The sequence below is a fragment of the Amphichorda felina genome (genome assembly GCF_050947745.1).
Source record: "Amphichorda felina strain 45539 chromosome Unknown scaffold_7, whole genome shotgun sequence".
Taxonomy (NCBI): domain Eukaryota; kingdom Fungi; phylum Ascomycota; class Sordariomycetes; order Hypocreales; family Bionectriaceae; genus Amphichorda; species Amphichorda felina.
This window is the reverse complement of record NW_028145043.1, coordinates 1,328,802-1,801,581: the sequence shown is the minus strand read 5'-3', so window position 1 is coordinate 1,801,581 and position 472,780 is coordinate 1,328,802. Positions and strand designations below refer to the sequence as shown.

The 472,780-nt window shown below is 55.0% G+C and overlaps 157 protein-coding genes across 157 annotated transcripts; 85 read left to right on the top strand and 72 right to left on the bottom strand.

The window, feature by feature from the left end:
* Positions 1–579: 579 nt before the first annotated feature.
* GBP2 (g-strand binding protein) lies at positions 580–1,933 on the bottom strand (the record flags this gene model as incomplete). Its single annotated transcript, XM_083196748.1, has 6 exons — positions 580–864; positions 927–1,357; positions 1,423–1,474; positions 1,545–1,709; positions 1,762–1,818; positions 1,928–1,933. 6 exons carry the CDS (start codon positions 1,931–1,933, stop codon positions 580–582), a joined length of 996 nt encoding a protein of 331 aa, XP_083047956.1.
* A 6,157-nt stretch (positions 1,934–8,090) lies between these two features.
* On the top strand, positions 8,091–8,956 carry COQ9 (ubiquinone biosynthesis protein COQ9; the record flags this gene model as incomplete). Its single annotated transcript, XM_083196747.1, has 2 exons — positions 8,091–8,531; positions 8,624–8,956. 2 exons carry the CDS (start codon positions 8,091–8,093, stop codon positions 8,954–8,956), a joined length of 774 nt encoding a protein of 257 aa, XP_083047955.1.
* A 348-nt stretch (positions 8,957–9,304) lies between these two features.
* smc6 (DNA repair protein SMC6) lies at positions 9,305–12,879 on the bottom strand (the record flags this gene model as incomplete). Its single annotated transcript, XM_083196746.1, has 3 exons — positions 9,305–9,409; positions 9,475–12,729; positions 12,787–12,879. 3 exons carry the CDS (start codon positions 12,877–12,879, stop codon positions 9,305–9,307), a joined length of 3,453 nt encoding a protein of 1,150 aa, XP_083047954.1.
* A 588-nt stretch (positions 12,880–13,467) lies between these two features.
* ACO1O0_007372 (SGT1 protein-domain-containing protein) lies at positions 13,468–15,417 on the top strand (the record flags this gene model as incomplete). The annotated part of the gene is made up of 2 exons (XM_083196745.1): positions 13,468–13,699; positions 13,760–15,417. The coding sequence occupies 2 exons, from the start codon at positions 13,468–13,470 to the stop codon at positions 15,415–15,417; spliced, it is 1,890 nt and encodes a 629-aa protein (XP_083047953.1).
* Positions 15,418–17,709: 2,292 nt separating this feature from the next.
* ACO1O0_007371 (putative tRNA acetyltransferase) lies at positions 17,710–18,956 on the bottom strand (the record flags this gene model as incomplete). The annotated part of the gene is made up of 5 exons (XM_083196744.1): positions 17,710–17,847; positions 17,922–18,021; positions 18,078–18,607; positions 18,670–18,834; positions 18,888–18,956. 5 exons carry the CDS (start codon positions 18,954–18,956, stop codon positions 17,710–17,712), a joined length of 1,002 nt encoding a protein of 333 aa, XP_083047952.1.
* A 483-nt stretch (positions 18,957–19,439) lies between these two features.
* ACO1O0_007370 (thiamine diphosphate-binding protein) lies at positions 19,440–21,332 on the bottom strand (the record flags this gene model as incomplete). The annotated part of the gene is made up of 4 exons (XM_083196743.1): positions 19,440–19,740; positions 19,801–20,327; positions 20,380–21,083; positions 21,146–21,332. 4 exons carry the CDS (start codon positions 21,330–21,332, stop codon positions 19,440–19,442), a joined length of 1,719 nt encoding a protein of 572 aa, XP_083047951.1.
* An 803-nt stretch (positions 21,333–22,135) lies between these two features.
* On the bottom strand, positions 22,136–22,994 carry ERV1 (flavin-linked sulfhydryl oxidase; the record flags this gene model as incomplete). Its single annotated transcript, XM_083196742.1, has 2 exons — positions 22,136–22,566; positions 22,709–22,994. 2 exons carry the CDS (start codon positions 22,992–22,994, stop codon positions 22,136–22,138), a joined length of 717 nt encoding a protein of 238 aa, XP_083047950.1.
* Positions 22,995–23,114: 120 nt separating this feature from the next.
* On the top strand, positions 23,115–24,155 carry ACO1O0_007368 (uroporphyrinogen-III synthase HEM4; the record flags this gene model as incomplete). Its single annotated transcript, XM_083196741.1, has 2 exons — positions 23,115–23,430; positions 23,491–24,155. 2 exons carry the CDS (start codon positions 23,115–23,117, stop codon positions 24,153–24,155), a joined length of 981 nt encoding a protein of 326 aa, XP_083047949.1.
* A 274-nt stretch (positions 24,156–24,429) lies between these two features.
* OXR1 (oxidative stress response protein Oxr1) lies at positions 24,430–25,329 on the bottom strand (the record flags this gene model as incomplete). The annotated part of the gene is made up of 2 exons (XM_083196740.1): positions 24,430–24,867; positions 24,925–25,329. The coding sequence occupies 2 exons, from the start codon at positions 25,327–25,329 to the stop codon at positions 24,430–24,432; spliced, it is 843 nt and encodes a 280-aa protein (XP_083047948.1).
* Positions 25,330–26,479: 1,150 nt separating this feature from the next.
* tmk1 (mitogen activated protein kinase) lies at positions 26,480–27,740 on the bottom strand (the record flags this gene model as incomplete). The annotated part of the gene is made up of 4 exons (XM_083196739.1): positions 26,480–26,856; positions 26,926–27,307; positions 27,371–27,566; positions 27,625–27,740. 4 exons carry the CDS (start codon positions 27,738–27,740, stop codon positions 26,480–26,482), a joined length of 1,071 nt encoding a protein of 356 aa, XP_083047947.1.
* A 2,056-nt stretch (positions 27,741–29,796) lies between these two features.
* Positions 29,797–32,678, bottom strand: SEC24 (COPII subunit SEC24; the record flags this gene model as incomplete). Its single annotated transcript, XM_083196738.1, has 3 exons — positions 29,797–29,808; positions 29,870–32,083; positions 32,139–32,678. 3 exons carry the CDS (start codon positions 32,676–32,678, stop codon positions 29,797–29,799), a joined length of 2,766 nt encoding a protein of 921 aa, XP_083047946.1.
* A 1,527-nt stretch (positions 32,679–34,205) lies between these two features.
* On the top strand, positions 34,206–34,591 carry ACO1O0_007364 (uncharacterized protein; the record flags this gene model as incomplete). Its single annotated transcript, XM_083196737.1, has 2 exons — positions 34,206–34,252; positions 34,312–34,591. 2 exons carry the CDS (start codon positions 34,206–34,208, stop codon positions 34,589–34,591), a joined length of 327 nt encoding a protein of 108 aa, XP_083047945.1.
* A 593-nt stretch (positions 34,592–35,184) lies between these two features.
* ACO1O0_007363 (Zn(II)2Cys6 transcription factor domain-containing protein) lies at positions 35,185–37,151 on the bottom strand (the record flags this gene model as incomplete). Its single annotated transcript, XM_083196736.1, has 4 exons — positions 35,185–35,448; positions 35,509–36,276; positions 36,357–37,091; positions 37,128–37,151. The coding sequence occupies 4 exons, from the start codon at positions 37,149–37,151 to the stop codon at positions 35,185–35,187; spliced, it is 1,791 nt and encodes a 596-aa protein (XP_083047944.1).
* Positions 37,152–39,315: 2,164 nt separating this feature from the next.
* On the bottom strand, positions 39,316–43,677 carry MSN5 (karyopherin MSN5; the record flags this gene model as incomplete). Its single annotated transcript, XM_083196735.1, has 10 exons — positions 39,316–40,106; positions 40,162–40,766; positions 40,824–40,966; positions 41,016–41,274; positions 41,328–41,431; positions 41,483–41,707; positions 41,885–42,000; positions 42,054–42,483; positions 42,571–42,759; positions 42,817–43,677. The coding sequence occupies 10 exons, from the start codon at positions 43,675–43,677 to the stop codon at positions 39,316–39,318; spliced, it is 3,723 nt and encodes a 1,240-aa protein (XP_083047943.1).
* Positions 43,678–46,399: 2,722 nt separating this feature from the next.
* Positions 46,400–47,483, top strand: ACO1O0_007361 (DUF1917 domain-containing protein; the record flags this gene model as incomplete). Its single annotated transcript, XM_083196734.1, has 3 exons — positions 46,400–46,436; positions 46,496–47,344; positions 47,398–47,483. The coding sequence occupies 3 exons, from the start codon at positions 46,400–46,402 to the stop codon at positions 47,481–47,483; spliced, it is 972 nt and encodes a 323-aa protein (XP_083047942.1).
* Positions 47,484–47,782: 299 nt separating this feature from the next.
* On the bottom strand, positions 47,783–48,388 carry naa30 (acyl-CoA N-acyltransferase; the record flags this gene model as incomplete). The annotated part of the gene is made up of 2 exons (XM_083196733.1): positions 47,783–48,163; positions 48,209–48,388. The coding sequence occupies 2 exons, from the start codon at positions 48,386–48,388 to the stop codon at positions 47,783–47,785; spliced, it is 561 nt and encodes a 186-aa protein (XP_083047941.1).
* Positions 48,389–49,438: 1,050 nt separating this feature from the next.
* Positions 49,439–51,325, top strand: LRO1 (phospholipid:diacylglycerol acyltransferase; the record flags this gene model as incomplete). Its single annotated transcript, XM_083196732.1, has 1 exon — positions 49,439–51,325. One exon carries the CDS (start codon positions 49,439–49,441, stop codon positions 51,323–51,325), a length of 1,887 nt encoding a protein of 628 aa, XP_083047940.1.
* A 663-nt stretch (positions 51,326–51,988) lies between these two features.
* Positions 51,989–53,624, top strand: LDB17 (DUF2013 domain-containing protein; the record flags this gene model as incomplete). The annotated part of the gene is made up of 3 exons (XM_083196731.1): positions 51,989–52,046; positions 52,113–52,642; positions 52,701–53,624. 3 exons carry the CDS (start codon positions 51,989–51,991, stop codon positions 53,622–53,624), a joined length of 1,512 nt encoding a protein of 503 aa, XP_083047939.1.
* A 2,112-nt stretch (positions 53,625–55,736) lies between these two features.
* Positions 55,737–58,373, top strand: SLM2 (SLM1 family PH domain-containing protein; the record flags this gene model as incomplete). The annotated part of the gene is made up of 4 exons (XM_083196730.1): positions 55,737–56,262; positions 56,325–56,812; positions 56,867–57,204; positions 57,254–58,373. 4 exons carry the CDS (start codon positions 55,737–55,739, stop codon positions 58,371–58,373), a joined length of 2,472 nt encoding a protein of 823 aa, XP_083047938.1.
* Positions 58,374–59,127: 754 nt separating this feature from the next.
* GAR1_2 (Gar1/Naf1 RNA binding region-domain-containing protein) lies at positions 59,128–59,886 on the top strand (the record flags this gene model as incomplete). Its single annotated transcript, XM_083196729.1, has 3 exons — positions 59,128–59,185; positions 59,255–59,305; positions 59,369–59,886. 3 exons carry the CDS (start codon positions 59,128–59,130, stop codon positions 59,884–59,886), a joined length of 627 nt encoding a protein of 208 aa, XP_083047937.1.
* Positions 59,887–60,433: 547 nt separating this feature from the next.
* On the bottom strand, positions 60,434–61,215 carry CHO1 (CDP-diacylglycerol-serine O-phosphatidyltransferase; the record flags this gene model as incomplete). Its single annotated transcript, XM_083196728.1, has 3 exons — positions 60,434–60,802; positions 60,860–61,053; positions 61,122–61,215. The coding sequence occupies 3 exons, from the start codon at positions 61,213–61,215 to the stop codon at positions 60,434–60,436; spliced, it is 657 nt and encodes a 218-aa protein (XP_083047936.1).
* A 1,492-nt stretch (positions 61,216–62,707) lies between these two features.
* ACO1O0_007354 (putative peptidase family-domain-containing protein) lies at positions 62,708–64,069 on the bottom strand (the record flags this gene model as incomplete). Its single annotated transcript, XM_083196727.1, has 1 exon — positions 62,708–64,069. One exon carries the CDS (start codon positions 64,067–64,069, stop codon positions 62,708–62,710), a length of 1,362 nt encoding a protein of 453 aa, XP_083047935.1.
* A 5,347-nt stretch (positions 64,070–69,416) lies between these two features.
* ACO1O0_007353 (Whi5 domain-containing protein) lies at positions 69,417–70,533 on the top strand (the record flags this gene model as incomplete). Its single annotated transcript, XM_083196726.1, has 2 exons — positions 69,417–69,488; positions 69,565–70,533. 2 exons carry the CDS (start codon positions 69,417–69,419, stop codon positions 70,531–70,533), a joined length of 1,041 nt encoding a protein of 346 aa, XP_083047934.1.
* Positions 70,534–71,674: 1,141 nt separating this feature from the next.
* On the bottom strand, positions 71,675–73,534 carry ACO1O0_007352 (uncharacterized protein; the record flags this gene model as incomplete). The annotated part of the gene is made up of 2 exons (XM_083196725.1): positions 71,675–73,257; positions 73,444–73,534. 2 exons carry the CDS (start codon positions 73,532–73,534, stop codon positions 71,675–71,677), a joined length of 1,674 nt encoding a protein of 557 aa, XP_083047933.1.
* Positions 73,535–75,565: 2,031 nt separating this feature from the next.
* Positions 75,566–77,416, top strand: ACO1O0_007351 (uncharacterized protein; the record flags this gene model as incomplete). Its single annotated transcript, XM_083196724.1, has 2 exons — positions 75,566–75,587; positions 75,867–77,416. The coding sequence occupies 2 exons, from the start codon at positions 75,566–75,568 to the stop codon at positions 77,414–77,416; spliced, it is 1,572 nt and encodes a 523-aa protein (XP_083047932.1).
* Positions 77,417–81,503: 4,087 nt separating this feature from the next.
* MCA1_2 (caspase domain-containing protein) lies at positions 81,504–83,119 on the top strand (the record flags this gene model as incomplete). Its single annotated transcript, XM_083196723.1, has 4 exons — positions 81,504–81,876; positions 81,935–82,373; positions 82,852–83,021; positions 83,094–83,119. The coding sequence occupies 4 exons, from the start codon at positions 81,504–81,506 to the stop codon at positions 83,117–83,119; spliced, it is 1,008 nt and encodes a 335-aa protein (XP_083047931.1).
* A 752-nt stretch (positions 83,120–83,871) lies between these two features.
* On the bottom strand, positions 83,872–87,127 carry ACO1O0_007349 (uncharacterized protein; the record flags this gene model as incomplete). Its single annotated transcript, XM_083196722.1, has 2 exons — positions 83,872–84,160; positions 84,222–87,127. 2 exons carry the CDS (start codon positions 87,125–87,127, stop codon positions 83,872–83,874), a joined length of 3,195 nt encoding a protein of 1,064 aa, XP_083047930.1.
* Positions 87,128–88,085: 958 nt separating this feature from the next.
* ACO1O0_007348 (Transglutaminase-like superfamily-domain-containing protein) lies at positions 88,086–89,909 on the top strand (the record flags this gene model as incomplete). Its single annotated transcript, XM_083196721.1, has 5 exons — positions 88,086–88,123; positions 88,192–88,320; positions 88,374–88,533; positions 88,591–89,681; positions 89,735–89,909. The coding sequence occupies 5 exons, from the start codon at positions 88,086–88,088 to the stop codon at positions 89,907–89,909; spliced, it is 1,593 nt and encodes a 530-aa protein (XP_083047929.1).
* Positions 89,910–90,376: 467 nt separating this feature from the next.
* Positions 90,377–91,899, bottom strand: ACO1O0_007347 (ubiquitin carboxyl-terminal hydrolase; the record flags this gene model as incomplete). Its single annotated transcript, XM_083196720.1, has 5 exons — positions 90,377–90,912; positions 90,972–91,371; positions 91,425–91,524; positions 91,584–91,678; positions 91,744–91,899. The coding sequence occupies 5 exons, from the start codon at positions 91,897–91,899 to the stop codon at positions 90,377–90,379; spliced, it is 1,287 nt and encodes a 428-aa protein (XP_083047928.1).
* A 1,195-nt stretch (positions 91,900–93,094) lies between these two features.
* Positions 93,095–96,957, top strand: ACO1O0_007346 (uncharacterized protein; the record flags this gene model as incomplete). Its single annotated transcript, XM_083196719.1, has 3 exons — positions 93,095–93,547; positions 93,598–95,812; positions 95,870–96,957. The coding sequence occupies 3 exons, from the start codon at positions 93,095–93,097 to the stop codon at positions 96,955–96,957; spliced, it is 3,756 nt and encodes a 1,251-aa protein (XP_083047927.1).
* A 309-nt stretch (positions 96,958–97,266) lies between these two features.
* UTP22 (rRNA-processing protein UTP22) lies at positions 97,267–100,644 on the bottom strand (the record flags this gene model as incomplete). The annotated part of the gene is made up of 2 exons (XM_083196718.1): positions 97,267–100,347; positions 100,399–100,644. 2 exons carry the CDS (start codon positions 100,642–100,644, stop codon positions 97,267–97,269), a joined length of 3,327 nt encoding a protein of 1,108 aa, XP_083047926.1.
* Positions 100,645–102,487: 1,843 nt separating this feature from the next.
* On the top strand, positions 102,488–104,187 carry ACO1O0_007344 (3-oxoacid CoA-transferase; the record flags this gene model as incomplete). The annotated part of the gene is made up of 3 exons (XM_083196717.1): positions 102,488–102,547; positions 102,615–103,985; positions 104,056–104,187. 3 exons carry the CDS (start codon positions 102,488–102,490, stop codon positions 104,185–104,187), a joined length of 1,563 nt encoding a protein of 520 aa, XP_083047925.1.
* Positions 104,188–104,758: 571 nt separating this feature from the next.
* On the top strand, positions 104,759–106,277 carry ACO1O0_007343 (uncharacterized protein; the record flags this gene model as incomplete). Its single annotated transcript, XM_083196716.1, has 2 exons — positions 104,759–105,018; positions 105,104–106,277. The coding sequence occupies 2 exons, from the start codon at positions 104,759–104,761 to the stop codon at positions 106,275–106,277; spliced, it is 1,434 nt and encodes a 477-aa protein (XP_083047924.1).
* Positions 106,278–107,864: 1,587 nt separating this feature from the next.
* On the top strand, positions 107,865–108,784 carry ACO1O0_007342 (casein kinase substrate phosphoprotein PP28-domain-containing protein; the record flags this gene model as incomplete). Its single annotated transcript, XM_083196715.1, has 3 exons — positions 107,865–107,946; positions 108,012–108,601; positions 108,671–108,784. 3 exons carry the CDS (start codon positions 107,865–107,867, stop codon positions 108,782–108,784), a joined length of 786 nt encoding a protein of 261 aa, XP_083047923.1.
* Positions 108,785–109,470: 686 nt separating this feature from the next.
* ACO1O0_007341 (surfeit locus protein 6-domain-containing protein) lies at positions 109,471–111,366 on the top strand (the record flags this gene model as incomplete). Its single annotated transcript, XM_083196714.1, has 3 exons — positions 109,471–109,494; positions 109,584–109,667; positions 109,795–111,366. 3 exons carry the CDS (start codon positions 109,471–109,473, stop codon positions 111,364–111,366), a joined length of 1,680 nt encoding a protein of 559 aa, XP_083047922.1.
* An 888-nt stretch (positions 111,367–112,254) lies between these two features.
* VPS74 (Golgi phosphoprotein 3-domain-containing protein) lies at positions 112,255–113,493 on the bottom strand (the record flags this gene model as incomplete). Its single annotated transcript, XM_083196713.1, has 4 exons — positions 112,255–112,344; positions 112,401–112,852; positions 112,911–113,157; positions 113,227–113,493. The coding sequence occupies 4 exons, from the start codon at positions 113,491–113,493 to the stop codon at positions 112,255–112,257; spliced, it is 1,056 nt and encodes a 351-aa protein (XP_083047921.1).
* A 2,152-nt stretch (positions 113,494–115,645) lies between these two features.
* Positions 115,646–118,209, bottom strand: ACO1O0_007339 (uncharacterized protein; the record flags this gene model as incomplete). Its single annotated transcript, XM_083196712.1, has 2 exons — positions 115,646–116,766; positions 117,201–118,209. 2 exons carry the CDS (start codon positions 118,207–118,209, stop codon positions 115,646–115,648), a joined length of 2,130 nt encoding a protein of 709 aa, XP_083047920.1.
* A 562-nt stretch (positions 118,210–118,771) lies between these two features.
* On the top strand, positions 118,772–121,964 carry IFM1 (translation initiation factor 2; the record flags this gene model as incomplete). The annotated part of the gene is made up of 3 exons (XM_083196711.1): positions 118,772–118,795; positions 118,849–121,756; positions 121,813–121,964. 3 exons carry the CDS (start codon positions 118,772–118,774, stop codon positions 121,962–121,964), a joined length of 3,084 nt encoding a protein of 1,027 aa, XP_083047919.1.
* Positions 121,965–122,057: 93 nt separating this feature from the next.
* Positions 122,058–123,254, bottom strand: TSR3 (ribosome biogenesis protein TSR3; the record flags this gene model as incomplete). Its single annotated transcript, XM_083196710.1, has 1 exon — positions 122,058–123,254. The coding sequence occupies one exon, from the start codon at positions 123,252–123,254 to the stop codon at positions 122,058–122,060; it is 1,197 nt and encodes a 398-aa protein (XP_083047918.1).
* A 690-nt stretch (positions 123,255–123,944) lies between these two features.
* GGA2 (VHS domain-containing protein) lies at positions 123,945–126,098 on the top strand (the record flags this gene model as incomplete). The annotated part of the gene is made up of 4 exons (XM_083196709.1): positions 123,945–124,487; positions 124,546–125,254; positions 125,312–125,811; positions 125,892–126,098. 4 exons carry the CDS (start codon positions 123,945–123,947, stop codon positions 126,096–126,098), a joined length of 1,959 nt encoding a protein of 652 aa, XP_083047917.1.
* A 645-nt stretch (positions 126,099–126,743) lies between these two features.
* HPC2 (uncharacterized protein) lies at positions 126,744–128,748 on the bottom strand (the record flags this gene model as incomplete). The annotated part of the gene is made up of 2 exons (XM_083196708.1): positions 126,744–127,026; positions 127,088–128,748. 2 exons carry the CDS (start codon positions 128,746–128,748, stop codon positions 126,744–126,746), a joined length of 1,944 nt encoding a protein of 647 aa, XP_083047916.1.
* Positions 128,749–131,912: 3,164 nt separating this feature from the next.
* On the top strand, positions 131,913–133,151 carry ACO1O0_007334 (RPAP1-like protein; the record flags this gene model as incomplete). The annotated part of the gene is made up of 1 exon (XM_083196707.1): positions 131,913–133,151. One exon carries the CDS (start codon positions 131,913–131,915, stop codon positions 133,149–133,151), a length of 1,239 nt encoding a protein of 412 aa, XP_083047915.1.
* A 1,397-nt stretch (positions 133,152–134,548) lies between these two features.
* ACO1O0_007333 (translation initiation factor 2A) lies at positions 134,549–136,637 on the top strand (the record flags this gene model as incomplete). Its single annotated transcript, XM_083196706.1, has 2 exons — positions 134,549–135,136; positions 135,204–136,637. The coding sequence occupies 2 exons, from the start codon at positions 134,549–134,551 to the stop codon at positions 136,635–136,637; spliced, it is 2,022 nt and encodes a 673-aa protein (XP_083047914.1).
* Positions 136,638–143,583: 6,946 nt separating this feature from the next.
* On the top strand, positions 143,584–146,108 carry ACO1O0_007332 (CP2 transcription factor-domain-containing protein; the record flags this gene model as incomplete). Its single annotated transcript, XM_083196705.1, has 3 exons — positions 143,584–143,597; positions 143,660–143,827; positions 143,891–146,108. 3 exons carry the CDS (start codon positions 143,584–143,586, stop codon positions 146,106–146,108), a joined length of 2,400 nt encoding a protein of 799 aa, XP_083047913.1.
* A 2,283-nt stretch (positions 146,109–148,391) lies between these two features.
* ACO1O0_007331 (uncharacterized protein) lies at positions 148,392–149,427 on the bottom strand (the record flags this gene model as incomplete). The annotated part of the gene is made up of 2 exons (XM_083196704.1): positions 148,392–149,086; positions 149,160–149,427. 2 exons carry the CDS (start codon positions 149,425–149,427, stop codon positions 148,392–148,394), a joined length of 963 nt encoding a protein of 320 aa, XP_083047912.1.
* Positions 149,428–151,533: 2,106 nt separating this feature from the next.
* On the top strand, positions 151,534–153,468 carry ACO1O0_007330 (major facilitator superfamily domain-containing protein; the record flags this gene model as incomplete). The annotated part of the gene is made up of 2 exons (XM_083196703.1): positions 151,534–152,231; positions 152,337–153,468. The coding sequence occupies 2 exons, from the start codon at positions 151,534–151,536 to the stop codon at positions 153,466–153,468; spliced, it is 1,830 nt and encodes a 609-aa protein (XP_083047911.1).
* A 342-nt stretch (positions 153,469–153,810) lies between these two features.
* ACO1O0_007329 (DUF167 domain-containing protein) lies at positions 153,811–154,161 on the bottom strand (the record flags this gene model as incomplete). Its single annotated transcript, XM_083196702.1, has 1 exon — positions 153,811–154,161. One exon carries the CDS (start codon positions 154,159–154,161, stop codon positions 153,811–153,813), a length of 351 nt encoding a protein of 116 aa, XP_083047910.1.
* A 436-nt stretch (positions 154,162–154,597) lies between these two features.
* On the top strand, positions 154,598–156,427 carry ACO1O0_007328 (HAD domain phosphoesterase family swiss army knife RNA repair protein; the record flags this gene model as incomplete). Its single annotated transcript, XM_083196701.1, has 2 exons — positions 154,598–154,802; positions 154,860–156,427. 2 exons carry the CDS (start codon positions 154,598–154,600, stop codon positions 156,425–156,427), a joined length of 1,773 nt encoding a protein of 590 aa, XP_083047909.1.
* Positions 156,428–156,755: 328 nt separating this feature from the next.
* On the bottom strand, positions 156,756–159,069 carry GCD6 (translation initiation factor eIF2B catalytic subunit epsilon; the record flags this gene model as incomplete). The annotated part of the gene is made up of 3 exons (XM_083196700.1): positions 156,756–158,795; positions 158,857–158,913; positions 158,974–159,069. The coding sequence occupies 3 exons, from the start codon at positions 159,067–159,069 to the stop codon at positions 156,756–156,758; spliced, it is 2,193 nt and encodes a 730-aa protein (XP_083047908.1).
* Positions 159,070–162,888: 3,819 nt separating this feature from the next.
* Positions 162,889–164,982, top strand: SKN7 (HSF-type DNA-binding-domain-containing protein; the record flags this gene model as incomplete). The annotated part of the gene is made up of 7 exons (XM_083196699.1): positions 162,889–162,945; positions 163,008–163,024; positions 163,076–163,148; positions 163,208–163,348; positions 163,410–164,246; positions 164,300–164,501; positions 164,558–164,982. The coding sequence occupies 7 exons, from the start codon at positions 162,889–162,891 to the stop codon at positions 164,980–164,982; spliced, it is 1,752 nt and encodes a 583-aa protein (XP_083047907.1).
* Positions 164,983–166,072: 1,090 nt separating this feature from the next.
* ACO1O0_007325 (pyridoxal phosphate-dependent transferase) lies at positions 166,073–167,391 on the bottom strand (the record flags this gene model as incomplete). Its single annotated transcript, XM_083196698.1, has 3 exons — positions 166,073–166,785; positions 166,865–167,195; positions 167,272–167,391. The coding sequence occupies 3 exons, from the start codon at positions 167,389–167,391 to the stop codon at positions 166,073–166,075; spliced, it is 1,164 nt and encodes a 387-aa protein (XP_083047906.1).
* A 775-nt stretch (positions 167,392–168,166) lies between these two features.
* On the top strand, positions 168,167–169,854 carry PRI1 (DNA primase subunit PRI1; the record flags this gene model as incomplete). Its single annotated transcript, XM_083196697.1, has 4 exons — positions 168,167–168,420; positions 168,476–168,670; positions 168,737–169,183; positions 169,239–169,854. The coding sequence occupies 4 exons, from the start codon at positions 168,167–168,169 to the stop codon at positions 169,852–169,854; spliced, it is 1,512 nt and encodes a 503-aa protein (XP_083047905.1).
* Positions 169,855–169,978: 124 nt separating this feature from the next.
* Positions 169,979–171,232, bottom strand: TRM10 (tRNA (guanine(9)-N(1))-methyltransferase; the record flags this gene model as incomplete). Its single annotated transcript, XM_083196696.1, has 2 exons — positions 169,979–171,088; positions 171,158–171,232. The coding sequence occupies 2 exons, from the start codon at positions 171,230–171,232 to the stop codon at positions 169,979–169,981; spliced, it is 1,185 nt and encodes a 394-aa protein (XP_083047904.1).
* Positions 171,233–172,148: 916 nt separating this feature from the next.
* On the top strand, positions 172,149–172,703 carry ACO1O0_007322 (GNAT family N-acetyltransferase; the record flags this gene model as incomplete). The annotated part of the gene is made up of 1 exon (XM_083196695.1): positions 172,149–172,703. One exon carries the CDS (start codon positions 172,149–172,151, stop codon positions 172,701–172,703), a length of 555 nt encoding a protein of 184 aa, XP_083047903.1.
* Positions 172,704–173,906: 1,203 nt separating this feature from the next.
* On the top strand, positions 173,907–174,746 carry ACO1O0_007321 (uncharacterized protein; the record flags this gene model as incomplete). The annotated part of the gene is made up of 1 exon (XM_083196694.1): positions 173,907–174,746. One exon carries the CDS (start codon positions 173,907–173,909, stop codon positions 174,744–174,746), a length of 840 nt encoding a protein of 279 aa, XP_083047902.1.
* A 1,789-nt stretch (positions 174,747–176,535) lies between these two features.
* On the bottom strand, positions 176,536–177,138 carry ACO1O0_007320 (uncharacterized protein; the record flags this gene model as incomplete). The annotated part of the gene is made up of 1 exon (XM_083196693.1): positions 176,536–177,138. The coding sequence occupies one exon, from the start codon at positions 177,136–177,138 to the stop codon at positions 176,536–176,538; it is 603 nt and encodes a 200-aa protein (XP_083047901.1).
* A 2,920-nt stretch (positions 177,139–180,058) lies between these two features.
* Positions 180,059–183,428, bottom strand: ACO1O0_007319 (non-ribosomal peptide synthetase; the record flags this gene model as incomplete). Its single annotated transcript, XM_083196692.1, has 2 exons — positions 180,059–183,171; positions 183,404–183,428. The coding sequence occupies 2 exons, from the start codon at positions 183,426–183,428 to the stop codon at positions 180,059–180,061; spliced, it is 3,138 nt and encodes a 1,045-aa protein (XP_083047900.1).
* Positions 183,429–184,559: 1,131 nt separating this feature from the next.
* On the top strand, positions 184,560–185,879 carry ACO1O0_007318 (uncharacterized protein; the record flags this gene model as incomplete). The annotated part of the gene is made up of 3 exons (XM_083196691.1): positions 184,560–184,806; positions 184,877–185,336; positions 185,399–185,879. 3 exons carry the CDS (start codon positions 184,560–184,562, stop codon positions 185,877–185,879), a joined length of 1,188 nt encoding a protein of 395 aa, XP_083047899.1.
* A 551-nt stretch (positions 185,880–186,430) lies between these two features.
* Positions 186,431–187,495, bottom strand: ACO1O0_007317 (4-hydroxybenzoate hexaprenyltransferase; the record flags this gene model as incomplete). Its single annotated transcript, XM_083196690.1, has 1 exon — positions 186,431–187,495. One exon carries the CDS (start codon positions 187,493–187,495, stop codon positions 186,431–186,433), a length of 1,065 nt encoding a protein of 354 aa, XP_083047898.1.
* A 1,080-nt stretch (positions 187,496–188,575) lies between these two features.
* On the top strand, positions 188,576–190,062 carry ACO1O0_007316 (uncharacterized protein; the record flags this gene model as incomplete). The annotated part of the gene is made up of 2 exons (XM_083196689.1): positions 188,576–188,662; positions 188,701–190,062. 2 exons carry the CDS (start codon positions 188,576–188,578, stop codon positions 190,060–190,062), a joined length of 1,449 nt encoding a protein of 482 aa, XP_083047897.1.
* A 439-nt stretch (positions 190,063–190,501) lies between these two features.
* Positions 190,502–191,176, bottom strand: ACO1O0_007315 (uncharacterized protein; the record flags this gene model as incomplete). The annotated part of the gene is made up of 1 exon (XM_083196688.1): positions 190,502–191,176. The coding sequence occupies one exon, from the start codon at positions 191,174–191,176 to the stop codon at positions 190,502–190,504; it is 675 nt and encodes a 224-aa protein (XP_083047896.1).
* Positions 191,177–196,875: 5,699 nt separating this feature from the next.
* On the top strand, positions 196,876–197,608 carry ACO1O0_007314 (uncharacterized protein; the record flags this gene model as incomplete). Its single annotated transcript, XM_083196687.1, has 2 exons — positions 196,876–197,326; positions 197,385–197,608. The coding sequence occupies 2 exons, from the start codon at positions 196,876–196,878 to the stop codon at positions 197,606–197,608; spliced, it is 675 nt and encodes a 224-aa protein (XP_083047895.1).
* Positions 197,609–198,285: 677 nt separating this feature from the next.
* On the top strand, positions 198,286–199,126 carry ACO1O0_007313 (uncharacterized protein; the record flags this gene model as incomplete). The annotated part of the gene is made up of 4 exons (XM_083196686.1): positions 198,286–198,499; positions 198,597–198,716; positions 198,776–198,964; positions 199,023–199,126. 4 exons carry the CDS (start codon positions 198,286–198,288, stop codon positions 199,124–199,126), a joined length of 627 nt encoding a protein of 208 aa, XP_083047894.1.
* Positions 199,127–199,677: 551 nt separating this feature from the next.
* On the bottom strand, positions 199,678–202,570 carry msh2 (mismatch repair ATPase MSH2; the record flags this gene model as incomplete). Its single annotated transcript, XM_083196685.1, has 3 exons — positions 199,678–202,299; positions 202,359–202,490; positions 202,547–202,570. The coding sequence occupies 3 exons, from the start codon at positions 202,568–202,570 to the stop codon at positions 199,678–199,680; spliced, it is 2,778 nt and encodes a 925-aa protein (XP_083047893.1).
* Positions 202,571–204,379: 1,809 nt separating this feature from the next.
* ZRT1 (uncharacterized protein) lies at positions 204,380–206,011 on the top strand (the record flags this gene model as incomplete). The annotated part of the gene is made up of 6 exons (XM_083196684.1): positions 204,380–204,477; positions 204,534–204,722; positions 204,782–204,909; positions 204,964–205,076; positions 205,136–205,388; positions 205,440–206,011. 6 exons carry the CDS (start codon positions 204,380–204,382, stop codon positions 206,009–206,011), a joined length of 1,353 nt encoding a protein of 450 aa, XP_083047892.1.
* A 592-nt stretch (positions 206,012–206,603) lies between these two features.
* On the bottom strand, positions 206,604–208,999 carry ACO1O0_007310 (peptidase S8/S53 domain-containing protein; the record flags this gene model as incomplete). The annotated part of the gene is made up of 7 exons (XM_083196683.1): positions 206,604–206,858; positions 206,912–206,999; positions 207,060–207,141; positions 207,197–207,303; positions 207,359–208,161; positions 208,573–208,866; positions 208,943–208,999. The coding sequence occupies 7 exons, from the start codon at positions 208,997–208,999 to the stop codon at positions 206,604–206,606; spliced, it is 1,686 nt and encodes a 561-aa protein (XP_083047891.1).
* Positions 209,000–212,246: 3,247 nt separating this feature from the next.
* ACO1O0_007309 (uncharacterized protein) lies at positions 212,247–212,771 on the top strand (the record flags this gene model as incomplete). The annotated part of the gene is made up of 1 exon (XM_083196682.1): positions 212,247–212,771. One exon carries the CDS (start codon positions 212,247–212,249, stop codon positions 212,769–212,771), a length of 525 nt encoding a protein of 174 aa, XP_083047890.1.
* An 856-nt stretch (positions 212,772–213,627) lies between these two features.
* ACO1O0_007308 (P-loop containing nucleoside triphosphate hydrolase protein) lies at positions 213,628–215,845 on the bottom strand (the record flags this gene model as incomplete). The annotated part of the gene is made up of 2 exons (XM_083196681.1): positions 213,628–215,579; positions 215,635–215,845. The coding sequence occupies 2 exons, from the start codon at positions 215,843–215,845 to the stop codon at positions 213,628–213,630; spliced, it is 2,163 nt and encodes a 720-aa protein (XP_083047889.1).
* A 430-nt stretch (positions 215,846–216,275) lies between these two features.
* On the top strand, positions 216,276–217,536 carry AIM24 (mitochondrial biogenesis AIM24-domain-containing protein; the record flags this gene model as incomplete). The annotated part of the gene is made up of 3 exons (XM_083196680.1): positions 216,276–216,453; positions 216,513–216,631; positions 216,688–217,536. 3 exons carry the CDS (start codon positions 216,276–216,278, stop codon positions 217,534–217,536), a joined length of 1,146 nt encoding a protein of 381 aa, XP_083047888.1.
* Positions 217,537–218,623: 1,087 nt separating this feature from the next.
* On the top strand, positions 218,624–220,318 carry ACO1O0_007306 (major facilitator superfamily domain-containing protein; the record flags this gene model as incomplete). Its single annotated transcript, XM_083196679.1, has 5 exons — positions 218,624–218,936; positions 219,004–219,149; positions 219,203–219,650; positions 219,710–219,836; positions 219,889–220,318. The coding sequence occupies 5 exons, from the start codon at positions 218,624–218,626 to the stop codon at positions 220,316–220,318; spliced, it is 1,464 nt and encodes a 487-aa protein (XP_083047887.1).
* A 598-nt stretch (positions 220,319–220,916) lies between these two features.
* On the top strand, positions 220,917–221,537 carry ACO1O0_007305 (acyl-CoA N-acyltransferase; the record flags this gene model as incomplete). Its single annotated transcript, XM_083196678.1, has 1 exon — positions 220,917–221,537. One exon carries the CDS (start codon positions 220,917–220,919, stop codon positions 221,535–221,537), a length of 621 nt encoding a protein of 206 aa, XP_083047886.1.
* Positions 221,538–221,687: 150 nt separating this feature from the next.
* ACO1O0_007304 (XFP N-terminal domain-containing protein) lies at positions 221,688–224,253 on the bottom strand (the record flags this gene model as incomplete). Its single annotated transcript, XM_083196677.1, has 3 exons — positions 221,688–222,397; positions 222,452–222,656; positions 222,712–224,253. 3 exons carry the CDS (start codon positions 224,251–224,253, stop codon positions 221,688–221,690), a joined length of 2,457 nt encoding a protein of 818 aa, XP_083047885.1.
* Positions 224,254–225,640: 1,387 nt separating this feature from the next.
* On the top strand, positions 225,641–227,509 carry CCT7 (chaperonin-containing T-complex subunit CCT7; the record flags this gene model as incomplete). The annotated part of the gene is made up of 4 exons (XM_083196676.1): positions 225,641–225,686; positions 225,761–225,927; positions 225,991–226,312; positions 226,371–227,509. The coding sequence occupies 4 exons, from the start codon at positions 225,641–225,643 to the stop codon at positions 227,507–227,509; spliced, it is 1,674 nt and encodes a 557-aa protein (XP_083047884.1).
* Positions 227,510–228,729: 1,220 nt separating this feature from the next.
* ACO1O0_007302 (glycosyltransferase domain-containing protein) lies at positions 228,730–230,543 on the top strand (the record flags this gene model as incomplete). The annotated part of the gene is made up of 4 exons (XM_083196675.1): positions 228,730–228,813; positions 228,887–229,115; positions 229,201–229,516; positions 229,589–230,543. 4 exons carry the CDS (start codon positions 228,730–228,732, stop codon positions 230,541–230,543), a joined length of 1,584 nt encoding a protein of 527 aa, XP_083047883.1.
* Positions 230,544–230,920: 377 nt separating this feature from the next.
* Positions 230,921–232,786, bottom strand: SPT10 (uncharacterized protein; the record flags this gene model as incomplete). Its single annotated transcript, XM_083196674.1, has 1 exon — positions 230,921–232,786. One exon carries the CDS (start codon positions 232,784–232,786, stop codon positions 230,921–230,923), a length of 1,866 nt encoding a protein of 621 aa, XP_083047882.1.
* A 687-nt stretch (positions 232,787–233,473) lies between these two features.
* Positions 233,474–235,106, bottom strand: ACO1O0_007300 (mitochondrial 37S ribosomal protein uS2m; the record flags this gene model as incomplete). The annotated part of the gene is made up of 3 exons (XM_083196673.1): positions 233,474–233,981; positions 234,053–235,025; positions 235,076–235,106. The coding sequence occupies 3 exons, from the start codon at positions 235,104–235,106 to the stop codon at positions 233,474–233,476; spliced, it is 1,512 nt and encodes a 503-aa protein (XP_083047881.1).
* A 351-nt stretch (positions 235,107–235,457) lies between these two features.
* On the bottom strand, positions 235,458–237,635 carry ACO1O0_007299 (uncharacterized protein; the record flags this gene model as incomplete). The annotated part of the gene is made up of 3 exons (XM_083196672.1): positions 235,458–236,431; positions 236,488–237,361; positions 237,447–237,635. The coding sequence occupies 3 exons, from the start codon at positions 237,633–237,635 to the stop codon at positions 235,458–235,460; spliced, it is 2,037 nt and encodes a 678-aa protein (XP_083047880.1).
* Positions 237,636–239,338: 1,703 nt separating this feature from the next.
* On the top strand, positions 239,339–241,257 carry ACE2 (C2H2-type zinc finger protein; the record flags this gene model as incomplete). The annotated part of the gene is made up of 2 exons (XM_083196671.1): positions 239,339–239,510; positions 239,576–241,257. The coding sequence occupies 2 exons, from the start codon at positions 239,339–239,341 to the stop codon at positions 241,255–241,257; spliced, it is 1,854 nt and encodes a 617-aa protein (XP_083047879.1).
* A 952-nt stretch (positions 241,258–242,209) lies between these two features.
* On the top strand, positions 242,210–245,897 carry ACO1O0_007297 (uncharacterized protein; the record flags this gene model as incomplete). Its single annotated transcript, XM_083196670.1, has 3 exons — positions 242,210–242,381; positions 242,543–243,766; positions 243,913–245,897. 3 exons carry the CDS (start codon positions 242,210–242,212, stop codon positions 245,895–245,897), a joined length of 3,381 nt encoding a protein of 1,126 aa, XP_083047878.1.
* A 460-nt stretch (positions 245,898–246,357) lies between these two features.
* CCT6 (chaperonin-containing T-complex subunit CCT6 domain-containing protein) lies at positions 246,358–248,281 on the top strand (the record flags this gene model as incomplete). The annotated part of the gene is made up of 6 exons (XM_083196669.1): positions 246,358–246,399; positions 246,453–246,547; positions 246,602–246,623; positions 246,687–246,923; positions 246,981–247,980; positions 248,037–248,281. 6 exons carry the CDS (start codon positions 246,358–246,360, stop codon positions 248,279–248,281), a joined length of 1,641 nt encoding a protein of 546 aa, XP_083047877.1.
* A 265-nt stretch (positions 248,282–248,546) lies between these two features.
* On the top strand, positions 248,547–249,829 carry ACO1O0_007295 (small subunit rRNA maturation protein TSR4; the record flags this gene model as incomplete). Its single annotated transcript, XM_083196668.1, has 2 exons — positions 248,547–248,669; positions 248,729–249,829. 2 exons carry the CDS (start codon positions 248,547–248,549, stop codon positions 249,827–249,829), a joined length of 1,224 nt encoding a protein of 407 aa, XP_083047876.1.
* Positions 249,830–250,024: 195 nt separating this feature from the next.
* On the bottom strand, positions 250,025–250,943 carry ACO1O0_007294 (armadillo-type protein; the record flags this gene model as incomplete). Its single annotated transcript, XM_083196667.1, has 2 exons — positions 250,025–250,565; positions 250,780–250,943. 2 exons carry the CDS (start codon positions 250,941–250,943, stop codon positions 250,025–250,027), a joined length of 705 nt encoding a protein of 234 aa, XP_083047875.1.
* A 357-nt stretch (positions 250,944–251,300) lies between these two features.
* On the top strand, positions 251,301–254,020 carry ACO1O0_007293 (ATP-dependent DNA ligase; the record flags this gene model as incomplete). Its single annotated transcript, XM_083196666.1, has 3 exons — positions 251,301–251,832; positions 252,051–252,352; positions 252,404–254,020. 3 exons carry the CDS (start codon positions 251,301–251,303, stop codon positions 254,018–254,020), a joined length of 2,451 nt encoding a protein of 816 aa, XP_083047874.1.
* Positions 254,021–254,944: 924 nt separating this feature from the next.
* APL2 (adaptin N terminal region-domain-containing protein) lies at positions 254,945–257,430 on the top strand (the record flags this gene model as incomplete). The annotated part of the gene is made up of 5 exons (XM_083196665.1): positions 254,945–255,174; positions 255,227–255,864; positions 255,918–256,486; positions 256,539–256,715; positions 256,774–257,430. The coding sequence occupies 5 exons, from the start codon at positions 254,945–254,947 to the stop codon at positions 257,428–257,430; spliced, it is 2,271 nt and encodes a 756-aa protein (XP_083047873.1).
* A 299-nt stretch (positions 257,431–257,729) lies between these two features.
* On the bottom strand, positions 257,730–258,154 carry ACO1O0_007291 (bola protein; the record flags this gene model as incomplete). The annotated part of the gene is made up of 2 exons (XM_083196664.1): positions 257,730–257,959; positions 258,070–258,154. The coding sequence occupies 2 exons, from the start codon at positions 258,152–258,154 to the stop codon at positions 257,730–257,732; spliced, it is 315 nt and encodes a 104-aa protein (XP_083047872.1).
* A 459-nt stretch (positions 258,155–258,613) lies between these two features.
* Positions 258,614–259,637, top strand: ACO1O0_007290 (GTP cyclohydrolase 1 type 2/Nif3; the record flags this gene model as incomplete). The annotated part of the gene is made up of 3 exons (XM_083196663.1): positions 258,614–258,699; positions 258,758–258,927; positions 258,976–259,637. 3 exons carry the CDS (start codon positions 258,614–258,616, stop codon positions 259,635–259,637), a joined length of 918 nt encoding a protein of 305 aa, XP_083047871.1.
* Positions 259,638–259,729: 92 nt separating this feature from the next.
* On the bottom strand, positions 259,730–260,688 carry ACO1O0_007289 (Vps51/Vps67-domain-containing protein; the record flags this gene model as incomplete). The annotated part of the gene is made up of 2 exons (XM_083196662.1): positions 259,730–260,134; positions 260,230–260,688. The coding sequence occupies 2 exons, from the start codon at positions 260,686–260,688 to the stop codon at positions 259,730–259,732; spliced, it is 864 nt and encodes a 287-aa protein (XP_083047870.1).
* A 245-nt stretch (positions 260,689–260,933) lies between these two features.
* Positions 260,934–261,728, top strand: ACO1O0_007288 (OB fold domain-containing protein; the record flags this gene model as incomplete). The annotated part of the gene is made up of 1 exon (XM_083196661.1): positions 260,934–261,728. The coding sequence occupies one exon, from the start codon at positions 260,934–260,936 to the stop codon at positions 261,726–261,728; it is 795 nt and encodes a 264-aa protein (XP_083047869.1).
* Positions 261,729–261,827: 99 nt separating this feature from the next.
* SKI3 (SKI complex subunit tetratricopeptide repeat protein SKI3) lies at positions 261,828–266,162 on the bottom strand (the record flags this gene model as incomplete). Its single annotated transcript, XM_083196660.1, has 2 exons — positions 261,828–265,980; positions 266,047–266,162. The coding sequence occupies 2 exons, from the start codon at positions 266,160–266,162 to the stop codon at positions 261,828–261,830; spliced, it is 4,269 nt and encodes a 1,422-aa protein (XP_083047868.1).
* A 1,883-nt stretch (positions 266,163–268,045) lies between these two features.
* Positions 268,046–268,446, top strand: ACO1O0_007286 (uncharacterized protein; the record flags this gene model as incomplete). The annotated part of the gene is made up of 2 exons (XM_083196659.1): positions 268,046–268,051; positions 268,126–268,446. The coding sequence occupies 2 exons, from the start codon at positions 268,046–268,048 to the stop codon at positions 268,444–268,446; spliced, it is 327 nt and encodes a 108-aa protein (XP_083047867.1).
* Positions 268,447–270,867: 2,421 nt separating this feature from the next.
* ACO1O0_007285 (uncharacterized protein) lies at positions 270,868–271,482 on the bottom strand (the record flags this gene model as incomplete). Its single annotated transcript, XM_083196658.1, has 1 exon — positions 270,868–271,482. The coding sequence occupies one exon, from the start codon at positions 271,480–271,482 to the stop codon at positions 270,868–270,870; it is 615 nt and encodes a 204-aa protein (XP_083047866.1).
* A 592-nt stretch (positions 271,483–272,074) lies between these two features.
* Positions 272,075–274,354, top strand: ACO1O0_007284 (hydrolase; the record flags this gene model as incomplete). Its single annotated transcript, XM_083196657.1, has 1 exon — positions 272,075–274,354. The coding sequence occupies one exon, from the start codon at positions 272,075–272,077 to the stop codon at positions 274,352–274,354; it is 2,280 nt and encodes a 759-aa protein (XP_083047865.1).
* Positions 274,355–274,958: 604 nt separating this feature from the next.
* ACO1O0_007283 (uncharacterized protein) lies at positions 274,959–276,557 on the bottom strand (the record flags this gene model as incomplete). Its single annotated transcript, XM_083196656.1, has 2 exons — positions 274,959–275,358; positions 275,482–276,557. The coding sequence occupies 2 exons, from the start codon at positions 276,555–276,557 to the stop codon at positions 274,959–274,961; spliced, it is 1,476 nt and encodes a 491-aa protein (XP_083047864.1).
* A 2,446-nt stretch (positions 276,558–279,003) lies between these two features.
* BCK1 (uncharacterized protein) lies at positions 279,004–283,773 on the top strand (the record flags this gene model as incomplete). Its single annotated transcript, XM_083196655.1, has 3 exons — positions 279,004–280,038; positions 280,096–283,571; positions 283,647–283,773. The coding sequence occupies 3 exons, from the start codon at positions 279,004–279,006 to the stop codon at positions 283,771–283,773; spliced, it is 4,638 nt and encodes a 1,545-aa protein (XP_083047863.1).
* Positions 283,774–284,852: 1,079 nt separating this feature from the next.
* ACO1O0_007281 (glycosyl hydrolase family 47-domain-containing protein) lies at positions 284,853–287,954 on the top strand (the record flags this gene model as incomplete). The annotated part of the gene is made up of 2 exons (XM_083196654.1): positions 284,853–287,605; positions 287,660–287,954. 2 exons carry the CDS (start codon positions 284,853–284,855, stop codon positions 287,952–287,954), a joined length of 3,048 nt encoding a protein of 1,015 aa, XP_083047862.1.
* A 981-nt stretch (positions 287,955–288,935) lies between these two features.
* On the bottom strand, positions 288,936–289,903 carry ACO1O0_007280 (uncharacterized protein; the record flags this gene model as incomplete). Its single annotated transcript, XM_083196653.1, has 4 exons — positions 288,936–289,308; positions 289,366–289,693; positions 289,749–289,817; positions 289,876–289,903. 4 exons carry the CDS (start codon positions 289,901–289,903, stop codon positions 288,936–288,938), a joined length of 798 nt encoding a protein of 265 aa, XP_083047861.1.
* A 2,210-nt stretch (positions 289,904–292,113) lies between these two features.
* Positions 292,114–293,761, top strand: ACO1O0_007279 (class I SAM-dependent methyltransferase; the record flags this gene model as incomplete). Its single annotated transcript, XM_083196652.1, has 9 exons — positions 292,114–292,248; positions 292,327–292,472; positions 292,535–292,576; positions 292,643–292,709; positions 292,773–292,800; positions 292,861–292,873; positions 292,939–293,028; positions 293,094–293,436; positions 293,504–293,761. The coding sequence occupies 9 exons, from the start codon at positions 292,114–292,116 to the stop codon at positions 293,759–293,761; spliced, it is 1,122 nt and encodes a 373-aa protein (XP_083047860.1).
* A 346-nt stretch (positions 293,762–294,107) lies between these two features.
* Positions 294,108–295,190, bottom strand: ACO1O0_007278 (uncharacterized protein; the record flags this gene model as incomplete). Its single annotated transcript, XM_083196651.1, has 1 exon — positions 294,108–295,190. The coding sequence occupies one exon, from the start codon at positions 295,188–295,190 to the stop codon at positions 294,108–294,110; it is 1,083 nt and encodes a 360-aa protein (XP_083047859.1).
* A 763-nt stretch (positions 295,191–295,953) lies between these two features.
* ACO1O0_007277 (TIP-1 family-domain-containing protein) lies at positions 295,954–298,438 on the top strand (the record flags this gene model as incomplete). The annotated part of the gene is made up of 3 exons (XM_083196650.1): positions 295,954–297,546; positions 297,594–297,879; positions 297,942–298,438. The coding sequence occupies 3 exons, from the start codon at positions 295,954–295,956 to the stop codon at positions 298,436–298,438; spliced, it is 2,376 nt and encodes a 791-aa protein (XP_083047858.1).
* Positions 298,439–298,673: 235 nt separating this feature from the next.
* Positions 298,674–299,751, bottom strand: YMC1 (organic acid transporter; the record flags this gene model as incomplete). Its single annotated transcript, XM_083196649.1, has 2 exons — positions 298,674–299,491; positions 299,640–299,751. 2 exons carry the CDS (start codon positions 299,749–299,751, stop codon positions 298,674–298,676), a joined length of 930 nt encoding a protein of 309 aa, XP_083047857.1.
* Positions 299,752–300,597: 846 nt separating this feature from the next.
* Positions 300,598–303,127, bottom strand: COG3 (Sec34-like family-domain-containing protein; the record flags this gene model as incomplete). Its single annotated transcript, XM_083196648.1, has 5 exons — positions 300,598–301,182; positions 301,227–302,183; positions 302,221–302,560; positions 302,610–302,929; positions 303,014–303,127. 5 exons carry the CDS (start codon positions 303,125–303,127, stop codon positions 300,598–300,600), a joined length of 2,316 nt encoding a protein of 771 aa, XP_083047856.1.
* Positions 303,128–303,617: 490 nt separating this feature from the next.
* Positions 303,618–305,417, top strand: ACO1O0_007274 (regulator of chromosome condensation 1/beta-lactamase-inhibitor protein II; the record flags this gene model as incomplete). Its single annotated transcript, XM_083196647.1, has 1 exon — positions 303,618–305,417. One exon carries the CDS (start codon positions 303,618–303,620, stop codon positions 305,415–305,417), a length of 1,800 nt encoding a protein of 599 aa, XP_083047855.1.
* A 1,032-nt stretch (positions 305,418–306,449) lies between these two features.
* On the top strand, positions 306,450–307,598 carry ACO1O0_007273 (tyrosine protein phosphatase PTP1; the record flags this gene model as incomplete). Its single annotated transcript, XM_083196646.1, has 1 exon — positions 306,450–307,598. The coding sequence occupies one exon, from the start codon at positions 306,450–306,452 to the stop codon at positions 307,596–307,598; it is 1,149 nt and encodes a 382-aa protein (XP_083047854.1).
* An 814-nt stretch (positions 307,599–308,412) lies between these two features.
* Positions 308,413–309,414, bottom strand: ACO1O0_007272 (uncharacterized protein; the record flags this gene model as incomplete). Its single annotated transcript, XM_083196645.1, has 1 exon — positions 308,413–309,414. The coding sequence occupies one exon, from the start codon at positions 309,412–309,414 to the stop codon at positions 308,413–308,415; it is 1,002 nt and encodes a 333-aa protein (XP_083047853.1).
* A 76-nt stretch (positions 309,415–309,490) lies between these two features.
* ACO1O0_007271 (uncharacterized protein) lies at positions 309,491–310,390 on the top strand (the record flags this gene model as incomplete). The annotated part of the gene is made up of 1 exon (XM_083196644.1): positions 309,491–310,390. The coding sequence occupies one exon, from the start codon at positions 309,491–309,493 to the stop codon at positions 310,388–310,390; it is 900 nt and encodes a 299-aa protein (XP_083047852.1).
* Positions 310,391–312,207: 1,817 nt separating this feature from the next.
* ACO1O0_007270 (uncharacterized protein) lies at positions 312,208–315,705 on the bottom strand (the record flags this gene model as incomplete). Its single annotated transcript, XM_083196643.1, has 2 exons — positions 312,208–315,375; positions 315,670–315,705. The coding sequence occupies 2 exons, from the start codon at positions 315,703–315,705 to the stop codon at positions 312,208–312,210; spliced, it is 3,204 nt and encodes a 1,067-aa protein (XP_083047851.1).
* Positions 315,706–315,918: 213 nt separating this feature from the next.
* On the bottom strand, positions 315,919–316,564 carry PRF1 (peptide chain release factor 1; the record flags this gene model as incomplete). The annotated part of the gene is made up of 4 exons (XM_083196642.1): positions 315,919–316,041; positions 316,095–316,220; positions 316,283–316,381; positions 316,439–316,564. 4 exons carry the CDS (start codon positions 316,562–316,564, stop codon positions 315,919–315,921), a joined length of 474 nt encoding a protein of 157 aa, XP_083047850.1.
* A 75-nt stretch (positions 316,565–316,639) lies between these two features.
* On the bottom strand, positions 316,640–316,862 carry ACO1O0_007268 (uncharacterized protein; the record flags this gene model as incomplete). Its single annotated transcript, XM_083196641.1, has 2 exons — positions 316,640–316,772; positions 316,831–316,862. The coding sequence occupies 2 exons, from the start codon at positions 316,860–316,862 to the stop codon at positions 316,640–316,642; spliced, it is 165 nt and encodes a 54-aa protein (XP_083047849.1).
* Positions 316,863–318,370: 1,508 nt separating this feature from the next.
* On the top strand, positions 318,371–319,282 carry ACO1O0_007267 (uncharacterized protein; the record flags this gene model as incomplete). The annotated part of the gene is made up of 1 exon (XM_083196640.1): positions 318,371–319,282. The coding sequence occupies one exon, from the start codon at positions 318,371–318,373 to the stop codon at positions 319,280–319,282; it is 912 nt and encodes a 303-aa protein (XP_083047848.1).
* Positions 319,283–319,799: 517 nt separating this feature from the next.
* On the bottom strand, positions 319,800–320,457 carry ACO1O0_007266 (dolichol-linked oligosaccharide pyrophosphatase LLP1; the record flags this gene model as incomplete). The annotated part of the gene is made up of 2 exons (XM_083196639.1): positions 319,800–320,374; positions 320,433–320,457. The coding sequence occupies 2 exons, from the start codon at positions 320,455–320,457 to the stop codon at positions 319,800–319,802; spliced, it is 600 nt and encodes a 199-aa protein (XP_083047847.1).
* Positions 320,458–321,657: 1,200 nt separating this feature from the next.
* On the top strand, positions 321,658–325,210 carry SPT7 (SAGA histone acetyltransferase complex subunit SPT7; the record flags this gene model as incomplete). The annotated part of the gene is made up of 3 exons (XM_083196638.1): positions 321,658–322,726; positions 322,789–323,963; positions 324,014–325,210. 3 exons carry the CDS (start codon positions 321,658–321,660, stop codon positions 325,208–325,210), a joined length of 3,441 nt encoding a protein of 1,146 aa, XP_083047846.1.
* A 1,677-nt stretch (positions 325,211–326,887) lies between these two features.
* On the top strand, positions 326,888–328,563 carry SHM2 (glycine hydroxymethyltransferase SHM2; the record flags this gene model as incomplete). The annotated part of the gene is made up of 4 exons (XM_083196637.1): positions 326,888–326,938; positions 327,030–327,080; positions 327,142–327,506; positions 327,573–328,563. 4 exons carry the CDS (start codon positions 326,888–326,890, stop codon positions 328,561–328,563), a joined length of 1,458 nt encoding a protein of 485 aa, XP_083047845.1.
* Positions 328,564–329,242: 679 nt separating this feature from the next.
* ACO1O0_007263 (ferric reductase family protein) lies at positions 329,243–331,068 on the top strand (the record flags this gene model as incomplete). The annotated part of the gene is made up of 2 exons (XM_083196636.1): positions 329,243–329,618; positions 329,699–331,068. The coding sequence occupies 2 exons, from the start codon at positions 329,243–329,245 to the stop codon at positions 331,066–331,068; spliced, it is 1,746 nt and encodes a 581-aa protein (XP_083047844.1).
* Positions 331,069–331,429: 361 nt separating this feature from the next.
* On the bottom strand, positions 331,430–334,056 carry NAB3 (uncharacterized protein; the record flags this gene model as incomplete). The annotated part of the gene is made up of 4 exons (XM_083196635.1): positions 331,430–332,167; positions 332,209–332,531; positions 332,646–332,825; positions 332,877–334,056. 4 exons carry the CDS (start codon positions 334,054–334,056, stop codon positions 331,430–331,432), a joined length of 2,421 nt encoding a protein of 806 aa, XP_083047843.1.
* Positions 334,057–334,653: 597 nt separating this feature from the next.
* Positions 334,654–335,219, top strand: ACO1O0_007261 (uncharacterized protein; the record flags this gene model as incomplete). The annotated part of the gene is made up of 2 exons (XM_083196634.1): positions 334,654–334,904; positions 334,955–335,219. The coding sequence occupies 2 exons, from the start codon at positions 334,654–334,656 to the stop codon at positions 335,217–335,219; spliced, it is 516 nt and encodes a 171-aa protein (XP_083047842.1).
* A 1,098-nt stretch (positions 335,220–336,317) lies between these two features.
* On the top strand, positions 336,318–337,621 carry cmk1 (kinase-like domain-containing protein; the record flags this gene model as incomplete). The annotated part of the gene is made up of 2 exons (XM_083196633.1): positions 336,318–336,506; positions 336,581–337,621. 2 exons carry the CDS (start codon positions 336,318–336,320, stop codon positions 337,619–337,621), a joined length of 1,230 nt encoding a protein of 409 aa, XP_083047841.1.
* Positions 337,622–338,624: 1,003 nt separating this feature from the next.
* On the bottom strand, positions 338,625–340,070 carry AUR1 (phosphatase PAP2 family protein; the record flags this gene model as incomplete). The annotated part of the gene is made up of 2 exons (XM_083196632.1): positions 338,625–339,582; positions 339,640–340,070. The coding sequence occupies 2 exons, from the start codon at positions 340,068–340,070 to the stop codon at positions 338,625–338,627; spliced, it is 1,389 nt and encodes a 462-aa protein (XP_083047840.1).
* A 4,995-nt stretch (positions 340,071–345,065) lies between these two features.
* ACO1O0_007258 (DNA-directed RNA polymerase I subunit RPA34.5-domain-containing protein) lies at positions 345,066–347,171 on the bottom strand (the record flags this gene model as incomplete). Its single annotated transcript, XM_083196631.1, has 2 exons — positions 345,066–346,003; positions 346,055–347,171. The coding sequence occupies 2 exons, from the start codon at positions 347,169–347,171 to the stop codon at positions 345,066–345,068; spliced, it is 2,055 nt and encodes a 684-aa protein (XP_083047839.1).
* A 1,361-nt stretch (positions 347,172–348,532) lies between these two features.
* On the top strand, positions 348,533–350,072 carry GRC3 (polynucleotide 5'-hydroxyl-kinase; the record flags this gene model as incomplete). The annotated part of the gene is made up of 2 exons (XM_083196630.1): positions 348,533–348,571; positions 348,621–350,072. The coding sequence occupies 2 exons, from the start codon at positions 348,533–348,535 to the stop codon at positions 350,070–350,072; spliced, it is 1,491 nt and encodes a 496-aa protein (XP_083047838.1).
* A 271-nt stretch (positions 350,073–350,343) lies between these two features.
* On the top strand, positions 350,344–353,434 carry SRO7 (lethal giant larvae like, C-terminal-domain-containing protein; the record flags this gene model as incomplete). The annotated part of the gene is made up of 3 exons (XM_083196629.1): positions 350,344–350,462; positions 350,537–352,644; positions 352,701–353,434. 3 exons carry the CDS (start codon positions 350,344–350,346, stop codon positions 353,432–353,434), a joined length of 2,961 nt encoding a protein of 986 aa, XP_083047837.1.
* Positions 353,435–353,988: 554 nt separating this feature from the next.
* On the top strand, positions 353,989–354,510 carry ACO1O0_007255 (uncharacterized protein; the record flags this gene model as incomplete). Its single annotated transcript, XM_083196628.1, has 1 exon — positions 353,989–354,510. One exon carries the CDS (start codon positions 353,989–353,991, stop codon positions 354,508–354,510), a length of 522 nt encoding a protein of 173 aa, XP_083047836.1.
* A 573-nt stretch (positions 354,511–355,083) lies between these two features.
* Positions 355,084–357,013, bottom strand: ACO1O0_007254 (sugar porter family MFS transporter; the record flags this gene model as incomplete). Its single annotated transcript, XM_083196627.1, has 7 exons — positions 355,084–355,145; positions 355,260–355,491; positions 355,598–355,905; positions 355,971–356,006; positions 356,059–356,183; positions 356,255–356,753; positions 356,818–357,013. The coding sequence occupies 7 exons, from the start codon at positions 357,011–357,013 to the stop codon at positions 355,084–355,086; spliced, it is 1,458 nt and encodes a 485-aa protein (XP_083047835.1).
* Positions 357,014–358,128: 1,115 nt separating this feature from the next.
* On the top strand, positions 358,129–359,688 carry ACO1O0_007253 (sulfatase family protein; the record flags this gene model as incomplete). Its single annotated transcript, XM_083196626.1, has 1 exon — positions 358,129–359,688. One exon carries the CDS (start codon positions 358,129–358,131, stop codon positions 359,686–359,688), a length of 1,560 nt encoding a protein of 519 aa, XP_083047834.1.
* Positions 359,689–360,416: 728 nt separating this feature from the next.
* ago1 (Piwi domain-containing protein) lies at positions 360,417–363,370 on the bottom strand (the record flags this gene model as incomplete). The annotated part of the gene is made up of 2 exons (XM_083196625.1): positions 360,417–363,062; positions 363,122–363,370. The coding sequence occupies 2 exons, from the start codon at positions 363,368–363,370 to the stop codon at positions 360,417–360,419; spliced, it is 2,895 nt and encodes a 964-aa protein (XP_083047833.1).
* A 1,803-nt stretch (positions 363,371–365,173) lies between these two features.
* Positions 365,174–368,287, bottom strand: RNA14 (cleavage polyadenylation factor subunit RNA14; the record flags this gene model as incomplete). Its single annotated transcript, XM_083196624.1, has 4 exons — positions 365,174–366,081; positions 366,135–367,149; positions 367,201–367,632; positions 367,682–368,287. 4 exons carry the CDS (start codon positions 368,285–368,287, stop codon positions 365,174–365,176), a joined length of 2,961 nt encoding a protein of 986 aa, XP_083047832.1.
* A 910-nt stretch (positions 368,288–369,197) lies between these two features.
* ASF1 (nucleosome assembly factor ASF1) lies at positions 369,198–370,224 on the top strand (the record flags this gene model as incomplete). Its single annotated transcript, XM_083196623.1, has 4 exons — positions 369,198–369,306; positions 369,366–369,405; positions 369,463–369,771; positions 369,837–370,224. 4 exons carry the CDS (start codon positions 369,198–369,200, stop codon positions 370,222–370,224), a joined length of 846 nt encoding a protein of 281 aa, XP_083047831.1.
* A 1,123-nt stretch (positions 370,225–371,347) lies between these two features.
* On the top strand, positions 371,348–373,807 carry ACO1O0_007249 (cora-like Mg2+ transporter protein-domain-containing protein; the record flags this gene model as incomplete). The annotated part of the gene is made up of 4 exons (XM_083196622.1): positions 371,348–372,156; positions 372,207–372,843; positions 372,910–373,371; positions 373,445–373,807. The coding sequence occupies 4 exons, from the start codon at positions 371,348–371,350 to the stop codon at positions 373,805–373,807; spliced, it is 2,271 nt and encodes a 756-aa protein (XP_083047830.1).
* Positions 373,808–374,860: 1,053 nt separating this feature from the next.
* gap1 (uncharacterized protein) lies at positions 374,861–377,342 on the bottom strand (the record flags this gene model as incomplete). The annotated part of the gene is made up of 5 exons (XM_083196621.1): positions 374,861–375,021; positions 375,075–376,668; positions 376,726–376,974; positions 377,033–377,166; positions 377,222–377,342. The coding sequence occupies 5 exons, from the start codon at positions 377,340–377,342 to the stop codon at positions 374,861–374,863; spliced, it is 2,259 nt and encodes a 752-aa protein (XP_083047829.1).
* A 4,869-nt stretch (positions 377,343–382,211) lies between these two features.
* Positions 382,212–384,031, bottom strand: ACO1O0_007247 (cytochrome P450; the record flags this gene model as incomplete). Its single annotated transcript, XM_083196620.1, has 3 exons — positions 382,212–382,897; positions 382,975–383,814; positions 383,896–384,031. 3 exons carry the CDS (start codon positions 384,029–384,031, stop codon positions 382,212–382,214), a joined length of 1,662 nt encoding a protein of 553 aa, XP_083047828.1.
* Positions 384,032–385,303: 1,272 nt separating this feature from the next.
* Positions 385,304–386,819, top strand: ACO1O0_007246 (uncharacterized protein; the record flags this gene model as incomplete). Its single annotated transcript, XM_083196619.1, has 2 exons — positions 385,304–385,379; positions 385,453–386,819. The coding sequence occupies 2 exons, from the start codon at positions 385,304–385,306 to the stop codon at positions 386,817–386,819; spliced, it is 1,443 nt and encodes a 480-aa protein (XP_083047827.1).
* A 1,287-nt stretch (positions 386,820–388,106) lies between these two features.
* Positions 388,107–389,987, top strand: ACO1O0_007245 (uncharacterized protein; the record flags this gene model as incomplete). The annotated part of the gene is made up of 1 exon (XM_083196618.1): positions 388,107–389,987. The coding sequence occupies one exon, from the start codon at positions 388,107–388,109 to the stop codon at positions 389,985–389,987; it is 1,881 nt and encodes a 626-aa protein (XP_083047826.1).
* Positions 389,988–393,980: 3,993 nt separating this feature from the next.
* On the top strand, positions 393,981–397,514 carry ACO1O0_007244 (RING-5; the record flags this gene model as incomplete). The annotated part of the gene is made up of 5 exons (XM_083196617.1): positions 393,981–394,294; positions 394,352–394,397; positions 394,458–394,623; positions 395,710–395,946; positions 396,004–397,514. 5 exons carry the CDS (start codon positions 393,981–393,983, stop codon positions 397,512–397,514), a joined length of 2,274 nt encoding a protein of 757 aa, XP_083047825.1.
* A 1,274-nt stretch (positions 397,515–398,788) lies between these two features.
* EXO1 (exonuclease 1) lies at positions 398,789–401,272 on the top strand (the record flags this gene model as incomplete). Its single annotated transcript, XM_083196616.1, has 2 exons — positions 398,789–399,006; positions 399,061–401,272. The coding sequence occupies 2 exons, from the start codon at positions 398,789–398,791 to the stop codon at positions 401,270–401,272; spliced, it is 2,430 nt and encodes an 809-aa protein (XP_083047824.1).
* Positions 401,273–402,057: 785 nt separating this feature from the next.
* TMA16 (translation machinery-associated protein 16) lies at positions 402,058–402,760 on the top strand (the record flags this gene model as incomplete). Its single annotated transcript, XM_083196615.1, has 4 exons — positions 402,058–402,229; positions 402,289–402,376; positions 402,429–402,562; positions 402,612–402,760. The coding sequence occupies 4 exons, from the start codon at positions 402,058–402,060 to the stop codon at positions 402,758–402,760; spliced, it is 543 nt and encodes a 180-aa protein (XP_083047823.1).
* Positions 402,761–403,997: 1,237 nt separating this feature from the next.
* Positions 403,998–404,942, top strand: MAM33 (mitochondrial glycoprotein; the record flags this gene model as incomplete). Its single annotated transcript, XM_083196614.1, has 2 exons — positions 403,998–404,338; positions 404,408–404,942. The coding sequence occupies 2 exons, from the start codon at positions 403,998–404,000 to the stop codon at positions 404,940–404,942; spliced, it is 876 nt and encodes a 291-aa protein (XP_083047822.1).
* A 651-nt stretch (positions 404,943–405,593) lies between these two features.
* On the bottom strand, positions 405,594–407,422 carry ACO1O0_007240 (uncharacterized protein; the record flags this gene model as incomplete). Its single annotated transcript, XM_083196613.1, has 4 exons — positions 405,594–405,950; positions 406,025–406,699; positions 406,781–407,027; positions 407,175–407,422. The coding sequence occupies 4 exons, from the start codon at positions 407,420–407,422 to the stop codon at positions 405,594–405,596; spliced, it is 1,527 nt and encodes a 508-aa protein (XP_083047821.1).
* A 1,120-nt stretch (positions 407,423–408,542) lies between these two features.
* On the bottom strand, positions 408,543–409,562 carry ACO1O0_007239 (uncharacterized protein; the record flags this gene model as incomplete). The annotated part of the gene is made up of 4 exons (XM_083196612.1): positions 408,543–408,844; positions 408,978–409,036; positions 409,093–409,201; positions 409,268–409,562. The coding sequence occupies 4 exons, from the start codon at positions 409,560–409,562 to the stop codon at positions 408,543–408,545; spliced, it is 765 nt and encodes a 254-aa protein (XP_083047820.1).
* A 2,002-nt stretch (positions 409,563–411,564) lies between these two features.
* On the bottom strand, positions 411,565–413,003 carry ACO1O0_007238 (uncharacterized protein; the record flags this gene model as incomplete). The annotated part of the gene is made up of 3 exons (XM_083196611.1): positions 411,565–412,127; positions 412,200–412,916; positions 413,000–413,003. 3 exons carry the CDS (start codon positions 413,001–413,003, stop codon positions 411,565–411,567), a joined length of 1,284 nt encoding a protein of 427 aa, XP_083047819.1.
* Positions 413,004–414,270: 1,267 nt separating this feature from the next.
* On the top strand, positions 414,271–416,471 carry ACO1O0_007237 (Hsp70 family protein; the record flags this gene model as incomplete). Its single annotated transcript, XM_083196610.1, has 6 exons — positions 414,271–414,425; positions 414,485–415,094; positions 415,153–415,219; positions 415,292–415,772; positions 415,837–416,068; positions 416,130–416,471. 6 exons carry the CDS (start codon positions 414,271–414,273, stop codon positions 416,469–416,471), a joined length of 1,887 nt encoding a protein of 628 aa, XP_083047818.1.
* Positions 416,472–417,307: 836 nt separating this feature from the next.
* On the top strand, positions 417,308–418,433 carry ACO1O0_007236 (uncharacterized protein; the record flags this gene model as incomplete). Its single annotated transcript, XM_083196609.1, has 3 exons — positions 417,308–417,477; positions 417,549–418,077; positions 418,161–418,433. 3 exons carry the CDS (start codon positions 417,308–417,310, stop codon positions 418,431–418,433), a joined length of 972 nt encoding a protein of 323 aa, XP_083047817.1.
* A 70-nt stretch (positions 418,434–418,503) lies between these two features.
* On the bottom strand, positions 418,504–421,758 carry ACO1O0_007235 (putative NRPS-like protein biosynthetic cluster; the record flags this gene model as incomplete). The annotated part of the gene is made up of 1 exon (XM_083196608.1): positions 418,504–421,758. One exon carries the CDS (start codon positions 421,756–421,758, stop codon positions 418,504–418,506), a length of 3,255 nt encoding a protein of 1,084 aa, XP_083047816.1.
* Positions 421,759–425,238: 3,480 nt separating this feature from the next.
* Positions 425,239–430,500, top strand: ACO1O0_007234 (type I polyketide synthase; the record flags this gene model as incomplete). The annotated part of the gene is made up of 2 exons (XM_083196607.1): positions 425,239–427,849; positions 427,979–430,500. 2 exons carry the CDS (start codon positions 425,239–425,241, stop codon positions 430,498–430,500), a joined length of 5,133 nt encoding a protein of 1,710 aa, XP_083047815.1.
* A 4,962-nt stretch (positions 430,501–435,462) lies between these two features.
* On the top strand, positions 435,463–436,494 carry ACO1O0_007233 (uncharacterized protein; the record flags this gene model as incomplete). The annotated part of the gene is made up of 2 exons (XM_083196606.1): positions 435,463–435,921; positions 436,087–436,494. The coding sequence occupies 2 exons, from the start codon at positions 435,463–435,465 to the stop codon at positions 436,492–436,494; spliced, it is 867 nt and encodes a 288-aa protein (XP_083047814.1).
* A 2,451-nt stretch (positions 436,495–438,945) lies between these two features.
* ACO1O0_007232 (uncharacterized protein) lies at positions 438,946–439,650 on the bottom strand (the record flags this gene model as incomplete). Its single annotated transcript, XM_083196605.1, has 1 exon — positions 438,946–439,650. The coding sequence occupies one exon, from the start codon at positions 439,648–439,650 to the stop codon at positions 438,946–438,948; it is 705 nt and encodes a 234-aa protein (XP_083047813.1).
* Positions 439,651–439,899: 249 nt separating this feature from the next.
* Positions 439,900–440,555, bottom strand: ACO1O0_007231 (uncharacterized protein; the record flags this gene model as incomplete). The annotated part of the gene is made up of 2 exons (XM_083196604.1): positions 439,900–440,346; positions 440,421–440,555. 2 exons carry the CDS (start codon positions 440,553–440,555, stop codon positions 439,900–439,902), a joined length of 582 nt encoding a protein of 193 aa, XP_083047812.1.
* Positions 440,556–441,343: 788 nt separating this feature from the next.
* Positions 441,344–443,788, bottom strand: NOP9 (RNA-binding RNA processing protein NOP9; the record flags this gene model as incomplete). The annotated part of the gene is made up of 1 exon (XM_083196603.1): positions 441,344–443,788. The coding sequence occupies one exon, from the start codon at positions 443,786–443,788 to the stop codon at positions 441,344–441,346; it is 2,445 nt and encodes an 814-aa protein (XP_083047811.1).
* Positions 443,789–444,319: 531 nt separating this feature from the next.
* Positions 444,320–446,130, bottom strand: GAD2 (pyridoxal phosphate-dependent transferase; the record flags this gene model as incomplete). Its single annotated transcript, XM_083196602.1, has 4 exons — positions 444,320–445,444; positions 445,500–445,544; positions 445,598–445,885; positions 445,945–446,130. 4 exons carry the CDS (start codon positions 446,128–446,130, stop codon positions 444,320–444,322), a joined length of 1,644 nt encoding a protein of 547 aa, XP_083047810.1.
* A 2,090-nt stretch (positions 446,131–448,220) lies between these two features.
* Positions 448,221–449,690, bottom strand: ACO1O0_007228 (uncharacterized protein; the record flags this gene model as incomplete). Its single annotated transcript, XM_083196601.1, has 2 exons — positions 448,221–449,517; positions 449,572–449,690. The coding sequence occupies 2 exons, from the start codon at positions 449,688–449,690 to the stop codon at positions 448,221–448,223; spliced, it is 1,416 nt and encodes a 471-aa protein (XP_083047809.1).
* Positions 449,691–452,053: 2,363 nt separating this feature from the next.
* On the top strand, positions 452,054–452,914 carry ACO1O0_007227 (P-loop containing nucleoside triphosphate hydrolase protein; the record flags this gene model as incomplete). The annotated part of the gene is made up of 1 exon (XM_083196600.1): positions 452,054–452,914. One exon carries the CDS (start codon positions 452,054–452,056, stop codon positions 452,912–452,914), a length of 861 nt encoding a protein of 286 aa, XP_083047808.1.
* A 789-nt stretch (positions 452,915–453,703) lies between these two features.
* On the bottom strand, positions 453,704–454,513 carry ACO1O0_007226 (AMMECR1 domain-containing protein; the record flags this gene model as incomplete). Its single annotated transcript, XM_083196599.1, has 1 exon — positions 453,704–454,513. The coding sequence occupies one exon, from the start codon at positions 454,511–454,513 to the stop codon at positions 453,704–453,706; it is 810 nt and encodes a 269-aa protein (XP_083047807.1).
* An 869-nt stretch (positions 454,514–455,382) lies between these two features.
* On the top strand, positions 455,383–455,686 carry ACO1O0_007225 (uncharacterized protein; the record flags this gene model as incomplete). Its single annotated transcript, XM_083196598.1, has 2 exons — positions 455,383–455,467; positions 455,523–455,686. 2 exons carry the CDS (start codon positions 455,383–455,385, stop codon positions 455,684–455,686), a joined length of 249 nt encoding a protein of 82 aa, XP_083047806.1.
* Positions 455,687–457,271: 1,585 nt separating this feature from the next.
* On the top strand, positions 457,272–458,405 carry ACO1O0_007224 (uncharacterized protein; the record flags this gene model as incomplete). The annotated part of the gene is made up of 3 exons (XM_083196597.1): positions 457,272–457,363; positions 457,446–457,670; positions 457,757–458,405. The coding sequence occupies 3 exons, from the start codon at positions 457,272–457,274 to the stop codon at positions 458,403–458,405; spliced, it is 966 nt and encodes a 321-aa protein (XP_083047805.1).
* Positions 458,406–459,025: 620 nt separating this feature from the next.
* Positions 459,026–459,877, top strand: ACO1O0_007223 (uncharacterized protein; the record flags this gene model as incomplete). Its single annotated transcript, XM_083196596.1, has 1 exon — positions 459,026–459,877. One exon carries the CDS (start codon positions 459,026–459,028, stop codon positions 459,875–459,877), a length of 852 nt encoding a protein of 283 aa, XP_083047804.1.
* Positions 459,878–460,009: 132 nt separating this feature from the next.
* ACO1O0_007222 (uncharacterized protein) lies at positions 460,010–460,867 on the bottom strand (the record flags this gene model as incomplete). Its single annotated transcript, XM_083196595.1, has 1 exon — positions 460,010–460,867. One exon carries the CDS (start codon positions 460,865–460,867, stop codon positions 460,010–460,012), a length of 858 nt encoding a protein of 285 aa, XP_083047803.1.
* Positions 460,868–461,654: 787 nt separating this feature from the next.
* Positions 461,655–462,248, top strand: ACO1O0_007221 (uncharacterized protein; the record flags this gene model as incomplete). Its single annotated transcript, XM_083196594.1, has 1 exon — positions 461,655–462,248. The coding sequence occupies one exon, from the start codon at positions 461,655–461,657 to the stop codon at positions 462,246–462,248; it is 594 nt and encodes a 197-aa protein (XP_083047802.1).
* A 1,621-nt stretch (positions 462,249–463,869) lies between these two features.
* On the top strand, positions 463,870–464,775 carry ACO1O0_007220 (SMAD/FHA domain-containing protein; the record flags this gene model as incomplete). The annotated part of the gene is made up of 1 exon (XM_083196593.1): positions 463,870–464,775. The coding sequence occupies one exon, from the start codon at positions 463,870–463,872 to the stop codon at positions 464,773–464,775; it is 906 nt and encodes a 301-aa protein (XP_083047801.1).
* Positions 464,776–466,984: 2,209 nt separating this feature from the next.
* ACO1O0_007219 (aldo/keto reductase) lies at positions 466,985–467,926 on the bottom strand (the record flags this gene model as incomplete). Its single annotated transcript, XM_083196592.1, has 1 exon — positions 466,985–467,926. The coding sequence occupies one exon, from the start codon at positions 467,924–467,926 to the stop codon at positions 466,985–466,987; it is 942 nt and encodes a 313-aa protein (XP_083047800.1).
* Between the last annotated feature and the right edge of the window lie 4,854 nt (positions 467,927–472,780).

Here is a 472,780-nt window from a genome sequence, read left to right as displayed (position 1 = left end):
ATATCATACCGTCTTCAAGCCAGTGTTTGGTCGGCAGTTGTTGCAAACCGAATGCTAAGCCAATGCCGAAGAAACTCATCAGGCTTGTATCTCTGCGTCAACGGTGCGGCACTACAAGTAAACACGCATGCTCAAAGTTTTCCCTCGTATCACGCAGGTCATCGCCCTCTACGCATCTAGCCAAGCACATAATAGATCCGCCAACCGCCGTCACTCCGGGCGAATACCATCACCAGAAAATGCCCCGGCTAGTACTATGCAGTTGGAACATTGGTAACCTCTCATAACGTATGAAGCCTAACCCTCTGCAGTGCCTTCCAAGGCAACCAACCTCCTATTTCCGTCGTTCTCCCCGATGCTGATACTGGCACATCCCCCTCCAGTGCCATGGACGACAAAGTAGCACCTCGTTGCAGCTGAAGCCTGTGGAGAGAGACACTCCTTCGCGTTTCCAGGTCCTTTGTCGTGTGCATTCGTGGACAGTAAAAGGAGACCAATTTCAACGTCGTACAAAAGAAAACGAGACAAGTCAATAAAAAAAGAAGTGTTCCCGATGGAGTTGTGGACCCCAGGCTGGGCTTACATCATCTGATCTTGCGTCAGCCCACCATGAGATTCCGTTTCCATAGAGTCCCCGCCTCCCTGGTTCAGGTACTTGACGAAGCTCAGGTTGAGGGGACGACCACCATACTGGTAGCCTTGGAACTTGGAGATAGCTGTCTCGGCAGTCTCGGCAGTGTCGAATCGAACAACACCCGAGCCTCGCGACCGGCCGCTCGGCTCATACTGAATCTCAGCCTGCTCAACCTTGCCAATGGTGGTAAAAAGCTCCACAAGATCGTCGTTGCTAGTAGACCACGGCAGCTGTTCAGGGAAAAGGTTAAGTTAGAAGATATGAAATCAGGTCGCGATATCCGGTTACTCACGTTTCGAACATAGATTGTCTCGCTCCTCTCTGTCCCCGAAGTGGCATAGTCCGTGAAAGGGTTAGGAGGGACGGATGGTGCGTCAAATCCAGGGCCTCCGCCCATAGGGGGGGCGCCGGCGAAGGCCCCTCCACGGCCACCAAAGCCGAAGCCACCGCGTCCGCCGAATCCACCACGGCCTAAACCACCGCCGAACCCACCACGCATGCCACCTCCATATCCACCACGGGGGGGGAAGCCCATGCCACCACCTGCCTGGGCATATCGATCCTCGCGGACTTCGAGCATTCGTCCTTGCCATTCGTATCCGTTGAATTGCTGGATCGCGTTACGAGCGTCATCGGGGCTCTCAAAGACGACAATGCCTGAGCCCTTGGGACGTCCGTCAGGGCCGATATGAACGTCTGCGCGAATGACACCCCCAACGCGAGCTGATATACTACGTGAGAAACCGAGCAAACCGTAAGGGAGCTAAATTAAATCGAGATAAACTTACTGGCTTGTCGGAAAAGATCTTTGAGATCTTGCCAACCAATATTGAAAGGGAGCTAGAGGCAACCGTCAACACCAAGACGCGCAGAAACGAAAAACAAAATAGGGTATGGGTCGGGCACAAACGTTGGCAACATAGATCTGACGGCCGCCGCCGCCACCGCCGCCAGCCCCGGGGGGTCCAGCAAATCCAGGGTTGAATCCGCCGGGCATACCGCCGACAGGGCCTCCAGCAAATCCACCGCGTGCGCCGCCGGTGGCTCCGATGAACCGAGGTTCCGACTCGCGGTCCTGAATCTAGTTTTAACACAAGGTCGTCCCTACCGGATATAGTCCCACATACCTCCCGCACGTAAACTAGGCGGCCCATCAGATTCTGGTTGCTCAGCTGGCTAACGGCCTGCTGAGCTTGCTCTCTCGTCGCATATTCCACAATTCTAAGACAAATTCTTGTTAGTCATTGATTCCAGCCAACGTGTGAGTCGGGTTCAGGGCCAGAATAGACTTACCCGCATCCCTACAATCACCCAAGGACAACGTCCATACCCGTCAACCCATCCATCCGTCAAAACCGAAAGGGAGAAAAGAGGGCCACAAAAGAAAGCCAACCAAAAACTACGCGATGAAGCCCACCTTCGACATTCCGTTTGGAAGCAATAGCACATCGGCAAAGAGAACCTCTCCCGCTAGAAAGCCCTTCGTCAGCCCGGGAAAACTCCTCCATACCACCCAAATGCCTCACCCTGTCTCATGAAATCCTTGAGGTGGTGCCACTTGACATCGTATGAAAGGTTGCCGACGTAGACCCGACGGTCTTGTTGAGAGGTTTCGCGTATGTTATTCATCATTTGTTCGCGGGCCCGCGCTCTTTCCTCGTAAGATCGATTGGACGCCTGTCCGCCGTAACCTGAATTAGATCCCCCTCCGGATGCGCCTGTGCCAGTCATGGGCGAGCGATCGCGACCTCGACGGTGATCCTCTCTGCTATTGGATCTGCTCCGAGGAGAGTAAGAGCGACGACGAGATCGTCCGGGGCTTCTGGAGCGTCGGCGAGGCGATCGAGACCTCTCGCGCTATAAGACGTCAGCGACACTGGCTCCCAGGAGTATGCGAAGCAATTCTTATTCCATGCCCTGCCAAGCGCTGAAGGACTTGGAATTTGTGGTACGCGCGAAGGAGACGTGAATCATAGCCAATAAAAGCCCCGCCAAACACAAGCCACAGCAATCCTCTGTTCCCTCGTTTCGCCAGTGGAGAACGGGTCAGAAACTGGGCATGGTCGAATTGAACAGTAGCGACAGTATTGGCACCCTCGTTCGGAGCAACAAGACTGTCAAAAGCGGGAGAGTAAAGACTCACTGGTCGGTAGCTATCGGATGTATCTGCTATAGTTGGAGGTTAGAATCACTCGCACGACCGCAAGGCGAATTTAGAAGAAACCGTGTCTGGGTAACGTTGAGGAGCCAAGAAAATGAGATGAGTGAGAAAACAGCCAGCAAAATTAAGCAGATGGTGATTGAGGCACCAAAAGGCTGAGTGGGAGGGACGTTGGTCAGATGTACAGGGACGACCTCGTAAGATGGAGGTACCTTGTGTGCAAGTGGGGAGGGCGGTAGTGGTGGGGTGTGAGGCAGAGCAAGGGTGGATCTGAGCGGGAGACATGCAGGTGAAGGGGGGGTGCTCCGGACAACCTGAGGCAGTTGGTGGTTGGGTGAAGGCAACGCAAGAACAACCTGCAAGTTGTCCGCTGAACAAGAAGAGCATAGGGCCGGCTGTGGGATGGGGCGCGGGTTACATCAGGTGACAGTATCACCACTCACCACTGGTGAGTGAGAGCAGCCCCTGTTGTTAGTGTCGCAGGGAGACCTGGTCTGTACCTACTGGGTATGCCAGGCGCTCTCAACGAAGGAAGGTGGCTCGAGTAGGGTCGGAGGTCAACGGTAGAAGCGAGGGAAAGGTGAGATGTGAAGGTAAAAGCGCCGCCAATGATGCCGGGATGATGACTGAGATGTTTGATATCGGGAGCAGGTACGGATAATATGTGAAGACGGAAGTGACTGGAGAAGGCAGAGAGTCCCGACAAGGAGGCAAGAGTTGATGCGGGCAGACAAGAAAAGGCAACTCAAGGCAAGGCAGGGCAGATGCAGGCTGTGGTTGGGGTTGGTGCGTAGGAGATGCAGTGAAGGGACCAACATGAACAAAACCGAGGGGTGGGTTCGTACCGATGGCCAGGGCTCTGTCTTTACAGGAGCAACGCGATGGGGAGCATTCGACAACAGCCAGAGGCTAGGTTGGAGGGCGGGATGGATGAAGATGCGTGGGTGAGGTGAGAGTGTAGGTAGGAGAAGATTGCGAGAGAATATGATGGGTGTAGTAATAGCAGCCCGCCCAACAGACGACGTGAAAGAAGTACTCGGAAGATGGGGAACACGGGTGGGCAGGTCCGGCAGGACTGGGCAGGGCAGGGAAAACAGATGAGACGTGGATGAGAGAACGTACTTACCCATTGTGAGATAATTTTTTTCTCAGCGTCAGCCTCCGAGCACAAGAAACTTTGTGTTGCTGTGTCGCAGGTCGTCGCGCGTGTGCGTCGGGGGCAACGAGTGAGCGCGCGGGAAGAGTGTCGCAAACCTGGAAGGCTGGAAGGACAGCTTCAGCCGACTCGAGTCGAGTCAGACCAACTATTAGATCCGATCAGATCGAACCCAACCGCAACGAGGCAGCGAGAGGAGCGGCGGCACCAGCGGATGGGACTGCGGCACGACCAGGACGTGGCTACCTGGTAGGTTTGGTGGTGGTGTTGGCTGGGGGTGTTGGTAATGAGGAAACCTTGGAAGGGGCCAGGGCGCGATGTCAGGGTGCCGATTCTGGCTTCCAGGCTGTGCTGGGCAAGGCCTGGGGCTGGAGAACTCCGAAGCCTCAGTGGAGGAGGCACTAGGGGAGGTACCTTTCCGGTGAGGCTAAGTTGACGTATTCGCACAACGCCGCTGGATGGTAAAAGCAGCTAGGTGCTGTACGTAAAGCCACACAGCCTGGGGCACTTGTACCTCTGGCTCAGGCCTAGATTGGACAGAGTACGGAGTACACCGAGGTGCCTGGCTGTGGGATGAGGGTTGGTTAGCCTCTCAGGGGAACGGACCTCGCAGACAGGTAAAGTACTGGGTACGTTGACGCAAGCCCACAGCGGCACCACGCGCCTGAGGCGTCAAAACGAAAGGGGGGAAGAGGGAGTGAGTTGGGGAGCCAGGCGCCAGAGGTTGGGAAACGCAAAATCGAACAGAGGGCGACGTTACCTGGAAGGAGGAGGGGGGCTATGAAGGCTAGCCAGAGCAGTCAGAACACGAAAGCTAGCAGTAAGCAACGACGGCGAAGAGCAGGCACTTGCGATCCGTAGCAGAAGTCAGGTTGTTGTTCACTCTCACCCAGTCGCGTCTGCAAGGCCTCAGAGGTGAAGAGGAGGGAAAAAGACGCGCAACGGGTACTGGTGAAGGGGTGGGAAGACGCAGTGACCAACCACCTTCGTAGGATCCGAGGTGAAGGCCCCACTCTAAGCGTGGTGACCGGAACAGCGTCCAGCGACACGGAACCTGGAGGCTGGAACTTCGAAGGCACTCTCGACCATCATCCTTGCAAGGGCATGGAACGGTACTCGTACCACGCGGCTTTTCAGGGCCGAGACTCTTGACATCGCTCCGAATTCACGAGCAAGATTCTGGTTTTTGGTCGATTTTTTGTCATTCTTGGCCCCTCCGCGGGGATCACTCACTACTAAGTACAGTTCAACCTCATGAGGATCGCAACCGACAAAAATTGTCCATTCCCAGCTACTGCCGTTCTCTTTGATTTGGCTTTTAATACTAATTGATCCATTCATGAGCGTGGCTAAGTCATAGGCGGGTTGGCCGTGGCTGATGCAACGAGGAGACAGGCCTGGCCACACCGAGCACCACCATTCACCCAAAGACAAATCTCTGGAGTCATTCCTTCCCTGAAAATGTGACAAATTCATGGCAACCATCTAAGCAGCTACTATGTAAGTAACTGCGCCGTAAATAGGAATGGATTCTTGCGGTGCCACTGCCGACGCTCCGGCCCTGATGAGGGGTTGCTTGTGGACGCAGCAACACGGGAGCATCACGGACACGCCCCAAGATACGAAGCGAGACAGAAGCAGCGTTGAGAAAGACTCGAGACACTTTGGAAGCTCATTGAAAAAAGCGTTCCAAAAAGGTTATCGTGAAGGCTGGAGGGTATTGATATTAGGTTCCTACCTAGCCACCGGGTCTGTCCTCGACTTTGAGCGCCAGACCGGTTGTTGATTGCATACTATGAACGAGGTACCATGTCCCGTGACCACTATTCCCAAGACAGGGACACAGGGTATTTGCTCGCTGGGACTTCTCATTCACTATCCGTACATATGAGTAGTAATAGTAGGTACTATGTAATAAGCTTGCACAGTCGGCTGAGTCATATACCAACGGCTGGGTCTAGTACTATGCCAATTCTACATAGAACCAGTTGGCTTCAGTAATTATCAGTCGCGAGCGACGTTTGTTTCGCAGAAAAAATAATACAAAGCCAGTGTCATATACACATTTACGAGTACCCACAGTGTTTTCCCAGATTGTGTTTCTCGGAGCTAACGAACCGCAAGAGTTTGCTCAAGATAGATTGCTTCTGGTGAGTCACGACAGCTCTGGGCTACCATTGTTGCTCCTACATAGCACACACAACTTGACTTTCGGGAAACCATGACTCAGGCAAGAGGAGTGAACTGACACATATGCTATTATGCACATGGTATTATGTACAAAACTGTCGTTCTGAGCGGGCGCGTGGGAGTGTGAGAAAGCAGGAGGCCGAGTTGCATATGCATTCATCGTATGTCGTCCGAGTCCCACATCCCACATCGGAGTGGTGAGGAGTCAGGATTGAGCAGCGGGGCCGAGGAGCACCCAAGACCCACGCTAACGCACCGGGGAACGAAGCCTCTCGGCTACCCGCAGTTGATGGAGGGCCCAGAGGGCGACCTGCAGGCTACCCACAAAGACACGAGGCATCGAGTCCGAAGCAATGGCTAGCAAATCGATTGACAGGACAGCCGAAGAGCCGTGGGGAGGCTACCGTCCGCTTTCATAATCGTAATACGAACACCAGGTCACAATCCTTGCAGCCTGCGTAGTATCCGTAAAGTACGGAGTACAAAGACACGAACAGCATGCATGGAAGTATCAAGAGTGAAAGAACACACGGGCCAATTACCAGCGGCGAGGCTGTACGAGTATCAGGGGAAATTTTTCAATCCACGCTCATGGGCAGCGTGGGCAAACACTCTCGAGATGAAGCACCAGGCAAACTAAGCACCTTGTCGCCGAGCATTAGGACCACATTGTATTATGTACTTCGCATATCTGGTGTAACACCAGGTTGCCCTGTCCGGCGGGTATCCAATCAAATCCGTAGCCGGGGTGTCCAAAGTGGTCACGTCTGTCTCGCAGACTCGGACCGGTGAGTAAGGGATGATGGATGGCCACTCATTGGGCTTATCACCTTGCACACCAGACGCATCATGCACCTCAGCAGATGGGGATTACGACCACTGTTCAAGCTGCTTCGCCCCGCCATTGACAAGGCTAATAGTAACTAGAAACCGGACGACACCTCCTCCTATGTACATATACTTTACCGAATAGAGAGCCCAATGTCTCCGAGGAGTTCCTCGCAAGGCTTTCAGTTTTGATTCACGCCCAATTAGTGAACGAGGCCTCTTGCAGTTTTTTTTTTTTTTGGGGGGGGGGGGGGGGGGAGGACAAGTCTCAATGTACATAGTAGCCTCCTCCTCGGTGTTGCGGCGCAGTCTAGCACATTCATACTAGTAGTAGGTAGTAGGGTACTCAGATGTCGCCAATATTACTTTGGAAACGGGTGGACAGAGGTCGATGAGGGGATCTATCATCCAGTGCTAAACACAAACAGTATTTCATGCATCTGGCATCCAAGTTTTAGGCATCGTGATTCGTTCTCCGAGTTCCTGCGATATGCCGTAAGACATTCGATTTTTCAGCCGATTGGACGTTCTAGGAACTGTTCTCCGTACTATGTAACTCCCAGGTTCATTGTGGATACGCACCTACGCCGAGCAGTGTTTGAAAGGTACGGAGTACCTGGAGCCTCATCTGATGCGAGAAGAGACAACAACACTGTAGTCCAGAGACACGGTCCACGGCAATCTGGATCTACCAAGAGATATTGGAGAAGAACGAGCACCCCAAGGGCAGATTGACACTCGGGTGACTTAGCGGCCTCGGCAACGTCTCATATCAAGAACCGTTACCACGAAGCAGAGGGGTTGAAAGAAGGACGGAGGTCATGGCTGCAGTGCCTGGCAGCCAGGGAGGATCCACCCCCACGACCGTAGAAGTGGGGGCGAGCCACCAAAGAATCGACTCAATCGAGGCTGGTGCACCGCGAAGTCGAAAAGTCGGCGCATCGTGACGTGGATTCAAACGTTCAAGCTCCAATCGACATCGCCCGGAACAAGCTCCACGAACGCATCTTACCAGCACCAACCACCCGCATCCCCTGCCGCCTTGCTAGGTGCCTGTGCATTGGCAGCCCTCGCCCCTCAGCCCCTCGAAGCTCCCCCATCGGCACCTGCAGAGGTCCATCATGACCGCGCCCACATCAGCACGAACCGCTGCGCGAGCGACACGATGCTTGCGACGCACCCAACCGCTGGGCTACAAGCCCGCCTGTTCCCGGCCGTTCCACTCCTATGATCACCCGCCGCCTCCGGGTCCCTTCGGGGCCACCGAGTCCGCCATCCTAGCCGCCGCGTATCGACACGTCCCCAAACATGGCTTCTCCCACCGCGCCCTCAGTCTCGGTGCCCGCGACGCAGGCTACCTCGACATCAGCCCGAGTGCTCTTCCGGACGGCACTTTCAGCTTGATTCGCTACCACCTCGTTACACAGCGCATGGCCCTGGCCGAAAAGAGCAAGAAGCTGTTTGAGCGCGAGGACTCCCTGCCGGGTGTGGGAGCAAAGGTCGCCGCCCTGACCTGGGAACGGTTGCTGGCTAACAAGGATGTCATTCACCGATGGCAAGAGGTGCGTGGGAACATTGAAACCAATCCTACTCTCTTTGCCGTCCCCCGTCATCTCGCGTACGTTTGGCTGACATGGTGCTTTTGATGATACAGGCCCTTGCTATCATGGCCCAACCCAGCTACGTTCCCGCGTCTCTGAAGGAGCTTGCTAAGCTCTCCGATGAGATCTGGTTCCTTGCCGGTGACAAAGCCGTTGACCCCTCATGGTATACCAAGCGGGCGACCCTATCCATGGTCTATACCTCAGCCGAGCTCTTCATGACCAACGACCACTCCCCGAATTTCGCCGAGACGAGCCAGTTCCTGGACCGCCGGCTGGACGAGGTTAAGTCTGTTGGGACCGCTTTTGGATCCATTGGCCAGTGGGTTGGCTTCACTGCCAATGCGGGCATCAATGTCCTCAGAAGCAAAGGAGTCCGTATATAAGGACATCTAACAATGGTCGAATCTCGGCTCGACTATGTACATTATGTAGGATATGTCTCTTAGCGCGGTGTATAAAACACAGCCTGTCTCTAATCTATTCCATGCGATCCCTTCATCAAGTGTCGTCCATACCCAGCAACACAAACCAGCCAGCCGTAAACTCCAAGCATGTCAATTCCAGCCCTGTTTAAGAGGTCACACATCTATCTCCACATGCAAAGCAATCAAATGCTCCAACCAAGCAAAGAGTCGCTTGTTTCTTCAAACAAGGGTTCGTTGACGAGGATCCGTGAGACTGCAAGAGGCGTCAGAAAAATATTCTCCATAAATCAGCGCATTAGAGTAATCTTACCGGATAATCTTGACGTCTCGATCCAACCTCGCGCGGCCCTCAATGGCATTGGGCGTAATGAGGATGTACTGTCGCGAGACCGAGAGACGAGCCGCATCCACCTTTAGCCTCAGGTTAGACGATGTATTAAAGGGGAAAGAGAGTGAGGGGGGTGTTATAGACTTACCAGCATGTTCGTGCTAATAGCTCGGTTGACATTGTCCATGAAGACGTCGAACTCGTCTAGGCATCGGATGGGCGATCCAATGGCCTCCCACATAGACAGTAGCATGCAAATCGACGAAAATGACTTCTCGCCACCAGAGAGCGTCTTGGTGCTGCGTCCTGCGGAGCTCTTCCGCGTCTCGTCGGGTTCGACCTGGATTTGAACCTTGCGGTTCCTGTGGTCTAGATCAATCTTGCCCCGGAATCCACGCTCGCTGAGGAGATAGGTGAACTGGATGCGGATACGCGCACTGATCTGGCGCTGGAACTGGCGCCAAAGATGAAGACGATCTTCGATGGCATGCTTGAGGGAGGCGATGGTCTCGTCGACGTCTTGCGTCTGGCGTACCACCTCTTCATGTCTAGCCCTCGCCTCGTTGGCGCGGTCATAGATTTGCTGATCGGTTGCGCCCAGGCGCTTCTCGCGCTGAGCCAGCTGCTCCTTGAGCTTCCGGTACTTTTTCTCGATCCCTTCAAACGTTTCGCCTTCCGGGATGTGGACACGCTCTGGCGCCATCTGATATGCCTGAGTTACAAAGTCTTCAACACGAGCCACTTGCTGTTCCCGTTTAGTTTCAGCCCGTCGCCGTTCATTCTTCTCAATATCAAGCCTCTCGAATGCCTCGTTCTTCTTGGAAACCGCGATTTTGCGCAGATCTTCGTGGGTCCTCATCCTCAGTTCCGCCTTGTTGACCCGGTTGTCGAAGTCCTCTCGTTCGCCATTCATGGCCTCCAGGTTCCGCTTTGCGTCTTGCGCCTTGGCCTGCAGCTCCCGCTTAGCCAGGCCCATGGTACCATATTGGCTTCCGAGCTGTTCAGCCTCGTCATTCTTGGTAGCAAGGTTGTTGCGCAGAGTTATCAGGCGATCGTCGACACCCTCAAATGCATCCAATTCTTCTTGAATGCGCTCGACATCGGCCTGGGCTCGGCGAAGATCGTTTTCGAGGGTCTTGACTCGACTCTGGTTTTCCTCGATCTCCTTTTCACCATGGTCGAGAGCCTGTTTTGCCTGCTTCTCCTCTCTTGTGGCTTCTCGCAGCTCCATGCCGAGGTGCTTGAGATGCTCTTCTTGGAGGGCAACCTGTCGCCCCGAATCAGACCGCATCCGCGGTCGCCCATCCGACGGCCGAATCGGACTGGTGCTCGTAGTCCCTCCACGATTGGTGATTCGCAGGCCATGGCCGCGCTTCCCCTGGCCATCGTGAAAGCATATGCAGGCCGAGACATTGCGAGGCGGCCGCCCGTTGTCAACCATGATCCTCTCAGCATCAACGCGGTCCTTGACTAGTATGATCTTCTCTATTTGGTAATTAATAACCATTTGGGATCGGACCAGCTCGTCGTCGAAATCCAGAACACGGAGAATGGTGTCGAACTCGTCATCGGGCTCCTGCGCCCTTGTGTCGATTTGCTGGCCGTATGCAATATAGATTGGCGGTGGTCTTTTGAGTCCTACCCGGCGAACCATACTGGCAAGCTTGGACTGATCTTGCTTGCTGCGGACAACAAACGCATTCAACCCCTCACCAAATGTCCTCTCGAGAATTCCTGACCACTCGGGTTTCTGTAGCCTGATGTGAGCACCAAGAGGGCCAATAGGCTTGTGTGTGAATGACAAATCCCTCTCCACCATATCGACGAGTTGGCGCATTTCGCGATCGTAGCCGTCAAACGCGGAGCCGGTGCTCTGTTGAAGCTCCTCAAATTGCTTCCGTCCGGCGACCACCTCCTTCTTCTTCTGGTTCATGGAATAAAGGAGTGACTTATGACGTTTGGACGCCTCTAAAGCGTTGGATTGGAGCGTTGGCAGCTGCCGAGTTGCCTCGGAGAGCTGCTCGTTAATCCCCCTCTCACGTACAGACGCGTCGGCCAATTCAGTGTCCTTTTGCGCACGCTCAGGCCCTGTAGACTCGCCAAGGCGTTGCTCTTCCTGTGCAATCTTCTCTTCGAGGCCCTTGATCTCGGTCTTTGCATTCTTCAGGCGAGCATGCGCATCTCGCTCCTCCCGGTGCAAGTCGGCCAGCTCCTTCTTAGCCGCATTGTAGATTCCTTGCGCCGCGGCTATCTTCTCGTCGAAGCCGTCGCGCTCCCCGTCGAGATCCTCTCTAGCCTTCCTCACCTGCTCCAATCTCTCTTCGACCCCGGTAAGAGCTTGAGTCATCTCCTCGCACCGATGCTCGCAAGCGGCGATCTGATCGTCTCGTTCCTCCAGTTCCTTCTTTCGCCGCTCCAGTTCTGTTTCCTGCTGTACGACTTGGGACCAAGCCAGCTGGTGGCGATACAAGCGAGCCTTCTCGCGCAGACTCTGGTTCTTCTCGGCGGTCTGGGCGAGCCTTTGCGCATCCTCCATCTCCTGCTTTACCTGGGCAATGCTCTCGTTGAGCTCGTCGCGGAGGATGAGGGTCTTATCCAGGGTATCTTGGGACATCTTGTAATCATTGTCAAGCTGTTCCAGCTGGACACCGGAGACGAAATACTTGTACTTTTGGGCCGGGGTTGCCGAGTTGAGGAACTGGCGGGCATTGTCCTGAGACAGCACCGTCAGGGGGTTTCCAATCTGCAAAGCGTACCACTCTGATATCTCGTCGACCTCCTGCTTCTTGGTGGAGATGATGCGCTCGGTGGCGGACCTGATCTTGAAGCCGCTAGCACCGGTCTTGGAAAAGTTGCGCTCCACGATAATGATGTTGCCGTAAACGTCTGGTTGGTAGGCATCCGTGCCTCCGTTCTTAATCCTAACAACCAAGGATCCGTGGTCTTGCCCTTCCTTGACAAAGGACTTGAGGCTGCCACCGCGATTGGTGTCGCTAGCCTTGCCACCCAAGCACAGAGTCAGAGCGGTGAGGACAGCACTCTTGCCGCTACCATTCTCACCAACAATGAAGTTGATGAGGGGCCCCAGTTCGACATGGAGTCTCGTATGACACATGAAGTTGTAGCATGTGATGCTCTCGATAATGCCACTCTCTGCGACGGCGTTGTCGCGACGCTGGTTGGACCGTTTGGCGAGGGCTTGGGTGGCCTGCATGTCGTCGAAATCGGTATGCTCAAGATGCTCCCATCCATTATCGCGCATGAACTCGTACTGTGTCTGGGGCGGCGACTGCGGCGCATTGGAGACGTCGTCATCTTCGCTCTCGGATTCGGGTGAGTCGTCGTTGGAGGGACTGGGCTCTTTGGTGCGCGGTGGATCGAGGGAAATGCGGGCTCGTTTCCTCTAGTACCAGCTGCGTTAGGAGAAGTTTTGGGTATACTAAGAGCTGTGCAGACTTACTGATTCCTGGGGTCTCAGGGAGGAACTGGCCTCGCGCACGTCCACAACCTCCTCCTCGATGCCGTCATGACGCGTGCGTTTACGAGGTCCCATGGCAGGCGCAGTATAAAAAAGAGGCCAGGAAGATATTCCCGGCTAGATCCAGAATATTCTAGCTGGGAGGGCAGAGTCGTTGCATGTGGCTCGGATGGTTCGTGGTGTTGAGCGCGGCATTGGACTCGTCGCAGTCGACGTCCAGGGTTGGTGCAGTACTCCGTAATACTCGTAATATGCACGGCGCACTGAGAGTTCACAGTGGACAGGCACTATAGGAACAAACGCGACAACCGTGTCTCTGGAGTCGTCTGGACGCGACTGGGCGCCTCCACTCAAAAATAAAGGTGGGGCAGCGGGGCAATCACCACTCACCACTACGACGTACACCAGTTCACCGCGGGTCCACCCGTCCACGACCGTCCATTGCGCATCTTGACGCAGGGTAACCATCCAACTTGCATCTACGGAGCACCTGACCATGATTTCTCTTACATTCCTGTCTATGTAAAAACTCTCAGCGTTTGGTTTCCTGCTGAAAGCTACCTCTAACATGCTGTAGGAAAGCACGCTCTTTGAACAATCTGTTAGGAAACTTCAATTGCTTTTTGGCCTAGCTTCGCTGTAGGAAGCAAGAAGCAACCAACCATGTCCACTTCCCAGGAGGACGCAGATATCGAGCTGTCTGGGTTCGAGAGAGAGCTCCCCGACAACTCGGTCGAGTATCTTTTATTTGTCATTGAAGAGCATTCGGATGCTCGCACAGTCTTGCCCCAGCTCGAGACTCTCCGCAAGGCAGCCCTCGAGCTCTGCCGAAATCTCGCCAAAGAGTACATCTGGCAACGAGATGAGTTCAATCTAGAGCTAAAGAATGAAGAAGGTACGTGTTTCAAAAAAAGGGAAAGGACACTGGCTGGGGCTCTGCTGATCATATGTCAAGGTCTAGTGTATTTGCACGGTGTGACCGAGTATGGCGACGCCGTCGAGGACGAGTGGCTCATAGTTCATCTCCTCCGACAGCTCACGATAGCTTACCCCAACGCCTGGGCTCGGGTCTTTGACACCGACGGCGAGTTTCTCCTCGTGGAGGCTGCTAACGTCCTTCCCAAGTGGCTCAGCCCTGAGATTGACCACAACCGTGTCTGGATCCACGGCGGGAAGCTCTTCATAGTCCCATGCAAGGACGGGGCGGATTCTGCAGCCCGCCATCTCTCGCTTCCGGATGCCGTTGAATATATCAAAGAGAACCGAGAAGCCCTTGTCCATTCAAGCTTCATAGAGGCCGAGGCATTCTACAGGCTTGAGAAATATCCCACCCAAGTGGCAGACTCAATCCACCACTCACTTATTACCATACCCAGGAGGCTTGCCTATGTGTTGCGCACCGTACCCAAGTCAGTGGCACCCGCAGTAGAGGCATTCTATCTCCGAGACGCACTGGCATTAAAACCGATATTGTCATCGTCATCCGCCTTGGCTTTCCCTCCAAAAGACCTTGTCACAGTCAGTGTCCGGTTTAGCAAGGTTCTCTTTGCCCAGTTAAGATCACAACGCTTCGAAACACCTCCAAGGTGGAAGAGCTTGCTCTCCAAGGGTTCTCCGGACGTGTCTGATACGACTCGGGGCGATGTGGCCACGCAACGGCTGGAAGCCGGAATGAAGCTGACATGCGGGTTCGAGATGCTGGCGGCAAAGGCAGAACGGAGCAAGAGCAGGACCGTTCGGGAATTGGCGATAATCATAGAAGACCTCAACGAGGACGGAGACGAGGTCCTTCCTTCAGATGCAGACATCCAGTCATGGCCTGATGTAGACCGCAACGACAGCGAATCCTGGTTAGACATCAATTATGAGGATTTCGAGCGCGAACTGGATGGAAAGCGTAGCACGGGATCTAAGAAGGAAGGAAAGGAAGGGTTCGGCGACGCTAACGCCCAGGAGAATCTCCGAAAGATTGTTTCGAGGTTCGAAGCCTTTCTCAACGATGAACAAGCTGGCCCTGAGGGTGTTGAATTCGACGAGATGGATTTTGACGATGACGATGACGATGACTCCGGAATGGAAGAGGACAGCGACGCGGAGGATAAGGAGGTGAGCTTCGACGAGGAAGAGTTTGCTAGGATGATGCGTGAGATGATGTGCTTGCCATCTACGACAGCCCCTGACCACAAGCCCGTTGACATCAAGGGCAAGGGCAAACCGGGGGCTCAGAAAGACACCCTGACCAGGCCAGAAGAGGAGGACGAGGATGAGGAGATACAAAAGCTCGCCTCCCAAATGGAGAATGAGCTGAACCAGCACGGTGCCTTGGCGTTGGATCCGCCAAGCAAGAAGAAGCCCATGCTCAAGGCTGAATCGAAAAGTGGGAGCCAGGCCAAGTCCGGGAAAGGAGACGCAGAGGACGTAGACGAGGATAGCGAGGAGCAGGTGGATGTCGACTACAACCTAGCCAAGAACATCCTGGAGAGCTTTAAGAGCCAGGGAGGCATGTCTGGCCCAACTGGCAACCTTCTGGGCATGTTGGGTCTCAATCTACCCCGGGACGAGGACGATGGTGAAGATGACGACCTGAGGGGCTCGTCTGGACAGGATAAATGATTTTTATACAAAAAGGAACAGCCATATGCTCGCCCCCAGAATACATTATTGCAGGGTGAACTAGTATACTCTGTTATCTAGCCCCTCTCTGGAAGAGACATGTCCCTTTGACCAAGCTTTGGACCTCGTTTCTATTGTCATCCAGACTGGACAAGTTGGCCAGGGAGCTTTGTAACCTCTTGCGCCAGTAGAGCTCCATATCAACCTCGGGGTCTCGAGGCCGTCGGTACTGCCTGGCAATGCCACATAGAGAGTGGTAAGACTGATATAGAGCGAGGCGGGCCGAAGCGTGGACTTCATCTTGGATGATGGGTACATTCTTGAACGGATCCAAGTCGCCGATGGATGCTCCGAGGCCGTCTAAAAAGTCTTGCGATGGCTCGTTAGCAAAGATGACGGCTACCAGGGGGTCCCCGAATAGACAGCTGCTCCAGTCCCGCAGGCCTGTGATTCTGATGCCGTCATGATCTCTGGGATTCTTGCACTCGGTAGGAACAGACACAACAAGATTGGTGCTCTCCCCTGCCTCGAGTACGACCAAGCTTGGCCTCTCCACTCGGTCTAGCAGGTGGCCCAGCCGCTCAAAATGGGCCCTAACTTGCCCGTATTCTATCTGCACACATGAATCCTCCAAATCCCGGAGGGCCGACTCCAGTAGCAAGTGGAAGGCCTGGGACCAGGTGGAGAAACCCCTGTCTGAGGGGGACGTTGGTTCTTGCGCCTGCGTCTGCCAGTTACACCTGAGGACGTCCTCGGCATACCCAAACATCCCAGTAGGGGAAACATGGCATGAAATACGTCGAAAGAGGCGGCCAGCCTGGTAGCCGACGAATTTTTCCTCGCCGTGGGTGAATGGTGTTTGGACCTCAGCGACTGTCGTTCCGTGGCATGGATCGCTCAGCAAGAACTCGGGAAACCCATCCTGGATGACCCTGGGGATGAACCCTTCCAGGTAATTGGGATGAGAGGTACTGAAGGATGCGCCCTTAGTCTCATCATGAGCTGGTCTCACGGAACTCAGCCATGCCAACAGGGCAACCTCAGCGCTGACATTCCCTCGTTCGCAACGAAGCAGCCGCACACTGGGCGGCGGCGGAAGAGCAAGATGAAGGGAGCTGCTGTCGGTGAGCTGCACCGTGTAGAGCTGGTGTACCCCAACAGAAGGAATGGGGTATATCCTCTCGACGGATAGATGCGGCGCTGCTCGACGGAGCAAGCCTCGGATGGCCTCGTCGAATGTAAGGGGGAGTCTCATGGGGCCCCTGGCAATATTAATAGAGAGTCCGGGAGGGAGTGGGCTTTGATAGTCCGGAAGGCTGCAGTTTCACTCGGCGGGCAAGTCGAGAATGGGGCCGTGTTGTGTGACCTCGACATAGGCATTGGGAAGAAGCTAGGCCGTGAATGTATTTGGAAGAGACAGATCTATATACCCAGGTCTGCCCCCCCTATAACCATTAACATATATAAGACTGCTCGGATGGCACAGAATGCCATCTAGATGGCGACGCCCAACCGAGCATGACTGGAGTAGGAACTAGAGTAGGACGGACATATGTCCTAGAGACGATATTTGGCCGGGGAATGTGAGATAGGGAGAAAATCCTATTCGCAGGAACTCGGCCGACACAACCGAGACAAGCGAGGCCACTGTGGTGTCTTGGGGTTGGGGTTGGGGTGCATGGGATCTATGTAGGGTATTCGGACACAGCCCTCCTCATTGGCCTCGGGAAGCGAAGCTGCATATGAGCCGTCACCAGGGAATCGACAGTGCGTCTGTGGCCCTCCCCGGCTTGGTGGCGGAGGGCAGGGTCGCTCCAAGGAGTCCAAGGGCCAGACGTCTGTCATGCCAGCGCCGATATAAGCGAGTCGGGAAATACTTTATTGGTTGCAATAGGCGAGTACTAAGAACCGGTGTATTGAGTCCCGCACTCTGACACACTGCCACAACTTACTCCGTTATAATGGACTAGGTTAATGGAACTCCTGTCATCATAGGCCGGCCCTTTCTGGTCGTTCAGTCGGCTTGGACAAGACGTGTCATGCTCTCCTCGCTGGATCCCGCACCATCTTGGTTGCACATATGGCAGCAGCACCTTGGCCGCTTGGTCATTCGATTCGGCTGGCCAACACTCTCCTCTGGCCTGACTTAAACTGACTGACTAGAGCCAAGCAGCTTCTGCATTTCCAAAAAAGCTTAGATGGCACACCCGGCTTGTGGCGGCGTCTCCTCTCATAAAAGCCGAGCCGAGCCTTTCTTTGACACCTCTGCGCCCTTCACCCTCCACGCAGTACCTACGCCGGGGTTGCATCTCCTTCGGCCTTTGATTCTCCGCTGTCCTTTTCCGACGCTAATCGGTAGAGTTCAGTCATGTTATACCGCTTGAGACTTTCCCACTCGGCGCCATCGACAACTGAGACGCCACAGAACATCTGGAAGGAACGACGAGTTAGAGACGGGACCGGAATGGGGAAAATTTGTTGAGTGAATTAGACCAGCAACACACCTGGTAAATCTCGATGAGTATAACCTTGTCCGGGCTGGTTAATTTGACCTTGTGCTCGGGTCGGACGAGGCCTGCCACCTTCTTGATGACGGTATCCGACCTGAGCGATGAATGGTTTCGGATGTTTTGCCTAATAGCGTACTATATATAACCAACGAAGGATCAGCCTGGCTACTCGATGCCTGTTGGGACATGCTGTAGATTTCACTTGCCGTATAGTAAGGACCGCTCTCCTCGTCTTTCTTGGGCTCCTCACCAGCGCCCCCCTCGCCAGATTCGTCGGCGCCCTCTTCCTTGACGAGGTGAAAGTATGGCGCCATGACCGACCTTGCAACCTTGACGATCCCATTTTCCGAAGACTTGTCCATATTTGAGACGGGGGTCAGCCTGTTGACGTATCTGGTCTTGCGCTTCATGATGTCGGTGCAGTCCCTGGCGTCCTGGCAGATCTTGCGCACAAACTCAACCGGCTCCACGGGCTTCATCGTCTTGATGAAGAGGAGGCACTCCACATCGGCAGGCACAATGGAGAAGGTCTTTCTCGCCTTGGGTTTGCCCGGCCTCATGTTACTGAGCTCCTGCTCGATGGAGGCTGCAATGTCTGTCGGCTCCTCTCCCTCTTCGTCGCCCTCTTGGTCCGGGCTGGGGTCCGACTCCCTTGGGAGCCCATACATAGACTCGCCGTACTTGGAGTAGCTGGTTAGTCGTCCTATCTGATCGGGCGTGACGGGGCTTCGGGAGGTCCTACCTCCTCGCATAGCTCAGTAATCTCTCGGATGGCCTTGGTCTTCATACCCCGGGCGAAGGTGACCCAGATGCCTTGATCACCAACTTCCAAGGCTTTCCCCATCTCCACCCTGCCAGACATCTTGGCATGCTGATGCGGCGTCTTCCACCGTCCTCCGCTGCCCCCCTCAAACCCCGTTAGTCTGCAAGTTCACCTTAAGATAGATAGAGAGCCCATACTTTGCTCTTCTTTGGCGCCGATCCACTGTCAGGACCACCGGGCCCCTGCTTGCGCTTGTTGTCGGCCATTTCAACACTACCGCGGAAGCCTCGTTTATTCCAAGGGGGAATGTCCCACAGTCGTAGTCAGTCAGAGTCAGAATTCTGGATGCCTGTTAAACGTCCAAGTTCGAGCCGTGGAAAAGTCAATGATGCGTCCCTTGATTGAGAGTAAATTGATGAAATGGATTTCCAAGACCAAAGTAGGGCACGGCGACTACGTATTCAATGGCAAGCAAGGTTGCATGGCGTCGCCTATTATTTTCTTCAAGCATAATTAGTGGGGCCTGCTTTTTGGCGGAGGCCCCTCACACAAATTCACAATTCACCCCTTCACGTCACACATTGGTTTCTATCCTCGTTGACATCTGGGTACTTTCGATGGCTGTAAAGATTATCATTTAATTCTTCAATTTGGTTCATTTTGGTTCATTCTCCTATGTAAACGCCTGGCTTAATTGCCCTTCCACCCTCGCCATTTTGGGCCCTGCCGGGACAAACTGAGGACGTGCCTCACTCTCGGCGCGCGTTGAACCTGGCACCAGCTTCTGCTGTCATTACCAAGGAACGCGGTGCGTCTTTCTTGCCCATATGGAGCTCTACCAACTGGAAAGTTTTCGCAGCGTTGAACTCCTCGTCGGTTAGAAGCTTGTTAACCTCGTCCTTGGTTCTGACGCTGTACGTCTTGGCCGTCTTCGCGCCGCCAATCACGTCCACGAGGCCTCTGTGGTCCCACGCGGCGATGTCGTTGTATTCTGCGTCCATGCCGTGGATGAAACGTTCGATAGTGAATCCCTCGTTGCAGATCACAAAGCTAATAATACCCATGGTTAGAAACGTGTGAACGTAAAACAAAGTCTCCGTGCATACTCACATGATTGGGTTCAAGCCGTGGCGGATCATGGTGCTGAGCTCCTGAGCCGTCAGCTGGATTGAGCCGTCTCCGACGAACAGAATGGTCCTGCGGTTCTTTCCAGTGTCCTTTGTTGCGAGTGCGGCACCTTGGCAAGCGCCAACCGACCACCCAATACTGCCCCAGAGGACTTGACTGAGTGCCGTCACACCACTTGGGAATTTAGTGTCCCAGATGCCAAAGTTGGCTGTGCCTGTTTCAGTGACCACGATGTCCTTCTCTTTCAGGAACCCCCCAACACGGGCCCAGAACCACGCTTGAGTGATGGCTGGCGTCTTGTCCAGGTTATCGGCGACCTCGTTGGCGACATTCGGGCTGGGCTGGGCTGTGAGCTCCTCCGGGTTGACTTTGCTGATGATCTTTCGAAGGACTCCCCTCATTCGTGCACCCGGGTACCAAGAGTATCTGACGATGCAGTGGTCGCTGTGGAAGTCGATGGTGTTGAGCTGCGAAGTGCGGTACGAGAAACCCGCAGTATTGTAATCACTCTGATGTTGGTCAGTCAGATACCTCATCCGTCTTGCGTGTTTTCAGGCGTACCTTGACAGCACCGATCGATAGGATGAGATCGGAAGCCTCCACTAATTCCTTCACTTTGGGGCGTGAACCTTCACCAGCATACACTCCGCCATAGTTAGGATGCGTCTCGTCAATAGCACCTTTGCCCATGGGTGTGGCAAAGAATGGGAGCTTGGTTTTCTCAATGAGACCGCGCACCTCCTCCACGACTCGATGCCGAACTGCACAGGCATCGACAAGGATGATGGGGCGTTTGGCAGCCCGAAGATACCTCAAAACCACGTCGACTACATAATCTTCCTCTGCCGGATCGTTCGCCGGCTCAGACAAGTCGATGGGAGTATCCAGCCTTGCACCCTCAACCTTGGTCTGAACCATATCTGTAGGAAGCATGATGTAAACAGGGCGAGATTTGACCACACACTCCCGTAGGGCGTGGTCAATCTGGTTGGCAATCTCAACTGGCCTGTTGAGCCTGGCGACATTGCAAGATATCTCAGCGCTCATGTTGGAAAAGACGTTGAAATCCCCATTTCCAAGGGTATGGTGGAGCAGCATGCCATCGCGCTGGGAGATGGTCGATGGACATCCCACAATGTGGACAACTGGAATCATCTCAGAGAAGGCTCCGGCAATGCCATTGATGGCGGAGAGCTCGCCAACACCAAAGGCGGTGATGACCGCTGAGATGCCCTTGACGCGAGCATAGCCGTCAGCAGCGTAAGCTGTTGCAAATGGTTAGTTTGATGGGCAAATGGCAAGGGGTTTGGTTCGAGGCGCTTCTCACCTGCGTTGAGCTCATTGACACTTCCTACCCACTTCAAGTTGGACTGTGGGAGGTAATCGAGTGCGACAAGGTTGTAGTCGCCCGGAACGCCATGGACGGAACGGATACCAAGTTCATAGAGACGCCGGAAGAGATACTCTGCCACATCAACAGGCTTTTCAAGGCCCCTAATTCTGAGGTCTGACATGGTGGATGGAGATAAGCTGGAAGGGGAGTATAGGTGCTGCGTGGAGCTTGGCGGAACTGGGTTTGAGGGAGGCTGGGGGATTCAAGTAGTCCAGGACACCATGGAAGAATCTTTCGAGTCTTTTCAGAGCTGGCAAGAGCGATCCGATCTCGCCGAGATGGCCAGATTAACTGCGTAGAAGGCAGGTACGTCATGGGTGCTGCTGTCGTACTCGTACGACTGTACGAGGCTGGTGGAAGATGTGGGCCTTTCGCCAGAGTGATGTAATTGACTAGTTGCTTGTTGTACTAATGATAGAATTTGCTTCGTGTATGCGTAGGGACTGCAGTGGTCTAATGAACTTTGCGTGTAACCTTCTCGTATTCTGGATTTGACCGACGTCGGGAACTAATCCATGGACTCGGGCTAGAACTATCTGCAGTCGATCTGCATGCCAGCTCGACCCTCCACGGCAGTTCGGCACCGGACGTCCATCTTTCTGCCTCTGCATCTATGCGTGGCTTTGCTAGAGGGCAAACCAATAGCGAAATAAACCGAACAGAGAAGTCAGTCTGAATTGCGGTGTAAGTATCGTGTCAAGCGGCGAATCTTGTGTTGATAAATGATAGTAATTATTACCCTCATGCGTGACATGAAGGAAGGCAGAGTCTATGTGCCGCGGGTCCCGTTACAAACCTATCGTCCTAAACAATACACTCAAATCGTGACATGGAGACCAATCTATGCCCAAGCTGTCGAACTCCCTATTCTTGTACAGATGATAATACATGCGCCGTCAAACGCCACTCAAACGGCCTCTTGTTTCAGTCGCAGCTCCCATCTGGCGGCCCCGTCCGCCACCTCTCCTCCCAGCGCGAGCAGTCGAATACTGGCTTGCCGAGTTTCACATTGACGTTATTATGCGCGCGGCATAGCCATTGCCCAAAGTCCTCGCGGCTGGCCACCCGCGGAGCGTCCTTCGCGATGTACCCCTGGAAGTCCTCGGCGCAGACCCAGCACGGGTACAAACGAGAGAAGAGCCGTACGAAGCTTACGAGGTCGGACTGCTGTGTCCGCGACGGCGCCTCCGGATATTGCGCCGCAATGCTGTGGAGTAGGGTCCATGAGCTGCGACCTAGCTGCTCGACGTCCGGCGGGCACTCGAGGGCTGGTTTCTTGTTCGCGGTGGCGTTGATCGTGCTCAGCGTGCTGGTCGCGGTCGGTTTGTCTGTCTTGAACTGGTGCGTGGCCTGCGCTGCGAAGGCGGAGAAGGCGGATTTGGAATTACAACTTCGACAACTATGAGAAGTTAGAAAACATGAAACTCCCAAGTGACAATGTAACCCACGGCTTCCCGTCCTTGTCTAGTATTATCCCGTTGGGTAGCTTCGTCATACCGTTTGCCAGGCGAATACCCTCCGCCGGCGCGATATCACTATCGCGGTCCTTAGCGTCCAGCGCCATGTCGCCTTGATTCCCGCTGTATTGACTGGGAAGGATGGTCGGGGTAAAGAGAGGCTGATGCGCTCGTGAAGCGTGCAGCGTACGGAGGCCCGAGAGGAATTCGTAATCGCGTCGGCTCGCCGACTCCGAGACACTGGACGCTCGGAACTTATCGATAAACCCCGCTACCCGAGCTCCGCCTAGGTACGTACTCCGTAGCTTGACGCCGTCATTGACCATGGCGAAATGTGCGACATCCGCCGGAACTTCGCTTCTAATTATTAGAGTAGGACACCTTGAAGCTCCAATTGAATCTACGAACGAGGCGCACACAAGGGGAACTACCAAGCTAGTGCTACAATGTCTCAACGGCCGGCCGCTGGCAACGGTGAGATCCCGGTCCTCCTCCTCAAAACCGAGTCATCTCCTACGGACGCCTATCGGGATCTCTTCTCTACAGCCGCCCCGGCCGCCAACAATGACATCCGCTTCTCGCCGCGCTTTGTCCCCGTGCTCCAGCACCGTTTTGAGGAGTCTGGCATGAGCAGGCTGCGGACACTCCTCCACACACGGCGCATCTCCCGTGAGCCGAGCGCTTCACACGGAGGTCTCATCTTTACCTCCCAGCGGGCTGTGGAGGCCTTCGCCAGGATCGTCCAGGACGGCATAGGGCAAGGTTCGGAATTGATCCCCCGGGAGGAAGAAGAGAGGAGATATTGATGTAACATATACATAGCAGATGACGCTTCCTGGCCATATTTGCACGACATCCCCGTCTACAGCGTCGGCCCGGCTACCACCCGAGCTCTCAAGGCCATCCCGCAATCCCCCGAGCCGTTGCAGATCTTTGGCGAGCATACGGGGAACGGCGATGCTCTCTCGCGCTATATACTCGACCACTACGCTGAGTGGTATCCCGACCGTGACCATAAACCGCCGCTCTTATTCCCGGTTGGCGAGCAGCGGAGGGACATCATCCCAAAGACCCTGATGGACGAGAGCTTGCCGTCCAGCCGTAGGATATCGGTGGATGAAGAGGTTATCTACGGCACGGGAGTCATGGAGTCGTTCCCTAGTGATTTTACCAAGCTACTGAGCGAGACGGGCGACGCTCCGGAGAGATGGGTGGTTGTCTTCTCGCCAACTGGGTGTGATGGCATGCTCCGCGGCCTGGGGCTGCTAGATCCCGAGACTGGCAAAGCTAAGAAGCCCGCCGGGAGGAACAAAGAGGATCGGACGTTCGTTATCACCATCGGTCCTACGACGCAAAGCTATCTGCGTACGACGTTTGACTTTGAACCTGATGTCTGTGCCGAGCATCCCTCGCCAGAAGGCGTGTTACAGGGGATCCTAGATTTCCAATCAAAAAGATCAGACTATCTTTCACGCATGACCCCGTGAGTATGTGGAATGAGGTAAGTGAGTTGAGTTTCAATTCCGGGTATCATTATAGTGATGCTCATCTATGGATGCTTCATGTGTTTTTGTGTTTCTTGCGTGTTTGTCGGATCGTTTTGACATTTGCCTTTTTTCATACCTTCGTCATATAAGTGATTCTGCCTGATCATCATTGGACCCGGACGATGCTAGGACGTAGTCCCAGCCGTAAATTCACGCTCCTGAACGCCGCTGGTCGAAAGGACCAAAAGTTGCATAATGCACTGCTTCCCAATGTTCATCCGCCTATAACCCACAACTCCACGCCCAACACCCCAAACTTCTCGCCCTCGTCGCTTAGCGGCTCGTTGCCAAACGTCTCGCACTGAGAGCTGTGGCCTAGGTCGAGCGAGTCGTCGAGCCACAGCCCGTAGTGTCCGCCGCCGGAGCCGACACTAAGGAAGCCCGTCTCGCAGTTGATGTAAAAGTCATTCAGGCCGCTGTAGGGGAAGGCCTTGAAGCGGATCCTCTCGCTCGGTGTCGGGCTGGCGCGCTGAGACCCCTGCGGGCTGGACCGTGGTGGCGCGAGCGTTGTATGGCGAGTGAGGTTGGACGTGTCGGCGGATGGGGGAGGGGGAAGCGAGGGTAACGTCGAGGCTCGCCATAGGAAACACTCGCCGTTCCCAAAGTAGGTGGGCGCCGGGTGAGGGTATTCGGACAGATAAGCACCAAACGTCTAGGCCAAGTCAGCCATCCGCCCCAGTGTTCACAGGTGCACGGCGATGGTACTTACCGCTCCCTCTTGGTCTCTAACCACGAGGATGAATCCTACTCTCTTCCCTTGGTACTGCAGGCAATTCTGGTACAGCGTCGCCAAGCTCGCACCGTCCTGCTCCAGACTGTACACCAGGCGCCAGTCCTCCACGATGCGCAGCCTCTCCGGCACCATCGCCCGAATCTCCTCCGCCACCGCGGGGCTCAGGAGCTTCGCTGTGTCGGGGGTGTTATCCTTGTACCCCTGGAGCACGATGGGATCCAGTGGTGGCGGCCGGAACGGGCTGGCAGTGCGGTTTGCGGGATTGAAGACGCCGTTAACGCCATCTTTGCCCTGCTTGTTGGGTTGGTGCTCCATCGCCGAGTCTAGTTGGCTCCCGAACTGCGTGTCCTCGCTTGAGAAGCGCCGGATCAACCCCCACATGTTGGATAGATAGGACGGTTGGTTATTGGAGCGGTGAGAGCTTTTCTGGTCGACAAAGGTTGGAGTTTGGGCACCGGATGAGGGCGCTGTCTCAGGTGAATCACTCCTAGTAGATTGGTTCATAACGTCGTAATATGTACGGGTGTGTCGAGTGGGTTCCCAGGCCCAGGGTCGCAGATGGCAATGGGTACCTGGAGGTGCCAAAACAGGACGAATCGAATTCAGGAGAGCTGGAAGAGCTAGGGAGAAGGTGGAAGAGAACGTGAGGAGAGTAAACCTGGAGATAACTAGCCGCTAAGAAGTTAAAATATCGGCAGAGGACGGTTTAATAGGTACGGATAATAATAGCTACAATCCAAGTTGACGAGGTGGGCGAGTTGCGAGGGCTGACGTCGTTCCGGATTCGTCCAGCACTCCAGCTCTAGCATTCCGTGGTCTCGGCCAGGCGCCAAGTCACTCTTTGCATGGCGATAAGCCTTGCCAGGTACCACCCACCTTAACTTTGGCACTGATTATGTAACAACCAGAGGTGCCGTTGGTCCGCTGTTGGGTGGTACTTCCTGCCATGGGCCTGGACTTTCGGCCTTTCGGGCCCCCGCTTCCTAGCACAGTGCGCCCACCGGCAGCCCGCGGGGCGCGGCGACTGCACTGCACCGACTGTACTCGTACGAGAGTGCTCGTATTGCACCACCGACTGCAGCAGGCCTGGACTGGACTTGCCCACGGCGACTTCGTGAAGTGGCCTTGATCTCAACATCGGCGTCTCGGCTTCCACGATGGAAATTCTTGGCCGGCCATCGGACGCATTTTTATCACGTGTCCTTTATTTGTACGTAAACTCGAATTTAACGTGGTCATTCGACCCCTAGGTACCCTGTCTGTCCCGATATTCCGAGCCTCTTTCTTCAAACCCAACTGGGGAATCATGCGCTAATACCCCTCCTGCCCATCCGACATGGCGCTGACTTATTCGACTGCACGAACCCACGGTCTATAATCACATCTTGGTGCTTGAATCACTGGCCTTATCAATCTGATCCCCATGGTGCCAAACCGGCCAGCCGGCTTGACCAACTGGCCCGTCCCGTTGCTCGGTCCCTTTCATGCTGCCTTCTCCCATTTGCTTCTATGCGACTACCTGCCGATTGGATCATCGCATGACCTCCTGGTAAATGAGCTGCTTCAGCTGTTCCTTGCTCAGGCTGTCCTTGTGCTTGTCGAAGTCGAAAAATTCCTCGGGAATCGGCGGGGCCGTGGGCTCGTCATCGGGGTCGTGGTAGGGTTCGAGGTAAGGATGCTTGAGGGCCTCATCGACCGTGATACGCTTCACCGGGTTGAAAGCCAGCAGCTTCTCCAGCAGATCGAGGGCCAGGTCTGATGTCTTGGGGAACAGGGTCCGGAAGGGGACCTTCTTCTTGAAGGGGAGGGATCGGATGTATTCACGAGCTCGGCGGGACTTGATGCCATAATAGTCCTCCATGGTAGGTGTTCCGAGAACATCCAAGATAAGCGTTAGCTGGTGGTGATCTGTAGATATGTTAGCGCACACACCTTCCTCTCAATCACGGTACAACGCCGAGCTGGCCAAAAACTTACAGTCCTTTCCTGGGAACAGGGGCTTGCCGCTAAGCATCTCAGCCAAAATGCACCCCACGGACCATACGTCAATGGCCTTTGTGTACTCCTTGAATGTCAACATGATCTCGGGCGCCCGGTACCATCTTGTGGCAACGTATTCCGTCATGAAACCCGAGTTGTCCTCCTGGGATGCGGCTGAGCGCGCAAGACCAAAGTCGCACACCTTGAGGTCACAGTTGGCATTTAGAAGGAGATTGGAGGGCTTGAGATCTCGGTGGAGGACATTGGCCGAGTGCATAGCCTTCAGGGCACGCAGGGTTTGGTAGATGAAGTACTGGCAGTGGTCGTCGGAAAGGTCCTGGGTGCGGATAACTCTGTGCATGTCCGTCTCCATGAGCTCCTGCAAACCGGCGTCAGTTATGCTTACCCCTCAATGCATACCTTTTATGTTAGGTCCACGAACCTGAATAAGGTAGACTTCATTGAAGCTGTCATAGCCCCGCGGCCGCTGGATGTCGAGAATGGAAATGATGTTTTCGTGGTTGAAGTAGCGGAGCAGCTTCATCTCTCGCAAGGTTCGGAGACAGAACATGGAGTGGTCAAAAGGGGTGATCTTCTTGATGGCGACTTTTTGGCCAGAGGGTTTGTGTATCGCAGAGCTGCGAGAGAGTGTTAGTCGCATATCCTCAGAAACCATGCTATTCGTGGTACACATACCAGACAACTCCGTAGGCGCCCTCGCCGACGACATCCTGGATATCATACTGTTCGCTGACGTTGAAAGAGATCTTGCGAGACGAGGCCGCGTTGTTAGGGGGGTTGGAGCGAGACATGATGGGCGGCGACCGGTGGGGGAGATTTGATGTAGCTGACAATAGTCGAGCTCAACGAAAATGGTCGGCGAACTCGGGCAAGTCGCCGGTTATATATCGTAATGCCCAAAGTGTTCGTGGGCTATGTGTCGTTCTAATGGTGTTATGCCTTCTATCCGCCGATGTGGTCGTGAATCTGCGTGAGCTCAATATCAACTTGGTCACCGATGCCTATTAATGCCTTTCCGTTAGCATGGCAAACTTCACAACAATTCAAGGAAGAACAAAGATGGCAATTCAGTCGACCAAATTGATCAATCACATATGAGCAGGACTGAGATGATTTTCTGCCCGGCCGGCGGTCAAAGGCGCCAGAACTGCCAACCCTGAAGACACACCGTACCAAGCGCGAGACTGTGAGCTAAGCAGATCGCGGTCTCTCATTCGGCACAGCAACTGAGTCGAGCGGAAAAGCACAAGCAGTCACCCATGAGGCTGGTGGCCGTCTATCAACAGATCTCCTTGTTTGACACAGCGCGAACGCGTGGACGACCCCCAAGCTCCCAGGACTGAGGGGCAGCTCAAGCTCAGGTACGCGCCCCGCGTTTCTGATGGGCTCTGTGAAGCGGGGGAAAAAGACGTAAACACATACCTGGTGGGGAGGAAAATGCGACAAAGGTCCAGGGTGGTCGCAGGATGGCGGCGGCGTGGGCAATGGGAGAGCTCGGTGTTTATTGAATTGGATGATGGGAGGAGGGTTTCGTATTGCCTCACGATCAGCTCTGAAGTGCCCCGCTTCGTCTGGTGCCGTCCGGGGCCGCCTTTTAGCGGGTGGAAAGGAGGGGCAACAGGGGAGAACAACCTGGAAGAAAATCGACAGGGCCAAGAGAGATCAGGAGTGTTGATGAGACAGATGAGAGCAAAGTGACGGATGATGTAGGAAACAAGAGGCCTCGAGAACCGGGGGGAGGACGATCCGAGACGCAGCTTGGTTAGGTTGGACGTGAGGGGAGGAAGAGAGCACACAGGGTCATTGGCAAAGGCTCTCTCTGTCGGCAGGTGAGGTGAGTGGTGGTGTGTGAGCACCGGCGGCAACTTGGCAACCATCCAGAAAGACGCAGCGTTAGCAGCATTGGAAACACGCAACGTGACTGGCCCACAGCCCCTTTGGCTCGGCGGCTTCAGCGGCCACTTGCTGCCACCTGGTTTTAGCGTCCCTGGCAACCAGGTCCTTGAGTTCTGCGAGTCCCGTCCTGACTCCTGAACTCCGCGCTGCCTCAGATCTTCAAGCACAACAGGCTTTAGGCCGAGAACTGCTTCATCAGCGTCTCAGCCTGCCTCGCAAGGGTCATGGCCCACCCTGCTCAGGACGTGTATCATTGCCCGCGCAATTCAGGTTCCCAGCCTGCCAGTCCTTGGTCATAGTATCTGGGTTCAGCGCTCTCTCAGACTCAACTCGATCCATCTTCATCTCCATTTGGCGTCCTGACAACCCGGAACCCGAACCAGCAGACTGATTCCAATTTCAGGACAAAGAATGGAGCCCCGTTCTCCAGCATCTGACGCCCGGCGCCTAATAGCCGTGCCCCTCATTGGTCGCCGTGCCTGTTAACATCACTTGACCCCCGTCATGGCGCGTGTTTCATGCCATCTACCGACATACCTGCCTGACACTGGCACCATTTATAGCTAAGGTACGAAGTAGAAGGGTTTCCTCCGTAGGCTACTTGTACATGACAAGAATATGTGATTAGAGTTCCACCTGGATAGGAACGCCTGTTTCACAATTCAAAGTTGTCAGTGTTATGTATACCTAATAATAGGTAGATAGTATTATGGGTACTGGTGAAGCTGGCACGCCTGAAGAGCTGTCTAACGGACGGGGTGGAAGGAATTTTGGACGGACTACGAATAGCACTGCCGTCATAGCGGTTTAACCCAGCCCCTTTCGACTCCTCGATAAGAATAATCAGCGGGCCTACCTGACGCGTGATCTGACTAGGGCCAACGGGAGCGTCTAGGATAGTCATCTGACTGGTATATTAACTAATAGTAGCTACTTCTTTTTTCTTTATCTTCACTGCACAACCTATTCGCATTCAGTTAGCGATCATATATCGTCAGGTTTGGATTGTCATGATACCACTTACCTTCTCTCTCAGCATGCCCAACCATTGAGCCGCACTCACGCCCTGGTCCGCCCGATCCTCCACAAGGAGTGTCTGAGCCCAGAGCTTCAGGCTTGGCTCGCCGTCCTCCCGCACGATATACAGGTGAGGCACTGTAATGCTGCCGACGCCAAGCGAGTTGTGGTCCCGGCTCTTCTGAATGACTGCACGCACCCGCTCGTTGAAGTCACCGTCAAGCTCAGGCACACGCCCCTTGCCGACCTGGAGCTGACTCTTGTCTTCAACACCAAAAACATCTGCAAGTAGCTGAGGGACAACATCGCGTCCGATCCACAGGAATTGAGTCTGACCGTCATCAATCAAATACAAGCCGTAAGGAACAAAACGCTCCGACGAAAGATTCAAAACAGGCGGGAGCACAATGTGGCCCGTCTCCGGGTCTGGGGTACCAGCATTGTCCGGCATGTCGTGGAGCGAGTACAGCCGGGGATAAATGTAGCGCATAAGAAGCGGCGCAGGAAGTGTCGATAGCAGGCACAGGGCCGCCGACCGAATGTCCGACGGGATCTGAGCCGACTTGCGGAGACCGACGTTCTTCATGAGACCCAAGAATAGGATGGGCAAGGCACGCAGGTTGGCAGGGAACTGCAGACCACCACCCATGCTCCCCCCCGCAAGCTCCTTCTTAAATACCTGCAGGAGTTCGGTAACCTTGCTCTGCAAGTCATCCCGAGCAGCATCTAGGCCGCTTCCAAGAGCACGTTCCACGGCCTTGTGACTAAAGTACGTAGTAAGAGCCACTTGGTCGGCAGATGCATACACATCGGAAAGGTTGGTAGTAGTGGGCAAAGCCAACGTCATGACGCGAATACGGCGCTCGCCGTTGCAGGTCGTGTGGAGAACAGCAGCCTGCAAGCACATGAGGTTCTTGTTAAGATTCTCGTCAATGGCAACCTCGACGACGTAGCACTGGTCGCGCGGGAAGGCTGGGAAAGCACAAAGATCCGAGCTGCGGTTGAAGAAATTGCCGTAGAAGGTGTTCATCCTCAATCCCGTAGTTCCGCGGACTCTCAGCACTGCCTCAAGACCAATCTCCGAAGATAGGAACTCGCTGAATTCGGTGGCAAACTTGAGCGCATCCTCAGGGCGAGACGCGTGCCAGCCAGGGTAGAACCAGGTCTGCCCACCAGTGTATCTGGGCAGATTGCTCAACGAGGCGACATCCTGATACTGTGACGAGAAGAGAAACATGTCAACCGAGACCTGGTTCTTAGAACACTCCACAGCAAAACTCTTGTAGAAGCTATTCGCAGTCTGCAGCAGGGTCCCCTCCTTAGAAGTTCCGAGCAGCTTCTTATCCTCCCTCATCTCGAGCTTGCCGACGCCGAGGTTGGGCAGAGACGCCGTCAAGACAACAATCTTGCCTCCAAGTGCTGAGATCAGCTTGTGGCCAGCCCTCAAGGCGGAGCCCATGCAAGAAAAGTTGCTCTGGTTGTTCTGGAACATCTCGGGCAGCTTCTGTAGGAACGTCTCGATGCCCTGACGGCTCTCGCTCAGGGGCACGAGGAGATCGTGGGGAACTGGCAGGAACGGCTCATCGAGATCGCTGACGACCAGCTGGCTGACCTCGGAATTATCATCGCCATCCTTGGGAATGGAGAAGTAATGCAGGCCCGAGTCGACGGCGAGGAATCCAAGTCGGGTCCTCCTATCCGCGTTAGGTATCCTGTTAAGACTATCGAGGATAGTGCGAGCACTCGTGGCCAGCAGGCCGCTGGAAACGGCGGCGTAGCTCACGTCAAAGAGGAAGAGATACACCAGCGGCTGGGGTGGCCTGACCATGTACTCCTGGGGGGCGACAAACTCGACGACAGAGTGGTTAAGCTCAGCACGCTGCCAGCGGTCGACGGACTGCTGGGCGGCGGCATCCCAATCGAAAGCTTGAGGGACATCGTTGCTGAGATTGCACATATTGCACCTCCACCGGTGTCCATGGTCGAGGAAAGTCACGAAGGGGTTGATGTAGGTTCGGCATCGACGGCAGCGGGAGATGACTTGGTCCTGGACAATGGGAATGTTGTCCTCGTCGTCATGGAGCGAGCCGTACGGCTGAATAACTAGGGCGAAAGGCAGCTTTGACTTCTTGAGCAGGCCATGCGTTGTGGGAACCGCGTTGAGTGTCGACCGGAAGTATCGAGGCGGGCAGTTGGCGTCCGGGGAGGGGGTGACACTCGACTGGGGATGCTTAGTTAGCGGGCAGAATGCCGCCGAGGATAGAGATGGAACTCACGTTAGGGGGCAGAGTAATGGGCGGAGGTGGTAGGTCCAGCTCAGAGGCGTTGAAGGGCTGGTTGAGTAGATCGGTGGGATAGAGCTGGTTCATCGCAGCACGGGGTGCCTGTGCCTGGGGCTGCGCTTGCGGCTGGGGCTGTCCTCCCAGATTCATGCCGCCCATACCCTGGGTGATGCCGCCGACGCCAGGAGTGCCCGCTTGGGGTACCGGATATCCTTGGTCGGGAGCAGCATAACCGCCATAGGCGGGCTGTTGCGGTTGTTGGGGCGTGGCCGGGTAGGCTTGCGCTGGGTACTGGTAACCCTGAGCGGCGGGTTGCTGAGGTTCCTGCTGGGGATAACCTCCATATCCAGGGCCAGCTTGAGGCTGTTGTGGCATTCCCGGCTGTGGTCCTCCACCCTGCATCTGGCCGCCTACGGCAGCATTGGCGCCAGAGCCCACATCGAAAGCGCCTGCGGCATAGCCTCTCTTCTTCTTCTTGCCATGCGCCGCGACTTCTGGCTGGTGGCCATAGTCTTCGTTTGGAGGGGCCGACATGACGCGATATGTAGAGCCGAGTCGGTGTGCCCAAGTCGCGAAGTCGAGGATGGCGGGAGGACGAGGCGGGGCGAGGCGAGGTGTTCGTAAGATAGGTAGGGAGGTGAGGTGAGGTGCTCGGCAAGAGCACGGCGAAGCTCAGTCTGTCTCTCTGGCCTTTTCGTCACCGCCCTGCGACCAAAGGAGGGGCGCGAGGGAGTACCTGGTGTTGGGCCAGCAATGTGCGAGAGGGGATGTACCTCCTTATCAGCGGGACACTTGGCATTTCATCTCGCTGGCATTTTGCGCTGGTGTTATTGGGGTCTACGGCCAGTGGGGCATGTCGCTATCTTACTAGTTAAAATACCTTATATTAATTACAGGAGACGGTCAATTGACCCGAGCTGCAAGTATTAGTAGTAGCTTCTAGGATGCCCAACACGCAAGACCAAACTGAGATTCCCTGGACTGGTCTCCATTGCGGGTTCTTGAAGGCAGCTTTACGAACGGTGGTGGCCGGAGCGGCGTTACCATGATCCCTGGGTAGGGCAGTACTTTGCCGTAGGTACCTCCTGGTAATGTTAATCACAACCACCAAACGTCAACCACCAACGGCCCTGTCAAGCACCGTTTTTGAGACGATAACCGAGCCCAAAAAGGCTCTTCGTTGTTATTGGACCGCGCATAGGTCCTCGTAACTTGTCTGCTGGCCTCCCAAGCCGTATCACAGTGATGACGCTCGCCTACGGATGCTAGGTAGGTATCCGCACCCCAACCTTTTATTTGTAGGCAGTAATACGGTAATAGTTGGGTGACCGTTCACATGCTCTCTGGGTCAAGTGGACAAACTTCACGGCGGGAACAACGGGCAGAATGGCAGATGACATGCTCAGCCCCGTCGCGGCATAGATATGCGCATATCGCCACAATAACACCCCAGATGTCCAGCTGTCTCGGTCTCACACGCTCAACTCCCGCCAGTAAGGCAGATCGTTCGGTGACTTTCTGTTAGACCGAGATCCAAACCGCGCTTCCGCGCTTGTGCTCTGGCCCCAGCATCGCGCACTAATAATACTCATACGCACGTCGCAGGCCTCCAACGTTCTAGCAAAAAACCAACTGTTCCCCGCCACCCCACTGTCTCGCCTCGCCTGCGAGCTCTGAGACGAGGCAAAACCACCTGCCACGAACCGTTGATGTTGGTCTCCTAGCTGCCGCTGCTCGGGCTCCCCGTCCATCCATGCCGCTTTAGCGCCCCTGCAGGTGCATGGTGCCTGCACCCTCCTCCATCTGACCAAGATTCAAAGACCCGGATTCGCGTCCCCGGTTTGCTACGGAGTAATAGCTTCCAAGCCATTTCCGTTGCCTCCGTCAGGGCTGACCAAAGCTCCCTCTTATTGTTTCAGTATACACTCTCGCTTTTTCTGTCATCCAATATATTTTGTTGCCTTTTTTTACAACATCTACGCCAATCCGGGTGATCTGCGAATAACCCGCACGGCACTTCCAGCTTCAGTGCCCCTCCATCTCAAACCAACAGTCGTCGTAATGGCGTGGGGACGGTCCTATCAATCCTATAATGCCTCGACCCTCAGGTTAGGAAACCCCTAAAGCTCCGTTATTTCCCCGTCTAACATGCCTACTACCAATAAAGCAAGGTCATCCCTCTCGTTATCCTCGTCTTCATCCTTGCCGTCGTCGGCTATATCGGCTACCATGTCTACCTAAGCGCGCAGCAGATTGGCGAGTCGGCGTCGCAGCGCATGAACCGCAAGAACGTCGTTTGGACCCGCGACGGCGTCAAGGTCGGCGTCAAGAGCTTCAAGAACGAGAAATACGTCGACAAAACGCAGAGCTGGGTCGTCAAGGCGTGGAACTTGGCCAAATCAGGATCTCCCGAGGAGACGGAGGCCTCCAAGAAAAAGAACAAGTAAACGAGAATGGTACGGGTCATATGACTCTTCCGACTATCTAGAAGGAAGGGGTAAAAGAATTATAGGAATGATTCAAAACTATTCCCTTCGCTTCGTTGATTTCTGAATTCCTCCAAGTATAGCTCTGAGAAACATAGCGGCACAGTCTTCGAGGGCGGAGGCCGGAAACCATATTCGGGCAGGGCACCCTTACGACAATGGCAAATCATGACGGCGGAAAACGCTATGGATTGATGCATTTGTGTCTCATGCTACGCATTTACTTATGTGTCACGATTTTCATCACCTACTAGCGCCCAAAAAGGGCGGTGATACATGCCCAATATCAGTGAAGCCTTGGTATTTTGAGATTTCCCTCCAGTTTGATGGGCCAGAAACGCAGACTCCACTGCTAAATTCAATTCCCAAACACTTATGGAGTACATGTATTCAATATCATAGCATGTGTTAACCCAAGCCTTCCGTGTTTCTGGCCAGAGTTGAATGTCTTCGAAAAAAAATATCATACAGCATACATATCCGCAGCATCCCAAACAGACTCCTCCATAAATCAAACTCCAGTACCTAGATCCGCCGTCATGTTGCATTTGTTATCATAATACATTCTGTTCCATCAGATCCCATCGCGACTGGGGCGGCCAGGAGGCACCAATTACTTGGCCCATGGCTGGATTCAGGGCCACAGGTCTTTGCTGCACTAGCTGTTCGCTCTGAGTCACTTGACGCTGCTGCTTTATATATTCAGCCGCCTGAGAATTTTTCATTGACAGGAGTTTTTCAAAGTTGGAGCCCGTGGGAAGCGGCTTAGCCATGAGTCCGTCTCGGCGGATGAGCATGGAGGGGATACGGAGATTTAGCTGTCCGGGATATTAGCCGCAGTCAACATGGATTAAGGGAGAGGGGTGAATCAGATGTACCTGCGTCAGCATGTGTGCGTACTTGACACCTAGTTGGTCCCCGATATACTCTAGTCGGCCCTTGATCCAAGCACGCTGGTTGTCCGTTGTATAGTCTTGTGAAAACATACAGCTCAGGGGCCAGGTAAGGAGGTAGCCCGGGAGGCCCTTTGGGGCATCCTCATCCCCGCAGCCAAATGCTGAGAGGTTGGCTCGCTCTAGTAGGTCACTGCGTTTCGCAAACCATCCCAGCTGGTATGGAACGGATGCTATGATGTCGGTGATGTTCTCGACACAAGTCCTCGCGGCTGTCGCGTACTCAGGGGTCGTTCGATAGTCTAGTGGTGCGCAGACCCAGGCGGCACAACGGACAATCATGGAAGCCAGGATAACTCGACTAGTGCGCACCATGTTCCAGACACTGACAACCCAAAGGTCCTGGTACGCATCCACGCGGCCAGGGTACACCTCGGCTTTGGAATAGTCTCCGTTGGGGACATTGTCCTCCCAGGCAACCGTCTGGAAGTCGAAATGCTCGGGTAAGTCTTTCGCCCAGTTGGCGCAATCATGATCGGTACTCTGGCACTGCCGGATCACATCCAGCATAAGCTCAACGTTGTCAGGAGTCCGGGCGAGGGTGGCAAGAAGTCTATTAACTTCGGCACGAAGCTCCCCCACGCGAATGCTGATGCGTTGACAGGACGCACCGTGCTCGTCTTTGAACGCATCGTTGATCCACCACTCGGCGCCCATGACAGGCGCTTCGCCGCTGCTCAGCGTGTGAATGATCTGACACACAAAGGTCAGCTCTAAAATCAACAAGAAGGGAGGCTCATAGAGCTATCCGCGAAGGTTGACGGGCGACTTACCATTTGGGTACGGACAGCAATGAATAGCAGGAGGCCAATCTTGGTCCTCAGCTGCTTCCGGCCCCTGGCTTTGACAAGCTGGACGGCACCCTCGGTGTGGGATCCCCAAGCTAACATACCCAGTTGCTTAGCTGAAATGTTCTCAAAGAGTCCAAGGAGTAGAATGGCGGCCAGAGTGGTGTCGTTCTTGGCGAGCTCAGGATCCCTCAGTGCCTTGTAGGTAGACGACAGCGCTTTGGTGTACTTGGACAGAGCCGCCTGCTCAAAGTCGCTACCGGGGCCAACGCGGTTCCCTAGGGAGGCAAGGGCACAGGCATCGAAGGCATGCTTGAAATGGTCTCCTCCCTGGTCGGCCTTGAGCAAAGGGATGAGATGCTCCATGAAGCCACGAGTCGAGCCTTGGCGAGGAATGAGGACGAAGTTGGAGACAAAATGACATGAAGCTTGCTGTTCGATAGGGATCTGGAGAGCGGAGGTGACATAATTGTTGGTCGTTGGCGAACATGGTGATGGGGACTTGCTGCTCGACATGGCTTGTTCTATCTCTCGGTTGAGCTTCTGGGCCATGGCCTTCTTGTTGGCCTTGCGAGCCCTTCTTTCGGTTGCCTGAGTCTCGTTCCGAAAGACCAGGTCGAACTCGTCCTTGTACCCTGGACACTGTCTCCGCGACTTGGCACATTGGTTGCAGGTAGGCTTCGTCTCATCGCACTTTGAGGGGAAGCGCATGTCAAATTCCTGAAAGCCATCGGCTGGGTGTTAGGGGCCGCTTACCTTGATCCTCCGCGTCCTGCACATCTGGCAGCCGCGGGAGGGTTTGCCGCAGTAGACCATAGCTCTACAGACCCGGGCAGGCCAATGGCTTTTAGCAGTGAAAGCAAGAGTGTTAAGAAAGTCCAGGGCAGTAAGCAGTCGCCAGTACACAGTTGTGGGTCTATAATCCGAGTCTGTAAAACAAGGAAGAAGAGAGGAGAAACTTGTGTGTGCGATGACAACCTCGTATCGGGTCGAGTCGGGTCAGTTGGCAGGAAGATTTGTGGTGGCACGGGGATGTCTGGTCAAGATGACGATGAGATGTTTGCCCAACGTTGGACAGACAACCCGTAGTAGTAGATGTAATTGGAGATGCCCAAGATTAACGACAGCTCCAAGTCCGGGGTAATTATAAAGAAGCAGAGTGAAGCATATATGCTGACACGAGGAGTCAACCGAGAGGGTGTAGGGTTCAAGGGGTAAGCATGTAGTATTCGTGAGCGAGCGGGATTGGCCGCATAACACTAAAGGAAAATAGACCGTTGACTCTTTGTTTTCAGGGTGGTATCACGGTACTCGTGGTCTGTATGTGTGTTTGAGGTGGTGTGGATGAGAGGGAAGAGTCGGAGAGTCGGAGAGTCGAAGAGTCGAGGAGGGTCCAGAGGAGGGTGGAGGAGGGGTCTGGTGAGTGGTGCTGGATTGAGGACCTGCATCTGCATGGGTCCATGTATGGCAGGCAGCCTCAGTTGGAAAGAACATCCCGTACAGGCTGCATCCGTACCTTCCATTGGCACTAACTGCCTGAGTCCCCCTGTCCCCTGGTCCTGTACCTGCACTGCTTACTGGTGGTTTTCGATATTACACGGTAATAAACTCCAGGTTCTAGCAAGCGAACTGTCCAAATAACTAGTAGGCCATGGCTAGTTCAACTGAAACTATTTCACTTTGCATTAACTACACTTTGCACTTACTATGCAGGTACGGATACATCCTACTACATTAATGGCAGTGGAAAGAACCGAATAGCACGTGGCCCGACTACCTATGCAGGTACTCCGTATAGTGAACGTTGTGATATGACTGCCAATAACCAGGTACAGATGTGTACAGGTTCCACCTAGAACCACCTCTATCATTTGTCACCGATCGGCAGCTGCCGCCAGTCCCTTTCAAAGTGCGAGGCTAGTTGGCAGCCTGCACCCGTGAGACAAACGGCGTCGAACGGCGGTAGTCCACATCCACACACAGCTCCATCACGCTGCTGTGAGCCATCACCGTCTGTCAGCCAAGCTGCGTCTCTGCGGGGCCCAAAACTTAGCGCAGTTCGCTTCAACTGGTTGAGTGCTGACAGATTTGTTCCGGCTGTGGGAAAGGTATCAACTTGGACAGGGATCATCTGTTTCGAGTCTAAATTCAAAGATGCCCCCCGAAGGCGAGGTTGGCCAGGCGTGATGCACAATCTGCAGAGCTAAGCATTTCCGGATCTCGCCAAGATCATGAACCGAGGCTCCCAGATATAGGGGGGTAGCCCTCTAGTATTCTGGCTGTCCAGCGCCTCGCTACACCCTGGTCGACCACCATCAAGCCGAGGTTTATCGTCGCCGTCGTACATACGTACCACCGCCGCCAACTCTCACAGACCTCCCGCCACGTCTCGCCGTCCGCAAGTCGCTCCCGTCTTGGAAACGGCCATCATAACCCCGGCATGGGCGATCTTGGGGCGCCATGTGGTCCATTCTGCTTGCTATTTGCTCTCTCGAGTCCCTAATAACTGACATCTCGGACCTGGGGTAAGATGAACAAACCCACCTCCCCAGCTCCGCTGAGCCTAGAGACTTGAGGCTGGTCCCGAGTCCCACCCACACCACGTCCATTGCGGGGAATCTCCATGCTGGGGTCAAGACTGTCGGTTTCTAATACTACTAGTAGTACTACTATGATATATCTAACGAAGCGTAAGTACGTACTATCAAACAAACCTCCGTATGTCCCTGTTGCCGCCATGTTCCTGGTGAGCCGCGCTAGGTATCATTATGCCACGCAGAAGACCAACGCTCAGTTAAAGCAATAAGAAGCCACCCGAATCCCAGTCAAACAACTCCACTCTAACCAGTTTTGGCCAACATGATCGTTATTCGTCATCACCAGACCTCTTTCTCTTGCTGCCGCCTCTGCTTGGAAACCCGGAATGTACCACCCAGGTACTACCTCAGCCATCGAACAAGTTCGACACTCCATCCAAAGCATCCGGGGTCGCCCCACGACCCCCGTTCATTTCACCGCCACCCCCAGGGCCCTGGCCCATACCTGCGGGAGAGTCCATGAAGGCTTGTGCCATCTTTGTCCGGTGCGGCTTCTTGTTTCGGCTGGAGGTTTCGAGTCCTGCGCTCTTAGAAAGCTTACCCATCTCAGACACGCTCACTCCCTTGAGGTCCTTGAGCATCTCGAGCACAATTCCTCTCTGCTGCCGCGTGTGGGACCCGGGCTTGGTCGCGTAAGCTCCCAGCCGATCCAGATCTGCAGGGTTCACGTTCGGCAGCGAAAGGAGCACGTTTCGTGGAGTCATTGTGATGGGGCTGTAGTAGACAATGATGGCGGCGATTAACGAAGCCAGCTCCTTTTGCAGGTCCACAAAGTAGGGCTCATGGAAAGACGTAATGCAAGCTTGCAAGACCTCTGTCGATATGTACTCGCGAATGACCGAGGCAATCTCCTGAGGAACTGGTGAAGTATCCATTGGGGCGCTGCCATTCTGACCACCCTGTGTGGGCTGTGTCTTTTTCGATCCCGGAGGCTCAAGGCTAAACTCCGGGACCAATGAGATGAACAGTCGGAGGATCATGCTGCAGCAGCGCGTATCCCTGACTCTGATCCCGTGGCAGCAGAAGACCAGGAGAGGCTCCACTATGTCTTGATGCATTAGGCAGAACTTTCGAAGAGATGGGAACGCTTTCTGCCCATCCTCGCCACCGGAGGCCGTTGGTCTTAATGTCCGAGGGTCTGTGAATATATTAGCAAAGCAATTCCGAAACGCACAGGAGAAGCACACTCCTACTTGATTTGCCAGGGTCAAGGAAGTCGGCAATCATCAGGACAGCCGTGTACGTCACCTGCCGCAGGATACTCTCCGACTTCATCTCTTCCTTCAACTCGGCGTCGCCATCGACCGAGATTACCTGCTGCTGCTCCATCCGGCTCCATTCGCCACTGATCTTGGTGTCCATTTGCCTGAAACACCCCGCCAGGAGCCGTGGCAAGAACATCTCCCGGCAATCCACAGGGCAGTCGTCAACAAGATACCGAACGAGATTGAGCAGGTTGCTCTGCTGATGGGTCGAGAGCCACGTTGAATCGGCGAAAAAGGCACCGCCTAAGTGCTCAGAGAGCTCCAAGTTCCCATAGAACTGTGAGTCAAGCCTGCTCATACAGTATATGATGGAGTAGGCTGTCTCTCGCACAAAACGAACGGATCCACGCACAGAAGAAGCGAAACCCTCAATGGTCCCTTTCTTGTCGACAACCCTGGCATAGAAGTCATCTTTGCTCCCTTCAGATATTCCTGATTGCCAGAAGCGGTCACTCAATACTCTGTCGACCATGGGTCGAGTTTCCGGTGGTAGACCCGCCCAATTGTTGGGGTTGTGAGAAGCATGAGCGTAGCTATACTAGGTCAGTACATTATTGTCTAGAGGCATCTGTTTTTACAGGAGCACATACCTTAGGAATCTCAGGAGGTCGGCAAGAATATTGGTGAACCCATCTTGCCATAGGGCATTCGAGACCTGGAACGCCGGGGACGAGCGGCTCAGCCTCTCCACAGAAAAGGCTAGGAAGGATTTGGTGGACCTGAGGGGCAATGCCTATGAAGAGTTAGCTGGCATAGCTGAATCTCAATTCCACAAGACTGACCTTGAGGCGCTCCTCGAGCTCACTCTGAATTGCTAGACCCTCGGCGTCAAGTTGGCAGGAGCCCCAGTCTTGAATTTCATGCGCTCGGTGCTTTGCCAAATATGCCTGAGCTTTGTCCAGTGCCAAAAGTTCGCAGAACCCGGCATAAGACTTGAGTGACGCTTGTATACTTTCGTCCTGCCACTGTGCTTTGACGGGGTCAATGAACTCGCGTAGCTTTGATATTTTGGCTTCCACGTTGATCTTTTCGGCCCGGTGACTGCCACTAGTTAGTAGACTTGACAAGGTATCCGGCATGTGGTCCCAACTCACATGATGATGAAAAGGAAGCTTTTGTAAGCGATAGCTCGTTTTTCGTCCAATGTGCCGGATGAGAGCATTTCGTTGACACGAGATGCAATTTGCTCATAGACGTCCTGTACTAGTTAGGGTATACGGTCAACCTACTAAGAGCCGGTGAGACTTACTAGAAGGTGGTCGGGCATCTCGGACGCAAGGCGCTGCAACTCGACCATACTCTCGCTCTGCAAATCTTTAATAGCATCATTGAAGGCCCTGTACTCTGGGTCTAGAGCTGGCCATGTAATGAGGATATGTTCTAGAACTTTGAGCATGAACCCTGTGTGCTTGCTCAGAGCTGTAGTCGAGAAATAGACTAGGAGCTGGAGAGTTCTCTTTCTGATGACAGGATCCTATTTGAATTGCTATTAGTTTCCCGCGACGCACGGTGTGGAACTGCACAATGGTGAACGCACTTCAAACTTCATCTCAAGTAGCTTGTTGCACCAAGTCTCCAAATCAGCCTCCAGTGAGACACATGACTAAGATCTCGTCAGCCATGTCTTCTTTGAAAGGGAAATTGTACCTACGCTGTCGTCTGCGTTCACGGTTTTCCATTTCAAATATCCCCTGAGCATTGCCTCCACTACAGTGAAGCGGCAATCCACCTGTAGCACGGGCATAGAATGCTTCGAGTAGTTTTGCTCTGCTAAGAGTCAGCTCATACCCAGGGATAACATGAGGGGCTGTAAATCTCACTGCTGAGTGGCTGTTGTCCGTCGTATAAATGCTGCAATACATATTCCGTGTTGCTGAGGATGTGTGACACGGCATCGAAAAGTTTGAGCTGCACAATAGCTTCGATGACCTGGGAGGTGTAGCGGCGATAATTGCCCAAGAATGCATGGCGTTCTGGGAGAGTATCGGTGTCCTCCAAGAGGAAAAGGAATGAAGGATCGTTGGAGTCCTCGGGTAGGTGTTCGTACCGGACCAGTCTGGAGATGCAAACCTCCAGCAGAGGTCCTATCATTGCAGAGAACCTCTCCCCAGGATGGATATCCTTATTGTTGAGAAGTTTTGTCCAAGTAACGACGGCAGGAATGGCCACCATCAGGCTCTGATGCTGCACCACCTGGACCATGAGATGAAGAAACGAGTCGACAGCCGCATCTGCGGGGACTTTGTTGAACTTCCGAGAAAGGTAATCCCCCAGGCAAGAAAGCATCTATCCAGGTTAGCGGCATGACTTGAGGCCCGAGATCATGAGAAGGCAAACCTCTGAGAGCTTCTTCAGAACCAAATATTTGTCGTCGTCAATGTCCTCGGGGTCAACATTTGACCACTCAAATAGGTCTTTGCATAATTGAACTGGGTACTGTCGATACATCGGGACAACGAGATCCGTGAATTCTTCGTCGTTGAAATTTACACGGCCGTATAAGGCATGCAGCGCCTCTAGAGCTCCCTTGAACACAGTGTTAGCGTATGCTTGCCGTAGATTTGTCTACAAAGCTGCACCCACCTTCTGAACTTCAGCACTTGGACATGCTAGGCCCGAGCACAAAACGCTGACTGCGTCAGCAGCGACGATTGCCTTTGGAATGGCCCATGGCAGCTGTGTTTGTATGTTCGCAAGACTCTTAACAGCACACGATTTGATCTCCTCGTTCTCCTTAACCCCTGAAGAGAGACACAGACTGAGGAATTGGGTGATACGAGCAAGCCAACCCTCGTGACCTTGGCGGACATCGGGCCCGGCCTGTCGGTTGGGGAACACCTCGAGGAGAACAGCGGTCGGGGTGAATATTTCGACGCAGGCCTTGCTAAGGATCCCTTCCCGAAGGTTCACTATGGAATCCTCGCCGGTGAAGACCTCGTCGGACAAGGTCTCGAGCACCGAGAGAACGAATTCCTTGTGAACAGGCGAGTCAGGCACGTTCCACAGCTCGACCAACCTCGAATCCATATCCATCCATTGTTCCCCCCAAGACCGCTTGGCAACTTCAATCCACAATTGGGCTGTTTTGTTTCTGATGAATGGTGGGTCGTCTCGTGTTATGGCTTGGCTTAGACCGATGACCCAAGCTAGGAGGGCTTCGACCTGAGATTCGCCATAGCTAGACCACTGGTAACGTATCGCATGTTCGAGGAGGAAAAGTCCGTAGTGCCGGACGATGTGAGGCTGTGATCGGTCGCTAGCCAGGCTGTGACCGTGAATGGGCGCTTGCGGGGTGTCCTTGATTTGTTCGAGAAACTGCTGGGCCTCTCGGCGCGCATCGTTGGTTGAGAATGGGCTGTGGACAATCTCCAGAGCCTGGCGGATATGGGAGAAGACCTCCGCGTCCTCGGTGCCGCTGCCCGCGTCGCCGGCCCCGGACGTCATGTTGGCGGTTGGAGGAGGCGAGCGGTGAGGGAGTCGCAGGCGGCCCAAAGATGCGAGAAGGCGTGGAAGGCTAAGCTACGCGTAGCAAATGGCGGCTGAGCAGTTGCAGAGTATTTATGCGGCGATGTGGTGTTGGGTTTCGAGCTGAGTCGGCGGGGTCCCCAGACTCGAGGATGCGTCGATGCGAGGCTGAGAGCTTTGACAGGGTCTTCGACGGCGAGGGTGATGAGTCGGATAGCGAGTCGGGAAGTTGGAGCAAGCGAGTATATGGGGATTCACGCTCGATTCAGGCCTTGTAGGCACGGAGGATGACAATGAAGATAAGCAGTCAACAAATAAAAGCGTTCCTTGGGCCAAGTCTAGAATGATGGGGGAGCAAAAATAGAGTCACACCTGGTTCAATCCGACAGTCTGGCCGCGGGGACCTTGTCGGGGATTCAGTGGAGTGGAGGGGCGGGTGGCATTCAGCCATAGGTGATTTTGGAGACGGTTGACCGCGAGCCTCAGGTCCCTCTGGCCCCTCTGGCCCCTTGGTGCCCCCCGCCAGTTGCCCCCGAGGCCTGCAAGGCTGAACTCATCAGCGCCAGGACGTTCTGTACCACCTACAGTGTATTAAAGCCTGGCCCCATCGGTGCCTGAATTATTATTAAGTACTATCTGTATCTTACCTTAGTACCTAACTAAATATTTCCTCACGTTCTCATGTCCACTTCCCCAGCATTACCTACTCGTAGGCCTCCCGTCCGTAGGTTGTCTTGCCTTCCATGACCAACATCAGAGTTTGCAGCATTTTCATGTTGTAGCATAATTCTTTTTTTTTCTGTTTTGAGCATTGTTTCATTTTACTTATCTCACTCTATCCCATTCGGTCTATATTTCCAGAGACAAAGAAGCTTGTCATAGAAGCTGGTGGAGATACATTCCAGCCTCTCGTCTCCTTGCTTTCGGGGCACAATGGCAGATGCGTAATTCATGCTCTTGTGCTCCTCGAATCGAGCCAGCACCTCACAACTCCAGGTTCCTTCCGCGCCCCTCCTCAATTGTATGAGTCTGGCCCCGGCATACATGCAAGAAGCCAAGATGCGGATATCTAGTGAGTTGGCAGAGCATGTCGTGTCCACCAGGTCTAGCCTCCAGACACCTCCGTCCAGATTCTTGTCCGTAAGAAGCTGCACTCGCCTCATGCCGTATGATTCTTGCGGGTCATGTATGGCGAATAACCGCACATGGTCATCATAGCTTCCGGTGACGACCAATCGACCCCCCGCCGGTTCATGGAGAGAAAGTGGCAGGATAGCTGTAACTCCTGCATCGTGGTGCCCTTTGACGCTAATGGGACTGAAGAATGCCTCGGCAGATAGCAGCTCGTCGTCATTGCCTGTCACAACATAGGAGTTGTACCGCAGAATCGAGTCATCTCCTCCGCAGTAGACAGTTGTCGAACCCGATGGCGCATCTGACGCCGGCTCTGGTGCAAACGCGAGGCACCATGCCTCGAGAGAATTCTCGATATCCACATCCACAGACGCTACAATTTTCCACCCCTGATTAAGCCGTAGCAGCCTCATGAGCCCCGTGGAGGTAGTAACGCCAATGATTTGGCTGTCACTTGGATGCCAGTTACACTGGAGATAGAGAACACCTTCATCCAAGTCGTCACATCTGCTTGTAGCGACGTGTTGCAACGGCGCTCCCGGGTTCGTCACGGGATCTAGTTTGAACATGGCTAAGGTCCCTGTGCTCGAAACTACGGCACATATGTCCTGTTTTCCAGAAGATGGGTGAAAGCGAAGATCGAGTAGGGCAGAGGGTTGAGATAGTGTTTGCACATGGGACCTATCTATGTCAGCAGCGGCCCATGAGATCTGCCTAGATAGATCTTACAGCATTGAGCCATGACATTTGTAGACGAGGAGGCTGCCATTGCGGCTTTGAGCTTTTTTCGGCTCGTTCCCTGCCTTCCCCGCCACTGTATCATCTCTCTTTCCCTCTGGATGGCTATTGGGATCTTCTTCCTTCTGAAGATTATATGTGCCGATGACAAGATATTCGGGATGAGCTGGGCAGAACTGCGCACAGCTTGGCGGTAAGTCCAGGGTCAGTGACACCTTGGAACTGATAGCAAGGCCTGCCATGTTCCAACCTGAACGGACCGGTATGTCCCGTATCCAAATTAAAGCCCGGAGATTTTGGTCGAAGCTGTTTGAAACAGGTTCAGTTCCAGTGAAAGGCCGCGTTTGGGAGTTCCTGTTGCAAAGTCAAAAGCTTCATGTTCAAGTTGGATGGGGGCAAATGGCTTGAATAGTGGGGCCCACCTTACAATAGCAGACTACATCGCAGGCGAGAATGTTCCATTGAAGTAAAGAAATGTAAATTTGAAATAACCAAGCTTTGGATATTTTATAATATCTGTTGGTGCTTGATCTCTTCTGCCTGTATATTTCAGAACGTTTTGTGTGAGGTGATGATCGTCATGTCGTTTGGTCTGCGTACTTCTTTCTAGCCAGCCATTGTCCCATTTGTTCAGCTCATCAAACCTCTTTCACCACCATGAGGCATTGCTTTTCCCCCAATCTCGCAAACACACGAGACTTAGACTGGGATACAAAATTCATGGAATTTCCCTGAAGCCAGACTTGGTCGATCTTCACTCACTCAGTCTTCAAATTACTTATATCCCTAAACACCTAAGCTGCCCAACCCCCCCAACATTTGGCCCACGATGGATCCAATGGAACTGGATGACTCCGACTTCTACGGTAACCCAAGCCCATACGATTTTAGAATACAGAGGAATTTCAGTCTAACGAGAATCTAGGTGATGCCGAAACTGTGACTGGGCTGCAGAACCGCGTCGATAGCTTCGACGTTGATGCTTGGCGCCGGCGACAGCGAGCAAATCCGGGTCGACCAGTCCCTCGCACTGCTCTCGCAGGTGACACCTCACAGCTGCATAACCCATATGCAGGTATCCCATATGCATGGCAGCTCACCGAGACGGTCGAGGATTTCTTGGACCGCCTGCCTCCCGAGACCACGACGTCCGACCAAGTCCCCTGGATCTTCATCTGCAATCCGTACATCCACCGTGTCGGAAAACGTCAAAGTGACAAGTGGCAGGTGAAGGGAAGGGATAACGACGATGAGGGCCCCGATGAGGAGGGGGCCAATGTCCAAATAGTTGTGCAGGGTGGTGAGGAGAGACTACAACTTGTCAGGGATCTTTTGGAGAAGGCTTCCCAGACGGACATGGTCAAGTCGGTCAAGGAGAGAGAGGCCAACAAGGAAAGAAGGCAGGCCGCCGCAGACATTCTGACTCTGGCACATGCCTACAGGGTCAGGGCGGGCAAGGTACCTAGCTATGAACATATTCTTGACTACGCAATCCGAGAAAAGCTAACGGTCAACTCCCAGTGGATGCTTTTCTGCCAGCCTCAAGAGGTCAACGAAGTCTGGGCTATTGTGGCAAAAGCGACCGCAGCCAACGAACTCGGCATCGCAGCAAAGGTGGCACCCAAGTCGGCAGATGGAGACGCGCGAAGGGATCGCCTCATCTGTGTGTACACTGCCGATTTTAGGGACAGGTCGGACGTCGGGCGTGTGCTGCAGAAACTGCGTGAGCTGAGGCTGGTCGAAAGCAGGGGTCGCCCTATTTATTACAAACCAGGTGAGTGTTCCGCAACCATACGTAGTCGTGTCCTGCGAAGCTGATGGTGGCAGACGCCTACACGTATATCGGAATCGCATCTGGCAATCCGTGGGGGGTACGAGCGTCGATATATAGCTCCCAGGATATGTTTGAGTGAAGGTTTGCGGTCCCAGTAGCGGCATAGGTTAAGGTGCCACTGGAAAGGCGGGTGTGATTTTACAGCCATAGTTGGATAAGTTCATGTTTGTTTCGTCATTCCTTTCGCGGATACCAAGGTTCCCTTTGTCGGTCCACCACTGTCCAATCCAAGTCCAAGGCAACGCCCCCATAACCAACAGAAAATCGATCTCAAACGTCAATGTCCCAGGCGCCGGTTTCTGCTATGCATATATGCTCCGTACATCTGATCATACCCGTTACTAATTCTAACAACCCCCCAGCTTTGGCCATTCCAAGTTAGATAACCTGTCCATGGTACGGTTCTGGGCTTGTATCCGGATCGATAGACTGGAGCAGAAGGACAAGCCTGTAGGCACTGTTGCCATTCAGGTAGTACCGGTGCAGCTTTTTTGATCTCAAAAACCCCAGCCGCTCGTAGAGTCGCATGGCCGGGACGTTGGTCTCTTCCGTCTCAAGAACAATTTCGTCCGCTTTCCGGCTGGCCATGGCTTCGATGGCCCTTTTGACTAAGGCTGTTGCGACACCGTGACCTCTATATGGTGAGGCTACGGCTAGCATGGCGATATATCCGCGCCGTGTGGGGGTAGAGTGGGCGGCATGAACGTCCAGTTTGCAGACGATGACCCCGATGAGAGAGTGGTCCACGGGGCTCAGGGCCTATTCTGGTTAGACTTGAGAGGAGATGAAACCTGGGGGACGCACCATGAAACAGAGGTGTGCCCATTGGCAGAGAAAGTAACGGTAGACGTAGATGCTATAAGGTTCGCTCAAGTCTTTGGAGATGAGAGCCCTTATTGCGGGGAGATACTGAGCCTCCAAGGCATGCTCATATTGGACATATTTTAGCTCCCCCGGTAGCTCGGCCTGTTCTTTCACCTCCATGACGATTTTATAGGTTCGATTTAAAGTAGGATTCCCAGAAGAATGAGAAGAGTTACTGTACCGCTCGCGCTCGGCGGCACAGGCGCACAACGAGGGGTTGATATTCGATGTTCCCCGCCCGTGTCGTCCAGTGTCGGGGGGTGACTCACGCTACTAGGAGGGCCTGAGGATGAGATGCAGCGTCAAGGCACACCACTTGCCAACGAGGTTGGCAAGCCTGTCAGCATGAGGCGCAGGGTGCCCCGTGGCGGTTGGAGACGGGACTTGAAGACCGGGAGCGGAGGGAGCAGTTGCAAAGATGAGGATAGGTGGCGTGGTTGGGACGGAATGGGCCCACGCGAAACAGTTCATGCGCTAGCATCCATCGACGCCTGAAGGCCCGCAGAGGGCAGGTGCATGCAAGGCGACGGGCGGCTTCCTGTGGCCTACATCTGGTTGCCCTATATGGCGTGGGATCGACTTTGGAGTTTCTGCAGGAGAATATATGGGAGAATATTACACCAACTACTAGTCAGGACTACGACTAGCAAACTGCATATTATTCCCCCGCGCATATCCCATGGCCTGCACGTTTGGCTTCAACAAGCCCATTGTGGCTGCATTGCGCCAGCAGCGGGGCAGCAGCAGGCCGGCTCCAGCGAGCTCCAGTGCTGTTGACGTCAATCCCTGGGCGCAATCCCAGCTCCTCAGGCCAGGCAGTGGTAAGGCACATGGATCAATGCTCAGCCTTCTGGCAGGGTGCACCACCACATTTGATCTAGAACTCCGTCTCTAACTACCTCGGCGTGCTCCAAACTCCCCGCCCACGCTCCCGCTCTTTGCGAACGACCGAGCCTTGCTCTTCGAGTCCTCACGCCAAATGCTCTCACAAAGGCGCTTAGCATTCCATAAATTCCATTCTGCCGCCTCGTTCTCTTCACCATCTTGAGTAGTCTTTTCTTGGACTGCGCTCGAGCTCCTCCGGTCGTCCCGACGAACCCCCTCCCCACCGCTCGATCTGTATCTTCGGCTCCATTCGTTCGAAATTGTCAGACTCGGCCGCCTCCCGCAATGGCGACGACGTTGAGGCGGCGTCGTCTGCCCCCAGATAACCGCCATGTCGAGGTCCCTCATAGGGAGGACAGCCAACCCACGCCCCATGTCCATGTTTTTGCTCCGACGCCTAGGAAAACCAAGCGTAGAAATACCTTCATCTTCCTCCTGGGCGGTTTGTGTGGGATTATTGGTGCCGGCTTCTTTGCTTCGAGCAACGACCTGATAGAGCTCCCCGAATTTGGAGACTTGAGCGTGGATAGCCTTCTGGACGTTGTCCCAGCAGGGCTGGTCAAGGATGTGCGGGACCTGTTGCAAGGGGAGCGCGACGTTGCAGAGGCTTATGACTCCTTCTCGGTTGGTCTCAAGGCACGAGAGGAAGGTCTGGATGCTTATCATCCGCTGATAATGGTCCCGGGTGTTATCTCGACGGGCCTTGAATCCTGGGGGACAGCCAATATCTCGCGCGCATACTTTCGGAAGCGATTGTGGGGAAGCTGGACCATGATGAAGGCTCTGGTGCTTGATAAAGAAGTCTGGAAGCAGCACATCATGCTGGACAAGGAGACTGGGTTGGATCCGCCGCTTGTGAAGCTCCGAGCTGCACAAGGGTTTGACGCGACCGACTTCTTCATTACCGGCTACTGGATCTGGAATAAGATCTTTGAAAACTTGGCCACCATCGGTTACGACCCGACAAACTCCTTTACAGCATCCTACGATTGGCGGCTGTCGTATCCTAACCTCGAGGTCCGTGACCGGTACTTCTCTCGCCTAAAATCGTACATTGAGGCTGCGGTAGCCTCCGAGGAACGCAAGGTTGTTTTGGCGTCGCACAGCATGGGCAGCCAAGTTATTTTCTACTTCTTCCATTGGGTTCAGTCTGATCTCGGCGGCAAGGGGGGACAGGACTGGGTTGAGACGCATGTCGATGCTTGGATCAACATCAGCGGCTGCATGCTCGGTGCCGTCAAAGATGTCACGGCTGTCCTGTCTGGCGAGATGCGTGATACTGCCCAGCTCAATGCTGTTGCTATATATGGCTTAGAAAAATTTCTAAGCAAACAGGAGAGAGCGGAGCTCTTTAGGGCGATGCCGGGTATCTCGTCCATGCTTCCAATGGGAGGGAACGCAGTATGGGGAGATTTGACTTGGGCTCCAGACGATCGTCCGGGGCAGAGCCTGTCCTATGGATCGCTGCTCAACTTCAGGACTGGCTCTAACTGGACAACACCCGAAAGAAACTTTACAGTCGAAGACTCATTGGAGTACCTGTTTAATACGACGGAGGCCTGGTATCAGAATGAGGTAAAGAGGAGCTACTCTCACGGCGTTGCTCATACCAGAGCCGAGGTGGAGGAAAACGAGAATGACCCGTCGAAGTGGGTTAATCCTCTCGAGACAAGGCTTCCCCTGGCTCCAAGCCTAAAGATCTACTGCTTCTACGGCGTGGGGAAGCCAACTGAGCGCGCCTACTATTATCGACCTCCCGACATGCCGTCCACGACTTCCTTGAATATCACTATTGACGTTGGACTCACTGAAGGTGACGTTGACCATGGTGTCATCATGGGAGAAGGGGATGGTACTGTGAATCTACTGAGCTCCGGCTACATGTGTAACAAGGGGTGGCACATGGACCGCTACAACCCAGGCGGCGCCAAGATCACGGTCGTGGAAATGCCCCATGAACCTGAGAGATTCAATCCCCGAGGAGGCCCAAAAACAGCTGACCATGTCGACATTCTCGGCAGGCAAAACCTGAATGAGTTGATTCTCAAGGTGGCAGCCGGGAAGGGGGACACGATCACTGACTACATTGTCAGCAATATCCACGAGTACGCGGCGAAAGTCAAGATTTACGACGAAGAGAGTGTATCCGAGGCAGCAAACAACTTGCCGTAGTCCGACCTTCTTGACATGGTGGTTAACTCTGCTTTTTATCTGGCAGTCATGATGGGTTTGGAATTCATCAGTTGGTGACACTTAGGCGGCGCCTGGGATAAAAGGGCGGAGATGTTGTTTTATGAAGCTATACCCACGAACATGTGTCTTTAGCATAGAGGTAGACCATGACTCGACGTTAAGTATATGGGCTGACGTATATTATTCTTATATAATGATTAACAAGAAATATTGACTTGGTCCGAAGGGGTGCAGAATAAAATGGAGTTGGCGAGTTGGCACAGTACCTGGGACGGGGCATCTCCCCCGATCTGATGAGGTCACGGCGTTTTCGCAGGCCATCTGGACGCCCCCACTGCCACGTTACCCCACTAAGGCTGAGCCGTGAACATCCATCTCTGCCTTCATCCTCCGCATTCTTCCAGCCACAACATTCTTTCTTGGGGTCGTTGCTTCATTTCTATTTCTTGATACTAGCGAATTGGAACATTTTGTTGTCAGGCCATCTTCACCAGCCAGTCGCTGTGTGCGTACGCTGCTACACTACACAACCTCACCTGTTTACCACGAACCTCATGTGCCTTGCTTCTCCCCCATCGGTCTGGTAGCTTCCACTGTGTGGCCTGATGCGTTCGCCGCCGCGCCACGTGTACCGTAAGAAGCATGGCAGACGCCGAAGGGGCCTCGCTCTCTCCAGAAGATGAGGAGCGCTGCTGGAATGGTACGTCCCAGGGGGACATGTTCCGTATTCACCAGAGCCGTCTCGGTAGCTGACTAGTCTCCCCAGAGCTGGACCAATGCGTAACCGCGACCTGCGATAGTCACGAAGAAATCGACGATGCCCTGCGTACCTGGCTCGAGATTACGACGAGCCTCCTCGAGGGGACTGATTCCCAGGCCGACGTCATAACATCGGCCCAGATGCTCCTAGAGTCCCGGTTGTTTCGAGACAATGACGAATACGTGCGAACACAGATCATACACAGCCTCCTCCAGGAGGACGATACGGGTCCGCTGTCGGCCATAGCGTGCCTCCTGCTGCTCGATGGACACCACGAGGACACGCTGTTCCCGCGCATGGTGGACGAGGCGTGCTTTCCGCGACTGCTGGAGCTGATCAAGGCTCAGAAGGACGAGGATCCGCGACTCCATCGGTTTCTGCTGCAGTTAATGTATGAGATGTCACGCATGGAGCGGCTTCGGCGGGACGACATCCAGCTGGTAGATGATGGATTTATTCACTATCTATTTGGACTAATCGAGAATGTCTCGGATGATGTCCACGACCCTTATCACTACCCAACAATCAGGGTCCTAGTAAGTAACACCCCCGTTACATTTAACCAATCCATTAATACTTACTTTCATTCCTAAGCTGGTCTTGAACGAGCAATATATGCTGGCATCTACCGACTCGGTTGCCGACCCTGACAGTCCAGCTTCTGGATTGACGAATCGAATTGTCAAGTGCTTGAGCCTCCATGGGCCCTCGTTCCGGACTTTTGGAGAGAACATTATCCTTCTCTTGAACCGGGAGACGGAAACATCGTTGCAGTTGCTGATTTTGAAACTTCTGTACCTTCTCTTCACAACTAAGGCCACCTACGAGTATTTTTACACGAATGACCTGAGAGTGTTGCTAGATGTCATCATCCGAAATTTGATGGATCTGCCCGATGAAAAGATCTCTCTGAGGCACACATATCTGAGAGTCCTTTACCCGCTCTTGGCCCACACACAGCTGAGTCAACCGCCACACTACAAACGCGACGAGGTTCTTCGAGTTCTCAGCATCCTTAGAGGCTCTCACAATGCGCACTTTGCTCCGGCAGACGAGACAACGCTACGACTCGTGGACCGAGTATCTAAGGTGAAATGGCTCGATGATTCAGAGCAGGGCAAAGGCGAGGCAGAGGTTGCGCGGAAGATTCTCGGAATCAGCCTGTCACCTTCGCAGACGGCGAGTAGCATCAGCGTGGGCGACGTGGCAGGCGTGATGGAGAAGCCAGGGGTCCAAACACCGAGCCGAAACAACGGCGAAGGGAACAAGGAGAAGGGTCAAGTCGGCGTGGCGTCACAGGAGGAGGTCACCGTGACTGTAAAGACAAAGAAGCCTCTACCGGCAGTGCCCCGACACCGCCATGGAGTACCCTTTGCGCAGGCGCAAGCAAGCAGTGGGCAAACTAATGGAGGAGGAAAAAAGGTACCACCTAAGGCACCCCCTCCGCGACGATGGGGCAAGATGAAGGCGGTTCAACAGCCGCCAGTGGACACAATTCAGGAGGCAGCACCTGAATAGAGCGGGAGAAAGCCCCTCTTACAGATGAGTTAAGCAGGGGTATAGCCGAGATTGGTGATGAGGGCTAAGGCTCCTGTGGTCCCATCAAAAGGTTACGAAGCCACAATCAGTGGAAGTTATTACGGAACTACTACGGCGTTTTGGAACATGGAAAGTTGGGACAGTATCGCGATGCCGCGATGCCGGCGCTGTTAGTTAGGAATTTACACATACCAGCAGGAGTTATTAATGGCAGTCGTCTTGAAGATCATCTCGAAGCATAGCTGGTCAGGTGCAAGTCCATCCGTCCTTGGTGACGATGTCCTTGGTGACGGTGGTCGTGATGGAGAGCAAATCTGGCGCGACATTGGGCCTGGCGGAGGCCGACTCACTCTCACGAGACTTGGTAACTAGTATCCTATTGTGAAGTCATGTGGAGGTCCTAACTCAACATCGGCCCGCTCGGGAGGCCGGATCCGGAGGTGGAGGCGACGAGGGTCGAGTCTGTCGCGAAGATGTGGAGGTGGATGTTGAGGGCCGAACTAATCGTTGTAGCGCCGTAGACTTGTGTTAGCCTGTACGACAGACTGAACTAAGAATATCATGCCTAGAGAGACTGCAAGGATGGAAGGTTGGGGGGATGGGCAACTAGGCAACTAGGCATGGGGGAAACTCGAAATGTAGCATGGTTGTCGAGATGCCGGTCAACGTGACCAACGGACGACGTCGTCGTCGGCTGCGCCAAATATAAAGACCGAGACAAACAGGACGGAAGATCGCCTGGTCTGCTGGAGCAATTGGAGGGGCCTCGGGGAGGATGCGGGGCCGCCGCGGGGCCGCGTGGCTGGAGCCTGAGATCTCCAGCTGATAACGTCATCATTGAGAGCTGTTGGTGGTGCGAGTGGTACACTGGAGTCTGGTGGTGCTGTATTGCTGGGTTGCCCAGTGGGCTCGTGGTCTTTTTTTTTTTGCCCTTGTCTTTAGCTGGCTCGGCTGAGGTGGGATTGAGTTTGCGGAGACATCCCATAGAGCCTTCAGTTCCCCGACAGTCGCCGTGGGTCGTGGGCCAGCAGAGCAGCCGTTGCTACTTATGTATTATTTGCATGATTAATGCGTCTAGAATGTCGATGGTCGCCACGGAGACAGACGCAAATCTCAAGCCTCCAAGGCCACCTCAGCACCTGCGTTAGCCCTGCAGCAGGGCAGGGTTATTGAGCGCCCAGGCAGGCAAAGCCCAAAAAGGAACACCTGGAATCCCTGCCGCGATCCATGTCGCCATCCTGCCGCATCTTGGCTGCCAGTATCTACGTCAGAGGAGTTGGCACCTCTATGTACCATTACTAGGTACCTACGAGTCCCAAGTGGAATGGGTGGCCTCCAACCACGAAAAGTACGGAGTAGAGGCGGGAGTCTCGGGCGTACACGAGTAGGGCCAACAACTGGGGTACGTGGGATTGCGCCGGTATGTAGAAACACGTATTAGGACGACGATGATGGATCATGATGCCAATATGTCTGGGCATCTGGGCATCCACGAATAATACTCGTAGCTCTGCCCAAGTCCCCAAGCTCAGTGCGTGGAGTGCGGGTGTGCAAGTGTCAAGTCTAGCCCGCCCAGCGTCATCTTAAGACCTCCACTTGCCTCTTCTACTAATTACATAGTACTCATACTGTTCCTGCATCTCGCCGACATTTTTTTTGTTTTGCCTCCTTTCTGCCACTTCGTACATTTGACAAGCTAGTGATTGGCAGTTCCCTTCCGACAGAGACGTCCCCGGCCAGCACCGCACACACAGCGCACAAGAGACTTGACCTTTTGGGCAGCGTTCCATCGCCGCCAGTGTACTTCGTGCAGAGGGGCGCATTAGCTCCAGCCCAAGTCTCAGTCTTGTCGCCTGCATTGCGTCAACAACAGCAATTGGCGTCGACCTTGGTCACCCCAGATCTCCGACTAAATCATCCCTCCCCCCCTTCGTCACCTCCCCAAAGCCCGGGCTCTCCCCTCGCTCCCCCGCCAGCGCCGCCTGCGATCCGACGCTGCTTTTGCGAGGAGATCCTGTGGTCTCGGCCCTTGAGCAAAGCAGTCACCGGGCGACGATCATTGCTCCCTGCCAACCCCCAGCATCTGCCGTCATGGACTACCCGGCCTCCGACCGTTCCTCCAACTCTCACCTACAACAACATCATTATAATCACCACCCACAGCAGCACGACTACAACTTCAACTACAACAATCCTTACCAGCCACATATCGACGCCAGCATCCAGGACCAACCAGACGGTACTGCCCAGCGCAGTCGCTTTACCGAGGAGTGGGACGCAAGCCAGCGCGGCAGCTCCATTCTCGACGGCCGCAACGGCGTCGCCCGTGGAAACGCCATGCCGCGCACCGCGTCCCTCCGCAGCTTCAATGCTGGCGACGATCAGCAGCTTTCCACCGCCCAGCTCCCCACCCGCGGAAACACCCTCAAGAAGAGGAACTCGATGCGCCGCAGCGGGAGCTTGCGCCGCACCGGCAGCCGGCGCAGCATGAGGGCTGGCAGCGTCAGGAGTCTGGCTCTCCAGTCTGGCTCCGACGCCGACGACGTCCACAGTGCCTTCTTCTGCCCTGTACCGACGACTGGGAACCCTACAGAGGTACTTATCGACAGATTCCAGTGTAGGTTTTACCCAGCGTCTAGCTCGGCCTCCAGCGCCCTATGTTGACCCATTGCGCTCTAGCTTGGAGAAAGATCCTCAAGGACCTCATTGCATACTTCCGCGAGATCCAGAACCACTACGAACACCGCAACAAGACCCTGGTGAAGCTCCACAATGCTTCCAACAACATCGCGACACCCCCAGGGTTCCTCCGCTCCGCTGGTATCGACGATGCGCTCCAGTTCCTCCGAGTCTATAATAGGAATGCCATTATCGAAGCTAGCAAGGCTAAGGAAATTGAGGAGGATGTCATTCTTGCCCTGACTGGGCTCCGTAGCGACTTGCAACAGAAAATTAAGGAGATCAAGAACCTTTCCGGTGACTTTAAGAATACGGTCGACAAGGAGATGGACCACACTCGGAAGGCAGTTCGTGCGCTACAGGATATCCTCGGCAAGAATGAGGTCGATGATGCCAGCACGACGGGAAAGCAGGATCCTTTTCTGCTGCGCCTGGCGGTCGATCGCCAGGTAGAGCGACAGCTAGATGAAGAGAACTACCTCCACCAGGTGAGACAACACGGGCTTTTCATCTCCGCGTAGTCAGTCGCTAACACGTTTTAGGCATATCTCAACCTCGAGAACTCTGGCCGCGAGCTCGAGTCAATCGTTGTGGGCGAGATCCAAAAGGCTTACAATGCTTATGCCGGCATCCTGAAACGTGAGGCAGACAATGCATATACCGTCATTGAGGAACTTCGGGATGGACCAATCTCGATGCCAAAGGACCAAGAGTGGCTACACTTTGTGGCCCATGAAGACCAATTCATCGATCCGACAGTACCACTGCGGTCTGCGCACCAGATCCACTACCCCGGGCAGGATCATGTCGCTGCCCAAGAGATCCGGGCCGGATTATTGGAGCGCAAGAGCAAATATCTAAAAAGTTACACGGCAGGATGGTATGCTGAATTCCCCTGGCCATCCGGCAATATACTGACACGAAGCTAGGTATGTACTTTCGACTACTCACCTTCACGAATTCAAGTCAGCGGATAAGGGCCAAGCACCCGTCATGTCTCTTTATCTACCGGAGCAGAAACTAGGCTCGCACTCTACCGGAGAGGGCTCATCGAACAAATTCGTTCTCAAGGGGCGACAGACGGGTGCTATGCATAGGGGCCATACCTGGGTCTTCCGTGCTGAGAGCCACGATACCATGATGGCCTGGTACGATGATATCAAAGCGCTTACTGAGAAGACCCCCGAGGAGCGGAACATGTTTGTCCGCCATCACTCCCGGAGTCTCAGCCAGTCCTCCCGCCGGTCTGCCAGCAGCGACGGTCTTGTTGACGAAGACGACGAGGAGCCCTTCTCCGCAGGTTCGCAGATCGACGTCAATCCGAGTCCGAGGCATGACGCCGCGTCACGACGATCACAACCAGGTGGGAGGTTTCCATCTGATATCCAAGTCAATGCACAGCGTGGCTTACAGGCCCCTCATTCGCCATCTAGCTTAAGCTCCGGTACCAAGGACCATAGAATCTCGGGTGCCCCGGCCATAGCTGCCGCTGGAGCCCTCCCGGGCTCGGCCATGGAGACCCTCGCACCTGAGCAGAATCACAACCGGGGCTATGGGAGTCTGGAGCACACACAGGTAGAAGAATCGTCAGATGCTGCGGTTGCCAACCATGAGGCGCAACATGACGGCGTAAATCCATACACTGGCGAGCCGGATGTACCTAGCCGACAGCCCCACCAGCAAACTTACGTTGTCCCTGTGGTCACTTCGCACGGCGACCAGGACCAGCAACCAGACAAGGCTGAGGACCAAGAGGAGAAGAGTGGCGTCGACCGAGAAGATACAGTTGTGGGTGGTTTTTCGCAGTCTAGCTACGGCGACGAGGCTCAGACGAACGGTAACTCCATGTTGCCAGCCACTGGGCTCGGCGACAAGTCGGAGATGCAGCCCGCCATTGATACTCCCGAGTATGTCGCCACCACGGGAGGGGACTCCTCTAGCAACAATCACCTCCGACGGCCGGCAGCGAACACGACGGGGGACGACAGTGTTAACACCATGTCGAGCTTGCACATGCCTGGCGGCTATCCTCACACCACCATTTCGTGAGGGGCATCCCTTTATCTTCTGTCTTGTGGATCTTATTCATCGTGAGTATATACCGGACTCTCATTTGTACTTCTTATTGTTGTCTGTGGTATTTTGAAAGACTTGGAAGGGTTGGCCAAAAGTACGGGATGGGGGACACCGGGTGCCAAACAAGGTGCGGATGGGCGTTTTTTTATCGACAATTTCTTTGGATTAACTAGGTGGATATATCTCGCATGCTTATCTGGATCGGCGTCTCGATCAGTATATTTTCTTGGTTACAATGAGGGCATCGTTGTCTATTTCTGGTCGGAAACTGCCGTTGGGATCGAGTGCACGGTCGCAATACTAGGTCATCGATGAACAATATAGGAACACATTAAAACCAACCTGGTAAATACTAGAAGGTGAAAATATTATGGCTTATTGATGAAATTTCCATCCAGATGCCTCAAGGGCATTACCTACGGAGCACCCGTACGTCGAAATGCTGAAGTGACTCGCGGCTCACCGGGATTCCTTGGCGACGGCCCAACCCAGTTCCCCAATTGCCGCTGTAACATTAATCCGCTCTCCCTCCACATTTTACACAATTGCCCAATCGGAGGGGCATATGCTCCAACATGCCTGAGCCGCCGAAAATTTCCACCGACCACAAAAAAAAAGTTATCGACAGGTCGCAACCGGCAACACACGCAAAGACGAACGATCTCAGCGGCCCAACAACGAACCGAACGACGGCCCAATTGACCGCAACAAGCAGCAGGCCGTAGACATGTCTTTCCGAGGAGGAGGCTTCCGCGGGGGCCGCGGCGGAGCCCCGCGTGGTGGCGGTACGTTAAATCCTGGAGAACAAGACGAAGCCTTGATGGGATCTCGGTATCGCTGACATTGAACTTCAGGCCGCGGAGGATTCCAGCAGAGGGATTTTGGCCCACCCGCGACTGTCCTAGGTATGGCTTAATCCCCTCTCCTTGACCTCAAAAAGGAATCAAAAACTAACAAAGGGCGGATAGAAATGGGCAAGTTCATGCACGCCTGCGAGGGCGAGATGGTCTGCGAGTCCATCAACCCCAAGGTGCCGCACTTTAACGCGCAAATCTTCCTCGAGAACAAGACGGCCGTCGGCAAGGTCGACGAGGTGCTCGGCCCCATCAACCAGGTCTACTTCACCATCAAGCCCTCCGAGGGCATCCAGGCTACCAGCTTCAAGGAGGGCGACAAGTTCTACATTGGCAGCGAGAAGCTCCTGCCCCTTGACCGGTTCCTGCCCAAGCCCAAGCCCCCGCCAGGTGCTCCCAAGCCCAAGCGCGCCGGCGGCCGCGGTGGCCCGAGGGGTGCGGCCGGTGGCCGTGGAGGCTTCGGCGGAAGGGGTCGCGGTGGTCCCAGGGGCGGCGGCCGTGGTGGGCCTCGCGGCGGCGGTGGCGGCTTCTCCAGGGGCGGCGGCGGTGGTGGTTTCTCGAGGGGCGGCAGCGGAGGCTTCTCCCGCGGTGGTGGCCGTGGGCGCGGTGGTTTCAGCCGGGGAGGTCGGTGAGAGTAGAGGGCGAAGACCGGTCTTGGTCGATCTTGTCGAGGGGAGAGGGCTTAATTGGCGTTCAACGGGAGGACTCTGCTTTTTCTTACCAATTACTACTGTCGCAATTGCTCGCCGGAATGTTTCGGATCTAAGAGGGACTTGGATTTCGAAATTTGTACAGTCGCAATGGTTATACAAAAATATGGTCATCAAATGCCTTCTGCTGCAAACTTGCGGAATGCAATCAGCTTATCACGGGGACCACAAACCGGTTCTTCAGAATGATTTGAGATACAAGACGCTTTATGGTCTGTTCACGTACGTTTTAACTTGCTTTGCTATCTCGCTACCCATATGGAAAGCCTTGCCCTGTGTATATACCTATGCTGAGGCAACCCACCCAAGCCCTTTGTGCGTATGCTAACGTACACCATGTTTCCTTCCCATACAATGATACCGCCTGCGGACTGAGCAACCTCAATGAAGCCCGCGGTATCGATCCGCACCACGTCAACTAAATTCTATTTATTTCCGCGTGGAACCAGAGGATGAGGGGCAATGCTGGCTAAGGCTTCGGTATGCGGATCGTCCGGCTCGTCATGAGGCACCCGTGAATCACAAAAATGAGCACAACGGGGTGGATCTCGAGCAGGGTGCCCTGGGCCCACACACCCAGTGGAACATCCTCGAGAATCCAGCCGCGGTGCAGCCAGTACGCCATGATAGCGTCAACGCCTAGCGACGTGGGGATGGGGGTGCCCTCAAAGTACTTGCTCTTGCCGGTGGCGTCCTTGGGGAGCGTCGACACGGTCACATTGAAGCGGGCCAGGCGAGTGAGGCCACAGAGGACGAAGAAGGTGAGGCCGAGCGTGTCGACAACCGAGCGCAGGCCGAGGCTAAAAGCCACCATGGCAGGGGCGACACCAAACGAGATCTGCCGTCCATATCAGCCATCGTATCGCGCCGTGGGCACGGGACAATTATAACCTACCAGATCTGCGAGGGAGTCGAGCTCCTGTCCCATGAGGCTGCTCTTCTTCCTCCACCGTGCAATCTTGCCGTCAAAGGCATCAAAGAAAAAGCCAAAGGGCAAAAATACCAGAGCAAGCCATAACTGATTGAGCGAGTCGGGGTCACCTAGGGCGTACCGCAGGGAAGAGAATATCGACATGGTTCCGCAGAAGCCTAAAAGCATCGGCATGTCAGTCTCTGTATATTCCATGGTTTCCATACAGTGTCATGATTCTTCGTACCGTTCAGGAGCGTGACGAGGTCGGCAAGGTGCATGGCACGCACGAGCGAGAAGTGCCCGACATCGGCAGACAAGAGGATCTTTTGCTTGTCCATGGCTGCATAGCAGAACGGTTAGCAAGCAGGCTCCCCTAGACTATATCTTTGGCGACCGAGGGCGCCTACCCGGCTGGATGGAGCTGCTACTGTCCTGGGCAGCATTCCCGTTGGAACTCGACACTCGTTTTGACATAGCTTGCCACGGACGTAGTGAGGTTGGGGGGAGGGGGGTTGGGTTTCGATTCAAGCTCGGCTGGCGGAAGTGATCATGCAAGAACAAATCCAGGCGAAGGGACTCTGGAGTCGACGGGAGAGATGCCTTGGAAGTCTGATCTGGCTGTGATTCAATGCAGATCGGTCAGTCGGTGGTGGGGAGGCCGCTAAATGCCGTCATCGCAAAAAGACTGCAGATGCAGCAGCACAAGATCTTGGTTTTAGCGCCCACATGAAGCACGTGATAGCCACCGCCCATGAGGACCGCCCGCCTGACTTCTCCTTGTGTCGACTAGAAGATACAGCCCAAGAGAATTTGATGGACGAATCAATGTCACTTCGATGCATATATACCCAGTGTGTGAATGACAAATGGCTTTGTCCGTCATCGACACCTCATCATGGCCCCAGGGCCCAAGGTGGGAAAACATAGGTACGGGTACATTATCAACAAAAATGATACAGCTTACACCCGCCCCAGCGACCAAAGAACCCAGGAAACGCCGACACTCTTATTCTCCTTGATTTACACCATGTCAATTAAATTAGTTACTCGTAGTATTATCCCTACTTGGCCAATTGTTATAGGCGGTGCACTGACATCCATATGCACCCTATGCCCCAGGTAGCTGAAGTTCCAAATGACAAACCCATCATGCCCATGATGTGTATCCCTTCCTGTCCTTGCATATGCTTTGCCTATCGTCCCAATATCTACCAAGTCTACCATTTTTAGCCGCGGCAGGGGCAAGTCGTGAGTAAGTTACCGCTGGTGGAAGTCCAACGTTCGCTTACTGCAGATGTAGGCCGATGATCCCGCTTCGTAAAATGAATTATAGAAGACGGACTGTTGGGCCAGTCCACGCGACTCGAGTTCTCCCCCCCCCCCGCCCCTTTTGGGATTTTTAATAAAAAAGTGATCCCTTCATGTAGCATCCCCCCTCTTCCTCCTCCAATGTGCTACCAAAGTTTATATGCCTCCAGGGGTTTCATATTAAATCAAGAATGAATCGACGGCGTTCAAATCGCTAGTGTCAATTATCGCGTCACCAGGATGGAGAAGCTGTTGAGGCATGAGCCATAAGATCCCGAAACGCCACAGATGTTGTGTCCTCGTGGGGGAATCATGTGATGCCTGCTTTATCATTAGCATCGGCGTCGGCTTGAGATTATGTCCGACTTACGGCTCTCCGCCATGAGGGTCCCCGAACAATTCGGACTTTCGTCCCAAGTTAGTCAATATTTGAATTCCATGAATCGAAAGACCAGCTCTGACGTAGAATCCAGCAATAGACTCTCCTTTACGGACGTCTAGAAGCACATCAGCCTAAATACTTCATCGGTCACCAGGGGCCAACTCACCAAACTCAAAGATATCGCCCCTCGTTTGACCTGCCTTCTTTCCGAAAAGCTGTGACGGTCCCTCGTCGTATATGAACTCGAGTCCATCGACCGCCGAACTGTGGTACACAATCACGCGGGACATGGCCGTATGTTTCTCCACAGCACTGGCGAAGACAATCTCATGCGGCTCACTGCCCTCCACTTGCGACTCCCCAACATTCCTACTCCGGAATGCGTATCTTCTATCGTCCAGCTTCACGAAAGAATCCCTGGAGACGAACTTTTTGAAATCATGAATCTCTAGGGACCCACCTCCATGAGACATGATTGACAGCCTGATTTTCCCTTTCCTCTTGTGTGGCGGGATTTTGTTTCGGAGTTCCAAATCGGCCAGGTTCATCTGCCTCTGACCAGTGGTCGATGCGTCTGAATGGTATTCGAGCCATGTATGGCAAACCTCATCACCATCGGCGAATATCTCTATAAAAGATATGCCTGACGAGGCCACGATCGAGGCATTGCTCGCCTCTATGGGATAGGCTTGAACGCTACCATCTGTGTGGAGCGGCGGATCGGCGGGGAGTCTAAAGGCGGGATGAGCTCTGAATCGCAGTGCGTCTAGACGATGCCACCCGCATTCATCGCTTCGCATGCAGAGGCCGCCCTTAGACTTTGTCCTTGTCGAATATGCTTCACGCGCCAGAAATGTCCGGTTGAAGACAACGTAGTCCCTATACATCACACCACTCTCCTGGTTTGTGCATCCAAATGCACGACCAATCGCGTGCAGATGTCCGCCCAGGCCAATGTTCGCAGCTTCCCAAGAACTTCCAGCCTCGTTGCAGTCGTTGGCAACGTAATTGGTATCAGTTGGAGTACAATCAGAGAAAGCCGAAACGACCTCTTCTAGACTGGCCGGGTAGCTTTGGAGGCAGTGAGACCCAAAAATGGAGAGATGCAAGTCCCCGGATTTGCTCCCGATCGCAGCGTGCCCGGTAATCGTCTCGTGCGCCTTATCCCAATGCGTGTCCAGGATCAGTACGGTTACGTACTGCTTCTGCCCAGGCACGGGGCTGAAGTACTTCTTGACGGCATCAGCAGCAATCCCGAACAGTGCGTTCTTTTCAGAAGAAGCATCGTGATGCTGAGGCTTGCTCAGATCTCGAATCTCGGCGACCGTCTTTTCGGAGCGAATGATGTGGATCCTGGCCTCGGAGCGCATCCTACCATGCTCCTGGTCCCGATTATTTGATGTCCCAGATGTCCATTCCTCATCGAATCGAAAGGTACGCCGGCCCAAATTATGCCGCCTCATCTGCTCGGCCGTGAAAGCTTGCCAGAGATAAGCTGCCATACGAAACTTTCTAACAGCCGTTGCAAGTCCATGACCCTCGCGTTCAGCTCGTGCTGGTGAGGCGTCGTATACTCCTGGTGAATCCTTGCCCAGAAGAATAGCAAGGTGTAGCGGTGGATTACCCAAGGGCGGAATCATATGAATAGTGATATACGAGGCGTGTATCGGGTTGGATGTGGAACAGTTGGCGATCTTTGGGCTGCTAAAATCAAGACGAATCTTATTGGGACCTGGTTGCAGATAGACCAGAGCTTTGAAATGAGAGCTGCACACTGGCCAGACAATAGGCGGAAAGTCATCATAGAATTTCGTCACCGTAAGAGACCCGTCAATGCTGTGCTGGGATGGTTCGCCAATGGTCCCGTCGAGAAGAAGGACCTTTTGAAAGACCTGAATTGCATGTTAGCATCTGTCTCAAGTTTAACTCACTCTATAGAAGGGGTCGAGTTTGTAGCCAAGTGGTAGTCTGGAGCTACCTAGCCATCCACAAACGCGACGGGGACAGGACCGTGAACGTACAAAGGTTCCGCTCTGCGCATTGTGTACCATCGGGGCATACTGAGATAATGGGAGATTCTGGCGCCCGTATACAGAGGGAGCACCTAGCCCTGACATCCCCGAGACACTATGTCGGTTGGTGTTGGAGGTCGGTGCTGGGGGAGGTCGTTGTTGGACATGGCCCTCCTGCTGTTGCTGTTGCTGAGCACACTCTTTGTCCTTCGGCTGTACATTGAGAGCGGGATCGGATTTTTGAGAGATTGAAGCTGGAGTCGTAAGGCCGCTCAAACGACCGGTGCCTTGACTATTGGTGCCGCCTTCACTAGAGTCGTCGGTCGTAGACTGCTGATCCGTTCGAATGCTAGCTCTGGATCGACGGCGCAGGTTCTTGAAGAATGTCGGGGCCATGGTCCGCAGTCTGAGCGGAGGAAACAAAGGATAGGGTGGAGGTTAAAAAAGAGTCACGAAATTTGTAAGTAAAGACCATTGGAACCTGCTGTAATGCCTCGTGATCGAACAGTGTTGGTGCGGGCGACGGTCGCGGTGCCTGGCAGATGGTGGGGTGAGGTGAGGTGACGCAGCGAGGCAAACAAAGCGAATTGGAACCTCGTGGCCAAACGAAGGACAAGCCGGGGACGGCTGGATGGTGGCCAGGGTCGGCAGTGCGCAGCGACCGGTTGTGAAGGTGGTGGGTGAGCTTCGAAGAGGGGATTTGAAGCGTGGAAGTTGAGGTGATGTGAGCCGAGACAGAGGTGATGGGAGGGACCGTGCCAGCTGCAAACGACGCCCTCAGGCAGCGAGGCTGTGCGGCCTGGAAACCCTGGACAATCCCGGCCGACTTTTAAGCTTTCAACTTGCCAGCTTCTGCCGCTCAGTGTCGTGTCTCCGCAGGGTCTTAGCTCGTGGAAATTAGCTCCCAGGATCGGGATTCGGATGGGTTCGTGGACGAATACTAACTTAGTACGTACTCGCAGTAGTAGATGGGTGGATGCGGCGGACAACAATGATAATTTGATAACGGGCGAGGCAAAGGTGATGGAAAACGGCCCCGAGTTCAAGTGGATGGGATCGCGGATAACAGTCAGAAGAGAGGAGGAGCAAGTGCCTGCCCCGTGCCTCTTCCTGCAGAGACCACAAGATGCCTAGGGTTGTGCGTGGCCTTCCAAGTTGTTGGTCAGACTGGTGGATTGCGAGGAGGCTGGTAGCCGGTTGGGAGAACGATGACGTCGGGGGTACTTGTGTTGCTAAGAATGGTGGGAATGGTGGGACAAGAATACCTCTAGCAGAAGGATGACACCGGAGCTAGGGTGAGCACACGCAATATCAATTACACAATGATCGATTATTATGAGAGGGAAAGAAAGCCAGGACGGACGAAGAAGGGCAAGACAGGCACTGAGGCACATCAATGATCAGGCGGCCACGCAATCGGGCCAGAGAGAGATCAGCATGGCGCCCGTTCGCCCGTTCCCAAGAGGATACGAGACGCCAATCCAGGATCGCTGGGCTGCGGCGAATGCAACATGAATACGATGTTTTGCCTGCTGGGCAATTTTAGCACATCTCAAATCCGGATGCGGCATTGTGGCTTCTCCAACAAAGCTTCAAGGCCCACATGCACTCCGGCTTGGCGCCGATTCGATCCGATTTTTTCCCACCCAAGTGCGGTTCTAGCGATTACCATTGTTTCGCTGCTGCTCTTGCTGCTGGTGCTGCTGGTGCTGCTGGCGAACTGCATCTCGATTGAAGTGGGATCCGCTCATCGCACTTGTCGTAAACAAGGCCAGGAACACAACAACAGTCTCTGGATAGCTTGAGACTGGCGGCCTCGCCGGTCGCGCCACTCGCCCAGAATAGCAAGTAAGCTTCTTCTCGGTCCAGACTCGGTGCGGGTCTTTTTTTTCTTCCCCTTCCCCCCATTCATGTTGCAGATGGGGCATGGAGGCTTGGCGCATCAGACTAGCCATAACCAACTAGATGCGTGCGGAAGGCAAGTGACAATTGCACCACGGTACCACCCTTCTTGTACCACTCCCCGGATTCGCATGGTCGGCACTCCGTACTACTACTTACTACTACTACTAGCACTCGTAGTAGTACTAGTAATTAGTATGATGCCATTGTCGATCTACTATCGCTATTGGCTTCAACAAAAGATCGCAAGATCCTGTTGCAGGTGACATTCGGCCCCCTGCCGGTGGCTGCTACGAGTGTTCGTCATATTAACTTCAATCAAAGAACATTGGGTGACTCGGCCGATGAAATTTAATATTAGTCGTACTTGGTCGTCGGGCTGGGACATAGTACATGCTGCTACCTGTCTCCTCTGAGGGATACGAACTGAAGATAATACCTATTAGTACGAGTACTATCCGTAAGTTGGGTATTAACGAGCACAGAATCTGAAGCCAGGTTACACAAACATCCGCCAGTGAGTAAACGCCCAGCGATAAGGTTCGGCCACCACCCGCTCCGAGACGGTGAAAGCAGCGGCACAGTGACAACTCCTGAGTCTTGACATTTCAGCTTAAAATTAGGACTATGAAGCTGGTCTTAGACAGGCGGACCCAAGACCGATTAGGGGGAAGCAATTGGATTGACTACGTGGACATCTTTCAAAAATTGCAATGGGTCCCCTTATATCATTCGTGTCGATGATACCAAGTCCCTTGATTTCAAGTTTTGCCGCAGATAGCGGACGCAGGACGCTGGATTTCGAATCCGGCACAACGGATGATGGGTTGACAATAACAACAGGCACTGGCTCTCAACAACGTGTGAGCTCAGTCGGAACCAATGCACTAGCAATCACAACTGAGGATCAGGCAAGCACCAAAATTGATAGAGGTACGAATGGAAACCTCCATATTACTTCGTCAAGTCGTCTCGTAGTCAGCAGCAAGGCCTGCTCCCATGGCCGAACAGCATAAATATCCGTAGTCGAGCCCCTTTCTTGCATCGCTTTGCTCAGTTGCTGGTGGAACTGTCTTGGTTATAACCTGGTTGTCTCAGGCCTTTCTCCTAATGCTTAGACCAGGGTCCGGCCCGCTAGCCCACGCTTACGGTCGTATATTCGCTGTGCATTTGCCACAGCGAGATAGGCCTAGCGACCTTAGTCGAAAGTCCTAGCTGGCGGATCGCATCGGCGTGGCATCGAATCGCATCTAGATCTATCAAAGAGGCCTATACAATGACCTTACCATGGCGATGCCGGTGGGCGACGATATCCCAAGCTGTCGTGGCCTCAATCCCTATAGCAAGCTCCGATGTCCCCCGTCCTGTGATAATAGCTAACTGCCCATCTTGAGATTTCTGGTAGCGAAAGAGCATTGCTAAACCCCGTCTACCGTTCCATAACGCCACCGGGGGCGGAAAAGGCCACCCGCAGGACGCGCCGTGGCCTTATTGGGTGATTTGAATGGAGGAGCGAGCGAGCAGCAGCCTTGCTTGCCCCTGATGGTCACCAGTGGTGCCCATCAGACTTGTATGACGATGGTGAGGCCAGCCCAAGTTCAACCAGTCCCAGCAACAATTGGATGTCTTTGGGGTCTTAGTACGTAGTCATTTCAACTCTACTACGGAGGACAATATAATTGTATGGCAATTTGAATAACGGTTTGCTGATTTTTAGGCGCTACCAAATGGCTCGGGACGAGCTGAGTGTACCTTCATGTAGAAGCTTGTAGCCTACATAGTATACGAAGGTACGAGTAGGTCGGATCATAGGTGCGCGTTCGAGGGCCCGTGCAGGCTAGCTAAGGCTGATATGTGGCATGCATCTACCTGTAGGAGCAATAATACTTCCTATGCGGGCATGGACCTGTTTGAGCTGGACTGTACGTACGGTCACACATGAGGCAAACGTTGAAAAAGTGCCCATTTCCTCATTTCAGCAGTGCACCTCATATAAGTATAAATCGCAAATAATTATAACTATATAGCTTTTATATAAAATAACGCTACTATCTTATAGAAATCGCTTTCTCTATCTCTGACTATGAGGCCGGCTATTCTATAATAGCCACCTCTAAATACGAGGCCTACCTTTGATTATAATGGCTGCCTTTGACTGCAATAACTGCTTCCGACTACGAGGACAAAAATTAAAGATATATTTATAAATATCCTAAAGATATTCTACTAAGTATATTATTCTTATATAAAAGTTGTATATTATAATCAAATACCGTTTTATATATGACGCCGCGTGGACTATGAAAGGCTGAAATAGGGAAATGAGCCCTTTTTCAACGTTTGCCTACCTAATGTGCGACCGTACACTGGGCTGAAAGTGACCCGCTGGTAAAGTGCGTGCGTTGCTCGGCCGCCTCGCCCTGGTCATCAATCTTGCGGGAGACGGTGGAATGAGAAGAATTCGTGAGGCGCCAGGGAACCAAGTTGCCCTTCCAACCTGTACTGCGTGGATTACTCGTACTTATACTTCATCACAGCTAAAATCTCTAACAACGGCTCTGCATCATCAATGCGCAGTACTGCACCAGTATAAGTCATTTTGCCCTGCGAATTGACGATTTGAGCCCGTTGGCTGCTCCTACATGCACTTTGCAACCTGGAAGAAGTCTTGGACCGTGACCCCCCTGAGCCGCCCACGCACAGTGCGCTAGGGCTCCAGTCACTCCACCAGCCACCCAATGCCGGCCAATCCACCTCAGTATCTGAGCAACCACGACAAGCCGACTTTGCCTGCCTCCTCCTCCTACTATTACTATTCCAAAACCGACTCCATCTCTCCAAACGGCTCTTGAGACTGCTTCCGCTTACAGATTGTAACGACAGGATACACGAGGCCTCCGGAACCCAACAGAGATACGAAAGCAGCCAGCAAGACATGTCCTCGCCCTGGAAAAAACAGCCCGAGGATGTGGTCGACAGCGTGCTGAAGCGTGCAGAAGTGAGCAAGGTAAGTTCACGCCCACCTAGACCAGTATTGCCCTTTCAACATGTCTGGCCCCGAGTATAGCTAACCCTTCATCAAGATCGCCCGTCACCTGCAGAACCGCCTCGCCCTTGCCCAGTTCAAAGCCAAGCATGGCTGGGAAGAACTCACCCTTGACACGATCGAGCCCAAGTTCGAGGAGGAGATCCGTCGCAAGCGAGCCCTCGAGGGTGACTCCGATTCTTCTTCGAGCGCATCCGACATGCCATACCCCGGTGGCAAGAATACTCTCATGAGCTCGCCCCTCAAGGCGCCTCTCTTTTCCGATGCCATCGGGTCCAGCAACGGCAGCTCAGGCCACCGAAAGCGCACATATCTAGGGTCCTTTGACCATATTGCATCCAGCCCCAGCAAGCGTTTCCGCGCATCCCCGACCGCACACAAATCCTTCTCCAGCCACACCGCCTGGAAAGATAGCCACCAGCTCTCGCAGTCCTCGCCCATCAAGCCCCGCCGCCAGCAGCACTTTACCACGTCCAACGGGCCTGATGTCTCCTTCTTCCAGACCCGGCATATGACAAACGTGCTCACATCGCCCAACTTTGCTGCGCCTTCCGATGACGATGAGGACCTGCTCCCTGCGCATTCGTTCAATATCCGTTCCTCGCCTCCACGCACACCGCCCATGCAGAGCCGGAGCCGGCGGAACAAGGGGAACAAGACCAATGGCCAGGGAGGCAAGACCGGAGAGGAGGGTGCCGATCTTCTCATCTACCTTGCCAACTCGCCTTCCCCCGCAGTCAAGAGTAGCCGCCGAGGCATGGAGCCGCCGTCTACGCCGCCCCAGAAGAACAAAAACCTAGACCTGCCTTCATCTATGATGACAACGCCTGGTGGTGGCAACCTGTTCTTCAATACGCCAGGGCAGGGCTTTGACTTTTCCGACTTTGTCAACATTACCCCTAGCCCGGCACAAAAGACCTTCAAGACACCTGTTCCTCTATCGTCCACGCGAACGCCCCTGAGCGCCGCCCGGAGACGGCTGACTTTTGACGAGCCGCGGCATTGAGAAGCTCTCTGTACCTCTCCAGTCACGATTTCAGAGCATTGTCCTAACTTGTTTTTATTTTCTTGTGTACATGATACCACGACGTTACATTACGCACGAACACCACTCCGTACGCTGGACCCCATTCTTGTCTCGATATACTCGTGTCTGGACTTCGAGTCTGCAGCTTTTTTTTAGGGAGGGAGGGGTATAGGATATGGAGGAGTCGTTTACTGTTAATTTTGCTTCATTGATGGTTTGAGCAGGCGTTGGGCTGTCTTGCTTTCCCTCGCAGTGGTCACACCCCATCGGGACGAGACGGACTCTCGGATACGGCGGGGGCGGCGCAATTGCAAATTGTGTTTTGATACCTGCATCCTCGCACTGTCGTCTCGATGTGGACGTATCCTGCGTGGAGGCTAACGGTAATACGGTTTGGTCTGATGGAGTCTGGTTGGATCATTGCCTTTTTTTTCTCCTCATTTAGGTCTCTTTTTTTTCGGGTACCTGTTAGTTGGCGTTCGCTTTACGCGCCACCGCGTCTTTCTCGCGACTATGTCGCGTTAACGTCAACTAGCTAGCCAATCAGAGGCTCCAAAACCCTCTTCCAGCAGAATTGATGATGTCACGCGTAGTATAACCGCGTCCGTTTCGCGTGTCGTGAATTGAGTTACACCCAAGACGACTCTCAAGGAGTTTGCTTTTTGTATGCGAGGCAACAAGTAACGAAGTACGAGGCAAGAATCCGAGGTTGTTATAATCCTATAGTATGAAACACGTGTAACTACTCGTACTCCGTACAACCTAATACTAAACAGGGACGAGGGTGGTCTTCTTAGGGAGGTCCAAAAACCCACGCGCCCCTATCGGGATTTATTGCTAGTAATGGCATTGTTTTTAGGCAGGAGCATGGTGCCCGGCTCAAGGTTTGTCAATATGGAATTCAAAAGAATACACCCAACGACCCATTTCCCATCAAGGGTATCCATCTTCCTGCGCCAAGCATCAAACAATGAAAAACGCCGTGATATACCCCTTCCATCCTAGCTTGTCAATCCACCCTACCGAGGGAATCTAATCATACAGCCGTATGTATTCTTGGGCTCTTATACAACATGGGCAACGTCAAAGTCAACACTGCCTGGACATGGCCACAGGAAGCTCACAATGCTTCTCCAACCCCTCCCGGGCGTATCTGCTCAGTCCGGTCCGGCCCCGCGGGTCTATAACCAGGGCCCAGCTCGGCCCAGTCGCTCACACTGCTAACGCGCGAGGTGTAGCTGTCGGGACGTACAAGCGTACCAGGGTGAGGGCCAATCTCGAGATCGAACTGGTCCGAGCGGGCGTTTGCGCGGCTGCTCGACGACGGGTAACGGCGGAGGATGCTACCGGTAGTTGACCCCCGCGGACGTTGGACGGGCCGAGGATCATACGTCGCTTGGGGTAGTGTTGTTGCGAGGGGGGCGACCGCCTGGTCCCCATCATCAAAGGGATTCGCCCGCGGTTGTAGATTCTGTTGCACTGCGTGGATGTCCGAGAAGGGATTGTTCCCACGAGCACGAGCGTCGTTCGGCATGAGGCCCAGTGCTCCCGAGAACTGATGGGCAGAACCGTCACTAGCACGACGGTCGGGCGAATTCCTACCACCAGCTCCTCTGGCCACCGGCCGGCTTCCGTTAAAGTCGACATTCTCCTTGGCCGACATCGCATTAGTACCAGACCTGATGGCTGCTCTTCCGTTGACAAGCGCCGCTGGCGGTGGCGAGTTCATGCACTTTGAGTCACCCCCGTTCATTTTCGCGCCTCGTTTCCAACCCGCCGACGAGACCGGCTTCAACATGTTGCCGGTAGTGTTGAGCTTGTATTTCACAGCCTCTGCGAACCTCGCCGAGCGAGGTGTCGGCCCGACGGACGCCGTATCAAACTCCCACGTCTTCTCCGTCTTACCAGACTGGGGCGCATCGAACACCGGGGTCCGGATGCTGTACTTGTGCCTCTGACTTCGTTTCCTCCAAAACCATAGGAGGAATACTATCAGTGCAACTGCGGAGACGGCACCAACAACGGTACCAGCAATCACGCCAACCTTGCGAGAGTCATCCAATCCTGCAGAGTTTGAGCTAGCTAGCCCACTCGGCGAACCTGAGCCACCATCTGAAGGTATTGGCTCCGAAGGTACTGTTGCCATAGCCTCGTTCTCTAGTTTGACAGACGCCAGTGTCCCGGGAGATTCTTCTGTCTGCGTCGGGACCATGTCCTCGTTATCGGATCGGTCGGCGTCCTTCGAGCTGGATCTGTCGTCGTCCTTCGAGCTGGATCTGTCGTCGTCCTTCGAGCTGGATCTGTCGTCGTCCTTCGAGCTGGATCTGTCGTCGTCCTTCGAGCCAGAAGTTTCCCCCAGTGACACCCGCGACCCGGTTTCAAAAATGTCTCCGTTCTTCAGCTTATCTTCTCCCCCAATGTGCGTAGGTTTCTCGGTTACTTGAGTCGGTACATCCTCAACCTTTTGGGTTGCCGACACGACCAGGCCAGCCTCCGTGGTTGTCGCTAGCCCAACCTCCCCTGGTAGACCCGTCTCTTCTGTTGATACTTCCGTTGTTAACACCCGCAGAGCCGCTTCTGACTCCTGGTTATCTGCTGCTGGCTCTTGGCTCTCTCGAGGTGTGCCGACTAGATCTTCCGTGGTGCTAGTAGTAGCGAGAGCTTCGGCGTCATCCGATGGAACGTTGAACAAACCCTGGGAGTCTGGAGCGGCTACAGTGGGCTGGGGTAATGAAGATGAGCTTGAAAAGCTTGACAAGCTGGACGAGCTAAGCGGCTGCTCAAAGTATTTCCCCCCCAAACTTATCACCGGATCTGAAGAGGGCGTCTCCTCCGGAACGCTATACGGTATTGGTGTTGGCGGGTTTGTCGCTCTGGATAGGGATTTACTGCTGACGGTGCTATTGACATTGCGAGGTACAACAGGATACTCTCGATCAGCGATGGATGTCAAGATAGGCCCCTCGGTGAGAGTCGACATCTCGTTTTGGCACAGTCCTCAATGGGGCGGCGCCCTCCGGCGGACGCGAGAGGGAATAGGTATAAGTAAGATTGAACGAGACAACACCAGGTAAGGCAATGAAGTGTCGGCAACAACAACACTTGCAATAGGGCAGCAACGCCCGAGTAAGGAAAACTGCCACAAGTTAATGCTAGGGGGAAATGAAGTACAACCCAAGAATGAAAATTTGCTATGGGCGAGAAGAGAGAAGGTGAGGAGTAATAGGTTGGCGAGAGTGAAAGAGCCTGGACCAGCCGCCCAGGGACACAGCTGCCCATGCACTCGCCCACGCGCCCGCCCGCCGGATGGATCCTGTGCACCATTGTATCGGGCTGGGAACAGAGTACCGGTCTGGTAGGTGTTGAGCCAAGAGGCAACACACCATGATGGTGATGGGGAGAGGGGCAGGGGTATGATACCCCTGTCCTGCGACATATCTGAGGCACGATACATCTCAAAATAGGCGGGCAGCACGCGGAACACCAAGTACCTAATAATACCAAACGTTGCAAAAGGAACTGGCGCTTATTTATTTTTTGGACGTCATGTGAGAGCCAATCCTGCAAAGATTGTAGATGATGAAAATAGGATCAAGGAACGGGGTAAGCGATTTTCAGGGTCGCGGTGAAGGATTCACGACCGTCCCGGGGCGGAAGGCGGCGAGGCTCTGTGCCCAAGTCAAGCATATTTGCAGACGAGGACGTTGCAAACGCCCATGGTATCAGCTGAGGTCAGCTAGAAGGTTCCTTTTGTTGCGTAGCAAGGGGCGTAAGCTGTAACGGTGCTCCATACTTACCGATAACTTATTGGTACGAAGTAATATCCAGGGCAACGAACGACACACAGTATTTGCCAAGCTCTGCGCATCGATGATGGCAGTGCAAAACGGCACACATGGCCCTCTCAGGAACGTGATCCCATGGCTATATCATGCGGTGCTATGGTATGCAGTTGGGAGATGCCGAGTCAACGGCACGATTCCGATGGCAATGCCTCGCAAAGTTATCCATAGCGTATGACATTCGCGGCCTCGGGCATTAGTGCTACGGGGAGCAGCAATATTAAAGATGGCAAGCGGCCCCATTCCGAGCGAGTCCGAAATATTGCGGAGGAGGCAGAGGACGTAGAGGGGCCAGAGGCAGATGAGGCAGAGGCAGAGGCAGAGGCAGAGGCAGAGGCAGAGGCAGAGGCAGAGGCAGAGGCAGAGGCAGAGGCAGAGGCAGAGGAGGAAGAGGAGGAAGAAGGGGGAGAGGAGGAAGAGGGGGAAGAGGAGGCGGAGGATGTTGCGAGTTCCAAAGATGGTCGCCCTTGCCTTCGTCGACGGGGTACGACTTGCTGGGAATTGAGTGTCGCTCTTCTAATCAATGGTAGAAGGCTCGGTGCAGCGACGCAACCTTCTCAACCCAAACTCGCATATAGCACTTCGACTTCGACTGTCCCATCCGCCTTTTGACGTGAATCGTCATTCGTAGCCTTGCAGCAGAGCTCGGACACTCAGACTGCACTGGTCCAGTAGCCTTGCGACTTGTGCATGACATGAGCGAGTTATCCACCCCCTGGGCGCAGTTGTGAATGCACCGCCAACAGCCACAACGCCTGGACGGCTCGTTCCGCTGCAGAACTCCCACCGTTCCCCGCTCATTGTTGGTCCCGTTCTGCCTCCTTTCGAGCCGCCACCCGCCTCCCGTCCCCAGCGTGCAGCGTCTTCTACCTACTATTAGCATCTACCCGCATTCTGATTTTGGGGAAAGAATATTAGTTTCTAGGCATATTCTAGATCCGAGTCCCTTGAGACCGGCCCCCTCCGCTAAAACCGCCATTGCGCTGATCACGCAGCCCAAGAAGCTTGCTCCAGAAGCTTGCTCCAGAAACTCCGGAGGCGTCAGAGGCTCTAGAACCACTCGGTTCAGCGCCGGATCCCCCGCCAGCAAGTGACACAACCGACGCTCTCTATCTTGCTCTCGACGTACATAGTACCAGCTGCTCCTCAGCTGCACTGCCGCCATCGTTATGTTCGGCAATTTCTCTATCGGTGAGTCCTCGAGGCTATGAGCCATCCACACTAGGTCTCGGACTTCATTCCCTCCTGGAGCTCCGAGGCTCCCCACCCTATCGTATTCCTCTTAGGATCTGCATGTGTCACACGAGTCGCTGCTTGCTACCTTACTCTCCAATACTGTGATCAGTCCCCGTTGCACATGCCCTCCTTCCCACCAGTTACAGTACCGCTCACCCGTATTCTCCATTCGCCCATCATCATCATCCTCATCATCGACACAAGAACATGGGCTCATCGCTAAGCTTCTCGCAGGCCCTATCGTGCCCCAGAGGATAGATCCAAAGGATATCCCAGAGCCAACTCCCATTAATCTTCCCAGATACCAGCCGTTCGCACAGGAAGATGCTTCACTTGACCTGTCCGAGGCTCTGCCTACACTGTTGCAACACACTGGGCGGTCCACAACCTCCTTACTTGGGCCCAAAGGCCTCTCTGCCATAGGGCTGAACCTGCATCTGGACGCAAGCCCGGAACAGCTGGTCCCTGATCCATCCTACATACCAGATTTCCAGCGCTGGGAGCAACTTTCTGCAGACCAAGCTCGAGAGGAGAACCAGTTGACCCGAAACCCCCTGCGCAATGGCAACTTCTCACCCGGGTGCCAGACATTTCTTGAGCGCAAGAAGGAGCTCTCCAACACCAATCAAGATGGGTTCCGAACTGTCCGCAGAATCCCGCCACCCAAGGGCAAGCAGCATGCTCGTCTAGGTAACGCCTACGAGTTCTTCCGCTGCCTCGAGATGTTTACCACCTTCTGGGACGATCCAACCCAGCCTCCAGAATTGCCCCCGTCGCCAGAGATGGGCCCTTCCGAAGCCTCTAACGCGGCAGACGGGGTGTCATCCGAGCAGCCCAAAGAGGAGGAGGAATTCAGATTCCAACGCACGGCAGTAGGCCACTCTATGCCAGCCGATTATCGACAGAACCTGTTATCGGCCTTCATCAAGCTCGTAGCATACGATTTTGGATGCAATGTGTCGATGGCTCGAGTAGAGCCTCGCCTGCATATAAGCTCGCCTGAAGGTGCTGCTTCCCCACGCAAGTCATACTTCCCATCCAACACCAGCTTCATATTCCAGACTCCCACGACACGGGAGGCAGCTCGCGCTGGGAACGTGTACGGGCCTGCCGGAGCCGTCAGTGCTCGCCCGACTACCGAGTTCACTACACCCGACATGGAGACAGCTCAGTCTCTGGACCTCGCGAGGGAGATTGTGGCAGCACTCATCACCGCTCAGCATCGCGCGCGTGAAGGCAAGACGGAGACGCGATTCGGCGAGGGCCAATGGTGGACGCAAAACCCCCGGTGGGGTGGCGGTTCCGGAGGTCCCATCGGCCGTGAGATAGAGAAAGACACAGTCCAGGGTGACAAGGATTCCCGACCTAGCGACTCTGACGGAAGGCCCATGGCTAAGAAGCCCCGCAAGAACATGTCCATCTACGACAACTACCGCATGGTCCGCCCGCCATCTACGACGTGGGATAAGAAGGCTCGCTACGAGGCCATTGGGAAACAGAGCGGCGCAGATTATGACGACGTGTTTGTCGTCAGCTCTCTATTCCACCATATCTCCATCCTGAGAGTCCGCGTGCCGGCTAGGCTGCTGGAGGTCCTGGACGGGTCACCCGAGCCGGACCTAACGAAGCGCAGCTGGGGTGGAGTGCAAGCATGGCGGAGTCCTTGGTTTGACATGTTCCGGACGGATGAGAGAATCGAGGCCATGAAGACTCTGTGGCCCGTGATGGCTTACCAAATGAGAAAGGACACTCCCGAGGGAGATGTTGCAATGACAGACGCATGATCTAGGCTTATACATACAAACCACTGGCCAATACATAGGTAGAAATGGATGATCAGAGGGCGGCTGGTTTGGATTCCAGGAGACTTGGGGGATGGCTCATGTACTACCGCGATTTCGAGTGCCGGGGGAGGTGCGTGGGGTGCTGACAAGGCACGTGAGGGTATATACATGCTTGATACACAGGTCGATCTGGTCCAAAATGGATGACAGAGTGCGTCTAGAGACTCGATTCGTTGGTTGGCCGTCCAAAAAGGAAGTCTACTATAGTGTCCCCGGTCCCAGATATAGCCCTATCACGCTGAGTGCCATGCAGGAACGTCGGCCACGGGCAGATATCATTATTGGCTTCTTTTTGGCCGCACATGTCCGATCTTACTCGTACGAGTAGTATATACTCCATAAGCTGTCGTCAATCCAGGACGGCGAATGGGGGTGTGAAGATAACGGTAATCAACAAAGAAAGAAAACGTGGAGGTGGCAGTGCATGGCTCTTGATCCCAGTGTAGCTGAGAGAGCGTGGGAGCTGCTCCGCAGCACAGCTAGGCAGGGTCCCTCCCCCCCCCCCCCCCCCCCAAAGCTGATGCTGACGGACCGTCCTAACGGGATCATATGCAGGCCGTCTAGGTGAAACTCGTGGCAAACATGCTGCTGCCATGTACGAGTGCGTAACGTTTGTGGTGTTTGACGTCGAAGGCAAGGGAGCGACAATGGGCCGTCAGTCTTAGATTGGGGCCCGCGCATCGCTATCGCCGAGACTTGTCGGGGCAGGCATCACAGAGAGCAGTACTGGGCCCAGAGCATCGTCATTGGACATGGAGAGGGCACCGAGGGAGAGAAAAAAAAATCAAAACATTCACTGACGTCAGGTAGGGAGGGAGAGGAGGACCCTGGACCGCTGGGAGGAGGAAAAAAAAAGTTTATTCTTGACGTGCAGCATCGGAGAAACGGTTGACGGGTGGAGCAGGCATCGAGGCGAAGCACAGCACTGGCGTCGGGGACGGCGTTGGCGTCTGTTCCACGGGGACGGAGATGCAGGAACACCTCACCTGTATGTTCTGAACTTCTGAACCACCCCGGGACTCACCGGAACAGTTAGGCTCCATGTGGCTGGAGCCGCTGCAAGGACCAGCGGGTTCAACTGACGAGATGTGGCTATGCCTGTTCGTTCAAAATAATAATACTGCTGCCTCGGCCAAGAGGGAGGGATCATGGCTGATGAGAAATCGGAATGATTGATCGTTGATGGGTCCTTGGACAGATATCGACGGCCTGGCCGAGATTGATTGGCCCAGCCTCCCGCACTCAGCTCTCGGGTCGTCCGTCTGTCTTTCCGTGTTGAGATCGGGAGAAAACGTGCGCCAAATCAGAATCTCCAATAATGTCGCTACCCTAGATTCCGTACTCGTACTTCGTACTCCGTACCCAAGTTGTGTATGCCACCACTGCATTGACACATTCCTTTTGGCTTTATTACCTTAATTTAATCAACATATCCCCTTGAACTCTGTATTCGCCAGTCAAGAATCCCATCCGAGAAATGAATTGAAAATCTCTTCCCCAATACATAACTAGTATCTGTATCTGTACATACTTGTAACTTCCGAGAATATTCGGCTGTGCATGCCTCGGCCCGGGCCAGAAGATATCCAGGCAGCAGAAAATGCCATACCACTGCCACTTTGCATCCCCAAAGCTGAGGCTCGGGGTCACCGATTCCAATATATGGGACAAAGTGGGCAAGCCACAGACGGGACTCGCGGGACTCACGGGAGACTTTCCCACGAGGATGCACCGACCCAGACGGGGAAAATGACCGGGGTTGGTTGGAGGCCGAGCCGCGTACTTACCGAAACTGTCTATCAGTATGTACGTGTGTGTAGATCCGGGTATGGATGCCATGCATATCATGGGGCTTGGACCGTGGTGTATTGGCCTTTGGCAATTGCTTCTTGCGATGGCGAGGACACAGTGACACATGGCCGTGGTCCGTGGTCCGTGGTCCGTGGTGGTGCAAAAATCCGGAGACGAGCTAATGCAGACTCGTATGCTCCAGTTCAGCAGCCCAACTGAGGCGCAATAAGTTATTATCGGATCTATAGTCTGGTTACCGACGTTACTACAACCCACGTCACGTCCGAGGACGACACCGGTGATGTGATGCTGTGTTCGATGCTGCTGCAGGAGGGTTGCAGCCGGAAAAGAGGCCGGTAGTATCCGTGCCTAGCAGGGCAGAACCCCGACGGCCAGATCGTGACCTTTGCGAGGGTAAGCAGATGACGACCCGATTCCACCCATGCATCGTGACTAGCCTCCCCGGGTCCCCGTGACATGGGTGTTTTGACAGTAACAAGTCTTGAAAATTTCATGACAATGTACCACGAGTACCCTGTATGGAGCTGTCGAGGAAAAGAAAAACAGCCTTGCGCACCTGGTGGTGAACGGCGAGGGTCAAAGGCCAGCAAGGAAGTGAAGGTGACCCCGCCATCGACTTCGTACTAGCTTCGTCCATGGACTGGTGAGTGGACTGGTGAGTGGACTGGTGAGTGGTGATCAGCCCCGTCGTAGTTGCCTCCGCTCTTGTCCCTGGTCCTCCGTGGGCCTTGTGGGAGGACTGGGAGGCATGAACGCGTAACCACCTGCCAACCGCCAGCATTTGCCTCGGCCACCTTCGAAGTTGGTTCTTGAGACCTCGAGCATCCATCATCTCCACGTCTGACCCTGAGCATCAGTGCATCACTGACCCTTCGGATTGCGCTGCTGCGACCACCCGGTGGTTGTCAGATCAACAACATCTTGCGTGTCCCACGCATCGGTCCTCACAGCCCTGTTGCTCGCTGTCATTGGATCTCATTTCGAGGTGACCACTTGACGACCAGCCCGAGGGAAAAAACCACAACCCTTGTTCCCACCATCTCGCATCGCAGGTGTGGATCACTGAGTACCACTTCTTGTCGCCCACGCCCACGCCAAACGCCAACACCCACACCCCGCCGCCGTCGCCGCCGCCGCCGCCAAACACATCCTCCTCCACTTGTTGATGTATGTACGAGTACGTTCCCATCCCGTCCGAACCCACAGCCAGTCGGGCATGTACGAGAATGTACAAAAGTATCTCGTCCTGTTATGCAGCCAGACCACAACACCCTTTTCGGACACCAGCTGACGGGCCTGACCGCTTTCCAGGCCATCCATCTGCGCGCGGCTATTGAGTGACATCGACCGCGACCTCCATCCAACCTGGGCGGCTGGGCATCCATAGCCATCGTTTATTCTCTTCTTCACCCTTCCCAGACCTACCTTTTTTCCTCCAACGCCACTTATAGAGAGGCGTCGGCTCGACGAGTCGTCCACCTCCCAACTCCCTGATCTTTTATAAAGGAACCTCGACCTACATCTTCGTCGCCTCCAACACCTAGACGACTCAGCTGTTCGACCCTCACTCTTGGGCCGGACCCAGACAACTTCTAGGTCGTCTCTACCCAACCCTAGTCCCCGGCGTCAAAGCTATCGACCAACACCCTTCGCCCGCCGCGCCCTATCAACCCGAACCGAGTTTCCAGACGAGTCTCTCATTCCCACCACCGACCCTAACATGTCGGGATATCCAGGATACCAAGGCGGAGGCTACGGCGCGCCGCCGCAACCCCAGTACCAACAACAACAGGGGAGCTACTATCCGTGCGACCACGCCCTACCCCTAGTGTCCTACAAGGGAATATCTCGAGATCGAATAAGGCTGACCTTGTCTGCGCAGACCACCACAACCTAGCTACAACACCTACCCGCCGTCTCAAGGCCACCCCCATCCGCCCCAACCTGGCTATGGTTATCAGCAGCCGCCGCCGCAACAACAATATGGGTATCCGGTATGAACCCTCAGGAACTTATTCGACGCCTCCATAGTCCCCTGAAACCTCCAACTGACGCACAAGCCACAATAGCAGCAAGCTCCCCCGCAGCAGCAGTATAGCCAATACCAGCCTCATCCGCAACAGGCTCCCGCGCCGAAGTATAACAACAGACCTCGTGCGTGCCCATGATATCGCGTCGCCTTACGAGCCAATTGCTAACACCGAGTCTTATAGCCATGAGCGGGCCACCCAGCGCCTACGGCTCAGGCCGTCCTGCGCCTCCTCCATCTGGTCCTCAGCAGTTCGGCCAAGGCGCCCCCACAAACTATGCCTTCCGGTACTCGAACTGCACCGGCCGCAGGAAAGCGCTCCTGATTGGCATCAACTACTTTGGTCAGCGCGGTCAGTTGCGCGGGTGTATCAACGACGTGCGCAACATGACGGCGTACTTGGTTGAGCACTTTGGCTATCGGAGAGAAGACATGGTCATACTCACTGATGACCAGCAAAACCAGATGAGCCAGCCTACTAAGCAGAACATCCTCCGTGCTATGCACTGGCTTGTCAAGGGCGCTCAGCCCAACGACTCCCTCTTTTTCCACTACTCAGGTGCGTCATCATATTGGTCTCAACTTCTAGCGAGCAAGCTTGACCTGATGCTTTAAAGGCCACGGAGGGCAAACGAGGGATCTCGACGGCGACGAGCCCGATGGGTACGATGAAGTCATCTATCCAGTGGATTTCCGCCATAACGGTCACATCACCGACGATGAGATGCACAGGATCATGGTCCGCCCCTTACAATCAGGGGTTAGGTTAACCGCCATCTTCGACTCTTGTCACTCTGGCACTGCCCTCGACCTGCCCTACATCTACTCCACCCAGGGTGTGCTCAAGGAGCCTAACCTCGCGAAAGAGGCTGGCCAAGGTCTACTCGGCGTCATATCTTCGTACAGCCAAGGAGATTTGGGTGGTGTTGCCAGCCACGTCTTTGGCTTCATCAAGAAGGCTACTAGTGGCGAGGAGGCTCACACCAGAGCTCTTGCCACTAAAACATCCCCGGCTGATGTGGTTATGCTGTCAGGCAGCAAAGATGACCAGACATCGTGGGTCTACCCTTTTCCTTATCCGCAATATCCGTATCAATACCCGTACCTCATGCTTCCGGGTGATTTTATACCCCTTTATCCATGACGATGACAAGTTTTCTTGTTCAATTATTGTATATAATCTGGCACAGCTGATGTAAGACCTCTTGATCTGGGGGCGGCATTGGTCGTTTTGGGGAATGTCAAAAAGCGGACTTGGGGGAGGGGATGGCAGCCAGTCCCCGGTGGATGGTATTTTTCCAGAGCGTTCGTGGTGTCGATGGGAGGAGGATTTTCCATTTCTTTACACGCTAGCCCTCCATCATTTCACGCCTCGGGTGTTAGGAGCAGCCCTTTACGGTTGCGGCCTGTCACTCGAGGCGACGGGCTACGTTGAGACGCCTCCCCTATCCGCCCCCCTCTTCTTACCCCATCCCATCTACTTATCAGTACCCCCACGGCGCTTGAAACGAGACTGACGCTGATTCCTTCACAGTGCCGACGCTACCATCGCTTCTCAAGCCACGGGTGCCATGTCTTGGGCCTTTGTCACCGCTCTGAAGAAGAACCCGCAGCAGAGCTACGTCCAGCTTCTCAATAGTATCAGAGACGAATTGGCGACAAAATACACTCAGAAGCCCCAGCTTTCTTGCAGCCACCCCCTAGGTAGGCCATTCTGCTGCGCTGAAGCTAGCTTTGCAACGAGCTTTATATTTCTCTGCTGACACCCAGCCATAGATACCAACATTCTATTCGTCATGTAGACTTACACGACCTAATGCTGGGATGAAATATGGAACGCCAGACATCGTATCTTGACTTTGTTCGTTGACGACTTGTCGGTTAGGAGGTTTGGATGGGCATCCACGGTTCTGACAGGGAGAAGAAGTTGGGAAATAAAATGAGGACTTTTGTCTTTATGTACTGTTTTTAATACAACGGGCATATATACGTTTTCTATTCTACCCTTGCTTTGATCTTGACCCTAGCCAAAATGAGCAACTACTGCTGTCTAAGTCGATCTAGAGGCTTTTGGGAAATCCAACTCGGGGTGGGGCCTGGAAGGCATTATACTCCACGCTCTATCGCCTCAGCTCGTCGTGTTGGGGTGAATAAGACCTGAATCTATGCTAGCACTACTAACATGACTCTGCGCTAGCTACGGGCGCCAGCAGAGAGGGTAGAGAGGCCTGGCAGAAGGGCCTGGTAGAGGGGATCGGGGTAGTGAGGCTGTGGTGTTGGTGTGGGTGAGGTCATGTTCATTTGCCGCCTCTCCTGTTGACTACGATACCAAGGTATCACCAGACTGGGGGAGAATGCAAAGAATACATTTTTTTTGTATCCAGGGATATATGTCTCATTGAAAGTATACAACCTAAGTAACGCTCCAAGTCTAGGAGCAACGCCAGTTGCCCATGTCGCTAATGCAGCTTTCCAACAATGCAGCAAATTCTCACAATCATGCCAAAACCTAGACGACCGTTGCCAAACAAAACCCGAGTTGCCGTGATTTCCTTCATACTGCCTTCTCGCCTCGTGCCATCTTGAGTTGCCTCCTAGCCTTTGTCTTGCGCTGCTCCTCGGTCGCCACGACCAGCCGTTGCCGGACCTCCTCCTGCTTTGCCCAATCCCGCGCCGACAGGCGCACTCGCGCAATGAAGCGTGCCATGACGAGGAACGTCTTGAGCGAGGGGCGTGTCGTTCCCGCCTGTTCCCTAGCCACGGCTGACGGGAGCACCAGGGCCTTGCGGTTGCCGAGCACTCTCTTGCGGATATGCTCGAGCTCACGGAGCTGCGCCTTGTTGCTAAAGGGGTATAGTTAGCGAATCTGCCATTGCATACGAGGATGGGTAAAGGGGTGCTCACCAAGCATTCGCCATGTTGAGCTGCAGCTGGAGGAAGCGTTTGGCAAAGGCGGCATCGGAGCGCAGAGAAGCCTCGCGTTCCCAGCAGGCCTGCATCCAGTCCATCTGCATAACCATGCCGCGGAGCTCCTTCTGGTGCCTTTCCTGGGCACCCTCAGCGGCACGGACGACTGTGTCGAGGGCATGGTCGGAGGCAGCAGTCCTTGCCTTGCTCAATGCCCGGTGGTCCTCAACGGGGGCCGCTGTTGACTTGCGAACCCGCTCAATGTCGCGCTGGAGCTTCTCGGCGCTCACACGGTAGGCTGCGCGTTCACTGCGAGCCCGCTCGAGCTTGCGTCGCAGGGACGCCTCCGAGTCCTCCATCGACTCTATCTGTGTCACCATGGCCCGAAGCTCTTTCTTATACCGTTCCTGGGCACTCTCGGCGGCGCGGATGGCTGCGTCCAGAGCCTCGTCGGAGGAAGCAGCCTTTGCCTTGTCCAGTGCCCGGCGGTCCTCCACAGCGGCTGCCCTCGACTCGCGAGCCCGCTGAAGGTCCTGCTGGAGCTTCTCAGCAGTCATGCGATGGGTTTCGCATTCGCTCTGAGCCTCCTCGAGCTTGCTGCGGAGGGATGCCTCCGAGTCGACTAGTGCGTCAAGGTCGTCATCCCTGTCGTTAAGGAGCTGTTCCTTCTCTTTCAGAGTAGACTCCAGCACGACGACGTCTCTCTGCAGCTTCTCCAGATGGCTGCGGTCCTGCTCACCTTCGTTTAGCCATTTTTGGAGCTCCTCGAGCTCGTCTTCCCTTTCGTCAAGCCGTCTTCGGGCCTGCTCCACCTCGTCCTCACGCTCGTGTAGGAGACGATCCTTCTCCCTAAGGTTGTTTTGCAGGCGGTTCACGTCGTCTTGTAGCTCTTTAACGCGGCTACGGTCTTGGCGGCCTGCGTTGACGCCCGTGCGGAGCTCCTCGGCCTCGTCCTCTTTTTTTCTTAGCCGCCTTTGGGACTCCTCCAGCTCATCCTCTCTTTCGCCCAAGAGTCTTTGCTTCTCTCGGAGGTCAGCCTCTAGGTCTGCAATATCATCTTGCAGCTTCTCAAGGTGGCCCTGGTCCTTAAGGCCGGCGCGGAGCTTCCTCTGGGCCTCCTCTAGCTCGTCCCGCCGCTCGTTTAGGAGGCGATCGTCCTCCCGGAGCTGCCTCTGAGCCTCCTCTAGTTCGTCCTCCCGTTCATTTAGGAGACGATCCTTCTCCCGGAGCTTCGCCTTCAGGTCAGTAATATCGTACTGGAGCTGTTCAATATCGTCATGGTCCTTTTTCCTCTCTCCAAGTCGCCTCTGAGCCTGCTCCAGTTCATCCTCCCTTTGGCTCAATAGTCGCTCCTTCTCCCGGAGATCGGCCTTGAGGTCTGCAATGTCGTGTTGCAGCGCCTCGACATGGTCTTGGTCCTTTAGGCCGGCGCTGAGTCGCCTCTGGACTTCCTCAACCTCGTCCTCCTTCTCGATCAGCAGCCGATCCTTCTCGATGATGAGGCGGTCCTTCTCCCTGAGAGTATCCTGCAGGTCGGCAATGTTATCCTGCAGTTCTCCGAGGCGCCTATGACTCTCTTGAGCTTTGGTAAGTCGCTTCTCAAGTTCCTCAACCTCTTCGTCCCTGCCACTTAGGAGTTTCTCCTTTTCCTGGAGGTCAGCCTCCAGGTCTGCAATATCGTCTTGCAGACTCTCAACTTGGCCTTGATCCTCTTGAGTTTTGCTAAGCTGGAGCTTAAGGTCCTCCAACTCATCCTCCCTATCGCCTAGAAGCCGATCTTTATCTCTAACTTCGGCCTCCAGGTCTACAATGTCTCCTTGTAGCTTCTCGAGACGCACATCATCATCTTGGCCTTCGCCAAGTTGCCTCTGGAGCTCCTCCAGCTCCTCTTGACTCTCGTTGAGTCGCCTCTGGAGCTCCTCAACCTCGTCGTCCCGATCTTCCAACGCCTGGCGCAGCTTATCTATGTCGGTGCGTAGGCTGCCGTCGGTGTACTTGGCCTTCTCTTGGAGCTCCATCGTTTGCTGGCGATATCTTTCAACTTGGTCGTCGCGATCTTTCAGCATTTGGCGAAGCTGGTCAATCTCGGCGCGTTGGCTCTCGTCAGCATACTTGCGCTTGGCCTTATCTTGGAGCTCCGTCATTTGCTGGCGGTAGCTCTCAAGGTCGCGTTCGGCGCTGGTGAGGTGTTTCTTGTATCGGTGAAGCTCTCTTTGCATTGTGACCTTGTCGACTTTCAACTCGGTGTTTTCTTTTAGAGCCGCCTCGCTGAAGCCGGGCCCAGCTTTCCTAAGCGCGTCCTCCAGAAAATGAATCTTCAGCTTGAGCCCAAAATTCTCCTTCTCGATCTTGTCGATGACGTTCTCCTGCTCCCGCAATGAGAGCCCGTTGCCGTCCTGGAGGGGGCCTTTGTCGCCTCCACGGCGCGTCGCTAGCGCCAATGGCGTTGACGCGGGACTGCTATTTTCGACCTGGGGCAGCGTGCTGTCCATGTATGACTGGTTGCGCGAGCCGGTATACATAGACGCGTCCATGCGCGGCAGGGGCGTCATGTCGTCCTCGTTGATCTTGTCCAAGGCGGGTGTGTTGGGTACGGCAGTTCCATTCTCCTTTCCGCGCCGCAGTATGCTGTTCCTCGTCGCTGACTTGAGGAGTGGTGTGAATTCGGCGCCTCCCACACTTTGGGGGAGGTTTCGCCGGTCGGCGAATGGTCCCCTCTGGCGCGGCGTGCGGAGGTTGAGTCCATTCCGTAATTGTTGCGCGAGGTTTCCGTTCTTTGTGGGCGACACGAAGGAGGCTTCTTGTGAGATGTCGGCGAAATCAGGCTTCTGGCTTAGATACGTCGCGTCACCGAGGTTCGTTCGTGGGGTGTCGAGGGCACCCCCCAAGCGCGGTTGGACCATGGTGGCAGTGGTGTAGTTGTGATGGCACTATGGTGGTAGTATGGCGGGTTTGGTAGTGTGGTTGTAGTTGTGGTGTAGATGTGGTATGGTTGTGGTATGGTATCACCGTCAGAGTTCGCGAACGGGGACGATGCTAATGTTCGTGGCTTTGGTTGTAAGAGACAAGTTCATTCCATGTCGTGTGGTGCGCGGTCGGTAATAAATAGCATGGGACAGAGTCTGAATCGCCATAAAGTTAGAATTGAGGCTCGAGATACAATTCAAGCCGTGGGCGCGTGTAAGTTGTGCTGATATGTCCCACTCCCCAAAGTGCTGGCAGAGAGGCGTGTTGGGCGTGTTGTGTGTTGTTTACTCCTTGCTATGTTGGGACTAGCGTGCACAGGAGTTATGCGTTGCCCGGGTTTGCACAATATACTTTACACAATTTGGACTGTGGCTGGTGGACACCAAAGCCACTGACGACTCCACTGGTGCATAATTATTTTGTCAGCCCTCCATTCCATGCGCTTCTTGTGCATTAGGTTGCTATTTTAGACAGGCATGTTTTACACAACAGAATTGTGGCTGGTGTGCGGATAACTGCCGCGACCATCGTCCCCCCCACTTGCATAATTATTTCGCCAACGTTTGATGATGGCATCGCGCCTCTTCATGCTCATCGACAAATGGGATACCCCGAGACTCTGATGTCATTGGCGAGCCCATTTCGCCAGCGTTGGTAGCTTGTATCTCTCGATGAACATTCGTTTCGGAACGTGAGGACGGCTTGCCAGCCTGGTCAATATGTCTCTTCATCAACTCCCTGATGAAATCATCCAGCACCTGCTGCACTACATCTCCCCAGATGATACGCTCGCTAGCTTTCAGCTGGTATCGAGGCGGTGTGCGCGGGTCTCCAATGAGCCACTGATCTGGAAATATCACTGCGTAAATACCTTTCGGTACTGGCACCCACACCATGATTTCCACAACAAAGTCCGACTCGCCGCGTTCAAGGTGGATTGGAAGCGCTTGTTTATCCTACGAAGGAGCCAGGTCGCCTATATATCTGAGCTCTTTGATAGGGTTCTGGTGTCCAAAGTTGGACGCCACAGGAAGTTTGCGCAGATTGGAGAGCTCGGATATGACGCCAAAGACTTCCTCTTGGACCAGTGCCATGCCAACGACTCTGTCGAGGATGTGTTGGCAAGGAGGTGAGGATGCTTTGTTCCACAATCATAAACACGTCACTGACTTTGAATCACAGATACTTTGGGCAGGCCATACTTGACACCATACACCGAAGCATCGGCATCGAGCAGTGGCATGCTCTCGTAGATCCTACGCGGCCTGACCCAGCGCTCGAGGAGATATTAGGTGCTTTTGACATGTTTGTGCTTAACGGAGGACCTGGTGACATTGACGATGTGAGTTTGTTGTGGGCTATCTTGACAGACAGAAATGTACTAACTAGGCCATGACAGATATGTTCCATCCTGGATGAAAAGGCGTCCGAGTTCCGCGCCAGCCACCCAGAATTAGACAGTTTAACTCCTCGGCAGAAGGCATTGGCTCTTAATCGATGGATCCGGGTCCAAAATCTCACCGGCCTGAAGAATCCAGACCGAGACTACCGGAATTTGCGAAACTGTTTGATCGGCCAAGCCTTACGCCACCCCGATCATGAGTCAATCCCTATCATCTCGAGCGCTATATTCTGCTGCATGGCACGTCGTGTAGGTCTTGACGCAGACTGCTGCAATTTCCCCGGCCATATCCACGTCGTCGTATCATCCACTCCCAATCAGACGCTAGATGGCGTACCATCGACAGACCCCAGGTCCGCCCCTGACAGGATGTATCTGGATCCTTTCGGAAATGATGACGAGGTCCCTCTGGAGAAACTCGAGTATCTACTGTTAAGGTTTGGGGGGTCACATCAGCCCGATATCGCTCTAGGACCAGCTCAACCCTTATCCATAGTGAACCGAACAGGATCAAACATGAGCGCCACGTATGTCGCAGCGGTTGACCAGCAAGTCCATCCTAGACTGGAACTTACTCATCTTCTGAATGGATCAAACTCCATGAACCTGGCGGCCTGTCTCTACGCCAGCATGTGGGCGGCGCTCGTCCTGACCTCTCCGGACACGTGGGCAGAGCTTGATTTCTTCCTTAGCCGCTTTGCCAGGAGCTGGCCAGAAGACGCCTGGCTGGTCGAGAAGTACCTCGTCCCCCGTGCACCCCACAGGCGCGTAGCTTTTGGTCGCCACGCCGGTCAGAACCAGGACGCCTGGAAGGTCCTTCGCAGCCTCCAACGCAACGACCAGCTGCCGCCTCCAGTCTTCCGGAGGGGCGATATCGGGAATGACAGCGTGCCTTTCAAGATCGGGCAAGTTTTCCGGCACAAGCGATATGGGTATTTGGGTACCATAACCGGCTGGACTGATCAAGGGACAAGGAATCTGGTCCAACAGCGTACTCAGGTGGGCGATGAGCCTAGGAGGGAAGAGGCATCAGACGCAGACGTCGTGAACCGGCTGCGCCTTGATAACAAGACCTACTTTATGTACATGTGAGTGAAATCAAGTCCCCGACTACCTCATATGGCTGGCTAACCTCCCATAGCCGTACGAACTCCCCGGAGCGCTTTGTCATCGCTGGAGAGAGCATACAGATCATCGACGACCCTAGGGTGGTCGAGGCAGATCCATTCCTTTACGCGGGCAAGTATTTCAAGAGGTTTGATTCGACAACATGTACATTTGTGTCGAACAACCGCGAACAGTATCCCGACGACTGATGGGTTTCATACGCGGACGGGACCACATAACAGCGGCATGTTACCACGGTCACTGACCCTGACGGAGAAGCGACTGGAAACCTTCTTCGATACCACCATTCTAGGCTGTAAAATTAAGAGAGAGTATTATCACTCTTCACGTATTAAAACATCGCTATTGGCACATTAAGATCTACGATTTTGACACCCTCTCTTTTTTTCCCCCATTATATCGCCCGCAAAACAACAGCGCGAGAGAGAATGCACAATGCCTGCGACTACTCCAGCTTATTGAGGCAATAGCGATATTTAAGCCCTATAATCATAATATACTGTGGAAATGTGTATCAATTGCAAATTGTAATTTTCTAATATACGAATAGTACTACTCTTACGAGAAACCTCTAGAATTAGTATGATAATTGTATTTAATAATGAGCTCCCAAGCTCGCCGCTAGACTTCTCTCCCATACATCCGTTGTTGGGTATCAAGTACATCTAATCAGGTCCTCCAACACCCCCTTCTCCGCCAGCTTGGCAACCCACTTGTGGAGTGCCGGGCCATAGTCCTTCCTTCGCCCCTTGACGCGCTGTTCGTCCTCGGCCATGGAGACAAGCTCGGCACGGTACTCCCCAATGGTGGCCTTAGTGTCGGTCATGATAGAATTATATAGCTCATGCGCCTCCTGGCTTGAATCTACCTTTAGTACCCTTTCCTGGAAATCCTGTGGTATCGCGGCATTCTCCACGTCTGAGTCCGTGAGCTGAAACTCGGACAAGAAGGATGAAGTCTTGGTCTCGTCGGTCCACGGGCTACAAGGTTCAAAGGCAAGCTTGGATTGTAATGACTCCCGGAGCAATCGCAGGGAGGCCAGGTTTTTGGCAATCTTGTGGGAATGCACCGCCAGAGGGCTCTGACATAGGGCAAGGAGATTGAAGGAGAGCTGGCTATCCTCGTACTGGAGCATCCTTGCCTCAATCTGTGGTCGAGCAACTGTTGTCCAGTCATCAGATTTGATAGGTCCTGGTTAAGTCAGCCCCATGACTCCCTTGTGCGCATTTCACCACGAGTTGGTTGGTTACCGAGTTTGTGGGGTTTCGTCTTGAGCCCGTCGAGCTCCCAGACCTGACCGTCAGCGGGAACGTATGCTACAAAATGAAACGCGTAGTCGTCCTCGGCCACCTTCCTCCTCCTCTGGCCCTTTCCTTTCTTTGCGGCTGTGCGGTTCTTTGATTTCTTCGTCTTAGGTTCGCTGGCCTCGTTCTCGAGACCTAGATCGGCATTGAGCTGGTCCATCCGACGCGTAAAGGAGTTGTGTATGCTTCGTATAAAGGTGTTGGATCCGAGGCGGTGGCCTCGAAGGGCAGTGTTGAGACCTTTGGTCGATTCCTTAAACTTCTTGAGTTGGTTCCCCAGCTCTGCTTCGGGGGCGTTCATCACAATGTTGAGCAATGCGACAGTGGCGCAGGCGTTCTGAGTCGTCTAGCAGAGTTGGTGAGCATATACCGAACCAAGTTTCAGGTCCGTAGCCATACCTGATTTGCGAACCAGACGTCTCCAACGTCGTCCTCATCTTCCGTATCGTCGAATCCTGGTAGATATTGGAACAAAAAGATCAAGCCAAACACGGGTTTTCTTGAAAATGGATCAGCCGGACACTTGTCGTGGGTATGTCAAAGAAATGAAGATCGTACGGTAAGAAATCTACCGAGTCTTGGTCGAGAGTGAAGAGCTCTTGCGCCTTCACGTTCTTGACCCCTAGATCGCGCAGGATAATATTGAAGAAGGCCTAGTTTGGTCAATAGTGATCTACCTCGAACGTCCCTCAGGGGTGTTGCAAGGTGGCGACCTCACTGGCTCCGACTCCAACTCAATCCACCCCTCCCACTCTTCAATTTCCTTCGGATCGAGGGGCCTCAAGGCCTCTTGGAGCAGGTCTGAGGGCATTCCATCAAGGTGCTTGACCAGGTCGCTAGCCTTGCGCTTTGGATTGCGCCTGGGCTCCGTCATGGTCTTGCTGTTGTTGACAGCAAGTGGCTTTTTTGCGCGCCGGACTGGTGATGAAGGGCCAGAAGACAGGCGAGCGGGTTTCTCTGCTCGACGAGATGAACGGCGAAGCGGCTGTGAGGTAGATGTGCTCTCATCTGGCTGGAAGATGTCAGTGTTTGAAGTTGTTGCCGGCACTTGCTGGGCCTCCGATGTAGACATGATGGGAACCATGACGAGAGAAGAAGGCCAATATTAAGTGAGTTTTGCTCATTGCTTCCATAACTTGTATGATAGAAAAGAGTAAGAAGAGAGAGGAAGTAAGGTGAGCTACGCTAAGGCGGAAGTAACTAAGGAAGGGCTAGAGGGGGGAAATAAGAACAAACTGCGGTCAATGCTTGTGATACAATGAGCGCACAGCTTCATAAGGGCACAGCTAACAGTAATGATAAAGTAGGTAGCACTGAAGGCAGTATTACGCGAGCTCAGACAAGTACGCACCTTGAAATGTTTATCAGCAGACAATGAGAGCAATCAGCTAGAGATATCCGCACACGTCGACGCAGTGTGGCAGTGAAAGCTCCAGTCCCGTATTCAACATTGTGCAAATGATTGGATGAATCAAACAGCGCTCCTATTGTATCATGGAGCTTGAAATATCAACCCAGTTTCCGGAAGCAAACGAAGAGCAACCCCCACCTCAGTCTGTCTTGATGGTGAAGATGCGTCGTCTGCCTGGGCGCCTTCTAGTGGACTTGGATAACCCATTGTCGGCGACAGCCAATGAATGGCAAAAATACAGCGGGGTCTGGATTATTGACCAATGGCAAACGCGGATCCCAAGGTCACCCCATGGAAGTTATGCGGTCATCCAATGCACATCTAGTACTATCTTACGAGCCTAGTCAAGCAGCTCTGGTGCCTAGTGCAAGTTATGCACGTCGCGCTGTGGCCGGAAAGCTCAGACCGTGACCGTGACAGTTGATGATGGAATTTCGCAGCGAAGCCCACCAACACCAACACCAAAGCTTCACCTCCTTCCAACCGTGATTTTGCGGAGTGGACAGACCGGCAGCACCACCAACCACCGCCGCCGAGCAATCCTCTTCCTTTCTCCAAGACACTCTGCAAGCACGACGAAGCGATCAATTTTGCTCCGCCAGCTGCGTAGCTGCAGAGTCTGTCACCACAACGGAATGCGATGAACGCGACTCCCCGAATGCGGTCCGGGTACCCAACAACCCCAGGATCGACCCAACGACGAGAGCTTCAGAACCAGGAGACGCCCTCTACCATCAGATCCGTATCCTCCTTCGACGGCTCAACTACCAAGTCGCCAACGCTGCCCCTCGCCCCCGAAAATGTCACCGCCAGCGCTGGCACGAGCGAACCCTTGATCCCCCTGACCATCCTCGATGCGCCTCAGCAACGTCTCTACGCTCTGACCGTGTATGCCGGCCTCCTTGCTTGGAAGCTCTATGACTGGTTGGAGGTGACTGACGAGGGCGATGGCTCATGGGCGCGCTTTGCCAAATGGATCATCATCGACTTTATCTATCTCTTTCTACTCCCTGAGCTAAGGATACCATGGCTAGAAATGTCCCAATCCGTCGTGACATGCGTTTACGTCGCCCACGTCGTTTTTGACTGGTTCCTCATGTTCCTAGTTCCGGTGAGTTCCATTGGTCCTTGCTTGGACAACTGGCGGCTAACATGAACAAGATCCCCATTCTGTCTTGGCTCCTCGCCTTTGTCAAAGTCCTTTACGATCGCGAAATTTCCGTCTCTGAGCACAATGTCAAAGTCTCAAGTATTATCAACAACCACTCGCTCATCATGGGCAAGCAAATCATCAACATCCTGCCCGAGGGGTCGGCCATCCTCAACCCCGATCACGAGGCAAAGTGCCTGCTTCCCAAGTCTAAAACCCACGTCACCTTGCCGATTTTCTTCAACGCCACGGTGCCCGCAGAAATCGAAATCATTCGGATCGACATTAACACCAATAAGGAGGAAGTGATCAAGATCCCGAGTCGCGAGGTCAGCAAACTTGCCAAGTCGGTGCGCAACCAGAATGCCGATCCTACCAGCGACGGCTTCCGTTGGGATTACCCCATTAAGAAGCCAGGCATCTATCGGCTTGGTAAAGTTCTCGACGAGTACAAGCTCGAAGTACAGAGATCGACCCAGGATTCATATGTGGTTCCTTGTCCTCAGGCCAAAATTATGAGCACCGGTTCAGATGACCGATGCATTCAGGACCTCTCAGACCTGTCTCTTGAGGTTGTGGGTACCCCGCCGCTCAAAATCGTCTACAGTCGAACAATAAACGGCAAGAACCATAGTTTCCACTTCCAGAGTTTGCAGCCAGACGGCTTCACAACACCTTTGCTCGGAGCACCAGCCGCCGGGTCTGACTCGGAAGATGGCCAAGATACAACCTGGATCCGCCCTAACAAGGTTACGGTCGGGCTAAATGAGTCGATGACTTCCTCCGGCGAGTGGGAGTACACGGTTGATGAGGTTCATGATGCGTTTGGCAATGTGGTCAATTATAAAGATGACAGTAGCACCAACGCTTTGGTGCACAGATTTTCCGTCAAGGAGCGGCCCAAGGTTCGCATGCAAGGATGCGACCTGAGAAATCCTCTCAAGATTGCCAAGGGCAGCTCCACGCCCCTTCCAGTTGGTTTCAACTTGGGAGGTCCGGTGTCTGACACCTCTCACCAGTTGACGTGGGCATTTTCACCCATCGATTCTCTGACTAACAGCGGAGACCACGGCGAAAATGTGTCCTACGGAACCTACTCGGCCCGAAACTCTCAAGATCACCCTCTGGCTACTGCCCCTGGCCTCTATACGCTCAAGTCTGTTAGCAGCGGGAGCTGCGAGGGACAAGTGGAAGAGCCATCGTCTTGCTTGCTTCTGAACCCTCTTGAACCCCGTCTGACCATCGAAAGCGAAGAAATATCGGATAAGTGCGCCGGAAACTCCATCGGACTCCGCGTTAACTTGGATCTCGTGGGAACGCCTCCTTTCGTCGTTCGGTACGATGTAATCAACGAAATTGGCGAAGTGGAGAAGCGCAGTCAGAAGGTTCGCGGGCTCAAATCACAACTCGAGTTTGTGCCCAAGATCGCCGGTCGCCACCAGTACATCTTCAGATCCGTTAGCGATGCTGTCTACGCCAATCAGCCTCTGACCGGCCAGGATAAAACCCTGGAGCAGATTGTCAAGCCTGCGGCATCCGCTCTCTTTGCCGCACATGACAATGTTGTGAATGCTTGCCTTGATTCCACGGTCGATGCGGACGTGTACATGTTCGGAGAACCTCCCTTCTCCCTGGAGTGGGAGATTGTTCATGATGGGAAGCGGAAGACGCACCGCGTGCCCGACATTCAAGAGCGCAGCTATAAGATCAAAACGAACCCCCTAACTAAGGGAGGAGAATATGTCATTGCTCTGAGCAGCGTCCAAGACATTCGGGGCTGCCGCACGTTCCTTCAAGACCAGCTCAAGATTGCTGTCCGCCGACAGCAACCGCGTGCGGCGTTTGGCTTGCTTGAACAGAAGCGCAGCATCATGGCAGTCGAGGACACCCCTATTCGCCTGCCACTACGCCTCCAGGGCGAGGGTCCCTGGACAGTCAGCTATCGCAACTTGAATGACACCAGCGGGCCCCTCAATAAAGTCATTGACAGCCCCAACGGAAATCTCCTAGTCAGGTCCCGGGGCGTCTGGGAAATCACCAATGTGATGGACAACCAGTGCCCAGGCACTGTTGACCCCTCCGCGGCAAAATTTGAGGTCGACTGGTTCCCCCGGCCCGAACTGTCTCTAGTCGAGTCCGAGAGCATAACCTCTGGTTCCGGAAACACGTTTGTCAAGAAGGACGTCTGTGAGGGAGACATTGACGGGTTTGAAGTAAACCTTCAAGGTAAGCATGCAACCCGCGCAGAAAGCCCAAGGACGGTAGCTTATATATATATTCCAGGCGCCCCTCCGTATCATGTACAGTACGAAGTCAAGCACAAGCCTGCCTCCAGCTCCGGCTCTATCAACCGAAAGAACTTCGATGCCGCCCTGTCTAAGGCCGCCATATCCATGGATACCGCCAGGGCTGGTGACTACACATACAAGTTCCACGGGTTGGCTGATAATCTCTATAACATTGACAGATCTTTCAGTCCTCTCATCGTCCAGCAACACGTCAACGCCAAGCCTTCTGCCTCGTTTGCGAAGCCGGGCCAGTCGATGAAGTTCTGCGCTGAGGAACAAGAGCATGAAGACACAATCCCTATCAAGCTCTCAGGTGTTGCGCCGTTCTATGTTGAGATTGAGGTGAAGCACCCGGCTGGATCAGCACCGGAAACATACAGCATCCCGGCCATCAACACGAACTCGTATGGCATGCAAATCCCGAGGCAGCACCTCCGTCTAGGAAGCCAACAGATCCGCATCCGCCGCGTGCGTGACGCCCGGGGCTGCCAGCAAAAGTACGACGTGAATGGACCTTCGGTCCAGATTCAGCTATACGATGCCCCCTCCATCTACCCATTGGAGTCGCGTGAGGACTTCTGCGTCGGCGAGCGTATCGCTTATACCTTATCTGGCACGCCGCCGTTCGACATTACCTACGACTTCAACGGGCGCTGGAACGCCAAGTCGCAGACGACCAACTTCCGCCGGGTGGCCGAGAAGCCTGGCGACTTCACCATCACGAGCATCTCGGACAAGGCCAGCGAGTGCCGCGCGGCAGTCAACCTGCGCAAGACAATCCACCCGCTGCCCAGCGTCCAGATCAGCCAAGGCAAGCAGTCACGCGTCGACATCCACGAGGGCGGCGAGGTGGACATCCACTTCGATTTCTGGGGCACCCCGCCGTTTGAGTTCACCTACACTCGCAGCTCCAACGAAAGGAAGGGCCAGAAGAGTATCGTGCTCGAGACGCGGCACGACATCTCGTACGAGCACAAGAAGGTGATCAAGGCGAGCCAGGAGGGCACGTACGAGGTGGTGGCCATCAAGGACAAGTACTGCGCCTTTTCGACGCAGCAAGTAGGCAAGAAGGATCCCAGGTGAGGGAGGCTGGGATGAGAATAGAAAAATATGGTGGATTAACCAATAGATTGGACACGATGACGACAGGTTGAGAAGTGGATGCATGGGGGTCTTGTACATAATCATATGCATCTATATCATGGCACGGCGTTTGAGTAAGGTAAAGACAGGCTAAATAGTAGCATGTATGGATTTTTTTGGACTTTTTTCGGAACAGTAAATTGATCTTGTCTTCTTAAATGCTGGTATTATGTCTGTTCACAAAGCGAGATCTATCAAGGCTTTTTGTCCAATGGGGGGGGTATCAAGTGAGCAAACTTATATACCGAATCACTCCTCCTCCACTTCCTCGATCTTCTTGACCATATCGCCGCCGATCCTGGCAATTTCCAACAGCACCGCCTGGCGATTCACCTCGACCACATCGCCCTCCGCCTCGGGCACCCTGGAAAAGTTGTACGGCAGCCCCGCTCTGAACTTTTGCCTCCGCAGCTTCGGGCTCCAGATGGCGCCGATGATGCCGTTGTCGTCATCAACATCATTGCCCTCGCTGCTCCAGCCACGGAAGAAGATGAGCTCGTCCTCGTACACACGCTGCAGCTCACTAAGGAGCACGTCGAAGGGGTGCGCGCGGACAGGCAGGGGCACCTTGCCTGTGCGGTCGTCGAGGTTCTTGAACTGCGACGCCTTGCGGGCGCCGGACTCGCTAGCGGCGGCGCGCATGATAGCCCTAGCGGCCTTGGGGGAGAGATGTAGGAGGACGTCGTAGTCGGCTAGAGAGGTCTCGAAGAGGTCGACTGGGTCGAGGAGGTGGTCTTGCTCTTTGACGAGTTTGCAGGCGGCCTTGGCGAGGCGCGTCATGCGAGAGGCAATAAGCTTGGAGGGCCCGTCGCGGGTGTAGGCCAAACCGGACTGGTCATGGGATGTGGCGACGAAGAGCGTGGCTTGGTTCATGTTGGGGTCCTTCTTTCTCCATCCCTCGAGGTCCTTACGGATGGCGCTGCGGTCATCATTGGTCAAGTCTTCTGCCGAGTCGATGATCAAGGGCTCGTCACGCCAGTCCCATCGTGAGAGGAAATCCAGCGTCCTCAGGAAGCCGGTGGCACCCGAGGAGGGGATCTTCCAGGGATAGGGGCACAGGAAGACCTGAAGGACGAGGAGCTCAATAAGCTCCTCGCTGACGTGTCCCGACAGCTTATGGGAATTGAACCACTGCTTGGCCAAGCGGATGCTCTGGGAGAGTGCGGGAAGGCGGGTGCAGAATGTCGCAATCGTCTGCGTGTGCAGTGGCAGGATCTTGTACTGCCAATTGAACTTTGCCAGAGTTTCCTGAGCATCGTCTCGCATGTAGGGCTCCAGAGTCCTGTTCTTGACCTGTCGGTCCAACAGTGTCTCTTCAAGATCGCAATATATCCTGATGCGGAACGCGGCACCGGTGTCATACACAACATCGAGGAAAGCCAAGTTCTCTGTGCCAATGTCCCTGTTCTCCCGACCCAGGTAGGTGGTGATATTGTCGTGCGCTCCTGTCAGTCGCCTATCGATATCCAGAAGGAACTCAATCTTGGCTTCTTGGATAGCGACAAGATTTTCTGGCCACTTGCTCGAAGCTTCGAAGTACATGTTGACGTCCATCAGACTGATGGACCCAGTATGGGCCCCGGGGAGCGGGGGATGAACAGACGAGTATCGGGAGACGGGCGACACAGGGGCCAGCTGTCGAATCTGCAGCGGTAGCTCCTCTAGACTGCGCATGTCGTGTTCAAAGGTCTGGAAAGACCGTCTAGCCGAGTCAAAAGCCTCCTTATCCGCATTGGAGATTGCGATGATAGAAGAGAACCCAGGGCCGTGAAACTCAACCTCGTCCCGCGTCAGCTTGAGGTGCCGCCCTAGAGCATACTGTGATATCTCTTCGCAAATGTCGAAAGCTTCTCTTCCAGACCACTCAACACACTCGATAATGCTGCCATCCTTGAAACGGCGAAGCTCCGCCTTCTCGCCCCAGAACTGCCGAAACCGGGCAGCCTCTTTCTGCTCTTCTGCTGCTGGCCCGTGCTGCATTTGACGCGACATATGAGGGAAGTTAAATATGACACCCACAAGAACATGTCCAGATTCCGGTGGCTGCGACATTCCCAGAGACCAAGAGTCGATTGACGGCTGCTGTAGGTAAACAAGCTCCGCGCGTTCCCCATAGGCCTTCTTCAGAACCTTGTAGGCCTCAGCGCTGTAGTCTAGCACAGCACTGCGCTTGTCGGGAGACCCTGGACGGTGGGTGACATCGGGGCTGTTGATTTCGAAAATAGCGTCATAGATGTATGAGGAGATGCTGGCCCGGACAATAAAGATTGGCCCAAACTTTTCGGCAGCCTCGTCAGCCAGTAGATCCGAGGTCGACTTGGCTTGCATCCGAAGAAGGTTTGCCGACCAAGGCGTCATCTTGTACAGGAGATTGAGCTTCGTGGCTGGGTCGTACATGACAGGTCCAGATTCTCGGACTACTTCAGTACCAGCTTTCCCGAGGATAAGGGGCTTCTTGTTGAAGTCGATGTCTGAAAGGAACTGGATGGCGGCTTTGAAGAGCTCAGTGCTGCTCAGAGAGCTTGACAATGCTGCTTGGCCATTGCGACCTCCGGTCTGAAGCAACAAAGCAACCATGACGGCGAATTCAAAATGGCCAAATCCTCCCTTTGAGATAGCGCCACCAAACCCGCGCTGCTGCAACCACGTCCTGCCGAGAATGCACGCATCCGAGAATGACGGGCATTCGTTCTTCGCCTTGGTGAGAATCCGAAGATAGGAGATGAAGGTGCTTTCAGCCTTCAGAGTAGAGTTATAAAACGGCGTAGCAGCTGCCGAGGCCTTTGCATCATCGATGTCGGCAGCACGATTGGCGTTGGAGGTCGGGGTCAGCTTTGATGCTGGAAACAGATCCTCCGGTGCGCAGGGGATGATCCTGATAGAGTGGCCAGACTTCCCAGATCCCTTCTTATCGCTTTTCCCATTGGACCCATTCTGCGCAGTATCATCCCCCCCAGGGCGGGGTTGGATGACCAGCACGGGCAACAGACGGTTGTCGTTGAGGAACTCGAAATCAAGGTCCATTGCGTTTCCGAGTTCCTTGCGCACGTGTGACGCAATGTAGGCAATGTAGTATGCTCGCCGGTAGAAGTATCGCAGATTCTGGTAGTCCTTTTCCTGGAACATGGACTTGGGCATTTGCACCACCATGTCAACGCAGAATCGGGTCTGCGTCTTGATCATGGTGCGGGGGACATAACTACCGACGACATTGCACTGCGCGGGCTTCTCAAAGGACAGCTTGTAAGGAGCATCCTTGGCAGGCTTCGGGTCAGGATAGGGAACGACGATGTTGTGCTTCTTCTCGAACTTGGACGTGGCTTCGGAAATCTGTGGTGGTCAGCAGCAGGCCAGGCAAATAGACATGGCAGTCTGCCTTACGGGTATGGGGTCATGCGCAGGGATCGAGTCAATGATTCCTTTCAGGCGGTGCAGCTGACTGTCGGCGTCCTTGAGGGTCTTGCCATAGTCGACGCGGGCACTCTTGAGCAGCTCGTCAGTCTGAAGGGTGAAAATGCTGGCGGTAGACAGGCGGCCGGCGTCGCGAGATTCGAAGTCGATGAGGGCCGATTGGCGCAAGCCGAAGCTCGAGTGGTCGAGTTTGCGCCGCTTGGAGCTCGACTCCATGGTTGCGGTGGATGGAAAATGTTCGTGTTGGCGTTGGGGAGAGCTCTGGTGGTGGTCAACATGGCCCATCCAGACTTTTTTTTTTCTTCACTGGTTCTTGGCTCAGTCGCTGCGGGGCGATAAGCGATAAGCCATGGCACCCACCTCCAGATATCGATCACCCACCTACGACGTCACTCAACCTTGTGCTGGTCAATTCTAATACTAATGGGGGATTTCATAGTTCCTGGTACGGTCATTAATATGGCAAGGGCGCCTGCTGTTGGTGCCAATTAGCTAAAGTTATGGTCTGGCGCGTCTAACAGCACATTGAACGGTTGAAGGTCTGGGTCAACATAAAATTGAACGACATACGTATTTCGAATACCATTGAGTAAAAACGAATCTCTATCTCTTGTCTAGAATTAAGGCAAATACGAGCTCATTAACTCACATTAGACGAGTATTCTCCTCTAGAAGAGCGATGGAAGCTCGATATTGTAAGCCGAGACGATACGCCTACTCCTGGAAAAGACGTAGGGTAGGCGGTTTACGTTCCGGCCCAGTTCCGCCCACATCCGCGTACATCCGCCGAAAGCCGAAGCTTGTAAGTCACCTCGGAGATGCGTTGAACGCACCTAGCGCTGGTATTACGATGGACATTGGAAGGGAAGGCGACAATAACTGCGGAAAAAAAGCTCGGCATAAACTATTATTGTCGGCGCGAGGATGAACACACCGTGAGGTTCTCGTGAGCGACGGTGAGGCGATGGGGAGTGAGTACCCGCACTCCGCACCCACGTGCCGGCTAAGGCTATTTCCACCATTCCTCCGCCCCCCAACGCGCATTTGCATTGGGGCGTACTGATGGAACGAAAGTCACCAGTTGCCCATCGCATCAACTATAATTAAGTTATCTGGGCTGTAAGCCCATGGAATCAATAGAATTCGATTTGACCAGGCACTACGGATACTCTGTTGCCTTTTTCTCTCTGCTCCAATCGGAAGGAGCAGAGCCGCCTTCGGGATCCGGGCACTCGCCACAGCGCGTCGCCGGAAGACGTCTTATCCACTTTCCGACCCGGGACTTGCTGGTCTGAGGTCTCCAACGTAATACATTATTATTAAGGCTTCCGACGAAATTGGGCTCGGCCGATTGCGGACCAAGCCGACAGCTTTCCCTGAATACTATGAGTACAAGAAAAAGAAAAGAGGCCCTGCAGATGAAGAAAGGCCAGCTCGATTATAACTTTGTGATCGTGGAGACATAGATATTCGGTTCCGATGAACGTGAGAGCTAGGAAGGCCCATCGGATCCGACGTTTTGTTTGTCACAGCTCTCGTTCGGGAAGTACCCCAGACCCCACGAAAAGTGATGACGCTGAATGCACCGTTGACAGTCCACCGGGCGCAGTCAAGCGCAGAAATCAGTTTGTTTACCCGCAGGGACAAATCAGAGACGAGATTTGACACCCCGGCTTGCCGAAGCGCCAGCGTGGTGCGGAATGCTAATACTACTAGCTGTTCGGCGTGCACAGGCGGTAGCGACATGGAGCTCCGAAGGGCGGCGGGCCAAGTTCAACTGGCCGAGCTCCGATTCAGGGATTCGGCCAGCCGCGGGTTTGGACTAAAAGGCAGGCGACACCACCCTCCCCTCCGCGCCTTCTGATCTTATCCGTGACTTGGAAGCCGTAACCAGGAACCTCCTGCCGCCGTTGCATACTCTCCCCTCTTTTTACATTCTCGTTACTGCGACGCCTGGTCGTTAATTTTGATACCCTACCCAGGCCTGTGATTATTGTACACAGAGAGAGAAAGAGTTGTATTCGCATTTCTCGTCAACACTCTCCACACCTTCGTCACAATGCCGTCCACGGCCCTCCGCGCGAGGACCCTCCGGGCCTTTGCTCGCCACAGTACAAACGTGAGTCGTTGTCGCCACCAACACGGAAGCCCCCGCCAGGACTATAGCTGAATTGCAATGTGAATAGCCCACCCCCGTGCTCTTTTCAAGGTCATTCTCGGCGACTCTGCGCCGCGCTGAGATTAACAAGGTCTACCCCTCCGCCACCGAGGCTCTCAAGGACATGAAGCCCAACTCGACTCTTCTGTGCGGTGGTTTTGGTCTCTGCGGTGTTCCAGACACCCTCATTAACGAGGTCGTCAACAAGCCCGAAATCACCGGCCTCACCGCCGTTTCCAACAATGCCGGTACCGATTCCAGTGGCCTCGGCAAGCTCCTCAAGACTAGCCAGATCAAGAAGATGATTGCTAGCTACATCGGAGAGAACAAGACCTTCGAGAACATGTACCTGACCGGCCAGGTCGAGCTTGAGCTGACCCCCCAGGGCACCCTGGCCGAGCGCTGCTCCGCTGGCGGCCGAGGCGTGCCTGCTTTCTACACCCCCGCTGCATTCGGCACCGTCGTCCAGACCGGTGACCTGCCACTCAAGAACAAGGCCGACGGCTCGCCCGACCAGTACTCGTACCCCAAGGACGTCAAGGTCTTCAACGGCAAGTCCTACCTTCTCGAGGAGAGCATCGCTGGTGATTACGCCTTTGTCAAGGCCTACAAGGCCGACAAGCTGGGCAACTGCCAGTTCCGCCTCGCCGCCAACAACTTCAACGGTGCCATGGGCCGCAACGCCAAGATGACCATTGTAGAGGCCGAGCACATTGTCGAGCCTGGCGAGATCCCCCCGGAATCCGTCCACCTGCCCGGCATCTACGTCAAGCGTGTCATCCAGAGCACCACAGAGAAGAACATTGAGAAGTACACCTGGGCCAAGGATGAGAACGACCCCGCCGCCAAGGCTGCCCTCGGCACCGGTGACACCGCCGCCAAGCGCGAGCTCATTGTCCGCCGTGCTGCTAAGGAGTTCAAGAACGGCATGTACGCCAACCTGGGTATCGGTATGCCCATGCTGGCCCCAAGTTTCGTCGGGCCCGAGGTCGAGGTTCAGCTGCAGTCGGAGAATGGCATCCTGGGCCTGGGTCCCTACCCTAAGAAGGGCTCCGAGGACGCTGATCTCATCAATGCCGGCAAGGAGACCGTCACGCTCAAGCCCGGCGCTGCTGTTTTTGGCAGCGAGGAGAGCTTCGGCATGATCCGCAGCGGCCGCATCAACCTGACCATTCTGGGCGCCATGCAGGTTAGTGCCACGGGCGACCTCGCCAACTGGATGCTTCCTGGCAAGGTAAAGGGCTTCGGCGGTGCCATGGATCTGGTCAGCAACCCCAGCTCCACCAAGGTCGTTGTCACCATGGAGCACACCGATAAGAAGGGTAACCCCAAGCTTGTCAAGCAGTGCGCTTTCCCCCTCACCGGACGTGCCTGCGTCTCGCGTATCATCACTGAGCTGGTATGTATCCCTTTGTATCTCACTAGCTAAGTCTGTGTGCATTGGGAGAGGAGGCTAACAAATATGTCAGGGTGTGTTCGATGTCGACTTCTCTACCGGTCTGACGCTTATCGAGATTGCCGATGGTGTTACCGTGGAGGAGATTAAGAGCAAGACCGAGGCGCCCTTCAAGGTTGCCAAGGACCTTAAGCCCATGCTCTAAAGAGCCAACGGGGCGAGGAAAGATACCAGGGGACGCATGTTTTTGAAAATGTAAGGTAGTATATCACAGAAACCTCATGCTCCATGTCGAATCTAAATGTATGGGCAGGGGAAGGATGAGCTGGAGGGGGATATTTAGCATCATGTGGCGTTGATTCATGGCGCGTGGCGCGCTGCTTCATTCTTCAAACAGACAAATAGAAATGTCAAAAAAATTCTCACGGGTTTTCGAAAAAGACGGTCAAGAAGTTGTGAGTATCTGAAGTCGCTCGATAACATGTCGCTAGATACGGAACACGATGGTGTCAATATGATTAAAGCTACTCGGACTGTAACAATCTCTATTGGGGCATGGGGTTTTGTTTTAGGTTGCTAATAAGAAGGCAGAAGCTTGTTCTTCCCCCGTGGTTGATGACATGCAGCGGGCTATTAGGTTGGGCACCCAATTCATCAGAAACCGAACAAGAAAGATCCTCGTCCCACTCACCTCTTCCATCCCACTCTTGCTTCCCGCGACTCGGAGACCAGATGTGGCCCAAGTCTTGACGTTGCCTGACGCTGTAAGCACCGCCATGTACGACCAGGCTTCGGGTCAAATCTTTCGAGAATGGACGCTGCCCCGCCACGCTCTTGCAGCCGGCCAGCCCGAGTACGACTGGTCGCGCAAGAGTCCGTATCCGCCCTTCACCCCCAAGGGCGCCCGAGGCCCGCGATCTCTCGTGGACATGGTCACAAGCGTCGTCGCTGATAATATCGGCCATGTGACGGAGCAGCATTTTGAAGCTCTGCCGCCGCCACTGCGTTGGCGTGTTTGGCGCTTCCTTGAGGCGAGGTAAGCAGATATGTCTGTACTAGCTAGCTGCTGCCAGCTCCCAATGCGTCACGTTGCTGATTGGGATGCAAATGAAATAAAACAGGGGCGTGTGTCTTCATGCATGGAAGCTCTTCTCCAAGTCCCTTCTGACGGACGAGGACGAGAAGACGCTGGGTCTGTACCGCTGTAGACAGCACATATGCAAACCGAGCCTCGCTCTGCACTTCTACACCCAGCCACTCACCTCGCCCTCAGTTGACTTCATCGCCCACCTTGTAATTAGCGGTGGTTGCGAGTTCACCACCAACGAGATGCTGTGCCTGGCCGAGATGAGGAACCTGGGTGTCCTCGAGTTCCTCCAGCCGGCCGACGACATGGGGTCCGTGTTCCCGGAGGTCACTGATCGGCTGGTGCGCGGCTGGACTGAGATGAAAGACCCGTTCCCTCTGCTGCGAGTGCTCCGGATATGGGGGGACCAGTCCACGACGCAGCAGTCTTTCCAGTGGGTGTCAAAGTTCCCCGCGCTGGCCTTGTACGATGTCATGGGCTCTAGGGAGGACTGGAAGCGGCCTCACGAGAGCGCTCTCGAGCACGGCTGGGAGCTTGCAGAGCCGGCATCTCGACTGGAGGATTCCCTCTTGCGGTATCTCATGCTGCTGACACCCGAGGGCGCGATGGGTCTGCAGCGGCACAAGGAAATGGCTAGGAGCATCGACTCTGACCTCGTTGGGCTTTGTAGCGACTCGCGCAGCGCCGTCAAGTTCGTGGAGCGCGGCCAGGCCCCCGAGCTTCTCGACTACCTCAGCGACACGGCCAAGGTGCAGACTCCGTCGTGGGACATGGACGCGGCGGCTCGCGACTCGCGCTCCTGCCGGGGTGTGGCATTCGAGGCCTGGGCGTTCTGGCTATATGCATTCATCGGGCAACTTCACCAGGACCGCGATATGGAGGCGCTGGGTGAACGGCCTGGTTCGCAGGCCGTCGCAGGGCCGTTTATTCTCCCCTCGAAGCCGATGGCTTGCCTGTCCCTGGGCCACTCCGCGAGGGGTGGATTATCGTCCAAGCCCTCGTACGTTAGTCGGGGATTGTTTGCTACGAAGCGGTACACATTTACGCGGCCGAGCATTATTGGGGGAAGTAGATTTGTTGATCCTACTCCCCTGCAGAACACCACGCCGTCGCCACTCACCGTCCGAGATACAAAGTCCGGGGAGCATGGGGTTCGTAGACAGAAGCGGGTGCGACTGAATGATGTCTTGAGCTCATTGATGCGCTGAGGCTGTCCGTACGTAGTACGAATCCAGCCTGCCACCTGCTGGCGTCAAGCAGCAGGATGAAAATTCGGAGCTGCGGGCCCGCAGACAGGCGGGCGAGGCAGCGCAGACGCCCAAGCCGCGAGAAATTGGCACAGGATGGTCGATAACGACTGCTGAGAAGCTCACAACACCAAGCACTTGGGCTTCTACGGAGGCAAATACGAGGCGGAAATACATCATCGTGGTCACCTCTAATGCCCCCACACTGCATCTGGGCAGATAATATCAAGGTCTCTATTGCGTTGAGTGATCATTTGTGGTTGTCCACCAAGGCAGGATTGGGCCGTCGGACGCGCGCAGCGCCTGGCCTTGTGTGCGGAAGGATGTTGCGGACGGACATGCAAATCGTACGGATTAGGGCTGGCTGCATGGATGGTCGTGGTCACGATTCTAAAGTTGATCACCGGTGAGGATCTGTACCACTGTTTAAATTTTTTCTCCGGGCCCAACGCAAAGCCTGTCAGGGCGATGCAAAGCAGGACGGAGGGTAAGTCAGCGGGCATCTCTCTCTCCTCCAGTTTCCCCTCCTGACATCCATGGTGGAAATGAAACGTCGGAGTGAATTTGAAGGATTAATGTATTTTCTAGTAGGTTGAAGAGAGAAGAAAGAGAAAATCAGAGGGGCGCGATTGAGATTCTGGTTTTGTTTGGCAGCCCCAGCCCACAGGGACCTAGCGGGGCGGGTAAACAATACGCCGAGCCACTTGGGACCTTCGAGCGAGAACCGGGCATTTCCAGGTTCCATTTCAGGCGCTTCAGCCTCACTAAGAAGTGCCATTCAAATGAAAAGTCGAGAATTTCACACAGATTCTTCTCTGTTTATGATTGCTGTATAAAAAAAAAATATATTAAAGGCTGTTTCAGTTCGACTCTTGTCGGATCATCATTCTGCGTGGCCTGTTCACAGAGCTGTGACTCTTTCTGAGTCTTATCCCATCCGGATGATGGTGCTGTGGCCGTGGGCCGGCGTTAGCTGACGACCAGCCAATCTCGCCGCGTCTCCATCGTACTACTAATGTCGAGCTCAGGCCGCGGTGGGCTCGGTGGATGCTGGATGCCCCTGCAGCAAGTCGTATGCCTTGCGTTGCCAATGGGCAAACGCTGCTTGCCAGAGACCCAGAGTTCAACGCGGGCGCGAGGGCGTTTGAGTCAGAGTCACGCCGCAGCCTGATTAGTGCCCGAGCTTGAGAGCGTGACTCCCGGGATTGGGGTGCGAAAATTCCTTGTGGCTTGCCATGATCTCTGAGTCTCACATTGCCGTAACTTGAGCCGTTCAATAACTGGATCACGGGCGACTGGTGGCCTCTTCCAAGCTTCTAAATCAACCTGCATCTCACAGGATTCCTGGTCGTGTTCAGCTACCCCGCTACCCCGCCTCACTGTCACCAGAACACCAACTTGCCCAAGCTTGAGCTTTCTCGTCTCATCATTCTGTGATATACTATCCTCTCAGCTGACGACTTGAGTGCTTGTTTACTCAACTTCGGCCGCTGTATTTAAATCTCGGTTGATTACTCACATATTCACACATACCCTAAGTATTCCAAGATGGCCGGAGGCACTGGAACTAGCTCTAGGGGATCGAGCTCTCGGGGACGTGGCGGAAAGTTCAAGAAGTACACGCGAGGAGGTGCGGACCTACTATCCTTTCATGGACCACTTGCCTTCGTTATCTCATCTGACTTACCGAACTAGGTGGCCATCACTTCTCCCGTAACCTGCAACCCCTAGACCAGGACGGCAACCCCATCAGCATGTGGAGCGCGGGCAACAAGAACAAGGACGAAGATGACGACGAGGAGGACTCCGAGGAAGAAGAGGATTCTGATGAGGAGGAGGAGGACAGTGACGACGACGGCAAGAAGCCCTCGGCGGCCGAGGCCGAGGCCAGCCGCGAGGACCGCAAAGCCCAGAAGAAGGCGCGCAAGGAGGCCGCCATAGCCAGGCAAAAGGCCAAGAACGTCGAGGTGGGCGACATGCCCTCGAGCGACGAGGACAGCGAGGAGGAAGAGGAGGAGGACGACATGCCGGCCAACCCGAACCACTCCAAGGCGGCGCGGAAGCAGGCCACCGCGCCGACCGACCCCGTGGAGGAGGTCACCGAGGGCGTCAAGAAGATGGGCGCGCCCATGTCGCGCCGCGAGCGCGAGGCGGTCGAGGCTGCGGCTGCCAAGGAGAGGTACATGAAGCTGCACGCGCAGGGCAAGACGGACGAGGCCAAGGCGGATCTCGCTCGCCTCAAGGTCATCCGCGAGCAGAGGGCCACCGAGGCCGCCCGCAGACAGGTAAGCAACGATTGTTCCCTAGGGAGGCCCATGGGGGGACGTATTTGACTGACTTGATACAAATTGCAGGCTGAGAAAGATGAGAGAGATGAGAAGGAGAAGGAGCGGCGAGCCGAGATCGAGGCTCGCGAGGCCAAGAAGAGAGAGGCGGCGGCGGGCCCCAAGAAGTCCAAGAAGAAATGAGGTGGTTCGTAGAGTTGATATCTACTCGCCATTGTGCCTTGGGTTATCCTTACTTGGAATGCTGTTCTTGCGATAGATCTTATAGCATATCGGATGGGACTGTTTGTACAATGGTCTGGTGCCTTCGCTGTGTGATGTATCGTGTCTGGCTGTGTGATGTGATGTGATTCTGCCGATGGGAGCCAACATATCTGTAATATTTGACATCTGTAGTTGGGAACTCCGATTAAGCTGCACCTGGCCTTAAGAAAGGAAACAAGCAAGCAAGCAAGAAAGCCAGCCAAAAAAAGCAAAAAGGCAAACAAAGTTACAAAACGCCGTGTGACGGCATCTGATAATAGTACCTAGGTATCCGTACTCGTAGATGCAACTGGAGTCGCGTGTGCCAGCGCGTTGGCGGCTGGTCCCTGAACTGAACCCCACAGTCGCTGGCGGTGGCCTGGTGGACTTTGTGGGCCCAAAATGGGACGCCGTGCAGCAGAGCGCAGAGAAAAAAAATTGCTGTTGAGTGGCTCGAGGAAAAAAAAACCGTCAAATCGCCGACCGCCTCGTCTCACCACCAACCATCACCGTCGACGACATCGCAAAAGTGTCCCTTCGGTCCCCGCCCCATCGCCCACTCTTCCTGACATATAATTGCGGCCAGAAGAGTCTTAGGAGAAGGAATCACTTCCACGATCGCAAATATGTCGGAAGATCGGATGCTGCAGGTTCGTCACCGCTCTGACCTTTGTACCCCGCTGCCCAAAGGGTTGCTGGGTTCGACGACGACGATAGTTAGTGCTCACAAAATGGATAGGATCGCCTGCAGCTCCAGGCCGGCGGCTTTGATGGGCTCTTGAGCCTGATTCCCGCCAAGATGTACTATGGAGAGGACAACGGGGTACGCTACACCCGCTGACTTCCTCCGCACGCCCCCCAGCCACCGCACCAGATCATCTCTAGCAGCACATCCACCCGCGCATATCCGCAAAGGCGAGAAATCCAATTCTGACTTTGGAATTCAATAGGATCAATGGAAGAAGAAGAAGCAGACCAAGGCCGAGGCCAAGGCGGCCCGCAGAGCCAAGCTCGACCCCGATAGCGAACTCAACCGAAATGCCAAGGAGGTCATGGACGAGCGAGCTAGGAACAAGAGGAAACTGCGTGACATGGAACAGGAGGAGGAAGATGATGACGACGCAGATAACAGCTTCGCGGCCATCGATGGTGTGGAGGCCGAGAAGCCCGGGGAGGGCCTGAAGAAGAAAGCGGCAGAGCCCAACAAGAAGCAAAAACGCGACGAGGCCAATGACGACGAAGACGATTGGGAGGACGAGGACGAGGAGCCCGCAAAGGACTCGGAAGCTGCTGCGGATAACCAAGAGCCCCAGGGCAAACTGTCCAAGAAGCAGGAAAAGAAGGCCGCCAAGATGCAGAAGCGTAAAGAGAAGAAGGCGGAAAAGAAGGCGAAAAAGGGTGACGAGGAGGAGACCCCCGCGAAGAAAGAAGCCCCCCGCCCCGCTGAGGAGGCTCCCACTCCGGCGAAGAAGGAGAAGAAGAGCAAGAAGGAGGCCGCCCCGCCGAAGGACACCGACACCACGGTAGAGGATGACGTCGAAGACGAAGAACTTGCCAACAGCAAAGACCATGATGTCTCCTTCTCCGGCATGCAGCTGGATGAGGAGGAAAGCGGCCCATCAGTCGCCGAGTCAGAACCCCAATCACCCACCTTTGACGCGAACGCGCCGAACGGCACCGCGGCCGATGCTGCAAGCGCCTCGACATCCGTCTCCTCCACAGTACCGCCATCCGAAAAGCCCAAGCACATCAAGATCCCAACCGACACATCGCACCTGAGGGCCCGTCTGGCTGCCAAGATTGAGGCGCTGCGGGCCGCGAGGAAAGCGGACGGACCCGACGGCAAGCCGATCCGCACCCGCCAGGAGCTCATCGAGTCCCGGCGCGCCAAGGAGGCCCAGCGCAAGGCGCACAAGAAGGAGCTGCGCCAGCAGGCCAAGCTTGAGGAGGAGCGGAAGCGCGAGGAGGCCCTGGCGTCCAACTCACCGAGCGTCATGTCCCCGGGAGTGGAGCGGGCCGACTCACCCGGCAGCTTCGCCTTTGGCCGCGTGGCCTTTGGCGATGGCACCCAGCTATCGCACGACCTGAGCTACGTTCTCAACAACGGCAAGAAGAAGGGTCCCTCGGACCCCAAGACGGCCCTGCTTAAGGTGCAGGCGCAGAAGAAGCGCCTGGAGGAGCTCGACGCTGAGAAGCGCAAGGACATTGCCGAGAAGGAGGCGTGGCTCACGGCGCGCCGCCGCGTCGAGGGGGAGAAGATCCGCGACGACGAGGCCATCCTCAAGAAAACTGTGAAGCGCAAGGAGGCGGGCAAGCGCAAGAGCGAGAAGGCCTGGAAGGACCGCCAGAAGGGTGTCGACCACGCCCAAAAGGAGAAGCAGAAGAAGCGCGAGGCCAACATCAAGCAGCGCCGCGAGGAAAAGCTCCTGGGCAAGGCGGGCAAGAAGAAGAAGGGTGGCGCCAAGAAGAAGGGCAGGCCCGGCTTCGAGGGCAGCCTAGGCATGGGAGGACGCAAGAAGTAAAGCCTGTGTATGAAGCTTGGCGTGCGTGGGCGATTTCCTGTTATTGTTGCATCGTCTTATTTACCATGATGGCGCCGGAGTTGGTGGAAGGTTTTGGTTTTGAGTTGCTTGTGACTGTACATGAGGAATTGTGCTCAGAAGCTGGCTGGATAGTCGAGTGTCAATACATCATCAGCCTTTGGCGGTTCACAAACTTGTCTGTATCACTCAGGGCTAACGAGGCTTTGCGTCGGCTGCGTGGTGTCTCTCATTGGGGCATGCTACTGTGCTCATTCACAATATGGTGCTAATAGCCTGATTCATCTAGGCAACACCACGGTTGACCTTGAGACTTCTTTCCTCATTACAATAAAAAAGCAGAAACATACTACACATCGGGTACACGCTTTCCCATGCCATTTGTTTCGACGGGAGAGAGAGAAAACAACCAGCAACAACTCCTTCTAGCAGCCACGTGGAGAGGGATAGAGAGCAATCGAGAAACCCTCGCTGATGTCCCCCAACCCCTCTTCCCAGCTGGCACCGTTTTGTTTGAACCTCTTCCTCCCCAGGAGATGTAAGAAACAGGAAGATGAATAGTCGGAGATGTTGCTAAATCTCCTCTTCACCTGAGACAATGCTGTTTGTCGTCCGGCGTCGTGTGCATGCTTTGTCTAACGGCCCTGATCCGGCGGGCGAACAAAAAGGGTTGGCTTGAATGGATACAAGAAGGTGTGGAGGCTGAGAACGGTAAAGTCAAGTAGGGGTGGGTGCCTGAGACCGGATCAGGGCCAAATATGGGTGCAGTATTTAATAGACCAATCTGTGGGAAGCATACTGCTGCTCCCGTTGGATTTTGGCAAGTCGTGGTGGTGTTGACATGCTGAGAGGCCCCGGGGTCGTCCCATCTTATAGCAGAGAGTCGAGGCGTGTGAAGACGCTGAGGCATGCAGCCACGACCTCGAGTTGCAGCTCCTTGTCCTTGTTCTTGTTGATTTCCTGCGCTAGGTTAGCATCTCGTTTCAGAAGCAATATATCAGATTGCTGAGCTTTACCTCGGTCACAACTTGCGGCAGGTTTGCCCCGATGCCATTGCCGGTCGCCTTCTTGCCGAAGGGCCACTGGCTGTAGTCGGCAAGCAGCTCGTCCGTCTGGGCGAAGGCTCTCTCGCGGGCCTCGTGGCCCAGAGTGGAAAGGGCGTTCTCGAGTACGTTGGCAGCATAAGCGGCGCAGACCATGGCCAGGGTCCGCAGGTAGCGGAATTCGAGGTTTTCGGGGAGGTATTGGCTGCCGTTCAGGACGACGGTTCGCTGGGTGAGAACGTTACGCACGCGCCGGCGGATCTCTTCCTTGGCACCGCCATCGACGACGGGGTGGGTGGCCATGTCGAAGAGGAGGAAGTTGCGCTTCTCGGTGCGCAAGATGCCCTTGTCGACTAGGCCCTTGGCTAGACGCTCGCGGACTTGCTTCAGCTGGTATCCTATCTTCATTAGGTTCCAAGTCTCGCCTAGAAATATGTGTCAGTACTGTGCATACCGTTCCTAAAAAAAATCTGCAATTCTTACCGCTCATCAGGTCGATCCAGGTGGCGACGCTCATCTTCTCGCTTTGCTTCATCATCTTCAGGGCCTCGTCGAGGAGCACCTCGCCAGTCATGGTCTCGTCTATAACCTCGATGTTGCGGTCGGCCAGCGGTAAGCGTCGCCTCGCGGGGTCCTTCTCCATGCTGATGCGGCCGCGGAAGGCAAGCTCGACGACGATGCAGCCTCGAAGGGCATAGGAAATGTTGTCGTTCCAGAACGAGAGATAGCCCTGCGTCAAGCGTGGTCAGCCGCACTGCGCACCGTGTATCACCAGCAAGGCCGACGCATGGGAACATACCTGCTTGTCCTTGAGGCCCAGCAGCAGGATCTCTTCCATCATGGTGAGCTTGGGCTGCTTGCTGCGCTCGGTGCTCTCGCTGATATCTCGGGGATCGAAGGCGATCTTGTGGCCATTCTCGCCATTCTCGTAGCTTGTTTCAGGGGCGGCGTCCCGGACGTTATTGGATGAGCTCGATCTCGAGGGATTGACACTTCCATCGGCGTCTGTTGAGCCCAGGGCGCCGGCGCCGGCCCCGCGGCGTCGGGTCAGTCCTGACGAGGACATGGTCTGTGGTGATGATGATGGGAGATGGGGGGGCGTGTGACGGTCGATGCGCGTCGGCGAAAGGGCGAGGGGGAGGGAGTGCGTCGGGTCGGAGAGGAGGTGCGACAGGAACTGTGGAGCAGAGAGGTGCCCGCTTGCTCAGAAGGTCAATGTACGAGTATGGGTGGGCGGCTGGACGGCTGGACGCGTGGACGAAGTGGATGTTTGTGGCCGTCGAAGGGTCGTCCGGACAAGTGTAATAATGTGTCGGGATCGCCAGAATATTTTGCGCCTCCGACTGTAGACAGATGAGGATCCACAATTTCTGCTACGAAGCAGCCCGTGAGAGATTGAAGCCCAATGGTCCCTGAGCGCCGGGGTCTGTTGAGTTGCTGGAACAGCTGGGATGGATAAGATCCTGGGTCTGGTTGGGTTGATTGGCAATTTTTTGGCCCGTCACCGAAGAAAGGGGGTGGTGCAGTGGTATTACTCGTACTGTGGTCCAGTGGGTGCAGTGGCGGCCCAAGTGGTTAGGTGAACTGGCAAACTGGGCTACCTACCTGCTATTCGTACAGTAATACCCGTACTCGTAGGCGCCTGGCTGTGACTTGCAGCGCTGCGCCGCTGATAGGCAGCCTGATACGGATGGCTGAACGGATAAGACACGCTGCAAAAGAAAGCGCTAGACGCGGATTTGATGCTGCTGATGCGCGACAACAAGGGTGAATTAGGGAAACATTCTAGTCGGCTCTTTGTCCCTAGGGGATTCGTTTGGTACCGATATCATCGAGTATAGTTTGCTTGAGATGCGTGGCTGTGTTGGACTTGTCGCCCAGAAAAGGGTGGCATTGAGCACCACATCAGCATCATTACGGCTTTTGAGGCTCGGCGGAGCGACATGGAATCCTGGCGCTCCTCACTTATTAACGTTTCCAGGTTCGTTGACGGGATCCATGCATCTCCACTCCAGGGCATGTTCAGCGCTCCCGACGCGCATCTTCTAGCACTCTGAAACCCCCCGGGTTAAGAGGTTCCTGTAGCACCAACTCCGCGCTAGGCGAGGCACATGTTTTTAGCAGTAGCCACGTCACTTTCGAACCGCCCATGTGTAAGACAATGGAAGCGCAACGAATATTAAGCATGAACAGCTGCAGTAGAAGGGCAGTGGTTTCTAATAGGTCCACATAAGGGCATAGACTCAGTTGGATGGACTAATATATGACAATACACGTCCTTCATACATTCACGTACCAGAGATTTATTTGTATGTTCTCTATGATACAAATACCACATTGTTTGTACGGAGTACGAGTGGTGTCGGTGATGAGGCAGATTCGCTATACTTGGGGGGTCACTGACTTGACAAATGGCCATTGAGTTGACACAAAAAAGATACATCCTGACCCCGCAATTGCACCATACTAACATAGGTATTCCTTTTTAAATGAATCTCTCGTTTATTATAATCGAGTACCCCGATTCTTTTATAATGTGCTTTAATTGGTGCAGCTACTTCGAGTTTGATTATAGGCCCTTGCTATTATCAGAAGGGTAAATATAGGTAGTTTGATATAATTAATATTAATATATTACCCGTATTATAATTTAACGTTATTACCTATATTATCGCTACGTGATATATACCAGATGGTGGTAATCGGATTGATCAATAATTGCAAAAAGTGAGGTTTGGCGCTATATTAATACGAGGTATGTAGAAAAACAAAGGTACTTCGTTTTTCGCTACGCGGCTACGGTATCATAAGGTAACTTTTTTTTCGTGTCAACTCAATGGCCATTTGTCAAGTCAGTGGCCCTCCCCCAAGTAATTACAGTGGGACTTGGGTGGGGGGAGGAGCAACGTCACTCTCACTTGATCTCACCACTATTCTACTACCTTAATTCCTCGCCCTCTGGGGATTTTCGTCACCTCAATTCATATCTTCAAACATTCGTAGTCAAAAGCAGATTACTTGGATCTACGTGTCTACTAATTCTATCCCATCGAGACACTACTGGTAGGTACATACGCTGGTACCTTCGCTGTTAGACCACCTGGAGCCAGTCCCAAGGCCGCGTTCGACCTCCCGTGTTGCTAAAGAGCCAGTCCTCAAAGTCTTCGCCCTCCTCCTTGGGCGGAAGCCGCTCGCCACGCCTCAAACCCCCGCACTCGTCACACTTTAGCGTGAGCTTTGCGTCCGTGACCCATTTCCGCATGTTGGTCGTCTCTGGGGCTGTCTTCTCCCTCCACTACCACGAAGTTGTCCGCGGACCGGTGCCCAAAGATCATTGCGCGGAGCCCATGCCCATTGCGTGCTGCTATACGAGAAACATGCTCGTATGTCTTGGCCGGATGCCAGTCAACGATGGATTCTTGCTCGTACAGGCCGAGGAGTTCCCGGACTAGCGCTAGGTCATTCGTATGGGAGATGTTATTTGTGACAACAGTTATGAGGCGATGATGGATCCAATTGATGCTCTGAATTCGACTGTCACTGTCGCGTCGCTCTTCGGCCGGGAGTAGGTAGAGCCAGCACGTGCAATGGAAGCCCAAGGGCTCCCGCAGGTGCTCCTGGCGCTCTTCATAGCAACTGAGTTTCTTGAAGTATGTGCTCGTAATTTCCTCACCCGCCTCGATGTCCTGCGTGGCGTGGACAACTAGCCTCCCTAGGCTGTTGATCCAAGAAGAAGCGGTGCTTGGGGAGCAGGCGTGGTTGATGCGGGATGCCGTGGCGAACAGGCCAGCTTCCTCCTTGGTGCCTTTAAGCGGCATAGCGTTGGTCCATATCACACCCATAACGGGACCCGAGGACGGACGGACATTGTGGAGTGAGATAACTTGTTGCTTCTGGTCTATGTTGAGCGTGTGGAACTGTGATATGGTCACTTTGTCTTCGGCGAATCGAGACTGGCGGATGAGGGGATCTTCCGAGAGGATGGGCTGGCCACGGCGGATACGTCTTGTCGCAGCCATACCGAGGCCCTTCTTGGGAACGGGGCAGATCTGATAGAGTCGCCCCTCTGGAGACGAAATGACGTCTTTGTCTTTATCAATGTCTCCATGACGGCAGTGTAGACCGACGGAGTAAACCAAGACGGGATCCCTGGGCGACGTATCTTTTGTGAAAGATACAAGGTCTAGGATTGGGTTCTCACGACTTGTTGCATAGAGCGCATCTAGGATATGCGCTCTGGCAGATATGAGTGTATCGCCCAGATAATCATCCAAGTCGTGGTGGAGTTTCATGATGGCCGTGCTGCTCAGGATCTGGATGAGGGTAGCAACAAATTTCCCTTGGTCGTTAGGAGTAACAGGATGGGTACGTGCAATACTCAGGAACGCCCTCAGTAGGCAAGAGACACTGCTCGAGCACCGTGAGTGAATAGGAAGAGTGCTGGTGGAAGGTGGTTGGAGAAACAACTCATGATGTTGCCTCTCGCTCGAAAACGATGGAGAACATGCAGATGGGGTCAGAAAGTTACCTATCCAGGAGCAGCAACTGGACTTGCAGTGACGAGGTGGAACCTCATTCTATGGAATCTGCTCAATCTCCTTCCGAGCGATCCAAAATATAATAGGAGGCCATGAGCGAAAAGAGGTATCTGTGTGTGTAATTATATGGCTCTAATATCGAATCCGCCTTGGGCTAACAATGCGCCAGCAAAGCCCTATTTCTTTCTCTCTTTTCATCGCATAAATGGTTAAATGGCTGTTGGCGCTGCCGTACCGACAGTGCTGTGCCAAAGCTCGTCAAAGTCAATATCCTCCTTGAGGAAAAGATCGCGGATCTGCTTAGCAGCCGCCTCCTGCTTCTCGGGCCCGAACCCCCCAGGCTGGCTGGCCTCAAACTGCACAATCTCCACCCAGCGGTAGAAGAGGTTCTCCTTGCCCATGGACGACAGCACGTCCCTAAAGGCAAACACCTGGCGCCTCTTCTCGTCCTCGCGCACCGTGCTGCCCAGCTTGAGGTCGTAGCACAGCCAGCCAAAGTCCTCGTGGTGGACAAGGACGATGTTCTTAAACGCATCGATAGCAATGTCCTTCTTGTCAACGAGGGAGTGGGTATGGATCATGGCGTCCCAGTCGAGGTCCCACTGGCCGTTCATGAGCAGGTAGCCCGTCTTCTGCTCCTGGAGCATGGGGGAGGTGGCCTGGTTGACGTAGGCGGTGATGATCTTGTGGGAGGCGTCGTCCTTGAAGATGTCACCCAGGACCGTGTCCCAGTCCCTGCTGCGGCGGACGTAAATCTCCTTGTCGCGGAAGCCCACGTTCCAGCGCCATTTGCAGGGGTTGCCGTGGGAGATGCCGGCGACGAACTCAACGGGCCAGGGCCAGACGAAGACGAAGAGTAGGAAGTCGAGCAGGAAGGTAAATGTGCGCTTGGCTACCTCCCAGGCGATCTCGGACCATGTCGACTGGTCAATGGGGAACGTGGTCTCGTTGGTGTGGCCCAGACCGGAGATGACGACCTTGAAGTACCAGGGCACGATGTAATACATGCGCAGGACAAAGAAGACGACGACGGCCACGTTGAGGGCGACCGGGACGAGAAATATTTTGCGCTTGAAGGCGGCTGGCTTGTTGTCGATATGGGTGATGTAGACGTGCTTAGTGGACAGACCGTCGATGAAGGACTGGAGGATCTCAGGAGGCTGCTTGAAGGGGGCAGGAGGGGCGCCCGTGTTTGTGGATGAGCTGGTGCCCTTGGACTTGGCTGCTCTCTTTGTAGGAGCCATGGCTGGGATCTAGTGCGATGCCTCGCGGCTTTCGTGTTCCAAGGTTGGCGAAGGAATAGTTTCACTTCAGGTTCCAGTATTCCTATGTGAAAGTTGGTGAAAGTTGGTCGTGGAAGGCGCAGCAACAAAATTGGACCACATGTACACTATGCGTACAGGCGAGTGAGGGTCGGTTCATCACTCCTGCAACTTACCATCGATTTCTTTTTGACAGCAAAAAAAGCACACTCTTATATTTTAATTCCAAAGATTTGAATTATTATCCAAATTACAAGTGTGGCCTGCATGAGTTTCTGGTGACCTTGTATGCACGCCCATCTGCTTCGATTATTTTGTCGCCATCCCCATGGGTTACTCGTAATGGGTGCGGACTATCTCGGCCCCGGGCAGCATCTCTCATCGCGTCCTCGAATCCGCGAAAAAAAGGCTAGAAATAGAAAGCTCCACTAGAACGTCGCCGTCTCTTCCCGCCAAGACGATCGCGGAATGACTTTCGCTATTGTCCACCCAGATCTGCCTCGCTAGCCGCAGTATTGCACCCTTGCAGTCCTGATTCGCGGCAATGTTCAGGACGCGTCAATGGAAGGTATGTAAACCCTTGGGATCTTGGGGAACAAGAGGCGCTGACTTTGTTCCAAGGAGCGCAGCACTCGATACGTATGCGATCTCTGCCGGCGCAAGCTCTCCCTCGCTGTCGCGATACCACGATGCCGCTCCTTGCCGACCCCCAGTAAAGCTACCCTCTCCAAGCTCTCTGTGCCGTCACACATCGGCCGCCATCTCCGATGCTTCTCCACGACCCGAGCGCTCAGCAACTCGAATTCTAATGAACCCCCTGGTCCAAAGCCGTTCCCCGGCGGCTTTGGAGGGTTTGCCGGGCAGCCGGGCGGCTCTTTTGGCTCTTTCGCTAAGAAGGCTGCTGCCTCGGACAGCTCAGCTCAAGATGACGGACTGACGCCGCTTGAGCGGGCAGCAAGGCAGAAGATGGCCGCGGCCCAGCCAGCCCCTCCTCCGAAAACCCAGCCAGCAAGAAAGAAGCCTCATGGGGCTGGCTCAGAGCGCCCTGATTGGGGGAGAAGCAACCGAACCCCCGAGCATCAAGAACAAGCCGACAAGTCCCGGACAGTTTTGGCCGACATTTTCAAAAACAAACAGCAGAACCGGCGCGTTCAGCCAAACGAAGGAAAGGGATCAGAAAGGGCACGAGCGAGCCCGCCTGCTTCTAAAGAGGGTAGACAAGGCCAGAAGCGCGCAGATTCTGGCACTTCAGGTGATCCACCAGCTTGGGGCGGATTTAGCAACCGAAAACCAAGGAGCTTCGTGAACGAGTCCACGAGTTCATTTGGCAAGGATCCTTCCAAGGGGGGGTTTGGGTCTTTTAGCAATCGCAGGATCGACACCAAAGCTGAAGCATCCAAATCGGATAGTGTGGGCCGAAAATCCGGCTCCGAGGCTGGGATCTGGGAGGATATAAAACGCAACCGGCGCGTCGGTGGAGCTCCCGCCCGAGAAAAGAAGAAACTCCCGTCTGCCCAGGCGGAAAATGACTTCTGGAACGAGCTCGAAGGCAGGGTGAACGCACCCACCCGGAAGCTCCAGGATATCATTTTGACGAGTGCCATCGACCCCAAGGATACGGAGGTCCAAGAGCAGCCAGAGGGGCCTCGTCGGAAATCGAGATTTGAAATCGAAGCGGAGAGTACCGGGAAGGGTAGTAAGAAGGCGGACAAGCGCAAAAAGGAACGCCGGGGGAGGGCGCGCGAGCAAGAAGCCTGGGACGATGTCGATGCGAAGAGGTGGGAGGATATTCAGCGTCGAAAGGAAGAGAAGAGGCTGCGGAAGCTCCAGCAAGAGGAGCAACAGGAGGAACAGGCCACCCCCATCCTGCTCCCCGAGTTTATCAGCGTCGGCAACTTGGGTCGGTCCCTCAAGCAGCCCTCGGAGGACTTCCTCTACGATCTGGAGCAGATGGGCTTTGAAAACATGACCAGCGACACCATCATGACGGGAGAAACAGCGTCTTTGATTGCCATGGAATATGGCTTTGAACCCACCGTCGACAACGGCTCCCAGCGCGATGTTAGGCCGAGGCCTGTCCCCGACGATGCGTCCTCACTCCCCCCTCGCCCGCCAATCGTCACCATCATGGGGCACGTCGACCATGGGAAGACCACGCTCTTGGACTGGTTGCGGAAATCATCCGTCGCAGCCCAGGAGCACGGTGGCATTACCCAGCACATTGGTGCCTTTGTTGTCAAGATGTCTTCGGGCAAGCTCATCACTTTTCTGGACACCCCCGGTCACGCGGCTTTCCTCACCATGCGGCAACGTGGTGCCAACGTGACCGATATCGTTGTCCTAGTTGTTGCCGCTGACGACAGCGTCAAGCCTCAAACTCTCGAGGCATTGAAGCATGCCAACAATGCCAAGGTGCCCATCATCGTGGCAATCAACAAGGTCGACAAGGAAGAAGCCCGCGTCGACCAGGTCAAGGCAGACCTTTCCAGGCACGGCGTCCAGATCGAAGACTATGGCGGTGACGTTCAGGTTGTGTGCGTCAGCGGCAAGACCGGGCAGGGCATGGAGGACCTTGAGGAGAATATCGTCACTCTGGCGGAAATCCTGGATACCCGGGCCGAGCATGACGGCATGGCCGAGGGCTGGGTCCTGGAGTCGAGTGTGAAGCAGCTGGGCAAGGTGGCCACTGTTCTCATCAAACGTGGAACTCTGAGGACCGGCGATTTCATCGTCGCTGGCAAGAGCTGGGCACGCGTCCGCTCGCTCCGAAATGAGGCTGGTGTTGAGCTGTCTGAGGCGCCCCCAGGAACCCCAGTGGAGGTTCTTGGCTGGCGCGATCTCCCCGAGGCGGGAGAGCAGGTGATCCAGGCCCCGGATGAAGACAAGGCCAAGACAGCCGTTGAGTATCGCCATGAGATGGCCGACCGTCTAGAGAGCTCTGCGTACCTCGTGGAGCAGGAGCAGCGCCAGCGCGAGAAAGCGGCTGCTGATGCTGCTGCTGCCGCTGCCGCCGAGACAGAAGAGGGCGGCGAGGTGGAGGATACCGGCCCGCGCATCATTACCCAGAACTTTGTCGTCAAGGCCGACGTGGCCGGGTCTGTAGAAGCCGTGTGCGCAAGTGTTTCGGAGCAGGGCAACAATGAGGTGCAGTCCAAGATTCTGCGCTCTGGAACCGGCCAGATCTCCGAGTACGATGTCGACCACGCCGCCACGTCCAAAAGCATCATTGTCAACTTCAACAACCCGATTCAGCCGCACATCAAGCTCCGGGCTGCCGACGCGGGCGTTAGGATTATTGACCACAGCGTCATCTACCACCTGGTCGACGAAACCAGGGAGGTCCTGTCGGATCTGCTCCCCAAGATCATTTCCCATCGCGTCCAGGGCGAGGCCGATGTGCTCCAGGTCTTCCCCATCAACATCAAGGGCAGGCTGTATCGGAACATTGCTGGTTGCAGGGTGAGGAATGGCACAATCAAGAAGACGTCACTCGTCAAGGTGTTCCGAAAGGGCGAGGTCGTCTTTGATGGTGAGTATCTGACACAGTTCCGTTGATGAAACTAGTTATGCTAATCGATTCGTCAGGTAAAATTGATACCCTCAAGCACGTGAAGAAGAATGTCATGGAGATGGGCAAGGGGTCCGAGTGTGGTATTGGCTTTGACGGCTTCGAGGATCTGCAGCAAGATGACCAGGTCCAAACCTACGAGGTCGTCGAAGAGAGGCGCCACCTGTAAGAGTATATCAAATGTACGAATGGGCATCGGAAGTGGCCATATAGATAGACACGAAATATAATGTACAATATGTATTTGTATATTTGCAATGTATCACCACCTGTTTGGCGCGGATACTGATCCAGAAGTAAACGTCCCAGTCGTGATGGTAGCGCGCTCCCTTTCCTTTTCCAGCTTGCTCAAGCCAATTTTATCCGTCACGGGCGTCGCATCGATGATATGGTCAAAGTCGGCATCATCGTCATCCTCTGAGTCGCTATCCTCGTTGTCCGAGTCCGGCTGGATGCTGTGATCAGGGCGCAGCTGCTGGGGCCGTGCAATCGTGGCGGGCTTCTTCTTGCCCTCGTCGGTGTTCGGGTTTGTGAAAGTCTTGGAAGCAAGCACTTTGCGGCGGATCTCCTCCATGGCCGCGTCGTCATCACTGTCGTCGGATATAGCATACCTGTCCTTTTCTTCCCCCACTTCTCCTGGCTTAGGGTCCAGTGGCCGTTTACCGAGATATATCCCATCCACGCTCCCTTCATCGTCGTCTTCGTCCTCGTCATCCTCGTCGCTGTTTTCTTCTTCATCATCGTCTGAAGCATCTAGAGGTCTCCGGTTCATGTTGCCGCTGGTCCACATATCGTCTTCTCCCTCTCTGCTCTCGGTATACTCTCTCTCTAGTCTCTCCATCCACTCCTCCTCCGTCTTCTTCACTCCCGCCGCGTCTTTGCTGGCGGCATACTTCTTCAACAGGGTGGAGTTGATTTTCAGGAATGACTCGCCGTATGAGAACGGCGCCAGGATCTCCTCCGCCCACTCGGGGTGCCCGCAGATGTAGAACGCCGCTGCTAGCGCCTCGACGCAGTTGAGCCGCCACGGCTTGCCGTAGTTGACCGTGTTGGCGGCGACGAGGTAGGGCAGCAGCCTCTCACACTTGCCACCGACCTTGTTCCACTGGACCTCCTTTGTGCGCGCCCAGGAGCACTCGACGACGGCGGCGCCGTAGCTGTCGAGCAGCTCGCGGTCGGCGGGCGAGACGACCTGCTTGCCGTTGGGGGTGATGATGACGCCGTTGTGGCGCTGGCCGAGGTGCAAATCGCGCATGAGTCCAAGCTTCATGAGCTTCTTCCCGGAGCAGCGCTTGGGGTCGCAGTGGCCCAGGTCCCAGCAGGCGGCCTTAAAGGCGGGACGGTTCGACGAAGAGGAGGACGCGGGGTCACCGTCGACATGGCGGGGTTGGCGAGGCGGTCCGTAGTGGAGGCCACCTCGCTTGCCTTTGGAGTTGAAGTCCTTCTTGTGGCGGACCATTGTGTGGAGGGTTGGAATCTTTGTCTGATCGGAAACGGTTAAGGCGGAAATCGATACAGATGCTCTGTAGGAGAGGCGGTGGTGAGCGAATGTTGTGTGCTGTTGGGGGACTGCAAGTGCGGGATGAGGATGGAGGGGCACAAAAAGTTCTGGCTGTCTGGATGATTTTGGCATGCAGCAGCTCACAGTGCCAAGGGCGGTAGTGACAACTTGGGGCGTGGGAGGCTGGTGGCTGGTGGTTGTGGCTGGTGATTATGGCACAGTAGGAGGGAGCTTGGCTGGGGGTAATGTCTAGGTACGTAGCTCCGGTCGGCGCCACTGCCAAGCGGAGCTGGGAGGTACCTTGGGTAGGACGGATGCTCTGTGCTGAGGTGGCCAAACAGCCACCCACGTTCTGCCCCGGCGTCGCCGCCGCAATTGAGAGTTGAGACCAGCTGCCTAGGCCCCTCCTCTCCCGACCCCCGACTCACCCAAACCTCCACGACGATATCACCGCCTGCCTGGACTGCGCAGAGGACACATACCCGGTCTCCTCGACACCACCGGCCCTCGCTCCTCAAACCCCTTCCCACATGTCTGCTCCATTGGCATCGTGAGTTAGCTCTGCGCCTCTAGGCATCATCCCCATCCCCCCGCCTCGCCGAGCCACTCCCGACAAGACCGAAGCATACATTTACGCCTCCGCCCCAGATGGAGGCATCATCCGCGCGGGCTGCCACCCGCGATCGCTGGGGCGACTTCGGTCGGGCCCCCTCGCAGCTCCAGCGCTTCATCCAGGCAGCCTGCAGTCCCGAGAACTACGAGCCCAACCTCGCCCTCAACCTCGAGATCTCCGACCTGATCAACACCAAAAAGGGCACCGCACCGCGCGAGGCAGCCACTGCCATCGTCAACTACATCAACCACCGTAATCCTAACGTCGCTCTCCTCGCCCTCAACCTCCTCGACATATGCGTCAAGAACTGCGGCTACCCTTTCCATCTACAGATCAGCACAAAGGAGTTCCTCAATGAGCTCGTCCGCAGGTTCCCCGAGCGTCCGCCCATCCGGGCCACCCGCGTCCAGGCTAAAATCCTCGAGGCTATCGAGGAATGGCGCCTGACCCTGTGCGAGACGAGCCGCTACAGGGAGGACCTTGGCTTCATTAGGGACATGCACCGCCTGCTCAGCTACAAGGGCTATGTCTTCCCAGAGGTCCGCAGAGAAGATGCTGCCGTCCTTAACCCTAGCGATGTATGTGTCATTCTTGTTCAAGTCATTTTTGAGTATAGTAGAGCTAACGTTGATGCAGAATCTTAAATCCGCAGAAGAGATGGAAGAGGAAGAAAAGGAAGCTCAATCAGCCAAGCTCCAAGAACTCATTCGACGTGGAACCCCCCACGACTTGCAAGAGGCCAACCGACTGATGAAGGTTATGGCTGGTTTTGATACCCGATCCAAGACCGACTACCGCGCAAAGGCTGCCGAAGAAGTTGGCAAGATTCAGGCCAAGGCTCGGCTGCTGGAGGAGCGGCTCGAGGCTTTCAGGCCTGGCGATACCATGCAGGATGGCGACGTCTTCAGCGAGCTGGCCTCTGCGCTTCAGAGCGCGCAGCCCAAGATACAGAAGATGTGCGAGGAGGAATCCGACGATCACGAGGCAGTGGCTAAGCTGTTTGAGATCAACGACAGCATACACCGGACGGTGGAGCGATATAAGCTGATGAAGAAGGGCGATATGGAGGGCGCTGCCAAGGTCGCCGCTGGCGGGCCGGCGCCCTCGCAGACAACGACGGTCGGCAATGGCCCAGGCGAGCTGTCGCTGATCGATTTCGATGCTGATGGTCCCGACACCAATGGAGGTAGCGGGCAGTCTGCGCAGGCTAGCCAACCCGCTGCTCCCGCGCCCTCACAACCCAGCGGCTTGGAGAATGACCTACTCGGTCTTGACATTGGGGGAGACTCGAGCAGCAACTTTGGCCAAGGGGGTGGCATTGCTCTTGGCTTCGGGGCCAACCAAAGTGAGTCTAGACCATAATGGTTATCAAAGATGGATGGACCAGCTAACCAGATCACAGACATGCCTGGCCCTGCCCTCCTCTCATCTCTAACGGAACACAGCTCCGCCAAGGCTCCCACTCCAACACCGTCCCAGTCACAGTTCGCCGCCTTCTCTTCTCCCTCAGGGTCCCAATCTATGACTCCCCAGCCTCCAGCTCAGGGGTCACAACAATCTGCTTTTGCACCGCCTCAACCGGCCAACGACCCATTTGCTGCCTTCGGTGCTGCGATCCCCTCCTCGAGCCCAGCCCCCGCTGGCGCCATCGCCACTCCTCCTCCCCCTCGACCAACTGTTTCAAACGAGGACGACGAGTGGAACTTCTCGTCCGCGCTGCCACCTGAAACCCCTGCAAAGCCCAAAGAGCATAGGCTCACCATCAGCAACACCGGAATCCGCATCGACATGGTGGCTGGGCGCTCCACCGCTAATCCCAACCCTATGAACCTCCACTTTGCCTTTTCTAACAATACCGCCGCCCCGGTCGGCGAATTGCACTTCCAGCTGGCCGTTACCAAGGTAGGCTTATCCCCTCTCCCCCCAGTACCAATCTCTCCTTCCACCGTGCGCACACGCATGCTAACTTAACGGACACGCAGGGCTACGAACTCCAGCTTAAGCCTCAGACGGGCCGCGCCCTCTCCCCCAAGCAGAGCCGCGGCGTCACGCAAGAGGTCGCCATATGGCACGCGGGTAACAGGGCCGCCAAGGTGGAGAGCGTCAAGCTGCGGTGGCGGGCGACGTACAGGGTCGGCGCGGAGAACAAGAGCGAGATGGGCGAGATTCCCGAGTTTAGCATTGCATAAGGAGCGAGTCAGAGGTTCCAACAATGGATATGGGGAAGATCTTCCTACTGTTCGTTCTGACTTTACTTTCGACGTAGCTCATATGACGGATGTATGTAGTGAGGGGGGTTAGCAGTCTGATGCTTCTTTGTTGCTTTGAGCAGATGGAGCGATGATAAACAGACAGACATGGGCTTGGGACAGTATCCCGTCCCCCGATATTGGAGATGCATGACGTAGTGTAATCGCCACGTCTTCCTCATCTCAAGTGATTAAACTCTGATGCTGGACGGTCTGTATTCATCGACTTGTCTAGTAAAAACCACACCTACGTTTCCGTCAACGTGTGCGCCAGCCACCCAAGGTATTTACCACCTCTCTGCCAAACGCCGACAAAGACAAATAAAGTATCAAACAAGAAGGGATCAACTCCACAACCGGACACGAATCAAACCTGAGACCTGATTGCGCCAATACTCCCAAACATGCCCCCCGTCAGAGCTGCTCTCTCACGCAACGCCTGTCCATGCCACGCATGCCGACCAGAAATGCAAAGGGGGCCAAACCTCAAAGGCCCAAATTGTACAGACAGTGAGGTCATAATAAGTAAGATCAAGGAGATGAATATCCCGAAAGGCCGGAGAGCGACCGCGTCGGTCGAAGTCCCTAGGTACCGAGCTCCTTGGCCGAAAACGAGGGAGTCGTGGGCTGGAGTACGTAGCCCGAGGTGGGAGTCTTGCTGAGCTGTGCCATCGTCTCACGCTCTGCCTTCTCGCGCTCACGCTGCGCCTTCTCCGACTTGGTGATGCGAGGCTTCCTCGTAATGGAACCACCTCGCGAACCAGGGCCACCGCCACGGCCAGTGCCGGTTCCACCACGCGTGGAAGCACCACGAGTACCACCACGACCACCTCGGCTACCTCGGCCGCGCTTAGGAGGACCTTCATGGCTGTAAAGTAAAATTAGCAACTGGTCCAGGAGAGGTATTGATAAGAGTCATGTAAACATACCCAATGGGCTTCTCCACCTCGGGGACCAGAGGGCCCGAGTATACGAAGAATCCATCCTGGCTGGCCGCAGCTTGAGCTTCCCACATCAACTCCGAGTCATCAACAAAGTCGTCGTCAACGTCGTAATCGTCCTCCTTGAACTTGCGCTTCTTTTTAGGCTTGGCCTGAGCATCAACCCCGCTTGTGGCGCCGTTCTCGGGATTACTAGCCTCGACGTCTGAAAGGTCGACCGACATATCGTCACCTGATTCGCGGCCAGATTCAACCTTTTCCAAGGACGCGGCAGCTGCTGCGATACGAGCCTTACGGTCGCGATTGGCTGCCAGACGAGGATGCAGCGCATCCCAGCCAAAGCGATCCTCGGCTAGACGCATGAAATTGACGTACTTGTTCGTCTCGCCTGCCCGAATAGGAATATTGAGGACAATCGTAGGTGCCTGGGCCTCCTCACCAGGCTTCGCTCTGCCGAAATCGAGAATCGATCTCCCTTCACCCTCCTGACCCATGTCATCCAGAGTGTCTGTCTTGGGCGTGGACACACCAGTGACGGGCTTCTGTTTAGGGGACGACTTCTTCACAGGGCCGTTGGCAATGGTTGTAAACTGGGACTCTCTGATAACGGGCTTGGTAATTGGGGGCGGCACAGGGGGCTGGTCTTTTCGGAGTTCCTGACCAGCGGGACGGGAGGTTGGCGTCGGATTCGAAGTCGGTCTCGGAAGTTGAGAAGGCGATGCAGGCAGAGAGTCGCCAGGGAGTCTAGTATGCGTCGAGGAGGGTTGATATCCGTTGTGAGACTGGCCCGGAGATCTTATGGCAGAGGCTTGCGGTTCAATCATGCTTGCAATGGACGGGGATCTGTTTGCAGTTTGACCGGGAGCACGCGGGGAGCCCGCATTAGAAAAGACCATGGTCTCGCGAACGGGATCGTATTTGCCGTCCCTAATAGGATCGTAGGTCTGGCCGCTAGAGCGTACAGGTATGGAACTACCGTTACTAGTGCTCGGGGGTCGCGAGGGAGGGTCGGCGTTGAGGATATTCTGCATGGAACTTGGCGGGTACAGGTCTCGTTTGTGGGTGCTGGGTGAATAACGATGCTCCAGGGGTTGTTGGTGGTGTTGATGCGACTGCGAGGGTGACATGGAGCTGGGGTTCCTCTGCAATGGGGAGGATTCATTGGGAGCGCCCAGGGCTAGAACCTTCGTAGAGGGGCCGATATTTTCAGCACCTGCGTCGGCAGGGGCAATCTTGCGCTTTCGCTGGATGGGAGGCGCGTTGGGATCGCGAGGCTTTCTAGGCTTGCGAACCTTGGCATCACCCTGGTCGGAACCCTCGCCCTTGGGTTTGATGATGGTTCCAGGCTTGCGACCAGGTTTCTTGCGAGGCAGACCGGCGGCTGTCAGTTGCACCCACTGGCCAGCAATGAGGCCATATCGCTTGGGGGGGCCACCGGTTGTGCTCTCCACGGTGCGCACCTGGTCGTACTGCGGGACCTCGGAATGGTGCTGACGCGTGTCATCATGGACAACAAGTTCATCGGCAGTCATCTTCTTGCCACGTGCCGCAGTTCCCTGACGCGACGGCGAACCTGGTTCGGAGAGCGGGCCTGAGGGAGGCGACGAGAGTTCGCCAGCCGAAGTATCGTATCGCATGGAGGAGTCCATTTGTGCAGGGCGAAGCGGAAGAAATTATTAAACGAGGAGGAAGGGAAAAAACAGAGCGAGTGGTTGAGCGCCAACTATCCTTCTCAAGCGACGTTCCGAATAAAGGTGTAAGGGTGAGTGAGTCCAGCCGTCGAGTTAAATAGCGGTGATGATGAGCAGTGAATCATTGAAGACGATGTCATTTGATTCGCGGGACAATAGGAAAACGCAATATAGAAAAGTACTTTGAAATAAAAAGTCGTTCAAAGGGCAGTTGTGAGTAACGGTTGAAACCGAAACGTTTCGAGAGGTGGTGGTATACAACACCACGGTAACAACAGGTCACCTAGGTATTGAAGGTAGGTGGGCGTGCTGTGACGTGAATGGCCCGATCGGGTGGACCGGGGGGTATTTTTTCCGCCTAGGTGGCAGATTGGATTGCGGAGCCGCGAGCTGCGAATAGCCTCAAAAACCACGTCGGTCGGTCAGGCACGACCAGGCGACAATCGACGCCCGCACACAAACTTCAAGTCAAAAATAGCGGCGGAGATGTGGCAGCGCCCTCGATTCGGTGACAGCAAAATGTGCAGCAGCGGCAGCCGCACAGATCTCGGTAGGTTTGGAGATGCCGCAGACCGAAGAATGATGCGAAATTGATGGGGTTGCGGATTGATGGTGGTCGAATGCGCGCGTTTTGGGTGGTGAGAGATGTGGGAAAGTGGGAAATGAATGAGGTGGAAAGGGGGCAGAGGAGAAAGGGAAAAGAAGAAACCACGAAGAAAACGGGGATGGGGGCTGCACGGGGGATGGGACGGACGGCTACGGCTAAGTACGTTGGGATTTTTCGCGACTGGCGGCTGACCAAATGAAAGCAACTGACGAAACATCACATTTCTTGTTCTCGGCAGAACCTCAGGACCTCAGGACCTCAGGGCCTCGCCAGGACGGGACCCTCAGGTTCACGAGCCAGAGCGGGGCTTCCCAGGTCGGGAGCACCGCGCGACAAGTGACGAGGACCTCGAAAAGGGAAGGGACTAGAAGTCATGAACAAGGCAAGGGGCCAGGCAGTCAGTGCCAGACTGCCAGTCACCCGACGTTCCCAGTTGAGCATAAGGTCCAGGTAGATGAGCCATCAGCTACCAAACCTTGAACATTAAAAAGGGCACCATTTAAACGCGGATGTAAAACACCTGAACTCCCCAGCCAACCAGACCAACCAGATGGCCGGGGTAATACAACTAGTAGTAGCCAAGTACTCAGGTACCCAGGCCCCAGCTGCCTGGCGAGCAGGGGGGGATGAGGGGGCGCAAGCTGGCAACTGTCTCGAGCTAGATCGGCTGCTGGAACAGTCAGCAGGCCCGCCAGGAGCACTTGCGGAGCGACTTGTAATAAATACTCGGACTAGAAATCTCCTCGGGCTGTCCGGTGGCACCACGTCAGCGCCGTTGGGATAGGTACTAGACGTGCCTCGGTCGAGAACGCAGCCATGGGCCAAGAAACTTGTCGCTCTCGGCCACCGGATGGACAGCCAAAGTCAAGCCACAGCAAACAGCCAAGGGATACAACGTGATGCGCGTACCATGTACATGCATGGATGGGGAAGGGCCGTCCTCCCATCCCGCTCCGCAACAGATGCCGGCAGGGGTGTGGCCCCATCTGCCGCTCCTACTGGGCCTAGAAGCGCGGTGCAGCGCCTGTGTCAGATAATAAGCGCGAGCTCGCAGAATACTACCACCTATTTCCAGCGTTCTCTTCCAAATTGCCAATCCGTCTTGGGGCGCATGTCGTTGTCAACCCTGGACATAGGTTTCTATTATCCAAGATCTTCTAGAGGCCTACGGAATACCGCTACCATGGACGTAGTAGCATTAGTAAGATTGCACCGCCACAGCGTAATGCATTTGCCCATTCCTGTCTATGTCTCCACCGAGATGCGCTGCAACACAACGGCGGCAGGCCTTACACGACCGGCTAGTAGTATTGTGCTCGTATCAAGCGTTATTAAATGTGATCTGTGTTATGCATACTGTGAAACTGAAGCACAGCATAATGTCGCGAGGATGCATTCGCTTAGAACTGCTTGTACATGTATCTCGTTCCATCACAGGGTGATGTCAGCGTTAGTACGCCTCATGCCGGGACCACAAAGGTCCTGTACTGCAGGCTTTGACTATTTAGTATTACTAAGTAGCAATATGGGGTAACAGCTCATGGCCTCAAAATATTCGATTATTGGCACACCACACAAAATGCACAACAATGAACCACTAGTCTTGCTTTTGTGAGGGTGTCGAATCCATGTCTCACTCTGCAAACAATGCACGTGCAGATCGGCGCTAATGCACGCCAGAGACCGAACTGTGGCTGATGCGCTCCAGCTGTGGCTATTCGTCAGTGGAGTGGCTGGCAGAAGAAGCGGAAAGCACGCACTTCTCCCCGTTGTTGCTGTTGCCCGATAGTTGCGATATTTCAGCTTATTGGAGTAAGTTTCCAGGCAAAAACGGTTGGGTATTTTATCCAAGCAATAGCCCACAATTCTACCTACAGCATCCGACAAACCTCTTTTTAACGCCCTATAGTCAATAGTGTTAACTTGCATAGGGTATGTGGGCGATTATTGTGGGCATTAACACCGGTTCCCCATTTCTTCTTTTTCTTTCTTTTTCTTCGTCGGTTTGTCGCATGACGGAACCAAAAAGTCCCTTTCTGCGTTCCCCGAAGAGTATCGAAGTAAGAACATATCATGTGACCAGAATAGCCCCGAAAGCAGCTGCGAGGTTTGGGAACCTGTTACGTACTTGGGTTGCGGTCAAGTCTCTCTGTGTCAACAGCGGCGGTCACATGATTGACATATTTAGAAAGGTTCATCGATACGTTTACAATGGCTTGATTTGATATAGTTCGAACGGTTATTCCCTTGATTTATTATTCATAGGTAGTGATTGTGGCTGTTCTAATAGACCAACTTCGTACGAAGTACTTGCCTGCTTTCACCAGGCGGCCCGAGGACTCGAGGGCAGTGGCTTGATCAGGAGCGCCAAGACTGGAGTACCTCGTGCTATGGTGGGGGTTCGAACCGCCCCGCCCAAAACTTCTGGGTAGTATTACCTCTAGTATCGGGCCTCAAAATCAAACCTCCAACTTTACGGCGTCATCTTGATCCTCATCTCACCATCTTGGCAGCCATGGATCCAACACTGTTAATCGGCGATATTGTCGAGAGAGACTCGGACAAGAAACCCCCTACCGACTTCTCCGACGTTCCCGTCGCTTCCACGGGATTCCCACAACACAAACGACGATGGAAGTCATCGGCCTTCAAACAACGCCGTGGTAACGACGCATCCCACGAGACGCGGCAAGATCAGCAGTCATCGGGCAAAGAAGAATCTAGTGCCAGAGGTAGTGGCGACGCATCGCAGGCCAACTTTGAGGATTTCGAGAGGAAGCGGATCGATCAAGAGAACCGTCAGAAGATTGAGGACATGACACCCGAGGAGATCGCACATGCGCAGCGAGAGATTATGAACGGGATGAATCCAGCCTTGTTCCAGAGACTTCTAAAACGATCTACCATTGATGAGCCACCTGATTCATCATTCGAACGACGCAACACAGACTACCCCCGCGAGCCCCCATCCGTTCCAGAGATCAAAGGCGACGATACACCCAAACTCACCAAGGTTCAGTTTGCCGATGAGCCCACTGTAGTGGAAGCCCCGACTAGCAAGGCAAAGAAGATCCCGGATGGTTATGATGAGGACGCCGAACCTTCTCAGATGCCGCCCGATCTATTTCCCATCACAGATCTGCCCAAGTCAACGCATTTCCCTACTCCCCCAAAGCTGCCAGACCTCGATCCATCCGACCCGAATTTCCTTCAAACACTTCAAGAGAAGTATTTCCCGGATCTTCCAGCGGATCCTAGCAAGATGGCCTGGATGGCACCGGTTCCGACCAAGGATAGCGTGGCTGACAAGGAGTCGCCATACTATCCCCATCCTGAGATCGCAGTGTCTGCCTTGAGATTTGACTTTCGCGGGCGCTTCTTGTCTCCCCGTGTCAGTAGATCGATACCGGCGTCCAAGGGTCTGCATAATCATGGGGAAGCACCCGAGGCGGCAGGATACACGGTCGCCGAGTTGGCCCGGCTGGCGAGAAGCGCAGTACCCGCTCAACGGTGTATAGCATTTCAGACGCTCGGCAGGATTCTATATCGCTTGGGAATCGGAGAGTGGGGCAAGACCGAAAATGACCCTATTGCCATGGGAGTTTGGAATGCGATGAAGCAAGGACGGGTTTTAGACACCCTAAATGAGGCTGCCGCCGTTGAGGGTGGGCATAGGGGCAGCCAGGCTTATGCTACTGAGGCGCTCTGGTTATTTGAAAAGGGTGGATGGAAAGAGAGGCTCAAAGGCAGGTGATGAGACGCACGGAGAGACGCCACCTTGAAGCTTTGTGCACTCACTCACATCAGCGGATCAAGCCCAAACAGCCTTTCCAGCCGCTCATCCAAGTCCAAGGTACGAGACAACGACGCCGCAGAACCGGCCAGTGAACGCAGTCACTGCGGTGGTCGGAACACGAAACCCAGAAGCCTTCGCCCGAATAGGTAGATGTGCCTTTAGAGTATGCTTTTCGCTTGTATTTTCGAGCCCTGGACAGAGTTGGAACCTGCTTTTGATAAAAAAGTGTTTTGACACGTAGTTGGGAGTAGTTGCCAGCAAAACATGCGATGATAGAGAAAGAAGCTCTAGAAGCTCTACATGAGACTCAAATACACCCCGTTACAGCATTGGGTCTATGAAGAGACCACAATGGAGGCTTTATGTAACACTACGATATTATTAGATTGTCTTGGCTGGTTTGTTCACCCTCGCCCTGCATAGAAGGGCGTCCACAGATGGGAGCGCTGAGTGACGCCACGTCGAGATTGTCTTTGCCACTAACTTTCCTGGAAACCTGGACTGTAAAAACATTGCTCGAGGTAGACGTTGGTGCCTGACTCTGAAACCCTTCAACAGTGTCGTGGTAATTTGCAACCCAAAGATCTAAAGTTCAGCCCAGTGAGCCCAGCGAGCCCAGCGAGCCCACATTGCCACCCAGGACAGTGGGGCGCCCTCTGGCGCTAAAAGGACCCTGATTGGCCCCTGTCCTCTGACTCGTCCCTGACAGTGGCTGACAGTGGCTAACAGTGGCTGATAGCGCCCCGCGCCCTCCAAAGGGAAACTTCCAGGCTTGTGGCCGGGTGGGAAAAAATCAGATCGGTCGACGGCTGGTGGGCGGCATTCAAGAGAAAAACATTGTTCCCACCTCACATCCTAGATTCCCTTTCTTCTTCCCCTTCGTTCCTTGTCGTCTTCTTGCCAGCGCACCGCACCGCACCGCGACAGGCCACCGCCGCGCCAATTCGCTCTCCCTTCTCTGGGTGCTTGTTTAACTTTACCCATCCTCGGGCCTTTCCCCCAGCTCTTCGCTTCTTTCGACCGTCAATCTTGTCTGCTCTCGTGGCCCGACGTCTCAAGCTCCCCGCCACCTTGGTACCTGATCTGCTTCACGATCAACCTAGGTCCACCTCCCCCGACGACGGTATACCCCATTACGATAGACGTTCTTGTCTGTGTGATATTTCTATTCACGGACCAAGCGCCATCGTTGCCAAAGTAGACACCGGTCTTGTCCTTGTCGGCCAATACAAGTCTCACCGCCAATCGACAGTCCACGGTCGACCTGCTTCCAGCCGGCCCCCGAAGAACACCCCGTTCACAACACCCAAGATACTTGCAAACCCCCGCACGAGATCCTGTGACTTTGACTAGCCATGGCGTCTCCGTTGCAGTTTGCCTACCGAACCCAGAAGACCATCGGCATCTTTGATGCCGCTCCGGTCTATGAGCCTCTCGCTGGGTTCACTAAGCCTGAGGGAAACCTCCGGTGCTGCGATTACTCACCCTGCGGCCGCTTCTTCGGATGGGCCTCTGCCGACGCCGTCACTGTCGTCGATGCCTCCGTCGGCCACGAAGTCCTGCGCCTGCCTATTCTCAATGTCTACGAGATTGGTTTCTCGCCCCGCGGTAACTACCTGATCACATGGGAGCGGCCCAGCAAGGACGAGAACGGCGATGCGACCAAGAACCTCAAGGTCTGGCGAACCGTTGAGGATGGCGTCGCGGCCGAGGACAAGAAGCCCCTGGGCAGCTTCGTCCAGAAGCAGCAGGGCAACTGGAACCTGCAATATACGGCCGATGAGAAGTATTGTGCGCGCCTCGTCACCAATGAGGTCCAATTCCACGAGAGCCACGACCTCTTCAAGGTCTGGAACAAACTTCGTGTCGAGGGGGCGACCAACTACGCACTGGCTCCCGGGTCTCAGAACCACGCGGTTGCCGTCTTTGTCCCAGAGCGCAAGGTATGCATCTGATCCACACGCGTGCTCACATTTCCCGGATTCAGTCGCTGACACTTTTATCTTGCAGGGACAACCCGCTGCGGTCAAGGTCTTTAACGTTCCCATGTTCAACAGCCCTGTGTCGCAAAAGACGTTTTTCAAGGGAGATAAGGTTCAGCTGAAGTGGAACCAGCAGGGTTCGAGCCTGCTGGTGTTGGCACAGACTGATGTCGACCGATCGGGGAAGAGCTACTACGGCGAGACGACGCTCTATCTCCTGAGCACCAGCGGCGCATTCGACGCCCGCGTCGCGCTGGACAAGGAGGGCCCCATCCACGATGTCTCCTGGTCTCCTAACTCGCGCGAGTTTGGCGTAGTCTACGGCTACATGCCCGCTAAGGCGACCATTTTCAATCACCGTGCGATTGCGCAGCATTCCTTCTCCCTAGGGCCCCGAAACACCATCACATTCTCACCTAACAGTCGCTTTGTGCTGGTTGCTGGATTTGGAAACCTTGCGGGTCAGATTGATGTCTACGACATGCAGAAGGACTACCGCAAGGTCTGCACCATCGAGAGCGGCAACCCCAGCGTGTGCGAGTGGAGCCCTGACAGCAGGTACATCATGACGGCTACCACGTCGCCCCGCCTTCGTGTTGACAATGGCGTGAGGCTCTGGCACGTCGGCGGTGGCGTTATGTACAACGAGGACATGGTCGAGCTGTACCACGTTATCTGGCGCCCCATGTCTCCCGAATTGGTCACTGGTGGGGATCTGCTCAACCCTGTACCGACTCCCCACGAGTCCGCTTTGACCTACCTTGGAACTGTCAAGACCCCGAGCAAGCCCGCTGGTGCATACCGCCCTCCTGGTGCGCGTGGTCTCGCCACTCCTCTGCACTTCAAGCGGGAGGATGAGGGTGGCGCCGCCCATGTTGTGAGCAACGGCACGCAGAATGTCGGACCCAATGGGTTCGGCCGGCCCCGCCGTGGGGTCCCAGGCGCCGAGCCTGTAGAGTCTGCCGCCAGGACCGTGCCGGGTGCTGAGCCGCTTGGGGAGGATGGTGCCAAGAAGAACAAGAAGAAGCGTAACAAGAAGGGTGGCCAGGGTGAAGGTCCCCAGCCGGAGCCTAGTGGCGGCGCGAGCCTGGCACCGCCTAAGGAGCGTGCTGGCAACGGCGACAGCCTCAGCCCCGATCGTCGTGGCAACAATGGCCGAAACAACCGCAGCCAAACCAGAAACAACAACAACGGCGGTCGTAGTCGCAGCAACACGCAGCTGGGCCGCGCTCCCCAGCAGCAGTCGGCCGCGCCTTCCAACGGCAACAACGGCAACGACGAGGCGGCTTCACAGGACCCCAACGCCAAGAAGGTTCGCAGTCTGCAGAAGAAAATTCGCGCGATTGAGGATCTCGAGATGCGTTTGGCCGGCGGCGAGAAGTTAGAGGATACGCAGCTGAAGAAGATCAACACCAAGTCGACAGTCATTAAGGAGCTGGAGTCTTTGGGCGCGGAGATCTGAGGTGAAGAGCTTGAAAGATAGCAGCACTCACCCCCTATGGACACGGATTCCCAACTTTTCTTGTCGGAACCATGTACATGCAACACGCACGCTGAAGGTTACTTCCCGGGACAAGGGCAATACAGAGTGCGCGGCGCCATGCTCTCAGGCGCCCTAGCGGTGTACTTTGGAAAATGACGGCTATTGAAGTCAATAGCTCGGCTCTTGTTCGCTGAGCCGCCACGGGAGACCATGCCTGGTTGGCGAGGACGCAGCCTGAGAAGCGCGAGTTGGAGGAGGCAAGATATATCGAAGCATGATAATAAGAATCATTATAACCCCGCGTCAACAATCCACGGTGCCTGTGACTTTCTTTTACATCCGTTTGGGAGTAATTTCCACCTTGGGTGTTTATCTCAGACACAATAGATTATTACGAACTCATCCTCATACTATTAGGACATGCAGTGTCTTCTGGTCGCTTGCTGTAGGAGGTTCTATGATCCCTCATACTCTGATACATTGATAACTCTAGTGCCTACCACTACGGAAGGTTTGTCAGTCCCCCTATGCTGTAACCACTGTTGTTGAGACCCACTCGAATTAATGGCGTGTGCACTCGTAGATGTTGCCAACAGAGACACCACCTGGCTCATCGCAAGCGATCAGGCTATACGCTCCATCAGCCTCTGAGCACCTTGAGCTCCCAAGGGAAGCTCCCGGTCGAAGAGTAGAGGGGGTTTCTGCTCTGGATACTCACTTGCCATTTCGAGCAGGCGAAGGAGGATGTGCGGCTCGCACGCGTTATCGTAGAAAAGTGTCTTGAGGCTGGGGTAGACGATTAGGAGAAGAAGCGCCTCAGTATCCTCGATGGCATGACGGAGGTGGGCTGGAATTGCATTCAAGTGGAGGACTCGTAGTTGGTTTGTCTCAAGGGAGAAGGTTCTTTCCATGATGGCCCTGGCAAGCTGGGCGAGCTCCGACTTGACAATGGCGATGCAGCGGAGGAACTGCAGGTTGCAGCTGAGGGCACAAGGTGGGTGGTCGTCGTCTACCCTTGGGTTGACATTCTAGTAGGTACTCATGGATAGCGGCTGGGGAACTTTGTACAGCAGCTTATAGGTATATTAGACGCCATGGATGGATCTGGACGAAGGCCGTATTAGGCACTTGGAGATCCGGGGTGGATCTTGGGTGGGAGCTCTAGAAGGCAAGCCTCGGGGCGTCTTGAGTCGTCCGACATGATGGAGAGACAACAAGACTATGATAGTGCACATATTTGGGGCGGAGGCTCACATCAGTCACGATGCTGGGCCCAGCGGCGTAGAGTCAGCGCGATGATGCCGGTGTATTCTTGCCGGACTCACGGAGGGCCGACTACTTTTCAGATCGTCAGTCCTCTGGGGGGCGCAGCTTCTCTCGAGCTTCGAACTGAAGGCCTGCAAGGCACACACACGTGACGCCGCCTATATATGGAGAAGCTCCAGCATGTGACGAGTTGGCATACTGGTGTGGCATGCCATGTATACACATACATAGCAGGGAGCACTCGTCCAACCCCAACGTGGACTGGGGAGGCAGTGGAAGAGATGCCGGCGGAGCTATTCGTAGACACGAATAGGATGGCAATATAGACCTGGGATGCCACCTATTGAGTCGGGGCTCTATTAGCATACGAACGAGGTGGCGATACGAATACTACCGGGGTTAGAGTTATTGGTTGAATCATAAGTATAATACGGAGCGCTGGTAATATTGTTTGTACCATGTAGAGGCGCTATGGCAGGGGGCTTGTTAGCACACCTACATGCACGGATACTATAAAAGTCATCTCGTTGTGAGCGTTTATCTTCACGAATTATCCATGGCAAGGGGAATTGGCGAGACACATACTTGGTACTCGTATGTTACAGACATGGCATGATTGTTGTCATTCAGGGCCTGGCTGTTAGGCGCAACTGACAGGAGCCCTAGCAAGTGAAATAATCTCCGAGAGCTGTGAATGAAGGGCGATGTTATGGAGGGTGCATTCCTGCTGCATCGGGCTGGTGAATCCGAGAGTCCTGCAGTCTGCATTCTGCATTCTGCATTCTGCAGTCGACCCTGCACTCAAAAAAGCTCGGCTTGTCCATCGTTGCGGGAGCACAATTGGTGAGTCGGCTGTATCCGGCAACGAGCTCCGCTACGACTTACACTGGCTTGAACTTGGCGCGGTGTTGGGAGGGTGTGAGACTGTGTGTTCTCCCGCGGCTGCTGCTCCAATCTCCGAGCCATTCTGCTGGGCGCTCGATCGTGCAAGTGCAACAGGGCCTACTATCCGTGCACGTACACGCATGTTTCGCATTCGCAAAGTCCCAAGTGGAGGGTAAACGAACCCCGGAATCACAAGGGACAGGAGCGGGCAGCGTAGGGGGCACGAGGATGGTGTCGGCGGGCGGCACAAGTGCCAAGCAGCCCGGTGAAAGAATAAGACGAATGCCCCTTTTAAGGTTCTTCATATCCTTAGATTCCACGCCCCTTTTGATCGCTGGACGATGGTCAAAATGCAGCCAGAACCGCTTGTTGGAAGCCGCGAGATGCCACTGGCATGATATTTTGCCACCAGCAACGTGTGTCTGGCGGTGAAGCTCTTTCCCTGGGGGTCGCATGAGAAACACGCTGGGAAAGTCCACGACGGTTCGTGGCCCATTGCCTGACATCTGACTGTCTGACATGTACTATGTACGGCAGGCAGCAGCTGTGGGCAGATGTGTGCCTGACTGTGTACTCGTACTATGTAGTTGCAGCAGGTGCCTCTGCATGATACGTCACTCACTAATGGAAAATTGCAGGAGCAGCCACTGCCTGCTGCTTTTCGGCTCCAGCTCTTCCCTTTTTACACTCGCCAATGCTCTCCGTATCGGTATCTGCTAGCCTAACCCTGGCTTCAATCTTTGATGGGATGATTTCAACTAAACATGAGGCGCAAATACTCCGGCAGACCCAGGTCAAGTGAAAGTCTCCTTTGCAGATTCCACATGTCAACCCGCCTCGAGCCCTGTCTTGGAAGCTACGGCGCGTTTTGAGGAGGGGGCACTGTCTCTAAACTTCTAAAGTCCTCAATAGCGTGTCAATGGCCTCCTTTCCTCCCAGATGGAGGTCAACAGGGGATCCCATGCCTCCCATACGACAGGTACCAGCGGATCGGAAGCTGCCACCGGAGCGATTACCTACTGGTCGACGGCCCACGCGGCACAGTGAGCGCCCAAGGGTGACGGGCAGGCGCTTGGTGCTAAGTTCCATTAACTGATTTTACGGGCAGGGGCTATTGCCATGCTAGAGCGCTCAGGTGCTGCAGGTGCTCAGGGTGCAGTATGTCACCATGTAGATAATATGCAGGTGCACAAGCTAGATGAGGTCGCGCCTTCATCATCATCACCACCGCCAGGGGAGTCGGGGATGCTGATGGGGGCATTGACGTCACAAATCAATCATGAGAGGCAAATTTTTTTGTTCCAATTGAAAATGTTTGGAATCGGATACGGAGCACCTTGTCTGACAGCCTCCCCAGTGGATCTGTCAAATCTGTGAAAGCTCGAACCTCGAGTGAGATCGCGCGCGCCACGAAAGAGAGACAGGCATGAGCGCGCGAAATTGACTCAGGGACATCCCGGCCCCCACACTCCAAACAGTGAGTCGCGCGTTCCTGGGCAATCCGGAGCTTCTCCTCCTGGCGAGATTGAGATAGAATTGAGCCTCTCGTGGCTCAGTCGTTCGTTGGTAGTATCATACTACGGATACTCGTAGAAGGTATTACTACGAGTACTGGCTTAGTATCACTGGCAACGAAACTGATGCTTCACAGATCTCAGTAATAAATATTTAGCAGACGGGGAAAGTTGGAGCACAACGGGCAACAAGCCGCCGGTTTTGCCCCATATTCAGTCACATCCCCATGTACTATACGAGAACGCACCTATTTTTTTTTTCCACCTGCGGAGGTGATTCGCTGATAAAAATATCAAGCAGCGATGATCCCGCTCACCGGGTGGACGAATGGATTCTGGTCAGATCAGTAGGCCGGCACTCCCACCACCTTTTCGTCTTCCCCTCGCAGATCTTCAAGGTGTGGCGTCGTCAACTGTCGCCACAACTCAACGGTTCCCCATGAAGCCACACGTTCACAACGGCCGTTATTGCCGAGACGTTTGTGTTGGGTAATACGAGTAGCGCGCTCTTTTGGGCGCGCACGACGCCACGATGGAGACGGCTTGCGTGTGCGTAGCTGCACGACATGGATTTGCGACGACGAGTCGACGATAACCCTGCAGACAGATATGCGCATGCGCTGCTCGTCGACTGACGAAGAAATTGAGGTGGTGGTGTGGCTACGAGACACGACTTGAACCGGGGCCTCTTATCCTGGGGTATCGTCCCCCTAGACTTTTCGGCTGCTGCCCTAAAAACGCCGTGCTGCGAGGGCTTGGTTAGTTGCGGCGCTCTGTGAATGACTCTCGGCGATAGTGAGCGACTCGCAGGCGTTGTTCTCTGCCCGAAGAACTATTGACTGTCCCGTCCAATTGCAGCATGCGACGCGTTTCTCATGGTGTGGGTCGTGGGGAAGGCGGCACCACAAGGAAATGCACAGCCACAATGCCTGCATTTTGCACAACGGAACGCTCCGTAATAGTGATTGTGGGTTACGGAGGAATAATGGCCTCTGTCGCTCTGCTGCTGCAACAAGTCAAACAACCGCCCGACGGGTGCGGATAAAAGAAACAACTCACAGAGTGGGACGGACTCCTCATTATATTTCCAGCGTGGGCGCCGGGCTTCCGGCATGACTCTTGTCACAAATCGCAGAGTCGAGCAGTCCACACGGGAGGGACCCAGGGAACCCGAGGGACTGTGGAATTCAGGACCATGGGCGTGTCTTTAGCAAACGGACCCGTGGGCGCGTGCGAGCCCCGATCGAGCCCCAAAAGTCTCGCTGAGTCGCTGGAACTACCACCCTTGCCAACCCACATGGTGTGGCTTAGCACAGAAACTCTCTTTCGCCGTTGCTCCACCTCCGTTCGACGACAATGATAGGACCGAAAGGCGGCAATTAGGGGCGAGGCGAGTCTCGCGAGCACGCCAGGAGGGCCACGGGGCCACGGGCTCACGGCTTTTGCGCTGTGGTGCGAAGACATGATACACTGAGGTGACTGCGCTATTATAGGCGTAGGATGCTATAGGGTCTAGGTAGCTCAGTGACAATTGACCCTTTTGGGGAGGGCGCGCGTTGCGGTCGATTGGAGCTCGAGCCACACACACTGACACAAAACGACACGGACACGACATGCTGGAGGCGTCCAGTCAGGGCCGTCAAGGCCCATTTGGGCCATGTTTCGTCCTAACAATTTCCACCGGAGCACGCACTCCAGGAGTACTCCACGCCACACCTCTGGCCACGCTGAGGGAGGGGGGCGTGTGCCGTGGAGCGCCGAGCCACATCCACACTCTAATAGTCTAGGAGAACGGCCACGAGAGCACAATGGCACCAGCCCTTGGGAGGCCAGAACTGGATCCATCTGCAGCCAGCGAGACCCCTGTTTAGACTCCCGCCTCTTATACGTGTGAGGTGAGGTCGCGCCACCGGTCCAAGCACAAAGTACAGAGTACTATGTACCTCCCTACTTTGATGGTACATACATAGTATCGTAGCAATGCGAGCGCATTGTATGCGGAAAAGGCGACTGCTGGGGACGATCATCTCGGCCTCTCTCCCCTCCTCGCACCATCCCATCACTCGCATGCGGTCTGCAGAAAAACCCTGAGCCGGCGACTCGCGTCGCATCCCTATAGCACACGCGAGTAATAGTACAAAGTACTAGCAGTACTCGTATGTGCTAGCAGCGACCCTACCAAGTACACAATCGTACGTACATAACTCATACGTCCCCAGCTGCGACCCGCTTCAGCCACTCGTCGGTCTCCCTCATGCGTTCTGAGTTGTGCTCACGCTCGGCGACCACTGGCTAGGTACATTACTACTAGTATTTGGCCTGATCTGCCTGGCCTGCCTGACCTGCCTGGCCGTGTTGTGTGGCTTTACTCGTCCACTTAGCCAAAGCTGCCGGTCCTGTCGCCCACGTCTGATCTGAGCTTGTCTTACACGCCTCTCTTTCATCTTCACTTCTCCCATATTTCCCTCGTTCCCCCAGCTAGAAGCTTCCATCGCAGGAAGCCTCGGAGATTTATCAGGGTATCGGATCTCGTTGGACCAAGACCCTAGCCCGGCTGGCCTCAGCACACCGACTGCACGGTCAGACGCCTCACAGGTCGCAGCGGATAAGCAGCTCCCGGTGTTTCCCTTGGCGACACACCAGCAGCGGCTTTATCCTCAGCTGCTCTCCAGAGTCCAGAATTCCAGAATCCAGATCCCCCACCCCGGTCGCCGTTGCACTTGCGTGCGCTGTTGCAGCCGCCTCCACCAGCTGCTGGTGACGACCGACCTAGACTCCCTTTGACCCTTATTTCGCGTCGACTCTTGGCTAGAGGTCGGTCACCTACGTCTTCCTCCTCTCGCGACCACTCTGCTTCGCTGCTTCGCTGCTTCGCTGCCTCGCCGTCTGTCCGTCGCCCTACTAGTCTCTGGTCTCGAGCATCCCCCACGTGGCGCACACAGCCGTTTCAGGTTTCACTCTCCGGCGCCCCGCGATTACACAGTAATTCATTGCGGCCAGCTCCATCCGTGACCACCACAGCGCGTCCTCACTCCCACTCTGAACCTGAGCGTCAGCACCCAGCACTCAGCATCAGGACCCCTTTCTCTATGAAGCTGTCCGACATCCCACCAGCCGCCGACCGAGGCTGATCTCCCGTTAAGACTGCGAAGGGCTCGCTCGTCTCTGGTTTCACCCGGAGCTCCGACCCCCCCAGCTGCCACAAGGCCACCTCTCGTCACACAACAACCAAGGCCAACTGGCCAACTACCTGCCTCACCATGTTCCGACAACGGTAAGTCTAGACTGTCGCCACTCTCCCCGCTGCCTCTGTTTCTCCGAAACTAACGCCCCTAGGAGGAGCTCTCAGAAACCAGCAGATGCTCTGCTGGCCGAGTTCCGCCAACAGTTTCCAGAGATCGTTGCGGCGAGCACAGCAGCAGGAACCCAATCTGCTGCCGTAGCCCCTGCGACAGCTGTCGAGAACCCCATCATCAACGCACCAGCGGTGCCCGTACCGGACAGGTTAGTAGTCCTAGACTCTCCCCCTTTAACCCGTGTCCAGCAACGGCTAAGACGAGGGAGCAGTGCGAACCCCAATATCGCCCCTGGCGACGCGTTTCAGGACCATGACCCGACGCCCCGCGCATCCAACGAGCCTTGGAGGTTCACTCCTTCGCTCATGGATCCCAACTCTTTCAACTTTCCTAACTTTGCAAACGCACCGCCGGGCTACTACACACCTACACCAGGAGGTACAAACACGCTCTTCCATCCACAGGCCGGTGACTTACACACGCCAGTCGGCATGGCAGCTCCAGGTCTAGGAACTCCTCTATCCATGCCCGCCTCGGGCCACCCCATCAATGCAGGCCCCGGTCCTGGTGTCATAGACATGGGCGGCTTCCAACCACTTCCATCCCATCAAATGCACCACTTCAACCCATTCGTCCAGGCTCCGCCACCCCAGCCTGCATTCGCACCGTCGAGCTTTGTACATCAGGACACGGGGTACGAGACCATGGAGCAGGATGCCACGCCGATCCACTCGCACCCCCCGGAAGAGCGCATGACCTCGATAGACTCTGCCTTTCACAGCGCGACCCCCATGGTCGCGTTCCAGCCTGGTCAGCTTCCCGCAACCCAGATTAGCCATCCTCTCCCCCCCTCAGCCGAAAAATTCCGCTTTCACTCTACATTAAACGCCCCGACGGCCATGATCAGAACTGCCGACGAGATCCCCGTGACGTACCTGAACAAGGGACAAGCATATTCGCTTTCGATAGTCGACACGGAAGCGATGATGCCGATTGTCCCAGGCACCAGGTTCCGAACCTTTGTCCGCGTTTCGTTCGAAGACGAGGAACAGCGCCAGAAGCCTGGAGTGTGCTGGAGTCTATGGAAGGAGGGAAGAGGGGCGAACGAGGCTCATCAAAGAGGAGGGAAGCTGCAGGCTGTGGAGTATGTGGAGGCAGGGCAGCCGGCTGAGGGGGATGGAAAGCGGACACGGGTCGAGCTGGAGACTGCGTCCTTCGATGGGTTCTCCGTCATTTGGACGCCTGGGAGCCAAGGAGCCTGCGAGGCCAACATTGCCGTCCGTTTCAACTTCCTATCTACCGACTTTAGCCACTCCAAGGGAGTCAAAGGAATACCAGTACGGCTCTGCGCGAAGACTCACCCCGTCGGCCCCGATCCGTCCCACGCTACTGCCGAGTCGGACCCGGAAATCTGTTACTGCAAGGTCAAGCTGTTCCGAGACCACGGCGCTGAGCGGAAACTTTCGAATGACGTTGCGCACGTCAAGAAGTCCATCGACAAGGTCAAACACCAAATCGCCCAGGCCGAAAGCGGGTTGAAGGACTTTGGGAAGAGGAAAAGGGGCAGCGGCAAGCCAAAGATGGGCGATCCGCAACGGACGGGAAAGATACACAAGCACAAGAGGACGTGGTCCATGTCATCAGCAAGCTCAGCGGACGGTGGCGCGGGAGGAGCTCGAATGACAGCGGAAGATGACCTACACATCAAACTACAGACGCTTCAAGACATGTTCACGAGCACACGACCGGTCAGCGTGCTGTATCTTCGTGGAGAAGAGCGCGACGACCCAGACGCACACCCCGTTAGCCTACCGGGCGATTCGCAAGACACGAAACCCGAGAATACTCGCGAAGGATCCAACTGGCAAGGCCGAAGCAGCCGCAGCTCCGTCGCCGGTTCAATGGTGTCCCCGTCGCCAAGCTCCCTGTCCCTAGCCTCGCAAGCTTCAGCAATCGGCGCTGGTGGGCAGTGGCAGAACTTTGATGCTGTAGCAAGCGGCGAGCCTTCACGCAGGGGCACCGACCAACCAACAAAGATCCAGAAGACAGACGATGACGGGAAGCTGAAGGGGTGGATCGAGGCGCTAGGGGTTGACCAGAATTACCGCCCGCCTCCGGAACGGACGCTGAAGCCAGTGGCCTGCTTCTACGTGCTTCTTCAACGCAAGGATGATGCACTCGGACGAGACTGCTACAACGCTGTGTATCTTTACCAGCGCAGCATGAAAGACTTTAACTACCGCATCGCCAACAAATTCGGATTCGACGCCTTGAAGATTGTCAGAACGATACACGCGTTGCAGAATGGTCTCGAGGTGGAGATGGACGACGATGTGATACAAAACCTGAGGGAAGGGCAGGATATGATCTTGCAGATGGAGGAGGTGGAGCCGCAGGTAAAGGGTGAGTGGGAAATGGCGGTCGATACCGAGGCGGACGAAGAAGGAGAATCGTCGACGAGTGCCCTGGTCCTCCGACTCTCCTTTTGAGCACCAGCTAGTGCTATGTCTCGTCTCTTCCTTTCAACTTGAGTGATACCACGGCGACAAACATCATTTTCGGACTTATAGACCAGGGGGGAAGTGGGGAGGGGGGAGAAGGGGGGGAGGGGGGTTGTTCTTTCTTTCCTTGCACATATGATCTTCTTCACGAGGCAAGGGGGCCATGGGCGTCATTTATGGTAGCACGTACACGACGGCTGGGGTACAGATACACGGGGTGTTGCGGGGGCATCGGAGCCTTGACATGCTTCCTGACTGCATGATACCACAGCTTTGCTTAACTTCATCATACCTTTTCTGCTCGGTGGAGCTTGAAACTTTTACGGAAAGGGGTATAATGGATGGACAGTGAAATTTTAGGCGGCATACGAGTATGGGCGGCATTTTGTGGAATTATTGGAATATACGACAGGACAAGTACTCGTAGGAAGTGGAGGATTCTAGGGGGATGGATGATGATGGGACCATGGTGCTTGGCAAGATCCTGGACGCGGTCCATCAATATAAGCACTGGGCATGTATCATGCTATCGCTCTGAGCTTGGTGTGTCCTTGACGATTGAGCTGACTGGTGAGGCTTTGGGACTTGGACAACGTTACAATTGTGGCTGGAGTGAATGAGCCGCAGGCGGCAGGGCGGTGCCGGAGAGCCTTCCGGAGTGTCTGGCCCGATCTCCGAGGGACAATTGCAAGGGGGTCGCGCCGCTAATTATAAAGTTTTTAAGATTGCGGAGGAGCGTACCGGGAGAGAAGGTGAAACGAACGCATCGAGGAAATCGGATGTGATTGTGAGATGGATCGTGGGCTCGAGGATGGGCATGGTACGTACCTCTTGTGGTGTCTTGTCTCCTCTTTTTTTTTTTCTTATGGTTAACGGTTAAGGGTCTTGGGAATGAATCGCGCGCGATGCACACGAATCTTTCAAGAATAATAATGTGCAATATTGCCACATGGACAGCCGCAAGCGACCGTGGCGGGAACCACTTTGGAGACCCTTTTGGGGAGGGGCGTGCGGCTAGGAGGCCCTCAGCGCCACAGGGTGGCTTGACCTCCTCCCCTCCTGGTGCCCGGCAATTCTCCAATTCTGGTGCGCCACGCCAAAGAGTGAAACCGCGGCGGCGGGAGGGACGGGGAGGGGACATTGTGGGGTTTTTTTTCGTCTATTTTTTCTCTCTCTTTACTTCTTGGCTTCTATTTTGGTCTTGGAGCAGAAGGGAATGGAATGAAGGGCTTTTTTCTCAGTGGGGAACGGAAGCAGAAGAAAAAAAACTATTACTACTACTTACAACGTACTAGTACTAATAACTAATAGTTGTTAATGGTCGTGTTGTTAGCAGAGGACTTTTGGGTGGCGGGCTGGGCAGAGCTACTGGTACTAACAGTGTGGCGAGTGCTGATGTGGCGGGGTGTTAGCACATGGTATCTGCCAAGTACCCCGTACTTCGTACCTTGGACACAGCGATGTGCAACGGTGTGGCTCGTCGGATCCGTTGGCCGAGCTGAAATACCACACTTGCATGCAGCAGTTAGTACGAACACTCGCCACAAGAGTGGTGATAGGGCTTGGGGCAGTGAGGGCAGGGGGCGGAGGTCCCGGGTGGAGCCCCGGGAGCAAAGAGGCACTGCAGGCACCAGAAGCTCAACTCGTCCAACAACGTCCGTCGGCCGATGGACGGCGGGGCGGAACACGGGACGGCACCCGTTGGGGCTGTCTTGGGCTGTCTTTTGTCTGTCACCCGGGCGTGGTGATTGGCACTGGGTCGGGGTGATCGGCACAGCCCAGGCGATGCCGACTGGCCGAGGGGATGCCATTGTCACAAAACACTGGCCATCATTCCGATCCTCGTCGAGGATATCCATATCCATCGATGCAACGCCCCAGCACGCTGCTGTGTCAGAGGTGTGTCATGGCGCAGAGACCCGGCATGAGGTGGCCGCGCAGGTGACTCGCATTATAAGGCCATTGTGCAGCAATTCATCATGCCATCGCATGACCCCTCCTTCTCCTCCTTCTCCTCCTCCTCCTCCTCCTCCTCCTCCTCCATTGTCCGCCCCCTCCTCGTCCACCCCTCCTCCGCTCCGCGTCGCCCGCCGATCTCTTCGCCACCAGTTCAGCCACATCGTGGCTCGTGGGCGATAATAGTACAAGATACTTGTTGTTGTCACTTTGTGTCGTTCACTTTTTGTCGTCACCTTGTGGGGGGTAATACTGGATGAAACGGGAATAATACACGTAAATTGATCATGGAATATTCTGCAGATGCTGCCCCTGCTACGCCCGCTGCTCCAGCGTCGCCTTAAAGTCCCTGACGGCGTCATCAAACGAGGCGTCGCGCTCAAAGCCCAGGGCCAGGGCCTTGGCATTGTCAAAGACGCCCGGCCACGAGTACAGGATGGTCTTTGTGGGGGGGTCCTCGACCTCGGATAGTAGCGCCAGCTTGTCCTCGCCTCCGACGCGCGCCAGCGAGTCCATCATGTCCTGGACCGTGACGCCGATGCCCGGCATGCACAGCACGCGGTCGTGGGCCGGCAGGGCGTCGCGCGGGACGCCCAGCGCGAAGACGAGGTTGCGCACCAGCACGCGCGGCGAGCACACCCAGTGCTTGAAGCCGCGGTCCGCGATGGGGATCACGCAGGGCAGCCCCTGCATCGGCTCGCGGATCATGCCCGACAGGAACGACGACGCCGCCGCCGTGGGCTTGCCCGGACGCACCGACACGGTCGGCAGCCGGAAGATGAGGGCGTCGAGGAACCCGCGCCGGTGGAACTCGTTGAGCAGGTACTCGCACATCATCTTCTCGCACCCGTAGGAGCTCTCGGGCGTGGGGCGCATCGTCTCGTTGACGGGCTCGGCCACGACACCGCCGTAGACGGCCTGGCTGGACGTGTAGATGACCTTGACGCCCGGGCACGTCCTGCGCAGCACGTCGAGCATGTTGCGCGTCGCGTCAAAGTTGACCTTGAAGCCTAGTTTGCATTACACGTCAGCAGAGTTCCGAGTGTCGCACGTTGAGAGCGAGAGCAGCGGGGGATTAATCACCCAGCTCAAAGTCGGCCTCGGACCCCGACGACATGATGCCGTGGAACATGTAGACGGCGTCCAGGCTCTTGTCGACGACCTTGGCCGACTCGCTGAACAGGTCGGCCTTGACCGCCGTGGCATTCTGGGGCCATTTGGTGTTGCTGGGCACGGGCGGCTCGACCACGTCGGTCAGGACGACTGTGTACTTGCCCTCGTCGTCGTTGAGGAGCGTCGCGGCCAGGAGCTGGCCGATGAAGCCGGCGGCGCCAGTGATGAGGACCTTCATGGTGTCTTGCTTTGAAACCTGTTTTCCCACGATGTAGAGTGTCGAGAGATGGTGAGAGCCCGTCCCGTTCCAAGACAAACCCAAGCAATACTATGTAATACCTGGACTGCCACGGCTGTCGAGCCCAACACGGTGTGGTATCCGGGCGTCACGGTTCCAAAACCGACGCATGAGCTCGACGATGCCCCTCTCGCAGCTTGATGGCAGCATGTCCTGACATGTGGTGCCCCCCAGCGCTGCGGGGTTACCGGGGTACAGGCCGGGAAAAGGTGGGGTCTCGGCATGAGGCCGATGGGCTACGGCAGTTTCGCCGATTGCGGAAACTTGACATGGAGCACCAGTAGCTGCAGTACTATGTAAGCAACTCACCTTCGAGCTTCGGCCATCAATCCTCACTTCTCAATCCTCAGCCCGCCGGGCATCGACGCTACAAAGCTATTCGATATCCAATTATTTTTAGAAAAGACCTGTGCTGTCTTCTCCCCCAGCCTCGTCAGACCGCTGGGTGCATGTCTTTCATCCGCACACCGCATTCTGGAGAGAAGCTTCACTCGGGCCAGCGCACTCTCGATCCTGTCGATGGCGAGCAGGTCGGCGACGAGCATCCCATCGCCCTCTGCGAGCGGTCAGCATCATCCCACGCCGGTTCTCACCGTCTCGCTGCGGCCACGGTGCCCTTATGCGCCCATAGCTCCAGATGAGCCGCCATGTTTTCAATTCTTTCCGACCGGTCATCACCGCCGCTACATGCAGACAGACAGGTGATCGATTGAACTTACATACAAAGTGCCAACCCGAGAGTCCGTGCCGAAGCTGCCGATAGCTTGCGTCATGCAACGTACCCTGTCAGGTTGTCAGATTGTCAGACTGTCAGACTGCCACGACAAGGCTCGGAAGCGGATGCAGCATTGGGTCATGCCGCCGGAGCCGGAAGGGTGGATCGACCGAGTGGGGCAAAACTAGCTCCGGGCCGGATCCGATGGTCGGAGCTGACCGGCGTCGCATCGGCGCCCCCTCTCGCGTTTTTCGCATTTGTGGTGTGGTGGTGTCCTGATCCCGTGGCCCATTCTACCAGTTACACGCTGCCACCCCGCACCGACGTCGCTGCCCGCTGCGCGTCGCCGTGCCCATCCGTTACCTCAACGATTCGATCCGCCCCTTGACAGATGGATTCTTGATACTCCCGCTAATGTATGTACTATGTATGTAAAGCGTGCATCCCGCAACTCCGTGCCTGATGGGCGACGGGAAGGCGCGACCGTGCGCTCTGCAATTTAGCGGCGCCGAACTCCCGCCTAGATCCCACAGTCCCCCCCCCCCACCAGTAGCTCCGACTAACAGCCCTCCCATTGGCTGGTTGCTCATTTGGACCCCCAGTAGCTACGGGCTTACAGTGGACCTGTAGAAAGGCTAGGCCAGCCTCGGCTGGGGTGGGTCCAACGCCCGGCGGAACCTTGACGATACTTGTCCCCCATCATATGATTCCACTCAAGTTTCAATCAGTACTCCCAACAGACATCGTAAGGCCTCAATTCCACGCCAAGTAGCATTTCAATAGAGCGGTTGGATGCGGCGGCCAGCCAATGCCCAAGGCGTCTTTACATGCGCATGCATGCACTGTCCGCGAGACGCGGCTCCAGCTGCCCCGCTAAAGTCCGGACCATTCCCGAATCCCCATCCGAAAACGGGCTTGCCCACTTCGCTCGCTTCTCACTTTTTTCTGGGTTGGTTTTCTGGAGACTTGAGGGGACCCCGGACCATGATGCTTGATAATCCTCGTCGTATGTTGGGCGCAAACTCGTCTGTTCGTCTCCCCTCTCCGAGCCCAACTCGGCCTCCCGTCTTGGTTCTGTCTCCCCCCTTCCCCCCCCTTTAAGTTCGATTTCTCCCTTCTCTTTCCCGGCAACATCTCGTGGTCGAATGAGTCCTGCAATGCGCTGCCGTTGCGATACAAGCGCAGGCCGAAATAAGAGTAAACTCAAAGCCGCGCCAGATCTCACCAGCCGGCGCCTATCTGCTCCCGCTTTCGCTCCCGCTCGCGTGTCTTGAGTCGAGTCACCCACACAAAACCCCCAAACATTGTCATCGTCACCAGCGCTGCCCAGCATGGAGCCCGATATCGAGAAGGTAGACACCCACACGGGCACCGAGGTTTCAATCTCGTCCTCATCCACTGGTAGGGACTCGCCCGTCGTTCTGGAGCGCATCCGCACCCAGCGTAGCCAGCGCAGCATCGCGACAACCCGCCACCGCCTCGATGGCACCGACCCCTTTGAGAACCTGGAACGGGCCCTGACCCCGGACCCAAACTTCAACACCGACTTCGACATTGACGACGAACCCGACGACGATGGCCCCCAACGCCTGGCCGGCTACGAATCCGTCACCCGCACCCGCACTGCTGCCAGCGCCGCCACCAGCATCGCCTCGCGCCCGCCAGACTTCGAGGTCATCTTCGAGGAAGGCGACCCGGAAAACCCCCGCAACTGGCCCCTGTGGTACCGCATCTGGATACTCTTCGCCGTCGCCCTGACCGGCCTCATCACCGTGACCTTCAGCACCAGCTACACGTCCTCGACGCCAGGCCTGATGGAGGAGTTTGGCACCTCCAAGACTGTCACCACCCTCGGCATGACGACATACCTCTTGGGCCTGGCTGCTGGGAGCATCGTCTGGGCCCCGGCGAGCGAGCTGTTTGGTCGTCATCCCGTGTATCTATCCTGCCTCGTCGTCTGGGCCATCCTCGTCATCCCCAGCGCCGTGGCGAAGACGTTTGTCACCATTCTCGTCTCGCGTTTCTTCTGGTGAGTTTTTCAACCATATCATACCGCACCTCCCGATACCTCTATCTGTATCTTTTTTTTTTTTTTTTTTTTGCTGGGCCCCCGTCCCCTGCTAACACCCTGGAGCGCCTTCTTCGGAGCCGTCATGATCGCCAACAGCCCCGGCACCGTCGTCGACCTCGCCAACCCCGACTACCTCGCCTTCACTCTCTCCATGTGGAGCATCGCCCCGATGAACGCCCCCAGCGTCGGCGGTATCGTTGGCGGTTTCGTCTTCGAGAACCTCGGCTGGCGCTGGAGTAACTGGATCATCCTCATCGCCGGCGGCGTGGGCATCGCCCTCATGGCCACCTGCCGGGAGACATACGCACCCACCATCCTCAAGCGCAAGGCTGCACGCCTACGCAAGGAGACTGGCGACCCCCGCTGGTGGTGCCAGTACGACGCGAGGGTGTCGCCGTTGCAGCTGCTCAAGACCAACATGGCCCGCCCTTTCACCCTGGCCGTCACGGAACCCATCCTGTGGTCCCTCAACCTCTGGGTCTCCCTCGTCTACGGCGTCCTGTACCTCTGCTTCGTCGCCTACCCCATCGTCTTCTCCCAGCACCGCGGCTGGTCCCCCGGCATCGCGGGCCTCGCCTTTGTCGGCATTGGAACCGGCACCATGATCGGGATCCTTTCTGAGCCACTCGTGCGGCGCATCGTCAACGCCCAGCCCATCGATCCGAAGACGGGCAAGCCGGTGCCCGAGGCAAACGCCCTCATCATGGCCATCGGCTCCATCCTCACACCCATCGGGCAACTCATCTTCTCGTGGACCTGCCTCCCGACCAGCATCCACTGGGCCATCCCCATCGCCTGCGGCATCCCCTTTGCCATCGGCAACACCCTGATTTTCATTTACAGCGCCAACTACCTGGCTGGCGCGTACGGTATCTACTCGGCGAGTGCGCTGTGCAGCAACGCTGTCATCCGGAGTGTCTTTGGCGGCACGCTGCCCCTCGCGGGACCCAAGATGTACGAGGCCCTGACGCCGCAGTGGGCAGGCACGCTGCTGGGCCTCATCGAGGTGGCCATGATCCCGATCCCCTTCGTCTTCTGGAGGTACGGCGCGAAAATCCGCGATAAGAGCAAGGTCATCAGCCAGCTGCGCGAGGACCAGGAGAGGATCGATGCCAAGCGCGCGCGGTACCAGGCCAGGCTGGACCTGAGAGCGGCGGCCGTGGAGCACCAGCAGAAGAAGAGAGCAGAAGAATGATTCAGGGTCCGAGCCCGAACAGTCCCCCGCCAAGGAAAAGCCAGCCTTGTAAGACACGGTGAATAGACGACGATGTGAAGGGGGGAGACAGTTACAAGATGAAAGATGAAAGCCGACGACAAATTGTGAATTAACATCGAAAGGCGCAACGGTTAAAACGAGTGATTTCAGGGTTGGCTGGCCAGCGGGGTTATTTTCTATTTTCCCCCTTTTATTTCTTGGATAGACGGAACATGTGTTTTGTGTGTGTGTGTGTGTATATATATATATATATCTAATTAGGCATGCGTAATGGTAATTTGAATAATAGAAAAGAATGAAACGCAGTAGCAAGTTAAGAGTTCAGGAGCCACTGGCTTTGCGGAGCAGATCAAGGACAGTCTTTGCGTACTCGTCACCGTCACCGGGCACGTCGCCCACGACAACTGTCTTGTCTCTCGACTTGAGGCCGTGTGTCAGGCGAAGCCTCGACTTGGGGACACCGAGCGCATCGCTGAGGAGGCTGACGACGGCCCGGTTGGCGTCGCCGTCTCTCGCCTGGGCCGAAACGCAGAGGTCGATGGCCGTGTCTGTGACGCCGCTGATTCCCTCGCGGTCTCTGCTGGCCCCGGGTTTGACGCGGAGGTGAAGCTGCAGCGAGCCTAGGGGAGACTTCTTGGAAGCGGCGATAAAGCGGACGGCGCTGGAGGCCATCGGGAATTGGGGAGGGGATGCCGTGGAGGGTAGAGAGCTTTTGCGTCGGGTCAGCCGGAGGGAGATGACTGTGTCTGAATGAGAAGCCACCTTGCGGAAAGGTGAAGCTAGGGGACAGTGTGGGATACCCGATCACACGTGTCCATGGTGATTGAAAAGTGAAGACATCTCAGATGATCTCAGATGGTGTAGGAACAGGTAGGAAGTTGAACCTCGACCAGCAGGTGCGATGCACATGCATAAATGTGGGGCAGGTGCCTCTAACCACCAACCACCAGCCAGAGTACCGTGGTATTACCCAGAACAAAATAAATCCCCACCAAGGCCCTCGACCACCACCGTCCACCGCGCCCAACGTCAACTGTCAACGGTCAACGGTCAACGCCGACTCTGCATGATCGTCGCCCGCCGTCGCCCGAGCCTCCCATCAAGCGCCATGGCCTCGGCATTCAGCGTGTTCCATGGCGCTGCGAGCAACACCTCCGGCGCCCCCAATGGCCCAGCTGGCCCCAATGCGCCCAATGGCCCGTCCTCGGCTCACTTCACCGTCACGGCCCTCAGCCGCTGGTCCATCCTAACCAAGCAGCTCCCTCCCATCGATAAGATCCGATCCCTGCACGTCTACGACTTTGACAATACCCGTACGCTCTCTCCATCTGACCAGGCCTCGTCAACATCCTGCTGACCTCCATCCACAGTGTTCAAGACCCCGACGCCCAACCCTTCCCTTTGGCACGGCCAGACAATCGGAATGCTAGCCAGCCAGGACATCTTTGTCAATGGTGGCTGGTGGCACGACAACCGCATCCTCGCCGCCACCGGCGATGGCGCCGACAAGGAGGAGCCCCGCGCCTGGGATGGCTGGTGGAACGACAAGGTCGTCGACCTCGTCCGCCTCAGCATGGAACAGCCCGACGCCCTTACCGTCCTCCTCACCGGCCGCTCCGAGGAAAGCTTTGGACCCCTCATCAAGAGGATTGTCGACAGCAAGGGCCTCGAGTTTGATATGATCAGCCTCAAGCCCCAAGTCAGCCCCACCAACCAGCGCTTCCAGAGCACCATGCACTTCAAGCAGCTCTTCCTCAACGCCCTGATGGAGACATACTCGGCCGCCGACGACTTCAGGATATATGAGGACCGCCCGAAGCATACAAAGGGGTTCCGCGAGTTTCTCGCAGAGTACAATCGCCGCCAGACTGTGGCGCCCACCAGAGGCCCTCTGACCGCCGAGGTCATCCAGGTCGCCGAGCTGTCCACATCATTGGACCCTGTGGTCGAGGTGGCCCAGGTTCAGCACATGATAAACCAACATAACCATATGATAGCCAAGCACCCTTCCAAGTCGAGGCTGAGAATCAAGAAGACTGTCTTCTTCACCAGCTACATGATCAACCCGGAAGATTCCCAGAGACTCATCCGACTCGCAGGGCTACCAACTGCCCCGCAGGGCAAGCGGGATCAGGACCTCATCTACCATGGTAACAACATCCTCATCTGCCCCCGACCCTGCCCCGATAGTATCCTGGACAAGGTTGGCGGCATGGGCAGCAAGATGCTGTGGGAGGTCACGGGGACGGCCTGCTACCAAGATCGCATCTGGGCTGCGCGCCTCCGTCCGATTCCCCCGGAAGCAAAGTACCACACCGACAACCCCGTACCTCTCGTAGTCCTAGCGCTCAAGAAGGGCGCCCGACCCATAGACGCCAGCAAGATCGAGCATTGGGATCCCGTCCCACTCACCGAGGCCTTCACCATCGAGACCACCGTCGGCGAGAAGGTGACGCTGCGAATCGAGAGCGAAGACCCCAGAGAGGACGAGTACGAGAGCCTCTTCGCCAACAAGCAGACTAAACGCAAGCATGCTGGCGACGACGGATGGACATCAGGGCCCCGTCACGGTCCTTACGGCAGCGGTCGCAACGAGAGCCGGGGCTACCACACAGGGAGAGGCGGCCGCGGCCGTGGGAACCAGAATCGTGGCAATAGGGGTGGTGGGCGTGGTGGGCGTGGACGTGGGCGCGGCGGCTTCCACAACTACCGCTCCCTCGACGATGTTGGCCCCAAGAACCAGCAGGGTGCTTACAATAGCCAGATGGACTACGACGATTCGCTCCCGCCGCCGGGCCAGGCAAACGGGCCTAAGAGACAGCATGGCGGCGGCAACAAGGGGGGTCAGTCCCGGGGTGCCCAGAACCAGCAGGGCGGCCAGGGGCGGCCAATGGGCGGCCAGGGACCTAATGGTCAGGACCTACAAAACTACTACTGAGAGAGGATTGCTACATCTTAGTATTTGCGTGTTTCTTTTTTCCGACTGTACTAATTGCCCACAAGAAGTGGGACGCTGACAGAGCCTCCCCATATATGCACATGCATGTGCAGTGCTATATACTGTGGCGCAAATGCTAAACAACGAGATGTCTTTGCTAGAGTGGATACGGGCTATGGAGGAGGCGAACAGGCGCACGGGAACCCAAGGGATTCAAAAGAAACGGTCAAGATACCTCATGTATACTATACTACCACGAGTTTTCACACAAGAGAAACGTAAGACTTTGGGAACTGGCATTCGATTACCGGATGAGTTTTCTATCGAGCTACTCATCGTCACTATCATCGTCGTCGTCGTCGTCGTCATCGTCGTCCTCCTCGGACGCATTCTCCAGCCACTCCACCAAGACCTTGCACCTCTCCTTGAGCACCGCCATGCCCTCACCATCGACAGCCCGCGCATCACCCCACCAGCCCAGGATCCCCTCCTCCTCGAGGATGTCCAGCGCGTACAGCTGCTGCAGCAGCGCCGCCAGCAGGATGCCCGCGCGCGGCGGCTCCACGCCCCTGGCGCTGAGCAGGGCGCGCTGGACCGCCAGCACAAACTCAATCTGCTCGGCCTCGCCGCCACCGACGCCGACCTCGTCGATGAAGCGCGTGGCGCCCTTGCGCGCCGTGAGGGCCTTCTCCGCAGCCTTACTGGGCTCGAGGCCTCCGTGCTCCGGGGTGAGCAGCTCGGCGGCGCGGCGGGCAAAGGCGGTGGCGACGGCCTTGCGCATCATCGAGTCCGAGGCGTCGGTGGCGAGGCGCAGGCCCATGAACTCGAGCTTGGCCGAGTCGAAGTCGCCCGACTCAGCACGCAGCGCGTCGAGGAGGCCGTGGACAGCGTCAGTGTGGAAGGACGTGCGGCCAGTTGAGTCGTCCGAGGCGAAGGAGGAGAGGCGAGACCGGCGGGACATGGCGTCCGCGGCGAAGCCGCCGTCGTCTTCGTCGTCTGATGAGACGTCGGAGGCAAGTGTCGAGATGGAGGATGTGGACAGGTTGAGGTGGGCGAGGGAGTAGATGAGAGATTTCTGGAGACGCGAGGGGTCCTCGTCGTCAGTTTCTTCGTCCTCAGGGTCCACGAAGGGAGCGGCATTGGTGGTGGCGCCGAGGAGGCTGGTGTCATTGGCGACAGGTTCCCCTGCTGCTGTGACTGTGGAAATCACGGCGCCTTCAGAGAGCTTAGTGTTGTCGGCAACTCGGACGCCAAAGGATATCAAGGTTCCGTCGGCGATGGTGCAGTTCTTGCCAACGATGGCAGAATCCGCCAAGATGGACTGAGATATCCTGGCACCATCCTCAACTATGGCATCGTTCCACACAAAGCAATTCTCCAATGTGACGTTGGCGCCAATCTTGCAGTCCCTGCCGATAAAGCTTCCCGAGATCTTGCATCCGGCGCCAATCGTCGAGTTCTTCCCAACGACGGAGCTCGATACTTCGGCATCATTGGCGAGCGAAGACCCGTCTTCAGCCGCCACGCCGCCATCGTAGTAAGAATAGGACTGGGAGGGGATAATGTTCCCCTGCGGAGCAAATGGGGATGTCCACCCTTCGAGCATATCCCGGCTGATGGCATCGTACATTTGCAGATTGCTAGCGCGAGCCGCGTATCCCTCGTCGAGGATCTCGGCATAGATCATCTTTCCATTCAGCTCCCAGTCCTTCAGCACGCCATGGAGGAAATTCCTCCGCGGGAGCTCGTAGTCAAAACTTTCGGACCACAGCGCCAGTACCTCGGGCGTGCAGATGTCGATTTGTGCGTCAATCAAGTCTGCCCTCACATCGAAATCCGTCGACAGCTCGTCGGGGATGGCGGGGTCCAGGGTGACATAGCGGTCGCTCTGCAGGGGGTTGATCTCATCATAATGCAAGCACCGCTTGTTTTTCGAGTCCACAGCAAACACAGGTGTGATGCCGTGGGTCTGGGTTCGGTGCTCGTGGGCGCCAGAGCTGCTCAGGACCATTGTCATGATGTTGGCGGCGCTCTCTTCCCTCCGTTTCCGATGAGTCGCGAGCACACTATCAAGTAGAATGTTTGATACGAGATCGCCGTGAACCAGTATAAAGTCCCCATCAACCAGTGACCGCTTGTCCATGTCTCGAAGGACGTCGCCGACTGATCGCGCATCGGCTACGCGGACGAACTGGAGGACAGAGAAGGGGCATGATTTCGAGGCAGTGGACCACCGTGAGCGGCTGACGTAGTCTTCGACCTGTTCCGTGTGAGATCCGCAGTATATGTATACCTCATTGACGCCGTTCATGGCCAGAAACTCGAACGTGTACTCGATCAGAGGCGTGTTGGCTAGCGGGAGGAGGCACTATTTTGGCAGAGGTCAGCACGAGCGTCCAGCTCGGGGCGGTAGTGGGATGATCAAGTACTCTTGGCTTCTCGACGGTAAAGGGGCGGAATCTATCCTGGAAGGAGTCGGCGAGGACCTAGAGCAGGACGGTTAGCTGGCGATGCGACAACGACCGACGCCCCGCCATGCCACCTACCACCGCCTGGAGGACGTCCTCGCTTTTGCTCTCGCCGCCAGACTTGGGTTTCTTGCCCTTGCCCGAGATGGCGCTGTTCTTCCCCTTGTGCGACATGCTGCGTAATTGTGGGGGGAGAGGCGGTGGGAGGTTCGAGGGAGCTAGAAATTCATTGCCCTGCGACTCCTTCGTTGGGTGAGTCAGTCGTCCGGCCGAGAAACTTCTCACCGTGGTGAGCGATACCTACCTAGGTAGGGAGTGTCGGTAAGCAAAATGGCGGGGCACCGCGGGGCAGTTTCGCTCACCGAGACAGCTACCTACCCTAGACCTAGCTGTCTGACACCGAGGGTTGCTTTAGGAGACTTGATTTGGCCAGATTACTGCAGATTCAAACTTAAAACTCATAAATAAAACTTAGCTTCGTCGTTTCATATACTTGATGCAAAGTTTCAAAGGCTGATGACAATGATTCATCGAGGACTCTGTTGTGTCTATTAATTTTCTATTTTCCTTGCAAACGAGAGTTGAAACAGACCACGTCACTCACTGGGAACCAACAGTTGAACAATTGCCATTCTAGAAACTTATTACTGGTGATTTCTTTAATATTAAGGTTTCGTCGGCTTGTGGCTTGAGGAAGGAAGGACCCTTGTAAGACGGAGCATGAGCACGTGACCACCTCCCTCGTGGTATTCAACACTCAACAGAGCTTGTTTCACTGGAGCATGCGGCAAAGTCGATGGCTGTAAGGCGACGGATGGTAAACCCACGCGACATCTAATGAAAGTTTTAACCACCTTTAACCACCTAGTCATACTGACGTATGACCATCACAAACGTGTTACGTTACGACTTCGCGCGCCGCGAGCCCGGTTGGATAGATGATGCCTCCGAACCGTCGGCGACCTATTCCCCCCTCGTCTTCTTGCATGTGGATAATATCCCAGCATGCTAGCACTTCCGTATTCGAAGTGGAAAATCTCCGAGTTTGTTCATCGTGTGGTTGCTGAGGAAAAGGAGAACTCAACTGGACCCTGGTCGCGTGCTCCTCTCCTGCAAAATGCGAACCCTTAATTATGAGACATGCCGGCGTCTAGACCTCTAGTTCCTGTTTATCCGGCTAGATCCGAGGGTATGGAGATGCAGCTCTCGGGCAGCCCCTCTATTTTTAGACGAGGGCTCTCTGTCCTACGAGTACTCGTCCTCCGTGAGTCCACAATACCGACAGGATTTGAGAACACTTCTTGTTGGCATAAAGGTGTCCATCTAGTTGCCTCGAAGTCGATTGGATTTGTCCCCTTAACAACTCTGGCCGCATGTCACGAAGCCTTGACATCACTGCCACAGGACTATGGCCGGCGGAATTTTCGGCCAAGACTTGCCCCTAGAGATGTGCTTGAGCCTTGAGGCTGAGGCGGCTGGATCTTTGGCCCGACACTAGAGAAATTTGGCTTCGCGGTGACCCAGTAACGAGTACGTATCCTGCCATGTGTTTCGGCACCGAGTCAGCGGAACCGACCCTCACTCCTCCAGTATTATATCCCGTGCTGCTAAGCCGCATGAGCCCAAGACAGAGTCTAGAGATAGTACTATGTTTGTCTCTGCGGAACTGGCCGGGCAGCTGCCAATGGAACAATGGAACTCTGACATCGACGCGGCATGCCCGAAGGCTTCGTGCATCTGGCATTTGGGGGCGTCGTACCCTTGTGGGGCAGCTGAAGGGGAAACACGGTCCTTGCTTGCCGGAGGGGAATGCTACCTAGGTCTCGGTGGTGAAGTACGACGAGAGGAAAAACAACAGAAGATGGCGGTGGTGTACGACTTCGTAATCGGTAACCTGTAGGTATTGTGGCGGTGGCGCCCAGTAGGATGACGGTAAACTCGGTGGGTAAGGGAGGCTCCGGGAGTCCGCTCGCTTCCCAGCGTCTCAATCTTGAAAACCCTGACGGGGAGATCTGGTGAGATTCAGAGATTGACGGCTGCCGCCTGTTATTGGTGGCCATCGGATACGCGGCCGGAGAGATTTCAATGTCAAGTGCCCGAGTGTTCTTGGCCCGTCACGGAGACACGGACCAGAAGCCAGTTGGTCACCTGGTGCATTTTCCAATTCTGTTCGACGTGCCTAGACGAGGGTACATTGCAGTTGCAGTTGCGGGTTGCAGGGTGACACGACATGTCTGTCCGGCTGGGGGGGGGGGGGGGGGGGCGCGGACCTGGAGAGCCCTGCCCCCCTATTACTCGTACCAGTATTACGAACCCATCAATCAGCAAGGGGTGTGGGGGATGGTGGGTGATGGAGATGGTTTGTCGCGCGGTTATGGCTCTTCAGCGGCCTGAAGAACGGATGGGCGTTGTCTGAATGTGGCGTTGGCTGAAATCATTCTGACTGATAGTCTGATGGGAGACAACGAAGCTATTCGCGTGGAGCTGAAGGCGCTATTGGACGGAGCTACAGGGGATGGAGGCACTTGTGGGTGGGCATGAGCTGCAGCGTTGCCTCACCCCCCACTAGACAACCCTGACACCCGCCCAGTGCCGGCTGGCCACGGTCCACCTCGTCGTCTCCCATCTATGTATGCCCCGTACGCTATTAACGAAGTAAGGTAATATTAATGCCTGCTCTGTACCGTGGTGTTCCAGTGCCAGCAACCAACTGGCGCTGATCAGAGCGGCGCTGCATGTATTCCGCTCACTTTGCCGCACTGTATCCTGTCATCGAGATGCGTGGATATTGCCGGTGTACACCGTCGCGGGGTCTTGGCCGACCTCGTACTCGTACCCTAAGAGAGAAGGAAAAAAAAAAATTGCCCCTGGGGTGGGTGGTAAGGCCAAGGCTGGGCAGGCTACGAAAATAGTGCCCGCAGGCGCGCAGGCGGTGGATGAAGAGATTTCTGGCGACAAGGAGCAACGAACCATTTCGGCACGGCAACATGGGCGTGGACGGGTGGACGGGGTGGACGGGGTGGACAGGACAGGGCGTGGCCTGGGCGGAGGTGGGCGACATGCGAGTGTGTTGGAGTCCCAGTCTCCCCGTCTTCCCAGCTAAACGAGAGACTCCTGTCTCCCGGCAGGGCGAGGTGCCGATGCCTAAGAGCGGAGCGGGACTGCGCGCCGCAGGCTGAGCAGCTCACCAGGAGCAGCAGGAGCAGGAGCTGGAGCAGGAGCTGGAGCAGGAGCAGGACCAGGGCCAGAAGGGACCTGGAGTGCCCATGTGGCACTGCCAGCGTCTCTCTCCTACCATCCCGCCTGTCAGCAAACACCAGCCAACAGCTAATGGCAACCTCAGTCCCCCGTACCTACTACCTTACTACCTTGTGTTGCAGGTGGTCAAGCTTTTCCCTTGTCTCCCAAGTGGCATTCCAGTGGTCCCACCTCCCGTCGGCCCTGAACTCCACTGGTTTCTTGATTGAACTGAACTCCACCACCCAGTTCCTTCCGTCCCATCCAACCTTAGTCTCATTAACCTGTCCCTTTTCCTCACGACCAAGCATCTTTACCATACAACACTCGAGTACATACTCTGCCCGCATAATACGCTTATTGTACACCTCACTCGGCTGATACACTGCCCTAACAAGCTGTGAATCGCCCCTTTATTGTCTAGGCTATACCGGTGCACAAGGTTTGGCTTCTGAGACTCGGCTAGCCAATTACGTGCTGCCCTTTCGAATAGCTTCGGCAACTCATCGCGACCCCTCTGTTCCCACGGACCTCGCGATCGCGACGTCGCTCCATCACAGGGGCATCCAAGGACAACCTAAGTGACGACTATCGGGCCTACATATTGCTGCGACATATCCAAGAACCGAACCCGTCCGCACTCACCCCTGATAGAGGTCCTCGGACCGTTCGTGTCGCAACCGGGCTCGGAGCCAATCGATCGAACCTGGGGAGCGAAACGACACGCCAGCGACACGCCAGCAACACGCCTACATCATGTCTGGGACCGAGATGCCTGCCACCCAAGGTGGCGGAAGCAATGCGAGCGAATTCGTGAGTCTAGCTTCTGGAACCCCCTCCCCGTCGCGCTCACCCAAGTTAACCTCCACGTCCAGGTCCGGAAGCTCTACCGGTAATTGCCTTTACCGTTGCACCATTGGATAAGTGACTAATAACTGTGCAGAATGCTGGAGGACCCGTCCCACCAAGATGTTGCTAGATGGGGGAAGGACGGCGACACGTTCGTCGTCGTGGAGGTATGCGATAGTATAGGCAACCCGATGGGTGATTGCGACGGCGCTGACACACTTTTCAGGGCGAAAAGTTCACACGATCGATCCTTCCAAAACATTTCAAGCACAGCAACATGTCTAGCTTTATCCGACAACTTAACAAATACGACTTCCACAAAGTCAAACCATCCAGCGACAGCGATAACTCGTCTCCCTTGGGCAACGTGAGTTGATACACTCGTATCGGTCCATGATGACAAGAGGCACGCTGACAAGCCATCAAAGGTTCTCGAGTTCAAGCATCCGTATTTCCGAGTCGATAGTAAGGATGACCTCGACAACATTCGGCGCAAAGCACCTGCACCACGGAAGCCGCAGGCGGCCGATGACTTCACCACCAACCACCACATCAGCGTCATTTCGGAGCAGCTGGCTGCCACTCAGCAGCAGGTTCAGCAGCTACAGGAGCTGTACAGCGAAGTGTCGCAGACAAACAAGATCCTCGTCAATGAAGTCTTGACCTTGCAGAAGATCCTCACTGCCCAGAAGCAAGCCTCGCATGAGATTGTCAACTACCTGACCCCGTATGATGGTCAGAGCAACATGATGAGCCAGCCCATGCCCGCAAACGGCCAGACTACAGAGCCCGACGAAGCCGGCCCGGAGTTGCGCAGGGCGCGCGAGCTCCTCTCCAGCGTGAGCACTGATGCGATTGCCGATCGTGAGCTCGAACGCCTTCAGAACGTGTATGGATCTCCAGCAGACTCAGGCGCCATGGTTACGCCAACCTCGTTGCCACTGATGAACGACCCCATGCACGACATCAGCCGCTATCCCGTATATCCCGTCGGACAGACTGTCGGAATCGACCCGTTCCATTCGGACCACATCCATAAGATACCCTACGCTGTGCCGAATGACGTGGGCGGGACTGTCATGGGAGAGCAGCAACAGCAGCAGCAGGTGTCCCAGTCGGCGTCCAGCGCGGGTGCTGTATCCGCAGATAAGGGAGATTCGATCTGGGCTCGGAAACCTCGTGTGCTTCTCGTCGAAGATGATCCTACTTGCACTAAGATCGGCATCAAGTTCCTGAAGTCGATGGGGTGCGAAGTTGATCATGCAGTAAGTGGTGCGATTTCGTAGCGAGATCGGTATTGGCAACTGACTCTTGATAGCCGAACGGCGCCGATGCCTATACGCGGGTTAACAATAGCCCTAATCGGGAACATTTTGACATGATTTTCATGGACATCATCATGCCGCGTCTGGATGGTGTTTCTGCGACGATGTACATCCGACAGACCTATCCTGCCATCCCAATCATCGCCATGACGTCCAATATTCGGCCCGAAGAAGTGAATGGGTACTTTGAACACGGTGAGTTGACATGCGGCCCCACATTGATGTGCGGTGGATGCTGACTGCGGGTGCAGGCATGAATGGTGTTCTGGCGAAACCGTTCACGAGAGACGGAATGTGGAAGTCGGTTAGGAGCCACCTTGGTCATCTTATGAAGAACCCACCTCCAGAAGCCGAGATTGGGTCGGGGGCAGGCTATTATATGGGCGGCGGGCCTTATCTGAACACGTCGACGTCGCTTAAGTTTGAGGCGCAGACGCCTCCTCCTGGCGGGGGAGGGTCGACGTGGTCTAACCCGATGGCACAGGGATCCATGGGCGGCGGGGGTATGGACCAGGGATACGGATATCTGAACGGCGGGAATCAGTACAGTATGGCGACTGGTCACAGACCGGCGTATGCGACGACGATGGCGTCCGGCGAGACGAGCTCGGGTGGTCGGGTTTCCGACGTCGATAGCCCTCCGGAGAAGAGGCAGCGGCTAAACCAAGCATACTAATGGGATTGGGGTGACAGGAGGCAGGAGCGTTGAATGACGGGATTTCTGGATAATGTCTCGAACAAATGGTGAGGGCGAGGCGTTATGGAGTCGAGTCGGGTCGGCGTGTTTTCGTCGCAGCTTTCGGATATTTGAGTTTGGGGACATGGTAGTTTGAAACAACATACGAAGGGCTAGTATGAAATCTGTGGAAGGACATTATGGGATAAGTTTGCCAGATGCTAATATATACGATGGGATGGCGTTGTTCATATCGTTCTGCGGGTGGTGGTTAAAATCGGAATGAATAAGAACGTATCGTGCCGGCAACTGACTGAGAAATGCTGGGAACGAGTTCGGCATAAATATAAGTCGTCGTGGTATGGGAACTCCGGATCCGACTGTCTCCGGGAGGAGGGGTGGCCCTGATGGCGTCGTACGTAGGAGGCTTTGATGCCAAGGCGGTCTCGTCGCCATCGACGTCCTGGGCAATGGTGGGGCTATTGGGTGGTCGCTTGGCCAGACGAGTATTACGTGGCCAGCTCAATAAAGAAGAGACAGGATCAAGGCCAACGGTGTGCGGGCGGGCGGTTGGTTGCGGGACATGTGTCACATATATAGGCAAACTTGGATCCCAAACAAACCCGGGGCAAACAAGGAAAGCCCAACATAGCAACACATAAGACACGGGGCTTGCAGGTCGATGGGGTTCTGGAACGGGGACGAATGGGGAGGGGGCTTTACTGGGCTCTGTGCCTAGGCCCCTACTTCGAAAAACAGGGAACGCTGGGCTATGGGATGCGCTTCTAGAATGTCGATTGTTTCGGTTCGAGATGTCCGGGCCTTTGTGTTACCATGATAGCGCCTTGGACGTTGGGAAGTGGGATGGGGGGTGCGGAGGAGGCGTTGGAGAGGGAGTGTGTAAGTGTAAGGTGGGACTTGGTATTTGATGGGATGTTTGGTGAAGGACGACAAAGTTAAAAAAATATTTCATCAGACTGTCTTCGTGTTGATGCTGACTTTTGGGCATTGTGATAGGAAAATTGAGATTTGTCATCTAGTTGGAGGTTGGAAGCATTGGTGCCGAAAGCAGCCAGCCCATGGGGGCGCACTACGAGCACCCTCCCTGCACCTTATCCGTATTATCGTCCGCCAGGCTGGCACCCTTCTCCTTGTCGTCCATCAGCTTCGTCAGGGCCTCCACCAAGCCATCAGCCGCCCCCTCGGTCACCTGGTGATGGAACACGAGCCGCCCGTTAGGAAACACGACCAGGTTGTGCCTGGAGCAGTACTCGACAAACGCTGCACCGGGGATCCCCACGGCCGCCAGGTCCAGCACCACCATGTTGGTCTGGACCGGCAGGGCGAGCTTGTAGCCTCTGGCTTCCAGCCTCTGGCCCACAGCCCTCGCCAGGGCGTGCACGGCGGGCAGGCGGGGGATGGTGTGGTCGAGGGCCGCGAGGGCCGCGGCGGCCATCATGCCAGGCTGCCGCGTGCCGCCGCCAAACATCTTGCGGAACCACTTGGCGCGCTCGATGAAGGGGCGCGGCCCGGCAATGACGCTGCCCATCGGGGCGCCCAGGCCCTTGGCCAGGCAGATGGACAGGCTATCGAAGCAGGCCGCGTAGTCGCGCAGCGAGACGCCCTCGCCCGCGACGCCGTCGAGCACGCGGGCCGCGTCCAGGTGCATGGCGACGGGAGGGGTGCCTGGAGGTACGGGGAAGCTGCGGACAAAGCTGGAGATGGATCGGGCCTCAGAGAGGGGAAGGATGGTGCCGCTGAGGGTGTTCTCTAGGGCGACGACCCGGGTCGGTGGGAAGTGGACTGCCATGAGTTTGTCAGTCGCTCGTTTGCCTCACCAATCCGCACCTAAGCTCGCCTGCTACGGGAGGGAGACACGCACTGTTCCCGTCGGCAATCATATTGGCCTTGACGTCCTCCAGCGTCAGGTGGATGCCGTTCTTGGGGTGCACTGCCGTGACCGAGGCCTGGGACAGGACAGGCAGGGCACCCGACTCCCAGCACTGGATGTGGGCACGGTGGTCGAGCAGGACCGTGTGCGGCGGCTGGGTGAGATGGGTGCGCAGGCAGATCTGGTTCCCCTGCGTGCCTGACATCACCCAGAGAGCCGCCTCCTTGCCCGTGAGCTCAACGACGCGGGCCTCGAGGGCTTTGACCGAGGGGTCGCCCTCGGGGTCGTAGATGTCGTCGTTGAAGGTGGCGTTGAGGATGGCCTGACACGTTTTATTCGTCTAAGCTCCTGGGTAACTAGATGTGGTGCTGGGGACGACCTGCCTGCATCATGCCAACCGTGGGCACTGTCACAACGTCGGACCGGAAGTCTCGTGAGGCCTTGTCCTCGGCCGTCATCATCTTGGCCGCCATCCCGGGGGTGAAGGCGGGCTCGGAGCCGTTGACGACGCTGCCCATCTTGATCGACGGCTGGGGGGTTTATGACGGTACTTCAAGTGATGATTATGATATGTGAATGCTCGCCTTGGGACCACACGATACCACGGTGTCTTGTATGTCGGGTTCAGATCGGGCCTGGCGAATCTCCACTCGACACCTTGATGCCATGTATCGGAGCATGATGCGGGGTCAAGACGGCCTCGCCTTGATAACGCTTTGACAACGCACATACATGTAGTATTATTAGTGGTACAAGATGGTGGAGGTCCGCGGCCAGCTTGTTCCCCGAGGAGTTTCCCGCGGCCAAGTCACAGACTGCCTAGGTAGGTAGTGGTCTTCTTACAGGGGGAATGTTGGTACCCGGGACACAGCTGCTGAAGAACCCTGACCATCTTCCTAAGGGAGATCTAATTCTTCTAGCCGCAGGATCCCATGAGGGTCCTCTATGTTTGCGTAGTGAATATGCCGTCCGGCGGTATGGATTTAATCACAGTAGCTTGGCGATAAACCAGCAAAGATTCTGATGTGGGGAAAATCGAGAGTGGGAAAGGAATAAAAAGTGAAATGGTGATCTTGTTGGTGGACTGTCGCAGCCTTTTTGTCGCCCATCTGTGGAGGAGGGTGGAGGGGCAGCGAATCTCTTTACGCGCCAAACGCGCCTCGACGCGTCTCCTCTCCCACCTTCCACTCCCACTCATGATCCACCACTCTCAAATGTGCTAACTCAACGCCAATTGCGCAGCATCACCATTCTCAATTGTCGTCTCTACAGAGCATGCCGCACTCAATAGCCATGGAGTCCCAATCCTCCACAAGCACCGTTAAGGACGAGCCCATGGAGGATGAGACTGCCATCCCCAACGGCATTTCCCAGGCCGCCAACGCCGATACCGACATGGCCGAGGTAGAAGACGCCAAGAAGGACATCAAGCTGGAGGACCTTTTCGCCGACGTCGACTCCGACGATGAGTTCCCCAGCTCAGCGCCCGCTCCCGCCGCACAGCCTGCTTCTGGCTCCAGCTCGCCGCTGGCACCCGTGTCTAATACGTGAGGTCAACTCCCGATCACCACCGCTAAGATGGTAAACTAACGAAGACAACAGTGAGGTCGCGCAGCTCCCTCCTTCCGATCCCGAGGTCATGCGCCTCTTCTACCAGCGTCTCTTCCCCTGGCGCTACCTCTTCCAGTGGCTCAACCACAGCCCCACGCCGACAAACGACTTTGGCAACCGAGAGTTTGCCTTCACCCTGCAAAACGATGCCTACCTGCGATACCAGTCCTTTGCGACAGCAGACCTGTACGTGATTCCTCCCCAGGCACGCAGGCTCCGTAAGCTCCGTGTTTCCTAACCCACCACACGCAGCCTCCGCAAGGACGTCCTCCGCCTCATGCCCTCCCGTTTCGAAATCGGCCCCGTCTACACGACCAACCCGCGCGACCGCAAGACCCTGCGCAACAACGCCGCCTTCAAGCCCCTCGCCAAGGAGCTGTGCTTCGATATCGATCTGACAGACTACGATGACATCCGTACTTGCTGTGACAAGGCCAACATCTGCAACAAGTGCTGGCAGTTCATGACCATGGCCATCAAGGTTGTCGACCTCGCCCTCCGCGAGGACTTTGGCTTCCGCCACATCATGTGGGTGTACTCGGGTCGACGTGGTGCCCACGCCTGGGTCTGCGACAAAAAGGCGCGGACTATGGATGACCAGAAGAGGAGGGCGATTGCTGGTTATCTGGAGGTGATCAAGGGCGGTGCGCAGAGCGGGAAGAAGGTCAATGTGAGGAGGCCTCTGCACCCTCACCTTGCGTATGTACCCCGGGAGCAGAATTCCATGTTGAGCGTTGGTGCTGACAGATCGCAGTCGAAGCCTGGAGATTCTCAAGACGCACTTCCAACAAGATGTCCTCGAGACACAAGACCCCTGGGACACCGACGAGCGAGCCGAGAAGCTCCTCCAGCTCCTCCCGGACCAGGCCCTCAACGACTCGCTTCGTCGCAAGTGGGATGCCGCGCCTGGCCGCGCCTCGACATCCAAGTGGGCCGACATCGATGCCCTGGCCAAGACGGGAGCCAGCAAGAAGCTCGACTCCAAGGCCCTCCTGGAAGCCAAGCAGGATATCGTTCTCGAGTACACGTACCCGCGCCTCGATATCGAAGTCAGCAAGAAGTTGAATCACTTGCTCAAGAGTCCTTTTGTCGTGCACCCCGGCACCGGGCGTGTGTGCGTGCCCATCGACACCAAGAACCTGGAGGACTTTGACCCCCTGGGCGTCCCGACGGTCCACAGCCTCCTGGCAGAGATTGACTCGTGGGAGGGCGACGGCCAGGATGAGAAGACCAAGTCGATATCGGACTGGGAGAAGACGAGCCTGAAGCCGTATATTGACAATTTCAGGCTATTCGTCCATGGCGTCATGAAGGAGGAGAGGGGCGCGGGCATCAAGCGAGAGCGGGAGGAGGACTCGATGGAGTTTTGATCTACGTATCATGGTATTGAGGATGGATGAATCACTGCGGGAAAGACGCTTCTGGCGCTGTACATAGGGTACTCGGGATATCGGCCGGCGCATAATGCTTTATGGTATATTTTTCTTCCCTTTCTCATGACTGCTGCTCCACCTCAGGCTTTGTCTCCCCCTGCGCGGCATCTGGTGACGCAGAGACGGACTCTCCCCGATCCATCTCGGTCTCCTCTTCATCCCCCGCTTCTGTGCTGTCCTCGGCATCGCTTCCCTCGCCTGGAGTCTGCTCACCAGGCGTCCCACTCCGCAAGACCCCTCCCTTGCGCTTCGGGATGACGGCCGCAAAGGCCTCGCCCCAATCCTCGTACTCGATCCACTTGAGCATGATCTCGACGACGTGGTTCGTCGCCAGGACCTGCCGGCTCTGCATCACCATGAACTGACCGATGGGCAGCCTCGCCGTGCGGATCCCCTTCTCCCGCGCCCGCCGGTAGCACAGCCCCTTCTCGCGGTTCTTGTCCACCAGCCCCCCGATGACGTACGTCTTGTAGGGCTCCAGCCGGTCCAGCGTGTACGGCGAGTCCGACGTCAGGTAGACAATGTCCTTGTACTCCTCGCTGGGTTCGGGCTCCGGGTCCGGCAGCGGGATGGGGTCCCTTTCGTCGCGCACCCACGCGACGGGCTGGTCCAGGCTCCTCTGCAGCGGCTCGACGACGCGCCCTCCGCGGGGCCCCCTCATCTTCTCGGCCGCCCTCTGGGCGCACTCGGCAAAGTCGCCCTCGTGGAAGCCGACGCCCTTCCAGTTGCGGTGCTGGCTGTCCAGCGTGCCCTCGAACCGGTCGAGCAGCTTCCCCCGCCAGCCGGCGACCCACAGGTGGGCGCGGAACTTGGCGGTGCGGTTGTCGGCGTACGACCGCGTGACCTGGCTGGACAGCGAGATGCGCTCCTTGTCCGTCATGTAGGGCTCGAAGTCGCAGTCGAGCACCAGCGACACGGGCACCTGCACGGCGGGCTTCCGGCGGGGGAACACGACGTCGCGGTCGACGCCCTGCGCCAGGAGGGCCTCGCGCCGCTCCCGCGCCCGGCCCTTGCGCTCGTGACGCTTCTCCTTGCGGCGCTTGCGGCGGTCGTCCTTGCCGTCCTCCCACTCCTGCTGCTTCCGGAGCCGCTTCAGCGCGTTCTTGGACATGGGAGCCGGGGGGGGCTTCTTCTCCGGGTCGGTCTCTAAAGTGGTAGCCTCGGCATCGTTCTGCGTTCCATGTTGCTCTGCGTCGTGGTGGTGGTGGTGGTGGTGGTGGTGGTGGTCATCGGGAGCGACTGTTGACGGCGCTGAGGAGCCCGCCGGCGCGTCTGCGCTCTGAGGGGGGAGTTCCCCAGCTTCGACTGAGCTCATTTGAAAGACAATGATGTCGATTTTTTCGAAATGTTCACAGAATATGTGCTTTCGTGAAGGGTGAGAGGTGGATGATGAAACGTAGTCGGAGTGAAGTTGAGAAGGTTAAGCTCCAGCCAGTAAAAAATTCGGAAGCCCGAAAAATTTAGAGGAGCTTCATCTAAGGGTACCAGATTGAAACACCACTTTCATGGACTCTCATCCAAAGAGTACAGAATATATTGCTACACCGCCTTTGTCGACTGTGAGTAGATTTACACTGAGGGATATTTAGCATCTAGTGTTACCTTATGGAGGATATCGAACTTCTTAGCATGTCGAGGCGTCACGCGTCTTTTGGCTTACTGTAGGGTAGCCAGGGTATTGCGAACACAAAGCCGGAGAGCACGATAGTAGGCAGCAGCAATACAGGCGCTGCCTGACTATCATCTGTACGGAGTACATACCTATTAATCCCCCGTTGACAGTTAATACCGATATGGAATCGTGCTGCTTGTGAACAGCAACCAACGGTTGCCCCGTGCACCACCATGGCTTCTTCCCATTATCTTGGTGGTAATTAAGCCGAGTTCCCGAGAGATTGACCCTTTTGGTCTTGACACATGCCTTTCTAGGCCAAAAACTGGTGGTTTCTGATCACCCATCAAGGTCAGGCGCGCATCTTACACGCCTTAAGCGCCAAACGCCCCAGTATATTGATCAATACCGCGCCCTTCTTACGACATAAAGTATCCAACTGGTTGCTTTATACATGTTTTAAGGGCGCAGTAAATAGAGGAGTAGGAATGTATTTAGAGGGTCCATTGGGCTTTAGCTGCCAAACTACATCCTCACTCGCCTACTCGATTTTGGCAAACAGATACTTAAAAAAAGCAATCTACGCTGGTGCACTTACATCTCTTCCAACACGACGACAATGGCTGCCCACAGCCTCAACTTCCGCCTCGCAGCCAAAGAGGACGCCGTTCCACTGGAGCGGCTCATCAACACGGCCTTCCGCGACGACAGGACCACGCAGGTGTTCCTCTCGGCCGACCACGCCCGCATCGATGTCACCAGCGTCTCTGGCGTAGAAGCCAAGATCGCCCAGCCCGACTGTGCAGTCCTGGTAGGCACCGGCCCGGATGGCGCGCTCCTGACGCACTGCAGCGTGCGCAAGGTTGGCGAGACGGGTGCGTGGTTTGGCATGCTGGCCGTCGACGTCGGTGCCCAGCGTTGTGGCCTGGGCAGCCAGGTGCTCGCGTACGCGGAGCAATACGCCCGCAGGGAATGGGGGTCCACGAGGATGGAGATGGACGTCGTGTCCACTCGCGCAGAGCTGATTGCGTGGTACGGCAAGCGTGGATATCAGGCCACGGGGGAGACGACGCCGTTTCCTTACGACCACCATGGCAATTGGAAGGGAGTCTTGAGGGATGACTTGCACTTTATCTTCTTGGGAAAGAATATCGCTCAAGATTCCCTTAGTTGATAGTAGGGAGTGGGATAATATCAGGTATAACTGGAGGCATCATGGAGGACGAGGAGTACGAGCTATTGCCAACATGTGCTTAGTGGCGGACATGTTGGCAGCGGCGGCAAAGAGATGGTTCAGAATACATGTAGCCGTGTCATCGCTCTTGCCATCTCCCCGTGCTCTGTAGTCCCTGGCGTTGATAATCTGACTGCAGCCGATATAATCGTACTTGGGGCGGCATCTCGTAAAAGTGTTGCCATCGGCGCTGGTGACCCTGCCAAAGCCCCAGTCGTCGACATTTATAGTCCCAGGACCGCCGGCGAGCAAGACCTGCCCCTGCGTGATATCTTCAACGATAGTGTCAACGTAGTAGAACTTGGGGTTGCTCAGCAGAAGTGCGGTGGAGTTTTCTAATACTATCGACGTGGATATTCCGACGCCGACATAGTGCATGCCTATATTAGGAGCGCCTTAGTATCATAATCTTGTTGGAAATCTGGTCGCCTTTGAGGGACGAGCAGATCGACGAGGAGATGGATTCCATGCCCCAATGCCCCTCCAAGGCACTCGCTACTATTAGCCCTACATTTCTGGGAAACCTGGACGATGGGCACGGCTGACGATGGGTGGCTTTATTTTTAGTAGGTATTGTCATACTATATCTATACTTCGTACTAGGAGTTATTTACCTACTATCGTGGGCTGGGGTATATTTTTAGATATATGTTAATACCCCAGTCTAACCCATTACGGAAGGGCCTTAGGCTCTTTAGAGATCAATACAGTCACCATATGCCCCCTAACTGTGATACCACCGCTATACCACTGTTATCCTGCCTTGTTATACCCCTTCACTCTCCTCGTAGACCCAGTCCTGACACCTCCCCCTATACGTACTGGCACTAGTATCTCGCTTTTGTATTACCAGAGCAAATAGCCACAGCCACGATCGACTCCTATCCCGCTGGGCCCCGCCCGCGGCAATCTGGGACAACAGCCACGAGCCCACGACTCACAACGCACTCAACGATCAAAGGTTCCCTTGCAAGTTCCTACGACCTCCATCGATTTTCCTCAATCATTACCACAGCCCTCGTTCTAACTTCTTGCTCTGGCACATGGCTTCGTAAATGGTCTCTTTGCCCCCCATTGTCTCCAGACGATATCAACGCTACGATTACGGCAGCAGCAATGGCCGTACCATTATCAGCCCGCGCCATGGCTCTCGACCAAAGACGAAGGGAGGCGTACACCCGGTCCCGTAACCGGTTAATTGAAGGACGAGATCTCGTGGCCATGGCTCTCGCCAACCCCTGCGAAATCCCCAGCACTTCAGGACTGCGAACTGCCTTGCTTGGTCGGGCCTGCTACCGTCAAGACGAGAACGCCATGCTCAAACGCCTCACCAACAACGCCATCGAGTCTAGCGACTATCTAATTTCAGCCGCAGCAAACCCCGAAGATTTCCCCATGCCCGCCCTTTCGGATGCATGGAAGATTATGATCTGCGATATCCGCTATCTCGAGGAGGGTACGAATTTGCAGGAGGCATATGAAGCACAGCTGCGGGAAGAGGAGCTTCAAACACCAGCTGAGCGCGCCAGAGAGATTGTCAGGGCGGAAGAGGAGAAAATCGCCCGGAGGAACGCCAAATGGGCCATCGCCTTCCTCGAGCGCCTGTCGCCTGATGACCTTGCCCGGTTGGAGCTACAGGATGGTGGTGCTAACATGGCCATCTGGAAACAAATATCTCCCGCACCGCCGGCTTTTATTCAACAGATTGCTGAGGCCCAGCTGCCCTGGGGGTTTGTCTACTATAAAACCAGAGGGGCTGAGCGCAAGTATGGGCACAAGTGGAGCGAGGTATGGGACGCGATCAACGATAAGACTGCTTGGATACCCCATCATTCCGAGGGAGAGCGCTCTCTTTTTCATGCATGCCTGAGTGGCATTTATTGTAGGGGGAATAGATCCACATTGGAAAATCTCTGGACGGAAGAATGGGCTACTGGGCCCGTTGCTGAGGATTTGGACGAAGACGCCGCCCTGCGACGGTAAGTCACTTGATTTCTTTGTTCCTTGGGATTACCTACCGCGAATGATGACGTGCTTATCATGTGGCAGACATTTCAAAGCCTATAGAGAATCGATATCATCCCCTGGAATCTTGCGGAATACATTCATTGTAGCCGACGATGAACCTATCCCAGAGGACCTTTGGTTCGAAAGGAGCTCGTCGCACTCAATCTTCTGGCTCTGGGCATACAATGCTGACTGGGAGCCTTCATCAACAAACGACGCGACGTCAGACGGAGAAGAGTACCAAGGTCGTGTCAAGGTACTAACCCACTGCTTAAATGCATGGTTCTACGCAGCCCGTTACGAGGAGGTTAGCCTCAGGGATATGTGGCTCAAGGCGCAAAACCATCCCCAAAAGCTGTGGGTCTGCTACTCGAAACCTGTGGAAGAGTGGCATCATGAATCATACACTTAGGCCTAGTACATGTACTTCAGCTTAGGCGGGGTTTCCCAAGGAATAATGAATAGGACACCACTTTATATCGCACTTTTCAAAATTACATATTCGAATTTAGAGGGGAGAGGCAATCCTTCAATATTATATAGTGTTATCAGATCGTGAAAAGCTTCAGGGATAGCGTTATACCGTGCGATTAAAAAACACTCTTGGCAAGTGCTAGGCCTCGCCGTCAATTTCACCTCATTACAAAAATGGGAATCCTTGCGGCATTCAGGTGCAGCTGGTCGGCCTGACGTCTGAGAACCAAGGCTGTTCGAGAAACACTCCTGGTTCGTTGGAGTTCTCTCGCATCTTCGTGATCTGGCCCAGGAGCTACGCCGACCTAGACTAGAAGAGACCTTTTTTTTTTTTTTTTGGGAACGAGCCAAAAGCCTTTTTATTCTGCTTAAAATAGGCTGGACTATCTTGACTCGATACATGGTGTCTCCTCAGAAGAATATTCGTCTCAGCCCCTTTTTCAGAATCCCATACGCAGGCTCCTGGAGATTTTACAGACACAGGCGAAAGACGTTGGTGACTCTGGTTATGATGTCAATAGAGTATTACTCTTCAAGCATAAAAGTATTACTGATACATAAAGCCCATTCCCAAATGTGTATTTCTACTCGGCTGACGAGGCTATCAGGCCTACTTCCAGAAGGTCATCTTCAATCCCAGCTATATCGTAACCAATCTGGGCACTCTCGAGTCCCCTGGAGAGACAGCACAGGTAACACATGTAGTCAGCCTGTTTTGGAACAACAGTTGGTACTACCGACTTGGTCCTGGGCAGCTTGGGAAGGCTGTATTAAATTGAAACGTATATATGTGAAGAGTAGGTACACTATACTACAGCCACTTGTGAAGTGGTGGTACATGGGAGACAGGTCAGTCCCTTGGAAGTTTATAGCCTTGCCTAATAAAGAGGAGGGGGCGCCGCTCCAACTTCCAAGACATCGAAGCCATTTCTCAAATACTCCAAGCACGGACAGACCAAATTTTAAATTGTAGAGGATAAACCTGGTACTAACAAAATTCTTTTGTCGACGATAAGAGAGCTGGAAAGTAGGAGTACTCGGAGCATGCGAGACGGGGTTCCTAGCCCCGAACGAAGTACAGACTACCCATTCAAGTCGTAGCCGTCTTGGGAATTGCGTATTCTGCCATTGAATTAGAGATTGGTTATAACATTTTGTGGATAGAACGCGATAGGGGCCTATCGGAGAGGGATTGGTATGGCAAGAAGGCATATTGGGCATAAAATTGATCTACTAGTCTAGAATTCATTCCTTGCGTCATAGCTCCCTGTGTGATAGAGAAGAGAACTAGCTAAGCCTCGGCTTCAATGGTCTCGGGCACATCAACATACTCCAGGTCCTCCGCCGCCTCCTCAGCCTTAACAAGTGTTCCGTCAGGAAGCTCCTCATACCACTCGTCGTCATCGCCCAGGATAAAGGCCCTGTCCTGCAAGTAGTCACCCACATCTTCGACCCCATACTCGTCTTCCTCGTCCTCATATTCGACGTCTCCGTCCTCGCCATCTCTCTTGAGGAGCTTGGTGCATTGGACATAGGCGCTCTTCATCTTCTTGCCCTTGGCAGAGAGAGATGATTTCTTCCACTTGCCGTTTGACCTGCCCACTGTGTCGCCCCCGCATTTGTCCGTCGTCTTGAAGAAGATACTGCATTGCTGTCCCACGCCATAGCCCGAGCCGACGGAGAAGATGAATGAACGAGTGTTGTTGGGGATGTTGACGCATTTGACGCCAAAGCCGCTCTTGCTCCAGTCACCTGTCTTGTTGATGCAGTTCTTGGACTTGTACGTGCTGAGTCGCCACTTTTTCTGGAGAAACCCCGTGCTTTGGTAGTTGCAAGTAGCATCGGCGAGGGGAGCCATGGCGGCTGCCACATAAAAGACGGCGCTGATCTTCATGGTTGTTGCTTCGAGTTTGACAACTTGAATGGAATCTTCAGGCGGGGGCTATTAGTTCTGTCAGATATACGTAGGCAAAGAGTAATAGGATTGCCGTTGACCACTTACGAGTCACAAGCCGAAATGAGCTGGAATCAGAGTTGGATTGCTGACGAATATAGATCAAGACATGATGACTCCGACAGAAGCCGTTGAGGTTTATATAGCCATCTCCACTTAGACCATTCTCATACCATGGATGACATTTGCATAGTCCACGGGTCAATTACTCGCCGTCTTAGTCGGGTGCAGATGGTGCCAAGAAGCTGAACACGATACAAAACTGCCTGGCGGCAGAAGCGGTGAAGGCTGATTTCCACTGTTGACAGTGATTTCTTGCGTCGACAAGGCCGATTTGGCAAACGGTGGGGGAGCACAGCCCACTGATATGGAAAGCTGAAGTTGCCGGTGATCCGAGTTCCAATGGGGCTGTTCCTTGCAGCCCTACACAGCCCTACCTGATCATGCGCGTATTGGTGTCCTAGGGTTCAGGGTTGGTCCAGACCAAGTCTGAACCCTATGCATATGCAGTTGTTGTGGGGGAGCCAAGACCCCAAGAGTCGACTAGGTAAGAATCAGTAATACAGCAAATACGTATAAGCAAGACGCTGAAGCCGAGTAATACGAGGAATCCGAGCCTTGCCGAGATAGCTAGCACCTTTCATGCCTATTATGTATGTATAAGATGTTCGCTTCATGACTAGTATTTGCAGAAAGATGAACATTACCTCGATTCATATTCATAGACAACTACTTATTTACGAGGCGAGGTAGTGTTTCTCAGCAGAGCTATACAGTATATCCGCGCTATGTAACATTTATGCTTACCCCGATAGTATGTCAATAACCCAAGAACCCAGCTTAATCGGGTATCTCCTTCCATGCTAAAATATACGTCTTGCTACTGGGGGACAAGCTTATAGATAGATTAATAATGTAACCAATAGGTATTCATCTCGCTGAATAGATACTAGGCAAAGGTATGGACTTGGGTTATTAAATGCTATTAGGGCAAGAACACCTATAGCGTACCCGACTTAAATAGGTAATACCATTAATTCTACCTACTACTGCATGATAAGGGGGCAAAAAAAATCAATAAGGATAAAAAAACATACAACAGCCGGTATTCGCTGGTCGTCACCGACCCAACTACTAATCAGCCCCTCAGCGGCTTGACTCTGGGAGAGCGGACGGGATCCCGTATTTTCCACTGGGTATGGTCGTATGTGGTAGGTTAGACATTTAATAAGAGTTATATCATGCGATTCTCACCCCATAATAATAAAAAGATAAAAAACATACAACAGCCGGTATTCGCTGGTCGTCACCGACCCAACTACTAATCAGCCCCTTAGCGGCTTGACTCTGGGAGAGCGGACGGGATCCCGTATTTTCCACTAGGTATGGTCGTATGTGTTAGTTGATGGGAATGATTCAGATCATAAACCCTGGGCACTGCGATTCTCCGTATGTTTCGACCTATAATTGGTAGTTTTATGTGTCCTGGCGTCATATACACGCAATTTTGTTTCTCGTCCTTGATGTTTAATTTTAAATGCTGCTACGCCTAGGGCGTCGTTACCCCCCTTGTTAACGCCTGTCTATAATCCCTGATCTGCCTTTGTTATGATATTCTATGGCCTTATGAGTTGGCTCGTCCGGATAGATCGAGGTTTCACGGCATCACCTTTCACAGGAGGTTCGATAAGTACTTAAAGAGGTAAAGACACCCCAAAAACGCCTGTTAAACATTACGAAGAAGTGCCATAAAGCGTCAATACAACCTAGGGGATAAAGCTGGATTTATCACAGCCAAATCAAGAGCAAAAGTTTGGCATTGACATATGGAAAAGTAGATTTGAAATTATCGTAGGTGCTATTTAGAGAGATTAGAGAAAATCGTCAGTGCTTACAAAAATGACATAGAGACCGAATTTCTGGCCAGGGCGTGGTTAAGTTCGATTTCAGATTGCAGGGTACTTCGCAACGCCGCCGAGTAGCCCGCTGGTGCAGCACCAGAATGCCGTCAAGTCATTGGGAAAGATCCGGACACTTCGGGTAAAGCCTCCGACACCGACTGGGCTGTTTCGCACTTGGAATACATTTTGGTAACGGTACTGTCGCTGGATATCCGGTTGTGTATATTCGTCGATGGCATTGGATCCAGAGGGATTGATTCACCGGGACTCGGGGCTTGGGCTTCTTCAGCGTCTTGAAGATCTTCTAGATGATCTCTCAAACATGCTTTCGGATATGTGGGTCAGGGTTAAGGGGATTTCTACCGATAATGCCATGAGCCATGACGGGGGATCAAACACACTCATTCAGACAAGATGCCCCGGTCTCATAAAGACTCTTCCAGTAGTAGACGGCTCCTATATGACCCACGATGGGGCTATCACCAAAGGTACAGTGGGCCAACCTGGGAGCAGAATGATTGATTAGCAAAATACGGTTATGATGTGGGTTGGGGAAATCAGTGGTTGAGGTTTGCTCATCGAAAATTCTACGGCTTTCTACTGTATACCGAGAAGGCCCAGCAACTTCTACATGCTGACACGTCATCAGAAGAAGAACGACCTCTCCAGCTCATCCTTGGCCTTCTGGTTACATTTCTACACTAATTTGGCCTACCCACGAACGAGTGGTGTTCCTATAAATTCCGGTAAAAGATCTGACTCGGAGATAACGAGTCAACGACACAGAGCCGAACTCTCACATTATGTCTGATTATTTAGAATTGATTGCTATGATTTCCTTGCCTAGTTAACTCATTAACCCTCCTTTGTACAATACATGTCTTTACTAGATCCCCACCCGGTCAGCCATTAAACAGATTGGCACTGATATTGGGCTACCCAGAGGACTATGGATCAATCTAAAAACCCCACTGTTTCATCCAATTCTCTACCAGTTTCTCTTGAATAGGCCCAATGGATCCCAGTGCTGGCAATACACTGGCAGTCCTCGTGGTATCCAATAAGACTGGCTCTTCCCGCTTGCTCACCAGGCCTTGGAAGAAATCAAGGATCTTGATGGCTGGATTCTGAGCGATATGCTCAACCCCGGATGCACTATCCCGCAGCTCCTGGACCCAGGTCTCCAGGGGCACCACCGCAACTCCCCCGACGCGGTCGAGAGAACGCGTTACCGCGGGCGTCAATTCTTTCCAGGTGGTGCGCGTCGGGTTTGCCAAGTGGTAGATTGCACAGCCAGTGTTGTGTGCGCCACCGGAGGCAAGCGTGAGCTCGACGATACTTTTGCCAACTATGTCAACTGGCACCCAGTCCACCACCTCCATCTGGCCGAGCGACTCCGGGAGCTTCCCCAGGTACTTTGAGCTTGCGATCAGGCTAGGGAGCCACTCCTGCTTGGGCCAGACACCTGTCTCCGTGGTCGGCCCCGCGACCTGGCCCAGCCGCAGGATGATGGCAGGGACGCCCGCCTCCTTGGCCGCGGTGTCGAGGAGACGCTCCGTGACGAACTTGGCCTGCCCGTATCCTATGGCCTGCGGGGTCCCCCAGTCCTCGTGGACCTGCTCTGGGATGTGGCCGGTGCTGGCGAGCCCGGCGACGGCACTGACGCTGGAGACAAAGGACAGCCGCGCGCCGAACCTGGAGAGCGCCGAGAAGTCAACCAGCCTCCTCGAGGCTGCGATCTGGGTCGCGAAGGAGTCGACGGATAGGTTGAAGTCGACCTGCCAGGCGTTGTGGATGACTGTCGTGACTTCGTTTAGAAGCACCATGTATTGCTGCGTCGAGAGGCCGAAATACGGCCTCGAGAAATCCGCGTCAAGACACTGCACCTTATCCGTGAGGGGCTGGAGCCCCTTGCCGGCCTGGGACTTTTGCTGGCGCTCGAGGCTTCCTGGGCCGCGGTTGAGGCAGTAGATGTAGTGGACACGGGGGTCACGGAGAAGGGCATCGAGGACGTACGCGCCAACGGTGCCGGTCGAGCCAGTCAGCAGGACAACGAGGCGATCCGAGGGTATCGGCTGCGCCTGTCTTGCTGAAAGAGGCAGGTTTGCAGTGTAGAGATCGGTAAGCTTCTGCATCTTCTGCTCGTCCGTCTCCGTGCTTCCAGGGGAGGATTTGCCCTCGGCAAGCGCCGATACAGATGCCGCCAAAGACCCCAGGCTAGGGTTTGAGTATACGGTCCTGGTGTCTGCGGGTGCCGGATTTCCGTACTGCGATAGAAGCTCGTTTATCCTGCGCGTTATTACTGTTACCTGGAGAGAGTCCAGCCCTAGCTCAAAGAGATCAGTGTCGTGACTAAGGTGGCTGACATCGATGTCCGTTGACGTGGCAACAATGTTCCTGACAGCATCTCGAATGCTGCCCGAGCTGCTCACTGGCCCCCCGTCTGCGACATGAGAGGAGCCGTCCTTGAGGTTGCCAGCGAGGTCGTTGCTTGCCTCGTAGAGTGCGTCCAGCTCCGGCCCATACAAGTCCACGGTCAACTGGCGCTGAACGGTACCCTTACCAGCTCGGAGCATGGGCTTCCCAGGGGATGTGAAGATGACCATGTTGCGATGGATGCGCCCGTGTGAGGGGCTCATCTTATTGGCGGCCTCCACAGAAGGCCAGATGGCCTCGAGTAGCTCCTGTTCCGCCGCCTTGTCCGTAGGGGGCTGCACGGCCTCCACCAGGAGACTCGATTGGAACCGGCCAAGGCCAGCAATGAGGGCTGCGCTGACAGCATGATGGGCCATGATGGTGCTCTCCATCTCGTTAGGGTTCAGCTTTTCGCCATTAGAGAAGACAATTATATCATCAGACCTCCCCCTATATAGCCATACGTCCTTGGTCGGATGCTTGGAGTACAGATCCCTCATAGGCCACTCAGTCAGGTCCGGGAAGGTGGCAAAGATACCCTGGTACCCGTCGAGCTTTGGGTCTCGTACAATGACCTGCTCATACAGGTCCTCCGAGACGTGGCGGTATTCATGCCCAAGCATCGGGCTCACGCTCATGTACGGCCAGTCCTCTGGGTCGCACAGCTGGATAGGTAGCACTCCGCATTCCGTCGTGCCGATGCAGTTGAGCAGCCGAGTCTTGGAGCTGACGAGGTCGCCTACGGCTGGCGGACAGGGCCCTCCTCCGTAGGTGATCTGCGTCAAGCGTCCTAGGTTCTCAAGGTGCTCGCCACTTTTAACAAGGTCCATCAGTGTCATGGGCGCAAGGCAGCTTTGCTGTACATTGCCGTGGACGTGGACAGCATTGACGATATCAGCCGAAGGCGGGAACGGGCCTAGGACAACGGTGAAGCCAGCATAGATGGAGGCTGGGAGGAGCATGGAGACTCCGGCACAGTGGAAGAGTGGAAAAGTGAGGTACACGCGCGTGCCTGCGCACATTGCCGGGTAGGTCTTCTTCATCCCGAGCGAGGGAAGGGCCGTGAAGGCATCCAGTGGCGAGTGAGTCGCGTGGACCTGGGTGATTGGTTTCGGCAGGCCCGTTGAGCCCGAGGTGTGCAGGGCGACAAAGGGCTCGGATCTGGCCTCAGCGAATGTCTTGGTATACGGATACGGGTCATGCGGTCCGTCCTCGAGCCAGTGCTGGGCACCAGGGATTTCAAGGACCTTCATCTGGCGCGCGGCCAAGATCTGCTGGATGACGGGCAGGGGGAAGTTGGGGGGGAGCAGAAACGTGTGGCATTCTGTCTTTTCAAAGAGCGAGAGGTGTGCCTCGAGGGTGTTGCGAGGGGAGTTTAGCAGGAGCCTGTACCCGGTCTTGATGGAGGCAAGTATGGCGATGGCATAGACGACATCTTGGGGTCCCATGTAGGTTATTGTCGGGAAGCCAAGTCCTCGGCCCAAGTTCCTCTCAATGTGCCAGGCGAAACGGTCCACGGCTCGAGCAAATGCCCGGGCGGAGACATCATAGAACCCGTCGGCCGGGTTTCTGGTCTTTGCAACAGAGTAGAAGATGCGGTCTGGATCAGTGCTTGCAATCTCATCGACGAGAGACGGGAGCAGGCGCCCGCCGATGTCTGGAGGAGTTGGGAGAGTTGCCATTGTCAACGGGCGGTCGTCAAGCTCAGAAGGCAATTTGGCGCCGACTTGTCAAGCAAAGTAGGGACCCAACTTGGAGTGGGAGAGCAGGGGAGCAGGGAAACAGGGAAACAGGGGAACAGGGAAACAGGGGAATCTGAGGTTGTGGAGGAGGAGGAGGAGGAGGAAGACAGTCGATCGGGGGCGACGGCATCCGATGGAAGGACGTACGACAATCGGGCCTCATGAGCACCATGATTGTAATAACTGTATCCCCGGGAAATACCGCAGACTGCATGAACAACAGCCTCGATATGCGTTATCTCGGGGAAGCACTGAACGTTGAACCAACAGCTTCCACTTGTTGGCAGCAGTTGAGGACCTGAGGCCTAGCCCAACGGCATGTGTTGCCCTACTACAGGCTGCGTCGTCCCCGCCGTCTACATCTGCTCAGTGTCTAGGGGTCTGTACACGGGCGGTTCCGTGAAGGATGGCCGTCAAGGTTCCAGATTGATGAGTACTGAATGCATTACATAGTACGATTGCTCGCAGTGCTCGTAGTATTCGTAGTATCGCCGGCTGGCAGGTGGGGGCCCAAGCACGAGGCCGAGCCGCGCCTCCAAGAGGATCGGAGGATGCCATCATCACACACTGTGCCGTGCATCTAGATGTACGGAACTGCGGACGATGGCCACCAGCCAACAAGACGTGCAGCGAGGCTCCACACTGCTGCGCGAGCATGAGCACTACGAGCACTATGAGCACGGCAGGATGCGATCTACGAAGCCACCATGCAGAGGGGGGGTTCGGGGCTTCAGGGATTGCATCCCTCCCGATGCCACCCTACTGATCCTACCGCCACTAGCCTGCAGCAAGCTCCTACTATGTAGAGACCGGGTACATGCGTGCCACCATGCACTATGTATGCATGAGAGGAAGAGGTTGCCATCGAGGACGTGTAGGCAGAAGGTGTGATGTATGTACCATGTAATCTGCGGAATAGACGACGCTTGGCAGTGCTCCTCCAACTTCCATCGGACGAGTCTCAGTGTCTCACTGCCTACCTGCGTAGCTATCTCGCTTGACTCGCCGTCTCACTGTATCGCTGTCTCACGCCCCAAGCTGTACATATATATCCCGTAGTACTCCGTACATGCCAAGATGTATGGACGCCGGGCTAATAATAGGTGGTCGCATTCGACCATTTACATAGTAATACTGCCCCCATCTGCGCCCTCTCTGCGTCTGGTCCTTTCTGCATCCCCTCTGCATCTCATCTACATCTTCTCTCGGAGAGATATCACAAGCCATTGTCGTGATCACATGTGCACTTTGTTCACCTCAATGTTCCCGGCGCAACCTGGGACGCAGGGCAGAACCCCCCAACATGCCCTCCCACCACAGCCTCAGATCCGACGGGTCAGTCGATGAGTCGGCGCTCGAGGGCGGCCTGCACGCCTATGGCGGCGACCGCGTCATCGCATGCTCCGTCGTCTTCATCGTCATGTGCACCGTAGCGCTGGTCCTGCGCTTCTACGCGCGCCGCGTCTCCAAGTGCCCCGTCTCCCTCGAGGACTATGTCTTGATCCCTACCTGGGTCCTGATGATGGCCCACTGTGCCAATGCCCTCTGCGGTAAGCGGACAACCACGGCATCTGGGTCTCGCAACTCCTTCCCGCTGACAACGGCGTTGCGATCTGGCAGGTGTCGCATATGGTGGCGTGGGCCGCCATGAAGCCTACGTGCTCAAGTACGACCCCAAGCGACTCATAGCGTGGGCCAAGGTGCTATTCGTACTCGAGGTCATATACGGCTGGGTCATCCCCATGGGCAAGACATCCGTCCTCCTCCTCTACCTACGGCTATTCGGCATCCGCCGCTGGTTCCGCTACACGACCTGGGCCCTGGTCGTCTACATCTGGATGTGGGGTGTCAGCGAGGTTGTCGTCGCCGTCGCCCAGTGCCAGCCCGTTGCGTTCCAATGGGACAAGTCGATCGACGGCGGCTGGTGCATCGACCAGCTCGCCTACTACCGCTGGGTCAGCGTGCCCAACCTGATCCACGACGTCCTCATGCTGCTGCTCCCGGTGCCCGTGGTCTGGGACCTGAGGATCGGCTGGCGCCAGAAGCTCGCCCTGAGCGGCGTCTTCCTGCTCGGCTCCTTGTATGTCCTTTTATTTTCCTCGTCGCAAAGGCTGCCGGGTCTCTTCTAACAGGCGTCCGCAGTGGCTGCGTTGCCTCCTTCATCCGCATGTATCGCTTCTGGCAGCTCAACGCCCTATCCGACAAGCCGTGGGCGTCGATCGAGCTCGTATCGTGGACAATAGCCGAGCCGGGGGCCATCCTCATCTGCGCCTGCTTGCCCGCGCTCTGGCCACTGGTGCAGCGCTTTGTACCAGGCATCAAGAGCACGTCGCGCCAGAAGTCGGACAGCGGCACAGGCCGCTCGGGGCGATCAGCCCGCCTGAGCCATAGGAAGAAGGATGGTGGTGGCGGAGGTGGTGGCGGAGGTGGTTGGACCGGGCATGGCCGCAGTATGACGTTGACCCACGACGACTTCATCCCCCTCAATGACGTCGACGATCGCATGGCTGGGTACGAGATGGCAGCGGCGGGGGGCCCGGGATACACGGATAGGGAAGACGGGAGATTGAGCGGCCGTGGGATCAACGTGACGACCGAGGTGTCATTGAACAGAAGCGCCTGAGCATCTGCAGCCTGCAGCCTGTAGGGCCTGGGCTAGCGCCACCTCCAGGCTTCCAATGATATAAATAATACTCCAGGCCTGCCGAGTTTGGCATTTGATTTGAGTTTGATGCATGAAACATCCAACGGTGAAAATGACATGATGTGGTGTGGGGGCTAGAGGATGGAACGAACGCTCGACATGCCGAATCTCCTGCCCCATATGGACTTTCTGTGCTTGCCCTTCCTACAACGGGTCATGATCTTCAAGTCCGATCCTAGTTACATACTAGTTGGTAAATAGTACTAGTTAGGTACTACGGATACTCCGTACGCACCTGTAGGTAGCTAACATATAGGGTAGTACTCACTCCTGCGTATATACAACGCACGTCGCGCGATATTACTAGGACATGAACCCAGCATTGCATAAAGACAAAGGAGCCAACCAGGCTTCCGTTCCAACCCCCTGTCCGGCCCCCCCGCCGTTGCTGATGCTACCCTCTTTCTTCGCGCCCATCTTAAACAAGTTCTCCACCGAGTGGAGTCGCACACGGGAGCACGAGCTCTGCGTCACTCGTTCGCTAGTAGTCGCTGAGCATACTCGCCCGTGAGCCCGGCCATGAATCCTGCCCCCACGACCCAGAACTGGTCCCGGAACCAGTTCCCGCAGCTCTCGGGGCTCTTCAGGTCCACGTCCCAGATGTAGTAGCCCATCGCCGCCGCGACGCCACCGACGGTGCCAGCCTGGTACACTGGGCCGAACCCGGCCGACACGCCGCACAACCACAGAAGGCCCACCTGGAAGGCGGACAGGATCGTCGCCAGGGTCTTGGTGCTGTCCCGGAAGCGCAGGGCCATGCCCTTGACGCCGGCTTTCTCGTCGTCGGCCACGTCCTGGTGCGCGTAGATGGTGTCGTACGTGACGGTCCACAGCACGTTGGCGCCGAACAGGGCCAGCGTGGGCGCGGCGCGGCCCGCGGCCAGGGGGTCCATGCCCAGCGCCGCGACGCAGAAGAGGAGCGCCCAGGCGAAGGGGAACCCCAGGACCACCTGCGGGTAGAAGGTGACGCGCTTCATGAGCGCGTAGACGAAGAAGAGCACCACGGCGACGCCCATGTGCGGCCTGCAGGGCCCCGGGAAGGAGTGCTCCAGGACCGCGTAGCCGACCGCCAGCTGCCCGAGCGTGAATACGTGGCCCTGGGTCGTGGACACGGCGCCGCGGGCGATGGGGCGGTGACGGCAGCGCTCGACGCGTCTGTCGAAGCGCTGGTCGAGGTTGTCGTTCCAGGTGCAGGCCGCGCCGCGGAGGAGGACGTTGAAGGGGAGGAGGATGGCGGCCAGGCGAAGGAGCTCCAGTGGCTCCGGTGCCTCGGGCGATATGCAAGCGGCATACATGAGCCCGATCAGGTAGGGGAAGTAGAAGGCGTAGAGCCCGCCAGGCCGGTCAATGCGCATCAGTTGGGCGTAAGGGATCCATGACTTTGGGAGCTTGGACAAGATGCCCGTTTTGGGATCAGAGTATGGCGGGAGGCGCGGGAAGAAGTTGATATCTTTGTCCTCAATAGGGCCTGCCACGCTCATGTTGGTTGCGGTCATGAGCTTGGCTTTGGATTTGGTCGATGTCGTGGACGCCATTGTCATTGCTTACTGCAGCAGCAAACTACCTTCGTCCCTGTCAATGGAAAAATCATGGAAACCATAGAAATCATAGGATGGAGACTGGCCTAGTCAAGACATAGACGTATGCCAGTATTCTTATAATGAGCCATATGCTCGTAATTCTTACACAGTCGGAGCCCGGCCCCCACGCCAGACCGACTACTACCTACGGTGTATGTAGATGATATGCAGTTGGTTGAGTCTTGTATGACGATGCCATCCTATCCATCCAATGGCCTGCCCCAATAGCCTCGCCCCAAGCATCGCATGCGGGGCGGCTGAGTTGGCAGTGGGTTGACTAGGTACATGTAGTTGGTGAAGATCCGGGCAGGAATCGCCATTGAATCTGGCTATGATGCATGGATGTTATACACTGCTACGGAGTAGCTATACTCCTTACAGCAATAATCAGGTATCTGTCCTCCCGCGTTACTGCAAGGGTCCAGGTTCATCAGCCAATTCCGCCGGGAAGGGCCCTGCGGCTGCATGTAATGTACGAAACATGCACGGATCTTTTCGTGTGCAAGTTGGCTGCTCACCCCTGGCTCTCCTCCATGTATGTAGTATTAATAAATGATATGCGGATGGGCCGCCGGGCGAGTGGAACGTCAACAGTCTAATAGTCGGTCTGGCCGGCATGCAGATTGCCGCATGCTATCAGCCGGCAGTTCAGCCATGTCTAACGCCTGCTTCGCCCTCCGTAATACGGAGTACTATAGTACATGTATGTTAAAACATGGCGCCTAGACCCATCTGGTTTTGTCTTGCACCACTGCATCCCTCAGCTGATGCGTACGTTGACCTAATCTATATCCGCTTGGTACTGTCCGCCCTAGCCCAATAGGTTAATCTTCTCTATCCTCAGTGGCCTCACCCAGGCTGTACTCCTCTGCCTTTATCGGTCATACGGTTGAACAAAGGGCTGTTGAGAAGATGCCCCCCCTAAGCTCGCCACCGGCCGTCTTGGTTGGACTGGCTTTGATCACTTCGTATATTCTGCTTCTTGCTATCCTTCCTCCTCACAAACGGCGCTTGTTCTCGAGCAAAACCTACCAAATGCCCCCTGGGCCCAAAGGGGCCCCCATTGTTGGCAACCTGATGGACTGGCTCCGAGCACGTAACGGGGGGACTATGATTCCATGGGTGAGCTTCTGCATACATATATATATATATGTACACAGGTTCCTTTGCTGATGAAGCTACCACAGCTTGTCAAACAGGCTCGCTATGGTGAGATGACAACCCTTAGCATGGGCACCAAGACGTGGGTTCTTCTCAACACCGGGCGCGTGGTCAATGAGATCATAGCCAAGAGAGCGGCACTCACGCATGAGAGGCCGTACTTCCCTGTTGCTGGGGGCCTCGTCAGTCGCAACAGCAGAAACTTCCTGAAAAAGACGGCCGCTTGGAGGAAATGCCGGCGTCTACACCACCAGCTCATGATGGGCGCTAGCTCCAAGAATTACGGCCATCTCGCCGAGGTCGAAAGTCTCGGGCTCCTCCGAGCATACCTCGACGAGCCCGGGTCGTGGTATGATCACCACTACCGCTATTCTGTGGCTGTCATGTACAAGATCATCACCAACGGCCCGCTCCAAAAGTCGAGAGCAGAGCTCCGTGACCTACAGAATGTCACCTCGACCTTCCTGACATCAATCAACAGCTGCTTCGTCGAGTTCTTCCCCCAGTTGACCTGGCTCCCCAGGCCTCTCCAGCGGTGGCGCCCGCATTGGGACGAGATGGGGCAGTATCACTACCGCACTTACAAGGACTGGTGGGCCGGGATGAAGAAGCTGGCAAGTGGTGACGAGCCCTCCTTCATGCGCGATACCATTCTCAAAACGTATCCCGCTACCGAGAATGAGGCCATGTACGATACAATCCTGGCCATCACCGCCGGTGCCGACAACCCGCGCATGACTATGAACGCCTTTGTCATGGCATGCCTCGCCTACCCCGGGGTCGTGCAGAAGGCCCGCGAGGAGATTGACCGCATATGCGGTGCCGACGCCGAGCGTCTACCAAGTCTGGACGACCTGCCCAATCTTCCATACATGTGTGCAGTTGTCAAAGAAGTCCTTAGATGGCGGCCCACGGTGCCTCTGATCCCGCAGCGGGTGCTCGTCGAGGACATGGAGTTTGAGGGCTACAGGTTCCCGGCAGGCACCGAGTTCCTCACCAACTCCATCCCCGTCTGCTCAGACAGCCATGATAGGCCTGCCGAGTTCCTCCCCGAGCGCTGGCTGGGCAATTCCACGGAGCGAGGCAGCGGTGTTGAGCAGGATCTCTGGCAGTTCGCCTTCAGCGGCGGCAGGAGGTCGTGCGTGGGGTACAAGCTGGCGCAGAAGGAATTGTTCATCGTATTCTCGCGCCTGATCTACTGCTTCGACATCACTGCAGCGGGTGACTTTGATGACGAGGTGTTGAACGCCTTCAAGGTCGGCGAACCGTTTCCTGTCAAGGTGGCGGTGAGGAGTTCGGGGCACGAGCGCCTGATTCGGGCTGAAGCGGTGAAGGTTGACACGGCGTGCACCTGGGGGTAGGGATAAATATCCTTCACATTGAATCTAATATAATTGGGATCGTCTAGGTGCTAAATAGGAAAGATCCTAGTACTCTTTATAGTCCCTATTTGCGCTTCTTAACCGTCTCTGAGAAACGGCTTCGCCGAGTAAGTATGCTAGAGCAGTAGCTCTCTGCTTACCACGTAACGCGTGTGGCTGTTACTGGCTACCTCGGGTAAGACAGTAGGTAGGTGTTGAACTGGCCATTGTGTCATGGGGTCTATAAGTGTAGGTTGCTCCAGGCGGGTAGGAATTCCGCCAGGTATCGTGATATGTGCGAGGTCCCACATCAAGAAGGGGTTGTATTGCCAGGTTCCACCTATCACGGAATAGAATCAAAAACATCCAAGGTGCTATGCAGGTACTAATAGCTAGCTGGCCAGATTTGCGCATAAGTGACGGCTGCTAAAGTCATGTCTCAAGACGTGCCGGATGATTGCATGCTGCTGTCGTACATGTTTGCAGCCAAGACTACCACGATGACGGATGCAAGCGATATATCCATTCCCGCCGCGATATCAACCGCCCACTCAAGTTTTTTGCCAGGCACATACACAGATAGTTTATCGGTCCGCTTGGCAGTCATGACGACTTTGTTGTCGAGATAGACGTTGGTGCGCTGCTTCCAGATATCCTGACCCCGGGCGTGTAGGGTTACCTCCTCGCCATTGGCAGCCGCGTTCTTGACGTGCACGTCGAGCTCATCCTTGAGCATGCTGAAGCGCGGCTCGATACGTGCAATTGGAGTCCCATTGCCACCGGGCAGTTCGACGTACCATGTGACGCCTGCTGTACGGTGGGAGACGTCGAAGAGCGGTAGGCCGGAGGCATCGTAGAACGCACGTTTCTCCTCGAGAGATACGTACTTGCCGTCGACGTACATTAACGACTGAGGCGGTCGCTTCTCCGCAGAAGCTCCTTTGGTACCGGGAACATCGTCTTCGCCGGCAGCGGTTTCTGGGTCGAAAACAGTAAACTTTCCGCTGGATAGACCTTTGCCGTGCTGCTGGACGCGAAACGTGGTGCTCCTATCCACGATGTGCTCCTTGCGAATAGCAATGGGTTGTTTCAGCGCTGTGAGTTCTGGAAACATGGTGTCTCATGCGATAGAGATGAGTTCAATTACAGATAAAGCCGGCTATCATGAAAGAGTTGGGAGGAGAACAACAATGCCTGTTCCATTGAGACTTGAAGAAAGTGGGGGGGGGGTGGGGGGGGGGGGGGGGGGGCAAGGATAAGAACTTTGTGACGTAGTTCTCCACCACGGCGTAAGCGTTATATATACTAGAATAATAATACGAATATCGTACTCCATAATTACTCAAGTCGTAGGTACAGGTAATGCATACATAAGTGTACAGCACATGGTGTCTATTGCGCCCGATGACGTGGGCCAGTATTAGTACTTTATATCCCCCTTTAAAGCTTGGCGTAGATACTTGTCAGTGTCAAATATAAATTTGTCCGCTGCTAAAAATCCGAAAATGGATGTGCTTCTGTCGGTTAAGCACTGTTCATTGGTAAAATAAAATAAAAACTTGTCTTAAGTAATAGGTATAAGTATTACAATTTACACGAGGCTGTCGCTCCAAAAGCGTCAGTGCGAGCATGGGTCCGTGCCTAGCGTTGGTCGCTGGGTTACATGTACATATAAGATCTACAGGTACAATACCAGCCCATCAGCGCTATCTATATTTACCTGGTGGGAATCAGGGAGGGGTGGCTGAATCTGAGTCTCCGCAAGTACTTTACCCTACCTAAGCAAGAAGGATTACGACACGGGCAACGTCGATGGGGGCCATAACTAAAAATAAGTAGAAATAGTGGACGGAGTTGCAAGTTTAATTGGGGACTCAAGGTCCCAAACTGCGACATGGGAAAGATTGTCGCGATGTCGCTCATACCGAGAGCAGAGAGTTTGTGAAAAGTATTGTTGGTGGGATACATAAGAGTCATAGGAATTTCTGTGTGCCCAGTATGGATAGAGGTGGCTCGCGAGTTTCACGCAAGCGGGCCGGTGCTGACTACACGTTGGGTAACGGTTTGTTCTTGTGGTATTCAGGGCAAGACTTAGAGCTCCTGACTGTACCTAGGCAAATGATCTCGTGATTCTACCCGTCCCAAGCCTAATAGCCTTATCTGCCATAAGCCCGCCCTCGCTCGCGCATAACTGAACAGTACTTGAGCCAGAGACGATCTAGTCAACCCGTGTGAACATGACTTTATTGATATAACGTATGACACACCGAGTCCTCTAAACGCTTCAACCGGCGGTACTTATCTTTATGACGTGGAAAGCCCTCGTCTTAGCAAGCAATGGCCTAGCACTGTTAGTCATGGTGGTCTTCGAGATTATAGAACCCTGGTTCCAGTGAGGAGATATCATTCTTCTTTAGAACCACTGGAGCTACGTTGGAGTCGGAGATATTGCCACCCTCTAGTTTCCGACCTATGAGCTACCTATGGTAAGCTATTCTTATATGATAGAGGTTATTATACTCTGCTTAATGCTAATATATATATCTATAAAATTATAGGTCTATCGGGTTGTCCAGACATGCTTTCCCTCCCGGCAGTGAAGATGGCATGTCGTATGACTGGACGTACGTCTTTATGGATAAAGCGTTAAGCCTATTGCTTTGCTGATACTTTTGTCACAGATAATATATCTTTACCACAGAAGATAATAGCTATGCGGAAGACCTAAGAAAAACCGATGAATTTGCGCGTAGTCCCATCGCCCTCAAAGAGAAAGCTTCCGAGAAGGAGCATCAAACGGGTCGGCTGCTGGGAAAACAAAGTAGATAAAACTTTCCGCTACGCTTACCACAAAGGTCAACAAGAACCACCAAGTATCCAAGTGCCAGTATCGTAGCAGCAATCTCCTAAGTGACACACTGCCGCCGTATGTCTTATGCCTAAGAGTGCAAAAATGGGCTAGGCTACGACTAATTTATAGGGCATCGATCCAGGTCGAAGGCCAAGATACTTCTCGGCGAGTAGCTTCCCAACGTTTCCATAGGGTATGACCACTAGACGGTGCCAAAATTGTCCCCAAAACCCGACTAATTCTTGCGCTATGCTGATGGAGTGCGATTTTCTGCTTGCATAGGAGATGTGGGTTGTTACTTGCAGCGCCAAGTCTATCTCCCAAAAGCTCCCTTGATATCCACTAGGAATTTATCGTCCTTTGAAAAAGAAAGGAAAGTCAATTAAAAGTCCGGATGCCGGATAAGGTAGCCTGCTCTCATTGGGGCATTACAGAGTATAACGGCCGCTCTTTCACCTCGTAGTCGTACAATCCCACTAATCAACATTCTATTCTAAAAGTCAAGCCAGTTGTCCTGTATCTCAAACAATCCATCCAATACCAGAAAAAAAGGGGTTTTTTTTTTCATTAAAAATTAAACCTTGTCTCTCTCGCCGCCGCTGCCGGCTTTCTCCAGGTGTGCCCGGCAATGGCACCACTAGCCGTCGTCAGCGGAATTGTGCGAGGCATTGCCGCCAGGGTTTTCGGCGGTGGTGCGATCCTTTCTGCCAAATAGTGTCCCAATCCCACTAAAAATCGTGTGAAGTGTGAGGTAGACTTCAATAAACTGGAGGGTTGTCATCTGCCACCTGGAGTGTTTCAGGAGTCTATCGACCAGTGTACGCAGCAGATCAACGTCCAGAGAAACAATGGAGTGTCCATCCAAATCAACAACATCGATGAAGGAAGTAAGTGCCTCCAAGGAAGTGGATATTCAGACACAAACTCATCAGTCATATAGCGGTAAACGTGGACAGTGTCCCGCTGGCATGCATGGATCTCGCAACCACCTATGACTCAGCCGAGGTTAGCGGTCCGGTTCCCATCCCCATGAGCAGCAATAGCCTCCAGTACAAAGGGTTGATCAGCTAGGACCGCCAATACTTTGGGAGTCCAAGCTCAATATCCGATGACGGGAGAATGGATCGAACCCTTTAGGGTTCCAGGAAAGAAAGGTGATCGAGGGGCGCTGCAAATCAACTTATCCATTAACTTCTTCGCAAGCTCTTCAGATACTACTACTTCCTACGATAAGTTTAGTGCTTATATGAAATTTTTTCTCTAAATCTTAAAACATCCGAATAGCCCGTCGATTATGCTTTATATTCCCTTTTTAAAGCCCGCCGTAGGCTTATTAAAAGGTGAAGCTACCATATATAGCAGCTTTTCTTACCCCTATAGTTACTATTAACGCCTATATAACCCATTAAACCGTGTGATTAATAATAATACAGAGCGGCATAGCTTAAATAGACAACTATAGTATAAAGAAGAGTATATTTTATACGAGGCCTGCCTCTAGTGTCTCTGATTACAAGGGCTGTCTCTGATGTCCTCAATGGCTTCGGTTCCGGGGGCTGCCGGTAGCCTTTTGATATCACTTATAATACTAAGCATGAGGGCTCTTTAGAGTTTCTTAGTCGGAGAGTATATGCTTCCTTTGTTCTTACCTCTATTATAATAACATTAGGCTTCCTATTTAGATATTATAAATACATCTTCTTTCCTTTTCAAAAGCTCTTATTCTAATATTCCCCAGCGAATTTCGGATCAGAACGACTCGAATAGACCAATCGCCGGTCAGGTTAGAAAATAGTACTCTTTCCTAAACAGCCAAAGATAGAAGTTATGCCTCGGCATTTTTAAGCTATCTCACCGAGTCTCTCATTTTCCACACCTCTATCCGTATCGCCCTCCTTCTATACCCCCGCCCTGCTTTAACCTTCCTTTTAGACGTATCGTCATCAGCTAAACTGTGTGTGCCCTAATCCGCGAGGGAAAACAAGCCCTCGAAGCACCAGGCAGGGCTCGCAGAAATAGGCCTCACAGCAATAGACCTTTTTCAGCCTTACAGGTTGCTCTACACGGATAGGTCGTGTACGAGCAGCTGATAGCGTTTGGATTTAAATACCATACCAGGGGGATTATAGAACAAGGATGATCAAGTGTATAAAAAAACCTACTCGCCTCAATATACCTTTAAAGAAACAACTTTACCCAAAAATACTCGGGCTTTTATACTAGTAAAAAGTATAAAAAACATATAACAGCCGGTATTCGCTGGTCGTCACCGACCCAACTACTAATCAGCCCCTTAGCGGCTTGACTCTGGGAGAGCGGACGGGATCCCGTATTTTCCACTAGGTATGGTCGTATGTGGTGGATAGTAGACTGGGAAGACCTATATTGTTCTGCTCCTGGAACCTATAAGATAAAAAACATATCATATTAGCCAGTTCTCGCTAGACGACGACGCCAGACGACGATCTTCAAGCTATAGAGCTCATGATCCACTGCCTTTGTTATCTTGACTATTCACATCGACAGGTAATTGATTGAGGGTTCCTGTGAGATTCGTGCTGGGCGTCCCTTACGTTTGCGTGCTGTTATCATTACTTGCCTTGGGTCCCCTTTGCATGCCGAAATGGCGCTTGGGGCCGAAGGAAGACAGCTGGGTCTTGACCCCGTTGATCTTGTTATATTTAATTCTTGCTTTTATCTCCTCGTTCTTCATCTCTTAGTGGGGTCTCGTGTGTATATTATTATTAAACTAGCTTGAAGATACTTCTCTAAGTATTTAGAGTTCTATCTACGGTGACTAAAACGGTGCCTGCTTGTGCACGAACATATTCTTTGAGAAGTTTAGGAGTTATTCGCGGGGGGATAGTGGAAATACGTGTGATAAAATTATAAATAGCCTCTATAGGGTACATGTAGTATTCCTAACTTTAAAGAAATTGACTATATAAATGGCAACAGTGTAAGTTAAACCCAGTAATCCTTGATTGAACCCAGCGTGACTGACACATTGAATGTACTTTCGGCGAGGAGACTATCCCAGTTTTGAAGAATGGATAGCTGGTTTGAAGTATCAGTGCTCTAATAAATACTCTGATAAACCGACTAGCTGCGAAGCCGGCGAGACTACCGAAGACCTTAAAACCAGGACATCCGGCGCTAACCTTTGGTTTGCGAAAGGTTGACCAGTTGGTCTGATTAGCTATGTTGATATCAGCCTACGGATAATTAAATTGCTATTGACATTGATAATCTTGCCTTCAATGTTGTCATCCGACCGATTCTACCGACGGGCTTAGCTATGGACGTATCATTCGATAAATCAATTCAGTTCTGGGCAGAGCGAGAGGCACGGATTGCATCATGACGTCGTCATTCTACAGGAAGAGCATAAACTTATAGTACCTACTGGCACCAATGAATTTCCGGTCCTGGAATTTTCTGCGGCGCAGCTCCACGCCGCTGGCACGCGCCATACGGTGCCAGAGGATTGCGAAACGGCGTCGGGTCATTTCCTCATTAGAAAGGAAGGATTCCGGATACCGGAAATAACTGGCGATCAATCCAATCCACTGCAAGCCCCCGCGTCATGTTGTAGCCCTATGACGGAAACTCTCAGGACCCTTTCTTAAACAGCGCCTTGGCCCCCAAGCCAGAAGAAGGCTGAGTCTCATGTTCGTACTTTGAATATTGGTAGTAATAGAGTGGCAACTACCAGGTATCCTGGAATGTTCTTGCGTTAACCCGTCTGTGCCGCCATTCGGATCTGGCGAGGATGGATGGCATCCCAGGAGCACAATGAGCCCGGGCAGAAGTCTGGAAAGTATATAAACAACCAGTGATGTCCAAACCAAAGTCCAAAGAAACCATCCAAACAAGCTCCCATCAACATCCCACTCATCTCTACTCTAACAAAACAGCAAAGCAGCAACATCAACACATTTCTTTCAAACCCAACACATAATATGAAGCACACTAGCGTTGCCTCCGGTCTGGCCCTGGCCTACCTCTCCGCCCACGCCCACGCCTTCCCCGCCCTCATCACGCGCAAGGACAAATGGGAAAACCCCGACGGCGGCAACACAGACGTGCAGGTCGGCGACAAGAAGATCAACTGGGGCAGCAAGCCGCCGTGGGACGCGCTCAACGAGATCAAGGACCACTGCCTGTCCAATGGCTGCAACGGTGACGACAAGCTCACCGTCAAGACCAAGATCCTCGACGGCGACACGTTGGACGAGGGCGATATCACCATCTCCATCGAGGGCACCTTTGCCAGGGACGACGAGGACGGCAACATTGACCAGCTGACCGATCTCGTCAAGGCTGCTGCCGCGCGCTCCAACTACGACGTCAAGACTGAGTCGTATGCCGAGGGCTATAGCTGCCCTGTGGGAACGTCCTTCGGCTGTGATCGTAAGTGTCGAACCTTGTTACATCGATAGAAAAAGAAAATCGCTAACGCAAACCGCAGCGGGCACTCCCACCGACGTGGACCAGTACTGGATGACCAACCGCGTCAACGTCAATGTTAAGAACGACTTTGGTGATCCCTTTATGAATGTCTACGTCACCATCGACACTGAAGAGGACGATGGCGCCTGCGAGGACTTGACCACGGCTGGCAGCGCCATCGCAGGAGCCTTCAACGGTATGCTGGGTGGCATCTTTACACTTGCGTCGTTGGGCTGCGAATAAACGTGTGACCAAATGTGTATTAGTCATTTGATTGTAACATAGTTATGTTTGAAATTTGACAGGCGAATTTTTCATGTCCCTACACATCTACTGAGTAGTGCTATTCGTTTGGTAGAAAACCGTTATTCGCATACAGAGTAGTAGTTCTGTAATCATTACCACCCTACTCCTGTTTTTAGCCTATACCTCCCGCTGAAAAATAGTGCGGTACGGAGCGTACGCCGACCTTTATACCACAATCAGCTTTCCACCCATATCTAATGCCTCTCTCTCAAACGCCGAATATTAGTATAATTCGAGGTAGAAGAAGCGGTATCACGGAACGCCTGTATCAGGAGGGTCGTTAGTCGAAAAAGAGGGTATTATAGTCGTATATACTATGAGCTGACGTTGGAAGGCATTATTAGACCTGCCATGTTGTCAGGTCGGGTGTTTGTTGGTGCTGTCACTCTCCCCCGCTGCCTCCGGCAGGACCGTCTCCCAAAATCCGCCCCACTCTCACCAGTCATCCAGTTGCCCACGGTGGCCAATCGGCATTGCTCAATTGACGGCAGTCACGTGAGCAGCACCATCCTTGACAGCATCAAGCTTCGTCGCTCGAACCTCATCCCATTGAGCCTCACCAGCACCAACCCTCCCATCTCCTCCCCCAGCCCGCGTGCTACCCCCCAGACGCCATGGAGCGCCAGACGAGCCTCAGCCCCAAGGTTCACCTGGAGGCCCACAACAAGCCTTACGTCCCCCACGATGTCCTCGACGAGACCACCAAGGCCGGTGTGACGGGCTTGCTCATCGGCTCCTTCGCCGGTGGTGTCCGCAATGCCATGGCCAGGCAGAACCTGGGCTTCTCAGGCTTCTTCATCCGCCAGGCTCCCCTTATTGGCCTCGTCAGTACGTACAACCCCTCCGGGCCGCAATCTCAATTGCTGCGCCCAATTGGTTGGCTGTGGGGCTTTTGCTAACCGACTTGTTTTTTTTTCCCTCGCAGCCGCGTCCTCCACCACATACTGCTTTATCAGAGGCATCACCCTGAATCTTCTCGAGAGGGAAGACGCATGGGGAGGAGCCATCGGTGGCTTCGCCGCCGGTAGCGTTCTTGGTCTTGGCTGTATGCAATTCCCCAGGTGACCCGATCTGGAGGACCCCAGACTCACCTAATTGTCGCAGTCAAGCGCTTCCCCGCCATGTTGGCCTGCGGTGCCACCTTCGGCGCTCTCCAGGGCGCCTTTGAGCTCTTTGGCGGCCGTGTCGATTCCTTCAAGCAGGAGGACGACGAGTTCGAGCGCAAGGAAATTGTGCGGCGGACAACCCGTATCCCCGTCGAGCAGACCATTGCAGAGATTGGCGAGGGGCGAGGTAACCCCCACCCCATCTTCCCAACATTAAACCATAACGACGCTGACAAGTCTCTCAGGTATTCGCCCTCCTGGCTACGAGGACAGACGACGGGAGCGGATCAAGGAGAAGTACGGCTTCGACATCCACCCTGTCAAAGCCACGGCCGAAGGCAGCGAATAAAAAATATCGCGCAACAACAACCAACCCCGACGCACACAACGCGTTGGGTCTGTACATAAATTCCACGGTGTGAGTGACGGATACTGCACTAGAGAAATAGGAGTTTTGCTTTGTTCCAGCCGCCTTGCCCTGATGTGCAGCGTAGGCGATTCTTCCGGGCGAGCTCGCCAAGAGGTACGTTTCAAGCTCTTTCTTTTCTAATATCGCACACAACCCCCCTACTTCTTATGATGATAAACTCAGAGGCTGTTTATGATAACGATGATTAAACACTTCATCTATCTACATTCTATCTACTTTTCTGATAAGATCTCTTCTTCTACACCTTTGTCTGCACCGAACAACTCTGGACACATGGCTGACAGATTCTTCGGATAGAGCAAGCTCGACAGCGCCTTGTCAAATTACGTGTTAAATCTCTTTTATATCAATCAAACTGTTCTGATAATACCATGCCCCCAGTCCAGACGCCGTGTCAATGTCCCACAATATATGCCGGCCAGATTGCCTGCGCCACCCCTCCCGTGCCTTATTGTAACATGTCTGTAATTCTAAAGAGCCTTTACAGATTGGAAGAAGGGGTTCGTCAGCAACTTCGAATCCGCGCCCACCAAGTCCTTGAGCTTGGCCACTTGTTCCTCTTTGCTCATTTCCTTGCCCGCTACCGCCTCCTTCCACTGTTTCAGCACTGCCTTGAGCATCGCGCTGCCCTCCTCCACATCGTCCTTGCTGTAGCTCAGCGCCTGGTCCTCGTGCTTGGTGGTGAAGTCTTCGAGCTCGTCGGCCTTGCGCTTAGCCATGCGGACCACCTTATCAGGAAAGCGCACAAGCTCGGCAACATGGATACCGAAGCTCTGGTCGCAAACACCCGGCTCCACCTTGTACAACAGCGTGACCTCACGCTTGGCCGCCTCGCCCTCGCCCTCGCCCGTGCCGCTGATATGCGCTGTCACGTGGAGGTTCCGCACCTGCGGGTACTGGTCGGCCAGGGCGGTGAGCTCGTGGAAGTGCGTCGCGAACATGGCGAAGCAGCGGATCTCCTTGACAATGTGCTCCGAGATGGCCCACGCCAGGCCGAAACCGTCGTAGGTCGAGGTACCGCGGCCGAGCTCGTCAATAATAATGAGGGACTCGGCGGTGGCGGACTTGAGGATGTTGGCAGTCTCAAGCATCTCGGCCATAAAAGTCGAGACACCTTTGAGCTGGGAGTCGCTGGCTCCCACGCGGGCGAGGATGGAGTCGAAGATGGTGACCTCGGCCTCGGAGCAGGGGACGAAGCAGCCGATCTGAGCCATCAGTGCAATTACACCCGTTTGGCGGATGAATGTAGATTTGCCGCCCATGTTGGGTCCCGTGATAACGAGGAAGGATGACTTGTCCCTCGTGAGTTCAATATCGTTTGTGATGAACTGGACGTCGTCTTGGAGCTCCATACATGGATGGCGCGCCTCGCGTAGGATGGTCTGGCCCTCGCCCCGAGGGTGGATTTTAGGACGCACGTACGCCTCGGGAGCATGGACAGCGCAGTGGGCCAGGGAGACGATGACATCAAGGTGTGCTAGAACCCCAGCCAGCCTCTCAAAGACGGGGCAATATGATGCAGCTACTTGCACGACCTCATTGACGAGACTGCTCTGTGTGCGGTTGTAGTTCTGGGACAACTGGTCGTACTCGCGACGGTACGCTTGCATCTTCTTGGTAGTGAAGTAGACACCATTCTTCTGCGTGGAGCACTCTTGGTACCCCGAGTTGTTGCGGATGCACCCCGCCTCCTGGCGGGTGAGACGCATGCACACGCCGTGGACCTTGTGGCTCGTCTCGAGAAAGATCTTCTTGTCAGGCTCCTGACCGAGGTCACGGGCTGAAGCGTGGAACTCGGCCTTGATGTCGCGGTCAAGTTGGTCGAGCTTCTTGCGGATGATGCGGAGGCTGGGATCATATTCAGACTTGATGATATACTCATGCCGGTCGAGCGCGTTGAGATCAACCGTTTGTTCCACCATGTCCTGCAGCTTGCCGAGACTATCGGACAAATCACGAAGCTTGGTGGTATATGCTTCATCGAGAGGATCGCGGTACGCCTCATCCATGACTCCTTCAAAAGTTCCGATGAAGCCTGGTAGGCGAATGACCACCTGGTATGCGCGGACGACGTCCTCCAGCGAGGCCTTACCACGCTGAAAGCGCTTGGAGAGGCGGTAAAGGTCAGGGACCGAGCGTAGATGCTCCTCCTGCATTGTCTGGCGGAGCTCAGTGTCGGCGAAAAAGGCCTCGACCAGCTGCTGTCGCTTCTCAATCTCCTCCTTGCTCATGAGCGGCTGTTTGAGCCACTGGGCTAGCAGGCGACTTCCCACGGGCGTCTTACAGTGATTGAGAACGCCGTAGACGCTCATAGTCTTGGACCCATCGCGGGGGCCAGGCATGAGGTTGAGCGCCTTGAGCGCCGCAGCATCCAGTTTCATAAACTGCGTCAGGTCGTGCTGGTAGAGCTGGTACTGGCCAAAATTAGAGGGGTCTTGCAGGACACCAAGGTACTTGATCAGGGCAGCCGCAGAGCCCATGGCGAGTTTGAGGTCGGTCTGCGGAAGCAGAGAGGCTGAGCGTTCGTCCTTGAGCAGACGCGCCAAATCCTGCTCAATGTCACGAGTGCCAAACTCTCCGCCGGGTCGCTCCGCGACTGCCACGCCGCAGTTGTTGATGATCTGCTTTAGCTTGGACAGCTCCGGGTCCTTGTCCTTCTCGGCTCTATCGATCTGGACGAGACACTCGCGGACACCAAGCTGGATGAGAAGAGACTCAAAATTGGAGTATAGATCGTTGTCGAGAAACTCGCTGACGCCGAGCTCGCGCACACTCGCATCAGCGAAGCACACGCCCACGCTGCGCGCCTCGGAAGCCTTGGCTGTGATTTTGACGGCCAGGATCATAGGTGCAGATTCGATCTGTCCTCCTAGATCGTCCTCAACATCCTGAAAGTTGCCGGGCGACGCCTTCTTGACACACTTCCAGTTCATACGGCCGCTTGAGCTCTCCCAAATCTCTATCCTCTTTCCGAGCTTCATGAGCGCCTCTCGAAGGAATTGGCGGAAAACAGTCATGGTCATCGAGACGGACGGGAGGCCAGTGTGGTCGTTGCGGCCAAGTTGTCGGACAACAGAGGTCGTCTTGTAGACCTGCTATAGGTCAGGATCGGGGTCTTTGGCGTCCAACGGTGTTGTGGTTTAGAACTCACGGTCTTGGCGATAAAGTTTGCATCTCTGCCGTGGGATGTGTACCAGTCGCCACGGTCGAATATGCGAATTGTGTCCTCATCAACCGCGGGCAGAGATTTGTAGAATCGAATGAAGCCACCCTCGTCGTCGAGCTAGGCAGGATTAGCTCGTTGCATGGAGAGCGGCCAGGCAAGAGTGGAGGAAGTACCTTTAGTTCTGGTCGTGACGCCATGGTGGATGCAGGTGATGGCTTTGTTGCACGGCAGTGCTCAGATAGAAAGAGCAGGAAATCCGATCGACAACCTTCATGTACATGCAAAGTCCCAGGCGGTGTCGGTTTCGGGGTTGGTGTCGCGTGGTTGGGGTCCCCACGGTCGGGAGACGCGTTTCCATTAAACCTTGACGCGCCGACCCGCAACGCGGTGGCTGTGATATAGGGTAGCCAAGTTCGCACAGCTTCCGGATCAGTGGTGCAAAATCTATAATTTCTTCGGCGACTATCCGTATCCGCACCTGTACAAATTTAAGACACATCCATTACAATAATTTTCACCAACTTAATACGCGAATTAGTATGTGAAAGGCACCGCAGAACACCAAAGAGTTCAGCCGATGGTTGCGACGTGCACGTAGATACCAGTGCAGCGTTTTCGGAGATCTGACGTCAATCCCCGTTTGTGCAACTGATTCACACCCTCAGCGTTGTTTGATCGGGTAGTACTCCCAGATTCGTTAAGGACGCACGACTGTTGCTTGTTAGACTCGAGACATGCAATCAACCGCGACAGGACCAGGACTTCTTGATCTATCGACCTTGAAGGCTTGTGTGCATGGATTCATGGTAGTAGCAGGGGCAGCGTTGATCCAATGATCGCTGCGTTAAAGACGCCCTGACGCACACCTTAAAGATGAGCATAATCACATTCAGGGCGGGAAGGGCGGCGGTAGCCAAGGGGGGCGGGAGGAAAAGGTCCATTTCTGGGGGATGTGATTGGCAGGATAAACACTGACCGGAGTTTTCGACCAACCCGGGGAGGGCCCCGATGGCTCCCATTTCCCAAGACGGGCATTTGCCTCATCCAATCGCATGCAATCAGCTACGCGCACGTGCGTCTGCGTCCTAGTCTCTCAGATCTCATAGACGGCCAATCGTTAATCGGGCTCCCGAGACACCTTGATGATATCGTCACTATTTTGAGCGCATTGGCTGTGTCTATTATAATATTAGCGGGGAAGCACCAACGGCCCGCCAAGGGCTTGTCACCAAAGCCTTTGACGACTTTTTGGACTTTGTGAAACGTTTTGCGAATGGGGTTGCTTGTGGCGTGGGGGCTTGACCATCAAGGTTCTCGCCGCTACGCTGCAAGTTGATGCCCAGGCTGACCATCAAGGTTCTCATCTCGCTCTCAGCGCCGCAATAGCCCGCAAACCAAATCCACCCCACACAACGTGGCATACGTATCTCGTAGGTGCGGAGCTGAGGGCGAGAAATCTCTTGTTGTTCTCTTTCCAACACAAACAACATCTTCGTCCGACGTCCTCGTTCGCCGACTTGCTGACCTCTGATACCCATACTCCTATTATTGAAAACCCCTGCGTCCACGAGTGCTTGGCCAGCTGTTGCCTCTAATCAATCTTGATACCCCTACTGGAGCCGTCGCGACCTCTTCTCCCCCCCAGCCTCTATATATATCGTCTCCCCAGACTCCTTCGGCTTGCTCGAGTCATCTTCCAGCCGCGCGAGTCATCCTCCCCGCTTCAAACAGTCGGCTACGGTACTTCCCTCAATACACTTGTACTGGCGACTTAAGAGCAAATATGTACACCCGAGCGTGTCTGGCCTTTGCCCTCTGTGCTGGCCTCGCCGCGGCAGATGCGCCTCCTCGTCCGACAGAACCCCCAGTTTACCGTCGGATAAGGGGGCGAGATGCTGAGGTGACTGCCATCACTGGCTGCCACCTCCATGGTTCCAACCTGTGTGTATCATCCTTCCACCAGCTACGGAGAGAAGTAAACAAACTTATAAACGATCAGGTTCTGCATGGGCGGAAGTGACGAGTACCACGTCCAGACGACGCCGACCCAGACTACCGATATACCAGCTCAGTTCACAGGCTGTCACTCCCACGACGGCAAATTGTACGTCACTCGCTACCCTCTCAAGTATGGAGTTAAATTAACCCGCCTTTGTTTAGTTTTTGTGTTGGCCCTGATGGCGAGGATGTAGCCGCTGTCAAAGAATCCACTAGTAATGGTGAGGAGGAGCACGATCATGATGCGGAACATGGAGACGAGCATGGCGGTGAAGACGAGCATGACCACGGTGCTGAGGGAGAAGAAGTATCCGGCGGCAAGGAGAACTGCCACTTCCACGCTGGTGTTGAGTGAGTTGCCCCAGTAGATCGCTCATCCTTCCATTCTTATCTGACCACCTCTTCTCCAGGCACTGCGTGAGCACCGGCGAGGAGGAGCAAGAGGACTCTTCTGCCAAGTGTGATGCGACCCCCAGGGAATACAACGTGAAACTTCGGGTCGGTCTTCTTTTTGTTATTCTCACTACTAGCGCCATCGGTATGTCAAACCTACTGTTCATCCACCTCTGAGACAGTGCTAACAAGGTTCAAGGTGTCTTCGGCCCTATCCTCATCCACCGGTGGATGCCCTCCAAGTTGAACCTCGTGTTTGTGCTTCTTAAGCAGTTCGGTACAGGCATTATCATCTCGACGGCCTTCATTCACGTAGGCAGTCTTTTATCATGCCCCGCAACCTGTGAAATTTTGTACTGACACGAAACCAGCTCTACACCCACGCTTCTCTCATGTTCACCAACGAGTGCATCGGAACACTGGACTACGAAGCTGTCACCTCCTCTATTGTCATGGCTGGCCTCTTCATATCGTTTGTTGTCGAGTACATTGGCCAGCGGGTTGTTAGCGCCAAACTCCAGCGTGAGGTTAGCCTCACGTCCAAGGAGCGAGCCCAGACTGTTCTCTCTAGCGAAGTTGTCAACATCTTGGTCATGGAACTTGGCATTCTCTTCCATTCGTTACGTACGTTGTTCACTCTCTAGCCAGCTGTTCATCTGCTAATATTGGCCACAGTCATAGGGTTGACCCTTGTCGTTTCTGGCGACAGCTTTTTCATCACCCTTTTTGTCGTCATTCTCTTCCACCAGGTCTTCGAGGGCATCGCCCTGGGCACCCGGATTGCCACTATCGGCACCCCTGAGCACGTCGTGACCATTGTCAACCACACCGAGACCAACAACGGAGCCAGCCCCGACGCTGATAAGAATGTGCCTCATGGAGAGGAGGGCTCGTCAACGTCCTCCGAGACCCTGCTCCCCACCAGCCTCTCCATGAAACAGAAACTCATTCTTGCCTCTCTATTCGCCTTCATTACCCCGATCGGCATGGCCATCGGTATCGGCGTCCTGGACCACTTCAACGGCAACGATAAGAACACCATCATTGCCATTGGTACTCTCGATGCGCTCTCTGCCGGTATCCTTATCTGGGTCGGCGTCGTTGAGATGTGGGCTGGTGACTGGATGACGGGCTCCCATGGCCACAAGGCGGAGCTTGCCGACGCGGACTGGATCACCGTCACGTTGGCCGGTTTTGGCCTAGTCGCCGGCTTTGTGATTATGAGTCTTCTGGGCAAGTGGGCCTAGGGAAGGCCTTTTTAATCCAGAGGCGGCTATTTATGACATCCATGTAGAAAAAAGCATACTCTGGTATTTATTATATCATGGACGGGGACTTGGGCAAAGGGAAAAGGGCGGGGGAACAGCCCGCCATCTTGTCAACATGCAGGCGCCTTGTATTTATCTCACGACTTGAACGACGCATATAAACACATGAATTCGCATTTGGCCTTCATAGACATCCTCTTGAAAGATCATTTATTGATTAGAATTAGCTCATGTATTAATCATGGAGTCTACCTAACTACACGGCTCCGCTATCTCGCTTTATGGTGTCACAGTCTCCGGAGCATGGTGAGCTTCACTCTGCGACACAAACCTCTTTATCGTTTTACGACTAGGTCAACTTCAACTTCTGCGTCGAATTAACCATACTATTCGACCAAGGAAGGACCTCAAACGGCATTGCCTTCCCGCCCATGATATCCCAATGATCCGAAATGTTGGGATTACCATACGGCCTGAGAGCCGCAAAGCGCATTCTGCTCCTGCATCAGCCTCTTCTTCCTACGGCTACAGCGAACAAGGGGAAGCGGGGGCTGAATTTGGGCAAGAAGACTCACGAATAATTCCCCGGCGTAATGTACGACCCGTTGACCAGCTTGCCGGACCACCAGTAGGTGCCCTGCCCGCTCGGCACGCGCGTCAGCGGAAAGACAACCGTGTCGTCCTTGTCCATGGAGTCCGGATCGAAGTACCAGTACATGTAAGCGTCGTGGAAGGTTGTGGCCGAGCCGACGAAGCCGCTGCCACCGGGCTCGACGGGCTCGCTGGGGAGGACCCAGTTACGTTCGTCCCAGTAGGGCGTGAAGATCTGGTTGACAATGATTAGGCGCGAATTAGGGGGGTAGGAAAGGGGAGTCTCACATCCCAGCTAAGATGGAAGCATGGGTAGCGTAGGCCGGCAGAGAGCTGGACAAAGTCGATTGGATCTACGTCCAAATTAAAGGACCGACTAGAAAAGATGAGTTATTAATCTGCCTCGGGGGGTTATGTATGTTTGGGGCTGACCTACGCCCACTCGGACTGTTGTTTGTTGATGTAGGGCTCCTTTGCAAACAAGGTATCAAACTCCTTTTCGGCATCATATGCAACGCCTTTGAAAGGGGGGTTAGGATTGCGTGGATGTAAGATGGGATTAAGATGATTTACCTCCGTAAGGGACGGAACGATTCTCTTCATTGTCGCCCTTGAACCACACTCTGCCTCCATACATGGGAAGGAAATCGTCGTCGATATCAGGAAGCTCAAAATGAAACCTACGGGGAAATTGTCAGCCAAGGTGGGAAGAGTTTGAGCCACAGCAAAGAGTACTCGGCAATCTTGGTCTGTCCCGTTCGGACTGTGATGGGCTCTGGTAATGTGACGTTGGGAACGATGCGCATTGGTGTTCTGTCGTACAAGGGTTTGATCCCATAGTAGGAGTCCATGATCTCCATCCCAACCTGTGGCTCTAGCTCAAACGTGTATGTAATGGCGCTGTTCCCCGTGTTGTTTATGGCCGCGGTCCAGTCCGGCTTGAAGGACTCAGTATCGAGCAGAGCAAAGGGCTCCGTCGTCAATTGAGTATCGTAGTGAAGGACCTTCCAAGCATCGACGAGGCCGGCGCCGTCGTGGAATGGAGGAGCAGTCTGGTTATAGAGAGTCGTGTCACCGCCCCAGGCCACGCTCCGCCCACTCGTGGATATGCGCTCTGCTACAGCTCTGGCGATTTCGGGTCTGTGAAGGCTACGACCACCATGGTATCCCAGATACAAGGCTGCAACGCCAGCAATGTATAGCGCTGCCATGGAGGTGCCGCTCATCTCCTCATAGCCCTGCGCCAGTACGGTGCTCACGAGAAGCTCGTTGGTGGGACCCCAATTGCTGAAGTATGCGGTCACGGGCTTCGAGCTGGCAAAGGTCACGTTCGGTGCGCCCGTGATATTGACGGCCGCGACTGAGAGCACCCCATCGCCATTGGAACCGCTGCTGGAGAACATGGGGCCAGTATCTCCGTTGTTGCCAGCCGAGATGGTAACGACAACACCCCTTTCCACCAAGCGGCTGGCCACGAGTGCCCAAGGGTTGTCGATGAAGCCGTTCGGCCGGCCGAAGCTGGCCGTGATGACGTCCGCCTGAAAATTTCAACTTCAAAGCAGCTGTTGTAGGGTCATGTAATCCTACTCCTGCGCCGTAGGCGTCACAGAAGGCCTAGATCAGCACCTCCTCGTCCGTCTCCACGGCATCCTAGGAGCTGGTTAGTGATACGTTGGGGAAAAGAAGGAGGTTCCATCTTGTTACATCTACAAACACCTTGAAGCTCAATGGATTTGAATCAGGTGCCACGCCCGTGAGCCTTTGCATCTGTCAACATCAACACCACAATAGAGCTGGAGCTCACGACTCTTACCAATCATTTTCAGCTCCAATAATCGCGGCCACATGGGTTCCATGGTTGTAAAAGCCCATGAGGTCGTCGTCTGGAACCTTTGGATACCGTTCCTTATCATGGGGGTTCCCTGTGTGGCATCAGCGACTTTACGGACGCCGTAGAAACGGGCAATGGCCGTACAGTCTTTGCCCACAAGATCGTAACCTCCAGAGATCTTGCATTCGGGGCCGAAGCAGCCGCCAAGCTTCATCAATGTTAGTGACGAAGAGAGATGGGAAGAGAGCCAGGCTTTCCGCTTCACGAGTGCACGGGGAGAGTCGACATTGTCCTTGTCTGTCTCAATGGCCCGTCCAGAGAAGATGTCACTGCAGTCAAACTCATTGTATCCTTTTGACTTCGAATGATGCCTTTCCGGCATTTGCTTGGCCACACTGGCAACATTTATGCCCTATGCACTGTGAGCTCTCATCCAATGCCCACAACTGGTCGAAGACTAACAGGCTCCGTCTCAATAATGTACTTACCGGTTCCACCGTTTTCATGGCGGTTTCCTGGGCCTTTGAGCAGACCATCACGGGCATCGAGTCGTCTATGACTCTTACAACTTGTGCCAAGTGCTAGGCTCAGAGCGGCCAAGAGTCGAGATGCCCGCATCTTTAACGGGCTCGTCAGGGCCAATATGACGAACAAGATGAGAAATCCAGGGGTTTGCAACACTTGGTACAGAGGTTCCTAGATACTTATACACCAGCGGAAACAACTAACATAGAGGAGCGCCTTGAGACTTCTTGTGCAACGGGGCGACGGGGTTTCTTTTCCTGCATGTACGGATAGCAGCCCATAACCGACCATGCTCGGCAGGCCACAATAAAGCATCGAGTTGATGCAGTCAGGCGAGACAGAAGCCATCGTAGTAGCTGGTCCCTTGGGTGCAACGGTACGCGAGTTCGCCTCCCTGTAGTTTGATCGGTGATGTTCTCGTTTACCGCTTGGTTGAGATATTGAATCGCCAATCTTCTTACCCAAGCAAGAGAATACTAGTTCTGCTGGAAGCCCTAGAACGAGCCTAGACCTTAACTAAGCTAGAAACTGGCCGAATTTCTTTATGTTTGTTAAGAACTAGATTAGCATGGCGTCTGAGAGCCATTGCACACAAACACCCTTCAAAGGAACGAGTCCAGCATCACACAGAGCACAAGGTCCACTCTGCGTGCATCAGACCGGCGGAAAGCCACACAGATACCATGGGAGGAGGTCCTCATAGTATAGGTAAGTCAATGTGCACGGCTCCGCCGGCGTGGCTTGATGTTTTACAACATAAGGGGTCGAAACGGCTATGGTGGAGATCCCACTACTGCATTGATTGCACGGAGGAGACGGCTCATGTAAGTCTCGGGGAAGGGACTCGAGAAGATCGGCAACGACGTGCATCAACAGTTCGTCAGCGGTAGAAAGGATCTTGGGAAGGGTTGTGTCTGTATAGCCCCGCGGTACTGCATAGCATCCGTCGGCACGACGGACACCAGGGTGGCTATCTTGAATCCCATACTCCTAACATGCTATTTCACACGCTTGAACAACATCGCCTAGCTCACGTGGCGGGTATGTATATATCTGAGAGCGCATTGATGAGGTCGGATGCTTTACCATGTTGTGCTCGTAGTCCCAACTCGTGGGATGATGTAAGATCTGAGATACAGGCTGGTGACAGGGGTTTCTTGAAATTTGAATCCGACGTACGGGTAGGCGTAGTGAATTCTCTTGATACAAGATAGTCCCAGACAATATTAGTAAAAGCTCGTTATTAATATCAAGGATTCAGGAGAGGAAGATCAGCGCTGATAGACTTGGCAAATTGATGGGATTGTTCAAAGGGAAACGAGTAATACAGGGCAGCCTTGTCCGTCCGCATTGTCCTGAGCGTAGTCCTGTCAGTGCACGGCCGTCGAATACGAGATCACTTCGAAGTTGCCATTGAGACATCGGATGACGTTCCTGGTCAGAATCGCAGTCATCCGAGCAAGACCCAGAAAATAGTCACTGAAGGCCCCCATTTGCTCGAAGAGCCCCTCCTCTTTGACGTGCGAGACAGGCTGGGTCGAGACTTGGTTTTCTTGTGGGCGTTCCGTGGAATCCGTGCTTCTGGAGACCGAGACTGGTGAGCGAGACTGGTGCGGCTGGGACACGTGGACGCCATGAAATGATGAAACATGGCGGACATGAGTGGCTGGGGACGGGGTCAACGGGGTCACAGAGCCCACAAACGACGATCCCTGTCCCACAAAGGAACAAACCACTTTGGCTGCATCGGTGCGTTGCGCTAGCTAGGGGAATCAGGAATCCAGGATGGGGATGGGTTGGTGGTGGCTGCACGATCGAGGGGTTCAGGCGTCGAATGTCGATTGACACTGCGAGCTCAGCGAGATTGAATAGCGGGCAACTGACGCTTTGACGATCTGGGGAGATGAGAGACTCAAATTGTTCAGCTGCTGAAGTGGTGCCTCTCATGGGACCTGGCAGGCAAAAGAGCAAAGTGGAAAAGAACTGGTGCTAGCGCTGGTGCTAGAGCCGGGCCAGTTGACCAGCTAGCTGGTGGTGAGCCCTGAGAGCTCCAGGGTCTTCCTCCCTGCGTGTTGTGGCTGCGTGGCGTGGCAAACGAGGGCAGGTACACTGTGGCGCCAAGGGATCGCTCCTGAGTGCTGCAAAGCACACCGGACGAATCGTTGATGGCGCCCATCCTCCTCCAGCAGCTCCCAGTCCTGGGCTTCTGCACTTCGTAATACTTCCCTATTCGCACGGACAGCCTGAGCATCCGCTGAATCCATCCAGACGACTCAAAATTCTTTCGCTCAGGGAAATGACGCTCATTCGACACTAATAAACAATTCATATGATGTGTCTCCAGGCAATTTGGCGACCCTCGCCTCGTGAGCTGCTAACTTGCTACAGCGGGGGTTCCATTGGCACCGTCCATCGCTGCGACATGGGACTGCTGGGGCTCTCCACATCGCCCAACCGGCAATGACGGTCCGGGGCGAGGACCGAGAAGCGGAATGGAAGCGTCCCAGACCTTCGACAGAGTCTGCAACACTCTCTAGCGCCCTTCTCGTCCTTCTCGTACAGCGCCTGCAGCGCCTGCAGCACCTCTCTGCAGGTGGCCCTGCCAAGTTCCACTGCCCAGAGGATCCATGGATGCCATGCCCACCACCATGGCACCAAACTGGGCACCAAACCGGCCAGCCAACCACTGGCCAGCGGCCTTGACCACCCCCTCCCCACTGACCCTCCCCCCGTAACCCCGTTTTCCTCACCAACAACGCCGCGCTTATCACCCACGCTCACTCTCTCAACCTCCTCAATCCGTATCTCTTCTTGCATCTCGCCCCCTTCACCCCCTGTCCGGCCTCGGGCTTTTACCTTCGTTCACTATTATTTCTTGGCCTCCCCCAATTGCTTCGCTCCTTTTCCATATTTGCCAAACTGGACCATTTACGACGACCACGATAAGACAATCCTTGGCGACTTGGCCTTGCTGGAATCTTGCACAACGTCCAAAATCACTCTCTTTCCCACCACAACCATACACAGATATACCGCATATAATACTACGCCAGCTACACAGCACATCCAACAGCATCTGAACGATTCGGCATATACCCGAATATCTGCTACTACGGAAATTGAAAATCGACGGGAATTGAAGAAGCGAACAACACGAGCGTCGACTTATCCCCTCAACGCAACGGCAACGACCACCACGGACACCCGCATAGATAGCGACTCCCTCCCATCGCCAATTTTTGCAACCCCAATTTGAACAGATTCAAAATGGGCAAGAGCTTTTTCGACAAAATCCAGGCTAAGCTGGAGCTCCTCCGCCTGGAGAAGCGCTACACACGCTCGCGCCATCGCCGCTCCGCATTCGTCTCCAACGCTGTCTACGTCGACGGGGAGTACGTCTACCAGACCCCCAACAGCACTGGCTCCAGCAGCACCACTGCAACAACCACCGCCTCCGGCGGCATCGACGCCCTGCACGGAGAGAGGGCCCGCCCAGAAGCCCCCGTCACCCAGGCGACCCTCCACGAGGTCCAAGAAGAGGACGAGCGCGCGGCCGACCGCCGCATGGATGAGGAGTACCAGTACGAGCAGCAGAAGAAGCAGCAGCGCAAGCGCTTCAACCGCTTCAGCACCTCGGTCACGCCGACGCCGCGCGAGGCGGAATTCGAGGCGGAACAGACCCAGCGCAAGAAGCTGAACCGGTACAGCTCGATGCCTGGGTTTGGTGGTGGCTACGACTCCAATAAGTCCATGCCGCGGATCCAGGAGCGGCGGTTGAGCATGATCCGGTAACCGGAGCTGCGCACTGTTTCTTGGTTATTCTGTTTCATATGGGATTTTTGGTTTACGCAATTGCTACGCGCCTCCTGCATGACACCACCACATCTTACTCTTGGGGGGCCACCATCTGTACTTTCACTCTCACATCGCTAGGGGATATTCACCGCCTCTACTTCATGTCGTTCACTCCTTCAGATACCTACATACCTTCCTCACCATTTATGCGTTAACGAGAGCCTGGGCCGCGTCTTGGAATAGACGTTTGCGTGCTTCATTTTTTACAAATCAATTTCAACAAGCTCAATACATACCCCCGTCCCCCGTCTTCGTGAAATGACACCATTTGACGACTCACCACTGCAATGATGACTTGGCTCTCAGACCCGTTTTCAGTTGGTCTCGCCCGTAAGACGATCTTTTCCAATTGCGGCGTCACAGCTCGACAACAGATAGGCCACGGCCCCCCATCCGGCATCCTTCTCTCTTCGGCGTTTGCGATCTCCGAGACAAGTAGATCTTGGCAGAACGACTGGCCAGGAGTCGTTCGGCTCGAACCGCATCAGACGAGCTTGCCAGAACGGCCACCACTCCATCCTCAGAGCCTCAAACGCGACGACACACAAGTTCATAGGGACAAGAAAAAAACACATTTTTATTATGGCTTATTCAATCAAAACGTGAACAGTCAAGTGCTTCGAGGAGCCATTCAATCTAAGTAGGACCACCAGGTATTCAAACTAACAAACACGCCTATTATGCATATCCATGGATGAATAACCACTCTTTCAATGCCTTTTCCATGCCGTCCCCTTTCCATTCTTCCTGTAAACAATGACCCCAAAACGCCATGCAATGCAATTTCGCTCGCTCAAGCAGCTGGCACCATCAGCCCCTCGTACGCCCTCTCGACCGCACGGCCGCCCAGTCCCGGCACCGCCCGCAGCTCGCCCAGGGTCTGGATCTGCCCACCGTCCTCGGCGCTCACCAGCTCGAGGTAGTCGACCAGGTCCCTGGCCTTCTTCGCGCCGAAGCCCACTAGGCCCCGGATCTGCTCCAGGTCACGCGAGTTGACAATGTCCAGGAGTTGCCGTGCCTGCGAGTCTTCAATCTCATCCAGAAACAGCGGCTGGGGAGCCGGCTTCGCCTTGGTGCGGCGTGACTTGGACTTGATGGCCACGGGGCTGAAGGACTCTTCTTCCTCGACATCGGGCTCGGCATCCCCATAGTCGGGGTCGTCATCCACCACAACACGATTCCGGCGCTTTCGTGCGGACCTGACGGGTGAACGATACTCAGCTACGCCTAGCCGTGCCCGAAGCCTCTCAATCTTGCCCACCAGCTTCGCCTGACCAGGAAAGTACGGGAGGGCCATCTCGTACGCCTTGAGAGCAGCGGCATCCTCGCCCCTCTCCTTGTGCTGCCGGGCTGCCAGCAGGAATCGTAGCCCGTCCGACTTGGAGTCCTCGCGGAACTCCTCACTCTTAATTCTCCGCTCTAGTGCCTCCAGTCGCTTCTGGACAGCCTCGTTGATGTCGGGCTGGACCTGAACCTTCGGCTGCTGCGCCGACTTCTCAGCCGCCGCCCGCGCTGCCAGGACTTCGCTGACCTTCTTCTCGACCATGGCCTCGATCTGAGCAGCCGACACGGTCATCGACGATGACGAGGTCGGTGGAGGGATCAGCGATGTTGCCGTCGGGCGGGCGAGCTTGCTGGGTCTTGTCATCGGCTCGTGGTCAGAACGTCGCTTGCCCTGGCTCGACCGGCGGACCTGGCTGGAGTTGGCAATGGGCTTCGTGGCCAGAGATGCGGTCACGGGCTTCTTGTCCGTGTACACACTGAAAGCCTTGGCAGGCCGAGTCACGTCCTTCTCCTTCTCCTTCTCCTTATCTTTGGCCGCAGCATTCACATTGTGCACGTTGTGGGCGTTGGCCAGAGGACGCAAGGGTTGACGCTGAGCAGTACCACCGAGGCCGTGGCTCATCTTTGGCACCTGCTTGAAGACGACTTCATTCTCGATCTCGCGGACCTCGATACGTTTGGCCCGGGAGCTCACGTTGAGACTGCTCAGCGTGTCGAGATGGTAGCTTCGCATGGGCGCCAGGTTGAGGATCATGACGGTGATGCCATGGTTTTGGCCCAGCGAGAGGATACGCGTCATCTTGGACTCGCGGTATGGGATCCGCTTGTCACCTCGCGAAATGGCCTCAATGCACTGGCTCAGCACGAACAGACTCTTGTTGATGGCTGCCGACTCGACCAGCCGCTCCTTGCCATTGTCCGTTCGACGGTTGTCTTCGGAGCCAGCAAGATCGATAGCAGACGCGGTGCTCTCCCGGATCATGTCACCCGTGGTCTGGGTCAGCTTGACGCGTAGGACCGCGTGGCTGCGGCTGCTGTGGGCATTGAGCTTGGTAGACGCCGTGACGCGGTTGTTGTTGGCCTCGATGTACATCTTCTCAAAATCCTTGAGATCGACACACGCGCGTTCTGTCAAGCCGGCCACGACCGTCTTGCCATTGGCCTCTGCGCGTAGCGGGAGACCCAGGGACGTGCGATTCTCTGGGGGCTCGAGCAGGTCAAAGACCTTGTCGTTGTAGATCTCGTAGTACGACAGGGCGACCTCGACCGTCGTGTTGCCGCCCGAGTCCTTCATCATCTTCTTGCCCCGGCGGAAGACGCCGCTGAGTAGCCGGGGAATCACGCCGCGGTCTGCCAGCTTTAGCCCTCCCCTCATCGTGTGTGTCTTGCCGGTGCCCGTGACGCCGTAGGCAAAGATGGTGACGTCGTACCCCTGGAACAGCGACTTCAGGTGCGGTGCCACTACAGAAATGGGGTTAACAATTGGAAACGGCCAAGCTACGAGCGCCCACGGTACCTTCCGAAGTGAAGAGGGCCTCCTGCGTTGTCGACTGGCCGTACACAGCATTGAAAGCAAAGGAGAAGTCCTCGCTGTCGTTCTTAGGATTCGGGATCTTGACAATGGTGTTGGGAGCCCCAGGCTCCACACTGTCAGGGCGGACAATGGTGTCCTTGTCCAGCTCCTTTTCGAGGAGAGGACGTATCCTGGCGACGACACGGACCGACATGATGGAGGAGAGGAGAGGAAAGGAGGGGAGAGGAGGAGAGGGGAAAGGGGAGATGCTGCTAGGGGTTAGTACGGGTAGAGGCGAGGGGTATCGTGAGAGGCGTCGGAATCAGTGTCCCTAGCACTGCATCTGTGTGATATTGGCCGTCGATGAAATCTGGTATAGGGTCTCAGAGCCGAGATTGGCGTTTGAGGGCTTGCCAGGCAAAAGCATGGATGGTATGCTGGGGTTAACCGCGTGTTGCCCTGGCAACCACATAGTTGCGCCTCATCAGCCACAGCTCCAGCCACATGTGAGGCAGGGTTGACAGATGAGGCAGGGTGACGTCGAGCGGCTTTTCCCGATTGATTTTCTGCACGACAAGCTGCACCACCACCTCCATCCAAGCTCAAAGCTTCCGACGCAAGACGTCAGACGCCAGACCACAACAATGCGAGGCCATTCGCAGCTGGCGCAGACGTCCCGTGGTCTGCGGCTGCAGAGGCCTGCTTCGTACGTGTGCCAGCAGTGCAGGGCCATCCAGATCAGTGCTGCGCCCAGCACCGACACGCCCAAGGTTGGCGGGGACGCATTCGGCGCCTCAATTGAGGCCTCGAGGCATGTCGCCGGTAGGAACCATGGCCATTTTTTACTATAAAGGCTTGTATACTAATGATGGCATGTGCAGACGCTCGTTTCGAGGTGCTTGGGTCGCCGTACTCGCTGCTGTCCGTAACGCTCTCAGCCTCGCAAAGGCTGTACACGAGACGAGGGACTCTGGTAGCAGTGGCAGGCAGGCCGGATAATGTATGATTTTACCCATGGGCCGCTCCGTATGAGGCTGTTCTGATCACAAGTCCCAGGCGCAATCTACGCTGTCGATACTCAACCCTCTGACCCGCGCCGCATTCGGCGTGCCCTTCTTGTACCAGCGAATCTCGGCCACCTCCCCCGTCACAGCTTTGATATCGACAAAGTCGCCGACGACAACATTTAGTGTTCTTCATCTGGATGGCACCACAGACTGGATGGTGACGCAGAGGAACGCACTGCTGGCATGGACGGGACATAACCTCACACTGTCGTCACGATTCCAGACGGGACTTTCTCTGGCGCATTGGGGAAGCACCCACCTCACCGGTCGTGGCGTAGCCGCTCTATCGGCGCCGGGACAGATCTACCAGCTGAGTCTCTCCGAGGGCGAGGAATTTGTCGCGCACCCGGGGAGCGTGGTGGCATACTCAGTGTCGCGGAACCCCCCGCAGCCGTTCCGGTTCAAGAGCTCAAGCTTGCGGCTGCAGGTGCCGTCATTGACGTCGTGGATCCCTGAGACGGAGTTTATGCGCAACATGCGCAAGACGGATACTTACAAGTTCCTGGCGCGCGTGTTCTACAGCCTGCGCACCATGACGCGGCGGACCATCTGGGGCGACAGGCTGTTCCTGCAGTTCAAGGGCCCCGCGACGCTGCTCATGTCGAGCCGCGGTGTGCGCGTGGCCGACACCATGACGAGCGAGCAGGTGAACGAGATTGCGGATGCTCCCGCAGGCGTCTTGCCCAAGGCGGTCGAGCTAGCCGGCAAGCCCCAGTCCGAGACGGAGACAAAGGCAACACTGGAGCAGCCGCCGAGCGCCCTCCACGTGGCGTCGGTCCGGAGGGATGGAAGTGTGACTTTTGAGGACAAAAAGGACCTGAAGGAGTTTGTGCGGTGAAGTGGGGTTGGAAGCTCGCACCCGGCTACCTAGCTCTGTAACAACACACTTTCCTTTCTCCTGACCAACATCAACAAGCTGTTATGAATAGAGGTGCTTGGCTGCCATAAACAACGACGCAGCCAACGCCATATATATAGGACCATTTCTTTCCACTCGAAGGAGGCCATTCCATTGATAAAGACTTGCGCATTGAAATCCAACCACCGTCGAAGTTGAAATAATTGAACTTGATCGCGAGACTCGATTATCTCGTTATTTCCGAGATGTGGCCCCAAAGGGGACATCACAAACGGATTGGCTAAAGCCAGGTGCCAGGCAATGAGTAGACACACACACACCACATTCACTAAGAGTCTACCGGGTAGTATTACCAGTGCCAGTAGCAGCCAGCTCGGACCCGAGGCCATGGAAGCAGCCCAGAAATCACCAGACGGCACAACTGAGCCGCGCATGTCTCAGCAGTCGGGTGTCAGCCCACCACCACTGGATTACTACTCGCACTCGTAGTAGTATACCATTTCATGATTTAGCTACTTGTATACGTGCTTCGTACGTACGAGATACTCATACTAGAAATTGGCACTCTTGGTGATTACCTATTGTGAGTGGCCCCGGAACTTGGCGCGGCAGAGGACTGGTTGGCCCCTTGCAACCTGTGTCTTCCCCCAGTTCCCAACCCCAGCACTGAGCAGCACTTGTTGGTGGTCCACTCTGCCAGTGCGTCCCAGTGCTACTGCCATCTTAATATTACTTATCAACCTCGACGTGCCGATGTGCCGGCCTCTGACCTTCATAGTACTAGTATACTTCCCACGCACATCCTGCATGATGCGAGACCCTAGGTAGGTGTCACTTAGTCTCTCATTTGCTCTCCTCGCGCTTTCGGCCTTCCAACATCGCGGCTTCGCGAGTGTATGGAATATTCAGGGCTGATACATATAGACTTGGCCACCTTCAGCCTGCTACTTACTGACCGGCGTACGCAGGTTTTGGCCGCTCTCTCTGCCGACTGGACCTTGGTAGTCTTCGCATCACCAGCAGAAGACAGTTTTAAAACGCGTCCATCCCAAGACTTTTCAGCAGGATGACTACCTCGAGCGTCGTCTCGTCCACCGCCGTGGACGAGAAGACAGCCCTCGAACGCCCAGCACAACAGCCCATCTCCAACCCCTCAAAAGATTCCCTCGAGCGTATCGCGTCTCACAATTTCGCCATGGACACGACGGGTTCCAAGGACACCAGCAAAGCCCAGACTGATCTAGAGCATGGAAACCTGGGCGAGCCTAAGGAAGGGCCAGCTGGACCTCGTGCGGGTGGCCCTACCGCAGGCATGGATCCTGCTGACTTTCCTGATGGTGGATTCAAAGCCTGGCTTGCGCTCTTCGGAGGCTGGTGTGGTACGGTCGCCGTCTCTTGGCTTCAAGTTGTTTGGACTCACAGCTGACCTTAATTACTCGAGTATAGCGATGTTCTGCACCTTTGGTATAGTCAACTGCGTCGGCGTCTTCCAGCAGTACTACTTCAACGGACCCCTGCACCATTACGGCAGCTCTGCTGTCAGCTGGATCACCTCCACCCAAGTCTTCTTCATGGTTTTCTCCGGCTCTGTTGTAAGTCTCCCGGATATCAGAACAAAGCAGCATTGGGCACTGACTCTGGCCAGTTTGGGCGCCTGTTTGACTCATATGGCCCCCGCTATCTGCTCTGGGGCGGCACCGTGACCTATATCTTCGGTCTCATGATGGTGTCAATCGCCTCTGAGTACTATCAGTTCTTCCTCGCCCAGTCTGTCGTCGCATCGATCGGAGCTAGCGCCGTTTTCAATGCCTCCCTGTCTTCCCTTGTTACCTGGTTCTTCAAGCGGCGCGCTTTGGCCTATGGCATCATGGTTGCGGGTTCTTCCCTCGGCGGCGTCGTCTTGCCCATCATGATGACCCGCCTCATCCACCAGATTGGCTTCCCCTGGATGGTGCGGACCATGGCCTTCATCTTCCTCGTGCTCTTGCTTACGGCGTGCCTCACGGTCAAATCAAGGCTGCCACCCCACCCGAAGCCGTTCGTCTTCAAAGAGTATTTGAATGGCTTCCGCGAGCCGGTCATGGCTCTCACAGGTAAGCTTGCTTCCGAACCTGACGGTTGTGAGAGGGCCGCCTCTAATAGAAACGCTCAGTTGCATCCATCTTCACGATCAATATTGGCATCTTCGTCCCCTTCAACTACATTCCTCTCCAGGCCGAGGCGGCTGGCATGGATTCAGACCTCATTCCCTACCTCCTCTCCATTCTCAACGCTGCCAGGTAAGGAATCTCTACATCAAGCACAGAGGGACAAATCGCTGACAACCTGTAGCATTTTTGGCCGTATTATTCCCGGTATTGTCGCTGACAAGCTCGGCCGATTCAACGTTACCATCTTCATCTCCTTCCTCACCACCATCTTCATTTTCGCCATCTGGATCCCCATCAAGAGCACGGTCGGCATTATCGTGTTCGTCGCCATCTTTGGCTTCTCCTCGGGCGGCTTCATCTCGCTCATGCCGACGCTCATCGCCCAGATCTCCGACATCCGCCAGATTGGCACCCGCCTCGGGGCTGTCTTTGTCTGCCAGTCCATCGGCGCCCTCATCGGCAGCCCCATTGCCGGCGCCATCGTCTCAGCCCAGGGTGGCAACTACATCGGCCTGAAGGTCTTCTGCGGCTGCTGCGCTGCGGTGGGCACTCTGTTTATCTGCGGCGCGCGGTTTCGTCTGGTTGGCTCCGATCTCAAGAAGATTGCATAGACTCGTCTGCATTTTGCAGCATGCTCCTTGACTATTAATCTAGATTCTCGCATGATTGGTTTTTATTTACGAGTTATGGCTCTAGTTATTTTGCATTGCACATATAGGATATTTTGGCTGCTGGTATTAGGTCAGATGTGCTTTGTACTGATTTTCCTCATACCCTACGAGAGATACTAGAAGAGAGAAGGACATAAATGGTCTGATTTAAGGTGACAGAGAAACGACAGACCTTGGTCACAAGACAATCGTCAGGTTATCATGTCTATAACAGGTTTGCTCCCGCTCATACCCCGACAGAAATCGGGTGCTTTCGATAAGACATGTACGACGAGCAACATAAACACGGCCTTTCTGACCTTCCTAACCGAGTATTCGATTTTCAGTCTGGGCTAAACTGAATGGATGAATATGATACTACTCGTATAATACAATGCAGTACCATTCATACCCGGCCGGATGACTCATATTATGCAGCTCGGTTTGGTCGGTTTGCAGCTCAGGTTGTTTTGAACCAGTTGTAGAAGTCGTCCTTCTGGCTCACCACTCATTCACCAATCCCAATCTCACCCATACACTCGCCCAACTTACATCAACCATGGCGCCCAACAACAACATCACGCTGCGCCCCCCCACCGAGGACGACATCCCTGAGATGCTCGACGTCTTCGTGTCTGCCTTCCAGGACAGCCTCCTCAACCCGCACTGCTTCCCCGAGTCCGACCCGCAGTCCCTCAAGGGCCACCGCTCCCTCATCGAGAACAACCTGCCTGAGCTTCTCGTCGCCGAGGACTCGTCGACCTCCGGCAAGAGACCCATCCTCGGCTGGGCCCGCTGGGTCCGCAAGCCCACGCCCGCCCCCCGCATCACCATGACCGACGACATGTACCCGCCGACAGGCGACCAGGATCTCGCGCGGCGCTTCTTCCAGGCCAACTTTGACGCCGCGGCGCGCATCCTCAACGGCCGCCCGCACTGGTTCCTGTCGCTCATCGTGGTGCGGCGCGACGCCCAGCGCAGGGGCGTGGGCTCGGCCATGATGAGGTACGGGCTGGACCGCGCCGACGAGGAGGGGTGGCTGGCGTACCTCAACAGCTCGGTCGAGGGGAGGCCGTTGTACGAGGCGTTTGGGTTCCGGACGATTGAGAAGACTGAGTTCGACCATGGGATTGTGGCGTGGCATATGCTCAAGAAGCCCATGGGGGCTGTGAAGAACTGACAGGAAAGGTTGGGTTGATTTAACACATGATGGGCGAACGAGTTGGGAAGAAAAGCGACTAAGAGTTACTCATTTAAAACAGTCTGGAATTACAGAACACACAACAAATTCCCCCCTTGCGCAATGTTGTCACGGTGTATACCCCGTCCCTTATCGGACAGGCCCCCTATCACCCGGCTCCTCCCACAAGCCCGACCTCTGCCAGGTCCATCCCACCAGATCAGGAGGATCCATTCCCGTCTCGACCGCCTCGTTACGGGCCGCGATGCGTGCATTGAGAAGCTCCTGCCTCGCTGCGGCCCCGGAGTTGTGCAGGCGCGGCATGCGATCGATGGCATCGATGGCAAGGCTGAAGCGGTCCGTGTTGTTGCGGATGGCCAGCTCGAGTGGCGTGTCAATGTTACCCTTCTCCTTGTACCCGCGGACGTGCAGGTTCTGGCTTCCGGGGCGCTTGTACGTCATGCGGTGCACCATGAAGGGGTAGCTGTGGAAGTTGAAGACAATGGGCCTGTCGTCGGTGAAGAGGGCCTTCCACTCGATATCAGTGAGGCCGTGCGGGTGTTCGCTCGGGTGGATGAGCTTGAAGAGGTCTACAACATTGACGACGCGGATGCGCAGGTCAGGGAAGTGACGCAGTAGGAGGTCGGTGGCTGCGATGGACTCCTGCGTGCTGATGTCGCCGCAGGATGCCATGACCACATCGGGATCATAGCCAGCGTCGGTGCTGAACTGAGGCCAGATGCCGACGCCCTTGGTGCAATGCTGGATGGCAGACTTCATGTCGAGGTACTGAAGATGCTCCTGCTTGTCCGCCACAATAACGTTGACATAGTTTTCGCTGCGCAAACAGTGATCCATGACTTGTTCATGTTAGCGATGGGTATGGCATCAGCGGCAACATAATTCGGATTTACCTGAGAGCAAGCAGTTTCCGTCCGGGGGCAGGTAGATGCGCACGACTTCAGGGCTCTTGTTGGCAACAACATCTAAAAAGCCCGGGTCCTGATGGGTGAATCCGTTGTGGTCCTGTCGCCAAACAACGGCCGTCAACAAGATGTTGAGCGACGCAACCTTGACGCGCCAGTCCACCTCGAGGGACTTTTCAATCCATTTGCAGTGCTGAGGAAGATATTAACGTACACGCCATTAAAGAGGCGGGCGGACAGTTACATACCTGGTTCACCATGGAATCGATGACGTGGATAAAAGGCTCGTAGCTATTGAGGAGCCCATGTCGCCCGCTGAGGATGTAGCCCTCCAGCCAGCCCTCGCATGTGTGCTCCGAGAGCATCTCCATGACACGCCCAGCCATGGCTAAATTCCCTCCATTGTCATCCTCCTCGAAATATTCCCCCATCCAGACCTTCTTACCGGCTTTATAGACGCTGCTCAATTTATTGGACTCGGTCTCATCAGGGCCGAAGAGGCGGAAGTTGGTCTGATTGAACGCAATCACGTCCCTCAGGAACGTAGCCATGTTAATCATACTGCTAGTCGTCGCAGTTCCCGACCTCTCGAATTTGATGGCGTAATCCCGGTAGTCGGGCATCCTCAGAGGCTTCCGGAGGAGCCCGCCATTGGTAACGGGGTTGGCGCTCATGCGGCGGTTGCCTTCGGGACAGAGCTTCGTCAACTTCGGATCTGGCCGTCCCTCTTTGGTCCAGAGCCTGTCCGGCCCGTAGCTACGCATCCAGTCCTCCAGAATCTTAAGGTGGGCGGGGTTCTTTGCCACGTCGGTGATGGGGACCTGGTGGGCACGCCAGAAGCCGCAGAGGTAGTTGTCGTCAACCTTGCGTGGTGCGCTCCAGCCCTTGGGGGTCCTCAGGATTATCATGGGCCATTTTGGACGGAAGGCCTTGCCAGAGCTGCGGGCTTTGCTCTGGAAGCCCTTGATCTCCTCGACGCAGTGCTCAAGCGTCGCTGCCATGGCCTGATGCATGCTGTTCATCTCGTCGCCCTCGACAAAGTATGGCTGCCAGCCGTAGCCAAGGAAAAGGTCCTCGATCTCCTTGTGAGAGATCCGGGCCAGGACGGTGGGGTTGTTGATCTTGTACCCATTCAAATGGAGGACGGGGAGGACGGCACCGTCCGTGATGGGATTGAGGAACTTGTTGCTGTGCCATGAGGTTGCAAGCGGCCCAGTCTCTGCTTCGCCATCGCCAACCATCGTGAGGGCAATGAGGTTAGGATGGTCGTAGACGGAGCCAAAGGCATGAGAGATGGAGTATCCCAGCTCACCACCTTCGTGGATGGACCCAGGCGTCTCGGGGGTCGCATGAGAACCAGTTCCGCCGGGGAAAGAGAAATATTTGAAGAACTTCTGGAGGCCCGGAAGGTCTTGAGACTTGTCGGGATAGACCTCGGAGTAGACACCTTCCAGATACGATTGAGAGAGAATCGCAGGGGCTCCGTGTCCGGGGCCCGAGACGAAGTAGGCGTCGAGGTCATACTTCTTGATAAGCCTGTTGAAGTGCATGTAGGTGAAGATCTGGCCAGGAGCAGAGCCGAAGTGGCCGAGGAGGCGCGGCTTGAGGTGTTCCTTCTTGAGTGGCTCCCGAAGAAGAGGGTTATCCTTGAGATAGATCATGCCAAGAGCGAGGTAGCAGCTCGCCTTGAAGTAGTCATTGTACTCGTTGATATCATCGTTGGATAGCGGGCTGCCCTTGACGGTGGCTCGGGCTGGGCCGAAGGGCCGGATGGACTCGGCTTCGGGCATGCTGGCGGGTGATTTCTTGGATAGTAAGCTTAGAAGAGAGGAAAAGAGAGGAGTGTTTTCCCGACGCAGACATCAGGGCCCGGCCGTGCCTTATACAAAGTTCTGGGCCATCACCCATGGGATCAGGACCTGGGGAACTAAGTTCAGGCGGGCCAAGAAGGAGATGCTGAGCTGGTACCATCGCTCATCAGTTAGGTTTGGCTAGTCCCGTATGTAGATTGAGAGCTTGAACTATCCGAAGGTCCGAGCCATTAAATCGATGACAGTCCAAGGATTCTAGCGTTGGGTGATGAGCAGGATACGTCACACGTATTCATGCTTGCCTCACAGATAAGAGCTTCGCGAGTGTCAGTCCAAAGGCGGGATGGATGAGAAAGGGCTCAGCGGGCCAAGCCAAGCTCCCGTTTTGCCCTACGTTAGCCATTGTCGTTTAGAGAATCCGGGTCCTGGGTTCTGCCATTTTGACGAAAATAGAAATTCAAGATGGAAGAAGACAGTGTGTGCGAGAAGGCAGGCTGCGAGTCGTCATCATTCCTATCGGTTTGCAGGGAGGAGCCGAGTACGGATGGTTTCCCACCGCCTCCTCCGCACGGCCAAGTTGAGAGAATATTTAACTTTGCAGAGCATCCTGTAGAGCAGCATAAGGAACTCGGGAGCTTCTGTTCAAGATTGATGCCTTTGACCATGTTCAATCTCGGCCAACGACTTCTGCCCTTAACCGGGAAAATCAAGATTCGATACATTTCTGGAGGTGAGTACACAGATCTGGGACAACTGCACGGATCTGTGGCCGAGATGCGCCCGTACTCCGTCTCTTACTACGTAATCCTAATCATCGGACCAACCGCCATCAGTGTTAAGTTGCCATATACCATCGCCTCTATGCATGGTCACAAACGCACCCAGCCCACCCTGACGTGGATTTTGACCCGATGTTGCGTTCGACCCCAGGAAATGAACAGCCAGTACTACTACCAGTCGTTTCCATCACTTGTAGATAGCTCGAACTGAACGGAGTTTCCAGAGATAACAGTCGTAGGCATTCTGACGTGTCGCGACTATTACATATCGGCAGAGTGAGATCTATCGCTGTGGTTGTTGGCTTCCATGTTGTATTCGTACGGAGTATTACCGTTGATTCCAACGAGTTCCAGGCGACGCTGCCCACGTGGTCCGTGCACCGCGGGACACAAGCACAGGGGGGAACCTGGAAGTGGGAGGCTGCCAATTTTTTGGAGCTCGACCGCCAGCAGCAAGACTCCCACATCAATCAACCCACGAACCCTCCCAGACCCCCTCCTCTTATTCCTGGCAAGCACCATAGTTCTTCTCGCCAGGTCACCGGAACGGATTTTCACACCCAATCCAGCTCCAGAGTCCCGCCAAAATGTCGTTCGGGGGCCAGACGCCGACGATTATCGTCCTCAAGGAAGGTTTGTTACCCCACCGCCGCAACGACCGCTACTCCCGTTGCTCGAAAGTCGGGCTGACGGCGTGATTCCTTTAGGGACCGATACCTCCCAGGGCAAGGGCCAGATTGTCTCCAACATTAATGCGTGTCTGGCGGTCCAGGGAACCATCAAATCGACCCTTGGTCCCTATGGTGGGGACCTCCTGATGGTGGACGAGAATGGCCGACAGACCATCACCAACGACGGAGCGACCGTCATGAAGGTACAGCTTCGTCCGGAATAGATCCCTTGGCTTTAAAAGCACGCTTCTGACCGCGAAATCCAGCTTCTCGACATTGTCCATCCCGCTGCCCGCATCCTCGTCGATATTGCGCGATCCCAAGATGCCGAAGTGGGAGACGGCACCACCTCGGTGGTTGTTCTAGCCGGCGAGATCCTCAAGGAGGTCAAGGAGCACGTTGAGCAGGGTGTCAGCTCTCAGGTCATTATCAAGGCGCTCAGGAGGGCGTCGCAGATGGCCGTCAACAAGATCAAGGAGATTGCCGTCAACACCAACGAGGGCAACCGCCGCGAAACACTGACTAAGCTGGCCGCCACCGCCATGACCAGCAAGCTAATCAAGAGGAACACTGAATACTTCACAAAGAGTACGTTACTTTGCCAGTCTTCCCACCTCTACCATGCCTCTACTAACAGCGAACAAAGTGGTTGTCGATGCTGTCTTGTCGCTTGACCAGGACGATCTGAACGAGAAGCTTATTGGCGTCAAGAAGATTCCCGGCGGATCCCTGACCGACTCACAATACGTCAACGGCGTCGCCTTCAAGAAGACCTTCTCCTACGCTGGATTCGAGCAGCAGCCCAAGAGCTTCCAGAAGCCCAAGATTGTGTGCCTGAACGTTGAGCTAGAGCTCAAGGCGGAGAAGGACAATGCCGAGGTGCGCGTCGAGCAGGTTTCCGAGTACCAGGCCATTGTGGATGCCGAGTGGCAGATTATCTATAAGAAGCTGGAAGCCATCCACGCGACGGGCGCCAAGGTGGTCCTCAGCAAGCTGCCCATTGGCGATCTGGCTACACAATTCTTTGCGGACCGCGACATCTTCTGCGCCGGCCGTGTGGCTTCCGAGGATATGGAGCGGGTGGTGCAGGCGACGGGCGCGGTGGTGCAGTCGACCTGCTCGGACATCCTGCCTGAGCATCTGGGCACATGCGGCAGCTTCGAGGAGCGACAGATTGGCGGAGAGCGGTTCAACTTCTTCGAGAACTGCCCGGAGGCCAAGACTTGCACTCTGATCCTACGTGGTGGCGCGGAGCAGTTCATTGCCGAGGTAGAGCGGTCGCTGCACGACGCCATCATGATTGTCAAGCGATCAATCAAGAACCACCTGATTGTGGGAGGCGGTGGTGCGACCGAGATGGAGGTGTCAGCCTACCTGCACCGCTTCGCCGACGAGAAGATCACGCACAAGCAGCAGGCCATCATCAAATCGTTTGCCAGGGCCCTCGAGGTGATCCCACGTCAGCTGTGCGACAACGCCGGGTTCGACGCGACCGACATCCTCAACAAGCTGCGCGTGGAGCACCGCAAGGGCAAGACGTGGGCGGGTGTGGACTTCCGGGACGAGGGCGTGACGGACATGATAGAGCGGTTCGTGTGGGAGCCGGCGCTGGTCAAGGTGAACGCGATCCAGGCGGCCACGGAGGCGAGCTGCCTGATCTTGGGCGTGGACGAGACGATCCGCAACGAGGAGAGCCAGCAGCCGCAAGCTCCGGGCCAAGCCCTGCCACCGGGTGCGGCTCAGCGGGCGCTGCGGGGCCGAGGGCGCGGGATGCCTCGGAGGTAGAATAGACCAGGAGGGGCACGGATATACTAGTAAAAGTAAAAGGGGATCTGGAAATGATACCTAGAAATGGCCTGGTTAGACTTGGGGCCTAGGCCGAGGATGACCGGTCTGTAATGAGACGGACTGTGATGAGCATGTCACGATTCCTAGCGTTTTGTGACTACGGAGTACGGAGTACGGATACAGCCTACAGGTATTCGTACAGCTGTTTATCCGTACTCGTACGAAGCACGTTACCTGTGCATACCATTTAAGTACTGGCATGACTATGTAAACAGTATTGTGCAGTGGCACGATATGTGGATGGGTGCCTCTATGACACTTTGATGAAGGTTGCCCAGACCACCTATTATTATGGGTGCCAATTTCCGAGAGCGACTCTGACCGCGTCACCAACTTACCGCAGAGCGGATGGTGTAGGGCCTAGGCTCTGCCAAGTCGGGCCCTGGGACCTGTATTACTCGTAGCAGGATATCGACAACCACATTTGCATTCTTGGATCTACTCGTAATCCCAGAAGTTGCGTTTCGTGAGCACGAGGCCGTATGAGGTGAAGCTGCATTATGACATACAGTACTCTGTACAGAGCACTTTACTAGGAGCAGAACATATCCGTACCGTGCTGGTCTTCCTTCTGGACCCGTCACTTAATGTCATCATTATTCTAGACCAATAGACCAACACTCCTTACCCACGAGGTGCAAGTCGCGCTCCCTTTTTGACGCCCGCGACCCGGCGCCAAGCTAATAACTGTACGAATACAACGCGGCCCATCAATAGCTCAACCCAGACTGGTTCGCTGCTTCACTAATCGGTGCTTGGCTGGTTGCCTGGTTGCCTGGCTTGGCCAAGCGGCGCGGGATCATCAAGTTTTAGGCTAGGACGCGCACGGATGGTCAAATAAGAAAATGGGGGCCGCCCGCGGGATATCGAGATATGGGGGTCTCGCAACTGGGTAAGCTCTGGGCGCAGATGTGGCCTGGGCGATTTCATCATTCCTTTTCCTCCCCGACGTTTCCCCATCGACGGCGAGGAGGTATTCCAAATTCTTCAGGTAACGAACGACGACTGTTGAATCTCTGAACCGCAGAGTGCCGCTAGTTATTCCAGACTCGCTGCCCGTCGTCGTTGATCGCCTTCCGCATTGGGCTGGGCAGGCTGGAGTCGCTGGACAGGGCCCCAGAGGATCATCCCCCCGTGCAACGCCAATTCGAGACACCATGCTGCCCTGTTGCGGCTCGAGGCGGCAGAGCCTCATCATTCTGGCCTTCTTCACAGTGCTGCTCTTCATTCTCTTCTACCACGTACGGGATACTACCCTCTGATACTCGGCCACCGCCTAGGCAATTAACCACGAGCTGACCCTGCACCTTGTAGCACGATGATCTGCCTGACGTCCCACGACTGCGAAAGCCGGCGCCGCCGCCTCCCAAGGCCCGAGACCGCCTCGCCATCCAACCCGTGACTCGCGAGGAGCTAGCAAAGGTTCATCTGCTGCTGCCCACATCCAGCGGCCAGGCCAACCTATGCAAGACGCTCCTCACAGCTGCCGTCCTCGGCTATCCCGTCCCCACGCTCATCTCGTGGGGTGAGACCTTCAACAATAGTGCGTCCACACCCCGGAACCATCTTCTAGATGCCGAGTAGGGTTTTACTGTACTAGTACTGACCTGCTACCTTTCTCTGCGCAGACAAGCTCATCGGCGGCGGGCGTCATATCGCCAAGATCGAAAAGGTGCTCGAGTGGCTCGAAGCGCAGCCTGAGTCCCGCAACGACGACCTCGTCCTCATTGTCGATGCCTACGGCGGCTTCAACTACCATGCCGACCGCGAGGGCATCACCGCCCACATGGAGGGTGATGCCTGGTTCCAGCTCCCCCTCGAGGTCTTGGTCCAGCGGTACCACGCCGTCAATGCAGCCGCCGACATGGACCTGATCGCCCGCATGGGCCTGGCGTACGAGGAGGAGAACATCAAGCAGACTATCCTCTTTGGTGCCAGCAAGCAGTGAGTCTTCCAATACCCGTATACCTAACCCCCGCTTCTCTGAGAACCTGACTGACACCCCGCCCGTTGCAGATGCACACCCAGCGACCCCGAGAGCTCCGCCTGCTACCCCATCCCCGAGTCCCCCCTCCCGCCCAAGCTCTATGGCAAGTACACCGACGACCTCAAGCTCAACCACACGACCCACCTCCCGCGCTACCTCTCGTCGGCCTACATCATCGGGCCCGTGGGCGACATGCGCGCCATGTTCCGCCGCGCCAACGAGAAGGCCGCCCGCGCGCGCGACCCCGTCGAGGCCGCCGACGCCGGCTTCGACGCCTCCCTCGAGCTGGGCAGCGACCAGGCCATCTTCCACCACATGCTGGGCGAGCAGGAGTACCAGCGCGAGGTGCTGCGGCGGCGGTACGGCGAGCCGGCGCGGGGCCGCACCGTCGTCGAGGGTGCCGCCATCGAAAACGTGCTCGACCCGGCCATCCCCCACGAGGTGCTGCCCGACAAGCCGGGCCACCCGGACGAGCTGGGCATGGGCCTGGACTACTGGTCGGACCTGGGGATGCAGACGGCCATGAGCGAGGACGACGCGCGGTGGCTGACGTACCGGGGGGGCATCCCCGAGCAGATGCTGTCGCGGCAGGGCCAGCCGTGGAGCTGCGCGCCGCACGTCGAGGGCGCGCTGCCGGGGGAGCTGCTCAACAGCACGGGGGTGCCGCGCTCGGCCGTGTCGGACGCGTCGCAGTTCAGCCCGCTGCACGGGTGGGACGAGGTGCCGCTGTACACCAACGTGTGCCTGGACACGGTGCCCGTGATCGTGAACCACAACGGCGACAGGGCCCAGCGCGAGCGCGCCTGGCCCGAGATGTGGCTGCAGCCGCACGGGCGGCAGCTCATCGAGGAGATGCTGGACCGCGAGGAGGGCAGCAAGGGCGAGATCCGGGGCGGTGCGTACGACGGGCCCAATGGGCGGTATCATCGGTGGGGGGAGCTGTGTCCGTCGACAGTGGAGAAGGAGCTGTACAGGAATTACTAGGAGGATGCTGCATGTGTGATGCATAGATGGTTCTTGGTCATGTCTGGCGGCGTTCTTTGCAGTCATTTTCTGGCTTTCATGGGAAGCGGTTACTACTTTGGAGGATTGTCACTTAATTGATGTGTATGATCCGAGTGTAAATCAAGTACTAACTGCTTGTAATTATTAGACTCCGTGGAATATAAGAAAGTCAAAACCAAGCCACCGTGTCCATAAATCATAATTCTAAGTCCGTCGCTGAAAGGATAAAGCCGCACATATCAAGACCACCTCCCTATATATGTGATAAACCATCACTTGCCCTTCCCCCCTTCCTCTTCTTCCTCCTCCTCGACCCTAGCCCAGCTCCTCTTGACCCCACGGCCGCTCTCCAACTGTCATCCGGCACCGCCGAACCCCATATCATACATACTACCCCTATCTTTATCATTCCTGGCCCCCTGCCCCATCATCACATCCCCACCCCGTGTGCTGGCCCCACCGCCACCGCCACCTCCCGGGTCGTCCTCATCGTCCCCCTGGTGGTCTATCAGCATCTCCAGATCCCTGTCCACGGCCGCCGCATCGCCGACACCCTCGGTCGCGCTCAGCAGCGCCTGGAAGTCGGCCGCGTGGGCGTGGTACTGGTCAAACGGGTTCTCGCCGGGCTGGTTGATGATCCGCGGGTCTATGGGCTGGTACGCGGTGTGGGCGTGCTGCTGCTGCTGCTGCTGCTGCTGCTGCTGTGGCGGCGGCTGCTGCTGTTGCTGGTGAGGATGCTGGTGATGCTGCGGCTGCTGTTGGTGGGGCGAGTGGTGATTGGGTGTGTGCTGGTCGTGGAGCATCGGGTGGTGAAGGTGGGGATGGTGATGGGTGCGCAGCGTGTGTGAGGGCGCGATGGAGGAGAGCTCGCTTGGGGCCGCGTATCCACCTCCGGGGCTCGAGGCTGAGCTGGGCTGTGATAACGTGGGAAGCATGCCATGTCTATGATTCTGAAGGGCCATGACTGCTGGCGTTGACGTTGAGACGGCAGGGGACACAGCTGTTGTCGCCGCCGCCGCCGCCGCCGCCGCCGCCGCTGCTGCTGCTCTTGACACAGCCATAGGACCATCGAGCCCATTCGACGGTTCTCTCGAATCGTCCCCCCCACGGCCTCCAACGCTGCTCGTCGCGCTGGGCGTAGTTGTCGCCGCCGCAGCCGTCTTCTTAATGCCCCCCGGGTTAGGCGTCTTGCCCAGGTCCTTGCACTCCGCACAGTTTCGTATCACGTCGCTCACAGTTTCTTTGATACGACTCCAGTGGTACTTCTCTGCAATAGTAGCAGTTGTCTTGTTGATGCCGCCGTGCTGCTGGACGTGGACGGCGCGGGCAATGTCAAACTGACGGGCCGGGTCGGAGATGACCTCCTTGTCCTTGAGCATGAGCTTGTCGTTGTCGAGCAGCTTGTAGTGGGTAGCAGCGCTGCGCAGGCGGCTCTTCTCGGCGCGGTCGGCGCCGTTGGGGTACTTGCCGTACTTGAGGTAGTATTTGATCTTGTCGAAGCGCTCCTCACTGACGAGCTCGTCGGACTCGCCAGGGATCAGGTCGCGGCCGTACATGATGGCGTCGATGAGGCGTCCCGGGTAGCTCCTGAGGCTGCCACAGCCCTTGACGCGCCCGATGCGCTTGAAGCCCAGGGCGTCCCAGATGCGGCACGAGGCGACATTGGTCTCGTATACGAGGTTGAAGACGCTGTAGGTGTAGCCCAGACGCGGGGAGTAGTCGATGTACGTCTCGCCCATGAGGCGGCCCACGCCACGGTTGCGTGAGGCGTCGGTGACGAGGAAGCCGGCGTTGCAGATGTGGCTGCTGCGGCCCGGGTAGTTGGGCTTGATGTAGAAGCTGCCGAGGCACTCCCTGCTCCAGTCCTTGCCCTCGACGACGTCCTGGGCGCCATCGAGGCTGCCGAGCAGCATGACGGCGCCAAAGTTCTGGAACCAGTAGTCGGTGAAGGAGTCCGGGTCGAAGGTGTCGGTCATGGGATACGTGTCGCCGCCCTCGATCTCCTTGTTGAACTGGTCGCACAGGTAGACGCGCAGCGAGTAGGGGACCTGGTGGTGGGAGGCAAAAGGCACAATAGTGGCGACGGTCTGGCGGTCCCTGAGCGTCACCTGTCGCGGGACGATGTCCTGGGGCAGCTGGGGCCAGGCCGGATCCGGGAACGGAGGTTGTCCGGAGCGCCGGTAGATGGTGGGGCTGGCCGGGTCCTCCATGACGGCCGGCATCCCGGGCGATCTGGGCCGTCTTCTCTTATCGTGCCAGGTGGTACTACCAGTAGTTAGTACTTTTATCGTGTTAGCATCACCCATGCCGCATTAAAATTGTGCCAGTGGCCTCACCGATGGGCCCTCTCGTCCCGTCCTCTCTCTGCCACCACTGTCGCTCCCCGTCTCCCCGTCACTCCGGGGCTAAAACCCCTGAAGAACCCCGATATGCAAGGGCCCCCGCGGCCTGGAAATTCCCCGAGAGCGGACCTCCGTCAACCGCCGTCTCCTGTGTGGGCAGAATTCTGGCTGTTCTGAAATGTGCCGTCGTGAACGTTCCTGCGTGGTGAGGGGAAATGCGCAGTGCGAAATTTGAGGTACGGATGCCTCGGCGCCTCCCAGGGCTTTTCTGGCCCTCCACTGTTTTTCCCACCACTTTCCCACTGCACTTTCACCAACATGTTCCTAGCCCGAAGGGCCAAGGGAACCTTAAAAGGATCATGGTTAATCCGGGCAATCACGAGGTAATCGAGGTTGGTTAGTATTGGTACTTACCTGAGCAAGAAACAGCAACACATATCAGTAGATAGATGCCTGGGTAGAAATGGCAATGCATCTTCAGATATATGACTAGTTAAACATCTTGTCCGCCAGCTTACATGTCCAGCAGCTCTAGTAATACACACGTGCCTCCCCTACTATACAAGCTCACGCCTTGGTGCTCCCCTGCAGCGCCTCCTCCACCTCCAGGGTCGACACGCGCATCGCATCCAGCTGCGCCTCGATGGCCTCGACGCTCAGCTTCTCAGCAGCGGCCTGACCCTGCAGCGCCTCCTCTACCTCCAGAGTCGACACGCGCACCGCGTCCAGCTGCGTCTCGATGGACTCGACGCTCAGCTTCTCCACGGCAGGGGCCTCGCCGGCTGCCTGGCCCAGCATCGCCAGCATGGCGTCCTCGCCCACCTCGATGGCGCCCGTCGTGCCCTTGCCAAGGATGGCCTCCTCCTCCACATTCAGGCCCTGGTACTGCTGCATCTGGCCCATAACCTCCTTGCGCTTCTTCTGAGCCGTATCCCTCTGCTCGCTCATGTACTCGCTGAGCTCCTTGGTGGTCTCCCAGGGAATCACCCCGCGAGCCGTGTCATGCGTCCTGCGGGCCTGGCCGCGCTTTCCAGCACGGCCCAGCACACCGGCAATGAGTCCCACGGAGCGCAGACTAAAAAAAAAAAAAGATCGAGTTAGCCCCCATCCAAATCATACAGAACCAGAACAGCAGGCTAGACATACCTGTCATCGTTGGCTGGGATGGTATAGGTCACCCAGGTCGGGTCCGCATCCGTGTCAATAACGCCAATCGTCGGGATCGTCTTGAGGCCGCACTCGTACAGCAGGGTGTAGTTCTCCATCGGGTTCAGGCAGACGACCAGGTCCGGCATCAGCGGCCGCGCCGAGTCTCTGTACGTGTCGAAGTCCGGCAGCGTCTTGTCGTGCTCGTTGACGACCTTGGACATGTGGCCGTCGAGCATGACGTCGCGGTTGGTGATGGAACCCGGCGCCCACTTGGTGAAGATGTGGCACGCGCCCGCCATCTCTGCCGCCTTGGTCACAACCTCCATCTGGCCCTTGCGTGTGCCCACAAAGAGGATGATGCCTCCGCGGTAGGCCACCTCCTCGACCACGCGGGCCGCCCGGCGCAGGTGCGCCGCCGTCGTCTCGAGCGAGATGATGTGGATCTTCTCGCGCACGCCGTAGATGTACCGTGCGTTGGCCGGGTTCCACAGCGACCTATGATGGCCCATGTGCGTCTGCGACGCCATCAGAAGCTCCAGTGACACGTCCTCGGGAGCGGGCGGGTTGTTGAGCAGCGCGCTGGGCGAGTACCGGCGCACAATATCGCTACCGAGGCGCTTCGTTTCCTTCTGGATGCGCCGAAACTCCTTCCACTGATCCTCGGCGGTCAGTTCGGCCTCGCCGACGCGGTGCGGGTCTGACCACGAGCGGCCCTGGTGTGCCGCGCTTGTGTCGATCGACATGCTGTAGATGCTCTCCTGCACGTACTTGGACTGCTTCCGCCGCGATGACTTGACCAGCTTGGGTGGTGATGGAGCTGCCGTCTGCTTCAGGGCCTGCGAGGTGGCCCATGCTGATGTCGCCTCGATGGCTGCGGTAGACGCCGGGGTCGAAGGGTCGGTCGTGTCAGGAGACTGGGTCGAGAGCTGGCGGAGGGCTGCCCTCGAGATGGGAGACGCCAGGGTGCGGCCTGCCGGGTTAGTATTGGAAGAATAGAAACAGGAGATCCAATTGACTCACCATGCCGCACAGCGGCGTTTCTCAATATCATGGCGACTGCGGTTGGTGACTGCCCAAGCTTCACGATGGTGGTCTGAGATCCAAAAGGTCGCCAAATTTTGGAACTGGTCGGTAGGTGGGTCCAGAGTTTTTCCGCCGCCCGGGGACTAATACATACATAGTCATACATAGTAGTAATACGAGTACCACACCTCATGCTCAACGGCCTAAGGAAATTGAGTTCATGGCAACAGACCCGACAATAACTGTTTACTTTAAAACCCGCTTCTGATTGCAAAATCTTGGTATTCTATATGTATGAAAAGCCTCGCACAATTTCTACACATTTACAAAGGCCAATTACCGGCTTCGTCATGTCATTAATACGGGGACCCACCGGAGCTTATCGGCTCGTCGCCCTGGAGATGGTGAAGACTCCAACAATCACAACTGCCAGCGTGACAATGGCACCCGGAAGCAGAAGCTCATTGGGGACGCCCGCAATAACCTGCTGCTCCTGAACAGGAGCGTTTCGGGATCTCCTAGTCCGACGCACCGGGGACTCGTCCTCCTCCTCATCTTCATCGTCCTCCTCATCGTCGTCATAGCGGCTGCGGCGCTCGCGAAGCCCAGGAGCGGTAGAAGTGGCGGGAGTTGGGATGACCGGGGTCTCGACAGGCGGCGGCGGCGCGGCCACAACGGGAGTCGTCTCAGGGTCGTGGACATACAGGTCCACCTTGTCGCGCCGGCCCTGTCGAGCCAGCAGGATCGCCTCGAGCAAATCATTGTCGGTGGTGATGGAGACCGTATCACCCTCGTCATCCGCATAACTCAGGGCAAACCCGGCACCGCTCATCTTGCCGTCCTCAACAACAGGGATACCCCCGATGCCTTCAACCTCGTTGCCAAGCTTGGACGCCACGGCCGAGACAAACAACTCGATGCCCTGCGAAGCAATGACTTGCAGGCGATGCACACGCCCGGAAGGCGCCTTGAACTTGAAAGGGAATGGCACCTCAGCTGACGGCTGCTCAACTACTTCCTGCACGGTGGAACGGGGAGGCGTTTCCATCCCGACATGCGAGGCCGAGTCTCCAGGGGCGACACTATCCCCAATACGTTCCCGAGTCACATCCGGCGACATGATGCGAGAGCCGAGATTGGTGTGATGGTGGCTGTGGCTCCCGTCGCCCGACATCATCGACTCCGTCTCATGATCCATGGAGAGCCAAAACTTGTTCCACGCCGGGCCTTCGCCATCTCCAGTCGAAATGGTGTTGATCTGCTCCAGAGTGGCATAGGTAAGCTTTAGGACGTCGACCATGCCGACAATCTCTCCCCCGTCGTTCATGACCGGAAGATTCAGGTAGTGTCCGTCTGAGATGAGTTGTCAGTCTAGGTCTGGGGAGCCGCCACGAGGGAAGAATACTAACCATGCATCTTGCGCAGGGCAGCCTGAATGCTCATGTCCATGGGGGCAAAGTCAGGATGGGGGGTCATGACGCGAACAACGCTGCAGTTGGCGGGGTCGAGACCAGGGGCAATGACGCGAAGAACAACGTCCTTGCTGGTGAAGATGCCGGTGATGGCACCCTGGTCCTGAACCAGCACAGCGGTGGTGTGGTTCTCCTTCATGAGAGCCGCTGCCTCCTTAACCGACGTCCTGACGCTAACGGTAGTCGGGGGGATGCCATTGAGGACAGTCTCCAACGTCGGGCCGGACATCTTGGAGCGGAGAGTCTCGACATACTGGATGATCTGCTGAGGCTGGCTAGCTCCGAGCTCCGACTGGACACCTTCAAGAGCATCATACAGCTTCCTCGAGGACGAGTAGGCGCGCTCAAGCTTCTCCATGGCCTCGTAGAAGCACTTTGTGATATCGAGAATACCGGAAATGTCCTGGTTCTCGTCCATAACGGGAAGATGGCGGAATCCCTTGCGAACCATAAGGTCCAGGGCATCCGTAGCACTCGTGTCGGTGCGGGCGCAAAGGGGGTTCTTGGTCATAATGTCGGCAATGGTGACGTTGGCAGCTTTAGTCCCGGCGCCGACAACACGAAATGCGAGATCTTTGGCCGTGAAGATGCCAGCGATACGGTCATCGTCGTCTGTGACAAGAACGCAGTCCTCGCGCTTGGCAGCCATGAGCTGAGCCGCTTCGGAAACGGTCGTGGTCGGCTTGATCTGCAGGGCCGGGCTGGGCTTCAGAGCAAGGACAGTGCCCGGGGGGGCCTTCCGGCTGTGTCGAGTTCGGCCACTGATGTTCTTCTTCTTGGAGAGATCGCTCTCCAGCTTACGGCGGATAGCCTGGTGAAGGCATTAGCCATGACTCAGTCCTGAACGAGTATTCTGGGGGTTGACAGAGGAGTTCCCCGTGTTCAAAGTAGCATACCTCATCGCGCTTGGACTGCTTCTGACGGCTGGCGCTGACAGCGGAGGCAGCCTCACCAGGCTTCTCCTCGTGAACAGGACGAGGAATATTGGAGCCACCGGGGCTGTTGTTGTGGAAGGGGATTCCACCCCGACGATCCCGGTTAGGAGTCCGGAGGGTACCTCCCGACATAGTGCCTGTCGAAGACATGACGATAGGCGAGCGTCAACAAGCGGAGCGGGCGGCGGTGAAGTCGTAGTAGTACAGCAAGTGTAGAGAGTGACGAGCAAAAGAAAGAGCCCGCAGGATAGGAGGAGGGTGCAGCCAATAATCAGCGGGGCCGGCGCTGCAATGTCTTGGGGCGGGATGCAGAGGTGAAGGCAGTCAACAGACAACAACCTGAGGAGGGAGGATGGGCTCAGGTCGGCAGATGTCGCGTCCAAGACCCCGAGGAATTTCTTGGAGACAAGAACCAGCTGCCCAAGCACCACCACAGGGAGGGTCCAAAGTTCCACTTTTCGGGGTGTTCAAAGCTTCTCGTTGGCCAGATGAGCTACCTGTGATCTCGACTCAGTGCACGGGCCATCGGTGGCAGCTACGTAGTGGGCTGACAAAATTAGGCGGCCATAACCGGCTCAGGCAAATTGTTCTGCTGCTAGAGCTGGAGCTCGAGGAGCCGCCATTTTTCTGTCTGGCCAGCTGTGGTAATCAAAGCACCTACTATGTAGTATTATTGGTAGGTATTATCCAAGCATCAGATTCATATATGCCGTCAAAACGCCATCTCGAGCTGGGGAAAACATCTTTTTTCGAGGCGGTATCATATCCCCATCTGACAGGAGCCAATGATTGTTGTTCGTATTTTTTTACAGTCTTCGATGCAAATCATGCGAGAGCAGTGTTTGGGGGCAGGACCATCATATGACGCAGGCTCAGCACGAATATCGTACGAGACCATTTGCTGTTGTTGTCCATCAAATCAGGTTTCTACGGGCAAAAATATTTTTTGGGAGTATTCGGAACCAAAACCCATTAGAGGAATATTTTCTGTTTCGAAATCTGTGTTTTTAATGTGAACATGGGCCTCAGATTCGTGTTCATATCATCAACGGTGATAAAACAAGTTGTGGTATGGTTGCTGGGCTCCCTGGATTTGCCTTTTCTCCAAACAACAACTTGTAATGATAGCTTCACCGTCCCACTTGAACTGTCGGCAAGTCAACCAGTTTCCAACTCCCCCCTCCCTTTCCTACTTAGACACTCTATCACGTAGCCTTGTCGATGTGGGGTGTTGTCTAATAAGGTAGATTTCTTTAATGAGCCGTCGGTCTCCAGGGTAGGGCAACTACGTAGTCAGAAGGCCAAGGGCGAGACGGACTTCATCGCATGGTGTAGAATTCTTCTCCTAGGTACTCACAGTATCTGTAGCGTTTATGAAAATAATAGAGTAGTAGCTGAGCGATGGAATCGACCAGGACAATGTCTCTGACGTCTTTTCTTGCATGCCCAATCGCGGAAGTGGTTGCAGCTCCTCAAGGTACCCGCAGTAGGATCCGCGCCTTACCAGGCATGCCGGCTGGGGAGAGGAAGACGCCCTGTGCAAGCGCCGAGAAGTCGGATCAATTTGAAGAATACGTACCTACTAACCTCTTTTGACTTTAGGTAAGGGGGTGGTGACGCTCGGTAACCCCGTCCCGGTGTGCACAGATCGGTTGGCTACGTATCTGGTGGCGCGTTGCCGTGGCGACGAGCATCCCAAGAGTAAACAATGACCTCCCCATCAACCCTCCCACCCCCATGGCCATTGATGTAGCATACTGTATACTAGGGAACTACAGATCACTATGGCACAAGGCATCATGCGAGGCCACGCCTTGAACCTGAATCTTCTCAAACCCGCACCCAATCGCAACATGAACTATCTCGAACCAACCGACCAGCTCTGGGATTTCGACGACAACGCTCACACGCGGAAGTCCCCCCAGAGGATCAGCCATGGCATTGCCGTCCAAGTTGGGAAGTTTGAGAGAATGGCCATGAAGACGGAGCAGAGGCAACGCACTCCTCCTTTCCAGACATACGGAGGTGAGTCCTACTTGGTGAGGATGAGGATGTGATTCCTGAACGATGAACTGACGATGGACAATTAGCCTATGCTCCTCTTACTCCAACAGACACACCACATGACTGGTCACCCAGGCATAAACAGAGGCCTGACCGATTTTCGGAAGGGTATGATGGATCCATGGAGGAGACAATCAAGCCCTCGCGCAAGCGACCTAACGCGCGGAGCCTGTCCATTTTCGACCATGGGATCCAGCAGACCGAGTCTTATAGCGCGGCACCGAGCCCAATCTCAAGCACCTTCTCCAGCTCGGAATCATTCAACGGAGCTCAGATGGGGCCTTCGGCACCCATGGATATGTTTGACCAGCCCTTTGACCTGCAGAACACTGTTGATGGCCTTGCCCACTCGTCAAACCACGGAACCCCCTGCAAGCCTCATCAGTCGCAGTTCTCAGACTTTTCCGATTTTTCAGCACCATTCCAATGCAATGTCATGGGTAGCGTCGAAGCAAGGTCACGCTCGGCCCATGGCACACCAGCCTCTGTCCACACCAGCTCCGCCGCACAGTCAAGGGAAGGGTCCCCGACACCGGCTGGCCGGAGTAGAATCTCTCACCGGCGGACGGACTCGCTGGCGAGCATCCAGAGCGCGGCAAGCATCTCCGACATCAACTTTGAAGAGGCCAAGCTGGAGACGGGGGTGACGCTCTTCGACATTGCCAAGTTTATCGATGGCCCAGACATGATGGACGGTCGCTGGACCTGCACATTCGACGGGTGCAACAAGAAGTTTGGGCGCAAGGAGAACATCAAGTCCCACGTCCAGACCCATCTCAACGACCGCCAGTACCAGTGCCCGTCTTGCATGAAGTGCTTCGTTCGGCAACACGACCTCAAGCGCCACGCCAAGATCCATACGGGCGTCAAGCCATACCCCTGCCTGTGCGGCAACTCGTTTGCCAGGCATGATGCTCTGACGCGCCACAGGCAGCGGGGAATGTGCGTGGGCGCCTTTGATGGCAGCGTTAAGAAGAATGCCAAGCGCGGCAGACCTAGGAAGCAACGGCCGGATATGGACGAGCGGCAGGACAAGTCGGCCAGGACGAGGCGGAAGAACAATATGTCCATCAGCTCCGTGTCGTCCCAGTCGACGTATGCAGACAGCTCGGCGGCCACGACACCATTCGACACGACGTCTGTCGAGGGCGGTGACATGTTTGAAAATATGATTGACATGACGCAAGCCGGCTTTGGATACGACAAGTACGACAATCGGGCGTCGTCGTCGGCACCGATGCCCTCCATCAGCCCTCAGGTGCTCAGCCCACAGGCTGGTGGTGATGTTGCGCCCTCGCCGTCGGCTGCGTCGCTCAACTCGTTCGTCTCGCCTCACATGATCATGAGCGACTCGCCGCCGCTCCTCTCATCCCCGACCACCAGCCGCCGAAGCCAGCTCAACACACCACCACCTGATGCGCCCTCCACAGAGCCGTCCCGTGAGCCCGGAGCAGCGTTCCTGGCGGTCGACCCAGACGCATCGGTGCTGCAAGAGGTAATGGCGAACCCGGCGGGCGACAGCAGCGTGTCGGCGTCGTCTAACCTGGACCTATTCATGCCACCTGAGTACGGCGACCCGGAGACAAGGTCCTATGCGGATGCCATGTTTGGCGTGGTGAGCGAAGACAAGTTCGGCAACCTGTACGGCGCCGGCGTGACCATGTTCGACCCAGGAGACGACTCGTACTTTGCACCGAACGACAACTGAGGTTTGCTGTCCACGACAACCCAACCCAAGTCTTTTGCTGCGAATGTTTCGAACGGACGACTCCCATGGCCCATGCAGGTGGCATAATGATGACGAGGTGACTTGTTGCTCATCCTGCCGGGTTCGCTTGTCTTTTTACGCTGTTCGATCTAACTGTTATGATGCTCACGTCTCTTCAGTGTCCTTCTGGTCTGACTTCTAACTTTTCCCCTCGTGCTCTTCGAACCGATCGATGCCCTTCCGCACGCGATACTCCGCGCCGGCCCCGCCTGGCCGATCAAGTATTAATGGAATCGACGTCCGATTAGGAGGATTGAAATCTTGGTGGCTTGGTGGCGTACGGGCTCGTTATGCGATGGAAATGAATGGTGGTGGGGCGCAAAATGTAACAAAAAGGCGTGTAAGGGTACTACTTAAGATAGCGGTCTTTCTCGACGAGTTTCGACGAGGGGAACGCAACAGGGAACGCAATGGTATCGGGGCTTGGTGTATTAATTAGGGATCTGGAAGCAAGGCGTAGCAGCAGGAGGGGACGGGAATCGAGCCCCCCCTGGTGCTGCTGGCGTTCCAAGGGTTTTTGAAATTTGGTGGGAATATGAATTGGGTTGTCATTGGGATTTCTCTGCTGGTCCAAGTGAGGTGGTAGAACGAATAATTGATCAGTCACTCAGTCTTTAGTCTTTGGAATCTTTCCCCAAGAAGTGAAAAAAATTGTATGTGCTCGGGAGTTTCTTTCTGCATGGTGTTGGTGTTCAGTGGACTGTTTGCTATGTAAGTATCCGTATCCTCTGCCATCAATCAATCGATTCCCTGTGACAGTGGAATTCACCGCCCAACACAGGCAGATCGTGCACCTCACTCCAACCAATGGATCTCATCTACCTAAACCTCAGCTTCTAAAAAAAGATGCTACCCAACTGAACCCAAGCCCATAAGAAACTCAACTCTCGGGATGCTCATACCCACCGTCGCCCACCGCTTCTGGTGGCTGTACGCCGCTGGGAACACACCAGCCACGAGCCTCACTCGCAGCGTCCCTCACGGCGAGGATGCCTCTTTACTGTCGCTTGGATGCGGCGACCTGCGCAATATTCTCTATACCGCCTATATAGAGAAGAATCTCCGTATGTGGACACGCCGAGACTGTTGTATCTTACATTGTTGCTAACTCTTGTTCCTCGCAGCCTTGCGGAATCTGGATTTTACATGCTGCGATATCGATGAAAAGATTATAGGTGGGCTGCCCTGCCGTGGAACCTGAGCCCTCTTTCTAACTCTCCATTAGGACGCAATGTACTCCTCTTGACCCTCATTATTGACAACGAGGCCTCCGCCGCCTCGCTGTGGGACATCTACTACCACCTCTACCTCGATACCCCTACCTCAGCCATCATCAGAAAACAGGCCGAGAAGCTTGGGCCCCTGCTCGCCACGCTCGAATCATGGAGTGACAGCAAATATGGAAAGACGCTGAGGTTCTGTGACGCGGACACACTCGCCGATGTCCGCCGCGTGTGCCAGCTCGTCGCCTCTTCCGCCCGCAACGGATCCTCGCATGACCGCCGCGAGCAGTTCGCCGACAGCATCAAGAAGACGAGGACCATCTACGATATGGTTATGGGCGGGGGTAACATGAACCTAACGGGGATGCGCTCTGCGGCCCCGCTGTCGCTCCAGTCCAAAATGGAGCTGCCGGATGCCCACGGCCAGTACTGGAAGGACGGGACCGTCACGCCCAAGGCCGAGGGGGTTAGCTTGCCGAACCCCATGTTTGCAGGCCTCGTGTCTTCTAGCGAGGTGCTTCACTATGGAACGGATCCTGTTCTCGGGTTTCACCTGGCTACCGCGTATGCTCCCCTGGCGGACGGGTCACCGTTGAAGCCTAAGGATGTGCAGAGCGGCTTCAAGGCGGCTGCTGCTGCGAAGGTGCAGTTCTCTGAGTGGGTTGCTGCCCTTCGAAATCTCCTTGCCAAGGGAAGCGTGGTGCGGTTCATCGTCTCAGATGTCTTCTCGTTCTGCCACACTCTACAACATGCCACCTTGTCCGATAGCCAGTGCGCCAACTTGTTCAGGCGGCAATTTGATGTCAAGCCTCTGAAACTGGACGGGGGTGCGTATGGAAAAGGCAAGAAGGCGCCAATGGCATTCGATATGATCGACACGTCGAACCTTTCTGACCATGTTGGTCCCCTCAACATACTCGTCGCCACCGCGCCGCTCTTGAAGGAAAAACCCTGGGCTACCGTCTACACGGAGATGCTAATCAAGAGGGAGGGCTCGCAGCGAGAAGCTTTTGGGAATCTGCTGTGCGGGCACGCGGCGACCATGTCGCTCCTTCTCGGCGTCTCCCCCGTCCAGTTCTGGACTAATGCCAAAGCCGAATCCCATGCTGACGAAGTCTTCCTCGGTCTCATGGCCAAGAGCGGCAGTATTTCCGAGTCGCAGATTCACTCGCGGCTAGCCTGGAAGCGGGATGACCAGTTCTCCGGGCAGCTCGACGGCCGTGGCAGTCTTCACATTGAACCCCAACTATATCACGGGTCCTGTTCGGGGTCTATCTGGACATGTTCAAGGGGGAGCGTTTGGACGAGTCGTTCCAGCGTATGGATACGAGGAGAAGGGCTTACTGCAACTTTCACCGGGGCAGCTTTGCAGTCCTGCTTCAGTTTGTCAAGCATCGCGTGATGACAGACTGGGAAGTTGTGTGTAGGGAACTGCTGGACAAGATTGCTATAGACCGCAATTTGGGCATGTCGAGCAACTACATCCAGGAGCTCTGCGCTCATCTTTACATGCTTGGTGTGGTGGCAGAGCCATGGGTGCTCAACCATGCTAGTCAGCGGCCTGAGACTGGTGTCCTCAAAGGATGGGTGAATATCCCGCCAGTGTTGGCCGTGACGGTCCTCATCCCGCGCGAAACAATTCTTCACCTGTACACGGGATCGAGGGAGGCCGAGATGGCAGCGCCAACCCTCGTCGGCTCAGTCAAGTCGGGCCCAGGCGCGTCCAGCCAATGGCACAACATGTACGGGGATGTCCACATTACATTTGGCAATATTAATACTACGGGCTCGAGGAATTCCGATGATCTCCAGCTTAGAATTGAACAGGATCATCTCGGCTGGGAGGGATCCTCGCCTCTGGTGGCTTCTTTCTATGCCCCTGCTGCGTCGCTCCAGGTTGAGCCAAAGAAGACACTGGTGGGCCTGTACGTGACACCGACGGCGCAGAACATGATGATGTACATGTCGGTTCTTGACCGTGACATGTGTCTTTTTGAGACTGGAGTCTTGGAGGAGTCCAAGATCTATGTTTCCAGGTTGCTTCCCGGGCAAGTCGATTACCCTGTGTACTGTGGCGGTATACGATCGCTAAAGGACGTGACCGAGGGACCCCACGGTGACACAAAGACGAAGATGATTGCTGATATCCCAGCCTCCGAATCCCATATCGGCACTCTGACGGGGCATCTTGACATCATCTCGGAAAAGGGGAGAAAGCTACTTAAAGACAAGACTACCGGCATCGAACTGAGACAGACGAACCCTTTCATTATCGACGTTGTTTTTGGCAAGGATGTTCTTTCGTACAGCCTCCGGTTCCCAGTCCCCGTTACAAAGGAAGGAACCAGGACCCGTATTGCTCGGACCTCTGGTTATATCGAGGTGATTGCTCCCCTGGCCGACCCGGTGTCGTCGGAATGCCTCGCGGACTTCGTCTTCCCTACGACGCTCGCCTCCTCTGGACTGCCAACGGCGCTCAACGCCCCGCATATCAACCTGGATAACCTACCCATTCTCGACACTGAAAAGAAGAAGGACATGAAGTGGCTCACGACACTCGTATCCTTGCACTTCTCAAAACGCGAGAAGGCCAGGCGCGATGGCCGCGACCCGTCTGGGATATCCGACGATCCAAGGGTCAACTTCAAGGAGTCCGTCTTCACCATGTTCATGCTGGCATCTGGCTTGCAAGGCGGGCAGACGGGATTATTCGCCATCAACCATCCTGACAGAGGTGGTATACACATGCTTTTCCTTGTATCGGCGATTAGACTGGATGGCGATACTGCCTCTGTGGTGCTGGACGCGGCGGCCATACCCTTAACCATTGATCTCATCACGTCGGGCAGGATGGAGGACTTCCTCCTGATGCTCCGCTCCCTCGAGTGCAGCTCCATATCCGTCGACGACGCCGAGCTCGCGCTCTGGAAGAAGGCCCTGCCATCGCTGGTAGAGCGGTGCCGTACCTGGTCCCACCGTGCCGGCTGCGAGTACAAGAAGAAGGGGGCTACGGTGCCCCTAAGCGTGGAGGACGGCAAGCAGCTGCTCTGCTCGTGCGGCAACGGCAAGCTTCCGAGAGGCTTTGTCGGTCTACCAGAGTGGGACAAGGCCGCGCCGAATGCGGTCCGTGTGGCCATCAGCCCGACTTTTGCGGTGCCGTTTGTGGAGGAGGTGGCAGATGCATCAACGTTTGGACCGGCGGCGGCTGAGGATCGCTGCCAGATGTGTGGCAAGGCGAGGGCGGCGGATGGAGAGGCACTGAAGAGGTGCCAGAGGTGCCGCGAGGCCAAGTACTGCTCTGCCGAGTGCCAGAAGAAAGATTGGAAAACGCATCGTATGGAGTGTAAGGAGGGTTGATGACTGATGACATGGTTGGAACGAGCAATGTAACTAGGTAAATCCTGTATTTTGCGAGGATAAATCACGAAAATAAATAGTGACTGAATAATAATATCCTTGACTCTACATACTGCCGGTTAGAATATCTCCATAAATCTAGCGCCGTATATATATACGTAGGTGTAATATAGTCAAGGACCCATTGAAGTCCTTGAGGCTACGACATGCTATACGTAGCAGCCCAGCATTCACTGGCACTGGGCGACAGAAAGAGGGGACATTTTCGTCACCCAGTCTGGGGCTCCTTGGGTGCGGGATCCACACACCGCCTTCGACGTCCAGGCAGAAAAAAGTGGCAGCCCACTTTGCCCACCACCTCCTTGCTAGCGACGCTGGAACGAGCCCGTGCCATCACCATCCACACCGAGTCAAGCTGCGGCACACGTAATTGTCGAAACGATAATCGCAAGCTGCCAAGATGTCTGCCGCCCAGCTTCTCAACCCCAAGGCTGAGTCCCGAGTATGTCTTCCCATGGCCATTTTTAGCGGGGCTGCCAGGCTAACCGGTCGCAGAGGAGGGGCGAAGCTCTCAAGATCAATATCAGTGCGGGCGAGGGGCTGCAGGATGTCCTCAAGTCCAACCTGGGCCCTATGGGCACCATCAAGATGTGAGCAACCACACATGCATGGATTGAAATTAAGCTTACTGACAATATTTCTAGGCTTGTTGACGGCTCTGGCCAGGTACATATATAACGATCCGTGCCCCTCCGATTGCGACCGCCCTGCTCACCACATTACCAACAGATCAAGCTTACCAAGGATGGAAACGTCCTCCTGCGAGAGATGCAGATCCAGAACCCGACGGCTGTCATGATCGCGAGAGCTGCGACCGCCCAGGACGACATTTGCGGTGACGGAACGACATCTGTGGTGCTGTTGGTGGGAGAGCTGCTCAAGCAGGCCGACCGTTATATCTCCGAGGGTCTGCACCCCCGAATCATCACTGATGGCTTCGAGATTGCCAAGGTGGAGGCTTTGAAGGTGAGAGATGAATGATTTTACTTGAATAGGCTGCGGCAACGCTGACTCAAGTATTAGTTCCTTGACGAGTTCAAGCTTGAGAAGGAGGTCGACCGCGACCTTCTCCTCAATGTCGCTCGGACATCCCTTGCGACCAAGCTCAACTCGACTCTGGCCGCTAAGCTGACGCCCGACATTGTCGACGCTGTCCTGGCCATCTACCAGGCGCCCGCGAAGCCCGACTTGCACATGGTGGAGATTATGAAGATGCAGCACCGTTCAGCTTCTGACACTCAGCTGATCCGCGGTCTGGCCCTGGACCACGGCGCCCGTCACCCCGACATGCCCAAGAGGCTAGAGAACTGCTACATCCTCACCATGAATGTCAGCCTTGAGTACGAGAAGACCGAGATCAACTCGGGCTTCTTCTACTCCAGCGCCGAGCAACGTGAGAAGCTGGTGGAGAGCGAGCGCCGCTTCATCGACGCCAAGCTCAAGAAGATTGTGGATCTGAAGAAGGAGCTTTGCGGAACCGACGGCAAGAAGAACTTTGTCATCATCAACCAGAAGGGTATCGACCCGCTCTCTCTTGATGTCCTCGCGAAGAACGGCATCCTGGCCCTCCGCCGGGCCAAGAGGAGAAACATGGAGCGCCTGCAGCTGATTTGCGGCGGTATCGCCCAGAACAGTGTTGAGGAGCTGACTGAGGCTGATCTCGGCTGGGCTGGCCTGGTCTACGAGCAGACGCTGGGCGAGGAGAAGTTCACGTTCGTGGAGGATGTCAAGGACCCCAAGTCGGTGACGTTGATGATCAAGGGCCCCAATCAGCACACCATTGCGCAGGTCACGGATGCCGTGCGGGATGGCCTGAGGAGTGTCTACAATATGATTGTCGACCAGAGTGTCGTTCCCGGAGCTGGCGCTTTCCAGGTTGCCTGCGCCGCACACCTGAAGAGCGATGCCTTTGCCAAGAAGGTCAAGGGTAAGGCTAAGTGGGGAGTGGAAGCCTTCGCTGATGCTCTCCTCATTATTCCCAAGACTCTGGCTGCCAATGCCGGCCATGATGTCCAGGATGCTCGTGAGTAGACCCCGTTTCTCGTCCCCAGACTCTCATTCGACTAACATAATTCTCAGTGGCCGCGCTGCAAGACGAGCACGCCGACGGCGATATCGTTGGCCTGGATCTCGAGACCGGCGAGCCCATGGACCCCGAGCTGGCGGGTGTCTTCGACTCATTCCGCGTGCTGAGGAACTGCGTCGCTTCCAGCTCGAGCATTGCCTCGAACCTGCTCCTGTGTGATGAGCTGCTGAAGGCTCGACAGATGGGCAGGGCTGGCGGACCTGGCCCGGGAATGGATGGCCCTGATGATCACATGTAAAAAGGAGTCTCATAGACGGGGGTTAGACAAAAACGGAGTCAACTCAAGCTGGAGACATAATCATTGAAAACCCTACAATCCTGATGTGAACTTGCATGTCATATGTGTGAGCTCTAGGGCCTGTTGCCGTGCCTGGCGGTCCCTGATGCAGTTGGCGTAAGTGCGCTAAGCCCCGCATCGGCAGTCCCTCGCCGCCAGGAAAAAAATCTTGACCCCACCATCACCAGATCACTACTCGTGCCTTATCGTATACTTCTTTGCGACCATGGCTTCCTACGATTCGGACTCCTCTGAGGGAGAATTCGAGGAGACGAACGTTCTCCTAGGCTATGCCTCGAAAGAGGCGGAAGAGGGCGAGGAGACAATAAGCCACCTAGGTGGGCGCCCGGTATGTTCTCGGACAGAATCCCAACCATGGTACTGTTGCAACTAACACGCAGGGAAAAGGAATGGCTGGAGGCTGAGAAGCCACCCACAGCCGCCCTTGCACGATGCAAAGTCTGCAAGGATATGATGGCTCTGCTACTGCAGCTAAATGGAGAGCTACCTGAGCGATTCCCCGGACACGAGCGGCGGATATACATCTTTGGGTGCCGCAGGTCGACATGCCGCCGCAGAGACGGGACGATTCGGGCGCTGAGAGGAGTTAGGGTGTGGAAAGAGGAGGCAAGCAAAGCAGTCGAGGAAGAAAAAAAGGAGGAGACGAAGCAGGACGAGGCGCCCAAGGAAGAGGACAAGGGCCCTGGTTTGGGAGAGGCGCTGTTTGGCGCAAAGAGTTTCGGAGGAGGCTCCGCTGCTGTGAACCCCTTCTCGGGCGGCGGCGCAAACCCCTTCGGCTCTTCATCGAGCCCTGCGAACCCTTTCAGCTCTTCTTCGCAGAAGGAAGCCCCGTCTCCTCCACCTGCGAAACCTGTCGCCACTGAAAAGTCCACATCTTCCCTCACCAAGACCTTTGCCGAGACGCTCGCCCTCAACACACCGCCCCCCGCGCCGCCGCCGCCGGCCGAGCCCTGGCCCGAGACTAAGGCCCAGCCGGAGCCGTACCCTACGCTCTACCTCTGTGATGCAGACTACGAGACCCTTGACACCACCCCCGCCAAGCTCCCCGACAACGCCCGCATCGAGACTGCCGAAGCCGAGGAGCCCTCGGCCCTGGACCGCGAGGCGTTCGAGTCCACCATGGATGCCGCCTTCCAGAAGTTCGCGGACCGGCTGTCGCAGAACCCGGAGCAGGTCATCCGCTACGAGTTTGGTGGCACGCCGCTGCTGTGCTCCAAGGTGGACGCCGTCGGGAAGAAGCTGTCGTCCGGGGGCGGCATGCCTGGGTGTGCCAACTGTGGCGCGAGGAGGACGTTTGAGGTGCAGATGACGCCGCATGCCATTGCGGAGCTGGAAGAGGGTGACTTGAGCCTGGAGGGAATGGAATGGGTAACTATTATTGTTGGTGTGTGTGAGAAGGACTGTGTACTGAGGGGGACGGAGGTGGGACAGGCTGGCTACTTGGAGGAGTGGACAGGAGTTCAGTGGGAGGAGCTTGTTACCAGATGATGATAGACCTCACGTACGAATTCCAACGATTTAGCGCTCCAGACTTTCAAAAGATCTGGATATCATCCCTCTACTGAAATCTGATACCGCTCTCAATGACACATATGCCCAGTTAACGCCGGTTTTTAACCCCATATGCCAGTCCTTCCGCGGCTCATTGCGTCGTGACTATATCCCAACTCGTTTGCATCCATCTCACGCCGAGATAACATCCTCCCAAGACCGCCGAATCACCCTCGAGAACTGATCGAAGTTGACATCCTCGCGGATCTCGGCCTTCTTTGCCTCGTTCTCCGGGTTGGACGGAATCTTGACGTTGCCCTCGGCATCGACGGACCAGCCGGCCACCTCCTCGACAAAAGTCTTGGTGGCATCCTCGCTAAGCCCGAGCCACGCCTCGAGGTGGCTAAGCTTGATCTCGCGGAAGGCCTGCGACACGAGCAGGGCGATGCGGTGGCGGATCATGTCCTCGAAGCCGGAGATGTCGGCGATGAGGTCAGCGCAGAGGTCGTCGCCGTCGAGCGTCTCCCAGAAGCGCGCGTACTGGGCGCCCTCGAGCTGCGAGTTGAGCGTGCGCAGCTTGCTCACGGCCTCGTGCAGCTCGCCCGAGTTGGCGGCCGACGGGTTGATGAGGTGCAGGGCGAGCGGGAACTGGGCCGAGGGAAACTGGGTCATGGCCTTGACGAGGATGTTGGTGACGACCTCATCCTTGAGACGGTCGGGGTTGAGCTGGTACCTGTGGCGGGCGCGAGCCTGGTTAGCGTCTTGGGTACGCAGAAGATGGTTAAGGTGATGGTGTGGGCATCGGCATGTCAGACAGAGCTAATAGCTGACTTCATGGAGATAGGGTGGTTCAGACCCCGTGTCAGGTAATAGGAAACGTTGACATTTCAGTCATCACAAGAATAGCACGGCAAATATAAACGTAGCGGAAAGCTAGGGAAACGTACAGCTTCAACAGTGTCCGGTTGGCGCTGGCGTCGCAGTACTTCTGGTCACATTGCTCCTGCAGATAGCCCTCGAGAGAGCCAACAGCCTCGGGGTTGTAGCGTTCGAGGCCGTTGATAATGCTGGTGATGTATTCGGGCCGCTCGGGCGGGTCTTCGCCGTTCATCATGTCGGTGTTGCGGATGCGGTACCTGGGGATGTCGAGGGGGAGGTTCGCGATGGTGGGGCAGAGGAAGATTTCGACGGATGTTGTGTGGTTGTGGGCGCCAGAGGGGCTTAGCGTGGGGGAGACGGAGTGCCCAATCTTCCGCGCCGGCTTCGCAGCTTGTCTCAAATTGGAGGTCACGTGTGCTCGTGTTCAGGCAGCGTCATTGAGGTTCGCGTGAAGCTACTTGGTGTTCGTGTTCCTTCGACATCGTAGTGTTTGATACCCTAATGCATTTGTTTTCCGTTTCTAAAGCCCTGGACACATAGGGTCTATAATCTCAGATGCTATGACATCCGAACCCAACAGCCGTTAAGCATGTCGAGCCCGGCCAAAAAGAGGAAGCTCAACAATGACTCCAAGACATCAACTGCACCAGTAAAGGGGCTGGAGTACTTCTTCAGGAAACAGAGGGAAAATGCTTCCGCAGAAAGTACATTATCAGCAGTTGAAGCACCAAGTCGGCCTACGTCGGAGCTCACTGATGAGGAGTTAGCCCGGAAGCTTCAGGATGAATGGAATCAAGAATCTGCAACCGAGAGGTGGCAAGCGGATGAATCAGATTCATCGACTCCGAAAGTTGAAGATCCAAATGGCCAATCTACCAAAGACAGAGTCCCAGATGAGACCAAGAACTCTCAGACCCCAAACGTTACGGCCGAACGTCCAGAGGACAAGGGCCCCAAGACCCTGGCTCTTCAGTCGGCCGGGATGTCTGAAGACTCTGTGACCTCAACTATACCATTTGATGAATCTCCTCTCACATTTGATCCGTCGAAATATGTGGGTCAATTACAGGAGCTTTGGGGATCGGAGGGAGGGAATGCGACGTATGCGCTCCTGACGAGATGTTTTGTCATCATATGTGCCACTACAAGTCGTATCAAAATTGTAGACACACTGGTCAATTGCCTGAGAGTTCTCATCGAGGGGGACCCGTCTAGTCTTCTGCCTGCTGTAAGTGGATTTTGGCCTCGTTTGGTCCGTACCAGTCTGATTCCGGATAGGTTTGGTTGACGACAAATGCAATCTCTCCGCCATATATATCACTCGAACTCGGGTTGGGAGGCTCGGCAATCTCCAAGGCTTTGAAGCAGGCGTGCGGTTTGGATAACAGATCCCTGAAGGCCATCTACGATAAATTTGGAGATGCCGGAGATGTGGCGTTTGAAGCGAAGAAAAAGCAGCGTTTTACTTTGAAAAAGCCAAAGCCACTCACGATTAAGGGCGTGTACCAAAGCCTAGTCAAGATCGCCAACAGCCAGGGCCAAGGCAGCGGCGAGGCCAAACAGCGCCTAGTGGATAGACTCCTGCAGGATGCGAGAGGAGGCGAGGAGAGCCGTTTCATTGTTAGGACGCTCTGCCAACATGTACGTGAAATTTTTGTCATGTTTGTTTAGTCACTTGCTAACGACATCCAGCTTCGCATCGGAGCCGTCAAAACCACCATGTTGATTGCGTTGTCCAAGGCTTTCCTACTATCAAGACCACCAAATGCGGAGTTTTCTCTAAGGTCACCTTCGGAGCTGTCCAAGCTGAAAAAGGAGGAGCTGGCAGAAATATGGAGCAAGTCAGAAGAAATCGTCAAGGCATGTTTTGCAAGGCGACCGAACTATAACGACCTCATCCCGGTGCTTCTTGAGATTGGGATTTCGGAAGAGCTCCTCATTCGATGTGGCATCACACTCCATATCCCACTGCGGCCTATGCTGGGTAGTATCACACGAGATCTGTCTGAGATGCTCACCAAGCTTCAAGGGCGAGATTTTGCGTGCGAGTTCAAATACGACGGGCAAAGAGCTCAGGTTCACTGCGACGAGAATGGCAAAGTTTCCATCTTTTCCCGTCACTTGGAGCTGATGACAGACAAGTATCCAGATCTGGTCGAATTGGTACCCAAGATCAGGGGCGATGGGGTTGAAAGTTTCATCATGGAAGGCGAAGTGGTCGCCGTGGATCGCGAAACGGGAGAGCTCAAAAATTTCCAGACTCTGGCTAACCGTGCACGCAAAGATGTTGTTATTGGAAGCATTGCGATTGATGTATGCTTGTTCTCCTTTGACCTCATGTATCTCAACGGTCAATCGCTGTTGGATCGGTCGTTTCGGGAGCGGAGGGAGTTGCTTCGATCTCTCTTCGTCGAGGTACCTCATTATTTCACCTGGGTAAAGAGCATGGATGCTACATCTGGCGACTCGGATGCTGTTCTCGATTTCTTTAAGTCGGCAGTAGAGGCCAAATGTGAGGGTATTATGGTTAAAATCTTGGACAATCTTACCTCCGTCCCATACGCCAGCGAGGGGGAAGCGGTCGAACTAGATGCTGCAGATAAAGCATCTACTTCAAGGGAGAAGCCGAAAGCCAAGGGAAAGAGGAATAGAAATGGCGGGACTGATGAGGACGAGAAGAGGGCCAAGTCAAGGAGGAAGCCACTTCTGGCTACGTACGAGCCTGACAAACGCCTTGATTCGTGGCTCAAAGTCAAGAAAGACTACCATTCCAGTTTCGACACCCTCGATATGATTCCCGTCGCCGGATGGCATGGCCAGGGACGGAAATCTAAATGGTGGTCTCCTATTCTTCTGGCCGTGCGTAATGAGGAGACGGGATCACTTGAAGTAGTCTGCAAGTGCATTTCAGGCTTCACCGATACCTTTTACAAAGCCAACAAGGAATTCTACGATGACGGGGTGGAGAGCGGCGAGCCGAAGAACACCAGGATGCAGAAGCCTAGTTTTATCGACTACCAGGGCCCTAATCCGGATGTGTGGTTCGAGCCTCAGGAAGTCTGGGAGATGGCATTTGCCGACATTACCTTGAGCCCAACCTACACGGCTGCCATCGGTTTGGTCAGCGACGAAAGAGGCCTGAGTTTACGGTTCCCTCGCTTCCTGAAGAAACGAGAGGATAAGAGCATTGATGAGGCGAGCACGAACGAGTTTCTTGCTGCCTTGTGGCGTAAGCAGGAGGCAAAGATGTCAACGGCGAATGAGGGAAAGCAGGGTCCCACTGGGGTAGAGGAGGAGGAGGATGAATGACACGCATAACGTGATAGCGAGTCCATCTGTAGCGCGTGGAATTGACGATGGCTTTCAAAGTCGAAGATTTATGAATATTATTGATTGTTTCGACTGGATTATTTGCCTGCATTCAATTTCTGTGCAAGGAGGCTAAAGACAGCCACTGAACCCATGAAGAGGACGGCGTTGTAGAACTGCACCATGGGGTTAGCGATGGGTCCGCTTATCACACAAAAGGTCTCGCTCACGGCCCTCCTGGAGACCTCACGCTCCTCAGCATCTGTCCTGGCCTCGATAAAGAGGCGACGGAGATTTGGGAAGTTTGCCTAGAGGTAAATGTCAGAGCCTAGAATGTGATGACGTCGGCGCCTGAAGTAGTACCATGCTTCGGGGAGAGTGAGCGCTTCGCCCTGCACTGCTCTAAAAAAGCTCCGTACAAGCTCACTTGCAGTCCCTCATACTGCTTTGAAACGCCCTGTAGGAAAGTGTTTGGCAACTTAAAAGGCTGAAAGTCGAGGTTGAGCTGACCAGATGATTCAAAGACCAAGATCCCCAGTGGCTGGCGTTTTGACTAATTAAGGCTTGAGGGAAATTGTTAGTGCTTGCGGCTACGCCGTGTGGTGCGGCAATCAGGCAGAAATTTGGAGCTAAAGGGGGAGCTGCTGGCTGGAGACACCCGCTGCAACCACCATCATCTCAGCTCTGGGTGCTTGTGGCCACCGGGGTGCATTGAACAATCCTGGAACTGTCCTCTGCCAGCCCACCGCACGATTCGGCAGCACACGACCACGGGATATCAACGACACGCGATACGCCAAATGGTCCGTTGAGCGGCGCCGGATCGACTGCCATTCTCACGATTACCACTCACCTCACCCACCCCGTTTGTACCTGTACCGCCTGCGTCCCGGTGCCCCTCCACCGTTCCCGAACCCCTCGACGATGGCGGTAAATCGCATCCGGGGCGCCTTTCAGGTGCCTCGCAAGGGCGAGACCTTTGAGCTCCGGGCGGGCCTGGTCTCCCAGTATGCCTACGAGCGCAAGGAGTCTATCCAGAAGACTATCATGGCCATGACTCTGGGCAAGGACGTCTCTGCCCTGTTCCCCGACGTCCTCAAGAACATTGCGACGGGCGATCTAGACCAGAAGAAGCTGGTATACCTATATCTAATGTTCGTATGCTGAAAGCCCAGATACATAGTACGGTTTGCTGATCCCAGATAGGAACTATGCCAAGTCCCACCCCGACCTGTGTATCCTCGCCGTCAACACGTTTGTTCAAGACTCGGAAGATCCCAACCCCCTGATACGAGCACTGGCGATCCGAACGATGGGATGCATTAGGGTGGACAAGATGGTTGACTACATGGAGGAGCCGCTTCGAAAAACGCTGCGCGACGAGTCGCCGTACGTGCGCAAGACGGCTGCCATCTGTGTTGCCAAGCTCTTCGACCTCAATCCCGCCATGTGCATCGAGAACGGCTTCTTGGAGTCTCTTCAGGAGCTGATTGGCGACCCTAACCCCATGGTGGTGGCCAACTCAGTGCAGGCCCTGTCTGAGATCACCGAGACTGCTCCCGAGACTAGAGCTCTCGTCGTCACCCCCGCGACCCTCAAGAAGTTGCTCATGGCCCTGAACGAGTGCACCGAATGGGGTCGGGTTACGATCCTAACCACTCTGGCGGACTATACGGCAGCCGATGTCAAGGAGGCGGAGCATATCTGTGAGCGCGTGGCGCCGCAGTTCCAACATGTCAACCCTAGCGTGGTGCTAGCTGCTGTCAAGGTGGTATTTACTCATATGAGATCGGTCAACCCTAAGATTGTGACATCCTATCTCAAGAAGATGGCCCCTCCTCTAGGTTTGTGGTTTCTTTCTCATGGATGCATGTCCTCCTTGGCTAATAGATCATAGTAACCCTTGTCGCCTCGGCCCCCGAAGTCCAGTATGTTGCCCTGCGTAACATTGATCTTCTGCTCCAGGCCAAGCCTGATATTCTGAGCAAGGAGATGCGGGTGTTTTTCTGCAAGTACAACGATCCTCCTTACCTCAAACTCGAGAAGCTCGAGATTATGGTCCGGATAGCAAACGAGAAGAACTACGAGCAGCTCCTCGCAGAACTGACAGAGTACGCCCTGGAAGTGGACATGGACTTTGTGCGAAGGGCTGTCAAGGCCATCGGGCAAGTTGCCATTAAGATCGAGAGTGCTAGTGCCAAGTGCGTGCAGGCGCTGGAAGAGCTGCTAGCAACTAAGGTCAACTACGTGGTCCAGGAAGTCGTCGTCGTCGTGAAGGACATCCTGCGCAAGTATCCCGGCTACGAGGGCGTTATTCCCACGCTGTGCCAGTACATCGACGAGCTGGACGAGCCCAATGCCCGCGCCTCGCTCATTTGGATTGTCGGAGAGTATGCGGAGAAGATTAACAATGCTGATGAGATCCTGGAGAGCTTTGTTGAGGGATTCATGGAAGAGTTTGCACAGGTGAGTTGGCCCCTCTCGCTGCCACGGATGTACACTGACGATATCCCCCCAGACGCAGCTACAGATCTTGACGGCCGTCGTCAAGCTGTTCTTGAAGAAGCCTAACAACACCCAAGGACTCGTGCAAAAAGTACTCCAGTCCGCGACTGCGGAAAATGACAATCCAGATATCCGGGACAGGGCATATGTGTACTGGCGTCTGCTGTCGGGAGATCTCGACGTTGCTAAGGTTGGTCAACCGAAAGGGTTTTTGGTTATATGGGAACTCGAGCTGACCGCTTCCCCAGAACATTATCCTTTCTCAAAAGCCTACCATTTCTACCACCATGACCAGCCTCCCTCCCGCCCTTCTAGAACAGCTCCTAGGAGAGTTATCAACGCTCGCCTCGGTATACCACAAGCCGCCCGAGTCCTTCGTAGGCAAGGGCCGCTTTGGCGCCGACGAGATCCAGCGCGCTGCCATCCAGGAACAGCGCCAGAATGCCGCCGAAAACCCAATCGCTGCCTCGGTTGCTACTGGCTCTGGCTCTGCTAATGGTGCGCCTGGTGGGCAAGCACAGAACAACATTGAGAACCTCTTGGATATCGACTTTGATGGTGCCGCGCCGGCATCGCATGAACAGAACAGCTCCAGCACAACGCCGAGCAGAACAGCGAGCCCGGCCGTGGGCGCCGCCTCCGGTGGAATGGCGGATATGATGAGCATGTTTGATGCGCCGCCTCCGTCTAACGGCGCCTCCGCACCTCAGGCAAGCTCCTCAGGAGGTGGCATGAACGACCTGATGAGTGGGTTTGAGGGATTGAACTTTGGTGGGCAGCAGGCTGGGGAGCCTCTGCCGGCGGCGATGCAGTTGCAGAATGCCGATGGGGGAAGTGGGCAGCAGGGCCAGCAGGGGAAGCAGGGGCAGAAGAAGGACAGCGATGATCTCTTGGGATTGCTTTAGATGCCGGCAAGTTGTGTTAGGAGTACGGGAGGAAATATTGAAATGACTATAGTTGATAAAGAGCCGCAAAAGGCGTATTGATTATCCTCCAGAGGGAACCGAGTCGTGTGCACTTTGAATAAATCCCACTGAAGTCTAATAATATCCAGCCACAAAAAAACCTTGTTCATGGTATCTGCCAGCACTCTTCTGTCGATGTCCAGAAATGGTATTGCTCCCGTCAAGTCCTTTACGCCGGCAACGATTCTCTTCGCACATAGTTAATATGCCCTCCCTTGCTCTATAATCTCGACAGTGCCCTACGCCCTCGTCCCCTCGACATGACCACCCACGGTGCCATCCAGCGGCGGCGCATCCGTGGCCTTGTCGCGCTGCCACTCGTCGGGAGTCTTGCACTTCGCGGTCCAGGCGTGGATGCTGGCAATCTCGTCCTTGAGAGCCGCGTTGACGAGGCGGTGGCGCTTGAGCGAGTTGAGGCCCTGGAACTGCGGGGAGATGATGAGCGACGTGAAGGCCTGGCCGCAGCCACCTAGAGAGGGGGACGGGAACTGTCAGTACTATCTGGCTATGGAGATTCGGGAGTTGTTGCTGCTTTGGAGGGGTAGTGGGGCAGTCAGTCAGTGGTGGGCATTTGCGTACCGGACATGTCGGTGACCTCGACGTGGGTGGCCTGGAGGCGCTCGGTGATTGTGTCGCGCAAGCTGGCGTCTGTTATCTGAGCCATCTTGCTGGGGGGATGTGGGCGGGTGTCGCAGAGAGAGAGAGAGAGAGGTGGGAATGGGTGGAAGGCTAATTGTAAGCGTTGATGCGATTGATTAGATTAGCTAGGCGGGACAGTCACGCAGATACTGTGCTGGCACGGTATGAGCTCATTCCTGGTCAGACTAACTGGAGCTGAAGCTTGCAACTGCCAGGCCGCTGAAGCACAGTGATGCGTCACTGATGCACGCAGCTTGCAGAGCTCTGTATTGACAGCGGTGCGATGAGAAATCTGGGACGTGTCGCCCGAGGTCTCCTAGCAAGCCCCATACCGTGCTCAAGGCCATCCATCTTCAAATTTGGAGCTCAATCGCTTCGAGCAACGAGAGTGTGTTCGTCCTACCGCAACCCTCACCAGCCCTTTGACTCTCCCACGACTCTTCCTACTCCTCCAGATAGATTATCTCAAGAACTGTCACCCAGCATGGATGATGGCGTGGGAGCTTGGGGCGCATGGCAGGTTGAGCCTTCGGGCTTCACCAAGGTCGTTGTAGACGCGATGAAGACACTGTAAGGCCTCCCGTCCCTCTAGCGAGAGACCTTGTTGCTTACCTTGACTTCGATGTAGGTACCCGGAAGAGCTTGCAGACCGGAGCTGGGACAATGTCGGTCTCCTGCTGGGAAACACGGACATAGACGTCAAGAGGCGTGAGCCGGTAGTCCTTGTCACCAACGATCTCACCTTCCAGGTCGCCGTCGACGCCACCGGGCAGGGCGCCAGCGTCATTGTGAGCTATCGTGAGTCTTCCGGGCCCTCCTATCGACGGACAGATCTAAATTGAGCAGACCCCTTCATCTTCTCCGGTCTCAAGAGCATCACCTACAACGACGCCCAGCAAGCCACCCTCATCCACCTCGCTCGCGCCGGCATTGCCGTCTACTGCCCGCACACGGCTGTTGACGCCGCGCCCCAGGGCCTTAACACCTGGCTCGCCGACGTCATTTCGGGCCCTCACAAGTCGGACCGCTCCTTCGCCATCCCCTGCTCCACCGCCCCTGAGAGTCACTCCCCCGCTGGCTACGGTGCCATCGGCCACTTCCAGGGCGAGGACGACGGTGTGCTCCTCGTCGACATCATCCACCGCCTGGCGGCCCGGCTCGGTGGCCTGCGGCACGTCATGGTGGCCAGCCCCGTGGGCGCCGACGTCCGCAAGACGCGCGTCAAGAGCTTCGGCGTCTGCGCAGGCAGCGGCTACGACGTGCTCAAGAAGGCCGACGTCGACCTGATCGTCACGGGCGAGACGAGCCACCACTCGGCCCTGCGCGCCATCCAGCAGGGCCGCACCGTCGTGACTGTCTTCCACAGCAACTCGGAGAGGGCGTACCTGCGCGAGGTGCTGCGGCCGAGGCTGCAGGAGGAGCTGAGGGCGAGCGTGCCCGAGGCTGAGGTGGTGCTGAGCGAGTACGATAAGGACCCGTTTGTCATCTTGGATGTAAATGAGCTATAGACCCAAAATTTGAATGGTTATTATTGTTGTGTGTTTGAGTCTTGGAACGACCCGGGTATCAAACGCCTCGCTTGAAAACAAGTCCCCCTAATCTACCGTCCATCCTTGGAGGCCCTCGCCGACCCGGCCTCCTCGGCCGGCCGGAGTGCCGCATCCCCGGCTTCAATGCACTCCTGCACGTCCTCCCCGCCAACGCCCCTCTCCTTCCACGCGGTGAGTAGCCTGCGCGGCGTCTCCCACTGCCTCCGCGCCTCGTTCGCCTTGCCCTCCCCCACCAGCGCCCGCAGCCTCCTGGGCGTGGCTAGGAGCTCGGCGGCCAGCTCCTGCGTGCGCCTCTTGCGCTGCTCCGCCTCGTGCCGCCTGCCCTCCTCCGAGTCCGGCGGCGGTATGGATTCGCGGAGCGTCTCCCGGATGGAGGATGCCTGGCTGTAGATCTGCGCAATGGCCGGGTCGAGCGTCGAGGCCATGGGGTTCAGGGGGTCCATGCTTGCCCGCATCTATATATCTTTTGTTTCAGTAAAAATAAACGATGGCCACAGCCGCTAGAGAGAAAGAGAGAGAGATAGAGCTAGCTGGCTAGGTCCAGGCTTACCTTGCGGATGGTCTCGGTCGCGGTGATGAGCTTGCTGTAGTTGTCGTAGACGAGGGCCTTCTTCTCGGCGTCGAGGGCGCGCACCTCGCCCAGGATGCGCGTGTACAGCCGCAGCAGCTCCTCGAGGCTGCTCTCGGCGACGACGCGGTTGATGTACTCGTCGGCATCGAAGTCGGTCGCGTCGATGTCGCTTGGGGGCACCTCGGACTCGGGTAGCTCGATGCGCGGGGGGGCGGCGGCGGCACCGGCGGCACGCAGGTTGTAGTACTCGCGGAGGGCGGCGCGGTTGGAGCGCTTGCCAGGCCCTCCCTGCGCTGGAGGCTGTGGTGGTGGTAGGGTGGGATTCTGGGTGTTGATCGGGGAGGTGACGGCCGAGCGGTGGCTGTCGATGGAGGGGCGGGCGGAAGAGTTGGGTGTGCGGCGGAGGGAGGGCTCGCGAGGAGATGCGATTGTTGACATGGCGGATGGGATGGTTGGGGATTCGAAGGAGGTGGAGGAGGTGGAAGTCGGTGGTTGATGTTGGAGGTTTGTAGTTTGGAGTCGAGGTTGACACGATGCACACAGGCCAATGGCGGGTGTCGAAGTATCTAGATTTGGACCCTGCATCTTGAACTTACATCCACCAAAAACTTACTCGACGTAACTTGCAAGTCACAACTGCAATATTTCATTCGAATTCACATAATCTACTCCCGAGAAACTCAATGGACCTATCCAGCCAGCTCCGGGCTGCCATTCTCTCCCAATCCTTCCCAGTGCCCTCGCCATCCCTCCTGACCTCACTCACCACCTCACGCAACCCCCCACCACCACTTCCCTCGCTCGTTGCCACAGCCAAGGCGCGCCTCCTCGCCTGCGACCTTACATCTAGCAGCCTTCTCGACTCATCAGCTGCCTCCCTCCCCCTGGACATTGGGGACGCCCATGCCAAGGACGCCCGCCTACCGCGCGACGTCCACGTCCAGGTCGTCGACGTCGAGAACCTGAGCCTCAGCGTGTGGGAGCAGGTCGAGGAGCTCGAGGCCGTCGAGAGGGGCGAGCGCACGCGGGGTCGCGAGGTCGTGAGGGTCACGGCCGAGGACGACGACGGCATCGCTGGCGCAAACGAGGGCTCACAGACGCAGACGACCACGCAGCGCAGGGCGGCAGCCACGGCCACGGCGGGCAAGAATGCCACTCACAGGCTCACCCTGCAGGATCGCAATGGGAAGCGCATGTTTGCGCTGGAGATGCGCCGCATGGACAGGATAGGCATCGGGAAGACGTGCATGGGCGAGAAGCTGCTGCTCAAGGCTGGCACGGCCGTGGCGAGGGGGACTGTGCTCCTAACACCTGATTCATGCGTCTTCCTCGGAGGCAAGATTGAGGCGTGGCAGAAGGCATGGATGGAGGGGAGATTAGCCAGGCTCAGAGAGGCTGTGGGTAGCGATCGTCCCCGGTGCGAAACGGCGAAAAGGATGATGTGGAGTTTGGGTCGGCATGACATGATACCCCTTTAATATTCCATTTACACCTATATACCAACAACATCTCGTTCATCATGTAACCCCCTCTATTCTATGTGGCATTCTGTCTTATCACATCATACCCGGTCATGGCTATAGTCCCACAGTCGCGACCTCCAATGCCTTCCAGCTGCTCTGCTCCCATGGCGCTAAAAACACGGCCTTCTGTGCGTCTCTAGCTTTTCCGGTCCCAGCATACGCTTTGGCAAGATCCTCTCCATCCAATGTGCCCCGTGGTGGTATGCCCCTGGTGGCAACCCTGAGGCCCATCTGTGCGGCGTGCTCATCACCTGTTGCCGCTGCAAGAGAAGACCATCCATGTGGCAGATACGGGTACAACATGACATCGTTCTGCACCTGGTTTATCATGTCCTCCTCTGTGCTTCCTGGTCCTAGAGCTGCAATCGTTTTGAGGACCTCGCTGATGTGCGACTGCTCGCTTGTTGTGACCTTTTCGTTCGTCCGCAGACCTTGCAGCTCCTCAACCACAGCCTCGAGGCTGTCCTCATCGTTGTCTAGCAGGGCAATGACACCCAACAGTAGTACGCTCTGTACATGATCTGGCTGTTTCTCAATAACCTCAAACAGTGCAGCGCGGGCCCTGTCTCTGGCAGCCTCCGTGCCTTGAGCCCAGAGAACCTGTGTGAGGAGGCATGTTGCATCCGGATTGTTATCGGACTCTTCCAATGCCGCCTCGAAACTCTTCAGAGCCTCTTCGAACTCATTCAAGTAGTACTGTGCGAGCCCGACAGTCAGATGAGCCGAAAGTCTAGCCTTCTTGCGCTGTTCACTTGACAGCTCGCTATCCGCCTCGTCGCTGCTCAGGCTGAGCGCCATTTCTCCACGCTCTGTTGCCTTCTCATACGACCCGGTAGCCAGATACGCTCTTGCAAGATCCGTCGTTGCTAGCGTGAAGCGTGCAAGCAGTTCAGGCAACTCCTTCTCCTCATACTCTGCTTCAATTTTCGAACAAAGCGCCTCCAGGATCTCCACTGCCCGGGGACTATCGTTCGTTCGTTCTTGGAGTAGCGTGGAGAGATGACCAAAAGCCAGGTCTCCGGGCTGCATACTCCGGATTTGATTCGAAGCGAAGAGAGGCTGAATAAGAGACGAAACTGTGAGACCAGCGGGCGCAGTGAGTATATGGTCGAACATAGAAGAAGAGTAATGCCGACGAGTGGGGACGGAGGAAGCTTCAGCAATTTCCATAGCATGTGTGAAGAGGCCTCGGGCCTCCTTGGAATCCCCATACATCAACGCTACAAAACCTTGACCTAACCAGGCGTGTGCATAGTCGGGATCAGTAGACTGCGCTCTTGTGAAAGACTCGGTGGCTAATTTCATATCGCCTGACAGCAGTGCAAGTGTCCCGAGATTTGTCCAGGCTACCGGGCTTCGCTCATTGAGGTGTAAACTTCGCACAAGGGCATGCTGAGAGACAGTCGGGTTGATCTCGCTTGTGACGACACCCAGTGCATTCCAGAATTCCGAGTTCCCCGCTTCAAGCTCAATTGCTCGCTTGAAGGCACGGACGGCCGCTTTGATATAGTTGGTGGCCTTCTTCCTCGAGTCAGGAGGCAAGCATGCGTGAGCTCGCTGCTCTGCCCAGCCTAAGTTGAAGTAACCAACTGCCTGGGCATGTCGATCAAGCGCGGAGGTATGTATGGCTTGCTTGAAGCATAGGATCATCGCGTGAATGCAGCGAGTAATATCCGAACCGAGAGGCGTATCCTTTAGAGAAGCGCTTTCCTCGGCTGCATTATCGATTGTTACTCTATCAACGGCGCTGAGAGTCTCGGCAGCTTCAGTGGGGATTTTGCCTAGTAAGGACTGAACCTGCTCTACCGGGAATTCTCCCATGCGGCTTTGAACGGATACAAAGATAGAGCAGGCGTCTCCAACTGTCTTCCAGAAATTGAAAGTCTCCAGCACTGCGCCCTCTGTGGTGGCCGCGAGGGCAATGGTATCGGCAGCCAGCTGAGCTGATTTCCCAAAGAGACCCTTCTCGACCGATGTCAAGGCATTATCAACCATTGTTTGCAAGAGGGCAATGATGACACCCTCCTCTTCAGGCCTGGTTTCCATGACAGCTTGGTAAAGGGCGATGGCTTCGTCAAATTCGCCTAGCTCCCGCTTGATATTAGCAAGCATGTACTTGGTGAACCATGTGTCCCCAGAAATGTCCGTTTCGGAATCCTCTTCTAGTTTTTGGGCGTTGAGGATAGCCTTCGTGGCCGCAACGTATCGGCCAGAGCTGTGGTAGCTCTCACCAAGACCAACCCAGGAATGGTAGTCGTTGGGAGATAGCCTCAAAGCCGACTGAAATGAGACGATAGATTTGTGAAAGTCCTGCTTGTTCAGCTCAGCCACACCTAGAGCGGCAAAGGGCCAGCTGATCCCCTTTCTTTTCGACCCGGGTGGAGGTTTCACTTTGCCAGAGTCAACTATTCTCTGGGCCACAAGTTCCACCCGATCCCAGTCTCCGTCGTCAGCAAATATTCGTGCCAGCCGTTCTGCGGCGATCACCTCTGCTGCTGAGAGCTCTAATGCCTTCTGAAAGCAGCGTCGCGCCCTCTTCCTATCCTTGGCATAGTCAGCATAGTATACACCAAGACTTGTATACGTTGGTGCATGGTTCAAGTTGCTGTTGAGTGCAGCAAGCCAGTATGCGTATGCTGCTTCACCCTTCCGCTGCTTGCGTGCTTGACGACTAGGATCAATATTCCACAAGCAACAACCGAGGCGATATAGTGTGTCTGCGAGAAGATCTTTAGGAGCGTCCTTTTCGCCGAGAAGATCGACACATTCTTGAAGCTCGCCCTTTGCAGCTTCCCAGTCCCCCTTGTGTGCCTTTACCCAAGCAGCCTCTGATCTCACACGAATGTTTGTCGCGTCACGCTGTAAGGCCCTCGAAAGAAAATCGATAGCTTGGTCGTAGTCTTCCTCTTCTTCGTAGATGAGACCGACACCTATCAGGGCTGGAGTCGACGTGGCATCGTGGCCCAGCACATTGTCAAACAGAGATTTGGCCTCTGCGTGATGTCTGGGTGACTGATAATAAACGAGAGATGTACCAAGGCTGAGAAGATAAGAATCTTCCGTGTTTCTGAACGCCATGCCAGTCTTTTTTCTCTCTTTGACCAGATGCTCTCGGGCCTTGCGCATGAATTCCACCGTGGTCTCGTATTCCCCAACATGAAGGAAAAATTGGCCAGCTATTCTATAGCCGAATGTCGAGTCCATGGTGCTGACGCCCTCGGTCAGCATGACTAGGCGGTCCTCGTCTGTCAGGGGGACGACATATGTAGGAACTCCGCCATCATCGTCATCATCTTCGCTGTCGTCGGAAGCTCTCGCCATGGACGACTTTCGACTCTTCTCTTTTCCCTCATCCGGTTTCGGAAATGGTGAAATGTTGCTCGTGAGGAACGCCGTAATGACCTTATAGAGGTCGCTGTCGGGGAAGTGGGTACAGTAGCCTCTGAGAACGTCGGCATCCCATCCTGCAATCTCCTTATGATCCTGCCAGTCTACTGCAATATCCCATGCAAGCTTGTAGGGGTGGTTGATGGCGACCATGTCGTTGGCTAGACCGAGGACCTTTTCTCTCTCTTGATCCTTTGTTGGTCCAGGTGGCGTAGCTAGGAGGCGCTCGAAGCAGTAGTGGAGGAGCTTCTCCTCGTATTTCCGACGGATATCGTCATCATTCGTCCAGTTGATGAGTTGCCGGTAGATGTGCTCCAGCTTGCTTTGGGCGTAGACTTCTCGCTTGACCTCTAGAGTAACGTCGCTGAGCTTTGCTCCGAGCCTAGTCCGGCGCTCACCAATGAGCATGTTTACCCGTTTCTTTTCGAAGTCCTCAAGAATGGTCGCTATCCTTTCGTAAGTGTGGCCCGGGGCAGGAAACCGGCCTTCCAGAATCGGGTAAAGGGGACTCTCCGGCAGCCGGATCCAGAGGGCATCTGCGTACTGCAGCTTATCTCCGTGGGCGCGGACGTGGTCGATGAATTTGTCAACGACAACCTGGGACTTGTACATGTCATCGGCATCGTGGAAGATGCGTGCAAGATTCACGACAGCCTCTTGGTAGGGGCCAAGTCTCTTGGCACCCTGTTTCTCGCAGAGCTTGACTAGGCCTTGCCATGCTTGCGCGTCCTGAGGTCGCAGGGCGGCTGCGGCACAATACTCCTTCTCCGATTCCTCGAAGTTGTTCTTCTTGTCCTGGGCGAAGGCGAGGAAAATGTGGCTGTGAGGCGACATCAGTTTCTGCGTTCAATCAATCGCGGGGTCAGCCCCAGACAGGGCAACTTACCCTTGATAGCTTTTGGGGTCCTTGTCAAGAAGGGCCTGGGCTTTTTCGATGGCATCGTCATACTTTTGCTGTTTCACGGCATCGTTAATAGCCCGGAGCATCGACTTGGTAGACATGGTGACTGGCGGATGGCAGATGGCTCGCGAGTCGCCTGGACTTTGTCTTGGGTGGTGGGGGAGCTGCAACTGTGCGACTATGAGTTTGCGAATGTGTGATGATCAACTCAGTCGAGGGACGGCCACAGTTTCTGTCCCCAAGAGCCAGAGCTTGTCATCTCATGTACAAGCAGCAGGTCTTGAAGCTCAACGCATGCTCATGGGCGTTTGGAAGGAAAAAGGCACAATTTGGCACCGGCGCTGGTCAATGGTGGGAGGAAGCTGAGATGGCTACAGACGATGTCATACCTGCATTCGCCAATTAACCGGGGATTTTCCTACTCTTTCCTCCACTCCACAACAAACACCTAACCTAACTTCCAACTTAACCATCCGTACTTCCTCACCAAACCGAGTCCCAATTTGAAAGTCGATCCAGATATACAATTTCAGTCAGCTTTGGGTTTCAGTCCCTCTATTTGTATCCGGCTTTCTCTTGTCAGTCTTCCGGGTTAAACCATGGCCATGTTCTTTCTCTCAAGCGAAAGACAACAGTTTCATCAGCGACTCGAACACGAATCTTCAGCCTCTTTCAGTTGCTGTCCCTCGGAGTATCTGCGTCGCTTAAAGTCTTCCACGGCCGGGGCGTAATTCTACCAGTATTGGGAGGACGTTGAGACGTCTCTGAATCTGGTTCCGTCACCGGCTACGGAGTAGATAGGACCGCTGTGCACGCTCCACATGCTCGGTAGGCCATGCTATTCCCAAGCCCATCTTGTCCGTGTGCACCCTCTTTCGCCGTGAGTGGCATTTCTTGTTGATGGCCACAGACAGTGCCAGTAAGTGGGCACATCATATGCAGCACTGAGACAGCCTAATTTGCACTTTGGCGTTGCCCAGGTACTCCGTACACGTTGCGCGCCCTCACCACGGCCTTCGGGAAATCGGCCTTCTTACGTACTATTATGATGTTGATGACGAGTGGTCCCCCTGGAATTAACAAACTGCATGTATCCAGCATCGAACAAGCCACCACTGGTCAGAAAACCAGCACTTTTCGCCGCCCGAAAGCCTTGCTGGTTTGATCTGGATTGATGGGAAGCATCTGTTGTCCGGTGACCTGGGACAGCATTGCCCGGTGAATTGACTGCTCTGTTTAGACTCTAACGCCTGCGCCATGTTCCTTCGCCAAGCGGGTACGGTCGCACATCAGGCAAGGTCCGCAAAAGCTGTAATAACAGAAAAACTTTAACTTGAGGAAAACGCTATACAGCAACGCGATACAGCAACGATATATATTTACAACGCATATTATAATCATTATAGCGCTTATAACGCCTCATAATTAATATCAAAGCTTTAATATAATTAGAGACGGTCCTCATAGTCAAAGATAGGCCTCGTAGATAATAGCGGCCGTTTCTGTAGATAGACAGACATTCGTATCTGTATTTATGTGTTATGGGCAGGCCCTTTGGCCCCCCGGTCTGGAGGGCTGGATATCCTCAACTATTTAAACTACCATGATCAGGCAGTTCCATCATATGAGTGAATTGCTCCCCCGCGGAAGCCTGGATGTCCAGCCTCGGTGTGCACATTTGACGGGCACGTGGGATCTCCAGGCTACCATCGAAGGCTCCGGCAGTCACATATGTATATAACTATATAACCCCATACATCTCCCCAATCTAGGGCCGCTGAGTGAAGGCTTAGTATTGCACTTCATTTTTTACCATCTTTCTGGGAGACTAGTTCCCTCACATCTCATCGCCTCCGCCTCATCGTCTCACGACCATAGACTTGGTGAACGAGTCGTCGTGTCAGTTCGTTTTCTATGTGAAAGATGTCGACAATTAAGGGCAAGAATGACCTGCTCACTGCACAAATTCACAACTGCCGTGCCAATGACCGTGCAATTATTGAGAATCCACTAGGTATGCACCCGCCGTAAAGCCACGTCGGTACCAACTACCTTTGTATGTAGGAGGCTAATCCGTTGAATCCCCTGGCCCATCTTACCGATGATGAGCTCAACGCGGATGTCCAGAATTTTACCGAGACTTATCTCCCCTCGATCGATTATGAAAAGGTGTTGAGAGCGGCCAAGGTAGCTAAAGACATCCGCCCGTATGACGAGGTAGCACGGTACTCCGACCCCGACCTGGCTCACCAAATTCCTGTTTTCCTGTCGCCCGAGGAGAAGTATTACCTCCGACGCGAGAGAGACGCAGTTCTGAGCGAGAGAGGTATGCATAAGGTCATCTTCACCGTTTCGCTGGCAGCACTGCTGCAGGGCTTTGTATAGTCCTCCTTCAACGGTACATCGTTCTACCGAAACCAATGGGGTCTGGATGGGAAGGATCACGAGGTTATCTGGAAGCTCGGGGGTGCCAATGAATTGCCCTGGTTTGCGGTAGACCTCGTCGGCTGCCCGCTGTCACTCCCGATTAACTACTGGTTTGGGCGAAAAGGCGGTTTGATGGTCGCATCTGTCCTGGTCTTTGCCAGTTCCTTGGGAGCCATCTTTGCGACACATGGGTAGAGCTGTGCTGTATCCGAATGGCCAATGGACTCGGTGAGTGCTTTCATACAGTAACCCAGAAGGTGCAATGATTGATTCGAGATATCAAGCCATGGGGATCAAAGGTGTCAGCACCCTAATCTTGGCCTCGGAGACCGCAGTCGGCTTTTGGAGAGGAACAGCTATTCTTGCTTGGCAGCTCTGGTGGGAACTCTTGACTAATAATATGGGAACCCAATTGACTTACTAACTTCTTGATAGAGTTGCGTTCGGCATCATGCCGGGATTTGCTTTTAATCTGCTCTTTACCACGGCATCGGATAAAGAAGTCACGCTGCGTCTTATCCAGGGAGCACCCCTCGTCCCAGCCCTAATGCTCTTCATCATGACTGTCTTCTTTTGCCCCGAGTCGCCGCGATATCATCTCCAGAAAGGTCCAAATTACAATCCCCAGAAGGCTTATAGTATTCTTCTCCAGCTCCAAAACACAGAGGTAAGCTTTGAGTAACTGAACACAGACAGCGTCATATATACATACGTACTAACGAGTCGCCATCAGCTACAAGCTTTACGCGGCATGTATACGGTGTGTAAGTCGCTTGAGCAGGAGTCTATGGACCCGCTTAGCGAGGATCCCCGTGCCAATCTGTCCTCAGGATTCTGTGGGCTCTATGGGACATGTGTCTGTGTTTCAGGCAGTTGTTCCAGCGTCGACGCCTGTACAATGCCTTGATCTCAACTGGAACGGTGAACCTGGCGCAGCACCTTTCGGGCGTTAACGTCTTCGCCTTCTACTCTACAGAGCTCGTCAGCGGTGTCTGGGGGTCCAGCAACACTGGGCTACCTGTAGTCTATTAAGATAAAGCCTGGCCCACCAACCAACCCCCATCACAGCTTGCCCTTCTCCTGCGCCGACTTCCTCACCTCCTGCACGGACCGCAGCAGCGCATACAGCGTCTGCATCCTCGACATGTCCACCCCCCTGTCCCTCGCGATCCTCACGGGGTTCCCTAAAGCCAATAGCATACAGTCTCAAGTTCGGCGCCATAAACTTCCTCTTTGCGCTTCCCGCAATTCGGAGCATCGATACGCTCGGCCGACGAAGCTGGCTGCTTATGACACTCCCTCTCATGGCCCTGTTTATGCTCGGAGGGGCGCTGTCTTACGTGATCCCTGATACCTCGGTCAGGACAGGCATTGTTGCGTTGTTCCTCTACTGTGAGGCACATGCCATTGTCTCCTTTGGTGACCCTGCCAAGTGCTGATAGGAGTTAGTGTTTGCTGTGGCATACTCGCCGGGCCTTGGTTCCATTCCTTTACACTTGCGTCGGAAAGCTTTCCTCTCTCTCATCGTGAGACTGCAAGCTGATTCACATCACCCCTTTAATTTCTCTTAGTAGATGTTTAACTTGTGTAGGGTACGTCTTGTGCCATTTCAACCAACTTCTTCTTCAGCAGCCTCTTGTCCGTACTCTATCCCACCATCCGGGATGGCAAGCGCGGTCTCGGAGACGGAGGCTCCCTAGGCCTGTTCGCCGGCCTGAACGTCATCGCCTTCGTCCTCGTCCTCCTGCTCGTTGAGGAAACAAAGGGCCGCAGCCTGGAGGAACTCGATCTCGTATTTGCCGTTTCGAAGCGCCGTCATGAGCTTCCAGATCCGCAAGTATCTCCCCTAGTTTGTCAACCGTTACGTCTTTAGTAGCAAGGCCCCTCAGCCGCAGCTGTACCACGACATGATCTGGGGTGACCAGGAGAGAACTTCAGACGTCTTTCCGCAGTCCCCAAGAGAGATGCCCACAACTGAATGAAATGTCGCCGCCCCTCAAAAGCTACCGGTCGGGTCATGGCAGCACACTGAGGGTCTAATGCAAGTATCTATAACATCTCTGGTCGAACCGCAGGAATGTAGGGAATCATTGTATCAAGTTATTTTTTATGGGAGTATAACTACTGCCACGATTAGAGATGGGGTTCTTGACGATGACGGCGCGTTAACAGTTTGGAATGGATATGAATGATGTATATACGGGTGGACTGGATACTAGGTAGATAAATTTAGGATACCACGGGATACTGAGACTATGGGAATATATATATAAGCGACGCTTGTATGCCCCTTATTTTCTCAATGCCAATTTCTCGCCAGGTAAGGATGCCATTCGCATAGACCTTGATAGGATCGTGTCTAGGAGAGAGAATGGCACCCTAATACGCACCGCCAGGGTGTGGCCGTTCGTAAGAAGGGCCTCCAGCACCCTCCTGGCCGCTTTTCAAGTCGTCGAGATAGTACACCCACTTCTTCTCCTTCCACTCGCGCAGGTCCAGGCCCTCCTGGTCAGGGTCCAGTGTGTAGGCGTTGACGCTCAGGTAGCAGCCATGTTTAACCTTGCCCTCCTTCCAGCCGTCCTTCTTGGGCCTCCAGGCCTTGACGGTCCCCTCGCCGACGCCCAGCGCACCCAGGTCGGCGTCGACGACCTCGCCCTCGCCCATGAAGATGAAGCAGCGCCCGCCGCAGTTTCGGCAGAAGAAGAAGTGGAGGTACCTGCCGTCGCACTGGTAGTCACCGAGCTCGGTGTATGGATCGAGGGGTGACAGGAGGAAGAAGTCATCCGGGGAGGAGTTGAGGCGGGCGTGGAGGAAGCCGGCCTTGTGGCAGGCATTGCAGTTGCAGCGGTACAGGCACTGTCCTTGGGGAGGCGGGCTGAATTCCTGCCGTGGGGTGTGGGGAAGCGTGAGAAAGGCGATATAGCGGGTGGCGCCGCAATGGCATGATCCCTTGAAGGGGCGCCGCTGGGGGGTGGACTGAGTTGAGTCGGCCATGGTGGTGCTGAGATGGCGAATTATTCACTGTCAATATGGGCAAGAAGATTCAGTTGCGATCTATAAGTTGATATATTATATATATATATATATTCTCTAGGACCGGTCTCAATTTGTCAGCGGAAGGGCGTGATTAGAGCCGCTAATGAGGGGGAGCTGAATGATCAAGACTTCAAGGTTGCATTTGGGAATAAAAGCTGAGATCCCGTGTGATTTCCCCCTCATCGTGACTCGTATGCGTCCTCCGTGTGATCGCATACAGAATCGGGGCGCTCTCCCCGGGAGTGCAAAATGCGTTTTATTGTCCCGCTGGGAATCAGGAGGACAAATATTTCAAGTTGCTTGCTATTAGAGCAGGTTCATGTTTAAAAGGGTTAATATAAGGCTGGAAGGAGACTAGCGATAAGTGTCTGATAAGACGTCATCAGTGCTGCCGCTGGGATTCTGGGGTACGGCTCTGGCAAGTCTCCAGTCACAGCTCACACATTAGCGTCTGGCCTCCCATTCCAACATTATCCCAACCTCCTCCCTCTACCACCCCTCTCAGCTCGCTCTGTCGTAATCGTCGCAGACGTCTTGATAGCCACCCACCATGGCGTCCTTTCGCCTGTCCATCGAGGACGGCCAGTTCCGCGATCCCCACGGCCGCCAGGTGGTCCTCCGCGGCATCAACGTCGCCGGCGACGCCAAGCTCCCCAGTGCACCCGACCAGACCTCCCACGACAGCGAAGACTTCTTCGATGGCGACTCTGTCACCTTCCACGAGCGCCCGTTTACCAAGGCCGATGCCCATACCCACTTCTCCCGTCTCAAGCGTTATGGCTTCAACACGATCCGCTACGTCTTTACATGGGAGGCCATCGAGGCCACCGGCCCCGGAATATATGACGAGGACTTTATCCAACACACCATTGAGATCCTGCGACTGGCCAAGCGCTATGGCTTCTTCATCTTCATGGACCCCCACCAGGATGTCTGGTCGCGCTTCACCGGCGGTTCCGGCGCACCCATGTGGACTCTCTACGCCTGCGGCCTGAACCCCCAGAGCTTTGCCGCCACCGAGGCCGCCATCGTCCACAATACCTATCCCGATCCGGCAGAGTTCCCCAAGATGATTTGGTCAACAAACTACTGGCGGCTCGCGGCCGCCACCATCTTCACCTTCTTCTTTGCCGGCAAAGACTTTGCGCCCAAGTGCATCATCGATGGCGTCAACATCCAGGACTATCTCCAGGGCCATTTCATCGATGCCTGTGCCCACCTGGCGCGGCGGATACACGAGGCTGGAGACCTCGAGAACGAGGTTGTCATGGGATGGGAGAGCATGAACGAGCCCAATAGGGGCCTCACTGGATACCAGGATCTGAGCGTGATTCCCAAGGAGTTTCCCCTGAAGAAGGGTACCTGCCCCACGATATGGCAGGCTATCCTCACTGGAAGCGGGAGGGCTTGCGAGATTGATACGTGGGACATGGGAGGCCTGGGACCCTACAAGACAGGTACCAAGCTAGTGGATCCCCATGGGGAGATTGCGTGGCTGCCGGCCAGCTATGACGACTCGCGGTACGGGTTTAAGCGTGATCCTGGATGGAAGATGGGCGAGTGTGTCTGGGCGCAGCATGGGGTCTGGGATCCGTCAACAGACACTCTGCTCAAGAAGAATTACTTCGCCAAGAACCCCCATACTGGCAACACCATCGACTATCCCGAGTTCACTAACACCTACTTCATGGACTTTTGGCGCAGGTTTAAGAAGTCATGCCGCAGCATTCATAAAGACTGCATCATGCTCATGCAGTTTCCGACGCTGGAGATCCCGCCCAAGATCAAGGGAACGCCGGACGACGATCCTAACATGGCGTTCACCCCTCATTACTATGATGGAATCACGCTCATGACAAAACACTGGAATAGCACGTGGAACGTTGACGTGGTCGGAGTGTTGCGGGGGAAGTACTGGCACCCGGCGTTTGCCATCAAGATTGGAGAGACGGCGATCCGCAACTGTCTGAGGGACCAACTCAAATTTCTCCAGGAAGAAGGGAGGGAAAACACTGGCAAACACCCCTGTATCCTGTCCGAGTTTGGTATCCCCTACGACATGGACGACAAGAAGGCCTACAAAACGGGTGACTACTCCAGCCAGTCGGCGGCTCTCGACGCCAATTACTTTGCCGTGGAGGGTGCCGGGCTAGAAGGCCACTGCCTCTGGCTCTACTCCACCAATAACGACCATCAGTGGGGCGATCAGTGGAACGGAGAGGACCTGTCTATCTTTTCTGTAGACGACAAAGTCCCCTCGCTGTCTTCTATTCCCAAGAATCGCTTGGTAGACCAGTCCTCCTTAAAGTCGACACAGGATGTCTCCGAAGACGGCAGCGTGACGCCGGGGAACCTCCATCGCACACTCACCACGCCTTCGATAAGCTCGACGCCGTCAGGCAAGGACCCCGAGCTCACCAACGCTCCCGGGTACCGTGCCGCCGAGGCCTTTATCCGCCCTACACCGACCTTTGTTGCTGGGGACGTCGAGTCATACGGCTTCGATCTTCGGCAATGCACCTTCAAGCTCAAGGTTTCCGCCCCGGAGGCTGCCACGGACAAGAACCCGACGGTGGTGTTCTTGCCCGAGTTTCATTTCCCCAAGGACATCTCCGACGTGTCCGTCTCGGCGGGCAAGTGGGAGATCAGCTCGGACGAGGAGGAGGGGACGCTTCTGCAGAGGCTCAAGTGGTGGCACCCCGGGGGCAAGCAGGAGCTGACGGTCGTGGGGCTGGCGAGGAAGCACAACGTGCCGCAGGGCTCGGCCGACGAGGATAGCTACATAGAGCAGTGCCGCGAGGGATACTCGTGGAACTGCAGCCTCATGTGAGCGATGGCGGTGTTTCCCGCATGAGTTAGCATACCTTCTTTTTTTTCCCCACGTACCGGTGGTGCACCACCCTGGTATATACGGCGTCTGGATATCTTGGGCTATATATCGGTAAGGTAACAGTATAGCGTTCACATAGCGTAGTTTGGATTCATCCCGGGCTCTTGGGTCTGGAGATATTGCTGGGGGTATATGGTCTTTTTGTTGTTTTTGGAATACATATCTGCAATGACAGAAGCACTGGTCCTATTGTGTTCGATGTGGAAGAACCATGCAGCCTCCTAAACCAATAGGAGCAGCTATGGCGGCATCAATCCTTATTTGAAAGAACGTGTTATAACTATCACATCAGAAGAGCTGACTCTTCAAAAGGTTCGAACTGTACAATTGCCCAGTATGGGATAGAAGCAGCCAGGGTGTGGCCACAGGTAAATCTGACGACAGCCCAGGGGAGCCCTAGAGCTGTACACTCTACTATCGCGCGTGTAAGCTGTGACAAAATCTTGGTTGGAGGTTTGGTTCGGGACACCGTTTCATTTGTTATCATTCTGCGCTGAAAGGTGGCCTGCAATGCGTTATGTGTATGTATATGCAAACCTCGCCCCTAAGCCGCGCCCCCCTCCTCTGCGTCGACGCCCCGGAACTCAAAGTACTTGTTCCACTCAGGGTCCCTAATAAGATCCCCTGCAATCTCCTTCTCGAATCCGACACTGAACTCGTTGCCCTCATCGTCGCCCGCGGGCGCCCCGTTAGTCCGCGCCGGGTACACGACGGTGAGGCCGGCGGTGACGGTGTCGAAGGGGAAGCGGAAGGCGTAAGGCCTAGCAAAGCCGAAGTCGGCATCGCAGGGCCGCGTATCGCGCCACTCGGTTGTGAAGTTGCTCATGGGCGGGAAGCTATCGGTGCGGAGGAAGAGTGTCGTCTTGTCCCTGATGGGGGCGATGGCCGTGAGCGCCGCGTCTACGTACTCTTGCGTGACGCCGTTGGTGAGCTGGCGGATGTACCTGGATTGTTGCAAGGGTGCTAGTGTTAACCATCTCGTTTTGAAAAGAAGAGTGGGAGGGATGGCATGGTACGAGATGAGAGGGTAGGGGGGAAAGGGGGGAAGAAGGAGAGAGAGGACATACCAAGCCAGCTTTGACAGGGGCGCCTCGGAGATGACATCCTCGGCCGTGAGTTGCGGCACGGGGCTCTGTACACTAAGAGCCACATAGACGACATTGCCCTGAATACGGGCCGGGATAGGCGGGTCGTGGAAGCGTCTACGCATGTCGACGGCCTCGCCCCAGAGGAGGTTCTGCTTAAGACCAGGCTTGAAGAGCCGAGCCCTATGCTTAGAGAGAACACGCCAGATATAAGCCATATACGCATCATAGCTCGAGATCCAGTAGCTACCATCCTCGGGGCTTGCCAGCTTCTTAAGCTCGGCCATCTTGCTCTTGGGCAGGTGGAACAGAAGCCACTGGCCAGGTCTGTGGTCGGGATGCCTCAGCGGCTGCACGGGGCCGTCGATGTGCTGGTCCTCTGGGGGATCGGGCTTGGAGACCCTCGACAGGTCGAGACAGGCCGGGTCCCAGGCGGGCAGGGCTGGGCAGTCCTCCGACTTCCAGACGGCGGCGCAGTTCTCGGCCAGCTGGTGTAGCTCGCCGGCCCATCCCATGACGTCGTTGGCATAGTGGTGGTGGTGCATCATGAAGATGAGGCCTCCGTTGACGAAGCTCGCCTTGAAGGCCGACGCCTTAGGCCTGCGGTCGCCCCTGGGCTGCGCCTCGGGCTTCTCGCCATATGTCATTGGCGGCACGCACCAGGTGTCCATGCTGCCTAGTGACTGGGAGACGAAGTGACGCTTCTCGAGCTCATCAAACGATGGGTACTTGCCGCTGGCCACATCCTCGGGCCCATCGAGCCACTGGACGTGGAACTCGACCGTAGACTCCTTCTTCTTGTGGAAGCAGAGCCCACCGTCCTTGTGCTCCTCGAGAACTCCGCATAACTGGCGGCATTGGCTCAAGGTGATCTCGAGGCCCCGCTTAAGCACCGAGACGGCCTTGGGTTTCTCAGCATCTGAGAGCTTGAAAAAGAGGGCATAGTTGGTGTACACTTGGCCCACACAGTAGTCGAGGGTAGACAGCTTGAAGAATTCATCCTGAGGGTCCGACTCCCATCCCATAGGGTGAAGGTCAAAAAGTTCCTGCTTGGGCATTTTGAATGGGGGCTGGTATTGTAAACTTGTAAAGTGGTGGAGTGGTCAATGGTAATATAGATGGATATGTAGAACCTAGAAATCACGAGAACTTGTAGTATATCGCACCAAGCAGAGAGAGTGAGAAACCGGTATAAATGGAAGACCAGTGTCATCTCCCCGCTTCCCCCACTTACATGTATAAAGGTACATGTAGCGAGAAGTCATGATTAATACTACTCGTGTCCGAGAACGGACACAACGGGGACAGAAGGGGGGGGACAAAAGCGAGCTGCAGGGGTCTTGTTACCCCAACCAGTTTTTGGAAGCTGCAAGTCTGCTGCAACGCCGTTGACCAGGACCGGGGATTCCACAATCCCGGGCCGTCACCTTGACAGTTCTTCACGTTATACCACCTTGGGAATAGGGAGCCCATCATAGCCCTGGATAGCTCTGCCGCGGCAGAGTCCTGAGGTTTTGAGACGGACTATGTCTCAGCCAATGCCGGCAGGAGTGCGGAGTATTCGTTATACTATGTAATACTCCGCAGGCACTGACAGATTCTACATAGTGCGAGTAGTACTCGTCTCCACTGGCCGTTTTACTGCCTGGGTTAGTATTAGCTGGGGTATGTGTTAGTATTTATTATAGAGTAATACCAGCATCTACTTCTTTGAGCGGCTCACCCTCAACGTGCTTCACACGTGGATGCTACCGTCCAAAGCGTGGCTTAATTCGGAACAGGGCTTACGAGCAGTACTTGTACAAACTTGAAGCATACTCTTAGCAAGCATTGGTAGGAGCAGTTAGAAGATGATGCCCTATTTCGTGCGAAGGGACCTGGGAATAGGGAGTGGCGTGACGTCTTGGGGCTCATCAGATCATCAGAAGCACCGTCGGTCAGCCCATTGGAATTGCCGATTGCTTAATCTATGGAGTTTACACATCCCTTGTAATATTTGACCAGCGCTGAATCCTTAGCCAGATGACCGCGAACCTTCACCGACCCTGCCCTGGCTCGGCCTGTATTTAGACTTCGGATGTTCTATCTCTGCCGGTCGTCAAGGCATATGGTAGCGAGACTAACCCTAACCCTTGATAGAACGTCCTTCTCATCGGGTCTTTCTACCACACTCCTGGGGACAGCCATTCTCCCCGGGTGGATAAAGATCCTGGGCCGACGGGGAATCTATTCAAGTTGCCCTTCTGGTGGGGATGCATCTAGGTCATTGCGGTCCAGGTCGTCTGGGGAGTCCTCTGCGTGATCCTCCTGAACCTGCAGTGCAACCCGCGCGGGGACGGTCTCCTCGGGTTAAATTAGCCACACAGTCACTGTGGCATGCACTGACAGGTGCAAATGAGCCTTAATGTGCAACCGTACGGGTACTTCCTACTTACCTAAGCTGATGAAACCCATTTTGGGAACAAACTGGGGAAATACAAGGTGGCACGGGGCAGGAGGGCGGTAAAATCCTTCCAATGGACTTGCTTGGAGTCGTGGACTAAGTTGTCTGACCGCGGTGGCGGCTTAGCTGAGGAGCCCAAGGGATTATTGGCTGTCGTGGGTCGTGTTGAGCACGGCTACGAGTACTCGTATACGAAGTACGGACACGAGTCCTCGGTAATCTTGCGAGAAACGATTGATTGATACCTGTCGCGCGCTCATCATCGACAATGGACCAGGGCTGTCCCGGGGGATTAAGTGCATTTTCATAGAAATAATCCAGTATGAGTAGGAATAGGCAACTTTGCCTGAGTACCCGCACCTTTTGAGACTATCGATGCGGGAGTCGGCGGCTAATCGCTCCACCATTTCCAAAACGTCTCCGCCGCCATGCCCAACATGCCGCCACACCCACACTGCAGTTCCAGGTTGCGTTGGCGAAGGCTGGAGCTCCCCGCCGTGGACCTCTTAGCCGCGCACCACACAGCCAGAAACCAGCTTGGCGCCGTTTCCAACGCTTCCAACGTTTCCAACGTCTCTCCAATGCTTCATCCATTGCTTCATTGCTCCATCCCACCTGTCCGCCACCCCCGCCTCTAGATCCCCACCGACGGACGGCTACGATACCCAGAACACATCTGTATCTGTTTCCCGCTCGGCGTTGGTGTTTTGTCGTCACCAGCTGCACGGGCCAGCGCTGCGCGCAGACGCTCATCCGGTTGGGCTGAGCTGCCAACCTCCAACCAACTCCAGATGCCCATGTTGGCTGAGAGACGCACGCATTGACGACGACTCGCCCCCGGCGCCATCCGCTCCATCTCCCTTGCCCGACGACGTGTCGCCTGCCGTTCTGTCCATGCCCCGACGATAACGATCAGCGATCGAAGACCCCCTCTCAAAGAAATAAATAAACATCCCGTCCTCCTCGCTGCCTGTCGTTGACGCCACCTGCTGTTCGCCCGACTTTGGGATAGCTTCCCCGACACCTGACGGAGGGGCACCTGCTCCTTGGTACTGCCTGTCATGTATCAAGGCGGCGGCCAGAGACATGGCGCCCCCAACGATCCCTCGAGGCCGTTCCAGGTCCCTCCCCCTCCGCCGCTCATGTCTCCTCCGCTGCAAGGACCCCAGATGGGCGGCATGATGAACCTGCCGCCTCCGCCCCCGAGATATACACCGTCCCAGGGCTCTGGCGCGCCCGCCACGATGCTCCCGCCCCCGCCCCCGCCGCCGGGAGCCAACATGAACCAGCAGTCGTCCTGGCACGGCACCTTTGGCAGCATGTACACCGGTCGTCAGGGCTTCGTCCCGCCCCCGCCGCCCTCCGGGCCTCACCAGCCGTACAACCCGCAGTTACACGCGCAGATGGCCGCGCAAACAGCAGCAGCCGCCGTCCCCAAGATGACGGCCACGTACGTCCCCACCGGTGACACCATCGGCGACATCCCGGGCATCCCTGGCTTCGACCGCGACGACTCGGCCTCCACGCTTCTCCCCTCGCAGACCTCGTGGCTGTCCATCACGCCAAACGGTGCAGACACGATTGGCTCGGGCCCTATGATGGATGACTATGCGGCGAGAACACGTCCCGGTAATGGCCAGGGGAGGGGCGATGCCAACTCCAGCAGCAGTAGCTCGATCCCGCCCAAGGTGGCCGCCCAGTGGCCGCTCGACACCGTCCTTATATGGTTGGCGACCCAGCAGTTCTCCAGCGACTGGCAGGAAACCTTCAAGGACTTGAACATCCACGGAGCGCAGTTTCTCGAGATCGGGCTCACCCACCGCGGGCGCGGCAAGCTGTCGGTCATGCATGAGCAGGTGTACCCTCGACTTCGCGAGGCGTGCATTGAGAGTGGCAAGACGTGGGACAAGGCAAAAGAGAGGGAGCAGAGGGATGAGGCCAAGCGCATGCGCCAACTCATCAGAAATGCCGTCTCCGACAAGCCCATCGAGCCGTCGAAAATATCCATCCCACACACCAGGAAAGAGTCCAATTCGGGCGGGCAAGGCCCCTCGAGTCTCCCTAGTGCTGGCACTGAGGCGGGAGGTTCGCCGAGTGTGAGTTGTTGCCATTCTACCAGTTCTATATCTTACAACATTACTGACATTACACAGACACCCCTTCACCCCCAAGGTTCGGAGCTCTCGACAAGGCGATATTCACAGACACGGGGCCAAAACTTTCCTCTCGGCAGCCACACAATGTCATCTGAGGCAAACCACCGGGCGGTTCTGAAGAACATAAGCACCGAGGGTGGACGTCGCGGAAGTCCCAACCTAATCGAACTGGGCGATGGCGGACCCCCCTTTCTCGGCCCATCTGCGCGGACTGACAGCCCCATTGAAAGCCCCGTGCTTGCTATGGCTGCGTCAACGACACCAGTGACGTCCTCATCTCCGAACCAGACCAAGTTCCCACACCGGTCGAGGAACAGTACAGACTCATCATCCTCCAACATGGCTCACTATGGCTCCGGTCTGCCGCCCGACGCATACAACTACCTTCCAAGCTTTGATGATATGGTGGGGCGCCCACGACAGTCACCACTGGAACCTGGTGACCGATCAGCGAGCACCGACCCGCCCCATTCGGCCAGGGATTCCAGGAGCTTCTTGGGTTTCTTGCGGAAAAAGAAGCACACGGGGGATGGGTCGTTCCCGTCGCCAGATGAGGTTGACTCGCCAGTCAATGACGGAAGGTCAGCCAAACCGCTAGCCTTTCCAGGCCATGTCACTCCCAGTGGTGACACGACAACCAAGCACCTACGTTCAACTAGGATATACGTGCTCGCTACCATGGATTACTGGACCTTTCGAATGTGCGATGTCACCGGGGCAAATACGGCGGCCGAGATTCGCCGCGACATCTGCATGAACCTCGGTTTAGGTGACTATCAGAATGCCACCATTTACCGGACAGAGCTCGGGACATTCGAGCACACGGAAATCTTGGATGACCAGAGGCTCCTCACAACAAAGCGGAGCCACGCCGATACCATAGGCTCTCTCAAGTTTTTTGTAAGGCCCGGATCCCCGGTCAGCGCCCGCCCAGGGCTACATTCCAGCTCCGAGGTGCCCGCGTCGCTGTCACCGGGATACAAGACGGCCGGGACCCCTATGGACGAGGAGACATATGAGAAGATGAACGGGCGGCGACGATCGAGTTCGTCTCCACCGAGCTCGCGCGAAAATACCGCTGAGCTCGACGCTGCTCCGCCAGGCAGTGAGGATCGGGAGCGGCGGCAGCGCGAGTATGATGCCCGCAGGGGCCAGGCCAACAAAAAGGAGAGCCCCATAGCGCCTGAAATTGGCACGAGCTATGGGATTGTAGGCACCCCCGTCGACTTTGATAAGCCTCGCACTTCACCTTACGCAGACAAGAGACCAGACCCCTTCCTGCCGCAACGGCGGCCCCCGGCACCTCCGAGTGACCCTACACCTACTCTGATCAAGGCAGAGTCGCTTAGCAGGAAGTCGGGCAGGCATCTTCGACAAAATGGCAGCGCCGAGGGATATCCCTCGCTACGTCGCCCACCAACCACGGATGGACCACGGGATGGCGGCGATAGCGCATCTATTCCGGCCGGAGGTATTGCGTCGGCACTCATTGGCATGGGGAGGAACCTGGGCGCTGTGGGGCAGTCGACGGCAAATGCACCGAAGCCAACATCTCCTCATAGAGTAAGGACGCAGCCTGTGGGCTCTTCGGACACGGCATCACAGCAACGTAAGCATACCACAACTACATCGACCACCGAGGAAGAAGATGATGGTGCTAATATGAGAATAGCTGGACGTCCCTCAACTTCTACTGGAGTGAGCTCAGGGGCGGCGATGGCCAGTCGCGCGACTTTCCCCCGTGACTCGTTTGGTAGCCAACGCAGATCTCAGGAAGCAGATGTGGACTTTAAGGAACCAAACGTTGGCTTCCCCAAACCTTCATCGAGTGCACCACCACGGCAGCAGCCGCAAGACGACAGTGATGACTCGGACGACGGGTTGTTTGCCGTTCCGCTCGCGGGCAGGGGGAAGGCCAAGGCAGCCGCCGCCGCCGCAGGCAAAGGGCATAACAAGCAACCAAGCCTGAAGGTTGTTGTTCCCAAGTCCAAGAAGACGCAATCCGTGTCATTCCAAGAGCCCATCAACATACTCTCACCAGACGCCAAGGACGAAAATGACCACGGAACATCCAGCACCCATCGAACGCCCGCCACACCTCGCTCAGATGACTCGGAGGACAAGGATAGCAAGATAAGCCGTAGGAAGTCATTCAAGGAGCAAAACGTATGGGCCAACCGCCCTCCCACCGACGCCCTGCTCAACAACCTCGACGACTTCTTCCCGAACCTGGACCTTGATCAACCTGTGCTCGACGAGGGGGAGCCCGGCCCCTCGCCTATTCCAGAGGCAGAGGAGAGCATTGATCCATTCGGCGGCCCTACAAGTGCCGCTTCTGGTCCGTCTGCAGGGCCTTCCTCAATCAATGTACCTCCACTCACATCGTACAATGATGGGGAAACCCTGGGCTCTGAGGAGTCAACACTCAAGGCGAACGAGCGCACCGGAACTCTGGTGAACAAGCCGAGTGCCCGACGATCAGGTGGTTTGGGTCGCATGAAGTCGATCCGTGAGGTTGCCAATAAACGATACACCAGGACTTCACAAAGCTTTGCGAGGCCGACCAGCAATCCTAGCGGGGATAACCCCAACATTATGCGGCGCAAGAGCACCAAGATGTTCAACGCCAATATTGTACAGATCCGACCAGAACGCGGAAGTATAGGCCTTCCACCGATGCCAAAGGACACGCTCCCCAAGCGCCAGACTACATTTAGGTGGTTCAAGGGCCAGCTCATCGGGCAGGGCACATACGGACGCGTGTTCCTTGGTATGAATGCAACTACTGGTGAATTCTTGGCGGTCAAGGAGGTCGAGGTGAACCCCAGAGCGGCGAGCGGTGACAAGGCCAAGATGCGGGAGATGGTAGCAGCGCTGGACCAGGAGATTGACACCATGCAACATCTAGATCACAACAACATTGTGCAGTACCTGGGATGCGAACGCAAGGAGACGAGCATTAGCATCTTCCTCGAGTACATCTCTGGTGGCAGCATCGGCTCGTGCCTGCGCAAGCACGGGCGATTTGAGGAGTCGGTGGTGTCGTCGCTGACGCGGCAGACGCTGTCGGGACTGGCCTACCTCCACCGTGAGGGTATCCTCCACCGCGACCTCAAGGCGGACAACATTCTGCTGGACGTGGACGGGACGTGCAAGATTAGCGATTTCGGCATTTCCAAGAAGACGGACAATATCTACGGCAACGACAAGACCAACTCGATGCAGGGGTCCGTGTTTTGGATGGCGCCCGAGGTAATTCGGTCCCAGGACGAAGGGTACAGCGCCAAGGTGGACATATGGAGTCTAGGGTGCGTGGTGCTGGAGATGTTTGCGGGCAGAAGGCCGTGGAGCCAGGAGGAGGCTGTTGGCGCCATCTACAAGATTGCCAACGGAGAGACGCCTCCGATCCCCGAGGAGATCCAGGAGACAATTGGACCGCTCCCGGTGGCGTTTATGATGGATTGCTTCCAGGTGTAAGTGGCCACCTTTCCGGGTTACCCTCATCCTCTTGTGGTCTCCCCCGCAAATGAAACTGACTGCCCAATTAGGAATCCATTAGAGCGACCCACGGCAGATGTACTGCTATCGCAGCACCCGTTCTGCGAGTGGGACCCCAGCTATGATTTCTTCGACACGACGTTGTATGCCAAGATCAAAGGAACATTTAAGAGCTAGTAGTTGATTGGGTCTGTCGATTTGGATTGGGATTTGAGGGGATAATAGTACTCCGTACTCGTACTACTAGTATTAGGTCTGATTTCGGGTTCATTAGTAGTGGAGCGACGGCGTTGACGTGCTTTCTTTTTTTCTTCTCTTGCGGGAGGATCTGGGAACTTTAGGATATTAAATGGTACTACCTGAGTTATGGAAGCTTTGAGCGCCTAGCACCGAGTCTCAGTGATGCCGAGTCGCTTGGTCATGGGCTCTTGGCGGCGATGCCCGCCAAGCACTACTAGTACTAAAACACTCTTGTTTCGGGCTTGGGACACGGAAAACACGGGTGTACCCATGTGAACGGCATGCCGAGGACGGCGGGTGCATTGAAACGAACGCAACGGCGGATTAACACCCCGAAGGTTGAATCCCAAGGTAGTACGAGTACTACGTACTCGGTACCCGGTAGGCCTTTTAGCCTGGAGGAGGCAGAGGAGTCTAAGTTGCCTAGGGCAGAGCCAGCGGGGTTCCCGTCAGGAACGATGGACGCCCCTGCCCATCCGTGGACCCTGCATCGCATCGCATGTGGAGAAGCCACCGCCGCCAAGGTGGCTAATAGTACCTGGCCAGAGGCTGAGAGAGGCTAGAGCGACCAGCCGAAGAGTCCAGGCCCGCACCTGCCTGCCCCCGTCGCACCTTCCTTCGGCCGATGCATCCCCTCTCGGTCTATGTCCCATATGCAGCTGATTCACACTCACTTCTATTCACTCTCGTCCACGTTACTACTCTTTGCTTCAGCTGTTGTGGTCCTTCTCCATCACGTCTACTTGCTTCTCGCCAACTTTTTTTTGTGGAGACCGGCGCACCTGTAGATCGCTCCACCATTCTCCTGAGTCGCGCAGTCTTCAACGACCCGAGGTCGCGAGCGAACCTGAATCCCGGCCGACGGCAGAACTTGCCACAAGCACTCCCCCACGCAACCGACGAATCGACCGGGCCGCCGCGAGAAATGCCACCTCAGTAGGCGCCAACTCTCACCGTCGAGACTCGAGACGAGCCCGCCCAGCGGCGAGCCCATCCCGAGAACTAAGCCGCCCATCATGCCCTTACCGATGCGCCGCCAGCGGCTGCTGACTTTTTGCGCCGTCGTCATTGTCTTCATGCTCTACCGCGTCTTCCAGAACTCGTGGGACGACGCCAACGTATATGCGGAGCTGCGCTCGGGCTACAGCAAAGCGCCTGGTGCCGGCCACCCACCGCCTCCGGCCGACTACAACGGGATTGGGGATGATGTCCTGGTCCCGCCGGTAGAGCGCCCGCGGCCGGCGCCTATCAAGGACGTGTACGACAAGGGGGCGCCGATCGTCTGGGACAATACCGTTAGCCCGTATGACTCGGAGCGTAAGAAGGAGGAGGACCTCGGCGTCAAGGTTACAGAGTTGGAGGACAAGGAGCCCGACACGGGGGGAGACGGCACGAGCGGCCCATCCGAGGAGGGAACTGAGCCCAGCTCTGAGGAGACCGAACAACATGAGCTGGACGAGGGTGGTTTGAAGGGGAGTCCGACGGAGGAAAAGGATGAGGGAGGCGACACCCCTACCAAAACGACCGACGAGGAACTGGACATTCAGTATGAGAATCCTCCAAACGACGAGAGCAACAAGGCCATCCTGGATGAGTCAAAGATTCATTGGAAGAAGTTCCCGGAACACTTTCCGATCCCAGAAGAGTCCATCATCCCCCTGCCCACCGGCGAGCCCAAGGCGATTCCTCGAATCCAGTTCGAGTTCAAGGAGGAGTCCGAGGAAGACAAGGAGCAGCGAATCCAAAGGCAGCAACGAGTCAAGACGGAGATTGCCAGAAGCTGGGGGGGCTACCGGAAGTACGCCTGGATGCATGACGAGCTATCGCCCGTCTCTGGCAAAAGCCGTGACCCGTTTTGCGGCTGGGCTGCCACGTTGGTCGACTCTCTAGATACACTCTGGATTGCAGGCTTGAGGGACGAATTTGACGAAGCCGTCAAGGCGGCCGCGAATATCGACTTTACCACAACGAAAAAGAATGACATCCCCGTCTTTGAGACAACCATTCGATATCTCGGAGGCCTGCTCAGTGCCTATGACCTCAGTGGAGGGCACGAGGGCAACCACAAGGTTTTGCTTGACAAGGCGATTGAACTGGGCGAGATTCTGATGAGCATCTTCGATACGCCAAACCGTATGCCTGTCCTGTACTACCAGTGGAAGCCTGTCCACGCCTCTCAGCCTCGTCGTGCCGGCCGCGTGGGCATTGCCGAGATTGGATCCCTGTCTATGGAGTTCACTCGGCTGGCTCAGCTCACCAGGGACAACAAGTACTACGACGCTATCGATCGTATCACAAATGGCCTAGTCGAAATGCAAGAGGCCGGAACAGCAATTCCCGGGCTCTTTCCCGAAAATCTTGATGCCTCGGGGTGCAATAAGACGGCCACCGCTATCCGCAAGAATATTAGCAAAGCTGCTCAGAAGCAACTCGAGTCAGAAGAGTTGCTTGAGGAACCAGAGGGCTATGTTCCTGATAGCGATGAGTCAGATCTCGGAACCCAAGATATGGTCAAAGAGGACGACCGTGTTGAAAAGCGGGACCTGAAGGAAAGCGAGATAGACCTCAGTGAAGGGGAATGGAAGACTCCAACCGACACCGAGGCCAAGAACAGGCCTCCCTTTGCCGCCGATGGCGGCACCTCGGAGTGGGACTGTGTCCCCCAGGGGATCGTGCCCAGCGGCTACGGGTATCAGTCCTACCACGTGGGCGGTTCTCAAGACTCGGCATACGAATATTTTCCCAAGGAGTACCTTCTGCTTGGCGGTCTAGAGCCCAAGTATCAAAAGCTCTATGAGGATGCAGTTGATGCAGTCAACGAGTGGCTCATGTTCCGGCCCATGGCCCTTGACGACTGGAAGGTCCTATTCCCGGCAAAGATGTCCGTCAACAGCCGAAATGACAACGGCCTCTCGCCCGAGTTTGAGATCACACACTTGACATGCTTCATTGGGGGCATGTACGGACTCGGTGGGAAAATTTTCGGCCGCGAGGCCGATGTAGAGATGGCCAAGGAGTTGACCGATGGTTGTGTATGGGCGTATCAACTGATGCGGTCCGGGCTCATGGCCGAAAACGCGAATGTCATCCCATGTCCCGACCTCGAGAAGTGCGACTTCAACGAAACATTGTGGCACGACCGGCTGGACCAATCAAGATCGTGGCGAGAGAGGGAGCTTGCAAAGTGGGAGAAGGAGGCAGAGGAGATGCAGGAGGCTGCGCGACTCCAGGAGGCCGCCAATATCGAGGACAGTTCGCTTCCAGAGCTGGAGGGGTCTAACTCTGAAGAGGCCGAGGAGAGCCCTGATGAGGGTGAAGGGATCGAGGAGCTAGAGACGGATGGCTCTGACGAGGCCGAGGAGCTGAAACAGACTGGCCCGGAGTACACTGATACATCAGATTCGTCGAGAGATTCTCTTCGGAAGCGAGCAGCCATCCCCTTGCAGGAGTCCGACGATGACGCTGAGTCTGAGCTCCCGGATTCGCTAAAGAAGAAGCTTGGCCTGGGGGCTTATGGTAGAAAAGACTCAGAGGAGTCGGCGGCCGATGACGACTCTAAGCCGGAGCGCAAAGTCGAGCCGGTCTCTAACGAGAAATCAGACGAGGCCGGCGGGGATCGGACGAGCGTCCCGAGATTTAGCGCGCCTGCGCGGATGACACCTGATCGCAAGAAGCCTCAATCGCATGAAGAGTTTGTGAAGAAAAGAATCGAGAAAGAAGGCCTACCCCCGGGATTTACCGAAATTCGGTCCTCCCACTACATTCTACGGTAAGAACCTTTCACTGTTCTAGGGAAGATCCTCGCGCTAAGAATCTCCTGCAGACCTGAAGCCATCGAGTCAGTGTGGTACATGTACCGCATCACAGGCGACCCGACATGGATGGACAAAGGATGGGCCATGTTTGAAGCCACCCTGGCAGCCACCCGTACCGAGTACGCCAACAGTGCCATCGATGACGTGACGAAAACTGTACCGAATCTGCGTGACGAAATGGAGAGCTTCTGGATCGCCGAGACGCTCAAGTACTACTACTTGCTCTTCTCCGAGCCCGACGTCATCAGCCTTGACGAGTGGGTGCTCAACACCGAGGCCCACCCCTTCCGCCGCCCGACGTAAGACGCCTATGCTAGCGGGCAGAAGGAATTTATCTACATTACGATACGAGAGAGAGTGAGGTATAGAAATAAGTGTTAGATGACTCTAAAGAGTGCGTCACATTGTACATCACTTAATGTGCAGACACGAAGAGTGTCATCGTTTATAAACAAGGCAACAACAGGCAAGGCGGGCGTTCCAGTGTCTACTTCATCGGGTCATGTTTCGAATTGTTATACCTCGAGACTATCGGGATAACTACTAGTACTATAAAAACACAACGGACATAACTACGTACATTTGCTTCTCGTCGCACTCAGTTCCAACAGGTTTGGGCATGCAAGTCGGAAACATTCTCGTTCTTGTACCACTTTGCTTTCTCTTCTTCTCTGGGTGTCCGCACCATATCCATATCAAAATCCATTTGCCGTAGTTGTACATGAGACTCTCCCACACACCCCTTTGTCATTTAACATGACCTAGCAAAAGAGGGTCTAAACGCAAAAACCAGACGTGTTGCCGCTCATGGCCATCATCCCGAAACAAAAATGCCACATTCTTCATTAAAGGCCACATGGCAAAATACAAAATTCAGATCGCATGCTTCCCTTTCCCAATCTTTCTGGTGTGCCTCGCATTCATTTCCATCGGCGTCGTCTGCACTTCCATCGCGTGTTTCGTCCTCACATCGTGAGAGGCCTTCGTATCGTCGTCCCACCAACCGGGTCCTCCAGATCCCATCTCACTATGCAGAGATGTAATGGGGAAGGGGGGATTTGGCCGAAGGTTGCCGGGGGAGACTGTTCGGAGACGGTTGGCGGAGGGTGTGGTGGTGGTGTTTATGCCGCGCATATGTACTGCAATGCTAGTTTCCGCCGACGATTTTGCCGTGAAGAAACGCGCCCCAAGAACTCCGATGCTGAATGTGACCCAAACCTACCCATATTCACATTGCTACTTTCGTCTTTGTCGTTCTGCTCATCACCAAGCCATTTCCATTGCTCACGCCATCATTGATCCCAAGACACTTATACTCAGTATCATGACGAGTAGACCAATTGTGACGATAATGAGCAACGTAAAGGAGAACCAGCCCATGACCATGGCGCTGGTCCCCACACCTGACTTGACGGAGCCGTTGCCGAAGTCTTGTGCAATGACGGATGCGGCAACGGAGGCCGTATGCTGCCACAACACTGAGACCAGGATGAATATAGAGGCAATGAAGATGATAGCGAGAGCGACCTGGGAGACGGCACGCGAAGGAAAGGGCTTGACATCGCGCTCAGAGCCATCGGAGTCGTCCTCTTCGTGCCAGCCGGGGAAGGTAGCAAGAAGAATGAAGCAGATGAAGGCAAAGACGATGGCAATAATACTATAACGGGTTAGCTTGATGTCATTGTCGCATCAACCTCAAAGAACTTCTACTAACATCAAGTATGGAAACACGATCATGTCCTTGAACTGAGCAGCAAGCCAGATCAGGTTCAGAGGATCCTGGTCCACGTCAACCTCGTTGGCCAGAGCCGTGGCATTGTTACTGCATAGCCAGGAGCCTCCGTCAGGGTTTATGCAGATGCCAAAGTAGCCGACACGGGCCTGGAGATGCGCATCGCCGGCAATATTGGCAATAGCCGAGTGAACATTGTAGTCGACCTGCGCCGTGTCGGGTACAGCCTCGTAGTCCTTGTAATAGAGTGACAGGAGGAAGATGCCAGGAATCAGCGGCGATGAGGATGAGCAGCCGGCGAGCAGCAGTGCTGGGAAACAGGTCAGAGATGTCGTAATGGCGCAATGCAGGCAAAGAAGACTCACATAACAGGATAATGGCGACGCCAATCAGGATCATCAGGACATGGTGGTAGCCCAGGAACGGTACGTACCCTAGAAGAACACGTTAAAGTCTGCATTCCAGCAATTGTGTTTGAACAATGCCACTTACGAACCCACCCCAGCTGAAACCTCGGCATGCCAAAGGGCCCTCTCGAGCTACTGCTGCTGCTGCTACTACTGCTAGTAGTCCTGCCCATAACAGCGGTGTTGTAGTCTCAGTGCCTTAGAGCGGCAGTTAGACTCGATAAAAAGGAGCAACCCGGACCCGTCCTCCTTTCGAAAGGAGAGGGTTGCGGGGGAAGAGAAGAGAGCGAGCAGTCGGAAGGGGCGTGCAAGCTCAACCAGCAGTTGGGGCTGCGGGCGAGCGCTATCGTCTCGTCGTCAAAACTGGGTCAGATGCCTCGCGTGGCCTCGTGCGTCGCTATCGTCGTTGCGTGTAGGAAGCTATCGCCTCTCGTGGCGGTCGTTGGAGCGGAGGAACGCAACGCTGGAATGAAACGGCTTGACCAAGTTCTTGATGAGAAGAGCAAACGGGCGGCGGCGGCGGCAAAGTAAAACGAGCGACGACCTGGAATGCGCGCAGTGAGACTTCTCCCCAAGCTCAACGTCACCTGTTGCAGAGACGAGCTAAGGCAGGCGGTTTTCTCTACTTGGAATTGATGGGGGTTGGGGCTGGAACTTAGTCTTTTTTGATGAGGTGCGCGAGGGAGAAAAGAAGGTTTGGCTCCTGTTGCGTACCGGTACCGTTTGGAAGCAGAGTCACAGACGGAGTGTGTGAGGGGGAGAGATGGCTGGAGGAAAAGAGGGCAGACGGACGATCTGGCGTAGTTCGGCCACCTGCGTGCGTTGGACGACAGGACGATACAGGTCGTCCAGCCACGCACTCTCTTATTTACCTTGCCTCCAATCGTGGTTGGCCGGGCGACGGCGGTGGTGACGTTGCGAAGGTGCCACTGCGCCCAGCTTTCATCCATCCAATGAGGGGCGTGATTTAAGCTGCAAGTACTGCTACTAGTGGGGTGGGACCAGGGGTAGTGCCTGCGGGCCGCAGCCTTGGCGCCCGTGCTAGGCTGCTGCTTCAGCGCTCTCAGGCTCTCAGCGTATCGGTGACCGCTATTTTAGGTAGTAGGGACTCGAGCTCCACTGTGCAAAGGGCTGCACCTGGGGAAGCCTTCCGGCGCCATTATCCATCTCATGCGGCGTCTCACAGTGGAGGCTTCCAGGTTATTACAACTCCATACGAGATTAAAGTTTGCAACTATTTCCAGTTGTACTTGCTTTAGTTCCCCATCTCACCCATGGGTAAGTAGATACGAATACCTAGCATACATTCTTGTCCATGTCACTATGTAATGCTGCAGACCATTTAGGTAGCCGCGTTAAATGTTGAAACATTGCTTGGCATGTCTCAATCTTTCCAGGTTAATTGGCAACCAGGGCCTAGAGAAGCATCGGGCTCGTTGTCATGGAGATGGGTGAGGCTCAGTTGTCTGTGCTGACCAGCGAGTCCAGCGAGTCTTCGATGTACGAGTATAATACCTATTCCGTCCAGTGCCCGACCCCTCGTGTTGTCTCGCCCTTAGAATGTCTCGCCCTGGCAGCCGATCCCACGTGGGCAGCCTCGAATTGGCATTATTGCGAGGGGTCGAGGGCTTTGTCTTTCTAAGCTGCTCTTTGTACCCCGCACTCTTGCGCATCCAGGGCAAAACCTCGACATGGTGTTGCACACCTGGCCAGTTGCAAAAGCATGAAAAGGCTGTGTGGCATAGTCAATTCCAGCCAATTGCCTTAGTTGGAAAGGCTTCGGCAATGAGCTTTGTGGCTTTTTCTCCTCTCCAAACTCTAATCCATAGCCGTCGCAAATGTCACCACGACTTTCGGTCCAACTTGACCTTGACAACAAAACCGAAAACCAGCCCATCTCAAAAAGATTCCTCCCTGTCCGTTCGCATCAGTAACGATACCTTGAATTGGTAGAGGCACTGGGACAGACCCCCAGTTTCAACGCCCAAGGGCACCGTTTCCTCCGTTTCCTCCCCCCTTGCCTCGCTATCCACATAAACCGTACGCACAGAAGCAGGGATTCCCATAAATACGTGCATACCTTACCTGGTTAAGTACGAACCCCTAACACGTTTAGGTAGTATCATCCGATACTTCGACCAGGGCAGGATATGTAACTTAGCGGAGGAGAGCAGAGAACGGGCCCGCCCGCTGAAGAAACATGAACCCCGCAACAACCTTGCGCAAACTGTCACTTCGAGTCTGCGGCGTGTGTTGATTCTATCGTCACAGACCAACGGCCGAGACGCAGAATACCAGCCTCCACCTCATGATTGTTCCCACAATGGCAGACACCAAGTCAAAGCCCGCCTCGCCCGCCGCCACGGCCTCCAATGGGGGCGCCGAGTCGCCGAAAGGGGATGAGGCTCAGACCCAGGCGGCATTTCAACCAGCCGGGCACTGGGCTGAGCTTGCAGAGGTAAGCAAGTACAGTACATACAAAGTACTGGGTACCAGGCTTGTATACTGTGACAATCGATTGATAACCTCTCCACAGAGACACAGCGATGACGATGCTGATGCCGAGTCTGCCATTGGTACTGAGGGCTCATACTCGACCGCCTCTCTGAGCTCGAGCATCTTGCAATATCGCACCATCAACGGCCGCACGTACCATGCCGAGCAGGGCAACGCTCAGTACTGGTAGGGCCACCGCCAGACACGCATAGATAAATGTTCAATGCTGACCGAATACACGTCTGTAGGGCCTCCAATGATGAGGCCATGAGTGAATCCCAGGACGTCAAGTGCGTGCACTTTCTCTAATAACCCGAAATGCTTTTTCTAGTCCCTCGCTAACTTCATGCCGACAGCCATCACGCCTTGCTTCTCATCCTCGATGACAAGCTGTATCTCGCCCCGCTCAAGAGCGACATCCAGGTACGGAAATAGCCATATTCAGAGGCTACAATTCAGACTCAGTTGCTAATGTGAGGATTTAAGAAAGTTCTTGATGTGGGCACTGGAACAGGTATGACACATAAAATCGACTATTCCGGACCAAGGCAACAGTACTGACCCAGACCACTAGGCATTTGGGCTATGTATGTTTCCTATCTCATATCTTCTATCTGGATAGTTAACCAGTTCTAACGTCTTTTCTTTGCAGGGACTTTGCCGATGAGTTCCCCTCTGCAAAAGTCATCGGAACGGATCTTTCTCCCATCCAGCCCTCCTGGGTTCCGCCAAACCTAAGCTTGTAGGGTTCACCATCTGCTGTATACACAAAAGGCGTAACAAGTTTCAAAACTGACATTCGTGCAGCGAAATCGAGGACTGCAACTTGATGTGGACATTCGACGCCGATTCCTTTGACTACGTGCACATGCGCTACCTGTTCGGGAGCATCCCCGACTGGGACGCCCTGTTCAGCAACGCATACAGAGTGTGCAAGCCGGGCGGCTGGGTCGAGTCCTACGAGCCCACCATTGTGGCCGAGAGCGACGACGGCTCCGTCACGCCCGATTCCGCCCACGCCGAATGGGGAAAGTTCTTTATTGAGGGTTCCAAGAAGATGGGCCGCAGCTGCACCATCTTGGAGGACGATCTCCAGCGCAAGGGCATGGAGGTCGCTGGATTTGTCGATATCAAGTTTGTTGATAAACAGGTACGAGAACAGCCCCCTACATCGCCCGTTCCCAATGAGCATCGTCACCGGACAGAGAGACTGACAGCAATGGGAAACTTTCAAGGTCCCAATTGGCGGCTGGCCCCTGGACCCGAAACAGAGGGAGATTGGCCGATACATGCAGGCCTCACTCGAGCAGGACCTAGAAGGCTATGTTCTCTATATGGCGAGCCAGCTCCTGGGATGGTCCAAGGAGGAGGTCGCCGTGTACTGCGCCCAGTTCCGCCGCGAGATGCGCTCGGGCAAGTTCCATGCCTACTTCCGGCAGCGGGTCATCTGGGGGCGAAAGCCCGAGACATCTTAGGCTTGGTGTCTTGCTTTGTCCCTTTTCGTCTCTTTTCCCATGGGGAGATTCTCTACGACAAGAGAGCGGTCAGTCTTCATATTTCTGCATATTACATCAGGCGAGCAAGCGTGCAATAGTCCCTCTTTTATCTTTAGATGTCTTTTTTTTCGTTTCTTTTTACTTCATCTATCAAATATCGCAATAGATCGTCAGTCCAGAAATATTTGAAAAGTACATACGACTATCAGTCTGCATATGACGCGGCCCAGCATGTCATATCCTTCTACACCGACTATAGAATTCGCAGCGTGCTTAAAGCTCATACCCGTTTACCCTGAATATCACATATCGTCCCCATGGTCCCCTACGCCTGGAGCCGGCGGAACTCATCAGCCCAGGGAAAGTTCTCGTGCACCGAACCGTCCGGATCCCGCCGGACCGTCGGCGGAGCCAGCAGGCCGTTGAGCATCCAGGGCGGCTCCGTCGCTCCCAGCGGCTGCTTCCTCATGCGCATGGGGCAGAAGCCGTACGTGGCGACCTCGAGGCGACCCGTGGACCGGTAGATTCTCATGGCGTTGGCGAGGAAGTGCCGGCGCGCCATGTACCACGGCTCATGAGATAGGAACTCCTCCCACTGGGCGTACGGCATTGGATCCGCGATGGCCCGCCCGATGACGTCGAGGACGGTGGTGTCGGGTGGCAAGCCATACTTTTCGCGGTAGTGGGACGAGGCCACGTCGCCCATGTGGTTCTTCCAGTGCCAGATGAGGGAGAACTCAGTCGCCAGGAAGGTCTGGTCAGGCCTGATGCGCGGCAGCGCCCAGTCCAGCGCAGCCCGGTGGCCCTCGATAAATGGGATGTGCAGGTGGAGGTCAATACCTTCCAGCTCGGGTCTCGAGGCGATGAATGCCAGCATCCGCTCCGCGGCCGGGGTGCGCCAGACGGGCAGGTCGAGTCTGTTCAGAGCGCCCATGAACAGGCGCGTGTGCGCAGCCTCGGCCCCACATGACCTATGGCAGTCGATGACAACGTCAGCGATTGTCTCGTAGAAGTTGTTGAGGTGCTCGTCGCCCCCAGTCTTCCTAGACTCGATGAAGGGCTCGTTGCCGATGACGAGGACGTTGACCTTGCCCAGGACGAAGGGCAGCAGGTGACGCAGGCGTGCCAGCTCAGCAGCACGGCCGGGGCTGTCACGGGCGGGGAATCCGACCTGAGAGTAGTTCCACTTGAGACTGAGGATGACATTGAAGCCAGCCCTGGAGGCATCAAGGAGTGCCTTAACGTTGGGGTCCTGGTCGGGAGATCCATTGTGCAACCGGTGCATATCGACGAAGCCACGAACCCATTTGGTGCCCATGCGACGCAGCTCATCGTGGTTGATCCAGACGAGAGACTCGTTGTAGTTGACACCAAGTGCCCCAGGAAGGGAAACACGCTTGAGCACCATCTTGGCCGAATTGTCGACAGTCTCTCACTATGCGCTGAGAGCGAATGAGCAGCCAGTCTGCTCTGGATGGGATAGAGGGTGAGGGGACATATGTATGTCCACGTCCATGATGCGTTACGTCAATCATGCTGTGGTACGGGTCGGATCAACAGCTAGGTTACCAGACATTGATCTCGAGGTGGAAAGGGTGGGTGAGCAATGATTTGATGGTAACGATGGTGAGACGCATTTCTCCACTTGTTGATTGTGGTTGCGTCGAGGTCAACTAAACACTTATCACAAGTACCTTCACCAGATTAACAGATATAAAGACATCCTGCTAAGCTTGGGTGGCAGAATATCTCGCTCAATGCTGTCAGAGCTGGACCAGATACAAGACCAATTATGGCGATTAACAAAGGCTTGAAAATATATTGATCACCCAGCTTGAGATGTTGATTAGTCATTAAATTGCAAGTAAAACTTATTTACTTATGCATATCAAACTCTCGGAATCTCTAAAAGTTATAGATGCACTTCTTCGACCATATCTAGGTATTGAACCGTTGGGGGGACATTATTGGAATGGATGAAGTTGATAACAAGTTGGTGTAGGGTAGCGACATCAGTAACTGCATTGCCCCCCTAAATTCATCCGGATGTGGTCACCGTCCCACTGTCCCACTGTTTGTCCCACCGTGACAGAGTGACACCCGACGGCGACAGCAACAGGACAAGTTGCATACATGGGCACCAAGATCCTCACCTAGTAACCACCGGAAACATGACGTCGGCCCAATTCGTCCAAGGAACCTCCTTGGACAACAGGGTCGAGGACTATCTCGACGATAAGCTCCAATCCACTACCGACCTCGACTCCCTCGATGAGCTCCTCGCCAATGTCGAGCTCCAGCGCAACCAGCTGCAGTCGCAGCTCGACGATGCCATCAAGCAGCTCGATGAGGCCCGACGCACTGCCGGCGACCGCCAGATTGCCATCTCGGCGCAGGTTAACGAGTTCCAGCAGCTTCAGGAGAGCATCGATGCTCGTGCAGCCGTCGCCGCCGCCTCCGATGCCCCTGACCAAGCCATTGCCCGACTCCAGAAGCCTATGAAGAAGCTCCGATCTGTTGAGATGGCCCAGAAGTACCTCGTACTCGTGCAGGATATTGAGAGGCTGCGCTCGGAAGCCCGCTCTCACCTCCCCGAGAGCCCCAAGGCGGCCTTGGAGCCGTACATCAAGCTGAAGCAGTTGGCGGCTAGACTGAAGGAGCTGCAGGGTGAGGAGATGCTGCATCTCGTCGACTACGCGGAAAACGTCACGGAAGCCCTCTGGGACGAGATGAAGAAGATCATGTCGGAGGATTTTGAGGCCGTCTTGAAGAAGAGAGGCTGGCCTAAGCTTGATCCGCAGTCCCAGATGGACGACGAGTGGGTTGCGTCCTTTGAGAAGCTCATCGACCTCCAACTTCCCGAAGTCCTCTACAGTCCGGAGCCTGTATCTCTTCTACCGCTAGATGCCATGTCCAAGATCTTTGCCGCCGAATTTCGCTTCCACTTCCTCGGCGACAAGCCAACCAGTGACCCACAGGCCGTTGGCACCCACTGCTTCCCCTGGTTCCTCATGCTGGTGGAGAAGTGGGAGGACTTCCTACGCGACAATCTTGGCCATCTACTGGCGGAAAAGTTTAGCGGCACGAGCATCGCCGAGAACTTGCTCTACGTGGACCCCGTTTGCGCCTTCATCACCTCTATGCTTCCGGTCCTCCGTGAGAAGGTGTACGACGTTGCGCGGAAAGCAAGCAAGAGCCCGGCGTTCCTGAGCAGCTTCATTTCCCAGGTCATGACGTTTGACGACAACATCCGGTCACGATTCAACTATGATGGAGGCGACCCTGAGAATGGCTGGCGTGGTCTGACTACGGAAATCCTGGACGAGCACTTTGATACCTGGTTCCAGGCGGAGAAAAACTTTGCTCTGGAACGATTCAACACGATTCTAAACTCGGATGATGGTCGAAATATTGACTATGAGTATGCAGCCGACGGCCGCATGAAGCCGACGTATGGTGCAGTGCGGGTGACGGATTTGCTAAGATCAGTCACTGCGCAATACAACCGTCTGCGCAAGGTCCGGCACAAAATCCAATTCTTGATCAACATCCAGCTCGATATCCTGGAGGAGTACGATGGTCGTTTGAGGGGCTCGCTTGAAGCATACCAATCCATCACGTCAACGTTGGGAAGGACACTGCATGGTGCGACCAAGGAGCAACTGGCTGCATTAGAGGGAACCGGTGCCTTTGAGACGCTGTGCAAGGTTCTCGGAAGTTCCGACCACATCCTGAACACATTGAAGGATTGGAGCAACGAGGAGGTAAGCCATTACCTAATGTCGAACATTGGGAGTGCGCAGGCTGACAGAACAAGTTCTTCCTGGAATTATGGGCACAACTTCAGGCTGGACCTCAGTCAGGGGGCCAGCGTAACCTTACTGGCGGCATGAGCTTCGACGAAGTCAAGGATCGAACATCAAGCGCCACGGTCGAGGACGGTGGGCTGTTTGACGAAATGGTTGTCGCGTACGGCCAACGTCGGAAGGCCGCTGAGGACCTTCTGATTTCCGCTCTGGCCGAGTCCCACTCCAAGGCTTTCCGCACTTACGCGAGCCGCGTGCAGTATACTACTGTTGGCGACTCTTCCGTACTAGGTGATTATCTCCTTTGGTCATATTGCTAGGCAACTGTATGACTGACATGACTGAATGGACAGAGGACACTTCGGAGCTCACCATATCCCCTGAACTCGACGAGCCCCTGCATATCCTGTCCTGCAACCTCGAATTCCTGGCCAAAGCGCTCTCCACGGCCACCTACCGCCGAGTCTGGCGCGAGGCCCTGGCCAAGCTTCAGGATCAGCTCTGGAATGACGTCCTACTGCGGCAGTCCTTCACCACTTTTGGCGCTATGCAGTTCCTCCGCGACGGCTCAGCCATCTTCGTTCTGATTGACCGGTACATTCCCGGCGGATCATCCGTCATGACAACGTTGCATGACGGCATGCAGCTCCTGAACCTGCCAGTTGAGATTGAGGGAGAGGGCGCGGGCGTCAGCGGCCTGACGCTCAAGGAGGCGAGCGATCGGGTGTTTACAGACAACGACGAGGCGAGGAAGGTCCTCGAGGAACTGGGACTGGAGTCTCTGACCCCGCAGAACGCACGGTACATACTGCAACGGAGGGTGGAGAACAGCGAGGATGTGGAATGGTAGATGGATGTTTCTGTCCGTATATACACGCTAGATTGCGGCCTCTACCGGAAACCAACCTCCTATCCAATACCAAACTGAACGAACCACATTGTTGAAGCATTAGATCACGGACCTTGTGCCCGACCGCTGCATGTAGTCTATGTTAAGCATAAAATCATGATCTACCCAGAAGCTGCCGGGGGAATATTTTTTAAACAAGCAAAAAGAAAAAGAGGTCACACTCCCATCCGGGGTTCTAGTTGATGAGCCTCATGGTGAACTCGACCGTCGCAAACGTGCACGCGCTGACGGGCATGGCCCTCAGCAGGGTCGGCCCAATGCCCTTCCAGAAGCCGGCCGCGCCGCCGGCGCGCCAGGTCTCGGCGAAGCAGGAGCGCATGGTCGGGTAGCGCTGGTTGGGGCCGAAGCCGTCGGTCTGCATCTTGCTCTTGATCACGTCGAAGGGGTAGCTGGCCAGCCAGAGGGCCTCGCCGGCGAGGCCGCCGTAGAAGGCCACCTTCCAGGCGGGGACGTCCTTGCGGTCGACGGCGTTGCGCGCGGCGTCGGCGTTCATGAGGTACTCGAAGGCGGTGAACCAGGCGCCGTAGGCGAAGGCCTCGCGGTAGACGGTGACGGCCTGGCCGCGGTAGACGCCGTGCAGGACGCCGCGGTGGGCGCCCAGCTTGCGGATGCAGTCGAGGGGCCCGTCGTACAGGCGACCGGCGCCGTGCGGCTGGCTCTGCAGGCGGATGCGGATGTGCTCGATGGGGCCGGACAGGACCGAGTTGGCCACGCCGGCGAAGGCGCCCGCCGCGGCGTACTGAGGGTAGGACAGGTCAGTCGAGCGGCTCGCGCCCGGCTGCGAGGCGTTTCGGGCCTCGAGAAAGCGACGGGCCTGGTGGAAGGCGCCGAACTGGACAGACACACAGGCGCCGATGCCGATGAGCGGAGTCAGGGTGCCCTTGTAGAAGGCGAGGGCGCCCTCGTTCTTGTAGATGGAGGTGGCGGCGTCCAGGGCCGACGAGTACTGGCTTGTTGTTTGGAGGCGGACCTTGACAATGTCAAAGGGCTGGCCTGCGGGGTGTTAGCGAATCCGAGACATGCTTTGTGGGTGATCTCTTGTTGAGCTGGACGGAGGGTCGTGGAGGGGCATGGTGAGAGGCTCAGCTCATGGCAGGCCACAATCCCAGTCCAAACTCGCACTGAGAATGACGTTACATACCAACCAATACCTGTGCAATTCCACCAATAGCCCCCGAAAACAGATCCTTGGCCGTCTGCACAGCAGCGCTCTGAGGCTGGCCGACCTCGGCGTGATCAGCCGCGGCGCCCATGGTGATGTCGACGGCGATGAGCCGGGGCCCCGCCAAAAGTTATCGCACGGAGTTGAATGAGAGTTTCTGAGACCAATTGGGAGGTGGAGGGCCGGTGGATGTCCTAGGAAGCGAGAGACTGACGATGAGATGAAATTTGCAGGGTGCAGCGTTGAACGAGCGGGAGGATATCGATGTCGGATGATAGCCGTTGAATATTTGATGGTGATATCGCTATCTCGGTGGGTTGGACGGCGACAGGCCGAGGCCGGATGGCGTGCTTGCGCTGACAAAGGCCGACCCGATTGACAATGCACGAAACCCATTTATGCATATCGCTAGCGCATGGACCCTGATACCTACAACCTCCGTAGCGTTCAATGCCACCGAATCTATGTGTGTATCCGTATGTATTATCATACTAACCAATACTACCTACCTACGATATACCTTATCCCTCCCTGCTTCTTAGCATCATGAACCAGGGAGGCGTTCGTCGTGGCATCCGACATCTTAGCTAGATCCATGGCTGGCAGGCTGGGATGTCGTGGAGTTGCCAGGAGAGGCATTCATAATACATATATATATACTAGTTCCAACTCGCCCACGCCGCCAGGTATTAAGTAGGTGGCCAGCCATATTTGTGGAAACTTGGGACCGGGACGGACGATGGCTCGGTGGATGAAACGACATCTGATCATCATTTCTATTCCTGGAAGCCATGTTTTGGGACCCAGATACGCGTCTGCCTGTGGGCATCTTCGACAGCCTTCCACTCTAAGTCCAGGCAATAACATAATACATAAATCTGCTCATCTGTTTAACACGTCGGTATGCATTGTAGAGAACAGTATCCGTATACCCTCCTCAGTACCGTCTCGCACCCTTCTTTCCATTCTTGACGTCATTTTGCGCTTGGGCGCTCAAGTCAATCGCCTCCTTGAGCTTGCCAATAACCTCGAACTGGTTGCTGAATGCGGTTGATAGCGCGCCCTCCAAATCCGCCTCCACCTTGGCGATGGGCTTGACGCCGGTCTTCCTAGCCTTGGAGTTGTTGATCAGAGTCGCCCACCGGTTGGCAAAGGCGTAGATGGACTGCCGCAGGAGCTCATCCAGCTGCTCGCTCATGTCATCCACAGTCAGCGTCTTGGCTGTGACAGCTGGCGTGCCGCGGGACCACAACGAGCTGCCGATGATATTGCCGACGAAGCTGACCCAGTTCTGCGGACTTAGTGTGTCCCAGATCTGGCTGAAATGCTGCATTGACGCTGCTTGCCCTCGGATGTCACCAATTTCAAGCGAAACCAACTCATTTTTGATGATTAGGAGGTTCTTGATCATGAAGAGATCGGCATCGGTGCCATTCTTGAGTGACTTGATTCTGGCCTCGGCCTTTTGTAGCACCTGGATGGTCTCGCGCACAATTTTGAAGACGACGGGGCTATCCTTGGCCTGGGAAACGTTAGACGTTGACACAAAAAGTTGGCCTGACTTACAGAACGCTCTTTTGGCATAGCCTGATCAAACATGGCCAGGAGCTCAATGGCACGCTTGACCAGTGGGTACGCATTTGACGAGGCCACGCCACCCTGGACCGGCCCAATACTCAGGGCGCCGTCCTGTACAGTAGCCTTGGTGATGGACTTGGTAATTTCGGCGTCGAATGCGTTGTCGGTAAAAGGCCACAGGTTCCAGACCAGTAATTGCGCAGCGTACTCTTTGCTCTTCCGAAAGAAAGGGGAGTCCTCCTCCTCGGAGTCGGAGACCGAGTACTCGCTGGCGAGCCACCCTACCATATTGCAGATCGTTTGCAGACTGGCAGACTGGAGGCTCGACTGCAGTGCCGTGCCCAGTGGAGAAAAATGGCCGGGGTGGGCCATGGATGTGTTGATGGCCTTGATTGTTCGAAAGGCCGAGTCTTCAGACGTGCTCCACGCCGGTTCCACGTTGAAGATTCTTGTGAAGAGGTTGTCCTCATTGAACGTGCGCTCAAAGGTCTGCTTGATAAAATTTCGTGACGCCGTCTCAACGGAGAGACTTTTCACCTCCTTCTTGTACTCTTCCAAGTCATGCTGGGTCATCACTTTCAGGCCACGATCTCGTGTCGTGAGATAGGTTTGGAACATGTTGCCTGCAGCCACGGCGTAGGTCGAGACGTCGCGGGAAGTCTCTAGGGGTCTCCCGTACCGATCATAAGCGCTACGAACGACTTTTTGGATATTCGGAATCAGCGAGTACGACTCTGTGATCATCTCCTCGAAACGACCGTATGCAAGAGCATGCCGGGCCGAATCAGACTGCGTCGCAGCAATCTGGCGACCAATATCTGACATGATCTTCTCCAGACGTGTTGTGAAACCGTGGTCTAGAAGGTGCAGAGCTTTGGTGAGCAGAGCATTGTATCGCGCAAGATAGCTGTCTCGATCCCGGTAATTTTCCTGTTTGCGGTGAGCCTTCGTAGGATATTGTACAGGTATAGTCAAGACTTACGTGCTCGGTCATGAACACGATGCAGGCGTCTATGTTCTCGACCATTTCCGCAAATGCGTCGTCGTCCACCAGACGGCTCGCCCCGGGCGCATTGAGTCGCCGCGTTGCTGTATCTAGGTAAGCGTAGTAGTGTAGGTCTGTCCCGACGTCGTGGGCCAGCTTCTCCAGCCTCTTTTGCTCCTGGAGGAGACCTTCGCATTGCGACTGGAATGACGACGTCTGCGCCTCGACCGACTTGAACGAGCCTGACAGCGTGGTGAGGAGCTTCAGGGTGGCATTGGCATCATCGATGAGGCCGTCGAGGTGGCGCTCCGTGAGTGTGAGCTGGTCCCGATACAATCTGGGCGCAATTAGCGCGGGTAATCTCGTGGCGGGATCCAGATACGCACAAGTAGTCCTCTTGGCTCGCCTCGAGTAGCTGCTCGTCTAGGGAGCTGTCCACGGCAAACTCTCTGTCCTCATCCCGCTTCCGGCGACCTCCGGCTCCCTCGAGTAACATCAGAGCGTCCCATTGTCTCTCCTTCCTGGCCGCCTTCCTCTTCTTGTGCGCTTCATCTTTGGAGATTTGCGCTCTGACAACGCGGTAGAAGTCCGAGTATGATGCGGCCCGTCGTATCAGGGTGGGTTCGGGGGGTGTATTCGTGTTCTCAATGTCCTCGTATACATTCTCGAGGGGCTCGGCGACGTCTACGGCGACATTGTTGGTGCCCTATATCGGCATGGTTAGCCGTTGACTTCCGGGAGGACAACCCGCGATAGGGTGGACAAGGTGGGCAACGGGGGAGCGACGGACGTTGGGCTGCTGGAGGAGCGACTCCCTTCGACGGTGACCAGGCCCCTGAGCGCTGGGCGTAGGCTTTTTGGTGCTGGAAATATCCACGAAGCTGTACCATGAATCGTCGTACATGGTCGTGTACCTTTGGCCAAGGCAGGGCTGGAGAGCTGCGGCGCAAGGTCGGATGGCAGTGTTCCAGAAGCCACTTGGAGGTTGATCGGAAACAGTGTTTCCGGACGCCGATGGGCTTTGTCGTCAGTGGCAGAGTGGGCGAGTGGCAGAGTGGCAAGTCATGGAGCTCAGCACCTATGGACGTTGCAACTTGGCGTTGGCGGGGCGGATGACAGCGGATCCTGGGCCCCAGAGCTGGCGCACTGGCGCTGGGCAGGCAGGGGTCTTCGGGCTTCAGCTGGAGCTTCTGGTGGCAGCCAATCCAAATCTTTTCCATTTGGATGACCTCACGACCCAATACTTGACCTTGACCGAGTCAGAGCTGGTGAATCCGAGTCGCCTCTCAGTCTTCTTGTATTACCACATCCGAAGACGGCAATCGTATTACCGCCGCTTTCCTTATCAAGCTCTGTTACCTCCAGTCCATGCTCTGACCTAGAGCTTTGACGCCATGAACACCTCCCAGGTCGCGTTGAGGAGAGCCACCACGCTGCGCTCTCCCGTAGCCCAGTCACTGCGCGCTGGCTCACGGCAGTGGGCGCGGAATGCCAGCGGTGCACCTTCAACACCGGCTCGTCGAGGTGGCAAGTTTGTCGGGTTTGCCACCATCTTCGGTGCGGCCGCAGCGGGTGCCTACTTCTACCCGCAGCTGAAGGCTCACTTCACCGAGGAGACCGACAAAGGGGGACCTGCCAAGGCTGAGATTGAGTTTGAGACGCCCGTGAAGCAGCCGAGCTCCAAGGCCGAGTACAGGGAGCTTCTGAGCTCGCAGCACCTCCAGGTCCAGAAGAGCTGGGAACACCCCGGTGTTTATGCTTGGGGGTCCAACACGGGTAAGGTGGTTGACCCCAACTCCAACGAGAAGAATATTAAGCTGCCGCGCCGCATCAAATATTTCGACGACCAGCTTCTGCGAGACCTGAAGCTCACCCAGACGTTTGGTGCGGCCGTCACGGAGAAGGGAGATCTCGTCCAGTGGGGCCTGGGCTTTTCCAACGCCGACCCTTCCCCGTCCGTCACCATCAAGGGCAAAGATCTGGTCAAGATCGATGTATCCTCTGACCGAGTCATCGCCCTATCTCGTAATGGGTCCGTCTACGCTATCCCCTCATCACGCGACGACCTGGCTGCCGGTCTAAAGGATGACCAACAGAAGAGCTCTTGGTCGCTCTGGGGTTCGGGCAAGGGTTCCGCCACTCCGCGGGACCTGACTCCTGCTGGCCTTGGTTGGGGCGAGAAGGTCACCAATATCAGCAGCGGGCTCGATCACTGCCTCCTCCTGACCTCCCAGGGCAGAGTATTTTCAGCAGCCTCCAGCAGCTCCGAGTTCCCATCAAGGGGCCAGATGGGTATCTCTGGCTTGACTTGGCAAACAAGGCCCAAGGGTCCCTATGACCAGCCCTACGAGATTGTCGCACTAAAGGGATTCAAGGCTACCCAAATTGCTACCGGCGACTATCACTCGGTAGTACTTGACAAGTCTGGAAGAATCTTTACTTTCGGCGATAATCAGTTTGGGCAACTTGGTGTTGAGGTCGACGTCACTGACCCATTTTCCGACTCACCAACAGTGCTTTCCATCAACAAGCTCTACAAGGGGACGGGTCTCACTCCCAAGACCACTTCCATTGCGGCCGGCGGAAACAATACCTACTTCACTGTGGACGCGGAGGCACCGCCGAAAACCAACAATGACAAGAGCGTAATTCCCGCCAAGAGGATGCCGCAAACGACTTGTGATCTCTGGGCAGCTGGCCAAGGTGTTTACGGATCGCTAGGAACTGGCAGGTGGACGCACGTGACGACTGCACCTGCCAGGGTCAAGGCTCTCTCCTCGCTATTCGAGTTCGACGAATCATCGAACAAGCTCATGCCGATAAGGATTAAGTCCCTCAGCGTGGGTACGACTCACTGCGCTGCTGTCATGGACAACGTGACGGAAACCTCGATCGCGCAGCGCAGCTCGTCGAACGAGACCAACTGCGGTTCGGACATCAAGTTCTGGGGTGGCAATGAGCACTACCAGCTCGGCACGGGGAAGAGGAACAATCTGAACGCGCCATCCTATATCGGGCCTCTTGATGGTGGCGAAAGAGACGCAGAGAAGGGCAGGCGGGGCGAGGATCACAGGCTCTGCCTCACCCCACGGCAAACGGCTCGTATTGGCGAGGGTGGCAAGGGGCGCAAGGTGACACTGGAGCAGAAGGTCGAGTGTGGGAGGTACGTGACTGGAGTCTACTCGGCGGTGTAAGTTGGAGGAGAGCGGGTATAGGATTGTAGGATTGGGACTGAGGCGATGTTTGTGCTATTATATAATGGGAGGGCCAGAATGCATGGCACCTCGGCTGTATATTATGACGATCGGGGGCGTTGATTTGGGTGGGGACGACCCTTGCTCAGTCTGTATCCATATGTGATAATAACTAACGGTGTACGATGATAATTTTCACTTCGTTTGGCTGTACTTTACAATGAATGTCTAACCAGCCTCGGGTTGTTGTGTTGCGTGGTACTACGAATAGTTTACCTACTAGCGAGTGATAGTAGGTACTACTAGGGGTAATGCTACTAGAGACACTTCAGTAGTACGAATAGCACCGGCGATTTCTTTCGCGCTGCTGTAGCGAAGGCTATTCCTTCTGTCAACTTCTACGGAGTACCGCAAGCAGCCTTTCCCTCTTCAGTTAGATTGGTACTATTTCTAGAACCAGGCAAAGGCTCTAGTCAAGAGCCACCAGCGGCTGACCACCATGGGAGTTGACCACCTTGGGGTAAAAAGTTGACTTTCCTGTCAATCACCAGATTCTTCCCTCTCACAACTCTCGCATAAGACAGACAGACCTAAATCGTTCCAGACTCATTTATATCTTGTATTTCTAACACCCTAACACCTCTACCACGCGACCTACACTCAGGGGCTCCTATTGGTCGTTGTTTTTCCCTCAGGATCGGCATCCACCCACGCGCCAGCAGATTGGCCCAGGCCACCCAGGCCCCAACAGCCTGAATTGCCCCCAAGCGCCCAAGCACCCAAGCATCCAAGCACCCAAGCGCCCAAGCGCCTCCCTGGGGAGAACCAACATATGACAGGGAAACGCCCAACCACGCCTGACGACAGTTTCAAGATGCTCAAGAGAAAATTACCCAAGTGTGATACTCACGATACTGAGAGTCGCCCGCGCCGCGACTCGGGACCCAGAATGCCGTCCTTCCTACATCTGCCAGAGAGAGGTATGTTGTGATCCGCCAGAGAACCAGTCTTGGTCGCCCGTAAATAACCATCATGTTCACGGCCTTTTCAGAGATGGATAGCCGGTTCGAAGACATCAACTGGGATGAAAGGATCCGTCTGTCAAAGGGCCAACCCAACCACCCCAGCTACGATCCAAAATGGGCCCTGTTCAAGCAAACCAATCCCCAGGAAAAGGGCGTCATGGACCGCTATGTGAATATAAAACCCTGGGACCACAACCGCATCAGGCTCATTGTCCCACCGGGTCAACTGGACTACGTCAACGCCTCAGCCATCACCCTGAGATCCCCCTCGGATGCTTCTCGCCCGGAGTTTCGCTACATCGCCATGCAGGGGCCTACGATACCGTCCATCCCTTACGTCTGGCGCATGATTGCAGAGCAAGTTGACTCACCTATTGTCATCATCCAGCTGACAAACAACGTTGAAAATGGCGCCCAGAAATGCTCACAGTACTTTCCGGATGGTGCAGAAAACACCGAGTGGACACTGAATGACGCCGATGTGTGGGAGGATGGCTGGAATGCGACCCTCAAGCATGAGTCTGTCGAAATGATTTGCAACAATTCTGTCGTCAAGAGTCGGCTGTCACTTCGGGTCAAGGGCGAACGCGCGCCACGGACTATCTGGCATTTCCGCTACTGTCGGTGGCCTGACTTTGGTGTGCCGGCTGATGGTGACCTAGACCATTTCTTCGACCTTATGAGACTCTCTCGAGAGCACAGCTCACCCAACGGGCCCCGCGTTGTTCATTGCAGCGCCGGTGTCGGTCGCACGGGCACATTCATCGCCCTTGAGCACTTGGTCCGGGAGCTGGACGTCGGGGCAATATACGACCCCGCTCCCGACATGCCACAAGTGTCCCCCATGCCCATGCCAGACCTCGTGTACGACACAGTCCAAGACTTGCGCCAACAGCGCAAGGGGATGGTCCAGAGCGAGCAGCAGTACCGGTTCCTCTACCAGGTGTTGAGGAAACTGTGGACAGACAGAAACGAGTCCAATGACGACGACGAAGATGAGACCGATGGTGGGGTGGAATTGACCGGATCTGGATCGGAGAGGGCCCCAAAGACAACCGATACCCCCGATCCCTACTCAGACGCAGACGCCGATGACGATGATGATGAAGGAGGTGCTAGGGTTAGAACAGGCGCGTCTACCCCTGCTGGTAGTTAGAAACCCATGACCGCGGATCGCCGGACGCGTCTCTCTATTAAGCGTTGGATTCTCATGATAAGGCAGGCCAGAGTGGGACGGCTTCGCGATCCATGACCCAATCATCTTTTGTCTAATATCTCTCTTATGGCTAGCGATGGTGCTCGGGAAGGCATTTGGCATAGATGGTATCTTTTGGTTTGGGCCTCTTACAGCATAGCATAGACATGGCAACGTGTACAAGCGAGTTAATTCCAGGTGTTAAAAGCGTCTCTTCTCTTGACATATACAAGCGTCCCAGAAATGTGTGTATCATTTGGGATTTTTTTCTCTCTGTTCAGCACCTATCCACCTTGTAATGCGATCATGGTGTGAAATTTGCCGTCCATTAACACTATGAATGTAAGATATAAGATGATTTTGTGAGGTTGAATCGATCAACCTGCCTCACCCTTTCTGATTTTGTATTTTCTTCGTGGCAGAACTAAAATGTGAAAGCAAAATACCACCAGCTCCATGGCCATCCAAAAGCAGATCCTGTTTCCCCATATCGACTCGACAGATTAAGACATCCGATGTACAACTAGCGGACTTTTGGGTTCCCATACCATAAAACGTCGTGCTAATGAACGCCTTTAGATAAAAACAAGAGACACAAAATCAATAACAAAAAGCAAATTCACACAGAAAGCCCGAACGAAGAGATAAACTAGACCGTGTTATTACCTCCTCTTCCTTGCTAATCTACCCCACCGGCCTCCTTTGTCCCACACCCTTCCTGCCTTGCCCGCTGGACGCAACCAGAGGGGAGGGGAAGCACGGCGGTGATGCACACTCAGTTGGGAACGATGAGGGTGACCGTCTCACGCTCCTTCTCCGTCACGGTGGTGGTTATGGTGAAGTAGAACGACACAGTGGGCGTGCCGTCAAAAATGACAGTGGCCTTGGAATTGGGGACCGGCTGATCGCTAGTGGTGGTGGGTGGGCGGTTGCTGCCACCTTCCTTATCCTCTGCCTGCGGTTTGTCATTATGGGGTGCGAAGCCAGGGAAAGCTGAGATGCTGGCGGGTTCGTCGATCAGAGTGATGATTAAGGGCATGTCGCTCGGCGAGGGGTTATTTATGGCGTCCGTCAAGGTGGTCCCCGCGGTCGGCTGGCTTGATGGCGATGGAGATGGCTTCTTCGTGGTGGAGGGTGTCGCAGGGGTGGGAGGAGAGGGGTCCTGAGCTTGGGGTGGCGGGTTGTTAAGGTTTGTCGGCTCAGGGGCTGGAGCTTCTTCAGGGATGGTCGTTGGTCTGGGCTTCTCAGCAGTCCTAGTGATGACGGTGGTGCTCGTTCTAGTCGTCGTCGTGACTAGCTCAGGCTCGGGTGTAGGTGGAGCGGACAAGCTTGGAGCAGGACCGCTTTCATCATCGCCGCCATTCCCAGCGTTGCCATTTCCATCTCCGCTGCCGTCACTACCATCATCACCACCACCAGTATCTGTCTGGAGAAGTTTCTTGGCCTCGTCCTCCGCAATGCACCCAATGCGCACAACGCTCGCATACGGCCACGGAACAGCGTAGCATCCCATTCCGGACGGACATCGCTCGTTCAGCTCAAGCGTACCAGCATCGGTGCAGCGGTAATCGTCACCTTCGATGCAAGCGGGTGCGGCGGGCTCATCGCAGGGTGCTCCTGGGGAGAGGGTCTTGAACTCCTCATTCTTACTGCGCGCGTAGGCTAGGTTGGAGGTAAAGACGGCGGGGGGGACGGTCGACGTGCCCGTGGGGGATTGAGTGTCGAAGTTTTGAGTTGGTGAGGATGGAGGTTCAGTGGTTGGGACAATCGGGGCCATGCTGGAAGAGGGAGTTTCCACCGGAGGCGGGGAGGGTGGTGTGCTTGTGTTCTCTGGGGGGACATCGGGAGGGGATATGGATGAGGAAGGGGAGTTTGATGTCTCCGGAAGGCTGGAGGATGTGGGCACCTCAGGAGGGCTCGAGTTGTCCGGGGTTGGGATCAGCGTCGGCTTAGGGAGCTCTTCGGCGGTGGAGCTAGGCGGGGGGACGCTCCCAGGAGAACTTGGTAAGTTTGGCGGCGTGTACACTGTTCCAGGAGCCGTTGGTAGACCAGACGGCGGAATGGACGTGGTCTCAGAGCTAGGAGAGTTCTCTAGTGTCGTGGGAGGAGTCGTGGTAGAAGCCGACGGTGGGGTGGGGGGAGCCGAGGGTGTCGCAACATCAGGCGAAGTTACCACACTGGACGGCGTCACGATGCTGGACGGAGTCACGATGCTGGACGGAGCCACGATGCTGGACGGAGTCTCAACGCTGGACGGCGTCACGATGCTGGACGGAGTCTCAACACTGGACGGCGTCACGATGCTGGACGGAGTCACGATGCTGGACGGAGTCACGATGCTGGACGGAGTCACGATGCTGGACGGAGTCTCAACGCTGGACGGAGTCTCAACACTGGATGGCGTCACGATGCTGGACGGAGTCTCAACGCTGGACGGAGTCTCAATGCTGGACGGAGTCTCAACGCTGGATGGAGTCTCAACACTGGACGGGGCCACGATGCTAGATAGAATCGTCCGGACCACACTCGAGGAGCTCGGTTCTGGAATGATGATGGTTGGAAGTTTGCTCGGCAGCGCGGGAGTGATAGGGGTTGTCGGAGCCGGAGCAGGAGGGGCCGGGTCGGGAGTTGGCGTCTCGACCGCCGAGGATGGGGGCATCGTCGGTGCTGGAGGGACGGTTGTTGTTTCCTCGATCAAATCAAGCGAAGTCAACCTCTCCCTCTCACTACTGCTCTCAGGCTCACTCTCATAGTTTGGGAGAAGGGAGCTTGGGAAGTTTTCGCTCGCCGTCAATTCGGCAAACTCGGGGCTGGGAGTAGTGACCGGCGGTTGCGAACTATGGGATGGTGAGTTCAAAAGGACCCCAATGTAACCGAGTCAAGGAAAGGGACCATACCCATCGTCCTGGGTATCAGCCCGAGGATTGAGAGTATCGATTTCAGCTTTTGGTATTCTGAAGTGACAGTTAGTCCATGTAGTAGGACGTATAGAAGGCAGAGGAGACTTGCATTCTGGCAGCCCAGTTGAGAGGACCAGCCTTGATGGGCTGAGCAGCAAGAAGAAGGTATGCGGCCGCCCACAGGGGGATATTGCATCGCATTTTGGTATCAGAGAATGTTTGCTGCTTGTTCGCGGCTTGCGGTTCAAGTATTGAATGCAGAAAAGATCAACGGCGGATATCGCTTGTTCGCGCTGGTACTGAAGACGGGATATACTGAAGCGAGAGTGGTGGGCGTCGAGCTCTCGAACGAAGCGGTTCGTGCCAGACGACGACCGAGTCCAGAGAACACGTATATTAAAGCGAGCCTGGAATGAAGGCAAAACCAAGAGACAATGAGAGGCAGCTGGTGAACACACGCGGACACACACAGAGCGAGGGAGAACAAACGCAGAGAGAGGAAGATCGACAAGAGTGACGAAAATAGACAACAATGAGGAAAGAGAGGCAAGACAGAGAGAGAGAGGCAAGACAGAAAGGGAGAAAAGAAAGGAGACGAGGTAAGGAAAAGACGTAGGAGACGTGAGAGAACCGCGAATGCACCCAGCTTTGGATTTTTCTTGCTTCTCTTCGAAACAGTGACGAGCAGCAGTAGCAGCAGCAGCAGTCACTTTGTATCGCTCGACCCCCTCGAACCCCTCGACCCCGGGACGCTTGTCCCTCATCAGCCGCCGACGTCCAAGCAAGTCGTCGCAACTCCCGGCTGGCTGCAGGGGCCCTGAAGGAGAGGAGGAGATTGCCCGACCACATCGCGAGGCCTGCAGGCCACAATGGCGATGGCGGTTTCGCCGTCGATGCGCGTGCTCCCTTGTCATTGGCAGCAGGAGCCCCAGGGAAGCTCTGGTACATAGAGCAGGAGCGGCTTGCCTCTGGGGACCGTCGGAGGCCACAGGCGCTGCTGGCCAATCAAGGCTGCCCCACCACTCCCACCTGCACCTCTGGCCTGTGTAACCGCCAGTGGCCCTTCGCCCCATACAAAGCCTACCTACTCCTACAAAGCCTACTCCTACAAAGCAGCCCGTCCCCCTCGTCCCGTCTTTGTTCTCCAACCAGGAATTCTCGACTTTGTTCCTGCTGGCTCGACTGGAATCCTATATGCAAATTTATATCTCCTCTTGGCCTCGGTGCTGGCCGGTCGAGACTCCCATGGCTCTGGCAGACGATCCATGTTAACGAGGACCAACGTGCAGGCCTGCTTCCTTAATAGCACTTTTAGGAGAGACGTTAGCCGCCCGTAGCCGCCCGTCCATCTCAAACACAAGCGCCGGGAACTTTATTCATACCCAACCTCATCCATACCTACCTACTTACTTCTTTGACAGCAGTTCATGCATGCATATACTTCGTGCATTGCGCCGGCAGTTGTGCACAATTCTCCGTTACTCCATCATCTTCTGCTGTTATACACATGTACTACAAAACGCCTTTGTGCCGTCTATGAATATATGCCAGGGTATCCTGCTGTCAAAACACCCGCCATCGCTGCCAGTACACCACCCAATGTTATACAGATTTTATCCCTCAGATGAAATTATACACCGACCATATGCATGTCCAAGGCGGGAGCCATGTCACCACGGCTCACTCCGCCGCGAATAACCCCCCGCCTTGGACTCCCATGACTGATCGCGCCACTTCGGTGGCCGCCGCAGGGTCGCCGGGTCTTCTCCCCGGTCCAGCGCCTGGCGGTACCGTGTCCACTCTAGCACATGCTCCAGATGGAGGTACGGAGCCTCGTGCTGTGCGTCGTAGAACGCCGCCACCATCTCGTCGTCGGGCCACGTCCAGACCACTTGCGCCTTGCTGATCGACTGCCGCAGATCTTCCACCCGCTCCTCCGAGAGCATAGGCTCGGCATATTTGCGGAACAGGCAGAGCGTATCGTGGAAGTCGGCTCTTCCCGGTATCTCCTCGTACTCCTGAAGTTCCTCCAGCAGGTCGGTGTTGTCCCATTGTTTCACCAGCCATTCCAGGAGCGACGCCATCTCTTCAAACTCGCCCAGGAACGCCCACGTTTCCATGACCTCGTACGCGTCCGTGGCACGGACAGGATCTCCACGCGTAGACATCCTTTCAAGTGTCACCATACGGTTCGCACTAAATACATTATTGATAACTGCTTCGCGGTCGATGACTCCCTGGATCATATTCTTCATGCGCTTGGTTCCGAGACCAAAAAAGCGTAGCCACGATTTCTGGACGCCAGAGCCGTGCATTGGCTTGGCGAGTGGTTGGCGAGCTTCCATGTCGTACATGAACCTCAGCGGGCTGTCCGCCGCCCTGGAATACAATGTCAAGTCGTGGAGGTGTTCCGCCAGTGCGCGCGCCGCCGCCTTACGCAGACATTTGCCGAACTGGACCAAAGCCGGCAGTCGGATCGGGGACGTATCCTCGATCTTCTCAACAACTAGATGATAGGCCCGGAGCTGCTCCGTCAGGTCTTTCCCGAACCGCCTCATACTCCTAGACTTGGCACTAAAGGCCTTGAGTATGATGCCCCATACATACGAGGGCCACGCATGGCCGCTTTGGTCGTGTTCGAAACGCTTCTCACATAACCTTATCGCCCTCAGCAGTTCTCGCCCGGGCTTGCTCTCGATATGAGATATAACCTTGATATAGGCGGCAACAAGGGGCTTGCGGGTCTGCATCAGCGCCTTGGCGTTCTCGCCCCGGAAACGAGACATCATCAACGGCCAAGCTATTTCGGTGCTATCTCGCAGGTACTGGTGGGCCCTCTCCAAACTTTTTGCGTTGGCCACAAGCACGTCGAGGCATCCCCCCGACGGGCGAATGCCCGCCCTGCGCATTTGCGCGTAGAGCTCTTCGACGCTCGGAGGTTGCATGCGAGATTTGGCAAATTCGGACAGGTTGGGGTCCTGCTTGACTTCGAAGTTAAAGGCGCGATCTCCGGGTCGCAGCCCCATGGCCGGGTCAACGTCGCGAAGGCATAGTTTTGTGAACATAGCCCTGTACTCGTATACACCGGGACGAAGCCCAGGTTCCGGCGGGTCTGAAAACCTGGCCCAAGCTTCCTCAGCGTTGCGAGTGGCCATGATGGTGGATTCCCACGGTCCCGTATCCCGGTGTATCTTTCTGATGATGCGCTGCTGGACTGTGGGTGTGCCATCCGGGGCTTTACCCTGCAAAATGTCTAGACTCTGGTCCCGTTTATCCAGATCAAAGCCCGCTTCTTGCTGTAAGGCCCCTGCGGACACAGACCGACTCCAATTGTCTTCCGGATCCACCATTTCGTCGATGCCATCCCTGATTTCCAGGTAGGGAGGCCAATTCGGCGCATGTCGGTCTGAGTTGTGTATCTCAGTCTGATTCTTGTCAAGACCAGCTAGCACTTCCCTGACCGCTGTGAACCCAGCCTTGTTCACCTGGAGCTGTCTATCCAGGCTAGCTGACATTGACAAGAGAATTTTCTGTGCCTGCCAGTAACATGGCAGTGGCCGGTACCATGTCGGCGGCAGCGGCTTCAGTGAAGGCGTCAGAACTTCCAATGTGTGGTTGAAGAGCTCGCACTGGTAGTAGTAAATTCTGTCAGGATGGTGGTCCCACTTGCCCATGTTCTTGATATACTGGGCAGCAAGCTCCGCGACCTTGATCAGAAGCCTCCCATCTACAACCATGCATTGCATGGCTAGATATTTTATCGTGTGGCGAAAGATCTTGGGTGCCATGCTCAGCATTTTCATCTTTGAGCGCCGGGTACCCGTCCAGTACCACATGTCTTGCTTTTCCCACTTTCTTCGTCCATCGTAAAACTCCTCACAGTAGGACAGGATATCGACCAGGACACTGACACTGCTGACTTTCGCATCCGGGCGGATGATAAAGTGTAATAGCCATATCGGTTTATATCCTTTGACCTGCAGAAACCGCTCGCACCGCTCTTGGTCAGATTTGCCCTCGATGACGTACATCATGTTGTCAATGTCCTGACGAGAGTAGCCGGTGGAGGCCACCAAGTCAATCAGAGTCCTCCGTTGCTCCCCCTTAGGCAGCAGATCCAGGAGGTCCCGGTCCTCTCCGGTCTTCAAAATCTGCCGTCGAATCAAAATCTGCATAACAACGACGGGAAGCCGAAGGCTCCTCATCGACGCCACTTTTTTCCTCCAAGCATGGCGGGTAGTGATCTTGGCTGTGCTCCTATGGATCAAGAGGTTGGGTCCTCGGTCAGCGAAGCGCATGGTCATCCCAGTGCTGCGCTCCACGGGTGTCAAATATGTCCCCGCCTGGAAGGAGTCAAATATCCATTGAAGGTCGTTTTCCCTTTGCCTCACAAAAGACTCCCCTTCGTTCTCGTTCAAATCGTCCACGTTTGAGCTTGGGTGTTCCTTGCCCACTGGAATTCCCCTATGGGAATGCGCATCAGTCCTGACACCATCCTCTACTGGCTCCAAATAATCGTCGAAGCTCGAGATGCCCGGAGCGTGAAGAGAGTCATCCTCGAAATATTCAGGATCGATGTTTTCCGAGATCGGCCCGCCAGTATCCAAAGCAGTAGGACGTGTTCCTTTTCTGCGCTTGCGTCTCCTCGCTGCTGTCTTATTATTGCGCTTCGGGACATGCTCATCATTGTTGTCTGAGCGTCGCGCAGCAAACTTCTGTAGAAAGTCGTCGATGGGGGCTTTTGAAGGGCCTTCAGTGCGATTGGCTTCGGTGGCGACGGCAACTCTCGATGCAGTTGCATATCTATAACTTGTTTGTGATACCGAGCGACGGAATGTCTGTAATACTATGAGCGTGGCTGTTCAAAAATTGGGGACCATTCAGAGCCTACCAGAAAGATGGGTGTCGCAAGGGGAAGCAGCATGCGCTGCTTTCGTCCAAGCTCCCATGCCGCCGATTGAAGCATTCCTCAACATTGCTTCACCCGTGCGTGATATCGACAGTGAAGCTAGAGAGTGGTTGTGTGGTTGACGATCCACCTAGACTTTGCGAGGATGGAGCGCCGGCCAAAAAAAGTTGGAAGTTCGCGATCGGCGCGGCCAGGAGTCTATGCAACTATCGAGTCCTGTCACCAAGCGGGGCTGGTCCCACCCAATCTGGAGCTTCATGATGGCGAGAGATATCAGTCCGCCGCAAGGTAATACTAGTAGGTCACTAGAAGCAAGGTAGTAGATATATGCCTGGGTAGGTATGAAAAGCTGATCCAGGGCACTTTGAACCTCAATTCACATTTACTAAATTTGCAAAGGCGACGAATATTTTGAGGTTCTGTGTCAAGAGTAGATCCCATACAAGATTCATCAAAAGCCCCATCACACCCATCAGTCATTCGGAGAGCTACCATCCTCTTTTGTTTTTGCCTTGTCCCCCTCATCGTCGGTCTTATCCTTGCGCTTTTGTACCACCTCCCAGTTGTAGACCCGAGCGATAGCCACTTCCATCGTCTTCGCAAGTGTTAGCCCGTATATAATGACAGTAGCTCAGTTGTGAGGCTTACCGTAATCTGCTCCCTAAGGAAGTCCAAGTCTTCCTCGCAATTCGACAGGCTCTTCTTGGCTGTGGAAAGTTTCGAGCTCAGCAGCTCCTCGGCTTCGTCGATGGAGTATGACAGCATCACGTTGGCCTGTTGAGGTACGTCAGTCTTCGCCGAAGTTTCGCCAACATTGATAGCATCATGGGACGCACCCCTAGCCAGATATAGACCTCGTCTGTTGGTGGAATATTTGCCTGTGCGTACAGCGTCTCATTAAGCTCGAATGTGGTCTCGACCGGCTCGGTTTCGTCCTGTCGCCTGGTCAGGTGGGGGCCCTTTAGCTCTCTGGAACCATCGCAGAAGCCTACCCTTCTCAGCTTCAAGAATTGGACCGTCTCCAGCGTTTTTCTGATATCGGGGATCTTGTCATTTAGACCAGTCATCCGACGTTGCAGGTTGACTTCCATGAACTGATATTTCCTGTGCTCCTCCATGGTTATCATACCGTCGCTTTGTCGGAGTCACCTCTCGCAGAGCTCCTTGCTCAGACTCGGAGTTCGGGGCACGGCTCACGATATCATCTCTTGGAAGCTTCGCAGCGTCGGCTCGACATCGTCTCGAGATGCGACGTAATCCTCGACTTTGTCGACAAACGGGGCGTAGGGAATCCCCCGCGGATTGCTGGGCGTCGCATCTTTTCCGCTGCAGTTCTAGTCAGCCCCTGACCAACAAAAAGCGCCCTCCAGTCCCAGGTACAGACCTTGCCTGGGCATCCTTCCCCTTACTCGCCATCTTGTCGTGATGGCGCTCTCTGGTGCACGTGGAAAATGATCCGGGTTGCAACAAACAGCTGAAGATTTCCCCCTAGTGAAAGTTGCTGTCACCATTCGGCGGTGGGGCGCTGGACGACGGGCGGCGGGGTGTGGGGTCACTAATAAGTACCTACTCTTACGCGGGCGACCCCCGTTTTTGGAGACAGGCTCTCGACTTAGCATATATTCCTTCCTAAGCAGCCGAATTCTTTCAGGTGGTCGGGAAAGATCCCAATATTCTTTAGTGACCCTGTCTACGCTTTTTAATCGTCTCCCAAAACGGGAGTCGCCCGCATAAGCACCATAAGGTATGTGTAAGTACTACGAGGATTAGTAGAAGTACTTGGGTAGGAGGTATAATACTACAGGTGCAGCAATCTGGTAAGGGCCGCCCCATGATAGCTTCACCCACCTCTCACGCACGACTTCCACCTAGGTATTCCCACCTAATTTAATAAATTGTTATCAACTATTATCATATAGATCCCATCAAATCTATTGATTTACGCCAGTTGGGGGCATCCACGTATGTTAACGAGCAGCCATGCCATTGATACTCAACAACAATCAAGCCACCAACTTTGGTAGGCCAAACTTCAACAAGAATACTTTCAGAAAGCATATCATGGCTGGTGAAGCTTTTACTTGATCCCCCGCGCTTATAAGCATCTTATAAAGCTCAAGCCCCAGAAAATACACTTGAGCAAAATCCCAATCCTCCATCCACTCAAAAGCCCAAAGCTCGGCGCCCTGCTACCGTCTTTTGCTTGATATATTTAATCAACTCCAACTAAAACAGCCTCAAAGAACCCTCACTTATGTCTCGCGATGGATACAAACTACAAGACTGCACCTTCGTTGGGGTATCCCCTACACGGTCTACCGTTATCCACTTGGCTCAGGTCCCTCGCGGACGTCCTTGACTCTGCCAGTCCTAACCCGCGGGTCATGATTACCACTAATTGTCAATTCACTGACGGGGAACTAGTCCTAATAGTCGCAGACAGTCTCCAAGAATTGTCCAACAACAGAAATCCTCATAGGCTCTTTGGCACCCATAGGACGATCGTCCCGAAAGCCATCGAGTACTTGAACTGGTACGCCTCGACCGATCCCGGGAGGAAGATAATGAGCCAATGTTCCGAAGCTAGATCTAGCACTCAACCAACTCCTGAAAAAGTCGATACCGTTCAACATCTAGAGGGCACCAAAAAAGCTGTGCATGGCATGAGCCATGTGCCTGGGTCGCAAGCTCTCGGGGACCTAGAGGGTGGACAAGATGTCCAGGCTCCATCCGTTCAACCACGTAAGTTTCTTCTCGCTCTCAGTCCATGCTCTATTTATATCATCGGAGCTGACAAGTCCTCAGGTAAAGACAAGCAGAGATATGTGTCACCGACCCGTCAAGGCAGCACGGTGGCCCATCCTTCGGGACCAGTGCCTGTTTCTCCTGCCAGTTCTTCCAAACGACCTGTGCGCAAAGTCGTCATGAAAAAGGGCGACCCCAGCCAGTCTCTAAAGACTTCCCGTTCATGCACTCAACGGACTGGGCGCTCATACCCGGATCCGTGTTCCGTGGCACGAAATCACGCGAGGGGCCTCAATTACACCCAGTGCATTCACTCCAACAGCACGGTGGCGGGTCCCAGCAGCAACTCGAAGAGCGAAAACCAGGCCTCTTCCGAACACGAAACAAAGCCTTCTAAAGAATCCAAAACAGATGGCGTCCGCTTGGACTGGTCTGGCCGTCACTTTGAAAGGCTGACGACGCATCTAGATCAAACTGAATCCTCAAACACCCAAGCCTTGCCCGACTCAATTCCCCAAATAGACGAGCCTGCGGCGGCCGATGCTGGGGATGTCTCCCCGGCTGGGCCCAGGGCAGAGGATTTCGACAAGAAGAAGGAGTCTCCGAGTAACGCGCAGGATCATCAAGCCTCGAAGGAAGCAAAGAAGGCTCAAACCTCGGAGGAAGCAAAAGATGCCCAGATCGCAGAGGAAGCAAAGAAGGCCCAGATCTCGGACGAATCAAAGAGGGCCCAGATCTCGGAGGAAGCAAAGAAGCCTCAGGCCCAGATCTCAGAGGAAGCAAAGAAGCCTCAGGTCTTGGGGGAAATTGAGCCTGGGGCCCCCATTAAGGACCCCCTCGAGACTCCCATTGGGCTTCCCACTGAGGACCACATTGGGCTTCTTGCTGAAATTGCGTTGCTCCGTGAGGGCCCCAAAGAGAATGCTGTAAAAGAGCCCGAAACGGAGTGGGAACTCCTCAACAGACCAGTGTCGCCGGAGGCGGGCGTGAAGAAGACATACAGGGATCCGGATGGGAATGGGTACTTTGAGAATAGATGCAACCTCCATGTTAGGACGCGCCTAAGTTGGCTCCAAAGGTTCGAGTGTTAAGGAAACGACCGCCTAAAACTTTCAAGGGGAAGATTCTCTTCAGCAGAGCTGTATCGCTAAATCAGTCATGGAGATGGAATTCAGGAATCCGGATAGAAATTGGTATTTGGGAACAACGGTAACTTCCCTATTATTAGTAGGGAACCACCTCAATATGCTGAGGGCGCAAGGATCGAGATTTTAGAACACAGGCAGGGGCATCTTTGGACTTTCCGGTACAACGCCTAATACCCCATACCTAGATCTGAAATTTAAGATCCAGATTGCAGTAACTGGTAACGGAACTTGTGAGGGCAAGGGATTGATACTTGACTTGGCATTCATTAACTGATTGCTCCCTGGTGATACATATTCGCTCGAGTAAGTAGAGTTATCAAAACGCCCATCTCGCATGCGGTGCCCAGCGCTCGTGAAACATTACATCGTTTTTGGTCTCCCCTCACGTCTCCTTTGCCTTGACAACCTCCGGTTTGCGAGATGTGGACGCGGGAAACGGACTGTCCCGGTCGCCACGTTCCTAGTCTGTGCGCTTCTTGGAATCGCCAGTATCTCCGTTGCCAGAGTCCTTCCCTTTGGAGGGCGCAGGGACCCCATCCTCCTCGTCCCAGTCGTCTGGCGCGTTCTCGTCCCAGTTGTCAACTTCTTCCTCTAGCGTCCGATGATGGGTTGGTCCTGCAGTAACGCCCGTCTCGTGGCCCTCCCCAAGTTCCACGTCATCCACGTCCTCGCCGGGAACGGCATTGTAAGTCTTCCGCTGCCTCCTCCGCTCGAGCATGCGCTTATGGTACCAGGAACAAAGGCCAAGGCCCATCAAGCTGCCCACAACGTTTGCAACAATGTCATATAGATCAAATTCTCGGTCGTTGGGGAGGAAGCTCTGTAGGAACTCAGAGCCCACGCCTAAGACCAAGGTGCAGACAACCACGGTCATGTGGAGGATTCGGCGGCGGTTGGTATCGACGATCCAGTAGAAGATGAGGGTGAGGATGAAGAAGGTGACGAAGTGGAGGACCTTGTCGTTCACATACTGTCCAAGCTGCACCTTCGAGAGCCCAGCGTAGGCGGCAACGAGGAGCAGGATCAAGAAGACACCTAGGATGGCGAGGATTAGCATTCTACCTTGACCTCCATCACAGCCTGCTAAACTCACCTGCGAAAGGTAACCGGATTCGCATGTTGTTGGAACGTGCTCTTTAAGCGCAACGTAGAGTGCGGTCTGCGTATCCTCGATAGACAGATATTCGTGTACCTTAGCAGTCGGAAGGTTGCGTCGGTGTCAGAAGAGGCCAAGCTCTGAGACGTTTCGGGAGGAGCAACGATCGGTCGAGTGGGCTTTCCAAGCGTCGAAAGGTCTAAGCGGCAAAAAAGTAGGTACGTAGGATGATGAGAGTATTCCTCGCCAAAAATTTCCCTAGGGGACCTCGCCGCCGTTGACGTTGGAAAACTACTAATGGAATTGCCAACAAGGGCGACACAATTGGGATGTTGGCTGGCGGCTCCAGGCTCCAGACTCCAGCCGAGGACATGACGGCAGGGATCGTCGGTGGAGGTACGGGCACCATCCACTCACCAATCATGAGGTCATTATCTGGAGGCGCAGGCATTGTTCGCAGACAGGCAGAGTATTAGTACATAGCATGAGATTCCTCGCTTCTGGAGTAACAAGAATAGGTTTATTAACAGTCAAAACAATCATGCTTATTTTTTTCCCTTCATGGACGTTCAATATGCGGGATACGCCTTACAGACATTCAAACTACATGGCTCTCAGGAAGAATACTAGGTGTCCGGTTGTCACGTGACCTTTTGCGTGACCAGTCTCCGAGAATCCTAAGGTAAGGTTTTGTGCATCATCAGGCGTGGAGGTGGTCCCATTACATGCCGGGGAATCATGCTAGGCGGCTAACAATGGACGCAACACGTTGGATCTGAAAGACTGTTTGCCAGTAACTGATTGTATGCCTCTATAATGAGGATCTTGGGTCGCATGCTCCTTTTGACTTTGTATTTGTGTTTTTGCCAGTCATAGAGCCGTTGGGTGAATGTCTCTGGTACATGGCTACCCAGGCGGCCAGACTCCCCAGAACGTTCGCACTCCAAGCAAAGACCCGCTTCGGGAAAGGTACAGGACGTCCCCAAATCCTCAACCTCACCCCATGAAGACACGGCGAGAAGGTCACAGCGCGCGCCATCAACACTTCATCACACCAACCCCGTTCGTCGCGAAATTCGGTCTACCATCAATATCGATGCCGCTCTTTTCACTGATGTCGTATTAATTGCCTCATCCACCCTCCTTCCGCCCCTACGCGAGCGCATCTTCTTGCGCATGGCGACAGGCGCCATCTTGTCGCTTCCATCGCCAGGGGCCCAATATGTCTCTTCCGAATGGCCAGACATCCTGGCCACCTCCTTCCATCCACCATACAAACAACAACAGAAGCCTCAATCACATTGATGATGGTTCGGCGCGCAACATCAACCCGTCGGTGTTGATGCCTGAGGCATCAATTGACGCCGAAGACGAGACTCGTCGCGCTTTCTTCTCCGATCTATTTCACAAGACCGAAGATAGGGTCGATATTCTGTTTGGTGAGGATGGTTCATATAATAGCGACGCGATCAATGCGCTACGGCGCCCGAATGCTTCGACTAGGATCGGCTCCCCGGCCGGTCTCCCCCCGACCACCGATCACGAACCCATCAAGGAACCACCCTTCAAGAAAGCAAGGAGATCCATCAACGAAGACGACTACGATGACGATGACGATGAAGAAGAAGAGGATAATGCGCCCGGTCCGCCTGCATCCAAATCGCAGAATGTCGCTGGCGCGCTGTTGTCGCCGTCAAAGTCTGGCAGCTCCCCTGTACAGTCGGTGAACTCGCCTGGAAAGCAGGCGGACAAGATCAAGGACCAAGATGGATCACAAACCCAAGAAAAGTTAGGAGATGATGGGATCAAGTCATTGGAAGAAGCTCGGATTGCCACGGAGGAAGCAGCGCGTCGCAACTTCCATACCCTCTTCTACACTCTTGAGAATGATCGGGCGGCCATGCTCGAGCAACAGCGCCTTGAGGACTCGGAGAGGCAGCTCCAGGCCGAAATGGACAATAACGCGACGTCAAATTCGGCGGGCCAGCCAGCAAGCAATCAGGGGACACTTGCCAGCGCCAACTTAGGCGCCTCGAGCCTGACACTCAAGCATCTCATCGCTAGAATTGACATAAAGCGCGATCAAGTTGAGGCCTCTGACGCCGAACTTAGAACCCTCATGAATGAGGTGAGAAAGAACCGAAGCAAATGGGCAAGCGAGGAAAATGTGAACCAAGAGGAGCTATACGAGGCCTTAGAGAAGGTCTTGACGGAGCTTAAGGCCCATACCGAGTACTCGACACCATTTCTGACTAGAGTCAGCAAGCGGGACGCGCCTGATTACCACAATTGTAAGTTCACCGCCGTGTCAATTCGAAATGCATGGAGCAATGTAAAACTAACTGCTTTACAGTCATCAAAACTCCAATGGATTTAGGTACAATGACAAAGAAGCTCAAGTCCTTGACATATAAGTCCAAAGCCGAGTTCGTCACGGACTTGAACCTCATTTGGGACAATTGTCTCAAATATAATCAAGATATGAATCATCCCCTCCGCCGCATGGCGAATGGCATGAGGAAAGAGGCGGAGAAGCTGATTCCCCTTATCCCTGACCTCGTCATTCGATCTCGAGCCGAAGTCGAAGCAGAGGAGCGTCGAAAGCAAAACGGCGGAGATGATGACGGCGCTGATGACTCGGACGATGAACCAATTATGTCTTCTCGCGGTCGGGTAACCGCCACCAAGGGCGCAAGCGCCAATAAATCCCGGAAGGCCCCCAGTGATCAGAAAGAGGACACACCAGTCGTCGATCAGAAACCCGTATTGCAAGTCAACGGTCTTCTTGGAAAACATGGACGGGAGGATTCAGAAGCTATCGAGGGGAGTAATGGGTTCTCAACTCCTCCTATTGGCGGTTCAAACACTCCTGCCGGTGCCAATGGACACTCGGGTCTGGCAAGCAATGCAGACGCAATGGATGTCGACGGGCCAACTCTCAATGGCATGGCCCTTAACCAGGCCTTCGACGAGGCAGCTGAAGAGGCGTATGAAGACGAGGAGTACAAGATTTGGAAACAGACAACTAAGAAGGATCGGGCCCTCACTGCAAAAGAGCGCCATTCTCTCTTCAAGGGCGTCAGGCTCAATACAGAGGCCGAAGCAGCTCTCCGTAACAAGGCTGCCATGCGCCGGTTTCTAAAGCATCGAAAAGAAGCAGAGTCCCAGGGTACGTCTACTAGACCAGGGGCTGAGGGTCCGGTGTCGTCAGCCAAGGAGGCCGCCAACAAGGCTCCAGAAACTCTCGCAGAGGGCATCGACGAGGAGGTGGACAGGGTGATCCCTGAGTATTACGACGTTCTTGGGAATATTCCTGATGTTCAACCTGGTTTCCAGTGGATGGAAGACGGCGAGGGCCAGGTCATCAACCAGCACGGGGAGTTCTTACGCCTAGTGCCAGCGGGTTCTTTTACCGCGCCACCAAGCCGCTTAACAAAGAAGATTGATGATAATATTCGTCAGATCCAAGAAACCAGGAAGCTTGTCAGCAAGATCTCAGTCATCAAACAGATGCAGGTTCAGACCCAGGTGAGCATGCTTGATTCCTTACAAATGATGAGGAAACTTACCCGGTCTAGGTATACACCAATCAATTCCCCAAGGCAAGCTCAGAATCCTTTGTGGAACAAGATATTGAACCGCATTTTATTGCCGACAACGGGCCAGTGATGGCCAGCGACACTTGCCATGACGCTCTCAAAAGGTCCATCACGAAACTTCTCTACCATGCCGGATTTGAAGAGACGCAGCCATCAGCAGTAGATGCATTCACCGGGATTGCGGCAGACTATTTCCAGAAGCTGGTGAAAACTTTCAATGTTTACAGTGAGGCAGAGAAGAAGACCGTGCAGACCGCTGATGGGGTTCGCGTTGTGCCGCGGTTCACATCTGAGGAAGTGGTTCTTCATACTCTGGATGAAAACGGCCACGACGTCGACTCGTTAGACAGCTATGTTAAGGACGAACTCGATCGACACAGCAACAAGCTCGGCGTCCTCCACGACAGGATGAAAATGCACCTTACGGATCTTCTGCGCCCTGCCTTGGGTCCCGAAGCAGGTGCTGACGGTGTAGGTGCCTTCAAAGATGGTGCCGAGACGTTTGTCAGCGGTGACTTTGCCGACGATCTGGGCGAAGACTTCTTTGGCTTCAAGGCCCTCGGCCTGGACAAGGAGCTCGGTGGAGCTCTTGGCGTGCCATTCCACCTCCTCCAGACCCGCGTCCGCAACCAGTACCAGATGCAAACCCAGACCACCGGCCCTGATACCGTTGATCAATTTGAGAGTCTCCCGCCTCTAGAACCAGTCACAAGGGAGAACATCGAAGACCAAATTAAACTGGTCAAGAATTTCTTCTTGGCCAAGCTACACGCCAATGATGATCAGCCGCTGATAGAGGATGAGGAGCTCCCTGTCAAGCAGAGAAAGCCCCGGCCGCGTCTGGGCGCCACGGGCAAGATTGTGTCTGCACAGAAGCGGCCTCCGAAAGAACAGCTGGCCCTTGCAAAGAAGAAAAAGAAGCTGGAGGCTGCTGCTGCGGAGGCGAAGCTCAATGCCTCTCCGGGAAAGCCAGGGTCCACCAACAATACCCCTGCCAAGAAGAAGGCAGCACTCGCTATGTTTAACGGCGTATCCGGCACAGCTGCTAACCCTGCTGTGCTGGCATTGGCCCCCTCGATGGAGCGCGCGAACAGCATGCAGAGTCAAGGCGGAGCTAGCCAGACCGACAAAGACGAGGGCACAGGAATGATGAGCCCAGAGAGCATTGCTCAATGAGCGCCCAGTGTCGAGGGCAATACATCATTCAAACAAACCTACAGTGTACATGCATGAATTACGACAATACCCCTTTTTTGGACGGGAGCATCGCGGGCGGGGCTTTAAGGGTATCAAAAGTACAGTTGTGGGAAGCTTTTCCATACCGGCATCCCATGTTTCCCACGGAGGCTTCGAACAACTTCGCCCAAGCGAGCACTCGCCGTCTGTCGCTCTGTATTATTCCCCCGTTTGGTTTTTTTTCCTTTCTGTCTTTCCTGCAGATTACGATCGAGTTCTTCCTGTCAACCTGTTTGCCAATAATTAGCGGCGTCATCGCTTTCGGTTATTTTTTATGTCCTTTTTTTCGCGCAGGTCCCCGGCGTTACGGATCTGGCATCGGCACGGCGCTCTCAAATTTGGCCCGTATACACTACGAATATATCCCGAACGACGTCTGTCGGACTCGGGAAGCGGTGAACACCGGCCCGCGGCCCCTGAAAAGAGAAATGTGGATTTGCTCTATCATCAATGGTCATGGGGGGTTGGGCAGGGTTGGGGTCGCAGGAGTCTAGGGTGCAGGGCAATGAGGACAGATGAGGCAGTGGTTGACGAGGCAATGAAGGATGACAGCGTCTACTGCTATACTTTAGTTGGTCGTTATAGAGTATAGCCGATTTCGGCAAAGGGGGCAGCTGTCTTAGTGTGACGCTTTGGATTGATATCCCGGCGTCATTGTCAGAAATGCCATCTACTATGTAGTTGGAGGTGGGAGGGAGGTTGAGAACATTTTGTGAGTGTGGTGCAGTGTGGTGCAGTGTAGTAGTGCGATAGAGCCCTCAAGTACCTAGTAGGGGATGGGTACTTACCTATTAGTACGAGTAGACCTGATTATTTGAATGGAACTCGGATGTTACAATATGCGGTGAACCAGGGTTTCGGGGTATGTTCTCTAAGGTGACAACGAACTCAGGCTTGGCTCTGGCATGAGAGTCAAATGTGTCATGCGGAATATACCTTAGTATTAGGTATTAAGGTACTGCTACTCCGTACCTACTACTACATAGTAGTACTAAGGAAGTACTTAGGTAAGAATTCAGTGCTTGATTTAGACGCCTTGAGGAACAGACTGTGCACAGCCACAGATCCCGGCAGGATGCAAGAAAGCAAAACACGAACGGACAACATGGAAGAATACTCAGAGTGTTTGTTTCTACCCAGGAGGTTGTCCGATTCCCAAGTACACTCGTACTCGAGTGTGGAGTCGTGTCACAGGGTAGGTCATCAGAAGGCGGTGAAACAAAAAGGATGGGAGGCGAGCGCAAGTTGTGAACCCCTGCACGGTTGGGGGGTAACCTCTGGGTTCATCCATACTACGGAGTACTACCTTGGGGGAGCGGGACGCCAGACTCCAGTGGTCCACGGGTGCAATGCCCCGCACCACCGCCACCTGAGGCTCCAGAGCCGATGACGGACCCTGAGACCCCGCCAATGCCCAATTCTGCCAGCCGATTTAGCTCACACTAACAAATCGATTCAAGTACCTTAGCTTTCTGACTCGCCAGACAGAATTTTTTCCCTCCTTCAACTGTCCTTATTAACGCAACTTCTACTCCTTCCTTTTTCAATCCCGCCCAATTACCCCATACTCTTTGGATCCCGTGTATCTGTTCCCGCCTACTCTCCCAAACCGTCACAATGGGCTCGACTCTGAACTCTGACTATGCCTTGTCGGCTACTCACAAGGAGGTTCGTTCCCTTCGCCCTTTTCGCTCCCTTGGAGAACCGGAGGCCAGTTTTTTTTTGTTGAGTCAACGGGGTGCTGACATGGGAAACACAGATGCTGGAGAAGTCTCTCCTCGAGTCCGACCCCGAGGTCGCTGAGATCATGGTACGTCATTAGAACACCTCTTTCACTATCCCATGTAGCTCTTTACTAATGCCCTCTGTAGAAGGCTGAGGTCCAGCGCCAGCGTGAGTCGATTGTGCTCATCGCCTCCGAGAACATCACCTCGCGCGCCGTCTTCGATGCCCTCGGCTCGCCCATGTCCAACAAGTACTCCGAGGGATACCCCGGTGCTCGTTACTACGGTGGCAACCAGCACATTGATCAGGTCGAGCTGCTCTGCCAGCGCCGTGCCCTCGATGCCTTCCACCTTGACCCCGAGAAGTGGGGTGTCAATGTCCAGTGCCTCAGTGGCAGCCCGGCCAACCTCCAGGTCTACCAGGCCATCATGCCCGTCCACGGCCGTCTCATGGGTCTGGACCTTCCCCACGGCGGCCATTTGAGCCACGGCTACCAGACTCCCCAGCGCAAGTGAGTACTTTACCCCATATAACTTTCCATCTCAGGCTGGCGAGGCTTGGACTAACCTCGGCATAGGATCTCTGCCGTCTCTACCTACTTCGAGACTATGCCCTACCGGGTTAACCTCGACACTGGCATCATCGACTACGACCAGCTCCAGGAGAACGCTCTTCTGTTCCGCCCTAAGGTCCTCGTTGCCGGTACCTCGGCCTACTGCCGCCTCATCGACTACGAGCGCATGCGCAAGATCGCCGACTCTGTCGGCGCCTACCTCGTTGTCGACATGGCCCATATCTCTGGCCTCATTGCCGCCGAGGTCATCCCCACCCCCTTCAAGTACGCCGACATTGTCACCACCACCACCCACAAGTCCCTGCGTGGCCCCCGCGGCGCCATGATCTTCTTCCGCAAGGGCGTCCGATCCGTCGACCCCAAGTCCGGCAAGGAGACCAAGTACGACCTGGAGAACCCCATCAACTTCTCCGTCTTCCCTGGCCACCAGGGTGGACCTCACAACCACACCATCACCGCCCTCGCTGTTGCCCTGAAGCAGGCCCAGACCCCCGAGTTCAAGGCCTACCAGGAGAAGGTCGTTTCCAACGCCAAGTCCCTCGAGGAGAAGTTCAAGGCCCTCGGCCACAAGCTCGTCTCGGACGGCACTGACAGCCACATGGTCCTCCTCGACCTCCGCCAGTTCAACCTCGACGGCGCCCGTGTCGAGGCTGTTCTGGAGCAGATCAACATTGCCTGCAACAAGAACTCGATCCCCGGCGACAAGTCAGCCTTGACCCCTTGCGGTCTCCGCATCGGCACCCCCGCCATGACTAGCCGTGGCTTTGGCGAGAAGGACTTTGAGCGTGTCGCTGGCTACATTGACGAGGCCATCAAGATCTGCAAGGACGTCCAGGGCGCTCTGCCCAAGGAGGCCAACAGGCTCAAGGACTTCAAGGTCCAGGTCGCCAGCGGCGAGGTGTCCCGCATCAACGAGCTTAAGAAGGAGATCTCGGCGTGGACCAGTGCCTTCCCTCTGCCCGTTGAGGGCTGGCGTCTGGATGCCGGCATCTAAGTGGTGCTGCCTCTTTTCCCTTTTAAATCCTGCTTCCTCGGGGCACAACACCCCGAGGAAGCAAATACAACAAACCTTCAACACTAGCGTGGCATAGGTACGCCACGCGGGGCCATCCATTTTCATCAAAAGGGGGGCCCTTGAAACTTTAGAGATCCTTTGCGCGGCACCGCGGACTGGACAGGATGAGACGAATAACCGCAAATGTTCAACAATAGCATGCATTTTCAACAGGCGTAATCTTTTTGCTGTTTGGAGAAAGGAAAGGGAGTTTTAACAGGGCGATGGGTCAAAAGAATCGGGTACGGTGACGACTCTCCTTTGTATAAATGAAATCAAATCGTCCTAACACGAGAAATGAATAATTCTCTTGTGTACTTGATGTTTATGATGTGAAATTGCCTAATGGGGGGAGGTGAAGCTCTGTGTATAACATCAGGTAGGTGGTGCCTTGTTGTACTATTTGGTGGCTTACATATCACCACGTGGGGGCACCGAACCTGAAATCCACTGGTACTCGCAGGCTTGCCAGGTTCAGCCAAATCAGCCCCATCTGCACCTGGCTATGTATAATACGGTCCACCCACTGCAATACCAAGAAAGCCAACCTTCCGAGGCCATATTTAAGGCTGTCTCAACTCGTTGCCAACGCTAGACTGCCAATCGGTGCCTGGCCATCATGGGCTGGCCGTACCAGTTCATCACGCTCTCCGACGAGGAAAAGGAGCTCCGTCACCAGTCTCTAGCCTTCTACGCCGCCGTCGCGCACCTCTCGGCCTTTGCGCCAGCACTCATCTACCTGCTGGCTCGTCTGGTGCAGAACGTCCGTGAACGCCTGGTAAGCAAGGATGGAGGCTACCAGGAAGTTCCAGGGTCTCCCGCCCTCAAGTCGCAACGCGTGAGCGGCGGCGCCTCGCGTTGGGCCAGGCTTGGCTGGTGGATGGGCGACGACGTATATGTCATGGGACGCCATTGGGGCCAGAGGGACGAATGGATTGCTGGTATCTCCTGGACGGCGTGGATGCTGGTCCTGTGTGTGCGTGGGACAGGCCAAGGTATGTCCTCACTGTTCGCCGCTCATCAACTCATGATGAGATGTGAGGTAAGACGGAAGGCGATGAGACTGACATCGCAGACTACCTCCACCTCACCAAGCGTTTCGGCCTCATCGCTGCCTCTCAGTTCCCTATCCAGTGCCTCCTCTCTCTCAAACGCATCAATCCCTTCGCCTGGGCCTTCTTCTCCTCTCACGAGCACGTTAACCGCTACCACCGTGTCCTGGGCCGCGTTATCTACGGCCTCCTTGTCCTCCACATTATCTTCTACAACATCTTCTTCGTCGCCTCCGGTATCTGGGAAAAACGCTTTTTTGCCCCCGTCGTCCGCGAGGGCGTCATTGCTTCGCTGCTTCTGCATGCCCTCATCGCCACTTCTTCTTCCTTTGTGAGGAACCGTTCCTATCGCCTCTTCTTCTTCATCCACCAGATTTTCGTATGGCTCGCTCCCACTCTCATCTTTTTCCATGCCTCCTCTGCTAGGTACTACATCGTTGCGGGTGTCGTTCTGCTGGCCATAGATCTCGCCGCCCGCCGCCGACAGACCATCTACAGTGCGCCCTCGACACTTGAAACCGTCCCCGGGACCAACCTCATCCGCATCGAGGCAACCATCTCACCCTCCCAGATCCCCAGCTTCCAGGCCCGTCCGGGCTCGCACGTCTTTGTGCAAATCCCCCCCGCCAGCCGACCCTCGCGAAGCCTGGCGTCTGGCTCCAACTACATCTTTGAGTTGACCCGCAACCCCTTCACCGTCTCCTCCGTCAACGCAGCCTGCAACACCATCACTCTCATCGCTCGCAGGAGAGCCGGCCCCCTGACGAACCACCTCTCCACTCTCTCCTCCTCCTCCACCGACTCCCCCGTGACCCTCGATATACAAGGCCCCTACGGTGCCATTGGGAAATCTCTGCCCTCCCTCCTCGCCGGCGCTTACGACCGTATTCTTCTCTTCGCCGGCGGCGTCGGCGCCACCTTCGCCCTCCCCGCCTACCGGGCCATCCATGCCGACAGTCCCACCGCCCACGTCACTCTCGTCTGGGCCGTCCGCTCCGCTGCCGAGGCAACCTGGGCCACGTCATCCGCGCCCGACTCCTCCTCCTCCTCGGGGGCCGCCTCCGTCCTCGACGACAAGAACGTCCAGCTCTTCCTGACCGGCGACATGGGCGTGGCTGACACCAGCGGCCCCAGCGGAGGCGAGGGGGTCCGGGGCGTGGAGATGGCAGATCTGCGTCGCGGTGAGCGGGGCGGCAGGAGCGGCGTCAGGAACCGCAAGAGGCCCGACGTGCGCAAGATTGTCGATGATACCTTCCGCAAGGGCCGGGAGGAGAGCGTTGCGGTGATTGTTTGCGGGCCAGCGGAGATGGTGAGGGATGTGAGGGAGGGTGTGAGGCCGTGGGCCATGAAGGGGCGGAGAGTATGGTGGCACAGCGAGGCCTTTGGATGGTAACACATGTTAGACTTCACACAACTGGTTGTATAGTGGTACCCGCGATATATTAGAGATTTATATGCATTCAAGCTACTGCCGATTAGACAGGTTAGAGGCTTCTGAGTAAAGGCTTCATTGCCAATTAGATGGGTATTTCTGCTCATATCATCACACGCTCTTATCGTAACACTCTTTTAACACCTTTGTTTGGCCCGTGATTTCCACATATTGCTCAACCGCCCTAAGCGGTCGGGTCTACATATCCTCCGCCTCATCTGCAATGCTAGAGCCTTGAGAAACACATAAATCGCACTGGAAGGAGAAAAACAATTAGGGTATAAGACACCTAACGCCTCACCTGGCGACGACGGACACGCCACTATCTATATCGAGCCAGGTGCGCCATGATATTCTGCACCTGTGCCGACGAGTCACTGTTACCCGGTTGACTAGGAGGGCCGTGAGGGCCTGGCTGGCCGCCGTAAGGAGCACCGTATCCCCCTTGCGGCACTTGCTGCGGCGGTCCGGACGGGTTGCCGCTAAGGTTGCTCAGGATAGCTTGCAGGTCAGCCTGGCCCATCTGAGGAGCGTTGCCTTGCGGGACGTTAGCCGGCGCACCGGGCACGCCCCCTTGAGAAGCCTGGACAGTGGCCAGTAACTGCTGCAGGGTGGAAGGGTCCACTTGGCCAATGAGAGCGGCAATGTCAGCAGGGTTCGCGGGTGGTTGTTGCTGGGGCGGGTAGGCTCCAGGTTGGGGAGCTCCGTAATAGTTGGTGGGCCCGGCCGGCGGTTGGACACCATATCCTTGGGGGTAGCCAGCTGGAGCACCGCTGTAGGGCTGTCCGTAGCTTGGGGCGCTTGGGGCGCTTGGGGCGCTGGATGACTTGGTCCGAAGAACCACTTCAGCGGCGACAAGAGGGTCTAGATCAACGTACTGATCAAATCGTACGTTGGAGCTGCCCGCCGACCTGTCGAAAGCTTGCACAGGGATCTTTCCTGTACTCTGTGCGCGCATGTCGAGGTCGACAACTGCATGGACACCTTCGGCTGCCTGCCGCTGGATGATCTGGTCCTTTGGTATACGGGGGTGGAGGAACATGTTGTTAGTGGCGAGTCCCTTGGATTGGAAAGCACCCTCGATCCAAGCAACAAAATCACGATTGACGTCGGCTTGTAGGAGGATCTGTACGTCAGGAACATCCGCCCCGTATCTCCTAGGAAGGTCGACTTCGGTTTCGTGACGAGATCGTCCATAGGGACTGGGACTCCGCCGGCGGTACGATTCCCTGCCGTTTCGTCCATAGCCAGGGGATCTTGATCGCCCTCCTCGGCCTCGTCCAGAATCGTGGAAGCCTCGGTCCCGGCCATAGCCATCGTGGTGATGGTCGTTGCGACGGGGTGAGTGGTTGCGTCCTCGATAGTCGTCTCGGTGGCTACCAAGCCTCTCATTACGGCGTCCACCGTCACGGCCGCCCCGGCCTCTGTCGGGACTTCTCCCCCGCTCTTTCTTTGACTTGTCCTGTAGTTTGGAGATTTCAAGATCTAGTCATCGTCAATATATAAGGTCTCCGATAGAGTTGAATATCAAAACTTACGAACGCGGCGTCCCTTGATCTCTACACCCTGGAGGTTTTCAATGGCTCTGTGGCCCTCCTCAACGGTGTGGTACTGGACAAAACCGTAGGCAGACTTGAGGGAAATCTGGGCTAGCCGGCCGAATCTGTGAAACAAGTCAAAGACATCTCGCTTGGAGACCTTGTCACTGGACAGGTTGCCTGTAAAGCGTGAGTGTCATTGCTTAAGCACGCCAGGATGAGCTTCCATACCAATAAAAATGCGGGAGCCTTCAGGAAAGCGGTCCCACTTGGCTTCCGACATATATTGCTTCTCATCGGCTACGAACTGTTCCCAGCGAAGCTGATAGTCGTCACTTGGATCAACAGGGTAAGCGGGTGAATTCAAAGACTGGACAGCAGTCGAAGCGTTGAGGCCGGTGGCAGGTAGAGGCGGGAGACTGCCGATGCCCTCGGCAGCTGTACCTGGGGCGCCCGCTGCCACATACGTTGAGGGTTGGCCGGGTGTGGGTGGAGCGATGGCACTCGCGGGAAGGTTAGAATTGGAGCCAGCTGGGTGGTGCTGCGCAGGGTATAACTGGGATGGAGCGTTTGGTTCCGGCGGTCGTGGTGGGAGCGATGAGGAAGACGGGAGTGTGGCAGCTGAGGGCATGGAGTTGTTCGCAGGATGCTGTTCGGAGTTTGCAATGGCCGAGACAGATGGATCTGGGTGGGAATTTGGGTCATGGTGTTGGGCGGTCAGGTCAGCCACGAGCTGCCGTAGATCCGTGGGCGGATGTTCCTGGGAGTGCCCATCAGTCGGCCCTCCTGTTACGTGAGACTGGAAGCTGGTGTGCCCAGCCTCGGTTTGAAAAGGCTCAGCGGTGGGCGCGGCGTCGTCTGCCTTTGGCTGGGCGGCAGACGGGGTAATCATGCTGGGATGGGCCAGCGATGAGGGCTCAGAGATGTGAGAGATCTCTGATGGGCGGGTTGTCAAGGCATCGGCTGGTGGAGGGACATTGTTGGATTCTCGAGGGACTGATGACACATCTTGCTGGCGCTCGACCTCGGCGTCGCCATCGCCTTCCTCTGGGTTGATCGGGGAGTCAAAGATCTTGGCGTAATCGTCGTTGCTGTTATCGGGCTGCTCTGCGGGCGTTTCAACAACGGTGGGCTCGGCCGGGGTGGTGTCATCGCCGTAGGGGTCGTTGTCATCGTCTACAAACTCTTCGTCCTCACCGGAGGCGACAACGTTGGGCTCTCTGACACCATTTTGTTCGACGGCGTGGATCTCGCCGTTGGTAGCGGCAGCTGCGGCAACCATGGCGTCGATGGACTCGACGGTGTCTTGGAGCGCGGGCACTACAAGCGGCGAGGCCGTGTGAACGGGCGAAGGGGAAACAGGAGAGAGGTTGGCAGTGGCCTGCAGCTCTGCCTCAAGCTCCTCTGGCATGAAAGCTGGGCTTGGGAAATGCAAGGCCTGTGTGGTAGAAGCTTCAGAAAATCCGATCAGGGGGCGACCAAGGCGACACAAGATGCGAGGGTGGTGAGCCGAGAATGGTGTATCGCGCAGCAGCGGGGTGGTAGGCGCTGCAAGGAACGTGCGCAACGGTGCGACAGCAAGGAAAGTCAGAGAATTATTAAAAAGACGCCGAGAGGAATTAAGATCTTCCTTGCGCAAATATGAGCGTTGGAGAGGTTAAAATGGTCTTGGTCGCTGCAGGGGCTTGTAGCCTTGAGGAATGCGACAAGAGCCTTGTTCGACTCGGCGGAGCGCGAGGACTTTTCGAGGGCGACGTTGGAGTCGAGAGTGGGATGGGAAGAGGAAAGGACGACAGTTGGGTGGCGGCAAAATGAGGCTCCAGACGGGGGGTCGAGGCGCAGATCAGAAAGAATGCCTGTGCCATTTGCGGTAGGCGGTGAAGTGTTGATTGGCTGGCAGAATTAGAACATTGGTCACGGAAGGTGCTCTGCGACTGCTGCCTCATGCCTGAAGCCTCACTTGTTTTCTTTACGATTAATTGGCCATGCGCCACCTGCATCTTCACGCATGGTCAACATGATTTCGCGTTCTTCACTAATAGGGTCTGTGCGTCCTCTGAGGGCGATTGGCGTCGGCCACGTCAGCCTGCCCGTCGTCACTACGCGATCCAAGCGATATGAGGCTTTCGATGCCCATCTTGACAAGGACGCCCTGGCCGAGGCGCGCGCTTGGTTCGCAAAGTTTGAAGCCTCACAGTTACCCAAGGGCAACACGACGTTCGCGCGATCAAGCGGAGCTGGAGGGCAGCATGTGAACAAGTATGGTTTATGCTCACACAGTGACCTGAATGTTGGGCTAATGTATCAAGAACGGAGACCAAGGCTGTCACTGTCTACCCTGTATGGGAGCTTATATCTATGCTACCCAAAACTCTCCACGCATCTGTTCGGTCATCGCGCTATTACACGGCCAACAACGACTCCCTGACGTTCCATGCTCAGACAACCCGCTCTAGGACAGCGAACCAGGAAGACAACAGACGAAAGCTCCTGGACGAGATAACTCACATCTACCATGATAACACACCTAATGAGACGAGCGAGGAAAAGAAGAAGAAGTATGAAGAAGTGTAAGTTAACTTGTCGCCACAGACGCGTGCGCTGCTTGACGTTGACGCTGTGAAGGACAAAGAGCTTTCACGAGTCCAGAGTACGGACAAAGAAGTTCCAAAGCTCCAAAAAGCAGTCGCGCAGAGGCCCAGTTGATTGAAGAACAAATTTTCACGCAACCAAACCAAACATGGAAGCTCCCAGATACCCAAATGCTGGTCGTCAGTTTGGCCTAGGATGTAGACACTGCTATTGCCACTATCGAGAGATGGCGACGACACGACCATCTACCATGGCCGACACTACTTGGGCGGAAGTAACCTATGGTCTCATCCTAGCCGGTACGTACAGGCGTGATTAGTAGCCATCCAGAGCTGCAAGATGTAAGCCGGATTGCGAATGGATGGTCTTAGATCTCTATAACACGACGTCTGGCATGCCTTGGTGGCCTGATGGACTGCCCAGGGGAAAGTGTGGAAGCCGCATAGGTGACGCGCAGGGCGCCGTAACAAATCGTTTAGCCTACAAGGCGAGGTGCAGGCCTCAGACCAAATCCGTACGGTGCTACGGTCACCTTGTCAAAATTGCATGCGCAATACTAGCCGTCGCGCTTCATTGTTGCGCCAGGCCACGATTCGGTGGATGTAAGGCCCATAGATGAATGGAGAAGGCCGCGCGTTTCACCAAAGTTCCCTCCCATATTTTATCGTGATCCAATGTGATTAAAGGATCAGGTATTACCCTATGTCTGTCGCTGACATCCTGAGACGAGACCCCTGGGCTTTCCTCAACTGCCTCAACTGGGGTCACGGGCGGGCGGCATTCCATCCCCCACCATCCCATTATGCACCCAACCCACCTTAGACCTCCTCCCACCTAGACCTAGCACACCGCACCGCTTCCAACTCGCTGATCGCGCAATACCTTGTCCCGGAACATCACTACGAGCCCCGAACAACCCCTCATTGCGCCGTCGACGGAAACGTACCATCGCCTGCGATCGCCCGAGTACCTTGCAGAGAGATCGCCGACCGCATCGTCTGACCTCGCTGGTGCGGGGCACTTCCCACTTCCCAGCTCCCACCAACATCCCCCAGAGGTCCTCGCAGATCCACGACCGCCATGAATCGCTACCAGCAGGCCCAGCAGCCTCGCCAACAACCACATGTCGAGCCCTGCAGATACAAGGTCGGCAAGACGCTGGGCGCCGGATCATACTCTGTCGTCAAGGAATGCGTACACATTGATACCGGGCGGTACTATGCCGCCAAGGTCATCAACAAGCGCCTCATGGCTGGGCGGGAACACATGGTCAGTGCCGATCGCCTACTACTGAAATCGTCAATGAGACCACGAAATGCTGACTTTGGAGTCGCTGGGGGTAGGTCCGCAATGAGATCGCCGTGTTGAAGAAGGTGTCAATGGGCCACCAGAACATCCTGACGCTCGTCGACTACTTCGAGACCATGAACAACCTCTACCTTGTCACCGACCTCGCACTAGGCGGCGAGCTCTTCGACCGCATCTGCCGCAAGGGCTCCTACTACGAGTCGGACGCCGTCGACCTCATTCGCGCCACTCTCTCGGCCGTCGCCTACCTGCACGACCATGGCATTGTCCACCGCGACCTCAAGCCCGAGAACCTGCTTTTCCGCACTCCTGAGGACAACGCTGAGCTGCTCATCGCCGATTTTGGCCTCTCGCGCATCATGGACGAGGAACAGTTCCACGTCCTGACCACGACGTGTGGCACCCCAGGCTACATGGCCCCCGAGATCTTTAAGAAGACGGGCCACGGCAAGCCTGTCGACCTTTGGGCCCTCGGCGTCATCACCTACTTCCTCCTCTGCGGCTACACGCCTTTTGACCGCGACTCAGACTTTGAGGAGATGCAGGCCATCCTAAACGCCGACTATTCTTTCACCCCGATCGAGTACTGGCGCGGCGTCTCCTCGCACGCAAAGGACTTTATCCGGCGCTGCCTGACAATCGACCCCACCAAGCGCATCACCGCCCACGAGGCCCTCCAGCACCTCTTCGTCAAACACGGTGGGGCCGACGGCGCCGGCGAGAATCTCCTTCCCGCTATCAAGAAGAACTTCAACGCCCGCCGCACCCTGCACACCGCCATCGACACCGTCCGCGCCATCAACAAGCTCCGGGAGGCCCAGAACATCCTCATGGACGGCGCCCGCTCCAACGAGCCCCACCGCGGCGCCAACCGCGGCGCGCCTGCTGCAGGCCGCAAGGACGACAGCGCCATCTCCATGGGCGGCAGCGACAGTGGTCACAGCAACCGCACCGGCGGCGGCGAGGACGTCGTTATGAGTGGCACGAGTGTTCCCTCCGCTCTGCAGCCGGGTAACGCGGCGAACCGCGTTGTCGAGACGAGCAAGGGTCTCTGGAGCGGACCAGCGCGGAGATAGGGGGGCCGCTTGACGGGGCTTCGTTGAGGGTGGCGCAGGTCGTCTGATATGGGTCCCGGATCAAGACGATGAGATGAGATGAGACGAGGAGGGACGCACAATTTCCTTTAGTAAAAGAAGACACCATTCGGCGGGAGAGAGAGGGGGGGGGGAACGTATCTGCGGAATGATGTGTAGAGAGGCGTACTCTATTTTAGCACATACGAGCGCAGGCGAATTGGTGGAGCGCACAATTTAGCATCACGAGAAACGGAGAGCAACGCTGTACATTATGATTTGGGCATGAAAATTACATTTAGGATTGACAATTGGCTGGGATCTTTTTCAGCAAGTACTTGCTCCCGCTTATCATCGGAAGAACCCAGAGAAGGCTTGTGAGGTCGTGGGCGAAGGTGTATATAGAGTACACTTATGGAACAACCATTACAATAATGTACGAGGAGCGGGATGTTGTTATGAGTTGAGTTATCATTGTAACTCTGTTCTCTAGCGAGTGGTAGTTTGGGTATCTTCCTCTGTCCTCATCCCCCAAACCCAGGTTGTTCATTACCGCCTCCTGGTCATCAGACCACTTCCAATGCCCCCCTTGGGGCACTGGGGGGATGTAGCGAGTGTTCCTAATGCACGCAGCTCTTTCTGCCGTGCACCGAATTACCACCTCTGAATACTACAATATATACATTAAGTATTTGATAGGATATCCTCTATCCGCATGGGGTGCGCCCCCATGAATGCAGACTTGGCCGGCCGTCTCCTTGAATTATTAGACCGAAGTCCCTTTTGTCGTAAAAAAAAAAGCATAAACCAATCTCAATGCGCCATGTCGCTGTGTCGATGGATGCCGTGAAATCTTCTCAAGTCTCAGATTTGAGTATGAGGTAAAAATGAAGTACGAAAGTCTTGATGAGGATCGTAGATAGGGATGTGGTCGGCGAATGTCGCGAATGGTTCGAAATATCTCGTTGCATGTACGTGTTCGTCGTCGATGGGTATGGGATGCTCATCACCGCCCGACAACAACCTCGTGCAGTTCAATCTCGCGAGGCGGAGGCGTGCCATCCCAGATCTTGCCCTGGCCGTCCATGTCAAAGGCGAACCCACCCGGTGTCGTGCTCTCTGACGTAGCTGGGCTCAAAGTACCGCTGCTGGAGCCCCAAGATGATCCGCTTCCGACTGTCCAGCCGTCGCTTGAACTGCCTCTTCGGTGGCTCAGAAGGCCCGCGTTGAAGTAGTTGTCGTGCTCCTGGTCCAGTGTCTCGTTCGTCTCCCCAATCTCGACGTACTCGTATTCCCAGCGCGTCAACTTGTCGGCCTGGCGGCGGGGCAGCCAACGAGCGCGAGCCGTGTAGTAGAAGACCGCAGCGATAATTCCGCCACCAACCAGGTCGATGGCGTAGTGGTGGCTCAGATACATAGTAGCCCACCAGACCCATCCAGCGTAGATGATGAAAAGCGTCCGGAATTGGGGGAAGCAATGAGTCATGAAGAGCGCCTCCAGAACTGCATTCGCGGCGTGGAGCGAGGGGAAAGCACCAAATGGCAGTGGCGCCGTGGTGAAGTTGGTCGTGTATAGGTCAATGCCGAAGATGGCGTCGACGCGAGCCAGACCAGCGGGCGATCCCGGCATTCCGTATTCAGCGGGGACCAGGCCGTGCTCATTCTCATACCACGGGGGTGTGCAGGGGAAGCAGAGCTGGATCGTCACGCCAAGAATACTCATCCATCCAAATGACCTGGCAAAAACTGGCGCCGTCCCGGGGGCGGCAAAAATGAACATGACTAGTGAGCACACGGCAGGGGCTCCAAAGTGCATGATGCCGTACGGCAACCAGGCGAGAATGTCGAGCACAGGGTGCTTGTGTGCCGAGAGAATGTTCGAGAGGTTGGCACCGTACAGAACGTTCTCCAGAGCGGGCAGGACACGGACCCAGATGTGCGGTCGGTAGTCGTAGGGGATGAAACTGCTCATGGGTTAGCGCTTCGCATGCGAAGACCGATGACCAGTATTAGGGACTCACCGAGAACAGAAGAAATAGAGAAGCCATATCCAGATCATCATGGAAGGCCGAAAGAATTGACCCGTGGCAGGCATAAGAAGCAACCAAACGCTACCCATCACAGCAAGCGTCTTGATTACCGGCGCAGGCGGCGCAATCCAGAGGGAGAAGAGCGTCAGGAATGCCAGAAAGGCATACTGGATGTCTGACCTCCGCCAACGGTGCCTCTGCATCTCTCGAACACCATCCCACAGCTTGAACGAACGCTTGAGGCTCGTAATGTCCTCTACTCCCGGAGGCAATATCTTAGACTTGGACTTGGCGCGACGACGACCAGTGTAGCGGGCAGGAAGGTGGTTGAGGATGGCAGCGTTGAGGTTTTCCGTCAGGAGAAACGGGAGCGTCGGTTTCGACTTGGGGTTGCCCCCGAAGGGTCCGGGAAGGTCGGCCATGTTGGGCGATTGACGTGGTCGTTGGGGCAAGGCGGCAGGAGGCGGGAGCTCCTCGTCGTCGTCGAAACTGTGTGGTGAGCACGGCCGAACTCTAACTCATATCCCAACAGATTCGAAGGCAACAACGAAGCGTCTCTTGCAAAGGCCGCGTGGCGCTTTGTGCCCGGGCAATTCCTCCTCCAAATCCGGTTACTGATCACGAGGGCATGCAACGGCGCGTTGAACAAAAGCTGGATTGTGTGGGGCGCAGTGAGTGTCGGGAGCGAGGGCTGACGGTGGTCGGGGGACAATCTTGTTCAGCCCAAAGGAGGTTCGTCCACGCAGGAAGCGAAGGTACGAGAAAGAGGAATTAAGTGACCGAGGGGAGCCTAAGTCGAAGTCGCGGATAGGCTCGCGGGTGGGAAGGGGGTGAAGAAGGAGGAAGGTTTAGGAATGACGGAGGGAAACAGAATCAAACCAAACTCGCGGAGGACCCGGTCTCGCGGCTTGCCTCATTGCCTTGGGCTGGGCATAATACTATGTAATAAGCTCTGGAACCTGTTGGCCTGGGCCAGTGGGCAAATGCAGGACGGGCAGCCTCCCGAGGCCACTGGGGGCCAAGCGCGCTCTGCTCGGATGCCACGGGAAGGGGTACCTGGTACGGGAGGGGCAGGTACCCCTGCGGATGGCGCTAAGACCCGGCACATCGAACCGATGGACAGGACTCTAGGAGGACCTGATCGGGTTTCGGTTGCTGCCCTCTGTAGTAGTCTCCGGCGCTCCGCGGACACTGGGCTCCGTGATGGTTCGTTCGACAAACACAGCGCTATTTCCAGTTCCATCTCTGAATTACAGCCCTAGCTGCATGCTCTGTTCCAGATGTGAGGAACATGTCCATTCAGAAACGAACGCAGGGAGGGCAACAAATGGTTGGCGTTGGACTATTGTCTCGTCGCTGACAAACAAGTACATGCGGGCGCCCGTGGCGGAGGCACGGGATGCCCCAGTGTCCGAAGCCCGGAATCTGCTGGACTCCGAGGGTCACAGAGGAGGACGGACTCAGGAGGCTGAAGAGAGCTCTACGTGAGGATGTGGCTTGTTGTGGCCACTGACAGCCTAGCAGGGAGATGATTCAGGGATCTCGGCGGTCTTGGCCTCTGGGTGCCTAATATTAACTCGGCCAGCCTGTCAGCAACTAAGCCAGCATCGAAGTCATTCATTGCTCCGCCGTGTTAGAAGTTGCTACGCCGCCCTTACGGCACGCACACAGCTTGGATGCTGAGGCTTTGGCTCAGGTATTGCGCGGGGACCGCATCATGCTGCGAAACTCAATGCTGAGGTCACTACTTGATTATCCGTACTCGTAGTACGTGTACTGTGGGAAACTCTGAAGTGGTTTAAAACTGGTAATGAAATCTGCCCTTCGTCTGGCAAGCACCTCGTCAGGGCTTGGCAAAGGGCGTTGGCAAGGTTTCACTGCGGCAAGTTTTGTTCCCAGGGCCAATCATCGCCCGCCCTGCAGGCCTTGGCGCGGTCCAGTCGGCACTGTCGGGGTACAAGCTGGGGGAGTACCCATACAAACGGTAAGGGCAAGGTTCAATTTTTTGCCTGGGACTCTCTGGGAGATTAGAGATTGGCGCCCCGTGGCTTTCACTTTTGCGACTCATTACCACGCCCAGTGGCCAAGCCAGACAGTATTTTCACACTCCACACATTCGCCGAAGGTGTTATTAGTGCCTGAAAGTACTCGTACATTAGCGACGGTTGAAGCTCACGCGAGCACCTCACGGTAGACCTCACTTGATCATTAGCATACCTCGGCCGAATACAACGCCTGCAGCGGACTGTAGTATGGCGTCATGCATTTGACAGGCACTTGGGCAGAGAGGTAGCCTCGATGCGACACAGGTGCATAAGATGCTGTGCACTAACTACCGAGTGGGCAATAGGTATGTACTCCGTAGTAAATCACCGATATGAGCTGTCTGGCCATGTGCTTTGTTCCGTACTTCGTACGAGCTCGCACTATGATGCCTCGTTGGCGATTTCAGCCTCGCTTTCGCGTTCTCTTGCGTTGACCCCTTCCAATTACGCTGGCGCTCGTCTCACCAACCCGAGCAGCCCCACGGCATGCGCTTACAGGCTCGTACGAGCATTACAACGAATACATTGTCTCAGGCCCTCACCCGTCGACGCCGTGATACCTCCGCAGCCTCCAACTGTGAGTGCGAGTGTGACTCGGATTGTGCAGCACGCGACCACTACTCTGACGCTCTCTGGAGCAGTGAAGTCTGGGCGCGCAGGGGTCCTTGTCCGTGCCACAAGTGGCTCGGCGCCATCTAACGTAACTGGCCGCTGGACAATCCATCGTCGCCGTAGAGTCCGCACCGCGTGCAACGCGTCTCCGGGGGTTAGTCGAGGGTTCTCGGGACCAAGGCCCCATGGCCACCACCGAGCTTCGCGTATTTCGCAACAATCGCATTCCCGTCAAGTGCGAGGCTGCACCGAGGCTCTGGGTCCTGAGGAATGCCATGACTCGCATCCAAGTGGTTGAGCAACCATCGCCTACCAGTTAGTCCTTGTAGATTGCCCGCCTCTGCTAGTAGTGGTAGTCTTGTCAGGGCTCAGACACTCTCGCAATTGTCGCATTCTCACATGGCCTGACACCCGCCCTTTCATGTACTTCGGTCTCTCGGAAGTCGTTGGTGGACCGGTCACCGATCCTTGTGGATCACGGGCTGGACCCGGGCTTGGTCTCCCCACGGCGGCATCGATTTTTTTCTTTAGCGCAAGAAAAGCCCATCTTGTCCCTTCGGCCTCGGCCATAATCGGGCCCGGTCGCGCGACGCGTGACTTTAGCAAATGCCTCTCCTAATACTCGTACTATATCCGTAGGATGTGCTAGTACGACGTAGTAATACGTACTACGAGCAGGAGAATCGATAACTCAGCGCCATCAGGTATTACTATTCCTAGGCCTATCATGGCGGTCGCATTCCTGGGTTTGTCAAGGGCGGCGAGATTAATTAAATGACACGGCACCTTTTCTTGGCATTTTTCTCACCAGCGCTCATCACCATCAGCAGACATTTGCAGACATCTGCAAATGCAAATGCCGGTGTGCTGGAGTCTTGCGGTGAGTTTCTCAGCTGCAGCAGGCTGCGTGCACGCAACGACATAGCAGATCTCATGCACGTTGTCAGTTGTTAACGTCCCATGTACGAGTATCGCTACTATAGTGGTGCTGTTATAGCCGCGTGAGGAGCGATGTGCTGGCGGCCCGGGGCATCATCCATGAACCGCCTCTGCATCCCGTCCTGTTCGCAGTTTGCACTGGTCACTGTCTGATCACCGATTCCGCCCCGACCCCAACAACGGCTCGAGTCCCGCATCCGCGATTCAGCCACGATGTCTTGGGCCTTGGCACAGTTGGCTGATACTACGTACTCGCAGCAGTATCTGCAGTCCCCATGGCCTCATTATTACTCCAGGTGTCTGTCTTGCAACTTGTTGCGGGCAACGCCTGGTATCACAGGTATCATATTAGGCATCACAGGAGTCGCAGCCTGGACCCCGGGGCCAGCTCCTGCGGGGATCCCTCCTGTTAATTTCCGGGGCAGCCGTGGCTTCGGGAAGCCACAATTTCCGACATCGTCAATTTTTAGCAGCGACAAGCAGTTTTAATGCCTGCGACGTCTTAATTTAGCCCATTTAACCCCGAGCGGCACAGACTCTCACTCCTGGACAGAAACTCAAGTGGCATGGTATTGTCCTGACCCCGAGTCCGCAGCCCGCAGCCCGCTACTGTACGATTAACAGCGCCTTTACCGGCATCAGCGCAGCACGGATCTCGCGTCGGGACGCTCCCTGCCCATTGCCGATTTGTCGCCTCTGAGACCCCGGGGCGAAGCCACGAAACCACCGCGTGGTGAGTGCCTTAATTCACCAGGAATTCATGCGACGCCATAATCGGGTGACTCTCCCGGGTAGTATCAAGGCCCTGATTGCTTAGCCCCGAGTGCAATTGGCCTATTCGTACGGCCCTGGCAAACAGTGTAGTAGTAATAGTACTAGTTCCCCCAAGTAATATTGTAATGAACGTCATTTGTGATCTCTGACGTGAGACCTGAAAGCGACAAAAACACCCCAACCTACGAAGTACGTAAGGCGTGGCTCAGTCCAAGTGGTTGAGAGGCGTAGCGCAGCAAGGATTCGGTAAACCAGGCCAAATTGCTATTGATTGGCATATTCGTGGCTATGAAGCACGAAGGATGGCGATCAACATTTCTACGTACTCTAAACGGTCATCACTTGCCTTCTGGAGAATGGCTGGGGCCGTTCGCTGGCTAGAAGATCATATTATTATTAGACATTCTTCTGGGGACATCTAGCTCAATTTGTCGCATGTGGACTTAGAACTTGGATCCCAAGGGATCATCAGCATGTGTTGATTATGTCGATAAACTAATATCGCAACTGTCTTAAGGTCCCATTCGTATAGGGATCGATCGCCTTCCTCCCCCCGAAGCCAACCCTAAAGGCAGTCTTCCTCTCTGCGCGGCGGTGCTTTCAACCTTGCACGCCTCCCCCTACCCATCTACTAACGCATAATAGTACGGCTTATGTACGTACTATTATGTCAAGTACAAAGCAAACATGCAGCAATAACAAGATGAAAGCAGTAACCCTTCCGGCCCCAACGCCTATCCGAATGAAATGGAGAGTCATCAAGTCTCTTGGGCTCTTCTCCAAGGAGCAAATGAAAATCCTGAGTGTAAACTAGAGTGTGACCGGGTCGATAAAATGGTAGTCGGTCCCCCTTAAATGATTATGTTCTACTAAACGGCAAGACATGGCCGCAAAAAAAAGGACCACAGTGCTTGCGCGTCCAAAGCAGAAAGTCGTAGGGGGCGTGCAAACGCGACAGGGAGCGTTGATGCAAGTAACCGTCTAAGAACCGAGTGGTCGGAAAGACGCCTTCAGCCGTCGCCAATGGTTCGCAGAGGGCCTAGGGTTCTAACCCGAGCCTGCGGTGACATTGGGCAAAGGGACCGGCGTTACCTTCTTGGGCATTCCATTCGACGGTGTCGGCGTCTGCTGCTTGTCCTTGCCCTTGGCGGACTTCCCCTTCTTTGACTTCTCCTTGGTTGGCACGGGAGTGGAGGCAATCTGGGGCGAAGAAGCAGCAGGCGAGTCCCTCAGCTGAGACGAGCCGGGGAAGCTGGGCAGTGGCACCGGTGTAGGCTTAGTGGCGGTGCTGGGCGGGTGAGTCTCCATACTCGAGGCTGGCGCAGGGGTTGAGACATCTTTCTTGCTCTTTCTGGCCGCCTTGGTCTTCTTTGCAACTGGAGTCGAGGCAGTGGCCGGGATTGAGGCCGTGCTGGCGAGCGATTGAGAGAGCGCAGGAACCATTGGAGGTAGGATGGGAGTTTCTTTCCGGCTGGTCGAAGACGGCTCGGACCCCAAGTCGGGGCTGCCCTTGCGGCCCGTCTTTTGCTTCTTTGACGTCTTACCAGCCGACTGGCTTTCCTTCAGCAGCTGCTCGGCAGCAGCAGCGGCGTCGTCCTCGGAAGCGGTATGTTTCCTCTTCCGGTCTGACTGTGACGGCTCAGCGATAGTAGGCTCAGAGGCCTCGCCTGAGGTCTTCTTGGCCTTCTTGGTTTTCTTCTCCTTCTCAGCCTTTCCCTCTGCCTTCTTCTTGTCTTTCTTGGCCGATTCCTTTGGCGTGGCCAAAGTAGGAGCCTCGGTCATTTCGGTATCCTCCGCGCCAGCGACGGCGCTGGTAGGGACACTGATCGCAGGATCGTATACTCCGATGGGCTTGAAGCGGGGTCTTAGTCCCTCGGGCTGGGGTCGAGCAGGCGGCTGAGGAGCTGGGGCATGAGACGAGTCTGCCAAGGTACCAACTTGGGTGATACGCTTGATCTGCATAACCTGGTCAAGCTGGCGAGTGGCTGCGGCCAGTTAGCAAAGCGGCCACACATTCATAGCCTGCAAAAACTTACATGATTGGTACTGGGGGCTATCAGAGGAAGGAATGAGAATCTGAATGGTGCTCTTCGGAGTGATGTTGTCAAACGAGAGGCCATAGGACTCTCCGTTGTGTGAGAAAATAGAGTCGCCACGTTGAGCCTGGTCCATAGGGATCTCCAAGTTCTGCACGACCGAGACCGGCACGTTCGCAGGGACCGTGAAGTACCAGAGCTGTTTTCCTTCCATGTTCGCTTGGTTGCAGATCTGAGCAACGTCCTTTCCATGGAGCCCTTCCTCGCCCTTGCGAAGCGTGAAATCGGGGGCAATGAATTTAGGCACAGCGAGCTGCCTGCCGCCCTCACGGTCCGAAATGTGCATGGATTCGTCGGCCATATCCTGGTCCTCGTCTTCCTCCGACTCCGACTCCGACGATTCATCCGAGGAAATCTGACCCTTCTTGGATGGCTGGGCCTGTTTCTCATCTTCATCTTCACTCTCACTCTCCTCGTCCGAGCTACTCGACGTGCTGGTGGTGGTAGATGCGCCGTTGGCACCCTTTGGTTTAGCAACCACCTTGGTCGCCTTCTCCGCACTGGCACCTTCGTCCTCACTTTCGCTTTCGCCATCACTGCTGGAGTCATCGCTGCTCGAATCGCCGCTGCTCGAGGTGCTCGAGTCGCTAGAGTCGGCCTTGGGGGCGGCTTTGCCGTTGGCTTTTACCTTGGGCTCAGCCTCTGAGTCGGAGCTAGAATCGCTGCTAGAGTCACTCGAGGACTCCTGCTTTTGTTGTTTGGCAGGCGCAGCGCCCTTGACAGACGGCTTCTTGCTCGAGGACAGTTGACGCTCGACGTCGCTATCGGCGATCTCATCGTCCTTGTTCCGTCGCTTGGAGGCCGAGGTGCCGTTTGCCTTGGGGGCACCTAGCTTACGCAGAAACTGGGAGCCACCTTCATCGTCACTGCTGTCGCTTCCACTCTCTTCCTCTTCATCATCGTCGTCGTTGGGGAAGAGATTGTTCAAGCTGCTACCGGCTTCCTTCTTGACGGCCGGGCGCTGGCTGGGGCGGGTGGTGTCGGCTTTGGCGCCGTTTTTCGCGTTGGCAAGGTGCGCCTTGAGCGAATGCACCTTATACTGATCGCGGGGCGCCATTGCGGCGGATGTGTGAGGGCTTTCGCGTTGTAAAGGTGGCAGGGTGAAGGGAGGAGGAGCACGCAAGCTCGCGAGGATGGAGTTTGTGGAAGATGGAAGCCTTCGAGACCGGAGTTGGAGGTGAAATTTTGGCCTCGAGCTGGTTGCAGGGAAAAAGAACGTGGGGCATAACGCAGGCACTGCTGCAGCAGAGGCCACTGAAGACGCGCTCAGAAAATCGTCACTTCACTATAGATGGTCCCTGTGCACGGGCCGCCCTTGCCCAACGCGTCTGGTCGCAAGATTTTAAAAATTTCCCTTTGGCCTGGGAGCTTGGGCTTATCGATAAGATGGGACCACTCTTCATCAACACCACATGGTTGGGGCTTTGGCTATGCCATGATCGGACAGCGGTCAGCTAGTTCCTCACGGCATTGCCCCGGAATGGGTTCCTGTTAGCCATCGTTCTAAATGACAGAGGAATCTGAAGCCTCTGCTCAAAATATTCACAATGTCCTCTAACAAGAGGCGGAAGGTCGAACCCCAAGATGTACCTCAATGTAAGTTACGTTTGAACGGGAGACGACATTACCGATGAGGACATTCAATGAGCAAGGCTAATGGATCCCGCCATTGCAGCGGCTGTGAGTGCCATCAGCGCCATCTCAGCGAGACGGCGTCTAGGGGGATCAGCCGAGGCCGGTTCCTCCAACAGCGCACCTTCAACCCCTGAGCCAAAACCGACGATAGGTAGTTCAAACGCCTTCAGCGTTCTCCAGGGCCTCAGCCGGCAAGGTGACTCTCCATCACTATCTACCCCTAATATTGCAAAGGGTCATCCGGGTTCGGCAAGAACCCCGCGCTCGTCTACCTTTAAGAGGGGTGGAGAGCAGAAGAGGTGCGTATCATTGTTCAAGCCCCGACGCATACGGTGCTGACAGTTTTGGCCAGCGATGGATCGGCTTTTGAGTCCTCAACAGCCATTGGAATTTCTCAGACGGTACAGTTCTCGTCGTTCCGCCCAACAAAACGGAACTCCCGTACTCGGTCTGATGGAGTCACTGAGCTTCGTCTAGCTGAGAGCGAGGTAGGTCGACTATCCCCGAGAAAAGATAGAATTCTGACCCCAGAAGCGGTTCCTAGTTCTCGGAAGTTTTGGCGTCAAAATACTCGAGGGAGAAATGACCGTGGCTGGTGCTACCCTCAGACCGGACGGTGACACGCATTGGGTTCATGCACCACACTGTCATGCGATTCCAGTCCTGAGGACCCGAGAGCACACGAGGTTGGAGTTGCACGCTGACCCTGATGCTCATGCGCTGCGTCAGCTGGGGCGCTTGACCCCTTTGTTTAGAAGGATGTGGAACGAACCCGCGGACCCTATGGCGAATTTGAGCGGTCCAAACCCGACGTTTCAGATTGTGAGTAAATTTGATGTCGCAACGGAACACTGAACTAATCAATGCCTAGCTATGTTCATCAGATGACGCACCAAAGAAGTGTCTCATTCAAGATCTGGCATCGCCCCCGGAATGGAACAAGAAGTTATCATCCTTGCTGGGGATCGGGGCGAACGGTGAGAGTTTTACCACCCTCGTGTGTGGGCCAAAGTCGGCAGGAAAGTCGACCTTTGCCAAGATCCTGACGAATCGCCTTGTCACGAGACGTCTCAAAGTCCCTGGATCAACAACTGCCCAGGAGCCCCAGGGCGTTGCGGTACTGGACCTGGACCCTGGCCAACCAGAGTACGCTCTCCCAGGAACACTATCACTTGTACACGTCACTCGGCCCAACTTGAGCCCCCCCTTTACGCGCGCCAGCTTTGGGAGCTCGTCCTTCCGTGTACTACGGTGCCACTCTTTAGCTTCTGTCACCCCTGCTTCGGATCCAGACTGCTATAGAGAATGTGTCACTGACCTCCACAGAGAGTATAAAAAAGCTCTTGGCCACCTACCTTTGGTTGTTAACACTCCTGGTTGGATCTTGGGGACCGGATTGGAGTTACTGGATAATATCATCAGCCATACCTCACCGAATGAGGTAGTCTACATGTCTGAGGAGGGCCCTGGGGAAACGGTTGACGTATTACAAGCGGCAACTAAACATGTCTTCAGCACTTTGCCCTCGCAGACGGCGGAATTTACAGCCCGGACTGGCGCTCACCTGAGAGCCATGCAGACCATGTCTTATTTCCATTCTAAGGCGGTGGATGAATTCCAGGTCAAAGAACAAAGAGGGCAGAGGTGGAACCCGTCCCCCTTAACCACCGTTATACCCTGGCGGGTGAAGTATACGGGACCGTACAGCGGGATCGCAGGGGTTCTTTCATACGACTATCAGTCGCCGCCAGAACTTCTAGCGGATACCATCAACGGCACTGTGCTAGCTGCCGTGGAAATTGAAGATCCCAAGGCATATCGGGGGCTTCTCCAGCCTGGATCAACGACACCGCGAGTTTCTAGGACACCAGAGGGGATCCCACTCATCCAGAATCTTGACGATTCTACACTTGACCCCCGATATTCCCAAACGATTGGCCTAGTTTTCGTACGCGGGATTGATGTGGCCAAACAGTCATTCCAGCTAATCACGCCCATCCCGTCCCAGAAAGTGCAAGACATTCGGAAGCTTGGAAGGCAGATTGTTCTCGTCCACGGAAAATTCGACACCCCTAACTGGGCGTACACCGAGGACCTGTACCACCGCTCTGGCGATGAAGATGTCGGGGCCAGAACGCTGGAAGTGGAACAGCAGGACACAAGCGAGGATGATTCTGACATGGAGCCAGAGAACGTGGGTGAGGCGAGCGATATGGCGACAGTGCCTTGGGTCGAGATACTAAAGGGGCACGAGAAACGACCTGTGGGTTCCAAGGTGTGGAGAGTGCGGAGAGATCTGGGGCGCAATGCTGGTGACGGATAGCCCATACACAATCTCTTGACTCTGAGAGAAAATACATCATACATGGGAATTATTTTCAGTCTTCTATTCTGGTTCTTTGTTCATCAACCGTACCTTGCTCGCTACTCACACTCGTGTACAGTGCGCGCTGTCCAGAGGCATTCTTGGCACACGGTGCATGACGTTGCTGCCGAGACAATCTCCCCGCTGCCGGTGATGCCCCTCTATCCACCCTTTAACCTTTCATGACTGAGACTTTGAGAGGAGCCTCTTGTCACCCATCGCCGCCGCCATGTCGACCTTTCTTCGAGGGAAGCAGACAGGCATCCAGCATGACCTGTCTGCCAGCATCCGGCCAGAGCTGTTCACGCCCGACGACCAGGCGCGCTATGGCATCAATTCTCAGATCAGGTGCGTTGGCTCATGGTTACGCGTCCATGATCAAGCTAGTAGTCCCCAAACTGACACGGGTGCTGCGCATCAAGCTGCTTCGCCTACGACCCTGTGCAGTCACTTCTGGCGATAGGGACCAGTGAGACCAAGTTCGGGGCTGGTAAGGCCTACGTTTTTGGACAACGGCGCGTGCAGAAGGTCCTTGAACCGCCTCGGCCGACGTCGTTCCAGCATGTCCAGTTCAGCACCAACCGCCTCGTCACCATCGACTCCCGGAACGAGCTCGCGGTCTGGGACCTCGACACGGGCGGTCGCATCGGCTCCCAGGTGGTTGCTGGTCATGTCGTGTCTATGGTAACAGATCCTATGCTCGACTGGGCATTTCTCGGCATGGTAAACGGAGATATACTAGCCTACGACCTCGACAGACTTAGCCTGTCCCGAAACTTCCGGCTGCCAAACTTTTGGTCCGAGAAAGAGCCCAATGTCCGTGCCGTCAGCCTCGTCACCATGTCACTGCATCCTCGTGACATTGGAAAGCTGCTAATTGGATATTCGCACGGTGCTGTCGTCTACTCCTTCAAGCAGAACAAAGCTGTTAATTTTCTCCAATATCAAGTTCCGCCTGGCGCACCCGGCGGGAATGGGGTTGGTATGGAAAAACTGCGACACCCTCGGCTGACACACGCGCTCTGGCATCCGTCGGGGACATTTGTTGTTACTGCCCACGATGATGGTAGCCTTGTGTTCTGGGATCCTAGGGAGGAAAAGGTGGTTCTGGCCCGGACCTTGACCCAGATGAAGGTTGACCAACCTAATGCTGGCCATCGAGATGTAGCGCACTGCGAGCCATACACAAAGCTGGCATGGTGCTGCAAAGATAATTGCGATGACTCGGGGCTGTTGGTCGCGGGTGGACAGCCTGTGGACACATCCCCAAAGAGCATGACCTTCATCGACTTTGGGGTGACACCGATCTACGCTACAGCTACGTGGCATGTTCTAGCAGAATACTTCCGGGGGAAACGTCAAAACGAGCTGCCTCTTCCTATGGGAGCGCAGTCAGTCGATTTTCTCCTGATTCCTCGCGACTCTCCTCATTTCGGTGGGGCCCAGGATCCCATCGCCATCATCTCACTTCTCTCATCCGGAGAACTCATCACCATGAGTTTTCCTTCCGGCTACCCTATCAGCCCTGCGAACCAACTGCACCCTTCAACCTTCTTCGTGCAACCATTCGTCACTCGGGTCAACGTCTCAAGTGTGGAACGCCCTAGATGGCTGTGCATGATGGAGAAACGCGATCAGGGCGAACCTATCCTGAAGGGTGGCGCGGAAGCAGTCCGTCCACGCAAACGATTTGAGGAAAGGACCATCATTCAGGCTGCTCAAGCTGATAGTACCATCAGGATATGGGACTCTGGTCACGCAGACGAAATTGAGAACGGCCAACAGCTTCAGGTCGACCTTGCTCGAGCCTTGGATCGATATGAAGATATCGAGGTCACGGCAATGCGCATGGCTAGCGGGACTGGAGAGTTCATTGTCGGGACTCGGACTGGCGAGGTTGTTGTCTTCCGATGGGGTGGCAACAGGTTCTACGGAAAGGACTCGCGACATCAACTCGACCCCAATCCCAAGGGCCTAACGGATATTAGCTCCAGGGCGGACCCCGGGCTCAAGGAGGGTCTACAGCCGTACCTACTATATGAAATGGTCCAAGGGCCCATTACGGCTGTGCAAATATCCAATGTCGGCTTCGTCGCGGTGGGATCCGAGCTTGGCTTCCTCTCCCTGATCGATCTGCGCGGCCCGGCCATCATTTACCAAGCACCCATGACCGAGTTTGCCAAGCAGGAAAAGCGCACATCATTTATCAAGAGCCACCGCTCCAGCTCCACTGCCCCATCCAAAGAGTGGCCGGTTACCATCGAATTCGGCGTCATGACTCTGGACGAAGACAAGTACTCCAGCATATGCTGCTTCGTGGGCACGAACCTTGGCAAGGTTATTACCTTTAAAATCCTGCCCAACAATGACGGAACATACTCGGCCAAGCTTGCGGGCGTTGTGGCCTTTGATGACACCATCATATCTCTGAACCCAATCGAAGCCGACACTGGGAAGCCCGCTGCAGCCACTGGCCAGACTGTCGCTGGATTGAGGGAAGGTCGCCACGTGAATGGAGTTGTCGTTGCTGGTATGCGTTTTATCTCCTTCCAGGAACATATCGTCCAGAAAGCTAACCAGAAACAGTGACGGAGAAGGAAATAAGAATATTCAGACCCGCAAACTCTAAGGGAGCATCGAAGGAATTTGACGGCGTACTCTGCGACGCTGCGAGTGTAGCAGAACTAGAGCTGCAGGGGTTTGCTGTTGTGGGCGTCTTTGGAGACCGTACTGCTCGCGCGTTCTCTATCCCCGGGCTCAAGGAGATTGGCAAGGCCGACCTCCCCATGATTGATTCTGGCCGGATCACAAATACGACCGTGACGCAGACAGGTGACGTCTTTGCATGGACCGGGCCCAGCGAGCTGGCCGTACTCCATGTCTGGGGCGCTGGCCAGAGGTTGCAGCAATCTCCTGATACCCTCATCAACCCCAAGATCGAGTGCCCGCCGCGGCCTACGATTTCCAACCTCCAGTGGATTTCCGGGACTCAATACGTGTCGCCGCTTGACCTGGACCTGCTCGTGGGTGGGCCTGATCGGCCTCCTAGCAAGCGGATGATGGATGCAGCAGCAGCAGAGAGGCAGGCTGCTAGAAGCGGCGGCGCAAATCGCGCAGGGCCGTCCTCATCGAGCCAGGAGGGATGGGGAGACTACCTGACGCGCCAGCTCAATGAGCGAACAGAGAAGCTCAATATCATGGGCGACAACATGGACACGCTGCAGCAGCAAAGCCAGGGGTGGGCGGACGACGTGAATAAGTTTATCGGGAGGCAAAAGAGGAACATTGTAATGGGCGGTTTGAAGAGCAAGTTCTTCTAAAGTACCATGATTATGGGGACACGCGGGGATCCGGCGTTGACGGGGCATCGAAGACTTATTTGGAAGATACCATAAAAATCGTTCTGAGAGAACAATGATCAATATAAGAACACGGTACATATTGGCGAGCATTGTGGTAGTTGTTCCCTCGACGCTCGGGCTTTGGCTGGCTGCGACATCGCAAGCCAAACAAAACAAAGCCTTTGTTCACGGGGAACGGAGTTTGATGAGAACATCCACCAGTCACTTCTCCTCTGCTACTAGAAAATGTTTATGCCATCACAGAACATACAAGAAACGTGTGTTGTTCGCCCTCTTTGGGCTTCGGTGGCAGCTTTTCGAACAACCCTGGGGGATGTTCATGATGGTGAACACATCCGGCAACTCATCTATAAAACACTCTATCTTCTTCGACAATATCTGACTTGTATCCATCCAAAAACACCATCAATAAATAACCTTACTACTTTTGTTAGAAGACTATCACACAAACCCATTTACATCACACAACCACTCATCCACACCAAAGTCTAACAACAACACAGCCCGCCATCATGGCCCCCATTAGCCCCATCACTTTCCGGGACAACACCCCTCACAGCTGCACCGCCTACCAAGTCGCTGTAGCCATGACGGGCAGCATGCTCCTCGTCAGCCTGTGCGCCTTCCTGTACACCTACCACCGCTTCCGCTCCACCCTCGCCAACAGCTCCATGCTCTCCCAGCTGTCCTATCGCCTGAGGGGCACCATTGAGGAGCGCGACGGACACATTGGGGACCTGGAGGCGCAGATCTCCGAGTACGAGTCCCGGCTCGGCAAGGTCTTTACCATTGGCGACGGCGACGACAGCGACGAGGAGGAGGAAGAGGACGTGGCGTGCTCACGGGTTAGCCTACACGATGCCCAGTCGGTGCCGGTTTCTGGGGCCCTAGAGCCCCGTGTGGCGCGGATGGTTACCCCTCGGTTGACTATAATTAAGCCCAGGGGTGGCCGGAACTCTACCATGGCGGTTGTTGACGGGCCTGCCGGCAACAAGGGACCTTCTTCTGGGCCTGGTGTTTTCAAGGAAGTATGAGTAGTGGTCCTTCCATTACTTGATTAGCGGAGTCACGGCGTTCTTTTGGTTTTCGATATTTGGAGTTCCCCGTTTCGGATCTTGGTAGTCTATACACTCGTTTCCGATTCGTATGAAGTCAAACAAGGAGTATTTCCATTAGCCCAACTCAATACATTCACTGACCCTTACATTCAATCCTCAAATATTAGCAGGTGAAAATGCATGAATCTTCCCCTTAGTTTGTTCTTGTTCGGGTTGGATAACTCGATGTCTTTTCGTAGCCTACTTTCATGAACGGCAGAGCATTCTGTATGAATCTGTGGAATGGTTGGCCTAGGCACTGTGAAGTACCGCTGCCAGTCTTGTGATGTCTTGTAACCCTGCTAGAACCAGGCAATGCATAGTGTCGTTAAGTCATATATTGGAGTTATAAGGATCCCGTCTTTTTGTATCTTGGGTGCCTTTGGCCATCATCGGGGTTCAAACTCTGCGCTGGCCGGCAATAAGGCATGCCATTTTTATTAACCTAATACGCTATTCCGCGCCGAGGTGCCGGCCTTTGACACCAAGTATAATTCAAAACACTCGAACTCAATTTTTTGTATCCGGAACAACAGTCTCCTGGCCCAGCGGCTGGGAGTCTCCCTTGGGCGCTTCAGGGTCGTGGTCGGGAAGCGTATTCCCTCCGAAAACTTGCGTAGGGAGAAAAAGAGTCAGTAAACATAAAACACACTCTGGGTAAGTTTCCTGTAGTTGGAAATACTTACGGGCTTCCATCTCCTCGAGTGACTTGCCCTTGGTCTCCTTGACGAAAAACCAAACTAGGACGAGAAGGGCCCAGTTGAAAACGGCAAACATTACAAACGTCTTCCAGCCGAGGTTTTCGACGGCGTGAGGCGTAATCTGGGATAGAACAAAGTTGAACAGCCACTGCGTGGCCATGGCGATAGCAGTAGCCGCTTCTCGGATGCGTGTCGGAAAGATTTCACCAATGTAGATCTGACAACGCATGTTAACCTCCATGACGCCGCCAAAAGAAGGGGAGAAAAGGGGAGAAAAGGGGGGAAAGAAGGGGGGGAGGAGGGGGGAGTTTAGTAAAACTCACCCATGACACGGGGCCCCACGAGATGTTGTAACTCATAGCCTCCAGATAGATCATAGTTAGGGACGCGATAGACGTGGGGGTCAGGCCTTGGTCCGGGTCCGGTGGGAACTTGGCGGTAAGGATAGCCACGATGAGCATATAGCTGCCCATAAGACTGGCACCGACTAATAGAGAGCCACGCCGGCCCAAGCGCTCGGCGAGGAAGAGTAGGAAGAAGAGGCAAGATATAACCTTGACCACGCCGAAGAAGCCGGTGAAGAGGAGGCTTTTATTCCCTCCGCCAACAAGTGTAAAAACCTGAGGAGCATCTGGAAGAACTGTTAGCTGTACAGACTTGGGTGGATGGGATGGCAAATAGTTATGGAATTCCTACAGTATGCCAGGGATGTGTTTCCAGTGAACTGCACGCCTGTGGGATTGTCAGTGATACTCCTGGAATAAACTGGGAGGCCAAAACGTACCAATTTGAAGGGCAATAATGAGGAAGAGTCGGTGTCGGTTAACAGGCACCAGAAGAAGGTCCCTCCAAGTCAATCCAGACTTGTCGCGAGCCTCTTCCTGAATGCCCAGCAAGATTTCAGCAAACCTATAGTTGAGAAGACCCGGTTAGCAACCTGACGGGGGCTGTTAGGGAGGGGAGCAAATAGCATAACTCACTCTTCTCGGACCTCGTCCGTCTCGCCACCGCGGACCCAAGAAAGGGCTGCCATAGCCTCATCGCGGCGCTCCTGCTTGGCCAGCCACCGAGTGCTCTCCTTTGTCAAGAGCATTCCTAGTCCAAGGATAGCACCGGGGAAAAGCTGGAGGCCGATAGCAATCTGCCACTGGGCGGTGGAGACCTTCATACGGGCATCCACGGCGTAGCCGATCCAATATGAGGTCATGACACCCAATGTGAAGAACAGCTGGATCATGGCACCGAGCATGCCACGGATGTCCTTGGGGGCCATCTCGGCGGCGTAGGCGGGGATGACGGTGGTGGCCATTCCCACGCCCACACCGCTAATGACGCGGGCAACATAGAAGGCGGCGAGGGAGTGTGTGTTGATGACCTGGACGATGCCACCGATGTTGAAGATGACCGAGGCAAGGACGATAGACCAGCGGCGGCCGTAGCGGGCCGAAAAGGGCCAGATGAAGAAGCAGGCAAAGAAGGCTTGTCTATGTCAGATGGAGCTCCCTCTTCATGGCAAGGATCAGGGATAGATCAGGGACAATACCTCCAGCCTGTAGAAGACTAGTCGAGTTGGAAGAGACGGTGGCTTTGTGGGCAGGGCCATAGCGGAAGTCGCGCTGGAAACTCTCCAAGGTGAGGACACCGCCAACAACGCCTGTGTCGTAGGCAAAGAGAAAGGAACCGACGCAGGATAGAGCCACGAGGTAGACAGCGCGGAAGGTGCCCAGTTTCTTGCCCATGGCGATGTAGGGTTAGGGTTACGGACCCTGGACCACTGTGTGGAACGACGAGAGCAGGGGGATAAAACAGCTCGAATCTGGAAACCAGAACAGCAGGCAGCTGGGCTCGGGACCCGGGAGATGGTTCCCTGTCTGCGTATTTAACAGGAGAGCTCTCCGGACGCTCGCTCTCGCGTTGGTTGTCTCGGTTGTCTCATTCATGGCTTCGATCACGTATGTCGCAGGGGGTCATGCGTCTTGGAACTTTGGATGCAAGCCAGGGCCTAGCGCCCGGCTTGGTTTTCATCGACCTCAACGTCTTTACAGCATCCGGAGCGAGAGCCCGTGGCGTGGGGGCGGAGTTCGAATTCCCATGTAACATCAAGACCCGATCTGACCAGGGTATCAGGTTACATCGGTGCGGCTGTAAAGTGGAGGACCGGCAAATCGGCTCTTTAGATAGTAAGCAGTGGGCCGAAGGCTATTTGTTTGCCGTTGTGAGGGTTACCATGAGATCAACCGTAGACTATTCTTATGTTGCCATATACTATATATATATGGTTGGGCAAGTCAACTTTTTTTTTTTTTTTTTTTTTTTTCAAGGATGACACTAAATAATTGTTTCATTACATACATAATGGACGGACAGGTTTCGACTGAGATACACACAATCAATAGCGAGTGTACAAAGAGAGTCGATGGTTAATCTCTCCGGTCCCAAGACGGCAATCACGTCATGCACACTATTGCAGCACTAGACCCGACTCCACATGTAGTTCCCACGTACCCACGCGCTATTGGTTTCCCATGAGACGTTTCCATGCTGTCAGACTGCCAGATTCAACTCCTCAACTCGCAAACCCTCCAAGTCTATCCGTACGACGGCTTTGTTATCCACAGCTTGCAGGCTCGCAAAGACCACCAGAATGGACCCACCATGCTGTTGTTGTCGATGTTTCCCATGGAAGGTTGCCCCTCTCCTGGAACCCTCTCCTCGGCCATCCCCCTCGAACCTTTATGAGCCACTGCTATTCTCGTCAACTTCTGCCTGACGCTTCTGTTTAGTTAGCAAAAGATATCCAGAAAGACCTCACTGAGCTGTTACTTGTCGCTTCTCAGCGACTCACCCACTCGCCATGGCGCCCTCACGCCCCAACATCCTCTTCATCATGGCCGATGACCACGCCTCCAAGGCCATCAGCTGTTACGGCGCGGGCATCAACTCGACCCCCAACATTGACCGCCTGGCTTCGGAGGGTATGAGGCTGAACCACTGCTACGTCACCAACTCCATCTGCACGCCCTCGCGCGCCGCCATCCTCACCGGCACCCACAACCACGTCAACGGTGTCATGACCCTCGACTCCAGGATCAACAAGCACATGCCCAACGTCGCCAAGCACCTCCGCGCCGGTGGCTACAGCACCGCCATGGTGGGCAAGTGGCACCTGGGCGAGGGCGTCGACCACGAGCCCACAGGCTTCGACTACTGGTCCGTCCTCCCCGGCCAGGGCGACTACTGGGACCCAGCCTTCATCGGCCCCGAGGGGGAGACTACCGAGGAGGGCTACGCGACCGACATCATCACCGACAAGTCCCTCGACTGGCTGACCCGGACGCGCCGCTCCGACCCGGACAAGCCCTTCTTCCTCATGTGCCACCACAAGGCGCCCCACCGCTCCTGGGAGTGCGACGACAAGCACAAGCACCTGTACGCCGACAAGCCCATCCGCGTCCCCGAGACCTTTGGCGACGACTACCGCAACCGCGCCAAGGCCGCCCGTGTCGCCAAGATGCGCGTCGCCGAGGACCTCACGTACCAGGACCTGGGGCTCGCCCAGCCCGACGGGGGCCGCCGCGTGGGCGAGCGCGCCGTCCGGGAGCCCGGCTGGAGCCAGCGCAAGGTCCCCACCGACGCCACGCGCCTCGTCGACAAGGACGACGGCACCGTCTTCACCTTCGCCAGCGAGACCGAGCTGGCCGAGTTCAAGTTCCAGCGGTACATGCAGCGGTATCTGCGCGTCATCCAGTCGGTCGACGACAATGTCGGCCGCGTGCTCGACTACCTCGACGACAATGGGCTGGCCGACAACACCATCGTCATATACACCTCGGACCAGGGATTCTTCCTCGGTGAGCACGGCTGGTTTGACAAGCGCTTCATGTACGAGGAGTCATTCCAGATGCCCTTCCTGATCCGCCACCCGGCGTCCATCAGCCCTGGCACCGTGTGCGACGACATTGTCTGCAACGTCGACTTTGCGCCCACCTTCCTCGACTACGCCGGCCTGACAGTGCCCAGCTACATGCAGGGCACCTCATTCCGGGAGCTGCTACGCGGCACCACGCCTCCCGACTGGCAGCAGGTGGCGTACCACCGATACTGGATGCACAACGATGTCATGCACCAGGCCTACGCGCACTACGGGGTGCGGGATCGCCGGTACAAGCTCATCTACTGGTACAACGAGCACCTGGGCCTTCCCGGGGCGTGGCCGGGGGGCGAGGAGGACAAGGAGTGGGAGCTGTTTGACTGCGACAAGGATCCCCTGGAGCTTTTCAACGTATACCACGAGCCTGAGTATCAGCACGTGGTCAGGGACATGACGAGGATGCTGGAGCTCAAGATGGAGCAGATTGGAGATGACCCGGTTCACCCGAGGCTGCCTGCCAGCGCGAGCCTCACCAGCTCGTAGTCTGGAAAGACTTTCTACATATGGTGATAATTTTACTGCGTACATATTCCGTACTATATAGGTATCATGCAATCCCTTGTGTAAATATTCTGTATGCCCCTTATCTGATCAACTTCATTTATAACTCTGGTCTTCGAACTGCATCGTGAGTTCTTTGGAGCAAACTGGGCATGCTTCACATTTCACGACATTGTCAACCCTCCTGCCGGGAGGATCTAGGTCTTTTAGGATAGATATAGCCAATTGGTCTCTCATTGATTAACAGAGGAATTCGGGAAAACGACATATGAGAATACCTGGAGAGGGTTTGATATTACTAGTCTATCATACCTAGGTATGGATTGCAGCATGTAGGTATGTGGGCAATAAGCTCCATTGCCAGCAATGTCACCTCTTCCGCTATGTGAAAATAGCTGTGCTCAACTCAAGACTAAAATAATTGAGAATTCGAGATTATCTCCGCCACCACTCTTCAGCCAAGCCAATCACCCCTTTTGCGTAAAACTAGTCGCATAGCCAGTCGCAAAAACTGTCATCCGCCGCCACCTCCCGCCAAGCCAGTCACCCCTTTCGTATCAAATCAGTCGCGCAGGCAAATCGCAAAAGCTGACCTCCACCGCCACTCTTCCTCCAAGCCAGTCACCCCTTTTGTGTGGAAGCAATCATAATAACGTCAAAGGAAGCTTGCACCATCTCCGCCCGAGTTCCTCAGCCATCGCGACTATGGTCTAGATGTACCACATGGTCTCTTTGATGAACATCCGCTGCCTCTTTTCATCTGCAGGCATGTTGTCCACCTCGCCCTCTTTCGGAAGACGTCCTCCAAGCTCAATCAACTCGGGCGCCTCGACCCCCTTTAGAGAGGTGCCGACGTTCTGGCCCTTGGCAACCTTGTCACGAATCATCTCATGACCTTTCGGGCCAGCTCGGAATCCTTCGCTTGTTGCAGCATTCTCATGATGCCGGGCACGGCTTCCTGCAAGATGGGCATAGTAGATTGCTGGGTGAAGAGACACAGGAGTTGTCGATCGCGCGTAGGAATAGCATTGGTGGTAAATCATTTTCTGCAGGGCATTGGCGGGGCAGTTCATTTCATCGAGGATCACATAGTAATGCACGGGTCGTGCCGTGCCCTGTATTGCCTTGTGCGAGTTGAGATAAAAGTCCCACATGAACGGATGGGTGACTTCCTTTTCAACAAGGAGGCCAGGCTTGGGGTTCGAATTCTGGTCACCACCCTTGGTTCTCTGATCAGGGCCAGGGAAAAAGCGAATGTGGTGTCGCTTCGTCGCAACAATGACGGTGAACTTGGGCGTCATGTTCTTCCCACGGAACCACCGTTTGATCTCGGCGATTTCGACATCGAGAACTTGAGAAAACTGCCCCTCAGCTACACCATCGCGGAAATAGATGATATGGTGAGGCATAGCTCCCTTGTGACCAACGCGCCAAATGGGGGTAAGTTTGTTCATGAAAGCATTCATGTTCTTGGGAGCTACCATCTCTGTCCGGTAGCCATTTGTCTCGACCGCAGCCGCAAAACGATTCGCGTCTGCATCGCAGTTCATGGTCAGGGCGGCAACAGACGCGCTGTTCCCTCCAGGAGCGGCGTGAGAAACGTCAACACCAATCATCATGGTGTTCTGCGTCGAAGGGAAGTACGTTGGACCCTTACCAAACGGTGATGCGGTACGAGCCGTGGAACCGCCTAGTTTGGCGTTGACCTTCATGCAGACATTCGAGATGTACTGTCCGTTTGCGGCTCCGACATGGTTAGAAACGACGACCTGGGAAAGTATGCCCCATCGGCAATCGGCGTTCTTCTTCAGACGTTCGTAGTGAGGCGAGTTTTTGTGACCTACCACAATGAACAGGAGCTGGGTGTAGCCACGATCCTTGGCAATCTGCTGATGGGCGTATGCAACGGCCTCGGCTCCATTGTGCTGAATGTTTCCAGGCACTTGGATCACTTTGGCTGGTGCTTCGCAGACTCCTCCATGCCGAATGAACGTGTCCTTGAACTTGTCCACAAACGCTTTGAGAGGGCTGGGGTCATTGATGCATTGGTCCATCGCGATGATGCCCCAAGCCTTCAGTGGGGCTCTGTTTGGCTTCCAGAACTTGATGTTCCCTTGATCCAGTCGCCATCTTCCACTGAAGCCGGGAGCCTGCTTTCCTTGACGGAAGTCAACACCTGGCGCAGGCAAGAGTTTGGCCTGCGTTTGAGAGAAAGTGCGCTCAAACTCAACACCATAATACCGGAGATATGGGTCATTGGGCAGATTGAGACTCCCAACTTTGTCCTCAATGTCTTTGCGGCGCACTGGCGGCTTCGTGACAGCAATTTTAATCATTGCTTCGGTCTGTTTAGGGTTGAGCTTGAACATGAACCGTTGCATGGGCTCGAGGAAGGCGAGCTCCAAGGGAATAGCACCGCCCTTCCCAGCATCGATGAGAGGAAGTCTGGAGTACTTCAGTGTGACTCCGTACTTCTGGCGATAGTAATCGGCCACTGAGGTTTTTTTTCCATTGTATTCGAATTTGACAGTCTGGGCAGTTGCCCCGTCAGGGCCAAAGTTCTGGCCGAACATGAAATCTTGGACGGAAAAGACCTTGTCGGTCTTTGTTCGATTTTTGTGCCTGACAGTGAACTTGAGACGGCGCAGCTTTCTCAACTGCTTGAAAGCATCCGACGATTCGAATTGACCGTCGGGTCTCCGCTTTGGCCGAAGTGCCTCACCAAGCGACGTAGCTGGGTTGAGGTGAGCAAACCTACCGTCACAGATTGCGAGGAAAGACAAGACAAGTGTATCAAAGCACTGGCCGCCTACCCAAAATGCGGTGTTGGTAACATCACAGTTGAGGGCCAGTCCGATGCCACCTTGGGCCAGGTTGTGGCTGAGACGGACAGAAGCGTAGAGCCCTTTGTGGACCTCAACCACCCGGCCATCATTGAGCGGAGTGCCTTTCTGCGATGGATTGTAGAAGTTCCGTTTGATTGCCAGGAGTTTCTGCGATGGACCTTGGCGAATTAAGTGGTCCATGAAGTTCAAGGCCTCCATGACCTTGTTCGAAAATTCGATTTTTTGTTCGAGGTATCCTTGAAGGACACTCAAGCTGATCTCTGTGGTCTGGCGCAAAGTGACATGAAAGACTGATCCTGGCTTGGGAGGGGTATCGGGCGGCCGTTTGTTGACATCCAAGTCGACCTTAGTACGTATTTCACCCCGGTCGACTTTGCATGGTGCCCAAGCAAGTTTCTTTCCGTCAAACATCCACATGTTGTGGTTGTACGGGGCCAGTGCCTTCTTGACGGCATCACTCTCCATAATCTTTTTGAACGGGAGTTTTCGGTCGTCGGGGGAGATCAGTACCTATCATCATGTTAGTAAGATAGTAATTAACCAGAACAAACGGACGGGGAGAGGCATACATCGTACTGATAGATCTTCTTGGAGAAGTCAAACTTGATCATCCGGTACTGGTTTGTATGAACAACATCCGGTGCTCCCTCAGTGTTGAGTTTGTTGCCTCGAAGAGTGAATTCACTCTTTTTGCCGTCCATGTAAGCATCTGGGGGAAGTTCCATCCGCGTGTTTCCTTTTCGTTCAGGGCCTCGGGCCGGGTCAAATCCAGGTCCAGGGTTCCACCCCTCTGGAGGTTTGGACCCTTGATCAGACATCTGGATTAGGATTAAGCTCGTCAGCTTCGGGTTGGTCATGGTTGAGAGACAGCTCGAGGGCTTGAGGGAGAAGGAGGATTTGGAACTCACCGTGACGTCCTACTGGCAGTGATGATGGAAAAGCAGTACGTTTCTGACTGTTTTCTAGACCAAAAATCAGCAAGCTTTCTAAGTGAGATAGAACGACGTCGTCGGCTTGCCCCTTGAGGGTATCCAGAAAGCTGGGTGGGGTGGAACAGATGAGAGATAGGTGCTTCAACTTGTGAAAAGCTTTCGAACTGTAATCGGGATGCAAGTAGGAGAGTAGTAGAAACGCAGATGAGAGCTTGGACAGAGGCAAGGGCATGACCAGGAGACGAGGCTTCCACTCACTGAGGGCTTCTTGGGACGCGCGTTGCGACGTGAAGGCTGATGGGGTTGAGGCGGGGTGTCAGGATATGTTTGTAAATGGGTTTGCAGTAGGAAGAGAGAGATTTGGAGGCTGAAGGATATCGCTTCAGGGACAGGGAGAGATGGGAGAGATGTGATGTGGAAGGGAAGAGAAATGGCCGAGGAGGAAGAGGCTATATTTATAGCCTGGCGATGCCTCAGGATCACGGAATCGAGAATTCATCACGGCAGGGACCATCTTCCGTGTTAGGGAAGCCACAATGAGGAAAGATGGGGTGTGTCGACGTGTGTTGCGTGTATTAAAGAGCGCTTACCTAAGGGGATGACCCAGATATGTGATGGAAGTGATGGATTTTTGGGAAGGAAGTTGAGGCTGAGGATGGATATTATATCAGAAGTAAACAAATATAGAGGGAGGATGTGAGAAAGAGGTGAGAAGAATTTGACGGAGACGGGAGCCAGATAAAAGGGGTGGAATGGGGGGCAGCCTCTGTGAAGACCTGGGCTAAACCTGACCGCCTTCCTTCTGCGTGTTTGCTCTTCGCTTCGAGGGCCATTCGTCTGATGTCAAGTGCTCTCTTCTCGCGAGAAGAACCAAGCACACACTACCTAGCAAGAGAAGCAAGGAAATTGAGTCCAAAGACACTGTAGGTACTAGTATATTACCAAGTTCTACCTACAAAGTACTGCGAGTAGTGACGGCTCTGGAATCTATTCCAAGCTGAGACTCAATGGAACTGTCGTCCATTGCTTGAGAGTAGTTGTACGGCCTGTTTCCCCATGGGCATTGAATTGGAGATACAAGCATCGCCCTCGACCGCGCCAGCTTTCGTGTATTTACGAGTAGCTAGGTTATAGTGGACAGAGATCAACATCATGCAACCATGTTGAAGCCGCCGCACTGTAGTTTGCCGCCAAGCAAACAGCACCAACGCAGATACCCATCCTTCCCGTTCAACATCAAACTAAATCGGGCTAATGCGGGTAGATACACAGCCTTTGCCCACCTTTAACGCTCCGTGGCAGACGGGGTCCGAGGGCCGTGGGTATCCAGAGAGCAATCAGACACGGGACGGAATCACGCGATGGAAACTTTGCTACTGATGGTTTCACCAAAACTTCATTTTATCTTGCAACTGCCTCTGTTTTCAGCCAGGCCACTAGTCCTTGGTAGCCAAACTTGCCATGTCCATCCCACAGGCCTATCTGGTCCTTGTTTGACCTGAATGAGCCCCATAGTACCATCCTCCCCGTGTCCGAACGCCAGACATGCAATGGAACTCGACAATAATTACATCCAACCCTCGACAAAAAAGTACGGACTGATGAATAGATGTCTCTTAATCAATACAAACCACGGGTACACGTGGGGCAGCCAGCCCATGCGAGGCTCACCCCAGCGCTACGTGTACCTCAGTATCGGTATCCCCCATACTGTCCCGGAGGCGGCTGTGCGTAGCCGCCAGGCGCTGCAGGCCAGCCGGGAGGCGCACTGCTGGGGTCCGGCGGAGGTGCATAAGGATTGACGTGGTGCCCTCCGCTCTCCGTCCTCAGAGGTGAGTTCCGGTACCCGCCCGAGGCAGACTGGAGGCGACCATAGGGGCTGATGGGCCTGGCCGCGAAATCCCCAGACGCCTGTCGCCCATGCCCCGGAGTGTTCTGCCGAATCTGGCCCCCAAGCTTCGCATTCCATGCGCTAGGTTCTGGGAGTGTGGTATCTCGCAGTAGGGATGTGAGCCCAGCAGCATTTAGCAGCTGGCCATCATATGTGTGGGCTGGCGGGAGAATCGTAAGCAAGAATGTGATGTCCCGGTGAAGGGCCGAAGCCTGATTCCGACGCTGCTGGTCCAGACGTCGCCCCGCCGCTCCCTTTAGAGGCGACACTCCCCGAGCAAGTCTCTTCGGCGGATTGAGCTCCTCGTCATCAATGCCCAGGGGCCGTTTTGGGGATGCCGTCGCCCTTCCGTACTGCAGCCGCGGGCTATGCTCCTGTCTGACCGGAAGCGGGCTGTTTCGAACCGAGGTAGGCTGCTCAATGGTTGGTACAATCTGCTTGGGCCGCATCTGAACCGCCTTGGAAATAATAATGGGCGCCGCCACCGGATCAAACTTGTCCGACGAGTACCTAGCCTTAAAGTAACTGAGGTCAGGATCCTCAGGGAACAGCTCTGCCATCCGTTGCTCCAGTTTTGCAATCTGCGCCAGCTCCCCAAACTGAGATTCGTATTTGTGGAAATAGGCGTAGAGCGGCTTGGCTTTGTGCAACGTCTCAGGCTTTGCCACCAGACGATTGACGCATGTCTCGAATACGACCCGAGCATCTAGGTGTTCGTTAGTAAACTGATCCCTATCCATCGAGCCGTTGGGCACTCACTTGTCGTGTCATCCTTGGAGTGCAAGAACTTCAGGTACTCTATCATGAAGTACTCGTCGTTAGGAAACAGTCGGGCGCCTCGCTCAAAGATTTTAGCACCGACAGCGTCCTTATAGACAACCGACTCTAAGAGGGCCACCGCAACATACACATCACTAGTGAGGCGTCCTTTTTGCCGGGCATCTGTGAAGACCTTGCGCAGACCACCGTCAGTCTGGTTACCCTTGCCCTGGATGCGGCGCATCGCTCGTGCCATGGCAATCCAGACATACGAGATGGTACGGGAAAGTAGCTGGCTCTCAGCGGCGTAACCCTTCTGGATAGCTTGTATGCGTGTCTCCGTGGCCGACTTCTGGTTTTTCTTCTGCTCGTCATCGTCTGAGTCGTGGTCATGTTCAACCGAGGGTTCCACACTGTCCCCCTGGGCAGCAGCCTGTTTCAGTGTCGAGATCTCAAGCTTCTCCCGCTCCTTAACCTTGTCGCCCATCGAGTAGAGTGTTTCTAGAACGTCATCAAAAGGCTTCCTCACAGCCTTGGCATACTCAGCAGTATCTCCCTCCTTTGCTGGATAGTTGGCTTCTACGTGATCAGCGTGTTTGAAAGCTAACAAAACACTCTCGGGGTTCGCAGCAATGCCCTGCAACAGCATATCCGTGCCCGCCTCCTTGTCGTTGTCGCGCACATCGTTTCGAAAGCACCATTCGGCAACGTCAACCCAGATCTCGGGCCAGAATCGGAGCGCCATGAGCGCTTGCTTGTAGCAGTACAGGACCCTCTGCTTGAAGGCTTTGGGCTCATCATTTGCTAGAACCAACGGGTCGTCCTTCTCCCAGGCGATCCACTTCTTCCAAATCTCGACCTGCTCTCGGAACTCTTGATCGCCATCAAAGCCGGGGGCCGGTGGAAGACGTGGCAGATTGGTGCGCTTAAGGTTGCGGGTGATGTTGTCCAGTGCAATGTTGGCACTCTTGGCTGACATGTATCCCGGGGAGCGCTCTTGGATGAATTTGCGTCCCTGAATTGGTATTAGCAACGCGTCTTTCCGTTTTCATGTACCGCTTCTTACCGTCATCTTGTTTAGGCCCATCTCAAACTGGTCGTACTCTTTCCACAGATTGTTCACGGCAGACATGGGTACAGTGATGGCACGATGGTACGCTTTGCGGAGCTGATCCATCTTTTGTTGGTCCTGCCAGCCAGTGCCACCAATCTGGCCCGGTCCACTCTTGATAAAATGAATGTAGTCCTGCCAAATAGTACCCGAGTCCCTGTCGATACCAATACTATCAATGACAAATTCGTAAGACTGGGCGATGGTGCGCCGGGCTTGACCGGTAGTGTCGTTTGTCAAGTCGTTACGGCGCCGAATGTAGTTGAGGTACACTGTCCAGAGCTTGACGTTGGGGACAGACATCAAGCATCTGCCAAAAAGCTGCTCGGCCGTCGCAAACTGGTCCAGTCCCAACTCCATTTCGATCCATTCCACCCACATGTCCGCCTGTACAATTGTCAGCTCACGAACGGGAGACCTAGGAGGGACGACTCACAGCTTGTGGGAAGACGCCTACAAACCGATTGTAGACATTCCTTAGTCCCTCCACATTGTTGCGCCGGCGGTGGTCGGCAATGAGATTAAGCCACGCGTCCATGTCTCCTCGAGGGTCCTCCTTGACGCGGGCTTCCAGTAGCGCAACTGGGTCCAGGCCTGCCATTAGAGCAGGCGCTTGCGCAGTCGATTGGGTAGGAGGGGTAGGGACAGCTGATCCGCTGCGTGCCATGCTATCAGGCTGCTCCCCTGGGTTCTGGGGCGGCGCGCTGGCACTTGGCTGACGGGACTCTTCTCCCTCTTCTTCTTCCTCCTCCTCCTCATCATCAGATGCCTCCACTATGAAACCCCCAGACATTTTAGGCTTGGAAGCTGGACGCTGCGGTGGCGGTGTCGAAGCAGCTTTATCAGGAACTTGGGCAGAACTGTCAAAGGTAACGGACTCAGGGTCATAGTCTCCCCCGTCATCTGTGCCATTTTCCGCTGCATCACCAGACACATAAGAATCTTGGGCAATCTGATCAACTTGTTGGTCGCTATGCTGAGTATGAGTCCCATCTGCGACCTCAAATCCCCCCTCGCCCCACGGAGCTCCATCAGAAGCCATTGCCGCGACGAGCGTCTAGACTGAATCGAGTCAAAGGATGTCGGCGAGCCAGTCTCCGTTGTACGCCGATGAGTCGACTAAGCAGTGCAGGCTGAGAAAATATTTCGTCCGGGATGAGATATTCGATGAGAGGCGGGAAACCCAGGCAGGATATGCCTATTCCTACGTCCCGAGGACCGGCGACAAGGCGGCAGCAATCTAACGGCGGTAGCTAAAAATGTCGCGGAATAGTATCAATATTGCATAAGTCAACCGCACAGACTGATGCGACGCAAGCCTAGGGCTCGCAATGCCGTTGGAAAAGGGCGCGATAAGGGCGGTGGTCGGGTTACGGGGAGGGAGAATCCGTTGGAGGCGATGTGTCGTCGATAAAATTCCGAGCTCCCTCGAAGTTCCATTGTCGCGATGACAGGAGGCTGGGCAGATTGACGAAAAGGGCTTAGCGGTGGCCCGGGCGGTGAGCACAGTTGCGACGACATGGACCCTGTCAGGTTTTCGCGTTGGGGAACCGTAACCACTAAACGCGCTTGCCCGCCACCAGGCGCGTCCCACCACCTTGGGAGAGAGATGGCGCCCGTCGTAACATCCCACCATTCACGCCGACCCTGCTTCTCCCAAACTTCGCCCTTTAATAACTTCTCTGACCACCCGCGGTGCAGTCCAGAACAACGCCCTCCCATAAATCCGGGCCTTCCCTCTGCAACGGCCTTATTCATCTGCCCAGCGCGACGCTTCTTTCACCCCGCCCCATCGTTGCCCCGCCTCCCTTCACTACCTACCACTCCCATCTCGACCTTTCCTCGATTTCTTGATCGTTCACTGAACAATCCCGCTTGTTTCGCACCCAACCCATATCGCGTCGCACAACAACAATTTAGAAAAACCACGTCTACATCTCATCACCGTCACAATGTCTGCCATCTCTCTCTTGGGCGTGAAGGTGTTGAACAACCCCGCCAAATTCACCGACAAGTACGAGTTCGAGATCACATTCGAGTGCCTTGAGCAACTTGAGAAGGGTACGTTGTCGCCAGCCTTCGACACGATTCCCCTCTTTTGTCTAACTTGATGATGATAGACCTCGAGTGGAAATTGACTTATGTTGGCTCTGCCACCTCGTGAGTGGCAACACCAAACCGCCGGTGTTCACCGCTTTATCGCTGACCCGCTTCCAGCGACCAGTATGACCAGGAGCTGGACTCCCTCCTCGTGGGCCCGATCCCCGTGGGCGTGAACAAATTCATTTTCGAGGCCGATGCCCCCAACACCTCGCGGATTCCCGAGACCGACATCCTTGGCGTGACTGTGATTCTTCTCACTTGCGCCTACGACGGCCGTGAATTCGTGCGGGTCGGATACTACGTGAACAATGAGTACGACTCCGAAGAGCTCAACGCGGAGCCCCCGGCCAAGCCTTTGGTGGACCATGTTAGGCGCAACGTTCTGGCCGAGAAGCCCCGCGTGACTCGTTTCGCTATCAAATGGTACGTATCGTGTATCCGTATAAGCTGGTTTAATCTGGTGGTTGGAGACTGACCAATACCGATAGGGATTCCGAAGCTTCTGCCCCTGCCGAGTTCCCTCCAGAGCAACCCGAGGCCGATCTCGTGGCCGACGGCGAGGAGTATGGTGCTGAGGAGGCCGAGGAGGAGGCTGCCGAGGAGTCTGAATTGTCTAAGAAGGGTCAGGTCGGGGAGGATGCTGAGATGGCCGGAGTGGAGAACGGGGATGATAACGATCAGGAGCATGGTAATGATGAGGACGAAATGTCCGAAGACGGCAGTGTCGATATTGAGGACGAGAGCGAGGATGAGCTTGAGGAAGATGAGCTCGAGGGCGTCGAAGGTGCCGAGGGCGGCGACGATGCTATGGAGGTTGACGCGACCGACAAGCCAGCCGACACCCAAGGCCCCAAACCGGTCAGCGTGGCATCCTAGGCGCAGCACTGCAAATTTGCCTTATCTCGTTGCGCATGGCCTGCTGGTCTAGCGCAACTTATCTTACACTTCGTCGGTATTGGTTCTGTTGCCCTTTTGGCCTGATTATGGTGTTTGCTGTTGGATCATAGAGTTACGAGGACAATGAAGGGATGACAGGCAGGAAGCTGGGGCCATCACAGTAATAGTACATTCGATATCAGGAGCAAAAATTCCATTTACATCTTCCCCTCTCTTGGATGCCTGGCGATCTTGGGTGAAGGTAACTTACGTGGCAGTGAACGAGCCAGGAGTCTTGGAAAAGGATGATCGTGGACTCGTATGGGGGACGCCGAAGTCGAAAAATGGCCGTCTCTTTTCTCCGCACCGCAACACAAGATGGTGGCCAGCAAGCTAGTCACATGGTAATACCGGGCGGTGTACTCCGTATTAGTGAAGTTTTGACGAGTTTCTAGCCTCGCGGATCTGGCATAGTACGATCGACTTCAACGGCCACATCACCATAGTCCCCCACATTGGGCGGCGCCATCCGCCCGCATCCAACCGCCCCAACCCGAAGCCACCACCATAATACTGAATACCAATTCATTGTAGTGTTGCGACTGTTGCCCCCGCAGCCGGAGCAGCCTCACTTCTGCACAGCTCCAACGGCCCTCTGGGCAATTCAGCCTATCAACCCCACCCCCACTCCGGGCGCCGGCGTATGTCAGTCATGGTTTTGGTGATCCGGTGGGTGGGGGACAGTCGTCGATGAGTTCCATAGTCGACTTGAATGCCCACGTGTTTGTGAGGCGCCCACCTCCCACGTAACATACCATACCTTGTTTAGCATCACCAACGCCCGGGGCGCGCACGCTGCCCACTTCCTCTTGGGGAGACCTGCTCGCTCAGCCGCAATCCGCTGTGGCTGCCTGGATGCTGGTAATCGTTAGACGAGGCTGACGAGGGCGGAGTGAAAGCTCCCATGGGATGCCTCCGCCAAGTCTCTCCAGCCTGTTTTCCCACATGTGCGTATATTCCCAACCCAATTCCTCTCCGTGTTACCTCCTCACTTTCATACTCTCTTCATTTTCTTGTCATTAATGCCCCGAGCGTTTTGTGACCTTCTTCACTTACATAACTTATGGCGAGCCAGCAAGACAACCTGGAGGAGGTGATCAAGACAGTCGAGAGCCACGAGCAGTACCTCCACAACCTACGTACCCTGCGCGAAGGGGTCGCTCGCCAAGGGAGACAGAGGTCTGACACTCAGGTCACCATAAACGAAGCGTACCTCCGTCCAGAGAGAGGCTTCAGCGGTCCCGTCTTCAGTGCAGACGTCACCTCCTCTCATCAGACTGTCCCTATCTCAGCACAGCTCGCAACCTTGGACGCACCCCATCGCCCGCCATCATCCATCTGTCCCTCGCCCAGGCCTCTGCCGTTGACGCCCAACCCCGGCGATGGCGATTATGCCGTCCACGATGAAGACCTCACTTTCATCCCTCTACTGGACAACAGGTCATCCGCCAACCAGCCAAGGCGTTCCACCACGCCAACAGATGAGACGCCCCGCACAACCAAGCCCCTCACGCCACTGAGCTTCACCGACGACATGCTGCTCAAGCACCTGCGCGACTCTGAGTTTTGGGGCGAGACGGCGCGGCTGCTAGAGGAAGTGCTAAAACGCCGAGATGACATGGACCTCGCGGTGCCGTTCCGCGACTTTGCCGCCTACGAGCGCGAGGGATACCTGAGCGCTACGTTCGAGGTGTACGACGTTGCAGCGGATGCTACGGCGCGCAAGACCAGTGTCGACGTCGATGTCCAGGGCCTAGTCAAGTATGCTGGAGACGGTCCGTTCGAGAGCCAAGACGAGATTGTGGATGCGCCCATGGTCTGGGAGTCTATCAAGGAGGTCAACTCGGATGGTCAGTCGGTTGGTCGCATCACGTTGGTATCCCCTAGATTCATCATGTGTGACCCTTGCTAATTCACTCCAGCATTGTCCAGGAGCCCACCCCCTTGATTCTCGCTGCGCTACACCTCACCATGGCACCTCACTTCGACATGTCGGAGCTGATCCACCATTTTCTGTCCGACGTTCCCAGCAGAGGCCGCACCCACGCCTGCATGTATCGCGCCTTTGAGAGCGACCCCTACCCGCAATCTGCCCCGGTCCCGCAGCCTGCCGTGTCGTTTGCCCATCTGCGCCAGCGTTCCTTCTTTTTCGCCTTCAAGTACTACACCGTGGTTGCGGAGGGCCTCGAGCCGGCTCCGTGGCAGAGATTCGACAAGCGCCCTTCAGACAAGCGTTTGGGCGACCATGTTGATATATCCGAGTGCGGATCCATCCTCGCGCTGTCGCTGGAAGGCGAGCCGACCAAGCCGCTCCGGATCCGACCGAGGAGGGAGCGCACCAAGGAGGGGTTTCTCTTCGACACGTTTGGGCCCTGGCACCTCCTGAGCATCCAGAGCTTCCCGGACGACGAGCACACCGTGAGGGGGGAGGAGTTCCAGCAGAAGAGCTTCTACAATGGCCCATACGCGTTCCTGGACCTTCTCATCGCCGAGTACCGCGACGCGGGGAAGCGGAACCAGATTCTTCACGAGAGCATCACCAAGCTCATCACACCCTCGGTACGTGGACACCTTTCCCTTAACCCTTGAAGTCTGTGGGAATGGAGCTGACAAAGGACCTGGTAGACTGAATTCATGTTTGACCGTCGCCTCCGCGACAAGCTCCTCTTCGAGGACAAACACTTCACCTATATCCGACGCTACTTCTGGGCCTACAACACCCTTGCCGTCATCAACACGGGCATCAAGGCCATGGTGACGGCCTACTTCGACACCTTCACCGACGACTTCTGGGCCGGCACGCACCCGCTGCTGTGGCCAGCGCCCTCGTCGCTCACCCCCCCGGAGGCCGCCGAGGCGTACCGCGACAAGATGGCCGCGCTGCGCCGCGAGCTCGACAAGGTCGTCAGCGAGCTTCACGAGGTGCTCAAGCGCAACGAGCGCACGCGCAAGGAGATTGAGAACCTGCGCGACCAGCTTTTCAGCGGGAGCTCCATCAAGGAGAGCAGGAGGGCCGTGGACCAGGGGGACAATATCCGGATCCTCACCATGATCAGCATGATCTTTCTGCCCCTGACTTTTGTGACTGTGAGTTAAACCCCTTTCCCGCTCTCCCCTCCCTGGTATTTCTTTTCTATAGGGGCTAACCGATACACATCAGTCCGTCTTTGGCATCACCGAATTCTCCATCCCCGCTGACGACTGGCGCTTCGCCTTGACCATGGTGCTCGTCTGCGTGCCCTTCATGCTTCTCGTCTTCTTGCTGCAGACCCGTATGTTCACACTGCTTCTCGGTGAGGCGGCAGCCCTGGCGTCGAGGCTGGTCTCTCTCCCGCTGGCCTGGATAGCGCGTCTCAGGGAAAGGGATGAGAACCAGCCGTCGGATAACTGGTCCACGGCGCCGACGGCACCACCCATGGGACGCAAGAGACGGCTCGTGGCGATGGAGAACAGGGGGAGGGGTAGATGGCCGTGGAATCGTTGGATGGGCACGAGTGAGGATAGAGATGGGACCAAGGTCTAACACTGAGGCTTGCTCGCCTCTGTTCTTGACGGGGCCTGACCTACCCGGCTGGGGTTGCCTGTATGGCATTACGACGGATGATTTTACGACTGGGGAGTATGTGTTTTTAGGATATATGTATTTATAGCTCTTTAATGTGTATATTCTCGCTATGTGTACAGTCAGGTAAGTCAATTCTCCCGTATTTAGTGGCTTTTTGGTTGGATCATTCCATATTAATTGTTCGTATCTTCAATAAATGACTTCTAGTGGTAGTAGTTTACCAAATCTCAGCCAAGTATGTAGCTTTCCATAGCTCGGCCGCCTTGCTGAGCATACCCAGGTAGTTTCGCTTCACCATTTGACTCTCAGCACGAAGAGAGGAACCTTGGCTGTTTTCGCTCATTCTTCTATCCCCAAATGTTCATCCCTATGCGTTGTGTCAGAGGAGAAGGAATGTCAATATTGAAAATCGATCTTAATATTGCTTTCCGCCTCGTTATGCTAGGCGTTGTCCCAGTTGCAAAAAATGAGAGCCGAACGCAAAATCCACCGCTGTCATCAGTTAGGCTTGTGGCAAGATTGTCAAAACACCCAGCAAGAATACGCTTCAGAATATACCTAAGTAAATACGCATGGTGCCTACCCCCAACGCACGTAAAGCGACGCCGCCGCCCATACGAACAAATAAAATTCAAACCTCCCCCTAGTTCCCCAAACACACATATCTGTACCTCATCCGACTCATTAAGCTTCTCTGTGAATCCATCCAATAATACCGCTCCACAACGGACCAGCCGAAGCAGTATAATATCCCGCTCATCCCCAGATAAGAATCATAAATATATATAAGCATCAGAGCAACTCGCCAAAGCAAACCGGGGAAAGGAAAGATAATAGCAGCAGAACTGAGGAGATCCAGGCTAAAAAACCAGCGACAGTGAAAAACAAAACAGTGAAACAGATCAACGTTCGTGGTATCGGTGCTCCGCAACGCCGTTGGCCCGTCAACGATTGTAGTACAATGATGCGCGAAATGGACGTAAAAAGGGTAAGCAGGCGCTTAGCAATCGTCTACCACCCCTTCTTCCTGGCGAACCGCTTGTTAAGCAACGCAAGAACCTTAGGGACGTTGAACTGGACGTATTCCAAGTCCAGATCGTCCTGGTTGTCCTTTTGCATTTCAAGGAGATCGTCCAGCTTCAGGTCGAGCTCTAGAAGACCTCGGCTTCGTCCTGCCAAATTGTCAGACTGTGTTAGATGCTAAAAAGAGGGGTAAGAGGCCTACCCTTGTAATGCAAGGAAATGACAAATGTTCCCGGCAGAGGGCTAGTGAAGTTGAAGTAGATGTTGGCCCTTCTGTTATCCGGAACATTGCTCTTCTGGATAACACCCTCCTTCTCCAGCTGCTGGTGGGTGAATTTATAAGGCCCGAGGACCTGCTGCTTCTGCTGCTTCCTCTTGGTGCCCTCGCTTTGAGACCGCACATTGTGAAGATAACTCTTGTATGTCTCGAGCTGCCCGACCAGGTAAGTGTTGTGGTCCCGGATCGTCTTGTATACCTCGCTGAGCTTCTCCGTCTCCTTCATGACACCATCCTTCAGCGAGCCCAGGTGGTGGAGCTCCTGTTCAACCTCGTCTCGCAGCAGGCTGAACTGGTCACTCTTGTCAATGACACCAAGCTCCTGCAGCTGCGACAGCAGCTCCATAGCGCGGATGCCCTTGCGAACCATGACAGCATCGTTGCGGCTCGTGGCTGCGGCATCGGCAATGCGCTCAAGTCGCAGAGGTCGCTTGGAAACCGGGCTGTTGGATGGGATGGATCGCATAATCTGCACAAAGATGGACTTGGCTTCCATAAAGAACACTTCCTCCTGCGTGATGTCAAGCGCCGCAGTCAAATCATCGATAGCAGTCTCCCATCGACTAAACAAGGGGAGGTTGATAACTTTGTTCTCTTTGCGGGGAACCTGAGCGGGTGCTGCGCCTAGCTCAGAGATGATGGTGGCAAGGTGTGAGTTTTCGTCCTTGCAGAGCTCGGAGTGATGCTTCTCGATGAGTCCGTGCATAGCGTAGATTTCGTTCAAAGTGATATCGAGCTCCAGGTCCTTCTTGGATAGTGCGACGTAGTTGTCCATCTCGAGACTCTCGTAGAAGTCCTGGACCTCACAGAGATCAAGCAGGAACCGGTTAAGGCGGTCCTTGTTGGACTGGATAAACGGCTGAAGCTTCGCCATGTAGGGCTCTTTAGCGTAGGAAGGCTTGTTGGCCAGGTTCTGGAGCATCTTGGCAATGTACGTCAGGGTCCTTCGCGGTCGCTCGGCAGGTTGCCCATCAATGAGCATGTAGGACTTGGGGGTAACAATAGCCGGATTGATGAAACGCAGGAAGAAGAAGCCGCCGATAAGAGTGCAGATCACCTGGTCGTTCGCGTCGGGGTACTTGCGCTTCGTCAAACTCCTAATCTGCTTGCAGATCCATCGAATACCGTAGGGAGCCTCGTCAAGGCCATCGATGATAGTGTTTAGGAAACCATTGGCGATCTCGGTCAACATGGTGAGTCGCGGCTCAATGATGGCTTGAACCTGGGCATTCTCCGCTGCCTGCTCGGCCGTGATGCCCTTGGGGAGGTGCGGCGGGGGCTTGCCTGTGTCCTCTTCGATCTGTTCAATCATTCGCTCGTAGACCTTGAGCGGGTTGATCTCCAGATCCAGGTCTCTCAGCTGAATCAGGCTGTCGATGCGTTCAGCGAGCACTGTCTTGAGGAAGCTCTGGCCTGGTCCTCGACGTGTATAAGTTGTCATCATGCGGGAGACTGGGGTGTTCGCTCGCAAGAGCGAGGAATAATCGGACGTGTTATCGAACTGGTAGGTAAGAACGGACTGGATAAGGGCAGTCAGTATTTTGTGCATTCGTGCCTATTCGCGGCTAAAGCTCACCTGGAACATAGTGAGAAGCAGATGTTCCTCTCGACTCTCGTATTGATTACCGTAAATGGTAAACATAACCGTCTGCAGAAGCGAGTCGATCTCGCCCATTGACACCAGCCTGCAGAGGTGGGCAATGTGTCTCGGCTCTGACTGGAGGAGGAAGAGCAGGTTGCCATATTTCTGGGTCTTGTCGTCGTTCGGGAAGAAGCCCTGCTGCATATCGGTGGCATCTTCGAGGTGACTCGCAACTTCGTTTTGCTGCAGAGATGTTAATTGAGTCCACACAGCAAGCCGCGTAGGCGCAGAAGTCACAAACCTCTTCCAAAGCCATGCGATTCTGGATAAGCAGGGCAATTCGCGAGTCGAGATATCGCACATCCTTCTCGAGGACGAAGTTCTTCTTGGACTGCGAGGAGATCTTGGACTTGAGATCGCGGAGGGCCTTCTGGGCTGTGGACAGAGTGTCAGTTGTGCTCTGGGTTGAAATCGAGAGGAGGCACCATACCCTTGGCAAGCTCATCTTCAATCTGCATGTCCCCCTCGTTTGCTGACATGGACATGTACAGCGCGGACATGGAGTAGCGCTTCGACTGGCGCGCTGAGCGCGAGCCCTCATAGGAAGACATGGTGTTTTGGCGCGTAAGAGGGTTGCCAGAGGAAGAGGATCCTAAGGAGTCTCGAGAAGCGTTGTGCAACTTGACCGACATGGTAAGGCTGTACAGTCGGCGAGAGTTTGCGGCGACTAGGCTCTATGGCCCGCAAGAGCCTCGAGGGTGTCGATGGACTCGCTTCTAGGCGACGGGTGCGGCCTGGGAGCGATGGTGTAGCTGCTCTGCGCGCTGGCAGCAAGTGTCAATGTGCCGTGAAGCAGCTCGGATATCAGCCCTCGTCTCTCGCTTTGTCGCAGATTGGTTTCGGCGACGATATGGGATGGAAAAGCCGATAGCCGGACAATGGCTTGGGACTGGCCCTCGACGATGGTTCGAGGTCGGGTGGTCGTGGCGCCAAGGTGTCCCAAAGACCTCGCTCGATGAATGATGGTACGAGGTGCAAGGTGGCGGGTGCTCGAGGAACTGATTGAGTTTCGAGTTGCGGATGGACGAGACTCGGATGGTGGGAACGGTTCGGCTCGACAGGTCGGACGAATTGGGAACGGGAGGAGACGGACCACTCGGCGACACGATGCTGCAGCTGATATATAGCAAAGACGGGCCGCGCTCAAACAATGGCTGCTCGAAGAAAAAAAAAGGGCGAAAACGATACGACGCTTTTGTCACGCTTCTGTGGACAAGTCTCCAGACGGCTGTCGAAGGGTACGGGTTGTTGTGAAGGCAGAGTCAACAAAATGAGACAAGAGGAGGGGGAGGAGAGGAGAAACGAGCAAACTGCGCAGGGGACGTGGAGGGAGAGTTGGTTTGACTGGATGGGTGGAAGGCTGGCGGCTGGAGCGATCGGCCACAGCGCAGTGCAATGCAGCGCAATGCAGTGAGATGCAGCACAGTTGCAGCACCGGCGCAGTGCGTCGCGTTGGGCTGGGATCCGGGTTGGCTGGTCCAGCTGGCGAGGATGGGAATGGGATGGGCTGTGAGAGAGCGACGGAGCGAGGCCAGGTTGTTGTTGGTGGTGGAGGGGAAGGGGGGTCACGGGTGGTTGACTGTGGTGGTTGACAGTGGGCAGCAACTTGACGACGGGTCTGGGCAAAAGCTCAGGGAAAAAAAACGGCCATGCCGCATCCCAAAACCCCCTTGCTCCAGATTTCCAGCAGTGGGTTCCACAGCCAAGCCAGTCGCTCAGGGGCCAGCCAGTGGCTCTTGCTCCTTTGAAACCTTAGCTTATGCCCGTCACTCTGAGGACACAAGCCAACGCTTTACGTGCCGAGTACGTAGTACGAGTACGAGTATCTGAACTTCCAATGTCGCTTCTCAATGATGCACCTGTGCGCATGACTACCGCCAAGGGCTACCAAAGATCATTTTGCAATGAGCGACAAGCAATGACGCTGCTCGCGGTTGAAAGAGGCACTTGGATCCTAGACGGCGGCGCCTGTGTGTGACATTCTGTGACCTCGTTTGGGGCCTTTCAGGGGCCACGAAGCGTCTTCTCCGCCTACGTCAGTCACAGGCCCACCACGGCGCTTGGGTCTCAGGCACCCGCAGCGCTTTCTGGAGTTCTGGAATGACACCAGCGTCATATGGGGGTCCACGGGCCACGGCTCTGATACCTACTCGCCATCGTTTCTTTTTTTTTTTTTCTTCCTCTTCGTCCCGTTCCGTCCTCGATGTCAACTGATTTACGAATCCCACAGGCTATTACCGACAACTGTCGTCTCGAACTGGTTGAACCGCGTGGCATCTCCCGAACAAATTCGCTCTTGCGACCCAACCCCCCCTTCCTCGAGTCCCCAGCCTCGCCCCATCGACACCATCCTCCCCCATGCGGCGACTTTCTTGGCCGCCTGGGCTCCGGCGTGACGTCTGGTCCGTCTGGTCCGTCTGGAACCCGAGGCGCCCCAGGGGACCAGGGGTTGGTCGATGTGGTGGGGTGCTGGTGGGCGCTCTCACTGGACGCCTGCCAGCTGCAACCAACCCTCGCCGCGCGCCCGTTTGAACGCATCCATAATTATCAGCCGTGCCACTGGATGGGCAAACATCTGTTCAGTTATCGCCTAGTTCGTGAATAGATCGTTCAGCATGCGTACTAACTAGGTGCTGCTGAAACGAGCATTGTCGTCAACGAAGCATTGCGGATTTATAATCATCTGTCTGATACTCGTAACATAGTGGCACTCAAAAATGTCAGATTCTAAGACGCGTTCCCTGTCGAGGGCATGTGCCGACAGAGGAATTGAGGCCAATCTGCGTAGTGATCTGTCGTGTTGGTCAACCGTTGTTGACCTGCGTCACCTTACCAAACTCGCGCGCTGTTTGGACTACAGCGTGCGGATTCGCTCCCCAATTTCGTATCACTTGCCACTCATCGGGCAAGCGGGCGCTCACCGACCGGTGATGTAGATACGACGACATGTCATCATGCTCACCTCGGCTAGATGGAACGTGGAAAGGGGGGAAGTGGCCTGTCGAATGGTGCTCCAGGCGCGCGATCCAATATTGCAATCCATATATAGTAATACCGAAACCCGAAAACGCTCAGAAGAGGCGACAAATGCCTAGCTCGCCCGCCTCCAGAAGTCCAGAATTCCCGACAGCCTTCGTGGGACGACGCCACGGCCACGACCAGGTGTCTCACTCGCACGATCCCCCACAGTCCATTTCGGGCCATTACTGATGCCAGGCTGCAAGATGGCCAGTGCGGTGGTGCACCACTGCACACCAGCGGTGATCTAGTGGTGATCTCCAGCGACCAGGGTCCCTCTTCCAGGTTCGCCCTTGCAAGGACCCAGACCCTGACAAGCCTGAGTCCCCGATACCTCACACTTGACTCGTTTGATTAAATGTCTGATTGTCGTTTGCACAGTCTCTGCACAGTTTCATATCACCATACCGCGAATGCTCGTACTATAGCTCGGCTATCGAGATATGATCCTTCATCATATAAGCTTGAAATTTATGTCTACCGATCTCATCTCCCAGTTTTGATGACCCAAAACGCGGGAACGCATAGCGCCTCTCTGCCGACCCCTGGTCCTTTCGGCTGTGCGCACGGAGCAAACGGCTCAGCCTGTTGTCTTGGATGGTGACCGAAATGGCGGAACCCAGCGGCCCCCATCCAATCTACATGGGACTCGTACGCCTGGGTACGCGGCTTGGACACGCAATGAGCCCCTTCGGCATTCGTACCGACGTAGTAACGCACATGGCCATCAGTCAACAATCAATAAAACGCCATTATAGTACTCCGTATTGGATCAAGCCTGTCTTCACCGCCATACACAACCGCTTCGCCCCCTCGAGATCGACTGGACGTCCTACGATAGCTACATCGAGTCCCCTCCCGGTCGGTATTCTCACACCAAGCTTAGATATATTTTCCCTCGCCTAAGCCGGAGCATATCGGTATAACTGAAGTATGCCTGCGGCGGGCGGGGAATGTTTTTAGACATGGCTACCAGCTGTTTAATACGTCTGATGGTATGTCAACACCCTAGCTTTAATACTCAACACCTGTTCCTCCCGCGGAAGCATATGTTGCTCACGCCTAAATACCTGCTACTGACCTGTTTGTAAGCCTAATTATTAGCTCCTGAGTACATGTAGTCAAACATCTCTAGGCCAGAGAGGATATCTGTTTAAGGTAGGCTTACAGAAAGATGTTAGGCAAGAACAGCTGGTGCAACCCTGTTCAAAAACACCACAACACCTTGTTAGTAGATAGTAGCGTGCTGTGGCAGATTCCCTCAGGTCCCTTGTTAAATTGTTCGACTCAACCTCGGGGACACTTATCATCACAATCAGCCAGGGCTGGTAGAAAGGAGGGCATCGTACCTCGTTGTATACATCGGTCAATTAACTCAAAAATCTGCAACCTACATAGTAAGCTAGCCACCACAAGCCACCAAGACCCCTTGTGTGATATTTAGGCAAAGCTGCTTCCTAAAGGTTCATCAAGGTAACTTAAAAGATGCCAAGACATAGCTTAAATAAAAGTAACTTATCCTAACCTAATCGGCGATTGGTCTATTCGAGTCGTTCTGATCGGCGATTAGCCAGAGTTGTTTTGTATAGGAGCCTTTTAATAAGAGAGATGATGCCTTCGTGATAACCAAATAGGAAGTTTAATACTATCGTGGTGGAAGGAGGAGCATAGCGAGGATAGCCTCTCCGGTTAAGAGCCCCCGGGGGGTCCTTATAGTCAGCGGAAACTCGTAGTCAATAGCAGGCCTCGTAACCAACAACAGATCCCGTAGTCGACTCCATCATAGGCAGCCCCAGCGGCCAACCCTATCAGAGGCGGGCCTCGTATTCCATAATAAGGTCTCGCAGTCAACGGCGTCACAGGCCTCGTATAATCTATGACCTTTACTGATAATTAAGCAAGTTTTGTTTAATAATGCGTGGCATATATTTGCGCAGCTTTGCTTGTCCCCTTGGTGGTGCATTATCTCTAACAACACGGTCTTGTAGATTGTTGTTATGAACCTTCTGTATGTGTGGTGGTCTCGCCTCCACAACGCGATGGTGCCAAAGTAGGTGGTCGGAACAAGGGCATTGAATAGTAGGTAGATAAGAGCGGCTGCGGGATGATTAGAGAGCTATATATGTTGTGTTCCTACTTATGCTTACTTTCTCACCCCCCTAATGAGCAGGAAATAGAAAAAAGAATATAAGAATACTTTGCAAGTTAAAACTAATTTGGGGTACGTACAGGTGTGTGGCGCGGCTCTTATAAATTTCAAGTGATTATTAGGTTATAGTACATACGATTCGGCTCATTCTAGGTGCTAACATGTTATACATATTAATTGATATTTAAATCTGTTCAGAATTGCATGCATCCCTTCGCTGAGCACCATGGAGTCGTGGCTTGGCCTCGGCCTCTTACTCCGACTTGGGCGGCCACTTGACTCTTCGTTCCGCGCGCACATACAGGTTGTTCGGCCTGATCAGTTGGAAGTAAGGGTCGTACTCTATCGGCCCATCTTCCGCCAGGCTGAACTCGTATCGGTAGACCAGCTTGGACAGGAAGATCTTGACTTCCTGCAGTGCAAAGTTGAATCCGACACACATGCGGGGGCCGGTGGCGAAGGGCACATACGAGCCCGCCGGTCTGTTCTTGACCTCTTCGGTATCCCAGCGGTCAGGATCGAAGCGTGAAGGGTTGTCCCATATCTTTGCATTGTTGTGAATGTGGTGCAGAGCAGGGATGACAATCGAGTCCTTGGGAAGCTTGTAGCCTCCAGGCAAGATCATGTCAATCTTGGCAGTGCGGCCCGGTTGGTAAGATGGGTTGTGACGGCGCTGGGTCTCCTTGATGAACTTGTCGAGGAAGGTGAGGCGGTTGGTGAGATCGGCAGTGACCTGGGTGTTTTCATTCCAATCATTGTCCATGAGTTCCTGGAGGAGGCGCTCCTGGTTTCCGGGGTACTGGACCAAGCTGTAGATGAGCCAAGATAGCAAGGAAGACGTGGTTGTGAAACCGGCTCCAGTAGCTACAAGCAGAGCCGACGAAAACTGTGCTGGCGGAAGCTTATTTCCCTTGTTATCCTTTGCACGAAGAAAATAGTCTGTAGTAAACACGAAGCGTTAGCAGAGTGTCTGCGGCAAGGGAGGGTTCCGGCGATGACCGGGGCAGAAAACTTACCAACAACGTTCTCAGCCTTGAGGGCAGCATCTTGAAGTTCCAGATCCTCCAGGCCTTTGGACGCTCTGGCGATGGACTCGTCCATCATTTCATCGATCCTGATCCTTACCTGGCGCAACCGCTTGGGGATGCCAAACGGCATGTGTTTGTACCACGAGCCCATAGATGCAACGCGCTTATTCATCACCAAGGACTCGGCAATCTTGTGGACCATCTCGTGCAGTGGAGAGTCGAGCTTGTCAAAGTGCTCAAAGTCCATTCCCAGGACGAGCTTGCCCACAGCCTGGGATCCCAGCTTCAGCATGTACTGGTAGACATTCCAGGATTCTCCCCTGTCTTCCAGCTCATCAAACACGTTGAACGCCTTCTCGACCGTGCTCTGCATGGTTGGCGCGTAATGCCTGACGGCCTTTGGTCCCAAGGCTGGGGGCAGAAACTTGTGTGCTAGGCGCCACTCCTCGCTGTCGGTGTCGCCCAGAAATACGCCGGCTTCTTGTTGCTTGATGGGGTAAAGCGGGTGGCCAGGGATAATGTTCTTGGTAAAGAAGTCGCCCTCGGTGAAGAAGATTTGCGAGAACTGGGGGTCGTTGGTCTGGTAGACTTTGCTTCCCATGTTGTTGGTCACGATGAGCGGGCCGTACTTGTCAAACAAGCGCTGGTGATTTCCGAGGTGGTCGGGGTAGATCTCAAGGTAGTTGCCAAAATAGGGGATGCCGGCAGGCCCAGGCACTTGGCGTACCGCATTTCCATCGATGGAGATGGCGATGGGGTCACAGATGTTTTTGCTCAGGACATCGGACACGGTGGTGAGTCTCCGGTCTTGGTGAATAAAGCCGACACCTGCACCGTGATGACACGAAGTTAGTCAGAGTTCATCTCGTCTCAACCCCTGCACTGGGCCAATATGGACGAACCACATACCTTGAGACAGGACGATGGCAAAATGCGATGCAATGGTATCCTGCAAGTCGGCAAAATCCGAAGACGTAGGAATTTCAATAGCGCGTGCCGTAGAGGCATCTTCGCCTAGAAGATGGAACTGCTTTGTCGTAGACATCTTAGACAAGGTGTGTATGTATGGTCTACTATGAAGAGACAAGAGACAGGAGGGCGAGTTGACAGATAGGTTGGGTCATAGGCCCAACTATATACAAGAAGTCTCCTGCTAGAGGAGAGGACCGGAGCGTTCCATTTTGGTTTCCTTTTCTAGCGAGGGGGGGCTAGCATTATCGGAGAAATTAATGTAGAGATGAGAAGTAGTCAAGAGGCAAGCCGGCGGCGCCGTACCCAGTTACAGGTACAAACGAACGCGTCAGAGACCCAGTGTGGATGAAATACCGGCGGTACTTGGGTTGCCCCAAAAAAATTTACCTCACATATCAGCCACGTAGCAAATGGAAATGGGGCGGAAGGTCAGAAGAAGGAGCGGGATTCGGCCACGCGAGCATCGAGTCAGTGCAAACGCAAGTATGAAGATAGGCGAAGCAGCGAGAGGCTGAATCGGGATTCGGCCTCGCGAGTGTCAAATTCATGGGAGCTACTACGTACCCACTACACATACACCTCGTTCCCAATCACAATTCGCAGGTGCGCGGCAGCTGGGTCATCGACCCCTGAATATCTCCAGAGCCGAGGATGCCCCACTCCGAGAGATAAGGAGCCGTGTTCCGTGCCTCCGCCATTGATGTCCGTTGATATTTTTGCACTCATCGCGCTTTTATGTGGGGCTGTCTCGGCCCCACTCGCCCGGAGCCCCACTCTTCGGTCCTGAATGACCCTGAGTGAGACTCCTGAGACTTCCGAGACTCTTGACTCCCGACGCTGAGGAGCTGTGATGCTCCTTACTCCTGTACCCGAGTATCCACGGCGCCCCTGCTTTCGGCCACTCCGGTCCCTGCAAATACCGGGAGTTCTCTCGGGGGCCCACAGCGCTTGACTACCTATGCAACCCCTACCAAGTACGCGTACGGAGTACGTGCCTACATGGTATCACTGGTATGTAGACTGTAGAGTCAGTACCACATGCAGGCGCTGGGCTGCAGCTTCGCCACGACCAGTGACAGAGGTCAGTGATACACGTAGTGATGGAAATGCCTCAAGATATTTTTTCAACGGCACATCGGCACTCTTAAATCGAATGCCGTCGGCCTTCAACTATTCCCCAGCAGGCCATGGACACTTAATACGGGCAGCCCCATGAAAACCTCGACCCACGTTATTCGTACATTATCATCAACCATTGTCTACATTTCCAACACCCCTCCCTATCCAATTACCAAGTCCAACCCAAAGCTCTCTCTCGCTGCTGCCCATTGCCTCGCAAGACACGATGAAAGAGTACGACGCCAAGCAAGTTGCCCAGCACAAGAGCCCAGACGATGCATGGCTCACCATCCACGGAAAGGGTTAGCAACGCCCCCAAGCTGATAGCAGACAGCCATGCTAGCAGTACCAATGCTAACCTGTGCAAATAATCAGTCTATGATGTGACCAAGTACCTGGCCGACCACCCTGGTGGCGCTGAAGTCCTCATGGAAACGGCAGGGACCGATGCTAGCGAAGACTTCGACAGTGCCGGACATTCGGAGGATGCCTTTGAGCTCATGGAGGCCTACCTTGTTGGCCAGCTGAAGGGCTTCGTCGACAAGCCGAAGAAGCAAAGGCTCAGACCCATCGGTGCAGCTACGCCAACGCCGCAGCAACCCGCCCGCTCATCATCTAACAAGACAGAGTCGTCTGCGGGCAAACTGGTCAACGTCGGTCTGCTCTCCATCGCCGCCGCAGCCGTGGTTTTCTATGTCGGCCAGGGCCAGGGTGTGCGCCTGACACTGCCAAAGCTCCCAGGTGGCCACCTGGCAGTCCGGGAATGGGTGCTCTCGCTCCTGGATAAGAAGCCGTCGCTCGTGCGCCCACACAGCAGCGGGCTTGGATTTACCAGTGGTCTCCTCGTCGGATGCAGCGTGTTTGCATCAGCAACCGTGGTGCTGGTCCGGCGATTCGCCAAGCTGATCTTGGTCAGCAAGTCCTTCACGAGTTACCCGCCCCATGTCAAGGTACCCAAGAGGATCCAAGATGATTCTCTTCTGCAGAGTGGTCACCTGGATCCAGTCAAATACGTGCCGATTCCCCTCCAGACCAAGACTCTGGTCGCGCCCAACGTCTACCGCCTTACATTCAACCTTCCGACCCCGAGCACTGTCCTCGGCTTGCCAATCGGCCAGCACGTTGCCATCAAGGCCAATGTTGCTGGTGAGAGTGTCTCGCGGTCTTACACCCCCGTGTCCAACAATTCCGACCGGGGTATCCTCGAGCTGCTCATCAAGGTGTACCCAGATGGCAAGTTGACCAATGGTTATCTGGCCAAACTTAACCTAGGCGACGAGGTTCTGTTCAGGGGCCCCAAGGGAGCCATGAGATACCACCCCGACCTCTGCAGAAAGATTGGCATGGTTGCCGGCGGGACTGGTATCACGCCCATGTTCCAGCTCATACGTGCCATCTGCGAAGATAGCCGTGACACGACCGAGGTCAGCCTCATCTACGCGAACCGGACAGAAGAGGACATCCTCCTCCGAAGTGAGCTAGACAGGTTTGCCAGGCAGTACCCCAAGAACTTCAAGGTCTACTACTTGCTGGATAAGCCTCCAGCCAAGTGGGAGTTTGGATCTGGCTATGTCACGGCAGGCCTGATGGCGGAGAGGCTCCCCGGGCCGGGCTCTGATTCAAAGGTCATGCTCTGCGGGCCCCCTGGGATGGTAAATGCGGCAAAGAAGTCGCTCGTCAGTCTTGGGTTTGAGAAGCCGGGAGCATCTGCTAAAATCACCGATCAGGTGTTTGTGTTCTAGAAGGATTATTGAGAGGGAGGCCAGGGTATCCTGTTTTGGGGAGAGTTCCTAAAATTAGACAGACATTGATTTCTAGAAAGTATTGTTTTAATTAAGATTTGGGGTATTTTTTAATTTGTGTACGGAAGTTATAACAGATCTCTGTTGCTCAGATCATCATCATATGCCATTGCAACCTTTTCAATTAAATGCTTATTAGACGTGCCATACCTTTTGATCGCCTTCCTAAAGTCCTAAACAATACGGACACCTTGGTACACAATACACTTTATAAATCCCATCAAAGATTGAATTATCTCAATTCGTCTGTAGAAGTCAAATGTAACCAATCTTCGCGAGCACGTACGAAGTACCATAGGCACATAAAGACAGACAAGCGGCTGCTTCCTGCATCGGCAAAAATTGACTACCTTAGGCAGCGTCCTAGTCTAGGACTGAGGGAGCACAAGTCATTCTGAGCTCAATTCAGTAGACACGGAGAGATGGAGGGGGGAGGCCATGGTTTATCGAGGCGGCCCACTGGCACTAGGAGGATGACATGGCGGCGTTCGACGACCGGCTTTAGATCCAAGTATATCCGTACATGTATAAAAGACCCATCGAAATCTCGGCATTCGTTGAATCATCTTCATTCTCCACCACTTCCAGTGCCCCATCCCGACCCACCCGACACGGCCAGTCACCTTACAGCTTATACTTACACTATTGTGGATCAACCTACTTGGTAGAGAACAGCTCGGAACATTTGCGACGCGACGCGGTAGATGGGGCGACCCACCCGGAGGTCCGGCCCCAGTCGACGGCCACCAGGTCCCGCTCAAATGTTCAACCCGCCTCGGCATCTCCATAAATACATATCCAGTTTGTTATCGTCCGGATGGTTTCTTTGGGGAGAAAATTTGTCTCCGCTCCTGGAGCAATCATGATACTGCCGCAACAGCCGGTCCAGACTTAGCACCGACAAGGAGAGATAGGAAATACGACGTGTCATGGACCCTCGGCTTATGACGACTCTGCCCGAGTAGCGATGTCTTCTTCTGCCTCATGGACCTCCTATTGGTGATGGTATACTCGGGGGGATGGCTCGAATTCCGTAGTATCGGTCTTCGGATTCTGTAGTGTCCGCCTTCGACTTATTAAGAGAGAAATTGTCCCTTCTTTGGATATCATACCAGAGAACCTGGCTGCCACCCAAACAATCTTCACCTCCTCTCACTCCTTTCATATTCCCACTCAAGTCTTGCTCTACAGTCGACTCCCCTATCTTCGCATCTCTGTCTAGACACGATGGGCACTTTCACCCTACCTTCTACCAACGGCCGTGTCGTCACCGTGCTCGGTGGTGGAGTGCTAGGTCGACGCATCGCTTGCTCGTGGGCAGCAAGCGGATACGATGTCATCATCCGCGATCCCAGTGCCGACCAAAGGGCGGCAGCGTTGCACTACTGTGCCACCAGCGCCTCGCAATACTCGGACTCGACCAAGCGTGGGACTGTTGAAGCCGTCGAAGACCTACCGACGGCTGTTAAGAGCGCATGGCTGGTCATCGAAGCTGTGCCGGAGAAGCTGTCCCTGAAGATCTCTACTTTCCTCGACCTCGAAAGTTTCACTGCCAAAGACACCATTCTCTGCAGCAACTCGTCCTCTTACAAGTCCCGGGAAATGGTGGGGGAGCTGCAGGCGGCGACAAGGAGGCGAAGTCTGAACATGCACTACTACATGCCTCCTGGGAACCGCATCGTCGAGTTGATGACCGACGGGGATACCGACCCGCTCATCTTCCCCTTCTTGGTCGAGAAGCTCAAGGAGGTTGGCATGTCTCCCTATGTCGCGCGCAAGGAGTCCACGGGATTCATCTTCAACCGGTTGTGGGCTGCCATCAAGCGCGAGGTCCTATACATCCTCTCCGAAGAGGTTTCAACAGCCAAGGAGATTGACGAAATCTGGGTCCAGATGTTCTCAAACAACACTCAGGGACCAGCAAGCTTGATGGATGCAGTGGGTCTGGATACTGTCGCTCTCATCGAGAAACACTACATCGCAGAGCGCGGATTGTCCGATGCCCCCATCAAGTTCCTCCAAAATTTCATCGATCAAGGAAGATTGGGAAACAAATCGATCAAGGGCGGACTTTTCCCGCCCCGTCCGGCTTCTAACAATACCGGGTCGGCGAGCGAGAGCAGCCCTTCATCAGACGATCAGGAGAAGATCCATCCCTCCCCCACACTGTACATTTTGGACATTGGGCTCGCTTCGCCAAACCTTCAGGATGTTTTCAGCGGAGGACGTCTCTTGGTCGGCCCTGCAGATGGAAAGAAGGATTTCAAGCCCCTCATTACCAACCAGAAGTTGCCTGATGGGATCGACATATCACTATCCGCTGGAAAGTTGTTCTGGACGAGCATGGGGATGCCAACAGAGAATGACGGGGCCGTCCTATCCTCCAACCTCGACGGAAGCGATGTGAAGGAGATCGTTCCTCGAGGTTCCGGTCTTGCCCACACTCCAAAGCAGTTGACTATAGATCACCAGAACTCCAAGATCTACTTCGCAGATCGCGAGGGCCTGCGAGTTTCTCGCTGCAACTTTGATGGTTCCGAATGCGAGGTCCTGGTGCAAAGGGGCCAGTGGCAAAACAAGGAGCACATGAGTGACTGTATGAGATGGTGCGTTGGTGTCACGGTGTTGCCTTCGACGGGCAAGTTCTACTGGACACAAAAGGGCCCTTCCAAGGGATCCAAAGGCCGCATCTTCGGGGCCAACATCGACTTCCTCCCCGGAGAAAACGCGGAGAATCGGTCCGACATTGAGGTCCTCTTCCAGGGTCTACCTGAACCGATTGACATTGAGGTGGACGAGGTCGAGAATGTGCTCTACTGGTCCGATAGGGGTGAAATCCCCCTAGGAAACAGTGTCAACTCCGCTAGGCTCGATTCCATCAAGCGGATCGATGGTGACGCGACGACGAGTCTTCCCGGGAAGGACTATAACATCATCGCGCGCAACTTTAACGAAACTATCGGAGTCAAACTCGACCCGAAGAATCGCCATCTTTACGTGACTGACCTGGGAGGCGCCGCGTACAGGGTCCATATTGACAGTGGAAAGAAGGAGAGGATTTGCGAGGGTAAAGGGGCTCTTGTCGGACTTGCCCTTGCGTATCTGTAGTTTAATTTAGAACTTACATGTAACTTAATGTTGGCTGAGAATACATTGGATGTTGTTTGATCGCAGTTGATTCTCATTGAAAGCTCGTCGCTTCTGTGGTGCTCATCCCAGTCAGCTGATGGCCTGTGCCAGACCCTCCTCTCCGAACCCTTTTATCCACTGACTTTGAGAGCCGTAGTACTCTACCAACGAAACGGTAAGAGAGTTTAGATAAACGAAAGGATAGCCATTATATTTACAGTACCTTGTATGCGAAGAACTGTCTGGACCCTAACTATAGGTTGGTGACATCCTACACTGATGCCTACATCGATAAGAATCTGGTGGCTTAAGTCAACACTCATTAGCTTGTCTGCAAATACGCCGCCAAGTGCAGGGTCAGCTATGGCAACAATACCATACGTATCACCAGTATTAGCGCTGGGTAATGGTCAGACAGCCATATCTATGAGACCCAAGTGGGCCTATAACTCATTTAAAGGAAGGGTGTCTTTTAAGTAGTACCAGCATTTTCGTAGCGCGAGTTGGACGCTGTATCGTAAATAGCGCTCTCGACCTTAGAAAAGAGGAGCGCGAGTACAAAAACTAATTTGACGCCGAGAACGGTGTAGGACTTGCCCATAGGCAGCTGCGAGGTTGCCATCGTGGGAAGATAGACTAAGGGATCTCGGTGTTAGTCGTAGACTTGTAGTTAAGTCAGCAAGAGGTTCTATCATCAAGTTTGAGCGTACAGCCACTCAATATCCTATAAGCTGTGAAATTTAGAAGTGATTAAGTAAGGAAATGGTCGAGGCAGCGATGGAGAAGCTATTCTTGGGAATGGGGTGGGCATGTCAGCCCACAGGTCTGATGGCGGACGAGACTCGAAGCCCATGTACTCACTCGAGTGATATGAGGAAGATGCCAAACAGATGGAAGCAGTGCGAAGGGCCATATTCCACCCATTTGGGCCATGGTTATCATGACCGTAGTGCGTAGTCAACCTCATAGCGGAAAGTATCATAGTACGGAGTATAGTAGTGGATGCTAAGAGTGATGGAACTTTGGAGATAATATCCAGAGTATCGGCAGCAAGTCTGTACTTGTCGGGAACTGGGAAGTCAACTTGCCTCGCCGAAGATTCATGTTCGAGGATGTTCAGAGTTGGGGTTTGAATTCCTCAAAAAGGTAATAACTGGGGATGTACAGCTTTTGATACCCATGCGCCACGCGTCAATATTCACGCTTGCACAAACTCATGATACAAGAGTCGCAGCTTCGCAACAAACATAGACGCGCCCCCGACGTGCGAAGGCCGATGTGATGACAAGCCTCGGGGGAAACGTTCAAGAGCCGTCGGAGTCCTAATTACTATTCGATTCGCCCGCATCTGTTTGTTGGAATTTGTCGGGGCTTTCCAAGATGACTCGAAATGTCTTACTTCCAACAATATTAATGATTTGCAACAGAAGTAACGCCCCCCCACCTTGGGATAGGATGTCTTGTAAGCGATATTCATCCACACAATCCCGTTACTAAATTTTCATCTCTGACCAGATGGGTAAACATATTGAGCCTACGTAGAATAAATTCCCTACCAATATACCGATTCTACTCGTCAAGAGGGTGACAGCTCCGCGCTCATATCGATGGGCGATGGTTTCAAGCTGTCGCTCTGCGTGAGCCCTCAAAGGCCTGGATTGCAGTCTATGGCAACACCCTGAAGGAGTGGGAAAAAACGCTAAAATAGGAAATACTTGCCTCCAACTTGACTTTTGAAGATCTCTTAGTTATAATTCGCTTCCCTATGACAAAGTATTTTGACGTATCTTCGACGTCTCTTTATAAATACTAGTAGTACTGCTTTGTATTAGTTGTACCTATTGTGCTGAAGGCTAAAGATCTCCATCTCAAAAGTCATGTCCTAGGCTAGAATGGCGCTAATGTTAAGTTGGGAACTCCACTAAATTACTATGTGCGAATTCCCCGCCCCTCCTCGTACTCGTTCCCGCCTTTGAGCTCGATGATCTCTTCTATATGCCTCGGGATCTGTTCAATCCACCTACGGATATCTTTAGTCGAAAGGTCTTACTAAGCCTACTATACATTGATAGCGGCTATACGGCTCTTAGGAGCCCCTTTTCGTGTAGTCCGTCTCTTCATCCATGTCTAGGCAGGCTCAATAGCATTAAAATTAGGGCTATTACCACACTATAATAATCGCCGAACTCGATCAAGGCCGTAGATTTGTTATTGGATATGGTGGGCATGTGCTGGGGCCTTGTCTTCTTGTACAATCGTATCTGGCCAATTTATGCTATATTCCTTTATAAACGGAAGAAGCTTTGGGATTAAGATCGTATGCTGATACCGATACTGTGATGGGGGATGCCCACACTCGTTGCTTTTGTGGTCAGAAGGGTACAACCTGCAAACCACAATAAGGAAAATTCCGACCCGAAAGGTCTCGAGATTGTTTTTATGTATAATACGGACATCAATCGCCTATGCGATTATGCCCTCATCATCATTCTTTACTATCAATTGACGCATTTGTTGCCCATTTTGCACATTAACCTTATTGTTCCATGAGCCGCGACCTTCGGGTCAATCCAGTCTCTGGCTGCGATCATGGTCTACGACGACTTATCGTATGCACCAATCATCTGTACGAGCGATATTACACCCAACCCAGCCCATCAAACCTTGAGAACCTTTATGTTGTTGTTGTGGTTGTGGTGTTGATGACTTCCTCCCCTGCTTTTGTCACGGCGAGTCTCCTTGAGCTCCACTTACGAGGCCCCTTAACAATGACCTTGTTGTTGTGGGTCCTTTGTTCGTGTTCTTGTGCATAGCAGTCTCTCCCCAACTCAGTATCCTGCCTTCCGGAGTGTACGCCAGACTGTGGAGGCAGAAGCCTCGATGCCTTGCTGGCTAAGTTCGCCAGCAATATCAGCACTTGTTTTTTCTCGGCCGTGACGGTCTCGGCTGACTATCGCGATAACTTCGTCTTTGATCTCGTTTTGGACCGAGGGCCTGCCTGAGCGAGGGGCATCAGCTAGATAGGAGTCTTCGAGAAGTAGTGGCCGGTGGGCTGGGTCAAACCCGCGTTCAATAGCCCTAGCATAGATCCGATTGATCGTACGGGGCGTGACGTTGGTGATCTCGGCTACTTCAGCCGTAGTCTTTCCAGTAGCTTTGAGCGCTACTATTGAGGCCCTGGTTGCTAGATTCGTCTGCATGGCGGCAGCGTGCGTGGTGGTTACGTTGTTTGAGGAAAATTTACTATTAGAAGGCAAAGGGGGGGCGGTACGTAGGTTGCGGTCAAAAGTCTTGTTCCATTCGAGACCAACGCATAGGCCACTCTCACAGTATGAGCCCACTAAGACACATGCTATAGTACTTCCTCTTTCTGGAATTTAAAAATATAACTATTCCTAAACAGGCAATAATATTATATATATAAGATATTTCCTACCCCAAAACATAATAATTAGTCGCAAAATCAAATTATTTACATAGGAAGCAAAGCTAATGCCGTAGTTGCTAACCTGTAGCGAGGTATGTGCCTCTGGAAGAAAAAATAGAGGCTGAGCGCCTTTACCTAATTAGGAAACAGCACTATAAAATACTGTATGGCTGCTGGGAATGGAGTTCATGAGTATGAGTAGCATGGCTTTTAACCGCAACCTACGTGCTAAAGAGATCCGCATAATATACATAGTATGTAAATTAGCGGTATATACCCACTCAAAGCACGTTAGGTTCTAATAGCGCCTTGGCAGGACAAGGCTTTTGAAATGCTCCTTCGTACGTGTAATTTATGGGATGTTGCTGTAGGGTAGTTCGGGTTCGCCTCAAATTAAACCGCCGAATGCCGCGCGGGTGGATGATGTAATGTGGGTCTGGTCCCCTGATTAGGACCTCCGAACCTGGAGCTCCGCGGTCCCATGTCAACCTCAACACCATAACCAATTGTCTACGCCCTTCGAAGACAGGATCAGAAAAGGAACCATGGCCCTCCGCACGTCTTTCCGCCGCATTGCGCCTGTCGTTCGCCCTGCGGTCACGCGCAGCTTTCACGCCACGCCCCGTGCCTTCGTCAAGGTCGGCGACGCGATCCCCAACCTCGAGGTGCTGCACGAGGACTCGCCGGGGAACAAGGTCAACTTGGCCGAGGAGTTCAGGACGGGCGATGGATACATTGTCGGAGTCCCCGCGGCATTCTCGGGCACCTGCTCTAGCAGCCATGTGCCGTCGTACATTAACAGCCCTAAGCTTAAGAACGCGGGCAAGGTGTTTGTCGTCTCCGTCAATGACGCGTTTGTGTGAGTGCGCCGGGGCGGGCCAGCGTGGATATTGTCGAGGAACTGACGGGTGCGCAGCATGAAGGCATGGGCCGAACAACTAGACCCGGCTAAGCAGACTGGCGTAAGAAAAAACACCTACCGTGGATTTGTCCCTTGACTGACGCCGTTGGTTCTCTTGCAGATCCGGTTCCTGGCCGACCCCTCGGCGGCTTTCACCAAGGCCCTCGATCTCGGATTCGATGGAACGGCCATCTTCGGAGGTGTGCGAGGCAAGAGGTACGCGCTCAAGATCGTGGATGGCAAGGTCGCTGCCGCCCACGTCGAGCCGGATGGCACTGGATACAAGGGTGAGTTCGTCACGAGTTCGGGCTCGATAACATTTGCATCTGACGTATTGTCGCAGTTTCTATGGCCGAGAAGGTATTGGACTAAAAGATTGAACACGGGATCTGGGTATATCCTGGTTGGCGGGCGTGATCGTATCACTTAACACCGTCGATGAATCGAGCGCTCCCTCTTCATGTTAACAATGCGGGGTGTCCTCCTGGTAGGGGTGATGTTTCAACGTGTGCATAGTAAGCTTGATTTGAGGTAGGCTGCGACTTCATGTAGGGTGCAAGCCTTGCTTTAGTAATGCCACCGGCTGGTCTTTCACAACTCGGAGTCATTGGGGCCATGGAGTGACTTGCTGACTGCCAATCGGAGTCCCAGCCTGAGGATTGGGCCCCTCGCTGCCTGTTGGGCTGGTGGGCTGTCGCAGCCTGCTGGAATGCAGGTGTGGGGGCCTTCCGACTCAGCCTTGGACTCTGGCACTGTTATGCTGTGGCAGTGACGCATTGTGTGTTAGTCAGCGGTGGGGCCCGAGGAAACCCCGGTCAGGCGGTCTGCCTTCCCCCATTCTGCCAGTGCCCAAAGTGCCCCTCCACCGTCTCCCGACGGTCATCCGTCATGGTCACCCTCCCCAATCTTCCCAGCCCTCCGTCAACCGTGCCGTCTTGTCAACCGCCGCCAAACCCGGAAGTCAAATTTATACCCTTAGACCTCGCGTTTCATAAATCACTTCCTGTCTATCCACCCATCCCCTCCTGCACAAACCTCTGCGGCGCAGTTCAGCGTGACGACCCCGTGCTTAAGACTCACAAACCAGCTCTTGGCATCTCCGTGCCACACACCCTCTTCGTCGATCTTTCAACCCGTCCCCTTTCCCGACACATCCAACTATCGACATTTCTTCTCGGCCTCTCCGGTGCACCTTCCTTGGCCGCCATATCTGAATTTTCTCCCCTCGTTCCCTCAGAATCTCGCCCAGATTTTCCAAGTGACGTGCCGTCAAGTACTACCTTGTACAAAGGACGAATAGCACAGCCTAGGTCGATACCAGGCACGCTCGTCCACCGAACTCGTGACGAGCGCAACAACCATACACATTGCAGCAGCCGGCATCATTCCTCCCTCGACGAGGAAGAGGAAGGCTGCTGAGGCGACGATCACCTCCCTTAACGGAGACGAACCCGCCAACAAGAGAGTCATCGCCTCAGCGGCCGGTATCGCGGCGCCACCCACGCCTGTCACTACAGGCATGGACTCGGAGGAGGACTTCATGTCCCATGGCTCTAGCGATGATGAGTTCATGAATGACGATAGCGGGGACGCCATGTCCGGCCCTGACGGTACTGCCCTACCCCATTCCCTAATGGCATACCCTGAGCTAACAAGGCTGATGGCAGAGTTTGACGACGACGAGTTCGACGAGCCCGATCCAGACTTTGGTTTGTCGATGAAAGACCTCGAGCCGGTCAAGAAGCAAGCACATGTCGTTCCTTTTAAGGTCTTTGGCCCTGAAGACATCCAGCACCAGCAAGATGAAATGATCAACGAAGTCAATATGATCCTGGATATGCGAAAAGAGGATGCAGCCATCATGCTCCGTTACTTCAGATGGAACAAGGAGCGATTGATCGAAGACTACATGGATCGACCCGAACGTGTGCTCGAGGCTGCTGGCTTGGCAAGTAAAACTTCAAAGCCACCTCAACTCGAGACCGTTCCAGGCTTTGTCTGCGACATCTGCTGTGAGGATGGGGAAGATCTCGAAACATTTGCTATGAAGTGTGGTCATCGTTATTGCGTGGATTGTTATCGCCAATATCTCAAGCAGAAGATACGAGACGAGGGCGAGGCGGCCAGGATCCAGTGCCCTTCCGATGGATGCAGCCGAATTCTCGACTCGCGGTCTCTCGATCTACTTGTCACTCCGGACTTGGTGGGTCGCTACCATAACCTTCTCAACCGCACCTATGTCGAGGACAAGGACAGCTTCAAGTGGTGCCCGGCACCTGACTGCCCCAACGCCGTCGAGTGCCCTATTAAGAAAAGCGCCCTGACCAAGGTCGTACCAACAGTCCAGTGCCGGTGTGGCTATAGGTTCTGCTTTGGCTGCCCAAACCCAGACCACCAGCCCGCGCCATGCGAACTTGTTAAACGTTGGCTCAAGAAGTGCGCGGATGACTCCGAAACAGCTAATTGGATATCAGCCAATACCAAAGAGTGTCCTAAGTGCCAATCGACCATCGAGAAGAACGGCGGATGTAACCACATGACATGCCGCAAATGCAAATACGAGTTTTGCTGGATGTGCATGGGTCTCTGGTCTGAGCACGGCACAAGCTGGTACAACTGCAACCGGTATGAGGAAAAGAGCGGCTCCGAGGCCCGGGATGCTCAGACCAAGTCGCGGACGTCTCTGGAACGGTATCTACACTATTATAACCGCTACGCCAACCATGAGCAGTCAGCAAAGCTGGACAAGGACATTGCTCAGAAGACAGAGAAGAAGATGGTGCAACTACAGACCGCCTCGGGCATGTCATGGATCGAAGTCCAGTACCTCAACTCGGCCTCACAGTCCCTCCAGACTTGCCGTCAGACCCTTAAGTGGACATATGCCTTTGCTTTCTACCTGGCCCAGAACAACCTCACCAATATCTTCGAGGATAACCAGAAAGATCTGGAGATGGCCGTTGAGAACTTGTCGGAAATGTTTGAGAAGCCTATCGCTGAGCTCTCTGATACCGATCTCAAGGTGGATATTATGGACAAGACCTCATACTGCAACAAGCGACGCGTGATTCTCCTGGAGGACACGGCCAACAATCTCGCAGAGGGTAAGTTCGCATCCGGACACCCTGGTAGTGGTATTATGACTGACGTTGAAACTAGGCAAGTGGAAGTTCAATGAGGATCTTGGTTCGAGTAGTAGTCTCTGAGGGACGTCTATCCGATATCTACATTTCCAATCCGGCCATGCATTGCAAGCCTGTTCCGGGGATCAGGCTGACGGAGTTGATTACGGCCACGCTTCACCGCGACGCAACTCAGCGATTTACTTCATCCAACGTCTCTTGTCTCTGTGCACTTTCTAAATAATAGACTGTTCATTCTACCAGCCACCCCCGATTACTTAACCCTCAAGCAGGGGGGAAGTGGCTCAGGGCACATACATCTCACGGCCATTGTGCCGCTTGTTTCTTTTATTCATCGGTGTTGGCGGGGCTCTTTTCTTACTGTCTCTGTTGTTTTCCTTGGCGTGATCGTTGGAGGATGCGGTTCGGCAGGTGGGCTAGGCAGGCGCTCATAGAAACCCGGGAGGTTGATTCTGCTTTAAGCTCTTGTCTCCGTTTGTCACTCCTGGCTGCATAAGCAAGATTTGGTACCATAGCCGGCGGTCGATATAAATAAACTTGATGAAAAATATAATTTGGGGCTACGTTTATCTCGTAACCAGAAGGTTCAGAACAATGCGCGAAGTGTCCAGAAACTTTGGAGACTTAGCAAGTAAGGTATCATGTACTGACAGGCTGGCCGCCACGCTGAGAGAACTATTGTTACCTACCAGCAGTGGGAAAAAAAAGCCACATTATATATGCCGAACCTACCTAGGTGTAATTATAGCACTTGCTTTGATTCAACATTGAACCTTGACCTTTTTCCCTCTTGCCGACCTTTTGGCTAAGAGCAAGGTTCGGTTTTTGTAGTGGCGTCTGCAGTTGCCATGACGTTGCCGGGGGGAATGCTGGCGGGCGGGAGCTAACCCTAATTGGGGTAGGAGTCGCGCCCACCGACGCGCTTCCCCGACGCCCATTAACGGGACCCAACAATCGCGTGTCCACCAGGCATCGACTCACCCAGCTCCTCACCCCCCTCCAAGCTTCTCCAGCCTCGACATCGCTGAGCTCCCGTCCCTCGCTCTCGTTGCCTTGCTGTCATCTCGTGCTATCTCCCCCCCCCTGCACTCATTGCCGTCTCTCCTCTTTTGTTTACCTTGGCTGAATTTGTTTACCGCCCACATTGTGGCGTGTCCTGTCGCGCTCTGAGCTACCGCGTTTCCGTGACCCATTGCTCATGTATCGACTTTGCTGACGACACCGTGAGTGGATGTGCACGCGATCTGGGCAAGTTGGAGAACATTGAGGAGCACAAAAACAAGACTGCTTCGGCAGCAGAATAACCACCATGGGTGTATCAGGTTCGCAATGCCCTTCTCCCGCCATCCACCCCTCGACGACCATTGACCAGTCGGCAGGCCTTCTTCCGCTCCTGAAATCTATACAAAAACCTACGGAACTCAAAAAGTTCCAAGGACTGACACTCGGTGTCGATGCGTATGGATGGTTGCACCGTGCCGCGTACTCTTGCGCTCCTGAGCTCGCTCAGGGCAAGCTCTCTGCCAAGTAATTTTCCATCTCCGTTCCCATCTCACCACCGACCCTGTTGACAGTAATTAGGTTCATTAATGCCGCAATGCATCGAGTGAGGATGCTTCGTTACTTTGGTGTAAAGCCGTACATGGTCTTTGACGGCGACTATCTTCCCAGCAAGGCGGCCACGGAGGAGTCACGCGCCAAGAATAGAGACGAGAAGAAGAAACTCGCCATGGAACTTCTCAAGGCCGGTAAACGATCTCAGGCTACCCAGGAATTCCAAAAGTGCATCGATATCACTCCCGAGATGGCCGCTTCTCTGATCCAGCAACTCAAGAAAATGGACATTCCTTACGTGGTTGCTCCCTACGAAGCCGACGCTCAACTCGTCTACCTTGAACGCAAGGGAATCATCGACGGTATTATTTCTGACGATTCGGACTTGCTGGTGTTTGGGGCGAAGCGACTCTTGACCAAGTTGGACCGCTATGGAAACTGCATCGAGATCAACCGACGAGACTTTTGTGCTTGCCGGGAAGTATCTTTAACAGGATGGACCGATGAAGACTTTCGGAGAATGGCCATTCTGAGCGGTTGTGATTATCTTCACGGTTTGCCATCGGTGGGAGTGAAGACTGCGTATCGAATGCTACGAAGATTGAAAACGCCGGAGAGAGTGGTACGAGTGTTGCAGTCCCAGGGGAAACGAATTTCGGAAAATTACCTTGCTCAATTCTACCAGGCGGAGTTAACATTTCTTCACCAATGGGTCTTCTGTCCAGAGAAGAAGGAGCTGGTTCACCTTGTGGAGCTTGACGGAACTCGGACAGCCGAGGAGATGCCCTATATTGGGGCATATGTTGAGACGGAGCTTGCTCGAGGCATTGCCAGGGGCGACATTGACCCCATAACAAAGGCCCCCATTGCAATCACTGCGACCCCGACCAAGAGGAGGCATTCCCAAAGTACCATCCAACCTCCATCGAGTCCAACCCCTGCGAAGCCGATCACCTCTTACTTCAAAGGCCACGGCCGCATTCCCATGGGTGCGATGGACTCGAACTGCTTTGCAGTCGATCCCCAGAGAGTCGCACAACTCACCGATGGTGGACTGGTGCCCCGGATTTTCCCTCTACCTCGTCCTTACTTAAAGGAGGCAACCAACCCAGCTCTTCCTACCAATTCGAGTCGGACACAGGCGAATGGCACACGGACATCTCCCAGGCTACAACGACGTCGCACGGAGCCGATTTCAAATATGCTATCGCAGATGGGAGGCGACTCTTCGGCTCCAACACGATCCTCAGACGTCAATACTTGCAGCCCACCTCCACCCACACAGAAGGCAGAGTCTTCAAACAGACCGCCAAAGAAAGTGCGTCTCTGTGACGACACGAATGAACAAGACGAGTCTTCCGAACAGAGCAAGTTCTTCAGCGCGAAGAACCCTGCAAAGAGTACCACCAGGTCGAAAAGCGAAGCATATCTTCTCTGTGACGATTCCATCAATGAGGCGCTTATGAGGCTGCCGGATATCGACGGATTTCACTCGCCTACAAAACCTAGAAAGTCGATTTCAATCTTTGAGGAGACAGCACCAGTAGAGAATGGGGACAACGGCCGAGATGTAATCCAAGAGGCCAGCGAGGAACTCAGCCAGCAGACCAGCGAGGAACTCAGCCAGCAGACCAGCGAGGAACTCAGCCAAGAGACTAACCAGGACATGGCCTCTTGGAGCTTTACAGAGTCAAGCTTCAGCCAGCCCTTGGCCGAGCCAGAGGCTTCACTTCCTCCACAGAAAACATCCATGCCCCCTCCCAAGTCGACCAGTAGCCGCTTCTCTTTGACCTCAAAGACGCCGTCACGACCTAATTTTACCCGCTTCTCCTACTCCACGTCTTTGGGCACACCATCATCAGTCGCAACTTCCGCCCGTTCGTCTGTCTTCAGTGCCGCGAGCACTCCGTCCACTGGCCCATCGACCGCTGGGAGCTTTCGCTCCACGCCGTTGCAGCGTCTCGGCGCCAAAGCATTCAACATCACTTCTTCTCCGAAACCGCGACTGCCCACCACAAAATTTAAAATGGGTGGCTCACTGTCCAAACTCCCTGTTAATCCCGCCTTTATAGCCCTTCCTAAAGTGGATCTTGATGAAATGGAAGCACTCAACAAGCCCATCGGCGGCAGCGAAGACCAGATGATTCCTGATAGTGACGGGGAGGCTGAAGAGGAGGATATCGATGTCGCTGCCCCAAGGAAACTCGACTTATCACGCTTTGCTTTTCCGAGAGTCTAGACCGTGACCGTGGAAGGAGTATTGTCACGGAGGTGGTGGTTGGCTACATTCATCAGCGACTACAACTGGAGTTTTTTGTGAGTGTCTCGTGCTATTTTTGCTTATTACGAGCCGTGTAAATACTGGTATCCGGATGTTGCTTTTGATGGAGTATGGTAAAAGGGGGGTTAGGAATACCCATGGTTCAGGTTCAACTGTTGTATCCGTATTGCATTATGGCATTTTGGCGCCGGGATGGATAATCTACATCGACAGCCAGAACACAATCACTCACTACCTACGTGTACTAACTCCCGAGTCCTTGTCACTCGCGGAACATAGAGTGTGTCCTGCGAAGAGATGCATCTACTCTGTAAGCTGAGATTAAGGGCTGCGAGTTGTGGGGTTAAATGGTGGCCAAAATAACCGAGATGCAGCAAACTACCGCTCCTAACATAGCGAACAACATGTTCAAAGTTAAGGAACAACTAATCAACTAATTCCAATTTAAAATACCAAAATGAGTAATAATGTAACCAGTACTCCGTACGCGAAGAATCATATGGAATACTCTCAAAATGTACGAGGCAAGGCAAGACGGCTATTTTTGTCGTTGCAGCTTGGCGGTCGAAGATTATCCGACATATGGCCGACCCCACCAAACTGCCCAGGTTGGGAGTGGTGGGATGTTCACTGAAAAAGTCACAAATTCTACGAAGAGCCTTTCATCGGACAACTTGCCCACACTGCCCTCACCTGCATCTACCACAAGACATCCGACCTTGTCACAAACACCGTTCGCCAAAATGCCTAGCACGCTGGACAAAACGCGGAAGCACATCTCCAAGAAGCGCAATGGCGTAATTAATGCCCTCCACGTGAAGTCGAGAGATTCCATGCGCCTCCACAAGGCTGGTATCCGCGATCAACGTCTCGAAAAGCTTGCCAGTGCACGCAGCAAAAGAGAGCAGCCTATCTGTGAGTTCTATAGGCTTTCGATTGTATGCCAGCTCGGAACTGACCAGGCTATGTATTAGATGATCGAGTGTGTTATTTTCAGGAGAGCGTACGAGAAAAGGGTGGCGAGCCACTAGAGATGGAGGCGGTCAAAGAATTGATCAATAGGTGAGTCTCATTCCCTCGACTCATCATTACCATCTGGGCTGACCATATACAGTTTTATCCATCAATATGACGAGGAGTATGACGAAGTCAAGAAGTCTCGCCGTCCGGGGCGGCCGGCCAGTGCTCGGGAGGACCTCCTCAAGATGAAAATCTCCGCTCTGAAGACCGAGTATGACCAGGGATTCTGTGAGCGCCCTCCACTTTCTGAAAAGAGACCTGAACTGACTCCTATCAGGGCTACCAAACGTCATGTCTGCGGAAAAGGTCAAGCTGTTGATTGAGTGGGAGGGTTCCTGGACCTATCTCACCAATATCCCTTGGATCAAGGTCTCCAGCTCTGGCCAGTCACGTCCGGCCGACTTTCCTGCCAAGGGTCTCAACTAAGCCGTGACCCGCGTCTGATCAGACGCTCTTTTTGGCCTCGCGGTGGGAATCTAGGGCGCCTCCCTGACACAGCTCCATGGCCGGGGGCCATTTTTTCACCATTTGAGCGACAATAGCATCTCGTGAAACTACGACTATCTCATGACCAAGTTCACCAGGCCATACCACGATTATTCTCCCGGGGGGCCGACTCACACAACTCTGGTCCCGAGTCGCACAACGTGTCAGCAATCATGGCCCTTAGGCGACTGTCCCCGGCATCAGCACCTTGCTGCATGAAACATCTTGCTGCGCATATGTTTTGCGTGTCTGGCCGTACCTCCAAAGTGGTGCTCGAACACTACATTAATGACCGGGGAGTTGGTATTGGCGCACCCCGGCATGTGCTTAGGTTGCAGAGGCGTGTAGCTCACGATACCATGGACATGGCACCGGCGCGAAACTTACTTAACTTGGCGGCCAATGGTTGCTCGCACCACATTTCGCTCTCCGCCAACGCCATCTGATGAAATGTCAATGCATCTGCTCCGGGTTGATGAAGGATGGTTGATCGATAGCAGTTCTCTGCAGTTATCTTGCCACAGAGCAGGGCCTTCTGTACGATGACTAGTACATGCCAAAGTTCAGTCTTTGGCGCCGCAATACCTGGGGCTTATTACCTTCGGGAGTTCAAGGTTCTGAATCGGTATAAAGGACACCATCATAGGTTTGAAGACGTTTCTGTCTCATAGCGAATCGTACGATAGGAAACCCAAACGTTCTACCAAGATCTATTTAAGCATTCCAAGTAACTCTCATTTTACTATTGCTGCCCTCCATAGCCCTCAATGAAGTTTATAGTGGTCGCTCGGTTCGTATGTAAAGGTTTGGTTTGGGCTGAGGTGGCGATCTTATACCTTGTTTAAGGTGTCAAATAATTGGCATTTGGCGACACAACTCCGCCAGCTAATTATTACATCAACTATTGATATTCAATTTCTATGAGGTCGGAAATGCTGCTAGGGGCGAAGTCTGTTGGTTTCATTCTTCGAGGACCATCTCGTCACGTGCTTCCGCGCATCCTTGACTGCACCCGTCGCGATTGGTTCCTCCAAGCACGGGAGGTGGTCCAAAAATTTCAGAGAGCTTTGCGACAGAAGCTTCCAAACTATCCACCCAAAAACCATCCATCAACTCCTCCCTTTTACCACCCATATTCTCTCTCCCCTATCCATCCCCACACATCACATTCGTCAAGATGCTTTCCATCAGGACATTCGCGCGCTCTGCGCCTCGCGCCATCAGCCGCATGGCCCTGCGTCAACCTGCCCGTCCCAGCACCCTCCTCAAGGCCGCCTCGGCCGTCTCCATGGCCCGCCCTGCCGCCTTCTCGACCACGACTGGCCGCTGGGGCAGTGCCGAGAACGACGCCGAGCTCTCAGCCAAGCTGAGCAGCGAGATCCAGATCGAGGAGGACATCAAGGCCGCCGAGCAGGACCCTTCCAGCGTCAAGGACTTCCTCGCCAACACCGTCTTTGAGATCGAGGACAAGCCCGGCAACGAGCTCGTCAAGCTCACCCGCAAGTTCCACGACGAGAAGTATGTTTTCTCACCATTCTGAAAATTCATGAATCGCGAGGCTGTTGAGGCTAACAAACACTTCTGCAGGATCACTGTCAGCTTCTCCATCGCCGACATCAGCAACTACGACCCCTTCGGCCGCGACCCCGCCCTTGAGGACGAGGAGGGCTTCGAGGACGACCTCCAGGCCTCCGACAAGCAGTCGGCCGGCTCGCGCCCCGCCGAGGAGGAGCAGATGGAGGAGGAGGAGGACCTCGAGGAGCCCGCCTCGCCCGTCAGCCTGTCCATCCTGATCGAGAAGCCCGGCAAGGCGCCCGGAGCCCTGTCCATCGATGCCACCGCCCAGGGCGGCAACATTGTCGTCGACAACATCTTCTACTTTGAAGACGTCGCCGTCGCCCGCGCCGACACCCCCGAGGCTGCCCAGCGCCGCGCCGACGTCTACCCGGGCCCCCCCTTCGGCACCCTCGACGACGACCTGCAGGTCCTCATGGAGCGCTTCCTCGAGGATCGCGGCATCTCCCAGTCGCTCGCCGTCTTCGTCCCCGACTACGTCGACGTCAAGGAGCAGCGCGAGTACGTCCGGTGGCTGGACCAGGTCAAGAACTTTGTCAATGCCTAAATCAGCCCACCCCCCTTCAACGGCGGCGCGCGCATTTGCATAGCTCTTGGCTAGCTTTATCTGTTCTACCGTGTCTTTTATGATTGAGAAGAAAAGTGCTCACAAAGCAGCAAACGGAGAAGGAACATCTCCGCTCTTGTACGATACATATCCGGTGTAGGTGGTGGGAGGCAGCAGGGTCTGGCATTAGTAGCTGTAATACTGTGACAATAGAAAGTGTCAAAACGACTACCCCACCGCTCGGCCTGCAACACTGTGTAGTGATGACTTCTTTCCTTTGTGTAAATTCTCATCTTGCATTTGACCTACCATTCTAAAAATGCACTCGTTCCCAAACCAACTAGACCAAAAGACGAAGCTGAAAGTCCTAAAAAGACTGCAGAACGTCACGCACGCACGAACAGCCGACCACCTATGCAAGACCCCTTCCCAACGCCCGCAACGCCGCTGGCGCACACTGCCGCCAGGTATATATAGCGGTATGTAATTGATTAGCCAAGCCCGGCCCCCCTTCCTCCGTCTCTCTGTCTGCATGTCTATACCAGAATATTCTCGCGTCCCGTTTCACCACGGTGTCCGTGTCCATTGTCCGTCGTGAGCCCGGGGGGGTAAATCAGAAGTTGGAAGAAAAGGAGGCACACCCTCTGGGTGTCAGAGGATGCCCTCGAGGTCCCACTCATTCTTCTGCGCGCGCTCGAGCACCTTCCTGCCCTTGTCGGTGAGATCGGGCTTGCCACCGTTGCCGGTGACGTGCTCGAAGAAGACGGGCTGGAAGGGGGTGCTGTCGCGCTCGCGCTGGCGGGCCTTTTCACGCTGGGCCTCCTCGAGGTCGAGCTTGATGGAGGTGGCCTTGGAGAACTGCTTGGAGTGGATGGCGTTGGTGACGCCGGACCAGAAGGTCAGGGACTCGTTGGGGGCCTGCTTTTCGTCGGGCGGGAGGATCTTGGGCGCGACGTTGAGCGGGTTGACGTCGATAATGATATGCTGGTCTTCGGGAGGAACGGTTTTCTACAGATTTTGTGTGTAAGTGGGGTGTTCGGGTCATGTTGCCATGTGCCGATATTTCAGGGGGCTCAACGTACGAAAGGCTTGGGGCCAAGGGAGAACATGACCTTTTCCCTCCATGGTCCATAGATGCGAGCGAGGACATCCTCCTCGGGGACGTCCTGCACCCTTGTCTTGTCATCGTTCTCGGGATCGTATTTGAAAATGACACCGTCAATCTTGTTGGTCGTCCGGCCGAGCCAGCCCTCCTCGACGTAGTGCAGAATGACCTTGATCTTGGTCTTGGGGCAGCTGATGTAGGCCATCTCGCTGACCGAGACGCTCAGGCTGCCTCGCAGCAGGCCGCCGAGGTGGGCCGCCGGGTGGGTGAGCTGGTACTCCTCGCCGTCGCGCTTGTCTATCGTGATGAAGATGCCCATGTTGTGCTCGCCGGGCAGGACCTTGACCGAGGTGCCGGTGAACTTGGCTGTGATCTGGTCGAAGCCGCGGGCGCTGACGCCCTTCTCCGGGCACGAGACGTAGAAGGCGCTGACGGGCGGGTGGTGCGAGGTCTGTTCGGTCAGGTAGGAGATGCGGACGGGCTTGGACTCGGGGGTGGAGGTGCCGTGCTGGGGCACCGTTAGCGAGACAGACGAAGCATTCTCGTCTTTGGAGCCGCTCTTAAGGCTCGACAGGCCGCTCCTGCTGCTGCTGGCCTCGCCGAGCCCGGCGGTCTCGATCTTGGGGGCATTGTCCTCGGTCTCCCAGTTACACTGCACCAGTCCCATTAGCCACGCTGTCCTCGGAGGTTCGGGAGAGGGGGGGGGGGGGGGGCCGGCGATCCACCAACTTACGCGGAAGAACTCGCCCAGGACGGAGTTGTATGGTTTGCAGGGGCGGCCCTTGATGTACTTGAGATCCTTGGTCAGCCAGAAGCGGATGACCTCGAGCATGCGGTCGAGGGGCTCGTCGGAGGTGCCGATGGCGACAAAGGCATTGGGGGCGTCGATGTAGTTCCAGTACTCGAGGTTGGGGGTCGGTTCGAGGAGCTGAGAGGGCAGGGAGAATCTGACGGCGGCGAGATCAGAGACGCCGATGAATCTGTTTGGCGGTGGGCGCCGTTGTTAGCCATCGGCCGTAGTAGTAGCATGGTTTTGCGAGGCTGCGCGTGAGGGCCGTAGGTGCCATGTGTGCCATGTGTGCCATGTGTGCAGTGGTGCAGCACGACGGGTGATGATCACTGATCACCGCCTTGGCTCCGATGTCGCGGCGGCGGGGACATTTTTTGTGGTGTTTGACCGCTCGGGGCCTGCGTTGGCGCTTTGGGGGTTGCGTGTCCTGTCGCGGCCGTCTTGCGACGACGGTGTGACGGGTATAGAGGGGACATACTTCTTGAGGATGCCTAGGAAGGTCCTCAGCTTGGAGCCTTCGCTCTGCTGGTCGTCGGTCGTGGTGGCGGCCTCGACGGCAGCTGGCGGTGGTGCCGATGACGCCATGACGGCTATGGGTAGAGTAGCACCCTCCTTGCTGAATGTGTGATAGCTTCGGCAGCAGGGGAGCTGTCGTCGGGGCCTGGGTGCTCGGGCGGTAGCGACGGGATGGACAGTCTAAGTCTAACGAGGAAGGGCACAGAAAGGGGATGCGGACAAAAAAAGAGGCTTGCGTGGAGAGTTAGGGAATGTGAAGGTTGTGCGACTCGGTCGTCGTCAAGGTTTCAGGAAAAAGGGCCCCAGAGGGGTCTCATGGGGGCCTCATGGCCTCTCACGGCCAGCCTGGAGGGGGAACAGGTGACGTCTGGCGGGGCGGCGATGCCATAATCACCTGGCAAGACCTGGCACAGTGGCGAGAACGGGGGCAGCCATTGGGCCTGTTGGGGCCTGTTGGGGCCAAATTGGGCCCATTGGTGCATCCATGCGTCTTGCGCATGCGCCCCAGGCCTTGTGCACGTCAAGCGCCAGGCACCGCCGTGTCGCAACTGGCCGCCTCTATCCGCACCTCCAAGCTTCGCTCAACTTCATGTCCTCTCCGTGGCCTCTGGATGCCTCTACAGGAGCCCACTGGATGCTTGGCATTGCGCGTCCCTCATATGTGCCGGATACGTGTGTCCGACAACTCAGATTCCCACTAGCCATTCCCGGCCCTCACCTCACCCACGCCCCTCTTTTATAGGCGCCGCGAGAGGGTGCCCTCCAGCTGCTTCTTACGACGCAACTTCATTTATTGTCTATTGATACATGTAATATCTTACGTGCCCGGTCATGCCACTGTCACCCAATCATTGCCGCACATGCCGCCGCTGCCACTGGGTACCTACTCTGGCTTGCACCACATCGACTTGGCTCCTCGTACTGCTACAGGTACTAATAATGCGATACCCGCTCACATACAGAGCTACTTATGCATGCGCCTGACGGTGAGGGAATCGAGGTAGACGTCATTCCCTGGCCTTTACAGCAAGAGTCGCGGTGCATAGTCTCTCATGTGGCATGGGAGCTGAGGGCCAAAGGTAAAGCAGGCAGTTGTCCTCAATAAGCTCGTGACCTATAAGTATTTATTTAATAGCAAGCACGTTGCGCCGTCCAATCCCCAACCCCCCTATCCATGCGATAATTCCCGTCACGCGGCACAGACATGGCTCGTGTTAACCCAATCGGATGCGCCGCAAACACACCGGCTCGATTCGGTGCTGTAGGTTCTTCCCGGCCCCTTGGAGTCGGATGTGTTTGTTGTTGTACGCCTTGTACTTTTGCTCCGTCGGAGGACAGGCGAAGCATTGCCGGGGAGCTCCGAGAGTCGGACAAACTGCGTGTGCGCGGGCTGCGATCGAGGGTGTCGTCGGATGAGGGCCCGGAGGACGGGGATCGAGGCGGCGATGATGGCAGCAGCGGGCTCTGCCGTGCCAAAGATCTTCAGATTCACTGTCGTGGCTGTTTCGCTCATGCGGTCAGCGATGGTCTCCTACGTAGCAGGACTCCGGAGGTCCAAGATCCATGGTGAAAATCCATGGTGAAGATCCATGATGAAAATCCATAGTGGGGAACATCGGCTTACACGCAGTGTCGGACATTTCGGGGAGGACTAGAATCTTCATAAAGGTAATGATCCCAGAGCTGTGTCTCAGCGAGATTAGCACGTATATCGAGTTAGCGCATGTCATTGGACGTACAATATGCCCAGGCTCATGGCCAAGAGGGCGCCGATTTTCTCCGTCTTGAAGATTGCGGCAGCCCACACAATCTTCCATGGGAGCAAGGCGAGGATGATATCCATGGCCCCTGAATAGGCTGCTTAGAGCGTCAATATCATCCCTTTGAAACCATTCACCTACGATACTGTCTTACAGGAAGCGAAGGTTTGGTATTTCTCAACAACGGTAGTTGGCCAGCACCGCCCCTCAATATCCGAGTACCACAACTTGGCGACTGGCCAACACGTGATCCACAGGACGGTGGCCGAGACTCCCAGGACAATGTTGACGGTGACGATGATGAACCACACGAACCACTTGGTGCGGCCGTTGGTGATGCGCAGGAGGCTGAGCGCGAACGACGTCTTGCTCCAGGCCGCTGCCAGGATGGCGGAGAAGCCCGCGGCATAGGAGAGCTGGGACGTGATGGGGACATATCGGTCTTCCATGTCGTCGTATTGCAGGCCGATTCCGTATTCAACGCCGACGGATAGAATGGTTGTCGATGATAGCAGAGCAACCTAGATCCGAAAACTCTCATCAGTACATGGACATGAATTGGGTGCTTGACAGGAGACATGTTCATGCTCAACCATACCCAGCTTAGGATGAGAACGTAATCATCCCACCACAACGGTCGACGCCTCCGTATTTTGCACCACAGCCGCAGCGCGAGGAACACTGCTGGAAAGGCGGTTAGGCACCATATTGCCTGGTTGAGGCGCGGGCCAAAGTTTGGTGTCTGGGTGGAGGCGCCGGCGTACTTCGTCAGGGTACGCGGATCCATTAGGAGGAAACGGACGGGCCGGCGAGGTTGTTATGTATACGGATATACCATAGCGGTGTTGATATAGTTGACGTTGACGTTGACAGACAGACGACGGCGTACAAAATCGTGTAAGCCAGTTTGACGGGAGACCCGGGAGGTGGGCCTGGGTGGAATCAGGCGGCTTAAGAACATGATGAAAACTTCAACTTCCCCGGATTATCAGGGCGGGGTAGAGGCAGGGGCTTCCCATGCGACAAGCTGTGAGGCGGAGGAACTTGCGAGGCCTGGAGGCCATCGAGGTGACTTTAGCCCTTTGGGCATGGCGGTTGGGCGGAGGCCGGAGGACGGGGAGCAGCAAGGGCGGATGGAATAGGAAACGAAGCTCATTAGCGCGAGGGAACTGCCAGAGCTGACCGGCGCTCTGGGCTGGTTTGGGGGTCCTTGGACTCTTTTTTAGTACAAGTTTACCCGGCGCTACTGCACCAGGGTTGCATTGCAAATTCATCAAGACATGGAGTTGGAGATGTGACGGGCCGTGCCAAAACATGGTTCGTCTCAGACCGGAGCCTGCGCCTCCGAATACAATTTCTCTCCTCGCCCGCCCTTGACTGTTTGTCCAGAACTAAATTAACCCATTGGCATGGGAAATAGTGCTATATATGAGCAGACGCCGCTCTTGTTCATCCAACTCCCCTCTGGCCTCGTCCACCACCAGCGGAAGCACGGAATCCACCTTCAATGCCGGCACCAAGGCATTTCAAATGGCAGGCATCCTCCCTCGAGGCTCGGTCTCTCATGTCCCCGACACGGCGACATCCATGGACTCTTCACTTGCCAAGACTCCCAGCCTGGCTGTTGTGGCGGCAGCCTAAATTCCCTAATGCAGCCCCGGCTCCCCAAAACCCAGGGGTACACGACCTCAAAATCTTACCAACAGCCACTTTCCACGACTGAACCTCGAGGCCAGAAGCCATGGCCCGGATGCACCTGGGGCACGATGTAAAGCGGAACCTTTTCGCAACTTCTAGCTGCCTTAAAGGGAATACTCGCCATCGCGGGCCCGGAATCTTCGAACGCGAGTTTCAAATCACCCATGGCATGCCATTGGAGTCGGGGATGGCAACAGTCAACTTCATCCAACATGGCAGTTTTCACACCATGGCCCTGCTTGCGTGCGTGCTTATGGAAGCGGCACATCTGCAACTTCTGCAAGGAACATCATAGGGGGCTCCCGTCACTCCCGGATCCATCATCCATGTCCGGGGCTTGGTATAGCCGACAAGGGCGCGTCGCTTTGTCGCAGAAATTTATAACAATTTCCACGCGTCGACTGCTCAGCCCAGGGTCTCTCGTAATTTTGTTCAGGTTCTCGACTCTACGGACAATACTCCATACTAAGTGTGTCTTTACGAACCGTCCTTGGGTCTATTCAGCTGTCAATTGATAGCTTCCTCGACCCTAATTCATCCATTGCGCCCATCCCGGGCTTCACATCGCCATTGGCAAACAAAAGTCAAAAGGGAAAGAAATTCATGTCGTAATAAATCTTTGTTAGTACACGCACCCGTACTCTGTGCTTTGGCACAGCTGGCAGCTGTCCCATGGTGCCCGGCTCACCGAGGACTATTATTTGACCCCCTAAACGCACAACATTCAACACTGCCACGGGAGCTCTCACATCTTCAGCGTCTCCGGGCTATGTTGACCACCTCCCGGGCGGCTCGATTGATGATCGAGCCCCTTTCCTGGTGCTCGCACACCACCTCCATGGGCAGCAACCTAGTGACGAGGCCAAAGTCATCGCCCGAAGACTTCCCGCGCTTCACCAGCCCCGGGGAGACGACGAGGCTCGCGACCTGGTCCCTGTGGTCAACCATTTGCCTCTGCCCGGGCTCGATCCCCATCGTCTCCGGATCGTAGGGGCGGGGCAGACTCGCCTGCACAGACTCCAGCTCGAGGTGCGCAATCTGCTTGCTCATCTCCAGGTCCAGGTCCACGCCCTGCTGGATGAGCCCAACGAGCTCCGCCACGATGGCTTTTCCCCTAGATGGCGAGAAGGGCTGCAGGGCCTTGCAGAGGATCTCTGCCAGGCCACGGCAATCGTCCAGCAGGTCCTTGTCGTCGCCACGGCCGCCGTCCCGCGAGCCCCCTCTAGCCTGGAGGAGCAGGTTGCTCGTGTTGGCTCGCCACATGTGAAACCGGCGTCGGGCCTCGATGTCGTCTTCAGATGCGTTGGCGGGGGGTTCTGATGGTTGCAAGGTGGGTTAGTAGATGTGCTGACATGATTTGATATTCCCCATGGCGACTTGTCACATACCCAGAGTTCTGCAAATGGTAAAGACGGGATCCTGCGCCCACTTTGGTGCCCAGTGGAACTTGCCAAAGACACGTCTGGCCAGGACTGCCCACAGAAAGGCGCGTACCAGTGCGGGCCGTGCTGATGAAGAAAGCAGGTACTTCTTGCTGGTGCTTGACGACAGCTTGAGGTACCGGTCGAACATGTCCAGGTCATTCGGGCCAATCTGCACCCCACTCTTCACGTCCTGTTCAAAGTGCCTGATGGAGAAGTTGCGTATGTTGTAGCGCAGCTGCATAGCCTTGCTGATGACTTCGTCGTCGGTCAGCTGGTTGAACCCCTGCCCGTGGCGGAGGAACCGGTCGAGTTCGCTGGCAGCCTGTAGCCAGCGTTCGCGTCTCTCCTCCGACTCGGCGTGTTTTTCCTGCAGCTGGATCTGAGTCTGGATGAGGACATGCTGTATCCTAGCTAGTTCGTCCTCTGTCGTCTTCACCATGTCGGTGAGATGATGTCGGGTCTGGGCAAGTGCTTTCTTCTCGGCCCTCAGCTCTTCCTCGGCCATTCGTAGTTTCTCGCTGAGCCTGGCGAGTTTTTCAGAGTGTAGGCGCGTCTCACGTTCTAGCTGGAGATGTGGATTCTCTGGCCTTGTGTAGGAGTCGGAAAACGAAGTATGCTGCCTCGGCGGAATGGGAGGTAGGCTCATTCCAACAATCTCCGGAAGAACGAATTCACTCTCGTCTGTAGGTGCTTTCAAACTAATCAGCGAGCAGGCCCTAACTTGTATCTCCTTCCGGTTGGCTTCCTACTGCTTGTTCTCCGACCCATGAGTGAATGGTAATCCATGTCATCTCTCTGAGGCGGGGGCGTGCCGGTTGATTCCCGTTCCCGAGCGGATGAAGTGTTTGTGTTCGTGTTATTACTGACCATACTCTGAATTGGAGGCGGAAGAGTTTCTCTCTCAGTTGTTTGAGGCGGTAGAGACGGATCAAAAGCGACGTCATTGTCGGCTAGCACCTCTGGTGCCGATGAAGAGAGAACTAAGTCTGGCACTGAAGCTGTATCTATATCGACATGGTCGTCAGGAGACGTGGGGGCTGTGTGAGTATCCATACGAGGCCTGCGGCGGCGTCCCCCTCTTGAGGACGCTGGGTTCCGAGTTCTATGTAGCACACGTGCTGTGAGTTCACCAGAAGAATTGCGAGGGAAAAGGTTCGTAGCCCAATCAACGGGGTTGACTATATTAAATAGCCTTTGCCCTGGGCGTCGTTTTGGCGAATGTAGGCTTTGGGATATCGAAGAGGGAGACGGTCTGAAGTGACTTTGATGAATTTGGGGTCCTCACTCGCAAATTAAGCCCCTATCAAAGCCTACATGTACTATTGAGTGGCTGCAAGGTGTGTCGAATTTCGGGTCTCACCCAGTCTCAAGATGGATGCATGGAGTTCGAGTGACAGAGGCGTGTGGGTTTGTCGAGTCTCTCCATGGCCAGATTTTCCTCCAATAGAAAGATAACCTAGATTATTAGCTGTTGTATATTAATAATAGAAGTAAGACTCTCCCGCATGTGTGGTTATGTACGTCTGAGGCGCTTTCGAGTCGCCGCACATACATGTACGAAATATCCTCTTGGATGTTACTTTCGGTGTTCCTTCTGCGTCAATTATGCATTTTAATGTGACGTGAGAGCGCTGTAGCCTTGTTCCAGGCTGTCGACCTGTTCACGATTGGACCTAAAAGACACAATGTGTGACGTGGATCATCAGGTGCATGTGAGTGTGGCGGGAAGGAGGTCATCAGGACGAGGCTATGAGGAGAAATACATGTGTCTTCGTGTTGTTGGTGAGAACGGCATATCCAAAGTGCACATCCAATGCATGTTGGCTTCAATTCTACCTACCTCCCATCGCTCATTAGTACACGGGTTCATTCTCCAAGATTTGGTTATTCTAGGCTTATCGTCCAATACTTCAATCGTGACCTTTCCCCCTCTCTTGGGGCGGCTGGTAAATTCCCAGAGGCGTCCTACTTCTCTCTGTGCTTAGAGCTACACCCCTGGTACTCACACGTATGCTAATAACATCGGCTATTAGCCATGTCGCGGCTGATAAAGGCATACCACGACAGGGGGCCATCTTCCGGCGATGTCAATCAGCAGCACTGGAGTGTCAAGTCGCTGGTGGGCAGGCTGAGGAAGAAAAAGACGAACCTCGACGATTTTCTAGTGATTGGGATTGACTTTGGAACAACGTATGTGCCAATTGTAGCTGCGAGCCTGCTTATACATGTAGCTGATTGGACACATGTAGTTACTCGGGGGCTTCGTGGGCCACCATCGCCGACTTCGAGAATGACGAGATCAACCTCGTAACTAGCTGGCCAGACTGTGGCTTTGAAGAAGGCAAGGCCCCCTCAGAGTTACACTATGACGGGCATGGACGAGTCTCGTGGGGATATTCGGTCCCACGCAGCGCAGATCCCATACGATGGTTCAAGCTGCTCCTATTGGAGGATAAAGACTTGGGAGAAGACATCCGCGACTCCCAGTTCCTCTCGCAAGCGCGAACGCTGATGCGTGTAACCAACCGAACACCAACAGACCTCGTCGCCGACTACCTTCGAGGTCTGTGGATGCATGTGCTCGACACCATCTGCAGGGCCCGCAGCAGATCTGTCATTGACGCGCTGCCGTTCCATGTCGTCATCACGGTGCCAGCCATCTGGAAGGATTACGCCCGGGCGAGAATGAGAGAGGCCGCAATCAAGGCTGGCATTCTCAATATGCGCTTTGCTGGGGTCACGACACTGGCTTTTGCGCCTGAGCCTGAGGCCGCCGCGTTGTCAACGCTGTGCCAGCGTGGGAGGGATCTCCGGACTGGCGACGTGTACGTGATATGTGATGCTGGAGGTGGTACTGTGGTGAGTATGAGTCTCCTTATTGGGACACCAGTACTAGAACTGACTTGAAATTATACAGGATCTGATCAGCTATACTGTCGGAGACCTGGATCCCATTGAACTACGAGAGACCGTTGCCGGAACAGGTACTTGCCTCCCTAGTCCGAAAGAGACAAATTGATAATACACAAAAGAGTGCTAATAAAATGGAAATAAAGGAGGACTCTGTGGTGGAATCTTCATCGACGAGGCCTTTGAGGAAATGTGTAAGCTCCGACTGGGCCACCGGTGGAACAACCTCAGCACAACTGGCATCAAAAACATCATGAAGGACGAGTGGGAACGTGCCATTAAGCCACAATTCAAGGATCCGGAAGACTCAGAGAAGGAACACATTGTCTCCATTCCTGCTGAGGCCTTCAAGGACTCGAACCTCGACGACCAGTCTCGGAAGCCTCATATAAAAAACGGGCGGATTCACTTCAGAAGCTCCGACATTGCCAAGGCCTTTGACCTTGTCTTCTCACAGATTACAGAACTCGTCGACTCTCAGATTGGCCAGGTCAGGGACCGGAGGAAATCGGTAAAGGGGGTCATCCTGGTTGGAGGGCTGGGCACGAGTCCATACCTCTACCAGCATCTACAGGCCAGGTACAAGAGGGCGAGGATTGATGTGTTGCAAGCCACCGGAGTCAAGCCGTAGGTTTTCCTTTCCCTTCTCACAGTAATACTGACTCTTCTGGAACTTGCATTTTCCCCGCAGACGAATGGCCATCTGCCGCGGTGCCATATTCAAGGGATTCTTAGACGGACCACCGAGCGAATTGGCTGGGCCGCCGCCCATCTGTATTACGTCGACCATCTCGCGGGCGAGTCTGGGAATGTCTTATAGGGCTTTATTCGATGCGAAATTGTATCTCAGAGAGGATATGGTATTTGACAAGCTGGAGGGAGTATGGAAGGCCGATAACCAGATGCGATGGTATCTTTACAAGGTCGGCTGGACCTTTTATCCCAACTACCAACAATGCGTCTTCTTGCTGACCCGACTCGCAGGGCGATGACGTCTCAACAAAAACGCCGGTCCGTCATGAATTCTATAAGGCTTTTGCATTGGATGATGATCTGAGTAGCGGTATCACCGTTCGCCTCTCCAAATGTGAGGACGAAATTGCCCCATCACGACGGGAAGACAATGTCACGGCGCTGTGCGACATCAAGTGTGACCTGGAGGGCATTGAGGTTGCTTCCCTCGAAGACTTCACCGCCGCAAACGGAAGATATCTGAAGAAGCTGAGCTACCACGTTGAGATGGTGCCTTCGGGGGCTTCCACTGAATTTGCCATCTACTACAACGGGAGGAAGCTTGGGGCGTCCAAGACTATGCCGGTTCAGTAATGGATAATAAACTGGGGGGGTACATAGTCTATGGGGATGTCTGCGGCAGAGAATACAGTGTGGTTTTGTTGGGTGCCCAGGGGTTATCCTGACCCCTGCCAAAAGGCCATATGTATTCATTACCACTGTCTTCCACCAAGAAACGGCAGACCTCATTCTTGTTGGCTCACAGACACACTGTGTGACTTTGCGCTTGAAACATGTCACTTGATCTCTAGTGTCCTTAAACCTGAGAACCCATCCACCGCCTGGTGTGTCGGGATGTTGACTACCACTTCTGGGCAATCGATTCATGCATAATTTTATATATGGGCTCCGACCCTCCATATAGGGACAATGCCAAGGCAGAGCAAACAAACAGGCCGGTCCCCCCACACTCAGCCCTACCATCACTTTAATTAGACCATAATGGACGGCAGTGTCAACGCCATCTGCGGCTGAAAGTGAACGTGGTGAGGTGGCTAGGGTAGTGACCGCGCAGCCCAGTCTTGGCGGTTAAGCCATCATCATCCTCTCTGGCTCAGCGTGTAATTTCTTACACCTCCCTTGCCACCAAACACGGTTGTGATTGGCAGCGGTTTTACATATGGATGAATAATTCCGCCGATGACGCCCCAGTGAGGCAGATCACCTCGTTGTGTGGTCATGTACGTCGACAAGAAGTGAATAACTTGGGCGCCAAGCGCAATGAAAGGCATATAAACTTGCTATGCAATGGCGATCCCCACAAGCTTAAAATGACCACTGCCTACATGTATTCACTGATGGGCCATCTTGCTTAGTTCTCATCAGCATCAGCATCATCAAGGATCCACCCAAAGAACGCACTCTTTGCCATGGACCGCGAGGAATATATACTGACCGTCGTCCAAGCCGGCGTCCTGGGCTCTCTCACAGTAGCCATCTCCATCTTGGCCATACTGACCTTTGTCCGTGTCCGAAAGCATGCAGACCCCGCGCGATGCGCCTTTACCTGGCTCAAGGTTGCACTCGTGCTTGCATTTCTGTGAGCAAAACGTCCATATGGTTACATATACATATATATATATATATATATTGCTGACTTCCGTTCTTCAGCTCACAAGGCTTGACTTTTGCCAGCTATCTAGTCTGGATAGCCCGAGTGTTTGTGCCCTGGGTCCTAGACGACGATTATGGATACGACTGGGAAGAGAACCGCCTGCACCGCGCAGAATACGGCCTCGGATCCGCTGGGTGGTTCCTCGAGACACTCGCCCAGTGCGCCCTGGTCGTGACGTTTGCCGAGCTGGGCAACGGCTTCCTCTATGCCCTGACGAGGCAGCTCACGCCGAAGCAGATCACCGTCCGTCGTGTTGCCATTGCGAGCATCGTGCCCCTGGCCATCCTGGCTATTGTCGACCTGGGCTGGGATGGCGCCGTGTACAAGGAGTACTTTGACATCATGAGCCCGGACTATAATCTCTCCTTCTACGACGAGGCGATGGAGGATGTTGGCAAAAAGATGGCAAATGTTGCCAACGTGCGCCTTGCGTGGATGGCGTTGCACTGTGCCATCATGGTTGCGCTGGTGGTCCAGGCTGCCATGGTCAAGCACAAGTACCAGGGCATCCAGCCGGCTGACCAGGTAAGCCCCTATCATCTTTTTCCTTCGTTTTACTGCTCATCAACGTGCCGCGTTTAATTCTGACCAACGACTGCTTTCCCCAGGGTGTGACCATCTACCTCGTGGCGCCCATCCTCAACCTCGTGCGCGCTCTGTGGATCCTGACCCGGTTCTCCGCCATCACGTACGGCGAGGTCTGGAGGCTCACCGAGATGGAGACCAACTTTGGGCTCACGCTGGTCTTCAACATTTGCATCTTCTTCATCGTGCTCGTGCTCCTGTCCGTCGTCGGGAGCCTCAGGCACCGAGGCCTGTGGACGATTGGGCAGCCGTGGATGGCTCGGCAGCCGCAGATGGGACAGAGGGGACTTGTATAATAATGTTCATATACTACTACTAACTAGCTGAGAAGTAAAACATTACTTAAGGGTATATTCAAATGTCGCATCACATGTATGCGTTGATCCACCCCTTGACGAAGAGTCCCACCAGCCCGCGCTCTACAATCCGGGGGCACTTCCTCAGCGCAGGCAGATCACGACAGCCCCTGGACAGGTCAAAGGTCAAACCCGTCCCAGCAGAGTCCCCGTACATGCTCTGATAGTGGTCGAGGAGCTTGAGTGCAGGCAGCTTGTCCATGTCCCCCTCGTACGCCTGCAGCTTGGACAACCACGTCGCAAAGGGCACAGCCTCAAAGGAGAGACCAGCCTCGCGCAGGGCAGGGAGAATGTCGTCGTTCCACAAATACGAGTGGGGGGCCACCAGGTTGTAGTACGAGGCCGACCACCCGTCTCCCAGCCGTGGTTGACTCTGAAGAACATCACCCACCTGCAGACACGCCTCGGCCATGGCATCAACGGGCATCCACTCGCAGACGCCTTGCTCGCCGTCCAGCAGCGGGAGGCAGCCGACGACCATGGCGCTGTGCACCATCAGGGGGATCGCCTCCTTGGGGTTCCAGAGACCCCTGGCCGTGTCGCCTGCAATCTGCCCGATGCGCAGCACGCCGACCCACGACTTGTCGCTGTTATCACCAGCAGCAGCAGCCGCCGCCGCTCGTTCGCATATTCTCTCGCCCACAAGCTTGGACTGGGCGTATCCCGTCTCCAGACAGTGCGACAGCAGCGGGATGGGCGCCTCGGGGATCACGGCGGGAGATCCGTCTGCGTGTTTGGGAGCGGCGAGTGCAGTTGAGACGCTGCTGGCGAAGAGGAGACGGGCAGGGGACGGGCGGGGGACAGACAGGGCTAGCTGGAGGAGGTTGTGCAATCCAGAGATGTGCGGTTCAAAGGTCACCAGCGGGATGCGGAAGTTGACGGGCCATGCGGCGTGGATGATCAGGGTTGTCTGATCCTTGAGATGGTCGTATATGCCGGATGGGAGACCTAGATGCTGGGCGTCGAGGTTGGTAGAGTGGAGGACGGAGAACTTTCCCAGCATGTCTTGGCCCATCTTTTCTGTGTCGATGCCACGCTGTTCAAGAGAGTCAAGGACTCGTTGGCGAACCGTGTCTGGAGAACCACCCCTGGCAATGCAGTAGACGTGGCTGACGTTGGACCTCTGGACGAGATGGTGGAGGATGTGAGCGCCCAGCGCCCCTGTGGCTCCCGTAAGAAGAACCACATCTCGCGATGATGGTGTCCATCGATTCTGAGGGCGGAAGGGCTCAAAGTGGCTGTATTTATCCATGAGACCCTCCATGACCTTGACGGCGTCTTCCTCGACCGAGGTACCAACAAGGCCATCCTCGCCTGTTCTCAGCCCATGCAGCCATCTCGCAAGCCTCGAGACGTTCCGAGAATCGTAGACAATATTTGGAGGAAGACTGGCGCCACCCAGATCAAGGTCTCGCTGCAGTGTTCTCCTGACCTGAATGGCCGCCAGGCTGTCGACTCCCGCCGAGAAGAAGTCAGCTTCGACGTCTGAGAGGGTCACACAAACCAGATTTTGAAACTGATCCAGGAGGTAGCGCTCCATTTTGGGCACGTCGAGCCGCAGCTTCTCGCCTTGAACGTTGCTAGTCTCATCTTCATCCCCTCTGCCTTGTCCACCGGCTGACTCGAACTCGGAGTAGGCAGCCTGGATGCGCTCCTCAAACATGTGGTACGTAGCCCCACGGATGACATTCTTCTTGTCCGTGGTAGGATACTCGACCCCCGGCGGGACCAGGACAACCATATCAGGCACGACAACACGGGCAAACTCATCCGCCAGCGCGTTGGCCTCGTGCAGCGCCGGCCCGATGGCCTCCATGTACTCCCCGTCAGACAGCCCCTCGGCCCCGACCCGGTCCGCCTGGAACACGAGGAAGCCCGGCAGGGGCCGGTCGATACCGAACATCAGGGCGTCGTGAATGAGGGGATGCTGGCGCAGGGCGCCCTCCATGGCAACGGGGTTGATCTTCTCGCCGTTGGCCAGGGTGATGCAGTCGTCTGCGCGCGCCACGTACTTCCAGGCGTGGGGGGTGGAGGCATGGGGCACGAACATGTCGCCCGAGCGGTAGGAGTCAGGCTCCGGGTCGTCCGAGTTGCTGGCGATGAGTCCCGGGTACGAGCGGAGGTAGACGGCCTCGTAGGTGTCGGTGGCCCCCTGGGAGCCGGCCCCCTGGATGCGGTCGAAGAAGACGTGTGGCCTCAGCCGCTCGTGCACGTGCATGTAGTTCCAGGAGTCATCACCAGCGGGGCGGTACATGGAATGGCCCACGTTGCCACACTCGGTGAGGCCATACGTGACCGAGATGGGCACGCCCTCGCGCACCAGCATATCGCCCAGCTCGTCTGGAGTCCTCGCGCCGCCCGACAGCACATGGCGACACTGGCGCAGCACATCGAGCCCCTGGGGCGTCTCGGCCATCAGCTGGAGAACGTAGGGCACGGCCATGAAGAGCTCGGGCTTGAAGGCGACGGCCGCTTCCACGAGGCTGTCTGTGGTCATGGGCGTCAGGCCGTTCCACAGGTACGCTGTGTTGGCCCTGTATATGACCTGCATGGCTGAGACAAGCCCGTACATGTGGAACCACGGGTGCGGGTTGAGGCACCGGCAGTTTTTCCCTGCAAGAAGGTCCTCCAACAGGCTCCGGTTGCTCTTTAACAGCAGCTTGGGGTGTCCAGTTGACCCAGAAGAGTGCATGATGATGGCTGCGCGGCCACAGTCGGGCTCGACGTCTTCAGGGGGTCTCTCAAACGGTGCAACGGGAGAGTCTAGTCTATCCAGATCAGACCATGAAAGAATAGGTCTCAGTGTGAAGCCCAGTTCGCTCGAAGAGAGCTCAGAAACCACCGACGTCACTCTGGGAACAGTCCCGTACATGATGCTCTTGCAGCCAGCGCGCTCCAGCAGCGACTGACAGGCTTGCGCGCCCAGGCGTATGGACACGGTCATGACCTGGCAGCCCAGGCGCATCAGGGCCAGCAACGTGACAGCATAAGAGAGTCCAGACTCGCCGTACAGGGCCACAATGTCGCGCTGGTTGGGTCTGATGCCGGCATCCACCAGCGCCCAGCAGGCTGCGTCGATGAGCCGGTCGAGCTGCTGGCCCGTCAGGAGATGGTACTCCCCAGGGGCCTGGGGATTGTCTGCGTATGCCATAAGGGGCACCTGGACTGCGTCCTGGGCCCGCAGCCGGATAACATGGTCGAGAGACTTGGGGTTTCCATAGCGGTCATGAAGCGTAGTGAGGGCTTGGGGGATGTGAGAGGCCATCATTCAGGTCTCGTCAGCTACGCACATGGACTTTGTACGTTCGCATGCTCCAAGTGATACATGTAGCGAGATATTTAGGGGGATGGTCGCTGTTACTGTTATAATTTCTTTTGTCTTAGCCTTTCTATAGCATCGTCATCAGCCACGTGTACACGTAACTCCCGTCTGGATGGACAAGGTCAGGAGGTATGATCTTCGTTAATATCGAGATCATAGAAGATCTGTGCATCCAGTAATGACAGATCCGGCCGCACGACAATTCTTTGTCCATTTCCTACCATAATCTGCTTTTCCAGACGTACTATTCCCTTTGTTCTAATCGGCTGGCGCCATTTGTATGCCTTAACTAGCACGCTACATCCGTCTCGGCCGACTCGAGCCCCGAGTCTCGTAGAGGTTGCGTTACATCAATGATACACTTACTTTAGCGTACCTATCCGAGATCCATTTTGCCAGCAACATACCCATCAGGATGGCTTGCCACATCGTATACATAACAAATCCCGAGTGTCCAGGCGCTAACGCAAACTACCATGTACTGTGCATAGAGACTAAACAACTTTGAAACTTGAAAACGTCAACGAACAGCTCGGAACACGTCCAACGTGAACCCATGAGTAATATGTAGTGGCCCGTCCCATTGTCTTTGCCCTGTTACCCAATCGACTCGCCAAGAAGTCGCTCCCATGGAGGCCTCAGCCACTTTCCCATACTAGTCAGATTTACTCCTGCTAAAACGAGCATGTCTTGGATACGGGGCTAGTGATTACTTCGGAGCACTAGCCCTATGATTAGTAGCAGTAGTCTCGTACGAGTAGTAGGTACTACTAGGTACTTTCTAGGTCCTCTTGCCTGCCGGACTGCCCGATTCATACATTAGGTAGTATCAGTATCAGTTCAGCCCCCGGCCATACCGTGTCTCAGCCACTTACTAGAGACGGATAGTATTCTATGAATACGTACTAAGCCTCCAACCCCAGCTCTGTTGCTATCGTGTTAGTACGAGTAGTACGAGTATGTAGCATGTACACCGTGCTATGTCGTCTTATGATTTGCCAGGCAGCCTCCGGTTAGCATCGTGCAGTGGACATGAACCGTTTAAGTATCTGCAACACTCCGTATCACCCTGCGCCCTCCACATCCCTGGTGATACCCCTACGCCACTCCAGGTCGCCCATACACTACTACGAGTACTAGTATTAGCCACAAAAGTCCCCTATTTCCTGCGAGTACACACTCCCCCACCCTCTTCCCACAGCTGGCAGTTCCCGGAACTACGGTCCACCGGCTCTCGCACGTGAGTACCCTGAGCGCGCCCCCCCAGTCTTATCCTGCCACAGCATCGTGAGAATTCAGAAAGCCGAAAAAGTCGGTGTGCGGGCGGAACGAGGACGGCTCAGCTGCCGTATATACCAAGCTCCGTTAGCAGCTGATATTGCAATGCGGCATCGTGGCGTCCAAATAGCGGCCCTTGTCCCGGTCAAGCCTCCCGGCACGGAGAAAGGGGGTGTATCAGAGCCCGGGTCGTCATAGATGTCCTCAGAAGTACTCGTAGTCGTTTTGGGTGAGGGCCGGGCTGAAATGAGGTACCGAGGCGGTACATGGAGGGCATGTCCCTGCAATGGAAATGTTGGTGTACAGTCGGCCCCCTGTTGAAACCTGCTCGCAAGGTAAGGCGTTGTATACAGGTAGGGTAAGGCGAGACATTTTCACAACCCCCCGGTGCCCCACCATATTGTGGCTGTTAAAGAAGCGACCGACTGCAGATGGCATCTTATTCAGGTGTCTTTGCTGAGTGCTAGTGGATGTCCATATTTGTTTGGTTAATGGCATACCTGCAGTGTTTGTTGATGTCTTGTAGCACCCTGTCTACATGTAGACTTCCATGCATATAGTTGTAAATGTAGAAGAAGCTCGTGTTAGTAGCATCATTGTCTATCTACCTAGTATGAGCGTGTATTATTTCTCGGAGTTTACTTTGATGTTATATTCAATGATACGCATGACCGAAGAAATCTTCTCTTGTTCAAAATGCTATCCCATTGTAGGCCTATATCAAAGTAGAATATAACTTGTAAATTTTTCAATTAGCTCATACCCAAAGGTGTCTGAGGTAGGAATATGTGTCGCATTTCATATTATTGCGTAATAGAGCTATCACCGAGTATTACGGCCGGGCCTTATGAACCGTCTTTCGTGTGGACTACCTAGTCACTTGTGAGTCCCCACTGCAACAATCCATTTCCGAGTACGGCTTCAAGTCTTCCTCCGACTAACTAAGGATAATGTTGTCCCGATGTCAATGATGCGAGTCTCGAAGGGTCTGGCGTCCTGGGGTGCGTCTAGAGGAGTGTGCTAGCGATGACACTGTGGGCCACGGCAAGTCGCAGTACCCCGGAAGAGACAGACTTGTCAGTTACGTTCGCTAGCTTGTTTGACATGTTATACATACTCTAGTACAGCTGAGCAGTAGCATTGAGGGTGGGCTTGCGACAAGGGTGTCCTATGTTCCATGATGGATAGGGGCACGGCTGTCAATCCCGGGGATAGCCGATAGAGGGCCAAAGAGGTATAGAGAAAGATGTCTCGTTTGATATCTCATACACTAACTACTATTATTACTATGACTCAAGAGTTAGAGGGGAGTTTTCCAACCAGAGATGAAAGAGCTATCCTCCTAAAATCATTCTCTTTGCAACACCGAATAGACATTCTTATAGTCTAATAGATATTTTTACTATTCAACAAACTCATGAACAAGTTATTAATAGTTATTAATAGGTATTAGAGGTGTTTAATAGTTATTTTACCCCAGGAATATGTGTTAGACAAATCTGGGCATTAACATACCATCAGACATAATAGCTGCACGTGCTTCGAGTCATCATTGATGCTTGAGAAGGCTCCCCGTCTGCGAAAGGTAGTAACTGAGAAGAGATGATTGGTTCGATATATAATATACTAAGTAGTAATTGAACTATACTATGGTTACCATGAGGACAATTAACACCAGGATAAAATCTCAGTAACATAGTGTCCGCCTACCACGTCCATGTCACATAGAGTTACGGCCGTGACGTGTCTAATACATACCTCATCCTGTCGCCACTGGACATGAGGAAGCTAACACTGATAGTATAAGTAAGAGACTGGAGGCGGCCTAGACAGCAGAGGCGAGACGAAGAGTTTGCTAGACTAGGTTTCCTTACTCATCTCTGTTCCAGTGCCTCTCCTCCCATAGTCGCCAGACTTGCTCACGATTATAATATTGTGCTCTTTTCCAATAAAAAGACTGTGTAGAGTTAGTTGAGCGCTTGTGTGAGCAATGGCTCAACCACATAACCTCTCGCCTGTGGAGGAAAGTCCTATGGATACTCGAGAATTCGTGAGTAGAAACCAATATACTATCTGAGAGAATGGGTCCTGACGCAGCATGTCCAACAGGTACAGCCACCTACCGGAGATGTAGCCATCATAGGCATGTCGTGCCGTGTGGCCGGAGGGAACCACAATCCCGACCAGCTCTGGGAGTATCTTCTGGCCAAGAAGGACGCCTCTAGACCACTGCCCAACGGCCGGTGGGAGCCGTATCGCCGTAAGTACCGCCACAATACCGCCGCCTTGGACACGATCCCCTCTGCTGGCCACTACCTTGACGACCTCGCGGCCTTTGATGCGCAGTTCCTGGGCATCACGCAGATGGAGGCCGAGCAGATGGACCCCCAGCAGCGAATCTCTCTTGAGATCGCCTGGGAGGCCCTCGAGAACGCGGGAATCGCCCCGGGGGACCTTTCCAAGAGCGACACGGCCGTCTTCTGGGGCGTATGCGCTGCAGAATATGGAAAGCTGCTGTGGGAAGACCTCCCGGGGATCGAGGCCTGGATGGGTGTTGGGACGGATCACTGCGGCGTGCCGAACCGCATCTCATACCACCTGGATCTCATGGGGCCCAGCTGTTCTGTCGACGGCGCCTGCGCGTCGTCCCTGATTGCAATACATCATGGCGTCCAGGCGATCCGCGGGGGGGAGTCGAAGCTGGCCATTGTTGGGGGTGTGAATGCCCTCTGTGGACCTGGGCACTTCAGTTCCCTGAACATGGCTGGGGCGCTGTCTCCCGACGGGCGGTGCCTCTCCTTTGATGACTCGGCTCAGGGGTATGGTCGTGGTGAGGGTGCTGGCTGTGTGATATTGAAAAGCACGGCGCAGGCCATCCACGACGGAGACGAGATACTGGCTGTCATCAAGGGCACAGCGGCGGCCCACAATGGGAAGACCAGGGGCATCATGGCCCCCAGTGCGGATTCCCAGACTCTCGTCGGCCGAAGGGCCCTCGAAGTGGCCGGAGTCGACCCCCTGAGTGTGGGATACGTTGAGGCGCATGCAACATCCACGCCGCTGGGGGATCCGACCGAGATCACGGCGCTCAGCCGCGTGTACGGTACCGAGGCAGGCCGTCGTGCTGAAGAGCCTTGCTATATTGGATCCATAAAGCCGAATATTGGGCACCTCGAGGCTGGCGCTGGCATCATAGGTGTGATCAAGGCAGTGCTGGCCCTGCAGAAGGGTGTGCTCCCAGGACAGGCCAATCTCAACAAGCTCACCAAGAGCATTGACTGGGACACTTGTGGTTTGAAAGTTGTCCAGGAGACCACCAAATGGGCAGCTCGAGGAATCGACAAGGTCCGACGTGCTGCTGTCTGTTCCTATGGGTACGGGGGCGCTGTCTCACATGCCATTCTTGAAGAATATCCACAGCCAGTGCGCCAGATGGACGGTGAACACCCCGGACCATATGCCTTGCTTCTCTCCGCAACACAGGAGGTACGCCTCCCTGCCCAGGCACGGGCATTGCATGATTGGATGGAGGCCAAGGTCTCTAAAGAAGGCCTAGGGGGCATCGCTTCAACTCTTGCCCTCGGCCGACAGCATCATAATTTCCGCGGCACCCTGGTCGTTGGTAACTACCAAGAGGCGCTAAGAGCCCTTAAAGAAGTGGCCGAAGGGGAAACTGAGATCCAACCACCGGCAGCATGGACCAAGAGTCGAGTCTTGGGACCTGAGACCAACCGGGGTATCGTGTGGGTTTTCTCCGGGCACGGAGCGCAATGGCGAGACATGGGCAAGGACCTACTGCAAAATAGCCATTTCCTTGCTGCTGTTGAGCCGCTGGAACAAGTCATTAATTCCGAGATTGGAGTGTCGCCGGTTGGGCTACTCCTAAGCGGCGCCTTCGAGTCTTCAGACCATGTCCAGATCTTGACTTACGTCATGCAGATTGGCATCAGCGCAGTCTTGAACAGCTACGGGATTTTCCCCGAAGCTATTATAGGACACTCGGTGGGTGAAATTGCTGCGAGTGTCATCGCAGGTGCCCTCTCACCTGAAGAGGGCGCCATCATCGTCAGCCGTCGTTCCGTGCTATACCGTCAGGTCAGGGGCCAGGGGGGAATGATCCTGGTTGGCAAGTCATACGAAGACGTAACCAAAGACCTTCTGGAATTAGGGGAGCCAGACATTGTTGCAGCCATTAACTCATCGCCTTCCTCTTGTGTCGTTTCGGGCCCTTCCCAGGCGTTGGGACGCGTCGCTGAACGGTACAAGGCCAATTCCATCAAGGTCTTCACAGTCAAGACGGATATTGCATTTCATAGCCCTGTTTTAGAGAAGCTCAAGGACCCTCTTTTGAGAGCCCTGGAGGGAAAACTCTCACCAACACCACCGAGCCGGGCCAAGCTATACTCAACGTCGCTCGAGGATCCCCGTGGACAGGATCTGCGCGACTCGGCATACTGGGTCAACAACATGGTCAACCCAGTCCAGCTCACTCATGCGGTGCAGGCGGCTGTTGAGGACTCGTACCGTGTCTTCATGGAGATTTCCTCCCATCCCATAATATCACACTCCATCAGCGAAACGCTGGTGGGCCAAGAGGTCGACGAGGACAATGGCTGCATGATCCCAACGCTCATAAGAGGCCAGTCCCCCGACAGCAGTGTTCTCCATACTATGTCCCAGCTTCACTGCCGCGGAGTTCCAATCAATTGGAAACTCATAATGCCTAGTCCTCGCGCCAGAGGCTTGCCCAACACCAGTTGGTTTCATCGACACACCTGGCACGAGATAGACACTGGACCTGGTAATACAGCACCAACGACACACAGCGCAACGAGCAACACTCTTCTTGGGCTCCCTCTCGCTGTTGCTAGAACTGGAATAACAGTGTACAACACCACGCTAGATATGACTAACAAGCCGTTTCCGGGAAATCACGATCTGCAAGGGACGACAATCGTTCCCACAGCCTGTCTGTTGAACACCTTCTTCAAGGGCACAGGGGCCAACATGCTGGAGAATATCACCTTCCGCGTCCCCGTTTCCATACACAGGAGTAGGCCAGAGTCAATCCAGGTCATCGTCCAGCCGACTGAGGTCAAGCTGCTCTCGCGACAAATAGCCGAAGATGAGGACCATGTCGATAATACCGAGGACTCATCCTGGGTCACCCACACCACAGCTCGCTATCTCACGCAAACTCTAGAGCCAGAAGGCCGTGTTGACATTCCTGCTATCATAGAACGTATAGATACAGTTCTCCCCGATACCTTCTGCGTCGACTACTTCACTGCACTGGACACCCCCGAGATGGGCTTCCCCTGGGCTGTCAGGGAGCACCATGGCAATCATCGGGAGATGCTGGCAAGGGTTGACACAGCACCTCATCTCTCCACAGATGCACCTCTGCCATGGGATCGGGACTCATGGGCGCCAGTCCTCGATGTTGCCATGACGGTTGGGTCAACTATCATTGAGAAGCTCCAAATCCGCATGCCCTCTCACATCGAGAAGGTAGAGATACTAGGGGACAAGCCGCCCCGGGATTCCTGGCTCTATATTCAACGAATATCTGGAGCCTCGGTTCATGTCACTATCATCGATCCCGAGGGCACCATTGTGGCCAAGATAACTGCGATACATTTCGAAGAGTTCGAAGGGGCCTCGGGCAACAGTCGCAGCATGGATACCCTGGTCCACCAGGTTGCATGGCTACCGGCGGAGCCGTCCAAGCACCCCTTGGCCTTTACTAGTCTCATCATTATATCCGACGACACGGATTTGGCGGCCGAGTATGCCCATACCGTATGTGAAGACATCAGTACAGTGATACTTCCATCGGCCAAAGGCCTCGCACCAGATAGCCTCCGCGTCCCCCTGACTCGAGAAACGGCCATTGTCTACCTGCCTCGCCATGTGCAGGACATGCGAGATATCCCCGAGACCTCGAAATCCTTCGCGTGGGAGTTGCTGGAGATTTTCCAGACCGTCGTTCGCCGTCGTCTGCCCGTATCTGTCTTTGCCCTCACCCTCAACACGGGAGAGGGAGCCGATGCAACCGCACTTGCCCACGCGCCTCTGATCGGATTGAGCCGGATCCTGTCCAGCGAACACCCAGAAGAGTTCCGTGGTCTAATTGACAGCGATGAAATTAAAATTCCCCTAGACACTATGCGTCGCATCCAGGGGGCTGATATCATCCGTCTTCGTGCTGCGACACCAACGACGGCCCGACTGCAGAATCTGTCTCGCGATCAACTGCTGCCCCCCGACCAGGCCTCTCGCCTGCTTCCTCGGCCTGAAGGCACATACCTCATCACTGGTGGGCTCGGCGCACTGGGACTCTTGGTGGCAGACTTTCTGGTGGAAAAGGGAGCCCGGCGTCTCGTCATCGTTTCACGGAGAAGCCTTCCTCCTCGGAGAGATTGGGATCAGGCAAGCCCCGAGATGGCGCCCATCATTACCCGGATACGGAGCTTGGAGGACCAAGGAGCTACTGTCCACGTCCTACCTCTCGACATCAGCCTCCCCACTGCCGCCCAGGACTTATCCGACGCCCTAGACCACCTATCGTTGCCTCGAGTCCTAGGCGTCATCCACGCAGCCGGGACGCTGGACGGCCAGCTCGCCATGGACACGACGAGCGACGCTCTGTCCAGCATGATGGCGCCCAAGGTCAACGGAGGTCTGGCTCTGAACCAACTATTCCCGCCCCAGTCAGTGGACTTCTTCATTCTCTTCTCCTCCTTGGGGCAATATATCGGCTTCCCCGGCCAGAGCTCATATGCCAGCGCCAACGCCTTCCTTGACTGCCTGGCTGCCCACCGACGAGCACGGGGCGACTGTGTCGTGTCGTTCCAGTGGACGACGTGGCGCGATACCGGTATGGCGACCCATACGGAGCTCATGATGACTGAGATGGAGAGCAGGGGCGTGACCGATGTGACGGTCGACGAGGCTTTTGCGGCATGGGTGCATCTGTCCAAGCATGATGTCGACCACGGTGTGGTGGTTCGGACCGTTGTCTTCGAAGATGGGGGGATTACGCCGATGCCTATCCTCAGAGACATTGCGCTGCGTCCGGAGGGTAGGGCATCAGGCAAAGAGGATGGAAACGCCACCGCTGGCCAGGAGGCGATACCACAATCACTGGCGGAACTGAAGATCTATTTGGATCAAAAGATTCGTGCGTGTGTGTCGTCCGTCCTCCACATGTCATCTCCTGATGAGGTAGACTCCAAAGAGGCTCTATCTGACATGGGCGTCGACTCCGTCATGACGACCAGGCTACGCCTCCAGCTGCAGCAAGCGCTCAAGGTCAAAGTCCCGCCAACTGTGACCTGGAGCCATCCCACCGTCAGTCATCTTGTAGGATGGTTTATCAGCAAGATTTTGCGTGATGATACCTAGGCTCTCGTTTGACAGCATCGAGCGCCGTACAAGACAACGCGGATGAGTATCCGAACACACACATCCCCCCCCCCCTTTTTTCCCCTCTCCCCGGTGTACATTCCCGGGTCAAATTTTTGTCTAAGTATTTATAACATTGGCAACCATATTGATAGCTGAATTATGGCAGCGAATAGTCTGATTTCAGTAGCTCTTCCGACTCTTGCACTGTCTTTACGCTGGTGGGTTGTGAGTAGATTGCGGTATCGCCCTAAAATGAACATGCTGGCGAAGGAATCTCAAGTCCAGAAAAGGACAGGACGAAGAGGACACGGCGGTATAATGGTGTGGATTATCTAAAATATCACAGAAAACAACCTACGTAAGAATATCTTCTACTAATGTCCCTTAATATTAGGATTTGTTTGTTTGTGTGCTCTTGAAAGGGGCCTAACCCGAATTTAACACGGGTTTTACTTTTTCCCTTTTTTTACGTTTGTTTCTCTCACATTTTATCTATAAAGTTTGGTTAATTTATGCCTACGTGTAGTAAGACTCGAAGATTCGGCTTGAGTAACGCGCCGAGTCACAATCTGTTGATTATGTTTTTAACACGGTGTTACTGTATTTACGATATATTAGTAAATGTGTTCCATACTCCCAGGACCCTCAACAGATCTGGCGCTGAAACTCTAGCCTTGGTAGCAAGTGGGGAAAGATACTTTTTTTGGCCATTCCGTGTGAGATACCCGTGGCTTCCCATGTGAAACAGATCCAGCAATGTAAGATTGTGGCTCGAGTTCTGGGCCCAAACAGGCCAGCAACAATAAGCGGGGTTTGAAGAGAGACGTAGAGATGTAGTTAACACTAATTCGTGCTTATAGCATTGAAAGGGCTGAGCCCGGAAGCTCTTTTATAGGTTTCGGGTAAAATTGGCAAGGAGTCGATTGACTCTACTTACATACGCAAGAATATTGGCTTTGGCCGACCTGTGGTCCACGAGGCTGCTTTTGAAAGTGGCCATGGCACCAGGCGCCACGCCGTTGAAATTCATGGCTTCTGGCCTTCTAGAATGACATCGAACTCCCTGGACCACCCCGGGTCACCGAGAATAGCCGATCCAAACTAGCTTCATTGTCCGACACCTGGATGAATACGGTATGCTGAGTCAAATTTCATCAGCTGCGTCTCACAGCGACGCACACGTTCGAGACACGGGCGGCCAACTCGACGGCGTTGTAACATGGTCTACTTCGCGACCTAGCCCACGGGGTCATTTGCTTGGCTATAGGGTGCCGAATACAGTTGCCGAATACCACGATGCGGTTACGGGTGGTGGGGGGCCAGGTGAGAACATGATAGCTTAGGTTTCAAGAAGGTTCGACTCGTACACCGGTGGTCATCAAGTCTTGTTGAAACTGAAGGGGGCTGTAACCACACGAAGGACCTGTCGAAAGACCTGTCAGTTGAAGGGGTCTACCACAGCCACATGAAGGACCTGTCAGCTGAAGAGAGCTACAAACCATACGAAGGTCCTGTCAGTTGAAGGGAGCCACAAACCACACGAGGGACTTATGGGTTGAAGGCTGCCACAACCCACACAAAGGTCCCGCTAGTTGAAGGGAGCTACAGCCCATACGAAGGCCCCGTCAGCTGCCACTTCGCCCCAGGCGATAGACGCGACGACGGAATTTAGGGAAATCGAGGTTGGGAATGGCAGTAGTCTCTTGCCTCGCCAGGGCTGAGGCAGGACGGGAGGCGTCGTTTCGCGTCGAACCTTAAGAACCAAAGGTGGAAACGAATCTTTACTTCGACAAATGGGCTAGGACATGGGCAGGACATCCCTTCCGGATTCCCTAGCGATTATCCCGGAAGTTAATGCAGATGGTATTATAAATCTTCAGGGCGGTCGAATATCGGTGGAATACAGTTTGCCACTTGGAAAGCTTGGATCCCGCCGTCGGTACTGAAGGGACCAGGCGATGTTCCAGGTGCTCATCACCAGGTGCCGTCGGCCTGGCCAACCAGATAAAGCGGGAATTGAACCAGGTGGGAGGCGAGCCGTGTCTGGGAAAAATCTGGGGGTGGGATTCATTAGCTACGAAATGAGCGAGCGTGATGTCGTTGCCATGACCTACTAGTAGTTGTGACTTGTGAGAGACGTTGTGTATGTGCGTGGGGGTTGCCAAGCGCCAACATTGGACCCTTAGGGGTTCAACATGGGAATCTGAGAATCCGGCAGACGTGCGACAGGGGAAAGCGGGGATAGTTACTAAGTACATATGACATTTAATCTAGGAATTTTCGTCGGACGACGACATGTTGATACTACGGTAGAAATCTGGGTTGGGGGATGGACAGAAGTCGACTTCCCACAGGCTGTGACGAAATATGACAGTCATGGTGCATGTGCAAAATGCGTTTTGGGTGCTTACGCCACAATTATGAGATGTGGCTAAGGCATCCAGTGATCTCATCGTGCCAAAGAGTCTCCAAAAATGGCAGGCGAGCGGGGTGATCCCTTTTTTTTACCAGCCATACTCCGTTCAAAACTCACTGCAAAAGCACCGAGGATCCGGTTTGCCTGGGAACCCTGGATGGAATGTGCAAACTAAACGGGTGAGGACGCGACAGCATTAGCTGCGTCCCTGGCCAGGTCAGGCAGGCCCTTGTCCGAGGGGCGGGTCGATTCACAGCTGTTAGTGCAGGTTTGTAGCCTAAAGTACCCGTCCCTGCCGTCGTGCCACTAGCCAGCGGTTGCCTGCCGGGAATGTCCACGGACCAAACGCTCCGGACCGCAGCAGCCAGGAATCAGGAATCCACGATGGGTGCGTTGCTCCCCCCGTTGCCTTCCCCCAGTTCAACGGCTTTCCAAGGCACGCCTGGAGTGGTGACGATAATTGTGGAGTGGGGGAGGACAGCCGAGCTTTTCCATTGGAATTTTTGGCCTTGTCATTTGACTCCTTGAAACTAGATAATAGTCTAGACTCATACAGGGGGCTGAGTTCCATCGACTACATTCACCACGAGAAAATACATGTAACTTGAAAGTGCCAACACAATGGGGAGCGCCAGCAGCCACGCTGCGGGGATGGTGGCTAATAGGCACCATAGCGGTGGCGGTGTAACCCGGTATGCCATCGTGCCTTCCGAGGTCCCTGATTTCACTCTAGTTGCGCTTGGTCTCCCATTGATGGACAAGAGACCTATTGTTTGTAACAAGTTGTTGCTATTGTTGTCTAACAATCCTCGAATTGGACACCGGCATATACTAGTACTACTAGGTCATTTTCGCCCCCCTACTCCCCCGCGTTGGCTTCGCTCCCAGCGAGACAGCCATTAGATCACACGTTTGTACGAAGTATGAATACCTACTTAGGAATATGGGCTCACGGCTCAGCTAGTCTCCCCCGGAACCGTCACCACTTTGGGCTTAACTAGCACGCTCCAGCCCTCTACTTTACTATGACTGCCACGTCACTGAAACCATACTATGTAAAGACCTGCTGATAGTCTACATAGGGGTAGTTGTAGCTTGAGTAGGGAAGCTAGGATGGACCCCATGGTCCCGCCACAGCCGCCTTTCCGACAGAATGTGATAAGTCCTTAGGTCCGACCGAGATTCGACCGTTGCATACGAACTATATTCAGAGGTGAACATGGTGCCCTTCGTCAACCCGTAGAGCCTCCAATGTGAACGCCACCATGATCATGGCAACTCCAGATGAGACACTTTTACATAGTGCAAGATACTCGTTTCCAATGTGTGAAGACGATACTAATGAGAGACAAAGGCAGTGATCTGAAAGCCAGATCCACCGCCCCTGTTCACCGCCTACCCGGTGCTCCCGAGCAACCGTGGAAAAAAACTGGATATATAGTACGCGTAAATAAAAGTAGGCAAGCTATCTGTCATAATTGAGCATCTAGTAGCATAAATCCATTGTAAATTTGGGGTGCAACATGGTACAGCGTATATAAACAGACAGTGAGGAGAATGCCGAGTAACACCCATTCCTAGGCTATTGTTCCTGGAGGCGAAAGAATGCGTGCATGCGAAACGCGTGTATCACTACTGGTACTTTGGAGGATAGTATGTTACTATACTAAAATAGTATGAAGTCACCTTGCAGTCTCCAACTTGTAAACCTTTCTACATGATGAGGATAGTAGCTAGGCTACTACTTAGGTAGTAATAGTATTATAATAACAATAATATCCGTACTCCGTACATCAACCACCAAACTGGGTGGTTGGCAGGTGGGGCTAAGATGCGGACCAATGGGAGTTCGCCCATGGAAGTGAGGATTGCTCGTTACGCCCGAGCTACCTAAAATGTTTTGGGGACGCTAACAGACCTACGCTGATCGAGATCGATCAGCCCAATTCACACTTCGCGCGATCACACCCAGCTGCGCTCATCGAAAGCTCGACCATGGATTTTCTCGCCAAGTCTAATGCTACTCCCAGTGTGGAGAAATATTCCAGTTTGTATTAAAGTACTTTAGTGGCCGGGCCTGCGTCTCGATTCCTCCTGTTCTATTATTGTGAGCTCTTTCCGATTTTCTCGAAACCCGCCTGTTCCTGCCACACCTGCACTGTATAGGTGTACCTGCCTTACACTCCGAAAATATCCCACCTTCCGCAACAGACGACGGCTTGCCATCATAAAGCTCCAACCTGATTTTCCCATAACAATTGGGGAAAAAGGTTTAGGAGTCACTTCAACCTCTCCATTGCGCCACCTTGTTATCTCACCTTGTTAATATCCCGCAACGCTGTTACGCTTTCAAGGCTTGAACTTTGTAGCAACATGTCCAGACAGCTATTCTTGGAGGCACCGAGAAGCAGCATTCCCCCACGGGCCCGAGAGGCTGGGATTAAGAAGGTATATAAATCCCCAATACCAGCGTCAGCACACCATCCGGAAGTTTTATTTCTATCATAGCTAGGAACAACGACAGGAGCTCCTGTATCTGAACCATGAGTAGACCACCGCTGACGTTTCCATTCGTGCAGACCGAGAGGTCCCATGAGGAGAACCAGGAGCGGGCTTACATTGCGGCTTCAAGACGTCAAGACCGGAGTATCGAAGCTCGAATACAGTCAGCCCGAATGGCCAGCGAGATCCACAAGGCGCGCACAGGCAAGGGCTTCATCATCAGCGAAGAAATCGTGCGCAACGAGGAGATGTACGAGGAAGATGAGACCGACCTTCCGCGCTCGTACCGCGTCCTCAACCCCCACATGCAGACCCAGTCAGCAGAGTTCAATGCCAAGGTCGACGCTTGGATGAGCAACAAGATGTTCATGGCCGACTATATGCGGCGCGCAAAGGAACAATGGGAGAACAACCACATCAATCGCCTCTTTGCCGAGTCCTTTCCCCAGGTTGGCGAGCAGTCCCGGCAAATGTCCCATCACGCCGGCTTTTCTGGACCAGTAAATGGGGTGCCTCTGTCACCACAGGCTCGGGATCACATGGAGCATCAGAGTCCTCAGAGTCCCCAGAGTCCTCAGAGTCCTCAAAGTCCAATGTCGTCTTCGTTTCATCCCAATAGATTTTACGACCCGAATGGCTCAATGCCCCCAATGTCTCCAAGACAGGTTGGGAGCTTCGGCAGCGGCCACTGCCATTCTCTTTCGCCAACGATGGGAAACGGATCGAACCCGGGCACACCGGCCATTGCCCAGCCCTCGTTTTTCGACCAGGACGAGACCGTCTTCATGCCCGGATTCCCATCCGAAATGAAGGCCATGATGGGCACGAACCTGCCCACATCCTGCGACCAGAACCTCTGCAGCCAAAACCTGTCCAATATGGGCAACCCCAATGTAGAACTCTTCTCCGACCTATCACACATCGACCATGACGGTACACTTAAGCTCGACCAGCTGGACCAACAACAGGGAGAGTTCCTCAACGATGGCACCTGGCAGGCTCCCAATGGCGAGGAACCCATCTGGGATAATTTTCTCGCCGGGAACGATTGGTGCACGGACAGATATGAGTAATCTGCCCTTTCTCTTTTACTACTTTCTCGCTTTAGCGTGGCATCCTCATCTATATTTACGAGCAATTCCAAGCTGCGAATTAACCACCACACCCTACTCTACCACCTCCATTTTCTTCGCTTGGGTTGGGAGTGCAAATGCGAGCGCTCTACTACACATACGGAGTGCAACATGCGAAAATCGGGGAAAGGGGGGGGGGGAAGGCGGGAGGGAAGAGAGGGGTGGGGGAGACCCCGGGGGGTGCGGGTTGGGGGGGGGGGGGGGGGTGGGCACCCATAATACTTATTAGAGTTCAATGGGGAATTGGGACCAGAGCCATTGGCACAGGAAAAATTATTATGGGTTATTTCTCAGCGAACTCCGAGTTCCCTGACGTTGTCAAGGCTCTCTGGTGCCCAATGCCCATGCCCATAGTAGTACTTTGGGACCCTTGGAGTTGGCCTTTCCCATCCTGCCCCCCCAACCCAAAAACCTCTAGCTCCTTGAAGCGGGAGAACTCCAAGGGTCTTTAACAAGTACTCCAAAATATGACAAACACTGGCATGTGCCGTCCTATGGCCCACATTCCAACATATGCTCCTCCAACCATCCAAGAGTATTACCATGATCCAATATTGACCCGAACACTACGAGTACTATGATGGTCCAAGACTCCCATGGCCCATAATTCAACATCGGACTTAGCTATACCCCAACGCTCCGGCGACCCTCCACCCACCACCCGACCTTGCCAAGATCCGGCGCTTCCATGGTCCAAATTCAGCATCTGTGCTTCCAGAAACCTAACACCTCCATGAACCATAAATCATATTTGGCATTGCTATGGTAGCACATAACAATTCCAAGTCGGAACGACAGACGGGCGATCGCACCGCCCATAGGCCCACATCGTCAATACTCGTAGACGGTGATTACGGGTATTGTATCCGATTACGGGCCTACCTTTTAACTGCCAGGGTTGCTACAAAGGTGGCTACTAGTACTTCTCGCCTTTGCCCAAAGAGCCGCCTTTGGCTGTGAGAGCTCCCTTGGACCCCGACGGCTCCCTTTCCAGAACGCATTCCCAAGACATTCTTCGATGTCCGAAACGATCCGGATGTACCGCATGCCTAGGGAGGCTGCCTCTGCCTGTGAGGGGTGCATTTGCAGCCTTTGCAGGACCTATCAAGACTTTTTTTTTGTCTATCTACCCGTACGAAGTGACTCGGGCGCACACGGCACCCAGTGATTCCGAGGCCTGTCTCAGACTGCAAGTGTTTCAGATGGGGAAATGTCTTGGATTGGGAAAGCTGTCTCAAACTACGAAGCTGTCTTAAATAGTAGACCCCGAAAGGTGTCTTAGATAGTAGACTGCAAGAGAGTTGTCTTTTGGGTTCCTTGGCTACTACGATAACCCAACCAGCAGGTAGTAGCCATATTGATAAGCAGTTGGAGGGGATTGGAAGGGATTTATAAGTATGACTTTAGTTTAGTCTATTTAATAGAAAGCTTGGTTGTTCACTATCTAGATCTTTATATCACGATACAAAATATTGCGTTATCATATTTCAACACCACAGCGACCTAAAGCTGCCATGATTTACTAATATACCGTTACTGTTATCATCCCGTTCCTAGTAGGCAAAGGTATTAGCATGATTACTCACACACCACTTATGGTGGATAATTGACCTCTATTCCGCTACCAATGGCACAGCTTCGCTGGAACCATTACTTGAGAGTTCAGATATTGAAATGGTTGCCTTGAGCTCCTGCTTGCTGCTACCGCAGAGTAAATCTGGTGCCCTTGTGATAATGCTACGATTGGGCCGCCCCTATTCACTCTCTTCAACATCCGTCCCAGCTTCTGACAGAGACGAGAATCTCAGGTCCATTCATTGTTAAGAGAAAAAAAAAAGCGGATTAAATCTCTAGAAGCTTGTTCATGGAATACCTTAGTCGAGAGGAGGAAAGATTGGGCATTCAGATACCTGGGTATATCAGTAATTCTGGACTTGACGGTTTGACGCGTCCTGGCGGTGCATGATATGCAGATCAGAATGATGAAAGGGGGGGGGGGGGGGGGGGGGAGGGGCGAGGGAAGAGGAAACCAAAAGGGGGATGGGAAAACCCTGCGATACGAGTTGAAACCCTGCTTAGATATTTTTCTTTGGCTGCTTCAATATAATCACGCTCGCAAGCCTCGTTGTATTTAATGTTGGTTGATTTATGTAGACTACATTGTCCTACGGACACAAAAGGGGGAACTTAACAGAGAACCAAGGAAAGGGTCTTCCACGCCCAACACCACCATGATCATCGAAAGGGTAGACAAAGGAAAAGCAAAGGAAGGAAAGAGCCAAGGGCTTGAACCCAACCCCCTACATGACAACCTGCCACTCGTACACGTCATCCCACATTTCGCGCGTTGGCGCATTGTAGCACAGCCTCCCTGACCTTAACGCTGCTCCTTCAAGCGTCCGAGCCAGCCATCTCAGTATCATCCTCCAGGATTCCTCCAAGATTACCAAAGACAAAGTCATCGATACCGTCGGTGTCCATGTTGGTATCGAGGCCCATGTTGTCATAGTTAGGGATCGGGTAACCACCCCGCACCTGGGATTGGGGCCCATTCAGGTAGTAACCATTCTGCAACTGCGGTTGAGACGGGTTCATTTGAGACACGGAAGAACCGCTTCGCATAATCTGGGCCTGGCCCTGTGCCTGGTGCTGGTTCTGGAACTGTCTTTGGGACTGGTCCTGTCGCTGGGGCTGGGGCTGGGGCTGGGCCTGACCCTGAGCCTGACGCTGGATCTGGAGCTGTCTCTGGGCCCAGAGCTGGTGCTGGACCTGGGCCTGGCGCTGGATCTGAGCTTGGCGCTGGATCTGAGCTTGGCGCAAAGCTTGGAGTTGGTCGATCTCAGACTGGTTCTGAGCCTGGAGCGTCGTCTGGACAAAAGTGTTGGAGGTCTGAGGGAATCCCTGAGTGAAGCCTACTGCGGAGACAGGAGATGGGCGCTGTTGCGACTGAATGCCGCCCGTGTTCTTGTAGTTCTGAGATTGTTGGTGAGCAGCAAAGCCATATCCCTGGGGTGTCTGGAACCCCTGGCCCATCTGGGTTCTCTGATAACCAGCAAGCCCCGGGACATTCTCGATTCCTTGGTTAAGCATTGGCATGTCCTGTGTTCTCGCAGCATCCTGCGTATAATAGCTGGGAAGCCCATTCGTCATCACCTGACTCGTAGTCGTCACATTTTGTCCAGCATTTGATTTTGATGACCTCTTGGTCGATGGCTGGCCTTTGGGAGCGGAATTGGCTGGAGGAACTTGAGGGGCATACGAAGCCTGCGAAACTTTATTAGCTCTGGGGGCTTGAGAGCCCTGGCGTTCTTGAGTGACTTGTGAGGATTCGGAAGGCGGTTGTTCCTAAGTGGCCGTCTTCTTGTTGAGCACTCCACGCTTCTGCTGTTCCCGGCTGACAGGCTGACAGGCTCTGACCGGAGGAAGCTTTGTTGTTTTTGGAGGCTCCGGCTTGCTAGCAGGCTCACCAGGCTGTTGGAAGTTCTTGTCAGCAGACTGCTTGGCTTTCTTCTTGGGGTTGGTGTTCTCCTTGACCGGGGCGGGGGGTTTCTGAAAGGCCGGCCGCCCACTCGTCAAGTCCACATCCGGGGGGAACCGAGGTCTTGGGTTCTGGAAGCTTGTCTGCATGCTGTAGCCAAAATATGGAACGTTGATCGGGCTCTGCATAAGAAGCCGAGGGTCAATGTGGTTTCCATCAAAACCCGTGTCGGCATAGGGATACGCGTATGGGCTCTGTTGGCCTTGGCCCTTGACGTCGTCTCCAAACTGAGCTTGAGTTCCATCACCCTTGGCCTGTTGGTCGTAATTAACATCAAAAGTATCATGAAACGTTAAACTGATGAGAATTTTTTAAAGGAATCACGCACCCTGTTCGCCCTTTTTGAGGGAGTACTGGCACGGGGAGTGTCGCCTCCAGGACGTTTGTGTTTAGCCCGTGCAGCGGCATCGCCGCCAGGGCAACCTTCTGGAAGACCCGTCACGTCGTAGCCTTTTCCGGGCATGTTGGTTTTAGTTTTGGTCGTGAAAAGATTCTCAATTGGGGTTGAAAGTCAGCAAAACGGCCAGTCGTGTGCTATCGCCGAGCGATAGGGAGGGCTTTGTCGGTCGACTGCAAAAGCGTTATGATATTTACAGTTTCCCAAGAAGAGTCAAGGAAAAATAAAGAAATATATAGACCAAGGACGCGTTGAAAAAATTGAATGCGTCGAAACTTGACACTCGGTTGACGGCCGTTGACGGCTGTGACGGCCCATGGCCTGCTAGACGGCCGTTGACAGGTAGCGAATACCCAAAGGCTCCCCTATTATAGGGCCCAACAGGAAACAACAGGCAGAAAACTTCACCTGATGGTAATTGGAAGAGATCAATTGTCCCTTGCACCACAATCTCTGTGAGCGGTCAAGGCGATATAAGGGGACCAGTCGACCTTCGCATGGCATAGTTCCCACACTGACACTCGGAGATATTTGGCCGCCCATGGGCCTTTTGCACAAGAGAACCATTAGAAGTATATTCCATAACGATGCTGCTCCATTAACGTCCCACACACTGTTTAAACGCAGCTGGAGTTTGTAATATCTATCACTGATGGATACCTCTTGCGAACAAGACACCAATCACCGAGGGAGAGGAAGCGTCATAGGAGGCATTGCGAACAGAGTAGAAAGCGATTCCGAGTACGCAGAGTTCTCATTTGATTCAATGTACGCGAGTTACAAATACTTTTATACGCCCAGGCCATGCTTTTGGGTATCATGATACAGCTCCACAGCTCCCCAGCGATTTGGCTCTACTCGTCCTGCTCCTTGGCCTTCCTCTTCTTCTCCTTTCTTTCCCTTCGCTCTTCCTTAGTCTCCTTCTTCCCATCCTTGGACTTTTCCTTCTTATCTTTTGACTTCTCCTTCTTATCCTTCTTGTCCTTGGACTTCTCCTTCTTCTTACTCTTGGACTTCTCTTTCTTACCCTCCTCAGTCTCCTCCACGGCATTATTATCCCCCGCGGCCACATCCTCCATGGTCACATCCTCAACAGGATTCTCCTCCATGGTCTCGTCCTCCATGACCTTCACCTCCACGGCCTTCTCCTCCACATCCGCAGTTGCCTCTGCCATCTCCTTGTCTTCCCTTTTCTCCATCTTGGCATGTCCATTGGTGTAGTTATCATACTCCCTTCTTGGCCTCTTCATCTCAGGCCTCCACTCATTCTTCTCCTCCACGACATCCACCTCCCTCATCCACAACTTCCAGTCTCCCCTGCGCGTCTTCCACATATCGCCCTTCCAGCTCCTCCACACGTTCCGCCCCATCCAGCTGCTCCGGAGGTCGGCCTCGGCGGAGCCCAGCCTCGCCATCACAGCCTCTTTGATGTGGAACGGCACGCTACGGTCCCTACCCTTGCTGGGCACGGCAGCCAGCGCGTTGACGAGGTTGTGCCCGTACTGCGAGGACGCGAGTTCGGCGGCGTGGGGGAGGATGAGCGTGCTGGTCATGGTCTTGTGGAACCCGGGGTTGTTGGGGGATGGCGTGGCTAGGGCAGTGGAGAGGACCGTGACGGTATGGAGAGATGTCTGTGCAAGACGGAGGAGAAGGGTAGCAGGTAGGGCGAGGAGAGCCTCCTGGACACCCTTGGAGGGGCCAGGGATGGAGAGCAGGGTGGTAAGGAGCTGAGCACCAGCGGATTGGATACCAAAGGTATTGCGAGCCACCTGATTGACGTCTGCCTTCTTCTTCTTGTCCTCGTCCTCCTCCTCGATGCAGCACAGCGTCTTGATCAGGTCGCTCGGCTGGGACCCACAACCCTCCTTAAGGGCCCGGTTGAGCCTCTTGATCTCGTCAGTGGCACCTCTGGCCACACAGCGCTCAAAAAGTGTGCGCAGCACATTGAAGCGAGCTTTGGAGACGAGCTGGGGCACCGTGGGCTCGATCTTCTCGATGGCGCTGACGAGGTCCTCCTTGCTGAGGCGGGCGAGCACGCGCATGGCCGGGTAGCACGACACGTCGTTGCGCACGTAGCCCTGTATGCGTGGAAGGAAGATGTTCTGGTTGAGGGCCTTGAAGACTTTGCCGGGCGCGTGGGTGATGAGCGTCTCGATGAGGCGCGAGCCGATCTGGTCGTACACCATGCCGTTAACAAACTCGGACGCCTCCGAGGCCTCGTCACTGAGTGACTTGGGGGCACCGGGTAGGAGGCGGAAGAGGAGCTTCGGTTGTGAGTTGTCGGATTTGGAGTCATCCTTGCTGAGGCTGAGGTCGAGCTCGAGGAGGAGCTGGAGCGTAGGGTTGCCGATGGGGTGCTTGGCCAGGACGCGAAGACTCGTGGGGTCCATGCCGGATATAGAGTCGTCAATGATCTTCTGCACGGCCATGGCGAAGGAGGCCGGCACGGTTCGCAGCCCCTGGCTGGCCTCGTCGGCTCCTCCCGCCACCGAGATGTTCTCTTTCTTCTTGCTCTTCATGAGCTTGCGCGACGCAGCATCGTCCAGCGGCCTGCCGGAGAGCACGAGGAGAAGCACACGCAGCGTGTGCGACGCAAACCTGTCGGTGATCAGATAAGACAGGTTCCCCTCGAGCTCATCCAGCGTCTCGAGGAACAGACTCTCCATCGATGCCTCCGGCTCCCCCGCCTCGCCATCACCACCCTTTGTATCGATGACAAAGCCCACGAACCCCGCGAGCTCCGTCGTCACCACACCCGCCGACCGCAGGAACAGCGCCTCGCAGCAGTGGCTGGCGAAGCGGTGCTGCACCAGGCTGAGGAAGTGGCCCGCAAAGGCGGCAAACAGGCGCTTCTTCTGGGCCGTGGAGCTCAGCTGGATCAGGCGCTCCATGAGGCGCGAGCACGACTGGCTGCTGGCCAGCTTGAGCTCCTTTCCGCGCGCCTCGTCAAAGACGCTGTCGAGGAAGAGCTGGCGGTCCTCGGGCGTGGGGAACTGGTTTAGCTCGAGCAGCTCGTCGGCGCGCCGGAAGTACTCCTGCTCCTCGTCGGCGAGCATGCCAAAGAACTCCTTCTCGGGAGCGCCAGAGCCGTCAGCCTGGGCATTCTCACCGTCGGCGGCGGCGGCGGCGGCTTGGCCATCGTGGTCAGCCCATTCGTTGTCGTTGTCGTTGTCGTTGTCGTCCTGCTCATCGTCGTGTCGGCGCTGGCGCTTGTATGCAAAGTTGGCTTCGTTCTCCGCCTGGCGCTTGCGCTTCTTCTCCTCGCGGATGGTGGCACGCTTCCCGCGTGGCTTCGGCATTGTGTTCGGCTGCAATTGACGGAACCAAGTGGGAGGATTGCTCTTGTCGACGGCTGGGAGCAGCAAAGATGGTGGTAGGCGGGCAGGACGTGAAGGTGTTTGGTTCCAGAAATTTTTTGGCGGGCGCGATAAGATAAGACGGTGAGGTGAGACAAGTTCCATGACAACGGCTACTGAGCTCCACCTCCTCCGTATCGGCGCCGTGAAGATTACGCATAGGTATGGAGACGCGGGAACAATTTCACAGATGCAAAGTGATCGGAAAATGTTGAATATTATGAGTGGTCTTTCTTTGATTTCTAGACGAGTGTTGAAAGAGTTCAATCAGGCCCACATGCAAACAATTGTGCGGTTTGGTGTCCACTCTCCTGATCACTTGCTCAAGTTGCTTGGGCTGAACAGGCCGAGGCGCCTTTCGCATTTGATTTGACGGCATTTATTCATGTTTTGGCTACTTGGTCTCTTGTCTAATTTCTCTCCGCTTAAAACTCTATGTTCTAGTCATAACCGTCATAACAATCATGGCATCGTTCAGCCGTAAAGCTCCTTGCCCACCTCCTCAATGGCCTTGATCAGGCCCTCGACCGTCCCCTTCAGCGTCAAGCAGTTGACCACGACGCGGAGGAAGCTCCCCTTATCGCCGGGGGCGTAGTCCACCATGAAGCCGCGGGGGATCAGCTTGTGTACGATAGCCGAAGTCATCGCGGTGCTGACGGCCGGATCCGATGGCATCGTGCCGCCGGGGGCGTAGTAGAAGCACACCTGCAAGCAGGACGGCAGCTCAGGAGACGCCAGCTCGAGGGAGGGACTAGCCCGAACCAAGTTATAAAGGTGCTCGGCCATGTCGAATGCGTGGTCGATCTGGCGCTCGAACCCAGCCGAGCCGTAGTACTGCCACGCCAACGCCACTTTGAGGCTGTCAGCACGGCGGCCGCACTGCAGCGTCAGGTCCGCCAGATCCCAGACCTCGTCGTCGCCGTTGCTGTGGAAGAGGTAGCCCGCCTTGGTGGCGTTGGCCTTGTTGAAGATGTCCATGTCTGGGCCCAGTAGGAATGAGCACGTGGCAGGCACGTTCATCATCTTGTGAGGGTTAACTGTCAGGGAGTCGGCCAGGTGGGATCCCTGGATTTTGCCCTTGTGCTTCCGCGAGAAGACGACGGGGCCGCCGAAGCTAGCGTCGATGTGCATCCACAGGCCGTGCTCCTTGCAAATGGCCGAGATCTCCTCGAACGGTTCGTACGAACCACGGACCGTAGTGCCTGCGGTGGCATTGACGTAGAAGGGGGTCTTGCCCTCGGCCTTGGCACGCACCACCATCTCGCGTAGCACATCAGGCTTCATGCGACCCGTCTCATCGACGGGGACGGCCCACACGGAACTAGTGCCCAAACCGCAGACCATGGCGCTCTTCTCGACCGAGTAATGGCCGTGGGCGCTCGTGAAAACTACAAAGTCGTGGCCAGCATTTCCACCTGTCCGGCAATCGGGATAGAGGGTGTTACGGGCCACCACCATCGAGGTCAGGTTGGACGAGCTTCCACCCTGGCAGTTGATGCCTCCGGCGCGAGGCCCAGTGAAGCCAAACAAGCTGGCAAGGGCCCTAGCTGTGGTCTTTTCAATGACACTCAAGGCCGGCGACACCTGGTACACGTGCAACTAGTTGACTCGTCAATGTTGGCGTTCATCGTGGAGACGTGGGATAGACACATACGTTGGTGTTGAGGACAGAAAGCACGAGGTCAGAAATGACGCCAACCTACGTGTCCATTAGCAGGGCCAAGAGGCAAATGAGTATCAGGCACCACGTACGGGAGTGTTAGTGGAGAACAGCTTGTCCATGAAGCCCTGGTCCCAAGTGTTGACACTGTACTGGAGGATCCTCTGGATCGAGTCCATCAGGCCCTCCTTGCCCTTACCCTCCTCAGGCAGAGACAACTTGAGGCGGCTGACGAGGTCGGCCGGCCTCTGGTAGTCCACAAGCACATTGTGAGCCTTGCCAGAAGGGGTGCGGTAGGTCTGTCCGGTGTGCTTCTGGGCAGCAGCGTCATCAGCCGCCTTGATGAAGGGGATGATGAGGTCGCGGACAGCACTGAGGAGCTTCAGGGAGAATCAGCACGGAAGGTTCACGGGAGATAGACGGCAGAGGAAATTCCTACATCGTCAACCTCCTCGGCCCGGCCAAGATTGGTCCCGTCGGAGAGGTCAACATTGCCGTTGGTCTGGGCGATGTTGTTTCCAAAGGGCGAGGCGTTTCCATTGCCGTTGATGAAAGACGAGCCGCCATTGCGCCCGGCGACAGAAGGGCCGCCGTTGCTCATACTTCCGTTGGTGGGTGTAGACATTGTGAAATTTGTGGTTGTCACGAGTGTGTGCGTGTATGTATAAGACGAATCGCCAACGCTAGTGATGAGTCAAGAAGGAGTCTTGGGTATTGGTAACGCTGCGACGCAGTGAATAGCAGACGATGGGGGAATGCTTTGGTGCTGAGAAATATCGAGACAGCAGGATTAGGGACGAGGATGCCTTTATACAAGTACGTACCCGTAAGGGCGGATTTGTCTGCGGGAGCCCGGATTTAACAAGAAGATGAGTTGGTAACCGAATAACGCCATGGAAAAAGTGAGCCATTTCCAATGGGCCGGGACTTTTCCCGAAGCTGGGCTGACTAGCGGCACACAGGTCACACTCAGACGGGTTTCTGGGGATGTCTTTAGAAACACGGGATAGGCCCCACCGCGATCCGGCCGTCGAGAGTCGAGAGAGTCGTGATTGGTGGCATCATGCGGTGTAAGGTGGAGATGGGCGTGATGATTTGCGGAGCGCGGGAGTCAGCAAGTACAAGCGGGTCGTCCTCATCGTCCCGGCAGCCCCGAGCGGCGGCTCCGGACGGGGAGGGTTCGGTGGTCTAGGCACGGAAGCTGTATCGGATATCGAGGCTATCAAGGCCATCGTAGCCAGAGACATTCACAAGGAGAAGCGACTCCGTCGGCGTGGTGTTAGGTGGCCAAGACCTAGCTACGAGACGAGGGGGATGCGCGTGTGGTCCTAGAGGCCAGTGCTGATGGGAAGACAACATGGGTCTCCCCACGACGAGGGCTCCGGGAGAGCCTGCTGTCCATTTTGAGGCAACAACCGCAGAGGCTAACCAATCCGGAGCCATGCAGGAACGGGTCTACCTGGTGGTTAAATGCCCATGGCCGCCAATCAACTACCCGTACGACCACGAAGAGGTCAAGCCAAGTTTCCGTGACTAGAACCTCACTGGTAATCATTGAGTGCGTAACCGAGACGGGACAGAACCTAGGGCGAGGGAAGTTCAGGGTTGTACGGCTTGTGCTCAAGGCGTGAGCTGAGGGGTTGCTTCGATCAACATCGGATCTGGATGTCAGTTGACGATGGTGGTGGGGACGGGTTCAGAGTCCTGCCAAGGTTAGTGACTAATGGAACCAGCCAGCTGGAACTGGCAAGAATATATCCCAGCATTGCGACTTTCTCCTGAGATCCAGATAGTCGTCAAGAATTTCCTCATCTGTTCTCGGATTGGCATTGGCGCTCCGGGACTGGTGACATTGGGGTGAACCAAGACGACCCGTGCTAATAGTACGTCGTTGCTGTAGTAGAACTAGGTTGGTGTTCGAGGGCCAGGTCCCTTTGCGTAATCGCGGGGTAAAGGTGGAATCAGTTTCCGAGACCGTTATTCGTAAGACTCTTGAATGGACCTCAGCAAGAGTCGGTGAAATGCGAGTCTATTTGCAGGCCATGGTGAGGCTTATGCGTGGGGGAATGAAGCTGCAGCCTGCAGCCTGCAAGAAAGTCCTGGCCGAGTCAGCTCAATTGCTTAGACTTTGTGCCTCAGGCAAAAGAATCCATTTGAACACAGCCTCAGGAACCGCTATTGGACCCATATTTATATATCCCAATGAAGACTAGTGCCTTGGCATTTGAGAGGCCCTCCACAATACAGTCTGTTAGCAACGCATCTCGACGCTTCCTCACCATCCATAGTACCTCTTCCTTCAGGACATGGAGCTGGAGGCCTCAAGTCGTGCCGCTGGACGCTGTTAGTTTTATGCGGCACCATGTGAGTGAGCAAAAAAAAAAAAATTAAAAAAATTGTTTGTAATCGACGAGCAGAAATCCCTCACCAGTAGCACGTAGGTCGACCAAGTTCGACGACGATGTATTCGAGCCAAGCTGACATTCACGAGACTTCCAGATCGCCTAGTTGCCTTCTGGTTTAGGGCTCGGCACCATCAGCGCTGATCAAAAGACATTCTGTTTCTCGTCTCTCGTGATAACCATCACTGCCGCCTTCATTGCGCCTTCCAACCCCCAAACTACCCACTCTTCTGTTCCACACCACGTCACGTCATGCCGGCTGCTCAAACCGCATGATTGCAGCACATTCCGTGCGACGCGAGGCGGAAATGTCTCACATCTGCAGCGGCACCTGGTCAGCTTGCCCCTTTGAACACCACCGTGGTCTCGTTGACTTGGGCACCAGTTCGTGGCCGCTCGTGGCCAGTACGCTCAGCACATGCGCTACCGCTTTGGCATTGGTCGTGATGGTCTCGGGGACCGGGCTCTCAAAGTCGTCGCAGGCTTGGTGGTAGCAGGTATCATACTCCCCGATGCCTGTGAATATCCCACCCACGGGTTTGTTGATGAGATCCACAAAGGGCACGGAGTCGGTGTTGTATATCATTGGAACGGGCGTGACTTCGAGCCCCTGCGCGGTGAAGTACTTGACAAAGAGGTCCTCGATGGCTCCTGAACCATCAGGACCAGCCGGCCCACCATTGTTACCGTGGCCGTCGTAGACGCCCCAGAAGCCTCTTGAGACTGTGTCGAAGTTGAGATACGCCAGCACGCTTTCAATCTCCTGGTCGGTCATGTTGTTGACGTAAAAGGTCGATCCATACAGGCCCGACTCCTCACCAGCCCACCAGCCGAAGCGGACTTTGAGATTCGTCGAGAAGTGGGACAGGGCCTTGGCCACCTCCAGGATGAGCGTGGTCCCGGAGCCGTTGTCGTTGATGCCAGGGCCGGCAGGTACCGAGTCAAGGTGGGCACCGAGCATAATCACGTTCGTGCCATCCCCCCCGTCCGTCTCAGCAATGATATTCTGCGTCGTGCGCTCCTCGATATCCTGGATCATGGTTACGTGAGCCTTGAGCTTCTCGCCAGTTTCTAGACGTGCCTTGAGCGCCCGCCCGGACTCGTGGTCGATGAAGACGGCGGGGACGCAGTTAGGATCGGGTTTGGTCAGGCTGCCTCCCGTCACTGTCTGGGTATCAGGCAAGTTATACACAATCACTGCGACGGCGCCGGCGGCAGCAGCAGGGGTGACTTTGCCGGCAAAGCTGCAACTGCCACGCTGGACCAGGACGATCTTGTCTTTGGCGTCGATGCCCGCATAGTTGTCGACGGAACAGGCAGCCTTGCCCTCGGGAGCCAGGACGAGCTCCCGGGTGACACCCTCCTCGGGGGTGCTTGGGCTGTAAAGGAGGTCGACGGCGGGGATAGACTCGCCGTTGACCGTCAGGCCGAGGGCCGTGGTGTTGGCGAAGAAGGCAGACAAGTCCTGCTTCCAAACGCTGAAGCCCTCGAGCTTGGACAGCTCGTCATAGATGAAGTCGACCGATGCGTCGTATCCAGGATGGCCGAAGGCACGGTTACCGCCGTTGTCGTTGGCAATATCGCTGAGCTTCTCGAGGTTCGTCATCAGACTGCACAGTCCACGTCAGTTGTGCCCATATGTCTCTCGACCCTGGCAATCTAACCCCCTCTCAGTGATGAGTTCCTGGAGCCCCTCCGACGTGACGGGGGGCTTAGTGTCCTCGTCTGCTGCCGCTCGGGACAAGAACAGCGCTGACAGCGCCGAAATACTCACGAGCTTCATGACGAGCGAGTCAGTTGCGACAAGTGTTGCTAATAAGCTGGCTCCCTGGCGAGAGCGATCCTTAACTCTTGTTTTGAGGACCGAGGACGCCGGTCCGGAAGATATCTCCGGTCCCTTTCTGCCCAATGTGGGGGTTTCAATGAGACACTGACTTGCCTGACTCGACAACGGAGCCTACTACTAATATGTAATGTTACATATTATTTCGAGTCCTCAACTTATTCTCAGCTGTGTTCCCCATCTGGGCCCCATCTGGGGTACTCCGTAATATATAACAGGTAGCATTATGGTGCCATTGCTCTGTGAGAAGCAAACAGGGCACTGGTGGCGCCTCGATTGGTTGCCAAGTCCATGTCTTACTGTAGGATGCGGGGAAACAGCCATCCACCCACTCGTTGAAGATACTAACCGGGCACATGATACGGCGTCTCAATCAAACAGATGAGCACGGGGGATATTGATGGTCGAAATCTAAATGCGGATTCAGCCGAGGCCTCTTGTGAGCATATGGGGCCAATCTCAATAGCCCAGTGGCCCACAGCGCTTATGATGGCAGGAAACATATGAGAGGTAAGTTTACCGAAGCCATGGCAACCTCTCTGCCAAACCTACAAGAATTTATAGATCTAAGTTTGTCAAAGATGTAGCAAGCTCTTTCCTAAACCCAATTTGCACATTTCCGACAGCAGTATGCTCCCCGCGCCGTTCGGCTAGATCTGAGGCGGTTCCAAGTATGGATCTAAACGCAACATTGATATTACATTTGTGGCTCAAGTTTTCAAGATGTAACGCGTGGTCGAACACGCCTCAGTCTAGATTTAACTATGAATAATGCCTATGATGGGAAGTTGGACAATGATCAGGGGTGGCATCCATGTCATTCAGATAAACTATGTAGATACCTCAACTCTCCATGGGAACGTCCGAACCGCATTTCCCACTGATAGTATTATGACAGTGGTCACGAGGCGGGTGGGCTCCCACTGATAGTATTATGACGGGCGCGAGGACGGTGGAAACTCGTAAACAAAGATTGCTGGTCGGCCGACGGTCGTGGAAGACTTGGGATGTCAATTAGATAGTACTCGCAATAAGAATAGTAGAAGGATCACGACTTGGAACAAATAGCTTCTACGAGTAGACAGCTTGTGATATCCGTATTATAGGTAGAAGCCTCGTATTACTTGTATACGAGGCGATTGTGCAGGTTTTATGCACTTCCTATACCTATACAAAGAAGTACTTCTTAGTGCATATGCCTGTCCCAGTTGAAAGGATCGCCAAGACCACGAGGCCCACCGCCACCACTTTTCTTCTTCGCATCGGCGCTGGGGCATTCGACTCGGCCGCGATGACATGACGAGTCACCAATTGCGAGTGGCCACCTTGGGGCAATTGATGCTCTCGAGGAGTCGACGGCGCTGACACTGCTGACACTGCTGGAAGGCCAAGCACAGTCCAGGTGGTCCAGACTCTGTGATTGCGGCTGGTGGCTGGAAAGCTCGTCACACTGCGTTGGTGCGTCCCAGCCAAGGTGCTACCCTGGCGTCGGGCCTAATAGCGCGTGGGGAGGTTTGGGGGGACCCCCGATAAGAGTCTTTCATTTTTCAACGATGAAGAGACGGCCTGTTCAGCTGACGCCGGCAATCCAGGCACTGCAGTCTTGGCAGGTCCACGAATGAGGATGTGCCGCGAGACAAGACTCAGGAGCCGGCATTGAGTGAGGCAGAGAGGCAGCCTATGTCGTCGCTTGTCGCCCGCTCCGGCACCCGCTCTGGCACCGGTTCCCGCGCCCTGGGACCTCCTGGGACCTCCTGGGACCTCCTGGGAGCGCCCTGGCAAGCTCAGCAAGGCCGGCCGAGCTGGTGCGACGCTGTGACGATGGACCTTTTTGGCAGTCTTTTGCACCCGAGAAGGCGGGGTGGATTCCAGGGCGCATCCCGACTGGACCCTTCCACCCTGTGTCCCTGTCCCTGCCCAGGGTCTTCGACGGCGCAAGGAGCAGCTGCTGCTTTTGCTGCGATTTTCAAGGACTCCCCCGAGGAGAGGAGAGACAAGCTCCATTCACAAGCTCTCGCTCTCCCGGGGCTTCCCAACCGCCCGTCCAACCATCCAAGCGAGGCGAGCCTGCTTTCTTTTTCGCTTCCCTGCATTATCCCGACTCCTCCCATCTCACCGACTCGTCCTTGTGGCCACGCATCCTCTGTTCCTACGAGTACGAGTACTGTCGACCAGAAAGGAGTCTGACCAGGGAGGAAGACACGACGCCTGCCCCGAAAGGAAGCTCCATCATACACGCGGCCGACCTCGACCGAATCTGACACTCGAATCGAATCAACTCACCCACGCAACCGCCATCAGCAATGTCGCACGATGCCGCCATGGCCGCCCAAGGCCAGGACCAGCAGCAGCAGCAGCAGCAGCAGCAGACCCCGGTCCCCATATCCATCACCATCTGCGGCGACGGCGGATGCGGCAAGTCGTCGATAACACTGCGCCTCGTCCGGTCGCAATGGACCTCCGAGTACGACCCGACCATTGAGGACTCGTACAGCCTCACCCGTCGCATCGATGGCATCACCTACCACCTCTCCCTCACAGACACGGCCGGCCAGGAGGAGTACCGCGGCATGTGGGCGTCGTCCAACCTCGGCGCCGACGCATTCCTCATGGTCTACGACATCACGTCGCGCGACTCGCTCGACGCCCTGCAGTACTTTGACGACCTCGTCAACATGGAGGCCGAGACGCGCCTCGACAATGCCGAGCGCGCCAAGCGCGCGGGGCTCAAGCCCACCGAGGGCAGCAGCTTCGGCGGCCGAGGCAAGGCCGTGCCCCCCGTCAAGATCGTCGCCGGCAACAAGTGCGACCTGCAGGAGAGCCGCCGCGTGCCCGCCGCCACGGGGCTCGAGTGGGCGCGCAAGCGCGGCTGCGGCTTCATGGAGACGAGCGCCCGCCTCGAGGTCAACATCGAGGAGACGTTCGCGCTAATCGTGCGCCGCGTCGTCGAGGCCCGCCGCCTGGCCGAGACGGGCCTGGTGGAGAACATCGAGATGAACGCCCGCGGCATGACGAAGCCCCTGAGCCCGATCCCCGACCGCCCCCATCATCATCATCATCACCACGACGAGAAGAGGGCGCCGGGCGTGAGGGGACCCAACATCAACGGGGATAGGATCGCGCGGCCGAGGAGTGGCTTCTGGCAGAAGCTGAGGTGTTGGTAGGGACCAAGTCCCTCGGGTTGCATGGAGCATATGTTTTTGGGAGGATCACTGGAATGGGCTGTGGGAGCCTCTTTATTACGGGTTTTTGAATTTTTGTTTTCGGCTAGGCCCGTTTTCACCACGTGCACGGGCACACCTTGGCGTTCATGGAGGATATAGGTATATGTTGGGAACATGGACACTGATGGGCTGATTCCCCGGGGCGAGTTTCTACATGGCGCGCGGATGGGACACGGAGAATTAAATCGTCGTGCTTGGGCAACCGCTAGGTCTCGCTACAAGTTTTGTTTAGGATATTATGTTTTTTTCAAAGATAATCAAAATCCGTTCTATTCGTATCTACTAACATTCTTGCGCTAACCTATTATCACTGGGTAACCCTACTACGTATGAGTCTTGCCTACGAATAGTCGGTCGTGTGATTTACTACGGCCGACCTCTTCAAGACCGAGAACGTAGTGGAGTTGAACAGCGCTCCCAATCGTGGGGCGTTTGGCGCCATTGCCTGCAAGAAATCAACGTGTATCGAAAAGTGTATTGATTAAACCCGAGCCCTGTGTGTGTGTTATCCCTGTGATCCGTAAACTTCCTGTATCAAATCCATGAGTGGGGCAAAATATCATCGTCATCATCGTCAAAAACAACCCATCCGACTTGCCCCAAGAAGTCAAAACCATTAACTCGTAGAACGCCGTCATCTCATCACTCCGTGGCTAGCTCGAAGATGATAATACTCATATGAGGGTGCATAGGTAGGTAGGTAGGTGGGTAGAGGAAAGAACCCAACGCCTAAGCGCTCTCGACCCAGTCCCGCCACTTCCTGAACTCCCCGTAGCCCAGGCTGCACTTCTTGCCCTGGTAGCGCGTGACGTGCAGGTCGAGGGCCTTCCACTGCGCGCGGCTGCCCATCCAGCCAGCCTTGCGCGTCAGGCTAAACAGGGCCTCCTCGCGCGACCAGCCCTGCTCGGACGCCACGTCCGGGAGGTACGTGGAGCCGTAGCGGCGGCCGCGGTCGGTGAAGGACAGGCGCACGCCGTGCACGCCGACGGCCCAGTCGTACGGATCGGCCACGGGCTCGAAGTCGGTGAGCAGCGTGACGGCCACCTGCAGGCGGGGGAGCTCGCGCCGCGAGATGGGCCGGAAGCGCGAGTCGTGCAGGGCCGAGATGAGGGCGTACTCGGGGAGGCCCTCGGAGAGGGGCTGGGCCTCGAAGGTGCCGATGCAGCCGCGCAGGGAGACCTCGTCCTCGTCGTCGCCGTCCTCGTCATCGTACGTGTTCCATGTGACGAAGAGCGGGGCCGAGGGCGGGGTGTTGGCGGCGACGACCGAGGCGAGCGGCAGAGAGGATGTGGATGTGTCGGGGGTGGAGGATACGCCGCCAATGTCCACGGAGGACGAGGACGAGGAGGATGGGGGCGAGTCGGCGAGACGGGCGAGGGCGGGGGCCTTGGGAGGCGCGTTTTCTTTGCCCGCGGGCTGGGCGCTGGCTGTGTATTTGTCCCAAGAGGACTGGATCTCGTCGAGGGAGAGGGCCTTGCGCTTGCTGAGGTGGGCGTCGAGAGCCTCGAAGCAGGCGATGCAGTGAGCTGGGGTGGCCATGGCGGTTGTCGAACGTAGCAGCTGGTCACGCCTTGGTTGGGAGTGTTGAATCTACAACGCGATGCTTCGAGGGAGCCCCGGCCTTCCCTTGGGCAGCGATGGAGGGTTTATGTATAGGAGCGAGAAGAGAGTGAGGTTAGGCAGGAGAGCGGAGGCAAAGATGAAGCTAGTCAGTGTCGTCCCGCCATCCCCGCCTTGGTGGGTTCACTGGGCTTGTGGAGTGGTGGAGCGGTGACTGCAGTGGTGGGTGGCAGCCAGTGGGAGGCACTGGCCAGTGGGTGGCCAACTGGCCATCATGGACGCATCGCCCCGCACTATGGCGGGACCGTATCTAGTGATCTGACTCGGGAGTTTATCAGTTGTGCACTAGCCCCCTTGTGCAAACCCTGCACAAATCCGAACTTTGTGCCCCATATGATTCACGGCGTGTCGCGAACCTTCTTCCGACATCCAATTGTGACTTCAACTCTCCTCAGCCACGGTTTCATGATGGCTTCATCCTCGAGTTCGCGACCGGATATGTGAGATCCGCCCCAAAGTTGCTGCACCGCCCAGCCAAACGCACTGTGCTTGCAACCTGTTCACCCACCATCGCTCCCCTCCGTGACCAGCTGCGTCTCAAGCGAGAGCCCATCATGGATCTGGTGCCGCCCATTCAAACCGCTGACAGGTGGTGGCCCAACACGATGCTTCCAAGGGGGGCTGACGGAGAGGCGAGTGCCCTCGTACAAATACCTGCCCGCCACTGACTTTTCTTGGATTATTGTCTGTCTATTATCTACGCGACCAGTCCTACTCTCGTTTTGTCATCTTCACGCTGTCGCAGGCGACACCACAATCTTTTATTTCCCCCACAGACATTATCCAAGATGAAGTTCTCTTTCTTCGCCATAGCTGCTCTATTTGGCGTTGCAGCAGCCACAACAGGGGGTTCCGCGGAAACAACGTCCAAAGGTCCCGGCAGCCGTCGTCTCCCAGCCGACAGACAGTCAACTGACAGAACCCGCAGACTTCCAGGTCAAGGCCAAGCGTCAGAGGCCGGCCGTCAACGCTCCGGCCATGTCTGACGCCAACGGCAGCGTTATCCCCTACAGCAGAGAGGGGGTGACCCAGAACAAGCAGAAGCGCAAGGCCAAGAGGGTGGCAGCGGCCAAGGCGCAGATGGTGGAATGAGGCTCTGAGGTTCGATAGGGGCATTTGGGGGGGAGTCTATGGCGACTGTCCTCTTTTATATGCAAGTAGACTGATTATCGAGGAACAGCCAGGCCCCTTAGAGAGGCATCGCTGGATGGTAGATGCCGTACTTTCCATCCCCATCTAGTGTTTTGTGTGATGCCGTGGGGTCAACGTCTTTGGAGGTGGTGAGGCTTTGGTAACCGGACGCCATAGTACCTATTTTCGGCCAACACCAAACTTGACATCATTCCCGCGATAATGAGCGAGCTTGGCGAGTGGTCCGTGCTACCAGCCAGAGGTATAATAATAGTAGTACTAGTATCCGTACATGATTACATTGGGTCGGTGATGCGACTATAAGCACCAATATTATTAGGCGATCTCCCCTAGGGCCTGGGTTTCTATTCTCGGTGACTTTCATGACAGCCGACAAGCGCCATCCCTAGGTTCCCACCAGCAAACTTGAAACTGGCGCCTCTTCTGGCCACAGCCACAGACCATCTGAGGAAGACCCATAAAGGCCCGACCGAAAATCGCAGTGGCCGAGGAGGTGACAGGGCTGACTTGCGGGGATCTCCCATGCTCCGCTGGCACCCAGGAGCCCCAGAGTAAGCCGCATCCCAGCCTCTCATCCTGGACTCGTCGGAAAATTGTCCACACTCCTCCTGCTGTGTAAGCGGAACCGAGGGCCTGGTAATTAGACCACCCTTTCGCAGGATACTGCTTCGTTCGGTCCCCATTGCGCCATTATACTACGTACATAGTAGTACTACCACATAGTAACCGTACTCATGTATCCGTACTATGTGTTCGGGACAACGGACTTCTGCAGTTGGTTCACGCCTGGTGCACCTCACTAGAACGCCGCCCTCGCACGATAGGCGACAGATGACGCCTTTTCAGCCCACGCACGCATCCGAGTGAGGCATGCATGGGTGCCAGGCGTTTTGCTGGCGGTTATTAGTGGTAACTGGGGCGCCAAGCGTGGGACTTCTGGGAGCCTGGGACGGACTGGGGGCGAAAGTTGTTTGAAGTTGGGCGGGCGTGGTTGGTGCTGACATCAAATCTCACCATGAGCCCTCATTTGCCATGCTGCACAACATGTGCGGCTGAGCCACGCTGGAGAGTGGAGAGCTCAACGGCGGCCAGCGAGTTGGCGACGCCCCTTCATCTTCAGAGCCCGGTCAGGCCATCAGACCGCCCCCCCTCGCGGATGCCTGGGTGCTGGTGTTGGTGGACTTCATGATAAATGGCCGATGGCCCACCGGGTGGGAGAGCCTCAGCTGGAGAGGGAGGGGGTGCTGAATGGCTTATACAAACCGAATGATACGATGATACGACAAAGCCACGACCTGTGATTCCATCAGAGCAAAAGAAACCCCGCCGTTTCTTGGATCGGAGCAGAACAGCAGAACAGCAGAACAGCAGAACAGTCCGCCTACCTCGAACCCCAAAGCAAGCGGACTAGGAGATCGTCAAGTCAACCATGGGGCTTGGGGCACAAGCACAGTTTGAGCGCGCGAGATGGCGGCTCCGACTGCTTCTCCCCCTCTGGGCTCTGCAGCTCAGCCTCACACTGACCATGGCGGGCATCTTTGCCTGGCGGCTGGGCGACTCGATGAGGTCCTATGATGAGAGGCACAAGGCCGGCGAGATACCGACGCTGGAGCTCGTGTAAGTGACCCCCGGTTTGAAACCTCACCTCAACTCTTCTTCAAGTTTGGCCCCCCCGGAGTCTAACGAGGAGATCTTTCAGCTGGGAGGCCACCAACATCGGTCTCTCGGGCGTGTCGACCGTCTGCACGCTCTTCGAGATTGCCAGATTCATCGGCGAGTCGCTGACACCGTGGACGGTGCTCTTCACCCACACCATCAAGCTCACCTGCGCAACCGCCCTCCTGGTGCTCGACAGCGTGGCCCACGCCAGGCGCATAGACGGCCACTACACGGCCATCGGCCTCGGCCTAGACGTCGCCTTGCTGTGAGCCTGCCCCCCCTTCTTGATCCTCTTCTTGTTGTTGCTGTTGCTGTGCCAGGGCATGATGGAACTGACAGACCGTCGAGCAGAATCACCGCCGCCTCCCTCGCCATCTACGCCGCCCTCACGTACCGCCGCCTCGCCGCCGGCGCCAACTACGCCCACAGCCTCGACGTCAAGAGCTACGGCTTCCACGACACGTCGTACCCGGGCAGCGCCGGCAGCAGGCTCAGCGTGCGGCCGGTCCTGGAGAAACGCCTATCCTCGGCGGCGTCGTCGACGCGCCTCAGCTTCAGCTCGGCGCAGCACCACCACAGCCGCAGCAACAGCGAGGACGTCGAGGCCGTGGCCCTGGAGGCCGTGGACTCGTCGCGGTCGTCGTACTACAGGCACGAGCGCGACACGCGGTTCGACGACTATCTCGCGCGGCGGGAGTCGACGGACGGGACGGCGACCAGGGCGTCGGACGGGGACAGGACGCAGGACGATGACAGTGGCAGCGGCGCAGCTGCCAAGGGCAGGCCGAGGGGCCGGAGCATGCTGGGCAGCGACCGGGGGCTGGTTGCGGTGCCGGAGGAGGAGGAGGCGGCGGCGACGCTGAGGAATACTACTGAGAGCAAGGCGGAGCAGGATGCGAAGGACCGGGAGGCGCTGCTGGGAGACGGGAGGCGGGACAGCGATGAGGTGGACGTGGTACAGGTGCACCAGGAGGTGGACCTTGCTGAGAGGAGGTGGTAGCCAGGGGGGGATGGGATGGGATATATCCTGTGTGCATGTGGAGGTTCGAGAGGACGTCGTCCTATTTTCAAGCATTGAACGAAACGAGCTACGAAGACATTGGATCTCTTTTACAACACATTAGCGGGCGTTAGCAATTTAGTAGGATTCATCCATTGCCAACTGGCATTTCGCTTCTCTTGCGGGCCTCATCCGTAGGGCGCCGGCCTATTGAGACCTACTGCGTATTAAGTCGAATCCTCAGATGCAACTGATATGTGTATACAGTTGCTCATTGGACAAACGCAAACGCGCCTGTGTCGGATAGATGCGACTCTGGCGTATCATCGTCCAGATTTCTCCACAGCACAATCTAAACTTAGTACCGATTAAAGAAGGAGAGGAAGACGATCCACAGGGCTGGCCCGCCCCTAGGCCTGCCGAATTGGCCAAGTTTCAGGAATATGCAATCGCCCGACTTTTCCTCACGGCCGATTTCTCACGGCCGATTTCTCACCGGCTTCCTTCTCCCAGCCTCGAGACGCCACGACGGACCTGTGGCGACGTCTTGCGCCCACTAAGCGCGGGTCTCTGGGACGCCCTCCTCCTTTCCCTACGAGCATTACTCCTCGTACGCAACCATGGCCGCGCCCCCGAGTTCCCAAGGTCCCGACATCCGTTCGCTACAGAACAGCTATGGGCCCGAGATGGTGCCCCATTCGTGGCCCGAGGCCGTCCCCGAGCCGACCCTCGAGGTCGTCCCCAACTCCCACCTGTCGCACCAGGTCATCACTCCGTACAAGCCGGAGGGTTCCCACGAAGCCACAGAGGAGGCGGCGCGGAGCCCCAAGAAGAAGATCCTCGGGCTCCCGGTCCTCTGGTTCTGGCTCGCCATCGCCGGACTCGTGGTCATCATGGGAGTCGGCATGGGAGTCGGCCTGGGGGTAGGCCTCAGCCAGTCCAAGGACGACTCGCCGTCGTCCAACGAATCATCCATCACCACCGACATTGGGAAGATAGTCTCCTCTTTTGCCACCGGGGAGGCAACGGCAACAATGGCGCCCACCTCGACGGAAAGCGAGGCACCCACCTCCACCAGCAGCGTGGGACCCGTGACGTCGGGGAGCACGGGCATGGCCGACAACAGCTGCGTCGAGGACAAGCCCACGACGTACCACGCACCCAGCGGCGATCAGTTCCGCAAGTACTGCTTCCGCGACTGGCCCAATGGCAGCGAAGCGATGGAGGGCGAGGGCAAGGTCGTCGACCTCTCCTACATGACGGTGTACACGTTCGAGGAGTGCATGGAGGCGTGCCTGGACTACAACGACATGCCGGAGGGTGCGGGCTACAAGAAGTGCGCGGCGGTGACGTACAACTCGAACCTGACGAGCATCGTCGACGAGCAGGGCGGGAATTGCTTCCTCAAGGACCGGCCGGGGAAGGGCAACCAGGCGGCGGCCGAGGTTGCCAGTGCCATGTTGGTGGATTGATATGCGGCTCTTGGACAGCGTGTTTTTGTTGCTAGCGGACCAATCAATGAAAAATTAATGACCCAATACTCTCGATGCGTCTGCCATGTGCCTCATACTCATTTACTCATTTATCCACCCATCCACCCCCCTTCACCTCTTGCACCCACGACCGCCCTTCCACCGCAGCCTCCCCACCCAGGCCGCCCAGCGCTGCACCTCGTCGGCCGCCAGCAGCCGGTCGACGGTGTAGTAGTCGCGCGCCAGGTCCTCGTGTCCCCTGAACTGGTGGACGAAGCGGTGGCAGGCGCCGCACAGCCAGGCGACGTTCTGCAGGTCCTCGCGGCGGTGCCAGCCGCGGCGCACGGCCTTGTCGTGCACGAAGCGCGGGATCAGGTGGTGGTACGACAGCGGGATCCACCAGCGCGCGCAGATCTCGCAGGCGTCGGCGCGGGAGGCGGACGAGGCGGGCGGCGGCGTGGTGAGGGTGGTGATGTAGGTGGTGAGGATGGGCAGGAGGAAGGCCTCGGGGGTGGAGGGGAGCGGGGAGTCGAGGGTTGGGTCCGGCGAGATGAGGTGGTATGTGCGGAGGGTGTCGGTGGTGGAGGGTGCGAGGTCGAGGTCGGAGAGGCTGGAGGTGGTCAGGGGCAGCGAGTACTGGGCTTGCAGGGTGGATGAGTCGCGCCACGAGGCGAGGTCCAGCTGCTGGAGGTCCGTAGGCAGGGCGTCGAAGATGTCGTTGGCCAGGTAGTCGATGAAGTCGGCCAGCTCGTCGGCGGCGCGGTCGGGGTCTAGGGAGTCCTCCGGGGTATCACCGGGGGCCGGGCCGGAGGATACCGCGGAGCCGGAGCCAGAGATCTCGGAGGTCCCGGAGGACGCGGCAGCAGATGCGGGGTTCTTGGCCCGGCGACGCCGCTTGGGCTTCGGGGCCGAGGCGGGGTCGGCACGCACCAGCGCCGTGGACAGGCAGTCCCGCAGCAGTGCGAAATTGGGGCTCTCAGGGTCCGACATGGTATGTTCTCGAGGTCGAGTGTCGGCGCAGCGGCGAATGCAGCAGGTTCAAGTGGGACAATGCAGCTGTGGGGTCGAGTCGTGCACGAGTTGGGGGCGATGGAGGTTATTATATCGCACTCCTATCGACAAGCAGCCACGTGGATCAAAATTAAAGCAAAGGATTCAGCTTCGGGGAACGGGGTGGAATCGGCACCGGCGTCGATAAGTATTTGCTCATTAATGCCCGGCCTGACTTTTACTTGCATCTCGCACGCGATAGCCTCGGCCGCCGACTGCCGGCTTCCAACACCGGCTGAGTCACCGGCCAGCCTCAGAACCATTTGCCCAGAACCATGGCCCATCTGTCCAGGATGCAACAATGCAAATCACATCCCACAACGATGGCGGAGAGGCCACAATTTCCCACGGCACGGGCTACACCTGACTGTGTCTGGTCACACCTTGCCACGTCTACTCATGTCCGGTCATTTACGCCTAGTGCTACTACAGAACTGTGACATCGCCACGTCTGACCTTACGAATACCATGCAATCTTTGGAGAATCGCGCCTGGTATATTTTTCAATATCGCCTTAGCAGTGGCAAGTGCCGCCAAAGAAGAACCTGCTGCTCTCCTGATTTCAATACATGTATATACATAATACGGCCGGCTTCCTTGACCCTTGTCGTGGAATACTAAATAGGGGACACAGGATACGGGACACGAAACCAAACTACAAATTACCCGCACAAAGTACCCGCACGGATCTCAAGCTATAAATCTTTCACAAGGACACCATCTACCAATGTTGCCCCCTGCCACTGACAACTATGGCATCTTCCAGGACACTATCGCTGGGCTCTCTGAACCCCTCTCTTCCCTCAACTCCCTCTCTCCCCTTGTCTCCCTACTCGCCCTCGCCTACCAGACTGAAACACCCTCACCGTCCTGCCAGGACCGCCTCTCCAGCCTCATGTACACCCTGGCACCATCCCCAGCCGACCACTACTCGCACGAGGAGCTCCGTTGCTCCTTCACGCGCCTGCTCAGACCCGTGCTCAGCGGCATGACGGGCCTGCGCGAGTTCCAGGAGGCTGTGGGCGCGTCTTCGGACCCGGGGGGGTTCCGTGACTTCTGGAGGCTCCAGGGGCGGAACCTTATCAGGGATCTCGTCCAGTTTGTCGGCAACCCGGACGGCGGCGACGAGGCATCCCCGGGGGCCGACGTGCCGTTCCTGGACGCCTTTGTCGCGGACCTTGGCTGTCGGGTTGCACTGGGGCTGGATCGCGGCCAGCTGATTCTGGTCCCCGGGGAGGCAAAGGCGGGCGATGATGTCCGGCTGAGGCTAGTCCTCCATCATGACAGGGCGATGGCCTTCAGGGAGTTGAGCCTGACTTAGTGTTGGAACAGGCAGACCACTTTTGCTTCATTGTTAGCATACGTTATCAGATTACACAATAAAAATATGTTTCTAGTCTACTGAGATGCTTCTTCATTGATGAATTCGATATCACTTTCGAATATCGGTAGTCGAGCGTCAGTAGTGGTTGGTCTAAGAGTTTAAGCAGGTAGGATCAAAGGGGCAAGTTGCCCCAAACACGTTCCGCGATCCCGTCCCGCCTCATTGACCGAACCGGTAAGGACATGACTGCGTGAAACAGGGGTCGCAGGCGGCAGTACTAACTGCTGGCGAGCTACTAGTAGTAGGCATTCTACTATGTAATGCGACGCTACTAAAGTTGCCGTGGCTTTTTTTACATGGTACTAATGTTACTATACCTTTCCGCTTCAGGAATGGACTGTCCGCGTATAAATTAGTTGTTCTAAAAGCTCAACGGCGCTGAATACGTCTCTTCGCCCCCTTACAATCTTGTAGCTGCCTCGGGTTGTGATCGAAGAACCTGCTTATCGCACCTATCAATAAGCTTTCGGGACACTTTCGGCGCCGGAATTGCAACCGCTTCCCAGTGGCTTTCACACGCGGTCTCAACGGAAAAATACATCGCTATTAAAGTACATATATATATATAGTACGTATGTTTCGACGATCCCTGTCTAAGACAGCAAGGTGTGGTAACAGGAGCAAAAGTTCCAGTAATATAGTAACTTTAGCAGCGTCCCTTCACATGGGACATGCTACGGTGATGAGATACGAAGGGGACTTCCCGCTCTGCCCCTTGTTTTTGCTTCTCCTTCTCCAGGTAGTCCGGACGCACGAGGTCAAAAGCCATGATCTTCGTGGGCAGATCATATAACAACAACACATTCAATGGTCACCAATCCGGCCGTACCGTAAACCCATCCTATTTCCCATAATTTCTTTTGACCAAACTACCTACCTATTCCTGTCGCAGACAATAAGCCATAGTCACAAACGGTGATGCAGGAAAGGTTCATTGTACATGCAACTCAAGTAAAATGGACTACTTAGACCAGGTGAGTGGCTTAGGTGCGTGGCGCAGTGTGGCGTGGCGGGCCAGATTCATGACAGCCATGTCTTGTCGTATTAATACTCGCCGTATGTATGGATACGTACGGATAATAATGATAATGATGCTAGTTGATCACAGCATGACCAACGGCCGAGAATTCGCCGAAACATATACCATCAGTTAGCTGAAATTCGATAAATGCGCTCCATTTCTACTCTATCACACAGCTATTCAGAATAGGCATGTATTACTGTCAGAGAACGCTTCAAAAGGCTTCGCGCTTGAGTAAAACAAACCCCGCATGTAAATAAATATGTTTCCGATCGTAAGATTTACGGAAAATTCGTGTATAGCCTCAAAATTTAAAAAATAGCACCGTTTAACCTCTTTCCTAATGGTGCTTGATACGTATGATGATTACCTTAGCCCAGGTGGGGCTCGCAGCTACAGGCGCAGCTTCGCTCCCACAATCGGTACGCCCACGGGTAACGGCCCTTGTATCCGTACCAACTTCAACTCAATCTCAACCGCCTCACCCCGCCACCTCATCACACAAACTCGTCTACCGGTGGCAGACAACCTACCGTGATGGCTTCAGACGACGAGCACGCGAGCCGAGCGCGCCGGCGACGCGACGACGACGATCCAGAGCCCCGAGACAGAGAAGACCGCAAGAGTCGCCCCAGGGACGCGGACCGCGACCGCCACGACCGGCACCGCCGCAGATCTCGCGACCGCCGCGACAGACGCCGCTCCCGGACACCAGACTCCTCCAGCAGGCGACACCGCAGTCGTGACCGCAGTCGTGACCGTGACCGCAGTCGTGACCGTAACCGTGACCGTGACCGTGACCGCGACCGCAACGGTGACCGCGACAGAAAGCCACGACGACGCCACTCCCCCAAAGCCAAGACCCCCCCGCGCAGCCCCCTCAAACGCTCCGGCCCCCTGCCCTCGCAGGAGGACTCGTGGGCCGTCACCAAGGGCGAGGAGCCAGAGAAGCCCAAGGAGAAGCCCAACTACGGGACGACGGGCGTCCTGGCGGCGGCGTCCAACTCGATCGCGCAGGCCGACGGCACGGCCGTGACGCTCAAGTACCACGAGCCGCCCGAGGCGCGCAAGCCGCCGCCGCGCGACCAGTGGAAGATGTTCGTTTTCAAGGGCGGCGACATTGTCGACACGGTGGACCTGGGCGCGCGCAGCTGCTGGCTGGTGGGCAGGGACGCGGCCGTGGTGGACCTGCCGGCCGAGCACCCGAGCATCAGCAAGCAGCACGCCGTGGTGCAGTTCCGCTACACGGAGAAGAGGAACGAGTTTGGCGACAAGGTCGGCAGGGTCAAGCCGTACCTCATCGACCTGGAGAGCGCCAACGGGACGGTGCTGAACGGCGACAAGGTCCCAGATAGCAGGTACCTCGAGCTGCGGAACAAGGACATGGTGCAGTTTGGGCACAGCTCGCGCGAGTATGTCTTTGTGCTTGCGCCGAGGGAGTAGATGGGTTTCTGGCAGCAGCAAGGTGACGGCCATTGGTCGTCAGTCACCCGACACCAGCACCCCAAAGCATCAGCGACAGAAGAACGGCTTTCCATGAGACGAGTGATCTGAGAGTTGAATCCCGGGCAACTAGAATCGTCGATAGACGGTCGAAGACGATGCTTAAAAAGAGCACTCGTCATAGCCGGGGCCTCCTCTACGAGACTAACGGGCTCGCGACCTGTTCGCTAATGGGACATTCTCGGATCATGCCCTGGTATCACTCCGGCGTCGTGGACCCCTCGGCCACTTCTCAAAAATATATCCCGCTGGTCGAAAGTTATTTTTCCGAATGGGGACGTTAAGGATTGAACAAAGGACAGCCTCGAATCCACGTCTTCCCGACTTCATGTTGCGAGGCCCTTGTTTGAGCAGGGGGAACCATCCACTTCGCCAGTCAAATCAGCAGTATAACAGGAAGCTAGGACATGACGTGCTACCCCAGGAGGTATAGATGATCAGCCTAGTGAATACAACCATAACCTCTCAACTCTCCCGTTATTCAATGACGTGCCAGCAACAAGCGTCCTTTGTCTGACCCATCTTTGTCCCTATCACACAGTACGACACCTATGGTAGGATCTTTCATTCTAGACCAACGACGCTCACATCATTTCACACTGGCCTGGCGTGTTATCCACCGCAGCAGCCGCAGTCCAAACAGCAATGCCACCTACCCAGGCACCAGCAAACCGTTGCAGGCCCTATCTAATGGACATGCGGTGTGGGCGCAGAGCACGCTCAGATATAGCTTGTGAGAAAGGAGTATCATTGGTTGCTGCGGCTGTTTGTTGCCCAATGGGCGATAACAGGTCTTGACTGGCTCAGGTCGAACGGTGGACAAACAGGATCCCAGAGCCATCCACGACGAGTCCAGTATCTTCTGCGGGCGGCCAGCCCTGCAGGACGGCAAGAGGGGCGGTCTATCCTCAACAAGGAGCTCGTCAGTCTGCAGCAGGAACCAACGTGCTTATCTCCAAGCTGCTGTGCCGCAGTGTGGTTACCTATCTATGCCCGTCAGCCTTGCAGATTATCGCTTGCGGAAGCAGCATCGACGTATAGAATACCGCCTATCATCGTCAAGACGTCAACACTGAGATTCTTTTTTTCTTTTTTTCTTTCTTTTTGCCTACCCGGTCGGTCCATGTGCCAGGAGATCTGTCCAGGAATTTGGATACAACCTTTTCATAAGGGCAACGCCTGTCTTCCACAGCCAAGCCCAAGCAAGTACTCGTAACCGGAGGTTGCAGGGCGCGCGAGCCTCCTGCAGCGGAAGACCACCCGGTCCCGGCATGTTCTCGTCGCATGGACAAACCGCGCGCGCTGATCGTCAGGGGCCAGCCAAACAAAACCAAAAAAAAAAATTAATTAAAAAAAAATTGCCCAGGCCAAGCGCGGCTCTCCCGGTCACCAAAGTCCCCCTCCTCTCTCCCTCCTAATTACCGTATGAAGGGGGGAGGGTTTCGAACTCGTCCGACAAAGCCAAGACGCCATGTTGAGACGGCGGTGGATCCGCAGGTGGATAAGGAAAACTGGAGATGGGTTCTAACTTCTTGCCTCCATTCCCACTCGGTCTGGCTCCGACGGGCGGAACTTTCATGAGTGCCGGCTACGTCATTCCGGTCAGCCCTTTGCTATTCCTCTTTCTACCTAGGTGGTTTGAGGCAATCTTCGGGAACAAGTCGGTGTTGTGCAGAGTCCACCAAAGTTGAGAAGCGCGAGTAATGTTGGGTTCAGTTAGTCAGGAACGTGCATGCGTATCCTAGTATGCACGTAGTACATCACCAAATGTCATTCGCGAGGGGGCTCCGTGTAAGTGACCAGTATGTGATAAAAAAAAAGTTTCATAATTCGTGCTATGCTGGAATCTATCCAGAGGCTGGAAGAGCAAGATCTAGCTAGAATCTCTATCCCTATGCTCCATCCGTCTATAAAAGTCTATGTGAGTTTCGACCAGGAAAGACTGTATACAGTTTTCCCATATGGTCGGCGCCATAGTTCTTTGTCTGGCGGCGACAATCGATGTTGTCGCACGCGCATGCCGTTCTGGTAGAGGGGTTCCCCTATGTCATGATGCTTTAAAATCCCATCGCAAAGAAAACCCATTCAAAAACCCCAAGATAATGATAAAAAGTCGTCAAATGATTTCAAGACACAAGTGTCAAGCCGCTCAGTCCTTGGACTTGTGCATGGAGCCGGTGACGTAGTTCTCGGCGCCGAGGGCGTTGATGGTCTCAATGTCCTCCTGGGACAGGGTGAAGTCGAAGCTGTCGAGGTTGCTCTGGATGCGGTGGGCCGTCAGGCTCTTGGGCAGGACGACGTTGCCGCGGGCGGCGTTCCAGTTGAGGAGGACCTGAGCGGGCGTGCGGCCGTACTTCTGGGCGATGGCGCCGATGGTGGGATCCTCGAGCTTGTTGCCACGGGCGAGGGGAGAGTAGGCCTCGATGAGGATGCCGTTGCGCGCGCAGAGGTCGACGAGGGCCTCGCGCTGGCAGAAGGGGTGCACCTCGACCTGGTTGACGGCGGGGACAACGCGCGCGTTGTCGAGGAGGTTCTCGATGTGACCGGCACCAAAGTTGGAGACACCGATGGAGCGGACCTTGCCGAGGCGCTGGGCGGTCTCGAGGGCGCGCCACGAGGCGAGGCGCTTCTCCTCGTCGTCGGCGGGCGAGTGGATCAGGTAGAGATCGATGTAGTCAAGGCCGAGCTTCTCGAGGGAGTCGCAGAGGGCCTGGAAGGTGGCCTCGTAGCCGTGGTCGGCGTCCCAGACCTTGGAGCAGACATAGACCTCCTCGCGGGGGGTGCCGGTGCGCTCCAGCCAGCGGCGGATGGCGCGGCCGCAGGCCTCCTCGTTGGCGTAGCGGGCAGCAGAGTCGATGTGACGGTAGCCGGCATCGAGAGCAGCAGTGACGGCGTCCTCAGTCTCCTGGCCGTTGGGGGCCTTGTAGACACCCAGGGCAACCTTGGGGATGTAGTTGCCGTCGTTAAGCTGGAGGGAGTCGACGGAGCCGTGGCGGGAACGGGCCTGCTGCTGCTGCTGGCTACCGATAGACTTCTTGGTGAAGGTCCTGCGCTCAGGCGAGGTCTCGGGGGTGATAGCGGAGGGAGCCATGGTGATCAAGTGTGTAAGTGCTGTCTGTGGTGGATGAAGGTTGGTGGAAGAGATGGCTGTTGTCTGTATGGTCTTGGGTATCGAAGAGGGATGGATGAGATGAAGCTGATGGGGATAATATGGTCTGGACTGGAGTGGGTTGGTGGCAGTCTTATATACTTGATGAAGGGGCTCGAAATTATCCTACCGCTCAGCCATTGCCGCCGATGTAAACGCATCCCGCTCGCTCAACAATGCCGAGATACCTCACGGCCGTGTTTGCCGCCAGCATTGGAGGTATCCAGGTACCTAGCGCCAGGTACGTACATCTATCCAGGTACTATCCAGAGGCCACCAACACGGCGACTACTTCGGAGACGTCGATGTGGGCCCCTTGTTCCAGGGGGCGAGCCAAACGTCGGGACGCGGCTGGCTCGAGTCCTCGATCTGCTCTATTGCTGGTCCTAGACAGTGGCAGGCACAGACGCGGGTCGCTACGTGTGAAGCAGCAAGCTGCGTATTTTCTGGAGACGCTGTGGACACCCTGTGGATGCGGTCGCGATAACACGGCTGCGGCATTTTATCAGGATATCAGTGAGATCCAGTGTTTTGTTTTCGTGTCTCCAGAAATGACGAACGTTGGGCCTTTCAGCGTGCGTCGTTGGACGCGGTCGCAGATGTGCGGTATGTAGGCACCCCATACCGTCGTGCCAATGTCGGCATAGTACGATGTTGAGAACCATGACGTGCAGGCAGCGAGCTACATGATACCCGACGCCCACTTGTGCCCGCTGATAATAATACTCTGGGGTTTCTCTGGGACTCGGGGTGCCCTTGGGCCAACAAGGCAGACTCTCCCGTGGTTGATTTACGAGTACGCGGAGGAGCAGGTACAACTTACAAGGGGTGAAGGCCTGTTGAAGCTTTCTGGGTGCATCTAACTCTGGTGGCTGCAGCACTGTACACCTTCTATAACAGGCGCATGCTTAAAGCTTCGCATCTGGGTGCCGTCGGGCAGATCTGTCGAACGACGGGGCTCGGGGAGCGCCAAGCCCAGGGCGAGCCGCATCCCACGTCAGGGCAAGCCTCCAAGCCTCCCACAGCGAGATGACGGCAGAGTGGAGACTGGCGCTGAAGCCGCCGCGAGGCGCACGGCAAGATCCTGACTCGATGTGTCGGCGGTTCCGCTTTTTTGACGACCAACCTCCAACAGATGGGAGAGATTTTCGACCACTCGTCCCGGCGTGAGATGACACAGATGGCTGGATGCCTCATCATCTCTCTCTGCTTGTCTCCTCTCCCGCCAGCGCTGCTGCTGCCGCTGCTGGTGGCCTGTGGCCCGTGGTAGGAACTTGGACGGCTGGCGCGTTGCCCAGATACAGAGTTTTCGCGGGCTCCGCTCCTGTGCACTCGTCTCGACGGTGGCCATGTGGACCAATATCGGATGGTGCGACGTCATTTGTTTATTCGGCCGGTAGGTTGTGGTGAGCCAGATTCACCACGTGGCCCATTATTTCGAGACGCTGGTGTCGCCGTGTCAGATTGCCAGTTCGGTCCAAGTCACGATAATGCCCCAGGCACGCCCAAAAGTTTTGCCTGGTTCCTGGGCCAGTGTGAGGGAGTGTGGCTGCCGTTATCGATAAGATTGTACGGCAGTTCGCCGGTGGTTCCCAGGGGTCCTGTGGCTGCTTAACACTGTGCTGAGGCGCCCACCTCCAGCATGTGGCACAGTGCGTGAGAGTAGCCCCCCACCACAGGCTTCCACTTTCGGAGCCTCTTGGATCTGAGCTGAGGCGCTGGTTGGATCTCGCAAGCCACAATCTGCAATCTGCCATCTGCCATCTGCAGACACCCACCATGCCATCATCCATGTACCATGACGCCGAATCGCAGTAGCCGCATTGCAAAGTGCATACCGATGTTCGTACCTGGCACATAATGTCGCTTCTCTCGGCAAGCAATCAGAGCCGCCGCCGATCCCTTCCCGCTCACCACGGCAGATAAGAGACTAGTCGGCCTATCTCGCCGTTGCTCGCCCTTACTCGCCCAAGTCGCCCCTTGTTGCCCTGGCTCACCCGTCAGACCAAGTCGCCCGGTCCACCGCCGTGCAGCCTCGCCGCCCTGGCGCCATCCACTCAACGACGGCCACTCAGCTCGGGGTCTCGCTCCAGGAGTCCATGACACGTGAAAAGCCTCACAAGTGGCCCAGGCCAGCGACATACGTCGTACCTAGCACGACTATCCGTGCTCCGTACTCCGTATACACGGTGGTATTTCCCCGGGCCCTGCTTGACGTCAGAGCGCAAACGCGGCGGTCGCAGAGCTGCCGCCCGTTGTCACGCCGTCTCCGCTCCGCTGACGCTGATTCGGCCACCGCGACTTGTCGACAAACGCGGCCGGGCGACATCTTCGATTCCTTCTAGAGTCCTGATCCTCGACTGAGGACACATGGTCCATAATTTCAGGAACATGTCTACTGCTATACTTTGTACGAATAGGGTGAGTGTACAAGTATCTGTGCTACTACAAACCTCCAATGCCTCATTGGCTGGTGTCCACTCACCGTCAAAGTTGAGCAGTACAACGTACAAATGTCTCATCGTTTAACGTCCCATCCTCTGATGTATTCAAGTGGGCCCTGCCATGACAGAAGCCGCAGCTCTCGGATCATCACTCGGTCGTCCTAGACCCCTTACGCTTTCGATGAGTTATCACGGGTGGTACTCGTGAACCTGTCAAGCGGCCTCATAAGCCACCGCGTCACAACCTTCGTCTGATACATGATACCGCCAGCAGTCTGAGCTCCTCGCACACCAGCAACCACAAGGCCATTCGCCTGGCCGGCCCGAGCTCTCGGCCTGGCCATTATCGCGCTGCGGACAAAAGTCCTGGTGGGTAAGCAGGCGCCGGCTCATCATTCTCCCAGGGTCCCAATCTACGAGTTGTGCGCCATTGTCTCCAGTCTTTTCACAGCCAACCCATCTGCAGATAATACACGCGCTCCGTGTTTCAAGGAAGCGGCGCCCGCCCGGCGCGACTTGGCATCATCGATGGATTTGTCGCTCTCGCTCCAGGTTTGGGCGTTGCCGGCGGCCTGCTGTCCCTCATTTCCTCTCCTGTCCCACCGACATTTTTGAGGCAACCGCCTCAGCCTTGGTCCGGCTCCGGGACAAGGCGATCCAGACCGATTGCCGATCCCGACACAGAAAGATCAGCATGGACGTACCGATTCTTACCGCCAACCCGTCGAGTACCGTCCGGGAATGAGGAATGCCATATATCGATCTTCGGCATCGGTGGCTTTCTAGCGAGTTGAGCGGTTGGTAAAGAGGAGTCAGAGGTATCCATTAGAGGCAAAAGGCTCGTCACCCTGAGTTCAAGCGATGGTCCCAACTTCTTGAACACTCCTTGGGAGACCCGGGCGCGAAACTGCCGAACCGAGACTCAACGGTGTTCGTCTGTCTCACGGCTCTCTCCGGTTGTCAGATTCTTATCTATGCAGAATCATGGGCATTGTTGCCCGATCCTGAGACACGAGCTTCCTAACCCGACGTCAACTAAATTGTACTGGCTATGGCAGATATAGGATCGAGATCTCGACTATTGATTTCGCCTCAGAATGTCCCCGGGCCATCACAAAGCCATTACCGGTGCTCCAATCATGACCGGATGATTCTTCCGCACATCAATTCTCTCACCATCCCATGCATAGGTAAGGGGCTTGACGAGGCATTGTCTTCAGAGGCTTGCGATTCCAAAAACGGTCGTATCAAGAACTCTATCATCTCCCTATCTGCCCTTGCTTTGAAAGCAGCTGCAAGATGGGAAACCCTTATTCTTTGCGGTAATTACCTTCCACGATTATGTGGCTGGATGTTGGTTCGCTACTGGGCCTTAGCTAGGGAATGGAGTGCCCATCGAGTCCGCCATGTCACTCTGCAATTGCTTTCCCCAAACAACTAATAATCTTCCTAAAGTGTGATCATCAGATTATGCCATCTACTGTCTTCCTTTGACAAAAATGCAAATAGCCACCACCAACCACCACCCATCTTAATCACCTCGTCGCACCGCTCCAAGTAGCAACACCGCCACCATCGCGCGCACCCACAACCTGCCGTTATTCCCAGCTCCACCTCCACATCTACCTCCGCTGAGCTGAATATGCGGAGGCGGGCCAACGGTTCCTGTTCGCGTGCATATATTAGGTCAGTCCCTTGGCAGAACGTTGGGAAGAAGGGAGGCCTGTGGCCGAGCTACGCCCGTTACTGACGGAAGCGCCATCTGACGGGCGGGCCGTTGCAGTGAGGTCAATTAGCAGCGTCACACGCACTGAGCCGGTGTGACTGACGGGGAGGCCCGCGACTTTGCGGTTGATGGCCCGTGTGAGTGTGACAATGCGCAGGTAGCATGCGAACGGTGTTCTCCTGCTAGCGCGATGTGTGGTTGTATCAGAAGCATGTCTAAGAGCAAAAGGGAAGTTGGATTTGTGGGAAGAAACCGTTGGCTTTTGTCCTATGCCAATTGGTAGTTTTCCCTTCTCTTTCCAATTTTTTTTTTTTAAAACACCTCTGTACATACATGCCTAACTTAAATGACGTATTTTCAGCTACCCAACTCTTCAATGTGAAACTGGTCAATGTGGTTGCACCTGCTAAATGGAAACCAACATCACCCCATTCTACCATATCCAATGTGCGTCTCTTCTTTTTCTTTCTTGTTTCTTCCATTTTTACTAAAGTAATTATAATTTTTGAACTGCACGATAGCCTTGCTCTCATCTCAAAGACTGGTGTCACGTTGGGTCGTTTTACAATGTGGTAGTATATGGAGGGTATAGGGTAGGTAGGTAGCTAGGTGTTTCTGGTGGGGAAA